This window comes from Furipterus horrens, unplaced genomic scaffold, assembly GCF_987537825.1.
Source record: "Furipterus horrens unplaced genomic scaffold, mFurHor1.1.pri manual_scaffold_16, whole genome shotgun sequence".
NCBI lineage: Eukaryota > Metazoa > Chordata > Mammalia > Chiroptera > Furipteridae > Furipterus > Furipterus horrens.
In genome coordinates, this window is record NW_028327186.1 from 8,161,247 (window position 1) to 8,661,705 (window position 500,459).

At 47.4% G+C, this 500,459-nt stretch overlaps 3 protein-coding genes, 2 long non-coding RNA genes, 1 other non-coding gene and 1 pseudogene across 10 annotated transcripts; 3 read left to right on the forward strand and 4 right to left on the reverse strand.

Annotated features, from left to right (window-relative positions):
* Window positions 1-16,624: 16,624 nt before the first annotated feature.
* Window positions 16,625-55,067, reverse strand: SV2B (synaptic vesicle glycoprotein 2B). Its single transcript, XM_090263678.1, has 12 exons — window positions 54,218-55,067; window positions 43,986-44,166; window positions 43,514-43,665; window positions 40,417-40,550; window positions 39,011-39,100; window positions 37,054-37,164; window positions 36,157-36,245; window positions 33,481-33,645; window positions 28,145-28,278; window positions 25,250-25,450; window positions 21,500-21,659; window positions 16,625-19,222 (listed from the first exon to the last, which is right to left on the reverse strand). The coding sequence occupies exons 1-12, from the start codon at window positions 54,666-54,668 to the stop codon at window positions 19,039-19,041; spliced, it is 2,052 nt and encodes a 683-aa protein (XP_090119804.1). The 5' UTR covers window positions 54,669-55,067; the 3' UTR covers window positions 16,625-19,038.
* A 19,220-nt stretch (window positions 55,068-74,287) lies between these two features.
* On the forward strand, window positions 74,288-74,396 carry LOC149992050 (U6 spliceosomal RNA). Its single transcript, XR_016508522.1, has one exon. It is a non-coding gene; the product is annotated as a U6 spliceosomal RNA (small nuclear RNA).
* A 2,984-nt stretch (window positions 74,397-77,380) lies between these two features.
* LOC149992051 (uncharacterized) lies at window positions 77,381-94,071 on the reverse strand. Its single transcript, XR_016508513.1, has 3 exons — window positions 93,719-94,071; window positions 82,752-82,920; window positions 77,381-77,458 (listed from the first exon to the last, which is right to left on the reverse strand). It is a non-coding gene; the product is annotated as an uncharacterized LOC149992051 (long non-coding RNA).
* Window positions 94,072-137,488: 43,417 nt separating this feature from the next.
* LOC149992052 (uncharacterized) lies at window positions 137,489-139,879 on the reverse strand. Of its 3 annotated transcripts, XR_016508484.1 has the most exons (4): window positions 139,583-139,879; window positions 139,221-139,474; window positions 137,963-138,096; window positions 137,489-137,878 (listed from the first exon to the last, which is right to left on the reverse strand). It is a non-coding gene; the product is annotated as an uncharacterized LOC149992052 (long non-coding RNA). The 3 variants fall into 3 exon arrangements; XR_016508483.1 differs by having other exon boundaries at window positions 137,489-138,096; window positions 139,221-139,341; XR_016508482.1 differs by having other exon boundaries at window positions 137,489-138,096.
* A 20,660-nt stretch (window positions 139,880-160,539) lies between these two features.
* Window positions 160,540-368,612, forward strand: AKAP13 (A-kinase anchoring protein 13). 2 transcript variants are annotated; one of them, XM_090263653.1, is made up of 38 exons: window positions 160,540-160,766; window positions 214,764-214,807; window positions 233,815-233,962; window positions 243,359-243,655; window positions 251,174-251,357; window positions 263,594-263,792; window positions 266,318-269,384; window positions 272,932-273,068; window positions 299,826-299,901; window positions 303,489-303,625; window positions 310,372-310,742; window positions 312,776-312,829; window positions 316,514-316,579; window positions 318,344-318,536; window positions 320,900-321,008; window positions 328,857-328,899; window positions 329,503-329,635; window positions 335,511-335,685; window positions 344,106-344,173; window positions 346,017-346,083; window positions 348,007-348,142; window positions 349,473-349,585; window positions 350,162-350,314; window positions 350,899-351,149; window positions 353,394-353,519; window positions 353,633-353,750; window positions 354,417-354,665; window positions 357,100-357,176; window positions 357,740-357,921; window positions 358,040-358,122; window positions 360,072-360,266; window positions 360,722-360,883; window positions 361,315-361,385; window positions 361,849-361,893; window positions 364,466-364,516; window positions 365,207-365,656; window positions 367,062-367,392; window positions 368,120-368,612. In XM_090263653.1, exons 2-38 carry the CDS (start codon window positions 214,775-214,777, stop codon window positions 368,167-368,169), a joined length of 8,400 nt encoding a protein of 2,799 aa, XP_090119779.1. In that variant the 5' UTR covers window positions 160,540-160,766; window positions 214,764-214,774; the 3' UTR covers window positions 368,170-368,612. The 2 variants fall into 2 exon arrangements, with proteins under 2 accessions (XP_090119779.1, XP_090119778.1); XM_090263652.1 differs by lacking the exons at window positions 160,540-160,766; window positions 214,764-214,807; window positions 233,815-233,962; ... (5 more) ...; window positions 312,776-312,829; window positions 316,514-316,579 and adding an exon at window positions 293,140-293,307 and having other exon boundaries at window positions 346,020-346,083.
* Window positions 304,300-310,066, forward strand: LOC149992054 (vacuolar protein sorting-associated protein 45 pseudogene; annotated as a pseudogene).
* A 3,473-nt stretch (window positions 368,613-372,085) lies between the features above and the next one.
* KLHL25 (kelch like family member 25) lies at window positions 372,086-391,511 on the reverse strand. Of its 2 annotated transcripts, none has more exons than XM_090263654.1 (3): window positions 391,366-391,423; window positions 378,588-380,387; window positions 372,086-372,335 (listed from the first exon to the last, which is right to left on the reverse strand). In XM_090263654.1, exon 2 carries the CDS (start codon window positions 380,374-380,376, stop codon window positions 378,607-378,609), a length of 1,770 nt encoding a protein of 589 aa, XP_090119780.1. In that variant the 5' UTR covers window positions 380,377-380,387; window positions 391,366-391,423; the 3' UTR covers window positions 372,086-372,335; window positions 378,588-378,606. The 2 variants fall into 2 exon arrangements, with proteins under 2 accessions (XP_090119780.1, XP_090119781.1); XM_090263655.1 differs by lacking the exon at window positions 372,086-372,335 and adding an exon at window positions 377,355-377,399 and having other exon boundaries at window positions 391,366-391,511.
* Window positions 391,512-500,459: the final 108,948 nt, after the last annotated feature.

A 500,459-nucleotide genomic window follows, 5' to 3' on the forward strand; every position in this document is an offset into this window, starting at 1 on the left:
GAGACTGTAATTGACACACTTGATCTGAGGGGGGTGGGGGAGGTAGACAACTCTAAAACAAGAAGAAAAAAAAAAAAAGATAACTATAAAAGACAAAGCTTCTTTGGGGATTGTCTCAAGAAGTCTTAAACCACATTTCCACTATCTCAACAAAGCAATCAGAAGACAAGCCTCCAGGGTTAGGTGGTAATGGACCGGGAAGATTCATGGGTCAGGCTTGAAGACGCTCCCCAGAGCTGCAGCGCATCGTCCGTTACATGCCCAAGACTGTGCTATTTCCTGCACTGTCTACAATGACATCAGATGCTGCCCTGACAGGCGCTTCCTAGAACTTACAAACCACAATCTGGGTTAAAGGGTCTCCTCTTATCTCTAAAAAAAATTTACCAAAAATAATCAGGAAGGCTTGCCATGCAAGTCATGGCTATACTTAATATTGTGGCTGGTGCTAATACAGTTTCAGACCCCGATTTTCAAAGGGAAAAAGGGCAGCCCACCTGCTCTGGCTGACAGGCTCCATGCCCTGAGTGAAACCTAAGCCAGCCTGCAAAGGGGACATTTCAAGAAAATGCAGGAGCAGTGAGACTTTTGTCTAATTGAGGCCTCCTGGGTTGGAACCTTGCTCTTGCTGTCAGTCCGTGGCCTGTAAATGAGTCTAATAGGCAATATTAGTCTAGATTATGCACAATGGAATCAAATGAGAAGCTGCACTGGGAAACACTTTGTAAATTGCAAAATGAATACTAACGTCCACTATTACAATCACTTCTTTTACTTTTTTCTTCCCTAATCATCTTACGTGATGCTAAAAATGACAAAGTAGCCCACCAGTGCTTTGAAACCTTCAAACCTGAGCGTGAACCTGGGACCCACATACTCGCCACGTGAACCACAGTTGCCCCATCTTTAAGCCGGGGATGATAATGCATACTCTACAAAAATGTTACAGACTGTAGAGATCATTTATATAAAATGCCCAGCACATTTTAAGTGGTCAGTAAATGGTAGCTACAAACATATTTGCATTAGCAATAATGTATCTGAAGTGCCAAGATCAATTCCTGGCACAGGAGAGATGTTAATAAGCCCCTTTTATTATCCATGTGGGTAAGAACAGTTTCTCGATTAGCATTATTTGAGAAAAAAAAAATCAGAATTCTACTCCCCACAGCAATTCTCCTCCGCTGCAATTTCCACTCTCATTCAGTGGCTTATGAAACATCTTTTCCAAGGTCCGCTTTCAGGCAAAACAGTTCTATGGTCTGAATATGTATTAGGAGAACACACACACGCGGAGCCAGGAAGCATTTCCCAAACTTACGTGACCACCGAGCACTTTCCTCTGCAGAACCGGACTCAGTTGTAGAAAAGGCAGGTTAGGGCTTTATCTGCAAAAGGCCCCCGTTAACATCCAGGCATCTTGTCCAAGAGGAAATACAATGAAAACGCCTATAATAATAATGATAATATCTGCAATTCAGTGTCCTTTATATGCTTAGACTATTACATGAATTAACTTACTTAATTAGAGTTCCTTAAGGTCTTAAGATAATAATAGTCACATTCATATCAAACTAGGTGCCCGGAACTCCTCCAAGCATTGTAAAAATTGCTCAATTCTTCAAACAAGCCTGTGAGGCAGGTACCATTAGCATTCCCATTCTAAAGGTGAGGAAACTAATACATGGAGGGTTTAAGGAACTTGTCCAAGGTGACACTATCAAGGGGCTGCGCCAGGAGCCGAAGCCAGGCAGTCCAGCGCCAGAGTCCACGCTCTGAACCACTGCGTCATTTATCCATCAGTTCAGGGACCTATTGCTGGACATGTAAACTGAGGCACAGAAATGGATGAGACGCTTCCGAGGGAAACTCAAGGGTGGAGACTCAGAGCACCCTCTGAAATTCCTGGGCAAACTCAAGACAATATGCAGTTGCTTCCGGAGAGCTGGTTAGGATGGGATCGATTTCGGGGTGCACAGGGACCTAGCTTCCCCTTCTGGTAGCCAGTCTCACCTCCACGGGGCCCCAGGCAACTCACAACCCCCACAAAAGCAGTCCCTTCTCCCGCCTGCACCGAGCCCCTCGCTTGTCACGGATCCTCTGGAATCTAATCATGGGACTAGTGGTCAGACCTGGCCTAAACCTGCCCTTCTGGAAGGCGCCCCCTGCTGTTCTCTATGCTTAGCCGCTTCCTGGGTAAGCCAATTCCAGGGGCATTTCACTGATTGCTTTTAAGTTTCAACACGCGAGCGGCTCCAAGATGGTGTCGGCGCCAAGACGTCGTGGCTCTCGTGCTCCCCGTGCGCGACACGAAATATACACACATGCACGCAGCAGTCGTTCCCGGGACACGACGGAGCCCTGAATATCCAGCTTCTGACGGGGAACAGGAGGCAGAGACCGTGCACAGAGACATGAGGAGCCGAGGGAGCTGCGGGAACCCTCCGCGCCTGAGCGGGCGCTCACGTGCAGGACCCCCACCCCGGGGCTGGGCCTACCTGCCAGCTCACCTCAGCGCTGTCCCAGCCACACCGCCCGGAGCCTTCGGCCTCGAGCTGAGGGAGCACGAGTCACCGCAGGGCGTCAGCACAGCCGCTGGCCTCCCTGCTAACAGGAGCCCCTCCTGTCAGGCTCCTGCGCCGAGAGCGCATGCTCTGCTCCGCGGCTTCCCACAACCACCCGCTCCTGCTGTCAGTCGCGTGCCCCGAGCACCGAGAGCGCATGCTCCGCTCCGCGGCTTCCCACAACCACCCGCTCCTGCTGTCAGTCGCGTGCCCCGAGCGCCGAGAGCGCATGCTCCGCTCCGCGGCTTCCCACAACCACCCGCTCCTGCTGTCAGTCGCGTGCCCCGAGCGCCGAGAGCGCATGCTCCGCTCCGCGGCTTCCCACAACCACCCGCTCCTGCTGTCAGTCGCGTGCCCCGAGCGCCGAGAGCGCATGCTCCGCTCCGCGGCTTCCCACAACCACCCGCTCCTGCTGTCAGTCGCGTGCCCCGAGCGCCGAGAGCGCATGCTCCGCTCCGCGGCTTCCCACAATCACGCTCCTGCCCCAGGTACCGAGACCGCACGCTCGGCTCCACGCAGCTTCCCACAACCGCCCGGAACACAGAACGGCACAGAGGTGGCTCCCACACGGAGCACTTTCGGTGCAACAACCAGAGAGCGCGGCAGCGCAGAGAACTCGGGAGCCCTCCGGGGCTAGAGGCGCTGGTGGTCTCCGTGGTTTACGTCCCCTGCGCCGCCAGCACAAAAAGCTCTAAAATAAGGCACCAGTAACAAAGCATGTATGAGGAAGTAGAAATGTAGTTCTTACAGAATATATGTGAACTTAAATGCCCATCAGCTTAAAACGAACTGCTATAGATAAGAATAATATGCATAAACCTCATGATAACCACGAACCTAAAACCTACGCAGATACACGAAGAACACAGAGAAAGGAACCATAACAAAACACTAAAGAAAAACAGCAAACTACAAAGGGAGAGAGATCCATAGACAAAGAAAGGCACAGGGGACAACTGTAAAAACAGCTTAAAAACCATGAACAAAATCACAATAAGTACATACCCGCCAGTAATCACTTTAAGTGCAAACGAATTAAACGCTCCAATAAAGATACACAGGGTGGCTGAATGGATTTGAAAACATGACCCATCTATATGCTGCTTACAAGAGGCTCACTTCAAATCAAAAGACGCCGATTGAAAGTAAAGGGATTGAAAAGGTACCACTTGCAAACACAGATGAAAGGAAAGCTGGAGTAGCAATAAGTACTTACGTCAGGCAAAAGAAACTTAAAAAAAAAATTACAAAAAGACAAAGTACGTCACAATTACAAAGTAGTCAATCCAAGAATATAACCTATAGGTAGCCAATAGACATATGATAAAAAGCTCAATCACACTAATCAGGGAAATGCAAATCAAAACCACAATGAGATATTATCACCTCCCACTTATTAGAATGGCTCTCATCAACAAATCAATAAATAACAACTGCTGGCAGAGGATGTAGAGAACCCCACATAGGAATGAACCCTTGTGCGCTATTGCTGGGATTGTAAATTAGTGGAGGCAGTATGAAAAACAGTATGGAAATGTCTCAAAAAAAAGAAATAGAGCTGCCATATTATCCACCAATCCTACTTCTGGGTATTTATTCGAAGAAAACAAAAACACTAACTTAAAAAGCTATATGCACCCCTAAGTTCATTGCAGCATTCCTAGGAATAGCCAAGAAAGGGAAGCAACCTAGATGTCCATCAATAGAGGAATGGATAAAGAGGATGTGGTATATATGTGCAATGAAATATTATTCAGCAATAAAAAATAAAGGACTTTTGCCATTTGTGACAACATGGATGGGCTTAGAAGATACTATATTAAGTGAAATAAGTCAGACAATGACAAGCACCATATGATCTCATTTATATGTAGAATAAAAAAATGAATAAACAAAACATAACAGAAGAAGATTTATAGATATTGCCAAAGGGGAAGGAGCGGGAGGATAGAAGTTAAAAAAAAAAGGTACACATTCAATTTAAAAAGTAACTAGTACTGTATGTAGCCCAATCATTCAATAAATACTTATTTTTAAAAATACAATACAAACAAATAAATACATGTCTTAAACAAATGATCCAATGTGGCTCCTTCATCACATTTACAAAGCGATACATTCAGTCCGACATCTGGCTAAAATATTTTAGACCACAAAATAAACTCGACGTGGCTGGCCCCATGTGCTGTGTGTCATTGTCACTGACAGAACCTGCAGGAGGCTCTACTTTCCCTTGCCACAGGCACAGTCACACTAATAACAGGGAGGACTTGATTACTTTTCCAGCACACCTGCTTGTCCTCTCAGGGAAGAAAGGATTTATATGCTCAGGAGCTGTATGCCCTGAGATAATCCCTGCCATCACTCAGCACGTTCCGATGCTCTAAAACCAAAAAGACACCAGTCCCGGTGACTGATGCTCAGGCTGGAGGCCTTAAACCTCTCCGTGAAATAGTTTACTTCACACAGTCCAGCCAAATGACTAACCATCACCCAGCCACAGAAGGAGTTTATTAGAAAAAGTGTTAGAAGTATAATACAATTTGTGTGTGTGTGTGTGTGTAGAAGAAAATTTAAAAGAGCAAAATTCAGAATGGCCCAAACACTTTAGATGCAAGTGTGAAAAAATATTTATGCAAAGAGCAACATGAAAGCCATTATTGTACTAGTGTGTTGGAAAATGATTTTAATTCTTGCATATACTTTTTTGATTGTTTTCATTTTGACCAATACTGTATAAGATTTTGAACAAAAAAGGATTGTCTATTTCATGATAGCTTTTGTAGAGCAAGGAAGACAACAGCCACTGAGTATGTACTACACACTGAAGGATGCACTGCATACAATAGTGCCATTTACTGCCACAACATAATCGCAGAGGTGGGTGCTATTATGTCCTTCTTTGAGGCAACACAATGTAACTTGCTACAAATGACTATAAAAGACCAGGTTGTGGGTCCAAATCCTCACTCTGTCCCCAATACGTAGTAGGGTCCTACACCATACGCTTTGCCCTGTAAACTTCCATGCCCCTTTGACTCTGGGTTCAGCTATGGGACTTGTTTTGGCTTGTGGGATGTTAGCAGGTGGGGTGCAAGCAGAGGCTTCTGAAGACGGTGTTGTCCTTCCACTTTTGCCATCACCGGCCTAGTCTTCTGGTTCCAAGAACACACATGAAGCACGGCAACCTCAGCTGAGCTAGGCCAGGATCAGTCAACCCCTGACAAACACAACCCCCACACTGTTCCATGGGACACGAGTTAAATTAACCCTCGGTGCTGTACAGTTCTGAGATTTTGGGATTACTTGTTCCTAAGTATTGTGGCCATGGTTGAACTGAAACGGTGACTAAGTCAGAATTCAAACTCAGACTTCGCACTCCAAATCCATACTGTGTGCCGTCGTCACATATAGTCTAAGCCTTTTACTAAAAGTCACACTTGATACATGGGAAATTGGGTTGAACCAAATGAGATATTAAACAAGGCCATCTTAGTCACCCTGTCCCTTATCCCATTACAGCCTTCCACACTTAAAATATCCAAGTTGGGATGGCACATCCCCTACAAATGACAATGAAGTCTATTAGAACTATTTTGATACAAGAATTGCCTGAACTTCTAAAATTGGACTGGACATGTTTGGAAATAAATTTTACATCCTAATATCTGCTACTAAAGAAACAAAGTCATCCTTGTTAAAGATCTAGGCGAGAAATGGTTGGAAAGGGAAATAGCTAAGTCATGGGACACCCAAACAGTGGGATATTCTCCCTCTATTTTATATAGAAAAAAGCTAAATATGTACATGCAAATTTTCTTACATTTTCGTGAGAAGAAAGTATGGAAGGATACACACCAAACTGTTAGATTGGTTACCTTAGGGCCGTTTCCAGAGGCTTTAAATGGTTGGGATTGTAAAAAGATTAATAATATTCACCAGTTCCGCTTGTGAATGGATCAGTGGAATGCCTCATGTTGTCCTGCTGGAAGTGTCCAATCAACCAACCTTAACATTGGGAATGAATGAAAATGTACAACAAAGAGCAAACGACCTGGAGGCTATTTTACTCCAAGCCTGATTATAGATGTAGAAACTGAGGCCCAAAGTCAAGTGGTCCATCCTTATCGCCCTTCCTGGTGTTATCTCTCCCCAAAGCTGTGGCGTCCTGGGAAGCCCCGGCAAACCCATTTGCAGAGTAAGTGAAGACATTGAGAGTCTTCATGCTGCCCAGCTTGTGCTCCCAGGTCCAACCAGGCAGCTCCCACAGAGGGGATATTTTATTTATGTGGCACAGAGACCCCAATCGTGCCAGCTAAATCAAACATCCCTGGATAACCAATTCCCAGGTTTCCTTAGAATTGCTACTCTCTGTCATTGCTCCTTAAATCTTGTGTTACTAAAGATAACTCTGCTTTGTTTGACAAAAATGCATCTGGAGTACAGAATCTTAGGAGAGAGTGTGCCCAGATGGTAGCGATAGTTAAGGAAATACCATTTTCCAGTTCGGGGATTTGTAACCCCCTGTGATTTCATTGCAACAATTTTTCAAAATCCCTTTTTGCCTGCACACAGTTCAAGTTGTCAGGGAAGTTGCGTGGTGTAGTCATGGTAACCATGAAGCCTCACTATGCTACTCACAGCCACGCTATCACGTGCGTGCATGCACGCACACACTTCACACACTTTGCCCACCCCCCAATAACCCACTCAAACTGCAAAAATCATTTATATCCTGAAAATGAGCTTAAAATAACAAATACCAAAGTTGTATGAACCTCCACATGTAGAGTTTTTGTCACTCTGTCTAATTACTCTTCACATTGAAGCTAAAAAAGCTACACGGGACCCAGCGCCAGATTGCTGGTGGTGGAGCGCTTCCATTTTAATAGAGGGGTAAGAGAGAACTCGTACGCTCCCCTCTTTGCTAGGATGAGGGCTGGCATTGAAGATGGCTTTAAAAATCTGCTCATTCCCACTTGTTTTCCCTTCCCTTGCAGTAATATTTATCCTTGGCTAATACCGTTGGTTTTTAAAGCAGATAATTAGTACTTCCAACACTATAATTGAATTTGCTGCAATTGAAGACCTGTGTTGTACAACCTGGGTCCCGAATATTTGACCAAGAAGCATTCCCCCTACGTTTGCTTTAGTCGGGCCATGCCCAGTGGGATGTCCATGGCTCAGGAGGCCAGTTTTAGGGGAACCCTGATGAGCAGATCTGCCTTCAAGGGCAGGAGGCCACATCAATAAGCAGATCTGTAAATCATATCTTAAAACTAAGCCCTGGAGAAACAGAGTCTTTGGCCTGAGGAAGTGTGTGGCATTTTAAATCTTAAAGTCTATATTTTATGTGAAATCGTCTCTGAAAAGCAGAGGAACTGTTCCTGAGAAAGGGGTATGCTTAACCAGGGAGACACCTGACCCAAGCATCTGCCATCCCTCCAAAGGCAAGGACGGAGGAAGCATCCTTACTATCTGTTCTGAGGTCCGCTCCCACCCTGCTCCCTACAGTAAAATGTGTGCAGGAAGCCCTCCCAGTGAGCGAGCCCCATCTCCTTCTCCCTCTTGGTGAATTCTTTCCCGAGCCTGGGTTAGCCCAGAGATAAAGGCTTATGTGAGCATAGTTTATTATTTTTTGGAGGGGGCGGGTAATTCCATGGACCAAGGGACAGGGAGAGGCAAAAGCAAAGAAGAAGAAAAGCCAATCCAAAGATGCATCTGCATTGTATAACTGGACCTCACTCTTGGGCCCCTTAATCACATAGGAAACGCGTCTCTGAGTCACCTACCTGAAAGGCACTGGTCCCTGGGCTCCTGTCCCATATGGGCCCGACGCCTCTCCCACAGGACATGAACCGCACACACACACACACCCCCATTTCTGAGTTGAGCATCTGGGAGCAGTTCTTTGCGTGGCATGCTGGGGTGTCAAAATGCCCGAGGCCGCAAGTGACAGATGTACAACACAGGCCTGAGGGGAGGGAGATGCTGTCGGCCCCACCTGCAGGAAGCCTGCCAAAGCGATTGCTACAGCAGCAGTGACTGAAACAGGAGGCGAGCCCGAGCATCACAAAGCAGCAGTCAAGGCTGAGAGTAGACGGGCACTGTTCTGGAATCCTTGGTCATTCCTTAGGCGTGTGGTAGGAAAGACCTGCCTGTCTATTTCTGACTCAGTGACACAGTGTCCCATTTCTCTCTCTAGAATCTTCTCTGCCTATTGTACTGGGCTTAGCTTCCATCTACCTGAAACTGCCTGCATCCTCAGACACGAGTTCTGTCTGCCTTTGGTCTAAGATTCTGCACCTTTTCTGTGTCCCCCTATTGGAGGAACCGGGATTCAGTACACACTCTCCTCCATTCCTAGAATGTCTCATGATGGATGACCTCTCTCTTGCTTCTGTGGGCACCACCTGCTGTCCCCTTCCCACCTGGCCTTGTGCCGTGTCCTGCCTCCCCCTCACCTTCTGTGCTCTGCTGTCTCCATCATCTATCCGATTCACTGTCTCTCTTCCTTTAGGTCAGGTTCCCTGGGGGAAATCTTCTATGCAGCGTAAATTACATCTGAGAGCTTGACACTAATGCAGCATTGATTTTTAAGCAAGATTATATGAATTACGGATAGTCTATTATTTTGCTTGCCATATAATAGACTATGAAGTTGAAATCCTTGAATTTGAGGCAGGCCAAAAAAAAAAAAAAGTAAATACATAATAATCACATCATGAAAACGTGATTCTAAGGAGTTCTATTGGTGTTCCAAACATTGCCCTCAGACTTAGTGAAACCTTAACGCCAGCCTTTTGGAAGACACGTAATTTCTGCAAAATGTCACCCAGTCACCCTGTATCTCATACGCACGTAAGAAACCCAACTTTCCCTCAGTCAGTCTTTTGACGCTGCATGGGCTACTTTTGTAGGTTTTCTGTATATTTCTAAGTTTCCTGTAAACTGGATCACATTTATAGTAAGCATCCATGTTTCATAGGGTTTTCTCCAGGATGTTAACTAACATAGGATTTCCAAGCCTATTAAGAGTTTCAGCTGGTTATTTCTGGAAATCCTCAAAGAATGCCACATATTTGCACATAAGTGTTCTCCTCATGTTTTCCTGCCTGCTTCAGTCCCCCACTTGGATGTTTAGCACCCCCCTCACTATTGCCATTGCTAGGGCTGCTACTCTGCTCACAGTCCCACAGCCTGCGTTCCTGCGGGGACTCCCTGCAAGTCCAGGGAGGTGGCCAGTGACTCGTCTCTGAGCACTATCATCTTCCCTCCCCTTCTTTCCCCCAGGCATGGTGCACACGCCTGGTCTTTTTGCTTCTCCAGAATTCTTCCGTGCAAACTAATGCCAAGAAGGTCCACTTCATGAAACACACAGGACTCACACAGCTACATTTCCAGACCCTTCACCCATCTGTCTTTTCTGGTCTCCTTTCTCTGCATGCGCATCTGTAGCGGCAGAACATTCTGGAATGGCATGGTTCCTTCTGGCCAGACTTCATGTACATGATTTCTCTACTGCACTTGCTGGTCCCTTTCTGCCCATCTCACTTCAAGCGGGATTATCTGTACTGCATAGATGAAACACAAAACACGTCCCACCCCCCTTAGAACTACGGATTTAGGGAAACACAAGGGGTTGGAGAAGCAACCAATATCTACAGGCATCAGATGGGAAAAGAAGGCACAGAGAGGTCCCTCACTTGCCTTAGCTTAACTATCTACTAAATGATTGAACCTTGGGAGTGTACGGCTGCAAACAGCTCTCCCTCCTCTCCTCCTCCTCCTCTTCTTTCCCCTCCTCTTCCTTCCTCTTCTCCTCCTCCTCCTCCGTCTCCTTCTCTCTCTCTCTCTCTCTCTCTCTCTCTCTCTCTCTCTCTCTCTCTCTCTCTCTCCCCCCCTCCTACCCCCACCCTGGTCTCTCTGATTATCTTCTTCCATAGTTTCCACTGCTGTGGCTAAATGAAGTTTCTTGTCACTAATTCGTGGCAATCTCAGGTCAGGTCTGAACGTAAAACTAAAATTCATGCTCACTATGGGTCCTTCCTTTTTTCCTTTAAGTTACCCTTCAGCCCAGATTTCTCGATTACGCCTATAGATCGCCCGCCACTTTTTCCTGCAGCACACACCACTAGTCAAGAATGAGCAAAGTACACCCTCTCAAGCATCTCATAAGGAAGCATATATAACACTGCACGCATGTTCTTTCTTTCATTCTACTGAAACTCACACACAGAAAGTTCTATTTCTGGGTTTTGCCTTGCAATCATTCCCTACTGGACATTGTTCTCACTGTGGAAAGTCAAAACATGGAGTGACCGGCCCTGGCTGCTGTGGCTCAGTGGATTGAGCGTCGGCCTGCGAACCAAGTGTTGCTGGTTCGATTCCCAGTCGGGGCACATGACTAGGTTGCACGTCAGGTCCCCAGTTGGGGGCGCGAGGGAGAGGCAACCACACAGTGATGTTTCTCTCCCTCTCTTTCTCCTTTCCCCTCTCTCTAAAAATAAATAAACAAACAAGCAAATAATTTTAAAACAAAAACATGGAACGACCTTACAGCCATGTGCCCGCCTCTTCCGTTTTAAAGAGGAGGAGGACTGGGTTAAGCACCCAGCCCAAGGCCTCACAGACTTTTTTCCTAAAGCACACAAGTTAGGAGTGGAGCCGGGAACCTCTGGGTCCCCAAATGAAGCTTCTCCCACTGTACCTGACTGCCTTTGCCTGGATCAGCTTGCTGGGAAGATGTGTTCCCTCGGGCTCAGCTAGAACAGTGTATTTAAATATCGTTAATGTCAGGAGCCATTTCCCATATGTGGAAGAGTCCAATTTTTGCATACATACATTGTGAATAAGCAAAGCACCATTCACATCTGTCCCCGCGTTTGTAACAATCTTCACCAATTCCCAGGCATGCCCAGAGGTTTTTGCATACCAGCAAGAGTAAATGGTGAGGGATTGGTTAAATGCCAGCTGCCTGCTGAGATGGTGCCAGGTGTTTCCACCTGAGCATTTAATAAATGTTTGCTGCAACTGAATCTAGGCAAACGGTCCCAAAGATTAGGAGTGTCTCTGTACTTCGGGCCCACGCATATAACAATGGTTGAAGGATATCTTAGGCCCTCCAGCAAATATCTTCTGGAATCACCTCCACATTCAGATGCCTCCGAAAGAACAAAGGGAACTACTCAGCATTTTACAAAAATGGTCTCATTTCACTGGATGGAAACTGGGACAGAAGTGAACCCCCGCTGGAATACGGACCTGTTTTACATTTCTAAGGTAGGTGCTGCCCTCTAGTGTTAGAGACATAAAGCAAAAAGTATACCTGGCAGAATCTAAATCCAACCTCACCATTTTTTTTCAATAAATGATGTCTCAGCGGCCTTAGTAGGTCCTTGGAAACCACTACTAGATGCGGACGCTGCATTGGGGTTGATAAGTTGTTCTCCCACAGTTTCTATTCAGCGAATTCACACCGGCACGTCCATACCTGTTAAAACACCGAAACGCTTCCATACCAATTGGCAAAAGCCGCCACCCTAAGCCCCCTGAGTACCTCCACCGCCACTTAAGAACCAGAGCTCTCCATGACCCAATAACCAAAGCCATAATGCCCAGCCAAGCCCAGGCCTCCGTGACCCTGTCCCAGAGCTGTGGCTGCAGCGTGAGGTCAGCGTTTGGATCAATCCAGGGATAAAATCTTTTGAATGTGACATTTTAATCGCTCCTTGCCATTCAACTGCGGTGTATAGTCATCTTTCTAGTCATCATTTATCAAGACCGACTCTGTCCCAGATGCTGGATTAGTCATACTGTGCAGGAAAGAGGAAAGGTTGATAAAGTCACAGTCCCGAGGAACCCGCCACTCTGAAGATGGGGTCCAATTTAGTTAATATTGTCCCAGCGGCTGGGAGACATCAGCAGCAGGAAGGTCGCTGGGGTTATTGCACTACATTGCGTGCCAGGCGATAAGGAGCCAGCTCTCAACAGCTTTTATGGTGCCTGGCAAGTTACTTTACCTTCCTACGTTTTAGGTTGCCCATCACTAAAGAAAAGAAAGCAACATACCATTAAGCTACTACAAGAATTAAAGACGACAGTCTTTAAAAGTCTGTATCACAGCCCCTGTCCCACAGTAAGTTTTCAACAAATGTCTGCCAGTATTTGGATCACAAAGTATTAAAGGTTAAAGTTTCATTTACCAGTCGCCAAGTCCAATGTTTCCGCTACTTGCTTAGACTAAAGAACACAAAGGCCCTCAGGGCAATGCAACTTCCCAGGGCCAGTCAAACGGAAAAACACTTAAAGAGACAGGGAAACCAGAGCATGAAAAATATGACCAGAACACGAAGATTACTCTGGTCGTTTCACACTCCCAGCGTCAGTTTAGTCATTGAGCAGACACATGCACTGTGCATGGTGTTATTTACAGACTCATCCAAACAGCTCTAGATGGGCATACGGTCAAAATTAATCCAACCAATGATCAAGTCACTGCAAACCAGGTAATGGGTCCCTTTGCTAATCACCTCCAGACTCCCTTCCCATGGCTCGCAGCATGTGGCCCTGTGTCCTCCTTGTGGCTATGGAATTGGGGACTAATCAGTGCGGCACGGGACCGTGAAATATAACTGACGTTTCATCATCTTGGCTAGAGTCTACAGAATGATGGCAGGCTTCCCAAGAAACGCCTCCTCCCTCCCCTGGCTGTGTGTCTGCTCACTGTATCAATAGCCGTGGCCTTAAAAATGCCTTCTAGCCCTGCAAAGTAGCCTTCACAAACTCAAAGCGCTTCCTAGGCCCACAATGGAGACCTGGTGAGATGGTCTTCATTGCCTGGGTTTTGAGAAAACGCTACGTCAGCAGCAAACTGCTGTCATTACCACTCAGCCATGCACACCCGAAAAGCTACGAGTGGACCGTGTAGCCAAAGGACTGAGCCAACCATTTTCTAGCAGTGATTGGAAGAAAAAATTTAAAAGCCCTAGTCAAACATTCAAGAAAGACCATGAGTCGTCACCCACATCTGGATATTTTCACCTCTCCCCCAAATGGGAATATCTCTAGGCTCCTCTCCCACCAGAAGGAATAAAACTTCTAACCCCCCAGCACTGTTCATTGGAACCCAAAACTTAGTCTGCACTTTCCAAGTTTAACCTGCTACTTTGGGATAGGAATTTTTAAAAGATTTGTAAGTATAAATCAGAACAGAAAAATGGACCAGCAAACTTGAAGAAGAGCTTTCCCTAATACCTCAACCTGCTTTATCTATGTCACCCATCACATGAAGAACAGAGAAGAAAAGTAACAAATGATACAGACACTTTCTCGGTCTGTTCAGTCTGGGACACCCCAGGATTCAGATGCACCCAAAATCTGGGACCTAATTAATCTCAACCAGAGAAAGAACCTTCAACGCTCCTCTATTTTTGAAACCTGAAATGCACAGGTCAGTTATTTTAATATTCAATCCATTGGAAATGAGCAGAATTGACAAATCTGTGTTTAAATGCCTGATAAATATGTCACAGTTTTAAATTTTATCCCTCATGTGAAAAGAGTTCAAATAAAAAATGACTAGTCCATGACATACATTTTAAACAATAAAAGTTTTCATATCAATCTGTATGCTGTGGGATGTATATACATGTGTGTGTGTGTGTGTGTGTGTGTGTGTATCACAAATACCTCCATCTTACTTCCCCCCAGAAGAAATTCTCAGTAGTTGAATACTTTTCAAAATCATCTATTAAACCTACTGGAGACACATCTCTGTCCAGGACTACCTACCAAAATACCGTTTCCTGCCTCCCAGTCATCACCTGGGTTCCATCACACGCCTCAGCAATGTGCTATCTGTATTCTGACCGCAAATCTGCAGCTTACGGTTTTATAGTTCCACTGTAAACTATCCAGAGTGTAGGTTTTGGAAAAGTACCCTTATTAAAATCATTAATATAAATACCTGCCAATTAGCTATAAGCAACCCACTTCAAACATTTGTTATAGTTGGGATTTCTTCACTCACCCAGACCAACTCCAAATGGGAAATAAAACTCAATCACAAAATGCATTTTAAAAAGGTAGAGTTGTATCCCTTTCAGGTATATTTGAGATCGGAAGAATTTGCTTTGTAATTATTTGGGAGAAACACTTTAATAAATCAGAGCCACTTATAGTTTGTTTATCAGTTGCTTATCAGTTGTTTTCCTGAGCCTGCTTAGGCAATCCTTTGCGATATAGTCCAAAGTCTAATTATCCCGGAACGCCGTTTTCACAGCCCTTTGTTCCAACCCTATGGAAACCACACATGCCGATTTAGAAAAACCTGAACCCCTGCGATTATACACATATGTGGGAAGGGGGGACACGGTGGTTTGGGGTGGCTTGCTCTTCTGAGCAATGGTCACTGTGAACAAGGCAAGCACATGAACTTTGGTAGAAGACCTTCCTAAAAGACCTTTGCTTTCTAAAGGAATACATATTTCTGGTCTCTCAAACTTTGGGATCCTTGAAGCCACCAGGACGAGAGGTAAGTGAACAGCTATGCTTGTTTCCAGGTGAGGCGACAAGGACTCCTCATACCCCAGTTCATGTCCTGAACCTTCTGGGGGTGGGGGATGTGTTACGGGCCTGCCAAGTAGGTCCCCTTTTCATTCTATAATTCGCAATGGCTATAACCACTGGTGTTTCTCTGTTTAACCTTGGTGGCTAGCTCTGGCCTCGGGGTCACTCCGTGCTTTATCTTTTTGGAAACCTCACTGCTGTCACAAAAGCCATGCGTCTAAATTTCCCCGCCACACCTCTGCAAATTAAATAACCTGAGCATGTCTCAGAGGCAAAGGCTCTGTGAGACGCGTCCCCAAACTGATCTCAGGGCTGTGACTGAACACGACACAGCTACCCACCAAAGCACAAAGCTTCGGTCCGCTTAGAAAGAAAACCACTTACAGGCAGGGGCCTAATGTAACACGAGACATGCAGGAGCCATTCTGAAGACACAGGATGAACGAGGTCTAAGTGGACTTGGTGAATGAATGACTACTTTTCTGATCCTTCCATTTGATTTAGGTCAACCAATCAAGTGAGTTTTCAATGGTTGGCCTCAGGAAATGGAAGGTAAGGGTTAGTCCCATCGTTCCATTCCACAAAGACTGTGGGAGGCCCTGTAGTAGGATATCAGTGACAGCGGAATCAGTGCAGAATTATAGAGAGAGTATAGGTCTCGTAACCTACTCCTAGTAGTATTCCTAGTACTACACGTCACCTTGGATATGTCATTTAACCTTTCACGGTCCCCCTGTGCAAAATATAGTTAAAGGAAATAAATGATCCTTAATGCTCCTCCTAGCTGGTAATACCAACATAGGAAACCAGAAGAGAACTTAGAATCAGAAAATAATCTCTAGCCTCAGTTCTTAAAGGTTTGTTTCCAATTATTTTTATTATTTTTTTAAATGAACTAATACAAAGTACCAGGAGACCCTAGCAAGGGGGTGAATTGTCACATGACCTCGGGCTCATGTGTTAAAAACTTCACAAACTGACACACCCCTCTCACCAATTATTTTCAATAAAACAAAAGATCGAAAATCAGCATCAGGAAAGGACACCATAGAGTTGAGACTGTGAAAAGTAACTACTCCCACACTGGATTTCATAAAATACATCCTGACCTGTGAACGGATTTGCTCAGTGAAGGAGAATCTCACTCCTTTAACTCTCCACAGACACCTTGGGGATTTACTGGTTAGAACACAAAATGAAAAAGAAACTGATGGCAAGGAATGCTGTACATTACCCGCCACCCCCCGCCCAACATTCTGCCACAGAGACTGCATTTAAAGAAGCATTTGTCCTGGCTGCTGTAGCTCAGTGGATTGAGCGTCAGCCTGCGAGCCAAGTGTTGCCGGTTTGATTCCCAGTCAGGGCACATGACTAGGTTGCACTTCAGGTCCCGGGGGCGCAAGTGAGAGGCAACCACACAGTGATATTTCTCTCCCTCTCTCTCTCCTTTCCCCTCTCTCTAAAAATAAAATAAACAAACAAACAAATAAATAAATATTTTTTTTTAAAGCATTTGCCTTAACTGGAGTGGCAGCATTTGAGAAATGGGCCCTCCATGCCAGACACGCCTTCGTGGGGAAAGTCTACAGACAGGAAGATAATACAGATGATGCGCTTGGAAATCAGACAGAGTTTACCCCCAAATTATTGTCACCACCCCAACACTAAAAAATGAATTGCATTTTAGATTTACAAGATGTGCCTTCACTAGATATGCAGACTCTAACTGCCTCGTAAATTTTTTTATGTGGTAGCTGCTCACAAAACCAGCGCTATAAGGAATGTAGTGGTCCCAGGTTTACACAGCTCTCTTGTATAAACGAGGCACCGTATTTCACTTCGTAAGCCTGTGGCAGGTATATTACAGCGATATTACATTGGGTCTCTCATTATTGACATAGTGTTTCCGTTAGGTCACTTCCATAAAGCACTGAGAGAAACATTAATACACACTGGCATATTTATATATTTAAGGATATCGGGCTGTCAGATCGGAGTAAATGTGTCTTTACTGTACAGGGGAAAAGGGAAGTAAATAAAGACAGGAGAGACAAGAGAAGCAGAGAAAACATTTTAACCATTAAAACTGATCTCATCTTGAGGGTAGAAAGAAGCCACAGAATTTACTCGTTCTCCATCTCCCTATCAACTCCAGAGAACAAAAGAAAGATGGCCTGACGCTTATAATGGAGCCTAAGTGTTTCTCTAAAACTGAGAAAACACCCAACACAGCCATCATTATTCTGATTTCCATTTTTGGAGATTTCTGGTATGGGAAGCGCGGCACCTGGCAGCATTGGGAGCGCTGCGTATCAGCTCAAAGCCTGCCTGCTTGCAGGTCGATGTTCACCTGGCCCAGGTAAGTTCACCGCCAGCGTCACCCGTTCATAGCTCACTGTCCCTTGCACGCAGAACAGTTCTGATGGGTAAAACGTTGGTCCTCTTCTATATAGTCAAGACTTCAGCCTATCGCTGACCCTTGCCAAAGCAGTTTGCCCTCGGTCCTCAACCCCACCCCACCCCCACCCCAATTCATGTTCCAAACTGGATCTCACAAGAGTCTTCTGAGAGCACTCAAGGAGAACATATTTGACAGCCATGACATTCCCTACTCCCTTGTCAATGATCTCTGTTTCAAAAGTCCCGAACCGAGACACACAGCATAGATTTCTCATGGGACCGGACCCTTGTAACAAATCTGGATCACGTTTCGCTGCTAACAGGAACAGGAAGCATTCACACTTTGGAGAGCTGTGGCTACACTGCCCCACCCCTCCCTCCGCCCCACGCGCTGTCCACCGTGTTGGGTTCTCACCTACCAAGGCACTGCCAGAGGCTACTGAACACTTCCCGGGCGGTTTCTGGGCGAGCAGCAGAGCCAGGTGCCTGTACTGCAGACAGGGAGCTCGGGTCTCCCAGGGGATCTGTGTGAGGGGGAAAGCACTGCACCTACATGGAGAGAAGTGCCCGGATTCAATGAGCCGCGCGGTGGGAGTGTGCCGAGTGCCTCCTTCCCACAGCGAGTTAAATGGCTGTTAAGAAATTGTGCTTGCATTTTATGCAATCAGACCCAACTTCCTGGGACCTCAGACACCACGTCCTCCCCAAATATGGCTATAGTGCTGGCAAATAGTTGCAGACACTATTTCTGCAAATTGAGCCCAGATACAGTTATGTACAAAGTTAGTTTACAGAATGCCTATCCCATTAAGTTTCTTCGAATAGATCAAAATAGGAATAAATATCATTCTTAATTGTTATCACCTAATCATCCTGAAAAGCTCAGGACACCTGGTGGGGGGCGGGGGGCGGAAGCAGGTTTCTACAGATAATGCTCAAATATTTGGTTTTCTATATCAAGGTATCTGCACCGCTATTGCGCCAATTTTCAAATGGAAAATGATAGGTGATTCTTTTAAATGCAAAAATATATGGGTCTTCTACTTGTAACCCAACATTTATACGATGACTAACGTCTTGTCAAGTCAATTTGTTAGGTCACTGGGCTCCGAGGAACTTCATGAAAGAGCTTGAATGTTCTCATGCTCAAATTCATTTTGAAATGCAAGGAAGTCCTTGCACCTCACTTGGGGAAATGCACACCCCTTGCTTAGCATGTGCACCCACTGGAGGGTGTTATTCCTCCTCCCCTGCCATGGGCTGGGGAGACCTGAAATCAAGCCCAAAGCTCTATGATTATCAGGGTGGCTCATGACCCCCCCAAATCAGTCACCTGAGTTACAAACATCTTGAAGGTGAAATGGGTCCTAAACTAGGGGTCACAAAGTCAACATCGCCTCCGGTGCTATCCAAAGTCCTCTGGACGGTGACAGAGAGGAAGTGAGGATGCAGGGAAGGGTCCTGGGAAAAGATTCTTCCAATGTTTCCTTTCCTCGCAGGCGGTTCACATCAGAACCTGCTCTCGCGTCTCTGGCAGGCGGAGGGCAATCAGGCCGCCCCCAACGAGAGACGTGGCAGCCAGAAGGATGGGGACCACTTTGGTTATCCCGACAAAAGACGCAAAGATGGTGTTTCCCAGAATGGCTCCAAATTTGCACAATCCATTGAGGATGCCAAAGGCTGTTGCCCTGTAAAAGAAGAAAGTAAATTCTGAAAGATAAGTAGAACCAGGTTCTTTCTTTTCATGTTGTGGGGGAAGTTATCACGAAGGTGTGGGAGGGAATTTTTTTCCCCTTAAATATAAAAGTAATACATTCTCATTTTAATCAAATTAGGAAACACAGACAAATAGGAAGATGCAAGGATACAGAATTTCACCACAGAAAAGCAATCACCGCTATTAACATTCTGGAGTATTTCCTTCAAACTTGTTTCTTTTTCTTTTCAAATGTATCCTTTTAAAAATATTTTCACAGGTAATACATGAGTATTATGAACTACTGAAAGAATGAAGAAGGATGACACAGAAAGTATAAATGGTCCCCCTTAATAACACCCCTGACCCTCTTATAACAGACTTATTGTCCCTAAATTGCACTTCTCCAAATGTAAGATTACATCTCCCAGACTCCTTTGCAGCTGAGTAGCGTCATGCGATTAAGCTTTCGTCAATGGGATGTCAGTGAGGACTCCCGAGAAACTTCCTTAAGAGATGTCATGAGCGGGCCTTTTGCTCTCTTCTCTGTCATCCTTTTTCCTTCCATCCTGCTTCCTGGAAGGTACACGGTGTCCTCTTGGACCACAGCTGAGGTCATGAAAGGGAGAGCAAGACAGAAAGAGCCCGCAGCACCTGTTCTGGATGTTTACAGGAGAGGAAAATAAAATACCCACCACCCTAAGCTTGCATTTTTTTTGGGGGGGGGGGTTGTTCTGTCACCCATGGCAGAACCTAACCCTAGTTATTGTCCCTCAGTGCCACTTTCCAGCGGTCACTATTTTTGACTACCAATCCTTACCTGACTCCATCTCTAGACAGAGAAAATATTCCTAGCACTCTCCCTCCCTAATTGAAATAAAATGCTTCTTTTCAGGCCACAAGTTTATTAATAATGTGGCTACCTAGTTATACTTTAAATTCTTTTTTTTTACATTTTCTTTTATGTAACTACACTCCACTAGCCCCCTTTCCAGCCTTCTGTTTTCAGAATATTCTTGGATATTTTTACAATTTTATCTTTTCCAAATAAGCTCTAGATTAATTTTTTCAAGTTCTTTGGATTGGAGGGGTGGGGGCAATTCATAAAATTTTTAAGTTAGAGAAAAACTAAAGAAGATTTGACTTTTTTGTAAGATGAATTCTTCCTAGAATTCAATAAGGTATATCCTGACATACATTTAAGTATTTTTTTATATCCCTCAGTAAATCTTTATGGTTTTCTTCACATAAATGTTTCATCTTCCTCATTAAATTGATTCATAGATATTTTATGATTTCTGCTGTTATTAAATGGATTTCAATTTTATTTTTAATTTTTAAAAATACTTTACAGCCTATACCTTAAGTTAGTTCTATTACTGACCACCGTATCAAGTTCTTTTATTGTTTCTACTATTCTCTTTAGTTAATTCTCTTTGGGTTCTTAGATGGAAAATTCTACCCCATGCTAATAATGATCATTTTTCCTTCTCTTCTTTTTTGTAAAACTTAGGAGCTCTTTGGTTCAGGAGGTGGTATGCTATGCTTTTCCATAGCAACCCACATCCCAGTAACTCTGTCACCAACTTAGGCTTTGTTTCTTTGTTTGTTTGGGGGTTTGTTTTTGTTTTGTTTTGTTTTGTTTTGTTTTGGCAGGATTTCATTTACCTGCCTTCCACGCCCCTTCACGGTCCTTTTTGACCCCAGGTCCCCTTTATGTGCGATTCTTAAAATCTCCAGTTCCTCCTCTGTGAGGAGAAATAGCTGCTAAATAACAGCCTTGCCCCAATGCCTTTCAATGGGGTCTCTTCCCATGGGGCCTATGCAAAATAAAGTTAACCCCTGGGCAACCGGCCACGCTCACTGCCAATGCCCCAGACCTCCATGCCTCAGCCAGCCTTCTCCCTCCCCTCTCCCAATCCTGCGTTTACCTAGCTCTTCCCCAGTTCACTTAACCTCCCTCTGAAAGGCTCGTTCTCACCTCTTTCTGAGTGCATGATACATACGGTACTGCCCTCTTCTTTTCCCGCCTGGGCAAGGTTTGCACTCCCCTTTGCATCTTGCCGTCCACCCCACCTATTAAGCCTTTGCCTCTGCATTTCCAGGTCTGTGCCAGCCCCCATATAGGAGAAACTCAAAATCCTAAGAAAACACCGAGTCCAGGGAGCTCCAGGAAGACCCAGGTAGCCACGGCGCAGGATCTAGGAGCAGGAAGATTTCTAGCTCAAGTCCAAACAAGTCCCCGCGAGGAGCCCGGGGCAGAACTGACCTCTGGTTGGTGGGGTACAGCTCCACCGTGATCACGTCCAGAGCGTTCCAGGCGGCGATGCTGGTCCCGCAGAACAGGCACTGCCAGCCGATCATCGCGGACTCGCTGTTGCCAAAAAACAGGAAGAAGCAGCAGGCCGCCGAGACCAGCATGGAGCCACCTGCGGGGGGAGGTCAAGGGCTGAAAGGGACACGAAGCCCGCGCCTCAGACGAGACTGTCACCCACAGGGCTTGCCCCAGCTTCCGTGCTCACAGTGACAGGTTACCTCATGCAAAAGGTCCGTCCCTACACGGACAGCACCTGGGCCATGGACTTAGAGGCCTCTGCGTGGGTCATGTCACCAGAGTTAGCCTATGGGAAGAATTTCGAAATCGTCACTCTGTGTCCCCAGCCCAGAATAACTAGGGACAAGGCAGGGGTGGGCGTTAGCTTACCGCCTATTATATGCCAGACATTCTTCTAGCTGCTTGAGATATGGAATTACCTATTTTTAAAAAGGAGTAACTTACATTTTAGTGACAATATAACTATACATGGGCCACAGAAGATAAACCTGCTTGTTCCCCATTGACGCCCATCCCATCCCAAATACCTGCCATTCTCAGCCCCCTCTGTGCCCCGAGGAGGTAGAAAAGCATGTCCCAAACAACCAGCTGGGATTTTGAACAAGAGTCCCCAACAGGCATCAGGAGCCTGGGGGAGGGAGGAGCTCTGGTTGACAAGAAGCCAGAAGGCAGCCTGGCCTCACCAACAAGTGCCTCTCTGGGGGACCTCTGCCTGGAAACTCACCCTCACACTTAGAGCACCCCAAACTAGCACTAAGCCATGCTGGCCAGCTGGGAAATGGTAACTGTCCATCTTGACTGTGCTGTTTCTAAGAAGGGGCCAGGCTGTGCCCAGGTAGCCTGGGAACCTTTCCAAACAGCTCAGAGAAAACTAGAAGAGGAGAGGGCCTTGGCTAAACCATGTGCCATCTTCATTCACGTATCTCTCAAAATGGCCCACTCCAGGGACCTGGCTTACAGGAAATGGTGACAAATGTTCATTGAGGACAGATATTGTCATCAAAGAAATCAAGTGACAGTCAGGGAACTGACCCTTCAACTACGTCAAGTCTGCCTGTTACAGGTGTCTCTGGCCCTCTGCACTTCTGCTCTCATAATTCTTATTCCTCTTGTGACTGAGGGGTCTGAGTTCAAATCCCAGCCTTACCTGTGTGACCTCGGGCAAGTCACTTAAGCTCTCTGTGCTGGGTCACTTTCCCCATTTGTAAAATGTTGGTAAAAAAAATAGTACCAACCTCCCAGGGCTATTGTGAGCATTAAATGTCTTAATAGTTACAAAATGCTTGGAACACAGGCTAACCTGTATCCTAAGCCTTCATAAGCATTAGTTAAAGGCAATTTCTAGTTTATGTCTGTCTCTCCCAACAGATCATTTGCTCCCTAAGTGCGGGGATGCTGTGTGTCTCATTCCCATCGTCTACCGCACGGCCTGCTGGGAGAGGGCAGGTGCTACCTAAATAAACGTTTACGGAATGAGGAAATGAGGAGTCACGCCCTCACCTGGAGAACTTCTATTCTGCTGTTAACAAAACAGTACCACTCCCCAGGAAGGAGGGTGGCGAGGTAAACAAGACAAAGGATACTCTGGCGGATTCAACAGTGGGACCTATCTGAGGACCGTGGATGAGGCTATTTCAAAAACGGTCGCCCTCACCCCACTGGGACAGTCATTGATCAGCTACTGGTTACTGTACGCTGAGGAGACCAGCTGATGTACTCTGTGCCACTGAGTAGCTCACAAAAAACAGAGGGACAGAAGGAGGGCGTGCCTGAGCTCTTGACTAGCTGGCCATTGAGTTCTTAACAATCTAGATCGGAAACAAACCACGCATGTTGGTAAAAGAGTAAGATATAAAGAATGATCGTATGTTAGTCCCAGATATCCAGTCTGGGGAGTGTGGCTTTGTTTGGCATTACAGAAATCAAGGACACCCGCACGGTGACAAGAAGGGGCTGCAGTGGCGAGGAAAGGGATGTCCATTCTCTCCCCGCCCTGCTTGCTTCCTGTGCCCAGACCCCCTTCTGCTCCCACGTGCGAGCGTGCGCCTGGTCACGGGAAGTGGGCCACTGTTGTCACCCACCCACCCCACCCCTTGCACACATTGGTCTCCGAAGAACTTCCTCAGCTGCTCCAGGGCTTGACCACAGATGTCACTGGTAGACCCTGGAACTCAGAAGGCCAGGGACAGAATGACGGACGTGTCCCATGCCCACTCTCACACACCGCACCTCAGGGGAGCGAGCAGAGGTGTTATCTGTGACAACTATGACACAAAAGCTCAGACAGGGGCAGGACACGGCGCTGACTCATCAGGGGACGTCGGCCGAGACGGCCCCCTGACTCCCAGCCGCTGGCCTTGGACACAGCGCCGTCCTGCAGTACCTTCTGCTCAGAAGCTGGGTGCTGCGGACTAACCGAGGAAAGAGGCCATCGTCATGGTGGCTCTGGTCAAACGCAGCAGCACTGTTAAGGGGCAGCTGTGTGGCAGACAAGTGCCGGGCACAGGTCTAACAGAAGTCCATAAGCCGCAGTGGCCCTTCCCCCGGTGAGCTTCAGGTCTAGACAGGGCACTGCCCCTAATGGAGGACGCAGCTCAATCTGCCATGCCTAAGAGATGACTTCCTCCCCACCAGAAGATTAAAAAGCTAAAGTCACAAGCATTTCTTGTGTTCACCTTTCTGAATATTCATGATACTCATTATAATAATAATTTTCAATAGGAGACCAACACCAGGAAAAAATTGCCTTCCCATAGAGACCTGATCTATTTGCTCTTCCCTGGCAAAATGACTACATGATTTATTCTGTTTCCCTTTGAGCTTTGTTGTTAGTAATCCTGGCATTAATTTTACTGCGCGACTACGTCCCTAGGTCAGATCTTATGGCGCTTTCATTAGTGTGCTGTCTGCTTCCCCGCCCCTGGCCCTGACTCATATTCTAATATTCATTTTCTCTGGCCCTGGGTGTATATACTTTGTTTCCTGTGCACATGGGCGGCATGAGTTTCTATAATAAATTGCTACAAATCCTGGCAGAATAAAGAAAGACATACGTGAATACAGCTACCATTTTTGAGAACCTGCAATGCACCAAGTACTACCAGATACTCTGAGTACATCACATTCAATCCTCACAAATGCTAGTTAGAGGTATCCCCATCTTATAGATAAGAAAACCGAGGCCATGAAAAGTAAAGGATCATGGTCAAAGTCAAACAGCCTTTAGGTGATAGAATTCCAATCTGAGTCCATCTGACTCCTAAACCCAAAGTGTTATCATTATTAAATAATAATATAAATAATAAATAATATAAATCAAGCCAAACCAATGCTCATTTAAGAAAGACCATTTACTTTTTTTTCCTGGCAATTACCTTACAAAGCATGTAGAGTGGATATATTTAATACTCCTACTGAAGTGCTAATAAAATAAGTGACTGTCACAGAATTGTTCAGGTGGGAAATAGAGACCAGCCCTTGGCCTGAGCCAGAGGCCTGAGACCACCTTCCTGGAGCCCTGGGATTTGGTCAGCCTTCCTCCTTGACTCCACACCAGAGAGATCTCATCTGACCTGTGTTGCTTCCTGTGCAAGATTTCTTTAAGAAAATGAAAAAGTCCACTGTGCACTTTAAGTCACTGCCTTGGCCCCCTAGAGAGCATAGGTGGTTTCCCTAACAACTCACCGATCATCTTGAGCCTCCCCATTCTATCCATGAGCAACGCAGAAATGATGTTCCCAGGCAGAACAGACAGGCTGCCCAGGAAGCTGACGAGGTAAATCAGGAAGTCGTTGTCTTGCTCCAAGTCCATGTGGCAGCCCTCCTTCTGCTCCAGGAAGGTCGAGTTGATAAACCGACAGTTGATGAACTTATGCTCGTAGAGGTCTGGGTAGAGAAGAAAACCTTGGGTTCATGTAAAGTGGAGGGGGAGAGAGGGGGGAGGCAGGGGGAGTCAGGATGCAGCTATGCCCCTCCCATAGGCCGCTGCCCCGGCCCCTGGCAATCAGAGAGTCTCAAAGTCAAGGTGACATTTGCCAAGGTATGGATGAAGCGAGAAACCTCTATAAATGTGATGACCTGTTCCACTTCTGTCAGCAAGGGAAAACGAAATGAACATTCACTGAGAGGCTCATTTAAACACATCATCTCTCAAGCCACATACCTGTCCTCTGAGGCTACCCAGCTTATAGAAGCTGAAGACAGAAGAATTAGGTCCAGACTCAGCCAAACACTCCAGAGCCCACAGAGAAAACTGGACATTCTTCAACATAAAAATAATTTGATCGGTGGCTCTCAGGGCATGGGTGTAGGGTACCAGAGCAGGGGAGATGAACAGGGGAGCATAGAGGACTTATAGAACAGTGCAAATGCTGTTTAATATACTGTAACGATGGATACATATCATTATACATTTGCCCAAGCAAACGAATATCACCAAGTATACAATGTGTAACACCGAGGACACAATGTGTAACACCGAGTATACAATGTATAACACCGAGGACACAATGTGTAATACCAAGGACACAATGTGTAACACCGAGGACACAATGTGTAACACCAAGTATACAATGTATAACACCGAGCATACAATGTATAACACCGAGTATACAATGTATAACACGGAGGACACAATGTGTAACACCAAGGACACAATGTATAACACCGAGGACACAATGTGTAACACCAAGTATACAATGTATAACATGGAGGACACAATGTATAACACCAAGGACACAATGTATAACACCGAGGACACAATGTATAACACCAAGGACACAATGTATAACACCGAGGACACAATGTATAACACCGAGGACACAATGTGTAACACCGAGGACACAATGTATAACACCGAGGACACAATGTATAACACCGAGGACACAATGTGTAACACAGAGGACACAATGTATAACACCGAGGACACAATGTATAACACCAAGAATGAACCCTAATGTCAACTATGGACTTTGGGTGATAGTGACATATCAGTGTAGGTTCACCAACTGTAACAAATGTGCCACTCTGGTGGGGGATATTGACATGGGGGAGGCAATGTGTAAACCTAAAAGTTCTCTTAAAAAATTAAATCTTAAAAAAAAAAGAAACCATTTGGTTTTTAATCAGTTCCCATGTCTTCTGACACCATCTAACACCAGCTGTTCTGGCAGAAGTAGCGTTCAGTAGGCTCTCGGGAAACCTGGGTCTGGGGAATGGACTCTGGCGCTGCTGACCCTCTTTAACCTCCCTGCACCTGCACCTGCACCTGGCAGCCTGATTATCGCCATGGCTTCCTGGCTTTGACATCTCAGAGCTACAGGCGTTTGCAGAAATACCTATATTAAGGGTACACAAACTAACAGGCATCATTAAAACTTGAGAGAAGAAAACATATGCCAAGTTTAAATGACAAATAGAAATAAATAGAACTCTTTTTCTTTTCTTTTCTTTTTTTTAAGTTCAGGCTAAAAAAAATCATTTAGGAAGGTCAAGTCCCTTGGCAGTTTTTTCAGAGACGAGGATATTTGGAGACCAGATACTGAACCTTTGAAGGCTGACATCACAGAGGAACAAGATGTTGTTACATAACCACCCCTGGGTGCCGACACCAGGGAGAGAGCACTAAGCTGGACATAATGCAAGTAGCTCAGGAGAAGATCACAGACGTTAGAGGCAAACAATTGAGAAATGAATCCAAGCTCCATCGGTTTGCTAGCTGTGGCCTTGGGCAAGGAACTTAGCTATCAGATGGGGCCGTTGAGACATTTCTCACCTGAGACAATGGAGGGAGGGCCCCTGGTGATGCCCAGTTTCTATATATCCCAGCGCCACTTGACATACGAGGAGAGTGTTAAAAATAACAAGGAGGGAGGGACTGACAGGGTTTTGTGGGTTTTTTTCATCATGGATATCATAAATGGTGTGATTTCAAAATATTCTGGTCATTTCACTTCATGCAGAAAGCTTGGAAAAATGCAATTTTTCTCTTTTCATTTACCGTTGCGATACTATGAGTCTTGAATTTTGCAAGTTTCAAATGAGGCGAGGTCTTTAAGAATGCACTTTGTGGATAAAATGCAGTCCTTCCGGAATGATATTTTTATCTGTGTCACACTTCGTTCCTACCAAGGTCTCTTAGTATATAGTATCAGTCTCACTGACATCAGAAAACTTTTGTTTCCTCCCTGTGTGATAAAACTGGGGCATACTCGAGGAACAAGTATAAATGACCCATGGACATGGACAATGGGGTGGGGATTGACTCTGGGAGAAGGGGTGGACGGGGTGGGGGAGGGGGAAGCAATGGGGGAATAAGTGGGACAACTGTAATAGAAAAACAATAAATAAATACATAAATAAACACAACAAAACTGGGGTGTGGATAAGTTAAACACCTTGGTAAAGACTGTGCAACCCACCTGCGCCGTTGCTGTGGATAGAGCCCACTTCTCCATCCTAAGGCTCAGCACTGCCATCTGTGAATATTTTACTGCTCCTAAAGCTATGGCTGGGCATTTTGGTTCTCAGACAAGGCTGATCTACCCCCTGACAGTCTCCCCACCCTCTCCGTGTTCTTACCTGTGTTATAAAAGATGGTAGATTCAATGGTGCAGTTTTTGAAATAGGTATCAGTGGATGTGACATCTTCAAAATAGCACTCGTCAAAGAACGTGTCTTCAAAGAGAACGTGTTTAAAGTACATCTTTGTGAACCTGTGGGAAAGACACGTCTTCTTCAGTGATTCATCCAGGGGGAAAAAAAAAAAAAAGAGATTTGAGAGCAAAATGAAGCACACAGAAAGGCAGGAAAAGGATAACTACAAGCCCAAAAGGGCTGAAATGTAATTTTAAACCTAGACTAGTTCCCCATTTCTTGGCTGCTGGCTTATAAATGAGGAGGGCTTCAGGAGCGTGGAAGCTGGCGGGTAGCACAGGTGTATGTGGGGGATTGGGCATCGACCTGGTGGTTCCCACATGCAGGTCCATGGACCTTCTGCATTGGAATCATAGAAATGTGAACACCATGAAATAAAAATCTGATAGCGTCTGACTTTATGAGGAGTTTAAAAACATGCGGGCCCCTCAGCTGGTCTTAGTCACTTTAAAAGCAATAGATCTGTGAGAACCTTCCTTTTAAAAATTGCCCCAAAAGCCCTGGCTGGTGTGGCTCAGTGGACTGAGCGCTGACCTGTGAACCAAAGGGTCTCTGGTTCGATTCCCAGTCAGGGCACATGCCTGGGTTATGGGCCAGGTCCCCGGTTGGGGGTGTGCAAAAAGCAACAACGCATTGATGTTTCTCTTTTTCTCTTTCTCCTTCCCTTTCCCTCTCTCTAAAAATAAGTAAATAAAATCATTTTTTAAAAAATCGCCCCAACAAAGATGTGGGGAAATAGGCACTTCCATTCACATTGTTAATAGAATATAATTGGTGCAGCCTGTTTGGAAAGCGATTTTGCAAAACTTTTAGTGAACTATTCCTTTGAACTAGGAATAATCACCTCTAATAATTTATCCTACCTGTACTTGCGCCTACATTCAAAGAGATACATTTGCTCATGCTCACGGCGACATTTCCTATGACAAGAAGTGACTATCAGATTGATGACAGGCAGGAATACCTTGTGGCCATCACAGTTATTAGGTAGGTCTCTATGTCATAACATGGAATCATCTTCAAGACATATTATTAACCCAAAACTATCAGATGCTATCAGATGCAATACATTGTTCATCGCAGGTGACCTTTTATGTAAGAAGAAGGGCTATGATACATATGCCTCCAAATGCAGAGGATAGATCTTAAACATAAACATGAAACATTTAATAGCGGGGAGGCACATAGGTGATTATGATTTGGAAGGCACTGCACTACTCAAACACCAGCATAAACTTAGTAGGAAAGAACAATACTGCATTTAAAAACACGCACGGGCATATGTTACCTTCACCTTCCGTTGGCTGCATTTCCTAAGCTTGGCCAAACTCATCATCTAGAAACCTTTGGGTGTGTTTTCATGTCCATCCATTCATTTAACCCATGACCGATTATTTGTCTATTCATTTACATATTCAGTGTTCAGAAAACACTGAGCAAAGTACTGGGTGCTATGAATACAGAAAGGAAAGACAGGGTCCCTGTCCTCAAGTCTAACTGTAAAGAAAAAAAAAAAAAAAAAGCAACCAGAGAACTGTAAGACAGTGGGAGTCAGAGTAACAGACGTAGCACAGGGTGCTGAGGGTCATTGTTCCCTTGCAGGGCCATCAGATGGTTCAGCCCCTGAGCATATACGACGGCCAGTTCCCTTCCCCTTCACGCCATATCGTAGTCTGCTCAGAACCCTGACCGAGAGCCACCTACCACCAGCTTCGGAAAAGAAGACCTCCCACCCAGTAAGCAGACCTGGGCAAAGAGAGGTCCCCAGACCACTTGACCCAGAATAACATGGGGGGCTATTATGAAAGATGCAGGTTCCTACCTCAACCTCTTGAACAATAATCAATCCACCAGGTCTGATATCAGTTTCTTATACTTAAAAAAATATGAGAGTCATTGATCTAGAAAGCCAAATTATTTTGGATAATTTTTCTTAGGGTCAAATTTACTACAGAGATTAAAAAAGGGGGCTTCCAAAAGCTATTACTGAACTCTGCACATTTCCACGGAAAAACTACTTGGTACGCCTTTTGTTACAGGAAGAGGCCTCTGATTTCAAAATAAGTGTAACTTGTATTCTGGATGTGTTTACTCAGGAAAGCGATTTCTAGAGATTGTCTCAGGTCTTTTGCCTTTCTTAATATATCCTCTATGATACAGCAATAGGCTGCTAATGTGGCCTTCTGTGAGATTTTAATGTTCCGGCAAAAGTGGGTGGAAAGCAGTGCCATAAATCACAACAGGCTGACACAGGCAGACCTTCAAGCTCATCTCCAAGTGAGTTATATAAAAAGCCACCATTATAAAGAAAAAGATAAAAGGAGAGAAGGCCTAGGCCTATTTTACAAGTATCTATATAAACCAAGCCGGAGTCCCTAAGGCGGTTTGACGTTGTAGTCAACACCGGCAACTCCTGCGGCGCACCTGAAGCCAAGCTGTATTGACTCCGTCTTTCCCTTGGACCCTTCAGCTGCGAAGAGAGGGGGGGTCTGCTGCATGGGCAACAGCAGACCCTCCATATCACCCTGCCCAGGCTCTGTAGCTTCAGCTTCACTGGAGAGGACACTCCAGCGTCATCACAAGATGTCGATTCAACACGGGAGGAGACAGATACCGTGTCACTCCTGAGTTGGACTGCACAGCCATTCTCGGCGGTGCAGATAGACACTTAAGAAGCTACACCATCGTCTCTCGAGACGGACGGCTGCCGACGATATAAACCAACTCTTCCGATCTTTGAATTATATACCGAACCCGTCCAAGAGTTTTCATTCGGGAGAGCTCAAAGGTTGAAAAGAAAAGTTAGCAAAAGGACCGTGTGGAAGTTTCCCAGGAAGGAAGCAGAAGCCACTGGCAATCCTGAGTCTGCGACAGAATTGTTACTATAAACATTACTTTTCCTGCTCCTCTCCGGCCCAGTGCTTGTCCACCGGGTGATCTAAACTAGGCCAAAGGTCACATCCCTTTAGCCACCTTGATGGCATCACCCTGAAGAAACTCAGTCTAATGGAAAAAATAAACAAGAAAACTGACAATTAAAATTGAGCGATAATTATCAAGATAGAGGTACCCTAGAAAGTCACTTCAGAGAGGGCACTGGTGTTCCAGCTGGGAGAAACACAAGGTGACTGACTCTGAAAGGCAAAAACAAAAGAGCATTCCCTTAACTATATAAAGGATGTCAACCAAAATATAGAGTAAATGTTAAACCTGAAGGTAAGACATCAGAAGCACCCCCCTGAAGTCAGAATACCCAATGGCACTGCTTTTATCGATCACTGAACCTGTCATGAACAAGGCAGTACAAGAAGCAAAAAGAATAAAATTATAAAGATAAGAAATGAACAGATAAAACTAAGAGAAATACAATGTTTAATGATTGGAAGATTCTATAGTATAAAGATGTCCCCAAATGAATCCAGACATTCTAAGGAATCCCAATCAAAATCCCAACCAGCTGTTATTAATGGGATTTTAGAACTTGATCCTGAAGTTCATGTGGAAAAACACAGGAAGCGGCAAAACTCTCCAAGAAAAATGTTAATAACTAGGTGAAGGAACCTAATACTCCTGGAAAGACAACTAACAAAAAGTTATGGCAATTAAGTCAGTGTGGTTTTGGTAAAAGAAAAGACAAACAGGCCCATGGAGCCAGAGCACAGAAACACAATAATACATGTAAAGAGATCAGACATATGTAAAAGCATTATGACATATCACTAAGGAAAAGACAGGCAATTTCATAAATGTTGTAGAGACAATTGGCTATTTGTATGGGCAGAGGAGAATCCAATTAGTTTCTCTCTTGTATACAGAGGCCGCAGCCGGAAAAACTAAGGACCTAAATGCATAAAGGCAAACGTTAACACTTAGATTAAAAATATAGGAAATGATCTGTTGACTTCAAAGGTGAAAGACTTCTGAAATAAGAGCCAAAAGGCACAAACCTGAAAGGGAAAGACGACACATTTGGCGTTAAAAAATAAAATATCTGCACAAAATGCACCAGGAAGTTACAGATGGTGCTTGGGGAGCAGGTCAAAACTCACCTGTTTACATCTGTTCCTTTCTGGGGTCTCACCAGAGGCTGAAATTTAGGTTTCGGTAAAATCTCCATATTGACAAAATCTCTGGGTAAAGTTTGAAGCCCTTTTTACACAAAGGCATTTTCCCCCAAGTGCAACAGTCAATGAAAGTAAACACTTTTTATCTAAATTTTAAATCAGCAAGGTATGGATAAAATCAAATAAGGAATTCTGGGAACAAAGGGAAAACGACCCGCCCAAGCTGAAGAACATCAATTGAATGAACTTTCCAAAGAGGCTTGTGGTTTTCCGAGACGGGGTGTTTTCTAGCTTATGAACAGCAGGGGGCAGCATAACTCAGAAAAAGAAACTAGGTTTGTTTACTCCTTAGATCAGTTTCAAAGGTTCTTCATCTTCCCAGGAGAAAAACACCCTTTTGGCTCAACAATTTGCTGGAGGAAAAACTATGGGCTTCAAGTAGTTCTAATTTTAGTATCCACTGGTTACAAAAACATATACATGAGCCCTGGCCGGTGTGGCTTGGTTGGTTGGGAGTCTTCCCGGAAAGTGGAAAGGTCCCAGGTTTGATTCCCTGTCGGGCATGTGCCTGGGTTGCAGGTCAGGTACCCGGTTCAGGGAATGCAACAGCCCACCAATCGATGTTTCTCTCTCACATCGATGTTTCTCTTCCTCTCTTTCTCCCCTTCTCCCCTCTCTAAAAATAAATAATCTTTTAAAAATAAGTTTGAATGTAGGCAAAACTTTTCTAAAGGCCAATACTATAGAGGAAGACAGACCAGGTTGCTCCATCCTTGAAGGTAATATTGGGCAGAAGAATAACGTAAGATAGTGTCATACGAGCCTTGGCCTGAAAAAGCATCCAGAATCAAAGGAAAGGCTCAACAGCCTGGCAGTGGTAAGCTCTGGGGGCATTAAAGGGTCACAGCTCTTTGCGTACCTCTATTAAAGGTGTGGGGTCTCAGGAAAGATGGTCTGAGTGACCAACCCCCACAATCCAATGCCTCCACCTTTGGACAAGTCAGCTACAGCCAGGAGGTCAGGGATGACTGGGACCACACAGTACAGAGCCGCCAGGGGCATCAGTGAGTCTCTGGCCGCCACGATGAGCTCTGCGGCCACATATTGACTTCTTATCTTTCCAATGGCTCTCTCCCAAGGACAGTTCCCCCAAAAGTGTCACCCTGATCCAGGGAAAGTCTGTGGCCTCTCGCTTACTTGTCATTCACCAGCTTCCCATGTTGGTGAATCTGATTTTCCATCGTGAAGTTGATCGTGGCGCCGTACACATGTTCGCCGAAAAATACCTTCGTTTTGGACTTGTATTCCTCATCTTGAAAATACCGGATCATGTCGGGGAACCAAACCGTCAGTCCGTAGTAACTGGCATGGAGAAGACAGAATATTTGAGTAGCTTAATTCTTTCATGAGCAGAGTCTGCATCCCTGCTTTGCGGTAGAGAACACTCATTTTAAATGTGTTAATATGGATTGAGCGTCGGCCTGCAAGCCAAGTGTCGCTGGTTCGATTCCCAGTCAGGGCACATGACTAGGTTGCACGTCAGGTCCCCAATTGGGGGCGCGAGTGAGAGGCAACCACACAATGATGTTTCTCTTCCTCTCTTTCTCCTTTCCCCCTCTCTAAAAATAAATAAATAAATAAATATCTAAATTATTTTTTTAAAAAATAAATGTATTAATATGGTTCATTATTAGAAAATCTAATCATATAAGCTATCATCTTAACAGATCTAAGGGAAAAAATCATGATCATCTCCACAGATGCAGAAAAGGCATTTGATGAAAAAAACAATATTCATTCCTGATAAAAATACCAAAAGATTAGAAATTGATGGGTATTCCCTTAATACGTAAGAATATACATACCTCAGCTCAAAAGGCAGAATCTTACTTAATGGGGAAACACTGAAGACATTCCCACTAACATCAGAAACAAGACCAGGACACCCATGGTCACCGCTACTATTGAACGCTACCTTGTAGGTCTCAGCCAACTCAGTTAGACAAGAACATAGAAATATAAAAAAGCAAGAGGGAAAACTACCTATCTTTGGAAATGACATGATTTTATACCTGGAAAATTCAAGACAACCAACTCAAAAAAATGGTCATGACACATATAAAAAAGATGTTCATGCCCACTCAATGCAAATTAAAACTACACTGTGTTACCAGTCTCACCTCCCAGATTGTCAAAGCCCCAAAGTTGGCCAAAACACCCTGGAGGTGAGGCAGTAGGTAAACACGTGCTTTCGTACATTGCTGGGGAAAGGACAAAAGTGTCCCATGGCACATGGAGGCCAAATGGCCCATGTCTCTAAAAAGTACTTATAGATTTCCCCCATGTGAATCCATAACCCATTTCTAGGAATCGACTCCACTGATTCTCTTGCACAGTACAAAGTAGCCCCCAGACACAGTTACTCATTGTGCCGCTGTCTGCAATAGCTAAAGTCTAAGAACTCCCCCAGAGTCTGGCAGTGAAGCCCTGGTGGAATAAAGGGAGATAATTTTCTGTGGAGTGCCATGCACCTGTGCCATGCTGCTATAAAGAGTGAGAAAAATCTCAGTTTATGTGTATGAGCGGTCGCCAGAGTATATACTGTTGAGTACGAAAAGCAGATGCAACAATGTGTTCCTTTGAGTAAGAAAAGGAGAAAGAAATAAGTATACCTCTTGGCTTACATTTGCAAAGATAAAACACTGGGATGATAAATAGGAGAACCAAAGAGGGTTGCGTATAAGAGGCAAAGGGGAATATGTAGAGGTCATTAGAGCCAAGTTATTTTCTTGGGTCAAGGGAGTACATTATTGGCCATGGGTGGTTGGGAACAAAGCAATACCACCAATGGAAGTTTAAAATCTCACTGAATGTTCCTAGTTGAGCACTTACTATGTGCCAGAAACTACTGCGAGTGTTATTATATACAACTAAACAGCCTCATACTGCTGTAAGCGGGCCCCACACCGTGCACAGAAAGAAGGGCCATGTTATTTGGAGGTGAATGAAATGGCTGGCGTTTGAGAGAGTCAGCTCACCACCAATCGTATTATATTTAAGTTTCCGTGTGATAGAGCCCAGGATTGCAGAGTTTCCCAATTTTACCTATTTAATATTCAGAGCGACAATGATGGCCGCCTCCTTGGCAGTCATTCTTTGCTTCTTCTTTGGGAACAGACACTTAATTTTTTATCAGCCCTCAGGAAGGCTAATGGTGTTGTCAGCGCCGAGGCAAATCCGGATTAGTCTAGAATCGCTGGGAAATCACCTCCCTTTGCCAGTGATTACTTTAGTCCAGCAATTACCCTTTTCTTTTCTTCTCATGGCACACATAAACTAATTGCTAAAATTCTGCAGCACACCAAAAAATATATATTTTTTGTCAATCTCGCCCCCCCCCAAATAGGTATAATTTTGATTCATTCACACCTGATGGCTATTGTGTTGGCTGTTGTCAATTTCTGTGTTTATCTGACAATCTAAGGAAAAAGAGGTTGGTGGCCCTGACCCAATAGTCAGGTTGTGCATGTTTTAAACATTCTTGCTTCACTGCAGATGAAAAGCGCTGGCTTAGCATGAGGCGTGTGAAACACGGCTCCTGATAAGAGTTCCCTGGAGGCTCTGGGATGGTCCCTGCCACAGAATGCCTAGCGGGGCCCAGGCATCTTGCAGTCACAACGAGAACTAGCCTGGGGCCAAAACTCCTCTGCAGCGGACCTCCCTAAGGACGCTCCTAGAAGGGCTTGTCTGTTACTTGCAGTGAGCGCATCCAGTCTGATACAGACTCCATGAGTCAGGGCCCATCGTAACCCTCAATTTATAGAGGAGGCACGGGAAGCACAGAGAAATCAGTGAACTTGAGGAAGAACTTACCTTAAAGCCATGGTGAACCAGACCACGGCCAGAATCAACGTGTTCATCCTGTACGGGCCCAGCACACAGTACAGAGCGTTATCCCAGACCTACAATCCGCACCAGAGAACGGTTGTTAAAGGAAGCTCATGTCTCGGGTTTTCTAATGAGTTGCCTAGGAAGCCATGGAGAGAATGGGCACCCATTATCTCCCAGAAGCGGCGATTCTATTCCAAGGAAAGCCTTTGCTCTTCTTACTGGCTGGCCTTGGCCTCTCACAGTCCTATAGCATCTTCCCTGAGAACACAGCACTATCCCATGCATGTGATCCGAAGCACACTGAGGAGGGATTTCAAGGCCCTGGACGAGTACTGAGCACTGCTCCCTGCCTGGGGGGAAGGGCTGACATTCCGAACACTGAGTGACCCCAGCCCCAGGCCGCCCAGTGTTGGCCCATGATGGCCATTGGCAGCCTTGGCGTTCCACAGCAGACTGGCCTAGAGGAGCCACTCCTCTGCAGAAACAGCCCGGCCCCTCATGAAGACTTCCTCAGAAACCACTAGCAAACCGTGAGGGGCCGTTTATGTCACTCACTCCTGTCTTCCTATGGATTAAAGACAAGAGGCTAGAGAGATGGATGTTTACTCAGACTAGACACTTTACCTGCATGCGAAACGTCTGCCTTGGGAAGGCAGAACAAAGAAGTAAAACTACGGGTTAGAGAGTCCGTGGCACGAGGGCTCACAGAGAGTGAGAGGTGCTCATGGGCTTGGACCCAAATGTCCCTGTGCAGGGTGCTTCTTCCCCGTCACACTGGCTTGGCTTCATGGGGGTGCTTAAGGCTTCTACTATTCATCCACCGAGGTTCCAAGTTCCCACAGAGCCCCCCACTCACTCACCACGTATCCCCAATCATACCTGCTTGAAAGTGGTCTTGAATCTGACCAGCCAGCGCTGGTACCAAGTTCCTGTCGAACTTTGGATCTCAATGAATTCATCCATTTGCTTGGGAGTTTTGATGTGGGAAACCTGTAAAGCAAAGATGAGCTAGAGAATCTTAACCCCACTTTGCACTGGGCCTGATTAACTTATTGAACCCTGGAGGAGCCTTTGGTGACCCTGGAGTTCGGTGACTCTTAACCAAAGATGTACATAGCATCTCTTTGGGATATTTATCCCACTGTAGACAGAAATGAACAAGTCTTTTCACTCAGTCATGTCTTTGGGAAGTTAGTGGGTCATAATTCACTGAAGTCCCATTTATATCTGATTTTTTCACAGTAGGATTGATTATCTCTTAACCAGTATTCTCAACCAGTATTAACATCACAGAAGTCTAGAACCCAAGTAGGAAAGTGTGCATATGTGTGTGTGTTGGGGAAATGGGGTTCGCTATGTAGGACAGTTTAAAAATACAAAAGGATAAACAAAAAGTATGTGCTCCTTCTGTACAGTGAAGGAAATAATCAACAAAATTGGAAAGGCAGCCTACTGAATGGGAAAAATATTTGCAAATCATATATCTGATAAGCAGTTAATATTCAAAATATATGAAGAACTCGTACACACAAAAGCAAAAACAATAACAACAATACAATTAAAATGGGCAGAGGATCAAAATAAACATTTTTTTCTGAAAAGGATATACAGAGAGCCAACTGGCATATAAAAAGGTGCTCAACATCACGAATCATCAGGGAAATGCAAATCAAAATCATAACGAGCTATCACCTCACATCTGTGACTATTATAAAAAAAAAAAAGAAAAAGAAATAACAAGTCCTGGCGAGGATGTGGAGAAAAAGAGGCCCTTGTGCACTGTTGGGGGGAGTGCAGACTGATGCAGCCACTTTGGAAAACAGGTATGGAGCTTTCTCAAACAATTACAATTAAAACAAGCATATGATCCAGCAACTCAATTTTGGGCATTTATCAAAATAAAACAAAACACTAATTCAAAAAGATATATGCACCCCATTTAGGTGGGAGAGTTAATACAGGAAGACTTCCTGGAGGAAATGTATTTGAGGCTGGGTCAAAGGAAGTTATGTCAACAGGTGCACAGAGATGCCTGCAGAGAGCATGTCTCAGGGTTGGCCACAGAGCTTGATGGGGAGGAACACAGATCCTGTAATTAACAGGACAGGACATCTTTATGGAAATTACCACTTACTAGTTTGTGAACTTTGTAAACTAACAAGAAACAAAATCCAGACTAGCAGCCAATGGTGGTAAGGACATAGAGAAACAGGTAACCTGTAGCTTGTGGCCTTGAAGGCTGGTACAACCATATTGAAAGGTAATTTGCAACATATCTCGAGAACTATAACAATACTCAGGCTCTCGCAACCAGTCATTTTACTCCTAGGTGTCAACTCTTAGAAAACAAACTCAGAACGTAAAGAAAGGGGACGGAACCATGTGTGAGAGAAGGTTCATAGCAGCAGCACTTACAGGAACAAGACAATAAAACAGGGGAAATCAATCTCTAACCTTAGGGACATGTTTGGAAAAACTGTGTTGATGCTCCTAATGTTAATGTTCATTAAAAGGATGGCTATGAAAACCAAGAGACAACAGATAGAATGCTTATGGGAACTCTAAAGTAACATGTATATGTAGATGCATGTGACTATGTTTTCCCCACAAGAATACAGCCAGCTTTCTCTCTCTGTTTAATAATTATCAGTTGGAGAAGGATGACCATCAAAATGCGAAGAATTAATTGTAACTCAGTGATAAGAATGTCAGGGGTTTTATTCATCATGTGACAAATTTTCTGTGATGCGCTTATACAAAAAGTTATTGTTCAGCAAACCAGACAAGGAAAGGGGAGAGGCCCCCCTCTTGTTGGCATAGGCGACCACACACTCACCGTGAACACCTTCTCCGGGGTCCCCTTAGCTCTCATGTTGGTGTCGTGGACTTGCTTGAGAATCATCCAGGCCTCGTCATGTTTGCCCATCTGGTAAAACCAAGGAAAGAAACATGAAAAACTCATTGCTGATCAGTGCTGGTACGTGCGTCTGAGGCGAAGGGATGTATAAAAGACGATGACAACTTCCTGTAATCGGCCCACGGTGGAAGGCTAGTAAGACTGTGCCTTCAAGGTGTAAAGGCTCAGTATTAACACTGCTACGCGCTATGAGTAGCTGCACATAGTTGTAAGGTTGAATGGATTGCTGGGTGGAAGCCATTTCCTCGCTGACAGTATAAAGCAAAGACACATGTTATGAGTCGAAGTGTGTCCCCCCAAACATATGCTGAAGTCCTAGCCCCCAGGAGCGCACACTGTGACCTTCTTTGGAAAGAGGGTTGCTGCAGATGCGATTAGGATGCGGTCATACTGGAGTGGGTGGCCCCTAATCCATATGACCATGTCCTTATAAGAAGACAAGCATGTGAAGACACAGAGACACATGGGGGGATGCGTGTGTGACAAAGGCGGGGACGGGTGTGATCCAGCTACAAACCAAGGAAGAGAGGCAAGGAGGGATTCCCCCATGGGCTTCAGAAGGAGCATGGCCCTGCTTACACCCTGATTTTAGATCGTCAGCTTCCAGAAGGGTGAGATAATGAATGTCCTTCACTCTGAGCCACTCAGTTTGCAGTCCTTTTGTTACAACAGCCCTGGGACACTAATCCGCAGGTTAAAAACACTGCCTGCTGCATCTGTCTCCAGGTCAACGGGGAATTCAAAAAGGAGGGCCACTCTGAAGAAAGGTCTAGAAGGAGGCCCATGAGCAGACTCAGAATTGGGGCTACATGAGCCTGCGAGTCCCATGGCCCCTCTACCAGCCCCGCCCCGCCTGACCACTGCACGCACAAGGCCCCCAAGGTGGACAGCTCTAAGGACTTGTCTCTCAGGACACTGGGGACAGCTTTCTGGTGGGGTGGGCTTCTGCATGGCTAAGAGTCCTGAACGCTTGTGGAGCAGCGACATGCTTTACCACAGATGTCACAGGGAGAAATGTCACGCAGCTTTGCAGAGTCTCATCGTGGGGACCTCTGGGAAGAGTAGGTGCCGGAAGCAGCTTCAGGAGGCCGCCGGCACCTTCATCCAGCACTCAGGGGGCTCCTGAGCCCCTCTGCCTTGGGCAGGCCATGAATCCAGGGCCAGCCACCGGCACAGCCGGCAATGGAGGTGGGTTTAATAACGGGCCAGGTCAGCCAACACGGGCAAGTTTGCAAGCAAGGAAGAGGGTCTAAGAAGGCTAAGGAAGCGGAGCCAGCTCCTGTCACTGTCCCACGGCTCTTACCTGGGGCAGGAGCCGGACTCACCTCTAGCAGAAACCGTGGGCTCTCTGGCATGAACTTCAGGGCCACCATGGACAGGGTGCAGGGCAGGGCGCAGACGATGACAAACACCCGCCAGCTGTGGTAGTGGTAGTGGGTGCCCATGCTGAAGCCCCAGCCTGCCGAGAAGAAATAAGAGCGCTTTTCACATGATCTGAGCGGGACCTGAAAGCGCTAGGTCTCCAACGGCAGGGCACAGGAGCAGCTCCTGGAGAAGGGGTGCAAACAGAGATGTCCTGCTGCACCCCCGGAGCTTCTGACTCTGGAGTCCGGGATAGGCGCTGGGGGTCTGCACCCTGACAACCCCCTGGTGGGCCAGGACTGACATTTCCGGGGCCTTCAGTGAGAGCGCAAGCAGACAACATCCCGTATTTCTATATATTCACTGAAATTCAAGTTAACAACCTGCCCAATAACATGCTCTATCTCCCTGTCCAGCACTACACAGGACCCGCCCTTGTGGGACCCCCTTAGTTTTCCTCCCCAGCCCCTCCCGCAGAGTGAGGGGCCTGATGCTCACATGTGTGGACGTACCACACATATCACCGTGGTGACAGTGGGCATCCTTGCCATGACCCCTTGATTTTAGTGGAAATTCCTGGATCCCGAGACCCCACAGCAGGGTCAGACGGTGTGGGAGTCCTGGCCTCAGAGACCCCTTGCTTCACGGGAAGGAGCATGGATGGAGGAAACCCACAGCATGACCTTATACGACACAAGGTTTTAATAGGAGTCCTCTTACTCAGGTCAAAGGGCAGTATCAGCTCTAGGCGATTCCAGGACACAGAATTCAAGAACACATGTTGAAAAACATTGTCAGTCACTACATTATTATTTAATTTTAAAGAAACTGAGTTTCTATTTTCAAATGAAGTCTATCATCATTGAAATGAAGAGGTGACCAGGTTCTATTCAGCTTTCATTGTTCAAAGTATTTCCAAAATTCACTTTCATAAATTGTTTTAAGGATCTGCAAAATATTATTCAAATATCCTCGTGGGTCACAAATTTCCCTTGTTAGGGAGCAGTCCTGTGGTGGAAAGAGCCTTGGCTTCCGCAGTCCCGTAGATCAGAGTTCAAATTCTCATTTTCTCACATTGTTACTGTGTTCGTGGGTTTTCACAGCTGTAACACGTGGGTGATGATCCCTGCACAGATGTGCCATGTGGGACCACTTCCAGCAAGCCACTCACCTGCATGGAGGGTACTCAGCTTTATTTAGAAACAGTGACCTGGCATTTAGTGCCAAAGATACTGAGCAAAATAGGTGACTATCAGCAAAGATCAGCAAAAGATTTTTTTTTTAAGCCAAGGATATAAACTAAAGGGATTCATTTTCTCATGCCACCCAAAGTATCTCTGAAGAGAATTCCAATAGAATTTTTAAAAAAATAAAACTGCATTACAAAATTATTGATTTCTGCAGTTAAGAGGGTAATCATTATTTGACTTTAAAATCTCTATTGCACTGACTTATAAAATATACCACATGGCAAGCTGCAGTGGGTAGTTGAGGTCTTGAATTCTCTATTAATTCCCATTGTGATTTGAGGGGATGCAGGGCTTAGAAAAAGTTGTTCTTCTTTCTGTGGACTCCTAACCAATATCTATTGTTTCTGCAGATGCTTCTGGCTCTGTCAGGACCGCGAAAGGACCAGCCAGAGGGAATCCCAGGTGCGGAAAGGTGGAGCCGCGGCAGCTTTGACACACAACACACATGTCATCAAACTTTGTTTCCAGGCACAATCGATCTCGTACAGGGTGGTCTCTTCTCCTTCCGATCTCCCTGGGGTCGGCTGGTTGGCTTTCATTTTCATTAAGAAGCCTTTCCTTTCTCCTGAGAGTCATACTAGGAAGGGGAAGATGAAATCATAGTAATGTTGACACATTCTCAACTCATATCCGAAAACTCCTCTGGCAGAAAGAAAAGTAAAGGGGATCGAAGACGTAGTAGCCAATTTCAGGTAGATAACACAGGAAGGGCAGAAGGGGGTATGTGTATAAAGTATTCTGCCTCAGAAAGATTTATTTATGATAATATCTTTAAATGATGCAAGATCCATTATCCCTTCATGCCTCTATGATTTTTATGGTGCTTTTAGTAATCTGCACTTACCACATTTATGAAGCACATCCTCAGGGCCTTAAGTTAATAAAATTAAATACTGAACTGCCCCCTGATACTTGGGACAGCCATTAATTTGGAGGTGGATCGCTCTGTTCACTGACCTTTTAGCTTGCCCTACTCGCCTGCGACAGGATTTCACAAACAGCTGGTGGTGCTGACTACAATGGGAAGTACTCTTTCATATTATACACAATTTTTTTTTCTGAGTTCCCAGAAAAACCTTCTGAGTTTTGTAATTTTCGTTCCCAGTGACTCAGTCACACAACTCTGAGGGCCAACACCTCTCATCACTTTGTTCCTGCAAAAGCCATTAAATGGGATGTACAAGCCGGGCGCACACATCAGTCCCCTCTCCGTGGTGAGAGCCCTGCCTCCATCCTGCGGAGGGGGGGAGCTCAGAGGAGTCACGTCTTTGGCATCTTGAGAAATATCGTCACACGTCTGGTTCGCTGTGGACAAAACATCTGGTCCTGGTCAAATGCGGCTTAAAATAAATACTCACTCCTGTGTTACTGTGATCCACATCTACCGTATTTCTAGGACGGGTTTCCCCCAAGCTAACGCCTGTTTCAAGTGAGCCGGATCATCTGAGAGGCTTGTCGTTGTTGCTTTTTTACTTATTCAACAAAGTTTATGGAGCGTCTCTTATATGCCAGTCCCTACTTCAGTTCTCTGGTCCTACCAAGGGCTGACACCGCTTCCAAGAGTCTATGGTCACATCTCTCCTTTCCTTCCCGTCTTACCGTACTCCCAATGCTGAACCACTTTCCACTGACACATACGTCCTGAAATTAGCCATGTATCTCCAGGGGTGGCAGAGTTTTTTTAGAAAGATCAAAATCATACACAGGAACTATGTGAAAATGGGGAGTAAGGCTGAGGACAGGAAATGTCATCTGGAGGCAGGTGCCATAGTCCAAGGGTCTCTGGGCTGTTTGAAGCCCTTGTGCTCACCGTAGTGCGGAATGATGCTCCAGGCCATGGCAGACGCGTAGATGCCCCCAGTCATCCAGAAGATGCCCAACCAGCTGAGGTGCTCTCCTCTCTTCTCCCGAGACAAGAATTCAGAGAAATAGGCAAAAACGATGGGCAGTGCTCCGCCAATACTGTAGGGGATACAAATGCCAGGAATAAAGAATTGAGTCACACACTAGCAGAAACCAAGTTGCTACACCCCCACCCTTAGGCTCTGGGGTGAAATAACCGAGGGAATTTGAAAGACTGGCCAAGGCAGTGCCAGGTTATCCTGACCTTCCACCATGACTTCACAACCTAGACCCTTCGCAAGGTTAACTTCAATACAGTATCTTGGAAGTCAAACAAAAACCCAGGCCAGCGCTGTTGGAGATTCCACTCAGAGCTGGAGCTCCAGGATGGAGGGGCCCTTGTTCTAGGGGGGTCCCGCTGAAGCTCTGAGGCTACATACCCTATGCCTGAGATGAGGCGGCAGAAGAGGAAGGCTCCGTAGCCCTGCACGAAGGAGGACAGGGAGGCGAAGGAGGCATTGAGCGCCAGAGACATGCTGAGAACTCTCTTCCTCCCCAGCTTATCGGCCAGACCCCCCAGGATGAAGGCCCCCGCCATCATTCCCAGGTAGACGATCAGCCCTGTCGGGAAGGAGAGGGGAGAGGGCAGAGAGAGAAGACAAAGACATTAGAGACCATGCAGGGTCCTAAAAAACCCGACGCCTGCTTTTGTGCATCCTAGGAAGTCCATGTCACCAACATGAAAGGTGGAATGCAACATGTGTTCGTGGCAAGTTATAAATTCCGTACAAATTCAACTTCTCAGGAATGCTACTCAAAAAAAATAGTCTCACGGGTTTATACATCTGTACACATAGTAACAAAAGGTCAACCACAAGTGGGTTTGATGTTCCTTTCTTAACTGTTACTCTTTTAGATGCATAATATGCAGAAAACGGAAATGCTGTCATTTTATGTTTAAGTGAAAAAAAGCGTTTATGCTACAGAAATCCTTACCCGTGGGATTATGTTTATAGAGAGAAGTCTAGCACAGCATGGGACATACAGTCAATAATATTGTAATAACTCTGGTGTTAGGTGGGTACCGGAAATATCCAGGGAACCACTGTGTAAAGTATATGATTGTCTAGCCATTACACTATACACCTGAAACTAATACGGAATCATACTCAATGTAAACTATAATTGAAGTTTTGTTTCTTTTTAAACTGTAAAAAGGAAGAGAATTTCCCGGGAGAAGTGGCAAAGCAAGTATGGACAACATTGGGAAGAAAGAAAATGGTACAAGTGAAAACCAGCAATCGCCACTAACACTAGCTACTTTATTAAACACCCCAAATGGACTTTTCTAAGCTACAACCAGTTTTTGTATTTCTTACAGGAATGTGGCAGAGAGTAGCAGGGAGCTGTCCTTTCTCAAGTACATATAACTAACTGCTCCTTGCCACAGAATAAAATCAGTTCATTTAAGCTATCACATAAATATATTGTTACAGACACGATTTTGGTATTCCAGTGGAAGCCAGCGTCCTTATAGAGGTGGCAAATCTCCAAAAGCACATGAATAATTCCTTTATGTTAAATATTGAGCGTACTAATTATCAATGACCAGGCTAAGTATATACAGTATTGACAAAACCCATGGAGGAAGCCTTGCAGAATGCCTTTCATGCAGAGAAAATGATGCATACAAGTTTCATAGGTATCCTTTGGCCCAGCCGTTTACTGTATATCAAGCAATGAATGCAAATCGTCTTTCACAGAAAGGACCTGCAGATGTTTTCTCTACGCAGATGTGGGCCAGGAAGGACCCGACCCACCAAGAGCAAAAAGCTGCAGTCATCTGGTTCATCACTTTGAAGGTAGGTCCCCAAAAGGAGACATTTAACTAGGTTCTGCTTTATCTTCCCAGTGGCAGATTGGCTTTGTTTTATTTACTTTTAATTTTTTTTTTTTTTTATTAAGAGGTAACTTACATGTAGCACATTAGTAGTTCCAGGTATACAACATAATGATTCGATATGTGTATATATTGTGAAATGGTCACCACAATGAGTCCAGTTAACATCCATCACTGCACACAGTTACAGAATTTTCTTTTCTTGTGATGAGACCTTTAAAGATTTACTCTCTTAGCAACGCATGCTGTACATTACTGCCCCAAGATGTATTTATCTTATAACTGGATGTTTGTACCTAATTACCCCCTGCAGCTACCCACCCACCACTGCCTCTGGCAAACCACCTGCTCTTTGTATCTACTGAGCTCGGGGTTTTGTTTTTGAGATCCTGTGGCATTTGTTTTATTCTGACTTGCTTCACTTAACAAATATAATGCCCTCAAGGTCCACCCAGTTGTTACCAATGGCACGATTTCATTCTTTTACGGCTAATAATAGTCCATTTACCAAGGGGTGGACCCTTGGGTTGTTTCCATATCTGGGCTATTGTAAATAATGCTGCCATAGGCATGGGGGTCCCATCTTTCCTTCTTTTATTATTTTATTCTATTAAATGAAAAGAAATGATAAGTGGTGTTAAGTCTTTTTACAAACCAGGATTTTCTTCATCCACCTGCACTGTAACTCTTCACCCTCTATATTGCTCAAAGTCATGAAATACGTTACTTTCTTTTTCCCTTGAGTATACGATACGACTTCATGAAATATGCCTAATGAGTCTACACGTATTTATGAAATGCTTGTTATTATGTAGGCAGTAGTTGAGTTACTGGGGACTCGTGAGGCACAAACACACAAGGATCCCTGCCTTCAAGGAGTTTATATTCTAGTTGGGAAAAGAAACAAACAAAGAAGTGAGTAAAATACGTAGTAAGTAGACAACTGGTAAGTGTTATAAAAAAAATTCAGGGGAGGGTAATAGGGAGAGCCAGGATGGAAGGTGGCAATTTAAAATAAGGCGGATCAGGAAGTTTTCGCTGAAATGGGACATTTGGGCAAAAACCTAAGTGCAGCCAAACGTGGGAATATGGAGGGGAAATTGCTGAACTCATGTTCCTGAGCTCTTTCCCTGCAGGGACCGTGGTGGGGGGGGGTTGTTTTTCTGTGAACTTGGGGGACCCACAGAGCAGTGACAGAGGAAGGATTCCCCATTCTCCTTTCATCAACTTCTCAGCCCCGAGCTCAGAAAATGTACCAAACAATTTCCCACTCTATCAGGTCACTGACATTTGTACTTGAGAAAATGAATCATGATTTGCAAATCCAGCTCATAAAATGTGTCATGCGGCATGGTAATAACACGTGGGTCAGTGTTCCCTGCAAGACTATGAGTTGGTCAGCCCGATCCAGCTCTGACTAACCAAAGGTTTTCAACATCCAGCTCCCTGCAGACTGAACCCTGCTCCGTTCTGCGCCATCGCGAGGTATGTCTATCAGGGCTGCCTTACTCACTGATGAGGGAGTCTTAAAACTCTTTGGTGCCGTGACCCATCTCGGCCAGGAAAGCCTGAGGCCACTGGTTTGCAATCAGCAAGCTCTCTGAGCTTCTAAGTCATAACAATTCCAGTCTCTTCTCTTTATTTCCCCATCCCTAGAGGTGGCAGCTGCTCTCTGCATTCAAGACCTCAGTAGAATTCTTAAAAAAAAAAAACATTTCACTTGTCCAGTTAGTAATTTTTATATTAAATCTATCTGTTTGAATCACTGGCATGAGTTCTGTCTCCTGAATACACCCTGATTCATCCAGACACAAAGAAATTGATGAATCTTAGCTTTAAATCCAACTCCTAAGCTTAACTAGATGAGGCAGCTGGGCTCCAGAGAAGGTCAGTCTCTCGCCCAGCACCTAGCTGCCAGTCCAGGATCGGAGCAGAGGGTCCTTCCTGTCTCCTGACTCCAAGCCTGGTGTTTTTGCTACCAAACCTCACTGGGAGGAACTAGCAAGAACACAAAACGCTGCTGTAGAGGATCTGGATATGCAGCCCCAAACTACACCACATGTAAAAGGATTACTTCAAGTTCAAGACAGTTGAGAAACAGCAGACACCAAAAAAGCTCTCTGCTTTGCCCCTAAAGGCAGGCGAACTCAATCACCAGAGACTCTTATCAGCCCAGATGCAGCACCAAGAGGAATCTACATAAGAAACCTCACTAAAGCAACCTTATCTCTCATTAGTTTGCCTCATTTATTTACCTTCCCAGTTTGCCACCCATGAAAGCCGAATTTTTTTTTCCCTCTATCTCTCCAAATTTATTATTCTTTGCGAAGATGCTATCTAAGCCCAAGTTGTAACGTCCTCAGAGTTGCCCACGTGTGTGCCTGCTGTACCTGTTAATCGACTCTGTTTCTCTCTGGTTAATCAGTCTTCTGTCAATTTCATTCCAAGGGCCCTCATCCATGAACCTAGGACAGACGGAAGAAGTATTTTTCCTCCCCTGAGCTGTCTTTGGAGGTTATGAAAAGGAAGAAGGGGAAAAGATGGGCCAATCCACAAAGAAGAGAAATGTAAAATTAATGATGCCTCTGAAGTGGCTGTGCTCTGAAACTCATTTAAAATCTCTCTTTAGCAAAAGGAATTAAGACAATAATTCTGGAAAATTAGAGTGCAACGGAGTTATCAAAGATTCCGTTAGCAGGAAGCAAATAAGGGACTAGTTAGAAAGCGGGGAAGAGTATCATTCTTCAACCCCACTCATAGAGCTCCGTGGCAGGGTAGGGCAATGTCCCCCTAATACTCTGAGCTTTTTAAAAGATTTTATTTATTTATTTTTAGATCAAGGGGAAGGGAGGGAGAAAGAGAGGGAGAGAAACATCACTGTGTGGTTGCCTCTCACACACCCCCAACTGGGGACCTGGCCCGCAACCCAGCCATGTGCCCTGACTGGGAATCGAACCTGCGACCCTTTGGTTCACAGGCCGGTGCTCAATTCACTGAGCCACACCAGCCAGGGCCTGAGATTTTTAAAGGAAATTAAAAAACACGGTGGCTACTTGCAGAGTGGGAAGAATGGGGGTGAGGAGGAGGAGGTGATGTGGTGGGAAGGACTTTTAATCAGTTGACACTACAAAGGAAATGAAATAGCCATCCTAGGAAGGGGGAGGAGCCGCACTGAAGGTGCCAGGAAAGGAGGTGGCTGGTCTAGAGAGAAGATCTGGGTCACAGTCCTGCAGCGTGACCACGGGCAACCAGCCCTCCCAGCTCCTCTGATCATGACCGCTGCTTTGTATAACGCAGATAATAGTGTTCACCGGCAGAGCTGTTGGGACTATACAGAACAGCGGGATGAAGGCAGCTAGCAAGATGCCTGGCATGAAAGTCGTCGTCGTCAGCAGCCGTCCGTCTCGAGAGACGATGGTGTAGCTTCTTAAGAGTCTATCTGCACCGCCGAGAATGGTTGTGCAGTCCGACTCGGGAGTGACACGGTATCTGTCTCCTCCCGTGTTGAATCGACATCTTGCGATGACGCTGGAGTGTCCTCTCCAGTGGAGCTGAAGCTACAGAGCCTGGGCAGGGTGACATGGAGGGTCTGCTGTTGCCCATGCAGCAGACCCCCCCTCTCTTCGCAGCTGAAGGGTCCAAGGGAAAGACGGAGTCAATACAGCTTGGCTTCAGGTGCGCCGCAGGAGTTGCCGGTGTTGACTACAACGTCAAACCGCCTTAGGGACTCCGGCTCCGGATTTTCTGTCGGGGTTTACTCCCTTAGCCTTTCCCCTGAAGAGGTATGCTGCAAGGCAGCGGAGGTTTTTTGGAGTCAGAGTTTTCCTTCTCTGATTGGCATGAAAGTAAATGCACAATTATATAAAAGTTGCTACTGTTGCGATGAACAGTGCCATTTAGAATTGGCTGTGGCCTGAGAAAGACACAGGATTAGAAAAATAAAAATAAGTTGGTGGTATTTTAAAATCAAACCAACCATATATTAAAGGAATTTGAGGAAAGAGGATAAGACCAGCAAAAGAAACTTATTTATAGCAGCATGACCTTTCAATATATGTCCCTTGCCCCTTACCTAAGGAAGCCAGATTCCCATCAAAAGCTCTTTTTTGACTAAAATAGTTTTCAAGTTTTCTCTAACAAGGCCTTTCGGGGGGAAAAAAAAAAAACTTTTCTAAATTTTTGCTCTTATTTATATCTCTTCAATTCCCAGATTAAATGTCACCTCTTTAGAGAGGCATCTGTGATGTTTCAAACTAAGGCTCAACTTTTTCTATGAAGGGCCAGAGAATAAATATTTCCCTTGCAAAATGTCTAATATAAAATGGATGGAAAGTCGGAGTTTACCAAACTGTAACTCTTGGTGGTGGTAGCGTAGCTATTATGATCGGCTTTAAAGAGAGGTAACAGAGGTTGTACCAACAGGGAAATGGCTGACTTTTGCCTCACTTCCGTGTATTCCTATGAAGAATCGATGCACGAGAAAACACACCTTCCGACCTCATTACTATAAAATAGCCCCCAGCAAACACGAGTGGCAATGAGAGGCAACACAGGGCAGAAAGCTGCCTTAGGAACGGCAGTCCCACAAGCGTTTCTTAAGGTCTTTGAGCAACAGTCCGCTTGTCCCGCAGACTGGGCTCATCACTCCGACCATCTCAGAGGGTTACAGATCCAACGACAGCATCCATGAAATCCACGGAAAATCTGCAATGCCCTGTGCAGATGTCAATGACAGTTTTGGGTACGAACCCTTTTTTTTTCATGCTGGGCAAAATATGTACAAATGCCCACCCCCACCTCCACCACCACCACCACCACGAACACAAAAAGGAAGCCATTAGGGGAGAGTGCCTACAGGGCACAATAAGCAAAAACCCTGACATCTCAGCAGCTTTCACTGACGCTGGGTTTCTATGTGAACCACCTACGTCTCCACCTGGCCGCACAGCAGAATCGCCAGGGAGCTGTTCAAAAAATGCCGATGGCCACAACTCACTTAATTGTTCTGACATAAATATTCTAGAGCAGAGCATGTGTGCATGTGTGTGTGTGTGTGTGTGTGTGTGTAACAGCTCCTCGGGTGCTCTAATGGGCAGGCAGGGTTGAGAACCCGCATCTAAAGCAATGGTCTCCACTGGAGGTGACTGTGCCCCTGAGGGCATTGGCCAATACCTGAAGACATTTTTGGTGTTACACCTGGGAGCTGGCTGCTACAGGCAGCCAGTGGGTAGAGGCTGGGGATGCTGCTAAATATCCAACAAGGAGCAGAACAGGACCCCAGAGCAAAGAATTATGCAGCTTAAAATGTCACTAGTGCATGCAGTTGAGAGAGGCCACAGAGAGGACTGGTTTAAAAGAAAGTCAGCTGCCCTGACCAGTGTGGCTCAGTTGGTTGGGCATCATCCAGCAAAGCAAAAGGTCACCCGTTCAGTTTCCGGTTGGGGCACACGCCTGGGTTGCTGGCCTGGTCCCCCGTTGGGGCGTGTGCAAGAGGCAGCTGATCGATGTTTCTCTCCCATCAATGTTCCTCTCCCTCTCTTTCTCCTTCCTTCCCCTCTCTCTAAAAATAAATAAATAAAATCTTTTTTTAAAAAGTTAAAAAAAAACAAAAAAAGGAAGTCGGCAGCTGACTGTATTGTACGAAATGGCTCAGTAATATCTCTGGTTCTACTTGCTCTCCAGAGCCTTAACACTCCCCCAGCAAGACGGGAGTCTACCTCCCTCCCCTTGAAATGTAAAAGGTCTTTCTGATGGCCTCAACAAACGGAACGTAAAGGAAACAGCACTGCTTGACGTGTTTACTGAGCACATACTTTGTGCCGCGCCTCGAACACCAGGAGGCCCTTCCTCTCAGGAACTGACACCGAATTCAAAGTTACAAGAAAAAGTGGCACATGAATCACATGTTCTGCCCTGATGCGCACCTCAAATTCGCATGTCCAACAGGTAAAGCATCATCTTTTGTGACAGCAGAGTTCATACATCTATCTGGGAGCGGCTGTGGCATTTCAACTCACAGCGGATTCTCATGAACTCCCCCAGCTGACCTCCTCAGTGTCCTCCACAGACACCAGGCTCCAGGGGTCCCCTCATAGGTTCCAATTGTCTAAAGTGTGGGACTCCCTGAGCCTTCCCACTGCAAATGGGAAGAAAAATTAACAGCCAAAAAATAATTTTAAAAAAAATACACCCCAAGTGACTAGACCCTTCCAGGAAATCAAAATTATAGATGCAGAAATAGAACCCTTGCCTGAAAGTGGGCTGTCTTTCTTTTGGTCAGCATGAAAATAGAACCAACCCCCCAGTTCCTGCTTAGGAAGTATTTTTACAATGATGGAGAAATGTTGTTGTTAATTTACTGAATACAGACAGAGGATAAAATGAGATAAAAATGCTCAAATTGTGGCTCAGTGCACTGAGCGTCCACCTGCGAACCAAGTGTCGCTGGTTCGATCCCCAGTCAGGGCACATGACTAGGTTGCACTTCAGGTCGCCAGCTGGGGGTGCCAGTGAGAGGCAACCACACCGTGACGTTTCTCTCCCTCTCTTTCTCCTTTCCCCTCTCTCTAAAAATAAATAAATAAATAAACAAATAAATAAGTAATTTTTAAAAAAAAAATGTTCAAATCACCCCTGGTGACTGGGGAGTTACATGAGAAACGCTGGCCTCAACAAGACCCTTCAAGCTCCTCTATCTCGATGCACTTAGACATTCACTTTCTTGACTGCAAATGGGACCCCAGAAGAGCACAGAAGTCCATCTCTGCTCAGATGGTCCGCCTGCCCATCTTGGGCTGAGCCATAGCATCTTCTTGGCAAGCACGGAAGTTGCACTTATGTGGGCGTTCAAGATCAAGACCATGCGCCCTTCCCTCCCAGCATTTGCCCTGGGAGCCAACAGAAGCGCCAACCGCGCAGCTGCTCTGTTAGCAAGGCTGCCTGGCACCAGGCGGGCAGAGAGACCAAGACGGCGCGAAATCGCTGCTGACATTGCCAACAGGGACCAGCAGGGACCCAGGGCTTCAACAAGAAAACCACAAACAAAATAACGTCTTGGGAATGTTTAAATCAACCAGAATAGTTTGCTTTGGATTGGGTTTGGGAGTTTGTTTTGTTTTGTGTCCTTCTAAAAAATATCTAGTCAAACTTAAAGGTGCCCAGCCAAATTTTTTAAATAATAAAAACTCTATTAAAGTTCTGCTGGTGTCTAAAAACTCTGGGTGACAGCCTTGCTTCTCAAGCCTTTTCTTCTGTTTGTGTATCCTTGGTCTCTTTTGATTTCCTGACAGTCATATTTGATACAGTTTTAAACATTTTAAATGACCCTTGTAGTTATGCAAGAATGAATAAAATCATTTTAAAAAGCCCCCAGAGATCATTCTTAATGCAGATTTTTAAAATGTTTCCATCCCAATTTTACTTATACTGTACTCTATATCAGGGGCTCACAAACTGCAGACTATAGGCTAAATCCTGCCCGTTTTCTTTCTCTGTAGAAAAGTTATTTTTAGAACTTAGGCATGGCCTTGTGTTTACGTATTGCCTGTGGCTGCCTTGATGCTACAGAGGCAGGGCTGATTAGTGATGACAGAGGCCATCTGGGCCCACAAAGCCGAAAATGTTTACTATCTGAGCCTTTAGGAAAAAATGTTTGCCAACCCCTGCTGGAAAGCAAACATTGGGGACCAGAACAGGACAAGGAATTTCATAGCGTGTATCCCTACAGTAATTAAATAAGTGTGTTTTTTAAGATCTGTTTGTCCTGCTATATATAAGTTCTTTGAGAGGTAAGGACTATATCTATCTAGTTCATTATTTTCTCCCCGGGGGCTAAACACAGAGACTAGCACATAGCATACAAGTAATAAATATTTGTTGAATGAATAAGCTAAGTTGCCAGATAGATTTTGAGTTCTTGAGGGCCATTCAGTATGTCTCAGTCCTGAGTCAGAACTTGACTCAGTAAGTTCTCAATAACTGTATGTCTGCTAAACAATCAAATGCACAGGCTCTAAGTTTAGAGAATGAATGTGTTTTGCAGGACAATGAATGGCCACAACAAATCCTCGTCTATATGACAACAACTCTCTTCTCTGCCACATCATCAGTGTCCATCCTTTGTCTAACTTCACAAAACCCTCTCTGCTTCAAGCCCTGATAGCTGACACTCGGCTCAGAGGGTGCTCATCTCATCACTGAGTTACAGAGCTGGTCCTCTGCCCTGCAGAATCCATCTGTGCTTCACGACGTGGTTCCCAAGAGCCTGCAGGGGCTCTGTGGGTGTGCTCAGCCTGGCATTCATTCCCAAGAGCACTTGGCACACTAACGCTTATATACAAGAGAAACCAGGAACAGATCAGATTCTGGAAGGACGCAGAGAAAAGTACTGAGTGGAAGAGACGCCCCAGACTGCTATTCACAAAATGTACTTGTCACTTGGATATGAAAGATGGTTTAATATGAAGAAGAGAGAAATCAGACCCTCAAGAAGGCCACAAGATTTGGAAAAGAACTACAAGCTTGATGGTCAGACAGACCTGAGCAGAAATCCAAGCTCCGATATTCATTAACTGTGTAAACTTGAGCCAATGAATTAATTTCTCTAAGGTTACAAACCTCTTAATGGCAAATGGTGTGTCAAATGATAACATCGAAAGGGTATTAAGATAGATTTAAGGTGCCTAACAGTGACAGGTGGATATAAATTTACTGTTCTTTCCCCTTCATATTTTAATGCCATGCAGAGAATGATCATTGGAAATTTCCACTTACCAAGCATTCCTTTCTTGGAACTGGACAGACACATGTCCTTCTCTGCACTAGGCAGGGCAAAACTCACCACAAACACCTCCACCCCATCAGCCATCAGGGCCAAACCCAAGACAAAGAAGAGGGTCCACTGGAAGCGCCCATGACCACACTCATCAATGATGGTCTCGTACTGGTGAGCCAACTGCTCCTCATCTTCCATCCTTTCAGCCATCAGGTCAGCCTGGCCCCGAAGGCCATCTGCCCTGGAGGGCGCCATCTTGGTCTTCTTGGCCTTGACATCATCCGGGTGAGGGATGCCCTGGTACTCGCCCTCGTAGATCTCATCCTCCTCATCGTGGCCTTCTGTAACATCACTCTGGGCGTCCTCTTCTGGGTTGGACTCATTGCCACGATAATAGCCATCACTGTGGGCATAGCCCTCGTAGTTATCCTGATATTTGTAGTCATCCATTCCTTGGTTCCGGGACTGCCTGGTTGCCTCTTGAGCTATATCTTGTGCACCGTGGTATCGGCTTGGGCTGTTTCAATAACCATCATCCATTTTGTGGGCGGAGGTTTAAGTCGAGAATGCGTTTGTGTGACTTCTTGGATAGACGTGACACCTGTATTCTCCCTGTATGTCCCTCAAATAGAGCAGACTTTGTGCAAAGGCAACCTAAGTATCCTTTTGCATTCAATGTGTATTGGAAATCTTTGGAAAATTTCAAATTCTGGTCTAGTCTCCTTCCGTGACCCAGAGACACTACGTTGGGAGATGTTGATTAGAAACGGGTCCAGCTGGGTTCCTTGACAAGGCGCCGGCGGGACCTGGCAGCGTGCTGGCTGGCCTGATTTGTTCTGTTACTGAAGGTTATGCCCTGGGAGCACAGAGAAGGGAAAGAAAAGAGGAGTGTAAACTAATGAAATTCCAACAAATGCCCTCAGAATTAAACAAACACATTTACTAAGGCCAGCACCTCGTGTGTAAGGTATAGGTCATCTTGATGAGACCTTTGGATTCGTAGTGAATGCATGAGGATTGGCTCAGTTAGACAAAGAATAAGGGGAGAAAGAACAGGGTCTGAAGGTCCTGAGACGTGTTGATTTACCCATAAAAGGCGTCAAATCTTACACAAGAATGAAACAAAAAGCAGGCAAAGGATTTTCAGTGCAAGAGAATTTTGCGTTACACATTTTCTGTTAAAATTTATCAAACTTTTGGCAACAATACAGGTTTGCCACAGCTCAGCTTCTGTTATGAAAATGCCGGCTTTTCTAACTTTCTTATAAGGGTGACAGACAAGTTTACATCTAGAAATGTGTGGCAAAGCAATATTCAGGACCATGTTTCCCGGGACCCACCTTACTTTTAAACGTCAGCCTTGTGGTGTGAGGGCCACTGTGACCTTGTACGTGGCTTAAATAGTCAGGACCCATTGCTGAAGCCCCAGAGCCAGAGAGCTTGGGTCTGAAACTTGATTCTGCTTGGATGCTGAGGGTGCTGCCTGTCAACACTATGTGGGTGACTTCTGTCCCCTCCTTCATCAGGTCATAATCTGCATATTCTTAAATCAATATACCATCTCCATCTTCTCAACACAAGCCTCATTATTTACCTGGCTCTTACCGGTCCCATGTATGTCCCTGAAATGGTAATTTTTAAAAAATTAAGCCACCCCACTACATTCCAAGTCCTATGTACACCTCCTAATTCCTGGAATTACTCAGCCTCTGGGTGTGACTGACCCAGAGTTGGGGGTCCTCCTCTGCCCCCAACTCTAGTGTACTATGTCTCTCTAATCAGTCCCCTCCTTCTCTCCATCTCACCCCTGACTGAGCTTTGGCGAAGTATAACCTTTGTCATTAAAAAGGGCTAAAATGTTACCAAGAATGCAGACTTGGTGCTAGAGCCTAACATTTTGTACAGTTCTGGGCTCCACTCCAAACCCTAGAGTAAGAGCAAAAGAAAAGGGGAAAGGAAAAAAACCCTTAGGAGCTTGATTCTGTCTTTGGGAGCTTTCATGCACAATCTTGTTTTATCCTCCCAAAGACCTGGGAGGTATGTTTAGGTGACAGGAGCTCCAAGAGGCTGAGGCAGATGCCCAAGGTCATAAACCTGGGACGAGGCAGAGCTGGATTCGAACCCAAGCCTATCCCGTGCTGCCCCGGCAGTGGTCTCCGGGCTTCCCCCCAGCACCACAGAGCACTGCAATCTCTCAGTCTAGCACCTGAGAGGCTCAGCTAACTGGCCGATAGAATTCCCCGACAGGCTTCTTTCCACGGTGTGGCCGTTTCCTGCTGAAATCACTCCTACCTATTTGGCAGGGAGAGATTTCCAAGGATGTCAGCATTTTACAGAACTCTGCTTAAGCCAGTCAATGCGGTGTTCACATGCCATAACCATTCTTCCAGCCCGCTGCCTAGAGTGTAGGCAGCTTGGGGACAAACTACACTGCTTCCCTGTCCTGCTATCCCGTGTAGCGGGCGGCAGGACTCTGCATTGATAAGCGCTGAATAGATACGTTACTATAGAATAAAAATGAAGAGGAGATTAGACTCCTGCCCAAATGACACCAAGAGCAGCTGGAAACCCTGTGGGCCATCACAGCGCCCTTCGGTTTGCCCTTGGACACGAAAGTGAAGTCTGGGACAGCTACATCCTGGAGTCCTGAGCAGAACAGAAGAAGGATGGAGGCAGGTAGCGGAGCACCAAAATGGATGACGGAAAGAAGATCATTCTTTAAAAAGCACGCCTTTTCATTGCCCTCCTCCTCCCATCTGGCTCTATTATAGACGGCTGTCATACATGAGGAGGGGAAAGGTTCACTGTGAGAAGACCCAGCAGGGATATTTCCATGGGCGCCTTGACAGCTATTAGTATCACTCTAGGGACAGATGGCACATCTCAGCAACAAGCTTCCTGAAGGACGACTCCTGCTCAGGCGTCACCAGGGTCCACCCCCAGAGCATCCAGCTGCCGGCATCGGGAGCCCCGATACCAAATTCACTCACTATGTCTTTCTGTGTCCCCGAATCTGCGACTGTCATCAGCAAAATGATTTTGGGAAAATTCCACCTCTGAAATCGACTAACCCAGTGTTGTTTTCTTTTCAAAGGGATAAACAATACTTTCCTCTTCATTAGGAACCACATAGTAATGACCACCACCTCTAAGGATCTAAGGGAAAAAGAGGCACTTTGCAAGCTGTTGTGCATATAAATAGGAATGTAGATACACAACCTTCCTCAAGAGGAGTGGTCTCTGCTGGGGGATTTGAAACCAGCCCCGCAGACACCAGTAAGTCTCTATTACACTGGAAAAGCCTGCAGCTGCTGCCGCTGGACTCAGAGACCATGGCTAGACTGGAGACTCCAGCTGACCAAGCAGGCTTGGTGGACATGCCCTTTGTCTGCATGAACTAGACAAATTGCTGCCTCGTTGGGCCCCTGACCAAAGAGGCCACTTTTAGTGGCAGGAACTAAAAGGATTCCTTACCGAGTCCATTTTTTGCTCTTGAGTCAGGATGCTTTCCACAAAGAGAGTCTTTAGCCCCGCCTTTTCAAATGTTCAGCACAAAAAAATATATATTTTAAAGAAAGTCACTTATGGCTCAGATCCACGTCTCATAATTATCATCTTGCCCACAGTCTCAACTGGCATTTTCCTTTCTCTCCCTCCTGGGCCTCTCTGGAAGACATCCTGGGACTAGATCACAGTCTTTTTCCTATTGGGATTCTGTAGCTAAATAAGGGATCCTAACATTAGAGCCATGGAACTGCAAACTTCTAAATGGATCAGAGTCCCATTTTCTCTTCTCTGGATACCCCTGACTTTAAACTTGCTCTCTTTATAATATACTCAAGCTGAGAGGAAAGATAAAAATACTACGTCTAACATTTATATCCTTATGAGCATAATAGTTGACAAACCAGAAGCCCACTCCAATATCCTCTTAAAGAAGCCTGGGACCCTCCCTTACTCTCCTGTTCACTCAAAACGAGTGTGTGACTATTAGCTTCTGAGACAGCACTGCTCACAGCGTCCCCAAATGGACAGCCCTCCTCAAGTCCCAAGCAAACTGAGAGTTTCCAATCTGGTTCCAGTCCAAAGAAATTCCTAAAAGGCTTTCTGACTTCCACTGAACGGGCATCAACCATAGCCAGGCTTTTGAAGAACAGCTCCACGTGATGCGATGCTTCTCAAAAAGAACGCGCGAATAACGCAAGCTGGACTATCTTCACTAAAAATATATGAAGCCCAAGCTGGCCCATAACATGACCGCCACATTGAGAATACTTTAAAATGGAGAACTTAATACACAAAGGCTTGAGCCATTAACTCTTACAGTTATTTGCATTTCAATAGAACATTCTTCATGCTTTTAAAAATGCTTTAGTACATAATGGAAGTCTAATATTACAGGAGTCCAGACAGCGGAGGGATTGTCCTGAAATAGCACCAGGCACTTGCCTGCTGACCTAGATGACTCAGAAAGCTCACCCTATTTCGTTCTGAATGATCTTGGTCACAGAGGATGGAGTATCACCCGCTGTGACCTAAGCAATTGGGCAGCTGAGCAAGATCCCCAGTGGAGCAATTCTATAGGAAGCAAGGCTTGTGTATAGCAAATCCAACCCTAAATCCTTACGGGCAAGCCAAAACTCTCAAAGGGCTCCTTCAGTTTAAAATATTCAACATGCTAAGGTGCCATGTTTGGGGGCAGCATGTCCTGAACCCCAGGAGATACAAGTAGGTGCCTGGAAAGAGTGATTCGCTGCATCTGAAGACTTGCTTCGTGGAGGAGGTAAAACCTGAGCTTGACTTTGAGAGGTGAACAGGAGGGAGCCAGATGGACAGAGCAGAGGGGCGGAAGAGAATCCAAGACAGAGGGGCCCACATGACCATTTCCCCCAAAATATAGCTGATGAGTAGTAAGAGCCAAACATAGAATGGTTTTGTGGTGTTCCCCCATCTCTCTGATGCTGGGGAATCCGTGGTATGTCTAAAGAGAACGAGAAAGGCTTTCAGTTTATTTATGCAGAAATAAATAAACCCGAGCCCAGTCCATCTGACCTTGTCGGGTTTCTATCTTCACTGAACATGAGGAGCCCTGTATTGACATACTGGAGTCCCCAAAAGCTGCCCAGAAGAGCCTGCCGACCACCTGAAGCTTCCTTCTTTACCCTCCAGGCAAGGGTGTTCAAACAGCAATCAACAGGAACCGGCATTTACATTTCTTCTCATTATATTTGAACAGGCTTTAAGGCCATATGGCTCAATAATTATCCCTAAACTCTCTACCTTCCTGTTCTTATCCATTCTGCTGGAGCAATAGCATTTCAAAGGTCAAAAGCCTGATTCTGGCAGGCAGATCAATGCTGCCTGGATCTCAGCGGAACGGGCCACAAAGACCAGACACAGAAGGAAGGCACCAACTCCCTCAGCAGGAACCTTACTGCTTGGTAAATTATTAAATATCAGAACTTATATAAACAGCAGCAGAGGCTCGAACATGTGTGCGATCAAGGCTCTTCCTGGATATTTATGTACCTTAGATACATGAATATGGGAAGTCAGGACCTAAGGTCCCGGATAGTTAAGAAGAAAGCCAGACTGTGAGTTGTCAGACCCACCTGTTGGTCTGGCACACCCCCCTGAAGCCCCTTGGCCCACAGGCTCAGCCCCATCTAGTTCCTAGTCAGAGTAGAGCAAACTTGGCCATCAGCCTGCCGCACCAGCCTGAAAGCCATGAGTCCTGAAGGGTAGCAGAAGAGGCCACTCTCAAATACGCCACTTGGGCATATTAATTATGTTGAGCTGGAGACCATTCAAGAGGAAGTAGATACAAGAAAAGCTCTCTGCCCGCCCCCTATTTGCATAAAAGCCGGACATAAATTTGTAAAGGTGCCCCCCTCCCCTCTCTACCCGGAAAAACAAAAGGTAATCACGAGAGACCATTCTAGACCATTTTCAATCCAGAGGTGGTGACCCCAGAAGAATCTACATAACAGATCTTCCTAACTAACCCACATCTTCCATTAGTTTTCCCCAGATACTTGAGTTCCCACAACTTGCCACTGGAAACTCGAAGTCCCTTCTTCTGTGCCTTGTCACTTCTCTGACAATACATTGTTCTCTTGTTGAGATGCTACATAACCCCAAGGTCTTACCACCCCTTGGAGTTACCCATCCCTGACTGCTGCGGTTTTTTATGCTACACATGTCAGTAAACTTTGGTTTCTCGTATTAACCTTTATTTTGTCAGTCTAGTTGACAGGGCTCCGGCCAATGAGCCTGAGATGGAGAGAGAAAAGTAAAGATTCCCTCCTCTACAGTTTAAAGCTACTTGCTTCCTCATCAGTAAGTGGACCTAAAATAAATAGCCTTCAGCCCAGAGCAACCCACCAAGCCCCCATCCCCAAGTGCATGTCCACAAACGTCCATTCAGCCTCTGCGTCAGGGCCTGGCTTACCCACTGGCCCACCTGGGCACTGCAGCCAGGTCCTTCGGTGCTTTACCTGCCTCAGCCCGTAACGCCTTCGGTCCCGACTCACCAGTGACTGGCTTGGAAACAAACAAGAAACACCACTGCCCCAAGCTGGGCGGCTCAAAGCATTTGCTCTGGCCCAGGCACCTGAGGGACTAATATCGCCCCAGAGGCACCACAGTTGATGACAGCAGGATCTAACGAACAGCACAAAGACCACTCACCGCTGCTGCAGTGAGGGGATCTCAGGGAGGAAGAACACCATGCATTATCTATCCAATCCCACCCTTTCTCCTCTGTATCACCACCAAGACTCTGGTCCGCTGAGCACACTGGCCTGAATGAAGCAGAGTTAGCAACCTTTGCACCTCTATAGCTCTCTGCTCCTCCAGCAGATGTCTCAGTCATTCATCCTCTAATCCTCATCTTCCTCCCCCTGCAGAATGTGGGGCTCCAGTCATCAAATTATTGTCTGGAAGTCTCTCAACAAGACTGGTCTTCCTAAGAGGATTCCCTGGATCTGATGTTGTTGTTTTTTTTCCTTTTTTTTTTTTTTTTTTTTTTTAAATACCCAATTTGGGAAATGTCAGGGCAGAACAAAGTTAGCCCAGCTTCCTTGGACATGAGAAGCTAATTGTACATGTCAAGTCAACAGGTATGTTTTCCACAGCCCTATGCTGAGGTACTACCACAGGCGGGGCACCAGGCAGGTTCGGCAAACACCCCTGGGACAGGTTCCCTCCCCCCAGCACCTGCGGGGCTCCTTCCATCGTGCCGCCTTCTCAGGATCACCTCTCCTGACTCCCCCACTCACTCACACACTTTCAGGAGCTGAACAGGGTATGTTAGCAAATGCAGATGCCTCACTGAGTACAAGTGACCACCACATATTAACAGACAGAACACAAATGAGAGACCGGATTTGATTCTTTTTTTTTTTCCTGCTTCAAGGCGGAAGAATGGGGGTGAAAATAATGTTTGATATGAGAACAGCCACAAGCCTGGAAGTGACAGGTTGGAACTGCTCAGGCCAACTCGCTGCATCCATCCTGCCCGGCCTTGGGAGCCTGCACAGCAGGTACTTGGAAAGAAAGCACAGCTTGGTTTCTAGCTGGGAATCGCACGCTAGCCCCTGTGGTACATCTCATAAAAAGAAGCTGCTGAAAGTCTCTAATCTATCCACAGCAAGAAACACTTCCCGTGATTTTGTGAAATAGAAGAAAATGTCACTTGCCCTCCCCTTTTCTTCCATTCCTTTCATAAAAGGAAAAAAATTGTCAAAAATTTTAGATCCATAGTAGGGGTAACTCAGTGACTATTCTTGTATACAGAAAGACATCAAGAATGGCATGTGTTCTCAAACACAACTCTATTCATTTCTTATCATATCCATTGTGAAAAACATATTGATATTATCTCATTTTACATGAGAAACTTGAAGTTCAGAGAGATCAAATGTCACTTCTAAGAATGACAGCAGATGTTATCATAGGAACATGAGACTCAAGGAGTCATATTTACAAAGACCAGCAGGCCAAGGTCAAGGTCTAGTTAAACAAAGGATTGAGAAGAGTGGGACAAAAGTTTGGTCAAGGAAGGAGTCATTGTCATCTGAAAATAAAGGAATAAAATAATATGAACCAAAAGAAATTCAGAGTACTAACCTTAATATTAAACTACATAGAATTTAAAGTAAAAATTATTATATGCATAAAGATAATATATACTGATAGAAAACATACTAGATCAGTAAACTATAATAGTCATGAACATAATGCCCTAAATAACATAGTATCAGAATGTTTGATGCACCCTTGATAGGACTGCAGAGAAGTGGGTAAGTCAACCACTGTGCTAGATTTTAAAACTTCCTTCTCAGAAAAAAAAAAAAAAAAAGTCATATTGTAGAAGAACTAAGAAAGTTTGTGTGTATAGGTGTGGTGATACATATGAAACATTTGCAAAAGTTTACAATATACCAGATCCCAACAGAAGCCTCATACACATTAGTTTCTGATCACAAAGTAATAACATTAAAAATCAACTCTATGTGTCTGAAAAATAAGAAATATTCTGTCTTCGAGGGAAAGAATAAAATAGAAAGTTGAAGATATTTGAAACTGAATTAAAAAGAAAGCACTCTAGTAAGTATTTCTAGATAAACATTGATTGCCAAAGACCTACCTACAACCAAGAACAAAATAGTAGTAGTAGTAGTAGTAGTAGTAGTCGTAGTCGTAGTAGTAGTAGTCGTAGTAGTAGTAGTAGTAGAAGCAGCAGCAGTAGTATGATATTGTAGTTTTAAATTAAATCCAAATACAGTGAATCAGAGCTAGTTTAACCTTCCATTATGTATTTCAGTTCTTCTTCAAAAGCTCTAAGCACCCAAACATAGGCCTCAAAAGAAATAGTCAGTGTTTTGTAAAGACAAAAAACCACAAATCCCAAGTGCTGCTTCCTAGTAAAGGAGTATAGAAAAATATTAAGTTAGGTATAATTTATACTCAATAAAAATTATTCAAATCCACTTATCTTTGTAGGAAAGAGAATTTTTTACTTATTGCCACAATTAAAAAAATCAAATTATTTCAAGATTATCACGGAATTTCTAGGCATTAAAACAGTATTTGAAAGATATTATCCTTCAAGCCACAAGAAGGTTACTTTAAATACTGGGAAGTATTTTTAAATGTTGAGTTATGTATCAGAAGGAGGTACCTTCCAGAAAATAAACCTAGGGTCGCTTGTTTCAAAAGCAACAGAGAATTTCAGCACAACGGACAGCGACCGTTAACCTGCTGTTTTCTGATGGTGATGTGCAACCAGGTAGGGATGCTCTCCTAGTCTGCTGTCACGTACAAAATTATAGATTAAACATAAGACTCTGAAATGCATCTTTTACTGAGGAACATTAAGAGCATTATAGACTTCATTTACCCATGCATAAATCTATTGAGAAATGAGAAAGAATCCACTTGCAAATATGGAGAAATATTTCCTCAAGCAGTCACACCAGATGAATGATTCACCTCCAACAAGATCCACAGTGTAATGCCAGTGGGTTTTTTTAAATGCCATGTTCATGCATCAGGGACCAATGGCTGGGAAATGGTAATACCTGTCAGTTTTCATTAAAATATGCCTTGTGCATGACTCAGGCCTTCTCCTGCACCAATGATAAGAACAGAGCATGTTCAGACATCTTTTTTGGTGCAAAAAATAAGTGTGCTTTTAAAAGACAAACCAACCACAAAATAAATCTCTTTTGTATAGTTGGTTGCTATATCATGCTTCCACATTACATGCCTAAGAAGGGCTTGTCCTGTCTCATTTTTTGAAGTTCAGTAAGCATCCGGGATCTTTTTACATGTCTACAACTTGTTTAATAACTGCTGGTAGGTGTGATTAGTTCCTATTAAAAATTAGAAAACCAAGTCTCAGCAAAGTCAACTGATTTGCTGAAGGACAGACAGCAAGTAGATTGTAGAGCTGGGCTTTGACACTTGCTTTGACTAACTCCATGTGTAATGCCTTTACCATTTACCATGATGATGCTCCTCTGTCATATGCTTCACAAATAATTTTTGCTCAGTGGTTTATCTCATAATGAAACATAAAGCAATAAATCCAAACTGTGTCATTAGTTCTACTTATGTAAAAAAAGAAAACATGTTTATGATGGTGAGTTTCCAAATAGGTCTTCTGAGAACTTATAGTTACAAGCTTTGGATGTAATCAAAGAAATTCATCTCAGACTTCTTCCAGTCCTTATCTCACTAACAACTATCCAGATTAGCCAAGGTATATTTTTAAGAAGATAGTAAGGAGGTACTTCCATGCCAAACCCACATTCTTATTCAGAGAAGAGAATAGAGTAATGACCCCTAATAAAGACTCTGCTGATTTATAATGATGAAGAGAGAAGGAGCCCGGGTCCAGGGACAGCCTCAGTCAGGCAGAAGACCATCTTAGGAAAGTACTGGTCACCCGCCATTAGGGTATCAGGACAAACTGATGATAAAACACTGGTCACCTTCATAGAGTGGCTCAGTGGGGATGAGGTGAGACCTGGAGCCAGTCCACAGAAACAGGACCTTGGGCAAGTTCCTTAACCTGCCTGAGCTTTCAATTCCTCACCCAGAAAAAGCAGATAACGGGTTCTCTCAGCAGGGTATGGGAGCAGAATGAACTACTGCCTTTAAGGTCAGGGTGGAACAAATGTTTGCCTTTGTCATTGCCCTAGTTACTTTCGTGATTCAGCAATTTGACAATGCTGTACCGTCCTCCCCAGGAAACCTCAAAGGACAGAGTGTGAAGGGCAGAAACATCTTTGTTTCATTCCATTTATGTACACGTGCTGTGCTGGGGGGAATGAGACTATGAGCTCTGGCCCCACAAGAGACCAGGACACTTCCCTCAGTGCTCAGGAGACAGCGGCACACCTATCATGTCAAGAGAACTACATGCAAAAAAATTTTTTTTAAAGATGTATTTTATTCTATTTTTAGAAAGAGAAGGGAGGGAAAAATAGAGGAAGAGAAACATCAAGGTGTGGTTGCCTCTCACACACCCCCAACTGGGAATCTGGCCTGCACCCCAGGCCTGTGCCCTGACTGGGAATTGAACCAGCAACGCTTTGGTTCGCAGGCCGGTGCTCAGTCCACTGACCCATACCTGCCAGGGCCCTACATGCAAAAATTTTTAAAAAACAGAAATGTGTTTCACATTTTTGTGACTTAGAAATGAAACTATATTTGATCTCAAAGAGGGTTTTTTGTTGCTTTTTTTTTTTTTTTTTAATGTCTTTGAGTTGATATTCAACTGGCTGGATAGAACATCTGTTTTAGAAGAAAGCTCCAGGGACAGGTTGGAATAAATTCCAATATCATGTGTCTTTTAAAATGAAAGCAACTTTTATAAATATTTATCTTAAGGGGACACAAAATAATTTTACTGTGCTAACATTAATAGACCAAGCACATACATCTATTCTCTTGGGTACATTTATGCAAAATAGCCTAAGAAATCTTAAGGCACCGTGATGACATTATGACTTTGAGTTTTGAAGCAAACATGGGAGGAGATGAGAGGCGATTGCTTCTGACTGCTGGAATCCTGAATAAAGCGGTGAAGGTCAGGTATTTAAGTTGGATGCCAAAGATAAAATTTAACATATGGCTTCAAAGTAACAGAGAAGTCATGAGTCAGCACTTTCCAAGCTCCCAAAGGAAGAAGCAGCTGACAAGCAATGGAAAAAAACAAGCTAAAGGAGAAAGAAATTGGGGGACAGGCAGTCCTGGGGTGATGAATCAGAAGCCAGTATAGGCTCCAAGAGCAGGACCTTTGGGAAAACTAAGGAAAAGGGACATTTCAGAGAGCATTACCATGGCCAACGCTTTTCCCCAAGAAATAACTAGCACCTATTCATCAAATGTCACAGGAGTTGACGTCTCCATCACTCACGATGCCCAGCTAAGGTGTTAACAGGTAGCATTTATTGAAGAGTCACGATGTCCCACTCATTACACTAAGCAATTTTACAAGCATTCTCTAGTCCTTGGACGTGGGAACCACTATCATCCCCATTTCTCCACGAGAAAAGAAAAGCTCAGAGAAATTAACTTGCATAAGATCATGTAGCAAATCAAAGACGGTGCCCAGCTACGAGCCCAGAAATGCGACACAGAGCCCATGCTCTTAACGACAAAATTTTACTTCAGTATCTCCCATGGAGTAAATTGCTTGAAAGCTGAACAAAAATTTTCATCCAGCTCAACCGAATGAAATGAAAAAGAAAGAATCTCATGTGCAACCCCGCTTCCTTCCACAGTAAAACTTCATTCTACGATGATCCATTCAGATTCTCACCAAGCCTTCCCTTGGTTAGAACTGACATCGCAGGCAAGTCCCATCATGTTGGGGATAAGAATTCCATAGCAGCAGGGACGTTCTTAAACTAGGTAGGGTTTTCTTCCTTTAGACACTGCCTCTTGCTAGCCTAAGGCATTTGTTATGTTTTATTTGAGCTCCTTGTCTTTAAATAATGACTCACGTAATTAACCAATTAGATAGACAATGGACAAGTGGAATAATCAGTTTGATGACAACTCTGAGATGGTCACTTCTCTGACTAAAGGGGTTGTCTCTGTCACTTCTTCCATGTGGGAGTTATGGTTGAACCTTTATTGAGCTATTTGTAAAGTAATGTAAGAAACTTCATAGCAGCTGGTCTCTTAGAACCAGACAGATGTTAGTTCAAGCTGGATTATATGCTTCTGCAACCTGTAGCTAGAGAGAGAGAGAGAGAGAGAGAGAGAGAGAGAGAGAGAGAGAGAGAGAGATGTATATTTCTATTAGAGGGATTTTAAAGACCTTACATCTAAAAGGCAAGCAGAGAAAATAAACACTAAATGTTTGCACTTTCTTCTTTCATTTTGAATACGTCCACATCTCAAATGTAAGATTGTCCGGAGACACCTTTATGACGGGCCTTCTGATTTTAAAAATGCATTTAAATTAAAAACATACTGACACTTCAAAATAAACTCAATTAGGAGAAACAGGGCTTGTATGAAACAGAAGGATGTTTCTCCTGTGACTGATTTAAAGCAAGGATCTGTACAGATGCTTTTCTTTTAGAAACTTCTCAAGATCCAAGACCATCCATCTAGTCACCATTGTGACGGAACACCTGCTCTGCTTCAGGTCCTGCCCTAAATTTAGCACCTTGCATTGTGGCAGGCACACAGCAAGTGTTCAGTCCATAACTGTTGAGTGTATGAAGTGCATGAATAACAATGGAAGGTATCTCAGAAAGCTCAAAATCCAGAGGTCCCTATTTCAAGAGACTCAGATAAGATTATGAAACCTGAATATGGTTCCATTAATGACAACAGCACTGCTGATGCTATTCAGGCCACGTTCATGAACTTGAGTCCCTCGGAGGGCACGCAGCTTTGGTTATTCTGAGCCACCCCACGGTGCCCTAGGCCCAGCTAGGCCGTCTCTCACACACGTGCCACCGACCACAAGGCATCAGGTGAGACAGGTGGGCACTAAGTCACGGCTCGATAAACAAGCCCGACTGACTGTTCAGATGGTGGAGGACAGGGGCACCTCTTTGGGCCTTCCATTTTAAGGAGTTCCTCTAAATTCTCCTGTCCCCACCACCTTTAAAAATACCATCTGTGAAGGGGCAAAGCCACAATTCTGCTAGATATTAGTTAACCACGAACCAGGCTCAAAGAATATAGAGCTGTCAAGTTTGGAAACGGTCACAGAGAATGGTCATTCATCTGTAGACTCAGGGGCCCTATATTTGTGCTATTGCTTAATGTTTACTCATTCAACAGCCTCTGTTGAGCACCTACTGTGTAATAGGTTCTGTGACAAGGCTGGAGAGAGTTGCTACAGATCCTGCCCTCATGGAGTCCATATTATAGGCAAGAGAGATACTACAAATATATAATTGCATAAAAGCAAAGGAGAAGCATCATTTGGAGTAACTTACCAAGGACTTTACCTCACCCTCAAGAAAGACTTCTCTAAAGAGGTGGCCTTTGAGATGAGAGCCGAAGGCTGAAAATTAGCTAACAAATAGCTATGATCACCGTAAAATCCTAAATACATACAAATTGTGGTTAAATTACCTAGATAAACACAGGAAAGTTGGCCTTCACTTGAACTACCCAGATACTACAATTTGCTTTTCTATTGTGAACTACTGAACAATCCGGTGGAGAATCAAAGCAATTGACCAGAAAAATATTTTTGCCTTAACTATATACACACTTCATGAAAATCAGTCAGCTAGGAACTGTATGTACAGCTGATTGGGTTCTCCACCTCAGTTGATACACTTACATCCAGTTTTAATATCCAGGTTAAGATCTGACTTGTTATCGGTCAAAACTTGGAGCCATCGTTCTGCAAAACTCTCCACACCACATGGTAGACTTCATTAAGGGCTGGCTGTTCCCTGGCTTGTAAGATGTCATCTAGCCTTCCCTGTAGACTCAGTTCTGTTGAATCACTTTTATTGCACTTCGCAATCATTTTGCTGCGTAATTGCCCAGACATGCATCAAGATGACAAAGGAAATGAAAGCCCCAGTCCCCAAGCTGTCTGAATGTCAATGAGCAAACAGATCAAAGAAGTAAAGACGACATTCGCTTGTGATTAACAGAAAAACAGAGGGGGAGGAAACTGATGATTTGCCAAGGACAGGATGGAACACAAATTAAATTTTCCTCCTGGCCTTTGAAAATTTTGACATTTTCATCTGCTCATCATTTCGATATGTCTTATTTTCACAAGTTGCTTAACACCCTGGATAACTGCCTGGGGCCAAAAAAAATAAAAATAAAATAAAAATAACTGCAATACCATCAGGACGTACTTAACTGCTGGTCTTGTTAGGACGACACCACATCTACTTTCATCTTGGAGAGCTTCTAGTCCATTATCACTGCAGTAAGATTCTATTTGCCCCTGAATTAAAATCTCCTCCGTGGACTTCCCCCTACACTATAAACTGCCTGAGACAGCTAGCAGCTTTATGCATGCTGGGTCCCATCTAATGAAGAATATTATTTAATGGGAATATGAAGGAAAGTTAGAATGGCCTTTCACAGCAGTTATTGCAATGTGGTATCATCTTGGTATTGATTTGTTCAATTGCTGATTGCCTGTACTTCTCCACTAGAACAAAATGCCCTTTCAGGGAGGCCTCTTGATCATCTCAGTGTATCTGGTGGGCAATAATGACAATAATAATGACAATACTTATATAACCTTTACTTGGACCAGGTAGCATCTTCAGTACTTCACATATATTAATCCACTTAATCCTTTGGGGTAGAAATAATCATTATCCTCATTATCTTACAGATATGAAACCAAGGTACAGAGAGGTTAAGTAAGTTGCCTGAAGTCACACAGCTAATATGGACTAGAGTTGGGACAGACTGTCTCCAGAATCTGAACTCAACTGCTCTGTCCTCTTGCTTCTGCTTGTTGGAGGGAGGGCAGAAGACTTCTTAGACAGAGGTACAAAATAGAAGCTTTGGGGATCTTATTTCCAGGCCTTCCTACCTGCTCATGTCTCCCCTCCGTCCCCCGTGTTCTGAAGCTCCCATGCACCACAGGAAGAAAAAAGAAAAGACACGCAGGGGACAGACATGCTGAGCTGTGTTTCTAAGTTCAAGGCCCTCGTGTTCAGCTCAGAATGACCAATGAGGGACTTCAGGCTTTTCCCTGCTCCTGCTTTATTTTATTGGGGTATAATGTATAGACAACACAGTGGACCCATTTTAATGATGCAATAGTAATGTACAGCTTGATGAGCTTTGACATTCAACCACTGCCACAATCATGATCACCAATTTTTCTGTCACACTCCCCATGATGGTTTCCTCATTGCAGAAGAGTTTTAAGCAAGAGAGTGAGACATCAGATCGGTATTTTGAAAAGATATTCAGAGAGGAGGTGGATTAGAGAGGCAACGGTATCTTCTGCTGTCTCAGTTTTTGATCCAGGAAGCAAGATCGATTCCTAAACAGCCAAGCACTCCCTGGAACATTGTGAACTCACAGGTTTTGTCCAAATGCCAAAAGAAAAGAAAGCACAAAAAGCAGAATTGGTCTGTGTGCGTTAAGCACAGGGTTCTTCATGAGAGAAGAGATTGCTCTCACCAAAGCCGCCACGATCCACAGGCATCACCACGAGGGACGGTGGCCATTGCGGCTGAATCTGTTCGCTTTATGATTTAGGCACAGCCTGTGAGTCTCCTTCGAAGCAAACGCTCTGAGGAAATTAGCTGCCAACTTGACACACGACCCAAACCAGCAGACCAGGAGGGTGTAAGGTGCCTGCCAGCAGCTGCAGTCGATTGCACGGGGCGGGGCTGCTGCCAGGGTTACCGCAGCGGCGGAGAGGCAGCCTGGCCCACACGTTCAAGACATAGACGCCACCAGCCTGGTGCTCCCACCGGCTGCAAAGTCCAAGCACCCAAAGACTCTGCGCTCAGAAATAATGACACAAGGCTACTCTTGCGACCTGTTTACAAAGTGCTTTATAGCACACATGTAAGTGGCGTGAAGACCCAGGTCTGAGTGATTTCAGTAGACAGGCCTCTTCCACCCTGCTCATCATCCTCCGATCTCCACAGAGAGCCTAGAAGAATCCGGGGACCACTCTTGATTGCCTACACCCTGGGAGACTTCATCAAGCAGAATTAGCTGTGTGTTGCCCTTCAGTGTGAATGTTTCCCAAAGCCAATGGCTACCTCTGCTAAAGCTCTGAGTGACGTCCATGAAAACCCATGCTATTCATCAGAGCGTAAGGAAAGTCAGAAAGCTCCTGGACGCACACATTAATTACCACGGCAGAAATAGTCTTGAGTTAATGACAGTGGCTTCCTAATTTAAAAAATGAGGAACAGGCCGGCTGCCAAAGAAGGCTCGGCGTCAGGGAATAAAGCAAGACAAGAGGAGAAAAGCAGCATCTCTCCCCACGGTGCCTATGCCTGAGAGGCACCGTCTGCTGAGAAGCAAAAGGGTTGGTGGTCCATGCCCGGAGCCAGCCATGGGCTCAGAAAGCCTCTCACGGCCTTAACCGTGTTACATCTCCCTGCGGAAAGGCCCTTGGCCACGAGGCAAGATGTGCATCGATTACTAAGAAAGACTTACATCAATGGGGAAGGAAAAATTGCATGTCATTTTCCTAGCATTCGATATTTTTTCATTATTTATCACCAGCATCCATCTACTTCGGAAAGAACAAGCCAGTACTGTTTTAAAAAATCCATGAAAGTTTCAGCTTAAGAACTTGAGAGGTATTGGGCAGTGTACACATCATGGTCAAAAAATATACATTTCCTGCCAAGACCTATGAGTTTTCTTTTTCTGCTTAAAGCATGCCCAGGACAAGTGTCTTTAAGCAAACTACATTCCCCAAACCACCTCAGTTCTGTTTGCCCTTCCATTTCCAAAAATAAATGTATCAGCTAAGAATCTCATCTTCATCCCTCTACCTAGTGCCTGCAGGTGTGTAAGCATTACCCGGCTTCATCCAAGTGAAATGTGCGTAGTCTCCTGGCACTGCGGGAGGTACTACTGGAGTAAACAACATTTTTCATGATGAAGAGAATGTGCGACCAGATATTTTAAAGTAGCTCAATACTCTATCTTCTCCAAGAATGAAATATAAACAATGTTGGACTTGTTATCACAGCCCACGTGAACAGAACAGTGCGCTTTTTGAAGACTATACGACAGGGAAGACCATGACTCTCTGTCCCATAACAGAAGAGTGAATTCACAGGATCCTGTGATAGAGGGGACTTTAATGGCAGCCTAGTCCACTAGTCACCAAACCTGGGTGCGCATCAGAATCACCTGGGGGCGTATTTGAAAGGCCTCTGAGCTGTCTCAGACATACCAAATCATCTCTCTTAAGACCCAGGCATCTGTATTTCAACATGCCTTCGTCAAGGGATTCTGATGGACAGCGCTGTTCGGGAACCTCTCATCCAGATCATAACGCCCGCGACAACATCCCAACCAAGTGGCCCTACAGTCTTTGCCTCCAATGCGTCCCTTGAGAGTAAGCCAACCCAGACTGGCCCTGGACGGCACTGCCTGTTGGGAGCTCCCAACCACTGGTCCTAGCTGGGAAGAGAAGCCTCGTCTGCAATTAGGAGGCAGAATACTTTTGAGGTTTTCATCTGAGAAACCGCATGAAGAAAGATTCACGCCAAGATCCAAATGGCAGGCTATAAGAAAATAAGGATACAGGAGTCCCTCTCTATGTCGCGGTTCATTTATTGTGGCCTCACTGTATCACGGGATTTCTTTAAATATTATACTTAATTATTTATCTCGGATTTTTCGCTATATCGTGGGATTTTGCGGTACTGTACAGCAAATACTAAAATAAATGTAAGGTTCTTACTTCACAGATTTTCACCGATAGGGGGGCGCAGGGGTCTAGAATGTAATACCCACAATAAGTGAGGGATCACTGTTTATCCTAAAGTTTCTTTTTATCGGAAATGGTTTTGTAGTGAATTAGACTGGAATAAGAGCTGAACAAAATATTGTTCTGGAAGAAACCTTACGGTCCCTATGGTGGACACACTTTGCCTTTACCTTGTCTGTGCTGGGACCTGTCGGTGCTCTTGACCCAGCACCAGGATGGACCCACCCCTCACAAGGACAGGGACTGGGCTCGGGATGTCAAACTGCAAAGATGCTCCTGACTGTTACGTCTTCCTGAAGAAGAGCGTGTCCCTAGTCTGCAAAAGACCTTAGATGGCACCAGAAAAAGACCTCACAAAACATCAAGCCTTGGCTAGAACATCTAACTCTGCATCAGCAGTTCCAAACTTAAGGTGTACATCAGAATTCCCTAAGAAAACTTCCAAAACTGCAGTATTTCAAGTCTCAGTGGGAATAGGGTGCAAAAGAAGGCTGTATTTTCTTAAAGGTACCCAAATAATGCAGCCAGTTCCAGAAGTGGGGTTTAAGAAACAGCGTGGCCCTGGCCAGTGTGGCATAGTTGGTTGGGTGTCAGAGGTTCGATTCCCAGTCAGAGCACATGCCTGGGTTGTGGGTTTGGATACCAGTTAGGGTACCCACAAAAGGCAGCCAATACACATTTCTCTCTCCCTCTCTGTCTCCCTCCCTTCCCCTTTCTCTAAAAAAAAAAATGAATAAAGAAAAAAAAATTGTTTTTAAAAGGTCACCCAGAAACTATGCATTAAAAAGGATTTTAACATAATAAAAATGCTTTTTCACATTAAAAATAAATACAGAACACCACAAATTTTGTGTGTCATCCTTGTGCATCAAACCTCCAAACCCCTCTCTCTAAAAATAAATAAGCTTGTCTTCAGGTGAGGATCAAAAAATAAAGTAAAATAAAGAAAAGAAACACTGTGATTCTTGCTACACTTAGGTACAGAAAGTACCGCCTTAACACTTACGGCACTTCTGGCCTCCATTACCATAACAGCTCTATTTTTAAGAAAAGTTGGGGGACGTGTGGAGAATCTTAGCATTAACATATGTTCATCTGAGGCCGTATGCGTTTCTGTTTGGTGCCTGTGGTCGGAAGAAAGCAGAGACACATCTCTCTCCATATGTTTATCAACATCCAGCAAGACTGTAATTAATGAGGAATCCCTTCTGTGATACTTAATACAGAGGTGACAAACAGCCGCCGAAGCGCGCCATAAACTTGATTAGGACAAGCGCATGCACACTTTGGCAGCAGAGGGTGTTTTAAGCCACAGAAAGATCTGGGCTTAAGTCTGGTTAGTTCAGGAAGCTCAGCAGGGAAAGACAAAATGAACATCAGCCACGTTCTCCAGTTTTTGTTGGAGGAGATCAAGAGCCCAGACAGGAACAGGGTCAATGAGCAGGTGCTAACTCAGAATCAGTTCCAGCCAGAAGTGTTTGAGAATTTAACTCAGAATCATTCCATGAATTGGTACTCAAGAGAGGCATACACCTGCGTATGAAGTTGACATTTTTGTCCTGCTTCTCTGGGAGAATCATCAGATCTCTGGAGTAGAAAATATTTACAGAAAAGGCTAAAAGCCATGCTCGCTTCGGCTGCATGTATGCTAAGACTGGAATGATACAGAGGAGAGGAGAGTGGCCCCTGCACAAGGATGCTCAAAGCAGGATTCAGAGAAGCCCCATACGTTAGAATTAGTTCCCCCTTGTCTTCCATGATGTATACGCTCTGTTCCATCCCCTAGGTATTCCCACAGGAAGGGTCTAGGACCAGAGCCAGACTGCATGGCCTCTTGCAGCAACATCCTCGTCAGAGGAAGCAAAGCGTTCCTGGAGGAGAGGAGGATGCATGTGGAAAAGAACGTGGCTGAGAGGGATGGGGGGACTTCCGTGTTTAGAAATGCCTCTCTTGGCAAAAAGCCCCGAGGCGCATGTGGACCTTCTGGAGCTCAGAGAAATGCAGGACTGCAGGTGTGACCACCAGGGACATTCACTGCAGCGCCCCAGCTTCTAGTGCAATGCAAACCACGGGGACCCGCGGACACCCGTGCAGAGGCGGAGGAGAGGAACCCAAGGAAGCCCTGGCCAGGGTCTGGTTGCCATGGTGCTAAGCCTTGCCCACGGACCCTGCAGCCCAGGACTGGAAATGGGAGGGCTTGTACTTGCAAGCTGCAGAGAGCAGCCAGCAGGCCCTCGCCCGCTGGGCAATAGATAAAAGCCTGGCCTCTTGCCCCCTGGCCAGACGTCCTTTGCAGACCCCCGTGGGGCTCTCCGCAAGTCTGCAGGTTCAAGCAGGAAGTCAGACTGCTGGAGACATTCTATTTGTGACTGTGTCTGAATAATTTAACACTCCCTCCAAAACAGACTATCTTAAGCATTTGTCGATTCCCATGCATTTGAGCACACCTCAAAAAAATAAATAAATAAATAAAAGTAAAAGAAAAAGAAAGAAAAAAAGGGGGGGAGGGGGGAGATAAAGTTCCCACGCGTAGTGTAAGGGAACAGGAGGGTGGCAGTTCAATGTTCCTGCTTTTACTCTACAGTCAAAGCTCCTCGCTCCCTGGAGCGTTTGACCCCATAGGAAATGCTGCCATTCCACGGCTGATCAGCCCTCAAATCCAGTCTGTGCTGCATGCACACGATGTGGGAGAAAAGGCCTCGTTCTTACATGTTCACGGGTGTCCACTTCCGCCACTGCCACCTATTTGGTGCGTCGCGGTGTGCAAGTCACTTGAGTTTCTCTACCTGAAAATCGCGAGCAGCAATAGCATAACCTCCCTCCCAGGGCTCTTATCCCCAGTCTGCATTTTAAGCGGTTACGCCCACGATGGCCCTGCGCAGAGCACTTTTCTCTTCTGCCTCTACTCCGTCTCCCACATTGCAATCTTCCTCGCCGGTCACTCACTGGGGAGCCACCTCATTTATTTCTCAGATCATTGTTCATCTCTTCCTGTGCCTAATTAATACTTTAAACTTTATTATAGGTGTGTATACAGAGAGGGGAGAAAAAACATAGTATATTTAGGGTTTGGGACCATACTCAGTTTTGGGCATCCGCTGGAGGTCCTGGAATGTATCCCGTGCAGATAAGAAGGAACCACTATATTTATTTTGCCAATAACTGATTATCTAATGGATAATACCCTCAACATACTTGTTTCTGTGTATGTCATGTATGTTACGTATTAATGAAGTGGCTTGATCCCAAGGATCTCATGTGTACTGTCACTATGATTACTGTACCTCTGGTTGAAAAGCAGCAGGACAAAAAACTTGCACATGACAACGTAAGGATCTCATATTCAGTCAGGTGATGGATGGGTGGGGGGTTCCAGACCCTGGGTCCCTACCTGGTCCGCTCCCTTGTTCTGACTCGGTGCAGGGGAGGAAAAAAAAATCACCACTTACAAAGTTAATTTTCAGGGAAGGAACAGAACAGCTTTTGCGTTCTGACACATCCTCCTGCTCTCCCATCCCACCTCTTTGGAGAACAGCCTCTGAGGATGACTCACTGGTGGAAGAGGATGGAAACAGCTCCCGGGAGGGGCCGACCATCTCTGCCAGATAACAGAGTAGGGCTGGGGCTGGGATTATTTCCCCAGAGAATGGACATGCAATGTCTGCCCCATCTCAGGTTTGACTTGAGCCCCTGGGGTGACCCTGAGCGAGACAGGCACTCACGGGTGAGTGCTCCTTTTCTCCCCTTGGGATATGCTCAAATGCCCGGGGGAGGTGTTTCTAGGAAGAGCACCCAATGTCATTATTCACTGCCTCCTCCCAAGACTCCTTACAGTCCATAAAATGCTTGTCATTTTAAGGCTTATAATGAGGGAAAGAAAAGAAGAGCTCAAAGAACTACTCCTGAGTCTGCTAAGGTTGGCAGTGTTAACAGAGACATTCTGATAAACCCCTTGGGACTATTTCTGCACCTTCATGTGCAGGAGGTAAAATCTGAACTTGGCTTATAAAAGCACCGTGCCAGAGCCCAGCAGAATGCTTAGACCCAACCCCTCACTGCTCCTTCCCCTCCCCCCACCCCGCCTCCCCACTCGCATTTCAGCTCCCTACCCACCATCCAAACACCCTTATGGTCTGTCCCTGGGTCCCTTCTGGGTTTTGTATACCTTTGGGGATATTTCTTTTCTCTCTCATCCAAGAGGCTATTTGTTCCATAGAAAGAGCTCCCCACTGTGCACTGCCCCCTCCCAGAAAAGGAGGACAGGGTGGACAATCTGCTTTCTAAACACCTCCTGAGCCTTTCTGCCAGAGGATGCAATAACAGCTGCTGGGCAGTGCTGTGGGCATGTGTGTCTGGAGGGTTCCTGGCAGCCTCAAACGGAGGGCATCACCTAATGAGCAGCAAGGGCCACACCAAGGGCACAGGGCATCTGTTTCCAGCCCGGCTTCTGCCACTTAGTGAGAACATTCTGGAAATGCTTAAATTCACCTCCCACATTCCCCATGCCGTCTCGTCCACGCTTTTCTCTTTTCTGTAAAGGTAAAGCCAGCATCCAGGGCAAGGAAGGGCAGAGAACAGCTCATGAGCATCTACCATGTGTCCAGCTCAGAGCTGGAAGCTTGACATTCATACGATGTTGACAAGGACACCCAGTTATTATCCCATTGCATAGAAGGAGGAACTGAGGCAAGCTCAGAGAGGTTAAGCAACTTACCCAGCATCACGCAGCTAGTGACTGATGGATCTGGCATTAGATTCCAAGGCTCTCCATTCCAAAGCCCGTGCTACGTGATCTCTAGGATGAAGGACCAGAATGAACTGCTCAGCTATAAACTCCTTGAGAACAAGAGCCAACCCTTAGACATCTCTATATTCCCCATAGCAGTAGCCAAAGAACGGGCCCTCTATATGTGATAAAAAGAATGAATGAATGCATATTTATCATAAATGAAAAATTTAATAAAATAAGAGATGTTTCCTTCTTGAGGTGGTTTGTAACCTGATATGCTGATTACGCTTTATGATAAAACCAAATGCATAGTGACAGCAGCGACGAAGAAATGTTACCTTTTGCAGCAGAGAGCGTAATGGAAAAGGAAGCTCAGTGTAATGAAAATGTCAGGGCTGCTGGCCAGAATATGTCCCATCCCCAGAGAACTACTCAGCCTTTGTGGCCCTGAGCATCCTTGCTTTTCACGCAAGGTAATAACACCCTCCTCCTTGCCTTACCAAGAGGAAAAGGATCAACTCCAAAAATTAGAGTGTGCAGTCCTGGGCCTGGTGTGTCTCAGTTGGATGGGCATTGTCCTGTAAACCAAAATGTCACAGGTTCGATTCCCAGTCAGGGCACATGCCTGAGTTGTGGGTTTGGTCCCGGTCCAAGCATGTACAACTCATTGATGTTTCTCTCCCTCTCTCTCTTCCTGCCTTCCCCTCTCTCTAGAGTTGGTAAGCATGTCCTCGGGTGAGGATTTTTTTAAAATTAGAGTGTATAGCCAACGTTAAGCTTGAGTGTAACTAAGGTGGCCAGCTGACCAGCATCCCAAAGTTTTCCCCAACGTGTATGCCTTACCTCAGAGAGGATTACTATGGTCGACTGAATAACGGCCTCCCAATAATGCCCATGTCTTAGTCCCTGGGCCCAGTGAATACACTACTTCACAAGGTAAAAGGAACTCGCAGGTGTGACTAAGTTAAGAACCTTGGGATGAGAAGACGATCCTGGGTTACCTGAGGGGACCCACCGTAATCACAAGGATCCTCATAACTCAAAGAAGGCGGGAGGGTCAGAGACAGAGAGAAATGGAAAATGTTAAGCTGCTGGTTTTGAGGCTGGAGAAAGGGGCCACAAGCCTAGGGAGGCGAGTGTCCTCAAGAAACGAGAGAGCGCAAGGAACAGGTTCTCTCCTAGGGCTTCCAGATGGATGGAGCGCAGCCCGGCCCACACCTGATTTGAGCCCAGTGAGACTTACTTCAGCCCTGAGCGGCACGTTGTTTTAAGCCGCTAAGTCTGTGGTAACTTAGAGCTGCCGTAGGAAACAAACAAAGCCCGTGGTCTGGCTCTCAGCCGAAATCAGGACAAGTCTCTCTCCATTACCCGAGCCTTCCAGACTGACTGAAAACCAGAAAGCCACTTTGCTTATCTGCAAGGACAAAGCTACCTGTAGGACAGAATCCGCATCTTGGCGTGGCCAGCACCGCCTCTCCCATCAGGCAGTGCAGCACGGGAAACCCTTCTACGCTTGGAAGGAGGCCGATGAGCATGCGATTGGAGCAAACGGAGGCAGATGAGCCCCCCGCTCCTGGGCTCCCAGCTCAGAGCCTGCAGCGCTCCTGCCCATGACAGGAACAGCCTTGCCAAGGGCACCTGCGTACCTGAATCTCCTGGCCAGAACGCTCTCTTTCGTGGGCAGGATTTGGAAGGCACTGGCAACACCCCGTTCTAAGAAGTTCCCTTCTCCATGCGTACTTGGCTGACCAACAGTGCTTATGAACGGTAGATGTGTTCTTTCTTTAGAACTGGGACTATCAGAAGAGCAATACATTTAAAGCACTTCGAACACAGGCCCAGCCAAAAGTGGGTACTCCACAAACGTCAGTTATTATTATCATTATTATCAATATATTCAACCCAGTGATATTCAAGTACAGCGGCCTGGGGGCCTTTTTCTCTCTCTAACGTGATGTTATTTTACTGTTCTGCACTTCATGCCCTGGTGTTCCATTTCCAGGTTCTCACGGAAGCCTCGTCCGTTGTACTGACTGCACAATGGATGGCCTGTCGGATCCGTTTCAATAAAGCGGCAAACATACATGAAGCTGTGCGGACGGCACTGTGGCACAGAATGGAAATGCACCCAGTGCTTAAATTCTCACACATTCACGCTCTATTATGGGCTGAACGGTGTCCCCTCAGAACTCAGATGTTGACATCCTAACCCCCCCAGTGCCTCCGAAGGTGGATGTATTTGGAGATAAAGCTTTTAAACAGGTGACTGGGTTGGGGGCCGTCCTATATGACGTCCTTAAAAGGAGAGATTAAGACACACAGACACCAGGGATGTGCACACCCAGAGGGATGGCCACGTGAAGAGGCGTCAACAGGGCACCATCTATAAGCCAAGGAGAGAGGCCCTTGAGGAAACCGACCCGGTCCCACTTTGATCTTGGACTCCCAGCCTCCAGAAATGTGAGAACAGACTTCGGTGCTTTAAGCCACCCAATTGGCAGCCCCAGGAAACTCATACACTCTCCTTTCAAGAACAGGTTTTTGTTTTTTTTTGTATCTCTGAACATCAGAAAGCAGTCGCATGACTTAAAAGAAGCTGCTGGTCCCTCTGTGGGCCTGAAAGATCTGCTCTGTGAGAGAAGAATGCACATGTTCCCACCAGGACTTGGCTGCTGTGCCAGGCACTCGGGAGAGGGTCTCTCGCTTCCTGAAGAAGGAGGTGCATTAGCTTCATGGTCCCCCCAAGAGTCCCCCGGGCACCGTCGCGCATCATAGCCTCACAGAGGAAACACCACTGGCGCCGCAGACATGAAAACCTGTAAAATCACAAATGACAGATTCGTGACTTCCCTGAGGGAATAAATAGCAAGAACAGATGGGCCTTGAAACTGGGAAGTTTCATTTAAATGTTAATAAATAACATTCTGATCATTTAATTAATGTGGTAAGAAAAGAATAGTAAACCAGTACCGGCAAGCCAAAACACAGTTTGCGCACCCTGGTGTTAACCCAGGATGATCTCCCCATAAGGAAGGCACAAGGTTACATGGACAAATTATCTCCCAAGGACTTACAGCATCCTCTCTGAACTGGCAAAGATGAGCACATTGCGATGGGGCAGCATACAGAACAACACAATGCACCCCATTTTTTCCTGTGCACATCTTCTGGGCACCTCACTGAGCAGCAGTCCTTACAAGGACCCCGGTGATTTCTGGGTAAAGGGGTAACTTATAGACTTGCAGGGGACACGGAGCAAGTATGCTCAGAGGTCAGGACTGTCTCCCTGGAGATGGCTTATCCAGCAAATCCAGCCTGTTCCCCATTACTGCCCTTGCTCATCTCTGGAAACCTTCAGAGAAGACACACCCAGTAGAGAGAAAAGAGTACCGGGCAAGGAGTCCGAAGGTCTGGATCACAACTGCGCACCAACCGTGAGATTTCAGAGGAATGACTTAGCTTCTCAGCAGAGTGGGGATAATACTTCCTACTATGCAGGGATTCGAGCAAACAAGGTCTCCTCCTTAGAAAAGGGTTGGCAAATAACTGGCATCTGACAACTGCAGATCACCCCCCAAACAGCACAGTGTGCACAGGGGCCCACGAGTGAATACTGCATGCATCTCGACTGTCTGGTTATTTCACGTAACCCAGCGCAGGTTCTCTGGGTTTTATGGCCCTCCCACACTGCCACGCTCTTACTTCAATAGATCTGTTGGAAAGTGCAGGCCGAAGAACAGACAAAAGGCTGGAGAAGATGAGCCCCAGATGCCAAGTGTCTTCACTGGGACAGCCAATTTCGTGACATGACTCAGAGACCAAACAAGCAACCAGAAGCAGCAGAGAGGATGGAGAGGGAGCCAGAACCGGGGGCGCCGGCCCTTCGGCGAGTGTGCTGGCAGAGAGCACACAGGGCCTGGGGCCAAAAGGCTCACAAGGCATAAGGATGGAGCAGAGTTGGCCCAGCAGCAGAAAGCTGAGCGGTTAAAAATGATTCTGAAAGGGAAATGAAACCCAGGCACCCCTGTGTTCCCAAATGAATCCCCGGGAGGGTGTCTGGGGACCCCATCCGTGAGCATCAGGACTTGAGTCTTGACCGCAGGAGAAAAGACACATCTGATAAACACCTACTCTGAATCAGGCTCTCCACTTGTCTCACCTGCACCCACACAGCATCCCTGGCCTAACAGGAAATACACCATGAAATGTGTTTCCAGGACACGACACAGTGGGAGTCTGCCGAACGGGGGCTGTAGAGCAGATACTGGGAACACGGTCTTTACCATCAGATCCCTGGAGTCAATGGACAAGTGTTACTCTTAAAACAGGATCGATATGAACAGATGCTTTCTTGAGGTGGGTGCAGAAGGAAAGGCGGTGGTCTAGAGGGACTGATCCCCAATCGGAATGAGGACCCCTGTCATTCAAGAGAGCTCATGTTCTGCTCCCATGTGCTCCCATTATTAAGCCAACCCTTCTCTCCTCCCTCCCAGTAGGTGCGTGCCTTCTTTGGCTCAGCCAGCTGCTGAGTACATCTTCAGCAAGAACAGAACAAATATAAAACAGTAAAGTTATGAAAGAATAGAATAGACATGAAAGACACGGGTAGAAAGAGACTCCACTCAAGAATTATGGGTAACTCTAGAAGACAAATAAAACAATAGGAATAGCCCTGGCAGGTGTGGCTCAGTGGACTGAGCATTGGCCTGCGAGCCAAGTGTCGCTGGTTTGATTCCCAGTCACGGCACATGACTAGGTTGCACATCAGGTCCCCAGTTGGGGGCGCGAGTGAGAGGCAACCACACAGTGATGTTTCTCTCCCCCTCTTTCTCCTTTCCCCTCTCTCTAAAAATAAAATAAACTAATTAATTAATTTAAAAAAAAGAACAATAGGAACACAATCAAGACCGAAGGTTTGCTGTCACTGGGTTTTAACTATCACTGCGCATGACGAGCACTGGCGGTTTCTTCGAGAAATTTAATTTCCCAGCCTCGTCCCTAGAGTTTCGGTTTTAAATAGCCATTAATTGCACCAATAAATTTGGGCAATTTCAAATTCCCTTGCAAATCCACGGCTTAGAACAAGTCACAATTCGTGTATTATATTAGTTTATAACAACCAGAGCCAGGGGGGTCATTTGTCACTTGCGAAATGCAGGCAGGACATCAAGTGGCCCAGATTTAAGCAGGAGAACAAATGAATTGCTCGCCATAGCTCTGTACTCGCATCGCAAATGACAGAGAACCTTAGGCACATTCTGCCTTCTTTCCTCACCCACTTGAGTCATTTAATCCCTCCCTGAACGCCAAGGGATTGTCAAATTAGAAAAAGATGTATCTTTTCGAAGATAGCTCTTACCTTTGGGAAAGGCTTGTTCCCCCAAAATGTCAGCCCTTTGCTCCTTGCAACCCTTTGCTCTGTGCCAGCCTTTTGTTTCTGGATTCTGAATCCTGCCTTAGTCTAAAACGTGGAGCATCTTGACCGAGCATCCTGCAGAGGATCCCATCTGCTGCCGGCCAGACAGAAGCTGGGGATTAGGAGTAAATGCTGCAGTCCCAAGCGGATCAGCTGGTGCGCCCACACCCCCAGGCCTGGCCTCCTACAGAGAGAGCTCATCACCCAGTGCATAAAATTTGTGAAGCCACCAAATAGAGCTGAAGGGAGGCGCGGAGGAGCAATGAGAGGAGCCAGAAGTGAAGCAAAGAAGTAGATGAATTTTGTTCATTCAACCTGGAATGTGAGTGAAGTGTAACAACAATGATTATGATGATGATGAGATGATGATGATGTTGATGATGATGATAATGGTGTCCCTCCCTGGTTTAGACTGGCACCTCTGAAGCCAGTAGCCTCTGTGTATGCAGTTTTGGGGGCCACGTTCAGTCTCACTTTGGTCCCCACCAGTGCTAACTAAGGAGCCTCTCAGAGAGGGACCCCTTCAGACCCACCAGCTGTCCATGCATCCAGCCACCTCCTCAGGAGATGTCCTGCTGTCATGATTCTGCTACTGCTTGAAGAGCCCCGGGGCTCCTGTCCCTTCCCTACGCTTTACACCTCCTCCTGCGGGGCCTTCTGCACTTTCCTAGCCCTCAATGAATGGAAGAGGAAACGTCCTTTTCTTCCCTTGGCTCTGTACTGCTGTCGTCTTTCCCTGATAGTACGGTGCCCTCGTTAAGCCTCCTGCCTGCCAACATTTCCGGACCAGAACAGGCACCAGGCTCTACGTCTTCATAGGCCCCAAACTCCAGGGTACATGTCAAGTCCTCCAAACAGCTCCCCTTCATAGTCCAGTCCACCCCATTAGTATCACAGGGGAGGGGAATGTCTGCTAGCTTGCAGATCAGCAAACACTCAGCCTCCTTTCAAGCACCCCCTACCCACACGAGGGAGCCTCTTGTAGTCCCCACATTTGAACTGTGGGAAGTGAAAAGCCTTTGACCTCAAGCACATCCTTCCTATAGGCCGAGATCCCAAAGATTCTCAGTTCCCTTTCTATTTGGAAACTTAGATGGACCTGGGAGCTTAGAGTTCAGGGTTCCAAAGTCAGCATTGTTACTTCCTGGAAATGCAGGAGGGGCCCCTGTTATTTGTGGCTCACTTTAAAAAGCAGTGCCTAAGCCTTCTTATTTTCAGATTTACACTCTGAATGTTCATTGTCAGACAATAGAAAAGTTCCACCCTGTTACGTAGTTAACTTGCCTGGATAGATCAAATTATCATACCAATTCTTCTCCCCCATGTAAGACGGTTATAATCCACATTCCTCACATGTAATACTGACATGTTTTCCACTGTGAGAAGAGTGTACGTCCCAACTCATTGATGTGGGGTTTGGCCATGGGACTGGTGTTGGGCAGTGAACGTTAGCAAACATGGCGTGCACAGAGGCTTTAAACGTGCTAGCAGTTTGGCATTCTTCACAGCCTCCTAGCATTTACCGTGGGAGGAACATGTCCCCAGTACCTGTTAGTAACAGCCTTGTAGCTGGAGAAGAGACATGTGGAGCAGAACTGAACCTGACTTACAACATGAAGAAGAATCTCTCCAGTTGACTGTAAAACTCCAGTGAGATCAGTAATGTCCATTGTGGGAGCCCCTGAGATATTTGGGGCTGTCTGTTATGCAGCATTATTACTAGGCAGCAACAACGACTACACTTGCTAGGTGCCCCACATTTTGCTAAACCCTATCTCTATTTATTTATCTTAACACCTGTATGATATAGAGCGTTATTCATATCGCCTTTGTTTTTACTGGTAAAGAACATAAGGCCCAGAGCATTTAAGCACATTTAGTAAGGGAAGGAGATAAGCTGCCATTCCAACAGCCTGCCTCCAGAGCCCACACTCTGGAACATAAAACCCCCGTGGAACATAAAACAGGCGAGAAAGATATAGCTCTGTGTTCTCCTAAGCCTGTACTCCGGGGCCGACCTTGAGCGCAAAGCCACAGTGGCGCTTCTGAGCTCCCTGTCGGCACAGGCCTGGCCCGATCCCAAGGGCCGAGGCCATTTTTCTAGCTCTGTCGGTATGTGCAAAAAGAATGAGACAGGCTTCCCTTCCAGAATGCATGACCCTTCTCTGAACTTTGAGGAGGGGAAGTTCCATGGGGAATTCTGCCCAAGGAACAAGCCTGCCTTTGTGGGGTGCAGGCATCCAATGTTCTGCACAGCCCTGCACAGCCCACGGCATTCTCTGCCTATTTTCACTCTCTCTGTAAGCAAACATCTCAGGATGCTTCTTTGGAATATTATATTATTTCACAATTGCCAGCTGCTGGGATTACACAAATAACCTGATAATAGCAAAGCAATACGCTATCTGGTGTTCAAACATCATCACAAAAAACAAGGCAGTCGAAGGTGCCAGTTCTCATTCACAGTCTGCAAATGAAGGCCACCCACGTGCTCCGGGTTTCGGGAGAACAGAGTAGCAGACGGTTGAGTCCCAAGATGTTTTACCCTTCAACTTCCAAGATGTTCTGTGCACAGGGAGAATGTAAAGTCATGTTCTTTGGCAGAATAAACTCGTCAATATACTTCAAGGACACACTTTTTTCTTTAGCTGAAGTTGGTGCTCCTGATGGGCAGCAATGTGGCTTACAGGTGTTCAAGGTATACAGAAGCTCGCCATCCTGAGGACAAGGACCATGTCTTCTTTCCTTAGCACTTACTCCAAGGCCTAGCGCCGTGGGCAGTTAATCCATATTTGCTGAATAAATAGATGTAAACAGGATTTCAGGGGAGCAGGGACTCAATCTTTGAGTTTTGCATATTTTAGTTCTTAAAATACAAGGTTAGGGCAAGCAAGGACAGGGTTATGAAAATCAGAACCCCTTAAAAAACGAAGGAAAGGTGGAGACACAGCCAGGCTTACAAAGCCTTTGACACTCACCCACATAGCTAAGACTTGGTAATCCCTGCTTCAGCAAGGAAAGCCAGCTCAGTGTGTGTGGTGAACTCTGCGGGCTTTGCCCACCCAGCAAGCATGTCCCTTTCTTTTGCTAACAAGCCCCTCAGCTTCCTTTGAGGAACTCCTCCCTCACTGCTTGTGGGACTCACAGTGGGGGTGGCCTCAGGTATGGGTGTGTGACCCCAACTGGGCCACGCAGATTTCTCCCATTTGAGAATGTGAATCTTGACCTGGGCACACAAATCCAGAAAGTGATTGGGGGGACTCAGCTCTTTTGGGGTGTTTCTAAGTAGCCCATCTATGAGCAAGGGAGCAGGCTGGACCCTTCCCAGACTGCAGACCTCCCCGGGCCACATGTGGAATTCGCATCAGTCCTGGAGCACTCCCACGGAGTCACTGCTTTGCTGTTCCGTCCAACTTCTTTTCCTGAGCACTTTTCTGGAAACTAGCATGGAGAGAGGGAAGAACTCCAGGCTGGAAACAGGGGTTCTGACCACACATCTGCCGCAGCAAATAAGTGACCTCCCCTCCGCAGAATTAAGAGGCTGGGATGAAGTAGCAACAAAGGAGCCTTGTGTGTGGAATGAATGGAAACTGACCCCTGGAAGCCCCGGCCTTGGCAACACAAAGCTTCACACTGTCAGGGCCAGTGAGGCTTGGAGTTTAAAGCACTTAATCCCCTGGCTGGACGACTCTGTGAACAAAGAGGATTAACCCTCAGACTAGAGTCATCATCCATATATAGAGCAATCCCAAGCACAATATTAGACACATGAAGCACTTCCACCTTCTTCTGCAAATCTCTGTTCTGGAGCCCTTTTGGTGAGCTGATCAGTGAACCCTCCAGCACCCCAAGTCAAGGTGCCAGATCCTCACCACATTCCTCCACCTTTCTCTGTTCTCCAATCCAGGGATACAGCGCTTCTCCTTTGAAATATGCAGGTTTCTTTAAGGTAAGCCAAGTTTGGTAAATAACGAACCACAGAGAACCTACTGTGTGCCAGGGACTGTCAGACACCAGAGCCGCAGTGATAGACAAGCAGACACGGTCCCAGCTCTCAGGGAGTTTCAGTCCAGCAGAAAAGCACCTATAGAGTTAAGCCCTGGACGACACCCTTATCTCTTCAATAAATACCCCTGGATAAACCCAGAAGGTAGATCTTATTATGACCATTTCACAGATGAGGAAACTAAGGCCACAGTGAAAACAGGAGGATACCAACCCTGTGATGTGAGGACTGGAGACCAGCCCAGCTTCTCGGCCAGAGCCTGGCCAGCACCACCCAAAGAAGCAAAAATAACAAAGTCGCCCATCATGGGGAGCGAGAGGAGAACGTGGGCCAGCACCCCACCCTTTCCACGCTGCTTCTATGCCTTTCTAATTCACTTCCCCTTCATTCCTGGTGAGTTTACCTTCTGTTACTTTAAATGTGAAGCTACCGCTGTTAACCTTGCTTTCCTATAGTTTTCCTTTCCTTAAAACTTAATTTTAATGCTTTACCTATAAAAAATAAATGTTTGCATTTAACCCACGAACCCTTCGGTGGCCACACATGGGATGCATTCATTCCTTGTTGTCATCAGGGAAGGGGTGGAACAGAGTCCCTTGCACCCTTCAGGGCCAAGGTCAGGAGTTCCTGACATTGCTGTGACCTCAGCAGCCCCATCCCTGGGCCCAGCACTCTGCCCGGAGCAGGCCATCCCACAAGGCCATTTCCTCTCCCCAGAGCTGCCTGCGTGCAGCTGGGCCCCATTCCTTGGAGCCATCTGCTGCACCCAGAATGAGGGGAGAGGCCACGGTCACATTCTCTGCATGGCAGGAGAGCAGGGACCGCAGGCTAAACAAGGGCAGCCTCACTGGGTCTAGGCCTTGGGAGGCAGCAGGGGAAATCCTACAGGATTTTTCAGAGGAAGCTGTTGAGGGGCCTGACAGGGCTCTCACACGCCTGTGGAAATCAGTTTTGGGTTTCTAAGCATAATAAGGAAGAGAACCCAGGCCCTGTTTTCCTGTTCTCTCTTGACCTCTGCCCTCAGATGAGCTGAGGTGGCTGCGGCCCTGATCTGGGCTCTGATCCTCTCTCTGTCATTAACTTGCTGCAGGACCTTTCTAAGTCATTTCTTCCTCTAGATTCAGCTCCCCCCTTTGCTAGTAAGGAATTTAGATTCCTGCTTTCCAAGGTCCCTTCAAATAAGTCCTCCCATTGCCTTGAATTGGTTCTGGGCCTGGAAAGGAACCTGCCCGTAAAATATTTATGAAAGCCATCCTGCATACTCAGGAACGATGATGGATGGATGGCGTGTTTACCCACGGACAGGCTCTGTTCCTTCTCCTTAGCAATATATTCATCTGCAGGTTCCTGTCATGGGAAGACCTTGAAAACTCACACTAGCCCTGCTTAGGTGAGTTTTAGGAACGCAGAGCTCCTGCCAACATATATATCATCTGGAGCTGACGCAAGCAGCTGCCAGCTTGAACAGCCAACTTCCAGACCCAGATATCCGTGATTCAGGAAGGCCCCAGAGGTCTGGCAATATCACCTTCTCTTGCATCCATGAAAAGCTGGAAGCAAAAGAAAGGAGGGTGGGCCACCATTTCTCCGAGGGTACTTTCATCTGTGATTTCTTTCCTCTGGGCCTCAGGTTTCCCATCTATAAAATGGAAATGAAAGAAAAAGACGTGGCCTCTCTTGATCTCGCTCCTAAAAGAAGTTCAGTTCAGCTCCAAATGAACAGCACCTCAAGCCTGAGATTGAAGTCCCCGCAGCCGTCCCCTTTTCCTATAAGGCTATACTGCCCACGTCTCCCCTTTTATAAACAAGAACGCATTATGCAAGATGCTGGAGAGTTGGGATTTTTTTTTTTTCAGGCAGGCTTTTACTTCACATTAAACTGATTTAAATGTCTCCTTTTTTTTTTTTTTTTCAAGATTCTTCCCTGCTCCTGCTCAATCTTAAATTAAGAGCAGTACAATAATAAACCAAGAACATCACACCCCTGAATTTCAGCCACCTCTTTCCAGAGGATTTTTGTCTCCTCTTTGGAAAGTATGGGCTATTTTTATTGGTTTCCTCCACTCCTTTCTCTTCATTACTTGTCACCATGCATTGCTTTCTGTAAGATATAAGTGATTGGAGCCTTCACATTTATTTTTCTTTTTTTAGGTATATTTTATTGATGATGTTGTTATAGTAATTTCCATTTTTTTTCCCCTTTGCTCCCCTCTGCCCAGTACCCCTGTCCCTCCAGCAGTCCCCCTGCCCCCCTGCCCGCCGCCCCCCCCCCACTTAATTCAAGTCCATGGGTCGAGCTCATAAGTTCTTTGGCTTCACCCTTTCCTGTATTATTCTTAACATCCCCCTGTCTGTTTTGTACCAACGGATTATGCTTCTTAGTCCCTGCACCATTTCCTCATTTCTCCCCCTCCCCTCTCCCAGCTGATCACCCTCCAAATGATCCCCATGCCTATGATTCTGCTCCTATTCTGGTTTGCTGAGTGGGATTTGGAGCCTTCACATTTTAAGTCTGTTTTTAGACCATGAGATCCACAATAAGGTTCCCAAGAGACCTTGGAACTTCAAGATCCACCAAAGCAGATTTGCAGTCGCCTCCAGTGATGAAAGGGTTCTACTTATTCAGTCAAATAAATAAATAAATAAATACATTGAGCTCATACTATGCACCAGGCGATGTTCTGGGCACTGGCGATATGGTAGTGACCTGGCTCACTCAAGCAACAAATAAATAACATTTCAATGATACTCAAATGCATATCTCCTTCTTAGACCTCCTGCTTCAAACCTGAACTCACATATACAACTAACTATCTGCTTAACATTTCCCATTGGGTGTCTATTGAAACCCCATAACTCTTTCTACTCCTTCTCGGGAAAGGGCAACTCCTTTCGGTTGCTCAGGTCAAAATGTGTACAGTCATCCTTGGCTCCTTTCTTTCCCTTAGATCCTAAATCTAACCCATCAGCCAATCCTCGCTCCTCTATCATCAAATATACCCAGAATTTGGCCACTTCGCACCATCTCAGCCATTATTGATCCAGGTCCAAACTGCCATCACCTCTCACCTGGACCACTGCAGTGGCCTCATGACTGAGCTCCCTGTATTCACCGTTTGCCCCCTAGAAGACTCCAGTGTGCCTACCGCTAAGTTCCAAAATTCAAGTGATGGCTATTAAACATAAATCAGGTCATGGGAACTTGTGCTCAAAATTCTCTAATGGCTTCCTGTCTCGCTAAGAATAAAAGCCAAAATCCACACAAGGCCCTGCCAGCCTCTGTAGTACCTAGCTCCCTGCTGATCGCCTGATCTCATCTTCTATCATGCTCCCACTCTCTCGTTTGCTTCTACACGAGTCTTCTTGCCGTTCTCAGAATATGCCAGTACCCTGTTGCCTCAGGGCCTTTGCACTTCTCTCCCCTGCCTGGAAGCACCTTTCCCCCAGATATGCATACTATAAAATGCCCACCGCCAGCTCTATCTTACTTCCCTACCCCCTCTCAACCAGGCATTCCCTGTCTTCCTTTCTCTCCCTGATGATCTTTCATCGCCTGACATTACACATTTTCTTGTTTACTTATACGTTATTTGTCTCCCCCAACTAACAAGAATGCTTCATGAGGATGGATCGTGTTATTTTTACTGCTGTATCCCTGCCTACAGCATGCCTGGCACAGGGAGAGCACTCAATAAATATTTGCTGAATGAATGACTATCTAAACATATATATGTCTAAAGTAGGTCAGCCAGAAAAGAAAAAGAAAAAATTTGCAGGCATTGCCCATTCAAGCAGAGCCCAGGAAAAAAGGAACCTTAGCCAAGGGGACTTTAAATAGTAAGGTCCCTATGGTAGAGAGATTGCAAAAATATCCCAAATTCTTCCCTTCCCTGGATCCATGTTCTTTGTAATGTGACTATGTAGCTCCTCTCATCAAGAAGTGGGGTCACCCTGGCTGGTGTGGCTCAGTGGATTGAGTGCTAGTCTCCAGGCCGAAGGGTTGTCAGTTCGATTCCCGGTCAGGACACATGCCTGGGTTGTGGGCTAGATCCCCAGTTGGGAGAGTGTGAGGAGCAACCAATTGGTGTTTCTCTTGCACATTGATGTTTCTTTCCCTCTGTTCCCCTCTCTCCGGAAATAAATTAATAAAATTTAAACAAAGCAAAGAAGTGGGGTCTACTCCCTACTCCTTTGTGCTGGGCTGGCCTTGTGACTGAATTCTGTCAATAGACAAGGAGGAAGTAATAGTGTGCCAGTTATAAGTTTAGACCTCAAGAGGCCATGAAAGTGCCCACTCTCCTCAGACTCCTGGTCCCCCATGGGAGCATGTCGGGCTCTGCTTTTGGAAGATGAGAAACCACATGGAGAAACCACAAGTCATCCCAGCTGAGGCCATCCTAGAACAGCCAGCCCCCAGCCACACCAACAACAAACCAAAATCGCATGAGCAAACCCAGACATGTGAGAAAATGAAAAACGGCTGTTGCCTTAAACAACTAAGTTTGGGGGTGGTTTGCTCTGTGGTCCCCTTAGCAAGATCACCCCTAATGTGTGTGATCGGGCATCTAAGGTCTGTGCTCCGTGTACATGTTCATCAGGGAAAGCTTCTCTTTGTGGTTCGGTTCTCATGAAGGAGGAAGACACACCAGCCATGCCACACAATGTCTCAGCCACTGCAAATCAATAGACAGGCGTGCAGGTGAGCAAGGTCACTGTTATGTGACCCAGAGAGACAGATCAGGTTTCTGAGGCAACGAGACTAAAAGCCAGACCTCGGAGGCGGGGAATTCACAGAGGTAAATGTCACCTTCTGAGGTGACTTAGGGGACACCCAGCCAGCCGACTTACTGTGACCCAGCTTCACCACATCCTATTTCACAGAAGCTTTAACAATGTTCTGAAGCCTCCAGCCCTATTTCTGTCTGTGAAACATGGCAGTAGCCCCACTGCACCAAGCATGCCGGATCTATCCTGTGGGATAGATCTCTGAAATCCCGAATCCATGCTCTTTGGAGGAACAAAGTCTCAAAGGCACAGGGCAGGGAGCTGACCTTCATATCAAGCCTACAAGATAGAAGCCTCACATAAATTCATCATATTGGTCTGTACATTTCCAGTGGATTCCAACTCCTTTCCATAACCATAGAAACTATTATTGTTCTCAGAGAAAAAGGAATCATAACCAGCAAGGACAATACCTGCAGGACTATTCAATAAAGGTGACCCTTTCTTTCATTTTAGGGGAAAGGAAACAAACGTACCATGAAGGTTCAAACTGCCCAGAATGCTCTGCCTCAGACATCTGCCTGGCTCACTCCCTCACTTCCCCAGGGGTCTGGTCAAATGTCACTTATCAGCAAAGCATCCCCTGACCAAGCTGCATTAAAAAAAAAAAACAAAAAACAATCCTTACCCTGTCCTCTGGCAGCACTCCCAATTCCTTTTACCTTGCTTTATTTCTCTCCATTATAATGCATCATTGGCTGGTACACCATCTAGTTACTTATTTATTTGTCCATTATCTTACACACACACACACACACACACACACACACAAGTTAAACTCTTTGTGGGGCTTTATTTAGTTCAATTGTGTATTCTCCTCACATAGGGCAGTACCTAACACATTGTATAGGTAGTCAATGAATGACCTGCCATTTCTTGAGCACCTGCTTGTGCCAAGCAATTTATAGATGACAATCATTTCACAATTAACAAATATTTTAATACCTTTGATGTTATTATTATAACAACTTTATTGCTATCTCCATTTTACAGATCAGGAAACCAAAGGTCAAAGAGAGGCTAAGTAACTTGCCCAAGACACTCACCTAGGTCTGTCTAATCATCCAAGCCCACACTCCATGCAGTGGGCCAGCCTGCTTTTCAAATACCTTAATGACGGTTTAGGTGACAGAATGCATGTTTGCATCTAAGGCAAACATGCGTGACACTGGCTTTTCATCTCCCAGAAAGAATCAGTACTAACAGCTTTAGTTTTCTGTTATTCCACCCATTTAGAGATTAAGTCAGAGCTTTCCTTCTAAACTGCGCTGTACAAGCAGACAGGCCAGGGACCCAAGGGGGTGGGGGGAGCAGAAGTTCATCTGCTCTGAGATTTCCTCACAATTTTCCAGAATCTCTGCTTTGCATAGGATGTATTCCTCCTTTGGTGTCAGCCTATGCCTGTGTCTACTGGGATCTGGTCACATACTATAAATGCCAGCCCTGCTGTGACCTGTAAAGCTCTGCTCATCTAGTGGCAGTGACGTTGATGGAGAGGGAGGATGATTTGGGTCACTCGCAGACAAGGGACCAAGAGAAGGACCCAGTCCCTGCTGCAGTCCACGCCATGCCTCGCCTCCTTGAAGAAGGCTTCATTTTAAAAATAATCACTGCCACAATTAATTCCTACTTCCTCTCTGCTCACCCCACTCTCTTTCACACCTGCATTACTAAACTTATCACACTACATCATTACAGGTGTCTTTCCCCCACCACGTGTGAGCTGCTGGGGAGTCTGGACTGTGTTCCTGTCACCTCTGCCTCCCCAAGGATGAATTGGGCTCTGACATATACCAGGTGTCTGGTAGGTGTTTGCTGACTCAAGAAAATACAAAATGAGACTGTACTGTGTCTGCTGCATCAGCTGGAGCAAACAGGACAAGTCACCTCTTCCAAAAAGGGCAGGAAGCAGACCAGAAGGACCGCTGAACTGGTGATCATGCCCAGTTGTCCCACATGCACACACGCCTCTCAATCCCCATCTGCCACTCCCTCAACCCCAAAGCCACCCACATTTGTCTCCCCAACAGGCTTTAAAAAAAAAAAAAAAAAAAAAGCAAGCAAGCATTCCCCGGTGCTCTACCCCACCCCACCAGAGCCCAAGGCACTGCTAAGTTACCTGTAAACAGAGCTAGCTTGCCTCTGTGATTTCTGGTTAAAGGATCGTGTTTCAGCGGCCCCAGCCGAACCCTGGACAGCAGAGAGATCTAACACCCGTCTGCGGAGGAAACAGCAATGCTTCGCTCCTCCCCGGCTACATGCAGTCGCTCGCCCATCCCTGCAGAACAAATCGTGTTCTTTTCCTCGCGCTGAAATCCATCTCCAAACAAACCCTCGGTGTCCCTACGAAACGGCTCCCACTCCCGCGGAGGGCGGCCCCCACATGCAGAAGTGCACACTCTCAAACCCCGACCCAGAGCCAGCGGGTGTTCGTTGGCACGGTCTTCATCTCCTCTTTAAGAACAAACCGACAGACAGCAACAACACATTTCATCTCCGAGGAATGGAATTGAAACTAAAAGCGGGGGATTAGGGAAGCGGAGTTATAATTATCAGTAGACTGAGTTGCAAAACTATATATGGAGCGAACAGTTCAAACAGGGTGTTTAAAATAGCCCTTGGGGACACCACCTTCCAGAGGCGCACAGCCCCGGGGCGGAGGGCAAGTCCTTGCTTTTCCAAGATTCTCCCGTCTTTTGCGCATTTACCACCAGCATTCGGAGGGACCAGCGCGTGTGTTTCAGCCCCGGCAGGAGAGACTGGGAGCCCCCAGTGCGCGCCCCCGCGCGTCTGCACACACCGGAGCGAGCAGCACCATCCCCTACCTGGGTGGGAAATCCGCGAGCAGAAATCCTCGGGCGGCGGCCACCAAGTGCGGCCAGAACAGCGTCTTCCTGGCGCTGCCGGCAGGGGCGGGAGACCGCGGGTGTCGCACACCTGCAGCACGGCGTCCCCACGGCTGCCCGCCGCCCGCCCTCCTGGCGCAGCGCGGCCGCGCGCCCCCGCCACGCCGAGCACCGAGGGCGGAAGGGATCAACTCCTAACCCGCTTTCTTCCCAGCCTCGGCATTAAAGGTATTCGCTGCGGCCGGTTCTTTCCTTCTAAATCCCCGTCTGATTCCAGGTGGAGTGTTTGGGATAGCTCGGTGGGAAAGGGACCCACTCGCGTCCCTGCCTTGGATTTGCAGACCAATGGATGTTAAACGCCTTATTCCTCGAGTTTCAAGAATTTTCGTACACAGCGGATTATGGCAGTCCCCTCGCCTGGGGCGAGGGGATCCCCATTCACCAACTCCGAAGTAGGACTTGTCAGAGGACAGTGTTCACATTCCTGGGAAGGAGAATCCTCTGATGGCCCCATCCCCAAAGTGTCTTAGATCATGAAAGTAATTAAATCGCTCTGAACTTGTCACCGCGTCAGGGGAGTGAAAATAACCGACCTGGGGAGTGGGGAGAAGGCGGAAGACACGGAAGGCTTGATGCATTAGGCAAAGCCCAACACCTGTCTCCCTCCTTCCAATCCCCTGACCCCTCCTCCACGCACAAAAGAGGCCAGCAAACTCAACTGAAAGGCTCTTTTTAGGAACCAGGCTCCTTCTAGGAGCCAGTGAGAAGCAATGGAATGACACTGCAAATTCAGAGGTGAAGTCCGACAACGTTCCTGGCCTTCTCTAGGGTGTGAAGCTACTCACCCTTTCAATAGTGCTGAAAGGAAGCCAGGTCCTGAAAGACTCTTCTGTCTCCCACGCCCAGCACAACCCACCATCCCAAGGTCTACACGTCCACTTCCTCGCCGTCTCTACAACCAGCACACTACTGGCCATCACCTCTGTCCCTTTCCTTCTTCGGCTCCGTCATCTGTCTCCTGGATCACCTCAAAGGCTTCCACTGCTCAGCCTCTAAACTCATTTTTTAAAATGTCAATGTGATCTTGCCTCTCTCCTACCTAAGACTATGCCTTTGGTTTTCAATGCCCTCAGAAAAGCCAACGCTTTTTAAACACATTTCATGGAGTCCGGAAGAGAGGGCCCCCGAGGAACCCCACAGCCTCACCTCTCCATCGCCAGCTCTCCCTTGTACCCCAAACTTTTAATTACTTGCACAGGCTTCACTCTCTCCCCTCCAGGGCTTTGCCTATACTGTTCCTAATACCTAGAATGTTCTCTTCCTCCCAATCTTCTTCTCCCTTCTTAATGCCTTATGGTCCTCAGTTGTGCCATCTCTACAGGAAGTCTCCCCTCATCCCTACAATAACTGAGTTCTCTCTGTTCCACGTGCCTAGGGCCACCAATCTTTCCTCTACCAACACACCCAACACATATCAGGTAAGTTCTTTGCCTAACGCCTCTCTTATTTGCCAGGTGTACACAAGATATACAACATCTAATGTCTGCTTGGTCAGTACACCTGCATACAGCCACCAGCCAGATTAATATATAGAACAACAGTTCTGTCATCTAGAGGATTCTTTGTGCTCCTTCCCAGGCAATAAGCTCTCACCCCCAAGATGTAACCGCTATATTCACATCATTGTTTGTTTTTGAAATATATATAAATGGAATCATACAGTATGTGTTCTTTTGTGCATGGATTCTTTTATTCAAAATAATATCTATGAGATTCATTCACATTGTTGCACAAATCAGTAGTTAATTCTTTTTATTGCTATATAGTACTCCATTGCCTGAATACAACACAATTTATTTATCTCTTTTCCTGGTGGCAGACATTCTAGTTGCTTCCAGTTTTTAGCTGTTATGAATAAAGCCACTGTAAGTATTTGATGGATATATATATATATATTTTTTGAGTATGTAAGTAGGAGAATTGCTCGGTCATAGCATAGGTGCATGTTTTGTTTTAGTAGACACTGTCAAAATTTACAGTCCCATCTGTAGTATTTGAGAACCCCAGCTGAAAAAAGAAAAATTGAAAGATCTTCTTTGATCTATATGAAAAGTGAGGTCACAGCGCAGACCACTACTCCCAAAATTGGAGAGACAGTCAGGCAAATACAGGGCATCACCACTTACCAGAGCAGAATCCTAAGAGTGGAAACCTCCACAGGAACCAGGGCCACACCAGGAAAACCTTAACTGTGAGTGACCAATTGCTGGAGGCCCAGTGTAGACAAGTCTGTGAGATAAAAATTCTAGGAGGACCTAGTCATCAGGGGACCCACATGCTTTTCCAGGCTTTACCTTCAGGGGCACAACCAAGTTCTCACAGGGAAAATGACAAGAAAAATACCCTCATGCTTTGAGAAAGTAGAGAAGAAAATGTGGCCATTTTGAAATATGCCAGAGCATTCTACTTTTCCTAACAAAGCCTTCCCTCAAGAGAATCTGTTTTGTCAGAGCAAAATAATTTATAAGGATTTTGTCAGAGCCTAACCAACACTGGGGAAAGGTGACAATTCCAGCCAGCTCCAGTCATCCTGTCCCACATCAGGGGGCGGGGACTAAGAGTCACTTGCAAAGTTCAAAGCCAAGGATGACAGGCTCAGTAAAGACTGAGACCAAAGCATAGGACAACAGACAGGTCTCTTCCCTCCACAGCTCACCGCGACACCTCTAAAAGCGTCTTTACTGCAGCTTGTCTTACTCAGTACATCATGCGCAGCTTTCAACAACAACATTAGAAGGCATATTAAAAGGCAAAAAATCAAAAAAAAAAAAAAAAAAAAAAAAAAAAAACCACACACACAGTTTGAAGAGATGGAACCACACTCATTTATGGCAGGGCGTCGAAATGATCACATTGTGAATTTAAAACAACTGTGATTAATATGCCAACAGTCTCTAGTGGAAAAAGCAGGTAATGCGAAAGAGCAGATGGATAATGTAAGGAGAGAGATGGAAGTTTTAAGAAAGAATCAAGAGGAAATACCAGAAATCAAAAGCACTCTAATAGATACGAAGAATGCCTTGGATGGGCTGATTAGTACGTAGTGCACTGGGCATGGTTGAAGGGGGGAGGTCCCCGAGCTTGAGGCTATAGCAATAGAAACCTGCAGAACTGGAAAGCGAAGAGGTAAAATGGCTGGAAAAAAACATGGAACATAATATCCTAGAACTGCGGGACGACTACAAAAGGTATAACATGCAAGTAACGGGAATACCAGGAGGAGAACAGAGAACAAAAGAAATAAAAAGTAAAGACTCACTATGTTCCCAGATGAATGTCACCAAACCACAGACCCAGGAAGTTCAGAGGACAGGCGAGAAAAACACAGGGAAAAAACTACGCTTAGGCATGTGGGCCCTGAGAAGACAATTCATTTGAGGCGAACCCCCAAGAGGAATTTATCTGCTGAGATGGACTCCCCATGGTCAACCAAGAGCCCCAAATTTAGGAGCGTAGCTGCCTTCGGTGGACAGGGGCTTCTCACGAACCCTGCGCAACCCAACCCGGGGATGCTTTGCCCAAACTCCCAGCTTCCCGCGCTTCCTTCGCTCCTTCAAGCCACCTGGATATTCTGCTTCCCACGTGGAGACCAATCAGAACTGCTCCACAGTGACCAATCACGGCGCATCATCATGACCAATCAGGACAGCACCATTTGAACCAATCAGAACGAACTTTGGTACCTAATTTACATAAACCCCACCTTGTTAGGCACCTGGGCGGGGCCTTTTTTGACAAGACAGACGTCCCGATCTCTCAGTGAAGCACGCCTTCCATCTCCTGGTGTAAGAACTGCCGCCGGAATCGAGTCTCTCCTTTGCTCTCCAGGGCCTTTAGGATTTTATGTTTAGAGGCATATCGTATTCCAAACGGAGCACATACAATCCAAGGACTGCGGAAGGAATAAGGAGTCTCTGATTACCCACGTCCAGCCCGATTATCCGCGTCCCGCAGTCAGAAATTTTGACCTAGAAAAAGAAAGGAAGATCATTAGAGAAGGAACGAATGAAGATAAATAAAAATTTTTATTTTCCTTATTTTTTATTGATCCTACTGATAACAGCTTATTAAAAACAACAGCAACAAAGGATTTGATCGTGTATGCTTATTTATTATATATAATGCATAAGTATATATTTAATACATAAGCAATAGCATATATGGTATATGTGTATGACATATGTATGTATAAGTGAGATGAATGACAGTATATAAGGCATAAGCAAGGCACAGGAGGAAAGAATTAGGAATATTTTGTTATTATAAGAAATTTGTACTACCCATGAAGCATTAAGTGTTAATGAAAATGGACTTGGGTTAGTTAAATATATATTGTAAAGTCTACCTAAACCGCTAAAAATAGCAAATATATATAATTGATAGTCTAAGGAAGGAGAGAAAATTGAAGCATATAAAATGTGCAGAAGCACAAATACCAGAAAGAGAAAGAGTGAAGGACAAAAATAGGAACAAAGAACAAGGACAATGAATAGAAGATAAACACAAATATTGTAGGTGTTAGTGTAACTATACCAATAACTACTTTAAATGTCCATGGTACAAATATAACAATTAAAAGATAGATAGTGACAGAATGTATCAAAAAACAGGTCTCAACTCTGTGGTGTCCACAAGAAACCCACTTTAACCATAAAGACACACATAGATTAAAAGGGGTAAATAGGCAAAGCACACAGGACTTTTAGGGCAGTGAAACTACCCTATGTGGGTACATGTCATTATTATGCATTTGTCCAAACCCATCGAATGTACAGCTTCAAGAGTGGGTGATAATGATGTGCCAATATAGGATCATCGATTGTAAGAAATGTACTACTCCGGTGGATGGTATTGATAATAACGGAGGCGAGGCACATATGGGGTTAGAGGATATATGGGAACTTGGCAAACGTTCTGAGCTCAATTTTGCTGTGAACCTAAAACTATTCTGAAAACAAAGTATTTAAGTGGGGGGAAATGTTTAGTTTTAATATCTCTGCATTCTCCAATTTTAGTATGTTCCTCATAGGTAAAGAATGATAAAGTATGTGGAAATCCTACCATCCCTTTTTTCTACGATCAAAGAGGGGAAGAATCAAACTTACCCGTTGGGCTTCTTCAAACACTAGGCTTACAAGCTTTGAGTTTTTTATGGTAGCACACTCCTGTTCTCTGGCACTGATTGGACCTGTTCTACATTAAAATCATTGGAAAGGGGGATTGCAACCCTCCAGTATTGGCATCCAGCTCGGGTCTATGCTCCTAGTCCTCCTACCCTACAACCCAGAGGGCAATGATAAGTGTGACTTTGCGGCTCTCTTATGCATAATGCAAAACTTAATGATTTCAGAGTGACTGATGCGCTCAAAGTCAATAACAAAACATTAATATTTCATGGCTTTTCTGTTCGTGTGTTAAGACACTCAGACTGGACTTCCTGAGTCACAGAGAGATGGCAAAGGCTACTGGGGATTGCAGCATCTCCTCTGCAACTGCTGAGTGCAAAGTGGGATCTCATTCCATATACACAGGTCATCACAGATTCCAAGACATGGGTTAGATACCAGGATGTATGTTTAGCCAGGAAACATGTTTCCATGGCAATCTTATATTCCTGTGTCTGCCTTTCTTCATCCAGTGTGTTAAGTCCGCACCGAGCCTCTGTGGGCTTTGCTCATCTGCAGTGCAGCTGGGGCCTCAGCCGCTTGGTAAGCTGTTAATAATCTTGGAAAGTTAGGCCAAAACCCAGACAATTATGTTCACAGTACTTATCTTGTGATCGCTTGACATTATTTAAGAACCTGCTTTCAATTTTGAGACATTCACTAAGACTTCACAAGGAAAGTCATTGTTACATTATTTGTAGCAGCAAAACGCTGGGAATCACTTTCACATCCAACAAGAAAGGATTTCTAGAGTAAATCATGGCGCTTGCACATGCTCTGAAACCATTAACGTTACTCTGGGAGGAGAGTGCATGACTAGATTATAATGTGGAGAAGGAGGGTCTCCCAATAGGCTGTACAATGTGGTCCTGATTTTAGAGGTCTAAGAGGTGCAGTGGGTGCTTCAGAGAGCTGGTCTCACGCAGTTGCACCAAAGAAGTGTGACTGGGTCTTTCTGTGTGACCTCAGCACTGCCACCCCGGGTGTCCAGAACCCAGGCTCCAGCTGGGCTCACAAGTGTCATTGGCCAATGAAGCAGGCCAGGCCACACAAGGTAATTCACATGGAGACAAGCAGTGTCTCAGTGAACAGATGGACAAGGTTTCTGCCAGTTGACCAATGTGCCAGAAATCCACTAGCAGATCTCTGTGAGTGTTCCCAGTGTAATGTAGGGAGGGAACACCCACTTAGTTCCTTGGCACTGGTAATACAAATGCTTACTCGTGTGGGATACAGAGGTCAGCGGGGCCTGATACAGCTCCTTCAAGGCTCTCCATTGCCAGCAACAGATGCTGCTTGCTCAGGCGAGGCTGGGTCAGCAGCCTATTGCTGGGACCCCCGAGGGCTACCTAGTCCCTCCAGCGTTACCACATCTGCTCAGCGTCCTATCATCTAAGCCATCAGTCAGTTTCTATATCATGTCTTTCTTCCTCTTATAGCTTACTTTCCTCCCCTATTTTATTAAATTAGAAGATCCCAACTCAGAGTCCAGATCACCAGGGATGGCAGTAATTGTTTGATGCCTCTTTTAGACAAATTTGAGAAATCAGACAGAAAATGAAGTAGTTTCTCCTTTGGAAGGGGATGGATAGGCCATGATGCTGGTGATGATTTCACAGATGTATATTTATCCCCAAACTCACTGAACTCTTTACATGTCAACCATATCTCTATGAAATGGTTTTTAAAATAATTGTAATTTAATTTTTAAAATATATTGTTTCTCATTGAATATTACTTGCACTTCTCTTTTAGATCCAACATTGATCAACAGTTACATCTGAAGCCAAAGAGCAAATGTTTCTGCTTTGAATATAACCTTGAATCCAGACCTTTTTCATGCTTTCATCGACTATGAATCTAAAACGTACCATTTCATGTTCTGTTGGAGGTGGATATGTATTCTTTTTCCTATACAATGCTATATATTTTTTTTCTTCATTTCTTTCTCTGACAAGTGAGAAAAATCATTAACTATTGGTAAACAAACTCCCAGCAATCAAACTCTCTGCATCACAGTTCGGCCTACTGAAGAAGTCCTGCTATTTTGTCCTGAATGTTCATGACAAAAATACTTTGCCTCTAGTAGGAGAGCTTGGCCCCCTAGTTTACAGTGTTTGAGATACTGAGATTTATTAATTAGGGCATAAGCAGCATTATAAAAATTAATTTTAATTTCATCCCTTATTTTATAGACAAACATGTACCATTCCCACCCAAAAATAGTGCATTCACTGGGGAAAAGCTGCTGCCCTAACCTCATGTTTCTCCCATCAGCATGAAAAGATGTGCATTCAGAGGCCATGACTTGTTCTTATTCACAATTTTCAGTATTTCCTTCAATGGGATTAGGAGGCTTACAGTTAAGTGCCAATTATTCTTTGTGAGAAAGCATTTTGTGTTTTGACACTGAAGGGCCACCTCTTTGATTCATGTGACAAAATTCTTTCTTGCTCTAAATTAGCTGGTGCTCCATCAATATTTTTTCCAATAACTCCACTTAAGACTTCATCATGGCCCCACAAAGTATTATTGATTAAATTTTTAAAATCTTTCCTCTTGCAACATGCAATTTCAGGCACAAAGAGAATAAAAAAGTCATCCTGTGCTTCTTCACATGCATACCTCAGGAATTCCCACCATGCCCCTGTAGTGGTCTGAAGGGTCGCCAGTCCAAAATATTGATCCCTGGTTGGGGCACGTATGGGAGGCACCTTAACCCCTGAAATTCAGGGTGTTACCTTACTTGATAAAGTTTTTGCAGATGAGATTTGAATAAAGAGATTATCCTGGTTATCAGATGGTCCCTAAAGGCCACTTTGTGTTTCATTATACGAAGCTAGTTCATCAAGCACTTTACAAATATTTTTATTTATCTAATCTTTTTAGCACTGAGAGTGGCAGATAGTATAATCCCTATGAAGACTCAGAACATTAAAATAAAAAAAGACTCAGAAGCTTTAAAATTGTTCCAAGGTCACACAATGACAGAGCTGGGGTATCCTAAATACAGGTTCTTCCCACATAAATTCTGCACCTGACACACTGGGTAGCATCCCTTAGCTCCAGGCAGAGTTCTGAAGTAGCTGTTTATCACTGATGTCAGTCTCTGCCATCTGCATTTCCCCTTAGCTTCAAGTAAAAGAGATCTCCCACCTATTTTATTAAACTGAATATATTAGCATTATTTGAACAGCCATTACCACTAAGTGTTCTGATAAAGAGATAGCCTCAGGGGTTATTGACTTGCAAAGAGTTCTTTACCTTCTTACTAAACCATGCCATACTGACATGCTTTTGTAAATTTAATTTTTTTAAACTCCTGTGTCTGTTTTTTTTGGCTTTCCTGCCTCCTACCTTACTGTTAGATTCTAAACTACCACACACATTTTGCAGATGTTCTTAGGCTTGTTTCTAGGGCAACACTATTGACAATTTGGGCCAGATAATTTTTGTTTGGATGGGGGAGCTGGCCTGTATAATTGAGGATACGTATCAGCTTCCCTGGTCTCATCTTCTAGATGCCAGTGACATCTCCCCTGTCCTCCTCAGTCATGACAATCAAAAATATCTCTAGACCTTGCCAAATGTCCCCTAGCAGAGGGGAGAGGCAAAATCACCCCCAGTAAGGAAGCTCTGTTCTAGGTGAAAATATACACACACACACACACACCTAATTTGTTCCTTCTTACAGTGCTGTTTAAAGAATGAAACAGCCCCCGAGAATATTAAACAAAAACACAAAATTAAATAAACTCTGAGTGATACTGTGAGAAAACCACTATTAGTAAAATGTGTGAGCTTTAGCCCAAAAAATCTGTGACATTTTGTTTGCTTGTTTTTGCCCAGAGGTCTAATTTAATGTTAGCAACAGTTTATATTTCCAGAAAATTCTTAAGAGCTGTGGTCTTCAAATAAGTGACCAAACAAAAACATAATTCTATATATGCCATTATAGTGGTCACCTATGCTCTTATCACGTTACTGGCATAGTTCACCTGCAAAGCAAATTATTATCTATAAATCTCCATTTACCTACAGCAGATAAATTCTACAATGTTTTCTATCTTCTTGAATCAATATATCTGTTAATACATTTTTTAAAAACTAGTTAAAATATTACTGCAGCCCTGGCCAGGTTTCTCAGTTGGTTGGAGCTTCATACTATGCACCAAAGGCTGCAGGTTCTATCCCCAGTCCAGGCACTTAACTGGAAGCAACTGATCTCTCTGTCTCTCCCCCTCCCCCAACCCCCCCTCCACTGCTCCTCACTTTCTAATCGATAAACATATCCTCATGTGAGGATTACCAAAAATAAAAAAGTTACTTTAAAATTTGATTCCTTCTTGTATATTCCCCATATACCTGTAAGAACTACTTGAAATAATAATTAATAATACTTCACTGATTTTTCTTTGGACAGCTATCTTTACCTGTTCAAATCCTACTCTCAAATAGAATTGCTGTGAAAATGTCTGCGAGGCAAACGGCATGATGGTCTCCGTCATTTAGAAACTGGCTCCAACATGCATTTTCAGCTAGTGACAGCAGCATTCAAAAATTTCTCCCTCATGTAAGAAACAAGGCCATAGTGACTCCCTCACTTTAGGGTGGCAATTTCAGGGTGGGGAAGCCAAGACTATAAAACCAGTTTCCTTTGTCTATTTGGGGCGCACATTCTCCTGGCTGTGAGGGTGCGCCCGGCTCTGCAGACCCGTGAATAAAGGCCTCGCTTTACTGCTCAAGTCCTGTGTCCCGGTTTTTATTGTGAGCGTTTCTCACAATGTGGGGGCTCATCCGGGATCCTCCGCCTGTGTGCGGGAAGGGCTCTGAGCCAAGGCGGGGAGACGCGTCCTACCTGCTTTTGGGTGGCCCGCTTGACCCAGGGCCCACCCGCCTCAGTGTCCGGAAACGACCCGAGACTTCTTGTTGGGACAGCAGTGGATGACGCAGGGGGAAACAAAAGCAAACACCGTGGCAACCAGGCAACCTCGTGCACGGGCCAAGGTAGGAAAATTGGACTTAAGTACCGCCTTGGTGGTGGGGCGTCCTCGGGAAGCTGATTGTGTGCGTGGCTGGTACGAGTGTGGAGTGCCCCTCCGCTGGGTCCGTTCTCCCGTGAGGGAAGCGGCCGGGGTGCCCCTCCGCTGGGTCCGCCGTTGCGTGAGGGGAGCGGCCGGGGTGCCCCTCCGCTGGGTCCGTTCTCCCGTGAGGGAAGCGGCCGGGGTGCCCCTCCGCTGGGTCCGTCCTCCCGTGAGGGAAGCGGCCGGGGTGCCCCTCCGCTGGGTCCGCCGTTGCGTGAGGGGAGCGGCCGGAGTGCCCCTCCGCTGGGTCCGTTCTCCCGTGAGGGAAGCGGCCCGGGTGCCCCTCCGCTGGGTCCGTTCTCCCGTGAGGGAAGCGGCCGGAGTGCCCCTCCGCTGGGTCCGTTCTCCCGTGAGGGAAGCGGCCCGGGTGCCCCTCCGCTGGGTCCGTTCTCCCGTGAGGGAAGCGGCCCGGGTGCCCCTCCGCTGGGTCCGTTCTCCCGTGAGGGAAGCGGCCGGGGTGCCCCTCCGCTGGGTCCGTTCTCCCGTGAGGGAAGCGGCCCGGGTGCCCCTCTGCTGGGTCCGTTCTCCCGTGAGGGAAGCGGCCCGGGTGCCCCTCCGCTGGGCCCGTTCTCCCGTGAGGGAAGCGGCCCGGGTGCCCCTCCGCTGGGTCCGTTCTCCCGTGAGGGAAGCGGCCGGAGTGCCCCTCCGCTGGGTCCGCCGTCGCGTGAGGGAAGCGGCCGGGGTGCCCCTCCGCTGGGTCCGTTCTCCCGTGAGGGAAGCGGCCGGGGTGCCCCTCCGCTGGGTCCGCCGTCGCGTGAGGGAAGCGGCCGGGGTGCCCCTCCGCTGGGTCCGCCGTCGCGTGAGGGGAGCGGCTGGAGTGCCCCTCCGCTGGGTCCACTGTCCCGTGAGGGAAGAAGCATCTCGGGCTTGAGCACACAGGACTGTATACAAGAAACTTCCAGCAAGGGGGGTTGAGTGTACAGGGCGTGGGTAGAAATTCTCCGGCATAGGGGGATTGAGCTCACGGGGTCTGTGTTCAATAGATCTCTGGTGAAGGAGGGTGAGAACACAGCCGCATTCAGCCACGGGAATCAGCTGAGGATGGGAAATGGACATTCTAGGCCTAGGGGTGGGGACCAAAGGTAAGGAAAACCAGGCAATGGTAAATTATTCTTGTGTCCTTTGGCCCAAGGAACACATTTAGGGGAAATCTGCCTTCTAGCCCCGATTTGGGTCTGATGAATGTTGGGTTTGTTAAGCCCTGGTCTTATATGTGTGTTCAGCTTTTTTGGATTGTTTGTTTGTTCGTTTTTGGAGAAAGAAGAGAGGGGCATCGCTGTGTGGTTGCCTCTCGCTCGTGCCCCAGTTGGGGACCTGGCGTGTGGCCTGGTCGTGTGCCCTGACTGGGAGTTGAACCGGCGACACTTGGTTCGTGGGCTGGCACTCGGCCCACTGGGCCACAACAGCCAGGGCCAGGCATCAGCCTTTAAGGAAGAGAGGGAATATACTCTCTGCTGATCACCACCTACCAGCAGATCCGCAGGTCTCTCCCCTGTAAAGAAGAAAAAGAGAAGGCCTGGGACCCTCTGTCCTGTCCCCCACTGCCTTATAGCCCTGGCCAGCCGGTGGCCAACTGGGCAGAGGCACCGTGGACGGACAGTACAGACGGAAGAGGCCAGGAACACCTAGCAGATACCCCACCAGTATCCGCCCCCATGACACCTACGGCGCTGGTGGCAACTTATCTAAATTAAGAAAGGAATTGAAACAATGTGAGCAAGACCTAAAGAATTTCCCCGTTCCCTCAGATGTTTCCCCTTAGGGAGGTCTCCATGGGTCCAGGACATATTAGATATGTCAAATGCTCCTTCAACAAGCACTGAAGTTAGAAACTTCAAGTGCAATATGAAGCGCTTGGTAGAGGACCCCCTTGGACTGGCAGAATAATTAGATCAGTTCCCTGGACCCAGCATATACATGTGGACAGAATTAATGTCTATACTAGACATCTTCAGTGAGGAAGAGAAGGGAGTGATCAGACGGGCTGCTATGAGGATATGGGAAAGGGATCATCCTCCCGGTCTAACAAAAGTTTCCCAGTATAGACCCTGAATGGGATAACAGGCCGGAGAATAAGGCTCAAATAAAAGACCTTAGGAGCCTCCTCATCAGGGGAATAAAGGAGTCTGTTCCCCAAGCACAGGATGTCTCTAAGGCATTCGAAATACAGCTCCATCAAATAGCTCCATCGAATTCCTACAGAAGCTCAGGGACCAAATGAGGAAGTATTCTGGTCTAAATCCACAGAATGCTGTATGGCAAGGACTCTTGAAAGTCACCATTGTAACAGAAACTGGCCAAATATTTGTAAGAAATTGCAAAAAGTAAATGAATGCGCCAAATAAAGCAATTAAAAAAACTCCTCAGGAAGGCTCAGAAAGTGCATGTTAGAAGAGAGGAGGAGAAGCAGGAACTTCAAAAAGCTGCAGGATATCTCTGAAAATCAGGAACTTTTAGCTGCCAGATACTGAGTTTGAGTACAGTCCTTCACCGTGTGGAAAAGAACAAGGATTGGAAGCATGTTATGGTTAAATCTAAAGCAGTAAAGCGTATTTAGAAAGTTTGTGAATGCTGCAGAAGGTCAAAGAAAAGTTGTAATAATAAAAAGGAAAGTTATGGAAGCTTTAAACCTGGGAAAAGGAAACCTCAGCTGCTTGCGTTCCGTTTATGCTCTGAAAGGAAAAATTGAGGTTTCCCAGGGAAATTTTAAAACTTCACATGAAAGAAAGGGAACCAAAAGAAGTGTAAGACATGTAAATGAAAAGGTTTGTTAGAAATTTATAAAGGTTTTGAGAAGAAATTGTATGGTTTTAGTAATAGAAGGTATAATGCATGGAAATGCAGTTTGGAAGGACAAGGATTTTCCTTCACGCCTTTATATTTTTCTCCCGACCGGAACCCTCCAGTGTTTGGCATTGTAAAGAAGTAAGAAGTGACATAAGGTTCCTTTGCATAAAACTAATAAGACCAGTTGCTAATGGTGGTTATGTCAGCCGAGGCTTTGACTGGAATGTCATGCCTGAAGGAGGCATGCCTAGGCTAATGCAAGCCCAAAGGGAAAGGCCTGGCACCTTGGCTGGTTGTGCGGTCCATGGCAATCTTTCTAGGGAAGAAACAAAGGTTGCTTCCCTGATAAATGGCTAGGAGGAAACTTTAGGTACAATGGAAAGCTTGAAGAACTTGGAAAAAGCATGGGTTTTACAGGTAAGACCAGATGGCAGGTGTGTGGCTCAGCTTGTATGCCCAGAGGGCAGACTGAAGGTCAACCTTGAGGTTATTTGTGTAAGTTCCAGCAGAACAGACTTAAAAGATCTTATGTGGTCAATCACTGCTCTTGTTGTGTTTATGCAAATGAACAGGCTAAATTAAAACTGGACTTAATGCAGTCCCTTTAATAACAAGGAGGGTAATCTTAAGGTGAAAAATCGTGATTTGAGGAAAATCACAATGATCAGTGGTAGACTATAAACTAGTGCAGCTAACTGTGTCTATAAAGTTTTATTTAATTAAAAGTTTGTTTTCATTTGAAAGTTAAACCAGGTCTGTGACATTATCAATAATGCTTAATTTACAGGCAAGAAGAATGTCAAATGCCTTGCAACTGGATGTCTTCCCAATAAGACAGTCTTGCAAATTTAGAGACTGGTTTGTGAATTGTGTTGTGTGAATTAACGTGTGTGTGTTCTTTCTGTTTTCATAGGGTATAAGCCTATAATCTCATTACCTGAGTGATTGTCTGTACATAGAAGCTGCACTTAAGAAGCCCAGTTTGGCTGAACTAAGTGGTTGGGTTGGCGAAGTATGGGTTGGTCAGTGGGCTTCACTTTAAACTGGTCTCTCTTTTGCCTAAAATAACTTTAAGCAAAGAAGCTCCTCCCCCAAACTGCCAGCCTCTCCAGTGCAACCCTCTTCCTCTGTCACTGAACCAGCCACAGACCTTAAGTCAGGAACCCCATGTGGCTGCCAGAGTTTATGGCCTAGAAGCTAATGTATCTGGCCTAAACCCAGTAGGGTGGCTAGGTCTTCACTTAGTGACAACAACTCTTTCCCTAGAAAATCTAACTCCCCCACCTGGACCTCAGAAACACCTCAGAAAAGACCCCAGAATGATCCAGCCAAGGTAAAAGTTTTTAAGGTATTAGATCTCAGACAAACCTTAGAAATAGAGACTGGGTACGGAGACGCAAATGCTTGGGTAGAATGGGTCAAATTTACCGTTAAATCCCTGAATAAAAGCAACTGTTATGCTTGTACCACAGGGAGACCCCAGGCACAGGTCGTACCATTTCCACTAGGCTGGGACTCTGACCCCTCGGGAATGGCCTGTATGCTCGCTCTCTACCGGGATGAGAATGCATGGGGAAATGGGACTTGCAGAAGCTTGTCTCTCCTCTTCCCTCTATAAGGAGTAATGGGACTCAATCCCTCCCTTCATACTCAGTGGGGCCCATGAATTACTCTTCTTGCCTCTCTAGGTGGGAAGCGAATTCGGGTACCCCTGCGGAAGAACTCCTAACATGTACTCATACCAGAAATGTGAGCCACCTTCACAGTGGGGCCGGCAACTGTATTCCCCTCTGAATCCCCAGAACAGATGTCTGGTGGTATTGTGGGCAGAGGAGCCTCTGGAAAATCCTACCTGACAGGTGGAGTGGAACCTGTGCCCTGGCTCAATTGGCTATCCCATTGACCGTAGCATTTCCAAAACCAATCCAGACTGCCCCTGTTAGGAAAAAAAGGTCAGTGGCGCCTGGTGAATCCTATAATCCTCATATCTATAGTGACGCCATTGGGGTCCCCAGAGAAGTTCCAGATGAGTTTGAAGCTAGAAATCAGATAGCAGCAGGGTTTGAGTCAGTGCTCTTCTGTTGATTGGATAAACTATATTTATTATAACCAACAGAGGTTTATCAATTATACTAGAAATGCTATAAAAGGAATAGCTCAACAATTAGATACCACCAGCCGAGTGGCTTGGGAGAACAGGATGGCACTGGATATGATGCTGGCAGAAAAGGGAGGTGTATGTGTAATGCTCGGGGGACAGTGTTGCACCTTTATCCCTAATAATACAGCCCCTGATGGATCTATCACTAAGGCTCTTCAGGGACTAACTACCTTAGCATATAAACCAGCAGAAAACTCAGGTATTGACAATCCCATAACAGAATGGTTAGAAAATTGGTTTGGCAACTGGAAAGGAATAATCTCATCAGGTCTGGAATCCCTCATAGTGGTAGCAGATGTCCACAGCATTAGGCCGTTGTATTATTCCACGCATCAAAGGTCTGGTTCAGAGACTAATTGAGACTGCACTGACTAAACAGATCCCAACAACTTTTCTTAATCTCTTCCTGGAGGCCAAAGGGAATCCTAACTATGAGGAAAAAAGTCGAGAAATCCTCCTCAGATTTGAAGGAATAAATAAAATGGTTTGAGAAGTCAATTTTCCAAAAGAGACAGGGGGGAATTGTAAGAAACAAGGTCATAGTGACTCCCAAACCAGTAAAAAGTCACTAGTAATAAAAGGCAAATGTAATTAAAGGGTCTCTGAGAAGGAAGTTGACAGCATTAGCATATCTACAAATCACAATAGGGGCATTTAAATGATCGCATTAGATTGTACTTCTGGAGTATCCAGTCATGGAGAAAACGGGGAAGAAGGAGAGGGGAGGGGGAGCTAGTTGCGTTAGGGCGGGGAAGCTAATCGCTGTCACTTTAGGGTGGCAATTTCAGGGTGGAGAAATTAATCACTTTATGGTGGCAATGTCAGGGCGGGGAAGCCAAGACTATAAAACCAGTCTCCTTTGTCTACTTGGGGTGCACATTCTCCTGGCTGTGAGGGTGCGCCTGGCTCTGCAGACTCGTGAATAAAGGCCTCACTTTACTGCTCAAGTCCTGTGTCCCAGTTTTTACTGTGAGCTTTTCTCACACTCATAAGAACACTGTCCATTTTTTTCCTGCTCTCTGGTTGTCGTCTTGTTGAAAAATGAAGCCACTGGGAGTTCCTTAATATGCCGTTGTTTGCATGAGTATTTGGTTGTCTGGGGTTGCTTACTGGGAAACAAATCCTTATCGGTGTCAATGATGGAATTGCTGTGTCATAGATGCCTGTATTTCCAACTTTATGATGCCAATTTGTTCTCCAAATGGCTGAACCAATTAAGAACTCCAACAATAGTGTTTTAGAAATGCAGCTACATCTCACACCAATTACACTATTAACATGGGGAGACGCTTAATTACATTTGATGTTCTTTGCAATCTATGAGCGTTTTTTACCATTCAGAAGAATTTGATACCTGGCTGCTGCGGCTCAGTGGATTGAGCATCGGCCTGCGAACCAAGTGTCACTGGTTCGATTCCCAGTCAGGGCACATGCCTGGGTTGCATGTCAGGATCCCAGTTGGGGGGCGCAAGTGAGAGGCAACCACAAGGTGATGTGTCTCTCCCACTCTTTCTCCTTTACCCTCTCTCTAAAAATGAACAAACAAATAAATAAATAATTTTTAAAAATTTGATAAGTAGATATGTTACCGAAACAGGGGAGTCCAAAAAACCCCAGAGTTTGCGGCTGGAGGATGGGGAAAAGGAAGCAGCTTTTAGAATGCCTCCACATGCCTGAGGCTGGTGGCTAGTGTCTTTTTTATGCAAAATGGCTTTAATGCATCCAAAGCCTCAGGCGGATGGGAGGGGACTTGGACCAGGGGACGGTATGGAAAAAGCGCACAGAGCCTGCGTGAGGTCCTGTTAATGGTCAGAACTGGTTACCGCACCCGCTGCATCAGAGGACCCAGTCAGGGATTTAAAAATAAGCGGCAGACATTTTAGCCAGGCTGACTGTGCGGATTTGACTGGGAACAGACTGACCATGTGGATTACAAAAGGACTAACTATGCAGTTTACAAGGAGGCCAAGAATCCACGAGGTTCTGGATTAAAAGCTGGTGGACCCCATAACACAGACGAGGTTTCCCCAATCAGATTTGAGTGATTGGCAGCTACTGGTAAAGCTGAACTGTGTTTGGAAAGTAGGGAAAGAGTTTCTTGACTTTTCTAAAACTAGCCTGGTTTGGTAGTGGGGAGGCAAGGATATGTGTTTATGGGTGTTTTAAAGAACATAAGACTTAACAACAGAAATCCGCAAATAACTAAATCTACATAACTGTTACATAAACAAATCTTTTTCTTTTCACTAAACTCTGGTATTGAGAGTTATAATTTTGGCGGCGGGCAATCAGGCCCCTAACTAAAGAGCCCGTGGGTTTGTTTTCAATTGGAGCAGCCCAGGGGTTCTGTAACAGATATGGGTCTGTGTACTATGTCAGCACTCTGCCAAGGAGATATCACGTCTGTCAACCAATGGTTTGTGTAAGTTCAAGCAGGAAGCTCCGGTAAGCTTGATCTGAACCTCAACCGTCCCCCTGGGTTAACTCCAGGTGACCTGTTTCTTGCAATTCACTGCTACTTGGAAAGTAACTTGGTGACATTACGTATTGAATTTTTAAAATTCAATATGTAGTTGATTTGAGTCGTGAGTGTACATGTAATATACCCATAGCTTTGTTTCCTTCCTGTGAGATAGAAGTATTCTCTCCGGGAGACTGGAGTGGGTTACAGCAACTGTTCTTGAATCACTCACTACTTCCCACGGAGGTACCTGTCTTGCTCCCCAGGATCCCTGGGCATTGGACCAGAGGGACAGACAGGCAAGACTGCCTGTTTCAACAGTGACACTGTGTGGCAGGGTCAGCAACAACAGACAAAAATCCTGGACACCACAGTTTTCCTTTTTTTTTTTCTGCTGGAGATGATCGTATGCAGGAATCATGGAGTACCACTGGTGGGAGAAGGGCCCTTGTTATCACGGAGGGTGGATAGCAGGAAAAGAAAAAATAATACATTCTCACGATAAGTGGTGTGGGATAATGGAATGGCTTAGGTTAAACATTAAAATGAATGTCTATCTCAGCCGGAGGGATAAGAAGAACGGTAACAAAGGTCGATACCTTCTGTTAAGTATCCGCTATGAATCTGGTATGTGTGCTGCTTCGCAAATATCATCTCATTTACTCTTCACATAAAACCTGGAATGCAGGCCTTTATTTTCATTATTTGAGGGAACTGAAAGGCCAGAAAAGTTAAGGAAGCTGCCCATGTGGCGCTTTTCAAGATGTGGCAAAGTGGCTATGACACCTAAAACTCACTACTCCAAAGTCTGTGCTCTCTTTCTGTTCCAGAGAATAAGCAGGAAATAAAAGAGGTCGATGCCCTCCCGAGGGAAGAATAAAATCATTTGTTGTATGCTCTGCCCCACCTGGGTGCGGAGGGGTCAGGAAAGGTCTAAGAGGTTCCACAGCTCACGAATAGCCTTCCCGCCAGTTGAGAATTCCAGTTTTTAACATCACCGTCTCCAGTCCACACCTTAAAAAATATCAGCACATTTCCCCCCTTCCATTTCTCACTGTGTCTGGTAGAGTGTACCAACAGACAGTATTTTTCTTACTATTGTGTGCCACACTGCTTGCCTGGGCACAACCTGGCTTAATTTCTCTTTATTCAATAGGATAGAACTTTGTAAAGTATAACAGCTATATTAAATTGATGCGACGAGGGAAAGAGTTGTCTCTGAGGAAATCTGTATTTTCTATCATCCTCACTAACAGCCCGTAACTCAATGTGAAGAAATATCCTGACCATCAACACTCCTCCTCCTCTTTACATTTTGGTCTGCAAAAGCTTTCATGTGACGGGGCGTACGTTAATCTGGGATCATTTGGTTGCAAGAAAGAGAAACCCACAAAACTACTTCAGGGGAAATTGTGGATTTGCTCTAACATAATCTTGTCTCAGTTTTCTTCCATGGGGCTATATGAACTGAGAAAGCAATAAGCAGCCACAATTTTTGTTACAAACAAATGGTATTGAAATCCGCCCTCTGAGTGTAAAGGCTGAGGTGTAGCTGATGGAAATCAGGAGGTGGAAAGAAGAGGAGAATATCATACAAAATCAGCGGGGTGGGGCGTGACACACCATTAGCAGTTAATGGAATGATAAAAGGTTAAAATGATAATAACAGGAACAAAATATGACGGTATAACTGTAGGAGGAGAAGAACGCAGGGAAGGTAGAGAGTGGTGAGTGCTGATTGGCTAGCTATTTGCTGCAAAACAAACTACCTTAATACTCTGTTTAATGCAATCATTTATTAGCACTCACCCATCTGCAGATGAACTGGGGTTCAGCTGATCTAGGCTGGGTCTGGCTAGATGGCTTTGCTTCTCTGTGAGAGTCTACAGGTCAACTGGGATGGCTTTGACCCACATGGTTTATCCTTCTCCTGACACCAATAGGCTAGCCAGACACTCTTCTAACCCCCGCTTCCATTATGTCTTCAAACATCCCATTAGCCGAGGGACATCACCTGGCTGAGCCCAAAGTCAAAAGTCAAAAGTGAAGCAAGGTGGGAGGATCTGCAAAGCCACAGGTCAATGCACATAGGGATAGAGACAGGTGAAGGACTGGAACTAAGGGGGGGAGGGGGTGGGAAAAGTGGGTGGTGGCAGAGGCAAACTGAATTCTACCGAAGCAGAAACCAATAGATAATACTCTACAGGGTGAATGGTGAAGTGATCCTAGTTTATAATTTGGAGAAGCAAATTGAAACACATTAACTTTTTAGAGAACTGCAGTTGAAACAGTTGTTGCCGTCCGGAGATTGGTACCAAGGTGGGGAGGGGTGGGTTATGGCTTTTAACTTTTCTTTTGTGGTTTGCATGAACTAGACGGGGCCTCGTATAAACTGAACTGCAGCACATCCCATGAATCCGGGGAGTGTGGGCCCCTCGTTTGGAGACACAGGGCTGTTTAATACAGCAAGAGATCATTCATACAGGGGGATAAAACAGGAAACTATACTCTAGGTTTTCGTAGGGACACATATGTTTGTGTAAACACATATAAAATGACCTGGAAGCATACCACTGACTCTGGTTGTCTTTGAGGAAAGTAAAAGAGAATTTTAGCTTTCCACGGACACTGGGCTTTTAAAACCAAGAATATTTATGTATTGATATAAGCATATATTTATATATGAATAACATGTTTAAATGATACAAGGAAGGTGTACTACATTCTTTGTCTTAACCATGTATGTGAACCAAAAACAACAGTCTCGATTCTGTTTGACATCTACCAAAGGTTTTTGGTTCTATCTGGGTTCCAGTTCTATCACTTTTTATAGACTCACAAAAATGTTCCCCCTCAGGGACGTCACCTGGATGTGTCCTTGGGGAAGACGTAATGTGGGAGAATTATTCCTGGTGCTACCCACACCCTCACCCCCACACCGACACGCTGAATTTTAAGTGCTGCACTTGAGAAGCCACGAGCCTTCCTTGCCTTCATGCTACTGGGGGGCAATTTATGTCAGCTCCTCCCAAACTTTTCCCTATTTCAGCATGTGGAACTGGGAGTAAAGGAAATTTCAGTCCTGACTCAGCCACTTATTCACAGTTTGAAGCTGGCATTTTCTTTAAGTCTTGGCGCTTCTGTTTCCTCCTGTGAAAACAAGTGATAATCATCATGATCGTTATTATAGGGCTGCAAGATCTCAAACGGGAACACAGATATTTGAGCTAGTTTGCATTAAAAAAATGGAAAGGGGTAAGTAGAAATGGAAGGTGGTAGAGATGTAACACTTGTTCCTTAACTTATAAAGCTTTTAGGCTTGTCTCCCCTGGTTCTCTTGCTTTGGGATGCTATGATACACTTATCCCAGCAGATGGCAGAAGAGAACCGAATCAAGAAAAAACAGCCCTGGCGTTTCAATACATTGAAGCGGTCACCCCTTACGGTGCAGTCTGATAATAGAATAGCTCCAGATAGTGTCTTCACAACGGATATTGAACTTCGCTAACAAAACTGATCTGAAAAGGCACGCAGATAACCACTGCATATTATTCACTGAGCATTGCCCACACACTTGAGGCACATGGATACAAACTATTCCGGAGAGTTCACAGTCCACCTAAAATCAAACAAGAAACAGCGGTTTACATTTTGCAGGGATGCCCTATCATGACAGGATACCAGCTTCAAGTCGCCTGCTGTAGGCCATCTTTTCTGCTGTGGCCCCGTCTCTCCAGCACGCCTGTATCCACCCGAGTCCAGTTCAACAACCTCCAAGGGAACTGCCTCTGGTCTTAACTTATCTCAAGTCCATCCTCAAGGTAATCTGTCTAAAGTCCAAATAATATTATATTACGCACCATCGGCTTAAAAAGACATAATGGCTCTTCACTGACCTCACAACACCCACTTCGTAATCTTCTTTATAAGACCTTTTGTGATCTGACCTCTACTTTCCTCTCCTGCCTCATCTCTCCCCCTCTTCCCTGCCATCTATATATCAACCCAAGAGGTTACTTTTCAACTTCCCAAATGTTTTTTATCCCTTAATGGTCTTTGGCCAAGTTGTCTTCCGCTCTACTTAGAATACCTTAAAACTGAAACCCAGTCCCTCTGCCCAGGTATTTTCCTTAATCTGGGCAACTAGTATTTATCCTTTAGGTCTCAGATTAGTTGTTAGTTAACTTGAGAAACTATCTTTAACAGTACAAGATTGGGTTGGAGAATCCTCCTGCGTATGCCACAGCACCACTTCCATCTTCCCAGCATTTGCCATAGTTCTTCATACTAGGTTTGCATATCTTTCCCTGGTTACTGTAAGCTCCTTGAGGATAAGGACTCCCTCTTGTTCAATAACCTGCCCCATTTTTCGGCACACTTCTTGGTACAGGGCAGCACAAAATCCAAATCTAATGAGTATGAATAAATAAATCTGGAAGCACACGTGATCCCGTTCAGGCGTGAGATTTTAGGAGAATAAGTTGGTCTTCCTGTGTACACTAGCCACAATCCCTTTTCATCAAGAAGTTGCCAACCATACTGCTCCAGGCCAATTTTTGGTGCAGTAGGCCAAGGACATAGATGAATCTTTTCATCTACAGCAAGGAAGTTCTATAAACTTAAAAACTTGTTACTATTATTTTACTTGTCACAGTGCCTTCTTGGGTCATCCCATGTGGTAAAACTGCAGATTAAAATAATGCGCACTTATTACCTCACAGTTTTGAGGGGTTGGAATCCAGGAAGTGCTTAGTTGGGCCCTCAGCTTCAGTGACTCTCACAAGACAGAAATTAGGTGACCCCTGGGGCTAAACTCAAGGCTCTACTAGGGCAGGATGTACTTCAAACTCACCCAATGGTTGTTAGCAGTTCCTCACTGGCATTGGACTGGAGGTCTCCGTTCTCTGCAGAATGTTACCCAGAAGTCACTCCTAGTTCCTAGTCACAGGTCCCTCTCTAAGACGGCATCTGGCTTCATCAAAGCACGCAAGCTAAGAATGCAGGAGCAAGCGAGCAAGACAGTGGCTACAAGTGGGAGTCCTCGCCAGCAAGAAATCACAGGCTTTTGCAACCTAAACATGGAAGCAACATCCCATAACTTTTGTCATATTCTGTTCATGAGAAGCAGGTCACTAGGTTTAGCCCAAACACAAGAGGAGGAGCTATCACAAAGGTGTAGGTACCAGGAGGTGGGTAGAAGTCTGGCTACCACTGGGTCTTACCATGAGTCCAAAATTTTTCTTCCCAGTTTTTCCCAGGAGGCCTCGCAGGACCTCGGGCAACCCAGACTCCAAATGACTCTGCTGTCCCTAGTTCCACCCAGAAACACTGATTCCTACTTTCCAAAGTCATTCTACTGTCCTCTGATTGTCATATAATCAAATGTAGCCTGTTCTTTCAGAAAATAAAAATGGCTGGCCAACAAAAGGAAAGCCTGTGGGATGTGAAAGAAGCATTAAGGATGCTGCCAGTTCCCAACAGAAATTCTATCCCCTGGTTAAAAAAAAAAAAAAGAAGAAGAAAAGAAAATCCTTATTCTGCCTGTCCAGTGAGCTTGACCCAGAGCCCAACAAGGGGGTATTCCTGTGCACCTCACTGAAGCTGCACTGTCTTTCTGAAAGTGATCTTGACCTGCAGCTGTAGCTCAGCTCCTACACATGGCCTTAAAAAGAAATGACAATTCTTGGTCCAAAGCAATAAAGAGACAAGTGAGTCATAACAGTCTGGACTCTCCAGGATGAATCGCCTCTATAAAACCCTGCCTTTCTATCCCAAGCCATTCCAAGTGCCAAAACCTTCCATTCAAGAGGTTTATAACTCAGCCCTGTGCTCGGAAATGTCACTGCTCATAAGAGAGCCTTTGACCTCTGGCCATACCCAAACCCAGGCTCTTCAGTAGAGCGTGGTCTGATGGCTATCTGAAGAGAAAAGGGCTTGGGTTTCCTCTCGCCTATTTCTATTCTACTTTTAATATGTGGCTTAGCTTCAAGCGTCTCCTCTCTGCCCTCCCGGCTTCCAGCTCAACCACAAGTAAAACAGGCCCAGGGTCTTGTGCGCTGAGAGCTCTTGAGATAATAGGAATGGTAGCAAATACTCAGAAAGGGCTCGCTACGTGCCAGGCACTGCCCCGGGACACTTACCTAGGCAATCCCACGGACGAGGTTTGCACAGAGGAAAAATGGAAGCACAGAGAAGCAAAGTGACTCACTGACAAAGTCACAGAGTTAGTAAGGGATTTGAAAGGAAACAGGACCTGTCCAAAGTACATCTTGTCCACTGGGCAGTGAAAGAGAAATAATAGAAGTCTCCACTGAGAAAGAGAAAAATTAAGTCAGAGATGTGTGTCCCATTAATGCAGAAGAGACTTTGGAATAAACACCTTAACTCTAAAAGTACTTTCTTTTTCCAACCACTGTGTTAGAAGTGACTTCAGTACGAAGTCTGGATGTCCATGCCTTTGAACTAAACCCAAACCATGACCGGATAAATCAGATTGAACTGAAGTTCCCACATCAGACTAAATGATGCTCTGAGATCTTTTGGAAACTGCCAATTTCTTTTTTGGGGGTTTTCCAACCCTCACCCCCATAAGGGCTCTACTGCTGTCAAATTTCTTTAGTAAAAGACTTTCTTTACTCATCTGAATTGGAAACCTCTATGATTTTAAAGTGTGTTTCCATGAAGGGAGAAAATTCATTAAAAAAATGACTGGGTTGGAAGAGAATGGTAGTTCAGAAGTTAGCCCTGAAATTTATCATTTCAAACATAAACTAAATTAAAACATTAGTTATTTAAAATAAACCCTAGAGTAGTTTCTATGTTTGAATGGCTGCTGTCGTGGAAACTACCTTTCTTCTTAGTCCATGTCATGCAAGGACTCTAAGACCCCCCCCTCAGAAAAGGGGTGGGCGTTTGTGTGCTGTCAGGGAGGCTAGCCAATGGGATTGCTTCCGGGATGGTCACAAGGCTGCAGCTGGGCCTACAAGAGCCCCCAACTTTTGCTGGAATCAGTGAGTACACAATGCTTTTCTACTGGACTTACTAAGCCGGTAAAATACAAGCTGGAGTGACTCCAGACCACCACATTAGGGAAAAGAGTCAAAATAGAAGAAAGCAGACAGACAGATGCCAATGATTTTTTTAAGAGTGTTTAGATCCAGCTGTACCTGAATATCCTCCAAGGCTACGCAGAGAAGGGAGCCTATTAATCTTTTTGTGTTTAAGTCTGTGGATGGGGTTTCTGCCCCTTGCTATGTAGAGTCCTGATGAGGGCAGAGAAGAAGGTCAGCTTCCACATCCTGTTCAGTTACTACCGACCACCGCAGGTAGCGGGGAATGACACTCAGGAGAGCGGGGCATTTTAAAGCCACACCTAGGTCCTGGGAGCATCTGTGAAATCGATCCAACAGCTCCGCACACAGCTGGAGCGGGCTTACAGGGCTCCTAGGAAGGCCCACCCTACGGCTGAAGGTCATGTGACGCACGAGAGGCAAAAATACCACATACCTTCTTCTTAGAGGAAATAACCATGATCAAAGTATATGGTGATGAGTCAGTAACTGACTAAAATTAGGGACTTTTCCCTTCAGGAACAGCTGAATGAAGGCAGAGAGCGGAGCCATCGCCCAGCAGTTGGCAAAGAAGTAACCACGTCTTTCTTGATGCTTCCAGTGACTCAATTCCTGAGGAACAGGCCCTTGCAAGTCAGGAAGAAAGCTTCCGAGGAGAATTTAATGCCCAAGTAATTGGGAATTTCCTCCTATCAGTCAGTGATTCTACCTTAGCTCTTTCACATTGGACTCGATGTAGCCCAAGCACCCGCTCCAAGAATTCACCATCTGCTGGTCTTTAGGTCCATTTTTATTTCAAAAATTTTATTACAAAATATACGTGTAATACATAGAGGAGAGTATATAAAACGTATATTTATTTACACTCTAACAATTAAATCACAATGTACCCACCAGCTGTATTAAAAAATACAGTCTTCCCTCACATATCATGGGTATTACATTCTAGATCCCCCCCGCAATAGGTGAAAATCCGTGAAGTAGGAACCTTACATTTATTTTAGCATTTATATATATTTTAAGGCTTTATAAACCCTTCCCACACACTTATAAACCGTTCCCAGTCCCTTATTAACCTTTCCCACTCCCTTATTAACCTTTTCCACACTTCTATAAACACTACTTACGTTCTTAAACATATTCTACACGCTTAAACCTACGTCACTTTAACAACATACATATGCAGTACCGTAAAATCCCGCGATATAGCAAAAAATCTGCTATAAATAATTAAATATAATATTTTTAAAAATCCCGCAATACAGTGAGGCCGTGATAAGTGAACCGCGATATAGAGAGGGACCACTGTATATTATAAGTCATTTTCAAGTCCACTGTGTGCCCCTCCCAATTGCATCGTGCTCCCCATCACAGCCCAGGGAATGAACGACTATCCTGACTTAAACGTTAAGCATTCTTTTGCATTTTTCAAAAATAGCTATAATATAAATGTACGTGTCCCTAAACAATATATTATGTCATTTCTAAAAACTCAGTCCTAAGGACAGCCCTAACCATGAAAGACATGAGCAATACAAGGTATCACCTTTTTTAGATGAAGGCTCCCAAGGCAAGAAAAGCCGAACAGAGTCTCTGAGTCACAGTCTACCTTCGACTTCCACCCCTCCTGGCGAGGACGGCAGGGCCAGACCGTGTGAGCGAGACCTTGGGAACACAGAGCTGGCCATATTTGGGGCGTCAGGCAGGACCGCACTGTGGGCCAGGCACAGGACGTCCAGCGTTCCAAATGGACCACTGAGTATTTTCTGCTTTGAAACTCCTGATTGACTGCAAGCTCTCGGGAGTTCAGAGTAAACAGGAAAATCTGTGGGGTGAAATGTCCTCAGCGCATCTAAGCAGCAGTGCCTCAGTCCATGGTCATCACCGGCCATGGGAAGAAAATAGGGTGAAACTCAGACTGCTGTTCTCAAGGTGAAAGGAAAGCAAGCGGCAAGGGGGAGCTTGCTGATGGCGCTGCTCCACCTGTTTCTCAAGTTCACTCCTCCAGTCTGCACAGTGGCACAGCGCTCGCTCTGGAATCTTCTTTTTCCATCTTCCACAGAACTGCTCGTCTTTTCTAACTGGATTTCCTGACTCCTATGTCCCATGTCCTTCCTGGTTTGTTCTCTCCTTTTGGGTGGCGTGCGTCCTGCCTGAGATGAGCTTCCAGAGAAAGGTTGCATAAGACCCAAATGTAGTTGTTCAACTCTCAAAGTTAAATGATAGTTTGGGTACAGAATTCTAAAATAGAAATAATTTTCCTTCAGAATTTTGAAGGTACTGCTCTATTATCTTTTTGTTTCCAGGTTGCTATTGAAACATTGAAAACCATTTTTGTTCCCAATCCTTTTTATTTACCTTTCTTTCTCTTTGGAAGCTTGTAGAAACTTCTGTTTTTACCAGTGTTCAGAGATTTCTCAATGTGTGCCTTGTTGTAAGTCTATTTTTATCCATTTTGCTTTATATTCAATAGAAACTTCCAATCTGGCACTTTATGTTCTTCAATTCAGGGAAATTCTCTTAAATTATTTCTTTGATGTTTCTGCCCTTTTTGTTTTCTCTGTTCTCTCATTCTGGAAACTCGAGTTTTTTAAATATTATAGCTCCTGAACTGATTCTTTAATTTCCTGGTATTTTTATTCTAGTTTCCATTTCTATATTTTTTTACTTGACTTTCTGGATGATTTCCTTTTCTTCCGTTGAGTTTGTAATTTCCAAAAGCACATTTTTGTCCTATGAATGTTTCTTTTTTATAGGCCCTTTTTCAAAGATGGCATGTTTCTCATAGTCACGGTATGTTCCTCTTTCCTTCTGGGGATTTTAATGATAGATGCTTTTGTTTGTTTGTTTGTTTTTGTTTTTGTTTTTGTTTTTTTTGCTACTTACTTAGTCTCCCTAGTTTGTCTCTTTATACTCAAAGTTGCTGTTGTTTATTTATTGCCTTTTTCTAAAATCTCAACTTCTTGTGATAGAAACTTTTCTCCCAGATGAAGTATTTATTGACCATCTCCTCATAATAACCAGTAAAGAAGAAACGCTCATTGGCAACTGAGCCTATGATGAGCTTTGCTGACTTTGAACTTCACTGTAGGACTGTGTGGGTGGTGCCTTTGGGGGCAAAACCCTGATGTCAGTAACAATAGGTCTTTCCTCTTGAGCTGCTCAATTTCTCAAAGAAGAGCTTTCTAATTTCCTGCCCCAGTGCCAGTGGTCTGGGAGCCAATGAGCGGAAGAGGGCAAAAGGTCCCTTCCTTCTCAATTCATTGTCCACATGATCATTTAATCTTTCTGTCTGGGGGACAGCTTTGGCATAGAAGAGTGCCCACGCCTACAAAGACGTCTGAAGTACCCCATTCAAAGGCCCCCTATCCTATCCCTTCAGAGACTAACCCTGCCAGAATGCCTAAAGGGCAATCACGAATGGCTTTCCTGTTTACAGTTTATAGACTTCAGATTCCTCAGCTGCAGTTTTGTTGCTCGGGTTTGTTTGTCCCCACTGACGGCTGAAAGGCTCCACACAAATGCTGAAAGGTGGTTTATGTGTTTAAATTCAGGTATCCTGCAAATGCCCTCTGTAGAAACATCCCTACAAACACGTGTGAGAAACTTATGTAAACTTAGGGGGTGAACAGGATAGAGAATCCTTGTCTGTAAGTAAGAAAAGTCCTTACGTTAAATGTCGTCTTGAAGAAGTCCATTCCCTCTGAAGTTTCTTCCTGTGCTTTCTGCCATCAAAAGTTTCCCCTGGGACTAAAAAAGGTCCACTTGCTGCCTTTCTAGGGCTTTTTCTGTCCAAATAGTCCATGCGCACATAGACGTGGTTAAAATGTTCCTATAAATCATCTAATTTGTTCCATATAACAATAGCCCTGTGAATGAAGAAGGCTGAGCATTGTTGTTAGGATCATTACCCTTCTTTTACAGAAGTGAAAACTTAGGCTCAAAAAAGTCGCACAGCTTGTCAAAGATCAGATCAGATGAACAGGTCAGGCCCGTGTGATAACCCGGATGTTCCGCCCCCGGAGCACCACTGTCCACAATATCACACTAATTAAACACATTCGCAGTCTCCTTGGGACGTCTTTACTTCGCTTTTCACAGAGCAATTTCAAGGAAGAGAAAACCTACGGACCCTGAACAAAAGTTGACATCTTCTCTCACCATCAGTGCCTTAGCTGTTAGGCCAAAAGATACGAGCGGTTCATTTCAAGGCCCTGGAACCCTCTTGCCCTTGACCTCTCACGCTGAAGCCACCGTATGATGTGGTAACTGAGCTAACAGGATGCACAGTGAGAACTTATTCTGAAGTCGATGATCGAAACTTCATGACCAAACAGGTGCCCAACTGTTTCCACTTTCTCCTGGGCTTCAGTCAAACCAGCTCTGTGGTAACATCTGACTTCTTTGTTTGAACTTGGCACAGTCAGCACGAGAAACAAGTCGCAACTGCGCTGTCCTTTGATTTGTACTTACTTACAAAGAAATTTATTAGTATTGAAGAAGGACACTCCTTTTACAGAGCTTTCAAACTCCTGAGGCTTCCTGAGCTGGACTTTCTAGATGACGTCAAAGATACAGTCTCCGCCTAGAAACATCTAATGAACAGAACATGTCCCAAAAGTCATGTATAAATTACATTTTGGGGGGAATTTGGACTACATTTCCCCATAGGGAAATTGTATTGTGCTTTTTAAAAGCATGACTAAATGAAGAAATAAATGGGTAGTTAAGTTCCCAGGTCAGCACACAAAAGCCTGTTAGACTTGTTTTTAACCCATAACAGGTCTGAAGTATAATGCTAATGTTGGTATTTCAGATACATTTGGTGCTGAGCACTAAACGGTGTTTTTATAAGAAGACACATCCTCCAAGTAGAAACGCCTCTGGTGACTAAACAAAATAAGGAAGGGCCCTTTGGTGTGAAGCATAGCACTAAGTGCCATATGTGTTTATTGAGTGTGTGCCCCAGTAGGTGTGGGAAAAGTATGGGGTGCGGCTCTTGACCTCTAACAAGTTAGAGCGAGGCCTCATAATTGGTTTCTTGGGGAAGGGAGTATGCCACACGTAAAATTCCCAAATGAGTAAAGCCAATTCCTTAAAGCACTGAAACTTTACTCATTTGACATATATAAAATATTTCTGAAATCTATATCAGAGAACATGGTTTAAGTATTTCTTGATGATTCTGGGCCAACATTATAGGTATCTCCTTTTAGAACACGCAGTAATGACCACAGGACCTATTGAAGAGTATGTGGCTGTCGGCCTTGCATTCAAGGATGTAAGTCCAGGCTAAATATTTGGGGGTTTTCAGTTGCCCCCTTATTTTTGCCTTCGTTGTTCCAACTTCACCTCTTCTAAGTTGCTGTTTGTTCTCTACTGTGAATTAGAAGATTCATACTTTGTAAGAAGCAGGACTAAGAGGAAACAACTCTGAGTCAGGGTCTGACTTTCTCTATGAATCAAGCGAGCTTTGGGGTCTGGCCTTTATTACTTAATTTCTGACAAGCTCCCAGGTAATGCTGATATTGCGGGTCTAGAAACCACACTTTGAAAACTCATTAGGGCTTCCCTGATGAGACATCTCCACAAATACAAATATTTCTTTCTTCTTTCAAATTATTCTCTCAGTGGGGGCCAATTTGAAGGCTTCCAAATAAACTTTCCCTTTGAGAAGATGATGGGGGCCCAGTCTGCCCAGCTCTGTCCTTTCTCCTTCTGGACAAGCCCCTTCAGAGCCCTGTTTTCATCTTCTGAAATTTTCCAAACATTCAGTATAGGATCATTTTCCCTGGCCCTAAATTTGTATCACTTATTTGTTTGATGAATGAATAAATAATATATGAACACACATATATTCCTCAGTATACTCTCTGTTAACCAGGAATTATTCATATACTCTCATATATCTCCTTTAATGCTCCCACCCACCTTATGAGCTAGGAATAAATAGCCTATATTCCAAGCTGAGGAGATTAAATGGCCCACTCATTCAAGGTCATTTTTAGTAAATGACATAGCTGGGATTCCACCTCAAATCTTCAGATCCCAAGGCCAACATGCTTCCCGTTATACCACCACTACTGACCCATTGAGAGCAAACGGAATATTCGAGGTGTAAGGAAAGAAGGCAAGTTATAGTTTTAAACAAGACAAACCCATGATAAGCAGAATGGCCCTTTATCCTGTACCCACACGCAAAGCAGACAATGTTCTTTCTTGCTGCATCTGGAATCCTCAGAATCCTCTTCAACCTAGGGCCTCTAGTAGTCAAGACTAATGGGTTGGAATAAGCACAGAATACAAACCCACATGCTTTAGCTTCACTTATTTGGAAATTTCATTTTGTGGTATCCCACTTAGACACATTCTACCTAGAGAGTGGAAAATAAGATGTGATTTGAAAAGGCAGATAGATAATGTTGGGGAAGACAGTCACTCAATAGAACTACAGATGATGCCTCGTTCTAGATCAATGGTTGTCAATCTGGGGCAACATTGGCCCCCACAGTGCTACCCAGGAATGCCCGGAGACATTTTTCATTGTCACAACTGGGCGGTGCTACTGGTACCTAATGGGTAGAATCCAAGAATGCTGCTAAACATCCCACAATGCACAGGGCACTCAGTGGGACCCACAGCAAGCCATCGGCCAGCCCGCCCAAAAAGTCCATTGAGCCACAGTTCGAAACCCTGCACAGCACAGGATAAGGAGGGAACAGATCAGAGCTCTTGGTTGATCCCTGCCGCTTCTCTCACTACCGAAATAAAGTTAAGGGACGTGAAACCGCTGTTTCTGGTTCACACACAGACTGTAGAGGTCACACTGGTTTCACTAACAGCTGGCTGTAAGACCCTTTTGTTTTCTTCCTGCCCAGATGACCTGAAGAAACATAAGGGACTGAAAAGGAATCCTGGCTTCTTGCTTGCAGCTTCTCTTCCCTCAAGGCTACAGTAAAGAATATTGAGAAGAAAACGGGAAGGGAATGGGGAAGGGGGAGAGCAGGCCGGAATCACCAAGGAAAACACCTCCGTAGCCAGCCTGACTCGGGGGGGGGGGGGGGGGGGGGCACACTAACACTGACGCTGCGCACGCTCTCCTAGTCCCCTGTTCCTCCTTTTTAACAGCCTTACGGCTCGTCCTATGGTGTCCAGAGCCGCGGAATTGGCACCACCTGGCATTTCCTTGGAACCGGAGCGTCTCAGACCTCCCTAGACTTCCTGACTCAAAATCTGCATTTTAAAAAAGGTCCCCAAGTGATTTGTATGCGCATTCATGTTTGAAAAGGCCCCGCTCTAGGGTTTCCAAAAGGCCAACGGAGAGCTGCAAAGTGAACAGCTGCAAAACAGATGCAAAGCTGAATCACGTGGGGGGCAACAGATGACTTCTCCGGGGGATTTACCACCCTCTGTGGACGGTAGCTTGTAATATAGAAAACAGAAATGTGAAGGACTATGTGCAAAAACCTAATGCCATGCGATATCCTTTTAATTGTCCTAAAGGGACCCACCTTGGGTTAGCGGAAGTGTCGTGCCTTTAGCTCCTAAGAACCTCATGGGCCCAGTGAGTGCTCACGTGATTGTTCTTTTTTTTTTTCTTTTTCACTAGGGAACAAAGGTGGAGCTTATACTGACCTCTAGAATCAGAGAAATTAATTTGATCAGTATGTTCAATACAGCATTCCACAACACCAAAATTTTGTAACAAGGCAAAGAAAAGCCAATATTGTATTTTTCAATAACCTAGAGAATAGGTTAAGGTGAACGAATCAGGTTCAATTTCAGGTCCACTTTCAACTTACCCAAATTGGCTTGACTTCATTCATTCATTCATTCATTCATTCATTCAATATGAGGCCCCGGAATCTGTGCGAAGAAGTACTTTACCTCGAGGAAGGCAGCAACCAGTGCTGCGGGCAGTCCTTGATTATGGAGGTGGAAAGGGGACACAGCCGGGGGAGGAGAGAGGAGGAGGAAGAGTTGGAGGAAGGAGCAGAGAGAGACTAAGAAGCTGGGCTCACCTGGGAGCCCACCCCAAGCCTCGTGGGGGCGGGGCTTGGGAGGCAGGTCCAGCCTGACATACTCTTACTTGCCTGCAGGACGGGCCACACCTCTGCCTAGCCAAGGTTTTCCGAGGCCAGTGTCACGCCGTCCTGGGCATCTTCCCCACGGCTCCGGAGCCGTGTGGCCTAGCTGAAGAGGAACAGTCCCCACGTGTGAAGACTCAGAAGAGCAGATCCAGGAGAGGCCGCTAGAGGCCGCGCGTGGTCCCTTCACCGAGGACACCGACGCTTGCAGCTGCCTTTGCTCAGCCCCCAGCGCTCCTGTTTCGTAACAGCCGCGCGTTCTGCTTGCGACGGTCCGCACGGGCTGCAGGAGATCAAATACCAGCGTGGAAGTCAGAGCGCTCCGTGACCCCTAAGTCCCACAGGGAGGATGGGGCGCCCCTCCTCTGCCTCTCAGATGCCTTCCCAGGCCTCCGCTGCAGCAGAAGGGTTGGTTCACGGACAACAGGAGCCTGTCCCCTCACCGCGCTGGGGTTCTAAAGCCCAGAGAATGGATCCGGAGAGAAACTGAGTCGCAATGCAGCCAAACGCGCAGAAGCTCGGCCAAGTAGCGTCGCTGAGGCTGGGGACTGCTCCCTGGGAGGTGAACCCTGCCAGAGGAGCTGATTTGGAAGAAATCAACCCCAAGGGGGAAGTGAAGCAGAGGTTTCTAGAGGGTGTGCAGCCGCAATGAAAAGTGTTCAGAGGCTACTGAACTCTTCAGGTCACTGGACATTTTTAACTGTGGAAGGAGGACTCAGATAAAGTCCTGACAAGGCAAGCAGGAGAGAGTGGTTCCCAGAATGTTCCTTCAGAAACTCTGACCCACTGGATCACAGTCAGGCCCAGGGCAGGGGACCGGGGAAGGGAAATCACCCAGCGTTGGTAAGCGTCTTCCCAGGTACTGCACTTAGTCCTTTCTATGTTCTGCTGTGCAGTGACTTCAGAAGCCAGGGGAACCAGGATAATTATCCTGGTTTCCCTGATGTGGAATCTGAGACTGGGAGACGTGAATTTTTCAGGGCCAGCTGGTAACAAAGTGGCAGCGCTAAGATACATTTTTCTTTGACTGATTTATAAATAGATAACATAGCCACATGTTTCAAAAATCATAAGGCATTGAACGGTATGCAATTCAAAAGTCTCTTGTCCCCAGCGGCCCTGACATATCCAGTTTTCTTCACTTCCCATCTCCTCTGCCACATGCACAGGTATCTATCACCATTTCTTTATGCATTTACCAGTGACTAAGACTATACTGATTTTTCCTTCGTTTTTACACAAAACAGGGCATACTCCACATACTGCTGTGTGCCTGGCTTTTTTCACTTAAGATATCTTGTAGATCTTTCCATCTCAGCACATTAAGAGCTTCCTCGTTCTTTTCTGTTTAGAGCTACCCAGGATTCCATTGTATATGGGCATACCGTGCTTTAATTAACCAGTCTTCTATTGTTGGATATTGGGTTGTTTACAATCTTTTGTTACTCTAAACAATGTCGCAGTGAATAGCTTTGAACTGACATCATTTTGCACACGCCAGAGCCAGGAGCCACGTCTTTCCAGCTCTAAATAGTTTGTTCTCTTCACTCCAAAGCTAACACAGGACTGGTTATATACGTCAGCTCTGAGAGATAAATGACCATATCTCTGTCCCCACCCCACCCCCATCTTTCTCCTTTCCTTTTCTAGTTATGAAGCCTACTCGTATTTGAAACAGCTACAGAGACTCTGCACAGAGAGTACTTGCCATTTTATCTCTTTCTGTGGTTGCTTCACTTCATTCTTTAAATACCAAGTGCGACTATGACTGGGCTGGACTGGAGATACCATCTGCTGATGTTGTTCTGCGTAAACATGGAATTTCTGCTACCAGTCGGATCACAGCTTTGTACGGGTGCGAGGGAAGCTCAAACCCAGCATGGCATAGCCTACGCCAGGCTTAGCTCCCGGCTCAGAACTGGAGGAAGATGAGCTGCAGCGGCCTGCAGCGGAGGGAGGCAGCTTCTACCTCCGTCTCTGGCTGTTGACCTAAAGTAACATTCAATGATTAGAGGCAATACATCAGGCCGACTCAAGGAAGTCTGCCTTCTGGGAAAGATAAAACAGATCACCCGACCTTTTATCCTTGTCATCTGTGGTCGCTTTTGTCATCGCTTTTATACTGAGGTTTTTGGATTCGCTCTCCAAGATGTCCTTTTATGTCCTAAAACAGGATTTAGCAATTAGAGAGAGTACTTGGTTGGGGGCTTGGGGAAGTGAAGGTTGTCTGTTTTTTAGGCATGTGATTCCAACTGCCATCTGCGCGGTGAGCTTCGAGATTGGCTCACTCTGTTCCGGATGCCGTTCAGTTTAGATCCTCATTCTTGAGCGCTTACTGCACACCAGTCGCCACGTTGATGAATGACAGAAGCCCAGGTGCTCCTATCCAAAAGGAGATTTTGACACACACCAGATATTTTCAATGCAGAAAAAGAGATACATTCAAAGTGAAACAAGCTATAATATAGGTAGAGAAGTGAGCCCAGGTTCTCATCGAGCTCAGAGAGGAGGCACTGAACCCAGAGTGGGGGGAGAGAGAGGAGGGGTGGTCAGTACAGTGAGGCTTTTTGGGGAAAATAATGCTGAAGGCAGCACCGAGGGGTAGCAGGAGGTGCCAGGCAGACAAGGCAAATGGAGAAAACTGCACAAACAAAGGCTCAGACTGGGAAATAGTGTGGGTTGCTATAACCAAAGTATAACTTACTTTTTAAACACTCGAAAACTTGAATAAGAAGCTAGTAGCCTACACAGAGCATGCTTTAAAGGGGAAAATTGAAGTAAATTTGAATTTGATGCCATGGTCCTTAAATATTAGCCATTCCTCTGTTCTTAAGTTAATTAGATTGGCCTTCTGTAATAAGCCCACCCCCATCCTTTTCACCAACCTTGGGGAACGTTTCAGGCAGACAGAGTTCCAGGCAAGCCTTTCTCAACTGCCTCTGCCCTCCTGTCCCTTATCTCTGACCCGAGGCTGTTTTCTATCAATCACAGGGAAGACCTGGGTTTGCCTTTTCAAAGCTGCCTCCAGTACTCAGAGCTGGTACAATTCCTGTATCTCTCCTTCCAGCTGTTGACTATGAAAGGACAAATCAGCCTTGGCGGGTGGCTCAGTTTGTTAGTGCATTGTCCTGATACATCAAGGTCGAGGGTTCGATCCCCGGTCAGGGCACATACAGGAATCAACCAGAGAGTGCATAGATAAGTGGAACAACAAATCAATCTCTCTGTCTCTCCCCCCACCCACCCCTTCTTCTATCTCTCTCCTAAAAAAAAAAAAAAAAGTCAATTAAAATAAGAAAGGACAAGTCAAGAGCTTTATGGAAACTTATATGATAGCACCAGCCCTTTCCCCACAAGAATAGAGATGCTGGAAAGCTTAAAACATAACATGCCAGTGTTATCAGAATAATGGTCATCTTGTATCATCAGGTAAGAGGTGATTTGCCAGATGTGGTTGAGAAACAAATTTATCAGAGACTCTCTTCAAAGGAGGTTTTACAGATGGTCTTCCAATAAAAAAGCTCCTTAAAGCTTACTCCTTCAAAGTTGTATCTCTGTTAATCTGCAGACTTCCTTCTGAAAGCCTGACATGTTGCCTAGTTAAGATTCAAGTGTCCTTGGGTTCAAATCCCAGCTCTGCCATCTACTATTTTTGTATTGTCTCTGAACCTTAGTTTTTTTGTTTTTTTTTTAAATAATTTATTTATTTTTTTGTTTATTTATTTTTATTTTTTTAGAGAGAGGGGAAAGGAGGAAGAGAGGGAGAGAAACATCACTGTGTGGTTGCTTCTCACTTGTGCTCCCATCGGGGGACCTGACGTGCAACCTAGTCATGTGCCCTGACTGGGAATCGAACCAGTGACACTTGGCTCTCAGGCCGACGCTCAATCCACTGAGCCACAGCAGCCAGGGCTCTTAGTTTTTTTTTTGTTTGTTTGTTTTTTTAAATTTAAATGCTTCTATTTTCAAATAATTTAAGACAGAAGACTTAATAAAGATGTTTTTAATAAAGATATAAAGTAATCCTAACACATCATTCCTCCAAATAACAGGAAAAAATCTATGAACTATATTTCCTCTTCTGGGGTCTATATTTCTTAAACAAGGCTATGAATATAAGAAAAGGATATATTAGCCCTGGCTGGTATGGCTCTGTGGATTGAACACCAGTCTGCAAACTGAAGGGTTGCTGGTTCAATTCCCAGTCAGGGCACGTGCCTGGGTTGTGGGCCAGGTCCCCAATTGGGGGCACGTGAGAGGCAACCACATATTAATGTTTCTCTCCCTCTCTTTCTCCCTCCCTTCCCCTCCCTCCAAAAAATAAATAAATAAAATCTTTTTTTAAAAAAAGAATATATGAGAGTAAACTCAAGTGTTCATTAAGGATACATTTCCTAATCTGGACTGTACCCGCTCAGAGCTTCCTGCCTCACTCCCATCCCCGTGAAATCATCAGAAAAGAAAAGAAACACTGGGGCGCTGAGATCCTGTCCCATTTTAGCTCTAGGTGTTAGGGTCACGGGGAAGTGGCAGGTTTTTGAAACGCTGACACGCCGACACTTAAGCGCGGGGCTGGATCCTGTTATAGCTCCGAGAAAGTATATAAAGCACTTGGCCCTCGGTGAGATTTCCCAAAATGAAACCGTGTTCAGGAGGAAATGAGCAGTGAGGCTTGGGCATGGAACGGCGTGGGTTTGAATCTCGCCTTCACACTCGTCAGCCGCGCGACCTTGAGAATGGATGAATAATGTATTGTGGCTTTATCCCCCACCCCTTGGCTCACCTGTGACGTGGAGCTAAGAGCTTCCTTTTCACAGCATTGCGGGGCTGCTCAGCGACTGTCCCCACCCTTCTGCCTGCGGTCAAAGGCCTCTCCACGCGAGTCTATATGGACACCTAGCTCAATCCTGAACACGCAGTAAATTGTTGGAAACCCACTTCCCTCTCTCAGGTTGTGTTTTTTTAAGCGATCTGTGTTGGGATAATTTCCAGGCTCTGCAGTGAGTGTCTGTCCAGGTAGAAGGAACAGCGCCTATTTGTGCAACGTTACCACAGCTGGCATCTAGCACACAGCCCGTGACATTGAGGCCACCCCATTGTACCCTGGGCGTCCAGCTCCCTTTTTGTTTCCAGCAGCGACAGGCTTTCATCTTTTGGGAATACTCACTTCCTGCAGTACCCGTGCCTGAGACCCTCAGTCTGTCTGTTTCCTGCTCCTCTGCCTCGGCTTTCTCTTGCGTTTCCTGAGGCGCGGCCCCCTCCTTTCAAAGACGCCCTGGATTCCTCACGCGCTTCGTGTTGTTTCTCCTTTACTGCCTCTTGGGGACCAAGACCGAATCCCCGATGCCTTCTCTTTCCATGGCTCATCCTGCTATTTCTGTTCCCTTGTCATTTATACTGCAACAGAAATTACATCTGGATGATATTGTAAAATAGTAACTATATCAGTGATGTTTTATGCCGTTTTATACTCACTGATGGTCCAGCCCAGGGAACACGTTAAAGAAGCCACACCCATGTCTGCAACACATAGCAGACACCACAGAGAATGAACTTTTTTCTTGGTCTTAGTGCTTAACCATTTTCTGTAACTCCTTTCTTATGCTTCGTTTGATCCAGGTCCAAAGGTCAGGGGCAAGACCACGTCCAAGGGAGTGGGGCTACAGAAGGAAAGGGTAGGAGAGCAGAAACAAGTGTATTAAACTCGGGATTCAGGGGCTGGAACAGAAGATGTCAAGTTTCATTTCTTTTGAATGATCGGAATCTGACCCTTTTGCTTTCATGGTCTAGTAGGTCTCTAAATTAGGAGGTCTCTCACTTTCCTCTCCTCAAGGACAAGGAGTAAAAGGTTCTAGCTGAAACTTGCCTCTAAGTGGGACCCTAACACCAGTAACAAAACATACACACACACGTGCGCACACACACATGCTTCCCTCTTTCCCTTCGCAATCCCCTGCGCTCAGACCAGGTAGTTGTTCAATTCACATTGCATCTAAATACTGCCTTATGACAATCTTCTCCTGTGAATAAGTAAAACTATTATTTATGGTCTATAGTGCTCTTTACCTTGTCACAGGAATCTGTCACGGTGCTGTCATATCGTCCACAATGCCAACATAGAGTACCTTGCTTGATACAAGTACATAATGCATATTTATGGCTAGTCTGCATGACTCCGGCTCTGCTGGGTTTTGCCTCTTCTTTCAGAGAGGGCCTGGTAGTCTCTGGAGAGGTTGCTGAAGCTTGCAAAAATAAAAATAAAAAAATAAAGTAAGAAAGAGCCAATTAACTAATGCCTTAAGATTCCTATAATCTGCTAAGGAAGAAGGCCCGGTGGCAGAACCTTCACTGTGGCACACCCCTGTTGAGCATGTATCCACTGTTTATCTGGAAGCTAAAAGAAATAAAGAAAATAAGAAAGGAGATCAACGAATGCTGTCACTACAAAACATTGCTCAGACCAGCCTCCTGTCTTATCCTAGAGACCAGAAAGGAAGTAACTCCTCCCTTCAGAAAGTAGGACTCCCAGAGCTGGGAGACACCCATGGCCTTGGCCCAAAGCTCAGGAAGGCCCAAATGTAGCCTGTGTAGGAGTCTCACGCTAGAGGTGGCCTATAAATTATGAATGAGAGAGAGAGAGAGAGAGAGAGAGAGAGAAGTGCCCTTCCCACAACATCCCCGTGGCACTAGGTCTTGGTGCTAAACTGAGACAGCAGAAAAGAAAAGTATTCTACTCTAAAAAAGTCATTAGCTCCTAAACTAGCCTGCTTTCCCTAGAGAATTATAATAATAATAACTACAAATGTTTATTAAGTTCTTTCTATGTGCAAGACATAGCTTTACATCTGTCCATGTATTACCTCATTTCATCTGCACAGTCCTTTCATGTCGATTCTTCTATTATCTTCATGTAAATGAAGAAATTTAACACAGGGAGGTGCCATGATGTTCCCAAGGTCAGACAGCTCGTAGTGGCGAGCCTGGGAATACAGCGGGAGAAATGTAGGGACTCGATGTAGAGAAACTTGGATGGGAATCTTGGCCCCATCGTCTATGAGTTGTGTGACCTTTTGCAAGTTCCTTCAACTCCCTGAATCACATTTGCCTCACTGGAAAAATCAGGTTAATTGGTCTACATCATAGGGTGGCTGTGAAAATTGGACGAGTCTTAGAACTTTGAGTTTCCTGTAACTGAAGGGCTAGTAATTTGGACCAACCCTTCTGCTTAAAAGAACTAAGCATGCGGGCTACTTTTCCTTTCATCTTCTTAAAAGCATCAAAGAACTGATAAAACTAATAATAATAATAATAATAATAATAATAATAAGCCTAAATCAAAAAGAAAGCAAGAACCCAAAGAAGTAAGCAGAGCATCAAAACCGCTTTTCTTCTGAAGGCATTTGTAAGTCTGGATGATCTGATGTATAAATTTGCCAACAGTTCTGATGGACTCTCAGGGCAAGGGAGAGCAGAAGTCACATCCAGGGGTTTCCAGGATTTCCCCTGGCACTTTTTCAGGTATGGGAGACACAGAAGTAAACTGCCCTTCCCACAGCATCCCCATGGCTCTGTGGGAAGCCAGGTCTTGGTGCTAAACTGAGTCAGGGGAAAAGAAAACAACAACAACAAAAAACCCCTTTCTTTAGAAGGTTGTAGCCATGGGCCAGCACTTTAGCAGATTCGCAGCCTAAATCTGCATCACTGGCACGGCTCCCAAACTAAAGCTATGAATTTAAAATGGCACTACAGGATGAACAGGATGAGAAAATGGGAGAAGGGGCGCCGAAAATTCGGTGGGAGGGCAGCAAAGGCAGAACAATTTGTGTGCTGCGGTTCAAATATTCATACACACCTTATCTTCATGCCAGGTGTTCCCTTACATTGGAAGCATCCCCATGGTTTCTGGAGTTGGATGGCCCAGGTTCAAATCCTGACTCTGCCACTTACCAGCTCAGTGACTTTGGCTAAGTCATTTAATCTCTGTCCATTTTCCTCCTCTGAAAAATGGGGATAATGACGAAACCTCCTTGTGGTTTATTGTGAGGATCACATGAGTTCATGTCTGCAGAATGTTTGGAGCAGCGTCTGACATACAGGAGGTAATTATATGGTAATCGGGTAGTACTGAGGATGATGATAATTTTGTGAAATGATCATTTCCCCCTTATTTACTTGGCAAGATTATATTAAGCCTTTACAATTTGGTTAAAACATTCCCTCCTCTTTCAGGCCTTCTCTGACTCAGCATAACCACAAAACTTTACATATACGCCTCTCCTGGAGCTCCTGCCACATCCTACTGCAAAGCCTTGTTTGTTTGTTTTTTAATATTTATTTATTGGTGAGAGAGAGAGAGACAGAGACAGAGACAGACAGACATAGATTTGTTGTTCCACTTATTTTATGCACTCATTGGTTGATTCTTATATGTGCCCTGACCGGGGATCGAACCTGCAGCCTTGGATTATTGGGACAGCGCTCTAACCAACCGAGCTACTCAGCCAGGGCCTAGGGTGACTTGTTGATGTTTCCATTGCCTCTCCATGGAGCTATCAGTTACTTGATGGTGGGAACTAAGTCTTATTCACCATTGTATTTGTATTCCTAGTTGCGAGTAGAGAGCTTGTCACATAATAGATGCTTAGTTAATATTTGATGAATGAAAGAATGTAATGATGACTTTAACTTGCCTCATGGAACATTTTTTGCCTAGAACTTTTTTTTTCTTTTAATTTAGTCTCCTGCCCTTTATTCTTTATTAAAAAGAAAGAAAAAGAAAACATTGTTCTCTCACTGAATTGTTCCTCTGGAGTGTAACCTTCTATGAGCAGCGCCCGTTATCTTATCTACTTTACATTGTTCTGCATGAGATATAGGTGTCAGGAAAATGACTAAACCGTGATAAAAACGATATTGGCAAACAAGTTGGGCGAATGAGTCATGAAATCAGTGACTGAGAAAAGTTCACGGAATTCTTCCTGCTTATGTGGGGTTGTGGATTTGCATCAACTTCCTGGGTCAGCTACGTCCATGGTAAAAACTCTGAACTCAGGATTAGAAGACTTGGATTTAGATGCCCCGGTTCCCTCTTTATTTGTTATGTGACTTTGAACAAAACCAAGATTCCCTAAACTTCATTTTCGTCATCTGTTAAATGGGTTTAATAATACCTATTAGATAGTGAAGTTAGGATGTCAGGAAGGCAGAGATTTTTAACCTTTTTCATCTCGTGGCGCTTATAAACTAATTAATAAAATTCTGTGGCACACCAAAAAATGTATTCTTTGCCCACCTGGCAAAAAGTAGGTTTAATTTTCATTCATTCACTCTGGACAGCTAATGCTGTGTTGGCTGCTGACATTTTTTAGTGGATAATCTAAGGGAAAAGAAGGCAGTACCCCCAACCAAAGGTCAGGTATTGCATGTTTTAAAAATTCTTGTGGCACGCCAGTTAAAATTGCTGCAGTAAGGTCATACAACGCATGTAAAAAAGTTTCTTCAACAATGGCGAAGCACTTAAAAAGAATGGAAAAATGGTCAATTATATTTGCCTGTGCTAGAAAATGCCCAGTTATCTTGGGGATGGTAGTTCTCAGCACTCAGTGGGTGACTTCTCTCAGAACGGGTCTGTCCATTTTATGAACACGACAAAGGTTGTTCAGCTGGAAAGAGACAATCCTTGTGGAATTTAGCGACTCCCTGTTTTGAGACTTTGTCGAGTAACTGAGCTTGGTTCCAGAAGAAATGGCCTTGGGGGACCTGTTTGGGAAGCACATAGAAGAGCTCATGCTTTCCCCATGATGTGACTTGCTCTGGCATATCCTTCTGCCATCCCAGGAAGTCAGGGGCAGCCCCAGCTCAGGGTCTGCACAGAGGGAAGCCTCTGACACTAGGTGGACTTGAAAACTAGCTCAGAAGACAAGAGAACAACTTTGGTCAGAGCGTAAAAGAAGATTCTTCCCAACCGGGAGGAATCCAACCATAGGGGCGGGGTGTTAGAAGCAGCAGAGGGTACCACTTCTGAGTCATTAAAGACCGGACTCCACCTTCTGGATGTAGTGACATTATCTTTCTCATCCTCATTATTAATCTGGCTGAACTCTTCCCCGCCCCTTTTAGAAAGCTGGAGACATTTCATAACGGTATGAAGCAATTTTATTTTGGCATTGCTTTTGTTATTAAGACCATATTCTTCAGCCAGGAAACAAGTTACACGTTCGGGAAATTATAAAATAATAGAACTTGGAAGGAAATTCAGAGACTGTCAGTTAGAGCCCAGAGAAGCTGAGATCCAGGAATGAAGTGACATGCCCACAGGTGCGCAGTGAGGGGGACCAGAATTCAGGTGTCTTCACTCCCAGCCCAGAGTGACAGAACTCCACGCTCTCAGCCTCCTAACCTTGAGAATCCAGATGCTTCCATGTGTCAGCTGTGGTCCAGGGAGAGGGCGGATCTAGGTCATAAATGCAATCTGCTCTCCAAACAACCTAGCTCCATTGCCAAGGCAAATCATTTTGAAACCTCCTACCAAGATAGGCTGCATGACATCATTATCTGTCTGAAGAAGATTCCGGTTGTCATTGCATTCATTAAAATTGCATCAAGTATCAAATATGTTCACTTATTCTGTTCTCTTTCTTACCAAGTGTTCCCCAAGCAGGCTTTCTCTTATGTATAATTTTTTTCCCAAACTGTCCTGGAGTGTAAAGGAGCTGGGTAAGATGCCAAGGCTTTGTTGACAATGTTTTACATCCCTGTTTAACTTTTCTTTAATATCTGAAAGAAAGGGAAAAAAATTAAAATACTGCTATGTGCCAGGGGCATTCAATTTGGTGTCCCATTTAATCGCCACAATAGCCCTCGGATTTAGATAATTTATCCACAATTTACAGTTGAGGAAGCTGAGGCAGGAGATAAATTTCTCTAGATCACACATTTAGCAAGTGAGGAAGCCACTCTTGGGGCTGTCTGTCTCCAGCGGCCACTTGGTCCATCATACTTAAGATTCACATGGTATAATCTGTGTACATGTATAAACTATATGTATATATTACTTTATGCTGAGCAGACATACACATAATATCCATTTCTAAGCACTGCCTTGATAAAGTAGCTGCACTTGGAATAGTCGAAAAATAAAAACTAGAGTTAGCATACACAGGTCTCTGTTTCACTGAGTCTCTCCATGAAACTTTCTACTGAAGAATGTTTCAATCACTGAAATCACCATAAAATTAAAAGCAGAAGATTCTTTGAGAATCACACATGTGAGCTCCGGTGCATTCTGGGCCACATAAACCTGCCCTTTGTGCCGTACAGAAAAATGCTATCCCCAAATCACCAAACTCCAAGCTAGTTTATGGTAACAGAAGTTTACTATTTAGCCATGACCGGTGTGGCTCTGCTGGTCGGGCATCATCCCGAAAAGTGAAAGGTCTCTGGTTTGATCCCCCGGTCAGGGCACATGCCTGGGTTGTGGGTTTGGTCCCTGGTCAGGGCATGTAGAAGAGGCAACCGATCAATGTTTCTCTTTCACACCCATGTTTCTCTCCCTTTCTCCCTTCCCCTCTCTCTAAAAATAATAAAATCTATTTTTTTAAAAAGTGACTATTCAGTCAGTGATTGCTGGGTGTTAGGCACTTGTGAGCCTTTTAAATTCATTGCCTCTCAGCAGTCCTAGGAGAGAATGGCCATTATTAGCATCACGTTTATATTTAGCTAGCCAAATTCCACCCAGCGAGTCAGAGACAGAGCCGTGCCCATAACGGTCATGTGAAGACTTCACCCCGCTGTAGAGAATAGCACAGAAGATTTTCTGTTCAGAAGCTAAGGTAGGCTTGGGAGATTGAAATTGCAGACAAATGCCCTAGGCAGGAGCCTCGCCTTCTGTGTCCTCTGACCTTGGCTGTGGAGGTGGCAGGTAGAGTGATCTAAGCAAGCTCCAATAAGGGGCGGCTCCATGACTTGTTCCAAGCTGACGTGGGGCATCGGAGGGAGGACCAGTTCTTGTTCCGTGCACCCCTGCCCAGAGAAAGGCAAAAAGCAGCCTCACCACTATATACAAGGAAGTTCACACATGGATAAAACTGTGATGACAGGGGTGGTTCCCGCCTTGTGTGGATGACAGTTTCAACTCTCCCACCAACCGGTCAGCCTGCAGAGATGGTTTGAATTTGTTTTTGTTACCAGTGCCAGTCGTAACAAGTCATAACACCAGCTTGCGATTGACCTCATTCAATTGCCCAAGAGTCTCCTGACTTACCTCACATCCTCCATGCAATGCCTTCCTGGTGCGCAGATGTTGGGGAGGCTATCAGCCCACACCCCGGAGATTTTTCTTTCCTCTTCTGGGCTTCTGCTGGGGCCTCTGCTCCCTTCCAATCTCTGCCCTCAAGAACCGTCCTGACTTTCCACACCCAGTTCTGGTCATACCTTTATGGACGACCTCCGCATTTGGGCAAATGGGCTAGTGTATGGTTCGTGAGTGTTTTAAATGGCCTCTTTGGCATGTTTCATTTCCCTCGGTTAAGTCAGAAGCTTCTCAAGGGCAAGGATCATATCTTCTACTTATTTGGCCTCCCACCCAGAACACACAGTATTCTCTTCATGCACAACAAGCCAGCACACCTTTGTTGACTGACTTTTACTTCCTCTGCCCAGCCTCCAACATAAGAAAAAAACATGCACAGGCAAAAGGAAGGAGAATAAGGCAGAGGTCTGGATTTGCCAGACTTGCAAGAAAAAAAAAAAAAAAAAAAAGATAATTTTCTCTGGGAATCCTCAGGTGAATTTCTTCATTGTTAATCCGATAAAACTCAGGCATTAATTATTTTGGAAAACAAAATGAAGACTCACTGAAGACCTCTGGGCCAGCTTCCTTACATATATTATTTCAATTAATTCTCACAACCATACATAGCAATGCATGTTTTTTTTCTCCTTGTGGAGATGAGAAAAACAGCTCTGGGGGGTTAAGTAATTTTCCCAAGGCCTTCTGGATTCAAAACCCAGCCTAGTTCCAAAGCCTGTGATTTCCCACTGAACTGCACAGCCTGTGGTTGCACCCCAGGGTTTACTTCCCAGTCCTGTCCCTTTCATTCCTTTTCTTTGTATATGACAGTTTCTTCTGCAATTTGCATAATGCGGACTTCAAGAGGGATCGATAGTAAACTCATGAGCAAAGGGATCAGGGAGGAGGAAAAATGAACAAAATTTTCTGAGGCTCCCACTGTAGGCCAGGCTGCAGGCTAGCTTCCTTCCACAAGGTCATTTATTTATACTTCTTAATGACATCATTATCCAAATGAAAGAAACCAAGGCTCAGAAAGACACATGACTTGCCTAGGGCTGCACAGCAAGTAAGTGAGGGGGTCAGAATTCAGCCTCAGGACCATCTAATACTGAAGCAGAAGCATGGAACATCCTAGAAAAATAGTGGCCATTCTACTCAAGCAGTAGGCTCTGTTTTTAGAATTTAGGACTGTGGCCTTAGCATGTCGTCAGGCCCAGTGGGTAATGTGTTGGTATGAATGGAACAAGAGTCTAATAGCCATGAACTTTTGACATTGCTGATGTCAGGCACTTGTGATGGGGCTCACTGGAGCCCACGGAGGAAACACAGGAGGTCGCAGGCCAAAACTACGCATCCAGTCATCCTCCAGGGGCTGATGGCCCCTGAATACGCTGCTCATACATTCTGTAGGGTGACAGGAGACCCCAGGAGCCACTGGTCTCGATGAACAAGCTTAAACTCTCTGCAGACAGGTTCTTCAGGGGAAACCCACGCTGACCCATCCTTTGGGAACGGAGCTCACTGAATCCATGTCGCACACAGTGGATTTTAAAAGATGCTTTTGGAGCAGAGAGGTAGTGGAAACTCATTCTTTCCTACTCTCTGCAATCATTTATTTCCTTCTGGCAACACCCTGAATTTCCTGTGAGCCTCACCCACCCCTGCTGTTGATGGGTTGACTCTCCTTCTGGCTCCCAGGGCAGGTAGGTGACCGGATTCAGCCAATCAGAGCCCTGTGCGTGTTTCCTGACAACAGTAATGTGTCCAGATGAGCACGCAACCCAAAGAGGTGCTATGAGACTTTCGCCTGGACTGTAGGTGGAGGGGCACCCTCCTTCCTTCTGTGGCTGAGCCTGGCATGACATTGGCCTGGAGTTGCCAGCAGGCTTTTTACCTCTGGGTGAAGCTAGAAAAGAAACTCACCACATGCTGGAAAGCAAACATGGCCATCCCATCATTTCAAGTCACATCCTCTCAAGTAACCAAAAGTGGAATAAAGTGAACTGTATATATTGAAAAAAAAAAAAGAAAGAAAGAAACTCACCACAGAGGAAAGCGGAGAGACTGCTATGGACTGAATGTTTGTGTCCCCCCAAGTTCATATGTTGAAACCCTAACCCTGATGGGATGGTGGTCGTTGGTAGGGACTTTGGGAGGTGATTAGGTCATAAGGGTGGTTCCCTCGTCAATGGAATTTAGTGCCTTTATGGAGGAGACCCCAGAGAGCTCTCTCACTATTCTTGCCATGTAAAGACACAGTGAGAAGACAGCAAGCTATGAAGCAGGAAGCCAGCCCCCTCAGACACTGAATCCACCAGCACCCTGATCTTGGACTCCCAGTCTCCAGAACACAGAGAAATAAATGGTTGCTTTTCAAGCCCCTGCATCTCTGGTATTCTTTATACAGTAGCCCAAACGGAGAAAGGCAGTTATAAAATGAAGACACTTGTATCCTAATGGCATTGTTTGACCCCTGAATCCTGCCTGGCCTGTGCTTTTCAATTCCCAGATAGAATAAGTTCTCACGTTTGCTTAAGTCCACTTGTGCCTATTGCTGTATCACTTGTAAGAGAAAACATCCTGGCACAACGGCTTTTCAAGAAAAGCAGTGCTCGCTTGAGCCTTTGGGACCTGCCTCAGAGTTAATAACAGCCTGATAAAATTTAACTTTTTCATGTCCTTGCTTTAACTGGCACCTCTGTAAGTCTTTCCTGACCAGTATATCTGACACTGTGATTTTCTCCAACCCAGTAAGCTTTGTCCCTCTCCTCTGCTATATTTTCCACTTGTCACCGTAGAATACACTAGTTATCCTGCTTATTTGTTGTGTTCATTATCTGTCTCCCATACATGAAAAGTCATAAAAGCAGGGTCTGGGGGGTCTGTTTTATTCATCACTGTATCCCCGTTGCCTACACACAGCCTGGCCCATGGTAGGAGCTCAGTGAACATTGATTCAATGAGCAAGAGAATATTTGGGCAACAGGGATTCCAGATACACTAAAATCCTCCCAGGTCATTCACAGGAAACGAGTAATTAAGAATGGCTTACGTGAAGAAGGGGAGAAGTTCAAGACAAAGATGGACCAGGTGCTGACAGGTCCCACGAAAGCGTTTATCCTGAGAGCTACAGGAGCCGTTCGAAGGCTGTAAGTAGAGAAGATTTGGGTGTCTTGGCAGCGGCTGCCAGGCATACCCTGCTAGGGCTGCTCATCTCCATTCCTGGGCCTTGCCCTGAATGCATTTGGCCCCAGAGCAGCAGCTGCGATTACTGATGGCTGGAAAACAGGGTCTCTCTGGTATGGCATTCAGGCGACTGTAATTACAGATAATGGGCCTCAATTTGCCTGTCAGGAATTTGCACAGTCGGCTCTATTGCTGGAATTTGAATATTTTACATCTTGCTCGCTAGCCAAAGTCAAGCAGCAGAAGAAGCAGAAGTGGCCACAGTTTTCCATCAGCTCCTAAGTTGACCTTGGAAATGGTCCTGGCCTTTCCTTGAGGAGCAGGCTTTTCCTGAGCAAGGCCGTTCCCCAGCCTCTCCACCCTCCCCATCCTCCCCGCCCCACTCCTTGAAAAGGTAGAGTCACTTTTCCCAGGTACCAGTCTGGGGAGCTAAGGAAGCAGGACCTACTGTCACAGTGGTACCATGCCATTCTCCTGGAGTCCACGGCTAGTTGGAAGACCTGTGTCCACCCAGATTCCCCCACCCACCCAAGGTTCAACACATGCTCACATTTCACTGACCGCTGCTAATTAAAAAAAAAAAAAAATAGGTGGATGTGTTTGTGTGTTTTTTTTGTGTGTGTGTGTGTTTGCACCTACTTCAAGGATGAAGACCATTATGCGCAATCAGACTGTCAACATTCTAGCATATGTCACATTACCAGGAAGGGACACACAGTTATTTGAAGGGACCCAGAGGCCCCCTGCCGAGGGGCTTAAATCACATCCATGTAGAATTCATTCTCCTTGGAAAGAAGAAGAAGAGGCTCCAGGTTGGCCAACAGTGCGGAAACACAAAGGAACTGGCGATCGTTGGCACCACCTGCAGTCACACACGGCATGTGACCAGGTGTGTCACGCTGGGCTTCCGTTACAAGATGAGATCTGTGTGCGCTCACGTCCCCATCGATGTCATAATTCAGGAGACTGGTTCTCTTGCTGAAATCAGAAATTTCTTGTGCAAAGAAATACATCCCCAGGGTTCAGTTAAGGTCAGTATCTCAAACCCAGAAAGATGAGTTACTTCTTGAAGGAAATGACATTGAATTTATCAAGGGCAGGTGCTTTGATTCAGCAAGCCCCAATAGTTAAAAACAAGGATATCAGAAAAATTTTTGGACTGTATCTATATTTCTGAAGAAGGAACAGTTCAGCAGGCTGATAAATAAAATCTAAGTTGTTTAGCTATAGAAATAGCAAGATGTCAGATGATTTCTCAGACTTTTTTGTGATACTTTAAAAGATGTGGTAAGGGCCACATATTGAGGGGGAAAAAATGTCTTAAACATGAATATTTCAGCTCTACTTAGGGCAATTGTTTTGGAAGTTCTTATTTCATTACTTTTTTTGTTGTTGTTCTTTTTTCAAAAAATTGATATTAGAGTGAGAGGAAGGGAAAGAGAGTGAGAGGGAGAGAAATATCAACTTGTTTCATTTATTAATGCAGTTATTGGTTGGTTCTTATATGTGCCCAGACTGGGAATCAAACCTGTAACCTTGGAGTGTTGGGTCAAAGCTCTAACCCACCCAGTACCTGATCAGAGCACTTTTTTTGTTCTTGATGCCCCATCTGGTCCAGGGTCAACCAACTTTTCTCCCTTTCTGGCTTTGTCTTCTGTTCTTTTTCATTACTGACCTCTCTCTCTATCTACTGAACAAGTACTTATATAGCATTTGGCCATATATCAAGTCGCATTCTAACTGCCTTATGTATATTAACAAACTTATCCTTTGTAACAAATGTATGTGATAAGCACAGATAAGAGAGTTATTTATGGTCGTACCCATGTTACAGATGACAAAATGAGGCAGTGGGACTCGGATTGGAAGCAGGCAGCGTTTCTCCAAAGTCTATGCCGTCCTTCACTTGGACTTTATAAATTTCACCTTGTCTCTTCCCAACATCTGAGATAACTTTTTACTAACCACTTTCTTTGCTCTAGGCGCTTTAGTTGTGTGATCTCCTCTAATCCTCAAGACGACCCAAAGAGATAAATACAGATAAGAGAACCAAGTCAGCGTGATTTAAGCACCTTGGCGGAGATTATTCCACTAGTAAGTGGGGGAGCTGCTGACTCCGTCCTGTACTGACTCCTTCAGGATTCTCAGGGCCTGAGTCAGCCCCTGGGACGCAAACCCCATAGCATTAGACACACCCAGGCCCCCGCTCAAAGGGAGCATACAACCGGCGGCCACCGTCTGTGCGGTCTACTCTGTAAAGACACATTCTCTCCGCTTCAAAGGGCCTCTTAATACAAATAGCTATAACAAGTATATTTGTCATTTATGAAATATTTTCTAATGTGCCAGCCACTTTACAGAGACTATTTCTAATCATCATGACAACCCTTCAACCTGAACGCTATTATTGCTTGTCCACAGACAAGAAATCAGAGGTTCAAAGGGGCTGAATAGCTTGCCTACCATCACATAATTATTCAGACATGCTGACTTCAAAATCTATACTTTAATACCATACCTGGCTTCCTCTCTTGTGAACCAAATCCAGGAAAAACCTTCCCAAGGGCTTGGAGAAAATATATACAGGGTGGAAGAGGGTTGGTGGGATATATATATTTTTTCTTTCTTCCTTCCTCCCTACCTCCTCTCCTCCCTTCTTTCCTTCCTTCCTTCCTCTTTTCCATTAAGAAAAATGACACAGTAAGTAACAAAGCTAGCAGAACCCGAGACTTTCCCTCCTGTCATCTTTAAAATCCAAGTTCCACCCGCGCGCAGTTATGACCGCTGACAGTAAAATCCCAACCTAGTGTGAATCAACACAAAGAAAAAGCAGAAGAGGGGAGGGCTGGGGCTTGGCGCTCAGAGTTGGCCCCAAAGCGGTGAGTCAGAGAAGTCTCTGAATAACCTTGGGCCAAGTTAATCCCAGGCCAAGGCTTGCCAAGGTGCAGCTGGTTTCACAACTCCAGAAGACTGGAATGGACTGCCCTGGAGAGAAAGGGCAATTCTCCCGGGCCCGAGAGAGAACTGGGCAGGACTCTGGAACTGAGGTAGATGACTAAACATTATTGGTACCACTATGGCGGAAGGCACTCCTTCAGTCACAAAGGAAAAAGCGTGCCGACGTCATTCTGCTCTTCACTGTTCCAGGCCCTCAGAAAAGGTGTGTGCAATTCATCCAGAATGGAAGCAGAGGTGTATTCATGTTGTTATACAATATCTGCCCTGTGAACTAGCCAAAAATAAAATGCCATTACAATTGACAGCATGCTATATGGAAAACAAGGCCATGGGTCTATAGAGACGTATGCAAAATGAAGAAAGTCTGTCCTTTGTTCAGGTCTGCCCAACATCTGGGCTTTGTGAGTAAATTTCGTGGGGGTAGGGGTGGAGGGTAGGGGGATGGGACAGAGAGTGTGAGGATTACCTTGTACTCCAGACAGACCTAAGCTCCTGTAGGTCTCAATGATACGCACTTCTTTCCTTCAAAAGACAGAAACTAGAAAATGTTCCCCTTACACAGACTCTCCTGCAGAAAGGAGAGGCTGTCGGGCATCCATGCCACGTGGAAAGAGGATTTTGGAACTCTCAAGGTCTGTAAACGAATTCCTCCCCCGCTACCCCCTGGATGCGTGAGCTTTAGGCAGTTTGTTCACCTGTAGCAATGGAGAGATCAAGACTTGTACTGGAAAGGTGTTGAGAACATTAAATGAGAAAAATGCCCGTTTAAAGTGTGCAGTACCGTGTTTGGCTCAGAGTTCATTATATCTGGGTCACTCAATCTCCTGGACTGACCTGTATTTCTTTCTCTGCTACCACGTTCTTTTGAGAGCCTTGGCATTCTCTCCCCTTCCTAACATAGGGCTCATTGATCAGAAAAGCAGTGCAGGGCGTTCTGGGATACACTGTGTTACAGAAACAGAAAGGGTAATTTCTTTCTTTTCTTTTCTTTCTTTTTTTTGATGAAGTAAAAACGATAAGCACTTTTTCTGTGTCAGGGACCGAACCAAGAGCTGGGGAATATATGAACGAGTTGTGGGTCTCCACTTAGAGAGGGAAACAGACAAATAGGACAAATAGGGGTGGGGTGGGGACCGGCCCTGCCCATGGACAGAATGGCATGTGCCCAGGCACAGAGTGTCAAGGCCCAGAGGGATTGTGGGAGGAGGCTGGAGAGACGCTTTGAGGTCAGAGGGAGCTAAGCTATGCAATCTGGGCTTTAACATGACATGTGTCCAAGTGGGAGGGTAACATGATCCAATTCGCTATTTAAAATTGCCATGAAAATTTATGTCCACAGATCGGGCTTGTATTTATGAACTCATGACACTCCCTAACCCCGACCCGAACCCCACCCCCTGGAAAAGAGAAAGTGACTTCTTCAAAAATTAAAATTGTCAAAGGCCTCACGCTCGATGGGTTTGGGTTCTGTGTGTCAGGGGTGGGGGAGATCGGCCCTGAAGAGAAATAGCCACATTACGACTCCATCGCCTGGCTCTCTTTCCCCCCGCAGACCCAAACCTGTGGGTCTCACAACGTGTCCCTGGCGTTTTCAGACTTTTACCTAACCTGGAGATGATAATTTTCACTCCGGCAAACAGGTTCTCAGAGGCCTCTCAGGCATGAGAGAGCGTGAGGGCTGGGACCCAGCCCTGAAGTTTATTAGCAGAAGCAGTTTAGGACTAGAAAGCCTTGCTGTTCAGGCACTCCGGTGCCTGCCTGCTATTTCTGGCCCTCACCAAACCTGTCAGCGTCTCACTTTCAAAAGCGTTTAGTTGATTTAATTAAAAAGATATTATGATTGGTAAAAGCCTGTAGAAGGGCTCTGTAGATCTGATGACCTCATTTTTTTGGTAGCTCCACAACATTGGCTAACATTTGTTTTTAATCACTGACACTTCTTTTGATCAGATTTACTGTCAGGGTTTTGGAGTTTCAAGGGCACTCTGTCCACCCGTCAGGATTCATTTATCCGAGGCTCTGTCTCCAACCTGAATACACCACGCCCCGCGTATAATAAAAGCCCACTAAGCCCAGCAACAGGCAAGGTCTGGAAAGCAGACTTAGAAAGTGGATTAAAAGAAAAAAGGCCCAAACTTTCTGTGTTGAAATCCCGTATGGCCCCCATTCCCCAGAAGGCCTTTCTAATGTGACATTTGTCTGGCAAGATAAAGTGTCACTGTCAGCACAGGCAAGTCAAGGCCCCAACACAAAAGTTATTTTCAAGGCTCCCCTCTGACTGGGCAGCCCCGCTGAAGTGAGGCAGGTCGGGGCTGCCATTTAAATTCAGTCTCCTTGTGAGTGAGAGTGTGTGTCCGTGTTTTAGACAGCGGCTGTCTTTCTGTCACTGAATACTTAAAGTAGAAATCCAGGAGGTAGTGGCGTACTTAAATGAAAAGAGAGAGACGAAGATCTTTGGGAGAAAAACAAAGAGAAGCAAAGCAGATTTTCAAACAGACGTGATATCCACTTCAAGAAACCGGCTAAAGTTACCCCCGCTGAAGAGTGTCCTGTGTCGAAAGCTTTGTCCTTAATGTATGCTGAGGCCAAGGCCTCTCCACGTGGAGCTGCAGGCCTAGCTCAGCTGGGAATCATACACCTACTGGGGTCTGGAGGTCAAGATTTAAGTGCATTAACAGAGGGCCTCCTCCAGCTAATGTGACAGAGACCCATCAAACCAAAGCCAGAAAGGGGAAAGAAAACAAAATCAGTTCTTTCATAAACTCCAGCGAAGGTTCACAAACGGAGACACAGATGTGACATTTTTTAAAAAACTGACTGTAGAGAGGGAGAAACACCGACTTCTTGTCCTACTATCTGTGCAATCATTGGTTCTTTCTTTATACCCCTGATTGGGGATCGAACTTAAAATGTTGGCAAATCGGGACGATGCTCTAACCAACTGAGCTACCCGGCCAGGGCCAGATGTGAAATTTTAAGAACACTCCTTAATGCCGAAGTTGTGGAGGAATAGGTTTCTACATTTTGGCAATTGCGGCATTTGCGAGGCACTTGCTTTATGTGAGGGGCTGTAAACGTGTGGGTGGAGGAAAGAGAGAAGAAAAAGTAAGAGCAGGACCAGCTTTCAGCCTGTATTGTTCCAGGCTTCCTAAGTTCCAAAGGTCTTGGTTGGGAGCGATATTTGACTGTGAGCGCAGCTCTCAAATAAAAGCGAGACCCAGAACTATCTTCCTGTAAGTTGGTGACTAACCTGACCCCTCCCACGTTGGGAGTGATGGCTGTGACATTCTTTTTTTTTTTTTTTTAAAGATTTTTTATTTACTTTTAGAGAGAGGTGAAGGGAGAGAGAAAGAGAGAGAGAGAAACATCAATGTGTGGTTGCCTCCTGCGCATCCCCAACTGGGGACCTGGCCTGAAACTCAGGCATGTGCCCTGACTGGGAATCAAACCTGTGACCCTTTGGCTCTCAGGCCAGCACTCAATCCACTGAGCCACACCAGCCAGGACATTCTTGAGCCGGCTTTTAGCCTTGGGGGAATTAGCCGGGAACAGAAGCAACGGGAGGATATTCTGGGTCCAGGGAAGCATATCAACAGGGGCAGGAAAGAAAAAGCCAGAGGTCATATTTTACCATGTGAGGCTCGCTAGAGAATCAAAAGCATCCCCCTCAGTCTGCATGTGTGGAGCCAGGGCAGAGAAGAGGAGTCAGAGGTCTTACAGGTTTGGTCCCCATGGTAACCTTTACTAAAGGATGGACATTAGCAAAAGAGCTGAATTTTGGAGGAAAGGTGATTGAGATGAACATCTGTGGCTCGGGCCTTCCCAGCATCCTCCCATCCACTTCTGTCTACAGTTTTCCTCGATTAATGCGCTTTCAAGAGAAACTGGTTTTATGATCACACAGGTCTGAGAAATACAAGATGAACACAACTAAACCATTTTTTAATGTCGTACTTGTCAGAGCATTAACATGTGATGATACTATGCACAGATAAGGCAGGAATATAGAATATAAAGTATTTTTTACTTGCATTCCCTGAAATAGATGATGCTTTTCTGAAGAACAGCTGCAGAAACGAATGTTTCAAGGAATGCACTTTAAAAGAAACTAGTTTAATAAGGGCCAGACAAACCCGTGTGCTGCGATGTGATGAAAAGGATATAACATCAGTGACTATGTAGTAGTATTGCAAAAAACAAAAAACAAAAACAAACCTATTCTACCAGTGATGGACCAATCAGAGAAATCCAGATTGTACAATACAAATTGCAAGACAATTGACCTAGATTAAGTCAATGTCCTGGATGACCGGAAAAAAAAAAAAAAAAAAAAAAAAAAAAAACACGAAAGGAAAAATGGTAAGGAAGCCTTTCTTAATAGGAGTCTAAAGAGACATTATTATTAATAGATGCGATACGTGATCCTTAATAAGATCCTCGAGGAGAAAAATAAGCACAGCTTTAAAGGTCTTATTGGGACACACGGTGACGTTTTCATATGAACTGTACATTGGATAATAAAAAGCAGAAAAAACAAGATTCTGACTCAATTATATTCTAATTGACCAGCTCTTTTCTGAGGTACTTTGGTATCTGGGAATTTAAATATTGTAAGACCAAAAGAAAAATTACATTGATTAAAAAAAAAGAAAAGAAAAAAGAAAGAAAAGCTCATTTGAGCTGTGCTGAAACTATAGTTATTGGTAACAGTTATGTGGAAGTAAGGACTTCTGTTCTTTAATATTGCAAACTCCAGACAAAGTTAGGGGAAAATATTGTTTTGGAGATGAAAACAAAATTTTAAAAAATCTGCCCAAGAAAACCGGAGTGTAGGGCTCCCATGACTTGTTGGAGTTCATTTCCATTAAATAGGGTTTAGGGTTCAAAAAACATGGTGTTTCTCGAACTGTAGCCTCAGAAACCTACCATTATAAATAATTGGGGATAATTATGAGAGCAGCTGAGTAAACTGGAAAAGGCTGGGCATAGAGAGAAAAGCAATTGTATGAGATGTGCAGCCCTTGAGCCAGCCCGTAAATCTCTCTGGAATCAGAGTAACAGCCCCTGTCTTCTCCCCTGGAAGCTACGCTTAAAGTGAACACCAAACCAAACCTAACCAAGTCAAAATAATGGTACCCCAAAAAGTGACCCTGATTTTCTTTTGCAGTTACTGGGAGGAAATCTCTGAACTCTTTGACATCCCAAAATTCAATTCCCTTGACTCCCGACTGAGAAACATGGCAATGGCTTGTTTTTGAGGCCAGGGTGGTTCCTTAATCCCGAGGCTTTTGTGATTCCCTTCTTTTCATCAACCCAGCAGCCCCTAACTCTTCTACCATTGGAAATATAATGACTTTAGAAGCTTAATTTGATCCCAGGAGCAGGCTTTAAGCAAACCTATTACTGGAAAGGGTCATCATGGAGAAAAGCAAGAGTTTCAGAAATTAAATAAATTGTTCTATCACTAAGTGGTACATCTGGCATATATTAATTCAAGGCTAGGGAATCCCCTGGGAGCAGGAGGCTAGGTGGCTGCCATATCTGTTGGGGAAGTCAATACCTGATACTACATGACAACATGTACTTTGTGTTGGACATTCTTTATTACAATTGCGGCAGGGTCCATGTTTTCTGACATTTCTATAATAGGACTTTTTCTGCATAATCAGATCTATTCCTAGACTGTATTTTTCTTATTATCTGGTAAGGGGGAAGTGGAGGAGAAAGTTCAAGTGGGCAGAGCTCTGGCATTGTGCCAGGCAATATGATTTTATGTATTTGTCATCTCATGGCTATTAGGGTGGGAGTGATCGCTTTATAAACAATGCATCTGAGCATCCGGGATCTAAGCCCAGCCCTCGCTGCGTTTAGAGCTCTGACCTTTCTGTCTAATACCAGAAGAACTTAAATCAGAGAAGTCATGTACTCTGACCCCCTCACAGCAAGGCCGTAGACAGGCATAACCTTTCTGGCTGACTGTTTGAAATGAATATATATCAAGGTCTCTAAAAACATTAATATCATCTGATCTGGGAATAATCATAATGATAAGTGTCATTTACTATGCATTTATCTGTAATCTAGCCTATAATTCTAGTTCTTTTCTTTGACATTTAGTTTGTGTATGCAGAATTTCTGAAATGTATAGGAATATATTCTAAACAAGGGATTGGTTTACCTCTTTACCTAGCATCTACTCTGTGGACAGGCTGAGCACTCACAATTTTGAGTGGAGAAGGTGAGCCCCCGTGAGCGAAGACCTAGCCAGTGCGCTATTCTAAATTGGATTTAGTGACTTTCCCTTAGTTTTCAGGCCTTGGCAGATAAGCTGCGCCAGTCAGGTAGCTATGTAATTTGGAGCAGAGTTACTTAATGAGTTACTTTTAAAAGCAGGATACGTAGCACCAGCCCAGGGTTGTAACAAATGAGTGCATGCACATGAAAGAGGCATAGTGTAGAAATTAGGGCCCCAGGTACATGCTGTGGTTTGAAACCAGCCGCCAGGTAGTGACTGTTTCAGAGTCTGTCAGCCGGACATGCTGTGCTGTATGGCAGCCACCGGCCACATGTGGCTTTTGAGCATTTGAAATATGGCTATTCTGAACTGAGATGTGCTGTCGGTGTCAAATACACACTGGGTTATTTTGAAGACTAGTGTGATCAAAAGAATGTAAAATATCTCAGTAAACTTTATATGCACTACATGTTAAAAATATAATATCCGACATATTTGGTGAAATAAAATATTCTTATAATTCATCTTACTTTTTAAATGTGGCTACTAGAAAACTTTCAATCACATATGTGATTCATCATATATTTCTATTGGACAGCATTGGACTTGAACTTGAGACAGGAAGAAAGTTTTCCACTGCCACTCAAGAAGTGAAAACTCACTTGTGGATTCTGCAAAACCTCCTACCTGGAGCCAGGTATCTCTTAGAGACTCCTCTGTCCCCCACCCTCATCCTCATCCCCCACTTAAACCGAGCCTAAGTACATGATGCTAGGGTGATCTAAGATGAACATCTGTTCTCAACACACTGCTTAAATCTTTTCAGGGCTCCTCCTGGCCTTTTGGAACAAACACTGTACTCCTTAGCGAGGCAGTGCAACCTGCCTTTGGCTTACTTCCTTCAGTTTCACCTGCTACCCGTTTCTCTCTAGTTTCTTGTGTGTGTTGCGTTTCTGGTATAGTCCTTATGTTTGCATTTGCTCTTCCCTTTTCTGGAAAGGCCTCTGCTACTTGGGCATATGTACACCCAAGTCTTCAACATTACTCCACTGTTCTCATTACCGTGTTGACTGTCTCCCAAGACCGACTTTATCTGTCATGGCTTCTCAGGTGCTGCCCTTGAACTTGCTTCCTCTGAGTAAATGTCTTCCTCTTTGTGCCCCTAACACCGTACCTTTCCCACTGTGAGGGTACTTAATTTCTGATGTCTTGCTGTTTTGACTTGGTTTCCCTCACGTGACTGTGAGTTCCTTAGAGGCAGGAACTTTGTTCTTCATCTCTAATGCCAGCACCAACCCTAAGGCCTGCAACACAGTAAACTCCCAATAGCTATTTGCTAATCGAATTGAGAAGCTGGTCAGGGAACTGGCCAGGAATCATCAGCTCATGGATTGTGTGTTACTTTGAACCTCTGTGGATTAAAGTGACAGACACTTCCATTCTGGCTTTATTGGCTTACATGCTTGAAAAGTCTATGTGTTGTTCAAACTTCCGGTGTTGCTGGATTCAGCAGTTCAATCAGTGTCACCAAAACATTGTTTTTCTTTAACTCTCAACCTTTCCACTGTGATGGCTCCATTCAAAGAGATTCTTTTCTCATGGTAACAAGATGGCTGAGGGGCTTATCCTTGCAGGTTCCAGTTAAAAAAAAATAAGTCAACTACCTTGAGAGTTCAAACAAAGAATAGAATTTGTTGTTAACCCTGACTGACCTGTTTGGGGTCAGGTGCCCAACCCCAAACTAATCGTTGCTGCCTGCAGATAAGATGAATTGATGCCTCAGGTGTGACCAGGTGCTGAAGCTATGGGATTGGAATTGATTCGATTGGGCTTCACCCTCAGCAAGGGGCTAAGAGTGGAAGTTCCCTCAAAGTAACATCAGGACACTGTTCATACCACAAACGCAATGACATGTCCACTGCTGGGAAAGAAGAGCTCTGCTTCTTCTTTTACAGAAGTTGACATTCTAGGAATCATGGGCCTCCAGAGAAATGTATGTTCTTACAACTGTATTGATGTTCTTTTTTTGTTTTGGCATTTCCAGGGACTCTGTAAAATGGGGTTTATCCCTGCAGCTCCTTTGTGTCAGGGTTGAGGATCTAGGAGTCTAGGAGTCTCCCCCATCTGTGCCACCTTTTAAACATTGACAGGACAGGTTAGAATGACTGTAGAGGAGGGTGAGCAGCACCATGAGGTGACTGGGAAAATTTCGCATGAAGCACTGGAAATGGTTGGTATTGGTTTTTCATTCTGTGAGAGTGAACTAATACAATCTATGTGGGAACCAGGTCTACTCACAGGGAAACCAATTTCAGCTCAAGGCTGGGATCATTTCTGAGGTTTAGAGCCACTTAAACGTGTAAGTGCCTGGTATATATACACAGTGAGTTTCCACAATACCCCCCTCTCAGGTATTCAGCCACTGATAGGGAGCTTGCCTAGATCAGGGTTTCACAAATGGCAGTCATTTGCATCTTTGCATTTTGGGGGCCATATCCTATACCAGTATTAAAAAAAAAACTGACATAAAAATACCTGTATAAAATGTGTAAAGTGCACTAAACTTAGGTGTACAGCTGGATGAATTTTCACACGTCTACACCTTTGTGATCCATCACTCAGGTCAAAATACACAACCCTTCCAGCACCCCACGCTATGGCTTCCCAGTCAATAACCCTCCTTTCCCCAAACACTTCGATACTATTGAAGTACATACTTCAATAACTATCAGTTTGCACTGTCCCGAACTGCATATATAAAGTGTTTCTGTTACAGAACCCCTGGGCTACTCCAGTTGAAAACAAAACCCACAGGCTCTTTAGTTAGGGGCCCGATTGCCCGCCGCCAAAATTATAACTTTCAATACCAGAGTTTAGTGAAAAGAAAAAGAATAGTTTATTTAACAGTTATATAGATTTAGTTATTTGCGGATTTCTGTTAAGTCTTATGTTCTTTAAAACACCCATAAACACATATCCTTGCCTCCCCCCTACCAAACCAGGCTAGTTTTAGAAAAGTCAGAGAAACCCTTTCCCTACTTTCCAAACACAGTTCAGCTTTACCAGTAGCTGCCAATCACTCAAATCTGATTGGGGAAACCTCGTCTGTGTTATGGGATTCACCAGCTTTTAATTCAGAACCTTATGGATTCTTAGCCTCCTTGTAAACTGTATAGTTAGTCCTATTGTAATCCGCACAGTCCGCCTTAACCTTAGTTAAATCCGCACAGTCAGACCGCCTAAAATGTCTGCCGCTTATTTTTTAAATCCCTGACTACATTATTTGATGTAGTGGGTGCGGTAACCAGTTCTGACCATTCACAGAACCTTACGCAGGCTCTGTGTGCTTTCTCCATACCATCCCCTGGTTCAAGACTTCTCCCATCTACCTGAGGCTTTGGATGCATTAAAGCCATTTTGCATAAAAAAGACACTAGCCACCAGCCTCAGGCATGTGGAGGCATTCTGAAAGCTGCTTCCTTCTCCCCATCCCCCAGCTGCAAACTCTGGGGTTTTTTTGGGAACACCCCTGTTTCTGTAACAGTTTCCCCCCTCTTAGACTTAGACCCTTTATAATTTTATAAAGGACAATGGGCGAAGGTCTTATGCTTCTCTAACTGCTTCCTGCTGGACGTGGTCGTTGTCCTGCCTACCCTTGGGTCTAGAAATCCCTAATAAGAGTGGGAATGTAGGGGAGGGTGCCCTTCCCACATGGGGAAGGATCTTGCAGAGTCCAGGTCAGTTGGCTGTTCCTGGGTAGCAGCATGCTTAGTTTCCAAGGGCTGGCACTGCTGGACAAGCTGGCATCCTTGTCGTATTCTGAGGCAACAGATTTGGCAACAGGGTTAAAAAACACAATTCAACCTACAACCACTATATACAAAAGGCAGGAGTTAATTTTTCAATGTCCCACATTAGAAAAAAGAAATGGCTTCTATGGAGGAAGGTGTGCAGGGCATGTCACACCTGTCCAAAGCCTTTTTGCCCACTATACTTAGCTTGGGCTGAGGGGTATAAATTTTGGATTTCCCCCCTCTCAGACCTCTGGGCCCTTTTTGTCCAAGCCATTAGGACAGAAAAGAAACCAGTTTTAAAGTGAAGCCCGCAGACCACCCCATACTTCACCAACTTAATTACTTAGTTCAGCCAAACCGTTGAGTCTTAGGAGGTGGCGATGCAGATGGGCTTCTTAGGTGAGGCCTATATGTACAGATAATCACTCAGGTAGAGATCATAGGCTTACGCCCTATGAAAACAGAAAGAACATGCATGTTAAATTACAACACAGTTCACAAACCAGTCTTCAAACCTGAGAGACTGTCTTATTGGGAAGACATCCAGTTGCAAGGCACTTGACATTCTTCTTGCCTGTAAATTAAGCATCCTTGATAATGTCACAGACTTGGTTTAACTTTCAAGTGAAGAACAAACTTTATAGACAGTTAGCTGCACTGAGCATTGTGATTTTCCTTGAGTCACAATTTTTCTTCTTAAGATTACCCTCCTTGTCAGTAAAGGGACTGCATTAAGTCCAGTTTTTAATTTAGCCTGTTCATTTGCATAAACACAACAAGAGCAGTGATTGATTACATATGATTCTTAAGTCTACTTTGCTGGAACTTATACAAGGAAACTTCATGTCGACTTTAGTCTGCCCATTAGGGCACAGAAGCTGAGCCGCACACCTGCCATTTAGCCTTGCCTGCAAACACCTGCTTTCCCAAGTCCTTTGGGTTTTCCATTGTGCCTTAGGTTCTTTTTAGCCATCCTTCAGGAAAGCAACCTTCGTTCCTTCCCTGGAAAGACTGCCATGAACCACACAACCAACCAAGGTATTAGGCCTTTTTCCTTCTGGGCTTTCCTTAGCTTCAAAAGTCAAGTCCAGTTCCTCAGGGCTTTCTGGTGACAACCAGAGCCCAAGCATGCCTTCTTCAGGCATGTCACTTTAGTCAAAAGTCTTGGTTAACAATACCTTTATTAACAACTGGTCTTTTTAGTTTTATGCAAAGAAACCTAATGTAATTACTTACTCCTTTAAATTGCCAAATTCTGGAGGGATTAGGTAGGGAGAAAAATATACAGTGTGAAGGAAAATTCTTGTCCTTCTAATATTTCCTAAAATTGCATTTTCATGCCTTATACTTTCTTTTGTTCACTTTTCTACATGTGAAGTTTTAACTTTCTCTGGGAAACCTCAATTTTCCTTTCAGATTATATGGCCAGTACCAATACAGAGAATTCCAGACCTTCCTTAGGTCCCCAATGGCTAATGCCAAACCAACACAGGGAATTCCAAATGACCTTTCATAGGTCCCCAATGGCTAATGCCAATCCAGGGAATTCCAGACGACCTTTCCTAGGTCACCAATGGCTAAAGCCAATCCCAACACAGGGAATTCCAAATGACCTTTTATAGGTCCCAAGGCTAAATGCCAATCCAGGGAATTCCAAATGACCTTTCATAGGTCCCAAGGCTAAATGCCAACACAGGGAATTGCAAATGACCTTTCATAGGTCCCAAGGCTAAATGCCAACACAGGGGTACAGTAACCATACAATTAGACCACAAGTAGTTGAGGTTTCCCTTTTCCCAGGTTTAAAACTTTCACAACCTTTCTACATATTTTATGACTTTCCACAGACCTTCTGCAACATTCACAAACTTTCCATATATTTACCCATTCAGATTTAACCATAACCCATTTCCAATTCTTTTCCACACTGTAAAGGACTCTACCCAAACTCAGTATTTAGCAGCTAAAATTTCCCTAGATTTGTAGATATTCTGCAGTTTTCTGAAGCTTAGACCTTGCAAATACCTCTCATGCAACAATGACTTGAATGTTTAGACATATACCATTTTGCAAACAAAGCACATCACCTTAAGAGCATACCTAACCCACCATTTTGCCCACTTCAAAGATGGTGGCAGCATTACATCCAGCATCTTTAAAGACGGTGGCACCCATAAGTACCACCCACAAGATGGTGGCAAACCCACGTGACTTATCCACCATGGTGGAGCACTCACGTGGCTTACCCAAAATGGCAGTATACCTATGAAGCTTAGTGTCCAAATCACAACCTTCATGCGGGCTTTGGAGGGAGAGACCCATTTCTCCTCCTGAAGAGGTGGAGTCATTGGCTTTGTAGTCACTTCAGAGGCCATAACCAAAAGGCGTGCTGAGAGGGAAGTCCCTTGAATCTGCAGATGGGTGGGCACTGCAGAAGCCACGCCCACCTGCAGAGAGGGCTGCGCCCCAGGAGCCCTGGATGCTGCCTCGGGAGCAGCCCCTACCTGTGGAAGGGGTGGTGCCATGGGAGGCGCCTTTACCTGGGCGCAGTTTGGCGCCAAAACAGTTCCTTTGTCTCCCGGATTTAGAGAGTTAAAGAGGGCTACTTCTTCATTTTCCTCCTTCTCCGGCGTTTGACTTTCAGGAAAAGGCTTTTTGGCCTCTTCTTCCCTTTGCACCATTATTTGGCCCTCTACCTTCACCAAGGCTTCATTATACAACTTTACAGATGTATTTAGATAATAAACATCTTCCCAATTTCCCGATTGCAGACAGTACCTCTTTAATTGATTAATCATAAGGTAATTCAGAGAACCATTCACAGGCCACCTTTTCTTACCACCCAGAACATACTTAGGCCAAACAGTGTTACAATAATAAATTAACATTTTCTTAGTCATAGGATAACGACAGTATTTATCCCAATTTTCCAAAATTCTCTTCAGTGGACTGCACTCAGGGGCTTGCCAAGAACTGCTTTTATTGACCCAGACATACATGACAATGGCTATAACCAGAAAAACCCCAAAGACCAGAAAGCATATATACCACTCAGGCATCCACAGTTCTATTACTTCCAGGAATTCTCCTAATCGGACAAACAAATTTAGTATCCACGATGCCATTATTTCAGAAATACTTCAGAAATAAGTTTTAGCAAACAATCTTACTTCTCTAATCCCTTCTCGGTTCTATTTTCTTTTCACCACACTGGCGTGCTTAGGCGGTCGGCGTCCTCAGAAGGTGTCTCTCAAGGGGGTCAACCTGCCACGGGCAATTATTAACGTCCCATCTGGGTCGCCAAATTGTTACAGAACCCCTGGGCTACTCCAGTTGAAAACAAAACCCACAGGCTCTTTAGTTAGGGGCCCGATTGCCCGCCGCCAAAATTATAACTTTCAATACCAGAGTTTAGTGAAAAGAAAAAGAATAGTTTATTTAACAGTTATATAGATTTAGTTATTTGCGGATTTCTGTTAAGTCTTATGTTCTTTAAAACACCCATAAACACATATCCTTGCCTCCCCCCTACCAAACCAGGCTAGTTTTAGAAAAGTCAGAGAAACCCTTTCCCTACTTTCCAAACACAGTTCAGCTTTACCAGTAGCTGCCAATCACTCAAATCTGATTGGGGAAACCTCGTCTGTGTTATGGGATCCACCAGCTTTTAATCCAGAACCTCATGGATTCTCAGCCTCCTTGTAAACTGTATAGTTAGTCCTATTGTAATCCGCACAGTCCGCCTTAACCTTAGTTAAATCCGCACAGTCAGACCACCTAAAATGTCTGCCGCTTAGTTTTTAAATCCCTGACTGCATCCTCTGATGTAGTGGGTGCGGTAACCAGTTCTGACCATTCACAGAACCTTACGCAGGCTCTGTGTGCTTTCTCCATACCATCCCCTGGTTCAAGACTCCTCCCATCTACCTGAGGCTTTGGATGCATTAAAGCCATTTTGCATAAAAAAGACACTAGCCACCAGCCTCAGGCATGTGGAGGCATTCTGAAAGCTGCTTCCTTCTCCCCATCCCCCAGCTGCAAACTCTGGGGTTTTTTTGGGAACACCCCTGTTTCTGTAACATTTCCACTTTTCCATAATATTTGTCTTTAAGTAGCTTCGTTTTAAAAAATAACGGTCGAATTAGCTTCTCAAACACCACCTGGTTTCTGAGGTCCTTTGCAAGTTGAAGACTGTATGATTTTTGTTGTGATTAAGTGGCCTAAAGTCCCTGGAATACATAGTCACAATCCTGATGCGGCCATAGATCCATCCATCCATGCATCCATTCATCCATGTGAAACACTGTTGAATACCCAGCAACGGCTTAGGCACTGGACACGGAGCACGCTAAACCCCTCCTTCCGATGTTAAGTGGAGGGAAATAGGGGAGTAAATCATTTCAGTATGTGCGGGGAGTGCAGGTAAGTACCAGCCCACAGAGGAAGGGCGGTTTCCGGAGTCAGGGCGGAGACGAGAGGGTGGGTGGGCACTTTCCAGAGCAGCCTTGGCCAACAGCCCCATTTCGATCACTTCGCGATCACTTTGCAGCTGCACAGCAGGGGCGTGTAACCTCAGCTTTCCTTAGCAACCTGAGCGCCCCGCCCAGGTGCCTCTCTATTGGTCTCATGGAGCTTGACGGGCAGCTCGGCGGGGCAATCCCAGCTCTAAAGCCTCGGCTCCGCGCTCCCTCACGGGAGGGCCCTTCGGCGTTGCTGCCTCCCGGGGAACCCGCCCATCCCCGAGCGGCCGGCGGCGCATGCGCGGGCGGACGGGGCTGTGTGCAGGGCCAGCGCGGAGCCCGAGCAGCAGCTGCGGACCAGCGCCTGGGCTCCGCCGAGACCGCCGTCCTTGCTCCCGGCCTCCGCCGCCGCAGCTTCGAGCCGTCGCCGCCGGCGGAGCGGCCGCCCATTGTCTTTTCTCTGCGGCGAAGGAGCGGAGCGGCTCCGAATCGGCCCGTGGGGGATCCCCGGGCACCGCACGGTGAGGGCGCAACTTTGTTGGCGGAGTTGGGGGGAAGTTTCGGGATTTGAGCAGGGGTCCGGCGGGGAACGCGGGCCCCTCCCGTGCGGCCGCGGCTCGCGGCGGGGGAGGGGAGAGGGGCCCGGGGAAGGGGAGGGGGCACGCGCGCGGGCGGGCAGGCGGGGATGAATGGGCGGTGGCGGAGCGCCTGCGCCCCACCCCCCGGCCCCGCAGCCCCCGCCTGCCTCCGCGGTCCGCCTCCCGCATTGTCTGCTCCGCGGCCGCGGCGCGCCGTGCGGGGTCGGTGCCCAGCTTCGGGGGCGTTCCCCGTCGCCTCCCAGGCCTGGACCCCCAGCCCCCTGCCCCCCCACCGCCCCCCGGCGGCTCCTCAGGGGCCGCTCTCGTTGGACCGAGTCCGCTTACGAGGACCCGGGACGCCAGGGAGCAGCTCTCCGGGGCGGGCAGCAAACACGCGGGGCGCGCCCGCCTGCGGGGGGCGCTTTGGGGGCCCGCTCCCGGGGGCGCGGCCGGGGACCCCTGCGGGTCGGAGACGAGCGGCCCAAGGGACCCTCCCTGGGAGCGTGCGACGGGCTCGACTCTGTACAGACGCCAAGGGCAGCCTCACTGCGAGACCGGCCAGAACTGATTTCTGATCAGTATCGCTTACGGACCCCGGTTTTTCCCCAGTCGCCGAGGATGGGAAGCGTTTCCAAGCGATTATGGGGAAACCCTGAAAATGTTTCTTCCTTCCAGAAAGGATAGGTTTTTTTTGTTTTTTTTTTTAGGCTTTTGATTTTTGGAACTAGTTCTTAGAGCAAAGTGGTTCCGTCACATTTATCTTGCTGTGAGTTTAGGACTCACCGTGAAAGTTGGGATTGTATTTCTGGTGTTCATGGTCAGTTTTTACACTCAGTGGAGTTATTTTGAGACTTTATTGCCCCAGGCCTGTAGAACTAAAAGGAAAAGCAGTGTGCCCTTCTACAAAAAAAGTCCCCTGCCCCTTTATTTTCAGAAGAAGCAACTTTATTGTTTTAAAACATTGGGTTGCCCAGATCAGGACAAATGCTGCTCTTTTTGAAAGATGATTTTTTTTTTTTTTTAAAGGAGTTAGGATCAGCTGAGATAAAGCACTATTACAGTTCTTGTAGGCCTTCCTAGGCTCTTGGGGATCTGCAGCCTGCATCAAGTACAAGCCTTGTTAAGTTTTGAGTGCATGATTCTCCTGAATTTGCTTTAGGTAGCTTATTATGTGCGAAGAATTCTGTTTAAATTCTCCAACTGGAACTGGCTTAAATGTCGGTCAGATTCATAGTGGAATAAAATGCCCAGTTGTTAACATCCCTTTGCCATCTGCCAAATTAAAAAGAAAAATTTGAGAAATAGAGAGTGTGTGTGTGTTGTTTTGCTTTGATTGATTTCTCATGCTAAGTTTGTAATGCAGAGAAGTTCTCTTGGCTTTTCTGGTTGGTTGGCCTCATTTTGCTTTTAACAAACCAACTCTCTTCACCTGACGGAGCCAAAGAAACACATCCTTATGGCATAAGCCTAGTACCTTTTTCTTTACTGCTTATACCAACTGTAATGAGTATATCATCAAATAATAAGCGGTGTGCTTTGAAACTACAACAGCAGGTCACTGGTAGCAGCCACAGTCCTTGCTCTTCATGAGGCTTTCCTTTTTGGTTGTGTGCTCCTGTGGAGGGGAATTATGGGGCAGGAGGTTGACAGGGTTGGAAGGCGTTGTCAGGGAGGAACAAAATGTAAACAAAAACGATTCTGATCTAATGTGACACGTAGGCCAGGTGCTTTCCTTCTCTGAACTGGGGTAGCATGTCGTCCATATTTTGTTTGAGGGTTTCTCACCCCTTTGTTCATTTGCCTAACTAATGGTAACTATCTGTGTTGGATAAGCGAACTCTTCCACTAGTCTGATTGCATGAGGCTTGGGATGGGCCTTATTTCTTATTTAACTCTGTGCCCTCTTTGCCTGGAAGGAGTCTTAACAGACTGCAGGTGTTCGGTGTGTGTTTGAATCCGGTGGAGTGCTGCGTGCTCACAAGGGGTCACGCACACGGAACCAGTAACTCGGGGGACTTGTCCAGAATGACAGTTCACAGGCAGGTCTCGGATGGAATTTACTTTAAAAAGGTTTCTGACTATTTTTTAAAAATCTATTAATTCTTGAAGAGCAGTGAGGTTTCAATAGCACCCTATGGATTTCAAAAAGTGCTTCTAATTTAGAAATTTTTTTTTGGTGAAATGATGTAAGACTGCTGGACAGATTTATTTACACTCTGCGTAGTCCTCTGTTGTGAAATGCCGAGGTAATACAGTTGAGGAGAACAAACCTTCTTTGAAGCTGGGTAAATTTGAGTTCCAGTCCCCATATTTCCGTTGACTAGAGTAGCCTTGGGCAGGTCACTTAACTTCTCGGAGCTCGGCTTTTCTACCATGGAAAGTGTAGCAGGATACTTTCCAGCGTATTTAGGAATAAATGAAATTTTGTGCCTAACGTTAAGTAGGTGTGTTGTTCCTGGTCACTGTGACGGTGATAATTTTCATACATTTTCTATGACTCAGAAATGCATTTTTAAAAGTCTGATGCTTTGAGTGTAGAAGTTTAGCTATTTCAGAAATAAGGAATCCTTCTGAGAATTGAGTCTTAATCAAATGCAGTTTTTTTTTAAGGTGCTAGTTGGACTCTGTTAATAGAAATAACTTGTTTTCTGGCCCTGGCTGCTGTGACTCAGTGGATCGAGCATTGGCCTGTGCACCAAGTGTCGCTGGTTCGATCCCCAGTCAGGGCACATGACTCGGTTGCACGTCAGGTCCCCAGTTGGGAGTGCAAGTGAGAGGCAACCACACAGTGATGCTTCTCTCCCTCTCTTTCTCCTTTCCCCTCTCTCTAAATAACTAAATAAACAAATAAATTATTTAAAAAAAATAACTTGTTTTCTCAGTCGCTTGTTAATCTTTGAGTGGCATTGCAGGGTGGCTTGTTTGGGTAGAACTCTGTTTGTGCATTTACAGTGTTTGGGAAGTGGGTTTTTTCCCTGTTTGTAATAGGATACTCAATTACTTAGACAGTTCCAGCTTTCCTTCCTTATTTTACCTTAGTCTTGAAAAGTAATAGATACGGATTATGCCTGCGTTTCTCAAACTTGCTTAGGATAGTAGTGGATTGGGGGTTAATATAGTGTTAGCACAATCCGGAGACAGGAACAAATCAGTCACTTCCCCTTCCAGATAACCTTTTTGGAAGGTGCCACCATGTACGGAAGGAAACAGTGATTTAAATCAGTTATACTAGCTCAGTTTAGAATAATCAGAATACCAAGTGGAAGTGATACATTCTAGAAATATTAAACTGCATGGACATTTTTGTATATTGAATCTCCTTTCTGTTAGTTTTGTTATAAAATAAGAATTTTAGGTATTACTTTGTATCTTAAAAATAAGGATCTTTTAAAAATATAAGGATGTCCACTATTTTTATAACACGGATTTTAACTATGAAGGATCATAATAAGCCTTTAAAAATTATATTTGATCAGACTTAAAGATTGAGGGGAAAAAACATTCTTGACAAAACGAGATGAACAGGCTTGGATTTTTGGTAATCCCCCTTTTCAAAGTTAACACTTAAGCGTACTTGAGTAGACTTGATTATGACTGATGGGGACAGGCATCCATTTGCAGGCAGCGCTCCTTAGTCTTAACATTGTAAATGGGGAGACAGGAGGGAGCTGCCCGTGGAGGGGAGTTTGGTTCATTCGTATCCTCGTCATTTATGGTCTCATAGTCCAGCTTGATTGGGACATAATAAGGAGAAGATGATGGGGAAGGCGGATATCAGTGCCTTGTGTGATGGCGCTATGGGGGGAGGTGAGGGAAAAGGTGGGAGGCATTTACGATTTATTTCACTCTGTACGCTCGTCTGTTAGACATCAGTCCTTTTCAGTTTTGACTTCTGATATATCAGAAGCTCCTGTCTGTCCCCAGTCTCTGCCACCCCAAGGGCCAGTTATTCCTGAACGATTAGGAATTAAGGAAGTGTGTCACACTGGAATGACTTTGTCTTTTAGACCACTACTGATGTCTAGTGAGGGAAGAACACCTAGAAGTTATGTAAAGAATTCCACCGGTTGGTTCTCTGGTGGCTGCCAAGAACATGATATGGAGCACAGTTCTAACTTCAGATCCCGCCTCTATTGGCTGTGTGACCTGGACAAGCGACGTCAGCTGCCTCAGACGTAATACCCCTGGTTATAAAATAAAATGAATTTAATATTAATCTTATCTGCTCCGTGCTGCCGTTGTGAAAAACACACGGGAGAAATTACTATACAGATACTCTGTCATTTTGTTATTTTATTGCTTGGCTCCTGGTTTGGATACAATTCAAATCCTGGTCTAAAAGGGACAGACATCCAGCTAACGATTGGGCTTTCTTTACAAAAGGTAATTAAAACATTATACAATTCCTTTTGTCATTCTTGCTCGGCTAAATGGATACTTTTTCCTTTTGGCTCTTCTCATGTTTCCTTTTACAACCTATTTGTCATGAAATGTTTTTTACGGTCGTGAAAGAAACGTTAGTTCCCAGTTCTTGCTGTTAGAGGTGCGGTACTCGGAAATCCCAGGAACTGACGTCGGGTTAGAGAGCCGCGTTACTTGGAAATCCCAGGAACTGACGTCGGGTTAGAGCCGCGTTACTCGGAAATCCCAGGAACTGACGTCGGGTTAGAGCCGCGTTACTTGGAAATCCCAGGAACTGACGTCGGGTTAGAGCCGCGTTACTCAGAAATCCCAGGAACTGATGTCGGGTTAGAGCCGCGTTACTTGGAAATCCCAGGAACTGACGTCGGGTTAGAGCCGCGTTACTCAGAAATCCCAGAAACTGATGTCGGGTTAGAGCCGCGTTACTCGGAAATCCCAGAAACTGACTGCGTTGGGTGCCAGTGCTTGGGTTTGGGGGAACCACAGTAAACAGCGAGCCAAGCCCGCCAGTGTGTTGCAGAAGAGTCCGAAAGAAGATGGTGTAGTTGCCTCATCCTCACTCATTTTCTTAAATTACTCTACTTTCTGATTGGTTTACTCATCAGGGGAGTGTGCCTCTTCTGTGCTGGATGTTATACAATGCTTTGTATCTTACCTATTTTTTTTTTTTAAATTAAAGATTTTATTTATTTATCTTTAGAGGGGAGAGGGAGAGAAACACCAACTGGTTGCTTCCTGCACACCCCCGACTGGGGACCCTGCCCACAACCCAGGCCTGTGCCCTGACTGGGAATCGAACCAGCGACCTTTTGGCCCGTAGGCCGGTGCTCAACCCACTGAGCCACACCAGCCAGGGCTTACCTACTTTTCTTATTTCATTTTCTAAAAAGCTATGAGACAAGTATTATTAACCTGTTTTAGGATGAGGGAACAGACTCGAGAGTGATTTGACATTGGTCACATAGCTATTAAACTATGGGGCAAAAATTTGAACTCGGATTGTTCTGATTCCAAAGGCCGTGCTTTGACCATCATTGATACTTTCAGCCTGAAAAAGTACATTTATAAAACAAAGGAGTTTATTGAGATATTATTTATACACCTATTACAGATACACAGAGTTTGATGAGTTTTGTCAAATGTATCCATGCACGTAAGAGCACAGTCAAGAGAGGTGGCATTTCTGTCCCTGCAGAAGGTTGCCTTTGCCACTCACGCTCCGGGCTGCTTCTCCCAACATCCCTCACCCCATCGCGTACGCCACACGCAGCCCCAGTTCTGCTTTCTGTCCCTGTCGTTTTGTCTGCATTAGGGATCCTCAAACCAGGGTCCGCAGGCCAAATCTGGCCTCCTGCCTGTTTTTATAAATAAAGTTTTATTGGCACACAGTGGTGCTCATCTGTGTACATGTTGTCTGTGGCTGTTTTGGTGCCACGGTGACGGAATAGAAGAATAGTCACAAGACACCTTGTGGTCCACAAACCTGAAAATATTTCCTCTCTGGCCTTGTATAGTAAAAGTTTGCTGACCCTTGTTCTCCATGACCAAATGCAACAATCACGTCTAAGATTTAATAATTCTGTAATATTTACTGCATATTCAGCTTTCCCTGTTTGTCCTCCAGCTGTCTTTTTATAGTTGATGAAAAAAACATTTTTTTTAACTGGGGTAAAATTAAGGTTCAGTGAGGACATTGTTATTTCTTTAGTCTCTAGTTCTTGTTTTCTGGTGCTGATGTGAATGATTTCTTAAAAATTTCAATTTCCTAATTGTTCATCGCTGGTATATAGAAATAAGATTGAATTTTGTATGCTGCCCTGATGTCTTAGGGCCTTGCTAGGTTCACTTTACAGTAGTTCTTACAGCCTTTTCATAGATTCCCTGGGATTTTCCACATAGATAATAACGTCTTTGACAAATTTAGGCGGTTTGATCTCCTCCTTTGCGGTCTGTATGCCTTTTCTGTCTTTCTCTTTTTTCTTGCTTTAGTGAACTGGCTGGGCCCCCCTGTGCGATGTCAAATAGGAGTTTTGAGAGAGAACATCCTTTCCTGATATTCAGGGGAAATCATTCAGTATTTCACTAATAATATGATGTTATTTATAGTTCGTTCGCTTGTGTTTGTAGACGTCCTTTATTAATTTGAGGAAGTTCTGTTCTATTTCTAGTTTGGTGAGAGTTTTTATCATGAATGGGTATTCAGTGTTGCCAAGGCATTTTCTACATTTATCGAGAGGATCATATGGTTTTTTCTTCTTTCCTCTGTTGATGTGGTGAATTACAGAGTTTTGGATGCTGGAGAAGCCTTGCTTTCTTGTGATAATCCTCAGTTGGCCATGATGTCGTCTTTCTGTCTTGTCTGTTAATTCCATTGTCTCTATTTTCATGGATGGTTTTACTCTCATGGGCCACATTTTCTTTCTTCTTTGTATGTCTGATGATTTCTTGTTGGATTCTGGAAATCATGACTTTCAAGCTGATTGTTGGATTTTATTCTTTTAAAGCAGGGTTTCTCAACCTTGGTCTCACTGACATTTTGGCCCACGTTATTCTCTGTTTTGGGGGCACTGACCTGTGTACTGTAAGGTGCTTAGCAGCACCCCTCTACCCGCTAGATGCCAGTAGTACCACCCACAGTTGTGACAACCAAAAATGACTCTAGATATACTAGATGTCCTTCCTGAGGGAGGCGGAGGGGGCGCAGAATCATCTTTGGTATGAATGAGAACCATTGCATTAAAAGAGTACTGAATTTTGTATTGACAGGTGATTTGCTTGATACTTCTGAGGCTTATTTAAAAAAATTTTTTTTAAACCACATATGGTTTATTTTATACAGGGTCTGAGGCTTAGTTTTAAACTTTTTTGGATTGATCTAGAAGTAGCCTGTAGTCTAAGCTTGTTTTACTGCATTGCTAAGGGCACGGAGGCCTCTGTAGTGTGCATCGGGAACTGGACGTTCGCTGCTCTGACTGGTCAGGGTATGAATGCCTCCCAGCCCCGTGCGAGCTCCGAGATCGGCTAGCTGACAGTTCTGGGGTCATTCTTTGCCTGCTCTCAGGTTTGTTACAGTGCTCTTTTACAGTATGCGTGTGTGACTTAACTATCCCTCTCTGACTCAAGGAGGCCTCTGTGCTGATTTCTGGAGCCCCTTCATGCAATTCCCTACTTTCTGGCGGGCACATGAGACCTTTGGGGCCGGCTGGGTACTCTCTGTTTGAGGACTAAGGGTATGTAAGGGTCAGTGGACAGAGATGACCAAAGCTTTTTCCTGGGCCCTCCTGCTAAAACGGGCTGCATGCATGCTTACAGTATAGAGTATGTGCCTGGAAAAGCCTTTCCCAGTCTAGAGAGACCTTCGAGTCAGGGTGTTTCCTAAACGGGGTTTTCTAAAAAGTGGAGTCACTCAACGGAAGAAGAAACGTTTACTGGGTGCCTGCCTGCGGATTGTATGTTCATTTACATGATCTTAATTCCTTCATGATAACTCCATAAAATCGGTATCCCCCATTTTTTGTGAGAAAACTGGGCTTCAGAGATTTTAGTTGGCTTCTCTCAGGTCAGTTACCTGTAGTTTTCATCCAGGACTTTGCCACTATCACCATACTCTAGTTTTGTTGTCTATGTCGGAAGTCACACCCCCCCCCCCCCCCGCCCCCACTTATATAATTATGTCCAAAACAGCCAGTTTAAAATCCCAGCTTGGTATTGTTGTAAATAGGAAATCACTGTGGTTTACCCTTAAATTTTCCCTAGAATTCTTAAAAACCTGCGGGGCTTTTGTGTTTGTGCCCTGAAAGTAGCAGAAACTTGGAATTGTATTTTCACTTGCAGGAGCTTTGTAGATCAACATTAATAATTAACATTTAAACACTCTTTCACATCTTCAAAGTGTTTTTTGCCAACAGTTAATTAGTTCATGTTTAACCTATTTTGGAAGTTGAAAAACCTGTTTTTTTGGGTTCATTTTAGCAGTACTGAAGTGTCAGGGGGATAAGGAGTAAGTCTCGAGTGGGGGAATATGCGGGTACACACCAGGCAGCGTTAAGTATCTCCGGTCTCCAGCTTCGTGCCAGCCTGGCTCACATCCAGAGTTTTTGGGGGGAGCTGTGTGTGTGTGCATTTGCTTAATGCGAAGGGGATGGGGTTGTGTGGACCGAAGGTTCAGGGTGACTGGGGAGAGACTTGGGTGATTCGGTGCACTGCACTTCGGCTTTCTTTTCTGTGGTCCCTTAAACGTGGATTGTCCTTTATTAATTCCTTTGGGGGTTTTGAGGGTCAGGACAGGTTTGGTGCAGAGGCTCTTGGCAAATGAACAGAGTCCTTACACATGCTAATTTCTGGAAAAAAGTTTTTCCCTCCTGGCCTAGGAGATAATAACTAACTGAATACTTCGCTGGTGTCCTCAGCAGCACGCGTCACCTGATTCCAGGTCCTCTTCCCGGCACTCCCAGGAGAATGGCTTTTCCCTGGCAACGTTGTGTGGTTGGAAGAGGATTGGGAAGGGAACACTAGTCCCAGTTCAGCTCGGCGACCTTGGGCCGGTTACTGCTTTTCTTCTGCCCTGGAATTCTTTTGTTCTGTGAAGTAAGGTGTCAGTGACTCATTTCTCATTGAGTCCTACTGGGGTGGCTGGAGAGGGGTGTAACACTTCTGATCTTGTTCATGAAATGGGACAGAGGATGTTTTCACACGAGTGAGGATTCCTCAGTCGCAGTGACTTCTTCCTTCCCTCTTTGGTTGGAATAATGGATTTATTTTCTTACGACTGTTGCCAGCCACGTAACTATACTTTAAACATCTTTCTTTTCCTAGTACAGAGCAATAAATAGAACCATTTAATAAATATTGAGTCTGGGTGACTTCCTAAGACAGGACATGCAGGCTTCTTTTTATCATTGCGTATAGCCTGGTTGTTCAGAGGAACCTGTTCATGAATCTTGGTCTGACTGACCTTGCCAGAGAAATCTGATTAAGTGATGGCAGAAAGGAGAAGAATTCTGAGAGTGTGGCATGTATATTTAATTAAATCTTTATCATGAGTGGGGATCTGTTCTTTTAATGGGTCCAGATACGAATGGCCCTGAACTCTTCCCTTCCTCAAGTCTTTCTTTTTTCCCCCCTTTCCCTTTCCTTCACTTGAAAATCTGAAGACTTAAGTGTGATGAGATGGCTTTTGAACCTTTTTGTAACAGTAAATACACCCAAGCTTAAGCTTTTAATCCTTTTCTGTCAGGATTTATGGTAACTTGAATGATTGTTTTACAGCTGACTTTGAATAACGCTATATGTGAACTATGAATAATTGATAATGACTTAGATGTTTAAAGCCACCCTTTTATAGTAAAGGTTGCCTATAGAGAACATTTATTTACTTTTGTAAACAGAGACTTTTTTTTTTTTGGCTAGGGTAAATTATGTATAAAAATTAGACAAGATAGAAGTTTTTTTTTTTTTTTTTTTTTTTTTTTTTAAACCTCGTTTATGGCAGTTACCATAAGCTACAGAAATAAATGGATTTTCAAATTGAATTTATCGTGGTTACATTGGTTAATAAGATTATATAAGTTTAAGGGATACAGTTCTGTAATACATCATCTGTATATTGCATTGTGTGTTCACCAACCCAAGTCAAGTCTCCTTCCATCACCATGTATCACCCTTTACCCTCCTGCCTCTCCTCACCCCCTTTCCCTCTGGAATCACCATGGGGACCATACTGTTGTCTCTCCATGAGAGTTTTGTTTTGTTTTTGCTTAATCCCTTTTAAGTGGACTTTTAAAAGATATTATGCCAGCAACCAGGATAAAATCTTGTCTTTCCTATGTAGGTTAGGCATCTTGGATTGTCCTGGTCTCGGTCACCTCTTTCGTTTTTCCTTATTGTCTTTCCCCACAGGTCATTTCGAACCTCCCACTTAACCCAGTGGGGTTCCTTGTCACCTTGCCCACTGACTCAGGGTGAGGGGGCGGGGCATGAGGTAAAACTGTGTGTCTGTGTTTCCTCCCAGATCAGCGATTTTCAACTGGCGTGCTGCAAGAATGGCAAAAACATGCACTACCTGACTGTTTGGTCAGGGACACTGACCTCTTGTTCCTTAGATTGTGAAATAAAAAAATGACAACAGCCAACACTATCCATCTGGGGTGAATGAATCAAAAGTATACCAGTGTCTTTTTTTTGTCAGGTCTCAAAGAGCATGTATTTTTTTGGTGTGCCACAGAATTTTAGTTATTAGTTTATATGTATCCCAAGATGAAAAAGGTTGACAGTCGCTGTCCTACATGATAACTTCCTGGAGGGCAGATTTTATCTGTGTTTGTGGCTGTATCCCCACACCTGGCATAGTTGCTACTCAGGACATACTTGGATTGATGTATGGAAGAGTGAACTTGTGACAGAACTATGTCTAATTAATAATACATGCATATTATTAGACTACTAATAAAATCAATCCTATTGCAAATAAATAGATTTTAGTTTTTTTTTTCCCCTCCTAGAATCATTGTAGTTTGATTCTGGTTATTTAAATCATCCCTTTTGAGGAAGAGAATCCCATAATAAATGGAAGATTGGCCAGTCTTGACCAAGTCTGCGTGGTATGATAGGTGTCTGTCACTTTACATGTTAACCTGTTCAGCTCCATCACTGATGTATGGATGATTGATGTGAGAATGTGGGCGTGGCTTGTCTGCCTAATACAAAATAAATGTTTTATAATTTAAAACTTATTTAAGATAGAACAGTAGAATTTACCCTGGTACAGTAGACCCCCCTGCAATAGGTGAAAATCCACGAAGTAGGAACCTTACGTTTATTTTAGCATTTATATATATTTTAAGGCTTTATAAACCCTTCCCACACACTTATAAACCGTTCCCAGTCCCTCATTAACCTTTCCCACTCCCTTATTAACCTTTTCCACACTTTTATAAACACTACTTATGTTCTTAAACATATTCTACACTCTTAAACCTACATAACTTTAACAACATACGTATATAGTGCTGTAAAATCACGCGATATAGCGAAAAATCTGCGATAAATAATTGAATACAATATTTTAAAAAATCCCCTGATACAGTTAGACTGCGATAAGTGAATCGTGATATAGAGAGGGACCACTGTATACTCCTTACCTGGATTCTAGAGGATTAGTAAGATTTTGCCATTTTCTGCATGTCAATTTTTAAAGTGACAGATTTATTAAGATATAATTCATATATGATAAAATTTACCCCTGCTTCACTTTCTTTCCCCACTTTAAGTGCCCTGACTGGGGATTGAACCCACAATCTTGGCATATTGCTCTCTGGCCCGGGCCATTCCTACTTCACTTTATTTATTCTGGTGGTCTTGAAAGTCACTACCAAACTATGATCTTCTCAATAGTGATTTTAATACGGCATTTTTACTCCAGTGTGTAATACTGTAAACCATGAAATGTCACTGTAAATGATGACATGGTATGTTTCCAGGATGCGGAACAAACTCAGAGTAGATGAGTGCTCAGTAGCGTTTTTTCCTTTCAACAGAATTATTACAGGAATAGGACCATAAACCTCATATTAAGCACTTTTATATGAAATTTGAGGTTTCTGTCAAATTAGACATGGAAAATTAAACAAAGCTGCACAAATTACTGATCTGTGCACTTTTTGAGTTCTCCTGTGAGGCTAGGCTTTTTGTTTTTTTCAGATGACTTTTTCTCTTAAATACTAGTATAAGAATGTTATGCTTTATAGAAAATTGTTTGTTTCATGTTAGCAGATTTTTCACTGCCCCCTCCCCGCCGTAGAATTTAGTGATGCCTTTTCTCCCATCGAGGATCTGTTTCTCTTCTTCAAATGCATTCCTGTTTATTTTGATTTTTGTGAAGAAAATACTTTTAGGTAATTGAATATAAATTTTGTATTTTCTTAATAACTCACTTGGCAATGCATATAAAAAGTGTTGCTTCCTAATTCAGATCGTCATCTTAAAAGCTTTCATTTGCAGCCCCAGGAACAATGAAGCCATTGTTTGCGATGGCCCCATTTGTGTATATTAGGTCCTAAGCTCGTGGATTCTCTGAAATACCCCCCCTCCCCTCCCGGGGTAAAGTACTATTTTGGCAGCTTTGCCAGAGTGCTTGTGGCAGTCTAAAGATGACCACTTTATACTAGTTTGCTCGCTAGGATGTGTGCCCGTAAATGGAGAATTTTCTTTCCCAAGTCCAAGTAAAAGTCACGGTTCCTCTGTGTGATACCTCAGGACCCAAATACCAAAGGAAAGTCAGAGGAAACAGTATAACTGTCCCCTCCCTTCAGCCCTCATCTGATGCCTGTTGACATCTACAGGGACAAGTTCACTGATACAATAGCTGTCACTTATTGGAGACCTCATTTGAACTAAGTGTCTTATATTGATCGATTCTCACCTCTGCAAGGTGTTTTTATGATTTTGCCAGGAAAGGAAATTGAGGCGCAAGGAGCTTAATTAATTCATTTTAGGGGTACTTCATCCAGCAACCATGTATTGAAGGCCTGCAGTATGTCATATACACTCTTGGGTGCCAGGGACCCAGGGATGGACATAAATAAGACATGGTTACTGCCCTTGAAGCACTTATGATTTTGTTTTTGATTAATAGGATGGTGACAATAATAATAGTCATAATTGCCATCAAATTATTGCTTCCTGTGTGCCAAGCTTAGCTCTGTGTGTTCTCTACACGCTGATTTTTTAAAATCCCCACAGTACTCTTTTAAGTGGTGGGATCTGTTATTATCCATACTTTATGGATGAGGAGACGGAGACTCAGAGAGGCTAGCCAGCTTACTCAGGGTCACACAGCAAGTGGTAGACTGGGACTTGACCATGGGTCTGACTCTAGTGCCCAAGCCCTCTTTTTCTTCTTCTTTTTTTTTTTTTTACATGCATGAAGAACATTTCTAATAGCAGTTGGAATAAGTAATTATGTGAAGGCACATCATTAGGAGTTGTTTGGCAGAACTTCATGTAACTTTGAGTGTGCCAGTAGATTTATTTTTATGGTTGACTTCTGTATAATCTCTTATTCTGGAAGTCATCAGGTAGTTTTCATGTTTCATGAAAGGCATTTTTGGTCATATTTTTATTTCTTGTAGTGTACACTCAGTTCCTCCAGAAATTCAGTAATTACACAGACAGCAAAAAATGCACATATGAGCAACTTTTTGGGGTACAATTTTGTATTTTTATTTCTAAACTTGAAAATTTGTAGAGGGTGTGTGTGTGTGTGTGTGTGTGTATGTATGTATGCCATATGTCATCATATTCTGTATACTCTTCAGTAGGAGATTATAAACCATTTTATGATGATACCTTTACATGCTATCAAGTAACCTACATAATCATTTTAATGGCTATATGTATTTCATTGTATGGATTTGGATTCACCTTCAGTTCACTAATTTTCCTCTTATTTGAATATTTGGTTTTATTTTCTTTACTTTCCTCTCTTCCTCCTTCCCTCCTTCCTTTCCTCTTTTCTTTCTGTCGTAATAAACATGGCTGTGATGGACAGCTGTGTATGCCAGCTTTGTGTCCTGGCTTGCCTCTCTCTCACAGAAATGGAATGGCTAGGGCAGAGGCTGTACATTTCAGGAACAGACACTGTCGAGTTGCTGCTGAAAGCTTATGTCCTTTACTCTCCCACGGGTGCGGTGTGAGTGCCTGTTTAGTATTTCTCCACGCCTTAAGAAAGAAAGCTTTTAAAAATCCAACATTTTAAAAGGAACTTTTAAGTGCCATACTGGAATTATGGGTAGAGTTGACGGATTACTGGCCACCAATGACAAATTAAAGTATTCTATTTCTAAAAGAATATGAAGAAGCTCATGAAGTGTAGTCACTACTGTTAAGCACTGTGGGTTCAGATTCTAAGATCCGTTTTCAGTGTTAAACGGCACGTGGAGGAAACTTTCAGATAAAGAGCGACTGATGTCGTGTTTTTTTTTTTTCTTTTTTTGATCTGCCCCTTTTGGTCCACATTAACTCCAGCAACAGGGAAGTGTTTGAGGTAAGATTTACAGAGATGATAAGGTCTCCTTCTACAGAAAGTCCTCCTTGAGAGATGATCTCTGGCCATTCTCTTAACATCCCCATGCATATGCGACACTTTTAAAAATTAATGTCACATTTGATTTAGTTATGAACAGGCATGATCCATATATGTTCCCCAAATCACAGTCACGTGTTGACATTATGCTTTAAACAACCAAGAGAATAAGCAAAGTAAACATTGGCCTGGACTCCTGACTTATAAAAATTAATACAGCCAAAGATTTTTCTGTGAGACGGAGATGAGTTAATTGGTCTCAGCTGTGATAGCAATGCTTTTCGGTCGGGTTATGTTTGTCCAGACTTTCTGTACTATAGGTAGGAAGAGTCAGTTGCATAACAAATTATAAGTCAGACAGGTGTTGATACACCATAGTATCTCTGTTCTGCTGGGCATTAAGAGTATTATCTTGCAGATCTTTAGCCTGTTCCTGGTTACATATCACTAGAAGTAGAAGAAATGAGTTATGGTGACCATAATGTTGTCCTGGACCAGGAAGATGGTTACTCAGTTGCGAGAGAACTTTGTGGTCATCTTGGAATTTCCCAGGTTTTCATGGAGTTTGCCTGACTCGTGAACTGTTCAGATTTCATTGATTGGTCTGGGCGTTAATTTTGATGAGGTAGGAACCCTCTGTTGGATTTTTGAGAACATTCTCCGGATGTCCCAAAGGAAATCAGGCGAGCCCTTTTTTTGGGGGGGCGGGGGGTGGTCAGGTGAGCGCTTTTATTTATCAATTATCTATTACAGCCACATTATCTGGACTTGAACCTCAGAATGGTGCCATCCTGCTTTCTCACTCTTTCTCCCTGGTAACTGGAGCAATGGCCGGTTTGCCAAAGAAGCCCGTTGTTTTTGTCTCGGCATTCTCTCGAGAAGCCGCCCTTTTGGAGATACAGAAAATGGGGGAATAACATTCAGCGGGTCAGGCAGGAAGTAGGATTTCAGCATCTAACGTTTCAGAGACTTTTCCTCCTGGAGCCTCATGGCTCTTTGCTTCCTGTCTTATGGGTCTGGGTAAATCGGTGTTAGGAGTCAGATGTTTCACTGCAGTTGTTATGGGGCACGTTTGGCAAAACTAGTGGGGAGCAAAGTAATAAGAGAGTGAATAACATGAGAGTAATAGGAGTAATAAAGTAAGGGTGCCAGAGTAAAAGTTGGGGAGTTGACACTCACTACGTTAAAGATGATAAGTTCCATGGCCAGAAGTGAGTTTGGAAACATCTAGACTGAAACATCTTGAAATTGCCTTTCGGTGCTAAGATCTGCTGTTAATGAATACCCGGCCATTGTCTTTGTTGCTGGTATAGTTTTCTCAGCGTTGGGGAAATGTCGACTAAGTAGCGACATAACTGGGCAGTACAACGGGCAGTTGTGGTGTCCGACCACTTCGGTGTGTCTTGACGTCAGCTGCGTATGAGCTATTTCTCAACTAAACCATTAGAAATTAAAGCTCCTTTTATTTCTCCTCATAAAAAGGGAAAGAAAATTCCGTTAATGCTTATCAAAATATTTATACCACCTGCCACTTTTTTGCGCATCTCCCTGGGAGCGCTGTCCCGTTTACCTCTGGGATGGCCCTGGGAAGTGGCTGCAGTTGGCTGTGCTGTAGGGGAGGAAGTGGAGGCTTACTGTGGCTTTTTGTTTTCGCCTACAGTCTGTTTTAGAGTTCATAAATTTATATTCATGCAGAAAACATCACCTTACTGTGTGCCAGTAATCTTTATTTTTTAAATAAAAAATGGTGAAATACACATAACAGAATTCTCCAACCGTCTTAATCATTTTTAAGTGGACAGGTCAGTGGTGTTAAGCACATCCATATGGTTCTGCAACCCTCACTGTGATCCATCTTCAGAACGGAAACGCTGTACCCATTAAACAAGAACTACCCGCCACCGCCGCCCCGGCCCATGGTAATCACCGTTCTACAGGTACTGTCTCTCTCTAAGAATTTGGCTGTTCTAGGTACGGTATGGAAGTGCAGTCATGCCGTGTTTTGTGAGTGGCTTATTTCATTTACTATAATGTCCTGAAGGTTCATCAATATGTCAGAATATCCTTCCCTGTTAAGATGAATAGTCTTTCACTATTATGTATAAGAGGTCTGTCTAGAAGGCATCCAGCCATATAATATGTAAAATAGAGACATTTCTTGAAGAAGATAGAAGATACAAGAAACATTGTACATAGGACAATGACGCCTCAGTCCCCTTCCGAGTAGGCGTTAAACCTCACACAGATCTCCCCATCACCATTAGCTGCCCCGTGGTATTTTCCTGAATCTCATCGATGGTCTGAAATCTCTTCCCTTTCAAAGGTGACTTTAGTTTTGGGAAAAGCCAGAAGTCGCAGGGCACCAAGTCTGGGCTGCATGGGGCTGAGTCACCTGGGCGATTCACTGATGTGCCAAAAACTACAGGAGACGTGATGCATGAGGCGGCGCATTGTCGTGATGAAGCTGCCAAACACCAGCTGCCCAGAGCTGTGGCCTTCTGAGTCCTCTTAATAGTTTCCACTGGGGGGTGTTCAAGCTTTAATACAAAATTTGATGCAGGTTCGTTGCTCTGTTCAGTCATTTTGAATGTGACGCCCACATAGTACACATGCTCACTCAACGGCATCTACCCCCACTGACTAGTACAGTGAGGTCATCATTGTTCACGCATGCGCATGCTGGTCCACTCTCCTTGTGTTTTACCCAACTTGTGTTAGTCACCCTTCCTGTTTTATTCGGGGATGCAGAACCCTAGGTCATCTGAAAGTATCATTTTTGATCAGAAGGAAGTTTTCCCATTGGGAGAAAAGGAAATGGGAATGGAACTGAGGTCAGGCCGAAGCGAGGAGCATAGCGCTGTCTGTCTGATCCCAGGCTCTTGGGTTCGTGTGCTGAGACCCGCAGGTGACTGAGAAGAAAGCTAGTGTGCAGGCGCAGACTGAGAAGGGGGACCTTCACCCGGCCCCGACCCCCTTGCACAGGAACATAGGCTGTCGCAGTTCCATCTCTGGATGCTGCAGATAGCAGTGTGTGTCGTCAGCCCTCCTGTGGCGGCATCTGCGGAACACGTTTCATTCTGCTCGGTGGCTTTGCCGGCAAGAGAGCCTTGCCAGTCAGTGTCCGTATTTTCAGTGCCCCACGCGCTTGAGCAACTTGACTTCCTACTGCGAAGGTAGCTGAAGGTTGCCTTTGCAAAGGTGTTTTGAAATTACATGAATAGCTTTATTTACATTACTCATTATATCTCGTTACTAAAGAGGATATATATTTTTATTATACTTCATTACAATCATTAAACTGTCATCATTTTCTCTTTTATTTTTACCACCTAATAAGAGATGGAAATAAGAGTACCTATTTTAGCCCAAAAAGCAGGGAAGGGAGGTGTAATTCCTTTATTATATTTTGGTCTTGATTAACTTAGGTTTTGTTCCCAGGTTCCTCTCTGACTTGCTTACCGGGCTTCCTTTCACTCAGCGCTGCTGTGGCCGGTGGATAATTGGAACTTGTCTTTCAGATTTGTATTATGTATATAGACTTGGACAGGGGGCATATTTAAACCGTTGTAAAGATTGCCTTTCGTTTCTAGAGCTGTATTTTGTGGTAGAATTGAGTTGCTAATTATGTGAAGGAGCTTTAAAATGATGGGAAAACAAAAACGAGAACTTAACAAATAGTTGCACAGTAAAAATGTGGAAGAGGCATATGGTCATTTTGCTTTTGCTTTCTCTGAAATAGTCGATAACTTTTGTTCCCATAATAATTAGCAGGAGACGTCCTATAGTGTACATAAATAGAAATGTAGTCAGATAGAGATGGTGATACAGACTGACGTTGGGAAATAGTCTTAATCCAGTTGTTATGGGTACAGGGTTTTCTTTTATTCAACAATTTGCAAAGCGTCAGGGAGCTCCCGAATTGGATAAGCAAGTGGGTGGACCCCGTGTTTTGTTAATAGTGACGTCAGAACACTTTCCCTGGGTGTGGGTGCGTTTCTGAGATGAATGGTTAATTCGTTCCTGGTTTTCTTCAATGTCTGTCTTGGAGCAGATAGCACACTGAGAAGATGTCCCACCTCTGAGACCGTGGGTGTCTGCTTGGGACTTTTTCTGCTGCTGGCCTTGCCATTGCACTTGGGAAGCATGTGCCTGGACGTGACTCCAGTGGCCTGGGAGGGTGGTCAATATTCTGTCTTCTGAAGTTGAGTCTGTGCTTGTGTCGCTGGAATGGCAGTGTTGGGACAGGGGAAACCCTGGAATCTCGGTGTGACGCGAGGGCTGTATGCGGTCTTTCGGTTCTTTGGGGTTGGAGTGTCTTGTTCGCTAAATTTTACTTTCAGTTTTAGGCTGGTGGTCAAGTAACTCTGGAAATCCTTAATTTTTCTTCGGGGAGTGTGCTCAGAAATTTCAGAGAGAAATGACTTTTTAAAGCGAGACATATTGCTGATTGATTCCTAGCTGCTGAGAAGGGACAGGACGTTCCGCCCCGCGGTTCCGCCTGTGTAGTAAGCAGCTCTTCTCCTGGGCTGAGAATGCACGGGGCAGGCGGATTTGTAAACAACAGTGTTGAGTCACTGTGGCCAGCCTCACTAGAGAGGTTTGAACAAAGCAGCGAGGCGGGACCAGATGATAGAGCCACAGTGTCTGCCATGAGGAGTTGGGGAGGGAAGGACATTCTAAAACCCCGAGAGCATTAATGAGAAATAGGACGGGATTACGCTTGTGTAAACTCTGAGTGCACTGGACTGCCCGTTTCTGTAAGTGGTCACTTAAGAGTGAGTCTAAACAGCCCTACTCATTGTGCGGTTTTTGTTTAGCGCTGTGCTGTGTGCTTGGGGGCGTTAGAGGAGCAACATATGGGGGTCCCATCTTTGTCATTTTGGGGGTCCTCTGTGAGCAGCTTCAGTAACTGGCTGGAGAGGCCGCTCTGGGTAGCCAGGTACTGCGGCAGGCTTGTGGCTCTTCTTCCTTGTGTTCACTCCCTGCCCCCGCTGCTAGGCCACTTGGGAGCCACCCATCTCGTTAATGTAAAGTCACACCTTGTACCTCTGCCACACAGGACCCGTGGGCCTGACTGGTAGCCACCATAATTTTGTGGACTCCAGTGGCTAATGAGCATGTCCATGGTGCTTAATTTCTCCTACAGCTCACTAGTTTTTAGTGGAGAAGAGGAAATTCAAGAGAAGTTGGGTGATTTGCTTTAACTTGCTGGACATGTCAGGTGTCCAATTACATCTGTTGTGGTGATGGGAATTTTGGTGGATGTTTGAATGTTTGCGATGGCCAGTGTCAAGGTCATTCTGCAGATATCAACCCTTCTGGAAAGCAGTATGTTCACTCTGCTCCATCCTCACCGAGGCCATAGTTTCCCTCTCCATTAAAACAGTAAATCTTAGGCTCCCTTAAATTGTACCGTAACAGGAAAGATGGCTTGTCCGTAGAGGGTTGTGTACTTGTGGAACTGCCATTTGTCATTTGTCGTGGGGTTTGATATGTTAGTCATAGAAATGTGCTGTTTCAGGATGAAATAAGGGATTTCATGTACCAGTTAGTCTGTCTTCCTCGGTTCCCTCTCAAAAGAAAACCAATTCTTAACTTGAACAAGCGATTTTTGCATTCAGTTTTTCTCCTACGTTTGCTAACTTAGGAAAAAAAGGTAATCTTTTTCTTGCTTTTTATCTTTACTAATTGTTTGATATTTAAATTCTAGATTGATATTAGAAATATAAATATAGTCATCCTAGGTAGGAGCCAAGCTTTTTTTGAATATATACCAGGTGAGCGTCCAGTGGTTTTTGGACTTTGCGTTTCCATGCTTTCCAGATAACTTTTCTCACGTAAAATAGCTAGCTCTTGACCTCCTTCAAAATGTATGTCTGGTTCCTACCTCTTACCCCCAGCAAAATTTTTCTGGCATTATGTTCTAGTGAAGTAAGGTATCCCTCCTCCGTATCCCAGTTAGGGTGTGAGTTTTCATTATCAACTTTCAACTTGTATATGTCTTTTCTATCTCAAGAAATGGTCAGCTGCTTGCTTTACAAATAGCTGGGCCATGGTCTTCCTACTGGAAACAAAGATAATTCCTCTGCACCTGTTCTTTTTTTTTTTTTTTTTTGAATAGAATTTGTTGGAGTGACCTTGGTTAATACAGTCATACCAGGTGGCAAGGGTACAGTTCTGTGGTATATAACCTGTGCACAATCCTGTGTGTTCCCCACCCCAAGTTAGGTCTCCTTCCATCACCATTCATCCCCCCTTTACCCGCTTCCGCTCCGCCTCAGTCTGCATCTGTTCTTCTAAGTGGGAAGGGTAACAGGCTGGGATTAAGGGCCCACAGTCGTTTCCCAAGTCATGGGCCAACTTTTCCAAGAAGCTGTTCTGCAGATCTTCATAAAAAATGAAAGTGACAACAGATGGCATCTTGCAGCTACCGCTTACTCTGTAAGAATATTGTTTCAAGGGTAGCCACCCTTCAGCCATCTAGAAATGACACAAGAGTATGAAAGACGTGTCCTCCTTCTCCCACCCTCTCCGCTCTCTGCAACCCCGGAGAGAAAACGAGTTTTGCAATCTCCCTCCTCATTGCCCTCCTAACCCTGAGGCCGGGTCACTTAGCGACAGAAAGTATGACGCGCGTATGTGTTTGTCCCTGACAAAGTCTTGGTTTAATTACAGCCTTAGTGCACTATAATAAGCATATTTGAGTCATGAGTGATACGTGTCAGAATTGCCAAATGGATCTTGAATTGCAGCAATGCCTGTTTGATGTCCAAAGGAAAGGACAGCGCCGGCCTATTGGACGAGGGGAGGCCTGCACCAGATCTGGAGTATTAATGGGTTTAGTCTTGGATGGTCAGCTTTCGGAGGAGCACTGGTAAGCGAGTTGGCCTCACCGTTCAGCTCGCCCCCCTGAGCACGATCTGAAGCGAGGAGCCCCAGCCGGGTCCCCCAGACGCTTCTGTGTCACCGGCTCCTGGGGAACGCGTCTGGCTTCTTACTGCTTTTCCGTAGCACAAGTCCCTCCCCTCTTCTACTGCATAAAGATCGAAATAGCACCCTTTCCTTTCCTAGAAGCCCGCTCAGGGCACGGGGCCCTCATTTAAAGCTGTGCAGGTTAGATGTTCTCAGTAAAGATGCGGCCTCTGTTTATTTCCCAGAGTGGCAGGTAGGTTTCAAGGGCCCCTCGTGGGTTTATACCTCTGCTATTAAGATCTTGCTTCTAAAAAGGACTTAAACGATCTATGGGCATTGCAGTCACTTTTTAGCTTCCCTGGGGTCTCGCGTCTCAGAGGCGGCAGCTTGAGGGTTGGCCCGAGGGCTGGCACACCCGCAGGCTCGAGAAACCCAGCGAACATCTGAGAAGACGCACTGTCAAAAATGGTGCGGGAGTGACTCCTCGGTCCTTTTTACTAGGCGACCATCGTTGTCATCATCTCACTTTACAAGCTTGTGCTCGAGGAGGAAGGGAACTCATTCTTATTTAACGCCCGGGATGTGTCAGCGGACGCGCCGATGCTTCGTGTACCTGCCTCATGGTCCCTCTCTTTATAGTGGGGTTCTCACTCCAGGGTGAGGTGAAGAGACTGTGCCACATGAAGGAAGTGTTGCCATTGGCTGGTGGAGCTGCCATTTGAGTTCAGCTGGGTCCTGGCTCGGAAGATCTTGTATGACATTCATTTTATGACCAGAGAAGAGATGGGGTCTCTCTTGTTCAGAGCGGCTTGACAACCTCCAATTCTTTTTCCACTTACTTGTTTACTTTCTTCCTTCGGGCACGTGATCTCTGTTTTCTCTTTTCCCCGAGGGGGTTTTCTTGAGTTCTTAGTTTCCTTGCCTTTTCTAATTTAGGGTCATGTGCGCTCCTTCTAGAGTTTCCCCAGATGATCTTCTGCCTTCCTCTCTTGCTCACATGACTAATGGTCCGTGTGGGAGTTGTTTTTCAGGTCAGGGAAGAGGAAAGCATGGGGGGTAGTTCCCTAAGCTGTTTCTAAATATTTTGTTTTCCTTGGACTGATTTCCTTTCCTGGTTGACCATCTCCTAGGGTGCTCTTGCTGACATGATGGGGTGCTAGGTGCCCAGGAAAATAGTAACCTCTCCTCTGGACCTCAGGAAACTCAGGATTTAGTTTGGGAGTGAAAGTATGTGCAGTTGGCATTGTGGTAAGTGCTACAACCAACAACCAACCAAAACCAAACAAACCACTGTCTGTTTAGAGGAAGAGGAGAGCAAAAATTTATCTAGTTTCGGCAGGGAGGCTGTGCCGTCCTCAGTCCTGGCTCAGGGTCAGAATGTCCTGGGGAGCTTTTAATCCCCTAGGCCTGCGGTGGGCAGCAGGACGGGGTTCTGATATGCGCTTGGTGATCTGTGCCCTCAAGGAGAGCCTTTTATATCAGTTCTCAGAAACGGGTTTGTTTTTATCTTCTGAATAAACCTTTAGTTCTCAGAAACAGGTTTGTGTTTATCTTCTGAATAAACCTTTGCGTTCCCCCCCCCGCCCCCTGCTGTGAAGCGGGAATAGTTGAACTTGGAGTGCTCTTTGTCTAGTCAGGTCTGTGAATGTAACCGGTGATTTAAGCAGAATTTCCAATGGGGAAGTAAATTGTCTTTGGAGGAGTTCATGGCAGAACTTCATTTTTACGTGTATCTTTGGGGGTAAATTTGTGTATTTATAGCAAAGCATTGTGATGGTCTGTAAATTCTCATTAATTTTGACTATTTAAATTTGTATTTTGGAGGCAGACTGTTGTACTGCTATATTGGTTCCAAGTTTCAACTTACCTACGCAAAGTAGTGACATTGTCTTCCGTTCATTAACGTTTGTCCCTGAGTTATCTTCACCAAGCAGTGTGACAGTCATGGAAGTGTTAAATTCAATTCCCTATATGGAATATTCTGAAACCTTCTCCCAATTATAGAGGGAGATGTGTCAGTGACTCAGAATCCTTCCCACCAGGGGAGCTGAGCGATCTATGTGTGTTAGTGGCTATTGGCGGCTTTTTTTCTTCAAAACGCACAGTTGTATTTCGTTGACCTAGACGGTCTGACTTCCAGCTCTGCAGTTTTGTCGTTTTGAAGTTCTTAGCCCTTCCTCCTCTTGTGCTGGGAGTGGTGCTGTGGGCCCACGTAGTGTTTCTGCATTTTCCTCTATTTAGCACGCTTATCTCGCCTTCTGGGCTCCCAGTCTAATCGCTGCAGGTAACAGGTGGCATTTGAGTACTTCCTGTATCCCAGGCATCACTCCCGATGGCTTTACACTTCCTGGCTTAATAGTTAAAGTAAGACCTGTGTGAGTGGTACTGTGGTTACCGTATCTTGCATGTAAGAAAATGGAAGTTTGAGGACTTCAATACTTGCCTTGGGTCTTAGGGCTAAGAGATTTAAGAGCCCAGATACATACAAACCCATGGCTGCCTTCCGAATCCACACTTGAACTTCGCTGTGCCAGGACCCCGCCAGACCTTCAAGCGGGTTCTCCTGGTGATACCAGTCAGTGACTAGTCAGTTAGCGTTTTATATAACCTCTGGGCAGTGTGATTCCGGGGAATGCAATAACCATGAACGTATTACTTCCCAGACCTTCACACTGACGGTGTGGAGGCTCATGCTCAGTCTAGGACAATAGCGTTGTTTATAGGTGTCTTCGTTATAAATTTAGGAACCAGTGTATCAGAAAAAACCTAAGCTCCCTCTGGCTTTGCCAGTATAGTGATTAAGAGCATTGGCTGGGAGCTGTTCACACTCACCCCTCAGCTCTGCCAGCTCTGTGCAGTAAGACAATGTAAAATACTTAGCCGAGTATTTTGTACATCCTGAGTTCCAAACGTTGCCCTGCTGTTGGGAGCCAGTAGGGAAATCATGGTCATATTAAATTTAGAGCTTATATAGATGCTCTGAAGTGCAAATGGTCAAGTGCCGGGGTGCTCATTACTTTGCAGGTCGTGTTGGGGTCCTAAGGTCTCTTTCCAGCCTTTAGGTAATAGAAATACACTTTAGAAATACAAAAATTCTGAATTCAGAAATACTTTTAAAGGTTTCGAAGTGGTATATGTTTCAAGGTCATATAAAAGTGCAGTAGCTGGTGAGAACATTGACTCCCACGTTTTCTTAGGGGGCAGATCTTAGGATGGATGTGGCTTGAAAATACGAGGGAGAGTTGTGTGCACGCGTGTGCTGTGTTTGGTCATACGGACGCAGGCAGAAGGGATGTCGGCTGGTACTCACCCATCAGGAGGAAGGTTTGCTCTGCATGTGCGGATCGGAAGCTGTTGTGTGAAAACAGTGCCTTTAGGAAATAGCATGGATTTAACCGAACTCTGTTTTGTTTATTTTTTCTATAATATTTAAACACACCCCAAGTTTTCAAAAGAAAGCCATTGAGGAAAACCTGCTGCATAGGGCGGGGGTAGGAAGTCACTTACTTTTCTAACAAGGGCCTCTGAACTGTGCAGAAATTCCTTGTAGGATCTTCTAAATAAATGGTTAGTCGTTATTTGTTTTTTGAGATTTTGAACATGGACTGTTTAAAAGTGTTGGGGGGGGCGGATATGCTTATGTTTATACTGTGGTCAGGTCAGAGAAGGAGCAGACGGTGCAGGGCAGAGGCAGAGATGGGTGGGAACTTGCAGGTGGCTTTCATGCCGTGACGTGTATTCATAATCTTCCCAGCATCACAAAGTGACACATCACAGTGTCCCCCCGTCGCCAGTCCTTCTGTACTTAGATTCGTCCTGCGTGTTCTACAACTACAGCAGGAGTGCCATTCTCTGGTGGCTGCATCTGGACCAGCTGCTAATCTGGAGCAGGTGATTTCTAAGTTTTTCCAGGTCTGAGATTTTATGATTCTTTGTTATCATCTGATAGTATTGTAATAATGGCTGAAGTGACAGCCGAGCACTTGAGAAAAAGTTTCAAAAGTTCTTCAATTGATAGAAATACAGCAGTCCCTCGCTTATCGCGGGTATTATGTTCCAGAGCCCCCCGCGATAGGTGAAAATCCGCCAAGTAGGAACCTTACATTTATTGTAGTATTTATATACATTTTAAGGCTTTATAAACCCCTCCCACACACTTATAAACCGTTCCCACTCCCTTATTAACCTTTCCCACACTTTTATAAATACTACTTATGTTCTTAAACATATTCTACACGCTTAAACCTACGTCACTTTAACAACATACGTATACAGTACCGCAAAATCCCACAATATAGCGAAAAATCCGCGATAAGTAATTAAACATAATATTTTTAAAAATCTTGCGATACAGTGAGGCCGCGATAAGTGAACCACGATATGGAGCGGGACCCCGCTGTATGGTACTTCTTTTTTACTGATGACTTCTGCGAGACAGTCTGGATGAACAGCTCTTCCCCACTCTTCCTGGGCTTCTGTGTTCGTGAAATCGGAATGTCGCATACCCGATTAGTTCTCATTCTCCCTTTTCAGTGGAACGTGTGCTTTAGCCTAAGAACAATAGAAAATAGCTCTCTCCTTTAGCTGGCTCAACCCGTTCTAACCTCATTCCTAGCTTCGCCTAACTTTGTGGTTTATTTTGGCCACAGAATACTGCCCACTTTTTATCCGATATAAAAATGTATTTTTCCTTTGGCGAGGGGAAAAAATGCAAGCTATCACATACTTTGGATTATCTTTTCCCCCATTATTTTTCTAACCTCTTGAGCTCTGTTTGTGCCTCTGCGAGTCTTAAAAAAAAGTTGGTTGAGTTGGAGGATAGCTGAAACATTTTTTAAGTAGGAGTGGTCTGGAAGATTCTCTCTGAAGGATCATTCAGTAGCAGCTGACTGGTGATAACAGAGATTACTGTTGATGTCTTTACTATTCCGGGAAAGTTCCAGGTTTCAAAGGAATCTGTTAAGAGTTTGGGCTTCAGTACAGAAACCAGGAATAACTTTACTTTGTTGTTTGAAAAAGGCCTTGGTGAGTGTAAGCCTCATTGCATGACTGGGTCTTCACTTACTTTGCTTTGTGGGACTGGACGCGATCACGCTGTTGGAAGGTGGGAAAAGATGGCCTGTGGTCCTGCCAGTGTTGTCACAGACCGGCCTCTGTCATTCAGGACCGTGTGATTCTATGAGAGCAGAACTCTTTTGGGAGGGGCTCTGGGCAGATTGCTGACCGATTTCTTATGGTTGAAAGAATTTCCCATTGTATTTTTATAAGGCGGTGGTGGTGGGGTCCCCCCCCCCCCCATGCCCAGGTCTAAAGGTGATAGATAAAATGTGGCTAATATACAAAAGGAAGTAATTACCTATAACCCCATTACCAAGACATCGGTAACATTTGGGTTTCGCTCTAGCCATGTCTCCCTTATACATGGTTTAAAAAGTATATGTAGTTGAGAAGATCAGATTTATATGCAATTTTCTGTTTTTTAAAATTGAAGACTGTGCTCTCACGTAGTCCAGTTTTGAATGTTATTGTAAGGGGGAAGCCTGATTCTGCTGTTTGGGGCCAGCAGTTTTAGCTAATTCTCCATTAACAGACATTAATTTTTTTTTCAAAACAAGTTTTATCCTCAATTCCATCATTATTTGCTTACAGTAAAGTAAAATTATGTGGTTAAAATTTGAACGTTTTCAAGTTTTTTTTATCCAGATTGTTAAATTTGTTAAGTTTTATCCAAAACACCTATGATCACTGTATGTTTTATGCACACCAACTTTGCCAGCAGGGCACACTTTGGTTTTCTTACCTTTTCTTGACGTAGAGGTGGAAAAACACCATGAGATTACCCCGGTCTTAGAAATGCTGCGACCACCTCGTCAGCGTATACGCTCCTGGGCTTTTGTTTTAGTCTGAGCCCAGTTCTGGGTCCTTCCTGATCATCCTTTATAAATATTGTCAGCTAAGCTTCCTGAACACATGAATGTCTGTGCTAAACCAGACATGGAGTGGTTTCCTGAGATCCAGGTTGTCAGTGACTAGCCAAGCAAGCATTGGGAAATGCCCTGTGAAGGAGGAAGAACACCCAGCAGAGCTATCCGTGCTATGGTGTTCTGTGCTCATCCTTGGTATATTTAGCAATAACTGTGGCCGGACCAGTTTGCGCGTCCAGAAGAACCAGTCCAGGGCTTTCTAGCCTTCCCTTCATCACAGCAAACAGCTCGCTCAACTCCTCCCCGTGGCCCTTCCTTGTGACCATCGGCAGCAGCTTCTCAGCTACTTTACAGGTTACAGGCTGTTCATAGACCTTTAGCTCCATACTTGCTGGCCACATGCCTGCTTGGTGGGTGAAGCATTTTCTTAAGTTAAATTTTTCTTTTTCTGGGATTTATTTATGCGCCCTGAAATACTGCTGGTATTGTTACTGACCCTGTTATAAACTCAGGGATGCTACCCAGGAGGGACCTGGCTTTGATACTGAAGAGCGCGCCGGTGCAGTCTTAGACAGCGGTCATACAGGGGACAGAGCTGCCTCTGATTCGTGAGGAGACATTGGTCCCTCTGCTGTTGCATAGGTAAGCCTTTCCTTTAATCAGGTCCCACGTCCCTTAGGTCAGGCAGGTACCAGGAAGGGAGGGGTGCATCTAAGCGCTTGGTCACTAACGTGTCACGCCTGGGTGGTGCATCGGAGGGCTCTCACCTTCCTTTTCCCTAGGACAGCTCCTTTCCCAGCCGTTTGCTTTTGCTGTGCGTGCAATTTGAATCAGTTCAGCCGTCTGTTTCCCTAGCCTCTGAGAACGTGATCCTGACCACTCAAAAGTCCAGAAGTACCTCTGGGGATGGATTAGCATGGTGGGAATTTAGAAAACTCTAGAGAGGTTTAAACAGTGCAAGTGGATTTCACTAAAGAGTTGATAACAGCAGTTACAAGAGCCATATTTTCGATTTTTAAAGTATAGTTAATGAAAGATTTTAATGTGAAAGGTCTTCCATTGTGTCCAGATTATCCAAAATTCAAATGAGGTGTATCAGAGTCTTGATCAGGTCCCTGGGGTCGCTGTCACAAAAGACCACGAAACTGGATGCTTTAGAACAACAGTCATGGGCTGCCTCGTGGTTCTGGAGATTAAAGTCCAGAACTAAGGTGTCGGCGGGACTGTTCTCCGTCTTGAACTTGCAGAGGGCGGGCCTTCCCCGCCTGGGCGGCCCCGCTGTCCTGCGGCCTGTGGGGTCGGCGCTCCGGCCTCTGCTCTGTGGTCACGTTGCTGCCGCCTTCTCTCTGTGCGCTGTGCGTTCTGGATACAACTCTCCTATCAGATACTTGATTTGCAAGTCTTTTCTCCTAGTCTCCGGCATGTCTTTTCTTTTTGTAACAGTGTCTGGTTTTAGCTCTTATGTTTATGTCTCTGATAACCATTTTGGAGTTCATTTTTAGGGGTGTGTGTGTGTGTGTGTGTGGGTGTGTGTGTGTTTAACACGTGGATATCCGCTTGCTCTACTACCCTCTGTTGAAGTTCTTTTCCTTCCAGCTCTATGATTACTGCCGCTTAGTCTTCGATGTGCTCAGGAGCAGAAACCTTCCTTCTCTGAATTGGGAGAGAAGGGGGGTGGTCTGTCTTGGGTCTTACTTAGCCTCATTGCAGGGACTTGCACCAGATTTTGCTTTGTTCGGTTCTGATTCCGTTCTGAAGACATCCGCAGAGTCTTTATAAACACTGAGGAGAGTTTTAGCCAGCTTGGGTTTAGTTAAGAAATTGCTCCACTATCTTCTTCCGAGGGTGATTATGAAATCTTCCTTTAACTCACAGCTTGGGGCAGATAAGCCTAGGATAGTGTAAGCTAACTTTTGAACATGTGTTAAAAATAGTTCTAACCCAAGAATGATGAAACCCTTCTTAAAACATTTTCTTTTTCCAAACAGTTATTTCTAACCATAAAAGTAAAAGATGTTTATTAGAGAAACTTTTCGAAGTTACCCAAGTACAAAGGAAAACGTTTTTTCCTCCATCGCTGCCATCCTGACTTTGGCACTGCAGCACTTTTAATTTTTTTTTCTTTCTTTTTTTGATTGGTATCTGGATTCTGGAGAGCATCGTTCCTTGGAACAATATTTGGATTTGCTGTTGGATCCGGGGCCTGTTTTCTTGTGTGGAAGAGGAAAGGTTAGGCGCTAATATTTGATGAGCATCTGTTTTAAGCCAGGCCTCGTACTTCACAAAGCTCTATGAAGTTTTAAAGTTATATTAAAATACTATTTAAAAATTTCCCCTTTCTCTGTCCTCCCTACCTCCCCCCTTCTCTTTCTTAGGCTTGGGTTAAATAATTTGCCCAATGCCACTCCGCCTAGTGAGTGATAATCTGAAAATCAGGGCAAAAACGGAAGCATCGTTCAGTTAAAAATGGTTATACCCTGTGGTCCCTCCTCTCCCCCCATTGGTTTGAAAGGCTTTAAAAGAAGGAAGGATCAAGTAGTTGTCCTTTTCTTTCTTTTCTGGCTCCTCTGGCCTCCCTTTTGTTTTCTATCAAAATTAGAAGTTTCAAGATCCCCTTACGTCTTGCTCAGATTGAGGCTTGTTTCTCTTCTCCTTTCTGTGATGTGCCTCCAACTTGGAGAGCCTTAGTTGGAACCTTGGTGTTTGTTAGCTGAATAGAAAGCTAAAGGAGAGAGCTGGGGTTTTTAACAACGGAAAGTCCTTCACTCGGATTGATTCTAGTTAGCGATTTTAATTTACTGAGCACTGACTAATAGCTAGCTGCGGATGACCAGGCAAGCCGCTCCGTTTCCTCCTGTGTGAAATGGACTAGCACTCCAGAAAGGGCCTTCCGTGGCGTGCCAGCCTTCCTCATTTCTGTGTTCGTGGGACCGTGACTAAGCTTCAGTGCTATGGTCAGAAGTACCTGCCATGGGGACCAGTATTTAAAAACCTCTGTTTTCTCCTAAGTGTCTTCAAATCAGTGAACTATTTGCATTGAGTGAGAGAGAGAGAGAGAGAGAGTGTGTGTGTGCGCACGCGCGTGTGTGACATTTGTGGTCCCAGTGCCCACTTTTCCTCTCCCTCCTGTAGGAGCTGTTTTGACAGCGAGGGCCCTTGACAGCCAGGACTCCCCATGACAGCCCTCACTTTATCAAATCGCATGACTTCCTCTAATCTGTTGCTTACGCTGTTGCCATAGCACCCTGTCTTGAAACAGAAAGGTAGCTGATATGTTTGTACAGGCACCCAGAGTTTCTTCTTCTCCCTCGTTGACATTCGTCAGCGGAAATTTCTTTTCTTAATGATTCAGGCGACGGCTTGGGGGCAGAATGAGTGCAGAGGGAGGCCGGGCGTTTGGACTCTGCACAGTGGAGGAAGAGTTCTTTATATTAACCAAACCTGCTCTGTTAATCCCTGAACTGTGCTGTTCGGTGATTCAGGGCTTGGCTCTGGAGTCGGCTGCTTGTTAAGTAAATTGTATTTATTCCCGATGAATGCTCTGTTTGGGTCGAACATTGGAACTCGGGGTCGAGTGGCGTTTCTCACTGCTACAGCAAGTGCATTAGAAACAAAACAGAAGCAGCCAAGGGTCGCCGTTCCCAGTGATCATCCCAGCATCTCCGGGCCAGTTAACCAGCACGCGGAGTGAGAAAAGGTGGGTTACGAGGCGTGGAAAGGAAACCCTGAAGGCAGTACCGAGTGGATTATTTTCACCTCCGTTACTCTAATAGTGCCAACGACCCTTTCTGTGGCTTAGCTGCAGAGGAAAGCCACATGGGAGTCGGAAGTTGTTCTATAGAGTAACATCTTTCCTTTGAATTACTATTTCTGCTTTCACTCATTCAGAAAAATCAGAAAGAAAAGCGGTTGAGTGACATCCTTTTAGAATGTCCTGGGGGGACTGCGGGGTCAGTTTGTAATCTGTTTCAGAAGACATGGCCACGTAGATCAACAAGTCAGGTAAAACCCGGCGCGGGTGGTCCCAGGGTCCCAGCGACACTTCCTGGTGAGGGGGTTTTGCTCTTTGTGTCCTGCTCCTTCCCACGTGTCTTACTTCCTAGAGGCTTTGCTCCCCGGCTGCTTTGCCCCGGAATATTCTTTTACCACGAAGATGCTCACTCTTCATACAGTACAGCCGTCATAGCTGTTTGAAAACTTTTACAGCTGAGGAAGTTAAGGTAGAATTTGCACAAGGTCATGTATGTTGTTTTTCCATTTAATGTCTTGTCTTCTCCTAAAACATATGACACTATTATTAAATCCCCCCTCACTAAAATATGCGACTTTAAATGACTTCTTTTCCCTCATCTTTCATATACTTAATCAGAGTGCTTACCCCCGATCTCTGCAGGTACTGGGACAGTATCTGATCAAACCGTCCTTCGGAATGAACCTCCTTGGGGTTATTTATATATTTTTAAAGATGGTGGATGATTTAAAGGAATTCTCAGCACAGTCTGTGGGCCTTGCTTTTGAAGCCCCTAGGACACCAAGGAAAATGGGGATCAGCTTGGCGCTTGACCATACAAGGAGCTCACAGTGAGCGTCTTAGACCCCCCCCCACCCGAGTCAGCCAGAGAACACCGACTGGTATGTTCCGATTTTGAAGACGGAAATGTAAACTGATGCATCTTAGGATTTTTAGTGACCGCTGAAGGAAGAAATTTGTTATTTTGTATATTCTCTTTCCTCAAATATCATTTTGATTCTGTTTTATTCTGCAGTTCATTTAATTACATCTTCCTCTGGGCTCCCATGGACTGTTATTTACCTTTATTCTAGTCCTTACCTATGCGCTGACTTGGGGAGAAAGATTATTAATAAGATTCAATCAATTAATGAAATTAAGCCAGGGCTGTAGGGAGCCACAGGTTATTTGCACGTGTCTCGTTGTAAGGGTGCCGCCCGTGACATTTTTCCTTCCGAGTACTCAGCCTTAGCTGTGCCCGTGCCGGGAGGGCTGCGCAGCCTGCCGTTGCTCGCGTGTGCTGGCAGCAGGAAGTAAGGATACAGACCGTGATCTGCGGCCGCGGAGTTTGGCCTCATTGTGAAAAAACAAGGGGTCCTTCAGAGGATCGATCAGAGAATTGGAACCCAAGTCACATCCCGATTGTGGAAGAGTTGAACCTCGTGATGATGTGGAGGACAGCTTCTGCTCAGAGGAAGGGAGGACCGTAGGGAAGCTGCAGTTCCGGAGAGAGGGCGAGGACTTGGGAAGTAGGGGTAGGTGAGGAGACTGCAGAGGTGAAATAAACCGGGTTTGTTGAAAATACAATGTAGGGAGTTAAGGAGAAGGAAATAGTTGCCCGAGAGCTGGATGTGAGACCTGCAGTGAGGATGAAGGACGGAGAATGAGGGTGTAGGAGGTGCCGTTGGGGCAGAGCATGGCAAGAGCACTCTGATATAAGTGGTAGTTGAAGCTGAGGGGATGGGATGAAAAAATACTCGTTGGGTGTGGGGCCCGTCCCGAGACAAGTGGCCTAGGCTGTCTGGTCTGGCAAACATACCTTTTTCTTTCTCCCCACTTTGCTCGGCTTTTCCTAAAGCTCTGGGCTCTGAAGAAGAGACTTTAATTTAAAATCCATCCCATCAGTTCATCATTAGAAGTTTTCAGAAAGAGTCAAATAAGTAAAAATAGTATTTTATGTTGGCTCAGACTGTCTCGGCAGGAGTGGGAGGTTGGGTAGTCAGGGGTCGAGTCCCATTCAAACCTGCCCCTGAGCGAGTTACTTCTTAGGGCCTCATGGCCCGTTGGTGTAAGATGAGGGGAGTGGCGCCTTGTTATCTACATTTCCTTTTAGCGTTGGTGCTGTCATTCCTAGAAACAGGTCTCAAGAGCTAAGTGTGTCCTAGCAATAAGTATGGCAAACAAAGGCTTTTAAATGTTAAAGTCAGGTAATTGGTGTTTTAACATTTCTATTAGGGAATGTTATGGTAGCTTGATTATTTAGTGCAAGAAAGAAGATGGTTTTGGGAAAGGCCCTGGTACAGGAAGCAGAAATCCAGCATGTAACACATTACAGCTCTCTGGTGTTTTGGGAGGGAATATACCTAGTATTTTAGCATGGGTTTTTTGAGGTGTGTCTTCTGAACTGGAATGGTGATAGTCACTCACTTTTAGATAAGTTTTAAAATAGTTTTCACCCTGGCTGGTGTGGCTCAGTGGGTTGAGTGCCGGCCTGCGAACCAAAGAGACGCCGGTTCGATTCCCAGTCAGGGCACATGCCTGGGTTGCGGGCCAGATCCCCAGCTGGGAGGGTGTGAGAGGCAACCACACGTTGCTGTTTCTCTCCCTCCCTTTCTCCCTCCCTTCCCCTCTCTCTACAAATAAAATCTTAAAAATATAAAGTAGTTCATGAAAATCGTTTTCTGTTGCTCAGCTAGCATTTTTCAGAAAATTGACCCCAGGGGGACATCATTTAGATAGAGCTTTCACCAGTGTGTGCTCGTAATCTGTTTCTTAGTATCGGGGATCCACTGTGTGACCGTCATAGAGCCGAGGGCCCTGCTGGGGAGAGAAGTCAGGCACACGTGAACCCACGATTCTTTCCCACTCTCAAGAAATGGCACTGCTACCAGTCTGCGTCCTGCAGGGCAGACTGTCCTTGATACCCATTTCTTCCTGCCTCCTTCACTGACTACACTTACCAACAAACCTTTCTGAGTTTAATATCCTCAATATCTCTTGCCGGCCCCCTTCTTTCCATCGTTAGCCCTCACCCTCGCCCTTGCTACCCCTCTTACTTGCATTAATGACTGCCACAGCCTCCCAGCTGGGACCCGTGTCCACGGCCTGCCTGCGTTACTTCCCTCTGTTGTGCGCTATATAAATACGTGGTTCTTTAAAAACAGAAATGTCATCATGACCCCTGCTTCTAAAATAAGGGCCAAAATAGTCGATGCTGCCTAGGGGGCCCTAAATGGTCCGGCCCCGACACTCTTTTCCAGCCCCATTGCATTCACAGCATCCCCTCCTGTTCTCTTTGTCTTCCCCATATGTATTTGTTTTCTTTTAATCCTTCATTTTCACTTACTCTCTTTGGCTAGGTTCTCTGTACCGGAAAGTCTTCTCTTTGATTGTTACCTGTTTCTTAGCTCTCAGCCCAAAGAATCACTTTCTCTGGGAAACTTTTCTGTGACTTCCCCAGACAGGTAGAATTCCTGTTACTTGTTTTCACAGTACCATGTGCCTCGTCTTTGTCATGTGGTTGCTGTGACTATTTGATTTCTGTCCCTCACTAGACCATAGCCCTCTGAGACTATAGGTAAACCTTCAGAGGACACAGCAACTATCCCCACTGTACCTGATGTGTCCCCTAGCATGTGGTAGGAACTCTGTGATGATATGTTAAACGAGTGTGTGAGCGTTAGGCAGTTAGAGGTCACAGAAGGACCACGCTAATATGTGTAACGTACAAGAGTGTGTGACCTGGATAGAAGTCACTGTAATCCTTTAAGAAAGACAGGGAAATGGAGTTGCGGGGCAGTGTGGACTGATGACCTTGAACTTGTGTGTTGGATGTTAGACAGTGTTGTTGTAGACTGTGCAAGTTGGTCATGCCCTTGGAAATGCAAGTCAGGTAAATGAGATTTCCTTTTTGTTTTGGAGCAAAGTCAATGCCAAATCAAACAGCATGTGGGGCGGCGTGAGCCATGGTTCCTGTGACTTCACTGGTTTTTGTTGTGCTGCTTGACAGGACTCCGTGTTCTCGACGCTGCGTTCTGAACCGTAAGGAAGCAGAGGGCGAGGGTGGCCAAGACAAGGACGCGTGGTCAGAAAACGGCAGACCCTCTGCCTTGCTTTTAAAACGATAGATTAAAAAAAAAAAGAAAGAAAGAAACTCTTCATTTAAATGGAAGAGGGTATGGACCTTGGCTCGATTATTAACTTTTAAACAGCTTTGTTCAGATATAATCATACACCAGATAATCCACCCATTTAAAGCGCACAGGTCAGTGCCTTTTAGTGTGTTCAGAGTTCTGTAAGCGTCACCACATTGATTTTACAACATCGTCATCACGCCTGCCACCCCTGAGCCATTGTCTCGACGCAAGCATTTAATAACTGCTTTATCTTGAATAACTCACCTAAGCTCTCTGAAGCTCAGTTCACTTTTTCCATTGGCCTCTCAACGGCCATCAAGAAACGGAGCCAGACGATCTCCATCTTTGATCCATGAACGTTAATTTATCTGGTGACAGAGGAGAGATTGTTGGCTGCCTAAAGTACAGGTCTCTTTCTACATAGGCTAATGCGACAGGTTTCTTCTGTCTTCTCTCTGTTCACCTGGGTGTTTTGATATAGAAGTGTTGAATTCATTTGTATCCTTATTTAATCTCATTCTGGTACATTTCGTCTCTCATGTACATCCTTTTAGCCAAGTCAGGGATTTTGGATCTTCAGTCTAACTTTCAATATGTTAGAATTCTTCACGGCTCTCAGATGGTCCGTATGGTTAACCGTTTTGTCATTAGGTAGTTCAAGACCCTTGGTAAAGTGTTCATCAGAATTGAACAGAGGTGGGATGGGGAAGAGAGAGTTGCATTGGCCTATGATGGAAACTTTGTTTCTTATAGGTGTTCATCAGTTATTCATTTTGCTTTGTTGCTGAAACCATTATAGAGTTGGGGATGGCGACACAGCAGTCCCTCTCTATAGCGCGGTTCACTTATCGCGGCCTCACTGTATCGCGGGGTTTTAAAAAATATTACATTTAATTATTTATCGCGGATTTTTCGCTATATCGTGGGATTTTGCGGTACTGTACAGTAAATACTAAAATAAATGTAAGGGTCCTACTTTGCGGATTTTCACCTATCACGGGGGCGGAGGGGGGGGGGCGGTGTCTAGAAGGTAATACCCGCAATAAGTGAGGGATCGCTGTAGTGGGATTTGGGGCACATTCACCTCCTGTATTGCTTCCCCAAATTCCTAGCAGAACAACATGTTTTAAGCTAGAAGCCCCTTCTGCGGCTTTAGAAGCACAGACAAAAGCTTGTGCTGGAGGAGAGAGAATTTTGGTTATACTAAAATCTAAAGTTTAGTCATATACCTAGGGCCACCATGTCCTTTCAAGTCAGATTTCTTCACTTTGTTCACAAGAATATCATGGGAGATTTGGGCAGGTGCTTGTTGAAATTTAGACCTACTTGTCAATTCGATGGATGAAGAAAGTTACTAAGAAAAAAGAAAAAGAACTCCAGTGTCTCTTATTCATGACTGTTTGCTGGGTTTTAGATTATTGCTTCCCTTTGTGAGGCTCACTCGCCACCCCTTTACCAGTTTGTGTCTGATATTCAGATAAACCCAGTTCATTATCGTTTATGGAATCTGCTTTCTTACTGCAAACTAATCTTCCAACTCTTATTCTTAAATAATCTGTTAGGACTCAGGAAGTATCTCTTTCTGGCCTGTGACACACTCCTTTAAGTCAGGCACGGACACTTTCTTCATATCTTGGGCTGTTAGTTTTTTCTTTGCTGTTATTTATTCTAGTTCATGTAGTCTGGAGTTCTTTCTCATTGGTAGAAAGGGAGGAAATCAAATAGATAAGGAACTCTTTGATGGGCTTCCTTTTGCACACCTCCAGTGTGATTATTAGGTCTTAGATTTTCCTTGTTTGTCTGGCCTCACACCTAGAAAAACAGAAAAGTCCTTTTTGTAGTACGTGACACTTTGCTAAGCTTTCAGGACATTTTTGGAGTAAGAATTCTTACCCTTCTGCTTTTCCACTCTCAACTATGGTAAGCTTTCCTTCAAAAATCGAAAGTGTTTAATGGTTGAGTCACTTGGGTATATACACTGGACATTTTAGTTAAACAGGCCTTTCTGCTTTGGGTTGGCGATGACTCTTAATAAGGTGTTAGAGATGAAAACTAATCCTGACCACTCCTTCTTAGTCAGGATCCAAATAATAAGGACCGCACTGCTCTGGAGACTGGAGGAGACATACTTCCCCCACTTCCTGTTTTCTGGTGGCTCAGGGTGGCAGCCTTGTGCTCCCGCATGCGGCCAGGCAGCGCGTGGAAAGTCATTGGCTTTTCCTGAGCTCGTGAACCTTCCCTGAAATTCCCACGAGGTTGTGGCGCTGGAGAGGTATTTCTCATTCCATTCAAGACGTACAGCAATCACCGTAATTTATTATCTGCGGTGTGCCAGGCACTGGCTGTAGCTAAGCATTCTGTTTGCATTTGCTGCTTAAGCCTCCTGAAAGTGTTGTAAGAAAATGAGATCTTTTTTTTTTTTTTTTTTGACCAGGAACCTGAAGTTTAGAGAAGTTTAAAAAATGAATTGCTTCAGGGCTCATAGAAATAATCTAATCGGCATTGTCATCAATCTTTAAAAGGAATTTATCTAAAATACTAAGAGGCACACCTAGAATTCTGATCTAGGTCTGTTTGACCTTGAAAGTGAGTGATTTTTCTCACTGCTGTCGAGGGCCTCCTGTGGGGCAGTGCTCTGCCAGGTGCTTTAGAGAACTTGAAGTTGACCTTAAAGGCTTAAACAAAAAACTGGGGAGAGCCCATTAAGAGGTGTTAGAAGAAAGGCCCTCCCATTCTTCCGGGAAGCAGTGTGTTGACTCTGTTCATCTGCGTGCAGGGTTGGAGCCACAGGAGAAGTAGGTGCAGATGATCTGTCTCAGCACCCAGTGTCTAGCTGTTGTCCTTGCTGCCTCTGTGATCGGTAGGTCCCTCTCCACTTGGGCACAGCTGTTTCCTCAGACCTTGTCAGTCACAGACGTCTGTCCGTGGTAACAGACAAAATGATTTGCTTTTATATTAGCTTCTTCCCTTTACTACGTCTGTCTTCACGGACACAGCCCTGGTTGAGGTCGCCTTTGGGTTGTGACTACATTGCTTAATTTTAATGGATGCCCCATTTGACCTTTCTAGGTCCACGACAGGTCATGAAAAGGGATTTGAATGTTTGCCAGGTAGAGGTAGGTCCCTTCAAAGGATGAGGCATCTACTTTAAGCAGTTATGAAAAAAAACAACAAAAAACAAAAACCCACTAACCTTTAAGTATCCCTTAAAAGCAAATATCCTCTTTATTCCGACTTTTAATAATAGGTGCTTATTGCAGAAATTCTAAAATACGTAGAACTTACCTCCCTGTGGAAATTTCAGAACCTGAATAAAAGAATAGAAGCATCAGTAACCGCACCTTCCAGGAATGATCACTGCCCACTGGAGCGGTCTGCACAGGAGCGGGGCAGCCGCTTTCGGGCTTAAACTAAATGGAGATTGGCTGCCAGCTAAGAGCCAGCAGTTCGCCACGTGAGTTCAGTAAACTGCCTGGTCAAACAAGCAAAAATTAAGATTCTTTGGAGGAATAGAACAATCCAGAGTCACCACAATATCCAGAGTGCAATCTAAAATTAATCAAAACATGGAGAAACAGGAAAATGGGTCCCATTCTGAGGATAAATAAAGGGAAATCGGTCCCAGGGTGATCCGAGTTTTGGGTTGAACTGATAAGGAGGTAAAAGCAGCCAGTGTTGCCTGGACTCAGGAAGAACTGTCTGTGATGAAAGGCTCCAAAATTTGGGCCCAGAAATAAAAATGGGAAACAAGAAAAATGATCTGAAATAAAATTTTCACAGGATATGCTTAACAGAACTGAGATCACAGGAGGAAAAGCGCTGAACTTTTAGGTCACTAAGAATGATCCGATCGGAAGAAGAGAGAGAAGAGCTTGAACCACAGTGAGCAGAAGCCCAGGGGCTTGTGGGACAGCTTTTAAAAGGTCTATAACGTGCATGTAGTTCAAGTTCTAGAAAGAGAAGAGAGGGCGGCGGTGACAGGAAAAATATCACTGAAGGGAACAGAGATAAACATTTCCTAACTTTAGGGAAAGAATTAAGTATAGAAATCATTGCTGTGTGACAGTGTTTATAACGAGAAGGGGGGAAAGGATGTGCCGAGGGCCTAGGAAGAATTGAGGCTTGAATGTCCTACTTTTCCCCAAATGTCTGGTCTTCACAGGCCTGACTGATTTCCAGCCCTGCAGTGTTTCTTTCTGGGTCTTACAGAGCACGCCGTCAGGAGATGGGGAGATGCGGTTGCAGCCAAGACTAAATTGCACAGAATGGTGGAACATGGCGGTTTTCTGGAGCGTGCCAGGGCCGGTTTCTTTCGGAGGCCCGCAGCAAACACTGGCTGCTTTTCTCTTGGCCTTCCTTTGCTTTCCTTCCCTGCTGCCTCTCCTTGTTTCAGAGAAAGGGCAGAAAGGAGACTCATCAAAGGCAGGGAGTCCTATTGATACCAGGATCAGCTTTGGCAGAGAGCAGCCTCTGGGGAGGCTTTTGTCGGGTCTCTGCTTTTCTCTCCCGGATGACGTTAGCGGCACTGCTGGGAGTCACTTGGCATGAGTCATGGTTAATGTGCCTTGGATGGTACAAGGGAGCCAGAGGCCTCCGGTTCTGACCTTGACCTCTCCCAGATGTATCCTTGCGTGCTCACACACACCTAGTATGCATCGGCGAGGCCATACTGATGGTTAAGTGCTGTGTATGAATTAGGCTTTATCGGACCCGTGAGCATAAATATTCAGACGTGCCCCTCTTGTTCCTGTGCCCATCCGTGTGTGTGCACCAGTGGGTGTCCTGCACAGGTGTTAGGAATCCAGAGGCAGATTTTGGGAAGTAGTACAGTCTCGGAGGAACCAAGGAAGAGCTTGGGAGTCAAGTTGACTGCAGTCAATCAGTCTTGAGCAGGATGTTTCTTTGAATCTTGACGTTCATTTTCTTGTAGAACAGGGATAATAGCTACTTCCCAGGAGTTTCTGAAGCTTAAAAAAAAATCTGTGTATAGTAATAAGCCTTCTATACAATTATTTATTCCTTTTATTGGTTTCCTCATAACCAATTATTTTAAGATCATTTATAATTTTGCGTGCCATTCTGTTTTAAGGAATGGGTTTCACAGAGGGAGATGATACCTGGTAGTTTCTTATTCATGGATCTTCACAGAGGGAAGACTGCCATTCAGAGATCCAATTGGGTTGCCCAGATTGTCCATCTAGTAAGTGGTGATGCTGTTGTCCACCCATATCTGAATGTTAACTAAGGAGTGTCTCCTTGGAGACTTCATAACTGAGTTTTTAAGAGTTCCCAACTCTGGTATTCTTTCTTCTCTCATCTACATTCTTTATTTGTTCCTTGCTCTGACCTGGGATAGTGATCAGGGTCTGCAATGGAAGGTTGTGGTATATATGTCTTTAGTCTGTCCATCTTGTTTTGTATAACTGCTTTTGATTTGTGACGTTCTCTTCAGCTTGATAGCAAACTTCAAGACTGCTAATTTCCTGTATGGAAAAGCCCATGTTCTTTTCAGTACGTACCATGCAGTGGTGGGCCGGCTTACTCCTTATTGCAGCTTGTGAAATGTAACATGGTATTGATAAAGACAGTATCATTGCTTCTGACTGCAATTCTGAATGTGGAAGACTTCCTGTTCCCTCTCTTTAACCTCGGGCGTTGGTTTTGAAGCCGGGTACTACAGATTTTTGCAGACATTAGAGGGAAAACATTCTCAGAAGTTCCGGTTGCTTGTGTAACAGCTACTAAATTTGTTGGGCAGCCGATCACAGCTGGCAGATATTAGTCTGTGTTTGTGTAGAAGGGAGTCCATTCCCAGCTGAGGCTCAAGCTTGTAAACATTCCCATTTGAATGTGGGGAGGAACAGGTTGGTCTGTGGAGTCGCTTTACTTGTTGGGTAACTAGGCAGCTGACTTCTCTGTAGGCCATTCTCTGCTACCCTGGAAAAACAGAACAGGGCACATCCGTACCTTAGTCTACAAGGGTACTTTTTTTGGGGGGGGGACGGATGAAGCAGAGGAATAGTCTGTGGAGAAGCCTTAAACAAGCTTGTGTCTCTGCCTGCCTCTTCTCTCTTCAGCCTTTTCCTCAGTGAAATACTCCTCCCAAGGATTTTCCATGTAAACAAACAAGAAGCACTTCTCTCCCTTCTCATCTGACTGTGTTGGGCCCCCAGCTTGTGAAATCACCCCGCCTCGTTTGTTTGTCCACCTAAGGCAGCCGTGTCTCCGTGTGTGGAGTTATGACATGTTAGAGATGGGAGGGACCGCCACGATTACCTGGTCATCTCCTTCCGTTCACAATGTCAGAACCGGGGCTCAGGAGCCTCGCTGCAGTTTCCTCGAGGCAGCGATTTGGTAGTTGGAGGGGAAGAGCATGGAGTTCTGAGTCAGGTCTGGGCTCCCATTTTTGCTCCCACCATTTGTGAGCTGCGTGACCTTACACAGGTAACTTTAATCAGGAACCTCTTGGTTGGTGAAATGGATTTGTGTGAGGATTAGCAAGGTGCCTGGGACGGAGTAAGTGCCAGCGAAGGTGATGTTGGTAGGTAAGTCTTGGTGGCCGATACGTCAGGAGGTGCCAGAACTGTGTGATGAGGGTGCTCACTTCTGGGATGAACCGATGAGGAGAACACCTGCTGCCTGAAACAAGACACTGAAATTGATCTCTCAGCGAGTTACATGTGTATGGCATGTTTTTGAAGGTTACGGATTCTGAAAGCCAGTGAGTGCATATGTTGACCGCCTGGTATATATCCAGTGTGTGCTTGAGAAAGAGGCAGTGGCTGGTGGGGATATATATATATTTTTAATTTGGATAACTTACTATTTTATTTTATTTCATTTTTTAAAAGTAATTTATTTTTATTTATTTATTTTTAGAGAGCGGGGAAAGGAGAAAGAGAGGGAGAGAAACATCACTGTGTGGTTGCCTCTCACTTGCGCCCCCAACTGGGGACCTGACGTGCAACCGAGTCATGTGCCCCGACTGGGAATCGAACCAGCGACACTTGGCTCGCAGGCCGACGCCGCTCAATCCACTGAGCCACAGCAGCCAGGGCTTGGGTGGCGATATTTTTAAAAACGCCCTTGAGTTTCAGGAACGGATTTTACATGCCAGGGGGCAGCTTGTAACAAGAGGATGAGATCAGTTGGTGTGACGGGAGCTTGTTGCTAATCCTTGCACTCTCTCCTCGGAACATTTACAGGGTCCCTATTTCTGTACAGACAGACGAGATAGGAAGCGACCAGGTCTCCCCACAGAAATGGCGTGTGCCAGGCTTGGGGGGCGGGGCCCAGGGTGATGGTTGGTACAGCCAGCGGTCACTCTGTGGCCTCCCTGTTTGCCTGGCTTTTTCCTGGAGCAGGGACTGGAGCGGTTCTGTTCTCCTCACAGCTTCTGGACCTGACTTCAGCCTATGATCTTTGGTTGGTTGTACCAGCATTTGGGAAGGGGAACAACGGGACAGAAAGAGGAATCAGAAATGTATTTTTAAAACCATGAAAAAAGTTGGCCTGTGAGCTTTTTTCTCATGGGGTAGGGGCTGAGACTGCGCTGGCTTGTGGTTTTTACCACCCTGCTTCCTGCTGTTGGAAAGCCAGCCACAAAGACAACTGTTTTGAGCCCAAGTCTGATAGTTGAAAACACCTTTTTCATCTTAGGGGGAGAATTGATGTTACGGAGGTTTTAACTTTAAACTTCCAAAGGGGTGGTTATCCGAGCGGAATCTTATTTCTTAAGGATTCTGCTGTGGCCATGCGAGTAAGGAGTAAGGATTTTATTTCCTAGTGTTCTATCTTGCATGACTTTTTTTTTGGGGGGGGGGTGTCCTAAGTCAGGTGTGCTTGTTTGCTGGGCTGCTATCAGTGAAAGACAGAGCTTGTAGAACTGCTGCTCTGGGTCACCTCTGTGCCACGTCCGCGCTGCGCACAGCTGGTCTACAGCGGTTCTCGGAGGCGGGCGACTGCAGAACTCTCTCAGACAGAGGGGCGAGGCCCTGAGAGTTGGGGGTCAGGCTTCAGCTGCCCTCTTCCACGCTGTCGACCTGTAGTGGCCCCAGCAGTCCCTCCTATCGTCAGTTGGCACTCGGTGGGCAAGGTGCGGTTCTTTGCTTTGTGTGCCTCAGATTTTTGGAGCAACCCTAGTTCCTGCGTCTTTCAGATCAGCCTGAATTTTGGCCATCTTCTGACGGTGAATGAGCCAACTGTTTGCTGGGCGGGGCGTGGGGTGGGGCCTGTTTAATTTATCTGTAGGCTCCGCCAAGATCTCAGAACTCTCTGGAGGGTTTCTTCAGACTATTTTTAGCTTGTTGTTCTGTCTGTAGTCCCCGTGTAGAGCACATGCTCACGCATTTGCTGGGTTGGGCGATGCCCCCTGTTGCCTTTCATACCTCTTCTGTGTGCACGCTTCACGTCTCTCCTCGTCTCCAGGCACGTCGGGGTGCTTTCTGATGACCGGGGCGCTCTGAAGACACAGGTGCCCCTCCGCACGTCTGCCCTCCCTCCCAGTGAACAGAACCTGCGAAGGGGCAGTTTTACTCGGAGGACAGGATGCTTGAAGATCTTCAGTTTTTTTTCCCTAAATTAAATTTTTTTTTTAATTGTAAAGATTCTAAGGAAAAGTAATCAGTTGAGCTGTCTTTTATGACCACATTATTAGCACTTGGGTCATTCTGTTGATAACATGCATTTCAGGAAAGCAGTGGTAGAACTTAAAGGACAGGTATCATGTGGGAGATTGGATGCCTGCTTGTTTCTCCCTGAAATACGTTAAATATCTAAGGTCTCACGTGCATAGTAACAGGGCCTGTGTCTGCCTTTACTAAAAAGGATAATCACTGTGCACTGCTGTGCTGTGCTGTTTTATCTCCTCGCGCACAGCTAGAAACGCTAAAATGTTTTAACGCAACCGGTTTGCATTTCTTAGGACAGCTTTATTTTGGAACTTAGTTCAACTGGGGAAATTAATTTTCCATCGATGCCTTGTTTGGTAAGTTGTTAACCCATGCGGTCCTCTAAGAGTTTCCTATTAAGAGAGGAATTCAGACAATTTGAAATTCAGGGAATAATCTCTAAAGTTTTTCATGTATCTGCTATTTCTAATTCCAGAACAAGTGTAATGCCACCCAGACTTAGACTGGCAGTAACTTTTTAATAATTCTACGAAAAGCTGCCTTTTTAACCATTCTTTCAAAACCATTTCCAGTGAATTGATCAAGGTAGGAGAAACTGCAGAACATGAATTTTTTAAAACCTAGTAGTTAATTTTAAACTCACTTGAGATCTACTCTTACCCATTATCTTTGTATTATCAAACACTTGTTCATGTTTGTTTTGCGGAGCGGTATGATTGAAAGTGGATCATCTTTATTAACAACAGCCAAGCAGAATAAGCCACAACTCTTGTAAATCACCATTTTCAAAATGCATAAGGACACCCTTGTCCTCTACCGTGGACGTTAGGGGTGCAGATCCGGGTTCCTGCAGCACCCGCCCACCTGCTGCCTGTGCAGAGAAGGCTGAGGGGTCCCCTTCCCGGATAGTGAGAGGTTCAGAAACAGTTTGATTGTTCCATTGGAGACAATGTTTCAAGATCGCTGTGACAAAATAACTATTTAACGATTTATAACACTGAAACGTTTCTGTTACTTGTTCCCAGCACCTCTTCTGCCTGCCACTTAGGAGAATAACCCGATAGCGCTTCTGTCCTGTGATGAGTCCAAAAGGCGGCTGTGTGTCCCTGAAACTACTGTTAACAGAGTAGCCACTCCGGGACCCCGATTTTCCCAGGCAGGGTCGACCAGCTCAGGGATGTCCATCCATATCTGGGCCTGCATTTAGTCTTTCCAAAGGATACATAATTAATTGGGTTCATCCACTGGGCTGCTTGCTTTGTGGACGTTAACAGTTGGGGAGGGCGGAGGAAGTACGGGGGCTTGGATCTGGCAGGCGCTTTACCGGATATCTATTTTAACCCCCTCTGAAGTTCATTTACATAAAGCCCAGCTGCGCACGAAGCCTCTTCTCCTTACTACCGTGGGGACAAGAGTGTCAGCGCTTGCTGAAGTGACGGCCTTGCTCCCGTGTGCCTGCACCTCCCGGCAGCCTGCGGTTCCGCTTCCTTTGGAGAACAGGATGCAGCTGGCGGCAGAACTCTCACCTGTGGGACAGCCACCACTTGGAGATTCCTTCTCCGCGTGGGTCTTTGCACAGCAGCAGAGACCATTTTTGCAGGAAACCACAAGCCTGTGTTAGGCACCAAAAGAGAATTGAAATAACACGTGCGTGTGTTCCTCTTCCCAGGGGCGCCAGCCACCACGGGGGGGCCTGAGTAGAGGCTGAGCAGCTCTGTGCCTTTGCCTCTGCTTTGCTGCGCCCCCTACGTGGGTTCCTGGTGCACGTCCTGGCCCGTGGAGGGCATCGAGCAAGCTGGGTTACCTAGCACTTGGCAGGATCGCGCTGCCTTTAGTGAGCTACTAGGTAGATTTAAACTTCTGGGAGTAGACTGACTTTAGATATTCGTATTTATTTATTTCTGTTTTCATACCTAGAGCTGTGGATCCTTCGCCATCAAATGGTACAGAAAAGCTGCTGATTATTTTTTCTTTCTGACGTTCATATCAGTCAGGTATATCTTTAGTGTTTATTGGGTGCTCAGCTCTGTGCCCGACGCTGCAGCAGGAGTGGCCGTGGTTCCACTAGAGACATCTGCCATGTGGCAGGCTCGAATAGACAAGTTAGGGAGGAAAGGCCAGCACAGAAATAAAAGAGAGAAAGTACAGTACATTATGCGACTTATTGCGGGTTGTCCGGGCTAGATTATCAGCAATAAGCCTAATGCCGGAATCGGCAAGGGCGGAAGGCATTGTCATGAACCGAGGACTGAGCACGGTACACGCAGCTGGGGCGCAGGAGTGGGGCGAGGGGAGCGGAGTGCCTGTACAGCTGCACAGATAATGCAGAGGCAGCAAAAGGGGGCATGTGGGGGCCTGGAGGGCCTCTCAGAGTTCGCCAGAGGTATAGACTCAGTAGGGCAGCGTCTCTGTTGGGGGTCTGCATTTCCCTTATCAATACCCGTTCTTTAGAATTAGGGGTCAGCACAGCAACTAGGATGGTGCAGAAGTGGCATTTGTATGTGATAGAAGGTTGTGCTCCTACCAGGCAGTAAGAACAGGAACGTAATTTACTGAGTATTTTCTTACTGCCTACCACATCTTTTATTCCTTTTTTACCCATTTTACAGATAGGAGTAAAGCGTGGCCGTTAAGTCACCTGTCTGAGCAGTGTGGTCAGTGTCAGCTCAAGTCCAAGTCTGTCCTTCTCTGAGTTATGTTGCCATTCTCATTTTTATCTTGTCCTTCTTCTGTGAAGGCTTGTTAGGGATTCTTAAAGGCTGGACGGTTGTGTGGATTACAAGCTACGTGAGGACTCTGCAGTCATCTGTTCCTTCAGTGCCCTCGTGACTCATCAAGGTGGCTTATAGAGAGTTGGTGTAAAATAAATATGCTAGTGAATTTTTTACGGGGGGGATGTCGTGAGCTTAATCTCTCTGCTGGCCCGGGCAGGCCCAAGATGCACCTGTGTGTCTGTGGATGCAGGGTCTGGGCTTAGGAGCCCCGCCCAGGGTGCAGGGCTCCCCACCTTTAAGCTTTGGGAGCTCTAGAAAAACTGGGATGGGTAAATGTGTCCCCCAGACTGTAATCGCTTTCTATTTTTAAGCCTTTCTCTCCCTGTCTTGGCTCATGGCAGACCTTAGAGCCATCTCCTGGATCTTCCTAAGGAAAAGAGGTCGGTACCCCCAAACACGCCTTCCTCAAGGATCGCTTACAGCTGGTGGCAGAGCGGGAGGCACTGAGGAAGGTTGAGTCAGAGGTGAGGACGGAGCACAGAGATTTTCTCAAGCTGATAAGGCCCCGGCACTCGGGCCTGCAAGCAGAGGCAGGCAGGCTGGCAGGAAGGCGATGTGGGTGCCTCTGAGCCCCCTTCTAATTACAGAGCTCTGCGGCGGGCAGGATTTGGCGGGTGCTGAGGACGAGGACCCCGGGGCCTGCGGACACTGACCGGGGAGCCAGCCTTCCCTTGCGGTACCTCGGGAAGCCACGGTGGGCTCCATGCAGCCTGGCCTCACGGGCTGGAAAACACAGCAGATAGCGGCTCCGTCTGGGTTTGAGCTTAGGCTGCATGACCGCAGCCTTCTCCGAGTGCCGCCTCTTGTGAATCTGAACCTGCAGTTGGGAATGAACAAAAATTTAGCTGATCTTTAAAAAAAAAAAAGTGAAAAAGAAAACACAAAGCTGAGAGATGCTGATGCCATGGCCGTAGTTTGGCGGTGGTTTCTTGAGGGTAGATCCGCGCCGCTGTGGTTTGTGTGTTTTCCTCCGTCTCCCGCCTTCGGCTGCTGAGGCCATGCAGTTTTGAGGCACGTGAATCCACAGGGGTGCCTCTCCTGGCTCCTCTCTCATCTCCCGCTGGGGCTTCTCTGTCCTCTGTATAGATCTTAACAATTGCGGGGGGCAGGCTCACGGGTGGAAGGATCGAGGGGAAGGGACCCACGGACGTGGACAGCAGTGTGTGCATTGCAGGGGGAAGAGATCTCAGAGGGTTAAGTGTCATGGAAAAATACAATTAAAAAATAAAGGAAAAAGCCCCCTCTCTGTGCTGTGTTGTCTGGATGTGGTGGTCCTCCCGCCCGGCGCTCCTCTTCCTGTGTCCACTTGGGCAAATGCGCCTCGGGGTCGGCCTCTGCCGGGGGGCTCTGTCCGGGCCCCCACCTTCCTCAGGGCGTATGGCTCCTTCCTCATCCCTGCGGAAGTTTTATTCTCACATTGATCCTGCTGTTGCAGAACTGTCTGTCCACGTGTGTGCGCCTTATTAAGTTGTAGGTGCCTTGGAGCATTTGTCCCTAAAGTTCAGCAGCTCGCTGTATACATGTAACGTTCTTGGGGCTCAGAAACATGAGGTGACCTCGTGTGTCAGGCAGATGTCACGCACACCTGTAAAGAAAAGGAGGCCCTAAGCCCTCAGAAGGCTAAGGTGTACGCCCCCATTTCAAAGAAGCTCTAAGGCGAGTGTTAGAAAGTCAGACTTCTTTTATTTTATTTTTTTTAATTTCATTTTTTGGTTATTCAATTACAGTTGTCCCATTTTTGAAAGTCAGACTTCTGATTGTTAAATTTCTTAAAGTGTATTAAGCAATCATTACGGGAAGGGCTCTGACTTTTTAGTCCACGGTAATTACTTGGATTATTCGTGTGTGTATGTTGGCCCTAAACTTAGGAGCATTCTGCCTTGTTGGGTAACCCAGTGCCGATAAAGATCAAATTAAAGAGTGAATGTGGCGGTCAGTGTGTTTGTCGCTCCGGTTTTTGTTGGAATTTACTGCGTTCTTTTGTTTTCCTGTGAGTGTTGTCCTGTGTCGGACTCTTCATTCTCCACGTCCTACCCACCTGCCGCGGGCCGCCCTCCCTGTCTCCCCCACTTGTGACCAGCGCTTTGCCTTCTTTTTGGTGATTAGTGTCACGTGACCCTGGGACAGGGCAAGACTAACTGTGCCATACGAGCCTGTTGTTTTCCTGGAGGGACTGCTGCACATCGACTGTTCTACAAGAATTCAGAGTCTGCATTGTCATGGTCATGTTAACCCTCACCCCAAATGTCTGTGGGTTTCGAAGGATTTACTGTAGTTCAGTCTTAGCAGGTCCCTGGTCGTGGAAATGTGTCGGAAGCACGCTCTGCCGAGCAGGTGTCCTGTAGGTAAACACGTTCTGTTTACACTTGGCTGGATCCCAAACAGCTGCATGCCTCGTACTGAGACTGGGGGTGCTTGTGGGGGGTGGTTTGCACATCTTTTGTGTGTGTGTGTGTGTGTGTGTGTGTGTGTGCGCACTTGGAAACTTCCTTGTAGTGAATGACAAAACCATTTCCACTGAAGCGATCATTTTGTCAGACTTGGACAGCTGGTTCTTAGGAAGTGGGCGGAAGTCAGCAAGTTAACAGGTTCAGGAGAGTTTGCAGTTTGCAGTACAATTCACCTGATACAGCCCTGGGGGCCTGGGACCCCCCACCCCCATCCTCTGACATGTCATTACTGGCGGAGTTCCTGTTAAAGGCTCCTGTAGTGGAATATGTGGGCATGGCTAAAGAACAGTGAGTGTGGGACAGCCATTTTTGTTTTAATGGCTGTTATTAGCTTTAGGGACCATTAACTGTGTATTTCTTCAGTTTGCACATGTGGGAAAAAATGTCTTCTTACTCACTTTTAGTTCAGTTGTGATGCATTGAATGGCTGAGGACTTAAAACAGATGTGGTGTGTATAATCTTTTCTTCCTGATTTACAAAAGTACTATCTGTTCATTGTTTGAATAGTTGTGATTAAGAAACCAATAATTTAGAAATGGAAAATTCCTTGTAATTCCCAGAAATATATATACTTAACCTTTTGGTATTTGTTCTTCCAGATCCTTTTCCATGATTATTTTGTGATGTATTTGAATGGTACTTTACTCACCAACGCGTTTTAAGACAGAAATACGTGTTTGGTGTGCCTGAAGCCTTTCATTTAACCATTTATGGTTTCCAATGTATTTTACTTGGTAGAGTCCACTGAGACCCGGAAACTCTGTGAGGGACAGGAAACCGTGGGTTCCCCTCTGTGCCTGGCAGTGTGCTGAAGCATTTCACTGGGCCTATCTCTTTTGATTTTTCGCCAACTTCACGGGATAGACAGGAGTTACTGTTCTCTTTTTTAAATTCTCTTTAATACACATAAGGAGAAAAAGGGTCAGGCAAGCTAAGTGACTTGTTCAAAGGTAATCGGTGAAGTACTTGGGCTGCCCACCCATTTAATTAGATTTCTTGTCCAGAGAATACTGTGTAGCACCTTATGCTTTTCCTGTATTGAGAAGTGTTTTTAATAAAAAAAAAAAAAAAATTTTTTTTTGCGATGTATACCTGTTGAATGAGGACACACTGCTTCTTTGACTTAAGAGGTAGCTCGTTAGTTTTTTTAAAGAGGATTTTCTTTGTTTTTAGAGAGAGGGTGAGGGAGGAGGAAAGAAGGGAGAGAAACATTGACCTGAGAGAGATACACCGCTCAGTTGCCTTTTGTACACCCTGACATGGGACAGACTCTGCAGCCCAGGCAATGTGCCCTGACTGGGAATTGAACTGGTGACCTTTCGCTTTGTGGGATGATGCCCAACCAACTAAGCCACACCAGTCAGGGCTAGGTAGCTGGTTAGTTTTTGACCAGAAGTTGGCATTCCATGACCCAGTGGCTGAATCTAGCCTGATGCCCTTTCTGTAAATAAAGTTTTATTGGACCATGACCACACCCATTCATTTACATATTGCAAATGACTATCTGACCTGCAAAGCCTGGAATAATTACCTTCTGGCTCTTTACAAAAAATGTTCGCTGACTACTGCTGTGGACACCATTTTTTATTTGTGTGTGTGTGTGTGTGTGTGTGTGTGTGTGTTTAATAGCATCTGAGGGTTTGCATTCATTCATTCACTGTGATGGGTGGCACTGCTTTCTGTCCTTTACTTCTCCCAAACCACTCAAACTGCCACTTCGTCGCTGAGTTTTTGTGTGATCCTGTGTGGTCAGGGCCTTTCTACACAGTCCTTTGCAGACCATGACTTGTAAAACATTCCAAAACTTTGCTACCGTTACCCTTGGTAAAGCACTGCCATGTGGCGCATTGCGCTCTATGAAGAAAGGCCACTGGTAGTTGATATTAAAGTTCAGGAAGAGATTATAGCTATTCTCTGTCTCTCTAATCAGCAGCCCCCTGAGGCTCCTTACGCCTGGGCATTGTGGGAGAATAGAGACGCGTGTAACTGAGAGAGCTACATAAAATGGGCGCGTCTTGCCCTGGCCAGGGTGGCTCAGTGGCTGGAGCATGGTCCTGTCACAGAGAGGCTGCAGGCGTGACTCCAGGCCAGGGCACAGACCTGGGCTGCGGGCTCGATCCGGTGCAGGCATGTGCCAGCCCTGGTCCAGCTGCAGAGGGAGGTGGCCAGGTGACGCTTCTCTCTCGCATCCATGTTTCTCTCTCTTCCTTCCTCTTTCCCTTGGTCTGTCTCTAAAAGCAATTAAAAAAAAAAAAAAAAGCTTTCAAATGAGAATAAAAACGAAACAAAACAACAACAAAAAAATATGTAGGCATTAAAAAAAATTGGTTGAGTCTTGTTTTGACATAAAGTGAATTTGTTATTTTTATATAAGAGTAAACTATTAAATTTGTTTTCTTTCAGCACTTTGAAAAAATGCAAAATGTGGAAAGAATAGAAGTACTTAATTACTGTGATTGTTGCTGTTTTCCACCCCTCAGATTTATGACTCCTCAGAACTCGGGCTGATTGCTACCGAATGACAGATCTATTCTCTCGACAGCCTGTGCTGCCAGCACACGCAGGACCGTCCCGTTGACCAGTGCGGGGGGACAGACACTGGGCATTCCTCTGTAATCTTGATATCAGAACAACTTGCGTGGGTTGAGGGAGTTTCTAAGTCCAAACTGTTGGGATGGCATCAGATGGCATCAGCCTTGCCTGAGAGGCCCTTGAGTGTCACCCGCCCGTGTGTACCAGCGGAGCTACGCGGGTGAGGTGGTGTTTGCGGCCCTCACATACACGGGCATTTCAGCTTTCTTGGGGAATGAAGAAACATCAGAGGACTCCCGAGTCGCTGGTCGGCCTCCATAGATTTCTCTAGTCCTTACGGATTATCAAGGTTTTAGTTCATGTTCTAGTTTCCACTAATATTTCTTCTGTTGTTATGACAAGAATACTTAAGTTAGTTCAGGCAAATTGGTTCATAAATTTATGGGGTTTTTTTCAATCCTTTGTCTCAGGCAAGTCTGAACAGGACCTGGAAAGCTGATTAAAAGGCCAGTGAGCACAGTGAGCTTAATTTTAAATTAAATGGATATTTATGCACTGAGAAAGTACTCAAGGGCTTCAATCTCCCTTTTTAATCCAGGCTTGAATCTAATGGGCTGGAAATACTTATTTTCCTACCACGGGAGTTGGTTATTGCTACACTGCTCAAGCTTGGCATTCAAGATGGATTTCTGCAGGTGATTTTAACACCTAAGGATACAAAGTTATTCAAGGCAGGCAGGCAGGAGACAGTGCCCTGCACCAGGAAGTCTGATCCAGGGTGTGGCATGGGCCAGAGAAGGAACTGGGTGGGCGTGAAGTGGGGCTGGCAGTCCGCGTCGGGGAAGCCACCTGGCTGCGGGCACCCCCTGCCTGGGACCAGCAGCACACGTTGAAGCCTGCTGGCGATCAGTGGGTTTAGGAGCCTGGTTCTAGATTTTTTTTTCTAAGTATGTTAACTACTTTTTAGGTGAGTCTTAATCTCAGACGTACACATCCTGACCCAACTGGAAGATCTGTGGTGATTTTAATATTGAGAGGATTTTGTTCTTTGAATTACATGCTGTTACTAAGGCATCGCTCTTTATTCTAAACATTTGGTCATTGGTAACCTTTTATTTATTCTGTTTGGATTTCAGTTAATCTGTAGTGCTGTTTTGAGATCTGGTAGAACACAAAGTGTGGGATTTTATCTATTTTTTGCATGTATGAATTAGCATACATTTCTGTACAGTGTTTATATTGCTGGTGAGGATGCGCTTTAATTTAACTCAGTTATCAATTACAGATGGGTAAGACACTTCTTTAGATCAAATTGTAGTGAACTTACTTGGATCTGCTTCTCTGATTCTTAAGGAGATGGGATCAGCTTATTTATTCTCAGATTTAGGGTTTTTGGCAAAGGACCTGCCCTTCTGAAGTCCATGATTCCTGGACCATGATATTTTAGCTTAGATGAATCACAAGGTTCAGCTTTTAAGAACATGCCATTCTAATATTCAGGAATGTATTATACAATCTTGGGAGTTTTCTGTGAAGTTTTTCATAACTTTTTTGTGAGAATTCAGTTAGTGGAAGTAATGATAGGGAATTAATTCAGTTATTAATTTAATTTTAAAGAGGGTTGCAACTTCTAAGTTGTTGGAATCCATCTGTAACCCCCTTTCCTGAGAGTAGGGCAGAGAGGAAGAGGGAGCTCTGGTGTTCCCACTGCCACCTTCTTCTCTTTTTTCTTTTTTAATCCATTGGTTTGAGTGAGAGATGGAGGGAGAGAGAAACATCGGTTTGTCGGTCCACTCATCTGTGCATTCATTGGTTGGTTCTTGCATGTGTCTTGACCAGGGATTGAACCCGCGACCTTGGCATGTTGGGACGATGCTCTAACCAACTGAACTATCTGGCCAGGGTTGTTTTTTTTTTTTCTTTTTTTTAAACCCTGCCATCCCTCTTTTCCCCAAGGCCCCCTGGTGGGACTGGGAGCAGCATTTGGTGAGTTTGAGGGATTATGGAAAAGCATGGCTGAACATACACTGTTTTTACTCTAGTGGTAACTGCTTTTCATATCCTGTTGGTTGTTGAAATTTCTTTTATGACAGTGAAACCTTTTTTCTTTATTTTTTCAGTCGGAAACATTGTCTCGCCAGTTAAAAGATTGAATCTGGAGTTTCGCAATCTTTGACCTTCTTGCCTTCCAAACCTCTCAGGAAAGCTGGCTGGGTACCCAGTGATCTCAGACTTCTGATGCGCCCGGAAAGCCGCCCTTAGCGTCTGGGGCTTTAGGTGGTCTTTATATTTTTGGTGGTAACTTCTAATTTTATTCTTATTTATTTCTTTTCCTTTTCCTTTTTCAGTGTCCTGGGTCATGAAACTTAATCCACAGCAAGCCCCACTATACGTGAGTAAATCGTGAAATTTCTTTTCATTTTGCGCTTTCCTATCCTGTTTACTTGTTAAAATAAACTCCAACACGCTGTCAGGTTGATATTATCAGAGGAATTTTGAACCGTCTGCACGTGCATTTATTGATTCAGTAAATGCCAAGTGACGAGCGTGCGTGGCTCTGAGCTGAGTGCAAACGGTGCCTGTCAGCCTGGGAGCGAAACTGGCCGGGGTGACAAGGTGCACATACAAAACTGTTGTGTCGCTCTGCCTAGTGATCTGGTGGCTTCTGCGGAGCTGCCGCCAGTGTGCGTCCCCCGCGGGGCCGCTAGGGGGCGCGCTGTCGCTGGCTCGGGGATCTGCGTGGCGGCCGCCGGACCGCTGAGGTCACGGGCACCGAGGCCGTCCCGACGGAGAAAAGGAACTGGGAAATGTCAGTCCGCGGGCGAGGCGTTCGGGTCTCTGCTCCTGGAGACAGAGGTAAAGCACACACGGGCAAGAAGAGCATGGTGAAGTTTTCCTTTCGGTTTCCGTTTTGAACCTGCTTGGGGCATCATCAGCAAGCAAGAGAAAGCTGTTAGGACCTCAGGAAACACCACGGGAGCCTGAGAACATAAAACACGCCCAGATCTCACGGCACGTAATGAGAGAGACTTCCGTGAAGCCCTTTTTAAAAACATGTATCCCAAGTTTAATTTTCCATTTCACATGGTTTTTAAAATTTTTAAATGTTTTACTCAAAATAAGTTGACATTTGCAGAAAAGTTGCAGCAATAACCTCTGTTCATCTCTTACTAACATTTAGTCACATTAGCTTATCATTCTCTGTGTTACATATTTTTTGAATCACTTCAAAGTTGCAGGCATCCTACCCTATAGCCCTAAATACTTCCTAGGAACTAGGACGTTTCTCTTTCATAACCACAGTGCAACTAACACAAACAGGAATTATAACATCGATGTAACCCTTTTACGTAACACAGGTCCGTACCCACACTTGTGTGATTATCCCACTAATGTCCTTTATAGCATCCTCCTCCGGCCCCTCCCCCACCCAGGATTTAATCTGGGACCACACGTCGTATTTATGTCTGTTTAGCATCTTAATCCAGAATAGTTCCTCTCCTTCTCTGTCTTTTATCGTATTGATGTTTTGGAGTATTATAGACCAGTTACTTTGTAGCAGTTTTGGTTTGTATGATGTTTTCTCCTGATTTTGGCAGGAATACTGCATAAACGATGCCCTGATTGGTGCATCGGATTAGAACACATGCTACATTTTTGTCCAGTTGTTGAAGATGTAAACTTGGATCCCTTGGTTATGGTGGTGTTGAGTTTGCACAATTTAATTGATCTGTTCCAGAGGAGCTGGGAATTTAAAGGAGGTGCTCTGATGGTTCACTTCCCCCCTTTAATACCTACACTTCAGATTTCCAGTGACGTTGTTTCTGGTTGGAAGCACCTTCTGCATATTGGATTTTCCTAACACGGGACACCCTTGTTCTCCCTAAGGTGTGCCCTTGAATACAAGCAGAAGGGCTGATGTTAGCAGACAGCACATTGTGACTGATTCAGTGCCTGAGGCTTGGACAGAGTATTGTCTCCGCCCTTGTGGGTACACACGGGGTTTTTGAACAAATGTAATCCCTAACTGAGCCGTTGCAGCCACATTTAATGTGGAACATAGTAGGCTCTCAGTAGCCATGCAGTGAACAATCGTTGAGTGAACGAATGAAGTACAATTTAGACAAGACTATAAAATTGTAGTAAACTTACCTTCTTATTAACAGAACAACTGCTTTTCTTAAAGCTGCTCATCTGTTTCCCAAGTTTATTTTTTAAAAATTTAAAAAGATTTTATTTATTTATTTTTAGAGAGAAGGGAAGGGAGGGAGAAAAAGACAGAGAGAAACATCACTGTGTGGTTGCCTCTTGCACGACCCCAACTGGGGACCTGGCCGGGAACCCTGACTGGGAATCGAACTTATGGCCCTTTGGTTTGCAGGCTGGCGCTCAGTTCACCCAAGTTTCTTTGTTAATCACTGTTTGTAGGCCCAGCATACTTAGTGATGTCATCTTTGTGATTGAAGGTGTTGCTAACAAGGAAATAAATGTGATAATCATGTCTTTATTGTGCTTATGTAGCCTTTCCTTTACAGTTGTAAGGAAATCTATACAGCTTGTCTGATAGAGTTTTAATGTAGAGATAACTAATATCTTACAAATTGAAAAGGCATACTAGAAATAGTGCCTGTTATCTATTGAGTCCCGAATTTACTATCTCTAGTCCTAATGGGACTTATGGTCTGGGCCGCTTGTTTGTGAGATTGCTAATATGTTTTTATGAACACAGTACATGTGCCCTTCGGCTCCATAGGCCTTCTCACTGTCAAGATAAAAGCATAGACTTTTCCCAGAAGGGGTAGGAGATGAGGACTGCTGCCAGATGATAAAAGAAAAGGCCAGGCACATGAAACAAATGTTGCTATTTATTTATAAAGCAAGCAAAATAGGCCCTGCCACCACCCACACACTAAACTCTACCGACCTAGCAACCTAACAACCGGGCGCTAATAACAGTAAACAAATCCGCCCCCAGACTAACAGCTGAAAAGGAAGCAAGGTTTTTCAGCTTCCGGAGGAAGAGGAGGAGAAGGAAGAGGAAGGGGTCTTGGGATGCCTCTCATCTTAGGCTCCAGGCTTATTCTAGAAGAGGCCTGTGGAGGCCAGGCCTGAAGCTCTGTAGGGTACAAAATGTGTCGAGAAGAAAGAGACCTGGGTTAATCCCATACTTCACATGCCAGAGGAAGTCACTTTCCTCTCTGTCACCGTTGCACTCTTCTGGAGAAAAAGTTGTGACGATGCTCCCAGTTCATGTCCCACAGTCAGGTCTACCCATGGGAATGAACTTGGTGGGACAGCTCAAGGCTACAGAGAAAATCGATGAGTCATAGGAATCATTGTATTTTGGTGGGTGTGGTGGGGTGGAGCTCAGTCTTCTGGAAGAGCTACAGAGCAATGGAGGGATTTGCCTGAAGTTTCGTGGGAGTTGTGATAGACCCGGTCAGGCAGCTGAATCTGCCAGTAATGAGCTTAGCCAGTGTCACAGGGTTCCGAGGGTCCCCGTGGGCACTGAGCGCTTTGTGGCTAAGGGTACTCCAGAGTGGGCTGGCGCCGACCAAAAAGGTGTATCTTGCTGATGCTTTGCTAACTAACATGGTGATAGGAGTATGTTTAAGGAGGGAAAACTTGGTGTGTGTTTCTCAAATTCTTCAGTTATAAGCTTGTTTTTTGTGTCCCTAAGGTTTGTGGTCTATTGAACACACATCTCTAGGTCTCCTTCCGGAAAGCCAAAAGTCATTTTCTGTTACAAATTAAATACTTTTTAAAACCAGAGGGATACTCAGATATAAGCTACAAAGGCTGCTCCAAGGTTATATACGGGATAATTATCATTACCTGCCATGCGCTTGGGGTAAAACCCATATCTCTTAGACTTGCAAGGAGAAGAGCCATTGCAATTACAAAACAGATGTTCAGAACCCCAACAGATCTGGTGTATTGCAGCCCTCCTTTCCCCCTTCTCCTGGGTGCTGAATGTTCTTGCATGTGACTGCTTCTGGGAGGAGTCAGAAACATCCTGGCGACAGAAGAACATTTGATCAGAAAGGATATCTTCATTTCTTTCTCTGAAATGTAAAACAAAGCAATAGCCAGTGGTTGTAATGATTTCCGTTAGACTAGGGACCCTTTCTTACGATGGTGGCGAGGTTCTTCTGTGTTTTCCCAAGGAAGGGAGAGGAGGGGAGCGGACTGGTGTTGGTCAGAAACCGCTCTTGGCAAGGTGGGCACTTAGCACACATTTCCCTGGTTTAATCTTCACAGCAGACATGCAAGATGTGGTAAATGTTTTCACGTGACAGCCAGGGAGGTGGGGATTCAAAGGAGTGACAACTTGTCTGAGGTGGCACAGCTGTGCTGGCCTGTAGCGGCCAAGTCCCATGAGTGACACCCAGCGCCCGTTTCAGCCAGGGGCGTCGGAAGAGTGTGTCCATTCGACGCCCTGGTAGATCGTGAGGAAAACTTAGCAGACTGATTTCCTGCCACCACGTTGCATTCATGTGGACGCTGGGCTTCTGTCTCCAGCCTCCGTGAAGACTCGGACCCTCTGTGGTGAGTTAATGTGCCCTGTGTATGCTAACCGGTCAGAGCAGACCTTAGAGCCAGAAGGGGAGAGTGGCAACGTGCTCAGAAAGAAGAGGTTTTAAAACTTCGAGCAATTAAAAGTATTTGTTCTTAAAAGAGTGCATCAATAATCAGATTTTTGAAGGGCCACAGAATTTGGGTTCCCCCTTCCTGACTGTTCTGAGTGGTTCATTGTAGAGAAGAGGACCTAGTTTTTGGTAGTGGTAGCATTTTCTCACCCTTCCTGGGAACTGTAATAACCTGGCTGGGCCTCTTGCCCGGCTGTTAGCTTACACGTTGCTCGGATGCAGAGAGAGCTTTATCAGCCTGCCGATCTCTTAAACGAATAACCTGCACTGCCTTAACAATACAGCTCCGATGGGTCGGCTCCAACATTCTGTAGACTGGTGGCCCTTTCCAGCCAGATCCGAGCGCTGTGTTTAAATAAGGACACTTTATCACAAGTGCCAAAATAAATAAGGAAATCAAGTGTTCCTTAATGTAGCTTTTGATGGTTTTACAGAACAAGAACTTCATTTTCCTTCTGTTGGATTTTTTAATCCGCCTCCAGAAATTTGCTTGGACATTAATACACTTTGCATTTGCAGGCAGCATTTTCTTATGTTTCCTCGGTATTTTCAGAGCAGATGAAGATACATCAATCAGGGCCTGCCTACAGGATGCTTTTACAGTAACTGGTGTTTCTGAAGCATCTGAAAAATTGTGGGACGCAAGGTTGGAGTTCTAACATTTCCATTTGGTTCTAGAGGAGTCTTCCTATCCTAGGAAGACTGAAACGCGGTCCTCTGTGCCTTTCATTCATTCAGTATTTGGGAAGCACCTGTTGAGCCACTGGAAGATCTGTTCTTCAAGGAATAGATTCTTTCACAAGGGCTCCGAGGAAGGGGGGGTGGGGGGCGGAGGTTAAGTGACAGCACCAGCAATACCTGTTCAGGAGCTGGAGTTACACAGGCAGGGACGGTTCACAGCAGAGCAAGAAATGAGACATCGGTAGAAGTGACTGGGGAGCCCGCAGGAAAGAAGGGGCCTCTGCTGGCCTGGACGGAGGGACTGTGGAGAGAGCGAAGGGCAGAGGGAAAGAAGGGAACGCAGCTCTGAAGGCAGGCGGGCGGGGGCATGCTGTCGGGGGTCGGGGGGGGGGGGTCGGGCTTGCCTGGAGGGGGCAGTTGGCACTGGAGATGCCGTTTGGTAGGTACAGTCACTCTGTTCATGGCAGTAGTCACCAGCCACCCTGACTGTTCATATCAATAAAAGGAAATCACATAAGAATTCAGGTCCTCTGTCGCAGGGAGCTTAGTTGCCGCACGCGGCTCGTGGCTACCATATTGGTGCAGATGTGGAGCATCTCCGTCACTGCGGGAAGTTCTGTGGGCCAGCACTGATACAGGGAGCATGGGCTTCTGCATAGCGAGATGGGGAGTCCTGGGCAGCTCTCTGACCAGGCAATAAATGGCGGCATGCTGAAAGCAGTACCCAAGGAACATTGATCGAGAGGTGCAGGGCGCAGAGGGGGCGCAGTGGGGGGCTGCCACGTGCGAGGTCTGCTCTTCCCTGTGCTGGCGTGCTGAGTGGGACGCCAGGGGCCTAAGCTGCCCCGAAGGAGGAACGAAGGGGTTTTGTCTGCAAGCATCAAAGAGCCACAGTGGGGTGACCACTGAGGATCCCAGCACAGAGGAGAGGGTGAACGGTGTGGTAGGGACAGTGGGGAGTGTTAGGAGAAGGAGCTGCCTGGGAGGTCTGAGGGAGAGCATTTCTGTCTTTCCAGCAGCCTTCGGGCTGGCAGCGAGGGTTAGGTGAAGGGTGGGTGATATGTCAGACACATTGCATGGGGGCGGACAGAAATTTAGAAAGTGTCTAGTTTTTAAAGAGACCCATCTCCTCTGTTTTGATGCAGCGCAAAGGCATGTGAACGTTACATCGCGTGGCTCCCACTTCTCTCCTCTCCGTGCCACACTGCTCTTCACAGCCCTTTCCCTTGTTCTCTTAGAGGCAGGAGAGGAACGACCACTTACCGAGTACCTTCCACGCAGGGTGACGTACACGCGGGACCTCCTGCCCTCGCGTGGCCCGTGCTGCGGAGGAAGGAGCAGAGCCAGCAGAGGTGAAGCAGGGATTGGGACTCAGAACTCCGGCCCTTCCTGTCCAGTCTCTGCGAGAAGCATGGCTTCCCTCTCGGCTCCTCAGGTTGATACCTCCCGCCTTCGGCCGATAGCTGGAAGCCTGGTGCTTCTATCTCGTTTACACTGAGCGCTGTCTTTAGCATTGAATTTCACTTGCTCTTCCTCTTTCAAGTGTAAAATAGAGATCCTATAACAATTGTGCGTTCACAGCAGTAATTGGTGTGGGGGGTGACCTGGACCGACTTCCAACTGGATTGTTCTAGAATGCTGGTTTTCAAAGCATGGTCCCTAACCAGGAGCCTCACTAGGAACTTATTAGAAATGGACACTGTCATGCTGCACCCAGACCTACTGAATGAGTGCTGGGGTGTGGGGCCCCACAAGCCATTTTTAATAACCCTTTCAAATGATTCTGATGCACCGTAAGGGTGAAGCCCCTAAATGAACAAGAAGGATCATGTTGAAGGCCCCTTTCATAGGCATTACATTGGGTAGGCATAGGACTTTCAGCACGGCTCTTAAACCTGTCAGCCGCGGGTGACCGTGAAGACATGTGGGGAATTACACACACTAAGTAGGATGTTATTTCAAGAGAACAGATCCGGGACTTCTTTTTTAAGGCTAGATTTCTAAGTGAATCTATACTAGATTATAATTATTATTTTTTATACTAGATTATTGACTGGAAATAATATCAAGCTGTGTACAATTTAACGTAGATATGGTTATCTCTCTATTAGGAAGTAGTAATGATTTTCAATCGTCAGTTAAGGGAGCGAATGCTTCACACTATTTTTCACAGTATTTTTTATGTCATTTAAGATGTCTCCTGAGTCCTTCCTTGTGTTATCAGGAATCATTAAAACCAGACCTCAGATCTGCTTCGTTCCTAGTTAGCAGAGCAGGTCATGATGCACATGGAACTGATAAGAGTGCTAGGGTTTTGGAATGAGCTTGCAGGTAGATAGGCTTTGGTAACTTATTTCTGTACGGCATACATAAAAACAGCATTCCGAAGCCAGCATCTGGGAGTTTAAACCTCCCTAGTGTGGGCCGCGTGGTGAGTGAGCGGGGGCCTCAGGTCAGCCTGTCTCAGCTCTTCCTTCAGTCCTGCCTAACAGGCTTCGTATCTCGGCTCTCCGGTATACCGAACCCCTCTGCAGCGTGCACACGCGTGTGCGCACACACACACACACACACATGCCCCAAGAGAACTGTGCATCTTACAGGATTCTTTTCCTGTCGCTTGTCACTTGTTTCTGGGGAGCCAGTCCTGAATCTTCAGCCTCTTGTAGAATCCATCACTCCCCGCTCCGCGCCCAAGTACTCTGCACAGACTTTATTGTATGTAATGTCTCAGACACTTCACATAAGTGTCCTTTACATGCCTTTTCCCCTTTATTCTGCAGCATGTATCTTGAGGGCAGAGACTTTAATTTGAATCGTTCCAATTGCTTGCTTTTTCATGTCAATTTCTGTCATAGCACGGGGCACATAACAGGTGCCCAGTGGTTTTGATCAAATAGAATTAAAGCTGCTGTTGAGGGAAGAGCTTTACCTCGTGCATGGATGATTATTATAAATAAATGTCTGGCCAGAGATGGGAGCTATTTTGGTAAGATTTATACCCCCAGGGGAAGACCACTGTAAATCATCAGTCGGGAGAGGCAACCACGCAGGGGCTTTGTGACCTGGAACCAAGACAAAGCGTTGCTTTGCTTTGCCCCCCGAGATGGGGACTTCAGGGAAACTTGGGGCAGATACTCGGTGAAAATAATTCCAGCCCAGGCTATTTAATACTTCTGAGTTGTGTATGGGCTGTGTAGTTAGACCTTTCTGTGTTTGTTTCTGTCCGTGTTGATCTTGTTTTATTGCTCTAAGAATGAGTAGGAATTGTTTTCTTATTTTACAGATGGGGGAACCGAAACAGCAATATTTATAAAGTTCTCTTCTGCTCATTGTAAGACTATAGAGATTTTCACTGCCGTCTTTGGAATTTGCTGTGTCATTTGAGATGAGACTGTTCAGTAGATTCATAAATTCAGCCCCTGACTCTGTAATTCAGAGATCGGTAACTAGCTGCATCCAAATAGAAAGTTAGGAACATATGCAGAAACCACATGTCTTTGAAAGATGCACTGATCTATTGATTGATGGACTACTGCTGCACGTGTTTAGTACTTTTCCTCTTTGCCCTACGTTTCTTCCCCAGAGATTCTCACTGTTTCCTCTTACGTGCGGATTGTAAGGTCCCTGTCCTCAGTGCAGAGACCATCATCTGTGCTTTCAGCGTTTGGTTTGTCCGTTTGCTCGTTCTTAAAGCAAGAAGGAGCTGATGGCCCTTGTGCATCCTCAGGGCCCTTCACAAAGCTCCGTGCCTGGAGAAGCGCTGACCCCATGTGCCGCTCGGAGCGTCTGGCAGGCAGGGAGGAATTCTCAGCTGTCTCCCTTTGTTATGTCCACAGAAGGCAATGTGAGTTTTATCTCACTGCCCAGGCGCTGCTGCATTCCTTTTTAGGTCCACGGGACCCACCCGTCTGATTGTGGGCTCATTTCCTGCCATTCCTCTCACCCTCTCGCGCGGGTTCCAGGCCCGTGGTGATCTTACCCTGCCCTCACGCATGCGGGTTCCTGCTCAGTCACCTCACGCACCTCTGAACTCTGCTCTTAAGTATTCGGTTTTGCTGACATGGTCTGGTTCGTCCCATCTTGTGTGGTTAAGGGATCCTGGCGGCATAATACTAAGAAGCTGTTTCTCCCGGCCAAGAGCTTTCCTCCACACGCACCCCCACCCCCATTTTCCAGATCTCTTTGAAATTGGTCATTTTATCCTTGACACAGAACATGATTAGATGTTCACATTTTCCTAAGTCTCAGAATTCAAAGTGGATCTTCTCCTTCACCATGAGCCAAAAATGGGCTGAAAAATGTACATTTTCTAGGAAGTCCCCTGGGGCACTTACTAGATGCTGCCAGTCCTGGGGACAGCACTGTGGGAGCCTATGGAGAGAGAAGTGCAGGAGCTTAGGACTCATGTGCAGGTGCGTGTAAGTGCCTGCACTCCGCTAAACCAGCCGTGGGAGCTGTGCATGCTTCATCTGTAAGATTCAGCAGGGTAATACCTACATTACTGGGTTTTTGGTGAGGATTAACTTGGTATTAAAATGACAACACTATCTAGCATTTATTGAATCCTTACTAAGTACAGGGACTTGGAGAAGACTCCACTTTTCAAGAGTTAAACACTGTCCCTGCACATACAGATCTACGACGTGGGGTTGCTCAGCACCCCTGCCCTCCCGGTCCTTATTTAAGAAGGCCGGGAAATGTGTGATGCACCTTAGAGAGATTTTCATAAAGCTAATCTATTTCTTTAAAGAAAAGACAACAACACTTTAAAAGGAAAACTTAAAGAACACTGGATGTTTATGTGAAATGATTTTATCAGTCATGCCGGGTAGAAGAAATTTTACTACTATTTGCAATGATAGGATAGTCCTTACTGCCCTCAGGATGGACTCCTGTTGGCCATCGAAGAATTTCCGGGCAGTCACTTGATGACATTGTACTTTAGAGTCTTCTGTTGCCTCCTGGTGTGGAGAGGGCTGGCCTAGAAGCCTGGAGAGCCAACTTCATGGATGATTTTTAGAGGGAAGTTGAGGGAACTGACCAAGGAAGCCACGTGGATAAGTGTCCGAGTGGGCGAGAACAGAAAACCATTTCAGCCAGCTGCTCTGGGAGGGGAGAGAGGGATGAGGGATGGGTTTATTTAATCACTTCCAATTTTTTCATTAAATTCTTATGAAGAATTAGTAAAAATTGCCCAGCCGGTGTGGCTCAGTTGGTTGGGCATCAGCCCCCAAACCGAAAAGTCACCAGTTGGGTTCCTGGTCAGGGCACATGCCTGGGTTGGGGGTTCGGTCCCCAGTGGAGGTGCATACCGAAGGCAGCCAGTCCGTGTTTCTCTCTCACATCAGTGTTTCTCCCCCTTTCTTCCTCCCTCCCTTCCCCTCTCTCTAAAATCAAAAAGAAAAAGAACAAAGCCTGTATGTTCTCTGCATTTTAGCCAAAGATCTGGTCCCCATAGGGAAAGGGAGACTGCCTCTTTAAGTGCTGACCTAATTACTGCAGCAGCTCCAGAAGCTGTGAAACATTTGTGGGAGGAGAGACTGGGTTTTTTCTTTTTTTTTCTTTTAAGCCACCAGCCAACACCCTTCAACCAACTGAGCTTTGCTTGGTAAGAATAGACTGAGCAGCAGGCTTGTGCATTGAAACAAAACGCTTAGGCTTAGACTCTTAGGATTTTTAAAAACACTCTTTTTAAAGGAACCTTTCCTTTAAGGAAACCATAAATTAAATGATTTCCAAACTTTTTGTAGTTTGATTCCTTTTACAGCTGAAATTTCAAGATTTTTCCCCGCGAGGGAGAAGATGGTCTCTAAAACCACACAGAACTCCGCAGGGTTACTGAGCGCCATCTGCTGGTTTTGTTTTAATGGACCAAAGAGGTGGTGCTTGGAAATCCTGAAGAATTTGCGTATATCTTAGTGTTACAGAATTATGAAGCTGGAAGACAGAACAGATTTTGATTATTTTTAGTCGTAGTACTTAAAATAATCACTTTCTGTTGGTGTTGGGAAAGGTGAGGCCTTGGGCTGGCCTCTACACGTAGGGGATGGATTGCACACGAGGACACAGGTTAGAGGGATTTCATTGCCCCGCGTCTTTGGCGAAGGATTAGCCCGATGGAAATAAAAGGGAGCGTTACGTGCCACACACTTTCTGACCTGGAGAGCAGCGGGTCTGTGGACATGGACTGAATTTAGTTTATGCCAAAGACCAGTAAGTCTCTCAGCGGACTTCTGTTACTCTTCATTGGGCTCCTTCGTGGCATCTTTTAAGGAAAGTTTCATAAAAAGGACTTTGCTGGACAGTCTGGAGAGCTGGTTTTATTGTGAGGGGAGTGAAGAGTATTGGAATATTTTTCCATGTAGGGAGAGACCTCCCAATCTCAAACCACCTAATAACACACCTCCTTCAGACACACTCGTACATTTATGTCAGTGCTTATCTTAGAGGTGCTCAGGACGCTGCTTTGCTCAACTGTGCCGTGTACATCTGCCGTCTGTTTTCCTAGAGCGCTCCATAGGTTATGCAGCGCCGATGTGACTCACGCGTCTTCTGGTAACTAAAGCTGTGATCTCCATCCGGGTGAATTCCAGTGTAAAGGAGGCCGAGGAATGGCACGTCGGGGTGCTTACGGGGATAGAAATGCAAGAAAATCGACATTTGAGGTTCGCTTCTATTACATGACGTTTTGTTAGTTCCATTGTATCCAGAATTTAAAACCACTCACGTCTGAATAATTTTGGGTTCAGTTTGCAGCCTTTCCCTTCTTCCCAAACGCCATCCCTGTCCGCTCACTGCGACTGTCATCTGTTTCAAACAGGATTTGAGGACAGGCGAGGGAGAGTTCTTTTCCTCGGGCCCCTTCCAGCGGCCTGTCTCTGAGATGTCGCTGTGTTTAGCCTCCCGCCCTGACCTCTGCTCAGCGTAGCGCCCAGTGCCGCCTCTAATTCCTACGGTACTTGACCCTGGCATTGTATAGCTGCCGTTATTGCTTTGTGGGCGTCTTTCTCCCTTAAAAGCCCGTGACCCCAGGAGGTTAAGACCTGTCTTACCGCTTAACCTTAGTATCTACCACAGTACTGCACCCAAGTGCTCAGCCAGTGTTCTGTTAAATGAAGCAAATGACATGCAAGATGAACTCAGTATTTTGCTTATATGTAGCATTTTAAGTTTTGTGTTTTAAGAAGGGTGAAATGTTTTCGGTTCAACTTACCAAACACTAATTGAGCACTTCCGTGAACCGGGCCTCATCTCTTCTCCAGCTTCACGGTACACGGGTGGGCTTTCGGAAGGCGCGTTCCTGCCCACGGGGACCTGGCTTGGGCTTTGAGCACGGTGGGCGCAGCCCTTTCTCCGCAGTCGTTCCGGTCAAACCCTTTGAGGCAGAGATGGAGCGGCCGTCTCCTGTGCCACCTGGAGGTGCTGCTGTGGGTGCTCACTGTCACCTGATCACGTGACAGTCTGTCTGTGTGCACATCGGGTCCAGGCTCCTGGAGGGCCCGTGCCTGGAAGTATTTCTAGGACCCAGCTGACGGCCCAGACAAAATACATTTAACAAAAGGTACAGCATGCTTGCTTAGCACGAGCGGATGAACGACTGAAGGCCATGGAAATGGGAGCAGAATAGAAAGGAAGGTAACAACTGCAGTAATTAACCCGCCTAATGGGCTGGAGTAAAAGTTTTATACTCCTGGTAAAAAATAATGAAATCACAGAGTAAATAATCATACAGTAAAGTCAAAATATTTTAAATGTTCTAAGGCTCGTTGACTTATCACCATTAATGTTTGTTATTCATATTTTCAAATATTTATATTTTAGAAAGAATCCTAACGGATAGCAGCCCTGTATAAATACCTATATTTGGCAGCAGTAAGTCATTTGCAAGTTTTCTTTAACTTTCATTAATCCAGAGTAGCTTTCTGCCTAATTAGTACAGATTACCAAGTGTAGTTTGTGTAGATTATGTCCTTCCCTAAGGCTTTTGTAGTTACTAAGGGTATTCACAAGATGGTTAAAATAAAGAGAAATCTGAAGTATTTTAGATGACGGGAAATTAACTGGATCATGAATCTAGGATGTGATATTTATTTTAGTTAAGCAAATGAGCTCTCTGGAAGGCTTCAGAAAAGAAAATAAATATTAATTTTCTGGTGGCAGAGGCCCGGCGGTGCGTGTCCTGGTCTGGGGATGAGGCGCAGGAATAGATAAATGGCGTGTCGCGTAAAGGCCCACAGAAAGGCTGGAGGAGAACGAAACGGGGCTTGAGTTTGCTGCTTTTCTGTCTTCAAGTCTCTCCTCCATCGCCTGCTCTTTCTTAAAAATCCTTCCTTTGGGGGCTGCAAGTCCTCGAACCCTTGCCTCGCCGGCGCCTCTGGTCCTCTGTCCTCTGATTTTTCCTCTTCTCTGGCTGGCGTTTCCTTGTTGGTCTGTTTCCCCAAATCAGTCTCTTCTCCCTGCCCTTCCATTTGGGGGTGCCAGGGTCTAGTCCTTGGCCCTCTGCTGCCGTGGAAAGAACCCTTCTGCTCCCAAGGCTCCTTGACTTCTGCAGCTTGACTGTCAAATGGGCCTCACCAGCCCAGTCCTTTTCTGACTCGCTGTCCTGCTAACTCCCTGTTGGGTACGTAACATGTAGAATTTTCCATCCCGCTGGTATAGGAAACGTGAGGTTTAAAGCGGATTGTCCTTTCTCACAGATCAGTCCCCCACCCCACCCCTCCCCCACCCCACCCCCTTAGGAGGGGCCACCTGCTCTGTTCATGCTGCTTCCTGTTCACTCTGGCTTTGTCCAGCCCCACCCCGTGCTCACCAGACTGCATCGGGTTATTTTCAGCAGAAGGCCTCTCTCACATTTATTTCCTTTGAGATCAGCTTGCCACCAGAGCAGTTTAAGTTTTGTTACGGCGCCCCGTGTTTCTGTACTGCTTTCCCCAAATGGTCTCGCGTCTCTTTTTCCTGGGTGGGAGGCTGCCGCGGGGTAACCTTTCTGGAACCCTTGCTGCTGTTAACACGTCAGGCCCCCCCCCCACCCCCAGTTTTCTCCTAATGTGTCGTATCACACAAAGCTGTGTTTTTTCTTGCCTACTCAGGTTCAAGTATGAATCATTCTTTATTTTTTAAAAAATCAGAAAACACAGGAAAGCATGAAGCATATTAAAATTGGCCTCAGCCACTATCTAGGACTCAGTGCTATTAAAATTTTGATGCCTCCTTTTCTTTCTTTCTTTTTTTTTAAATGTGTGTTTTCAGCATCTGCTGCTTATTCTAGATAAAGGGGATATTTTAGTGAATAAAACATGCTCTCTTGGGGCTTACATTTTGATAAATAATAATAGTTGTCATTTATTTACTTAGATATAACTGACAGAACATGGTTGCAGGCGCACAGCACAGTGATTCGGTGTTTTGTGTACACCGTGAAATGCTGTCACAGTACGTTCAGGTAACGCTTCCATTACCACGGACAGTTACAACCTCTGTTTTCTGTTTTGGTGGTGGGAACTTTTAAGATCCATCTTAGCAACTTCCAAGTAGACAGTGCAGCGTCCGTAACGAGTTAAAATGTAGGCGCCGTCTGTGCGCTGCCCTGTTGGGCTTTCCGTCTGCTGTAACTGACACGCACTGAGCACTTGTTGCGGGTGCTTCCCTTTTACCCGTCACTGCTCCTTAGAACAGCCCAGTAAGTGTGGTTGCCGCCTTCTCTTAGGGCACACAGGCTTTAGCACGACCCAGCTTAAACAGCTAGGAAGGGGTGCCCCACACTGTGACGCGGGCAGAGACCGCGCAGTCAGCCGCTGCGGCAGGGGGCAGGTGGGAGGCCGAGGCTGAGTTCGGAAGCACCCCGGCTTAGGCGGCGGGAACCGCAGCGTCTGTGGGCAGGACGCTTTCTGTGGCCTGCGCTGTCCTGCCTGCCCTTGCCTCGGGTTTGTGTGCGTACTCAGTAGCGAGCCCCCACTTCTGTGCCCCAGAGGCCGTGGCTCCTCGTGATCGGGCCTGCTGACCCGTTCTCGGGGATGTGATGGTCGTAGAGGCGTGGGGAAGCTCCTGTTTGCGACATTTGCCAGTGTCAGTGGTATCAGTCCTCCCGTGAAGGCTGGCTGGCACCAGGCTTCAGCACCGCGTCACTGAATGTGGCACTGGCAGCAGACACATGTGCGTGCTGGTAGAGAAGCAGCGACCCCCCCGTTGTAATAGAACGCCCTCCCCCCCATTGCCGATGCAACAGCTGGGATAGAATAATGAAGACGTGGTGACGAGTTTGGAGGATTCATTACTTTTGTTTTCCACAATCTAATTGTACGCTTACATAATTTAATTTTAAATGATGGCTACGTTTAGCAACTGGCTTTCGGAATTCCTGCAAACAGGATGATCACCTCTCGCCCCGCCGCACAAGCCAGGCCCAGCACCCCGTCGGGACGGTGTCGCCTGCAGGCGCCCGGTGGCTGTCGCCGCCCCGCTCTCTGAGACATCAGTGCCCTCCCTTCCTTTGCCGTTCCTCTCACCGAACTCCTCACTATCTCACTGCCCTCGTCTCCACCTGACACTGGGGTCCAGGCCGTTCTCTCTTTCTCCCATGCCTCGACACCGTTCTCCTCGCCATTTTATTTCTCCCTGACTGAGTGCTGGCCCCTGGAGGGCCTCAGCATAGCTGGCGTCTCAGACCGTGGAGAGTCTGCCAGCAGGAAGTTGGGCCTCATGTCAAGAAGAAATCCTCAATCTAAGAAAAGAAGATCTATCCCTAGAATTCTAGGTTAGATATATAAGTATATATAAAAGTGATTATAATACTGTTAATACAATATATAGTGCTATATAAAAGAGTTAAAGGTGATAAAAAACTGAGACCCCTAGCTACCATTTAAAACTCTTGTTTTTATTGTCAAATAAGTGATTGACTACATTGTTACATTTTGGGGATCACTTGTACCTAATGGGGCCTTGTATAGATTTTCTTTTCTATTTGTTTTGTGTTATCTGTCAGCAAAACTAATTAAGACCCTGAAAAAATTGTTAGGTTCAAGGTTACCTTTCTTATTAATGAAGAAACATGGAAAATATCTTTATAAGACCAGCACTCTGTTTCTTGGGTTTAGGCTATTGGAGAAGTAGAGACATAGATGTGTTCTCTTCTGGGGTTGGCTCAAACTAAAATTTTAATCAAGAATGTCTTGAAAATTGCCCTTGTTAATAAATTTGTCTGTTGTAATTAGAAATGCGACGGACTTTTTAATTGGTCGGTCAGATTGATTTATCTGTCTGTTCCATGGGGCTGGTCCTGCCTTTGGGCAGCAAAATCATTTACCAGGGAGATCCCTCAAGGGGGGGTGTAATTAAAGCAGCCGCCTCAGCAGAAGGGACTACTTAGATTTGTTTTTCATTTTTATTTTTTTAATCACCACTCTGCTTGCTTAATCTTTCAAGGCCAACTCAAGTAATACCAGGTGCCTGGTACTTCTGCAGTCAAACCGGAGTCATGTGGGGGAAACGCAGAGTAAGAATTTCTGTTGTTTGCTCTCAGTGACTGGGTCAGAATGCAGAGACTACTCCAGGGAGAAGAGGTACTTTAATTCTGAGTGCCTTTGGAATCTAAATCTCAAGTGACTTGCAAGTGATCAAGGCTTCTGTGCCCCCTTCTATTGCACTTCATATTTTGGGTAGTTTGACTTAATGTAAAAAGAAAAAAGAAGAAGAAGAAGAAACTATTCACCAAAGCTATGAAAGCAATTTGAAACTTATTTACTTTTGTCTTGGGAATGAAAAAAGAGGTCGATATTGAGAACTTTGTTTAAAGGATTTCAACTGCCTATTAGCCATCTCCCCTGTTCTCAGTGACAAGAGGGCCGCAGAGAGGAAATCCGTGATCTAAAAAAGAAAGATATATTCTTAGAATTCTAGGTTAGATACCTAAGTGAAAAAAAAATTTTTTTTTTCTGTAAGAATCCACATTGTACATAGTTTAGGTTTGAGGGCCATAGAGTCTCTGTCAGCCCCTCAGCCGGGCTGTTCCTCACCCAGTCTAGCCACATAAACGGTGTCTAAGCAGTGGGTGCGACCGTTTCAGTAAGACTGTTTTATTCACACTGAAATCTGAAAGTTGTGTAATATTCACGTGTTAAGGATAATTCTCTTTGGATATTTTTTTCAAACATTCAGAAATGTAAAACCCTTCCTCAGCTGTGAGCCGTACAGAAATGAGCAGAGGGCTGGCCGTGGCCCGTGGGTCATAGTTGGCGGCCCGTGGGTCATAGTTGGCGGCCCCTGGGTCATAGTTGGCGGCCCGTGGGTCATAGTGGGTCAGCCTGTCTGTGCCCTAGAGGACGAAGCTTTAGAACTGCGGCTTTCACCTTTTTTTTTTTTCCAGGTTATAATGATATTTCAGTCCCTTGAGAAACTCGCTCTTCTCATGTGCTGCAGACTTTTAGCTGGTTGTGGTTTCTCCTGCCAAAGGGAACATTCTACCAGCCGAAGCTTTTCAAAAATGTTTCCAGGAGAGGGGCTTATGCACAAATCTAAAGTATAAGTTGAAGGGCTGAATTCGGTGCTCTTCCTTGTGTGAGGGTGCTTTGGAATGTTCCAGCTCAGCATTTATAGCAGGTGACAGCCGATGTGTGGGTCGGCCTGACTTCTTACAGGCCACATTGAGCACATTTAAGCGCCTGCCACGTGCAGGGCTTTGGGACCTGTTCTGAGCTGTTTCCACAGTCAGCCTGTTGGAGCGTCTGTTAATGGACTTGATCTAGGTTTGACCTGAAGATTTTTTGTTTCCAGTGTTTGGTAAAACACCCCCTGCTGCTCCATGATGCTGCCGGGCTTAGGAAGTGCTGACCACAGGGTGGCGTGGTCCCCTTACTGGCCTGGCTTTCTCGTTGCTAGTACGAACAGGGAGAAGCATAGCTGTAAGGAATGAGGACTGCCTCCCTGACTTAACGCTAACATGGCATGGCTCTCTCTAAATTGGTTTTTCCATAGCGCATTATTAAGATTTACACAACACTGAACTTCATTACTTTAAACCACAGTGCTTTAAAAAGTTTTGTTTATGGTTACAACATGAATTATATAATGTTTATGATTGGGAGAATGGTAGTTAGGACTGTATTTCATAGAATATGTTTAATTTAGCCACTGACCTCAGTTTAACAAATTAACATAGGAAACTGCTAAAAGAATATTGCCAAGTAATTGCAGAGTCATGGGCAAAGTTACTGGCCCAAGATTTTTGTCTGACTCCAGGGGTTTAGTGACGGGGTGGATAAAGGAGAGTTGGGATTCCAGATGGTTAGGAAACACAAATTGTAAGAAGAGCGACCCTCCCATCCTAATAGATTAAGAATATTGTCATAAAGCTGCGTATGTTCCAAGAGTTTTCATATACATAGTGGGGAAAAGTAGGTGTACAGTTGTTCCCATGGAAAATAGTATGATAATCAATAAACAGTAATACAAGAATAAACTGTGTTTTGTGTACTCACGGCTGTAAATCTCCTGGTCCCCTGCCCGGTGTTAGCTGTGAGGAGAGAAGGTATTATCTTCATGTACGTGCCTGGGCTTACGCTCTTTGCACTGTACCGTTACCAGGCCAGCTCTGTCAGAGGCCCTCCACCCGCGCTGGAGAATGGGTGGGTCAGTGAGGACTTCTAGGCAGTAGAATATGGAGAATTATTGCTGCAACTGGAACACAGTCTAGGCTGTAACTCATAAGTATACTTCCTCTATTCTCTCCACCTTATTTTTGGATTTTCCTTGAGTTCTCCTTTTTTCCCCATTCACCAAGCAAATACACCATCTGTTAGCTTTTGAGTTTCCGTGTGTGTCTAACCATCTGCAATAAAATGTAAGCTTAAAGGGGACAGAAATCTTACTTTTAGGTCATTTGGTATTCTCAGTGCCTAGAATACTTCCTGGTATACGAGCGCCCGATCGGGGTTTATATTTGTGTAAACCTCTTAGAATGTGTCACCGTTGCGACGATACGTGATTTTCCCTTAAGTGTGACGTTTGGGGAAGGCGGACTCCTGAGAGGAACCTTACTAACGCGGCCGTGCTCTGTCTTTCCCTCTCCTAGGGCGATTGCGTTGTGACCGTGCAGCTCGCTGAAGAGGACAAAGTTGAGGATGACGTAGTGTTTTACCTGGTGTTTTCGGGTTCCACCCTCCTTCACTGCGCAAGCACCCGGAAGGTCAGTGCCAACACGCTGGAGACCATCGCACCTGGTGAGTATCTGAGCACCATCTGGACGAGCCCTCACTGACTCTTGAACACTTTTATTTAGGGTTCGTTCGTGTGGGGTGATGGGAAGAATGGCTCAGGGTGATAGAACGATGGTCACATCTTTATTTGTAACTACATTGTAAAATTTAACCCTTTGAGTGCCATGCATAATTTGAAATTTGGGTCGACAGGAGAAAAAATTATATCAATATATAATCTGAGGTACAAAAAAAGAGAACAAAACATAAAATACGAATTATTCCATTGTTATTTACATTATAGCCATGGAAGAAAGAGTCGCTGGGAGCGACGCTGGCACTTTTGGGGAAATTTGTCCACGTTGCTCACAGCGACGTTGGCACTCAGAGGGTTAAGTACTGTAGGTTGTTCAGACCTTGCTTGTTCCACAAAAACCTCAACCTAACTAGAAATAAATGAAATAAAGTGGCGTCATACGTTAAAAGATAAAAATCAGGCTCAGCAAACATATTACTGTTGAGATTTGGGGGTGACTAGAGCACGTGCAGATGGGAGCCCCCTCGTCCCTGTGGGGTGACTGTATTTAACGGTGGGCATCAGAGCAGCAAAAGCAAAGGCCAAGCAGACAGTGACCCGCTCCTCAGGGTCCGTGATGGAAGGACCTAAAAGTCTCCAGAGAAGCCCAACTTGCCGTAAATGAACAAATGATAGCTCACGGTGGAACGAGCACTTGTTCTCTGTTGCCTTTATAAACTTAACAGTTAAAAGGAAAATGTTTACTTGCTAAATTCTTTTTACAATGTCATTCAATTATTGCCGGATCCGCAGAAATGGCTGATAAAGGAGTGACTGTCTCTTGACCTCCGCCTGCTGCTGAAGGTGCATTGATCTGTGCGTGGAGATGAGCTTCTTTCTTTAATGGGGCTCGCTTCCGAGTTAACAGCTGACACGCTTTTTGTCACAATGCAAGAGAGGCACGTTTAGGGGGAACCCCTAAGAAGTGTTGACAGTTGAATTCTTTTTCTTTAGGAGTTTCTGAACACGCACCATTGCCCTGGTCCTCATGCACGAGGGTTTCTGTCATTTGTCTTTTTAAGCTGCTACAATAATACGTGAACGGGTAGGGAGGGTGCCTTTTGGGGGTTTAGTTAGTTCTGAATTTCTCGTTCATATTGTGGAATGAATATTTAGTCTGCACTTAAACAGCCGTAAGCCTGTTTTTATGGACGTCTTAGATGTGGTTTTTATCTTCCCTCAGGTCTCTACTCAGGTATCACTTGCTCAGCGAGGCCTCTCCTGCCCACCTTGTAAATAGATGCCTGCCCCCCACCCCCGTATTCTCTGCCCCTTTCTCTGCTTTATTTTTCCCCGTGCGCTTACCAACTTTGAACACACATGTTTTATTTCTCTTATTTTCCACCTGCCTCTACTAAAGTATCACCCTCATGAGGGCATGGATTTTTGTGCTTGGTTCATGCGTGTATGCTAGGAGGGTTTTCCTAGGAGCCCCTAGCACGCGATGGACCGTTTCCAGTGTGTCCACATTCATCCTGCATTCTCAGAAGCCACTCTTCTAGGCGGCCACGCGTGGGTGCGGGCACACACACGCACGCTCTTTTCTTCTGAAAAATGCAGGAGGAGTGTCTGCCTTCATTACTTGAACCCTCAGCTTGGGCAGGAGTCTGCGGCCTCCCTCCGGAGCTCCTGTTGATGAGTTAGCTGTCCTGATGGCCTCAGATTTCCTGTCTGCCGAGGGCAGCAGCAGATCAGCCAGGGTGCTTCTTGGAGAGGCTGCCCTTGCTTTGTCCTTCCCAGCTACTGGGCAGATGTGCGGGCCGTTCGCGGCTGCTGCAGCCCAGAGGGGTGTCTGCGTGCTGACTGCTCACGTGCGGCGCTAGCCCCGCCGTTCCGGGGCCGTTCGGCTGATCGCGGGAAGAAAACAGCTTTGTGACTTGTTCTGGTGTGCTGGCGCCGATTTTCTTCAAGTTTTCTGTGTGTCTTGCTGTCAGTGTTGGCGATATTTCAGATTTTCCTAAAACCGGATGATTGATTGACCTTCCAAAGGCAGCAGCTTCTCGATGTTAGTCTGTAATCTGTGATTTGGAGTGGCAAACGGTGCATTTCTAAGTTGTTTCTTTTAGGGAAAAAAACCTTTGACTTCAGATACTGAGCTTATGATTCTTCTGTTCTCTCACTGTTTTGCTTGCTGTATAATGAGAAGCTTATAATGAATTGTGTTTAATTATGAAGAAGTTATAAAGGCTTTTAAAAGGAATTGTTTCTTGACTTACTGCCATTGAAAGGCTGAGGACATGATACGAGTCCCCATTTTTGATAAAGTATGTTAATAATAGTAACCTATTAGGGGATAGTTAGGTGGAGACTTTTGTTTTCCTACTTGATCTGCCTTTGATTGTTGGAATGCTTTATAGTGAGCATGTTACCTTTAACATATATAGTAATTAAAAAATACTTTTTGAAAACTGTTTGAAAATAATATTCCTTTTTTGAAAATAAGGCCGTTTTTGTACTAATTAACACTAGACAAAGACAAGCTTTATTTTTTCAAAAAGAACACATTCAAAGTACCTATGAATTGGCTGGTTCACGGACATCATTTGCCCTGAAATGCAGGTGCACCTCTAAAAGCAGAAGGTGTTGCCTTTGCTCTAAACAAAAATACCTCCATTTCTTCTCTTCATATAAAACAAATCCAGCTCCACATCTCATTTCAGCAGCAGTGCTTTTCCTCTATAGATGAAGCTGAGATTTTTTTTTTTTTAAACCAATATAGGACTGGTAAGTAATGTAAAGAAATCTGAATATTCTTGGGAGCTATTTTGAATGGAAAACAGGACCGGATGTTTCGCAGATGCTGTGTAGTGTTTCTGTGAAAGGCTTTGGGCAGCCCGCCTCATACAGTGAACTCTGGTGTCCGCGTGTCTATTAATTACGTTTAGAATTTACAGCAAGGATTCTTCTGTTTGACAGGGAAACCTACAGACACTCAGTGACCCCAAATTTGACTCAGTTCTTTTGTATTTTTATTTTCTTTCTCACTCACTTATCCAAGGGAAGATACTATATAAAATAGTTTTTATTTAAAAAAGAAAAAGATATCTGTACCATGATCAGAAGTCCCTTTGGGCTTAATTTAAAATCAGTGCGTACAGCTCAGGTCTCACTCAACCAGGGGTCCCAGTTATATCATGGTGTCTCTGAGTTTTTGTGAACCACCCCCCATTTCTAGCAAAAATTTACACTTTATATGTAAAGCACAGATATACATCCACAAATATACGGTATGTCTGTGGTGTGAAAATTTTGTGGGTTGGGGCAAATAGAGAAAATTGTCTAAAAACTTTTGCGGGGGATGGCACTGAATACATGTTTGAGAAAAACACCACTTTCGTGTAATAGACTGGAATATAGTAGATCAAACTGTTAGCATTAATTAGCCAAAATACCCATGATGAAATCCGCGTGCCTGATGGCCTGCTGTGCTCAAAAGCTCCTGTACACGCAGAGACGTCTTTACGCATGCGCTGCATGTGCACATCCGTCATTAGGCCCCCAGAACCCAGCGGTAGGTGCGTGTTTCTGCTCACTGTCCTATCTCCTGGTAGTGTCTGGGTCTGGAGACTAAAAAAGATGCCGAATTCTGACGCAAGACCTTGGTGCCAAACTGCGGTAGTAAAACACGTTATTTTTGCATTTTCCACCATTGACCCCTAATGCGGCCATTCTGTTAGAAGATGATCTGAGTGGGACTGGGCTTGGCCGGCCCGGTAGGCACTTGCGGGGTTCTTTTTGGAGAGCCGGCCCAACAAAGTCCCAATTGTTTCATTCTCCAGAGAGAAGGCCGGGCCGGGATGTGTGTGCTGCTTTTAGCCTAATAGGAAATGAAGTAATTCTTGGGACATGCTCCAGTGGTTTTGTTTATTTGTAGCAGTATTTTGTTTCCATGGGAACGGGCGCTTCATGGAGTGATAAGGCTCCTGTGGAAAAGCTGTCCCGACCTCGTGAGCACACACCTCCTGACCCGCCAGCTTAGGAAAGGTTAGATGCTTTGAAGAGGCCAATCGGCAGTTAAGTTTTTGTTTCTCCCCAAGGTGCTCCTTGTTGTGTCGTTCTTTATTCTGCATTCACCCCCTTTCCCTTAAAGTCTTCCGTTCTGCAGAGCCAGAGGCGCATCCAGCTCAGAAGCACCGCTGGGCCATGCTGCAGAGCATCCAGGGTGTGTTTTCCTCCAGCGAGCTGAACAGAAGCATCCAGCAGCTCACACTAAGAACAACTACAGGTTTTCGGCGCCTGTTTCTGGCCAGGTGCTTTGGGTTCTAGCACCTGTCCTGCTTGTGACAATCTGGGACGATGCTGGGGGCAGCGTGCTTTTTGCACACACAGGCTTCATGGTGGTGCGACTTTTTCGGGGCAACCCTGACTGTCTGCAGGGGAGGGTGAGATTCAGACCTAAGGTTCTCCGACTCCACAGCTACTTGCCAGCTTAGTTTGGGACCACTTACGTTTACTTCATTCAATTAGGATCAGATCTCTCCCACCCGCAATTTACTTTATATTCCTGTTTTAAGTGAACTGGACCTGATGGTAGGATAAATTCGGAAGGCAATTTAAAAAGTGGAATTGAAGTTTAGGTCATGTTTCTTTGAACAGTTTGCCTCTTTTTTTCCCCCGCTCTAAATTCCCTGGGCCTACTTCCTTCAGAAGAGGCTCAGCCAGTTGCTCAGAACTTCCCTTTTCACAGAGACTTGTGATTTTTATTTTCCTCTGTTACCAGAAAATTGAGTGGAAGGAAAACACCATGGAATTGGCCCCAAACCTGGCTGCTTATCTCTCCATTGCAGCTTCTGTTTTCACACGGGAAGAAGTTAAAGGAGGGTGGCTAGTACATTGAGTTGGATATGGTTTCTCATCTCGGGTCCTTGCAGCGCAGACGCCGCCATCGGTAACACCTCGCGTCCTCGTGCATGCGAAGGCAGCCATCAGACCGGTGGCCCCTGCACATAGTCCTGTCCCTAAAGCTCATTTATGGCAGCAAGAGGCCTTACGTGTGCATATGCAGTGAGTTTAGCTCTATCACCGAGTCCAGATTATATAGCCTTGTTTTTAAAATGTTGGTTATTTTTTCTCTAGATGCTTTATCTGAAAGGTGGTAAGGATTAAGAAATAATCGGGACCACTTGAGCCTAATAGAAAACATTAATGTGAGAGAGAAGCCCTGCCGGCCTTGTGTGGTTGATTTCCAGACTGTAGGGTGAGCTCCTTGTTCCTGATCAGCAGTAACTCTCCCAGTTTACTCTGAGTTTAATAAAGACTAATCCAAAGGAACCCTCAGTTCTCCACCCCTCTATTAATCCTCAGTTTTCCTTTTGAAAAAGAAGCCTATAATCATGTCAAACAAATTCCAGATTTGTGGCACAGTTCGCTTCGGGTGATTCACCGTTTCTCCTTTAGATCGTGAGTTCATGTCTAAAGGGGAAATGTTGGGCCAGCCCTCGGAGGGCTTCTCCTACATGTGTTTCACGGCCTTCTCTGGCACTCTGCCTCTTCTAATACACAGTTTTATTTCCATTTTACACAGATAGAGCTGCCAGTAGCTCACCCATTCACCCATCCACTCTCCAACAAACTCTTCCACTAAAGCAGCAGGAAGCGAGATGCATGCCTGTGTGGGTGAGACTCGCGCTTGCACCCACCCACTGCGAACCTCCCCCCTCCTGCCTCTCTCCCCCTTGGTGGTCCCCACCCCATCCTGGCCAAGGAAGCAGCCATTTTAACGATTCCAGATAGACTTCTATGCAGATACCTCGCTTCTGCGTGTTTTAGTTTTGAGTAAGGTGGTGTTGCTTCACTGTGGCTTTTTGCTGTGTGTGTTGTGTGTGTGGTGTTTCTGTCTGTCTGTCTGATGAAGCTGAAGGACTGGGACATGGTACGAACCCTGTGTATATCCACGTGGTGATGTACAGTGCAGTAAACGGTACTTCCTTTTAATGGCATTGTGACTCTCTTTCTGGCTCACGGTTTCAGATTTCCCACCTCTGCACAAGCTTAGGGAAGGAGACTAGTGAGAAAGAATCAGGACTGTTTAGCTGGGTAGGAGCAGTGGATGGTATTATTTTAGGTTAGTGTAATATCTCTTCTAAGGCACACAGCAAGTGTTGTTCTGGGAAATGGTACTAAAGAATTTTAGAGGGCTCTTCTGAATTACAGATCTAAACTCAAGCCTTTCCTCTCACTAAGCATCTAGATGTAGCCAAGCTGACACCTCCCTGAAACTGTGTTGTAGGGATTATTTCATCCCCTGAGCTTACCCTCTGCTTCCATTTGTATCGTTTTGAAACTTTCCTATTCCTGGGATTTCTATTTAACTTCTTCTGCCTGGTAAAACACACAGGCTCGTGCAGCGGGACAAGCCCTAGAGCCTGTCGAGGCCACTCCCTCTGCTCTGATGCTCTGAATGAAGAAACTGAGGCCCAGAGCAGCGGCGGCGATCAGAGGCCACATAACACACAAGCCTTTGAGCCAGGATTGGACACCGTGATTTTATCCCCATCCTGATAGTTCTTCCACACTATGGGCTTCCTTTTGAACTCTTGTAAATAAATGCTGACTGTAGTGGGGACTCTAGAGCAAGGAAATGGATTCAAACTCTTAAGTCTGCCTTTTAAGAGACTCATAATATTGGGCAGATTACTTACTACTTTTGTGCCTTGGTTTCCTCATCTGGCACATGGGGAAGATAATGGTATCTACTGCATAGGGTTGTTAATCAGGAGTCAGTGAACTGTGATTTGGAAAGCACTGAGAATAGTACCTGGCACATGGTAAGTATTATATAAGTCTGTGTTAGATAAGGTAGAGGCGGTTCCTCTCCGTTCTGAGGTGTGCAGTGACGTGCCCCTGGGGGCAGGACGCCTATCATGAAGGTCCTCCTTTGTGACATCTTCCCACTCTTGCCCACCTGTGAGATGCACTGCTCCTCCTGTGAACAGCAAAGTACACACACACACACACACACACTTTAAACATTTATTTATTAGGGGGAGAAGGAAGGGACAGAGAGAGAGAGAAACATTGATGTGAGAGAGAAACATCAACACGTTGCCTCTCGTATGCTCCCTCACCTGGGACCTTAATATGTTCTCTGACCGGGGACTGAACCTGCAACCCAGGCACGTGCCCTGACTGGGAATTGAACTGGCGACCTTCCCTTTGTAGGACGACGCTCACCCAACTGAGCCACATTGGTCAGGGCTAAATTCAAAATATATATTGAGTTGGAATGAATGAATGGGTATACACACACACACATGCACGGGTGTACACACAGAGACACATGGGTGTACACACACACACACACACACACACACACATGCACGGGTGTACACACAGACACATGGGTGTACACACACACACACACACACACCCGCCTCAGTTTCTTACAGCCTTCATGGAAACACTTCAACTTGGAAGGCAGTGGGAGTGTCTGGTAGAGTTCTGGGCTTATATGGAGACTGATCTCGGTAGTTCACGAACTTGGGGTTCTGTTACTCTTCCCCAGTAGTTCCACTGGCTTCTCATTCCAGATGTTGGGCTCCTCTCGGGCAGGGACAAAGCTCTGGCCCTTCCTCTTTTGTTCACAAGCATCGGGGGTACAAAACTCTCGCATTATGATATGATAGGCCCTGTCCTTTGGCATCAGACTTGAGTTTGAATAATGGATTCTGCTTCTTAACCTACGTAACCTTGAAGTCTGTTCTCTCATGCGTCGTGTGAGGACAGGGCACACCTTCTGAATTGTTGTGTAGAGAACAGGCGTGATCCCTAGTAGGTCCTTGCTTAGTAAATACTTATTACCACTCTGAAGTCACACAGCAATGAGAGGTTTCTTTTGTTACAGGGTAAAGGGCTTAGGGAGGTCGCGGGGGGAAATGTATGTGGAAAATCAATTTATTTATTATTCCCACTGAAAACATGGGGCAAAAATACTGTTTTCTCTTGTAAAGACAGCAGAATGCTTAGTTTGCTCTGTCTGAGTCTGAGACCTCTCTTGGCCTGTGCCCATGGAACGGAAGGCCACGTCACAGGCGGTGGGGAGGGCTTCCCTGGGCTTTGCTCCACCGTGGACGAGCAGCCCCTGCGTGTGGATAGATTCCGAGGAGCCGGGGGGTCCCCAGGTGCCTGCGGGCTCATCAGGCAAAGCAGCAGAAACATCAGCTCCATTTTCTGTGTTTTGTTCCCATCAGAAACATACGGAAGAAGGATGATGGTAGCATAGTCCTAGTTGAGGTCCGTGTTTGACAGCTGAGGGAAGTAAGTATAGTCTGCGTGTATTGGAAATACTTACTTTGGTGAGGATAAAACACAGGAAAACCTGATTCCCCAAGAAGGCCTCACCCATAGAAAGGGGTGTCAGACCTTCCTGGTCGTACAGGCGGAGCTCTTTGGGGGCGACGTGCAGCCTCCTGCCGCGGTCCGCAGGCCCCTGCCCGTCCGTGCGGGGGCAGCAGCGGCGTCCTGGGCTGTACCCCCGCTGGGCTTCCGGCCATGGTGCCGCCGCCCTCTGCGAACCAGGCCATTCCACCGAGGGCCTCGTTGCTTTACGGGAAAGAACCGGTGTCTGAGAGCAGAAGTTATTTTCTCGGCCTTGAGTTTCTAATAACAGGAGTTTTGTCCTTTCCAAGGTGCTTTATTGATTGTTTGTGTTGCGATCACGGGGCCAGTGGGGAGGAGCCTGTAAAATCCCTCTTCTGTAACCTGAGTGAGCAGCCTTTTCCCTGTTGAGTTTTCTGATCTGAAACTCAGTTCTGACAGTGACCAGAGGGGAGGGGGGTGGAGGGGGGGCAGAAAGGGAAGGGTTTAGTCAAGGAACTGGTATAAGTGACCCATGGACGTGGACCACGGGGGTGGGGACTGACTGTGGGAGAGGGGGCAGGGGGCGGGGCAGGGGAGAGCAAAAGCGGGGGGATGGGACAGCTGTAATAGAGCGACAATAAAAAAAATGTTCAGTTCCGTGGGTGTTAGAGTGCCCGCCTTAAACAGGCCTTACAAGATCTTTGAGCTTTCGGTCTTCAGTGTGTCCACATGGAACAGCCGTAGTTCAGTCCCTGTTGAGATATTCAGGGACTGTTCGATGCCAGACACTGTGCCACCCGCAGGGGGACACTGGAGACAAAGTTGTCTGCTGCGCGGTAAGGGAACTGCCTTGGGTTTGCAAACAGGAGAGCTGGAAGCGGGGTTCTAAGCAGTTTGGGGGCTTGCCGTCCCCGCTCACAGAAAGGAGGGGCTTCTTCTAGGAGGGGGACCTGGTACAGCGCACAGGACGAGCAGAGGGGACCCGCGCGTGCCCCTCCGGGCGGGAGGACTCTAAGCCTGTCTCCTCACCCGTGTGTTCGCCCCAGGCCACGACCGCTGCGAGACGGTGAAGGTGCAGCTGTGCGCGTCCCGAGCCGGCCTGCCCGTGGCCGTGGTGGCCGAGGAGGACTTCGAGTTCGTCCAGGACGAGGCGTACGATGCAGCCCAGTTCCTGGCGACCAGCGCGGGCAACCAGCAGGCGCTGAACTTCACCCGCTTTCTCGACCGCTCGGGACCCCGGCCTACAGACGTGAACTCCCTGGACGAGAAGGTCGCCCTGGCGTTCCGACACCTGAACCTGCCGGCGGAGTGGAACGTGCTGGGCGCGGACCAGGCTGCGCGCGGTGAGAGCTTAAAGGGCCCCCACGCGCGTGTGGGGTTGGGGACGCTGAGGGCTTTCCACGGGGCTGCTTTTGTGGGGTCGCTGTCTTCACGTCTTCCCCGGGGGCTGCGTGAAAGTCTCACAGCTGCTGCAGCCGGGTGGCCTTGGTGGCGTTTCTCCCGGGTTCTTCAGCTGAGCGGCTGCAGCTGCTCTGCCCTGAAATGACCGAGAGCTGCCACTTGTCCCGTCTTGTGAGCCGCAGAGGTGCGCGGCCTGGCGTCTGCGCATCCCTGTCAGGCCGGGCCTCTTGGGTTTAGAGAGGTGACCTGTCCGTCAGCAGGAGAGCAGGACAGTAACTCTGTACTTCCTGGTGTTTAATGATCAAAGACAGGGTCTGTATTGTCGTCTTCGAAGTCCTGTGGGGAGTCCACGGAGCCGGAGGACGGAGCCAGGGGAGCCAGCCAGGCAGCGTGTGGGCAGGCTGGGCTGGAGAGGCCGCGCTCCCTTCGCTCTCCCTTTGTTTTTCTTTTGTGGTTTTTCTTTTGTTTCTTTCGTTGTTGTTATTATTATTATTGTTGTTGTTAATTTCTGACCCCACGCTTTTTAAACCAGAGTATTTTCACCCTTGCTTATTTGCTGGCTGTACATACGAGAGGCCGTGGAAGGTAGGGCTCCACTTTTTAAAAACACTGACGTAATAAGGATCTATTTGTGTTCCTCTTAGTCAGATTGGGGTTTTCCCACATAATTATTCTTGCGGCAGATGACGCCTACTGGGTGTCATGGTTTTTATATACATAGATACATTTATATATTTAAACGAAACAGTGTATGCCTGGAGTTCGGTAAATAACATCCGCTTTCCCTCCTGAGTTCAAATCCAGTGGAAAGATTTAGGAGTTACACAACTAGAGATGAAAATTTTTTTTCTGTGACTGATGAAAGCTGGATCAGAAGACTGGCTAGATTTGCTGTCCTTTCTGAAAAGCTGGACAATGACAGGACTTCCCTTCCGTGTCCACCCAGTGCTGATCACTGTGTTATTCAGGGAGGGCAGATCGGAAGTCACCCTCTCTGCAGGGGGCAGCTCCTGAGGAGAAGTGCCTGGAGGGGACTGAGCCAGGGGCGCGCTCGGTGTCTGCTCCCACAGACCCATCAAAGGGGCGCCATCTCCCTCCCATGGCAGCAGGAATGCTGTCCCCAGCTGTCAGGGTTACTGTGAACATCCTGCCGAGGCAGGCTCCTGCCCAGGGACGGTGCACTAGAAGCGTAGGCTCCAAACTCAGGGAGGAGAGCATTGGTCCTCTTCTGTTTTCTTCCTGCTGCAGGGCCCCAGAATCCTCTGCGTTGCTAAGAGCTAGAGAGCAGAGCGTCCCCCGTTACTTTGGACGTGAGCATTTTTCAGAAACGCAGCGTTGGGCTCCCTGCCCCCAGCCCTGCTGTTCCTCTGTAGGCACAGGAGTGGGTATTCTGGTTGCCTGTATGAAGCTGTCAAGATGGACTGCATTAGTTATTCACGGAGCTTATGCTACTTCTATGGGTTTTGTTTGTTTAAAGAAGGCACAGGAGTTGGAGAGTTTGTTTATGTTACTGTGATTAACAAGAAATGTGTCCACCCTGAACGCCGTGGGTCGGAACTGAGCAGACCCACCTTTGCACATGTCTTCCTTCATTCCGAGGCTGGGAATCCACGGGCGCAGAAGGCTGACTTGGGTTCCATGCAGGATTTTGACTGCACGTGCGGTGGTGGGTGCCCATTCTCCTTGTCGTTCAAAGGTCAGCCGTATTACAGAAAGCACAGGTCTGAGGCTTTAGGCAGATCACATCCCCTCTCGGGGCCTTAGCTTCCTTGTCTTTAATAGGGAACTGGCCAGCGTTAGTACTTTTGTGGACTTTCCAGGTGCTGCTTAGGTTTCCATTGTGTGAAATTGCTTAAGTGGTGCTAGCACAGGCTAGATCAAACTTGGACACTTAGGGAAATGCATTAAGACCACAGTAAGGTACCTGCGAGAAAAGCTAAGATTAAGAATACCAAGTGCTGGTCAGGATGCAGAACATCTTGGATAGCGATGAGGGGCTGCAGAATGATATCACTGCTCTTGAAGACAGTTTGGCAGTTTCTTATCAAGAACATTTACTATATGACCCAGGAATCCTACTTTCGGCTATTAATCCTAGATTCTTAAATTAAGTAAAAAATAAATCTTTTCATGTTTGTGCCTGTGGCAGCGTTGTTTATAATCACCAAACGCTGGAACTAACCTGGGTCGCTCTCACTGGGTGAATATATAAGCGAGCTGTGGTGCCTCCACACAATTAAATATTACTCAGTCAGCGTTAAAAACGATTGACATGTGCAGCAACTTGGATGCGTTTGAAATGCAAGTAGGAGAAGGCAGTTTCCAAAGGGTATTTGGGATATGACTGCACTTACGAGCTGTTCTGGAAAGGGTGGACTTATAGGCACACAAACTAGATCAGTAGCTGCCAAGCCTAGGAGCGGGGGACAGGGCTGACCGTGGAGGGGTACCGTGAGGGAATTCTTTGGGTGCTGGAACGGTCTTGCATTTTGGTGGTGGTGGTGGTTATAAGAATCATTGTATGGGCTCCAAATCATGGGGGCATATAGCCCACAAAAGCGCATTTTGTACGTCAATTGAAAATAATCAGAAGGACAAAAGAAAAATGAACCAGTGAGGTGGCTGCTTTGCAAGGTGAAATGCCTGGAAGGGTCTTGGTATTCTTGCTTTTGAGTCAACAGCCAGGATGAGGACTCTGATTTCAAGGGCTGGCTTCGCGTTCTGCGGTTCCAACTGTTCATTTGTGGGTTAGAGTCTCCCAACGCTGAGTGGCAGGGCAGCTTTGGGTAAGGGGCGCTTTTGCTTGCTCTTGAGGGCGGAGTGTGGGGGAACACTGTGCTCACGCTGTGTTGTGCATCAGGTACTTTGAAAAAGGTGTTGAAGGGAGGAAGGCGTCAGTAAGCTGTCGCCTGGATCATGACACGGCTAAACGGGGCACCTTGTCACGTAACAGGGCCGCTTGCTGTTGGGCGTGAGGAGGCTTACAGGTGTGCCAGCCTGGCGCTTGTACAGGGCAATCCCGGGGGTTTATGTTTAATCCTCTCACTGGTTGTTTGGGTGCAGATTCTTCTACCTTCTTTTTTTCCCCCAGGTTAGTGGCTCCTTCGAAAATAGCTCATATTTCTCCTTTGGGGGAAAAATACATATAGGCCTGCCAGAATTTACAGATAGTTTCAGGGATCCATAGCCTCCTTGAGCTGCAGGAGAGAGAATTATTGTAAAACGGGAAGACCCTGGGCAGCAGAGGCTGTGTTTGTACACTGGCAGCGGTGGTGCCCAGGCGTCTCCCCCTCAGTTACCAGGGCTCACGCAGTGTGAGAGGCACAGCGTTTGAGGGCCTTGGTGGTTAGTGACAGTGATGAATAAAGCTTTTCCCCGTCTGTGAAAGGAGCTGGCGCCATGGCAGTCAGCGCCCCTCTCAGGTAACAGGCTGGGCCCACTGAAGACTTGCTCCGAAGCAAACAAGGGGGGGAAACGTTCTGGGGGAGATCTCCTGCTTATTTAGTCACGGCGTGGTACTCCTAAGTGAAGGGAGGCCTGATCCCCTTCGGGGGTGGGATTTCTCCCAGCGAACAGAATTGGGTGGCGAAGAGCCTGGGGCATGTTTAAGGAGGTTGCTAGGATAGCCCGCGCACTCTCAGTCCTGCGGGTCTGTCGTCGGTGAGCAGAGCCTCAGCCGTGACCATTTGTTTAGTTTCCACGCCCCTTCCAAGTTGTTCAGTAGCTTCCCATGGAAGTTTTGTCCTGGCTACACTCACTCGTGTGTGTGGGTTTTTCCCGCTCTCGTAGCTGATCAGAAAGAAAGTAAGATCTAAAAAGACTGCTAAGGGACTTTTTCCTTTCCGGAGGATTCCTATCCTTACCCCAGGACAAGCAGTTTCTAGTAATAGCAGGACTTCAGCGCCCCACGGGTTGGTTGCCTGTCAGACCTTGATTCTGTCACAGGATTACAAGGGTCATTTTGCCAAAGTGCATCTGTCACACTGGCCTTTTGTTCTCCTTCCCAGTGGGGCGTGAGAATTCCTGTGTCACGTGGGACTTCAGGTGTGTTTCAGCGACAGCACAGAATAGGAGGAAGAAGCACGATTTTTGGGGTCTCATACACAGAGATTAAAAATTCCTGTGAGCCCGGCTTCTGGGTGGGTCGTTGGGGTAAGAAACATACCCATAGCCTTCGATTACTATGTTGTTCACAGAACTTAGAGTGTTTGCTAAGTCAGAAAATCACACAATTTGAAGAAGATGCAGCCATCTAGCAGCAGCTCATCTTGGCTGGATGCCCGCCGGGCACATCAGCTCTCTGCAGATCTGCACGAGCGTATGGGAGGGGCTTCCAGGCCGTAAGGAGGCAGCACGTGGGGCGTAAGACGTTTCCTTCCACCTCCTCTGTGCGTAGGAGCTGGGGCCACAGGAGTTTCTTCAGCTGAGTATGGTTTGGTAGGAACACCAGCCAGCCAGCGTACGGCCTGTGAGGTGACGTTACAGCAGAAAGGAAGTGGAGAAGTATCCTGAGTACTCAGATGGAAGGGTCTCTGACTATAATTGTCTTTAAGAAACCAAAGAAAAATCGAGAAGAGATTTTCCATTTATCCTTTAAAAAAATTAAAGAAGACAGACCTATAATGCAATTAGAGAAGGAAGCAACAAGGAGAAAAATAGCTTTAATGAGAATGTCAGTTAGGTTTTAACCAGAGAATCAGAACCAGGAAGAGGAATAAATGTGTATTAAGATCTATTACAGGGAATGGCATGTACGATTGTGGGGCAGGCTCATACCTACCAGTGTGAGTCAGAGCTGTCGCCCTTCGGCAGTGGGAGGGACAGACCCTGAGCAGGACCCACGCCCCGGGCACAGACGCAGGCCGGGCTTCTCACTCAGGGAAACCTCGGCCCTGTGTTAAAGCCTTCCAGCGGATTCAGGCCCACCCAGATTATCCAGGATAATCTTCCTTATTAAATCAGCTGATTAGGGGCTTTAATTACATCTGCAGAGGAGCCATCACAATGAGGGCAAAGATGGAAAGGGAGTTGGCTGGAACGATGCAGGGCCATCCAGCATCCCATGGCCTAATCGAATTCTCACTGGGGACAAAGGACCCAGTTGACATCATAGGAAATGCAGTTAGAGACCTGAAAAACACAGCTGAGTAATTCTTAGAAGGAAAAATACAAAGGCTCATCAGAGGGGGAAAAATGTATATATTTATATATATATATAGAGAGAGAGAGAGAGGGGGGGGGGCACAGAGGGGAGAGCAGAGATTGATCCCAATTGTAGGGGCTCTGGGGTTAAAACTGCTACAAAAGGAACAGAAACAGTAACGGAAGCTATAACAGGTAAAAATGTTTATCACTGGAGGAAACCACAACAGGATGCATTTTAAACTACCACGCATCTCAATGTTTACAAATCGGGACAGGGTGGAATCGTGGAAGGGGTTTGGCTTTTAGGCTCAAGACAGAGGTTCACCTGCACAGTGGGGAGGCCTCCCCGGGGGCCGCTGTGAGAACGGAAGAAGTCAGCGCAGTCACTTGGCCTGGGGCGTGGGCTCGGCAGGGCCTCACCCTGGGTTACTTCGCGGGCAGTCTGTTCACTGCAGAACGGGGGCGCCCCAACAGCAGACGTGCTGCCCGCTGCGGGGGACCGTAGGCTGAGATTCGGGAGGACACGGTCCCGGAAGCGGGGTGCCAGCTGGAGCAGGTGCATGGTTGTGGGAACTCTGCTCTTAAGTGCCGAGCTGACTCACAGCAAATACGGAATCCGAAAGGGTGGGCAGGTGGGGGAAACCTTTGAGGACGTGTCACCAAGCAAGGCTGGAACTAACCGGTCTTTTGGAAATCACGCAGTTCCTGGTCGATGCCTTAGTCGCTTTCCTGTTTTGGGTAAGGGTGTCAGAAGGCTTGCGCACAAGCTCAGGCGCACGCGAAGGGGCTTTCCGTCCGTGTCCCTGCCGTGCCACGCGGCTCTGAGGTGTTGGTTATTGATCTCCGTGCCTCCTCTCGCAGTGCGTTCTTCCGGGTGTTGGTACCTCTCCAGCCGTGTCCCTCTGCTGAGCCTGCGGATCCTGAATCAGTCAGTGTGCGCAGTTCTGCAGGGAAAATAAAACATGAAGGGTAGCTTTTGCTGCTAAGAAAATTGGCCTTGGCAATGAGGAGGCTAAAGCCCCGCACACATGACTTCAGGAGACCCTGCAGTTCGGCATAAATCACAGGTTTGTGGGTGCACTCAACTGTCTGGGTGCCCTTCCCACGGAGAAGCACCGAGGACTTCAGTGCGGGGCCCGAGGGTCTGAGGCTGCCCAGTGCAGAAGGTGAGCCCCGGGGGAGGCCGCGGTGGATGGGCAGTGGTAGCGAGGCCGACAGGCGCAGCTCCAGGGCACCGTTCCGTTCCAGTCCCCGGTGGTCCCCCCCGGAGCTGGGAGAGGCACCCGCCATCACACGCGCAGCCCAGGAGTGTACCTGCGGAAGGAGGCGCTGTTGCTAGTGGCCCTGGAATGTAAGCTGAGGTCCAGAAGGACAGAGAAGAGAGCAGGGAAAGGGACTGTATGTGGCATTTAATGAGCATCTGCTGCAGCCAGTGGTCGTATTAGCATCCCCCCAGCTCTGCTCACTTGTCACGGCCGCCCTGGGAGCTAGGGGACGGCGCCCCGTCTTGGGATGGGGAAGGCCAAGCTCAGGGAGCTCAGGTGGGTTCTGCCCAGTCCCGCGGGCCGTGAATGCCAAGTTTGAACCCAGATTTGTCCGCCTCCAAAGCCCTCTCACTGCTGCGCTTTCTGCGTGACTCCGTGTACCAAGAGGGAACCTTCACTTCTGGTGACATAAGCCCAGGCACGCGTTTTCTTTCTGCAGTTATCAGTGTATTATCTTAACTGAGTTAGTCTTTCCTGTTGTGCTCGGAGATGCATTTCTTTCTTCTCTCCTTTCAACAAACAAACAAAAGAGCTGGTAGTGCCAGCAATCTCGTTTGCCCTTAATTTGGGGAATGAAAAGACTTGTGGGTACTTAACAGGCAGAACCTGTTTTTAGTGTGTAACTGGCCAACTCCTGTCTGGGTGTTATTACTTCTTTAGATAATTATACTCTTCAGGATACACCCATCTAAGCCCTGAGCCGCAGCAGCTCTTCCCTTCGGATCCTCATGTTTGGAGGCTGCATCTGTTTTTCTGTTTCTTCTTTTTAAAGGGAAAGAACATATGTGTGGAGTCACCCTTATAAAACTGCCTCTATCAATTGGTCGAACAAATGCATTTGATCAGAATGAAGAAATGGCTTGACTCTCCTGTGGGACGGTCTCCTGTTGGAGATTTTGCTTCTCATGCTTTTGTTCCAGCTGTATTTTGTTTGTACTTGAGAGCTGTTTCTTCTTGGCCACAGTAAAACTGTTCATGTGTGGGTTGTGGCCTTCACTTGTGTTCTCACGCTTTCTCCTTGCTCATTTTTATTTTCTCCCTCGTCTATAGATGGTGGCCCCCGCGAGACATTGATGCATTTTGCCGTGCGGCTGGGCCTGCTGAGGTTGGCGTGGTTCCTGCTGCAGAAGCCGGGCGGCCGCGGGGCCCTCAGCGTCCACAACCAGGAGGGAGCGACACCTGTGAGCTTGGCCTTGGAGCGGGGCTATCACAAGTTGCACAAGCTTCTGACCGAGTAAGCGCTCCTTCTCCCTCCCCTCCCCAGCAGCCCCACCCCTGGTTCTTGGGAGTACCACCCACTTGGCATCTCCGTGTGCGTTTGCCACGGGTTGGAACCGCAACTCCCTGCCTCGCCTTCTGCTGGGCGCTTGTGAGCCCGCTCCAGCTCAGCCCTTCTCTGCCTGCGAGTGACATACGTAAGTCACATCACCACTTTCTCTCTCCTCCGCCTCCCTCTCTTCACTGCTTCTTGCCTCCCCTCCTATTACTGAAAACTCAGAATAAGTCTTCTCTGCGGGGTGACATGCCTTTACCATGAGTCCAGTTTATCCTAGTTTAATGCAGGAGGAAGCAGTTTTCCTGTGCCATATGTGTTTTCTGCTGTGTCTTCAAGACCTGAAAGAGTTAATTAGGAATGAATACTTGGATATAATAATTGCATGCAGAAAATACACTGACCCACTGAGGTTTGCTTTGAATGTAGTTTCTGTGAATAAAATCAAGAGCAATGGTTTCTTCATATGAGTAGCAGGAGAAAGCAACTGACTGTCCTAGAGATGTGCAGTAGGGTGCCCCGTCTGTGTGTCTGTGGGTCCCCTTGCTCCAGTCTGACTTTTTATAGAGAGTCTCCTGAAGGAAGGCTGCTCGTGAAAGCATTTGCAGAATTCTTTTTCTTGTGCATAAATAAAGTAATAAATGTGTTACAGCAGTGAACACTTTTCATTGGCATATTTATAAATAGGCAGAAATTACAAGTATAGTTTTTCTTAGTTAATATATTTTTTATTGTTTTATGATCATTGTCATCTTTCTGCTGCATAATCTGAAGAATGAACTTTACCTGCATTCTTTAGCATTTGAGGGATCCTTGTAAATTAAGTCATTATTCTCACGCTCTCGTGTGTTCTGCTCATGTTAGACTTAATTTAGTTGTGGTTTATACTTTATCATTTTTAGCTGTGAGTGTGGGTAGTCTGCAAAGGCCAAGAAGAGATCTCGGAATGCAGTGCTACTTACTGTTATATAAATAAACAGGTGGTTTTTTTTATTTTTGTTTGTTTGTTTTTGCTTCACCTGCCAAGCTTATAATTTCCCCAGTCAAGCCAGGCAGCAGGTTCTTTGCAGAACGCTTTGTAATGGGCGCTGCAGACACAGTGACGGGGGAGGGCCGCTCGTCATCTCAAATGAACTTTTGATACGTGAGCTCTCCGAGGCCGGTGTTCCAGAGTGACAGGCTCCGGGCCTCTGCACTTCCCATCTGGCCGGCGATTGGATTCCCTCTGCCGTTCGCTCCGCGGCCGTGGGACGCCAGGCGCCGTGCCAGCAGTTGCAACGGTTAGCTCGGTATAAGGGTCGTGAGGCTCGGGTGCAGTTCCTCTAAGCGGGGTCGTAGAGCTCCGAGTTTTTGCTGGGAAGCAGCGCTGGTTAAGGCTCGCCATCCAAATGGGGAAATGCAGTGATTACAACAGCTCCATTATATCCTCGGTGGGGATGTCACAAGACCGATTGCAGCACAGCTTTAAGGAAACTGGAGTATTTGTTCTTGGAGAAGAGTTTTTGGCTTGCTTCATAGAGCCACCTCTGTTACATGGGGGGAAACACTCATGTCCTTTTGAAGGGCAATAAGTGAGGGGAAGCCAACTTCAGAAACGTCCCGTCAGAGGACTGCGGGAGGAGCCCGTGCGCACGGTGCTGCAGACCCGGCCCTGAGCTTAGACTCCTCGGTTCTTTTTCTAGTTTACGTTCTATTCTGTAACCTAGGGAAAGGGCTCCGAGTCATGATTAGCGATTTGAAAAATGTAAGGGGGTGATTTTACTAAGCCCCCCAGTCTTACTGTGACATTAGGAGACTGCTAGAATTTCAAGTATAAAGAGTGGGTGGCTTTGATACATAAATGTAAGAATGCACGGCGAGTGCGCAGCGCAGTGACTGGCAGAAATGTTCCCGCTTGTTGCCCGTTCCTTACTTTTTCTTTCCTTCTAGGCCTGCGTCTGTTTTTCATCCGCTACGGAAATTTTTCCAAAATCTTGCAATATTTTCAGGCAGCGTTGAGATGCCCCTTCCTAACAAGAGTTAGAAATTATCCCCAAGTGTAATATATGCACTTCTAAAACATTAGTTTGGCTGCCTGACCTGACACTTCCTGTGATGTCGCTGCGTCTGGTTGCTGGAACAGGGAACCGTGGGTCATTGGGAACCGTTACATTGCTGCTGCCCTGCAGAAAGAGTACCTCCTATAAGGATTTTCACGGTGCAGCATTGGCGTAAAGGTGGGGGACTATTTCATTTGCCCAAAGAGCGAGTGCAAAAATACTTGTCCTCATAACTTCGTCTCATTTTCAATACCAGTTCAACGAATCTTTACCAGACACTTGCAGTGCATTGTTGGTATGTGATGGATAATAGTCATTTCAGCCTTTGGACAGTCTTTCTGAAGTACACATTAACCCGTGCGTCACTGAGGAAATACGGAGGCTCCGAGAACCAAAGTAACTACGTCCGCGCTTGCTAGAAGCGTGGCAGAGCCGCCATCGCTGCGCTCCTGCAGCGATCGTAGGCCTGTGTGCTTCCCTCTGCGAGGACCTGGCGGACAGAGAAAGTCAGGAGGAGGCCCCTGGGATACAGGACGACTGGCCCTTGATTAACAAAGGGCGCTAAGCTTTCCGTGGGGTCCTCGCCTCAGGTTGTCGCTTCCGTAACCTGATGTTTGAATTACCCATCATATGGGTCCTACACTGAGGCTGTGTTTTTATGTTTCATCTCACGACAGCCTAATGCGGGAGTAGGGTCGGTGTCGTTATCCCTGTTTTGTGGGTGAGGAAACAGACCAGAGCGGTGAAGTGAGTTGCCCAGCGTCACAAGGCCACAAAGTGATGGAACCAGGCTCAGAGCGCAGTGACCTGCCCAGGTTGCGGCGATACAAGGGCACGTGCAGAGCACGGACCCGGTCTGGCCACCACGCGGCTGTCGGCCACGGTCTGTGGTAGTGGGTGCCGTTGGCCCCATCCAAAGAGATCGTGGCTGTAGGTTCCCAAGTCCTTCCTTTGACACATGTGCACTCGAAACCTGGGTTCAGGGTCAGAGGGCAGAGTCACTACTCAAGTGCACAGATTTCACAATGGAGCTAGCGCAATTGAGCAAGACGTTCAGTTAACACAAGGATTGCCTTTTAGAGTCTCTTCAGGGACCTGACAAGTGGGCCCTCAGGAGCCCAGCTGGTGCGAAACAGCTCTGGAGCCTTTCCTTTTGCTTAGGAGGGGAAAGAATGAGGTAAATACACAAACGTACCTTCAAAAGAATAGCCAGGATTTTTTTTTTTTTTTTTTTTTTTTTTTTTACTTCATCTGGCCTAAGCCCTGTCCATTTGTCCATCTGTCCATCCACCCATTCATTCGTCTGTTTTCCGGTCCTCCTTTCACACTGTGTGATCAGGTCTTTGTGTTTTGCTAAAGGTCTGGTGGTAGAACCGAGTGGAAACCAGAACGAGGAGGGACAGTAACGTTAATTGGTGCTTCCCTTGTGTTCGCATTTAAAATTCCTCAGCAAGCTGAGGTGTGGTTAGGGTAGGACAGTCAGTGCTGGGTTTTTCTACAGATGAGAAAATAGACCCAGAGAGGCTAAATACCTCGCCCAAGGCTGCGTAGTCAACAGTTGCCATTATTCAGAAGCCTGTTTTTAAAGTTTATTGATAGCATTTTATGAGGAGTCATGTTTGGTGACATTGTCAGTCTTTTAACCAACTAATTTGATTACGATGATTCATAATAGATCTGGTTTTTTGTGACTTTTTTTTGTTTTTTTTTTTGGTAAAATTTCCACTGAAGCATTTGAAGAATTTTGATGTTTCATAGTTTTGTTTTTTTTTTTACCCCCTTCACCATTCAAATAGTAATTTCAGGATTTCCTTATCTGGCAACATGCTGCAAAATTGCAAAGTGCACTTTCTGAGGATAATATTTGTATTTATATAACTGTAACACTAGATGCCATTTATCATATATGTGCTTGGCATTTTGCATAAATTCTTGTATGTTTTATCCTCTCCCTGACACTTTTGGGGGTGGGCATTTTATTCTCACTTTACCAGGCGACCCCCATAGCTGCTAAGTAAAGGAGCAGTAATTGGAACCAGGTTGTAACTCCCATGAACTTTTACACTGCCTGGGACCTTTCTTTTTCTGTTTTTTTTTTTTTTTTCTTTTGGTATTTTAAATTTAAGTTTGTTTTATTTCAGTTTAATGTTAATTCTGTGCCATGTTTCAGTAAGAACGACACCGTTTCCGTGTCTGTGGCTCCAATCAGATGTCTGCCCAGTAGTACACATGGACTTCAAGTTACACATATGCTTTGTTGTTGTTTGTGTGTTTTGCCTGGGCACGGGTCGCTGTTGGAAGTTGGCTGTAATAACAAAGCCATTCCGTATGTATTGCGTCTCCTTCTGTCCACTTCTTTTCCCTTCCTGCTCTATGTAGGTACATGGCCCCAGCCTATGAACATTTAGGCCTTAGAGTTTTTTTTTCAAAGAATTGTGAAGTTACACATCTTAGCCTGTGATAACAAGGGCTCTGTGGCAGCGGCATGTGGTTTTGAAAATATTTCTGACTGGCCCTGGCCGGGTGCTCTGTTGGTTAGAGCATTGTACCAACCGCAAGGTCGTGGGTTTGATCCCAGGCCAGGGCATGTACGAGAACCAACCAGTGATGCATCAGTAAGTGGAACAACAAATTGATGTTTCTCTTTACCTTCCTCCCTTCCTCTCTCTCTCTAAAATCAATAAACAAGTTAATTAAAAAAATAAAGACAATATTTCTGACTTCACTATAGATCTTGGTGGAAGAAATCATGAACCTGGAGTATAGGACTTGGTTCTTGCATGTGAGCAGATGAAGGGTCAGCTGGCACCTCCCACCCTCTAAAGAACACAAACCTTTAGTAACCATGACACATTAGTTTTATTGGGTCAGTTTTCAAGTTTCCTTAAAGGCATACAAATGGAAAGAATGACGACACATTTTATCTGCATTTATTATTAATAGAAATAAAAAGGATTCCCAAGCAAGGAAAAAAATAGGCATGTTGGATAAACATTTTGGCCAAAATCAATATTTGACCAAATCTGAGTATTATCAGCACAGAATGAAGTTGTGTGTGTTGAGAATAAATGTAAAATAGTAACAATTTAATCCTAAAACGAAGTAGCTCTGTTTTAGAAGTTTGACCTTGTAGTGGGGGAACAGGAGCGTCTCGGCATCTCCGGCGTCTGCGTGGCCCCTGATGGATTCTGCAGCGCGCTCACTGTCTGCTGGCACCGGAGGGACGGTGCTGACTCACTGCGCGGCGGAAAACTCATGCAGCGAAGATTCTCGGGAGCGTGTTTTGTAGAAGGAATTTTGTACTTACAATTCTTGGTTTAGTGAATCTCGGGAATGCTTTAGTTGTCTGAAATTGTGTAGCATTATAAAAACAATCGTTTTGACAGGGTCTTGTCTGTATATACCTATACGGAGTGAAGCCTCTTGTTTCGACATTTGATTCGTGATAACAAAATGTCTTTGTGGTACCTCATTTTTTTCCTGACACATTTATTCATACATTTAATTCTGGATTGAGAATTGTTTATCATAGTTGTTATACATGAATGTGGCTGTTTTTCCTTCTCATAAAATTTGCAGGTGGCAGCATTGACATCATGTTTTTACTGTTTTTCTTATAAGATATGAATAATTTACAAATACTTTTTCTTAAAATGCACATGGAGTAAATGGGATGATATATAATTTTAAAAAATTATTCTATGTTTATTTGACGTAATGAATAATCGTGAACAAAACGTTCATCAGAATTAGTTTGTACAATATATAATATCTGAATTCTTTTATCATTTATTTTAATAAACATTTATTGGCTCAAAAAGGTAAAATGTTCTGAAAATTATATAGCTAGTGCACTCTCAGCATTTATATGTATTCACTCTCAACCTATTTCTTTTCTAACCACTTGAAAACCCTTGTTGTATAATGGGAGCAGTTTTCACCATCACTAACTGTTGCAGCATTTTGCTCTTACGGCGAATCTACATTTTTGCTTTAACTGCCCAGCAAAATGTCTGCATAAAAGGCCTATCGGGAGGTTTGCACTTTGACTTTTGTAGAGAATGTTTACAGAACACTCCTTGTTTTCACAGTACCTTTCATGTTGCTGATGCTGCTTCCCTGGTACAGTGGGGGCCTCTGCAATCACTTGGTCATTGGTCATATGCATGCTCAGTAGGCATGAAGCCTGTGGGCTTAAAAAGGGCCCAGGTGACCCCGAGTGCATCCCTGCTGCTGACCTAGGAGCCCCAGTTTCCTCATCTTCAAAACGAGAAGTGACACTGTGTACCTCCCATCTGTTAGGGTGAAAGGAGGACATGCTTGTGAGGTTCTTAGAAACTTAGCCCGTGCCTTTGTTTGGAGGGGTAGGAAAGAAGATCCGTTGGAAACAGGGTGACACCTTGGCCTTGTGTGAATATGACATGTCTGGCCCGCTGTCCAGTCTCTGACCTGCGTTTCCTGGTCAGCCCTGCCCCACAGCCTTATCGCTATCCCTTGAAACCCTAGGGAGTTAAAGCCCCATTTTCCTCTCCGATTTTTGGAGAGTCAAGAGTGGTCGGGTGATGGACGGGTGGTTGCCTGACAGTTACCCCATCAGCCAGGTTCCTGTCCTTCTTCTTCTTTTTTTTTTATTTTTTATTTTTGGTCTCCTGCTCGGAAACTTCCTTCTTCTGTTTTCATTAGCACTACCCCAGTCCAACGGTACACTGCACGTAGTCACAATTTATTGAGTGTTTTGGGAGGGCCAAACGCTCTGTGGCCACTTTCCATTTGTGCTCCCTTGCTCTCACAGCAAAGCTGGCTTTCCCGCTTTACAGATGAGGAAACTGAGCTTCAGAGCAATGGATGTAAGTACCTGCCCCCGCTCGAGAAAAGGAAGAGAGAGACTGAGAATAGCAGGGCTAAAATGTCTAGTGAATTTGCATGTTCATGGAGGCATAACTCATGTCGCAGCGAGCGCCCTACAAACACCTGAGGGACAGAGTAGCCTCCTGTTCATTTCGAGGCGGCTCAGTGACCCCCCTGTCTGTGCCTTTAGCCTCTCCTGCTGCATTTTAGTGGAGCGGTGGTAGTTCGCAGGGTCCTTGGCGTTTGGCACTGTTTCGCTGATGTGGTTTCCCGGAGGGTACTGCAGGGGCCCTCAAATAGGGAACTGGGTGCCGCACTTCCTGTCCCGGGGAGACTCAGCAGAAACACGCCTTTCGGCAGGACCCACCTGGCCGCTGGTCGCCCCTCCTAAAGCTGCAGAATGAGGCCCGGACCCACGTAGGATGGGCCTGCGGTGCTCGTGGTGCCTGGACCGTAAGTGAGTACGGACCGACGCCTTGCTGATCTTCATTGTTTGTTCCCTGCCGTTTGATCTCACTTTTTGTTGTGCCTCAACAAGATGTACTTCTATCCCCCCCGCCCCCCTCCCCCTGCTCCCTGAATGACTTGTGTTGTTACTGCTGGAAAAACGTTTTTCTCTGCAGTCGATTTGACGGGGTTTTACAGTGTGTTAGCATCAAAGCTGAGCTTTTTCGTGAGTTGCAACGTGCCGGACAGTGTAAGAAGCAGGCGTGGGTTGGTTACCGGCCGTTGCACAGCAGGTGGGTCGCTGGGAAGCTGGTTGACACTCTGGGCTCCCTGGGTCTTGTGCCCACCTCCAGAAATCTTTAGTTTGGGGGCAGCTCTGATACCGCGTTTGGGTGCTGTAACCCGTCTCTGAGGAATGGCCTCTTAAAAACTTGCAGTTGATTCTGTTAAATTTATGATAAAACCTAATTAACATGCCTGACTAGCTTCTCATAAATACTCATATCAGACTTACAGTTTGTATTATTTGAATGTGGTCCGAGTTTGAAACTGTTACAGGGTGGCTGTCGCTGTGGAAGTGGAGAGTCTGGGTACAGGTTCGGGCCTTTTCATGTACCAGCTGTGTCCTTGGGCAGATTGTCCCTTAAGCCTCCGTTTTCTCATGTGAAAAATGGAAGTGCACTGATAACCGCATCAAAGTGGTGAGGAGTACTAACAGTTAATGTTTGAGTGCCGTTATGTTGTGTTACAGCCTCCTCATGCGTGTTACACTGGCCAGCCGGCTGCTGCCCCAGGACCTTTGCACCTGCTGTCCCCTTTTCCTGACCCATTCTGTCCCAGCACCTCCCATACTGGCGTTCTCATATGACTCAGAGCCATTGTCAAATCTCCTCAGGGACTTTCCTGACCACCTTATCTGAAGAAGCCACTCCACTCTAAGGAATTTTCTGCCATAAGCACCTGATTTATTTTCTTGAAAGCACTGGCCTCTACTTATAATCGTACCCCTCGATAATATCAGCTCCACTATAGTGAGCACCTTGGCTGTCTTATTTATATTCATTGGTATATTTTTAGCATCTAGGAGCATAGAGATAACTACATGAGTCTTTGTTGAATGTTTGTTTATTGAACGAGTAAGTTTTTAAACTAGACCATTCATTTTGAAAGTGGAATATTTTGAGGTATCGTGAACAACAGTAATAAATTTTTGTATACTGAGAAGTAGTATTTTTGTAATTGCCTCACGTAGACACAGTTCCCTTCTATCGCATAGGGTGTAGAATTGCATTTTAAGCTTATACATGTAAGTTAAGAGCCTCTGTGTACTTAAGCTATAAATATCTTCTGGAATCTTTTGTATATGCACACCCTTTTAGAGAATACGTGCTAACATGAAAATGATTTTAGTGGTTAATATCTAAGTGCTCAGTAGACTACCTCTTAGCGCCTCTGTAAAAATGTAACCTAAAGAAACACTTTGCTTTTAGCTTTTCTTTATGCTCATTAATCCAAATAGGTTACTGTACTAAATTGCTTGGGAATAGATTGCTTAGGGTGAATGAAGAACTTTCTGTTTTAGCCTTCATTTACCCTTCGTTGTATGAGAGCTTTGCTGGGTCACCTATAACTCTGTTCTCCGTCTGTACAGAGACTGTCGGCCTTGTTACTTAGAAGGCTAAAAAAGATGTTTATGACAAAAGGACATTGAAAAGTAGATGCTGCTTTACAGTGTATTGTTTTACCTCCCTACTGCGATTGGTTCCCAGTATTTTACATTTGATTCAGGGAAATCATGTCAGTAAACTGCTGCTGCCCGTTAGTACAGGTGGCGGGGGAAGAGCTAGTCCAGACCCAGGTGGGAGACTCCGGGCCCCGGGCATGATTACGGAACCAGGTACCTGAGGTGGGCGGGAGCAGACAGAGCAGGCCCCCTGTTTAGCAGAGGCACCCTGAGTTTAGGAGGGATGGCGGAGGCGTCATTTAGTGGATGAAGATTGTTTTAGTTCCCGTCAGATGGCCTGAGGCTTCTAAGAAGGGGGAAAAGGTCACTGGAGAATGGAGGAGACGGGGTGGATGTTGGGCCTTTGAGGAAATTGTAGAAAGTTTAATGAACTCCTATGGGAGGAAGTCAACACAGCGATTTTCAGCCTGTGCACTGCGAGAGATTTTAAAACACGCAGGACCTGACTATGTAGTCGGGGAGCTGACCTCTTTTCCCTCAGATGTTGGATAAAAAGTGACAGCAGCCAGCACAGCAATAGCCACCTGATGTGAATGAATCAAAGTGACACCTTTATTTTTTGTCAGGGTGGCAAAAAATGTATTTTTTTGGTGTGCCACAGAATTTTAGCAATCGGTGCGTGCCGTGCAATGAAGAAAGGTTGAAAAATCGCTAAATTAACACACAAGCGAGGAAAAACTTGAGCAGCAGCGAGGCCTAGCTGAATAGGAATTTTAAAAAAATTATTTAAAACATTAACTAAAACCGTGAGGAAGAAGAAAACCTGTAACTCAGCTACCCTGACACTGTATTTTTTTGGGTGCATTTTACTCTCTAGACTTGCCTACATTTTTTACCCTTTTAATTTGGCTTCCTTCACTGACTGTTGTAGATTTTGATGTTACTGAACTATTCCAGTCATTTTTAATGGCGACATCATAGTGTATCGATCTGTCCTTTAACACTGCCCTCGGATGACCGACGTGGGTAGGTAGTTTCTGATATGTAATGGTCTTGTACCTAAGGCCGCAGTCCGCATTCTTGTCCGCAGAGCTCTGCCAGATTTTATTAGGGGACCCGGTAGAGGTTTCGGACAGTGCTTAACACAGAGCAGAAGACGTGCCGGCCTCAATGTCACCTCAGTGAGGCCTTCAGGGACCCACCACATTTACAGTCACAGCCCTCATAGCTGCTTTAGTTTCTGTGGAGCTCTTGCTGCCTTCTAAAGTATGAGGCATTTTACTCGAACGCTCCCATCTCTCCTGCTAAGGATAGAGGCTCCAACAGGACAAGGATTTTGGTTCCTGTCACCAGCACCTACAATAGTGCCTGGCGTATAAATATGTGCAGAACGGCGGGGTTTCCCAGACAAGGTGGGTTTGCGGAGGGTCAGTGTTCAGGGAAGTCAGAGGGGGAGCTATTGCAATGAATAGGCTTTAGTCTCAGACGGCGAGGGACCACCAAACCCACAGGGACAGGGGCTGGGGGCCTGAAGGGTTGGCACTTGGAGGTACTGGTGGCAACAGAAGCACCTTCCTCTGGAGGGGAGAGCGTGAGGGAGACCGATGGTCAGTGGGGAGGGTTTCGTGTTAGAATGAACAGTGGCAAGGTTGGTAGGAACCTGATTTTGCTGGGAGCGGACGGTACCGCTTTCTAATTGTTTCTGCCTTGACACACAGCGCCATCCGAGCTTGTGCTGGGTTCCCACGGAGTGGTCGTATGTAAATCAGGTTTTGCCCTCAAAGGCCTTTTCTTACTGGAGTACGGCTGTGCGTGCGAATCTAAGCAAGCAGGTACGCCCGTCATGTCCGTCAGAGAGTGTGAGTTAAGCAGAGTTAGGGACCACATCGAACCAAGCTTCCAAGGTGCATTTCCAGGGAAGCTGCCACCCCACGTACGGTCTAGCTGACTGACTGCTTAAGTGAGCCATTCCGTGGAAATCTGCAGTGACTGTTTTGCAGGTCACTTGCCCCAGAGTCCAGCAGCTTGGTAGGTACGGAGAGCAGGTAGCGTGCCGTATGCTCGCTTCGTGGCCGGCCGCTGTGGGGGTCCCTCTGGAGCAGCCCGAGTGGTGGTCCTCAGCCCCGTTGGGCATCTTCAGCGTGTTACAGGCTCTCCACGGTAGCGTATTTTCAGTTTCACATCCCCCTGACCCTCCGGTGAGTTGTTAGCGACTGATAGGTGGTCTAGCAGACACAGCGATGCGGAGAGAGTGGCAGTAACGTTTTGCTTTGTGTTTGTCAGCAGGTAGCACGTTTATTATTTCTTCAGTTTTCAGGTTCTTCCATTTTAAACAGGATAATGATCTCAAACAGAACCTTCCTCCTTCTTCAGAACCTGTGGGATAGTTTATCAATCTACTGGGTTCCTAGAACCACAAAGGGAGGCCTTGTTTTGAGGCCTAGCTCAGGTTTTTTTTTTTTCACATACCTGTGCCTTTGTGGGCTTTATCTGCACAGGCCCTGTGTGTGTAACGCTGTGAGTTGAGCAAAGGTCTGTCTTTTAATGAAATAAAAAATTTAACCTGAAGTTCTGGAACCGAAGTGCTTCATTCAAAATAGGGTTTGAAGATTATATTGACAAGTATAACATGATATGGCATCATAGTAATTTTCCTCCATGTGGACGACCTGAGCATTTTGAAGATACTCCCTCCACCCACTGTGGACAGAAGTTGGAGGGCCCCCGCCTCGCACGGGAGGAGGGATCGGCCCTTCCCATCCCAGGGGAATGGACTGTAGTTAGTGTCTGGGGTAACTCATTTTAAGAAGATCACTTAATAATAATTATAAGCCTTGCTTCTATTGAAACCAGGCTGAAGCTGTTCTCCTTACATTTCCTCATTATTTGGTTGTTAGCATATTAACTGTTTGAAGATCCCAGGTTTCTTTCTGTCGTGGTCAGAATGACATCCCTCGGGAGGATGGTTAAATAGTTTTTATTTAACCCATTTGTGGCCTCTTGTGAGGAGGCTGGGAAAACCCGCGATGTGCCGGCATCACTGGGGGGCTGTGCAGACCAGACTCCTGCGGAGCCTCGGAGGGCAGGCTGGCTGGCAGTGTTACCGGGGACGGAGAGGGTTAAAGCGGTGCCCGCGAGGCCGGACGTGTCTGTATTAACCAGACGCTGCTTGCTTACAGGGAGGACGCGGGAGAGCCGGATTCGTGGAGCAGCTTATCCTATGAAATACCGTGTGGAGACTATTCTGTGAGGCATCACCGGGAGCTGGACGTCTACACACTGACCTCAGAGTCCCAGCCCCACCATGAGCCCCCGTTTCCTGCAGACAGTCGCGCTGGGCACGTTTGTCAGCTCATGAACATCCAGCAGCAGCTGATGGTGAGGAAGAACACGTCCACTTTTACACGCTCGTGCTCTGCCCACTCCCCCAGTGACCCTTGCTATGGTTAAAATGAAAACGCTTCCCTCCGAGGCTGTGAAACCTGTAACGAAGCCGTTTGAGCCGCCTTCCGTGTTACCATCCCCAGATGCAGAGACAGCACTGCGGCTGTGCTGACGGGGCTGAGGGAATTTTTCATAGGACCTTTGCCAGATTTCTGAAATCACGAAGGCTATCCAGATGCCTTGTAGATACAGAAATATATAACAACCAGAGCGAAATTTTCCTGGCGTTGAAGGAAATGTGCCTAATTTTCTAAATTTGTTGGTGTAACTTTATAAAACTAAATGAGCCAAGTAGCTTCTGATATTGTCGCTAAAGAACAGGAACCAGATCTGCTCAGAAAACAAGCCTTTTCACAACTGTTTCAGTGAGTGATGGCAGTGCTACATACCTAAATCGATCGTACTATGGCAGAAAGATCACTGAAAATATAAAGATTTTTATAATCCACTCAAAGCCTTCAAGATGAAGTTGTTGCCAGACATAAAAACATTACGGATTCCCTGATAGTATTTATTATGGGTAATACAAACGTCACATGGGCACATCTCTCCTGGCTGTAACATCTGAAAGGCTAAGTTTAGATCATTTTTCCACCCAGCCTATTCCAGAGATGATTTGATTTGTGAACAGCTGGACAGTAATTTCATTGGAGGCCATCTAGGGTCAGCTCAGTGCCAGAGGCCTCTTTGGGAGCAGGCGTTTCTCCTGAGAGCGGCAGGCCAGCACGCTTCCCAGTCGGGTTGTGCGGGGAGCCTGTCTCTGCCTGTCCGGGTCATGCTGGTGCCAGAGCAGGTGTCATTTTATGTTCCTCTGAGTGACTTCCAGGGAGTCAGATTTTCCTTTCGAGCTTTTCTTACCAGGGAGATCATACTCCAGTTGAAAATATCAGTTTGCAGGTGTCAAAGCTACTGACAAGGCAAGGGGGACAAGGACGCGGGGGAAGCTGAAACGGTCAGAAGATGCACATGTTGGGAGCGTCTGCCATTTTTCAAGAAACACCGCTTTTTTTCTCCGAATGTCTGTTCTGGATTGTTCACCCTTTATTAAATGTAATGAACTGCATTCGTAATTTTTAGGAAACCGTTCTACTCTCAACAGAAATGGAAGAAGATAATTTTGAATATGCTAAGGAGCATAGCACAGAAGCTTTTAGGAGAAACCCACTTTTCTTGTACTGTCTGCCTGGAGGGACTTCAGGGAGCACAACACATTTTGCCCTTGGACAGGTGACCTCTTACTGTAGACCCCGTGAGTAGGCAGGGATGCGCTCTGACGGTGGAGCCCTGTACGGACTTGGTGGATTTCCTGAGTGAGGGAGTGAGTGAGAGGACCGTGGACCAGAAGCTGTGGGTGAAGGGATGCACGAGATCAGACAGTGAGTTAAGAGCAAACCGGCTGTTTTAAAAATGATTTTTCTGTACTGAACAAACAGGATTATTATAAGAATTCCTGAAATTGCGATGTAAAGGCAGACTCGCCCTAAAGGTCGTCTGCATTTGCTTATTCTCCATTTTTCCCTAAGCCTTGTCTGCATGTGCATGTGATTTCCGGATAATTATAACCTTAGATTGAGGATTTAATTTTTTTCTACATTGTGTTACAATTATTTTTTTCCGATTTTACTTTGGTCTTCGTACTTAACATTTATATATGGCATAGCATGTTCCATCAACCATGATTATTTTAACCATTACCATGGAGTGGTTATATCTGTTTACATTAAAAAAAAATTCTTTAAAGTTGCAAAAACCATTTTTGATATGACTTAGAATATTCTGAAGCCCCAGAACCATCTGAGAATAATCAAGGTTTAGGTATTATTAGTTTGATGTTATTTATTTAATAGTAAATTGACAATAGAGGAACTGATGTTGTCAGAAAAATAAAAGAGGGTCTACCATGCCACCATTTTTGAAATGATGACGCGTAATTAAAATTGTTGGGCTAGATTGAACAGAGCGTGTTCTGGGGCTTAAAAGGACACCATGCGACTCCTCAGTAGGACCTGAGGGCCCAGGGGCTTCTGCCTGTGCCCTGTGATTACGGAGCACTTACCCAGCTGTTAGGGTTTGCGTTACTTCCATATGTGCGTCAGGATGGAAGCCGCGCCTGCCCCCCTCTAAGACCTTATTAAAAATATCTTTTCTCAGCTGCTCATTTGAAGATGCTCCCTGTGCTTTTTAAGAGGTTTTTGAGGCTCGTTTTTAAGCTACTTCCTGAAATAAGTTAAGAGTATAGAAATTAGTCATCTTGGGTACTCTGGACCATTTTTTTCCATTCCAGGGGATATGTTAGCTGTCAGGGAGGAAGGCGATAGAAAGAACAAGAGGACGTTTATTTGTATTTATTTAGTTCAGCTTATTGTGGGACCGAAGAAGGGCTGGCGTGGTAGGGAGTTCTGTCTCTGGCATCTTTTCCCATAAACAGCTTTTTAAAAACATCTTTCATTTCCTTTCAGAAAACACACCTGAAGCAGATGGACAGCCTTACGCCCTTAATGGGGACGGCCCAGGACCCTCCCAGTGTGCCCGCTGCCCAGGACGCGGGCGGCTCACCGCTTCCCTGCGCAGCCACGTGCCTGGACGGCCAGCCGCTTGCCTCTCGTCCTGCAGATGCGGAGAGGCCTCCGTGCTGCCCAGGGAGCACTGCTGGGCGGGGCGAACGCCCCTCCGACTTACGCCGCGCGGCCGAGGAGGAGAATCCAGACTGTTCCTGTAGGAAGGAGAAGAGAGTCCCAGAGAGAAAAGAGGAAGAGGCAGGGCCAGCACCTACTGTGGAGTCTGAAACTGTGTCTGATCCCCGCGGCTGCCCTCAGAGCATGTCTGATTGTGGAGGAAAGGGGACAGAAGGCCCCCCATCCTGGGAAATCAGGAGGGAAGAAACTAGAACAAAAGCTGCCGCAGGGGCCACAGCCCAGGCTTCTCCGGGCAGCGGAGACAGTGTCCTGCCCGGAGTCACGGCCGTGGAATCAGGCGCGGCCCCGCTTTTCTGTGGAGGTGAACTGGCGGCAGTCAGCTCAGCAGCAGATGCCAGTGTCCCAGAGACCGCAGGGCGGACAGAACGTGGTCTCGTGAACCCGGATGCCACCACCCAGAAGAAGGAGCTTGAAGGTGGGCAAAGTGCAGAGGAAAGATTTGAGAACGCCGGTGCAGCTGGAGCCTCTGATGGAAATGGCCCAGGGAAGCCCGTGGGAAACTGTGTTTCTGCCACCAGGTCCCTGGATGGTGACCAGCCTGCTGAGTCTTTTCTCGCTTTGAGCATCGGAGAAACCTCCGTTGGAAAGACTGCAGAAACAGAAACTATCAGACGTCGTGAAGGGAGCGCGGGTGCTGCAGCAGATCAGGGCCCTCTCGTCACCCCAGCTGCGGCAAGTGACGAGACCGCGGACGGCCCCGAACCAGACGCCCGTACGTGTGGGGCAGCATCGCTCTCAGTCTCCGCGCTCCCCAGGCCACAGAGAGATGTGACTCCAAACCAGGCGTCAGAAGTGAATTCCTGTCGTGTTCAGAGCCAGAACGGCAACCCCCCCGTCTGCTCTGTAACTGGTGGCGATGAACTCTGTGCTGCCTCTGCCTCTCGGCAGGACACGGGGACTTCTCGTGGCGCCCTGGCTGCAAAGCCTTGTGATGACGTCGTTGCCCGGCCTGGAGACGCCCCCGCAGGGCCACGCACTGCTGTTGGCTCGCAGGGCCCATGGGCTCCCACAGTCATCCCCGACCCTGTAAGAGACACCCAGGAAGAGGTGGGCGTTTGTCCTCTCCAAGTGTCAGATAAAGAGCAGCAAGGCAGAGGTTTGAACTTGGAAACATCTTCAACGCATGCGCCTGCGGTGGTCCCGCACCCACATGCCATTTCCCCCTGCGCAGACAAAGAGCCGGTGCCGGGCCAGCCAGTGTCATCAGGCAGGACTTTCTCTCCGGCAGGCAGGCCGGGCAGTGAATCAGTAACCAAAGATGACGCATTTTCCCCTGTCCCCTCCCAGGAAGAAAAGGGAACAGCAGCTGAACCTCGTACTGCCACAGACTGCAGAGATGGTGGAGATTCGAGGGATCCAGATAAGCAGCCGCTAGACGACGGTGCAGCTGCCCTGCGCCCGTCCCCGGCTCTGGACCTTCAGCCCGGCATGGGGAATACCAGCACTATAGGGCTTGGTAGGGAGCAGGAGGGTGCCTGCCTCTCAGCAGCCCCTGAAGTTCTGAGTACCGAGGGGGGCACTGACTCTCCCCTGCAACCGATGGGTAAGACCTCTTTGTCCTCTGATTCCAGTTTGACTGAAGAAGGAAGAAATCTGGTGGTTCCAGAACACGCTGCAGCTCGGGGCCGAGGGGACAGGTTTAGAGCAGGGATCCGTCCCTCCGTTAAGGAAGACACTGTTCCTTCAGGAGCGTTGCCGGAAGGGCAGAGAGCAGACCCTCCTGGACAGGAGTTACCAGGAGTCCGTGGAGAACCTGGCTCAGCTGCCTGTGCCGAGGACCCAGCTCTTGAACGCGGTAGTTCCTGGGACACGCCCTCGGCCTGCCTGAACGCAGAAACCAAACACAACAAGGAAGTGGCCCCACCAGCCTCCCCGCGGACTGGAGGTGGGGCTGCGCAGAGGCTGACCGCAGACTCCAGCCAGGAGGCCTTGGGTGCAGGGCAGAGCAGCCCACCTCTGCCGCCGGCTCTGCCACCGGCGCGGCCTGGGGCTCCTCACTGCAGCGGGTCTTTGGCTCTGGATGGTGGGGCGAAGAGCACTCCGGCGCAGGGACGGACGGCTGCCTGTGAGGCGAGCGGCATCATGGCCTTGGATGTGGCCGTGGTGAAAGCTCTACCAGGGGCTGTTGAAGGCAGAAGGAAGGATCCATCGCGCACTGCCCAAGACCTCCCGATCCCCGGAGTCTCGTTGAGCCGGGAGAAGGGTGACATCCAGGGTTTGCCGGGCGCATCCCCAGACAAAGGTGAGACCGAGCTCCCGGTTGCTGCCCCCCCAGACGTGGCGCCTCTTGGTTCGGAGGAAGGGAAGCTGGAGGGAGCCAGCCCCAGCTGTAGCATGGGCGACCCCGAGGACGCCCGGACGAACGATGGAGCACGTCGTGTCCTCCTGCAGCCCGTTGCCAGAGAGCTCCCCGCAGGGACAGGGCCCTCCGCCGGCAACGACAAGGCCCCGTGCAGGGGCCGGGCGGCCACCCCTGTGCCCCACACGGTGCCTGCCGCCGCCGGGCCCCTGCCACAGGGTGCAGGCTCGATCGAGGAGGCCGCGAGTCGGATCGTGGACGCTGTCATCGAGCGTGTCAAGGCCTCGGGAGCCCTGCTCGCCGAGGGGGAAGTCAGTCACATGTCACCGTCTGGCCCTTCAGAGTCAGGGCCGGGGACTGAACAGCTAGAGGGCGCTTCTGTGGGGAAAGCGACCACCCTGCGGCCCGAGGAGACCCCACGCACTGGCAGTTTTCGTGAAGAAGCCCCTGGGAGCCCTGCGGGGCGGATTGCGGGACCGGAGGGGCCAGAGGAGGAAACTCGGCCCGGTCAAGGCCCCGAGCTGGCAGCAGGTGAGCGAAGCCTACAGAGGGCACGACCCGAGAGGCAGAGCCCCTTCAGAGGCTCTGTGCAGTGCTGGTGGAAGAGCAGGGGTCTTTGTTGCTCGCTGCTCTTGCCTCACTGGGTAGGTCGCCAGAGCGAACAGTCCCCACCATCGGGAGAGGCCTGTCCCCTCAGGGTCGAGCAGATTCTGCTCCCTGTGTTCCACACTCCTGGCTTGATCGCTTGCTTCTGTAAGTGCTCGTCTGTCCCACGGGAGCAGCCGCGGCCTCCCTAACCTGCGGCTGCGTGTCTGCCAGCGCCCGGGTGCCCTAAATGATGAGGGACTGAGCAGGTGATAGCATTCGCATGGCTTGTCCTCTTCTCTGGGGCCACCAAAATCAGCGCTGAGAAAGTGCTCTATTTCCAAGCCTGAAACTCCCTGCTTCCTGTGTCCTCCTGGTCTGTGTTCTGAGCAGATTTAGAGTTGGAGTGGTTTCATGAATAAGGATCGTTCTGAGCTAACGGCCCAACATCCCGAATGGTAGCATGAGGTCATCGATGAGGGTTGGGGGGAGGGGACGCCCTGCCTTTCCGGGTCTGGGAGCAGCCCTCCCACCCTGTGGCCTGCTGCTTTGGGGCAGCAGCCTGGGAGCGCAGGGCCCCGCACTGCGCAGGGGTAGCATGCAGGATTTCCGCCCCAGCCCAGCCAGCTGAGCTGCTGTCACAGGGCAGACGGGGCGTCTGCTTATCTCGGTGAAGCAGCTGCACTGGGCTGATTGCTCACACAGCAGCCCGTTCCGTCTGTGGGTGACCATGTCCAGAGAGAGCCGGGAGGAGCCGCCGCCGCTCAGAGGCAGCCGACCCTCCGAGTAAAACTTCTTACTGGGGGTTGAGGCCGACGCCGAAACTGGGGTCAGAGTCGGTATTGCTCCTGACGTCTTTCGAGGTCAGCTGGATTCGCTTTGCTTCCGCCACCCGCTCCCAGGTGCAGGCAGAGGGCTGTGCCCATGCCTGTCCCCAGGCTGGTGGCGGTAAGAACGAGCCTGTTTCGTTTTTATTGCTTGAGTGTGTGTTTGCTCTTTTTTTCTCCTTTTTGAAAACCCCTTTAAGTATAGTGTGTGTTCAGCGCATGGGGGTGGGTTGTGTGGAGAAATGAGCAAACAGAACAAGAGAAGACGCTGCTTAGGAAATAGAGCAGTGCCGACCCGGCTGCCATTTGCCCCAGTGGGTCATTTTAACTACTTACAACCCCCACCCCCACCCCAGTTGAGGGGTTTAAGAAACCTATGGTAGTGTTTTTTGGTGATTTTAGTTTATTAATGTGGTGTATATCCCCGAATTGGAATGAGAGGGTCTCTAATTTTTAAAGTAAGACCCAACAACAAGTCTATTTTGGGGGCCCTGGCAGGCTGACATTTCAGAAGAATGGGAATGGCTGTAAGCTGATGCCTGGCTCCCTCCTTTCGCTTGGGCGCTGCTGTGTCTTTGGCCACAGGGCCTGGGACTGGGGATGAGAATTTAACCCCAGCCAGCCTGTGCGGCGCTGTGGGAGCTCTCTGCCTGCCGTGCCCTAGGAAAGAGGTAGAAACTGGGCAGAACTGCAGGCTTTGGCGTGTGTTAGCACATGTATGTAGTAAAGATACTAAGAAATGTTTTTTTTTTTTTTTTTTTAATTTTAAGGTGTTAGGAAGGAAAACGAGGGGCATGCCACTTCAGCAGGGTGTCTGGGCTGGGTGTCTGTTGATGTGTGTGGGCGAGTTGCTTGTCCTGCTCCCAGGAGGAGTCGTATGTGCTCGGTGCTCACGGCCTCAGATTACAGGGGGAAGTGGCCAGTGATGAAAATCGGTGCTTTCTTCAGAAAATAGGCTGGATCGGGGAAAGTCCCTGGTCACATTGCCCTGGAAAAAAAAAAGCACCTGAGTGTGATCTCAGAGCAAACGGGTGTTTTTCTAGGAAGTTTATCTGCCATTCATGAAAACAACCGTCCTCCTTTGTGAGTGGGGAGACTCGGGTTGAATCGCCGAGTTGGAAGGCGCCCCGTGGTACTGGCTTCTCTGCTGCTCTGTGCTGCTGTGGGGCAGGCCAGACAGAGACCGAGAAGGGCAAACAGGGCTTCCGGTTAGAAAGAGGGGACGTGGCCCCTCACCCGTCCAGAGCATTGATCGCGTGGCTTGGGAAACCAGCTGTGAGTGACTGAGCCAGGCTGGCGCTGCGGGAGGTGCCGCTGCCTGTCAGGCCTCGGTAACCACTGTGGGCCACTGTGACTGGCTGCTGCCTGCCGGAGATGCATATTATCAGTCCAGGGGTGTAAGAGAGCAAGGTCATCCCCAAAATCACATCCCCAAATACATAACGTAAAACTCAAAACAAGAAGAAAAAATACTGCCTCACTTTGAAATGTATGGGTCAAGGAATACTTCTGAGGGTATTGCTTGGTTAGATTTTTAACACTTAATCACATTTTTTTGAAATATAGGACAGATTTTGGTTCCTTGGGTTTTTTCGCTTATTTTTAAATTGCTAGTAAGGTTATATAAGGGCAAAGAAAGAAGAGATTTATAAATGTTTGATTATAGAAATGCAACTTTCCTAACTCTAAAGTGGACCTTTGTGCATGTCACGGTGCGTTACTAGAACAGAATCTTAATATCATTTATTCTCTGGCGATAGAAACCTCTTAGCTCTGTGTTGTGGGTGACCGTTTTCTCTGCCAGAGCAGTGGCACAACCAGATTAATAACAACCAGAGACAGTTTTCCACATGAAATTGCGATGGTAGCCCCATTGGTATGTGTGTTGTCCAGGTGGATTTTGACTGTTAAGCCACCAGAAATGCCCAGGCCTGGATGGGCTTCAGATGTCATTTTATCACTTCCTTCCTGTATGGGCCTGGCCATACGGCGGTCAGGCAGCAGAAACCACTCCTGTTTGGTCTGGGTGGAGCATCCTCCCAGAGAAGACACTTAAAACCTTTTTCTTAGGTACAGGAGTTGCTGGTTTGTGGTTGTGTCTTGGTTTGGGGAGAAACAGAAGTTAAAGCACAAGAAGAACCTTGCTGCAGTAGTTCAGCTTTGTCATCTGCAGTGCTGTGTCAGTGAGCGCAGGTGGTATTTTTGAGGCAAAGACCCACCCCAAAGGCTTTACCTCATTCCCAAGAGCCCTTTCCTTTTCGTCCTGTACAAATGCAACAGCTCTTGCCTCCTTGATGATGGTTGGAGTGGACCGCCGGGCTTCCGCTCTTAAGCGGAGCTTGTCTGTGGCTTGACTCTTCCACATTAAGTCAGCAGCATGCTCACCTCTGTCAAGAAAAGTCGGCAGTGAACATGGAAGTTCAGTAGACATTGAATTGGCCCTCTCCTTAGCTACCCACCCATGCGAAGGCGAGGGGACCCATGCAGCCACGTGGTGGTAAAGGTCAGAAATGACACCAATCCCTGAAAGCAAGAGAATATTTTTCCCACTGAGCCCCAGAGCAAAAACAAGCAGAAACGCATGAAGCCTGGAGCGTGTTGTATAAATAGGAAGGCCCGGGACTCGGTTTCTCAGACGCCCTTTGTCATCCCTGTGTTCTCCTCAGAAATGCCAGACACAAAAGCCGACGACGTGGACTTCCTGAGCAGTACCGGGGGCAGCTCGCTTTCCGAAGAGGCGGCCGTCGGCAGCAGAGCTCCCACGCCGCAGGGGGCCAGACAGGGCCCGAAGCCCCAGGCTACGGTGAGTGGCCTCCCGCCTGCGCCGGCACAGACTGTCGCGTGTGGTCTGGTGTGACTGGTTCACGGCCTTGTCTTTTTGTTTGGGGATTTTTTTTTCCTCCGTCGTATGTTTCCCCTCCTCTCGTCTTGTCTCATTACATAGACACGTGGGTATGCGGTGACATCACAGCTCTCATACGTGGTGTGCCCCATGGGGTCAGGTTCTGCAGTGGGCCTTTCTGAGGGGCCCTGGGAGATGGAATGAAACAGGTTTTCCCTGTGAACACAAGACCCTTCAGTTTGTCATCAAGTTAGACGTGTCACCAAATGAAAATTCCCACCAAAGGAATCTCTTAACCATTTTTAAACCTGAGACTTTTTTTTTTTTCTTTATATAGAAACTGGTACCAGTAAAAATGAGATTTTTAACTTATAGTTCAGTATTGTGTGTGTACAATAGGAAGGGTGTCATTTTTCGTGATGGAAAAATGCTTAGTAGGTTTTTTCTCATTACAGCTTTATTGAGATGTGATTCACGCACCATAAAGTGAAGTGCACAGTTTAGCAGTTTTTTAATAGATTTACAGAGTTGGGTGACTGTCATCACTGTGTAATTTTAGAACGTGATCATTTCCTCACAGTAGAAACCCCACATGCATTCCCCGTTCACCTCTCCTACCCCCCCGAGAGATCAGTGGTCACTCACCTCTCTGTCTCTATGGATTTGCCCATCCTGGCCCTGCATGCGAATGGGGTTTTATAGTACGTGGTCTGTTGTGACTGGTGTCTTTCACTTAGCAGTGTGTCAAGGTTCACGCATGTTGTAACATGGATCAGTATTTCATTTCTTTTTATTACTCAGTAATACTCCATTATATAGATCACACTGTGCTGTACATTTGGATTGTTTCTTTGGCTAATGTGAATAATACTGCTATGAATACAGTGATCCCTCACTTATCGTGGGTATTACGTTCTAGATGCCACCCTCACCCCACCCCCTGCGATACGTGAAAATCCGCAAAGTAGGACCCTCACATTTATTTTAGTATTTACTGTACAGTACCACAAAATCCCGCGATATAGCAAAAAATCCGTGATAAATAATTAAATACAATATTTTAAAAAATCCCGCGATACAGTGAGGCCGCGATAAGTGAACCGCAATATAGAGAGGGACTACTGTACTTGTATACAAGTTTATGTGAAAATACATTTTCATATACCTAATAGTGGATTTGCTAGATCATATGGTATTCTGTATTTAATATTCAGTACGTTTTAAAAAATTGTTTTCCTTAAGTTTCTTAAAATTACTTTTCTCCTTTTTTTAAAGCAAGGAAACTTTAAGTTGTAGAGAGAAACATGACTTTGAATTTTAGATTCCACGCTGGTGAAAAATAAAAAACCTTTCAGAAGCTGGAAATCAGGTCACTAGACTAAATGATATTGCCCCTCGGAAAATCAGGCTTCCTCGTCTAGACCAGATGGGGCACTGTGTTTGTTCTCCAGAGTTGCTAAGGGGTGTATTTTCTTCAGGTTACACCGGCAGGTAACCAGCATGGTACCCTCCCGAACTGTTTCCAGTATAGAGCCGTGATAAACGCACCTCGTTTTATTGGAGTGCAGTGGCAGGGAGGTGCTAATGGCCGGAGCCCACTCCTTACTACAGATACTTCTCCTGACTAATGCCTGGTGGCTGCTGGGAAGGCAGGCGTTCTTCAGACAAGTGTTGCTTTTGCTTCTGGGGAAAGAAAAGGGAACACACCCTGCATGGGTGCATGTGCCTTTGTTTCCAGAAGCCCCTAAAAACATAGAACGAACAAACTTACATCCTTGAATTCAAACGCCTGCTTCTCAGTCCTCCACCTACACAGGGCAGTGGGCAGCGTCACTGAATACAGCAGGTGCCCCAGCGCAGACCCTTTGCTTTCCAGCCGGGGCTGTCTCTGTCGTAAGTGCGTCTTGTCTATTATAGAGAAGAACACAAAACATCACTTTAAAAAAGTCCCTCGTCTCTATTCTCTTTTTCCCTCTAGTTTTAGGCGTTGAGAAAGATAATATCCCTCTGGTCGGTCAGCATGCCTCCTTGTAGAGATGGAAGAATTAGACATTCCGAGTCACGTGACTGGCCCAGGGCGAGGCCCGGCCGGAATGGGCGCGTGGAGCTTGGTTTCTGACCCGGGATTTACACAGGAGGCCACAGCTCCTCCCGACTCGGACCCCGGGCTCTGAGGTGCGTGGTTCTGCCCTGAGGAGCATCAGTGGGTCGGAACCGTGGGACTTGTTGGCGGGCGATGCCCACGCCTCGTGCTCTGTGTCTGCTCCCCTTTGTGCGGTTGGAGAAAGCGTATACTGAGGCATTTTTAGTTCTTGGAGATGGTCAGGTCTCAGTAGGGGAGGTTTTTGTGTTTGCGGCCTTGTGAGGGTGTGCAGTCTGACCCCTCACCTCTGCTTCCTGTCGCCCTGCCAGGCTTGCCCCGTTTGCTCTGACTGGGAGGGTGGGCATGGCCGCACGCTTTAGTGTTTTCCCGGGTTCGTTTTCCTCTTGTCTCCCCACGTAACTCTTCATATGCCGTCTTCGCTGTGTGGGCTCTCACTGGGTCAGGAGAGAGACGTCTGCAGACTTTTAGTGAAGGGCAGAAAGCAGACATCAGGCTTTGGGGACATACAGTCTCTGTAAGAACTAGTCGGCTTTGCCGTTACAGTGCAGAAACAGCCATAGGCTGGATGTAAACGAGAGTGTGACTGCTGCCAATAAAGCTTTATTTATAGACACTGACATGTTAATTTCCTGTAATGTTCATGCGTTGTGAAATACTCTTTTTTTGGAATTTTTTTTTTTTTTTTTTTTAGTCATTTGAAATTGTGAAATCGACTTCTAGGTTTTGTCACAGGCTGTACAGCGCAGGCAGCGGGCCCCTGGCCCAGAGAATACTGTGCATCCGCGGGCGAAAGGAAAGCAGAGGCGAGCAGACTCCTTTTCTGAATCGTTGTCGTGGTTTTACATGGGGACAGGGGTTCCTCCCTGCGCGCCGGCAGGCAGAGCCCCGGTCGCCGGTCTCTCTGCCCTGGAGGGTGGACCTCGCTTCTCCCCGGTGCAGTGAGTCTGTCTTCCTTTGTCTTCTGGCTTCACTGCTGGGACCTGTGTCTGCAGTGGGAACAGGGTCCCCTGAGCCTGTGGTTGTTGTTGAGGGTGGAGTGGCGTTTGTTTAGTATCATTTAATCCGCTCTTTCTGACGCATGCCCAGTCCCTGTGTCGGCCTTGGGACTAGGCCAGTCATTGCTTCATCGAGTCATTGTCTCTCTGGATCATCCTCTTCTGAAGGTAAAATGGAAAGAACGCGTATGCCTTAATGCTTTGCCACGCTCTTGAAAACCTAAGCCAGTGATGCATTTATAGCAGTTTTCTAGTAGATGTAAATAAAGAACCTTACGTTCTTTCAGGAGTCTTCCTGCTTGGTAACCAACCACCTCTATAAACATTTATTGTCAGTGCGTAGCGACCTCTGTTGGGTGTGGCGCTACTAAGTATTTAGAGAAAAATCCATTTGGGTTCCTGTTTTCTTCAGTCCAGTAGTCTGGTACCTGTCACACAGACTGAGGAGTGATTTCTCATTCCTTAAACTACTTGCCATGTTGTGCTGTAAATCAGCCTTTATTTATTTATTTTAAAAATTTATTTATTTCTAGAGGGAAGGGAGAGGCAGGGAGAAAGAGAGGAAGAGAAACATCAAAATGCGGTTGCCTCCTGCGTGCCCCCAACTGGGAACCTGGCCCACAACCCAGCCGTGTGCCCTGACTGGGAATCAAACCAGCGACCCTTTGGTTCGCAGGGCGGCACTCAATCCACTGAGCCACGCCAGCCAGGGCAGTCTTTACTTTAGAGATTAATAATGCTTAAAATCATGATGGATGAAGGAGTTAGGCAATATCAAGATTAATGCTTGCTTATATTCTCAGAGAAAACACAGTTATGTGTTAACTGCTACAGGTTTTCCATAGGTGACAGACGGCCCTGACAGATACTTCTTCACCAGGTTGAAAATTGTGCACGATTTAGGAGTCCAGGTTCTGTAGTTCACACACAGTGTGGTCCGTTCCCCTTAGTCATTTTATCTGTATTTTATGGCTGTGGTTTGTTATGAATCATTGTCAAAGCTTTAATATTAAGCTATAGTTTAATATTCAACATTATCCCCTCTTACATTCGTCACTGGTTTCCAGATTCTCAGATCGCCTGTGTTCTCTTCTTTTCCCCTCAATGAGTTACTGTACCTCAAGCACTTAGATCAGAGCCTGGCACGCAGTAGATATAGCTTCGCGTTATTATTACTAATTAGTCTCACAAGTACAGATTCTAGTATTCCTTCCACTCACGGAAGGGACCCGTGGCACACAGTGGTTCCTAAAACCATCGAGACTCAGTTTCTGTTTCTTGAACATCATTATAAAAGCTCCAGGAATCGTATCAGACCTTAATTTTAGATGGGAGACCTGGAGCTTGTTTTACCTCTGAGACATTTAGAATTTTAATGACCTTGGAGATGATCTGAAGTTCAGCACCTTCACTTTAAAAGAAAAGAAGTGAATTCTGCACAGTTAAGCGGCTTAAGTCTGTAAAAGCCAGACCAGAACCTCACTTCTGTGTTAGTAATTTTCCACTGTACATACTGTGGTTTCAAGAACAGTCATCCTGAGGGTACACTTCTGGGGAATCCCATTCACTTGGGGTTTCAGCATTTTAAACAAGTGCCCCTGATTGATGCTTCTACACACCAAGATGCTAAAGCCATTTCTTTGATAGTTGGAGAAAGTCCATGGACATTTTAGGACCGAAGCTGATTCACTTCAAAATGTCTCGTGTTCTCACTATAATTTCTTTACCTTCAGCAAGATACCACCAAGATGGTGTTTACAGAAGTTTGTTTTTGCTGCCGAAATTATTGCTTTTCCAGATCTGCCTTTTATTTCCTGAAGAACAGTATGACTAGGTACAGAGATGGCATTGGATCCTTTAGTCCTGCGTAGCAGCCTTTGCGGATCATCCACCCTGAGAATATGCTCCCTGGTGGCCAGGAACGAATTCTGCCTCCTGCCTCCTTCCCCGCCCCCACGCTGCAGACTAGCACGCTCCACGTCCTGGGTGAATCTTCTCTTCAGTATGTGGCCAAGTTCATTGCAGGGAGCTTGCCTCTCTGGGTTATCAGTTCATTGGGGTATCTCTGCAATAACTCCTTTTCCAGACGCTCATGGCGTAAGCTTATGAGCCGTATGGAACAGTCACTGCAGCCAGCCCGCTTGTCTTGTCAGTATGCCCATGACCCTGGCAGCCAGCTGCGCAGGAGCAAATGTGTCCAGGCACAACCCCAACGTCCCACATGTTCCGTGAGTATTAGGTTACTGGGAAAGTCTACTCTTCGTCTAAGAAAGCATGCTCTTCGGTCAGGGAAGCATTTTACATTGGAACCCTGCTCCCCTTTTTAGTAGCTGCCCAGCCAAGCCCCAGAGGCACTGAATGTCTCTCCTTAGTTATTTGTACAACAGTATCAATATTTGTCTCTTCTGGGTGTGGTAAGTGCAGGGTTGGGCAGTTTCCAGTTACCACCTTTTCCTTAATTCTCTCCACTTTTTATTATTTTCAGTGGGACACGTTGCCTTTCTCTCATCTCAAGGGGGCGAGCCTGCACTTCCATCCCTCGTGGGAGAGTCTGGGGAAAAGCTGGGGCTTGTGCGCTCTTCCCAGCCCTGCCCGCCCCACGGCCGGGGAAACGGCAGTGCGCAGGCCGCCGGGGAGCTGGCTTGCCAAGCCACAGCGTTGCCGGCCCAGACAGCTTGCACACCCCACCCTCTTATTTAACAGTTTTCAATTAAAAAAAGAAAAGTCCTTTTAAAAGCGCCCCTGCTCTCATGTTCACATGCTTAGTCTTGGGGCGTCTGTGCCACCTGGGAAAAGGCAGAGCGGCCTCCCCGTGAGTTGCCAGGAAGACTCCCCCTGATTACCGTTGTGGGTCCAGAGCCGGAGCTCGCTGCAGCCGCAGGGAAACTTAAACTTAGTCCTCAGCTTTTCCAGACCAGGCTTTTGGAGACACTTTTTTCATGTCTCCTCTGAAATGGAGTTTCCAGGAGACGTCTGCACATGTTCTTCTGGAGCAGATAGCGGCAGACCAGGGGTGTCTCAAAGAAGAACCCCAGACCGTGAAGCCAAGTGGAAAAACTATAACCTTAGTGTAAAAATATCCATAGGTAATATATATATATATATATATATATATATATATATATATATGTAAGGGTGTAACTTAATCTTCTGGCTATATATTTTTAAGTGGCCTGAGCTATTTAATTTCTCTAGTTGGCCTCTATTTTCACCTTTGATAGTGGTTAGGTAATGTCTGAAGTTCCTTACAGATCTTAAGTTTTGATCTGTGTATGATTCTGAAATGATTGGAATAAATTCATAAATGCTAGGGTGTATATTTTATGTATTCGACCAAAAGGACAATCATGAGGGACTTTTAAAAATCCCACTTTCTTTAACAGCCAAATTCTTAACTAATCACTTTTTAAAAAATCACTTTTTAATTAACAATCACTTTTTCATTAACATTTTCCAAGGTGTTTTTTTATTTTTCTGGAGTCTTAAAATAAATTATATTAATACTCTACTTTTTTCCTTTCAAAAAACTGCTTAATTGTAGGTCATAGGTTCATTTTGGAGGGGTATATGTTCCTTTTTCTCTCCTTTTGGGACAAAAGAACCAAATCTGATTCTTACTGTTCTTTCTACCCATTTTTTAACACTACTCATTTTACTTCTGTTTATGTAAAAAAAAAAAAAAATCAATTTATTTAAAACAAAACAAAAATAGCTCACCCGTCCCCTCCGCCCCGCCTGAGGCTACCACCAAGCAGTTCTCTGTATCTGTGAACTTGATATGTTTATATATGTGGGCGCACGCACACACATACACACACACACTGTATTTGTCTTTGTCTTTGACTTATTGCACTTAGCATAATGCCCTTGAGATCCATCTATGTTGATGTAAATGGCAAGATTTCATTCTTTTTTGAAGCTGAGCAGTTTCCCCGAGTGTGTGTCTATCTATATAGGGTGGGCAAAAACTAGGTTTACAGTTGTGAATATGCAAAACAGTTTATTTTATTATTAACATTATTTATTAATCGCTGTATTATTTTCCCTGTGAACAACTGTAACCCTGCTTTTGCATATCTATGTACATCACAGTTTCTTCATCCGTTCACCCATTGATGGGCACTTAGGTTGTCTTAACTGTTGTAAATAAGGCTGCAGTGAACACAGGGGTGCATATACCTTTTTGAATTAGTGTTTTTGTTTTCTTTGGATAAATACCCAGAAGTGGAATTGCCGGGTGATATGGTCATTCTATTTTTAATTTTTTGAGGAAACTCCATACTATTTCCCCTTTGGCTGCAGCAATTTACATTCCCACCAACAGTGCACAAGGGTTTCCTTTTCTGCACATCCTCGCCTGCACTGGTTATTCCTGGTCTTTTTGACCGGAGCCATTCTAACGGGTGTGAGCTCGTACCTCATGGTGGTTTTGATTTGCGTCTCCCTGATGATTACTGAGACAGAGCATCTTTTCATGTGCCTGTTGGCCATCTGTGTGTCTTTGGGAAAAGTCTTTTATTTACATCTTCTGCTTATTTTTTAATCACACTGGGGCTGTTTTGTTGTTGTTAATGAGTTTTATGAGTTCTTCATATATGTTAGCCCTCTTATCAGGTGTATGATTTGCAGTTATTTTCTCCCATTCATATTCTTGCTGGTTTTCCTTGCCCTGCAGAACAAGCTTTTAAGTTTGATGTAGCCCCACTTGGTTATTTTTGCTTTTGTTGCTTTGCGTTTGGTGTCAGATTAAAAAAAATCATCAAGACCGATGTCCTCTGTTTTCTTCTAGGAGTTTTATGGTTTCAGGTCTTATGTGCAAGTCTCGAACCCACTTTCAGTTCATTTTTGTATATGGTGTGAAATAGTGGTGCCGTTTAGTTCTTCGGCATGTGGCTGTTGACGTTTACCAGCGCCGTTTATTGAAGAGACCGTCCTTTCCCCGTTGGGTGCGCTTAGGTCCTTTGTCATCAGTTAGTCTGTCGTGTGTGCGTGGGCTGCCTTTGGTTTCTCTGTTCGGCTCCACTCATGCCTGTGGTTATTTTCAGGCCGGCACCACACTGTTTTACTTACTATAGCTCTGTAATCTAGTTTGAAACCAGGGAGCCTGGTGCCTCCAGCTTTGTTCTTCTTTCTCAAGATAGTTTTGGGTGTTTGGGGTCTTTTATGCTTCCTTACAAATTTTAGGGGTTTTTTTTGGTTGTTGTTTTGTTTCTGTGAAGTGCCATTGGAATTTTGATGGAGGTTGCATTGAATCTGTCTGTTGCTTTGGGCAGTATGGACTTTTTAAACAACATTAAATTTTTTTTTCCAATTCATGAACACAGAATAGCTTTCAATTTCTTAATGTATTTTTCAGTATGGAAGGCTTTCACCTCCTTGATTAAAATTATTCCTAGATATTTTATTCTTTTTGATGCAGTTGTAAATGGGGTTGTTTTTTAAATTTTTCTAATGGTTTATTATTAGTGTACATAAATGTAACAGATATTTGAGTATTTATATCATGCAGCTGTTTTGAATTTGTCCATTCTAACAGTTTTCTGATGGAGTCTCCCGTGTTTTGTATGTATAATAACATCATGTCATCTGGAAACAGTGACAGCTTTACTTCTTCCTTTCTGATTTGGGGGTGTGTGTGTGTTTCTTTTGCTTCTGTTTTACCTGATTGCTTTGGCCAGGACTTTCAGTGCCATGTTGAGTAAAAGTAACAAGAGTGGGCATCCTTGCCTTGTTCCTGATATTAGAGGGAAAACGTCCAGCTTTTCATCATTGAGTGTGATGTTAGCTGTGGGCTCATCATACATGATCTTTACTGTGTGGAGGTATGTTTCCTCTTTACCTGCTTTGTGAACTCTTATCATGAATGCTTGACCTTTTGATCCTTCTTATGTCATTCTATTGGCAGAGATAGTAATCCAGCATAATAAAAACATGGAGTTGGATAAAGCAAGGTTTTAATCTCAGTTCTGCCAATCGATCTGCCACTTGGAACCCTTTGCTTAGAGGTTCAGTTTTCTCATCTGTACATTCAGGATAATGATCTCCACTTCAAAGGTTGCTTGCGCTAGCATTGGCATACTGTCTGGCACGTAATAGGCATTTTGTGAGCAGCAGGTGTAATTCTGGTCTCATTTTAAATTAACTCAGAATTATGAGACCCGCTCGTAAGGGTCTACGGATGAATGGTTTTAGATAGGTGGTGGTTAAAGAGCCTTGGGAGAAACTGACCAATTATAGCAGGTCACACTGGTACTCAGGTACGTAACCGTGTCACTTCATGTTTATTCTGAGGGCACCTCCGCTGCAGGCCTCTTGAGGTTGGACCAGGGGCTGGACCCGTCTGGAGGAGGGTGCGTGACAAGAAGCACCAGCCTCCGAATAATGTGTAACCTCCTCTTTGTGGGCATCAGGGCATTCGCTGTAAGAGGCTCCGAAGTATTTTTCTCTTAATCCACCCTGTGAGGCCAGGGGTCGTGGGGAGGTACAGACTGCCTTGTCCGCGAGCACACGTATGTCCGTGCATGCATTCCTTGCTTTAAAAACCTACAGTGAAGATTCCAGAATAAATCATGCTGTTAGAATGGATTCCCTTCCTATAGAAGTTACTGTTGTGCATTTCCAAAAGTAAATTGAGCCTTTACTTTTCAGACATAAACTGATTTTGTGTCGAACATTGTAATAGACACTGGGAATGCCATGAAGGGCAAAATGAATAAGCTGTATCCTTAAAGAAGATCTGTCGAGAGAGACGCGTAATGAACCAGAGTTGACACCTGGGTCCTGGGACCTCCAGGGCAATTATCTGTTGTTTTGGCCTATCTGCCCTGGTGTTCTTTTTACTGTTTACTTTCGGTGGCATTGCGCCATCGGGCCTTGGTGGCTTACTAATGTTTCACTCAGGGGATTTTTCCCTGTTGATAGCATTGCTGGCCTTAAAATAGGAAGTTGATCTTTTTATTCCAGTTCCAGAGAGTGATGCATGTGTCATGACTGTGTTGCCATGGAGCAGCTCCTGTCCCTGTCGCCATCATACCCACACAATACAATAGGCTGTGTTCCTTCCTAGGAGCCATTGGGGTTCCCTAAGGGGAGGATCTGAAGGAGGAAAAGGGAGCCCTGGCCCCCCTCCCTCAGAGCGCTGAAACCTGGTGCTGTGTCTGCTTCACATCACGCCCCGTGGATTGTTTTTCTCCCCGTCTGAGACTGTTCTTTCCGCCTTGACTCAGGAAAAGGACTTAAGTCCTGGCTTTCTTGGCGTGGAACTTCAATGCAATTGCTGTTGCAGCTAAACCTATTAGAAGGAGCCCCCAAAGCTGTGAGAAGAAACACTGTTTCAGGATTGGCGTATCGTACAATGTAGACTGTGCTCTCGGGTCTGTTTTTCAAGTCAAAAGACTGTGTCCTACAGACTTTGAGAAACAGTTTGCCATTGGCACCCCCCCCCCCCCCAACACCAACCCTCAAGGCTTCTGCGAGGCTGGTGGAGGCTCTTGGGAGATGCTGGCCCGTGGGGACTTCAGATGATTGACGTCTCATGCCTAGGCCATAGGCACAACGTATGTGTACCTGCTCACTGTCCCTGGAAGAGAGGTGGGGCGTGGCCAGCTCATCAGTGCTTAATCATGCCGAGTTTTCTTACCTCTGTTTTGTTCCCGGTACGGACGGTGTCGGTACTGTCTTCTGTCTGTCCCTCGACATGGCTCTCTGGGAAGGAGTGGGGTGAAGTAGAACACAAAGTGGTTTTTAAAGCTGAGACTTATCTCTGGACTATCTAATACCAGCCATTTATTAGTGGGTAAACATGATGTTTCCGCGAACCTGAGTGATGTGAAAAGTTGCCTCGATTCACCCTCCTTAAAGCTCTAGGTAGCGGGAGCTTGGAGCAGGGAGGACGGAGGTACCGAAAAGGGGAGGGAAGGCGGAGAGCCATTAACGCGGTGGGGCTGGGGAGACAGGGCGACTAAAAATAAGTCTGTGCAGCGCCTGCAAGCGACCGAGCTCCGAGGGCATGAGATGCAGCCGCTGTGACGGACCCACGGGGTCTCGTTCTTCCCGCAGGTCATCGCCCAGCACAGAGTGAGGGAGGCGGGAGATTCCTCAGACGAGATCTTAGTAAATAGCGTGCCATGCAGATAGCATCTGCCCAGCTGCCGAAATAGTCGTGACCCCACGGGTGCCCTGGGAAGGGCTCTGGGACCCGGCCTTCTGCACGCCGTACCTTGAGAGCCACTGCTTCATCTCCTGTTACAGAGACTTGCTAAAAACGAATGAAATAGCTCTTTTTTCTTAAACTTCGTGGTGTGGCAGACATGGCTTTGCAGTCTGGCTGCTGAGGCCGCGTGTGTGGCCCCGGCAGCCGCGCCGTCCCGTCCGCAGTCCCGCTGCCAGCCTGGCGTGCGTCCCCGGGGCCCTGGTCCTTCTCCCGGACCCCGTTTTACAGGCGTGCCGCAGGGGACTGGGCTTCACGCGCGGCGTGGCCCCGTGACCCGAACCGCACGGGGACCAGCCATGTTGTCACCCGCGGGACGGGCACGCCCAGTGCTGGACGCGCAGTGAGTCTCTTGAAAGAAGAAGGAGCCCAGGGAGAGCTCCAACAAGACTGACTTCTCGTCAGTGGGCGGTTTTCTGTGATAACGCCCGTGGGCTTTGCCTAGGAACGTGTTCACTTAATCCATTTGGTAGTTTATCTCCTTCAGAGAATGGAGAACCGTAAGTACTTCCCTTTCTTTTTAAACTCCTCTTTCTTGTTTTCATAGCAAATACATTTGAGGCTTTTAAATTTTGTTAACTCAGATGAAAGAAAAGCTGATTTGGTCCGTATGGCAGGAGTTGCAGCTAAAAGTGGAATAACAAATGGATGTTTCCCTCTTTCAAAGAAAAAAAAAAGGTGGAAAAAAATGATTCCACGAAACTTGGTCTTTAGTAGCTTAGCATTTTGTGTGGAATATATATACTTCTAAAGTTTCACTGGGGTTTTCTTTTTTCAAGGCTTGTATTTAAAACATTCACATTAATTCCAGAAAGCGACATTTGCATGTTTAGAAAGGCACTAGGATATCAGCCTTTTTAAAATAATTATGAACAAATAAAATATAACTCTAAAACTCATTGTGTATTTAGCCAGAGAGATCTTCAGAGTGGATGATCTTACAGAACCAACCCAAACCGTAATTTATAATTCAAAGAAAGCATTCAGAGTAGGCAGAGAAGTTCTTCCACTTGCTGATTAATTTTTGATATTTCTATTTATTGGTAAGGCCCGCCTACTCATGCCATTTTTTTTTTGTAGTGAGCAGAGTAAGCACATGCTCTTTTCCTCTAGTCCTTATCTCTGTACCAGAAAATCCATGGGTTATTTAAATTTGTGAATAAAGGAGCTTCTGAATGTAGATTGCCTGCACCGGTTAGATCTAGTCCTGGGGTGTGTATTGCCTTACCTGAAAGATTCTTTTCAGGCAGAGGTGGCTGTTGATTCATTCACACGGGAACTGTCTGTTGAGTGCTAAAGCCAAGAATCTGTAGGAAATCCAGAGAAATAGGAGATGTCTTGCCCCAAGAGTCTTGTACAGCGGTGCCCAGCCACCTGGGATGGTCAGTAGGTGCTCTGAGTGTCACAGGAGCGTCACAAAGGACCAGGGGCCTGGAGGCAGCCCGGTGCAGACGCCAGCCTGCACGCAGTCGTTTGACCTGTGTAGGCTGCAGCAGGGTCCTCTCGCAAGGAGAGGGGAGAGAAGAGACCGTAAGGAGGCTGTCGCGGGACCGGCTCCTCTCCCAGCGTCCTGCGAGAGCCGGATTACTGCTTTGTACACTCTGGGATTTCAGCCTCCTGGGTGCGGATTGTTCAGGACAGGGGCAGTTCGGTCCAGATCAGGCCCTTGGGGATTGGCCAGGAAAAGTCTATAAATATCGGTCTTCTGTTACTTCTTTCCCTTTGCCTCTGAGGAAGAGGCTTTTTCCTTCTTTTTCCCAAGGCGGACTCTTCCATCTGTGTTCCCAGTCCTGTGCTGACCTTTTTAAAGTACTGCTCCATAAGCCAGTTTGGCACTGGGGTGCTCAGCAGCGCCTTTGGTCTTAGCTTCTGGGGACGCTCCCTGCCGTCTCCACTTATAGAGGAAAGAAAGCTTAGCTTTTCCCTCTTTCTGCCTGGTCTGCGCCCCCACCCCCCAAAGTATTGCCAGAGGGAACGTGGTGGTTGGGTTTCAAAGCAAAGGTGTTTTGTTCTTTCAGTGCTAACAAAGCAGAATTTCAGTGATCTTGTTTTACCTCATGTACCTTTCTAAGCCGATTTAAATGTCTCTTTTTAAAGTAATTAAAATGTAATGATGATAAAAAAATATAACAATTACCGTTATAGGACCTAATGCCATAGGCACTGTACAAAATACTTTACGTGTGGTAACTCATTTATTCCTCACAGCAGCATTGTTTCTTCTTTCACTGCTTGGCCTCTGTTAATTTTGCCCCCGGGTCACAGGTGAGAAACTGAGGAACAGAATGGGTATGTGACTTGCCCATGGCAGTGAGCTGCAAAGTCTGTCCTCTTAACCACCAAGCTCGGTGAACAGAGTCCTGATCCAGCCAGGCATCCCTTCCCCTGATGTACCCTGTCCAGGACATCGCTATTGTGCGTATTTAACCCTTTGAGTGCCATGAACAATTCAAAACTTGGATCAACATGAGAAAAAATTATATCAATATATAACCTGAGGTACAAAAAAAGAACAAAACATAAAATACGGATTATTCCATTGTTATTTACATTTTTAGCCATCGAGAAAAGAGTCGCTGGGAGTGACGCTGGCACTTTTGGGAAAATTTGTCAGCGTCACTCACAGCAACATTGGCACTCCAAGGGTTAAGTAAAGGGGCATTTCTCCCTCTCCCCTCCCTCATCTTCAGCATATTTTTGTGGCAACAACTCTTCCAAAACAGATTCTCACAATTTAACCTGAAAACACAGTCGTGTTGTGCTTCCTTGAAAAGGAAGACTGAATAAAATGATTGAATTTGAATTTGAGTAAAATGGTCAAATACAAGCTCCAGATAGTCTTTCCATGAACAAAACCAAATTTACTTTTTGGGGGTTGTGTGAGTTGCCAACGTGGACTGCCTGGTGGCAGTGTTAAAAAAACCCCAAAACCCATTTTTCTTATTTTTCTTGAAGGATCTTTCTCTGTTTCCCTTGCCTTGTCTTTTGGACAGCTGGTAAGGAGCGTCAGCTACACCTCTCTGTTCCTTGGAAGGCATGACTGGACAGTGGTGTGCGTTCGCCTGGAGGGATGAGGGAGGCAGTCCATTGGAAACTGAGTCATTTTTTTGGCCTGTCCAACTGACTGTGCTAGAGCTATTCTCTCTGCCCTGGAGTCAAAAATAACAAGAACTAGTCAAGTAATTTCCTGAAGTAGTATATTTTCATTTTATATGGGATTTCCCTTAGGATATGGTTATTTTGAACATGAGTTTTCATGTCTAGGCAGGACCTTTAGCCTTTAAATTTAGAAATTCTTTGAGGCTGCTTGCCACTTTTGTATGTTAACACTGACAGAAATTTTCTCCCATCGTTTGGTAACTGTATCTAGTCAGGATGACGACTGTAGTTATAAATGAGAATATAATCAGCTAGTCATCTGAAAACACCATTGGGTGTGTGGGGCACTCTGGGAGAGAAACTTATGAGGTGCTGTTGCCGTCTTCTGAGAGGCGGACCGGTCACCAGGGGACGATACAATGTTACGCTGAGGCTGTCACAAACCGGAAATGTCAGGGATACAGTGTGGACGAAGAAGATGAGTGTGTTTAATTTAACGACACACTTTCTATCTCTACTTTCTCAACTTAAGAACCACTTGTCATTTTCGTTGAAAAAAATAACATCTCTTTCTATCCTTTGACAATTTGTTTAAAATCAAATGCAAGAATATGGATGATATGAGTAATGGATTCTAAGTGTTCTTCCCGTAAATTTTAACTTACACTTTCTCCACGATAGTTTTATTTTTGGTTTTATTTTTCTATTTGGGGGAATTCTCAAGGGGCAAAATAAGACCGGTAGTGGGAAGAAAGATTTACAAAACCGAGTATAATGCAGACTTGCTCTATGCGCCGCGTGACCTTGTCCAGCTGACTTAATATCTGGGTGTGCCTTTCCCTCATCTGGGGACAGTAATATTGACCGTACAGCCTTCTAGGAAGAGAAAGAGCCATCGCACGTGTGGGGGCACCTGCCAGACAGGGAGAAGAACTCAGTAAGTGTTGTTATCAGCTAGTCCTGCTCCAGGAGACCTTCCCGGGACAGTCACCTATCCTGTCACTGCTTTTTCTACGAAATTCTGATTCTGCCATCTTCCCGACTTCTCTCGTCCCTTCTTCTATTTCACCAAGCTGTCAGTAGTTTTAGTAAAGTTTTAACATTTGTGGGCTTATTCCGTGAGATCTAGTTCCTGTAAGGAGCACAAGTTCAGGAAGAGACCTTCTTAAAGCTTTGTGGGTTTTTTCCCCCTTATATTCTTCCATCTTAATATCTTTCTGCCCTTGTTAGCGCCCAGCTAAATGTTAAGTTTCTTCTTGCAAAGGCAATAAAAGGTTAAAAAGCAGTGGAGTTGCTCGCTGCTGTCTACTACTGATTTGAAAACAGTTGCTGGTTGCCTACCCTTTAGGTCTTGTCTTCTCCTTGAACTCTGAACCTTCTTGGAACCTCTGAACTTTCCTGGAAACTCCAAATCTGCACGTCGGCAAAATGCCAGGAGCCGTGGTGCTGGAACCCCTGTGCCGAAATTAAAAAGGAAACCCTAGATGGCAACAGTGCCTTTGCCATCATTGTAAATCTTCCTTCTTCTCTCAAGGACTCACACGTTGTATTTGAAATGCCCTGTTACTAATTTTTTTCACTGTATCACGCATTCTGTTATTTTAAACAGGCTGGCATTGCTCAAGTGGAAGCTAATGTTTCATCTGTATTCTAGCAGATTTGGCCACCAGCATACGTGTAACTCGGCATGACTCACGATTTTTAAATTAATGAAATCATAGATTAGCGAAGATTGTCAACTGTGGTAGACCTCTCCTTCCTTCTCATTTCGTGTGAAAAGTGGAGGTGGCAGATGTAATTACACAAGAATCATACTGCATGTTTCCACACCAGGTTTGGAGCAAATTCCTCAGTTCCTTTTTCTGAATCTCCATGTACCACAGGAGGTATACAGCAGGTGATAAAGATTCCTTAGTTTCAGACTGACGGTATCAGATCAAGAAGGAATTTCAGGTATGGCCCGGTGTTCATACCCTCTCATTGTTCCGTTTTGGAAACCGAGGTCTGGAGAGTCAAAGTAATTATCCCAGGTTTCTAAGGGAGATAACAGCACACCCAGGAATGGAAAGAATTCTAGATTTTGACCCTACTCTGCTGGGTGCTCCCTGCAGAGACTAGATTAATCATTGGTGAGTCAGGTAACCAGCGCCCAATCACACGCTGCTGTTTTGTTTGCTGGCCTTGGGGGGTCTGCTGGGATCTTCGGCCTGCCCACCAGGTGGCGCCCTGATTCAGGCCTGGGCTGTGGGTGCCGCCCCACCTGGAACCCAGAAAGCAAGCCAGACAGAGTGGACCTGTAAGAACGTTTAGTGGTTCGGGTAAGGTGTTAGACCCTGTGGTCAGAAAAATCTAATACGTGAACAGGATGCTGTAGTTAAATTATAATGCGTAAATGTTTGCATACTTCGTTTTCTGGAATTTTAAGAACCTATGTGGTATGAACGGACTAAAAGCACCAGCTGCTTCTGTTGAAGAGTTTGGGACCCCTTGTTGTGGGTGGAGGACACAGAGGGGAGGGAGGTAAAATTAATCTTGTAAATAACCACTGTTTGTAAGGGGTTATAACACACAAACACACACTCACACACACTCCCAAACAAAGGGAAAGAGGAAACAGTTTCAAAACGAAAACTTGTGACTCTCAGCTCTACTTTGGATTTAAAGTGATTGGTTGTGGTGTTTCAAAATTCTAACAGAATAACTAACTGTTCAGTGGTTCCAGATGTTTTTGATCAAAACTTGGAATTGTCACATCAGCGGCAAAAGCACAGGGCTACAGACTCTGTCTTCTGCTGGGGAGTGGTTTGCAGATCCAGAGGGGAAAGAAAAACAGACTCTTTTTTTCCCCACCCAGAGCATTTTGTTCTCCAAGAAGGAACAGAATACGTAGGGTCAATTCCAAATCTTTTTATATGTCTCTGTGTCCAGCAGAAGTTAAGAAATTACACTTGCAGCCTGTAGCACAAAGCCAGCAGTCAGAAATTAAATAGGTTCATCTGTATGTCCCAAAACAGTGATCATTTCAGAGAATTACATTATTTTGGAACCGACTCCTCTCTAATTATATAAACTTCTTGAGGACAGAAACCTTGTTATTTTCTGTGCCCTCCCTGTAAGGCACAAAATAGCTGTTAAATCAATATAGATTATGTACATTGAAGTCAGTAGTTAGTATGTACATTGAAGTCAGTAGTTAGGGGGGGGTCGGGCCCAGAAAGGCTTTATTGTGATTAAAGCATCTGATCCCGGGAGAGCTGCCTGGGAACCTTGGGAGCAGGAAACATTTGAATCTAATTAGAGCCGAAGGGAGCGGAATGAACCATATGGAGGGCAGAGGGGAGGCGGTGCTGTGCTCCTCTGGGCAGGGGGAACAGTTCTGAGTTACAGCTTGGTGAGAGTTCCTACAGGACAGACAGTAAAGTTTTTCTTTTCCTGCGCACGAAAGCCTCCAGGATCTTTTGATTCGTGCCTTAGACCACATAATGTCGAAGTATTTGTAACTTGCTGGCCAGGCCCTCACCCTTTTGGTAAGCCCGAGCAAGGATTTTATTCACAACTCTGTAATCTTTTCTCTAGTCCTCTTGTTTCTGCCGGTTTCCCATCATCACTGTAAGGAAAGGCACTGCCCGTCTCCTCATACCTGTTGGTAACGGCACAGAGTGAGGCTCATGGGTGGCCTGCAGGACGGGGCGGGGGCGCTGCCCAGGTCCCTGAACCAGCAAGGGACGGGACCGTGGCTGTCGCTGTGTGTTAGCAGGTCCACGAGGAAGATGCCTGCATCATGGCCGCGTGTCTCTCCTTTGAGCTAGCGAGGAGCTTGGATGCCCGGCCTGAGGAAGCAGTGACTCATCAGACCCTCTCTTCCCCTGGTATATGGAGTTCCCGAGAAACCCGCTCCCCGACTCTGCGTGCAGCTTCGGCATGCGTTCAGGCATCAGGCATTAGATCTCTTCTCGTCCTTCCGGTTGCAGCATCTGAACCCCCTCACGCACACTCCCTGGGTCCGGCTAGGACTCCTGGCTTCATGCTCCGAGGAGAAAAACTCTTTATTTTTCTTTCTCCGCCCTCGCCCCACTTGGCTCCCCTCAGTTCCTCCTTTCTCTCCCCAATAAGTTTCAGCCCGAGTGAGAGAATGTCTGAAGTGAGACGGTGAATTCCGGGATGGGCCTGGGTCCTGAGGATGTTCCAGAGGGTAGGGACTCAAATAGTAAAAACAAACAAGCAAGCAAGCAGGTAAATGGAGAAGCAGCCGCCTACAGAGCTCAGTTCAGGGGAATGGAGGCTTTGAAGGGGGAGAGGTCCCAGCCAGGTGATGTCCTTGGTCACACAGAGCGCTGACACGCATGCGTTCATTTCCCCCCTTTCCTCTTGAATTTTCTCTAAAATCCCCCTCCCGTGCTTCACTGACACCCGCTCCCCCCAAAGGCTGAACTCTTGGTGCTTTTTAAACCTGGACAGACACCTTTGTAGCCACTTCTGGATCCTGGAGGTACAGCCCCGAAACGTTGGGCTAACATTTTTCTCACGTGAAGTCATTGGTTTGCCTTTGGCAGGGAGACACGGTGCGAGCCTGGAGTCGTTTCGGTTTTCTGTAGTTGGGGTAGATAAGCGTGTTGTACGCGGTCGTGGTGTTGGGGATGACACCCCCTCCTTTCTGCCATGCTGCCCGACATCAGAGCACCCCTTGCCTCAGGGGACGCCTGACAGAGCCTTCTTCATAGGGGGCGGTTGGAAGAGAAGGAGGAGGAGGAGGAGGAGGAGGAGGAGACGGAGGAGGAGGAAGCGGGTTGGAAAAGGAAGCCTTGTTTTTCTGTTCTTCCTTCGTGGGTGAATCATGTTCCCATCGCTGCAGTGAGGTTTTCAGAGCTCCAAGCTGCTGGTGCCGAGCTGAAAGGGCAAGTCCTGACGTTCTGGAGTGAGGGGGAGGGGGAGGGGGCCGGGGTTGGGCAGGGCCGGCGCCCTAGGAGGGAGGGAGGAGAGCAGGAGGAGGGGCCTTTTCTTCCTCCTCCTCCTCTGCTGTCATTACATATTTCCAACTTAAATCAGAACCAAGCCTGGCTTCCTGGTGAGCAAGACGGACTCAAAAGGCTCTTAACTTTAGACAGAATCTCCAAGCTTCTTTCTTTTTTCTTTTTCCTGTGAAGAAAAAATTGATTTTTCTTGTCTTTTTTTTTTAAAGCAAGAGCAGAATTTAAAGGGATTTTTTTTTTTTTTAATGTCATCCCTTTGAAATAGAGTCGTCTTTCTTTTTTTTCCTCTCTTCCTGGCAAAGTCCATACTGAATTTTTATTGCTTGTTTGCCTTCTCCCCCCCACGTGCATCGGCCGCTATGCTCAGCCAGTTCGTTCTTGACTTTCCTACCGGAGTTACCACCAGTGATGGAAATGGCATGTGCTTCTCCGTCAGGGAAGACGTGCACGAAGTATAGCACCGGGAGGCACTTTCTGTTTCTGTGATGAGTTCCCAGTTCATCATCCCAGTGCTCCGAAGTTGTGGGAAAGTTCTCTCTCAGTTCACGGACTAGAATTCCGCTTGGTTTCTTTCTACTTCATTTTTGGACCCTGGGAGGGCTTCCTACAGAGAGGAGTCTAGCAGTCGCAGCTCTCCGCCAGCTCATTCGGGAGTCCGGACCCGTGGGCGTGCGCTGGCCCCCCCGGCTAACCGTGGGCACCTCTCCTGTGTTTTGTTGCCTCTCCCCCGCGTGTGGTCAAGATGTATGAACGGCACAAGAGGCGCTACAGCCTATGTGACATCTCCAAGGTGGACCGGGCTGTGGACGTGGTGCTGCTGAAGGTAGGGGCCGCGCTGGGCACATCCGCCGGCTCTCTGCCTCCTCGTCCTCGGGAGTCCGGTGGCTGGGTCTCTGGCCACCTGCCCTGGGAGAGGGGCTGAGAGGTGTCTGTGAGCATTGTGGGACCCGGGGCTGGGGTGGTGAGCTCTCAAAGGGACATCTGAACAAAAGCAGTGGGACTTGAGAATCGGCCTCTAGCCACTTACTGCTGAAATGTCATTTTTCGGTCTTCAGAATGCATTGTTAGGCTCAGGAGGACCGCCTGAAAACCTCGGGGGAGAAATGCATCTGAGAGTTGCTCTTCCCTGCCCGGTCGCTGTGGGTCCCCCTGTCCCTGTCACCCCTGCCCCCGCCCCCCAGCCCCCAGCTGTCTGGGTGGTGTTCTCTGACAGACACTCTCCCGCAGCCTCTGTCTCTTTAGTCCCTGTGTCTTTTGTCTGAGCCTTTTCTGTTGTTTCTTCACTGACAACTCTTCTGGGGAATGGTAGACATTTACTTCCTTGGGAAGTTTCACCGATCAGTCTGTATTGTAAAGGGGCAAAGTGGTCCCTTGGGCTGGGTGTGAGGGGTGCTCGGGTCCGGCCTCACGCTCTGCTGACAGCGGTGTTTGTTTGTTTCCCCCACGCTAGGTGTCTAGGCAGGATGAGGGCGGGGACTTGGGGTAAGTCGTTGCTCCCAGCAGGCATCCTGGAGCCTAAAATTAGTAAGACCTCCTCCAGTCCTAAGATGGGAGTCTGGGAATATTGGATAACTTAAGAAGTGTTTTTGGAAGTTCAACAGTTTTCTGGCAAAAGCGAGGGAAATTGGACGCCTCCCAAGCGCTTCAGAGATGCCAAAAAGAACCTCAGCACCTGAGCTCGTGAGCCTGTGGAGCTGGGGGCGGGTGGGCCCCGTGGAGATGCACCGCCCGGGCAAGGACAGAGTGGGGCTGTTTTATTGATTTATCAATTCAGCTTATTACTTAAGAGGCCCTGATTTTTTTCATTGGTCCGTTGAGGCCAAGAAATGGGCGCAGAAGGCTGACACAGGAGCCAGTGAAGACCACGCTGGGCGAGGGGACAGGCCCAGGAGTTGCGATTGGTGGCGACCCGGTGTCCTTGTCCCCCTGTCACCGGTATCAGGCGGTGGTTTGACTTGCCAGGCTCGGACTGAGAGCAGCTGGTCTACTGGGCGTTTTGAACTTGTCCCAAGATACTGTTCATTTTAGTTTCTCTGAAATCACACAGTTTGGAAACTTTCGTGCTCATATATTTAGGAGAGCCAAGTTTTTAGAACCTTTATATGCTTGACTATGATTTTACACGTCTAGGGGGAAAGGGAAAGAGGGAAGGGAGCTAGAAAATCTGGGTCTAGGTGTCATGAGGAGTATCGTGGGTTTTTCAGGTGCTACAGGGAACAGACCTCTGTTCCCGCGGGGCATGGACGCCTTTGTGAGGGGCTGGCTCCGTGCAGGCTGGGGGCTTCGCGGATGTTCCCCTCCAGGCGTAACAAAGCACTTCTCACACACAGTCTCCCCTGAGACTGTCGGGCAGCCACTGTTCCCCCTTTTTCATGTGAGGAGGTTTGGGGTTCTGTTGAGCCACGGCGAGCCGTGGACAGGACTGGAGTGACAAAGATGTGGTTTTCCTCCCAAGGCCACAGCTAGTGGAGGATGTAATTAGGTTTTCAGATGAACCTTTGTTTATGATACCACGCTGCCCACTACATCATAAAAGATTTTCAAGAGACAAAACCTCACTTCTCAGACAATAGCCTCTTTTTTTTTTTTAAACAAATAAGTGTACACAAGGAGTCCAGAAAACAACCTATTTCCAGTATTGAATCAGTATTAATGACCTGTTTGGTGTCAGGCAAAGTCCAAGGGACACACAGGTCTTTAAAATCCTCATATTGCTTAAGGACAGGCAGTAAACAGAGAAATAAAGGACAATTTTATTGTAAGTGGTCGGACAGAAATAAGCAGCGAGCTGTACAGGAAAGAAGGGAAGACCTGTTTTAGATAAAGATCTTTCTCACGTACTGACATTTAAAAATACTGAGCTCCGCAGGATGAGCATGTGCGTGCTATCCCAAGGGAAAGAAAGAACAGCAAATACCAGGCCCCGAGGTCGGAAGGGACTGGCAGCCATTGTGACGGGAGCATCTGGAATAAGTGGGGGCAGAAGAGAAGGCCGGAGGCAGGAGCAGGACCGAGAGGAACAGGGTCCTCACAGCCCGGGCGAGGAGCTGGCTTTGCTGGGACGCATTGCTTCTCCGGGTCTGTTTACTCAGGCTCCCTCGGGCAGAGCGGGAGTCCTTGCGGCTGCCATTATGGGAGTCCAGGCATGACCCAGTGCTTTTGTGGTCTGAAATGGGCAGAAGGAGATGGATATGAGATACGGGTGTTTAGTTTTCACATTCCCAGACTCATTTTACATACGGAGAAGCAGATCCAGAGAGTCAGCAAGTTCCCATAGCTCATACGTAATAGCGGATAGGATGCAACCCCAGATCTGATTGTTTTCCAAGTCTGTGTTTTTTTCTTGCTGCCCTAGACCCTTCCTTTGGGTCGGCCAGTTCCTTTTGTTGCGTGGACATGTATATCAATTTATATTTATATGTACACATGTATTTTTTTCCATCTTAGACTTTTCATGTTGGAGAAAGTCTTAGAAGTTAATCACTTATTTCTCAGTGGAGGAATTTCTTCTCTAAAACTTTGGACAGGTGCGTGATCTTGTACCATTTCAGTTTGTCCCACAATTTGTTTCCCTACAGTTCTTTCTTACAAATTATTCAGCAGTATTCTCCAATTATCTTTCATTTTGAATTTCAGTATCTGTAATGGGTGTTTTTAAAAATAACGATATTAGGTATATGTGCCACTTCCATTCTCAAGTGGTCATGTACAGTCTCACTCCACTTCTGCCTGTGGACATTGGCTTTTTCTACAAGGGGTCTGTAGTTTTTTCATTTATTCACTATATCTAAGCACTCAAGGCAAGGCCCCTAATTACTATTAAATACTCAGTAAGTATCTGTTAACCAAGTGAGTTCATCTTTTAAGGTCTGTAAGTATGGATTCACAAACAGCGTGTTACGTAACTGTATTTTATGTACTGACAGGGTTGGTACAGGGTCACATAGATGGGGTGTGACAGCGATCATAGAGATTGGATTCTGACCCTGTCCCTTTGGTATTCCACGTTTACAACTCACGTCTCTCCCGTTGGCATCCTAATAATCCACTGCAGACTAGCTTCAGATTCCCAGGCTTTGTCATGCACGCACACGTCTGCTGCCTTATCCTGCATTCGGATGGGTTCCCTTTGTCGGAGCTGTACAGCTAGTTTCATGGCTGTTCTTCTGCATTAAGGCCTTACGATTGCCCTAAGGCCTCGTACATTGGTCTTTACCTTCGTATCAGCTCTTGCTTCCCATCATTAACCCTCAACATCCCCCAAATCTTACCTCCTTTCTGAATTTTTTCTGAACAATAACACATACGTTGTTGGTAATATTCCTTGTCGCCGTTCCCCAAGCCCACACATGGCCATCCCCCTTCCTTGCTGTAGGCATTTCCTCGGTTACCCTCCCCTAATGCATATCTTGACTGCTGGCTCCTCGGGCGAGTGGTTGGTAATGATGGAGTGCATGCTCAGAATGGGATACGGAAGAATTCTGTTGGCCTGCTTTTCTCGGCACCCTTCAGTAAGCTAGAGTTCACCTCCTAAGCTGGTGAAGGTGAGAGGAGCTTTCACCGAAAACTCAAGAGGATAGCAAGGATCAGAAATTTGGTAAAACTAGCATACTAAAAAGAAGAAGGTCAGATTGTAGGATTAATTGCTGATTAAAACTGATTTTAGAGCAGGGGCCATTTCTTTATAATTCCGCGTACCTGGTTCCTCATGTTATTGATGCTGTATTGAGAGCATACTTTGTAGCTAGTAACTCAGAGTATCAGATAAGTGCTTAAAAAGTTTGCAACTATGTTTTATGTGCACAAAAAGCAAATATTTACAGAGGAGGACCCCCCCCCCCCCCATTCCCTAAGGCGCAGAAGGAGTAGCTTGTCTTTAATTGTTACTTTCTAGAGAAATATACATCCTTGAAAAGTGTGCTTGCTCTAAGAGATTGCTACATGGTATCAAAAGATAAGGAGGCTGAGGACTAAAGACGGCTATACTCTGCTTAGTTACAGTCTGATTCCCTGAAATGACTTGGACTCAGATGTTGGCTTTTATGTCCGGATGGCTGGTTTTCGCTTCCTTTCCTTCCGCCTTGGAACTCAGGCCCGTCTCCTGAGACCGGTGCAGGGGAAGGGCTGGGAAGGCTGGGTGTGACCGTGAGCTGTGTTATTAGGGTGTTCGGATGCAAACAGGAGCAGAAACGCTGCCAAAAACAAAGCGCGGCTCCCTCTGCCCTGAAAATATGTCCAGCTCTATTTTCAGACGGATAGGAACACCATGTGGGTGTGGGTGATGTAATCCCAAGGGGTCCCAGGGAATGAAAACTAATACTGGCGCGGGGGTGCGGGTCTGGCAGCTTCTTCTGAAGAAGCTTCTCTTATCCTGTGTGGCACATGCGCTAGAACTCACCAGACTTGGGGGTGTTGAATGCCTGACGTGTCCATGAACTGCTTGTCACGGGGAAGCCATGAAGGAAAGACTAACTTGGTTTCCTGCTCAAGACTCGTAAATGTGCGCAGGGCCCTAAAGCCTGCTTTGGTAACTTAACCCTCCAAAGGATGCGGCTGTTTAATGGCAGAGTTTCCATTTTCCTCGTTTTGAGCTACTTGCTACGCACCGTTTGTGAATCCCCTTCAACGATTCTCTCCCGTCCCCAGTCAGTCATTTGCCTATCCCGTGTCTGACTGAGAGCTCAAAGACTCCATCAGGGCAAAATCTGGATAGAGGGGCTCATAATTATCATCTCCATTGTCCTCTTAAAACTCGTTATTAGCAGTCTCAACACTATTGTTTCTTCCTGTTTTGTCTCTTAATCCTAATTTGGCAATTAGAATCTTTTGCTACGTCTAGTCTCAGAGCTGGCCAGGAAGAGTGTCCGTAGTACAAAGAACTAGCTTCTCTATTAACGTAAAAACCTCAGTCTTAAGGGTCATCTTTTGGAACAGAGACTTAACATGAGAGCAGATGTGTTACCACACCTGTAGTCAGGGCCATCCTCCTTCTTTCCTCGTTTTATATGCCTGTGGGCTTTTAATGCCCCTCAGAAACATCTAAGGAAAAGGTCTCTAATCCGGGTTATAATGATATGCAGCAAAGTTGTTCTAATGTTCCTATGGGAGCCATAATAATGTCCCCCTTTAATTTCTGATACTGATAATTTATAAATTTTCTGTTGTTCTTGGTCAGTCTAGCTGGAGTTTTGCTGGTATCATAAACCTTTTCAAGGAAACCACCTTTTGATTTTATTGATTTTATTGTTTCTGTATTTTCCATTGCATTGATTTCTGCTCTTTGTTTTATTTTAAAATTTTTTAAAATCCTATTTGCTGCTGGTTAATTTGTTCCCCTTTCTTTCTTTTTTTTTAAAGGTTTTATTTATTTATTTTTGAGAGAGGGGAAGGAAGGGAGAGAAACATTAATCAGTGGCCTCTCATATGTGCCCCGGCCGGGGACCAAACCCGCAACCCAGGCATGTGCCCTGACTGGGGATTGAACTGGTGACGTTTTGCTTTGTGGGACGCTACCCAACCAACTAAGCCACACTGGTTGGGGGCTCTGGTTTTCTAACGTGATAATTGATATTATTGACTTGAGATCTTTTTTCCTAATACAGGCATTTAATATTAGAAGTTTTGCTTTAAGCATGGTTTTAGCTTATATGTCATATTTTATAATGTTTTATTTTTATTCAGTTCAAAATGCTTTCTGATATTTAATATCTAATATTTCCTTAAGACTTTTTCTTTAACCATGGAATTTTAGTTTTTTTTAAAACTTTTTAAATACTTGGCTTTTTTTTCTCAGATAGCTTTTTGGTTTTGATTTCTAAATTTAGTACTGTTTAAGCTAAAAAAGGTGCTTTGTATGCTTTGAATCCTCCAATTTGAGACTCATTTTATGCCACAGAATATGGTCTATCTCACGTGCATGCAGAAAGGAAGTATATTCCACTATTGTTGGGTCAGGTGTTCTGTATGTGTTTGTTAGATCAAATTGGTTGATAACATTTTCCAAGTTTTCTGAATCCTTACTGATTTTGTGTCTGTTTGCTCTGTCAATTGCTAAGAGCAGTCTGTTAAAAATCTCTAATGATAATTTTTTAAATGGTATGAAATGTAATAAAAAATTAATTTTATATGCCTTTTGTCAAAAGTCTTCTAGAGGCAGAGAGCGTCAGTTGCCTTAATTGTATTGTGAAAAGGTGTTTTTTCTGAAAGTAATTTTACCCACTTTTCAGCAAAGTTTTAAAGAAAAAGATAGGCATGATTGTATAGTGGACGTACTCACAGCTGCTGGAGAATCCCCCCCATTACGTCACTCTCTGAACTCGGTCTGTCTTTCTCTCCCTTCAGATAAACCGAGAAAACTGGTGTACAATAGAGCCGTGTGCTGATGCGGCAGCCCTCCTGGCCCCCACGCAGAGCCCAGGTAAGCAGGGTTCCCCGCTTCCGATTGGCTGCGGTTCTCAAGCCACAGGCCCACTCTGATAACAGGCGGTTGGGTTCGGGGACCCGGCCTTTCCCGGCGTGCTCTCAGCACACCAGAGGAGGGGCGTGTGTGGTCTGGGTGCGGGGCTCTTTGTCTCCCCATCGGCAGCACATGTAATTACCTGAGTTAGTGGGGAGCCCTCACATGGGACTTTATGATTGGTTAATTCCCCAGTGAAGGCATTGCTGTGACACGTGTGATAAAATTTTCTTAACCTGGTGAAACTGTAAGTATAGATTGTTAACGGCTAAACCTGTGGCTGTCGATTTTGGCTGCACGTTGGAAGTATGGGCAGGGTTGGGTGATGCGGGTGGGGTGGGCACAGAAGGGGAAGGGGGTTAAGAGGGACAGACTTAGCCTTGTAACGTCAGCCAGTCATGGGGCGTAATGCCCCGTGTAGGGACTGCAGTCAGTGTCGCAGCAACTTTGTGGGCTACACTTCTCATGGTGGCCACTTTGTAAGGTATATAAATATCAAATCACTATCTTGTACACCTGAAACTAGTATCATATTTTATATTGAAAAGAGCTTTACATTCCAGAATGAAAATTAAAAAAAAGAAAAGGTATCTTGGGCATTAAGATACACGGATGCCTGGGTCCTGCCCCCTAGAGTCTGATTTAATCAGGCTGGGGGTGTGGCCTGGGCATCAGACTCCTTAAAGGCTCCTTTGGTTCCCCTCCTGTGCAGCCAGCCACTCAGAACTATACACTTCAGAAGGATTGTCAGGAGTTGAGCCTTTCCTTAAGTGCCCGTCAGGTGAGGGTAAAGGGCTCCTGAGGCCTTGCTTGGTAATGACACAGCACGCGGCTTGTGGTTGGTTAGGTGTCCCAGCCGCTTACCTAGGTTTAGCCACCACTGCCCCATGACAAGGGCATGTTCCCTCGTGTCTCCAGGCTCTCTTGTCTCTGATCTCCATCGCTTTTCTTACTGGGGCGCATCGCCCTCTGAGGGCGTGTCCCGCGGCCTCTGCCTGCAGTGGCCAGGTGAACGCTGGCTGTTTGCATTCTGGGCTTTAAGTCCACTTTACCCCCCCCCCCCCAAAAAAAAAACCCCAACAACTTCTGTTTACCTTCCCAAATTTTAACTGCTCTAAAATTAGCGTGTCTTCCTTCACTGCAGAGAGCTGAGCTGTGAATGAGCAGCTGTGGTATTACATTGACAGATGAATTTCAGGTCCTCTCTCCGGAGGCTTTTTTAAAACTGATTCTCAGCTCCCTGGGTGTACTCCCTAGGGAGCCTTGGAAACGAACGTGGGAAGCGTTTTTCTCTACGCTGTCGCAGATGGAGGACTAGGTGAAGGATGTCAATGTGCTGCGGTTCTGTGTTCAGGGTCCCCGCGTGTCCGGATCGACCCTGTTCGCAGATGAAGCTGAAACGTCCCCCGTCCAGCCCCCTGGAATCTTTTACTTAAAGCTACCTGCTTATTTTATTCCTTAAGCTGTCTGGGGCTTCTTCCAGAAGGGTAGTTACTCCCAGCCCACCAAGCCGTGACGCTGTCTGCCGTGTGCGGGGTAGGTGAGGTTGGCTCGCGGTTTGAACACGCGCAGGGGGTTTCTCCGGGTGTTGCCGTTCCTTTTATTCATCAAGGACATGAGTTTTGAGCCCCTGAGCCTTTCTCAAGGGCATGGTCTTGAATTTTGTTGACCCCCCTCCATACTCCAACCCCAAACAGAACCCCTTTGGTGTCTTTGGTGTGATTTCTTTTTAAACCTACATTTAACGAAATCCAATGTCTGGATTATGCTTCTGAATTTCAGGCATGAGGTGTTTTGATTTCAGGCATTGTTTTTTGTGAATTCTAGGCAGGCTTCCTTCTTAGTTCTTGAACACAGCTCAGGACAGCCATAGTGTCAGGCCAAATGAAAGAAGGTCTTTTAAAATTACTTCGTATGTTTTTAAATTCTGTATAAATAAATACAGGGTTGCGTTATGATTAGCGTGCTTCTGGTATGTTCCTACTTTTCCCCAGCTATAATTTGTTTGCATACATATAATTTTATACGTAAATGACTAGATAGCATCTTTAAAAGTGCACATTTTGCTAGCTCTTAAAAACCTAATGGCTCAGGACACAAAAGTTGCTGGCATTTATATATGGGTCATAAAACGGGTCTGGCACACCTCAAGGTAATGTCCTTACCAGATGCTCGTGAATCACATGTTGGAGGTTAACGAAGCCTTAACTTCATTAGGCATGTTGATTGTGCGCCTGCTGTGCGCTGAGGGCAGGGTCTGGTTGCTGTATGCGTGAACTATTTCTAACTGTCACCACAGCTGTTTTAGGGAGGTACTCCTCATCGCGGTCCCTGGCATGGCAGTGGAGACTTGGGGGGTTCTATTACTTCTTGCCTGGGGTCTTTCCAATACGTGGTCAGACCGGGGTTTACGTCCCATCTGTCTAAGCCTGAAGCCAGTACCCGTCCTTCTCTATGCCTGCATATGCTCCTCTCTTTTATTCACTGGGAAGAAAGGAAAGATTTTATTAATCTTGAAAACCTGCCGGCACATGTGAGCTGGCGTGTAGGTTAGCTTTGCCTTTAGCCGCCCCCCTCGCCCCCATTTGTGGGGGTTTCATAGTGGTTTGAGGGCCTTCGCTTTCCGCTCCCCCTGGTTTCCATGTTCTTCTTCGTTGGCACGCAGCATTGCACCGCCCAGCAGCCCCGCAGCCCACACTCGCTCGGTGGGCCCTGAGGGCCTTGGCTTTCTCTTCTGGGTGAGGCGCTGCTCTGAGGGCTGCGTCTGGATCTTCCCTGTGAATTTTCCGTTCGAATGTCTTGAGCTGGTGTGCTTTCCCGTCGGAATCTGGACGTGGTCTGTGAGCCTGCCAGCTGGACGGCGGGGGCTCGGCACCGCTGCCGTGACGGCCCTTTCTTTCCTTGGCCGGCCCCCCGGTTTCCCCACGGTCACGGAGCGGAGTGTTTGGGTTTTCCAAGTGTGGAAGACGGAGAAGGACCGCGCGCGCCAACCCCACCTGAAGCAGCACACACGCTCTGAAGTGGGCGTGGGGAGGGCCCCCCGGGATACCCGTGATGTCCAGCTGGAGAGAGGCAGGGCTGTTCCCCTGGGAGGCGCACACTCGGAAACAGTTTGGGCCCCCAGATTAACATGAACCGAGGTCATTTTTTTCTGTATCTGAAACGTTCTCAAATTAATCCGTGGATCCAGCCTCAGTTCCTACGGCACCCTCTGTATACTTCTGTGTTGCAATAGTCTCTTACTTTGTTCATTTCCACTATAAGATTGTAATCCCCCAACACATACTAACTCCACCCCCTTTCTTTGGATATTCCCCAGTCCGTAGTCAAATGCCCAATTAATAGAAAAGCTAATTTTGTTGACAGGCAATTCATGAGCCATCGCAATGCAGTGCCTCTTTGATCCTTCCTCTAAGATTCCTGGCTAATCCAGAGCACATAATTTATTAGTGATCCATTATTACATAATTTAGGTGGGAACAACTTCCCCTTCTCCTTGGGAAACTGAATTTTTTATAAGTATTGGTTTAATCCACTTTCTTTTTCAGAATGCGAGAGCTTCCTGGCTGTCGGGCTGGGCCGCGAGAGTGCCTCCCAACCGAGTGCGCTTCACAGGGAACCCGGGAGCGAGTCTGACCTCTTTCAGCCCCCCAGTGAAGACGCGGACAGCATCGTCTTCTCCAAGGTATTCCCGCCGGGAGGGTCCTGCTAGCCTGACGGGGCGTCCCTCTGCCTCTTACGTGGTCCTAGAGTGTGTCCACGTTCCCGCCCAGAGAAGGGAGCACCAGGTTTCCAGGGGCCTGGAAACAGGCATGCGCCTTGATTTTCCGCAGCATCCTGGCTGGTTACGTGCAGGCTAAGCCGCTCACATTGCAGACTAAAGAAACAGAAGTGAATTAAGTCTAATGACAATGGGTACTTCTCAGTGGGCAGGAAGGACCGCGGCGCAGACTGTATGATGTCATGTGTGTAAACTAACCACCGAGTCATTTCTGATTAATGTCTTTAGGCCTGAAGCTCACTGTTTAGCCTGGTGATGTCACGCTGCTTAATGGGAACTTTCTAGATCTCTGCTAGGGAGCCCAAGCTATCTTACCAGTGAAAAGCCAAGCACATCCACATGAATCACCTCGTGTTCTTCGTATAATTTGAGGCCCTCCGAGGGACTAGGAGTTGGGGGCGGTTTGCTTTCTTATGCTCATATTTGCGCCTAGTTGCAGCGAGTTCTGCTTTGTTTCCTAAGAAAACTAGAAGGCTTTCCCACGGCAGGGCCAGCAGTGGTGCTCAGGTCTTCCTTCGCCACGGGGGGGGGGGGGGGCAGGGGCAGGCGCGCTGTGGCAGCGGCTGTGTCCGTGGATGATGGCCTTCTCCAAGGACCGTGTGCTGATGCTGCAGTGCACGTCACGATCGGAGCGCGGAGGCTTGGCGTGCTGGGTTCTGGTCCAGATCGTGCGTAAGCCCCTGTGAATGTGCCTTCAGACACTTTCACTTTCATCCAGGTGGCTCGCAGGTGTCCCTGCGGCCTTCCCCACCTTTCTCCACCTCGTTCCTTTTCCTCGTCCTCATTGTCTTCTGGAGGCCCGGGGAACGATCGGGGAGCTCCGGCATTCCTATCACCCTTACTCACCGTGGACTGTGGGCACGTTGACTCAAGGGAAGGTGTGTCCTTCTCTGAAGGTATTTAGGAAGAGCAATAGGATTTTTTTTTTCAAAGTAACAGAACTTGGGTAATTACCACCGTGATTCTGAGGCTTTCATTGTGAAGACTTCTAACCCCCCGCCCGCCAGGAATGCTGTTCTGGAGATGCCGGGCCCTGGAACTCAGTCAGTCTTGTCTGAGATAAACAGATTAGATAACATCTGTAAGTGCCAGTTTTAAGTTTGAATCATTGGTGTCATGGATACGTACAGAATGTTTTGTCAAACATGTCTGTGTGTTTGAACGTGCGTGTAGTAGAAAGCTTTTTAAACCCTGAAAAGTCTTCATTAAGGCATGCTTGCTTGCTGCGTCCTAGTGCGAGCAGGGCGCTTTCCCCGTGGGTGTTCCCATCGCTGCAGAGGGACGGTGGCTCCTCCCTGAACCGAGTGGTTTTTCCTAGCTGTGCAGAAGCAGAATTTGCTGTACTTTCCCTGCTTTTGCGAACTACCAAAGGCATATACAGGGTTGTCCATGTCAGTGGCCAGTGCTGGGTTTAGCGCTTGTGTTTGTTTTTTTCCCAGGAGGACTAGATAGAAACAATTTTGTACTCCCTGAATTGAGTCCTGATCCACCTTCCACGCTGGAGTGCACACACCCCTCGTCCTGCACTCGCCGGAATGTCTGCTGGCCTCTTAGAGGGCGCCCTGGCGGGTCCTTCTCATTAGCTCCACTCCCCCAAAGTTTGTGACCGGGAGAGGTTTTGCAGTAAGTGTTTTCTCTAGCATTATTAAAACCAAGGGTTTACAAAAGAAAAGAAAAGGAGAGAGATGGACTGATATTTGCGAAGTACTTACTATACACTAGGCGCGGAAATTTTTATGTGTGTGATCTCATTTATGGTCCCAGCAACCCTGTAAGTTGGGTGTCTTCATCCTCATGCTACTGCTGAGGAAAGAGAGCAGATCTGCTCGTTTTCTGTTGTTTTGCCTTCAGTCTCCTGATACCTGCCTTAACAGCCGGCTGTGTATACGGAAGCGTAGCCGTGGCGGACGTGCTGTCGGCTGCTTCTTAGAGGTCTCTCGGTCATCCGTGTGGCCGCGAAGCCTCAGCCTGTCCCCGGTGTCTTCCCCGGCTCCAGCCCTCTTCCCCTTTTCTGACAGCCCTTGCAGCCCCCTTTCGTGTGAGCCATGGTGGTGTCTTACTTAGGTCACCTCCTGCAGCCTTCGGTGTGACTGGCTTCGCCGTGGTCCCTTTGAACAGCCTGCGACGTTTGTCATGAACGTTCTGCCTTAACCTTGAATTTTCATTCAGTCTGCCTCCTGGTAAATACTGGGACTTTTTGGTGAGCGTTATGAGCTTCATGCTTATTTTTATGGATGTTTGCTGGTTTCTAAGATCTCAGCGCACAGAATTTAGATGTTGTTTGTAAAGCGAGAAGAGCTCCTGAGATTCTCTTGGACGTCAGAAAGTATGATCATAGAATGCGTGATCGGGGCCACCCAGCTATCCAAACAGCTGATTGAAGCCCATAGAAAATACTAACCGGCGCTGCCTCTTTTCCCAAACAGATAAAATAAAGCCCTTGCACCTTGCTTTTTCCCTCCAAGTTACCAGACAGATCCACAGTTGATCAGGAAAAGCGAAGTCACTCCCCCAAGGTGCTGAAGTTGAAAGGAGTATCTTTTGTCTCACGCTGTACTTTGCCCTCCACTACAGGTCACCAAGCCCGAAATTTACCTTTTCCTTTTTAACCTTTTAGGGATAAAGGTACATTTTCAGAATCCAAACTGAAATAACTATTATCACTTCGGCACTAGTGTTAAAATTCTATAATGTCAGAACTGTAAAACAGAGAGAATGCTCGCTCTCAGCTACCCAAGGTTCTTAGATGAATATTCCAATAAGCAACTGGCCTGTGTTAGGGGTTTGAAATGTGAGCTGTTACTTTGCAGGGCATGCGGCAGAGAGCCTCCTGCGAACTGCCACAGATAACAGTTTGTAAACGTTGGGTGAATAAATGAATGAAACTGTAAAAACAAGTATTTTGCCAATATTAAGCATGATCTCCTCAGGTGTGAGAGCTGTTTTTGTACTTCTGTGTATATCACACTTACACCTCTTTGTACATAATATGTCTGTATAGGGTGCCCCTGGGTAAGGGTTACATACACACGTATATACCTGTACATTGTAACGCTGGTGAAGAAAGCCAGTCTGGCCTTTTTTCCTTCCCAGCATTTTGTTCAGAAAATTCTGACACACCCAGAAAAGGTAGAATGTGCAGTGAACACCCACCACTTAGATCCTACAGTCAACCTCCTGTTGCATTTGCTTTATCACATAAGTATGCATCTCTCCATCCTTTTTTCCACCCACCAGTCTATCGAATTTCTTTGATGCATTTCAAAATAAGTTCGGGTATGAATATACCTCACCCCTTAATGCTTAGAATTCAGTATGTTTGCAGGGTTTTGGTTTTTTGTAAAATTTACAGAGAAACGCACCGTTTCAAGTTTGCCATTTGATGACTCCCCCCTCCCCCCAGCTTTACTGAGTTATAAGTGACAAATAAAAATGGTGTATTTAAAGTATGCAACATGACGTGTTGATACGCGTGTCCGACGTGACATGACGGCCACCATCAGGCCCACTAACACATCCATCACTTCATGTCGCTGCGCTTTTTGTGTGTGCTGGTAACCCGTGGGACGCACTCTCAGGAAATTTCCATGTCAGCATCGTTATTCACTGCAGCCACCACGCTGTCCATTATGTTTCCAGAACTTACTCATCGCCTTTCAGAAAGTTGGTTCCCTCGGACTTGACTTCCCTGTTTCCCCAGCCCTGCAGCCACCATGCTGCTGCTCTCAGTTATTATGAGTTTGGCATTTTTAGATCCCATGTGTAGGTAAGATCAGGTAGTGTTTGTCTTTCCCTTAGCATGACGCCCTTCAGGTCCATCCATGCAGGATTTCCTTCTTTCTTTGCAGTCGGACTAATATTTTCTTTATCTAGTCACCTGTAGGTGGATACTCAAGGTGTTCCCATGTCTTGGCTACCGTGAATAGTGCTGTGAACATGGGACCGCAGGTGTCTCTTCTAGATAGTTACTTTATTTCCCGTGGCTGTGTACCCAGAATTCCAGAATTAGAGGTGCGTACGGACACACGACTAGCGTTAAAGCAGATGGCCAAGATGTAATTCCCTTCGTTTCAGTTGCTGGTATTGGCTGAAAGAGCTGACCTGAATTGAATGTTTGCCCCCGTGTAAGAAAAGAGAAATTAGAGGAAACGGCTGAGACCTGGCCAAGAAGCCAGGGGTTTACTTAGTGAGAAAAGGGGACGCGGAAAGGGCTGTGGGGCTAATGGGTCAATTCGCCACCACGAACGTGGCTTTTGCTGTGAAGCAGGACGTTTCCGAAATGATGGAGGACAGTGGACCTGGCATTTACATGCTTCTCGTGGATAAAGAGACGCCTGGTGTAGTGAGTGTGGTTCGCACCCAGCCGGAGAGTCTGCAGAAGGGAGCGTGCCTCCACATCGGGAGATCATGAGAGAGATTTGTTTTCTTCGCCCTGCGGAGAGAAATGTGGATTATCTCATTCAGGAGCTCCAAAGCCCCAGATACAGTGCTTATTTTATTTATTTCAGTAATGTGGTCAGCAGGGGTGACGTGAAGTCCTTAGCCGAAGCTGAAGAACGGGAAGCTGTGGCTGAGGGTCAGGAAGTTTATGGCGATCACATGGCTGTGAATCCACATTTGGTTCCCCTCAATATTCTGGGGTGGTGCCGGGGTTGAAATGGGACCCAGCCCAGCTATCCAGAACAACTCAAGGACTGACAGCCGTCCTTTTACCCGTGAAGAAATGCCCCATGATTCGTTATCAGCTTTCATCAGAGGCAGCAAAGAGACTTGCGGAATGTGTTAAGCAAGTGATAACTAAAGAATATGACCTGTTTGAGTTCCGGCGGACTGAGGGGCCTCCGTCGCTCCTTATTTTAGATCGCTGTGATGATGTCATCGCCCCATCGCTAAGCCAGTGGACACATCAGGCCATGGTCCATGAGCTACTGGGCATGAGCAATAATTGACTTGATCTTTCCGGAGTGCCAGGGATCAGTAAAGACTTAAGAGAGGGGGTCCCATCTGCTGAAAGTGATGAGTTCTATGCTAATAACACGTCCCTGAATTTTACTGAGATTGGTAACGATACAAAGAATCTCATGGAAGACTTTCGGAGGAGCAAACCAAAAGAACAGCAAAAACCAGAATCAGTAGCAGACATGAAGGCTTTTGCTGAGAATTACCCACAGTTCAAGAAGCTGCCTGGGGCTGTATCAGAGCACGTGACAGCGGTTGGAGAGCTGTCTCGGGTGGTCGGTGAGCAGAATCTGCTGGAAGTTTCGGAGGTTGAAGAAGAACTGGCCTGTCAAAATGACCGTTCTGGTACTCTCCAGAACGTAAAGAGGCTCATGTGGAACCCCAAAGTGACAGAGTTTGGCGCTGCCCTCCTGGTGATGCTCTGTGCACTGCACTGTGAGCAACGCAGCACTGGTAGGTAGCCTGCCCGGACTGACGATGGACCTCAGGGATAAGGTGTTTCTGAGAGATACCGTAAGCTGGTGTCTGCAGTCCTTGGATATGGTGGCAAACGAGTCAGGGGAAGTGAACCCTCCAGCCCCAAAGATGCTGTGGCTGTAGCCAAGCAGCTCCTCAGAGGATTGAGGGGACTAGAAAATGTATATACTCAGCATCAGCCTTTCCTACATGAGACCTTGGACCATCTGGTCAAAGGAAAGCTTCAGGAAAACCTGCACCCTTATCTGGGCCCCAGCCCCGTCGGAGACAGACCCCAGGATATCATTCTGTTTGTAATTGGAGGAGCCGCCTGGGAAGAAGCTCTAACAGTTTATAACCGGAACCGTAGCGCCCCTGGAGTGAGGGTCGTCCTGGGAGGAACCACAGTGCGCAACACGCAAAGGTCACACCGGAAACTTGGACCTTCTTCTGTGACCACGAGTTGGTATGATCTCTGAATTATTTACAGAAAAATTAGGGTCCTGTGACAGATTTTGCATTTCAAAGGAAGAGGAATCCAGAGGAGCCTTCTTCACTTATGGGTATTTCAGGATCAGCCTCAAAACTGTTGGAACCGTCTGCATCTTTCTAGAGATTTTGGGGTGTTTCCTTTCCTCCTGCGGTGGAGTGTACCGCCCGTCACTGGCAGGCATCTACTGGGTGCTGATTATGTGTAAGGTTCTGTGCAGGTGCTGGAAAGGTGGAGACATGTTCTCTGTCTTTAAGGGTCTTGGTGTCTAATGGGAAAACAGGTATATAAATGAGTAACACTAATATAAGATGCTTTTAAAAAATTTTGAATTTAACACACGATTCAGATATACATGCGTCCCCTGATTCTAATTTACTTGTATACTGGAACATATACTTTTTAATTAAAAATAGCTTTTCATTATAAAATCAATGCATAATCTTTGTAGAAAAAAGCATAAAAATACCCATACCCATGCTGTCGTGTTCCCACCATAGGAAATGCCAACATCTGATGTACAGCCTCTTAGACCTTTTTCTATGGATGTGTACACATATATTTTTAAATAAAAGGGAATATACTGCCCATGTACTTCCAATAAAATACTTACACGTCATTTTTAATTAAAAAAAAAAAAGAAAAGAAAAGTTAATGTACTTGTAGGCATCGGCTCGCTCAGGAGTGGCGGAGGCTCTCTGCGTGGTCCTGCCTCTCATCCCGCTGTGCTTTCTCCCCGTCACAGCCCGAGGAGGAGCCGTCTGTCTGCGATGTCACCGGATCCAGTTCCTCCACCGATGACACAGCCTCCCTGGACCGACATTCGTCTCATGGCAGTGACGTGTCGCTCCCGCAGATACCGAATCTGACCCGGTCCAGGGACCAGCCGTCTCTCGATGGCCGCTGCAGCCCCGGGCCGGGCGCGGAGGGCCGGGAGCGCGGGGGCGACCCCGCCGGCGCAGGCGAGGCGGAGGAGGAGGAGATGGACTGCATCACGGAGGTGCCCGCCAGCTGCTCCGTGCTGCGCGGCTCCATGCGCTCCCTGTCCCCTTTCCGGAGGCACAGCTGGGGTCCCGGCAAGAACGCGGCCAGCGATGGCGAGATGAACCACCGGAGGTGAGGGGCCGGGCCACGTGTTGGCGTGCTCTGTCTGCTTGTGTCTGAGAAGCTTCCGCTGGGGGTTATCGTTGGTAACAGGCTTGCGCGGGCGCTGCTGGGGACGAACAGAGTAGCCTTTGGACCCGGAAAGCCGCTGCTCCAGCTCCAGCTGTAGACCTTTCTGTGTACAGGTCCTTGGGCGAATTACTTCACCCCTCTGAGCTTTAATTTTCTCATCTGTAACACACCCGCCCTTCCGAGTGTTCGTAAAAAATATTACAGGAGAAATATGCCTGTCCCATAGAATGTATTTAATATATGGTAGCATTTATGCAGGCGAGATTTGTTAATGGAATTCACAGATTACAAAATATTGGCGGGAATAATATGTCCTTTTTAAGTTAAAAAATAAACATGAGCTCTTACCGTGTGAACACATCTGAGTTTTAAAAGTGCTTCACAGAAATTGCCTTCTCTTTCTAAGGCAGAAAGCTTTGAGAAAGTGCAGATTATTGCTCCATCCTTAAGAGGTGATCAGAATTGTTGCGTATCATTCAGTTATTGGTGTTTGCCCGTGGGTGGCCCAGTCTTTGGGGACCTGCGTGAGTGTGAGCCAGTCACACGTTCAGACCTGCAGTTCGGAAGTTAAGCACATGGTGTTAGCGCCACACAAGGGGGGCCATGACACCTGCTGTAAGCACGAAGGTGTGCTCACCAAAGCCCCTCCTTAACGGCAAGGCAGCTAAGGGAGGAGGCTGGCCGTTGTTTTAAAACACTTCATGTAAACAATATCACTGGAGCCATTATTGCTTTAAAAAAACATTCTTGGCCTCCTTATAACATTTCGGCTCTGATTTCGTAGCTTTAAGTTCATGTAATCTGATGACGTTACTCGCTCATTCTTTTATTCAGCCAGCATAGATTGTGCGTTCACCGCAACGCGAGGCGTTCCTATGTCCGGGATACGCAGAGCTGAGTGAGACCACGCTCCTGCCTTCATGGGGTGCACAGGGACACCTTTCACTTTCCTGCTTGGCCACTCTTTTCAGGCTCCTTTAATAACCTGTGATCTTGTGAGAGTCACGAGCCAGGCCGTATTAGCCCCCTTTTTGCAGGCGGGACTGGGGCACATAGTTTGTGTCTGTCACCTGCCCGAGGTCAGTGGGATCCTGGTTTCTGGTCTCCTAGCCAAGTGCTCCTTCTGTGATTCCATATTGGTTCCTTACTCTTGGCTGGAGTTCGGAATGCTTACCTTAGAAAGAAGGATGGGATTTATCTGCTGGGTAGTTTTTACATACATTTGATGGCCTAGATGATATAAAAAGCAATTTTTTAAAGTTTTTTTTTTTTAGCTTTATTCATGCTATACATTTTTTGGTCTTTAGAGCATTCACAGGATAGAAAAAATAAGGATGTAGGGAATGATCCTTATAGCAGGACAGGATAACAGTGTCAAGAAAGCAGGGTTTGTTTTATACATAAAACATTTTTCTTCTTAATGCACAATGGATCCTTTGCCATGACCTTGATTGCAGAGCTGGATAGGATATTATGGATCATTTTGCTCAGATGAGGAAATTGAAGCTCAGATTAAATGATTTGCCCGTGATTACATAATGCTCCTTTGACTGAATGAAGACGAGAACCCTATCTATCATCTGAGTTATTTATATTTTTAACATGAATGCCATGGAGTCTCCTATTGGAACCAGCATTAAGAACTGCCCGGCAGCCCTGTCTTAGCTCTGGAGATAGTGGAATGAGAGACGCTTATCACTTCCATTAGTTTGACTAATTCTCATGGTATTACCTGCATATGGTATAGCTGAGATTTCACGTGTTAAGAAAACTCTTTGAAAGTCTGGATGGCTTTCCTTTCTCCTTATCCTTTTACTTTTATAACTTAGTAAACCTGGTTCCTTGTCACCTGATTAACTGTCCTGCTTGTCTTGGGGATCGTGTCTGTGCCCAGTGTGATGTCTGCATGTCTCATGCGTTTGTGTCCATTTCGTTTCGCCTCGACACTGACCTCTTCCACCATTCATTTTCAGTTCAATGCGCGTTCTGGGGGATGTTGTCAGGAGGCCTCCCATTCATAGGAGAAGGTACAGAGCTCACTAACTTGTTGGACTAACCACATTGCCTCTGAGCGGATACTAACAAGCGTCTCATTATTCTGCTTATCCCATGATTCAGCAGCTGTTCTTAAATAATGTCACATCTGCTTCAAGCAAAGAAACGATAGGTACTTCATTGCTGATTGTCCAGTTCCCTGTGGAATGGCTTCTTGAATCTGAGGTTTTAATAATAGGGTCTCCCCAGCTTTCTCCAGAAGAACTTAAAGAAATGTTTATGCTCTGCCTCTCTAATGGACCCTAGGGAGGATTTTTTATTTCTTTCCAAAAAATGGGGTAGGGGGTGGGGAAGAAGCAGAAATATGTGTGTGCCTTGCACACAGGCCCTAAAACCTTTTCAGCCCATTCCTTAATAGTTTGCTGAGCGTCTTTATTCCCGGCCACCTGGCGTTCCCTTCCCGTGGTTGACGGGAGTCGTTCCTCAAAACGAGAGGCTTAGGCTGGCCTCACAGGGGCCCTCTCAGTGCTCACTTCCTTCATTATTTTGTGTTAGGTGAAATTTCGAAGCTAAAAATCCTTCATAAGCTGAAAAGTGATTTCTACTCAAAAAGTACTGATTTGCTTTAAATTTTTCAAAGGCTGATTTTTGTTTTATTGTGCAGAAGTCCTCAACAACCTTTTCTTCCATTGCCTGGAAAAACATTTAAAAATCCAAAAACGATTGTTAGATTACTGTTAGCCTCTCCTATTAGACCTTTATAAAGAGGTATTTTTAACATTAGCTGAAGGTGTTTGTTGAGAAGCAGGCAAATAGTGATCTTTCCCACTGTGTCTTTCAAGTGGCAGCTTTAATTCCAGAGTGAAGTGCCTGGCTCTCCACCGAAGGTCTTTGAGGTGAACTTACTGAAACCACGCACTTAGAGACCCTGGAAGATGACAAGTGGCTGGACGCAGTCCAAGTTAGCGTATCGGTGGAGCCGGGCTAGCCCCTCCAGCGACAGTTTCACCCGTAGTCTTGTTCTTTAGGGAGAAGAGGAGGCGTAGTTTTAAATTTTATATTGTCTTAACTAGTAAAATTGAAACATTCTAACAAAAGGTGAAGGAGGATAGCTTTTTTTCTTTTTAAATCTAGAACTTCCTAAATTTGAAAACAATGCCAAAGAGCCTCTAAATTTGGACATCCCCCCGCCCCCCAGCTAACTGAGGAATTGACATTAGGATGCTCTCAGAAACACTTAACTGTGGAAGAAGTTTTCTACTACAAGGATGTTTCTGCTTCTGTTGGACCACCTGCAGCTTCCTGGGTCCTCGGAAAGGCAGCCCGCCCACCCCTCTTTGTGTCTTCCTGTTGCTCTTCATTCTCTTCATTTTCGGTTCCATCCCAGTCTCCCACGTATTTTTGAAAGGAAAGCGAAGGTTAAATCAGTAGAAGATTTTTTAATATAATAAAATTATACATATGTATATATATAACTTAAAATTTACCATGTATTCAGTTGCTGATTAACCACATTGTTTTTAATAAGAAGTTGGGTATTCAGGTATAATACCCATTTTTATTAACAATTTGGAGACTTACAATTAAGTTAATAATTTTATTTTTTAAATATTTTATTTATTTAGGAAAAGGGGAAGGTAGGGAGAAAAAGAGAGAGAAAGAGAAACATCAATCTTACATGCACCCCAACCAGGGACCAGGCCTGCAAACCAGGCATGTGCCCTGACCGGGAATTGAACCAGCAACCTTTTGTTAGTGGAACGACACCCAACTAACTGAGCCATGCCAGCCAGGACTAAGTTAATGATTTTAAAGAATGGACTTGGGAGTCTTATGTGTGCCTGCTTGTAAATTACACCAAGGCGTACTCCGACTCACGTCAGTCTTGTCTCCCTTTCCAGACTAGAGACGTGCCCCAGCGGTGCAGCTTTGCTTTCTGCTTCTGCATTGGGAGCTTTGTACTGTTCATTTAATATGACTTAAAATGTTTCACGATTTAAAGTATTTTAAAATGATATTAAAATTTTACTTTTAGAAGAGCCACAGTGGTACTCTTACATCTGTGCTCCCACCTTTCCCGTGTCTCCTTTCCTCTCTCACAAACCCCTATTTGTCAACCAAAGAACCGTATTGGGTGTATAGTAGGTGCTCCCATATCCACGGGAGAGCTGCTCCAAGACCCCCAGTGGATGCCTAAAATCATGGATAGTACCAAACCCTACACATACAAACCTGGGATAAAGTTAAATCTATAAATCAGGCACATTAAGAGACTAGCAACAGCGAATAATAAAACAGAACAGTGATAACAATATACTGTAATAGAAGTGACGTGAATGGCTTTGGAGCCATCATTAAGTAAGATCAGGGTGAATGGATCGCCGGCATTGTGATGCGTAGACCATCCATCTAATAATAACTGAGCTGGCTGCTCAGTGGTTGCCTAACGGGCGTGGAGAAGCCGGACAAAGGGCTGATTCACCTCCGGGCGCTGGGATAGAGTGGGACAGTGGGCGATGATGTCACGGCACGTACTTAAAATAAACTTATTTCTGGAATTTTCCACTTAATATTTTTAGACCGTGGGTAACCGAGAGGTTAGAAAACAAAACTGCAGATAAGGCGGAACACTCGTGCATTTCAGATGGGCAGAGCCCGGGCCGTCCGCTGGCCTTCCCGGCGCCAAGGTTCAGGGGGGCGCGGGGGGTTTCACTGCTCCCCCCGTTCTGGAAACACGGGCCTGTCACTTAGAACTCCAGGGCCCGAACAGTAGCAGCGGTAGCAGCGGGTTTTTAAGTGGGAGCTTTTCTTAATCAAAGCCGCTGACTGTTGGTGTAGTTCCTTTTACAGAGTAACTGATGTCTGGATTTGGTTCTTCTTCGGCTGTTTGTATTTACTTAGCCTTTCCAGCCCCAGGTTTGTTCTGCACCTGCTGCTTGAGAATAGATGTCAGTGCTGAGATGGGTAGTCAAGGGGGTAGATGAACAAATGGATTTTTACATTTTTGTGTGAACATTATAAAAGGACAAATTTCTGAATATGATAGAACTTCTAAAAAAAAGAAAGAAAGAAAGAAAATGAGTCCCTTTGTTATCATTAAAATGCCAGGAAATGGGACCGTTGTTACATGCTTAACCTTTACCATAAAGGCCTAGGGAGCAGGGCTTGAAGATGGGTGGGAGCCTTGACTGCATGTTGTTCCCATGGGACACTTACAAACTGTCGGGCTTAGATGGACCCTTACTGGAAGCATGTGAAAGGCACTGAAGGCTCCGTGAGCATTGTTCCGTTCAGTCCCGGCTTAGAGATGCCGTGGCGAGGGAGCTGTGGGGGCGGGGGGGCCCACGGAGAGACGGTCCCCAGGAACGGAGGCTGACGCCTCCGTGGGGGTGCCTGCGGGGACAGCCACGAGTAGTGTAGGCTCTCACTGCAGCGTTCTCTGGAAGGACCTGGGCTTCAGGTCGGATTTGTTACCCTGCTAAGAGCACACGTGGCCATTTCTAACACATTGTGCAGAGAACCATCAGTAGAACAATTTTAAGATTCCACGGCACTACTTATTCTAGCCTTTTTGTAAGTTAATGTTGCATTTCTCAGTTTCTGATGTTCATGTCCATCCATCTGTCTCTAACTCTGCCCTTTCTTTTCAAACCCCATCCCCCACCCGTTTCCTCTCTCCTCCCTCCATTTGTTTCTGTCGTCGATGCCGCCCCCAGTATGAGCTGGTGTCCCTCTGGTGTGCAATACTCTGCTGCCCTGAGTGCTGACTTTAATTACAGAAGGTATGGTATCGTTCCGTGTGCAGCCGCCGAAGGGGGAGTCCCGAACCAGGGCATGCGGGCTTCTGGCTTGGGGCTGGCTTCCCTGGGGCTGGATTGCACATGGCAGCCTGCTTTGTGTGCGCACGCACTGTCCCGTCCCGTCGCCTCTGCGGTCGGTGTCGCTAACCCAGCTGAAGTTGGGTGTCTCAGACGGCTGGCTAGCGGTGTTTCCTGCACGGTTGTCGCCACGGTGTGCTGGGCCACTTCTCTCTCTGTTTTGGCCTTCCCTGATTCCCAGATCCTAGGAGTCCCCACGTCCCGAGGGAAACGCAGACAGAAGGAAGGCAGCTCCTACGATGCCCTTCCTTCTGCTGTGCTGCCAAGTCCACCGGTCGCTTTAGAGTCCTGATTCACAGACTCTTCCTTCCATGTTCTTCTGCTGCTGAGCAGCCAGGTTTCATTACTGAACCGTTTTTAGGGTTAAGTTTTATGGGAAGCATAGATCTGGTTTTCTTAGGCTTCATAAATCCCTCACAATAGAAAACTAAATGTCCCCTTCATTAGCCTGTCTTCTTACCCCTGGTATTAAAGTGACTTGCAGAGACATCGCTTGTAGCGAGTCACGATTTCTATTGTCATACTGAAATTAAAAACAACAACAACAACAATGAAGTCTATCATTTAATATGGTTTCAATTTATAGTAATTTGTGAAATTAAAAAAACAAGTACAGGCCTTTCTGGACTGGCATTTGTGATTTATCTGTAGCAGTTAACTGTGCCGTTTGGGCAGAAATAACTGAATAGCTTCAGTATCCCTTCGCATAAACTTGGCTGTTGGAAGCTGAGAACATGGTCAGCTGCAGCTGCATTTTGAGGTCTTGCTAAGTTTGCAGAAACTGCCCTGCGGTGTAGCGGATGTCACTTACTCTGCCTCGCAACCCCAAAAGGATAGAAGCTAGCATCTCTCCGTAGCCGCCTGCTTCCAGAAAATGCTTTTTACTCTGCAAACCACAAAATCCTTCATCCCAGGGATCCCATTTCGGGTACCAAATCCTAAGTTTGCCCCCCACTTTTTTTTTTTCCTTTGTCAACCTCAGGACAAAAAATTAAACCTCTTAGACGTAGTAGCTCTCCAGCTTTTGCTCTTTAAGGTGCCCTGTGTGCCTGTCTGCAGCTAACAATCGTCAGGCCACCTGTCACGCAGGTGCTGCCTGGGCAGGTGTGCAGAGAGGGTGATGCTCATAGGAACGCTTGGGTTTTCTGGGGCGGGGGGTGCCTGCCTGTGAAGTTACAAAGCTCAGCTAAACCGTAGGTGAACCGTAAAGGCCCACTGAATGGACTCGGGGGCAAGTCCTGGTCTCCCCGTTTGCCTTCTTAAAGTCACCTGCACTCATATTTTCTCCGTGCCATAGGATTATTTGGCATTAGCAGAGTTAGATTTTGGCAAAGATCAAGGAAAAACACATAAGTAAAAGATCAATATGTTTCTGTGGTCTGTCCTATGATACGTTGAAAAACTGTGAAAAGATGGCCTTAGATGGGTCCAACCTTTGAACGAGATGAGTGAGGTAAGAAACTCTGAGTGCAGTGTTCTTCCTCAGCGTACCAGGGGCTGCGAGGGGCGAGGTGGGGTGCTCGTTCGTGCTGTGCCCTGCAGACAGCCTTGCTAGGTGGGAGAGAAACTACAGCTGTGTGACAGAGACACCACGAAGGGGGCTTTGCGTCCTCCTCTCGTTCTGAGACTCGGAAATCGGACGAATTAACTGGCGTGCCGTGTGTTCAGTTTCAGCCTCGAAGGCCTGGCCGGCGGAGATGGCGTCAGAAGCCAGCCGTCCTCCTCTCTGGAAGGGAACTCTGCAGACCCCAAAGAGCTCGGGCACCCTTTCAGTGCTGAGCAGCGGGAGGACTCTCTGGTGTCTCTCTCAGAAGAGGATCTGGAATCAGGCCAGAGAGAGCATAGGATGTTCGGTCAGCAGGTAAGGCTGAAACGTCTGTATGGAGCTCATTTGGGAAACCCGAATTTTATTTTCCTCAATATGTGCTCATATTAGGAGCAAAGAACACAGTAGTTATGTTAATATGAGGCTAGCAGCTGTGATTACTTACCCACTGCATTACATACTCTGTCTAGCACTTAACACTAATTAAAGAATATCATTAATTTGCATAGATTTAAATACTCCATCAAAGGAACAACTTTTTAAATTACGAAGGTGCCTAGGATATTAAGTTGAGGTTTTTTTCTTCTCTTCCGAGGACTTCTTTTAGTACCCCAATAGTAAAATGAGTCTTGAGGTGTGTTACCATTATTAAATCATGAATAATAAACTGAATAATACCATTATTAAATTTCCCAATTTTCAAAAACATTGCCACAAGTTTCTCCTTCCTGGAAAAAAATGTCTTATGCTTAATCTCATCTAGGAAAGGCCTATTTACTCTCTCCTTCCCGTCGCTGCCAAAATTCTTGGGTGGGCCTCTGCCCTCCCTGCCTCCTGCTTCCCCCCTGATGATCTCTTAACTCCCCCACTGCCACTCTCTTGGAAGCCCTCTCTTGAAGGTCATGGATGTCCTTGTCTGCCAAATCAAGTGACCTTTTCTGAGTTCTCATTCTCTCAACCCCTCATTAACGCGTCCCACTCAGGACAGTGCCTCCGGGAGATTTTGGGCTGTGAACCCTCCATTCCTCTTTCCCCCTCTTTCATGGGCAAAGGAGACTTTGGGATAAATTTCTGCGAGGATTCCAGGATACGTATCCCAATGAAACGTTTCTAAGTAAACAAACAAAAAAGTTAAACACCTGCCTTTGAATAGGTGACTGGAGTTTAGAGAGAAATACAGTGGAACATTTCTTTCTCTTTTTTTTCTTTTTTATTGAATTTATTAGAGCAACATTGGTTACTTACAGATGTATCAGATGTATAATTCTGTGATACTTCATGTGTGTATTATATTGGGAGTTCCCCACCCCAAGTCACGCCTCTTTCCATCTCCATTTATACCCCCCATTCCTTCTTCTGCTTGCCCTTCCCCCGAAACAGTTCTGATTAAACAAGCAAACAAACATGTTGAACAGCCTGTAGTTTGAACAGGTGACTGAGGTTTTGCGTAGAAATTTAATTTTAATGACGTCTTACTGCACAGCCATGACGTCAGCAAGTATAAACCTGGCACCAGAGGAGCCCTTAGTAATGAGTGGCTCACGTCTGGCCCTGTGGAGGCCCGGAGAAGATCACCCCGAGGGCCTTAAGGAACTGTCCTGTGCCTCACCTTCCAGGAACTCCCCAACCTGTAGTGTTTTATCTTGCGTGTAACCTCAGAGCAGGGGTTTAAGCTGCTTGTATCTCTGATCTGGACAAGGCGCCTGCAGCCAACTTCCTGTTGAAAGTCTGCCTTTCCCTGAGGTCATTTTTCAGACCTCGCAGTTGTATTGGAAACATAGCAACTAGGCCTCCGGCTCCATGGTTACACAGGAAACAGCTCTAAATAATCAGAGGTCTGCAGTGCGCGCCCGTCGGGTTGATGCTAGTAACGGCTTTCTTTGCTTCCCTGTCAGCATGGCGAGTCAGGAAGGGGCAGGTGGTAGCCCACGACGAAGGGAAGGCGTTTCTCAGAATTACAGTCAGTTCACCGTTGGCACGGGCCCCCCAGCAGCAGGAGGGTGCCCGCAGACGCCCATGGCTGTTTCAGGGGCCCTGTGGCAGGACCTGCTGCAGTTCTTGGATTACCAGGCCGTGAAGCCACTGTGAATTTCCCGGGGTGCGAGGTTACCAAACTAGTCATCCTCGTGTAGAGAAGCAAGCAGCCTCATCTTCGAAGAGGAAATGGAAGAGATTTAGGTTTCTTCCCAGATACAGGGCTGCTTTGCTTGTGGTCTTGAAACACTTTTGACTTGGATCTTCCGTTTCCAGCTCTTTAAGATCAGAGAAGTATTACTGTACTTCCACCAGAGACATTCAGGTTTTTAAAGAACCAGAACTGCGTGTAGTTTGATATTTCTGGTGGAATTATTTTTGTCTGGTTATGCAGTCAGCAGATGTTAACTAAGCACTTACCAAGTTTGAAAGATCATTAGGTATTGTTAGGGGTGTGAAGCCGCTGGAAAGGGTGGGTACTCTCGTTGCCCCCAGTTTACGGGGAGGAAAGGCTCTGAAAAGCTGAGCAGGTGCTCTGCAGGAGAGCGGCTGGGGAGGGGCAGGGGCCTCAGCCGAGTCTGACTGCGGAGGAACCTGGGTGCTGCCTTGCCCTCGACCTTCGGTCAGAGTGTAAAGTTTTGTGCTTGTCTCGAAATACAAGAGCGTGTACTCAGAACCTGTTCTTCACTATTTTTATTTCACAGACATGTCACAGATCTAAACAGCAGGGATTTAATTACTGTACATCAGCCATTTCTTCTACATTGACAAAATCCGTGTCGTTAATGACCATCAGCCATCCTGGGTTGGACAGTGAGTATACTACTTTTGTAAAAAATTAAATATATTTTAAATGCTTTTTCTGTCATTTTTCTCACCTTAAGACTCAATAACATTACCTTAAAAAATCTCCTTGCCTTTTCCTCTGAACGAATGGCTCATCATTTAAACAAAAAAGGTGAGCTAGAATTCGGTGCTGTGGTCGTCCTCCTCTTGCTACCTAAAAACTCCTTAATACATTAAATTTATTATATTTTGTGGGCCTAAACCTGACATATTTGTAAAAAACATTACTTTGAAATAATTTGAGACTTTAAAATTAGTTACAAAAACAATGCAAAGAATTGCAGTATAGTCTTCATCTGGAGTCCCCAAATGTTAACAGACATGATGCTCTTATGTCTCAAGGATCCTCCCATATTTTACCACAGAGCAGTTATCCGGATTTTATCCAGTGTTATTTTTCTGAGCTCTTCAAAAATGCCAAGTTCACAAAGGACAAAGAAAGACTGAGACAGAGTTTTAGTTACGTGAGTGCCAAGGGGATTGCATCGGAAACTGATTAATGCCGCTGCGTGTAAACTCGGGGTCCATCGGCTCTGACGTCATACAGAGCTGTCTGGTAGCCATGAACACAGCATTTGCACGTGAAAGATGCTCAGTAACATGTTTGCACTGGATGCAGATGTTCACCACAGGAAGGCAGCTTATTCTTTGGGAAACCCCCCTTCTTTGTGATATTTTGTAAACACTGATTTTTTTTTTTAATGAGTTGTCAGTGTGAGATCTTGATGGAAAGATTTAAGTTCTCAGTAGGGCGGGGTGATACATGGTGGAAAGATGGAGATTCTTCACAAAGGGCGAGCGGGGCATTGCATCCTTTGCTAAAGGACCGAGCCTTCGGGAGGCTGAAGCAAAGGGAGGAAATTCTCCTGCTGTTCCTGGTGTGCCTTCAGTGCTCCCTAAGGGAACCCCTGTTAAAGGGTTAGGGACGGAAGGGGCTGCCCTGGGCTGTTCCGTCTCCATCCGGGACTTACTGGAGGCCTCCTCTCTTTTCATTTCCACAGTGACGTTAAGATGTGTGGGTTGATTCTGTTAGCTTTGTTCTCCTTTTCCTATGAGTCCTACTTCAGAGACAAATGTCCTGTTTGACAACAGGTGCCTAATGTGACTTATTCTCAAAGATGCAGGTAGAGCCTTGCAGAACCATAACAGAAAAAACCTTCCCTGCTTTGCTGGGGTGTGGCTTTCGTTTTGATGTGGTTTTGGATTAGAGGTTTTGCTGGGATAGAATGAAAATTATTGTAACAAAATAGTTGGTAGTGGCATTGGATGGGCCTGGAGTGCCTCAGACAGGAAGGAGCCCTTCAGTGAGACGCGTCAGTTCTCTGTCCCCTCCTCCCAGGCCTGGCACGTCGTCCGGTGCCCCGGGGGAGGTTCTAGTCCAGTGGCCACAGACACCCAGCACCAGCAGACTGTGGCCCAAAGAGAGATCTTTCTCCTGTATTTTGTCACACAGCCTCTTGCCTTGGGCATGAAATGCTTCATTATTTTGCCCACAAAAAGCAAAGTGGTTTTTTTACTGTGTTTTCAGTTGCTAGCCACACAGGATAAATACTGCGGCCGAGGCCCAAGAAGCACCGTCCTTGAGCGCCCGCGGGGCCAGCACACGAGCTCTGCTTTCTGTTGGTGGGACCGACTGTGCTCGGCTCACTGCGGGCGCGCGGCCGCTGTCGGCGCTGGGCTCTGAGGAAGAGTTCAGTCCTTGTGTGAGAGTGGGGTGCCTGCCTTCTCGTTTCAGATGTGCACTCCATGCAGGTTTGGAGGGGAAGGTCGCGCAGGCCTTGACTGGCACTCCCTTCCCTGAATCTGCGTGTGCGCTATGGAGGACAGTCACCTCTAATGACGCGTTCTCTCCTGAGTCCCTCCTCTTCCACAAGGAAGTTAATTTTCCCGACGGTATTTTTTCTTTTGCACTAGAAACATGGTAAGTTCTTCGGGAGGTGTAAGACTCCTGGCCGTTGCACAGAAAACTAAAACTTCTGTTTCATGGGCTGTGCTTTCAGGCATCAGGGTAGCTGGGTAGTTAGTTCTAGATTGGCCGCAGACTCAGACCTCCAGTTCCCAGTCGCCTGGGTGCTGCCCGGGTTCTCTTTGCTCATGGGCTCCCTCCCTAGCTGAAACTGTCACGATTAATACATACACAGCGATTTTACAGCCCAAAATCGTTGGTACACCTCACATAGTCTGACTCTTTATCGTAAGCACACGTCCTGCCTGTGGGCCCTTGGGTTAGACACTGAAACATGTGGCTGCAATTATTTGAACTATTAAACAGCGATAATAATGTGATAAGGCCTAAATGCGCATTTATTTACAGTCCTTAGCGTATCTCCTGGCTTAGGACGAGTGCTTGTTATTGCTACGGAGCGGAGCGAGCTCACAGCGCCCCAAACAGAGCCCAGGTCTCAGCAGTGGGGAAGGAACTGGGACAGAGTCCCTCACTTTCTGTAAGTGACTGTGTCTGATGAACACACCTGTCTAGGATCAAAGCACTTTCTAAGATCAGCCTTCTCTCACCACTTTCCAGCCTTTACCTGTGCCCTGTCTTCTTTCCTGAAAGAAATCCGCCGCCTCTGCCAGCAGCCTTCCTCACTTAAACATTTTTTCTGAGAATGGACTGCGCTGCCGTCTGGCGCGTCTTGGCTCATTTGCTCGATGAGAAAACCAGACAAAGTCCTAGCGTCAGTGCTGAGCTGGGATCTGTTGCAAAAATCCATTGATGTAGAGGAAAATACTGAGGAAGGTGGTGACTCAGATGTGTCTCTGCCGTTTGTCGGGGTGTCGAGGAGACGGGCGACAGCTTATTTAGGAGCTACGGCGGGTGGGCAGGCGTCCTGACTCCTGTCTTCGATTTGCTGATGGAAGGAGCGTGCTGGATGCATCGTGCGGGCTCCTGGTACCGTCACAGAAGCTCGGAGGCTGCCCGCGGCTTGTGGGCAAACGCCAGGAGGCCTCGCCCTCGCCCTCTGCGCCCAGAGCCGTGTTCCCAGCAGGCCTCCTTGCATCGGAGAGCGTTGGTGGAGCCTCCCGGCCTGCCAGGAGACTTTCATAGTTTCCGTTTACATTTGAAGAATAAAGTCCCTTTTCGCTCTACAGAATAATTGCATTTTTAAACTTCTCATTGCTTATACCCAGAAGATGCCCACAAACTGTAGAGAAACTGCTTGCTCGGTCCCCTCCCCGGAAGAACGCTAGCACGTTAGCAGGGATAATGTGAAAGGGGAGCTGCACCCACGAGGTGTTTTAACTCCACGAGCTTCTTAAATGAATTTCACATCCGCCTTCGTTCTGCTTGGTTATCACAAAGAATGGTGTTCGCCGTGGCGCTTGTCCTTGGGATTGTCTGTAGGCCCTCACTCCTTGTGTGGGAATTGGCCGGGTTCCTGATGGGAACACGGCCTGTGACTGGAGAGTGTTCACTAGACCGTGAAAGCGAAGTCTGTCCTGAGAGCTGGCCTGTGCCATTTACATGTATCATTAGCACCAGGTCTGAAAAGGTAATCCTTGTGGCCAAAGATCAGGGTGCACCTCTGAGGATGTTTTATCTCTACTTTCTCTGCTAATTTTCTTTTTCTAAACTATGGACAGTGGGATGAAATTTTATTGGAATACATATATTTTCTCACAGTGCTTCTAGTTGGAAAAGATAACATGGACAGGTCTGTCAGGACATAAATTTAGGCAAGTAGAGTTTTTCCATGGGTCTTCTGGTTAAATTGCAAGGCTAGCATATATACACAGTTCTTAAGGCTGTGATATATATATTACATGCATATGCATTTTAATTTGAGGATGAGTCATATCGACATTGAGACCAAAACCTAGGAATTTGTTAAGTGACTTTAGTGCGTGGAAAGCGGGACCAAGCGGTTTGGGCTTCTTACCTGAGGGCAGTGGAGCAATTTAAGCTGATTAAATTGGTGCATTAATTGAGTGAAACACTTCATACAGACCACACTGTAGAGCGTGTTGGGTAGGAGAGGGGCAGAGCAGTAGGGATCTGGTGCAGGATTCCGCTGAGAGCATTTGGTGGCCTGAACCAGGGTCCAGAGCAGTGGCCGCAGGGAGGAGTGCATGCTGAGAAAATTCTAGAGGACTGAACCCCAAGGACCGAGTGAGGTGTGGTGTAGGCATTCACATTTCTGCTTGATGAGCTAGAGTTAGGTACCGCTCGACCGGGTGGAGGGGTGCAGGCAGAGGAGCGGGTCTGGGGGAAAGGACAGGCTTACTTAGGTCCTCGTGCCCTCTGAGCTGCCCATGGGGTCCCCATGCTCAGATGCGCAGGGAGGGGACCTGTCGTAAGCTCACAGGAGGGTCTGGCCCGAACACAGGCGTGGTGAGTCAGCAGTGCATGGTGGGTGCGGCCTGGTTCAGAGGCGGGAGTGGATGGAGAACAGGGCGAGGAGGGAGAGAGCCAGATGCAGGGTTACTCCCAAGGAAGGAAAAAACAAAACAGCTCCAGCTGTAAATTATAACCCTTAAAAATCATTTACTTCTTGTTTCATAATCTAACACATACATACTGGTGTGGATTTTTAAAGCTGCGTTAGAATTCTACATACACAGGAATAAAGATGGGTGTGGGAATAAGTTGCACCGTTTACCTAGACGGCTCTCCTGGGAACCGGACGGGCCAGTGACGCGACTCCATTCCACGTCGGTGGGAGGTGCCTTTTGCTCCGTCCCAGTGTACCTGGTGCCTGCCCCAACGACTCCCGTTAACCCACCCCCCAGCCCCGCAGCCGCCGCAGCCCGAGAGGCAGATCCCCATCTCTGCCAGCAAGCACCTCCCTGCGCCCCCTTAAGTCTAAAGCCCTCTTTCCACTGGGCTCTTCTCACGCCGGTGACGGGGAGGGGACGCACAGCGCGAGGAAGCGGCCCAGGCTGACGCGCTGGGGACGCTCTAGGCTTGGCACGCATGGATCCCTTGGGGGCCCGTGTCCCCTGCATGCCGTCATTTCTGAGCCATTCGTTGTCATGCTTTGCTTGGAAAACTAATTGGAGCAAACAGCTGTTGCCTTCTGTGCACTGTCTATGCTGATAACCCAGTGCCGGATCCCGGGGCACGAGACCCCGTCCCAGGACGAACTGTCGGGGGGGTTCCCATCCCACCCGGACTTTCCGCAGCACTGAGGACCGTTTCACAGAACTTCCCGTTCGATCCTGCAGTTTTCATTGTTCCTTGTTTTCACTGACTTTGTCTCGCGGGACAGATACCTGGGTGTCCACCTGTGATGCTTAAAAGTTAACGTTAAACTTCTTTCTTCTCCCCTTTTCCTCCTACTTTCTTTCCTTGGAACTTTTTTTTCCAGTCCTTTTTCTGCACAGCGGGTTTCAGATGAATATGTCCTTACTGGGCGATACTTATTTTAAAAACTTGACAAGGTATCAGTTTTAGTAATCTTGGAAAGGAAATGACCCCCCCCCCATTTTATGTAAATTACCTGTTTTCAATTGTGCAGTATTCCAGGATTGCCGTTTTTAATGGAAAAACTATATCTAATATAAAGTTAAATAATGAATTGTCTTCATTTCGTATAACTAATGAGTCTCACTATTAAAATACACGATTGAGTGCCCTAATGCTCTACTGCTTGCTGACTGTGAGTTTCAGCAATATTTATTTTATCTTTTAATATTTAAATATTAAAATTTAATATTTAAGCACTCTTAAGCTCAGGGTGACATTTTTGCATTGTTCTTAAAGCAAAGTACCTTCTACACAGTAACACAAAATTTAGTTAATTTCCTTTAAGTGGAGGCCTTACGTGTTCAGTACTTCTTCACAACTAAAAGATATTTGGTAAATAGGCACACAGTAAGATGCCACCTTTTACTAGTTATAATAAGAGGGAAGATGTGAAAGTCCACGTACAACTTGGCATGTTCAGAAATTCTCAAGGCTGTTTCATCTCAACGTGTTCATAATACTGTGGGAAATAGGCCAGCGTGGCCTATCAGACAAAGGTCCCGGCAGTATTTCTCCTACCGCTAATAGACAGTTACGTTGGGCTCATCAAAGGATAGGAGCTTGAAGAAGCCTTTGAACCACATCCAGTGTTCCTCAAAATGTGTTCCTTAAGCTCAGAAGCGCCAGTGAGAACTGGTGGGGGAGGGGGGGGGTCAGAGGGAGAAACAGAAGTGGTGGCGTTAGGGCCCCGTAAATTGAGGAAATTCTGGTGTAAGCAGTTTTCAAGTGGTGAGGTGTGCCTTGTGAGTGGGCAGGGCAGTGTTCACAGCGCCGCATTCACGGGCTTGTTAGCAGATTAACCGCAGGGACAGGCTTCTCTGCTTTTGTCAGGATGTACGTCAGGGAAGTAGCATTGGCTGTTCCATGCTCTTGGATGCTCTGAAAACACAGTGACACTGAACTTCAGAGCCACTCTGCGCTGATGGCTTTTCAGAACCGCCTCTGAAAGCTGCTAGTAAAGGAAATAACATCTTTTCAGCGGTGACCAAGTGGGAAACCCGAATAGGAGCCAGAGATTCTCCCACTGTTCCGTTACACACTATTTTTACAGTGTTTATTTTACTCGACAGAAGTCTCCTGTTAGCCTGTTTTTGGCCAGGATTTTATTTTCAGTTTGTTCATATTACGACTGGGGTAACTAACGTCCCAGGTAAACTGCTCGCGTGTGCCACAGACCCTGGCGGCCCGGGGGAGTGTAATGCTACCTGTAACATTCAAGGCTCCGTTGGGGGGGAAAGTTTTAAAGCCACTGATCGGAACCATCCTTTAGGGGGTGCTTTTGTTTATTTTGTTTCAGTAAGCGAAGGCCTCCTGGGATTAAAATGCTGATGGTTTCACACCGAGACTATGCAGAACGGGGGGACAGGTCCCAGGTCTCATTCTTACTGGGATCCCCTTCCCTCTCACCTGGCTGTCCTTACCATGCATTATAAGTGAAATAGAAGACCCCTGAATGGGTAAAAGGCAGATGATATAGAAAGCAGTCTTTTGAAGTTTCTTATGCATTATCCCCACGTGCTGGCTCTTCACTTGGTCATAACTGCAGTTCTGCATTTCTGTTCAGAATCTAGAACAATTTGGGAGCTTAAGGGTTAAACAGAGCGGTGTTCCTTCTGTTTGTTCTGCTTAGTAGTGCCCTGCTGTCTGACTTGGCCTTGGATTTAATGCCCACTTCAGTGTAGGGTGTGATAGATGTGGAAGGAGGAAGGGTGGACCTGCGCAGCTCAGTTTGCCACTTACCGGCCTGGAGGGGACCTGCAAGTCCCTGTCAGCCCCTCCTCGCCCAGAAGGAACTGAAATTGCAGATCTCACCCCAGATTAGCGCCACGCCCAAGACCGTGTACAACAGCTTGGATGCTCTTTCCTTTTCACTGACCCTTTGCCAGGAACGCTCAGGGAAATACCAGATACCCTTTAGCTAGATTTTCAGTGTAGAATGAACTCTCCGAAAGCAAAATTAACAGAATATGGTATTTAATTTCTTATTTTGTGTTCTTCCTGTGGCATCTGAGAATGATGGCCTGTGGGAAGTGAACATTTGATAAGAACTCAAATTAAGCATGTCTTCTGTTAGTTTGCACACTAGGCAAAAAAAATCTTGGCTTTGTTCAGTTACTTGAATCCTGGATTAAACTTTTTCTTGGGAAATTCACTCCCTATCACAGGTCTAACCTGATGGTTTCAGGTTTTTCTTCTGCCAAACCCTTAGGAGGAGAGGACACCACGCACTGGCTTTCAAATGCTGTCTCTGCTTTTATCTGTGTCGTTGCAAACATTTTAGACATTTCCTAGGCCCTTCTAAGACAGTCCTGTGGGTCTGACTTTTCTCTGCCATTTTTGTCTCCTAGGTTCCCGGCCGTTCCACAGCACGGGCGCTAACCTGACAGAGAGGTACCTGCGTCCGTTTGTTCTCTTCCCCGCAGTGAGATGGGGGGAGTCCAGCGTGTGTTACGGCATTTAACTAAGTAAACTGAGCTTACTGAGTGCATCGGGGTCTTTCCCTCTTGAGTGATAAATTTGGCACAGTGGTTAGAAGTGGTTGGTAACCAAGACTGTATCCTTTCTAAAGGTCCTAAGTACTTTTCCACTGTTCTAATGATAAAGATTATTTTTTGCATTAACATAAGAAACACTTCTATTTGGCCATGAGCTTTTGTACTCTTTGCTTACTGAGAGTTTTAATTTTTAAGTCTAACGACACTTTGTTTCTGTGTGTGCCTCTGTGTGTGTGTGTGTGTCTGTGTGTACGTGTGTGCAGTAGCCCATCATTGACTGCTGGGCTGCGTTCTAAAACCCTCAGTGAATGCCTGAAACTGTGACAGCACCTAACTCTATACATACTATGTATTTTTTATACACGTATATAAGGTGCCGACTTCTAGCCCCAATAGTGACGCAGACGGTTGCAAAGAATTATATAGGAGGCGTTTTAGTTCTTAAAAAGTTACGTCCGTGGTCTTTTATTTTGTCACCAGTCTTTCCGTTTGTATTTAGTATAACAGAGGAGAACTACAGCTTCCTGCCGCAGAGCCCCTCCAAGAAGGACTTTGAAGGCAAGAGCGGGACGAAAGTCAGCCGCACGTTCAGCTACATCAAGAATAAAATGTCGAGCAGTAAAAAGAGCAAAGTAAGTGTCGCAGTGCGCATCCCTGTGTGGCCCCCTCCGGCCAGTCATCGGACGCTCCCGTCGCCGCCACCCCCGGGAACTAGTGCAGCACTGAGGATGCAGGGGAATAAACTCAGAGAATCTCCAAAATAGCGCATTAATTGAGGGAAATAACAGCAAGAAAATAAAAGAGACGGTACCGGTAACAGCGTTCTCGCCACGTGCTAAGGAGCTGTCAGACATTATCTTACGTACCGCCCCTTTCTGGGAGTGATGAACTTCATCGGGGTGCATGTGTGCCCCCCGCTGTGGAGCCAGAGGTCCAGATGCCAGAGTCCACACCACGGGGCTGAAATCAGTCATCAGGTTTAAACTGCAGCTGCATGGGTTTATGCCAAGATCAGGGGATTGAAAATATTTATATTTAGGTTTGGAGGTTAGAAAGAATGTCCCACAGAAAAGAACAAGAACTTTTAAGACAAATATGAGTTCTTAGATCTCTTCTTAACGAGCAGTGTTTCCTCTGTAGTGCCTGAGGTTCTAATAACATCTGTGCACATTTTTGTGTAGTGATTAATTTTTCATGCTCACTATAAGGATAATTAAAATATAAAAATAAGAAAATAAAAATCACCTGTAATAACCCCACACAGAGAGAACTGCTCTTCTTAAAAGCAAGGAAGAAAAGGAGGTAACTTATATCGATTCCCAGTGCTGGGGAAAAACTTTCTGCCCCCCATTTCTGCGGCCCTGCGTGTACCCCACCACCCAACCTCCAACAAAATAAGAAGAAAGTAAAAAATACTGGAAATCAGTTAAGGAGCTCTTGCCAAGCAAACACTTATATATATGTTTTTTGGGGGGCATGTATGCACACGCAGTCACTCACAGACATACTCAGAAGTAAGGCAGTAAACACACTGAACTCAAGAATCCTGCTGGAAATGTACACCTCCCCACATTCTGCCCCCTGCGCCCTAAGAAACCATAGACTTTTTAGGATTCAGTTAAGTGGGATGGTAGAAATATAACCAATATATTTTCCTGAGTTTTGTGAACAGGATCTCCTTTCTTTTAGAAAATACTAGGTTTGCTCAACAACCTGCTCCCAGAATGGTTTCTCCTCTTCATTCCTGTGCAGAATGGACAGGAGTGGGACAATCAGGAAATGAGAAGACAGTGCAGAGAATCGAGCAAATCATTTCTAGAATAATTACGTGTTAAGTATTAACTTCATACCTAGCCTTGTTTTATAAGTCAAAAATAAGGTAAAAGAGGGCGGAATGCTGCGTGGTGTTCTGCACATTGGCAGCAAGGCTTAAAGCAGGGCCATCTGTGTTCTACTTATCACTGCAGGCTGGGGTGCTGGTTGCCGTCAGCAAACCTAGTGTCCGACTTCCCTTGGTCTCCTTGGAAAGATTCGTGTAAATTCGCCGGGTGTTAGGAGTGACTTCCGTAGCCTCGGGGTTCTGCCAGTTGCTAACATGCTTGCGGGCTCTCCCTTGAAAAGTTCTGTGATCTGTTTGTATGATTTCAAAATGTTTGTTGCTTTTTTTATGTTTTTACATTCTTCAAACAAACTTCATTGGAAGATCAGTAAATGCGCGGAGAGCCCCTCCTTTCTCAGTTCTCCGGTGACACTGAGTTTCAGGCCCACGGCATTGCCGAGCTCATACAAACTGACGTGAACAAAATGATGTAAGACTGAACTTAGAACCTGGAGCCTGACCTTTAAGAGTCATCCCAGCCTCCTGATTTTACCTGCTGAAGCCCAGAGCAGCGTGCTCTGGGTCACAGGACTGGGCTTTGTGAAGGCAGAACCTCGCATGGTCTGACTTCCAGCGAGTGGTACCCTTCCGTGCTCATCTTAAACAAAATCTGCTGCAAAACAGTATCTTTCTGGGTAACTTTTGTAATCATCTCAAAGGACTGTAGTTTTGCTCATGGGAGGATGAGAGGGCAGGAGAAAGAAGGCAGTTTGTGTGGGAGGGAAGCTGGTCGTCTCTGGCAGGGACTGCATCGGTTGACCTCTGGTCAAAATGACAGCGTTCTTTTGCAATGAGATGGTTCCTCTTTCCCTCTTGGCTTCATGGTTTGACCTTTGGGGGCTTGTGTTATCTGTAGCAGTGGAAACTCAGAAAATTGCAAGCCTGTAGCCCTAGATTGCAATCTGTTTCTTGTTGTCAGGTGTTCAGAGTACCCCAGTGGCCAAATAGATTAAGACATTTAAGAGTCACCTTTTGGAACTGTTACTGGCTAACTGTAAATAACACTTCTTTTAGACCCTCCGGTAGAATAGCTTGACTTTTGCCAACGTACCAAACGATAGTAAGAAATAGGGGGAATACTGATGTGGTACGTTTTTAAGTTACAGTGAATACCCTGTCTTTATATACCATCGCAGTCCCTTAAGAGTTTTACCATGCAGAAGGGCTTCATTCTCTGAATGAGCACATAAAAATCAGTGACTGTTTTCTTAGTGTGAGGATACTAACTCTACTGATTTGTATAGCTATTGAATAATGTTACTTTTCTACAATGTTACTTCTCCAGAAGGTTAAAAATGGGGAATGCTTTTTTTAAGGAAAATGATACATTTTTTTACTCCTTCTAAATTACTTTTGAAGGAGGTACTGTTAAGAGCTTATCCAATCCGCTTTTATTATCTTATTGTACAATGTAACCATTCCTACTTCTTTAAAAGGAAAAGTTTCAGCATTTACTGAAGATTATATTAAATCACTACCTCTAATTCTTAGTAAAGTCTTACAGAATGCCTTGGAAATTTCTACTTTACTTACAGTTAAGCATGATATATAGTCATATACAATAAAGTAATTTGTAGTTATTAGCTGAGGTATGACAGTCAATATGTTAATTATTATGTTAATTTATAATATGTGGTCGTAAACAACTACTGAATAATATACAGAGGAGCCCAAAGCCTGCCACCCGGTGGCAAATGGCTCCCTTTCCTGGATAATAAAGTTTGCAGCATCGGGCAGTGTCTGTGTAGGATTTGAGAGATTGAGACTCACCCTCCACATCTCCTTTTAAGAATGATCAATAACTGGCCTGAGTTATTAGATAAGTACCTTGCACATGTTTTCGAAGGGGAGAGTCTAAACAGGAAGTGTAACAGGAAGACGGGCAGTTTCTGCTTTTGGCTCGTTTTGTGCCTTTGAGAGACGGTGCCGTTTCCTGCCACGGCCGCGCCTGCTCCAGTGTCACACAGCGGGTGTGTGGTGGCCCGCTCTCCTTTTCCTAAGTTCTCTTCGCAGACAGCTCGGAGATGGTTAGAAGCATTTTAGACAAATTCTTAACCTCTCTTGTTCCTTCCTTGCTTGGAAATCCACAAACGTGACAGCATGTTGCACGTTTTAATTGCTTGTCTAAAACGGTAGATTTCAGAAATGTGAAGTTATTTTTCTTCATAGTACCCTGGGGTCATTGTTATCTGCGCCTTCCCCCTTTAAACACTTCTGGCCTCCATTCCCGGCACACAGTGAAGCATTTGGCAGTTGTTAAACCAGGAAAAGGCAAATTTCAGGGAGCAGCCCATCACTACTTACCAAAGGCAACTCCACTAAAAAGCTTCTTAGGAATCATACTGCTTTTTCTAAAACCAGGTGTTTGTTTTTCAGAAGGTGAGACGTGGCCCCTAGCTTCCAGCGTTCCAAACGCGGCCTCCGTCCTTGCCAGGGTGCCCGTCTTGCCCCCTCAGCACCATCCACACAGCGCATTTTGGGGAATCCGTTTTGTTTCGTTTCCGGTGCCCTTTGTAGCCGGGGCGGTTGACTTTCCTGGCAGCAGTCAAATAGTTAAGGTCGTGTTGCGGAAACCAGTGGCCTCAGCCCTCCCTCCTTTCCTTTCTCAACCGGTCTCTGGCTTCCTCTGACCGCTTCCTAATGGCAAGGCAGCGCTGCAGGGCTCTGCCCGGCCCGCCCGCGTGAGCCCCTCCTTCAGTGAGAGCACATTTCCTGGCATGGGGGTCAGTCATGTCGATGAAATGGGGTCGGTTCCATGAAGTACCCCTCATCACAGTGAGATTCATAGGACCCAAACATGGGGAGGTAAGAGCCTGGCTTCTTTAAAGCACTGAATTCTAATAAACCCAGAGAGAGACCGTGCAGTTGATTGTTTTATTTTGTTTTGTTTTATTTTTATTCTTGGAAGGCCAGCTTTGGGTGTTGCAGAGGACGAGGATGCTATTTATCCTTTGTTCAGACTTGAAGAGCATTGCAAGGCTTGAGAGTTGCCATGGATTTGGTTTGCTTGTGGCACGTGCGTTAAGCTTCTTGAGCAAGAAGTCAGATGCTTTTCAGGTGACCATTTTACGTACGGAGAAGCCAAACTTAGTTAAAAGAAAGAAATTGCTTGAAAAACTTAATTTTTGTTATTGATTTTTATTAGCGGTTACTAATTTCCACTGAGAACAGCTTCCTGTTTTGTAAGGTGAAGTACATTAGTTTTTCTCCCTTCCTCTCTCATTAATTTTTTTATAGTTCTAAAGTGGAGCAATTCAGCACGTAGGTTTTTATGTGTGTTCTACCAGAAAGAGCTAGACGGGAATCATGGGCTTGGCAAACGCTCGTTGTTTTGGTTGGGCAGGAAGTCAGAGGACCTGGGATCTGCTCTTCGTGTGCTGGGTGACCTTCGTGGGTCAGCCGGCCTCTCCAGGTCTTGGCACTGGTGTGACGTGAAGGCCGCTGAGCTTCGGTCGGCCAGGGCTGGACCTGCATTCCGGCGTGGGCAGCACGAGTGGGTGGCCTCCAATGAAACATCTAAGCCTCAGACTCCCCCCATTAAAACAGAGACAATAGCTGGTCCTTAGTACTTCACTGGGCTGTTACGAGAAAAAGCATGTAAATTGCTTATGATGGTGCTTGGCACGTGGTGGTGGTAACTATTCAGAAAGGTGAGCTGGTATCTTTATCTTCTCAGTTGTAAAGTGGGAAGCATGATGCCCACCCTACCTACTTCAGAGTTGTCGAATCAGATGAAATTATGTAGATAGAAAGCATTAATTCAGAATGTAAGGCAATTAGTAGTTGTCATTAGCACTGACTTTGGGGTGCTCATTTTCCAGGATTTGTTTTAGGTTGCAACAATAGTGTTATATTCCCTGGAAAATGGGTATCCCACAGTTAGTGATTATGACAGCTACTAAATTGCATTTTTCCTACTTCTGTGAATTCTAGTTCATGGTCCATTGGTTAGAAAGGGAATCATTCAGTTGATCCTGATTAGCCAGCCCCATGCTCTGCCTCACAATGCTTCTGAAGAACCATTTATGGAGAGCACAGTCCCACCCCACAGTCCTAGCCTCCTAAGGGCAGTGTGCCCCTGAAATGTCTCTGACGGCTTTTGATAGTTTTATTAGGATCTAGCACGCATCACTATTTATTAAGTCTTCAGAGTGTAAAATTCCTTCTCCCCCCAGTTTGAAAATTGGGCCAAAGTTAACATCTGAGAACCTTGACATTCTCAGTAAAAACTGAACGTGTGTACATGGGGGGCATCTAATACTTCCGGCTAGAGCAAGGGAGAACACCTCGGAGGTGCATCCTCACTTGAAATTTGGGGTTGGTGTGATTTTCCTCTTGCTCAGGCTGATCCCAGAGTTGTGACCGGCCCTTCGTCTACTCCCCCTGCAGCTGGCCCTGAACTTGTTGCCTGTTTGCTGTATGACCTGGGCTTTGGCTTACTGAAGACACCTCCAGACACCTCCTTCTCTGACACGAGAAGCCTCTTTCCGGTGTCCAGGACAGCGTTCCTGACTTTTGTACAAAGCATTTGCTGGCCACTGTTGACGGAACACATGCCGCCTGGGTGGCCCAGGGAAAGGGAAAGGCCTTCTAGCATCCAATTAATGGTGGATTGTCTTCTTTGGCAGGAAAAGGAAAAAGAGAAAGAGAAAATTAAGGAGAAGGAGAAAGACGCTAAGGAGAAGGAGAAGGACAAGAAGACTCTCAATGGCCACTCCTTCAGCTCCATGCCTGTGGTGGGCCCGATCAGCTGCAGCCAGTGCGCCAAGCCTTTCGCCAACAAAGACGCCTACACTTGCGCAAGTAAGAGTCGCGCGCCTTCCTCTGTTGGCTCAGGGAAGCTCATTGCTCGCTTCCTGCCCATCCCACCCCGTAGCTCTTCCTCGTTTTTGTGGAGTGGTAGTCCTCTGTATAGTTTCCTTTAGATGTCATTGAAGAAGAACCTTCTGCTCTAGAACATAGAGCCTGTATGACTCTTTCAGAGCCTCCGTTTCAGATCTACTGCCCTGGTGTCCCTAAGCCGCTGCCTGTCCCAGAAGTCTCATAGGCACAAACCCGAAAGCCACCGGTAGTCCCATGTCAGGTCCCATGTGCGCATGTTTCTCTCTGGTACTTCGGTGTGGGCTTCAGCCATCTACCGACGTGAGGTCGTGCCCCCCGCCAAGGGCAGTGCCAGTGTGTGCGTGTTGTTCCGTGTTGGTCTGTCGCTGACCTGCTGAAACTGCCTGTAGCCACGTCTGCTAACTGAACACAGTTCCTGGTTTTGATAAGGAGCCTCTCTAAGACAGAGAGGTTGGCTAACTTGTTTCCGTCAGTGACCAGATAGCAAATATCGCAGACTTCACGGCCACCAGTACTGAGCTCTGCCCTGTTTGCGCAGAAGCAGCCGTGGGCCTTCCAGGAACCGATGAGCCTGACTGTTCCAGTGAAACTTCATTTATGGACAGTGAAATTTGAGGTTCATGTCATTTTCATGCGTCATGGCCTAGTAATCATTTAAAATATTTTCAGTCATTTGGAAATATTGGTAGCTCCTGGGCCATATGAAAATCGGCCACAGGCCAGCTTGGACCCTCAGGCACTGGGTTGCAGACCCCTGTTCCAAGACATTAATTACATCTAAAAAAGTTTGGTCATCACCCAGGTAGAAAGGGATCGTATTTGTAGCACACGCCAAGGCAAATCGACGAGGTTCCCGTGGTCAGAAGTGACCGGGCTGCAGATCAGCTACCCCAGGCCCGGTGCAGTCACCCAGAGGGCTGAGGCAGTTAGCATCATGTATACCTGTACCCCATTCAGACTAAATAGTGACTAATTCAGACTCTAAGAAGCACTTCTCAGACCATGGTGTCATGACATTATCTTGCGTTCAGTCATTTGTGTGGCGTATCCCAGTGATTTGTTAACGGAAAACAGTTACCTTTTGGAAATTGGAAACTTTTAAGTTTATTTGAGCAGATTCAAAGTTACTACAATAATAATTTCCAGTCTCTGCTAAGAAATTCTCACTAGAGGTTTAATGGAATCCCAGTCTAGCAATGAAGAAACCCTGAGGGATCCCGGCTGAAGCAAATACAGAACTACACCATAGGGTCACTTTGGACAGAACAGGGTATCCGGGGCTCCCATGGGCTGAAAACGGTCCTAGGAAGCTGACACCGTGCTTACAATAAAAACTGCACAGATAGCATGTACGGAAGTGGAGCACCGTGGGGAGGAGCTAGCAGGTGCCCACACAAGAGAAGATGTTGAGAATGAATAGGATCCCTAATGAAAGAACAGGATATACAGCTAAGGTGTAGATTTAAAAAGTAACTGAATAAAGCTTCAAGAATAAACACAAGTCCTCGAAGGATCTCCATGGACGTGTCTCGCCTACTTCAGTGTCCACATTGGCAGCAGGTTGTTCTGGCTGAGGTGCGTTTAGAGAGGCGGAATGGCTTTCCCTGGGCTGCCGGGATCGCCAAGGGGGGAGTTGGGTGCATCGTCTTGGGAATCCTGGTGACTTCGGAGGGTATTTCTGTTTTCACACTCAATTATCCATCATTAGGCTCTTGAGGTTTTTTAATCTGAAGTGAAGTAACTCAGTCGAGATCAGTTTCCCGAACCCATCAAGGTACTGTGTCTGGTATTTTGATTCATTCAAAAGGGGTTCATTAGCAAATATTTATTGAGCAGCAATATATGCCAGGCACCTTTTTTTTTTTCTTTTTTGAGTGTGGGTAATATATAACATCGTGTAAATTTAAGGTGTACAACATGTTAATTCGATACATTTATACGTGGTAATATGATTGACATGGCAACGATATTTAGCACCTCTATCCCATCCCATAATTATCCTTTATTTTTAGTGGTTGGAATAATTAGAGGCACCTTTCTCCAGCTGCTTACACAGCGACTTATAAAAAGAGGTCCCAAAGTGTAATCCTTGGTACTTACTCATCGCAGCATTATTCGTAATGTGGGAAACTATAACCTATTCATTGGATAGAATACTGGGCTGATTCTAATGAGAACAGGATAGATCAGGGGTCAGCAAGTGTTTTTGTAAAGGCACTGATAGCAGGTATGTTGGGCGTGTAGCAGGAAAGCAACCACAGACAAGACAAGAGGTGAATGTGGCTGTGTTCCAATAAAATGTTTATGACTAGAGACGGGCTGAATGTGGCCCACGGGCCATCGTTTGCCAACCACTCGGATTAGATCTATAGATACCAGCGGATCCCCTAGGCATGCTAGAACTGTATGTATTCCACTTTATAGAGAACAAGTAAACAGTAATCGTTTATACAAATATATAAGTCTAGCTAAAAGGAGATACACCAAACTAGTAGCAGTTGGAAGAAGGCGATTAGGAGAGGGGAGATTGAAGGGGGGGACTAAGTTTTTATTTTATACTTAACGCTGCCCTTATGTGCTGCTTGTATGAGTAAAAATGAAACGTCAACCTTGGATCACTGATAGTTTCAGAAGTCTTCCTGGTGGTCAGCTGTCTCTGATCTGGAACTTCGTGGACCAGGAGCAGACTTACCCCTGGAAAGTGGTCAGCTTGGCAGAGACGGGAGGCAGGTTGCTGGCTGTGTCGCTGTGGCTGTCACCGCCCCAGTGGGACGCAGTGGAGCGCATTCTGCTAACTCTCAGTCCTGCGCTGTGACGTATTAGTAGGGACAGAAGAAATGGAAAACCTGCTGTGAAGACCTAGAGAATATTTTTCTTTCTCTTTGTGCTGTAGAGAATGGGTTTAGGAACCGTTGGTCTGTGGTTATAGGGAACGGATGGCTCTTGCCATGACTAGCTCCAGGCAGCTTTTCAGTTTAAATGCAGGTTGGAGTTGTCGCGTGTATTGTTAGTGTGTTTCGTCTTAGACCAGCCATCGGTTTTTGTATATATGTTGTTTCTCAGTTAAAACAGTTGAATTTTGCCCTCCTTGGCTATATTAGATGTTAGTGCAATTAATGACTCAGAATTACACCTGCAGCTGGCATGGGGTTGATTTGTCAGAGAGCAAAAATGCATAAAAACATAGGAGAGTGGCGTTAAGGTTTGCGTATGACAGTGTGTGCCCAGACTGCCACTTACAAGAAGAAGAGGGACAGTATCAAGCCTTGAGAGGGAGAGGAAGGACGTGGCGTCATCTTCTCAAAGAAGCAGAAGTGACAAAGTACCCGGCTGATGCTCCCCAGCTGGCTGAGGAACAGGGCCTGCAGTGAGATCGTGTGTATGAGGCACCATCTGCTCTCTGGGCAGGAAGTGGGAAACAGGAGTGACTTGAGGACTCAGAATCTTTTTTCCCTTCCCTCCACGCCCTGTCCCGTGTAGCGCCAGGTCTGCTCAGGCTCCTGGTGTAGATCATCAGCCGAGAGCGTGCATCAGGATGCTGGGTTGTGATGGCCGGTATTGATCTGCCCCTTCTTCCAAATGTCTTAGTCACTTTGATATCCCCCACTGCGTGCAATACTAAGAGATTCAATGGGACAGAATATTTTGAAGCAACTCAGCACTGACTCCGCTGGAATCAAAGGCTGAGTCCCTGGGGTGGACCAGATAGAAATGGCCAGGGTCACAGGCCCGAGGAATAGCAAGGAGCAGCGCCTCTGACATGGGTCCTCCACAGCCTGTTTCTAGGGGTGTGGGGGACGACCGGGGACGCCGAGACTGAAGCCCCGTGGCAGGGCCACCTCGGGTAATTTAATTTAGGAGAAACGCGGCAGGTTCCTCTGGATCAGGGCATTTTAATGGGGGAGGGAGAGGGCTGTCTTTCCAGATCTTCCTTCAGTTCCAGAAGCTTCCCTCGAGCAGGCAGCTGGTCCTTCCAGCTGCCGCGGAGTGTGGTCTGCAATGCTTGGCCGAGGCCTTCGGCGGAATCTGTGCTGTTTGGGTTTCTGGATCTGGCCTGTGGTTGTGTTGTTTCCTTTAAGCAGAGGTAAAATGATATAGAGATTATTGTTGATCCATTTTCTGTTGTGCTAGCAGCTCCTGAGTGCTTTTGTGGTCGGGTGTTTCTCTTGATGAAAAAAAATAAACAAGTAGACCAGCTGCAGTCTAAGTAGGAAACTGTAAGAGTTTAAAATGTGTGTGGCGTTTTGGTTTTGCTTTGGGTTTTATCTGGCAAGACAGCTTTGTAGATGGATGTTTTCTACCGCGTAGAGTACATTTCTTATATGAAATAGTACGGTACATATAATGGATTAAAGAAAAGATGTTTGTTGTTCGGGGAAAAGGAAGATGAAGGAAGAACCTAACCAATAAAGTCAATTATTTAAACAGAGAGAGCACGTTCAGTTTGTTCCGTTCTAATTAGCTGGATTTTATTAATTTTCTTTCAGATACACCAAATAAAAGAATATAGGCTGGAGTCTTAGTATCTGAACTTGATCAAGGTCCATAGCTGCGATAAGACAGGGGGAAAAAGATGTTTCTGCTTGTTTCATCTCACACCAGCATTTTAATTTGTGTCTACCAGGGTTTTTGTGAAAGCTGCCCTTACAGGAGCACTTCAGCCAGGACGCTTAGGCTGTTGATTGCGGCTTCGCTCTTGCTCTGCGCTTTGGCGCTGTGGTTATTACACCCGTTACCGGTAACACCTTACGTGGCCTGCTCTCTGCTCCGTCCAGACCAGGCCGTGTCTCACAGCCCCAAAGATGCTTAACACGGAGTTGCAAAAACAATTTTGGGGCATGTGTATCTAAATGGCTCCTCCCTCCGTGGTTTTTGTTGTCTGTACTGTTTTGGTTTGCTTGGTTAGGTTTGAAATGATAGAAAGAAGTTGCACCTTTCTGTCCTGAAATAAATAAAGTAATTCTTTAATCTGTGTCCTTCAGAAGGATCAGAGAATTTTCACCAGATCGGTTTGGTTGCTCAGATCTGTGTCTAGTAAGCAGAATAATCAGACCCTTTGAGCATGGAGCCCAATGATCAGTGGACTGGGGCATCAGAAAACCCCGTCCTTCAGAGTTCAAGGTGGATCCCTCCCTCAGTGTGGGCCGCTCTTGAATATTCATGCCATTGTGTAATTTCAGTTCAGTTTGGCCTGGCCATGCCTCTTAACCATTATAAAGCTGATTTTCTTAAGCTAGTCTCACTAACGTTTTATTTTTCTGCTGAAAGAGAAAGAATGTACAGTATATAACAGTTCACCAAGATTTGACTTGACTGGTGGCAGAGGTTAAAGAGAAAAAAAGCAGCCACAGATAGATGGTAGTCCCAGTCCTGTGGGGTTTCCTTTCTTTTCTTTCGTGTGCTGTCCCCTCGTAGTGACAAGTAAGGTGAAGCCTGGGCTGTTCGCTCTTAAAGTTGGGAGGAATCTAATCTAATTAGGGGCCAGTCCTGTTCCCATAAACTTTTGTGCCAAGACCTCTTTGAATGAAGGCGTGTAGTTGACTGCTCTTAGGAAATCTTCTTCCAAAAAATAAATAAGAGGCTAACTCATTCTGTGTCCTCCTAACAGCATGGTATGGTTTGTGGCAGAGAGCTTGCAAACGTATTAGGTTCCTCTCCGATTCTGGTGTCCTTGGGAATGGTTTGTTTTCCAAACCAGAAAACGAGGTTTCAGCCTCATGACCTTGGCTGATGTCAGTGGGGCTGCAGTTTCTAAATCACCCTCACACACCCGCAAAATCGTCGCCGTGAACTGAGTCAAGGACGACTTGGAAACAAGTTGAGTGGTTTTCAAGTAGGCACTTGAGTACGTTAAGCAGATGTCCGTGTGAAGTATTTATCCCCGATTTGTGACTGGACGGCAGAGCACAGTAAAAGTTCAGCCAGGCGATGGGTTTGGGGACAAGTCTCAGAAAAGTGGATCTGTGGGAAAACTTGTTGGCTAGAAGCACCCTTTAAACATTATTTCTGCTTTTATGATTCATCAGCGGGAGTTGTCTGTGAAGTCTCAGACATTGCCCCGAGAACTGGAATATTGCTGACGTCTCTTTAAGAGTCATAGCACCGATCCCCCAGAGACTTCCATCTGCTGATTGATGCTCTGTAGGATGGTGGGGCTCATGGGGGGGGGAAGAAGCAGGCACAGGTTCTGCTCACAGTGGGCTGGTTGGTCGCCTGTGCAGATCAGAATTAGCGGCAGGTTCGCAGGCAAACCCACTGCTTCCTGTGTTGCCCACAGACACCCAAGATGCTGCTCTTCATTAAAACGGAAGAGAAAAGGCACTTTTGTAACTGGACTCTTAAGACAGTAAGACCTAATTGAAAGTTGTTTTAATTTTTCATAAATGTGACTGATGTTTTTAAAAAAAGAATAAGGAAATGTTTATACAGAAATCCACATAGCTCCCTGGCCGTCTGCTCCTGGAGAAGGAAACAGTGGAAGCAAGAATAGAGTCTGGGCTGAGGTCACACCTCCCAGGCCTTTCTGAGGGGTCTCTCCTCACGCCGCTGCTCGTAAATGAACTGGTTGGCGAACAGTAGGGAGATGACCAGATTGTGAATGTCACGTGGGCTGGAACTAGAGGGTTCTGGCTGGAGAGGAGGTATTGATATGTCTGGGAGTAAAAGGCCAGAACAAAGCCTCGCCCCGCCCCGCCCCGCAGTCCAGACTAGTTCTGGGCCGCCGGCTGATGGAGGGAGACTTGCTCCTACCGGCTGCAGCCAAGATGCCTCGAGCCTGAGCCACTCGGATTACCAGGCCCTCACGGGTGGGTTTTTCCTGGTGACGATTCAGATGACTTAGAAGTTGAAAACTGTTCTGTATCATGAACCTTACGGGGCAGTCTAGTGGGATTTACTTTGAAAAAGTATCCCTTTCTTCAAGAGATGTAGCATATAGGGTCTTACAGAATCACGGACAGGAAGAACTTGGGGCGATGTGGTCTTTCATTTGATAGATGAGGCACTGGAGGCCTTTAGGAAAGGACTTGCATAGGCTCACGTGAACGCATTAGCAGAGCTCGAACCTAAATCAAATTCAGGTTCATAGCTGTTCTTTTTGCATTCCTTTAAAAAGTTGTTGTTGTTTCACATCCCACAATCAAGGTTGTGCCGGGGCCGTTGGCTTCTGGGTAGGATAGACCCCCGTCTGAAATAGACACCTGAGTGGGTGCCAGGAGCCGGAACTGAGCCAGACTTCATGGAAGATTCGGCTGGAGATGAAGGGTCCCCGCCCTGCAGGAACACCCAGTGCTAATCACAGCAGGGTGTGCGCGGCCCTGTTAGGGGAGGGGTGTGTGGCCCCAGGAGGCATTGAGGAGCAGCTGTTGAGGAAGGGGTGGGAGAGGGCCTCCGGGTCGGGAATTCCGGCAGTTTCTGTCCTACTGTGGTCCCTTCCCCATCATCACTCCGTCCCCCCACCCCCACCCCATGTGGCGGCGCGAGCTGGGACAACGTCGTTCGGGGCTGACATAGGCAGGAGCTGAGGTGCGTCCTGATCTGTGGGAAGCGCTGCTTAGCCAGTTGTGTCCCGTTGGTCTTCTCACGGCTGTTCCCGTGAGAGGCGACTGTCATCGCCTGTCCCCGCAGACGGATGTTTTATTGGTTTCGGCCTCAGCTCCGGCCTTCTGGCACCGCTCTGCTTGCTGACCTCATGGCGGCAGTGAGCACAGAGCTGACCCTTCTGAGCGCGGAGGGCTGGGCTCCTGCATCAGTGACCCTGCCTGGCCAAGACCGTGACAAATACGGGTTCAGATAAAATTGTCCTTGGCAAAGGGTGGTCCCTGCTTAGTCTCTCAGGAAGGAAGTCTCCTGCTTCTTCTTGAGTCAGACCTCCCAGAGGTGCTTCGGGGTAGTTCTCATGACCTTTCTTCTGTGGCTCTGGCCTCGGGGTGGGTTGCAGAAAGCTCAGGGTAGATAGCATCCCAGGGACAAGGACAGAAACAGATTTTCAGATTCCCACTCTGCCTTTGAGCCCGTCCTACACATCTCACAGCCCCCATCCAGGGGGGCTCTTATTCATGTGTTTACTTGTGACTTAGACTTCCCTTGTGATGACAGACGCTTTCGGTTTTAGTTTTGGTAGCCGTTCAGCTTTCTGCCTGAGAAGTTCCAGACTTCTAGTATTTGTTAATCAGAAGGCACATCTGCTCTCGCTTCTCCTCCTCCGAGTGACATCACACGCCCCCTTCCGAGAAGAGGCTGCAATCCGCGCTTTCATTCAGTCGCGTTCTGGCCTGGGAGCGAGTCCGCTGGGAAACCCACGGGCTGCCGGGTCAGGGAGTCGGAACCTGGGATCTCTTTGTTACCTTCACGTCACCTTGGGTTTCTGGCTTTCTTTTCAGATTGCGGAGCTTTTGTCCACAAAGGCTGTAGAGAAAGTCTGGCCTGCTGTGCGAAGGTCAAAATGAAGGTAAGACATTTCTGGCTAAACCAATGAAGTCTTCAGAGCTGGGAGAGTTGAGGCCGTGGGTTTTGGGTTTTTTTTTTTCATCATTTGGTACCATCTTGGAGATCAAAATAACCAAAAAAATACATATTATTTTCCTCCTAAGTAATTGATTCTCTTTCTAATTAACCCACTTGGGAATTTATGGCTTTTGGAAAAGAAAATGCTTTTTAGAACTTCTCCGTGTTAAACATGCATTCCTCTGGGGTTCTCTGTGTCATTGTTAACCGTGTGGCCGGCGGGACTCTGTTAGCAGTTAAGGTGCCACCTCCTCCTCCTCGGAGCCCTGAGGGCAGCAGCGGGGTCAGGGGCTGGCCCGGGGGTGAGGTTAGGTGCTTGTCCTGCAGCACTTCTCTCTCAGGGTGCGTGGCGCTGATCAGGTGACCAGGAATGGGACGTGTCAGCCCGTGGCGGCACCTGCTGTGCGCTGCTCCTCAGGTGGCCCTTAAGAAAAGGGGACAGGCCTGGGGGCAGAGCCTTCAGATCACCTGTGTTTCAGTCACCCCTGTGTCCTTTGGTTCCTGTGCTTCCCGGCGCTCAGTGTGCTGTATGATCATCCGTAACCAGGCACATTTACACACTTGCGTGCACATCAGAGCCACCGCGAGGCCTGACTGGGCCGGGACCCGGGCACCCGCATTTCTCATACGTTCCTAGGCGATGCTGGTGCTGCTAGTCCGGAGCCCACGCTGCCAGAAGCAGGGAACCATGGGAAGAGCAAACTTCCGCACCCCGGCTCTTACTCAGCCCGAAATTTTGTTTGGCTCATGAAGTAATTTTTTAATTTCAGTTAATGCAGTTACTGAAAATCTTACTGCCCCTTACCCAGCATTCCCGGTTCTCACTTGGCTCTTCCTTCCTCTTTTCTGTAGCACTCATCACCTTCTCAGGGTCTGTATTTAACAGTCCGTGTTTATTGACTGCATTTATTTTTTTACGGGCTGTTCCTTCCCCCACAAGAACGTAAGTGCAAACTTGCCAGGCAGTCCTAAGTCAGGAGTGTGTGTTTGATCCTCTGATAGACCCTAAGCATCTGAGCACCCAGCATGGTACCTGGCGGCGGGTCTTTTAAGTATTGGAGAAATGGGGGGCAAGTGGGGACCCCCTGGGTCCCAGTGGCTGCTGCCTCCTGTAGACGGGAAGCACATTTCCAGACGGCCATCCCCCCCACCCCAGCTTGCCTGTCCTTTATTACTTGCCCGACCCCACAGTGTTTGAGCGTGTGATCTCTGACCAGACTTATACCACTATTGTGAATGTATTGTATACTAGTTCTATAGGAAAGTAATGCGATATAGCATCTCCCATATAAGAGAGTATAGCCCAGAAGGGGCAGTTCCATTTTAAATTGGAAGTGACCTGTTTTCCACTAATCAGTTATCTCAGACTGGCTGCTTCGATCTGTAGTTTCTCACACAAAGTGAGTTTGTTACGTGCTACAGCAAAAGCCTGAATGAAAGATAGCACTTTGCCTAAGAATTATTTAGCCACTAGAGGCATGGGAGGAAAAGGGCGCAGATGCGGGTGGGCTGGGGCCACACACTGGTGGAGGAGGCGGACAGGCAGATGGTGACCATGGTGAGGAAGGCACTAAGTGCAGGTGTGCGCAGGGTCCTCACGGGCGCCAGGCACGGTCTTGGGTGAGAAGAAAGGAGCTAACGGGTGGCTCTGCCACAGAGGCAGTGCTCACGTAAATGGTCGTGAGATAGAGGACTGTCGGGCCTGTGAGGGCGAGGTGATTCTTTGAAATGTGACAGAAGGTAAATCGTAGATGCAGGCTTCATGCATTTGTTTTCTTTTCTCCCAGCAGCCCAAAGGGGGCCTCCAGGCGCAGGACACGTCCTCACTGCCCACAGTCATCATGCGGAGCAAGCGTAAGTGGCCCAGCCCACCCCTCACAGTTCTGTCTCACTCTCTGGTTCAAGACTTCCATCCTATTCATTTGTTACTCATCAAGGTTTGAGTACCTATTTTGTAGACTTTTTGCCCTGAAGCTTACCGTTCTACCATGAAACTCCCTTGGAAGGTGTCTAGTTAGTGTGTGCGTTACCTGAAAGGCAGCGCCATGGTCCTGGGTTGCAGCAGGGGCCCCTGTGCACCCTGCAAGTCCCCTTCAGTGAGCCGACAGCTATCCTTGCTCTCCGTGCCTCCCCGCGGGACGGATGCAATGAGATCTTGCTTATTAAACCTCATTCTGCGTCCCCAGCCTTCCACGGTCCCTTCCGCACATCCTCTTCGCTTCCTCTGGCCTCACCCCTTCTTGCCTTCATGCTCCGATGTTACAGGACTGTTTCTCCTCCGTCCATGCACTTCTGCTCCGCACAGTGTCCTCTTTCCTTCTGTCCTGCCCACGTCCTTACCGCGCCTCACGTGTTTCTTCTCCCATCCGTTTGATCGGCTCACTGACGCCCTGACACACGGAGGGTGGGCTCCGGCTCTTGCACTCTGGAGCGTCTTCTCGGTTCTCTTAGTTGCCCTTCATCTCTGTTGGGTCAGCCCCCCCCGCCCCTGCCCCCCGGCCCCCAACCTCATCCTCCTTGTGTGCTTCCTGCAGGAAGGGTCTGGTCGTGTTGTGGTGCAGCGTGTTTCTGGTGTTTTATTGTATCACCTTCTAATTAGAATTTGAATTGGAAATTAATGGTTTTATGGAGTTTTATTAAGTCAGAAACATCCTGAAATACTGTGAGGTCATAACAGCCACCCCAGTCTTATTTCCTTCAGCTCCTGACGATAGACCGATAATGCAGTTCATGTCTGGGGCAGGAGCTTACTTACCAAGGAAAAATAATTTTCTGCCCAAATGCCAGTGTGACCACTTAGCATAAAATCAGAGCTCCGGATTCCTCTTCTGTCATGTTCAGGAGGAATACGCAGTCTGAGAACAAATGAGCTACGTGACGTTAAACAAGCCTTGCATTTTCCTCCTCAGAAAATTAAAGGAGTTGGTCAAAATCTGTGCTCTCAGACAGCGTCCACAAGAATCGCATGGGGAGCTTGTACAATGGCCCCGCCCCTGAAGGAGGGAGGGCGGGGCTCTGCATAGCTAATGAGCACCCCCGCTGCTGTGGGGGGGGCACCCCCAGAGAACAGGGCCGCAGCTGTCTCTGCGGTTCCTTTCATCCTGCTGGTCTTCCCATCTTATTTTATTTTGAATTAGTTTAACACTTTATATATATTTATAACATTTTCATACAACTCTTAATTCTTGTTGACTGATTTCCCTGCCACCCTACAGGTAATCACTTTTTTTAGTTTTATATTTCTCTTCAGGTTTCTTTATTAAATTTTTTTGATATTGAAGTAATAATATCGGATTATTAATTTTCCTTCTGAAAATGATAGTCTGTTGTGCATTTTATTCTCCGCCTTGATCTGTTTTCAAGACCTGTTCCAATTCATGGAGGGTGTCCTTATTTTTTAGAACTACATACTATTCCATGGCCTGGTAGACCGTAATTTATTAATTGATCTTTTTATACTCGTTTGCATCACTTCCGATCTTTGGCTTTTACCAACGATGTTGCATTGAATAACTTTGGATGCATGTCATTTCAAACACAAGCCAGTATATCGATGGGACGAACATATTCTGAAATGGAATTACTGGATCGAAGTGTACAGGGATGTACGGTTTTGACAGATGCTGCCAAAGGGGCCTCCGTCGCTTTTTGGGGCCCGTTTGCACTCCCAGGGCAGGTCTGTTCTAAAGCAGCCAGCTTCTGTCTGGCGTTCGTCAGATGAGTGGGGACTGGGGGGCGCAGGCGTGGGTGTCAGCCGGTGCCTTCTCTCCCTCACAGCCGCGCAGCCCAAGGAGCGCCCCCGGTCTGCAGTCCTGCTGGCGGACGAAACCTCTGCTGCCCCCATGTTTTCCTGCAGGCGGTCACAGCAGAGCGTGTCCCTGTCCAAGAGCGTCTCCATACAGAACATCGCTGGGTAAGTGGGCGCGGAAGGAGCGCGGCTGGCACCTAGGCGACCGGAGAATCATCATCGCGTCCTTTCACAGAAGGATGCTTTTTTTATTTAAAAAAATGTGTAATGTAATAGTGTGGTGCACAACTGAGTGATTCCGATGAGAGTGAGGACTGATTTTTAACACCCTGTCAGGCCACCATTCTGTAACAAGGATCCTCCTTTCAACCCCACGGTCAGGCCAGGTCATCCTAAACTTTTGTATTTGATCGCTTGCTTCCAAAGACACTCAGTTCTAAAGGGATGATTTCCAAATCAAAACAAGAAGTAGGAATAGGGGAAAAGATGATTTAATTCTGAATTGTTAGTTGCAGCCACTTCGGTTTAAGGTGTCGCCCTTTTTTATTGCTCGGATGAACCTGACCTGTTCCTATTTTAATTTGTTTTGCATCCTTGCCTCTTTCATGGGAGTGAATAGTGGTCAGTTCCCACCCACCCGGTGGCACTGGGTTCCTTTTGTGATCCCTGCAGAAGTTTCTGTGACCCCCCCAACTGGGGAGGCCTCCGCTGTCAGCGGTAGCACAGGGCTGATTCTGTGTCACTGGCTGTTCGGGGTAAGATGTTCGACTTCCCAGGAAATGTAGGCCTCGAAATCTCTCCAGCGTCTCTCTTACCTTTGGCTGGAGGACAGTTCTAACCTAAAGGATGTCAACCGCCTTTTGTCTGTAGTTTCTAAAGCCTCTGGGCTGGCTGGTGTTTCCTCCTCCTTAAAAAAAAAGCTTCAGGTACTTTTATTTTTTGTCCGCGTATTATCATGAACCAAAGCAAAGGCCTTCTTTTCAATGCTGTTACCAATATTTGTTTACATCATGATTTTTTAAAGTTGGTCTTTAAATAGAATTTGAAGCTTTAAGTGACTCTAGCTTACTTGTGTATCAACACAAACATTTACTCTGCTAGCTGGCGAGTTGGGGTCAAGAGAGTGAAAGAATAACCAATAAACTTAATAATTATTTAAATTAAAAGAAAGAATACGCAGTCTGTAGTTATTTAGGGAACAGGAGGAGCAATGTAGTAGTTAGACAGTGAGCTTCAGACAGAGACATTTCCTGTGTGATGTGCATGCAGTTTGGGGCGAGCGTGATCCCCTCCTTTCTACCTAGCGTTTAAAAGAAACCAAGGTTCCAAAAGTCCAAGTTTGCATGACGCTAGATGCCTCGAACCTTCATTATTAGCTCTCGTTGCTGGGTTCCTGCTGTAAGGTGTTGGTCTGCACTTGTGACAGTGTGTCTAGCCAGCTGTCACCCACCGCGGCTCCTCAGCATGTATCTGACGTGCTTCTGTTTGTCCCCAGCGTTGGCAACGATGAGAACATATCAAACACCTGGAAGTTCCTGTCTCATTCGACAGACTCGCTAAATAAGATCGTCAAGGTGAACGAGTCCACGGAGTCCCTCACTGATGAGGGTAAGAGGAAGCTATGGCCTCTGTTCTCTGTAGGGGTTGTGCCATTCGCCGCCTAGGACGCAGGCCTTGGTGGAGTGGTAGTGCCTCCCTCTTTCTTACTCCTTCGAGGGTTCTCTGAATTGTCTGAAGCCTTGAGTGCTTTATAATAAAATGGTAATGACACCTACTCAGGTGTTAGATAGTTGTCCATTGGAAGATGTCATTGCTTTTCATACGGTCCGACGCGACTACAAGTGCGTTTCCCCTAGACTCTCAGTGCCGGCTCTCTTGGCACTGTTGTAAGCCCGCTCTCCTGAGCAAGTACAGTTCCCAGGTCCCTTCCACTTCCTGCTCCATGTAGGAATCACGTCTTGGGCACGTTTCGTGTGTGTGATGTTTATCACTCTCAGCTAAAGCCCTACCTGTGGCGCGTGTCCCTCCCAGATGACCCACACTGGAATATGGCTCTATGAGCATGCCCTGGCTCAGCAAGAGTCTTTCTGTCTTAGGGAATTATCACATTAAGGAAAAGTCCAGCAGAGGCTTTTTAGAGGTCATAGACCGACGTCCTGATATTGATTTTTTTCATTTTTTGAGGAGTAGGTACAGATATGAATGAAGGACAGCTCATGGGAGACTTTGAGATTGAATCCAAGCAGCTGGAAGCGGAGTCCTGGAGTCGGATAGTAGACAGCAAGTTTCTGAAACAGCAGAAGAAAGACGTGGTCAAGCGGCAAGAGGTGATCTATGGTGAGAGTCTTCCTTTGCTCTGCTGCCATTTGATTGCATCATCCAGACTTTGTATCCGGTGATTTTCTGGGCTGTGGCAAGTCCATCTTCATGTGTGTAGTATCTCGAAGATTGTTAAAATTCGGAGGTCTAGAGACATGATCTTATTTCTGTCCTTTTCTTCTCTCTTCAGAGTTACTTTTCTTAGTTTATTGAACATTTTATATAATATGAGTGCTTATTTATGCAACAGACCTAAAAAGAAATCTCCGTGAGAGTTTAATTCCCCCTCTAGACTAAGGACGAGGCGCTAACAGTCAGTCACTTCTAGGAAATAGGAAACGGTCCATTGCGTAAGGTTTCAGTTCCAACGAGGATGAACTTGGAACCCACTGAAGAGTGAGGCGATCTGATATCGCTGTGGTTGGTCAGGTGGAAGACGAAAAACACTTTAGGGAAAAGGCAGCTCTCGACCCAGTTTTAAAGTAAATTGGGCTTTAAGAAGCCACAAGACTAAATGGGGTTCTTCGTAGCAGGACGTGATCTTGGGAGGAGGGTCCTTGTGGCAGCGTCCCCCTGACCCGTGAGCTTTGTCCCCCCGTCAGAGCTGATGCAGACCGAGCTGCACCACATCCGCACGCTCAAGATCATGAGCGACGTCTACAGCCGGGGGATGATGACGGATCTGCTCTTCGAGCAGCAGATGGTGGAGAAGCTGTTCCCGTGTCTGGATGAGCTGATCAGCATCCACAGCCAGTTCTTCCAGAGGATCCTGGAGCGGAAGAAGGAGTCGCTCGTGGATAAAAGCGAAAAGAACTTTCTCATCAGGAGGATGGGGGATGTGCTTGTCCATCAGGTGAGCCATGGGGAAGAGGGGCGCTTTGGGGTTCAGCAGCCACACCGTCACCTCTGGGCTCTAACATGTGTTGCCTTTGGGCACTTAGGCAAGGGGTTTCTCTCTCCAGGCCTCAGTTTCCCTTTTTGTGAATGAGGACAGTAGCTTTTCTCTCCTAATACTGTGTGTGTGTGTGTTTAGTGTATATAAAGCATATATAGTAGATCCTCAATGAAAGTCAGTTTTCCTTCCTCAGAGTCTCTACCATAAGAAAGAGTATAGCTTAACAAATCCAATACTTGTTGGAAGTATCCACTCCCCCCTCTGCCTCAAAACAAAGGGAACTGATTTATCTGAAAGCCACCGATGTGTAGAAAATTGAATGAGGAATGATCTGTGAAATTGTTCATAAAATCTATCTTACGGATACTTTCATCACGGTGTGGGACGGTTTCAGTCTTACTCCAAAAACAGTTGGGCTAAAAATTAATTTGATACTTTTATATGTGTTTATCGTAGACAGCTTTTCATGTTTCTTTCTAAAACTTTTTTTTTTTTTTTTAATGTTCCTAATATAATCTTAACAGGCTGAGGGGCATAACATCCCACCTGACTGGCTCTTTTTCCCAGACAACCTCTACCTCAGCGTAGAAGCAAAGGCTTCGTTGCTAGAACATTTGCCTGAGAACTGGAAATCTTGTCCTTTCCTCGTGTTCATGAGTCTGACCCCCTCACCTCATTAAATCATTCATTCATTTTTTTCAAGTATTTACTGGGCACCTACTAAATACTAGGTGGAACCACAAAGCTCAATATGCCTTAGACCTCTGCCTCAAATGCTCTGTAAGTAAAAATAAGCGTATTATGAAATAATTTGGGTAGTTAGCATAGGTCTCTGCAACAGGTAGGGCCCCCGAGTGGGGAGGTCAGCCCTGGGAGTGAGGACCTTTTCTCCCCAGACAGCCCCTGGCCCCAGGCCTGCACAGGCGCCGCATCTAACCCTGACTGGGGTTGTTTGCAGCTCGTGGTGTTTGTGCACATCTCTCTCGTAAGTTCTTTGACAGCAGGATTCCTACCTTAGCCCCACGAGGTGCTGGGGCCAGAATCACCTGTAGGGCACGTGATTGATGATGGGAGCAGATCCCTCAGAATCTCACTGCCTCAACTTTGCTGGTGGTAAAGGGGAGGAGGAAAAGCTGCCTGCAGGGTTTTTGGTGTGGGTCACGCCTCGTGCCTCCAGAGAGTTTTGGTCCAGCGGGAATCGGTGCTGAGCATGGAGCCCCTCATCGGATTCTCCAGAGTGAGCAGATGTGCGGAGGAGCCATTGCGATCGCTCATGGCTGGGAGCGATTTAAGGGCTGAGGTCCTGAGCGCAGTGAGATAGATCCCTGGGTGACAATGGCTGTTCTGGGTCTTTCTAACTTACAAAGGGGACGTTCTAAGGCCGACGGTCTCCTGAAAACCTTCTAGTGAGTTTCCTTGTTTCATTACTACAGTTAGGGCACAGAACACAGCTTGCATTTCTTATATGCACGGTATGTAGATATATGTTCGTTGTTTTAAAATATATATATAGCAGCTTTATTGAAACATAATTCATATGCCATATAACCCGCCCTTTGAAGACGTACAGTTCAGTGGTTTTTACCGTATTCACCGGATCGTGCAACCATTTACCACAAGCAGTCTTGGAACATGTTTATGACCCGCCACCAACTGCCGCGGCCCCAGGCAACCACTGATCTGCTTTCTGTCTGTGAATATGCCTGTTCTGGACATTTCATAGAAATGAAGTAAAATAATACGTGGTGGTTTGTGACTGGCTTTTGTATTTAGGATAATGCTTTCAGGGCTCATCAGTACCGTAGCTGTAGCATGCATGAAGTCAGTATTTCATTTTCTTTTACATACATACATATATATATACATGCACATACACACACCCCACATTTTATCTGTCCATGTGTCCTTTGATGGACTTTGGGGTTATTCCACTTTGGGGCTGTTATGAAGAATGAATGAGGAGCATTTGTGTACCCATTTTTGTTTGGACATAGCGTTTAATGTCTAGGAGTGAAATCGCTTGGTTAGTTAACTTTCTGAGGAGCTGCTACATTGTTTAAAGCGCTACACCACTTAAATTTTCTGGAGCAATTTATGAGGAAGCTCTCCTGGGTTTACAAATAGACCTGCCACTTTGTACAAAATGGTAATACAGCGTAGCTCCTGAGTTACGGCCTGACGTTTGTTCCCTTCTCTCTGCAGTTTTCAGGCGAGAACGCAGAGCGCTTAAAGAAGACGTACGGCAAGTTCTGCGGGCAGCACAACCAGTCTGTGAACTACTTCAAAGACCTTTACACCAAGGACAAGCGCTTCCAGGCGTTTGTGAAGGTACCGATGTGTGACGCGGCCGTCCCCGTCTTTGTCCGGAGCGTCCCGTACTGTCGTTTCTAGCAGAGCCCCCATCCGCGGGCAGGCCTGACTGTCCCTTTCCTCCCTTGCAGAAGAAGATGAGCAGTTCAGTCGTGAGGAGGCTGGGGATCCCCGAGTGCATCCTGCTGGTAACCCAGCGGATCACCAAGTACCCCGTTTTATTCCAAAGGATACTGCAGTGCACCAAAGGTGAGCCCCCCTCGCCTTCAGCCCCGTGTGCCGGCCCCCATCCTGGGCATCCCGCGGCACCAGGGACCTCACGGAGGAGCCCCGTCCTGCTCTGGCGGGTCTAAAACAGACCCTGGGTTTTATCTAAAAATTGTTTTTGAATGAAAACTTGAAATATTATGTCAGCAGACTGGGGGTGGATGCTAGCAAGAAGGCAAGGAACCCCTTCTTGATCCCGTCAAGAGTTCAGGGACCTGAATAACTTCCCCCTTGTCCCTAAACCGAGCTTTTCCCTTCAGTGCCAGACTTGCTGCTGTTTCTTACTGACTCAGTACTTAGCAGCTTCTCTCTCGGCCGACCCTGCTCATAGTACATTTAAAGGTTAGGTAAAACAAAGACAAACAAGGCACTTGTTGCTCCTCTTCCTCCCCCAAAACGTGTGGTTCCTTCTACTTGAGAACGTAGCATGTAATTGCATATTGTCTACATCACTGAAAATGTCTGACTGTATTTAGAATGTACCTTGTGCCTGAGAGAGGGACGGGGACATGCCCTGAGATATATTGGCCTTGCTCTGATGGCATTCCACAGAGGGAGGGTGAGGATATGCAGGAGGAGGGTGGGATCCCCTTCCTTCTGCTCATGCCCGAGAGGCTCCGTTAAAGGCACGTCTCCTTCCCTTCCCAGACAGTGACGTGGAGCAGGAGGACCTGACTCAGTCCCTGAGCTTGGTGAAGGATGTCATTGGCGCTGTGGACAGTAAGGTGGCCAGTTACGAAAAGAAGGTGCGTCTGAATGAGATCTACACAAGGACAGACAGCAAGTCGATCATGCGGATGAAGAGTGGTCAGATGTTTGCGAAGGAGGATTTGAAGCGGAAGAAGTTGGTACGGGATGGGAGTGTGTTTCTGAAGAACGCGGCGGGAAGGCTGAAAGGTAAAGCCCATGTTTGCACTGGGTCCGAGCGGGTGCCAGAGACAGCAGGCAAAACCCACGTGTTTTTGTTGGAAACCCACCGCCAGATTTTCCCTGGGGATCCCTATCCAAACATCACGCGGGAGCAACCATCATTTAATTGTTCTTCATCTTGTATCAGAAATGACTGTTTTAAAGACAGCTCATAAAATCATAAAATACAGCCAATTTGCAAGGAAATGGAGTTGAGTAAAATGGGAAAGAAGATTTTAAGAGACAAAGAAAGGGTAAAATTAACCCAAAAGCGCAGAGGTTAAGGAAGGTGTATTTTCCTACAAGAGAAGGGCAGCCAGTTGGGGACGGGGTCTCTGCCAAAACATTTGACCATCAGACAATCTACAGAGTCTGTGAGATTAGAATTCTGTGCGTCACTTGTTCTAAAGAGACGTTAGAGGGGCTTCCAGCTCCTGGAGCCTTAGAGAAATGTAATTATGAACTCAGCTGTATTTGTTAAACTTTATGCTGTTCATACCTTTTATCTTTAAGGAAAAGAGATCATAAAATGCATTTGTTTTCAATTTGGTTTCCACTCTCAGTTTTCAAATGCTCAGCTACGTCAAGTTAAGGGAGTTAGGAGGTTTGTTAATTCATCTGTACGTTAGATTAAAAAAAAAAAACAATAACTGCCGTCATCAAACCTGTGCTCTCTGGGCCTGAATGGCAGCTCTGACTTCACCAGGGGCCTTGGGCGCCCCCACCGTCCCCCCTGGCCTCAGTCGCTGAGCTCAGGAAGCTGCCGGCCCAGCGGCGTGAGCCTGAGGTGGGTGGAGCGTGGGAGGTGGGAGGGATGCGCCAGGTCCCTCGCTTGGGTCTCACTGTGCGCAGACCACCCAGCGGAGCCCAGGCAGTCCGACGGTTTCAAAGGTGAATGAACTGGGTCCCCCCGGCCCCCCCATCACATGCAGAGGCCAGGAACAGAGTGAAGAGCCTGCTGTCCTGTAGGATTCTTCTCTGTGCTGTTCCCAGAACCGGGTTCCGGGCGCTTTCCCGCTGTGACTGTCGGAGTCCGGCTGGCGGCTCAGACACACCTGCCCTGTCCTGCGAGCAGCTGAATGTTCTAGAACTGCTGCCGCCGCCCAGAGCTAGCTTTGTTCTCTTTCCTTTAAAAGCAGTTTACTTATCCATTCCCGAAAGAAAAACTAATAGATCCCAGCTGTTAGAATACAGTTGTGGTCAAACCGACGGTGGAACGGTAGGTTTTCAGACTGGAAAGGCCACCAGTGGCAATAGGAGCCGGTGTTGAGTCATTCCCAACCCAAGGGACCTCGGGCCAAGCACAGCCCATGCTGGGTGGGGCGCCCTTTGAAGGGGTGGCTTTTGTCTGATCCCCTGACACGGCACGTAACCTTCAAGCTCCAGTGAAGGCGAAACTTATGTTTTAGAACTTTTTTTTTGGGGGGGGCAGGCACCTGAATTACTTAAAAGTAAGCTTTAAAAAACAAAACAAAACCAATAGTGCTAATGGTAGTGCATGGAAAATTACTGTCATCCAGGCTGAAAAGCTCGACCTGCCTAGAAATCAGGCCTCGTTGCTTCTGTTTTCTTCAGGGCTTTGCAGTGAGTTAGGCTGGGTAGGGGCTCCAGCTGTGGCAGGAGTGGCAGGAAAGGTGGGAGGGGTCTGTTCCATTCTTTCCCCGGGGAACCAGAGGCTCCCCTTCCCGGAGCGGCCGGCCTCTCCGAGCACAGCAGCGGGCTCCCCTCCAGCGGTGCTGGACTTCGTCCTGAAGGGAGGAATGAAAGATGCCCCTTGGCGCTCTTCGGGAATTAGAGCAAGGCTCTGTGGCCCTCTTCTGATTCCTAGGTCCAGCTAGAGGGGTTTGTTTGGGTTTTCTTTCATATCGAGTGAGAGGCAGAGAACGCTGCTTCATGGGCGCAGAGAGGCTGGGTGGTTGGTACGAGGCCCCTGCGCACCCCGCTTGGTCTCCTGGGCGTGTGGGGCCTGCCGCTCGTCAGGCCGAGACCTTTACTACCTCACCTTCGGGCGGCTCTCCTGTCCGCTGTCCCACGCCTTTCCCGTCGCTGCCGTCAGGAGACGAGATGCGCTGTGCCCTGAGCGCTCCATGGGCTGTGTTGCTATTTAACATCTGGTTCAAGTCCGGCCCTTCGGTCGTATTCTTGCAGTGGTTCATGCCTGAAATCTCGCCTCACAGGGTACATCTGTGCAGAACTAAATACGTATACTTTCCCAAGGCAAGGCATTGGGGACGAAACCCCATTTTAAAGTGCCTCTAAGCCTCTGTGACACCCAGCTCTGGATCGCGCCCAGTGTGGCCCGGCTGCCGCAGAGGAGTGTGATCGCGGACCCCGATGTGCTCTGAATTCCTACTGAGGGTGCTCGGACCGTGCCGCACTGTTAACCAATCACTGTCCTCTCTCCCCTCCCCTGACTTTGCAGAGGTGCAGGCCGTGCTGCTGACGGACATCTTAGTTTTCCTTCAAGAAAAAGACCAGAAATTCGTCTTTGCGTCATTGGTAAGCTGCACAGTTGGTCTGTCCTGTTTGTGATGAATAGTAGTGTTCAGAGCAGCTAGCGATAAATATTGGGTGTAAGTTTAACTCTGTATTGTTGGTCTCCCACCCTCTGAAAGTTAATCGGCTGAGGACAAATTGCTCTGAATAATTTCTTAAATACTCTTAAAATTTTGTCCTACTTCCCCGCCCCCCCCCACCCCACCCCCACATTATTTTCTCTTTCCTTACATTCCTTTTGAAAGCCTTGGACATTTGATCACTGGGGTATTTCTCACCCATTATGCCCCATAAATCATGCTAATTTATAATACCACCAGCCAGATTCTGTGAGGAACATGGAAGGAGTCATCATGTAGGAAACATGACTGGGACCTTTAGAGCCATAAATTATCATTCCCTTGATGGAACTCTTTCTGTTTGATGAACTCGTCATCCTACTTCTGCCACTGTATGTTAAACCCTATGCTTTTAAAAGGCATCTGGTCTTACCTGTGACTGAGGCTGTCCTTAAGACTTAGGACACTGTGTACATTTCTCACACCTGCCCTCTCCCCCTTTTCCAGGACCAGAAATCGACAGTGATCTCACTGAAGAGGCTGATTGTAAGGGAGGTAGCACACGAGGAGAAAGGTTTGTTCCTGATCAGCATGGGGATGAAAGACCCGGAGATGGTGGAAGTCCACGCCAGCTCCAAAGAGGAGCGCAACAGCTGGATTCAGATCATTCAGGACACCATCAACGCCCTGTAAGCTCCCCACGGCTCATCCGGCCGCCTCGCGCCTCCGTGGGTTCAGAACAGACTGGGCAGACCCCCAGAGTAATGGGTGTCTTAGGGGTGTTTTGTTTTATTTTGGTTGCATTAGGAACAGAGATGAAGATGAAGGAATTCCTAGTGAGAATGAAGAGGAAAAGAGGATGCTGGACACCAAAGCCCGGGAATTGAAAGGTAAGGCTGCCGGGAGGGGTCTGAGGCCCTTGTCGGAGGAGGGTCTGCAGTCTCGGAACCTGTGCTTCCTCTCAGGGCCTGAGAACAGGGAGGGGAACAGCTTTTCACAGAGGAGGAACCAAATCTCAGCTGGCACGGGCCTCACACACGGCAGCCATAACACTGTGTCAGACCCTCGATCAAGGGAGTATTGGTTCCCCGTCTCAGCATGAGTGTTCTGGGACCCCTGTCGCAGGAGAACTTGCAGAATCCATGGTCACATCGAAGATGAAAAGAGGAAGGAAAGGGACTTGAGGAAAAGAATTTTCCCGTTAATCTGCGTTTGTAAACAGTTGCCCGGGCTAACGATGCCGTGCGCTCACAGGTCCGTCGGGAGGAGGTCTGTGGAGAGCGCCCCACTGGTTGTACTTGCCCAGTATCCACGAAGCCCTCAGTGCCCTGTGCAGTGCGGTCAGCGTCCTGCAGGACTTGGGTGCTCAGGCCCGTTGTACAGATGGGAAAGCTGAGGCCCACGGGGCCCAGCAAGCCGGGGCCCATCTCTTCTCTTTGCCTGCGCTTATTTAATGTCCTGGAGTGAACGCTGTGCTTGGGATAGTCAAATAAATGGAAGTGCTGAAGGAGTTCGGTGAGCCCTGCAAGCTGGACAAAGTGACAGCATTCTGTTTTGGGGGCGTGGGGAGAGATGGACAGATTAAGACTGGAGCCGGAGTTAGATGAGATTCATTGGCCTGTGATAGGACGATAGGGATGAACTTTTTCTTTCAACGCGTAAGCAGCACCTGGCCCGGCGTCCTGCTAGGTGCTAGGGGGGCAGGGATTCCTGTGTGGGAAGCTGCCCCTGCAGCGAGGGAGGCGCACACAAAGGACCGGCCCCCAAGTGCCCCACTAGGCCAGGGGGTGTGCAGACGGCGCTGCCGTGTCCGCCAGGGAACGACGGGCCTGGAGGGCCAGGGCCAAGCGATGGGAGATGAAGGCACCAGGTCGAGGTGGCAAGAAGGGACCGATGCGATGTTTTCAGCGAAATTTAAACTTAAGTTTTTAAGTTAGTATTGAAGCCAGTTGGGAGACTTGCTTGAAGGAGTTGGGGAACCTCTGGGGGCGGAAGGACCTGTAGGGATGGAGACCCGTAGGTGGCACGGGGTGGGCCCGGGTGAGAAGTGAGGGACGGGTGCGCATGAGGGGGAGTGAGCAGGCGCAGTGTCCCCCAGCTCTGCAGCTCGGCGAGCCAGAGGTGAAGGTGGTGACCGCGGAGGGAGGGGGCACAGGCAGAGGGAGGAGGACGGGTGGCAAGAATGAGACGCAGTTTCCCGCATGCTGGCGACGAGGCTTCTGGGTGGGGGTCGTGGGATCTGGGGTGCTTTTTGTGGGTCATCAGCACCTATGAAGTAGTCAGAGCCAAGGGAGTGAAGGAGGTCCCCGGGGGAAGTGTGCCAGGGACAGGCAGCGGCCCAGGCGGAGCCAAGGGGACCCCAGTTGTTCCGTTGCGGGTGGCAGTTCTTTGCCTGAGAGGGTTTTAGAAAGGGGACCATGGTGTCCTCAAAGGAGAGGGGGGGCCAGTTTAAAGAGGGAGGAGGAGACAACCGTGCTGGAAGGGATGACAGGCAAGACCGCAGGCTGAGTGAGGAAGGGCGGCCTTGGAAGGAGGGGACGCGGCGACGGCAGAAGCCAGAGCAGCGGGGGTCGGGAAACCAGCAGGAAGAGGGGGAGCAGAAACAACTGCAGTTTGTGGGGTCAGCCATCCCGACGTTCCCCTAGGAAGGCCCAGGGCAGCTTACGAGGTAGAAATCACAGAACGAAAGCTGGGTACATACAGCCTTCATGATGGAAACTTTAAGGCGGGGAGAGCTCCTCTGTGCGGTCCCGTAAATGACCACAAGGTGGCGCCGGCGCCCCAGTCGTCTGACCGAGGGCGGCGGATCCCCAGAGCTTTTCTCCGTCCCCCCCCGCAGAACAACTGCAGCAGAAGGACCAGCAGATCCTGCTCCTCCTGGAAGAAAAGGAGATGATTTTCCGGGACATGACGGAGTGCAGCACCCCCTTGCCAGAGGAATGCTCCCCGACTCAAAGCTCTAGAACCCTCTTCCGCTCCAACACGGAAGAGGCTCTCAAAGGAGGACCGTTAATGAAAAGTGCAATAAATGAGGGTAATTGACGTTCAGTGCTGCCCCGTCTTCGTCACTTCCCGACATGTTTTATACACTAATGATACTTTCTATTGTAAAAACAAAGCACAAACGCAGAAAACAAACATTTCACTTTAGTGAGTCATCAGGGGAGCATCTTGTTGCCACTACCCAGGTCAGGCAGTAAAAATGTGGCCAGCCACCCTAAAGTCCCTCCCACGTGTCCTGTCTCCATCAAAGCCCCCTCCCTCCCTGCAGAAAAGAACAGCTGGTGTGACTTTCACAGTAAGCACTTAAGTTTCTTTATGGTTTCATGGCCAAGCACGTCCTCATAGACACTATCGTATAGTCTTGCTTGTATTTTTTTGGTAGCTGAAATTTAATTCACAGCTCCACCCCATCCCCTTTTCCACACAATTTAACTTAGAAAAGCCTGAGCTTTTCAATGTGCACAGTTTCCTGTTTCCTTCCTGCAGTGGAGACCTTGCAGAGCCTGGTGAGTGGGGGCCTGGGAGGCCCCCTTGGGCAGGCTGTGGGCAGCCCCGTGGGGCCGGAAGGCACAGTCGGCCCCGTGTCCTTGCCCCGGAGAGCAGAGACCTTCGGAGGATTCGACAGCCATCAGATGAACGCTTCAAAAGGTGCGCGATGTTCAACTCCTGTGCTTTTATAGGCAGTCCTCGGCGTTCACACGCAACTAAAAATGGTCTCCACTCGGGTAGGTCCATCCCGTCTGTCCCCGTCAGTACATGTTTTAGTGAGATGCTCGGAAGCGTCCAGCTGCTAGAACACTCAAGAACCTCTATCAACGTCACGTTCGTTTTGAACAATAACGATGTTCCTGGGATCTCAGCTAAGCTGTAGCCAAGGAGTAATAATACTTGTTTTTCTCTTTGTTTCTGGTTCTTCTGCATCAATAAAAGTTAATTATCACTTAGCTGCCACCAGGTGGCTTCCTATTCTTTGGCTTTCGTAGGATTCAGAAATATATCCCTAAGCTGTGTATATTGTGTTCTGTTCTTGGCTAATTTGTTTCACAACCTTAAAAAAAAAATTGTATTTCTTTGTTTAGGAGGAGAGAAGGAAGAGGGAGATGATGGCCAGGATCTTAGGAGAACAGAATCTGATAGTGGTCTGAAAAAGGTATTTTTTTTCCCCCTAAAATACACTGAGACCTTCTTAGCACTTCCCTCTGAATTCACAGTCTTTGACATACATCCATTTCGTTCTTGTTTTGGGCGCCTGACTTGCTGTTTTTATTTCCTACTTTATTTTAAGAGGAAAGCACATTCTTAAACCCACAGTACAATTAAGAGTTCCCATGTTGCTGGCTACTTGCGCTCTCTGGCTTAGAGCTTCATGTTTATACCCATAGCTCCACCACGGCCCTGGCACGACCAGTTTTGTCAGGAGGTTAGGTCAAATGCCCCAGATCAACCTGAACTCTTTACAAGGCTTGAGTGACAGCTGAGCCTGCCCCTGCACTGAGAGGGGGTAGCAGACCAGGACGAAAGTGGGACACCGCAGCGTCACCGAGACACGCGTTAGATACACTTCTGGCCTCAGGGTCTTCGTATTTTTTAAGTGCATGTGTTTTGTTTTATAGGGTGGAAATGCTAACCTGGCATTTATACTTAAACGAAACAATGAGGTAAGGACGGTATGAGCTATTTAAGAGTGTGGTTTCACTGTAATTGCTGGGTTAGGAATACTCGTTTCTGTTGGGCTGCTACAAGCGGGCCGGCTCCTGGCTGTGCTCTGCATGCGTTGCTGTGCGCTCGTCATGTCCGCCACCCTGCCTTTCCCCTGGCCCGGGCGTCACCTTGGTGTCACGCCGCACGCACCATTGCCTGCTGCGGCAGCCTCTGCTCCTCTGCTCCTGAGAAGCCTCCTGCTTTCTGCGGGCACCGCTGCGAGCCTCCTCGGGGGTGTCCCCAGCCCAGGCACACTGAGTGCAGTTGGTAGCCTCCTTTCCTGTGACACAGGCCTGGGCCGAAAGCCACTCATCTGGAACGTGGCAAGTGAACTCGTGGGCAGCTCTTCTCGTAGTCCACCCTTCCCCTCCAGGGACTCGGGCTCAGTTTTCTTCCTTGAGCCCCACTTTTCACTCAGCGTGTGTGTCACTCCGCAAGTGGCCTTGGTGTCCTGCTCGGTACAGCTCACGCTCTGGTTCCAGTCCTTCCTACCTTGTTCAGCTGAGTCCCGCGGATCCTGCAGGGTGCTTGTCCTTTCCCTGGCTCCCCCTCCCCGGTCCCGTCTCAGAAAGACTCCTCGAGGATCCCGTCCTCTGCAAACTGTATTTCCTCTGAGCGAGTGGTTCCGTGTGTGAGCAGACAGGAGTGACGTACACGGCCTGGCCCTCTAGGGGTGTGCCTCTCAGCATCTCCTTTGTGTTCCTTCTTGCCTTCTACCCAGACCTTAAATTCGTGAGAAGCATTGTTCTCACATGTTAAATTATGAAACCTTTCCTTTTTCCTTCTAGTGCACAGAGGGATGTTCTGTTGGTTGGCATGGCAGCCCAAACACTGTGGGGTCCTGGAGGAAGGCTATTCCGTGTTTTTCCTTATGCGGGACAGATCTGCTCTCCCACACACTGTTGCTCTTGGTGTCTGCTGCTTGAAATGTAGCTCTTTGTTGATTTTTCCATTTGGTGACCTCTGCCCCTGTCTTTAGTGAGAAGAGTCAGGTAAGAGACACCATAAGACGAGAGTGTTTTCCAGGCCTTGCAGCCTGGATTTACACACTGAGATGCTCGGCCAGAGTCGGCTGCTCTCCTGTGACCTCCCTCTGTCTCTCTCTCTGTTTATCAAGGATAAGCTTAAATGAGGAGTAAAAAGTATTTTCAGATATGCTTAAGCCTGAGAATTACTTTTTAAAAAGTATTATAAAAGGAGTACGTATTCGTGGTAGAAATTTTGGAAACTATCCAAAAATGTAAAAAGAGAATAAACCAGAGAAATGTAATCTCACCACGGAGGAATAACTACGGTTAAATGTTCAGTGCTTTGCTTTCCAGCCTTCGCTTCTGCATAGCGTATATTTATGTGTCCATGTTTGTGTGAGTGTGAAGAGCATAAAAATCGTGTTACATGGCTTGTCACACCTCTCCCCCAGAGCTTCATACCCTGAAGCTCTCTTCCTGGCCCCCACGGGCAGCATCTCCCGGAGCACGTTACTGGGGCGGGCTGGGTGGTGGCAGCGGCCCATGCTGGTCGGTGTGTTCTGTGACGTGTTAGCGCTTTCTCTGCTGCGTGGCTTCCGTGCGATGCGGCCAGGAACTGCTTGCCGGCGCGTCACCTCCTCAGCCTGCCTCGGCTCCCTCTCGTCTTTCGTTCACCGACATCCGGGATTCTCATATCTTCATTGACATTTTCTTGGTTTGATGTGTTCGAGTGGTTATTTCTTTATTTGGTGTTTATTTGATTTCAGATAAAGCTGAATCACTTTCAGCACGTTATACACTTGGCTGTTTGTGGTTCTTCTTTTGTAAATTTGCTGGTTTGCCTTCCTGGCCTCTTTCCCCAGGAGAGGATTCATTTCTCATTGCTCTCGGAGAGCTTCTTTAAATCCAGTATTTTTTGTTTGACTTTCTGTTCAGTGTCCTTTTTGCCTTTTAGTTGTACAATTCGCATAGTGAAAGTTGGAGATCTGTGTGCGTGTGTGGTTTCTTCCAGTGCTTCTGCTTTGAAAAGCATTCCCTGTTGCAAGATCAGGGAAACATCCTATTTTATTGTAGCTCTTTTATGTTTTTATTTTTTATTTTTTTTTAATACTTGGCATTTTAATCTATTTGAATGTTTTTCTTGTGTGAGCCGGGATTCAAACTTAAATTTTTTACAATGATTTAGCCCATTTTCTCAGAACAGTTCGTTGAGTAATCTTCCCTGTTGGTGTGGAAATGTGCGTTCTGTCACATACTAACCCCTTTGGGTTTGCTTTGTTCGGGACGTGCGCCCTTTCTGCGCCAGCCACTTTACATACTTGGAGCTTTCTTCATAATGCTGTGTGCCGCCGTCCCTCCTGCAGGCACACTTATTTGTTCGGTCCCGTTTTGTTTTTCTTGGCTAACTGCACCTGCTTATTCTCTTTGGGGCTTTCAGTTGGAAAGTATTTTGTTCCGGTGCAAGCTCCTTGCTGTCGGGGAGGTTACCTGTCAGATGACGGGCGGGTGGCGGGTGTGAGGCCCTGTCCTGACGAGGCGTGTCCCTGTGTTCCTTTCACAGCAGGTCGTTCAGAGCATCGTCCACCTCCACGAACTCCTTAGCACTTTGCAGGTATGTGCCTTTCTCTCTTACCCCCTCACTTCTTCCCAGAGGGTGCAGTGGCCTGCATTTGTGAGCTGTAGGTTGCTTATGGGTAGCTGGGGCCCTCGGTCTAGAGGAGACGGGCTCTCGGGATGAGAAAGGTCACGGAGCGCCCCCTCGGGCTGGAGCTGACGGACAGGTGGTGGACGGCTCTGTGGTGGCCGTGCCCCAGGGGCGCCAGCATGCGCTCAGACCATCCCGTCTCTCCCGGGTGGCTCCAGTAGGAAGATGAGTCTCCCTGTCCCATTTCTCTGTGTGGTGTTTGGACAGCAGGACCCTCTCAAGACAACCGTCCTCCACACTTCCCAGCAACATCCTCCAATTCTGCTCATGTTCATTCTTCAAGATCGAACCAGCCCCATCCTGTCGGCTCCCACCTCCAGAACACACACACACTCCCCACCCCAGGCGACGCTTGTGCCTGCAGACGGCACGTGACCAAGCTGGGCAAAAAACCGAGTTCCTGCCCCACTAAGGTCCCTGTTTGATAACTGCCCACGCTGGAGTGTTTTCTTGCCCCAGACCAGCTTTAAAACGAGAGCAGAGAGGACGCTGTGTAGTGACTAGTGCCCCCAGGGAGGGGTCAGGCGGACAGGAAGCAGGAAGCCGGCTGTCCTCCCGGCCAGGGGTGCATCCGTCTCTCCCTGGTGTCTCCCGCAGGGGGTGGTGCTGCAGCAGGACAGCTACATCGAGGACCAGAAGCTGCTGCTGGCGGAGAGGGCCCTGACCCGGAGCTCGTCCCGCCCCAGCTCGCTCATCGAGCAGGAGAAGCAGCGCAGCCTGGAGAAGCAGCGCCAGGACCTGGCCAACCTGCAGAAGCAGCAGGCGCAGCACCTGGAGGAGAAGCGCAGGCGGGAGCGCGAGTGGGAGGCCCGGGAGCGGGCGCTGCAGGAGCGCGAGGCGCGGCTGGCGCAGCGCGAGGAGGAGGTGCAGCGGGGGCAGCGGGACCTGGAGCGGGACCGGGAGGAGCTGCAGCAGAGGAAGGGCGCCTACCAGTACGACCTGGAGAGGCTGCGCGCCGCCCAGAGGCAGCTCGAGAGGGAGCAGGAGCAGCTGAGACGGGACACAGAGCGGCTCAGCCAGACGCAGGTGGACCGTGACGTCTGTCAGGTGAGAGCCGAGAGCAGAAGGGGTTTGCTGTGCCCGTCACGGGTGCAGGGAGGAGCCGCTGTGCTGAGCACCCCGAGAACGGGAGCTGAGCTGTAAGGGCTGTTCTGTAGAGCATCGTTTGCACTAAAAGGGAAGGTGAGCAAGAGGGTCTCTTCCTCGCTCTTCCCTCCCCGAGGTGGAGGAGGAGAGTGGAGGGGTCAGGCAGTTCTCAGACACTTGGAGCTGACGGCACGTCCGCCATGTGTCTGAGCCAGTGGTCAGCCGGCTGGCATTGCAGGGGCGGCCCCTCTGCTCTGCGCCACGTAGGAAAGCAGGCTTTTCACCCCCCTGAAGGAACCTGCAGGCAAGGGGGGAGCGCAGCACAGAGAAGGGCCACACAGGGCCTGAGAGCACCAGGCGGCAGAAAACGGCCCTGGTGCGTGAGTTACTGAGAGGACAGGCGGTGGGGTCGGGCGCGTCAGTTATAGGGAAGAGCCCACCCTTGGGAGGGCAGCGGCTGCTCCTCTGTGGCGGGGACACTCCTGCTCAGGGACACGGGTGAGGACTTTCTTTTGCTGTAGCTGCTGCTCACGTGGGCGGGAGGCTTTTCCTCCTGCAGCTCGCTGCCCCTGCGTTTCTTTCCCAAGGCTCTGGCGGTTCTGGGACGCGGGCGCTCGTGGCAGATGAGCAGCCTGAGCGCACAGTCCGCCTGTCTCGATACTCACGTCATGTTGCCATGTGATGGATTGATGATTGATTGACCTTAGACCATGAAAGAAAATTGAACTGATGTCTTGTAGAAGGGGCGTTTTTGCTTTCTGCGGAGGCCGCCTGGCACTTGGGTGGTGGGAGCAGCAAATGGCACTGCACTGCCCTTCCTCACCCAGGCCGGGCTCCTCCTCCTCGCTGTCAGGTCAGCGGGGCTTCCACAGGCCGGAGCGCGCGGAGTAGGCTGATTGTCTTCATCTCGCTTTTTCTTTGGTTTAGCCTTTGACTGGATGGAATCTTGGTGTAAATTTCACTCTCCACCTACATTCTAACCTGACAGGCTTCTAAAATCTTGTAGCCCCAAACAGACACCTACATCCCTGGGTAAATCAGTTCTCGGATCAGCAGTGCCCCTGTTTCTTCAGGGTTGGGGGTTCTTTTTTAAGCTGCCTCGTGCAAGGTCCTATTAATTCTTTATGATGCGGACATTAGGCGCATGTAGTAAAACTAGAAATGGTGTCAGGTGGTATTTTTAACACTTTCATAGGTCCTCCTTGGGGGAGGGCGGTAAAGGAATTTTGGATCGTTTCATACTGAGGACTGTGGAGTCCAGGGAGGTGGGCCGCGCCGAGCGGCCCCACCAGCTGAGGGGGCCGGCACCCCTCCCACGGCCCGTGGCATGCGGCCCTCACTGAGCCTGTGTCTTGCCCGTGTGCAGGTTTCACATCAGCACACCAAGCTGCTGAGGATCCCGTCCTTCTTCCCCAGCCCCGAGGAGTCCCCCTCGCCTTCCGTGCCTTTGATAGCCAAATCAGGGTCGTTGGACTCAGAACTCTCAGCGTCCCAAAAGAGGAACAGCATTTCTCGGACACACAAAGATAAGGGGCCTTTTCACATACTGAGCTCCACCGGCCAGGCCAGCAAAATCCCAGAGGGCCCAAGCCAGGGCCCAACGCCCCCCTCCTCCTCACGCCTGTTTGGGTTAGCAAAACCGAAGGACAAGAAGGAGAAGAAGAAGAAGAACAAAGGAGACCGAGCTCAGCCCCGCGGTGAGTCACACCCGTCTCCCTGTGGCCCGGCCCTGGATCCTCAGGAGGGGACACGCTCTGGGCATAGGCCAGGCCAACGAAAGGGGCTGCGCAGGTGCAGAAAAGCCGGATGGCCCCACTGCTCACCAAACGCGCTTGCTCTGCCCGCAGAGGACCCAGGCGCTAGTGCAGGGGGCGTCTGTCTCAGCACGCCCTGTGCGGCCCCTGCGTGGGGGGGCGTCGGCCTTTGCCTGCAGGCGTTTCTTATCTAAGGAATGCAAACCCTTCTAAAGGGAGTGGCTTCAGTCTCCCCTGCCTGCCTTTGTTCGCCAGGTCTGGTCATTGATAATAGTAACTGGGGAGTGTCCCCGGGATCACATGGGCTCCTTGAAGTGACCATGGTGGGGAGGTAGCGGGCAGACTCAGGACAGAGAGTGGCTGGTGTGTCTGCCGTCACTGAGCCGAACACACACCCTGCGGGCAGAGTAGTCCCGTGCTCCCTGCACAGGAGGTCAAAGAGAGGTTTCTTTGCTGGCCTATTTCTGAATAGGAAGTCCAGCGCTTCTGCCGAGTTGAAGGGAGCAGTGGGGAGTGAAAGGCATTACGGAATCAGTGAGGAGACCCATGCGCAGACAGTTGGTGGCCCACCAGCCCCCATCATCTCTCTGCACCTCAGAAGACCTGTGTTTAGGGAGGAAAAGAGGGAGTCTGTTTTTTTCTGACTTTCTTGTCTCTTCTCGGTTTGCAGATGGTCCTGCATCAGAGGTGGCCACAGAGGGTGAAGAGATCTTCTGCTGACCCCACCCCTCTGCTGGCAGAGTCACCAGCCCCACTCTCCTGTGCCCCTGCGTGCCGCCCTCATGTGGACACCGTGCTCTGCAAGTGCCCACTGCCCTGCACCGCCCCAGGGCATGGCCCTGAGGAACCCTTGGTCCCGAGTGTCGGGGTGGGTAAGGAGGCCCCGAACTCACCCACCCAGGCAACTGCCAGCGAGTCTCGGGGTGGGGCCGGCCTTCTTGAGGGTGTTACCCTGAGGGTGGTGTCCTCAGAAGTCTGGGCGATGGCTTTGGACATGTCAGGAACACCGAAAAGCTGAAAGGATGTTTCCAGGTGGGGTATGAACACTGGGTGCCTTTTATTTTGGGGAACACACCTGATGATCGGACGGCAGGTAGTGTGGAGTCCCTGTGTGTGCATATACGGTAGCCATCTGCACAGCCACGTAGGATACGGCGGAACCGTGCGCCATGTGGCCCAGATGCGCCACACAGATGGCTACGCAGGTGCCCAGCCGCTCACCTGCCCTGCGTCCGAGGTGGTTTCCTCGCCCTCCCCTCACCTCTGTGGGCATGTGTTTCTCATTTCATTGCAGAAGGGATGACAAACATTTGTGAAAACCAGTGAGAATAGACCTGATGTGTCTCAAAAGCTTGTGATCTGCACCACCTTGATTTTGGTATTTCTGTCACAGTCTCCAGTAATTTCATTTGTCAGTTCCGGAAGAAATTCTGCACTGGCTTTCCAAGATGTTTGCCCACATGTTCTGGGCACTGATGAAGTAGAGAGGCCTCTCACTCTTACCCCGGCAGTGTGACACTTTTTGGTTGTCACTGACCATTCAGAAGTGGCCACAGCCCGCTGGCAGTATTCCTGAGACCTCATGGTGGCTCCCCGAGACCATCTGCTCCTGCTTGGCCCTCCCTGTGGGGCACAGCGGCCCCCTCCACACCCCACCACTAGGGGGCACCTGCTCCCCAACAGGGAGCTTGTCCCACCCCTGTGCTAGGACAGCTGGCCTAGAAGTAGGGTCAGCAAAGGTGTTAGTGCCTGTGTGGTGGCTTCCAGCAGTCCAGACGAGAGAACAGCCGGTCCAGGGGTGGCTTGCAGAGGTCCTCGTTCTGTGGCAGTGGGCCTTGGCAAAGTCTAATTTCTTTAAAAAATTGTTTAAAAATCTAAAAGTATGTTGGTTATTATACTGCAACCCTTGAAGATGCCTCACATGCTGCCTGTGTTTTGCGTCTTTTGCCTTCTCCCTTTCCCTCTGTGTTTCGGTCTGTGCTTGTTTTTAGCTTGTCACCAGCTAGAAGGCGCAGGACGGTTCATGGGTGACAGTCCCCTCGGAGGCCCCACACACCTGCCGCGCTGGTAGCTCCCCAAGGCGGGGGACTGGGAGATTCTGTGCTTTAAATGTGGCCTTTGATTCCTGCTTTCTGCCCCTTAGGAGCTGGGTCTTTGACCATACTTAAAAAAAAAAAAAATCTGTAACTTGGTGCTTGTTGATGAATTGCAAGCTGGCCTTGCAGATGGAGATATTTATCTTTCAGTTTATTTGAAAGAGGTCTGGTTTAAAATTGTTAGCTTAGATTTATTTATTGTGTGTGTCCGTGTGTGTCTGTGTGTGTGATAAGGGTGAACACACTGTCCCAACGGTTTCAGCTATCTGATTGCTGTGGAGGACGCGCAGCGGCCCGGCTGCTGCCTCCCCGGTGTCTGTCCAAGTGCCTTGAAGGCCCAAAAGAAATGAAGATGGGGGAAGGGACGCCTTTCCTTCCCTCCTCCCACCCCACCTCATTCTTTGATCAAGGGATGTCTTCTTGCTTCAGAATTAAGTAACTTGCCACCTCTGAGGGACATTTGCTTGTTTTTGTCATTGACTTTTGTCATTGGAATTTCTTACCTTTCAGTAATAGACTTTGGGGAAAAACCAACTGATTTTCTCCTGAAACCTGACAATCTGCCCCGCCCCCCTCACCCCCTGCCACTCCACCCAAAGACCCTAAACAGCAAAAGCTGTATTGCTCCCTTCTGCCAGTGCCCAGAGATTCGTGTTACAGCCACGCCTGTCCTGGCCTTCCTTGGGGCTCTGTGGTCTGTCCTTGTCATTTGCTGGAGGTGGCCCTGTGGCTTCGTGTCACACGGAGAGAGGCGCTTTGCTGGAAAGGCAAACACAAACTCGTGTTCCTCTTCCTCTGGGTGGGTGTGGGCCAGGCCGTCTGTGCTCTGGGCTTGGAACAGGAAGGGCTTCATGCCAAAGAGACTGGCTGTCACCCATGCTCCTCACAGAAGCCCTGTGGACGCTGAGCTCCGCTCGGGCTGCGTAAGCCCCCAGGCCCGCGCTGCCCCCTCCTCCGTCATCTCCCCTTTGAAATGGCGCTCAGGCCGTTTGCTCCTGTGCTGCGCTTCTGACCTTGAGAACTGCCCTGGTCAGCACTGCTCAGCCCTGCCTGGGTTTCTTCTCTGTGGCAAGGGGTTGCCTGCTGCGGTGACTCAGATTCAGTTCCCTGTGGTGTCCCCACGTGAGAAAGCTGTGCTTCTCCGTCAGGCTCAAGAAATCAGATGCCCGAAATTGAGGTGGTTGTGGGGGGGTGGGGGGGACACCTTCCAGAGTCCCCAGATTTTCAGAACCTAGTCAATTCTGGAAGGAGGGTGTATCGTTGGTCAATCGTATCATCTCAGTAATTGTCACCCTGGTTGGGTGACACGTGCACTTTACATGCTCTCCGCGGCTGGCTCCGTTTTTGTGGCAACCATGTCGGCTGGTTTCTTTGACCACAGAGCGGGTCAGAAACATGCTAATGGCCACGCTACAGCCTTTGCCAACATTCCAGCCTCCGCCCTCACAAGAGCTACCTAGGGGCAAGAAATCCGTATCAAGATTTTGTTTTTATGAAAAGGTACGAATCTTACCTTTTTTCCTCTTAAGTCTCAGGGTAGTGCCACTGACAGCTGTCCCTCTGTTACGTCCCGAGCCCCTGGCGTGAGCAGCAGTGAGCACAGATGTGTAAGGACCCTGGGGTTTGGGGGGGGGGGGATAGTGTGTAGGGGTTCCATAAAACAGGCTCTGCCTGAAATAAAAGGTGGAACCATAATCTTAGAGGCCAGAACTTGACCCAGAGTTTCTGTTCACAGAAGTGGTTTCTATTTCATCCTTTTGTTTCTGGGGTTCTTTTCCTGTCGGGGTCTCTCCTCCCAAGGATTTCGGTGTTGATGATGGCGTGGCAGTGTACTTGGTGTTGGTGTGTGGCCTGTTGTGCCCAGAGGACAGCCCAGCCCTGGGAGGGGTTTAGGGAGACGGTCCTGGTGAGTGGGCTCCCGTGGCCCCACAGAGGGTGGTTTGGAGGGGGCGCTGCAGAGGGGCATCAGCCTGCCCCCCGCCCTTGCTTGGGGGCCGTGGAATGTGGAGCCCAGAAACGAGCTGCTGAGTTTGCGGTGGTTGGCAGAGGTGGAGACAGGGGTGCCTGCTGTCCTGTAGCAGGACCGGGTGACACGCCGGTCACAGCCTAGCGCTGTTGCTCTCAGTGACCCGCAGAGACAGGGACGGGGCAGAGAGTTTGTTTCGGTTTGCTTCTTCCTTTTTCTTTCAAGGTAGCCTAACATTCCCAGTGGACCAGAGTTTGGCATCCCCTGCCTGCTGGCCAGGTGTTAACATGGGAAGTATTTTAATCCCACCATAAAAGGAAAAACAAAACAAAGCAAAGCCAAGCCTTCCTTCCACGTCCTCCTCACCTACTTTAATTTGTCAAAAGATGACCGGCCTTGAATTATACCTCCATCTCGCTAAGGTTTAAAGATGGGCAAACCCAAGTGGTTCAAGTCTCTCCTGCCACAGACGGCGCGGCCCTGCTGCCGACACCGGTGTGAGCCGGCCTGCGCTGGGGCCTCCCCGCTGGGGGCCGGGGGTCTGCATCTTCGGCCTCTGCGCACCCCGGGTCTTCACCCTGCTTGAGCTCCTCTGCCTCCGCAGCTGCCATCACAGAGGGCACGCACAGCGAGGGCGCCAACCAGGGCCCGCCCTGTGGTCACGGTTCAGCCTGTGGTTTCCTGGGCGTCACGTGGCACGTGCCCCGTCGCCCTGGCGGTGGCACAGGAGACGCCAGGACGTGCAGGAGGGTGATTGCGTACACCTCATACCTCTGCTTTCGTTCGTTGTTTCGGATGCTGTCTGAGCATTTCTGTGCTAAATCCTATTAAATAAGAAGTGGTTAAAATCAAGATGCTGTATATTAATTTGTAATTATGTATAAAGTAAAGCAGTTTTAAACTGTAAAGATTTTTTTTGTGTGTTTTCTGGAATTTTACCACAACATACTGGCTTTGTATTTTATTTATCTTCCTGCCTAGTTAATGGCTTCAGATTCTTGTAAAGTCCCCCTTCAACCCTCCCCAAACAATAAATGTTCTGTAAGTTGTCACTGTGGCTGACGTGTTCCTGTTCGTCTGGGCTTCCTGGGGGGAGTCTCAAGACACTCTGGGTTCCTGGTAAAGGGGGTAGCCCCTCCCCCAACTGTAACGAGAGCCTTTTCCCCAGTGAACCCTATTTCTGTATTTGGGCACAGAAAGCAGGAGGAGATCCTGAAGCGCTAAGTGTCTCCTTGGGGACTCCCACGCTTTCTGACAGCTGGGACCCAAAACCCCAGGCTGCCAGGAGTTGGAACTCTTTCTAGTTAAATCAATGTAGTAAAAAGTGCCCTTTGCCATGGATTCTGCAGTGTGCAAGGCCGAATGTTAAACTGCCTTTCTGTGCCGACTTCCATCACCCGGTCCCAGCCCCCCTCACAGGGCAACTGCCCAAACCTAACTCAGGAAGGAAGATCTTCTCTGCCTGGAGCCCTGCAGGGATGGCCTGGGTTCCATGGCAGGAAGCTGGGGGCCGCGCTGAGGAGCTGCTGGAGCACACGGAGGGGCTGGGCCTGCTCCTTGAACAGGCTCCTAAGTCCCCTGGACCCTGGGGATTGTGCCATATGGTGTCATGCAAAGCGGCCTGGGATCTTGGCATTGCCACTTGCAAGCTCGTCGCCCAACAATGGAAAAGAAAGTCCTGCCCGAGTGCCAAGTGTCTTCCCCTTCTCAGGGAACTTGGAAGTGCACCGATTTTTTTCAGCGTTTCTTCTCCAGCCTTGGCAATGGCTGCCTCCCCACAGGCCAGTGACCCGCTGGTCTGTTCTCAGCCACTTGCTGTCCTTGGCTGTCACCGCAGCTGCAGCAGTCCCCTACCCTCCTGAACGCCCGTCCCACGGAGACGCCTCAGCAGAGCCAGGAGAGCTGTTCCCAGGACCTCGCACGGTGCTTGGGACTGAGCCAGGGTCAAGCTCTGCCTGGGAGGGACGACGAGTGAGGAGGTCCCATCCTTCCTTCCAGAAAAGAGACGCACAGTCCTCGGGGCTCCGGGATGGACAGGGCTGCGGGCCCCTCCTGCTCCTGAGGGCACCTGCTGTGCCCAGAGCCTCCGCCCCCGTCCCCGAGGGCCTTACCGAAAAGCCGCCTTTTTCTGCTTGCAGGTCCCCAGGCCCAAGGGAGAGCCGGGGTCTACAAACGGCCTGAGATCGGGCTTTGCGGCAATGGCTCCGTCCGGACAGGAGGTGTGGTAACTGATGCCACAGGAGAATGCCAGCGAGGCCAGAAAAGAGCTTGCCTGGCGAGGGGAAGTGGCAGCGCACAGGGTTTGTTGCTTCCTCGGGAGCAGAAACAAGCAGAACGGAGGGCAGCTCAGCCGCAGAGCCTCAGAGATGTGGCTGGGAGCTCCTGTCGCTGGGGGACAGTCCCCTCCTGCCCGCGCAGTCTCGGGTCCTGGACGCCTCCCCCGGGAGAAGGATGCTTGGGCGATGCTTTTTCCTTAAAGCAGCCCCCATTTGTTCAGGGGCCTCCGGCTGGCTCCCTAGAGGATGGTGAAGCACCCGGCCAGCCCGTGGGTGTCCTAAGAAGCGCGGTGGGAAAGGGAGTTGGGGCTCGGGAGCAGTTGTGCGCCCCAGATTCAGGGAATGTGGGTTGCAGGGCCCCACTGGCCTCCCCACCCCCACCCGCGTCTCCAGCCGCGTTCGGTATCCCCGTTACAGCCTGGCCTGGCCGGTCCCCAGGCCCTCTGGCCTCCTTTCATATGCTAATTGGTGCCCTGCTTGCAGCTAGAAATAGTCCCCACTGAAGCTGGGCCCGCTCCGCCCTCCTGGCGCCTCTGGGAAACTTTCCTGCCTGGGAAACTGTCTGGAGGGGGAAGGGGAGAGGGTCGCAGGAAGGCCTCCGTGGGAGAGGACACTAACGGGCTCCTGGGAACAGCCCAGCTGACAGCCGGGCCTGCTTTGTTCTCCCTCCTTTCCCCTTCCCTCGGAGGGTCTCGGGACTTCCCACCGCACCCCCAGCCTCCGAGTTGGAGCCGGGCAGTTGCCTGGGCAGCCTCGGCTTGTCTCTGCCTCCCCGGGGTGGGGGGCCCCGGCCACCGGAGACGTGCTCCCTGGCCCTTCAGGAGCTTGCGAGTGTGCCAAGGGGGTCGCCCTCCGAGAGGGGCTGTGGACAAAGGCTGGGAGGCCACTGGGTGCAGTCAGCCTGCCTCTCTCAAAATCAGGAAGTCAAAGCCGGTTTCTCCTGTCAGACTGCACTTTCCCAGTGGGAGCTGAGGTCCCCCGACTGCAGTGACCCTACCCACAGGTGGCTTGTGCCACCAAGGCTAGGCAGCAGGAGGAGGAAGCACGTGTGCCGAGGGAAATCGCAGCTTCTGCTGAAACTCGGTCTGCTCCGAGTTCCCCAGCAGCCAGGGCTATAAGGGGGAGACGCATTTCTAACAGGCTTCCCTTTGACTCCCCCCAAAACCTGGAATGCTTTCTCTTCCTAGTTAACTTTTCTAACACACGATTTACTGAGCTGGAAACTTGCATGGTGATGGGACAGAGGAAATGGACACTGGAGAAGGAAGTCTAGTAACTTCTGTATGTCCCCGAGGAGAAGTCACCCATGTACAAGGAAAGCCTGGCACCGGGGCCCGGCTGGCCTGACTCCCAGTGTGTCCCCAGCACCCCGCACCGTGCCCCTGGGGCTCAGCTGCTGGGACCGAGGCCTGGCCTGCACCCTGGGGCACGGCTCAGGCTCCTTCCGGGAGGGCAGGAGGGGCAGGGACGGCGCTGGCCCACACGGGCACCTGAGCCTCGCTCCCTGTGCGCAGGCGCCGGACCCCGCGCCAGGGGAGCAGGCCAACGGTCCCCGTGGGGGCTCTGCTGCGGCGACGGCTGCCAGCTGCCGGGGGACTGACAGCCACCCGAACACTCGTCATTTTACACAAGTGAGTGTCAGACAGGCACGTGGACATGAATGGAGTTAATTTTCAGCTGAGCTCATGGGCTTTCCAGGAAGGGCGACTCAGAAGCATGGGGAACAGTGTCAGGACCCCACAGGAGAGCCCACTGGGAGGCTTCTGCTGCTGCAGTCCCTGAATGGAGGGAACGGACCTCCCCAAGTTCACAGCAGGGGCAGAGCCCGAGTCCTAGAGGGCTGGGTAAAGACTGAACTCAGCCCAGGACTCTTGTCCCCCAAGACAGGCCCCAGAGCCCATGAAAAGCAAGCGTGTTCTCAATTCATTTATTAAGTTAGAATCTAAAAAAGGTATCAGTGTTGGAGGAAAGCACCGTGAGGGCCTTTGTGCTGCGAGAAGTGTGCTCAGCTCAGCTCAGCAACCCGGCAGGGCCAGGGGGCCGCTTCCCACCATGGCCACCCCCCCACCCAGCCGGGGCTTCCCAGTCTCCCAGCGGAGCCCGGCTGCTCCTAGGACTGGAGCGCGTGGGGCAGGGAGGCCGAGAGGGAGCGCCGCGGGGCAGGCCTCCGACCTCAGAGGGCCTGTGCGGTCTGAGGACCAGAGAGGCGCCTTCTGCTTCTAGAACGTTCCCAAGTGGCAGCTGGTGTTGAGCGGGTGAACCTGACTTACAGGTCTCGGTCTGCAGGAGAAGCCCAAAGGGCTAGCGCCTGCCCGCAGGTCCCGGGAGGGGCAGGGCTGAGTTAGGGCAGGCGGCGGCCCGTGGTGTGGCCCCGGACCAGCCGGGCAACGCTGCAGAAGGCAGGCGGGAGCCCCACGCACCCGGGGCCCTCCCCTGCGGCAGGGGGCACCGGGGTGAGCAAGGGATGGGCCGGAAACTGACACCAGGTGTCAGGGTGGCTGCTGGGAGGAGCTGCTCTCTCCAGAGCCCCAGATGCTGGGGACAGACTGATGAGGGACCCCACAACTTGGAAGGTGAGAACAAGGAACAAGTGTCTGGCAGTTCTCTTGGGACTGAGCTTGCTTTGTGAGCTCGGGGCAATTGGGCCAAATCCAGTTACCAGCTGGAGGGCCAGGGTGGCAGAGGCCAGCGGGTGCTGGCTGGGGTCACGGGTGGTGACCTGGTTGCTGGCCTCCACCCTGAGATATGTCCAGCACCGGCGGGATCTCCAGTGGGCACCCTGGAGTCTCTCTGGGTCCCCAGCTCCTACCTGCTGTGTGTCTTGAAGGGGAGGCCACAATCTGAAGACCACTGTGGTCCCAGCGGGACACGGGGTCATTGCTGCTGCGTGTGCAGGGAGGCGGTGGGCGGCCCCCAAGAGCAGCCCCTTGTGTGGCAGCACGTGTGTCACTCAGGGCCCTGGTCCTGCTGTGTGACCGGCAGGAACATCTGCCTGCACCTGGGGCACGGCCGGCCTGACGGGAGGCGGCAGTCACTGAGGGCGGGCCCACCTCTGCGGAGGGCCCACGGGAGATTTCCTCTTTAACCTAACGGTCTGGGTGTCATCTGCTAGTGAAGCTGTGTGGATGCCACTGAGCTCACCCTACAGGTTTCTGCTCCTTATAAAAAGTGGCCTCGGTTTCCTCCTCGGGAGCTTCTGCTCTCGGTCCTGTTTCCCCGAGGCCTGGGACGTCCTCGAGGGGGACATCACGCCGACAGGGAAGCCCTGTGCTGTCGGTGCTGCTGCCCACCCTGGGCCCCCGGTCCCTGACTAGGGCTCGCTGAACCCAGTGACCTCAAAGCTCTGCACGTGTCCTCGCCCCGGCGTCTGAGGGAGTCCTGGCATCAGCACACCCCTGTGGAAGAGCCTCTCCCCCAAAGTCACTGCCAAGTGGAAGAAGCCTCAGGCAGACACACTGCACGGAGCCGACTTCTCTTCTCTGCCTCAGCTCAGGACGTCCCCCAAGGCCGATGCTGCTTCCGCCGCTTGCAGTGCTGGCCCCGCCGAGCTTCTGGCTGTGGCAGACAGGGCCAGCGAGGGCTGCAGCCGCGGGGCGGGGAGGAACGCAGAGCCTGCGGGGCACCAGAGAAGGAGCAAGAGTGGGAACCATGCCCACGTCGACATAGATGCCCGAGGAGGGTCTCGTGGTGACTCCGGAAGGGAAAAGGAGAGGGGCCCCCGCATGGCAGGCCGCGTTCCCCAGCAAAACTGCATCTCCCCGCACCCAGCAGGTAAGAGGCAACGCGGTCCCAGGCGCCTGCTCCCAGAGCCCTGGTACTGCCTGCTGCCTCCGGTGATGCCCGGCCCCCCAGCCCGGCACCTCCCCTCTCCTTCCTCACAGGCCCCCGGGATGGGGGCTCCGGCTGGCTGCACACCGGACTCAGCAGGAGCCGCAGCGGCTCCCCTGCCTCGGCTGGCCCGGGTGTGCCATTTGGGCGGTAGGGAATGCGGTCTTATCCAAACAGAGGTCTGACCTTTGCCCTGGCTTCTGGGAGGTGCTCTGCAATTGCACCTGATAGGAGTGGGTTGTCTCAGGGTGGGGACAGGGACAGCAGCTGACTTAGGGCGGGGGCTCTAGGTCAGCTGTCCCAGCGGACCTGGAGGCTGAGAGGAACCACGTGGCCCATCAGGTGCTCCGTCCTGAGTGCTGGGGCCCTGAGGAAAACCGGGTACGGAGGCTCGCGTGCGTCCCTGGTTGGCAGCATCCTGTGCGTGTCGTCACTCACTGATGCCCCGAGAGGAACGCTGTCCTGACTCCACAGGGAGGGGATGCGGTGCTTAGGTGGACGCTTTTCGTTCCAACCACCCCTGACCCCCCGTGCATCTCTGGCCGTGGCTGACCTAATCTGTACCCTTTGCCTGTAATAAATCATAGCTGTGAACAGGCCAGCCCAGTGCATGCTGGGATGCCCTGCAGTGATACGTGAATCTGGGGTGGTTCCAGGGAGCCCCTGCCCTGCAGTTGGTGTCGGAAGTGAGGACGCCGTCACACACAGACAGATTTCACAGGCTGGCCTAGACGTCACAGAACTGTCAAATGACCCCTGGAGATTCTGATAGGCAGCCATGCCTGGCTGTAGGCCCATCTTGCAGAGGTTCCTGCTTTGCCCAAGGTCAACTGCAAGGACGGGGCAGAGGAAGGCTTTGCCTCTGAAAGAGGGTCCCGGAGCCCCCAGGCACCCGCTGCCCGACCCGGCCTTCCCTGGTAGACAGTGACCGTCACCTAGAGCGGGAACAGCCCTGGGGCGTTGGGGGCTCACCTGGCCCTGCAGGCGCTCCTCACGCTGGCAGGTGCTTCCAGGTGCTGACGAAGGCCGTGGGGATGAGCGAGTAGGGCACCGTGGTGACGCAGCTCCATGTGTCCGCAGTGGGGTCGTAGCAGTCCAGGGTCTTACACCTCTGGGTCCCAAAGTAGCCCCCCACCACATAGAGCTTGTTGCCTGAGGCCAGGGCGTGGCAGGACATGCGCTTGGCGGTCATGTCCCCGATCCGCGTCCACTGGTTGGTCTCGCAGTCGAAGCGGTAGGCGGAGGCGGCCGTGAACTCCGTGTCGCCTCCCATGATGAAGATCTGGCTGCCCAGCACGGCAGCGCCTGTGTACCGCCACGGCTGGGGGCACTCGGCCTTGATTGTCCACCGGTTCTCCATGGGGTCATAGCACTGGACTTTGGACACCATGTCCCGGTGGATGCTGGTCCCTCCGAAAACGAAGAGCTTGAGCTTGGCGCTCACCACGGCCGCATTGCTGACGCCGTCCCTCAGCGGGGCCACCATCGTCCACTTGTTGGCCCCGGGGTCGTACTTCTCCACCTGCTTCAGGGAGACGGAAGGGGAGGCCGGGAAGACGCCGGCCAGGGACGTGTGTCCCCCCACCACATAGAGGCAGTTCTCCAGCTCGGCGGAGCCGTGGCCGAAGCGGGCGATCAGCATGGGCGCCGCCTTGGACCACTCCTCGTGAACAGTGTTGTACACCCACACGTCCTTGGAGACCCCGTTCTCGGAGCCCCTGCCCCCGGTCACGTAGACCTTGCAGCCGATGGCAGAGGCGCTGAACTCCTTCCGGGGGCTGGGCAGGTCTGCCTTGGGGATGATCTCTTTGGCCTTGTGGTCAACCTGGTAGATCTTGTCGCACATGAAGGTCTGGCCGCCCAGAATGAGGAGCGTGTGGCCCGCCTTGCGCGGCCGGGCGCAGGGGCTGGTGACCACCCCGTCGTTCTGCAGGATCCTGGTCTTGCAGCGGAGCGCCTCTTCGATGATGAGCCTGGTGCGCTCATCTGCCGGGAGCAGGGCCTCGCCGGACATGGCCTCCTTCAGGCAGTCGGACGGCAGCAGGGCCAGCCGCACGCTGCGGAGGAGCTCGGGCAGGTGGGCCTTCCGCCCCTCCGGGTCGTGCTTCACCCACTGGAGGATGGCCTCGAAGACCACCCGCTCGTCCTCCGTCTCCAGCTCGTCGCTGGAGATGAGGTCCAGCAGCACGTCCTTGGACAGGCTGTTGAAGTCCTCGCTCTGCCGCACCGTCTCGAAGTGCCCCAGGCACATGCGCCAGGAGAACTCGTACAGCCGGCGGCACTGGTGGGCGTCCGACAGCAGCATCATGCCCAGGCAGTTGGAGGGGAAGAGGTTCTTCTCCAGGAACTCGGCGGCCGCGTCCCGCACGTCGTGGAACTGCAGCATGTCGCCGGCCTCCAGCAGCGACTCGGCGTTCTCCTCGTTGATGGCGATGCGGGATGAGTAGGCGAAGTCCAGCAGCAGCTCCAGCACCTCGGGGTGCAGGTTGTCCTGAAAGTTGACCGTGTCGTCCCGGCTCTCGCGCAGGCCGTGGCTGAACATGGCCTCGAAGTAGCGGCTGGAGGCGGCCAGCACCGCGCGGTGGCAGGGGAAGGCGCGGTCGCCGGCCCAGAGCGTGACGTCGGTGAACATGCGGTGCTTGCGCAGCGTGTTGAGGTGGGCCAGCACGCAGTCGGGGTGCGAGGCCTTGTGGAAGAGCGTGATGTTCATGGACCCTGTGCTGCTCCGCGACTTGCGGGTCTCGTGGACGGTGACTGACATGCTGAGCCAACCTGCAGGGGGCAAGGCCACAGGTGAGAGGGGCCACTCCTGACGCAGTGACTTGGGGACGCACAGGCCTGGCTCCCCAGCTTCCCGGCCCTCTCCCACACCTCTGCGCAGCCGGCCACACGGCCGAGGACTACACAGGCAGCAGAGGTGGGCCTCCCCCCTCCCTTCAAACACTGGTTTTGTTCCCGAGTTTGCATCAGCTCTCAAACCAAATGCCTTTGGCCTGGATTTGAGACACCCCAGGGCAAGCTGTGCTGCCTCCCATGGTTACAAGAATGTGCAAGGTGTCCCTGGCCCGGTTAAGCCAACGTCAGGGCAGCGCTAAGCAGTGTGCGTGCTGGGTGGCACCTCAGCCTCTGGGGACGCTGCTTGTGGACCATTCCAAGCAGGGAAAACAAGGCTCAGAGAGGCAGGGGGCTGCCCAAAGGGCTGGGGCAGGATTCCCGCCGGGCGTCCAGTTCCGGGCCCGGTCTCTACCCTCCATTGGCCCCAGGAGACTGACGCCTGCAGGGGCACGTGAAACGATGTTCTCAAGGACAGGCTCCCAGCGGGCCCTGTCATGAGCGGGACTCCAAGCACCACTGGCCAGGCCCCCCCTTGGAAAGGTCCTCGAGAGATGCTGTCACAGCCCAAGTGCTCGGTGTAGAAATGTTCTCAACATCTAGGGGTCTCCGGAGACCTCTGGACCCAACTGGGATGAGCAAGGGTGTGGGGGTAAGGCCAGCTGACCACCGACTCACTCACAAGACACCGGCTCCGTTCAGACATGCCAAGAGGAAGCCAAAACCAAGGCCCAGAGGACACAGCAGGACACGCTGAGCAGTGAAGCAATCGTGATTTTCCTCAGCCAGAGAGGCAGAAAAAACTGGACTCTGGAGCCACCGAACTTGACAGTGGACCCCAGGCTCCTGGGCTACTGCGAGCACTTAGCCTGTGACCCCTGCGACTCCTCTGCCCAGCTGGGGACAGGGCTCAGAGTGCTGGTCCCTGTGAACAGACACAGCCTCGTCACCCATTTGAATTTGGGAGATTCCCAAGCACTTTAATTAAAAGTCCAGCCAATGGGATGACCCAGGACCCCACTGCAGTGCTGTGGGAGTGTGAGGCTCAGCCAGGTAGGCAGAAATGACGCGTTCTGAGAAAAAAGTGTCCAAAAAGCAAACTGAATTCAGTGTCCTGACCCCCAAAGTCTGTGATGTCTTCTTCCTGCAAGCAGTGAGGCAAACAACGCACCCCTTTCTCATTTTTATTTGTTTTATTGAATTTACTGGGGTGACACTGGTTACTTGTATGTTCAGCACCCCAAGTCAAGTCTCCTTCCATCACCATTCATCCCTCTTTACCCTCTTCCACCTCCCCCACCGCTCTTTCCATCTGGTAATCCCCACACTGTTGTCTGTGTCTGTGAGTTTTGTGGGGTTTCTTTGCTAATCCTTCCCTGTTCTTACCCATCCACAGCACCCCTCCCCTCTGACAGCTGGGAGTCTGCTCTCTGTACCTATGAGTCTGCCTCTATTTTGTTTATTTTATTCATCAGATTCCACATACAGGTGAAATCATATGGTACCTGTCTTCCTCTGACTGGCTTATTTCACTCAGCATAATACTCTGTAGGTCCATCCATGCTGTGACAAAAGCTAAGATTTCCTTCTTTTTTATGGCTGAGTAGTATTCCATTGTGTAAATGTACCTACTCTTTCGAATTAGTGTTTTGGGTTTCTTCGGTATGTTCCCAGAAGTGGAAGAGGTGGGTCATAAGGCAGTTCCAAGTTTTAATATTTTGGGGTATCTCCACACTGCTTTCCACAGTGGCTGCACCAGTCTGCACTCCCACCAACAGTGCACGAGGGTTCCCTTTCCTCTACGTCCTCGCCAGCACTTGTTGTTTGTGGATTTCACGATGATGGCCGTTCTGACACATGTGAGGTGATAGCTCATTGTCATTTTAATTTGCATCTCTCTGATGATGAGTGACATTGAACATCTTTTCATATGTCTCTTGGCCATCTGTGTGTCTCCTCTGTAGAAGAATCTATTCATGTCCTTTGCCTATTTTTAAATTGAATTCTTTGTTTCTTTGGTGTTGAGTATTATAAGTTCTTCATAAATTTTGGATATTAACCCCTTATCAGATGTATCATTGATGGATATGTTGTCCCCTTCAGTGGGCTGCCTTTTCATTTTCTTGATGGTTTCTCCTTTGCTGTGCAAAAACTGTTTAGTTTGACATAGTCCCATTTGTTAGTTTTTTCTTTTGTTTCTCTTGCCTGAGGAAATATATCAGAAAAAATATTGCTACAAGAAATGCCTGAGATTTCACTGCCTATATCTCCGACTTTGTTCTTCTTTCTCAAGATTGCTGTGAGTATTCACGGTCTTTTGTATTTCCATTTAAAGTTTTGGAATATTTGTTCTAGTTCTGTGAAATATGCCATTGGTATCTTGATAGGAATTGTGTTGAATCTACAGATTGCTTTGAGTGTTGTGCAGATTTTAATGATGTTATTTTTTTCCTGTCCACCAACATGGTATAAGCTTCCACTTATTTGTATCTTCTTCATTTTCTTTCGTCAGTGTATTATAATTTTCTGAGTACAGGTCATTAACATCCTTGGTTAAATTTATTCCTAAGTATTTATTTATTTATTTATTTTTGATGCAATTGTAAATGGGACTGTTTTCTTAGTTTCCCATTCTGATAGTTCATTTTTGGTGCATAAAGATGCAGCTAACTTCTGGATGTTTATTTTGTATCCTACTACTTTACTGGATTCATTTATCAGTTCTAGTAGCTTTTTGAGGAAATCTTTAGGGTTCTCTATATACAGAATTATGTCATCTGCAAGTAATGACAGTTTTACTTTTTCCAATTTGAATGCCTTTTTTATACTTCTTGTCTGATTGCTGTGGGAGCAGGCCATCTCTTTTTGTATCCCTGCCCTTCCTACCGGTCTCAGTGTGGCCTCCGTGAATCCTTGTTATAAGACTTCCCTTCAGCTAGTCCTCAGTTGGTTATTCAGGTTGCTTGCTCTATGTTTTAGTTGTAGCTCCAGTTTGGTCCTAGGAGGAGGCGAGTGTAACATCCACCTACTCTGCCGCCATCTTGGATCCTCTTTTTCATTTTTTATTTTTGTAAGTCTGTAACTCCCCCTCCCCACTCCAACTCAATTTTCTGCTTAAGCAATGACCTGGTAAGGGAAGGAAGCAATTTCATGCTCCAGTGAAACTGGAAATGAGTGTCCAAGTGCACTGCTGTGCTTCTCTCACTCATTCCTCCGCCGGCACAGGTCCAGACATGCCACAAGCTGACAAGGTCAGAGGGGCTGGGCAGGGAAGGCACAAGGGCCGGGCCTGGCCTTGCTGTTTTGGCCCCTAAGCTCCAGGCACCATGGGCCACGGGGCTCTGGGATTAAAAGGCTGGCCCTCAGTTTGGGGTGGTGTGGGCACCATGGTCCCCACTCCAGCACTGGCCCTGGGGCACCCCTCCCCTCCTCGGCGCCTCAGTCGTCCCTTCTGTAAAGTGGAGCCCCTGTCCTGTCCGGGCCCTGGAGTGCTGCTCACTGTTCGGCAGTTATTTGCAGGGCACAACCTTTGAGCCTTGCCCTGGGCCCAGAGCTGCGGCGATAAGAGGCTGCACCAGCCTGGCCCACGGGGTGCTCCCCCACAGCACTGAATTGCCCAATGTGAGTTCCGGACGCTGCAGCACGTTTCCCCAAATCTCGCCGTGATTGCTAAATCCCTGTGCTGGCTTCTGTCTGTCACTCAGTCATCAGACTTTCCAAAATGTGGCCATTCACCGGGTGACTCATCCACCCTGTCCCCATCATGCCTAGGCTGTTCATGAGGGGGCCTCTGGTCTATGCACCATCCTGGGGAACGGCTCGGAGGCCTCCCAGTCAGGGCCCTGGCCCTGAGGCTCAGCCTCAGTTCACTCCTGAGCACCTGCATTACCAAGGACCCCCCGGCTCCGAGTCCCTGAGCACCGCAGTGTGCCCGCCCCACACCTGCCTGTGACCAGCCCGGGAGCCAGGTCATTTTTGAGCTTGAGCTGAATGTGGCCCTGAATGCGTGGGCTCGGCCACCGTATGTGGGGCCACAGTCCTCTTGGGTTCCGTTTTACAGACCGCCCTGGGACGGAATGCCAGCTCTCTGCCACCCAGACACTGAGGGAGCAGGTCTTGTGTGCTGATTGTCAGTGTTCAGGTACCAGCTCCACACCCAGCCCAGGAGACGAGGAACGGAGGACAGAGGTTCTGGCGGCAGGAGGGGTGAGCATTCAGGAAAGAGTGCATACAATCAGGTCTCTCCAGCCTCTAGGAAGCTTCCATCTCCACAGCCCCTGCCTTGGGGGTGGGGGCAGAGTAAGTCAGACTTAATTCTAACACTGTACGCATCACTGAGCACTTTCGATTACCTAAGCATCATCCTTGCTTTGATGGATTTAAGGTACAGGATATAACTGTGAGACACTGCTGTGCTCCTGAGTGGCAATTCATCATCCTGCTAAGAGGCAGTGAGGGACCTCAGACAACTCAGACAATGCCTCCCTCCCCACTGTCATCCTTACCTGCAGGGAAGTTGCTGATGCACCAGATAACCATGTGCCCAGCCCACTTCTCACCATCCTTTTAGGAACTAAATGCCCAGGGAAACAGAGTAGCTATTAAGACCTTCAGAAAACTCTGCTTGGTCTCCTAAGATTCCAGCAACTGAAAGTCAAAGCAGCCCCGAGGCAAGGTCAGAGCTCCTCAGGGCTGGGGGTCAGGTGCAGGGCCCCTGAAGACAGCCCAGCCATTGCTGTGTGACCTTGGGAAAGTTAATTCACCTCGCTGGGTCTACTTTTTTTTTCAACCAAAAAGTGATGATGAAAACAATCACTTTTCTTTTTATAGGGCTGTTGTGAGACTTAAATGAGACAGGAAGTGACAAGCATCAGGGCCCCCCGGGCCTACCATGCTTGCTTCTTCAGCTGCAGCATTCTTGGGGCCATAACCGTGGTGGCTGCGTAAAGAACGCAGCAGACATCCCAGACCCCTGCTCCATCCCTAACCTCCACGTGGAATAAGGCGGATTTTCACTGTCTATTCATTTTTCGGTTGTTGGATTTGCTCCTGAGTATGTAATGTTTTTATAATCAGGAAAACACTATAAAGGTTTTTGTCAAGCTGGCTGGTCTGGGTTACTCCTGGAGCTGCCGTGGCGAAGGATGCAGGCACGACTGTCGCAGGTCACAGGGGTGCGGGGCTGCCGAGGCAACAGCCCTCCCAGGCCTGGGACCCTGAGCAGACACACCAAGATGCTGCCACTCAAACGCCAGTCCTGCCCCCGTGTCTGGGAGCAGCTCAGGGTGCAGGCGTATCTATCCTTCCCATTTTCAAGTGGAAAACAAACTAAGCACCCTATTAAGCAGACAGATCTAATTGTTAATTGAAAGGAAAATTAGTATGACCACTGTAACTGAATCAGGGCCACAGATCATTCCAGATACGAGTGAATTATCGGACAATGGGTCCTTTCTCTGGATGTTTCTGCCTTTCAATGGCCCTTTCTTTTCCAAAAAAAAAAAAAATAAAAAATAAAAAAGATATATATATTTTTCAAAGACTGTATGTACCCTGTATTAAATTTAAAATGCAATGAGTTACAATGGTTTATATTTTTTGCTGTGTATTTACTTTGATTTTGTTTTCCAGCTTTTTATTGCGAAAGGTTTCACACCGGCGGTACTGTCACAAGAATTATATAACGCACACCTTCTGCTTTCCTGTGGTTAGTCTGCTGGGTGCTGCTCGCCCCACCCCAGCCCTGGGCCTCACCCCTCATCTCTCCTGTAGGGGATGACGGCTGGCCCAGGGCAGGGTGAGGAAGTTGCGCCATTCACTGCTTGGTAATAAATGGCATGCCTCTTCAGGTAGCACCTGCATCAGACAGCCCCCCAAGAAGGGTAGGTAGGGTGGACAGCCGGCCCCTGAGCTCCACCCCCAGGCAGAGTCCCAGCACCCCCACACCCTCGGACAGAGCACAGTGTGGGACAGCCTGGTTCCCACCTGCTGTGCTCGGCCATGACCCACGAGCAGCGCCACCGTCCTCTCTCAAACCTCACACACACACACACACACCGTCCCTGCCGGGCGGCGAGTCCTGAGGTCACCCTACATGCCGCCTGCCCATCTGCCTGCCCGCCAAGGCCTGGTCCACACGGCCCAGCCTTTTTACTTACTGCACCCAAATATTAAGCGCACTTCAGGAGGGGCGGCCACTTCAGCTGCCCTGATTGATAGGCCGTCCCAGGCCGACCGCAGCCTCTGGTGGCTGGGGAGCCAGAGCAAGCGCTGCAGGCCCGGAGCGACCGCCTCTGCTTTCCCAGAAAAGGCGCAAACAGGAGGTAAGGGGTCAAGGCCTGTGAAACCCTACTGAGTGGTGACGCAACGCTTGTCGCTTCTGGTAGGGAAGGACGCCAGATCAAGCCCATGGCCACCGGGGACCGATCTTGTGCCGGGCACCTCGCAGACAAGATTTGATCTTTAAATCCTCCCAATCAAGCCTGACAAGGTTTCGACTGTTTTAATCTGGGTGGACTGGATCATACTGCAGCAACAAACACCCCCAAACCTCAGCGGCTTCAGAGGACAGAGGTTTATTTCCTGCTCATACTATACGCCTCGTGGTTCCAGTGGTGGTGGTGGGTGCTCATCTCATCGCTGTCACTCCCAGGGACCCCAGTGACAGAGTGGCCACCATGCCAAAGGGAAAAGAGAAAACACTCTGCAAAGTGTGGCACAGGCAGTTCAGTGCTTGGCCTGGAAGGACACACATCGCTTCTGCTCCCATCTAATTGGCCCAAAGCAGTCACATGACCTCACCCACCCACGAGAGGACCAGAAGTGCAACCCGAGGGCACGTCCCACTATTTCTGTAATTTGCAAGTAAGAAACCAAGAGCTCAGTGATGAATGGTCAAGATAATACTGCTAAAAATAAGTTACAGCTCCCGAGAACTCACCACATACGAAGGCACTGTTCTGAGCGCTTCCTGTGCGGAGCCCCACCGCAGCCTCGGGCCCACTGACCGTCTGCACTTTACAGACGGGCGCCGGACCAGGAGGGGCGGGCAGTTAGCTCCCGCCACTGCAGTGTGCAAGCCCCACGCGGCCCGGCAGCGGAAGGGGTGGCCCACGTTCGCATCCAGGGCCGCACAAGCCCAGCGGGGACACGGCAGCACTTGAACTCTGGATGCTGGATGCAAGCACCAGGGCTTTCTAGAAAAAGAGCTCCTCTGGCTATGGGGCCTCGCTCCTGCCCAGACAAATCTGGCCTGGCCAAGTGCAAGCCTGGCAGGCAGCTCATCCTGGAGTTCAAAGGAGCGATGCTTTTCTTCATTAGAAAATGAACTCCATTAAGCCTAGATTGATCTGTGGTGAGCTTCTCCTTGGCGACCCAACGGGAGCAGGTAGAAAATGAGCGAGGCTTTTGGTTTCCCTCCTGTCCCTGTACCCTACTCTGACAGATCAGCTGACAGTAGGTGTTTCCAGGCTGACAAGTGGGTGGGGAATGACACCATGGCACCTTGGCGAATGTGCCCCTCCCTTGAGGGTAGCATTCTCAGAAGGACCTGCTCACACCTGCCTGCCTCCTTGTGGGAGGAGCCATCCAACTGGTCTGGCAGGCACCTCCTTGGCAAAGCTGGGTGTGCAGCAGGCAGGAGCCCCGAAATCTCCTCCTGAGCTCCCTTCAGTCCCTCTTGCTCCTGGGAGCTCTTTGACTATCTCTCTTCTCAGAGGTGGCCCTAGGCATATGCCCGGGAGAAACCACACAGGTGAGGTCCCACTCCATCTATTCTGGGGTGCGGGAGAGGGGTTACCCTAAGTGCTCCCCCACATCTTCTGCTCAGCTCCCTACCCAGGACCAGTCCAAGCAACCTTGGGAAATAAGCCACCTTCCTTTGGGCCCAGCTTGTTTCTCCCTTAACCCAGTCCCCTGGCCTCCCCACCGACAGGTTCCAGGTATGAGGCCTCCAACTGCAGGATGGGGAAGAGGTGGAGTTGGCCTCGGGCCTCAGTCACACTGACGCAAGGTATGGCCCCGAAAGCCTCGTCTGGACTACACAACCCACGGGTGCAGGAGACCACAGTGAAATTTCTCATCTAAACGGGATTTCTAAGACCACACAGCTGGCGATTTGACAAACGGATCAATGAGCCACAAATGCCCACCCTGTTGCATCAGAAAGGCACCGCCAGGGTTCGGAAGTAAAGATTTGGCAGTAAGAAAGAACAGGCTGTTAACACGGGAACAGCAGTGGCCGGGGGCGGCTGAGGCCCCAGGAGAGGGCTGGTCACAGACACATGGTGCATGTGAGCCCGCGTCCTGTTCCCCTGCTCTCGTGCTGAAGGGACTGGACAGAGCCCTTCCATCCCTGAGGCAGCTTTCTGCCCCTATCCCCACGCACCTCCTTCCAGCTCCTAACAGGAGGCGGGCAGGGTGAGTGCCTGGAAGTGACAGGTATCAGCTTTAGCTGCCTCTGGACTGGGATGGGGGCAGTGGGGGTCCGGGAAAGGGGTGGGAGCCTGCTGTGGACACTGGGCTGACTTCCCTCACCTGCAGACAGACCCAGATCACTATGGGGAAGTCCTGCTAGGGCGCTGGGAGGAAAACTGGGGATGGTAAGTTCTCCCCACCCCTGGAGAAAGTGCTGGGAAAGTGCTTCACAGTCCTGGCTACCTAAAGCAATTCAGTTATGAAATTTACCACGTTAATCAATGATCTCAATCAGCCCATTGATTTGCTTGTGTCGGGCCACTCTGTTTCTTCCCTCCAGCTCAGCTTGGCCCCCTCTGTGGCCAGGCGACACCCACACCGCGGGCTGATCCAAAGGTACCAGGGGCTCAGGCAACGGGCTGGTCTTTGGGGCCCTTGGGGTGGATCCTCCCAGGACCCCTGAGCAGAAAGCCTGCATCCAGAAGCCATCCGTCATCCTGGGGACTCCAGGGAATGCACGCCACCACGGGCCAGACCGCCACAGTCCTCGGGACCTTGCCATCACCTCCTGCCTGCATTCTCCCCAACCTCAACCTGCACCTGCCTTAAGGTCAGCAATGAATTTGTCTCTGGGAGGAGTCGGAGTGGGTGGTGGAAGAAAGCGGCCACCCAGAGCCTGGAACGGGGGCTTGGCACGCCTTTCTGGTCTTTACCGAGTCAAGGCGTCCTCTCTCCAAAAGGTTCACCACCTGCGCCCCCTCTGTGTCCCCTTGATCCCCTTGTCCCCGAGGAACTATGCATGCACAGCCCCGTGTGTTAGAGCCCCTAGTCCACAAGCCAGCACACCTAGGAGCTCCTGGAGGGCAGGGTTCCAATCAAGACCCTTCGAACGATTAATCGATTAATAAGGGAATGAACAAACCAGCCATCACAGTGACAGGGGAGGAGCGTTCCTCTGCAGACCGTGCACTCCCGGGCCGGGGCGTCTGCCCCCCTTCTCCCTGCCTCCGCTCACTCCCCGCACTGCGTTCCCGCAGGTTTAAGACGCTGTTAAGGGGCCCGTGGAGCGCGCGGACAGACCCGCCGCGGCCCCAGGGTGAAGGTGTCTCCGTTTCCCTGTACCTCCCTTTTAACCAGCTCCCTGAAGTCACTTCCTGACGAGAGGAATTACCGGAGACCCAGACACTGAGCTGTAGCTGCCGCGCCGGAGAGGAGGCTGACGCCCCCGACCCCCGGGGACACCGCTTGGGACCCAGGGGCGCCCGCCCGGTCTCAGGGGGGCCCTCGCGTCCGGCCTCTCCCCGTCCCCACAGCTAGCCCGCGCCAGCAGCCTCGCCGCACACGGGCCCATTGGGCACCACAGCCCCGCCTGTGAGCGGGGAGAGCGGGCCCGCGGGCCCAGAGGACCTGACCCACATCGCAGCCACCCGAGTCCTGTCCGTGATAAGAAAACGGGTCCTGCCTCTCCTCCCAGGGCCGCCGACAGCGCCCCACGCCCAGCCCGTCCCACCGCCGGGGTGCACCCCAAGGGCCCAGAAGCCGGCTTCTCTGCCCTGGCGCACCACGGGGGGCCCCGACCCCCGGGCCTTCGCCCAGCCCGCAGCCCCCCAGCAGGCGCCCGGAGCCCGGGTCCGCCCCCAGCCCCAGCCCCTCTGATCGGTCCTGGGTAAAGCGTTTCTTGGCGCAAAGATGAAGGCACTGGAACCCGGGGCGTCCGAAGCGGCAGCGCAAGTGCCCGGTGGTGAGGTCACAGTCCGGGGTCGCCGGCTCCCGGAGGAAAAGCTGCTCAAGCAACCACGAGGCCGGGAGAGGACCAGCGGGGGCCGGGCCGCGATGTACGGGGTCCTGGGGCCCAGGCAAGAGGCGGACGTGGGGCGTGGGGCTCTCCCCGCAGCCCGCAGCCCTCTCAGCCGGGCCACGGGGCGCTGTCCGGTGGGACACAAATGGCCGGGCTCCTCGGGGCGCCCCCCCGCCCCCCCGCTGAAGCTCGTGCCGAGCCGGGCAGCCATCCGACTCGGTGCCAAGTGCGTGGGGACCTCGCCCGGCCGCTCACAGCCCCGAAGACATGCCGCCGCCTCTCCCCGGGACCGACGGGAATTTCGTACAAAGGGAGCCCGCGGACTGAACGAACCCGCCACTCTCAAGAGGGACAGTTGCTGCCACCGCGCGCGCGCCGCATCCATTTGCAAAACAATTCATTCCCTCGCCTGGCGCGCCCAGCACCTGCCCGCGCAGGGTCCCCAGGCTCGCGCGGGGCGGGGGCAGGCGGCGCTGGGGACACGGTGGCGAAGCACAGTCCCGTCCCCGCCCCCACCATTGTCCCCGGCTCCAGCCCTCCCGGTCCCAGATCCCGCGGTGCCCGGGGCGCCCCCGGGGGACCGAGCGGGACCTGGGGTGGGGGTGAGGGGCGGGGTGGTGGCGGGTGGTGACAAGTGCCAGCGCCGGCGGCTGGCTCACAGCTCCCGGGCCCCGGTTGCGCCCTCAGCCCAGCCCAGGTACTCACCGCTTGGGGCGCCACCGCCCGCCGCGCTCTCAGCCCCGGGCTCCTCGCCGCGATGAGAGACTCTGGCTGCCCAGGCCTCCGAGGTCCCGCTGCCGCCGCTTTCTTCCTCTGCTCGGCACAGACCCGGAGCCGCCGCCACCGCCGCCGCCGCCGCCTCACAGCCCGGGCTCCACCAACAAACTAGTTTCTCCGGCCTTCCCGCCCCGCCTCCCAGCCCGGAGCAAAGCAGCCAATCAGAGGACGCGCCTCTGTGACGGATGGACGTTCGAACCCGTAGTTCAGTCCGCAAGAGGATAAAGGGATGGGCGCCCCCAACGCACCGGTACCGTGAGGGGGCGGGGCTGGGAGGGGTGGATTTAGACCAGATTCTTAAAGAGACAGGCGTCTGTCCCCCGCCCCCTTACATTCCCTGGGGAAGTTTGGGAACAAAACCCAACGGTGTTTTGGATCTTTCCGAAGGTGGGAGCTTTGTAGATTGCAGATGCCCCTTCTGCCCCTGGTCTGCTACACTTTTACTTGCGAAAGTGTTAAGGAGACATTTTCTTTTTACTCTGGGTTTGTTTCAATGTTTGGGATTTTCTGTAGCACCTAACCCTGCCTATATTTGGAATATGTATTTTCCAGGGTACTGACGCGCTCCTACCTGTGTCATTTCTAAGTTTCTTTTGTAAGTAGACCTTTAAATATTCATTCAATCAGCCATTCATTCCACAAATGCCTGCGGGATGTGCTCGTCTGTTGGCAGGGATGATTTATAAATCTCTCTTCAAGGTTTGCATCTCATTCCACCACCTCAAATTACTGGGTATCGAGTTTTTCATCTGTACCACGTGTTGACCCTGAGAAAGAACATACCCACCAAGAAGAAGAGCTCCTGGTGGCTGAGTTCAAATTTTAAAACAGCCTAGCAGCCCTTTCTAAACGGGTCTCTCAGATAAGCCAGGCTTTGGAAAGAAGCCTGCACTTAAACTCCCTGCGCCGTTTCTGACGGCTGAAACATCCCTTATAAAGGAATTCCTGGAAGCCCATTTCAACCAATACGGCTGAGAATTTCCCCAGCCAATTGGAGATGCACACAGTTTTATTCTCCTCCCCTTTGGCATCCTCAGGACCAATCAGGTCAGCTTCATTCTGACTGGTCAGGACAGGGCCTTTTTAGACCAAACACTGAGCCTTAGGAGTCCTCATTTGCATAAGCGTGGACCAATTAGGGACCAGGGGGGAGGGCCTTCTCTTTATATAAGTTAGCTCACTGGGGCTAGGAGTGTGCTTTCCCTTTCCGCCGGAAGCTATGGTTCCGTACCCGAGGGAGGGGTCGCTAGCCCCCAGCTGCCCTGCCAGGGCCCCCTGAGGGTCTGCGAGGAGACAGCCGCCTTGCCTGAGGGCCGAATCCCAGGGCAGCCTTTCGGGCAGGGGCCTCCCAGCGGTACCGTGAGATGCTGTGAGGAGAGAGCCTCCCCACAGGAGGGCTCCTCTCAAACTTCTCGTGAGGAGAAGACCGCCTCCCCGCTGGGCCGCCCCTCCTGAGCACGTGCCGCACCTGCGGGCGACTCCCAGCGCTGGCATTTCACAGCTGCGCTGTTTGCCGCGAATGTTCTTCGCCGCACCCCGAATGGGGGACCCCTGTTGGCATCGAACTGGCACCCACAACCGTCACGTCACATGTGGCAGGGGCGCAGCCCCCCTAGAATTACTTTCAGGACTAACAGAGACAAAGTCCTGCGACAAGTAAGTGCACAATCTTGGTTCGAATCTTCAAATGCTGTGTAGGACTGGAGACAGCTCAGTTTTTTGGATTTTTTTAATGTTTTTTAAAAAAAATTATTGATTGATTTGAGAGAGAAAGATCGATTTGGTCTTCCGCTTTATTCGTGCATTCATTGGTTGATTCTCGTTTGTGCCCGGACCGGGGATCGAACCTGCCACGTCGCGGTATCGGGACGGGGCCCAAGCCGAGTGAGCTCTCCAGCCGGGGCAGAGTGCTCAGGCTTCGGATGTCAGACTCTCGTTCCGGCGAGAGGGAGACTCCCAGAACCCATCTTCCAGGCTCCTTGTGCAGGTTAAATAAGAGAACATATGTGACGGGCGTGTCACCGAGAAAGTGCTTCGTAGAGATTCGTCTCCGTTTGGCCCAGAGCTGGAGACTTGGAAGCCGAGAGTCCTGCTTTCGTCCGGGCCGACAACGCTGTTCAGCTGCCTTCAATGGGAAGACGCCGCCGTGAAGTAATCGGCTCATTAAAGGGATCATTCAGATCACATTTGTAGTTTTGGCACGTGGCCAATTTTCTAGAGCTAGAATATTCTTGTAATTGTTGGTGGGACGAAGCTTCACGTACAAAATTGGTTCTTAGCAAGTTCATAACCGTTGCTTATTATTCCACACAGGTTCTCTGTGAAGTTAGGGGTGCCAGCCATCTCAACTCTGGTCCACATTATTATTCGCCCCCCCCCCAACTCCAGTGCTTAAATTAGGCACAGAACTATATTAAAATAAAATACAGGCAATGGGATAAAATCAGAGCAAGAACGTGGGTTGGGTGATTGACTTTAGATACAGGTTGGAAGGAAAAGAGGAAGGGAAGCTTGCTTGGCCACCGGCCTCGGTCTTTGCTGTGTAGACCCCGCAGCATAAACGCGCTCTCAGCCCTCACCAGCCAGTGTTCCGATGACCCACGTACTGGGGAGGCCGCCTCGCTGCACAGGGGGTTCCAAGAGGACAGGGGCCATGACTTCTCTACCTCCCTGGCTCCTCCTACACGTTTTATACCCAGTTTGGAAATAGTTTGAAGACATCTCATATCAATTAGTATTAACTTCTGCTTATGACAGAGAAGCTCAAATAACCGCCCTTTAAAAAGATAGCAGTTTGCTTCCTGCTCGTGCAAACGACGTCTAAAATGAAATAATCCATGGCTGTTTGGCAGCTCTGATGTTCTCAGGAACATTAAAGCTGGGTTTCCATTCGCAGGTTTGCCTCGTGGTCCAAGATGGCTGCCGGAGCGCCAAGTCTGACATCCCTTTGTCAGGAGGAAGGACTAAGAGCAGAAGGGCAGGTACGCACCTTCCAGCTGCGTTAGCTGCATTCAGAAGTCCCACACGATACTTTCATGTACGTCCCTGGTCTCTGAAAGCACCTAATCTGGAGCCAAGCCCCACTTCCGTGGGCCCTCTCCCAAACCACTCAACCAAAGCCACATCCTATTTTAGGTTCTTTCTAACACCCTGGTACCGAGATGCCCCTCGGTGCCCCCACGGTGTGTGGTCTCCCTCACTGCAACAAGTAAGAAACCCAAATTGTTCGTGTACTAACGTTGACAATACAAATACATAATACATTTAACCTGAGGTTGGGGGACGTCATTGGCTGTCTCCTCTACTAGAATGTAACTTTCAGGAGCGCAGGGGCTTTGATTTGCTCACTGCTGCATTTCCAGACCTAGTGGTCCATAGTAGCCTCTCTAAATATGTATTCAGTGAATTGAGAATAAATTGAATACAGCTTCAGGGGCAGTGTTAGCGGCTATGAAGTAAGTAGGTTCTGATCTTATTGGATAAATTCAGCCAAGTCTTCCATTTTTGATTAAGCTCCCAAAAGATAGAACCCCTGGTCAGGTGGGGCTTTGCCAGCTTCAGTTCCCAAGAAACGCACCGGGTGGTAGTTGCCATTCTGGGGGTGTAGCTGTGATCAAGGTCACTGGTGAGTCACCGCTTCGGCGTTGGGTGCACAAGGGAGCAGGGCAGGGCTGGGCCTGGCAGGGACAGAGTCTACAGGAGGCGAGAGGGTGTCCTGCCTTCACCTGGTGGCAGTGTGGGGACCGTGTGAGGAAGAGAGCCTGCTGTTCCTGTCCCAAGAAGTGGTCGCCACTCGGTGGTCTCCATTCCAGCCGTGCCCATGAAGGCCCTGAGCAAAAAGCCAGTAGGCCTGTACTTGATCTAGAAAGCCCGTTCGTGCTTCTGTACCACACAGTGCGTGCTGGCAGCATGGGAAGGGCTAGGCGGGTGGCTGCCGAGCTCTGTGCGGCTCTGGGCATGCGCAGACAGAGGGACCGATGCCAGCTCTGGAGGAGTTGGGCTGAGGGGGTGGAATGGACTTCAGGAAGGCAGATAAGAGAACATCACAGAACAAATGCCTCCTTTTAGAAACGCCGCCCGGGACCTGTCCCACTCCCTTCTTTCCCAGAAACCAGAAAGAAAGACACAGTGAGGGATAATGGTTAGTAAATGACCGTTGAAGATGCAGCATGGTGGGCAGAGTGTGCTACCTTTGGGGTCAAAAGGGGGGAGACTCAGAAGGTGTACTTGTAAACGCATGTATGTCAGTGAGGACACTCTGTGAGGACAGTCAGAAAATGAATGCCCTGACCCCCCCGCCCCAACAAAAGACGGGAAAAAAATGAGAAAACCAACCCAGTGGTCCCCTGTGAGTGAGGCGGGGCTGATGCAGGAACGGAGGTGGGGACAGCACCGGACAGTGAGACAGTTGGATTTCTGAGCCCTAAGACTCTAATTTATTCACAAAATAACTTTAAAATCAAACCAGAAACTTTAAAAGATGAAATAAAACTATATATTTCTATGCACAGATTAGGATGAGGAAGAGGAAGGATAAGGGAGATTTATAGCCTATAGGATCTGGATTTTTAAAAAAATGCATTCAGGTTTTCTTTGAATAATTAAAAATAAGGAAGGATGGAAGAAAAAAAAAAAAGAGGAGCGGTACTTTCAGAAGCCAGAAGAATCTGGGTTTGTTTTCTGGCTCTGCCACTTCCTGTGTGACCCTAAGCAGGTTACTTTGCCTCTCTGAGCCTCAGTTTCTCCATTGGTAAAATGAGGATAGTAATACTAAATACTATTGCTACTACTAATAGTTCCTATGTGACAGGGTCCTTGAAAAGGTTAAATTAAGAAAACAATAATCTGTGTAGAGCACTTAGCCCAGAACCTTAGCTCTAATAAAGCGTAAAAGTACTAGCATCTGCGGGAGAGTCCCTGGATTACTTACACGAAGTGCTAAATTAATTGTAATGATCACTTGTGATTTCATTATAATTTTGGAGGTGGTCTCTTGTCACTCCCCAGCTGGAGGGGCAGGAGCTCTGTAGTTCTCACTTGCCACCCCTGAGATCTGTCCCATGAGGGGTCTGGTCTCTCCTGGTCTGTGGGGAGGGGCGGGGGAGGTGTAGCCAGGATGGACTGCAGGATTCCTGGGCCTGGCTCCAGGAAAGCTCCTCGAGGAAAATCGTGTGCTCTGTGGAGTTTTGTTACATGCTCAGATGAGTCCATGCATTGCTGGGTGGGAATGTTATCTAGGAATTGTGTAGAAGCTTTGCCCACTGATGTCTTAATTTCTAAATGTCCATCGAATAGTCAGCTTGTTCTAGGAACAATACTGGGAGTTGAGTAGATCCAGAGGGAGACGGGACACAGAGGTGAAGAAATCGTAGCCCTTATCCTTAAAAATAGCATGAATCATGCCCAACGGTGCAGAAAGTACACAAACCGCCCAATAAAACTCAGAATGCTAGAGAGATTCACATAAAATGCTGTGGCAGACCGGGAAGGAAAGTGTGACTCTGGGGGCAGCATTCGTGCTGAGCTTTGCTGGGTGAGCAAAATCCCGCGGCGTAGAGAAAGCTTCCCAGGGGACGAAGACTTGGCACAGAAAAAATTGCAGGAGGAGATTCCAGAGAAGGAGAGGAGCCCCTGGGAGGGGTGTGGAGTTTAAGTAAGTTGGGGGGCGGGGCGGGTGGAGAGGAGCAGGTGGGAAGGCTAGAAGGAAGGGGAAGAGAGTGGCTAATTCCTGTTACTGTTTATTCGCACAAAAGCTTACAACAGTTAACGGCAATGTGCTAGCTTTATGTATCAATATGGATACATCTGGAAAACATGATGCTGAATTAGAAAAGCAATCTGCAAATACATGGAGTAGATCGCATTTATATACATTGTAAAATCTTGTAAAGCACTACTATGATACATACGCTGTTTTCAGATAGTTTATATCTTGTAAATATAAAAATACCATATGTACATATACACAAAATATGCTGCAGGGTAACAATATTTTGAGCACCTCAATGATATTGGAGATTTTCTGGGAAGTATAGGTTATCAATGGACAGCAGTGTGGTGATTGCTGGGGGAGGGGGATTTAAGGGAGCTAAAAGGTAATGTAAAAAAAAATACAATAAAGATTAAAATGTTAAAAAACAAACTCTTAAAGACACTTTACCCAACAATAGAATATACAGGGGTGGGCAAAAGTAGGTTTACAGTCATTTGTATGGAAATAGACATGCAGGGTATGATTATTCCAGTAGCTTCATTAACTGTTTTGCTTACAACTGTAAACCTACTTTTGCCAACCCCTGTGCATTCTTGTTAGGTGCCCTTAAACCATTCACCAAGATGGATTATATTTGGGGGAACAAAGAAAACAAAAATCAAAAAACCCTCCAACAACAACAACAAAAAAAAAAAAAGGAAGAAGAAGAAAGGAAGGCAGAAAAGAGAAAGATGACATAGTGTGTATTTCCTGACCATGATGGAATCAGACTAGAGATCAGTAACAGAAAAGACAATCAGTAATCTTCACACGTCTAGGAATTCACACACTTCTCGACAGTCCATGGATCCGTGTAAACAATGTGTCATGGAGATAAATTCGTAGCGGTTTATAGGCGGCTTCCTCATTTCTTTTCATAGTTGGAGAGCTCTCCTCTGTTTTGACATATCAGTGTTTATTCAGCTCATTCCTGTTGATGGCGCTTAGGTCCTGTCTCTTGTCACGAATGCAGCGGTGGTGAAGAGCCTCGTGCATCTGTCTGGTTCACATTATTGCTGGTATATCATTTGCACGGATCCATGGCAGTGGACTTGTGATTTTGATCCCTGTCGCTAAGGTTCCCTTCTCGGCATTGCCCCTCTTTTCGTACGCTTCCCGTGCGGGGCTTGTCGGATGGAAGGCTCTGCCTCAGTGTGATCTGGGGGGCTGCTGCCCATTACCCTGGGCCCCTAAGCACCAGAATTCAGAGTTCTTTTCCCCGGGACATTCAGTTGCTTTAAGGAGAAGTTCTCTGGTGTTTGCCCGGAGGGAATATGGATGACTTCCAGGTGTCTGTTTCCACACGTGTGTGTGAGGCGGGGCGGTCAGGGGTATTGGCTGTGAGTCTGCTCGTTCCGTGTGCACACCTCTCGTTTTCCGTTTCAGCCTCACATTTCACTTTCCCACAACGGTTCTGAATCCCAAGCCTCTGTGTGTGTCTGCCAGACGGGCTGGGATCCTTTCAGAGTGCAGTGTGGGCTACGTTACTCTTGGTTGGGACTTCCGCTCGCTCAGTAGTTATTCTTGTATGTCCACGCGATCACTGTCTTGCAGCACTTTGCTGAAATCGCTGGTCTCTTACTCTCCTTTGTTTTGAGGCTTCTACCTTGTATCATCATGTCGTATTACTTTTGGGGTTTGTGGTTGGAGAGGAGATAAATCTTTCATGTCATTCCATCATTTTGATCCAGAAACGTGCCAAGAATGTGTAGAAAATACTGAAGCAACTGCAGAGTGTGAAAGAAATGGTCAGGAAAAATCAGGCACTTCTAATAAAGGCTTCTCTGGACCATGTATTCAGTTCCACTGCATGGTTTTTGAGAAACACTAATGAAGGAGTTGTCTTATTTTAAACTTGCTTTTGGCCCTGACCGGGTAGTTCAGTTAGAGCATCGTCCCAATACATCAAGGTTGCAGGTTCAATCCCTGGTCAGGGTACATACAAGAAGCAACCAATGAATGCATAAGTGGAACAAATTAATGTTTCTTCTCTCTTCTCTCTTCTTTCACCCTCTCAAAAAAAAATTGCTTTTGGTTGTCAGGTGGGTATGTCTTTGGCTGAGCTGCTCAGGTTCTCTCTATGTAAAGGATTAATGAACAACTGAGTTAATTGTGAAAATAGAGCAGATTTAATGCCTAAAATTTGGGATGTGCTAAAATATTTCATTCAGCTACCTGCTTCCTGACATTTATATGAGGCTTTAATTTTATTATAAAGCAATAAAACAAAAACAAAAAACCCACAAGGCATCTGCAGAATTTTGTTATGCTTCTGATAATTTCCTGGGACTCTTGTATGTGCCATCAATTTTCTCGGATGCCTTCCTTCTGAGACTAAGATATGAAGTGAATGTGACTCGCACATTCAGGGATCTACCTAGTACCTACCCAGGGTCAGATGTAGGTTAGGAGCTGTGCTAGGAACTGGGAACGAGACAGTCCTTGTTGTCTAGGAATTTACAGTCTGTGGATGAGGAAGGCAGGGATGGGCCAGCAAAGAGTCGGTGTTGTAAAATGAGGCGATGCCTGCTCTCATAGCGGAATACAGCATACAGATGAGTCCAGGCTTTAATTGCCATGGCTAACAATGTACAATTTTATACATGCTCCCTTTGGCCGTGCATATATTAAAACTGAAGCAATACAGAGAAAATTGGCTGTGTTCCTGAGCAGAGACAACTTACAAACTCACAAGGCACTTATATTTTTGTGAGGCAGCCACACAAAAGTTGGAAATATGTCTGGGCTTGGTCCTAAAAGGCCTGAGCTTCCTCCCCATTTCTGCCTTTTATTTTTATTAAGTAAGTCCCTGAACCCTCGCTGGGTCTCAGTTTCTCCCTGTTTAAAAGCAAGGAGGAAGGTGAAATGAGGGCGGAGGCCCCTCCATGCCAAACACTCTGTGGGGTAAATTCCTGCTAGTCCCTGACGTGAAACAAACAGCCTGGTGAGGACAGTTGTAGAGCCGGGCTGGATGGATCCAAAGAACCAACCAGGGTCTTTGTTAGCTGTCGGTGTTAGCTGCGGGAAGTACCTTTTTAGAGAACAAACCTCGTGAGTTTAATGACAGTGGGTTAACTTCGCTCTTCATTTCTGAAAGCAGAAGCCCTGCCTCCTTGTGCAGTGCTGTCTGGGACATAACGCAGAGCAGAGAAAGTGCACACTCCCAAGTATTTACGGCCATTTCAGGGTACTGACTCCAGTATAGACTGGGGAATCCATTTGGGTGTGTTAAAGCATCCTGACCCTTGAGCATTTGTTCATGGAGGCCCAACGAAGTCCTTAGGAGACCTGGCACTCAATAATATTTAGTCACTGGAAAGATGAAATGTTTATTTCAGTTTAAGAAACATTTTTGAAGGTGGAGCATCTCTCTGTCTTCTTCAAGTTCCTGCTCGGGTCTATGGGAATGGCAGAGGTGAACCCCAGAGGGTGTCATTTGGAAGTACGATATATCATCTTAACCACTCCTTAGTAACCTACATGGGGTAGACATTGAATAGTGCTCTTAGTGGGGATTGGTTATTTTTAATTGTAAAATACACACAATATAAAAACCATATCAGTGATGCAAGAACGTATCTAGGGAATAACTTGGCTTTTCAACATGACTTAAGGTAGTTCTCATCCTATCTCAAACCCCTCCTACAGTAATCAATGCACTATAGCGGTTATTTATAAGCAATGTGGTTTGCCAGACACTAAAGTCTGTGATAACAGTTCTGCAGTTGAAATCAAGAAATTTTTATATAGGAATTTTATCAGTGATCCAGGTGAATGGCCAAGAGGTCACTGCAAGTTATAGAACACACGTCGGCCTGTTTTAGGTGTTTCTCTATCTGTGTCTACTCAGTTCTTGCCATGTGATTTTGTCTTTACCAGGAATTTGGACAAAGGGGATTCGCTCCTGAAACTCCTGATAAGCTGCCTCAGTTTCCCCACTGCACCTCAGAAGAAGAGCATGTTAGCAGAGACAAAGATTGAAGCCAGCGGTTTTATTTGACCACTTCTTGATATTCCCTTTGCATGGGGCTGAATGCCACCCACTCATGATTCCAGGAAGACAGCATAAGGTAAGTAAGGACAATCAAATGATTTCCTTACAACTGTGCCGTTAGTAGTCCTAGTAACATGGGTATCCGTCCTCTCTCTGGCTTTGCAAATTACCAAAGTCTTTCATTGGTCAGCCTAGATTTCTGGCTTTTTAAGATTCAGTTTTCTTTCTCTCTCTCTTTTTTTTTTACCTCATTGTTTACTGATAAATATGCATGAAAACATAAAAGGATGGATTAACATGGTCCAGGGAAGCCAGTGTTTATGGAATAATGGCTTAAGGATACCTGAAAGGAACACCGTTACCCTACAAATCCCTTTTTCATCACCCCTTTGTCAGCCCCATGCTACTTTGGGAACTGCCGTCCTGGTGTCATGTCCCTTCCCCTGTGGCCACAATTGATTGGTCCGCGTCTATCTCCCAGGTTAAACTGGGCCAATGAGAGCTCTTTGCCAGAGAATCGACCTGGGAGGCAGCAAGGACGGCCTCTCCTTTTGGAAGCTTGATTGCCCGCTGTCAGATCTGTGAGCGACTGGCAGCTGTGTGGATGAAGGCATGCAGGGGTAGGTTTGTAGCCGGAGGGGAGAGAGAAGCTGACGTAACCTAGATGAGTAGAAGGTGTATTTGTTTCCAAGGGCTTCCATGACAAATGTCCACAAACTGGTTGGCTTAACACACCGGAAATGTATCCTCTCACTGTACTGGGGTTCAATGTCTGAAATCAAGCTGTCCGCAGGGACACACGTCCTCGAAGGCTCTGGGGAGGACCCTTCCTCACCTCTCTTCGAGCTCCTGGTGGCTGTCGGCAGTCCCTGGCATTTCTTGGCTTGTAGACAAGCTTCAGTATTTCTACCTGTCATCACATGGTATTCTTTCCCGTGTGTCTTCACGCTGTCTTGGCTCCATGTCTGTCTTTCTGCATATCTTACAAGGCTACCAATGGGATTAAGGCCAGTGTGACCTTATTTTAATTTAACGTCTGCGAAAACCCTGTTTTTAAATGAAGTCACATTCTGAGGTTCCAGACAGACATGAACTTTTGGGGACTCTACTCCACACAGCACAGAGTGGGTGGTCTGTTTTGATCTGCAACCTGGGTTCCAGGGTGTTCTCCAGACCAAACCACACTCCAGTCTTTTGAGTGCTGTGAGACACCCCATATCCTTACAATAAGTCCTCTCTGTGTTTCAGCCTAGTTCAAGTTGAGTGCCTGCTGTGTAATTAATTTTTAACGTGTCTAAAATAATGCAGAACACTGATGCTACATTTCCGTTAGCTGCCCCTATAAGTAAAGCATTATGATCTTTTTCTGTGCACCCTATATGGGTGGGTGCCATATCAATCAGCCACAAAAGTGTTCTTTTCACGGTGGCTTGAGGAAAGCAAACCATTTTTATACATTGTTGAAAATGAGGCCCAGAGAGACTTGACCAAGCACGTAAACACACAGGTACGTGCATGGCCAACCTCATCAACGAGCTTAGAAGAAGGCCGTGGGCCAGGCGAGTACAGGGACACCGGCCTCCTGCTCTACTTCTCTGGGCGTCTCTCGGCTCGTGTCCGTGTGTCTGAACCCGTTCTAGGCTGGAGTTCCTGCATGGGCCCAAGGTGGGTAGAGTAGGTCCAGACATCATACTTGGTTACAGCAAGTTCCTGGGTCAGGAAAGGCCATCTCTTCTTAAGGTCTTTTTTGAAGGATGAGGAAAGCTTTCCCAGGAGTCACCCCGTGGATATCTCCTCATGTCTTACTGGCCATAAATATGCCACATGGCCATGAGTGACTTGGACCTGTCAGTGCACACCCCTCCCTTGGACTGGGGCTAGATGTACCCTCTTGAAGCACAAGACCGAGTGAAGGGGTTGGATGCCTGTTGCGAATCAGGAGAGGATGGGGGGGGTGGGTGAGAAATACATGTCAAGTGGGCAGCCAGCTGTGTTGGCACTTGGCAACCCTGTGTTTCCAAAATCCCAAGTGACCGGAAGGCTCTTTCCACCGCACTTTTTAGATCGCTCGTCTTTCTCTCCTTTGTCTTCTCTCCCTCCTTTCCACAGCTGGGTTTCTTCAGCAGGGCCCTTCAGACGCCTCCACGGGGGCCCCACTGCAAAGAGTCCCATTCACCCGCTCTTCCTCCGGGTGAAGGGCCTGAGAGGGTGGGTCCAAACTGGAGGGTGGGTCCATGCCACAAAGCGCAGGCAGCTGTGCAACGCAAAGATTCACCAAAGCTGCCTGATCTCTGTGGTCCACCTCCATCCAGCAGCTTCTGGCTCAAAATGAGGCCAAGAGATGGTCCCCCGGGACTTGCTGCCTCAGCTGGGAGCCATTGCACCCAAGCAGCAGGAAGTGATTCTCCCCAAACCCAGTTTCTACAAGGGGGGGGCCTCAGCTCATGTTTTCTGTGACCTGCAGTGGCCTCTGGACTGGGGTGGGGCAGTTATTTGGGGTCGGAGATAGGGGTGAGAAACTTGTCCCCAGGCCTCACCTCATCCTGGAGCTTCCTGCTACTCAGCAAAGGAAAAGAAAACTTTTCTATTTGTTACCTCATGGAATCATCATTGCAGCCAATGTTGTGGGTGTTCACATGCCCAATTTACATGTAAGGAGCCTGGAGTTCACAGAGCAAGAGTCACATACACGGATCACAAAGCCCACATGAGGTCCCGAGGGGCTGGGACACAGGGGACAATTATGTAATGGAAGGCAAATGCCGAGGGAGACCTAGCACATTGCACATTACCAGGGCGGGCAGACGGAGCGGGTCCCTGATGGAGCCTGTGGGCATGAGAGGTAGCAGAAGGCATTGCCCTGGGGAAGAGAGAGAGCAAAGACACAGGAAATGAATGGGGTGCATCCACGGGGGAGCCCGGCCGGCTGGGGTGGCCCTGGCGGAATGGTTCGTGGGAAACAGGATGGCACCAAGGACTTCCGGGAACGGGGAGAAGTGTCACCTGTGGCCACCAGCGGAGTGGGAGTTGTGGCCGAGAGGGAGCCGGGCATGGCCAGGGATGTAAAGCGTGCCTCGGATTACAGGACCAGCCAGAGCATTGGGGACCCCGGGGAGCAGGCGTTGAGCTGACGAGAGAGGCGAAGGCTGGCGACTCGAGGCCGGGGGTGCTTAACGCCCCTTCAGCCCCTGAGCAGCGGGGCCTGAGCATCAAAGCCAAGGGTAGGGCCCGAAGAGGCCTTCGGATCTGGGGGTCCAATTCTCCATTTGATAGCCGACTCTGGGGTCGGGGTGGGGCTCCCCTAGGTGGAGACTCCATGTGCAGAAATGAGCCTGGCTGTGGGGTTTGGTGCTTAGACCCCATCCCTTCCCCGCAGTGGGAACTTCAGGGAGGGCTCCCAAGTGGACAGTCTCTGCCAGGGTGACATGTGTATCCTTTGGACTTCGGCTCCTGTCCTGTTTTCGGACCGATTCCTAAGTAAAACTGAAGCGAGTGATGTGAAAGCATTTAGCAAAGCCTGGTGCTCGCTCAGTGCACATTACTCCTCCCTCCGTCCTTCCTCCTTGTCTTCATCCGAGTCTCTGCTGGGCCAGACGGTCCTGGCTGAAGAGCTGTGTTCCGCAGGTAACTGCAGAGGGGGTGTGTCCCAGGGCCCCGTCCCTGATGCGCAGGGAGCGCACCCCGGCTTTCGGAGCTCAGGGCGGCTCAGGCGCGCCCTCTGGCGGCCGCAGTCCGGCATGGTCTCAGGCCGCAGGGGCCTAACTGCGCGCGTCCTGCCTGGGCCCTTGCACTGCAAGGTCACCGCTCAGCTGACCCGTGTGTCAGCCTAGGCTGCTTAAGTACCCCCCTTTGGACGGAATCTCGTCTTGATGGCGAAGCCAGAATTGCGTTCAGTGTTTCATCGGCGTGCCTCACACACGGCTGAGCGTGAGGTAGGTCTGCAGGTGGTTTTGCTGAACTGAGGGGGACTTCACGTAGCTTGAGCCTTCTTTCTCAGAAGCGTTGCTGTTAGTTTCAGGTGGCAGCCATGGGTCACAGCCCTGCCCCTCTGAATCTGCCATCACAGACTCCTTCCCCGTTGGGGTGGCGGGGAGGGAGCGTCACAGACTGACCTACCTCCTCTGTATTACCCTGCGTTCCTTTCCTGGGTCTAACCACGCTCATTAAAATCCACTGCATGTTTCCAGTGCATTAAAAATATATCTGGTTTTATGCTGCGAGTGTCTTCAAAAGCTGAGAATAAACCCCATGCTGAACAACTCCGAACCAGCGATCCAGTTTTACATTCCCACCATTTGGAGGAAATATAGTTCAGAGGAGTTCACGCTGGTGTCTGCAGCCCCAGAGAATAGAAATATTTCAGAAACGCCACACTTTGCGCCTTTTCCTCCCGGCTCTCAGAATCAGCTCAGCATCTTCTACAACAGTGGGGCGGCTTTGCCTGCCGATTTCTGGGTGGGCCAGGAGGGCGGAGGTTGGTCCTCCAGCCTGGGCATAGGGTGGGCCTGTCCCTTAGTCCAGCCAAGGTGCTTTGGGGCCTTACATTCTGGGTTTGGGGTCCAGCCTTCCTTGGCAGGTGCTGAAGAAATGCTGAAGTGGAAGCCACATTGAGCGACTGAGGGCTGATTCATGTTCATGGACATGTTTGCCTGAAATGCCAAATTAATGTGTTTTTAAAGATTTATATACCAGCTAAATATTTTGACAGAGAGGCGGAAGTAACTGTGAAGACCACTCCATCTGCCTCCTCTTGTTTACTGCCTGGATATTTACACGGCTGCTATTGGAAATTTCACTGACTTGAGAATTCCTATACAGGAAAAGATTCTGTCCCCTGGCAAGAGCCAGAGTCCGGTTTCTGTTCCCGAGTTGAGGGCGAGGAAAGAAAACAGCCTGCCAACCACTGAGGGATTCAGTTCCTTTCCACGCCCAAGGCTAAGGCCACCCTTTCAAACCTCATGCCCCCAATTCTTTAAGAATGGGTTGCTTTTATTATTGCTAATTGCAGTGTGGTTGTCGTTGTAGGGGAGTGAATAGCTGTGATAGAAAACCTTGAATAGGTGTTAGCACATTGTGCCAGAAAGAGAGAAGATAAGGTCTGTACTTACGGAATTTCAGATCCCCAGTGACCCTTGAGAAAACCAGGGAACTTTTTGGAACGTGAGTGCAATGGACATAGGGGAAGGTGGGCCACCAGGGGGATGCTTCCTGCAAAAGGGGAGTTTTGGGTAGATGTGGGAATGTTGAGGAGACTGAAGAATCTGGGTTAGTGTTCCCAGCCCCCCGAATTGGTTGAGGCTCCCCTTGCCTGCGACAGGGCCCTCAACCCTGGTCCCTGGGCTTCATCTCCCTCCGTCGGCAAGGCTGCCTCCTGGTGGCCACTTGGCCAGCTCTCACCTCAAACCAAAATTATGAAAAGCAAAAAAAAAAAAAAGAAAAATTCCTCTTTGGTGCTAACCCTCACTTGAGCTGGCATGACATTATTGATCGTCGTTTTTTACTTAACTTTACTACTCCTGAGCTGCAGAAATCTGGGTATGACTGGTGACCCGGGAGATAGTCTGAAATTTGTAATATATAGATCAGTGGCCTTCCTAAAATCGGACCGATTCAGAATCCCCAAACCCATCAGGCCCAAGCCCTTAGATCCAGGGATTGTGGAGCTGGGTCTCTCTCGCAGCAACCGCCTGGAGTGTTCCTGAGCAGCGTGGGTGAGTCTGTCTGCCCTGGAGCCCATGAGCTTAAGACAAGGGGTCTGTTTTCACTTTTATGCACCACGACCCTCAAACAGGTCATGCCCAGAGCTGTGGCCAGTATCGGGCGACGGCTTAGTGTGTGGAGGTATTCACTGTGGGCAGTCCCGCACCAGGGAAGGATGACAGGGCAGAACAGTACGGGTGGCTTTGGCCATGGGGCCCCCCACGGCTGAGGCAGCACGCTCTGCCCAGGGTCATGGCCTGGGATGAGCAGGCAGATGGGAGAGTGGACCCTGAGGACCCACCCTGCCCCCAGACTCAATGCCATGTGAGTCCTCTGACATGTGGATAAAGTGAGGGCAGGAGGCCCCAAATGTACTGATGTCAGCTTCTCGCTTCCCCATGGAATGGGTGATTCATTTATAGAAAACAAAGAAAGCCTCCTTCCCGCACACATATTTTTGTGGGGTGGAAGCCATTGTCCAAACAACAACAAAATGATACAAGGAGGACTTTATTGTTTGCAATCCCCCACGCGTCTTAAGCTCCTACAGGCTAGGCATTGGCTTATTTTTGTCATTTTATGTGACCTCCACAGCAGTTCCTGACTTTTATTGAGCTAGGGGTGGGGGTAGTGGGGCAGAGAATCCAGAATATGAGATGGAACCCTATTTCTGCATGTGGGCAGAGACTCAAAGAAAACTTGGCTGAAGTAGATATGGGTGGTCAGAACCCTAGAAATATTGAATAGCACCAGGTAGCTAAAAAAGGAAAACTAGAAAGAAATAAAGGAAGGAAGAAAAGAAAGAGAGAAAAGAAAGAAAGGAAGAAAGAAAGAAAAAGAAGGAAAAGGGGAGGAAAAAAATTGCGCGTCCCCTCTCCTGCAAGACAGTGTATTGTGCCGTCTGGGAGTGCAGTACAACCAATTCCCCACCAGGTGGCACTGTTGACCTACGTTTGTAGGACCCAGAGCCTATCGCTATGGTAACAAGTTTATAAATTTATGGGGAGCCTTGGCCATGCCCTGTGTGTGTTGTGTATGCGTATGTGTATGTGTATGTGTAATAGCAGTCAGCGAGAGCCCTGGGTAGGGTGGGGCATGGTCTGACGTGCAAGGGCGCGAGTTTGATCCCTGCCCATACCACCCGAAGAGTGCTTGGGTGGACGGAGCAGCAGGTCGGTGTGTGTGTGTGTGTGTCTATGTGTCTCTCTAAAATCAATACATAAAAAATTAAAAAAGAGAGAGGGTCAAGGAAACGTTCTCAAACTGGGCAGGGCAATAAGGAGTGGGAAAGCGGAGAAATCGCTCCTAAAACACAGTTACCCTTTGCCTGGCGCTCAGACCCTAATGCTCTCTAACGCTGGCTGCTGGGAGCCTGGGGTGGGCTGCAAGCCGCATTGGCTTTTGTGCCAGGTACCATCACAGGAGCCCAGCCTGGCGGAGCTGGGGCGGCTTGAATTGTGGGTGATCCAGGGACACGATGATGGAAAATGTCACAGAAGCCCACACACACAGTCACTATCCGTCTACGCACTTACGATCACTGTCTCTTCAATGTGGGGAGCCTACGCTTTGTGTATAAATGTTTCCAGAAGGGGGTTCTGCCAGCCTTTGATATATCTCTGGCTTGATCCAAAGCCCAGCTCCCTGCAAGGTGCTGGGTGCTCCATATTCACTGTGGAGGTGGCTCTTACACCTGCAGGGATGCAGGTGCCTTACTGCACTGCCAGCCAGTGACCTGCCTCTCTGGAGAAACCACTCACGCCGAATCCCGCTCCTGAGCTGAGAGGGAGCCTTCTGGAAATGCCCCTGTGTTAGGTGCCACACAGGTGACCTGGCCATACATGTGGGGCTAGTCACATTGTTTGCTTTTCAGGAATTGCAGTCTATTCAGTGGGGAAAATCAAGCTTAACTCTGGTTTGCATGAAGGGAAGGGCCAGAAAGAAAAGAATGAAAAGGACCCAGGCAGTGTTTTTGCAGAGTTCTGCAAGAATATGTTTATCATAGGCATTTTCCCTAAATAGCTGTTCAGGGCATTTTGTAATATACTTTTTAAAATGGAAAATGTTTTGAAATAATTTCAGAGTTAGAGAAAAGTTGGAAACATGGTATAAAGAATTGCCATATATTTTTCAGGTATAGTCCCCCAGTTTAACCCCCTTATTCATGATATAGATATGTAATGTTTTTTTCTAATGCTTTTCAGAAAAGTTGCAGACATAGCATCTCTAAATACTTCATTCAGTATTTCCTAAAACCAAGGGCATTCTCTCTCCTAACCGCAGTACAGTTACATAAAAGCAGGCAACTAACATCAATGCAATGCTATTATTTAACCAACAGATGTTACTGAAATTTCATCAATTGTTCCACAAGTGTCTTTTATATCATCAGGAAAAGTCTTGTACAGTTTGGGAGCCAATCCAGTATCACATATTAACTTTAGTTGTCATGTATCTTTAAAAATTACTAAAGTTGTTATTTACTTGATAGCAGTCTTTGATTGACTAACTTTTTCCTGTCCTCGCTATTGTGGATCAGTGGCTTGCAGTTGAAATATTTTCTAGGGAATTGTGATGGTTTCTTAAATGGCTGGCAGATCTGTGATGGAAAATAGGTAAATCCAGACAAACTTGAATTCAAACCCCAAGCCTGCCAGTTTCTAGCAATGAGCCCCAGGGGACATTGCTTCAGCTCTTTGAACAGTACTTTTCTCCATGACGTTGGGATAATAATCTTGAGTCTCGGAAAGTCAGTCTGAGGATAACTGAGATAATGTTTAATAAACCACAGGGCTTGGCCGATAAATTGGTCCATGCAATTTCCCACTGAGGGAATCCTTTTGTATCAAGAATATTAAAAATATTTGAGGATATGTTTTTATTTTCTAAGATTTGACCCACAAAGTGATTTGAGCATAAACTTCTAAAGACTGTTCATTACCTCAACTTGTTCAACCATTGTAGACACCTATCTACAAGTTCTCTATAACTTTTAAAATTCTCATTTTGAGATGGTTATAGATTCACACACAGTTATAACAGAGAGAGATAGCATGTACTCATTACCCATATTCCCCGTTGGGGACATCTCACAAAACTCTAGTGCAATATCACAGCCAGGAGATACGGATGCAGCAACAGACAGACATTTCCATCACCACAAGTATCCCTCCTGTTGTCCTTTTTAGAGCCACAACCTGCTCCTTCTCCCCCCATCTGCTCCTGAGCCTCCGTCAACCATGAATCTGTTCTGTGATTTGATCATTTCAAGAATGTTATATATGATGGAATCACACATTATGGAACCTTCTGGGTTGACTTTTTTTTTACTTAGCATAATTCTCTGGAGATACATGTGGTGTGCATCAGTACTTGTTCCTTGTTTGTTGCTGAGTAGTATTCCACAGTGTTTTCACTAGAGCTTGGTGTCTTGAGTTTAGTTGGCAGCACGTTAGAACATAAAAACTTCTCCAGTCTAGAAAGTAGGCAGACAGGTCTCTGTTTCCACAAACAATGTAATACTTGAGAAAAAAAAACAAAAAACAAAAAAACAAAGTTCTTCACAGTAGCTTGAGAAGAGAAATTCTGTTTTATGATTTTCAAATAATGAGATAATTTTAAAAAAGCAATTCATAAGAAACAAGGCAGTTGAAATATTATATTGTCCCAACAATTGTTGAGATATTCTGCAGTGACATCCCTAACAATATGTAATGTTGGTGCATAATTTTCTTCAAAATTCCTGATTCTATAAGATTTTAAAAAAGTGAAATGCAGAAAAAATTGACGGGCTAATTCCATGAATCTGTCCCACGTTTTGTATGTTTTGCACGTATACCTTTGCCCTTCTTTCGACGAGAAAGTGGGAACCTAAGAAACGACACCATCGGCCCCAAGTGGAAGCGGCTACAAAGGAAGCTGTGATTGGCAGGTGGATTTGGGGTCATGAAGGAGCTTTGCTCCAGTTTCAGACTTGTATTAAAAATACATGATGCAAAAATTCAACTTATGTCACTGCAGAACATGCAGAACATTTAGCACTTAAGTGAATAAATGAAATATTTATAAGTGGACATTTGACTCTTCCTTCCATGCCTAGAACGTTTGCATATTCGAGTTGACCTCCAGGCTTTTTCTTGTGTGTGTCATATTGTCACTTTCTGTCTGGCAGTCCAGGAAGCCTGCTCCCCTTCCGTGCTTTGGGACAAGACTTTAGCTCCTTCCAAGGCCATTTAACTTTCAGCACATCAGAGCCAGCGTGTAGCAGGAATAAATTCAGATCAGGGCAGCAGGCCGGGGTCTGCTTTGCATGAGGACTTCCCTGAACCCCTCGCATGTGCAGTTTTTAGGGTGCCCTCAGTTCATCGGCGTGAAGGTGGTTTGACTCTGGTTTGCTGCACATTCAAACCTCAGGCATGTTCCAGTTGTCCTTTATTTTCTGATTAGGATTCTAATAGTGTAGCTTATTGCCTCTGTTAGTATTCACCCCTAAACGCTAGTTCTGACACACCTTGCTCCATCCTGGTAACTAACAGAGCCACAGGCACGGATGTGGGCTTTGTCTCTAAATCAGCGGCCCAGGGAAACGGAGTCTTTCTGAGCATCGGGTTTTCTCATTTGTAGGGTTGAAGGTAACAGTCCTGCCCTCACTTCAGGACAAGTGAGTTGCCACACAGGTGATGAGTGTGTCTTGGGCTTCAGCACACACAGTCCCTGGTGTGTTGCGGGGACTTTGGACTCTGCCTGCAGACCTCTGGGCTCCACCTGCCCAGCCTTCCTTCTGGCAAGGGGAGAAAGAGCTGGTGTTTTCCTCGGAACCCAGTGCTCTTCTCCTGAGACCGTCAGGCACTGAGGGTGCAGAGGGGGACAGCGTTGGCCTGGCCCTTCTGCATACCTGGGCTGCCCACTCCAGCTTCCTGGCTCTCATCTTGTGCACGTGGGGTGATTTTTCCCTTGAACCCTGAGGTCAGGCCTCACCTTGGGGGATCCCCAGCTTAGCAAAAGATCTGCACATACCTGAACCCCAAATGTGAGACAAGCTGAAATCTTTTCCCACCGGGGGCCTACCCTCAATGCTGTGGCAGCAGCATCGTGGCTTGGTCGCCGTCATTCAGTGTCAGCCCTCAGTTGGCCTCCAGGGGGCAGTATCGCCCCATTCCGCCTGCCTGTCCCGCGGGGCGCAGAGCCTTCAGCAAACTAGCTGTCACAGGACAGCAGCCGTGACCCCAGCTCCTACAACTGCCACGGTTACTATTTTCCCTTTACTCCACGATGGCAACCCCGGGTCAGAAACGCCTTCCTACATCTGCACCCCAGACATCTTAGCGCTCAGCCTCTGGAAATCCTGCTTGGCATCGGGCATCAAAGCCTTGTCTTTTGTTGCAGTTTTTGCTTTTAGTATAACGTGTCTACATTTCGTCTTAAGTTTCTAGAGAGAAGAAATGCATTTTAATTTTTCACGGGTTCATCACTGTTTCTGCTGACCAACAGCCCCCGAACGCCCTCAAGGGCTTTTGTGTGTGTGTGTGTGCGCGCGCGCTGCTGATGGGGTGATGGTGGGGACGCCCAGGATGCTCCATGCCCAGGTGCTCCTGCATCCACGCAGAATAATATTCCGAAGGGCCCTTCTCTTCCCAGTTTATTCCTGGTCCTTCTGTTCCCTTATCTAGCAAGTGGAGATAGTGATAATTAATTGCCTCATTGCCCACAATTTAAAAAGGACACGCTTCCCCCATAACCCCCTTAGAGGCTGAAGGGTTGAAAGGATTTGAAAGCCCAAGAGGCACCTGGCAGCCCTTTTGAAACCCCCTTGCTTCAGAGATGACTGTGTGATGGGGGTCACAGGCCGTGGGCCCAGTAGGGCCCTAGGAGGAGTGTGTGGGGCTTCTGAGTCACTAACACAGCCTGACCCCACAAGGGACCTGCCTGGCTGCTGATGAGAAGGACCCCATGAGGATGTGAGGGGGCCGCACGTCGCCCTAAACCTCTGAGCCTTTAAAGGGCATGGTTCTTAGACCTCCGTTTGTGTCCTATTCTGAGATTTTACAAACACTCTCAGGTCTCTTTCCATGAGGCAGTGCACATCTGGTTGTGGCAGCCAGGACGTATGGGAGGGGGACGTGCCCCGGATCCCAGAGCTGATTGACGGAGGGATCATGGCACGAGCAGGACCTCCCTGCCACCTTCTCTGCTCAGAAATGGGTGCTAAGCAGGAGGGCACATTGAGCGGGGTGCCTTGGGTTCTCTAGCAGTGTCTTGCCTCATCCCCATGTCCCTGTCACCCCTAGGAGTGGTGGGTCACTTCATTGTTTCATAGCTTCCCAGCTGGCTTGGGTTACTCAGAGTGTGATTTGTGGACCAGCAACCGCGGCATCCCCCTGGGGTGTGTGAGAGGTGCCCGTCACATCGACCCCAGCGCCCCCATGTTGTCCGTTTTTATTTCCACCAAACCCCAACGTCCACCCCCTTCTTCTTGCTGGCTCCTGAGCAAGGGGACCCCCCACAGATCTGCTTTCTAAGTTTCGTCTGGGAGCAAATTAGAGGTTTGAAAAGGGCTTTTCAGAAGTGCCCGGAGTTATTTTTAGTAGCCTCTGTGAATAAAAGAAGAATGCCAACAAGTCAATATTATGCGCAAATGGCAGTAAAATTCCACTCAATGGCTCCCTGGCTCCAATTTTGTAGAGTAAAAATCAATGAAGGTCCCGTTAGGCCTGGTGATTTTAAATGCAAAGGACGGTGTGCTGCCAGGGAGCTGCTGGAGCCATGGCGGCTGCGCTTCTCTGTTGCTCACTCGGGAAGGAAATTAACAGAAGTGCTTAGGCCTTTGGCCACCAGGCGGAGGAGGACAGCTCATTAGCATACGGTGACCCTGAATGTCAGCTTTTCCCCGGCTGGCACTCAGGCATCCGCTAGATGGCAGCAGCCACTAAGGCATCACACCCATCGTCCCCGCTGCTCCGTGAATCTCTTAATTAAAAAAAAAAAAAAAAAAAAAATCTGCAATCTGGAGACCTGCAAAGATCATCCGTCCTAGAGCTGCTCCTTGTCCTTCCAGAAATGTCCACGCCAGAGACAATGTGAGCCAACCGCTCACGACGCCCTTAGGGGAAGGAGCTCCCCAAATCATCTGTGCTTAATCTGTTGATTCATTATTTTATTTGCTCCTGTTTCGTTCTCCCAATTTTTTTATCTTGAAAAATTCTAGCCTATAGACAAGCTGAAAGATGAGCACCCACTTGCTCTTCACTCAGCCCCGTCTGTTGACAACATTAAGCGGCCTGTGTTTCCTCTCTCGCTTTTTCCTGTTTTGGGAATAAAATGGTTTGAAGTAAGTGGCAAGGCAGCCTGACCTACCCCCTGTCGGCAATTCAACACGTGTCTTCTGAACATGGAGACCTTTTTAATACATCAGCACGATGTCACAACTGCACTCACTCAGAAACCTTTGGCACCGACACATTCATATTACGTAATATCAATCCGTATTTAAATTGCCCCACTAGTCCCAGTATCGTTCGTCATTGGGGTTTTCAGTCCCCCTTCCAGAACCCATTCAAGAATCATAAACTGCCTTCACTGGTCACGTCTCTTTAGTCACCTGTTTTCTCTAGAGCTGCCCTCTTGTTTTTATCGGGAGGGGCTGGTGGCTGATGACCCTCTGAGAGGGGCGGTGGCTGTAGAGCTCAGCGCATTGGTATGCTTGTGACACGGATTTCGGCGCCTTGCAGCGGCGGGAGGCAGAAGACCCAGATTCCTGGTCTGAGTGGTGTGACCTCAGACCAGACGCTTGACCCCCTCTCCCCCCGCTACCCCCCCCCCCGATCCCGAGTGTTGTTTCTCTCATTTGTAGCAGAAAAGGTTTGAACTCAAGAGCGTTTAGGCCCCATGGACTCCAGTATGATCCGAGCCTAAGTTCTGCTCTTTGTGAGCACGTGACTCTGGACAAACCTCTGTCCTCTGTGCCTCTCTCACCTCATCTTTCAGATGGAGTCGTGACATCTGTGTCATTCAGTTCCTGTGGGGACAACGTATAGCAAGAAGGACTGACCCCGGCTAACTGCTTAACCTGCTTCGTGTCCAGTTGGATGTGGGTAGTGGACTAGAGACGGGTTGACAGGAAGGGAGCGAGTTCAGATCTAGGTCTGCGAACGTGTCCCCCTGCCCGGTGCTCCTCTTACACGCTGCTCAGCACGCCAGTGGGCCTCCACGCTCATTCCTGCTGTGTGCGCACCTTGAGACTTCTACTTCGTCCCTGGTGGGGCTTCTGGGTCGCTTTTGTTTCTCACACCTGAGGTGTTTCAAGGACCACTCTCCTGCAAGGCCCACAGAGGTGGGGCCAGGCTGGAGCCTTCAGCAGGCGGGGCTCACGCCTGTCTCCCCATGGTCAGAGCTCAGCGAGAATGTGCTGGAAGTGTCATGGGCAGGGCTACATCCCTGGTCTCAGCTTCTGTCCAAACGTGGCCACCTATGTCTGGTCACAGGGGAGGGACCAGAGGATGGGGTGGGCCAGCTCAGTCCATCACTACCGTCGGAAACAGTCCCCAGCTTCTCTGTCCTCAAGCCAGTGGAAGCGTCTTCAGGAAGGAAGGGCAGCTTCTGATGTGGCTCTTCTGTAAGCCCAAAAATAAGAAAACTAAATCACTTGCTAAGGTCCTCCAGTGACGGGCGGAGACAGGCCCTCTCACCATTAAAAGTGAATAAGACTCTCGATTGAGTCCGTTGTTAGGCTTGAGTTCCTTTCTCTGAGTGCAAAAGGGCTTTCTTTCTGGGTCAGGAAAAACAAATGCCCCTTTCTCGTCAATCACGTCAGCACGAGGGGCCCAGCGGGGAGTGCTTGCTACTCTCACGATGAAGGATCTTCTGAGTTTTCTGCAGCCGAATCTCTCCAAGGTTGTTTCTGCACAGCTGTCTGGGAAAGACACACATGTGCTGGGGTTCCGCTGGATTTTGGTCGCCTCCCCAGGGGAGTGGGCTGGTGGGGGAAGGGAGCGGGCCCGGGTAGGGGTCTGGTCAGGGGACACAGTGGTGCTGATGACCACCAGGTATGTGCCGGACACTTCCAATGCCTATTCTCTTGGGTTTTCCCGGCAGCCCCATGCGGCATCTTGTAAACAAGGAAAATGAGGCTCAGAACAGCAACTATCTTGGCCAAAAATACTGAACTGGGATGCAAGCAGGGTTCTGTCCAGCTCTAAATCCCGGTGTGGGAATTGTCCATGGCTCCCCTGGTCTGCCTCCCGGCCGAGGGCATCGGGTGGCTGGAAGGGGCGTTTTCTAGAAGCAGTGCTATGGGGAGGAATGTAGCTGGGCCTGGTTTGGGAAGGGGGCGGAGATCCGTCAGGTAGGGCACCGGCACCAGGGCTCTGCCAGGAGCAGTCACTGCTTTGAGTGGAGGAAACAGAGGAGGGGACAGGAGTGGGAATGCCGGGGTGTCTGAGCACCAGCTGAGAGGGTTCTGGGCTGGGCTTCCTTCTCGGGACTGCGGATGCCAATCAGGAAACAAGAACAGAGGCTTGCTAGATAGACTTGTTAGCAGGACAGGGATTGTCATTAAAGCTGGGATTGTGGCTCCGTGAGGTGCCAGGGCTCCACCTTGGCTCCCAGACACTGGTCTTTGACTCTGTGGTTTGTTCCAGACAATATCCAGTTATCCTCCTGCCCTGATGGCGTGAGGCGGGGGCCAAGGGACTGAAGACAGGGTTGGTTTTATTCCCAATGTATCAAGAGCCAGAATTCCTGACCCTTGGCGAGCTCTGCAGGACCCGCCTCAGATCGTCTGCCATAATAAAGTTATCCAGTGTGGTCTGATCATGAACTTGGACTCATAAAAATGATTGGAGAATGAGCTGACTCGGATGCACATTAACTCTGTGACCTTGGATAAGTCGCTCTCTCATCAGGCTTATTCATGGAAATTGACAAACTGATTCCGAAATGTCTGTGGAAAAGCAAAGGGGCTGGAATAGCCAAAAACAATTTTGTAAACGGAGACAACCCCAAACACAAAGCCACGGTAATGAAGACCATATGGTATTGGAAAAAGGACAGACACATATATCAGCGGAATAGAATAGAATCCAGAAATAGGCCACACATATATGGTCAATTGGTTTCGACGAAGATGTCAAAGCAGTTCAATGGAGAACGGACGATCTTTTCCACAGATGATACTGCACAACTGGATATGCTAACAAACAAATGCAAACAAACCTTGAACCAGACCTTAACCCTATGCAGAAATTCACTCAGAACCCACTGTAGACCTAAATTTAAAACCCAGTACTATGAAACTTCCTGAAGAGAACACAGGAGAAAAGCTTTGTGAGCTTGGGTTAGGCAAACATTTCTTATATGAACTATAAAAAAAAAAAAAAAAAAAAAAAAAAAAAAGATAAATTGAACTTTATCAAAATTTAAAAACTTCAAAAGCTCTTCAAAAGACTCTGTTTAAGGAAAGGGAAAAACAAGACGGTTATGGAAAGACAAATTTGCAAAACACATACCTGATAAAGGACTAGGATCCAGATATTAACTGTGAATAAAGAACTCACGATTCGATGATAAGGAAGCAAATAACCCAGTTAGGAAAAAAAAAAAAAAAAATGGGCAAAGACTAGAGCAGGCACTTTACTGAGGAAGATACGTGGATTGAAAGTGAACTTGTGAAAAGCTACTCAGCATCGGAAGTTATCAGACGAATGTAAATAAATTAAAACCACAATCAGATACCACTCTATACCTGTTAGCAAGGTGACCCATGCCACCCCCCTCCCACCCACCCAGTGTGACAATGCCAGTGGTGGTGGATCCTCTCAAAGTGGGATACAAAGTGGCACAGTCACCGTGGAAACTAGTTGGCATTTTCTTTTAAAGGTAAATGCATTTATTTTATAGCCCAGAGGTCCCACTCCTAGGTGTTTACTCAAGAGAATGAAAATACACACCCATGCAAAAACCTGTATGCCGCTGTTCAGAGTGGCTTTATTAGTAACTACCCCAAACTGGAAACCACCCAGTTGTCTGTCTGCTGGTGAACGGATAATAGATAATGTGCAGAATCCATACCATGACATCATGCTCAAGGACAAAAAGGAAGGAACTATGGAAACATACAACAACATGGCTGGGTTTCAAGTGCAGGGTGCTAAGTGAAAGAAGCCAGACTCCAAAGGCCACAGATTGTATGATTCTGTAAGAAGGAAGATGCTGGAGCCACCCAGAGGGAGGGAAATTCTGTTTATCAGAGTGAAAGGGCAGGTGCTGCCCAGAGCTCCGATTTCCGCTGAACCGGGTCTGGTCATGCAAACGCATTTTCCAGTCTTTTCTCCTAAAACCGGGTCCCCTCGCTCGCCAGAGCTGAAGCCTGAGTGTGTTCTGAACAATACCATCCCTCTGGGCTCCAAGCTTCATGTCGCCGTGCCCTTTTGCCCGCCAGCTGCCTCGGCTGCCAAGTGGCATCACAAAGACCTTTCCTCTGAGCTGACAACTGAAAAACCAATACTTCCCTGTCAGGCCAAGATGCCGCTCACAGTACACCATCGAATAGTCGTTTCAAAGGGTAAAGGCTAGAAAGCATCCTTAAAGCTCCCCTGACAGGAGAGACTTAAGAACACGGAGGAGTTTATTGGGTGGTACCCACCGCCACTGGACGAGCATTCCATGACAGGCGTTACATGGCTGGTGATAATATTCTCTCTATCTCTGTGCTGGGCCTCCTGGCAGGTCTGATGCTTCTGTTGCAGACAAAGTCCCTTTCAAGAACTGCTCCCTATCACAGGGTAGGTTGCTGCAGAGAGTGCACTTTTGTCTTCTGAAAAATAGGGCCACTTTTGAACTACTTTCTCCAACACTGATAAAGGAAAAAGCCCTTTCATCTCCGTTGAAGGCCTTTTCTGCTTCGAGCTCAGGTTAGCTGGATTTACAACATTCTCTGGCTCCACCCAAAGCAGGCTGGTCCTGGAAGAGTCTTGAGCAGAGATTTAGTGTAAAACAAGGAACAGACATCCCTCTAAAAGTTCTCTCCATCATTGAGTCTTTCTTGACACACAAAAATATCTGAGGGACAGGGTCTCAAGAAATAGAAAAGCAATCTCTGTTCTGGGACAATATCTATTTTATCACATTTTAGGGGGGATTGTTCATTGCTTTTCTTTTCCATACCTTTCATGAATTTTCTGTGATGGACCTGGGACTTGAACTGATACAGTTCGTATTCCACCAATGTGAACATTTCTTGAAGATCTGGGGTTTATTTGCTACAGTGTTTCCAGCATGTGGCACTGTACTTGGATTGTAGGAGGCAGAGGGAATGACATTACTATTTACTGGGCATCTACTATATACTTGGTCCCTCGGTAGATGGTTTATGCATGTGGGCATGTATGTAAATATAAGTGTGTTGGTTAGCTAGTGCAACAATAATGCTATGTAACAAACTATCCCCAAACTCAGTAGCTTAAAAACATCTCAGTCACTTATTATTGTTCCTGTTGTCTGGGGTTTGGCTGATCTAAGTTGAGCAGGGCTTAGAAATGTTGGATAGTTCTTTTTAGGGTCAGTCTGAGGCTTAGCACCGGCTTAGTCATTGAGGCGGCTCTGCTCCACGTGTCTCTTGTCCTCCTGGAACCGGAAGTCCAGCCAAGGCATGATCTTCTCTTAGTTAGGTCAGGGGCCCGGGAAACTGAGTGGGAACAGGAAGTCCTCTTGCGGCCTGTGCTTGGAGCTGGTTCAGTGTCATGTCCGCCTCATTCGGTCAGTCCAAGCAAGTGACATGCCCAAACCTAAAGGGAAGGAGCGGGGAAGGGAGCGGGGGTGGTGAATGGGAGCCTCAGAATCGCCTGGCAAAAATGAGGAAGAAATAAAGATTGAGAGCAGCCATATGTTGCATCCTGACACCAATTCTATGTCCTAGATGGGGTGTTATTCCCATTCTGCTGATGAGGCACCGAGGTGGAGGGAGGCCCACCCAGGTTCCAAAGCTTATTCTCTTTCTTTCCTGGTGTTTCCCAGCAGTCCTTAAATGTATGTTGTATTCGGGCTAATAACTGAAAAACCAGCCTAGACGCTGGCCGGTGGATCTGTTGGTTAGATCTTTGGTGTTGTCCTGGACACCGAAAGGTTGCAGGCTCGCTCCCCCAATCGGGGCGCATATGGGAGGCGATGGATTGATGTTTCTCTCTCACATCAATGTTCTCTCTCTCCCTCCTTTCTTCTCTTTCTAAAAATCAATAAAAACATAACCTTGGGTGAGGATAAAAACAAACAAACAAAAACCCAACAAGTCCAGCTGAAAGTGTAAGCAATCCAACCAAGGTGTCCTCTTCCTGAACCGCGTTCCAGTTTGTCCGCCATTTCCTCGTGCAGTCGTCCCGATTCTTTGTGATTCTCACACGCTGGTGTCAGTGAGTGTTTGACTGACTGGGCTGTGTTAGATCCTGGCTCACGCTCTGCTCTGCCTGGAGCGACCAGCCAAGGAGGCACGCAGACCAGAGGCCCCTCCACCCACTCTTTTTGCCCAAATGACCCAGTTTGCTAGAAGACCCCAGTATGGCGATTTCCAGTCAGCTCTGGATGGACTTCTTAGTGAAAATTGATTATGTCCAACATAATGAAATGTGTGCTTCTAGGGTAGCTGCGAAATTCCCTAACCATTTCCCTGACCTGGGAGGGCCATGGAAAGGGTCGGTACTACTCTGCGTCTGTCCCGGCTCACCTGTGTGCAGACGGTGAGGTACGAATAGAGAGGCTGACGCATCTCTTGGTGGCCCGTGGTGGCAGTCTCACGGAAGAGCTGGTCAGGGTCTGAGATTTCGGAGAGAGGCAAAGCCAGCCGACCAGAGCAGCGTGGTCGATTCAGGTGACATTCTGCTCTCCGAGTCACTGAGAGGCTCTGTGCGGTGGGTGCCCTGTGGGGGTTTGTGTTTCCCCAGATGCTGACACTGTGCTTTTCCTGGTGGTGACGCCGTTCCTCTGTCACAGAAAAGTGGCCTGCGCCAAAAGCTCCCTGCGACACCTCTTTCAGGCTCAAGTGTCAGCTGAGACCTGAGCGGTAGAAGCATCTGGAAGTTGGGGGGTGGACGTCTCTCATGGGGGCCCTGTTTGTCTGGGGAGTTCTGCCATAAACCACTGCAGCCACCTCTGACTTCCTGACAGGTCCCAGGCAAGCGCCACACACTCTTTTGCAAACTGCCATGAACCTGCCTTCCTGTTCTTTACTCCATTCTCGTGTCAGCAGGAGGCTTGAGCTGGGGTGCGGCTGGGGCTGCCCCCGGGCACTGGGAGCCCCTGAGATGTGTCAATGGGGAGCTGGGACCTGGTGGTGGTGGGGTGGGGTGGGTCGCTGGGGACCAAATCGAGGACAGTATTCATGACACTATTGTCGTAGTCAAGGGAAGGGCAGCCAGAGTGCAAACCCAAGGTCACAGTGTTGGGAACAGAAAGGAGAGTCAAGTTGCTGTTAAAAATTTCCTCTCCCTTTGGGATGCCTCAGCCCCCAGATGTTAGAAGGGGAGACCTCCAGCCTTCACACGAAGGATATCCAGATTCTAACTTTTGTATAAAGCTGCCAGCTCCCTTGCAAAGGATCCACAGATAAGAGGTGTATAATTCCAGGCTGTGATGTGAGTAATGGTTAGCTTTGTACAAAATAGAAGTCCCAGGAAGGAGGTTTTGGTCTCAAAGGAAGGAGAGAAAATAACCTGAATTATTATAAATGAAAGATGAGATCTCAGAGTTAGATTAAGAAAATGGGACAGAGAGGGATGATCAGACTCTTCAAAGGAGTGGATGGAAAGGAGAAGGGACTGTGCTTTGGTGGAGCAAAAGTCCATCCTGTTTGTCTGCCTGCCTGCCTGTCTATTTCAGTTGACCCTGGAATTACTCTTAGGAAAGAAAATATTTTACTTAGCAAAATATCCTGCTTGGTGTGACATGTTGATGGCGTACTTTAGTGAGCGTCAAGAAACAGATTTATCCGCATTATAAATACGTAGCAATTTGGTGACAGCAATTATAAATAAGAGAGGAGAGAGAGAGGGTCAGAGGGAGGTAAGAAAAGGGGTGGAGGGAGCACTGGAGCATTATCACACTTCTAAGTAAGGGAAAGATGTTACTCAACTGGAAATGACTTACGTTTCTGTGACATCGTCCCTTTTCCCAGCACCTCTGGGAAATGTGCTACCTCCCGAATTTCAATGAGAGGCTTTTGCGTGTGTGTGTTTTAAACACACACACACACACACACAGATACCACCAATATGCTGAGTCCCTTGTCCATGCTGGTGCTTTGGGGAGGGAGACTACCTGTAACCGTGAGTGAGGTTCTTCATCTAGCGACCTTATTCAGCCATAGGAACTTGAACCTGGAATGGACCCTGAGATTAAAAACTTTTCAGGAACACCCAGGACTCTTGGAGGAGAATCCTGGATTTCCACAGGTCAAGAAGTGTATTTGTAGTGGATCATATTCTTAAATTTAAAAAAAAAAATTGATTTGAGAAAACGAGAGAGAGAGAGAGAGAGAGCGAGCAAGATATTTGTTGTTTCACTGATTGATGCATTCTTTGGTTGATTCCTAGATGTGCCCTGACTGGAGATCGAACCCATAACCTTGGTGTTTGGGACAGTGCTCTAACCAACTGAGCTGCCCGGTCAGGGCGCATTGGGTCGTGTCTTGTCTGTAAGGGCACCGAGACCCAGCTGGTGAGTGGCTTCTATGTCTCGGCTCTTTCTGTTTCCTTCTGGGGTCCAGCTCACCTGGGTAAGGTGTGCTAATGCACCAACGTTGACCAGTTCTGGAATGTGGGAGTCTTGGGGCCCGTGGGGAAGCCTGAGTTCTGGGTCTAGTTGCTGAGGGTAAGTGTGTCTGGAGGCTGGAGCTATGTCCTGGGACACCTTCCTTGAGACTCCTCCAAACTGCCTTGCTCCAACACGCATAAACTGTACCCCCGATTAATGCTGCTCAGGCCTTGCTGCGCCTCCAAACTACCTGGGTGGCCTGATGCTTGGTTTGCTGAGCCCCTCCCTGAGGTCTGTGGAGAAGGCCTGACCATTCGCGTTTCTAACGAATTCTCAGAGGCCACTGCTGCTGGTCTGGAAACCGTACTTGGAGACCTTCTGTCCTAGGTCAATATTCCTTGAACCGTAACGTGCATGGGCATCATCTGGAAATCTTGTTAAAATACATGTTCTGATTCAGGTGTGGGTGGGGCCTGAGAATGTGCTGATGCTGATGCCGTTGACATAAGGACCACCTTGGAGCGGCATTGGTTTCAGCTTCTGACCGGCTGAAGCTCCAGTCTTTCTGCCCCCTGGGAGTCGGCACCTCCATCCCAGGCAGCCACTCTCCGCTGTTTGCAAGGGCCTGGCTGAGTCTCAGTCCTTGCGTTTCTGCCATTCCCTGCCCTGTCTGCCCCACCCCACGCCCCTGCTAGGAGCGGAGCCGCCCCATCAGCTGTGGGAACACCTGTCATCCCAATCACGGTGCTCCTGGGACAGTTAAGCCTTGTCAGGCTCCGGCTCTGGCTGGCTGCTGCTGCAGGGCCACGGCCAGCTGTCCCTGCCCTCTCGTTCCCCAGGGCCTGCTTTGCCCTCGCATGCTGGCAGGGGCCGCACGAAGTGCCAGCTGTTCCTTTGCCCTTGAACGAGCCCTGCTTGCTTCTCTCCCGGCTTCCCTGCCGCCCCTGGCCACTCCTGAATGACTCCATACTCCAAAACGGGCCCGTTACGACGGGGCCCGGCAGCTGCTATGACAAAGGGCAGGGGCGTCTGGGAGCTGGTTCACAATAAGGGGGAACTGGGAAGGTAGAAATGATAGAAATGATGGGGAGAAGGAAGGAGGAACGAGAATTCATGTACGCCTCGTCTGAGATTTGTCTCCTGTAGGATGGAATGAAAAGGACATGAACCTAATATGCAGCATGAAGGACTTCGGTGGGGTGTGTGTCTTGTGCTGTGAATTACTGGGAAGGGAAGTGGTTTGGGATTCAGGAGACTAGTTCTAGAGCTTATTCTGACGTTAGCCAAGACCCCCCTGGATGTCAGTGTTCTCATTTATAAAAAGCGACAGTTGGATTTGACCACCTTTGAGAGGCTCCAAGGCCTCCCCAGGTGATGGGCAGTTATGTTACGCCAGCTTATGTCGCTGAAGGTAATATATATGCCGAATGCCACACGTAAACAAACATTTGACTATAAAGACTGCTTCTCTCCTTTCCAAAACTAGTTTCTGTCTGTGCCGCTGACAGAGGCCCGCAGTATGAAGGAGCAGTTGGAAGCACATTAGGCCTGGGATGTCTAACCCCTTCACGAGAGCCCATTTCCCAGAGCAACATGGTGGTGTTGGGGGGCTTTGCCCAGAGCTCCCCATCATGGCCGAGCCCGAGGGGCCGGTGCTGGCCCTGCCATGGACCCAGGCCAGGTGCCCTTTTCCACTGCGGCCCCCTGTCAGTTGCTTCTGTGCAGTGAAACCAAGTGCTTATAAAATGAAACAGGGATTATCAAGGGAAGAGGGACAGCCTGTAGGCTGTGGGCTTGGAAGACCGGAATGAAAATCCCTGCTTTGCTTGTTTGGGGCTCCTGTACTCTGCTCACTGTCTGGGTCAGCCCGTCTGTCCGTCTGCTGCTCTGTTACATAACACGTCCTGTGCTGGGTTCCGACCCCAAGACTGAGTCCAGGAGTGAGTCTCGATGGCCCTTGTCCTTGGAGAGTCCCAAATTGAGGAAGCGGGACCGATGTGTGAGTGGGTTAATTCCATGTGGCTGTGACCTCACAGATGCCAGACTTTGGGGGCGCAGCCTGTGTCAGACCACCAGGGGCTGCTGGCTCCAGGGTTAGTACGTTAGGTTCTGCAGGATTCCTGGGGCTTCCCCCCCCCCCCCCCCCCCCCCCCCGTGTTTCATGTCCTGCCTTTGCACAAAACAGTGCCACCTGGCTGGGTCCAGCTCAGTGCCGTGAGGATGCAGTGGGCAGTGGAGACAGGCTGCTCAGCCCCCTCGGGCACCTGTCTGCCGGCCAGTTCCTTCTCGAGATGGGGCCAGGTCTGCCCAGAGCAAGGCAATAGATTCCTCGGTCCCCTTCCCTCTTTGCACCTGATGTCCCCTGCACAGGAGGACTGCAGCAGAGTCTGGCTCCCCCCTACCCCCCAGCTTCTCCAGAAAGCTCCTTCTTCCCTCTCGGGGTGCCCTTTTTCTCTGGCCATTAAGCACTCCTTGGTGTCCATCCGATGCTCTGAGACCCACCTCGGCAGCTCTGTGGGGCAGCTTGGTCACCGTTCAGTATAAAAGGGCAAGCATCATCCATGCCGATCTCTTTCCATCTGCCCTTCCTGCACAGAGGCCAACCAGAGGAATAGGAAAGGGTTTTTATTGAATTGCACTTTTATTCATTTTCAAGTCTCCAAAGCAGTGGGATGGACTCTCCTACTTTTGGATTAGGCTCAGGAAGATAAGACTCAATGACTGAAAACATTGGGGAAATGTCTTCTAAAGTTTTGCTTTGATCCTCTTGTTTTCCTCAAAGATCTTCACACCCTCCCTCTGCCCCAGGGGGCAATCCAAACCCTTCTGCAGGCATTCAGGGCTCTGTAGGAGAAGTGGGCCCCCTGTCTGGTTATACCTCCCCCAGTTTATCCCTCCCTATCCTCTGTGTTAGCCACACTGGCTGCCTCTGCTCCCCAAATGTTCCTCTGGCTTTGCTCATTTTAGGCCCTTTACCCAGAATGCCTTGCTCTCCAGACCTTTTTTTACCTCTTCAAATCCTACTTGTTTTTCAGGACTTCCTTCTGTCCCTTTTGTCAGGAAGCCTTCCCAGTTCTCCCAGTTGGAGCGACTCTCTCCTTCCTGCTCCTTTCAAGCATTTGCGTGCGGCTCTCTCCTACCTTTCCCGTCCTAACTTGCATTCTGGATACCTTGTGCGTTTATTTCCCTCTATCCTATTTCTTATTTTGGTTACCAGCCACTCAAGACACAAAAAATGAGGGGGAATTCAGAACCCCTGGTGCCTGACCTCACACATCCTGCCCATGAACAATGCTACTGGTTTTACTTGATAAATGTTTTTTGAATCTGTCCCTTCTTCTCTCGTGGAGTGATGGGCTCAGTGGCTGAGGCTTCACCTTGTTTCAGAAGTCACCGCAATGGGCATCCGGGTTCCTTGCTGTGGTCTCGGGGCTGAAAGTCATGGTCCTCACAGGGCTGGCGGTTTTGTGTTTCTCTCCGCCATTAGTCCAGCAGCTTCCTTGGGAGCAGCCACGTCTTGGTTACTGGGGCCTGGTGCAGGACAGGTGCTAATAAACGCCGCACGGTGGAGGATGAATAAGGGGTGTTATAGAGAGTGGGGCAGGGGCAGACCGGCTCGGTTCGGGGGGTGCCGCCTCTTCACGAGTCCCTGATTCACACCAGCACCCCGCTTCCCTCTCTGACCCCATTTACTTGTCTGCCTTAGGTCACCAATTGTCTTATTTTTAAGGTCTAAACATGGACCTAGTTTTCCCTCCGAATTCACTGACATTTGTCTCATCATTAAGCAAACACTTTTGTTGTGATGTGTTAGGGGGTGTTGTTTTGCAAGAGATAACCCTTCCCGCATTAAAAAGTGGGCACAGTGTGTTGCCAAGTGGGCAGAATGCAACCCGGGAGCTTTCCAACCTGGTGTGTGACTCTCCTTCCCTGCCGTCGCCTGGTAGGGTCTCAGACACCACGATTCAGACTCCGAGTGTGTCTAGAAAATCTGCTTAGACATAAAAATCAATAAATGAAGAGGAAGCAAGACTGATTCCGAGCTACAAATTATATGGCTCAGGGGGTGAGTGCACATGGCTTCCTCCTTTAAAGGCTGTGAATGGTGGAAACCTGAAGTGTTAATACGGTGGCTGAGGGAAAATGACAATAATGATTAGGCCTTGACATTTCTCCCTGTTTAATAATTAGGGACGTGCACTCGGATAACAGATCCTCCAGACCCTTCCTGAATTCAGATACTCTGTCCTCCTGCCCCCTGAAGTATATACAGCGGTCACTGTAATTGGGATGATATGGTCATTGCATCAACGGGTATTGTACATTTTTAATACGTTTATCCCAAGTTGCCCTTGCTCACCAGAATGAAATAATATGAACGACCGCCGTGACTTCTTAAATTCCTCCTAATTGCATATTTCCAATTTCCTTATGGAAAGAAGTTACTATTTGAAGGCTATCAAATTCCAAGCTCCAAAGCCACAATTTTCTTGGAAAACAGAATCTTCTTATTGGGACCCACCCCCCTTTTTTCCCCTGTGATGCCTCTCAGTGAGGCTGAACCCGCTGGGTGGTGAGCAGTGCGGTGGGAACATTGGCCTGCTGGCGCGCGGGCCAAGCCTTGTGGGAGCGGACAAAGGGAACCGAGCTATTATGTGTCATTCACGGAGCTATTTCTGTCCGGGGAGCAAAGTGAGAACATGACTGTGTGAAATAGAATAACGTGGGGCCAGGTGATAAATTGTCTCAGGGAAGAGCGTGAACGCACTACGTGGGGCTGACCCTTGCGAAGGTGAAACGAGGTGGGAACCTACCGTCTGTGTTTGTTCTTTCGCCAGCACTAGTGTTTGCCTTCTTTCTCCTTCGGTCTCCCTCGTCATTCTGTTGCTCTAGCTTCTCTGTTCCGGTGCCTTTCACCAGCAGTATCTGTCCCTAAAGATTTTCCGCCATACCGTCTCTGTATAAGGTGCATGTGTGGGTCCGTTGAGGACCAGTTAGGTCGAGTGGGTTAACCGAGGAATGCCATTGATTTCGATCAGGAAGGTGGATCCAAGGAGCCAGAATGGTGAGGGTAGGCGGGGAAGACACAGCGTCGGGGATCTGCCTTTCAGTAGGTGGGATGTGCCCCTGTTAGGAAGGTCCCTAAGCATCTCTCTTTTAGTGGTCGGGACAGAGCATGGCTAGGGAGTTTGGGATCCCCAAGTGGACAGGTGGGGTTGTATATCCAAAGACAAGGGGTCTTGCCCTGACCAGTGTGGCTCAGTGGGATGGATGTCATCCTGCAAACTGAAGGGTCACCAATTCAATTCCTGGTCTGGGCACATGCCAGGGTTGCAGGTTCAGTCCTTGGTTAAGGTGCGTATGGGAGGCAACCGATCAATGTTTCTCTCTCACATCAATGTTTCTCTCCTTGTCTCTCTCTCCCCCTTCCCCCATCTCTAAAAAATAAATATTAAAAAAAAGACACAGTGTCTTGACACTATAGAGTGGGTCTCAAGTAATTCCTTATAACAATAGTGAAAGAATCAATGCTTATGAATTTTGCAATAAATTGAGGTAGATTTCAAGATGATTTCTCCATGAAAACATATTGACTGGCATTCTGATGTGAAACCAGTCAGGGGTGCAGACAGGACCCTGGGAACCACAGGGGCCTATCTTATATATGCCACTTCCCACAATGAAATGCCTTCAGCTAATAGCTGCAACAATGAAATACTGTGGCAGCGTTTTACTTCCACAGAAGTTTTTTAACGGGAAGAGCCTGCATGGGGAGCAGCCCCTGAGCTCTCTCTGTAATGAACTCAACCAGCCGCTGATTCTCATCCTGAAGCGAGGGGAGTGGCAAGGTGAGTGCTCAGACGTCTGAGCTGGGTCAGGAGGGGAGGCTCTGGACCCGATTCCGATTCTGCAGCACCAGCTTGTGCTCCTCGTTCACTTTGCATTGGATAAGCCTCTGACCGACTGTCGGCCTGAGGGCCAAAACCTTGCTGTGGCTCTCCTGCCTGTGACATGCGTTTGGGTGTCTGGGCAGAAGTCGACCCAGGCTAGCCAAAGCAGAAGGCTGCCTGCACCTCGGATCTGACTGCACAGTTCTCTCTGTTCCGCTGCGGCTGGGAGGCCGCCTGGGCCACCTGAGAGCCTGCGTCTCTTTCCAGCTCATCAGATGGGCTCTATTTTCAGGCCCGTCCACAGCCCCCTCTTGCGTGGCGGAACCTGGAGTTCTCCAAATGCTTGGTCGCAGCTGTCACTGAGGTATTTTCAAATGTGCTCCGTGCGTACCCAAAATCCAGGGAGCAGAGCTGAGCAGAAACATTTGGAGAGGCCCTGGGATACAAATGGAGTTATTAACATCTGAGGTGGGGGCGGCGGGCTGTCTGCTCGGGATCTGAGCAGAACAGAACCGCAGGTCACAAACGGATCGTCCGGTCTCCTAGAGACCCCTCAAGCTTTGCGGGGTTCTCAGTCTAAGTCACAAGAAGATAGAAAGGGGCAGGCCCGGTGGGTAGAGGCGTGCTCCTGTCTGTTAGAAATAATGAAATTCAGACTCATGTCAGGGGAAGGAAGACCTTAGATCTCAGAGGTCTTGCTCCATCCGTGCTCAGAAAGGGGGAACGGAGAGACTGGACAGCTGCGTAAGGGCTGAGGGCGCGGGGGCAGGAGGGTGGCCTGCGGATGCACAAGCCAGAGCCCCCTCAGACTGGTGTTGCTAACAGCTGTGGGCTCTGAGGGACTGACACTGACTCTAGACCCGTCACCGGCAGGTCTGAGGCCACCTCGGTCCTATTAGTGCTTAGTCTGGAAGGCTGAGCTTCTGCATTTTCAGGGATGATAAGCCCTGGCCACTGTGTTAGCTCAAGGCTGCGGGGACGGCCACTGTTCATCCTTGTACAATGTTCTATTCATTTGAACTATCCTCCAGTCCTCTTAGGTGCCCCTTCCAAAGCTTTAATGATTCTGTTAGGTAAGAGATGCATTCCCCCCCCCCCCCATCTGGACCATTGTCTGGTTTCCTTGTCCATAGAGAATGGTCACGGGTGAATGCTTGTATCTGTTGCCTGCAGGTAGTGCTGCCATATACTTGGTGAGGGATTTTGTTGCCTTAATATTTGGCAGCAGGTATATTAGGGTTACCCAATAAAGGGAGTCCTAGAGAAGTGCGAGCGTATTAAAAAAAAAAAAAAAAAAAAAGACACCTCAGAAGATTCTGATCAGTCCTGCTATGCGAGGTGCTTCTCTCATTGAGTTCCCGGGCTACAATGAGCCACGTTCACTGGGGGGTGTGTTGAAGAAGACAGCTGAGAAATTTTGTTTAGCTACCTCTGGGGTTAACCGGGGGTGAGGCCCCCACACACATCACTCCAGGTGCCTGCAGGACATTCCGACGCCATGTTCACATCTCACTGTGTTTCTAGAGGCACAAGAGCACATGCACTCCAGCATCCCAATGAACGCGAACGTGGCCCAGCAAGGACCGTTGTCAGGACGTGTTTTTGCTCCCAGAAGAGGGGAAAGGCTGGGACTGAGGACAAGGGGTCTTGAACGTTCTAAGTTCGCGCTGCTCATGTTACTGAACGTGTTTCCCACTTGTCTCGTGTATTTTTCACATAACCCCTGTAACGTGAGGGTAGGAGTAATTTTGTGTCATCCCAATAAAATGTGTGATAGTTACAATTAGCCTGTTCCCTGCCATGGTGAGCCCAAGACTCAGCAGTAAAGTGACTGTCTCAGGTCACACATTTCATCTTGGCAGAGTCTGGGGCCTCAGATCGTATCTTCTGATCCTCAGGCACACCACACCCATTTTTCTTTCCCTTTGGCTAGACTCAAATTATTAAAGAACAGCGACTCTTCATTTGAAGGTATGGGGGGGATTCCAAAAATAACCTTAGCAGTACTTAACAAATTTGAAAGATCAGAGGAGCTAAGGCCAAAGAAGACTGAGATAGGAGGGCTGTTTCATTGTATAAATTTCCATTAACTTGGGCGATAATAATTGATGCCACCTTAATATGTTTCTATCTATGAATTAAAAAGACTTGGGATTTGGTAAAAGGTCAAGATGACACATTGAATTGTCTCTCCAGTCGTGCTACCTCCAGATGAGACTCTCATTATCACCCTGGTTTTGCAAAATTGATTAAATGAACACACATGTACTCAAGTGTCAAAGGCTGCATCAGGACGTCCTGCTAATAATAAGTTCAACCTCTCAGGGCTGCCTGGCTGGGCGCACAGTAGCTGCTCAATGAGTGCTGAAGGCTGGCTGGATTGGTCGAGGTTTCAGTTTGCCTTTCGTCCCAGGGAGCGTGGTACTTTCAATGTGCTCACTAAAATGACATTCTAAAAATGTTTTGGCCTATAAATTTAAAGACTCCTTTGGAAAACTTTCAAACTTAGAAAAGGTATAGAGAACAGTATATAGTAAACCGCTAGGTGTCCTCCCCCAGCTTCACTACTTATCAATTTTCTGTTATTTGTATTTATTCCCTTTACACACACACACACGTTTTTTTGGGTAGAATGTTAGAAAGGAGGTTCCAAACATCATGTAATTCACCGGTGAATGCATCTGTTTGTGTCTCCAATAAAGCTTTAAGAAATGTATAACCACAATATCAGCACCACAATAAGAATAACAATTATCCCTTAGTATCAAAGAGATCGTCTTTCATGTTTAATGTCCCGTGAATGTCTCAAATGGCGTTCTTTTGGTTAGATTCTTCAAACTAGATTTTAAACAATGTCTTCACACTGCATTTGGTTGATCCAGCTCTTGCATCCTTTTCAATCTATGCTAGTTTCTCCTCCTTTCTATAAAAAAGAGTGAGGGCTAGAAGTTTGACTAGAATCAGTTTCTTTACAAAAACAACAACAGCTTTATAGATAAAATTGTATGCTTTCTTCAGCCTACAATATTTTGGGAAAATTCTGTTTCATAAGTATGCATTTTTTCTCTGAGTCCTCGTTCCTGGGCAAAACCAACAATGTGAGGAATGTTTTGAGAAAACGACATGGAGACGTGGTCCTTGCGGACACTGAGGTCATAGCTGTCCAGCACACTGCTGCTAGCTGATAATGGGTCTACAAATGTTTCCCGGACACATTGTTTGCTCAAAGCTTCTCGGGAGTTCAGGGCAGAGCCGAGGCCCTCGTTCAGGTCCTATTTTCACTTGCCTTACACACAATTCTATGGAGCTCCCTTTTATTTTGGCAACCCACAGAATATCTGAAACAAAATGCAGAAACAGGCAGTTTGGAACCATGAAAAGGGATTGGATGACCGTGACATGACCAAGCAGAAAACAAGGGGAAAAAAAAAAAAAAAACGAGAAGCAAAAACAAGGACAAGAGGAGGCACAGAATCCTGGATCTGTCAACACAGAGGCCAAGAAAAACCCTCTTCCTTGTACGGAATGCACCCTCCTTGTCTGTGTCCTTACACTGTCTCCTTTCTTTACCACGTCACCTGGATGAGGTGGGGACTGTTAACGTTCTGTGTTTTATAGATAAACCCTAGGTCCTGGCCGGGTAGCTCCGTGGTTAGATCGTTTTCCCGGTACACCAACATTGCAGGTTCGATCCCTGAATGAAGGCATCAATAAATAAAACAACACATCGATGTTTCTCTCTTTCTGCCTCTCAAAGAAATTAAGAAAAGAAATGTTAAGAAATGTTCCTACAGTGACCCAGCTGGGAAGGAGACCCCAGGGAATGCTGTCTGCCGGCTGGAAGTGTACAGGCAAGAGTGTGACACAGAATAGCCGAGCTCCCGCCTCCCCCGGTTACACAAGCAAGCAACCACATGGTGCATTTTGGAATATACTGACTTCCACATGAAATGGAAAAAATACAGACTTTGTAATCACTTTAAACAGCTTTCAGTTTCTGGAAGATTTATATCGATGGAAGTACAGGTATAAATGTTTATAACTTGGTACGCCCCAAAGTTTTACAAACCAGAAACGTAGAGATGTCACAGCAGCAGTGAAATTCATGGACAGATTTATCTTGGAGAATTATCTGGTAACATTTCAGTGAGATTGATGCTGCCTATTCTCTCCATCAGCTTGGATCTTCTCTGTGGTTTTCTAGAATCTTCAGTGAGGCATTTGACTGCTGGAGCTAGCCAGCTCTCCTCAGGCATCTAATTTTCTGTCCTCCTTCTCTAAACTCAAGATTGGATTTTCCTACGCCATGCTAGATGTGATGGTGACTTAAAGAAATGACCTCTTGCCCTGGCTGCTGTGGCTCAGTGGATTGAGCACCGGCCTGTGAACCGAAGGTTCGCCTGTTCGATTCCCAGCCAGGGCACAGGCCTGGGTTGTGGGCCAGGTCCCCAGCTGGGGGCGTGCGAAAGGCAACCACACAGTGATGTTTCTCTCCCTCTCTTCCTCCTTCCCTTCCCTTCTCTCTAAAAATAAATAAATAAAATCTTTAAAAAGCAGAACACTATTATTATTTTTTTTAAAGAAATAACCTCTGCATTGGTCTCTTCCTGCAGAAAAAGAACATGGCTTGAGCCCTTAGGTTGGATCAATTCTACATGGCGAATGTCTTAATCAGTTCTTACTAAGGGTTAGAGATTCGGGGAAGGTGAATGCGTCTTCATTAGAGATGGCGCCTTCGAAGTCACCCCAGCATCCTGTTATCTGTCTTCTAGAGCCCACCCGAGAGTCAGAAAACAGAGAACTCAGGTTAGAGGTCGTCCTCAGGCACATGCAGCACCATTCGGGGTCATTTAATGAAGGGACAGCTAACCCTGCACAATCTGTCAAGCCCTTAGGCCTTCAGTGAATAATTTTTGGTGTTCATAGTGGTAGCTCTGACTGAGCAAGCAAAGAATGTTTAATAGGAAAATGGTTAAGAGAAAGAAAAAAATTTTGCTACTTAAAAAGAACTTACCTTCGGCTCACTTGGCCCTGGCCTGGTTTAGCTCAGTGGATTGAGCGTCGGCCTGCGAGCTAAGTGTCGCTGGTTCGATCTTCCAGTCAGGGCACATCAGAGAAGGAAAACTCTGACTCCAAAAAACCTCCGCTGCCTTGCGGCATACCTCTTCAGGGGAAAGGCTAAGGGAGTAAACCCCGACAGAAAATCCGGAGCCGGAGTCCCTAAGGCGGTTTGACGTTGTAGTCAACACCGGCAACTCCTGCGGCGCACCTGAAGCCAAGCTGTATTGACTCCGTCTTTCCCTTGGACCCTTCAGCTGCGAAGAGAGGGGGGGTCTGCTGCATGGGCAACAGCAGACCCTCCATATTACCCTGCCCAGGCTCTGTAGCTTCAGCGTCATCACAAGATGTCGATTCAACACGGGAGGAGACAGATACCATGTCACTCCCGAGTCGAACTGCACAGCCATTCTCAGCGGTGCAGATAGACTCTTAAGAAGCTACACCATCGTCTCTCGAGATGGACGGCTGCCGACGACGACCTTCGGCTCGCTGGAAAACGATTCATTTCCTGACCATCCCAGCCAACCAGTCTTTTTATTGTTGTGTGCTTTGGGGGGAGAAAAGCAACTTTTGTTTCACTGGCAAAGAAAATTCTTGCCCACATGAACTAGTCTTACCTGGCATGACATCTCTTCTGTGTTTTCCACAATTTCACAGCATAGTGATTCTTCATTTCGTTCTCAGACACACCCATTCATTAATCTGGGATTTGATTTGCATGTATCGAACACCATCTTCTTTGAGCACAAAGAAAACCCCCTTATGTGAAATAAATGGCATTCTGTCCAAAAGAATGGTGTTAGAGTGTCTTTTACTTTGGAAGAAAAGGAGGTAATTAGTTTGACGTATATTTGTTCCTCTGCGAATGTTAATGTCATTTTCACCGCTGAAGGAAAGGCGAATGGCTGTGCCCAGTCACTGCTCCTGGTTTCTGTGGCTCTGACGTTCTATGAAAGAAGTTTGCGGAATAAAAGGGCCTCAGCTGAATATGTGGATAAGTAGTGTTCTCAAAACTCCAACAAAATCTCCAAGAGTTTGCAATTCATGTAGTTTTTCTGAAAGGCTGCCAAGCGGGATATTTTCAATAGATCGGTGGAATGAGGAATTAAATGTAGATTATTCTGGAAAAGATTGGAATTTAATGTAACATTTGTACAGGTTAATTTCATATCAATAAAATACCCTGTGGAGAGTGAGACCATTTGATTTCCAGTGCATAGAAGACACAAACACTTCTAGAAAGGAAGGATGCAGTGTAGGCCGCTGTCTCAGGCTCCTGGGTGCATTTTCAAAAGCAGCCTGGGAAATTTCTGCCGTCCTTTGGAATTGGAGGCCGTGGCAAAGCTGTGATCAAATGTGATGGATTACGTAGCCAATTTGCTGGAGGTTTGTGGCTCGTTAATCCAGCTCTTTGAATTTCAAAGAACTGATGTCATTTGGAATGCACATCACAGAAAATTAATGGGATTCCTTGATCAGGAGTGAGAACTAAGACAATGTGACATGGGAAATAAAAAAAGGATTGGTGTTACCAATGGCTAAGGAGTAGGAAGCTGGATTCCAAGGGGAAAGCCTGCCTAGCCATCAGACTCCCCCCCACCCCCAAGGGAGCCCTCTTTGCGGGCCAGCCTTGCCAGGCACCTGAAAACACAAAGTGTTGCTTATTCTCGTGGTTCCCAAGAATTCAGTAGCATCAGAAGCAGTTAAAAGGTTTACTCGACCTCATTCAATACAGCAGACGTGACAGTGTACCACCCCGTCTGGGTCGCCCTGGCAGGGCCGGGCTGTGGTGGTGGGAGCCCTGCCCATCAGGGAGCTGTGCTGACATTGGGTGCTTCCCACAATGGACCAGACCTGAGGCAGAGTGGCAGAAGGGAGACTGAATTACTGCCAAAGAGGCAGGCTGGGAAAGCCGGCGAAGACGCGGTCTCGGGAAAGATCCAATGAAATAAGTGAACGGGAAGAGAACGGACATTTAAGGCGCTGGCGCTTTGCCTGGCTGGGTGATGGGTGCTGTCAGAGTTCATTGGGCACTAATAGCAACTGTGTGGGAGAGTGACAGAAATACAGCCCCGGTGCAAACTGGGTTGTTCGACAGACGTTTTTGAATAAAAGCAAAACAAAACCAACCACAGAAACCAAAATGCAGAAACTGTTCAGCTGGATGAAAATATTGTCCTTCCTTTTCAAACGAGGAAACTGAGATTCAGAGACTTGCTTGGGCAGTAAGGGAGTTCCGTCCTTTGTGCTTTGCAAACTACAAACGTATTCTTCAGATGTTAAGTTGCATTACTATTATCACCGAATGAGTCCATTTTCGTAAAGCCTTTGCTTCCGGAAGTGCATGTAGATCAGAGTGGGCGGAAGGTAAATGCCCGGCAATGGTGAGCAGTCTGCTGTTAGTATCGGATCTGGTTTTTTCTCGTCCACGTCTGTCCTGCTCTAGCGTGTCAGTCTGCTCTGGTTCCTCCCACACTGCCCCTTTCTTTCTTCCAGCGATAGTTAACCTGGCTGTGCCTGGCCACTCCCAGAAACAGGGTAACCAGATGCCCAGACCCAGGTTAGGCAGCGAGTCTGCCCTCTGGGCCACATCTTAAGTGACTCTGTGGACTAACTCATGTACCTCCTCTGTACCCTTGAACTCTCAACTGTGAAATGAAACGATACTGTTCATTCAGTGCTCTATGTGGCCCTGTTCGTCCCTACATTTTGTGTCCCCATGAGTGCAGATGATGGCAATTACTAGGGAGTATTTTTCCGCTGTAGGACAATATTTTAATTTTGTGTCATTACTGGCACCGACATGGTGTTGAGACCCCTGGGAGGAAGAGCAGTATAAGAAAGGGAACAGTGTCCGAGCCTCTACTTGGTGCCATGTGCTCTGCTGTATACTTTGTGTACAGTATTATATCACATGCACAGCAGAGTCTCTAAAGACAGAGCTGTAACTCCCATGTTACCCGGCAGGAAACTGAGGTCTACTGAAATCACATAACTCACTGGTGATCTCAGTGCTGGTGAACGGGAAAGCCAGAATTTGAAGGCAGGTTGTCTGACATTCAGTCCCTCTGGGAAGGCAGCTGGACCCCCGAAGAAGTGAGAACACCTCCCTGTTCATCACCCACAGGGGTGGGAGCTGCCTTGGGTTGGAGCCGTGGTCTGTCGAAGTAAGTCCTTTTGAAAGCAACAGGCCATCACTAAAGAACCACAGACCCTCTGGTCTGCCAAGTTCCTCTGCATGAGGACGCAAGCTTTTCAAAAGATAATGAACTTGGCCTCTAAGGGAAGTTAGCAGGCAGCTGGCAGAAGCACTTCCATTTAGATTTAGCATCAGCTCCAATGCCCCTTGCCGCCCGTGTCTGCTGGCGAGGCAGTGGCCTCACAGTAAGGAAGAAATATCCGTCTTCCCTCAGCCGTGAACTCTGGGAGTAATCACGGCCATTCGGTTAGGTTCCCAGGCTATTTCCCTTTAAGTATTTATACTAAGCAGGTGCTTTCTGCTTAGTGTACAGCAACTCTCTTTCTCTCAAAAGGATATTAAAATGGGACTCGGCTCTGTTTCAGTTGAAGTTCTAAGATAATCAAGGCCAACTGTTTCCATATCGCAAAGAGAGACGACGGAGGGCTTACAAAGGAGGTGGTTGAAGACTGGTCTGGGTAACCACTTGGGGGGTAGTAAAGGGGGGACGGGTAGAAAGAACAGGACATAAAATGTTGGAAATGTGGAGAGGGGTCATTGGCAGTTGGAGAATTTCTTTGGCAAGAGTTGTGCAGTGATTCTCAGCCTTGTTGGTGGAGAACCAGGGGTTATTTTCTTTCTGCTCCAAAATCTATTGAGAGGAATGTTAATGGCATTCCAAAGATCTTGGCGTGTATCCCCCAGCTCTCAAAAGCCGCGGTGCGCTGATTCCTCTCTCTTATTTGGGGAGTCTGCTGAGCAAAAGGTGGTGGCTGCAGGGGACTCTGGGAACAGAAGGCTGCCTTTGGGAGCCAACAGAAGCCAGCTTGGCCTCTGGACTCCAGCTCTTGTCCTTTGAAGCCCTTAAAATGCCTAGTTTTATCCAGCTTTTTGGTTCCCGGCCGTTGTGCTGGAGTTGGGAGAAGGGATCTCAAATGACAGCTCACCCCTGAGCCTCTGTTTACTCCGGGCTGCTCTCTGATGCCTTCAAACAGACATTTTAAATACCTCTTGTTCCAGCAGGAGGGTCAGCCTTCCACATGCTAATCCACCCTCGCAGGAAGACGTTCCCTGTATTGAGATATAAAGGCACCAAATGTGGAATTTCAATGCTAATGGAGCTAATTGAGAAACGGGCCCCCTCCCACGCCCCCTCCTCTACTAGGCTGTACCTCTGAAGCCTCTGCCAAGTTTAGCTGGGTTACTGCCGCAGTTCTGTGATGGCTTTGGGGGCAGCCAGCATCCTGTTTGCATGAAGGCTGTGGGCACAGTTTCTCTGGTGTTGGGCCCTCTGAGCTTTACGATGCAGCCTCCAGGCAGAGCTGGTTGTCTAAGGGGGGGAATCCCGTCGCCTTCTGTCATGAAGCTTTAGATCCCTGGCTCATAACAAGGTGCCCAATGGCCACAGCAAGGCTCACGTGAAGCCTGCTCAGTTCCACTCAGGCACAGGTCAGTCAGGCAGGCTGGACCGGCGTGAGTGTGAGCAGGTCCGAGGACGAGAGGTGTCTGCCCTCGCCTTCCCACTGTCATCTGACAAATCTGCCGAGAAACAGACAGTGCAGGAGAGGCAACGGCGAGCTGTGGGCGGTGCTCCTGTTTCTCAAACAGTTTGCTCTAAATGGTCAGAATAGGTAATGATGTATAAAAAGAATGAAATGGTGACAAAACCGAGCCCATTTGCAGAGTGCTTGTGCAGTATTTATGGCCCAGATACACCATTTAGTGCCGTTTTTGGAGAATGATTGATGCTCCAGCGATACCCAGGGCTTTGATTTGCAGGAGCCGGTGACAGGTGGAGAGGGCACACCCGTGCGTTGGAAGGGGCAGAGTAGCTCTCGGCCAGGAGCGGCCAAGGCAAAAGCCTGCTGTGCTCTAGCCCTCCTGTGACCTTGCATCTTTGTAATTCTGCAGCATCCTCCCTTTTTCTTTCCAGCTCATGAGGCATTTTTAGTGCAACCACTGCAGCAAAAAATCAGAGGGAGGCAAACCATGAGATGTTATCTGGGCAAAGTGAAGTTTGACAGGGTGCAGGTCCCAGCGATGTCCATGGGCCGCAGACAAACGGGAGGAAGGCCATGGTCATTGTAAAGTCAGACCTCCCTGGGTGGAAGCCCAGCTCTGTGACTTTCCTGTCCTTGGCCTGTCACTTAACCTCTGAGTCTCTACTTCATCATCTGTGAAAGGAGGGGCAGTCCTGCCAGCACAGCAGCTTTGCTTCGAGAAGGAAATAAGACAGCACTCGTGAAGGGTATCACATCCTCACCCGGGGTTCTGAGCTTCTCCACCTTCTCATCATCACCAGCCTTCTATTACACAGACTCGCACGCACCCTTCTTTGCTGATGTCCTGCATCTTGTCACCCCCAGGAAAAGCACCTTCTTGGAAATCTTCGTTCTAGGTATCCCGATCTCTGACCCTTTCAGCTTGCTCAGAACCCTGCTGTCTCGGTTCTTCCACTGGATCCAGATGTCCTGCCCACACGTCTCTGTCCTGGAAGACAGAAACAGAGTGGACTTCCTGCTCCTTCCCATACCTGTCCCCCTACCCTCTTCTAGACCAAAATTGAAATCTGATCACATTCTTCCTCTGCTTAAAGCCTTTCAAAGGTTTTCCAAAGGTTACCCAATCAACCAAACAACCACCCCATAAATTCGTATAAGCGCCTCCTATGTGCCTGCTGCCATGTTGCATTACGTCTGTGAACTAGAGCTCCTCCCTCTCTGTACATCATCCCTTTTCCAGTTGACATCTCTGCCCATCAACTCATGTGTCTTCATACTCCAGCGAAAACCATTTGTTGAGAACCCCCCTATGTTGGGAGCTCTCTTGTTTGATCTTTCCCATGAAGTAGTTTTTCTTCATTTCTCAGATGATGAAACTGAGCTTCAGAGAAGTTGAAAAATGTGCCCAAGATCACACAGCTGGTGTGTGGCTGTACCAGGAGTTGAGCCAGGGAGCCTGGCTCCTCAGCCCGCACATTTCTGCCGTGTGGTCCTGCCTGGCTAGCTCTAGTCCCCTGTCTCAGCCCCGCCTTCTACCCATGACGCCACCATTACTCACAATAAACGCTGTGGTGCGACACAGTGCGTTAAGACCTTGGAGTCACCCCACTCCCAGCTCAGCTCCTTTGTAGAAAATCTTAGGCTAGTTCCTGGGCACAAACCTATCTCCTGTCTCTCTCGTTGTCTTGTCTCCTGCCAGTATCTTCACTTTGCGATTCCAGGTTTAGGTCCTTTTCCTTCTTGCTCCACCACTGATTTGCGGTGATCTTACCATCATCTCCATTCGGGATGAAGAAGACAAGTCGGCTAAGAGAGTTTAATTTGGCAGGCAGTGAGAAATAGAATAATGACTTGATTCCAGAACTTCTGCTCCGAATATTCTGTTTCATTGTTCCTTGTAGATGTGGCACTGTCCCTTCTGCCTGTGGAATTCTGCAGCAGGAAGGTCCAATAGGCTTCATCTTAGATAATGTTTGTGGAATATTAGTTGATACATGTGGTTGTTTCTAGGGGGAAGGGTAGTGAAAAATACTAATTCGTGTAAAATGCCCACCTCTGCTCCTGCATTAAAAGAGGGTTTGGGGCTGGTTCTGGAAATAGAAACACTGGAGGGGAAGAGGGGCAAGCCCTGGAGGTGGGGTGGTGTATAATGTAAAGAATTGGGACTTTGGGGCTGGCGTCCTGGGTTTGGAATCCCAGAAAGTAAGTCCAAAGTTATAAACTTCAATTTTGGCATCTGTAATAGTGGAGGCAGCAACAGTACTTATCAAACGAGGTTGTTGAGTGGATTAAATGAGATAATGCATATAAAAGTGACATACAGAAAGTGCTCTATAGATATATTGAATAGAGGAAGTGTCCCATAGATATTAACTATCAGTAGCATGACACAAAATTCATAGCGCTCTTCCTAGCACAGAAACATTTTCCTTTCCTTTTGCTGCAAGAAACCAGGCAGGATGCTCACCCTTGTCTGCAAAGGGGGACCCTCTAGCCTCATGTTCAGGTCTTGGAGGTGACAGGGAGATGTCTGTAAAGCTTGCAGTTGCCTAGACAACAAGGGCAAAAAATAAAAAAAATAAAAAAAGGTTTGGTCTAGTTTCAGATTAAGATCTGCTTCTTCCAGTGAAGAGGTACTTACAGATGGCCCTGTCAGTAGGGGCAATGAGAGGCTGCGTGCCTGCCCCTGGGGTTATTTGGATCCATGGCGGAAGAACCGCCAGCGTCTGCTATTGGACTACGCTGCTGTTGCTAAGCAGCTCTTTGTCCTGCCCAGCGTTCTAACCCTTTGTTGGTCAACTCGGGAATGTGCTTTGGGCAGAAGAAGGGCTGGGCGAGGTGGATGGGGCGTCAAGAATGGTGGCCCACTTGCTAGATGTAGTCTTTAAAGAAGTGTCTGAGGATTTAAAAAATTTAAAATAAGACTGATGGACTAAAGAAATACTGAAAGACCGTTAGTACTGTCTTGCTAGCCATCCCCACCTGTAGGTTCTCATAATTATTTTATTTTTCTGTGATTGTCTCCCCACTGTGTGCACAGAGGCCAACTCTTACTATTGTAGCAAGTGACCAAGATGATTTTGGGTGATCTTCTGGAACCTGTAGAAGCCAAAGATTAGGGGTTGTCTACATTCTCTCTAATGGTAACCAGTAGAAAATCCTTCCCCGGATTCTGAGCTTCAAATTCAAATGGGCCAGGCTGCGCATATTTGTTAAAAACTCTCCTCTTTAATCATCATTAATCACATAAAACTGATGGAAAGGTTTAGGGACAAGAGACAGGAAAAGCCAGAAAGACACCAAATAATACTATTGCTTAGAAAAATGGAAGGACAATCTTTAGAAGTCTCTAAGAGAGAGACTTAGGCATTGGGGGTTAAAGACTTTGAGTGCTAAAAGCAAATGATTTTAATTGAACCCTTTACTTCAGATATTTTTCTATCTGCTAGAGCTTATCATGCTAAAGCAAGATGTTAAGCACATCCTTTAAAGCTTATATAAGAGCTAAGCTTCTTTTTGGATTTTTTTTTGTGTGTGTGTCATTCAGAATGAATGGGGTCAACAAGAGAATAAGTTGAAAAGGGTTGGGGAGAGAGGTATGCTTGCTGGAACAAAAAGGGATCAAATATCAGACACAAAACTTTTCCCAGGTAACCCCAACCTAAGGTTAAAATAGGGCCACAACTCTTTTAAAGCAGTATTCTCCTGAATCTGTCTTCTTCTGCTAAATGGAACATTCAGCTCCTCTCTGATTCCTTCCAAGGGATCAACAGAAATTCTTGGGGTGTCCATGTGTACCCTGGGAAGACCTTTGCTTGATTCCCTAAGGCGTGCAGCATTTTCCTCCTTTCCTGCTGATGTACGTTGAAGGGACGGACTTGCCACCTCTCACACCAAAAGCGGACTCTGCTGCTGATTTTCACAGATATATAAAAGAGGCCATTCTCTCTGCTTCCCACACTCTTTGACTGCAGCCCTTGTGTTCTGTGGCCCGGGCCTCGATCTGGGGACTGAACCACGGCACCTTTTTAGTGGCCAAGTCTGGAGAATATTTCAAGTCTGAAGAATATGTCTTACTTTGATTCTTTCCGAGCCCATGTGCCAGCTCACTCTCTGCTCTGAGGCTGAGGTCTTTTAGGAGGCTCCTTAGCCCTTGGTGTGGATCCAGAGATGCTTCCTCTACTGCTCCTCAGACTCTCCAAGTTCTGTTAGAAGCCCGAGGAAGCATAGCTTCAGTTCAAGCCGAGCCCCCTCTCCCTGTAACACCTGGTTTTTCTTTCCATCCTTGCTAAGCATGCTCCAAAGCTTTATGGAGCGAAGAGCAGTCGTGCAGGTATCGAGTGGGCCGACCAGCTGTCATTACCTTAGCTAGAGCTTATGTGCTCACAGGCTGACCTCAGAGCTGATCTGAAGGGCAAATACCGCCAGGGTTCGTTCCAGTGTGTTCACCCTGAGAAGGAATATACTTGTGAGAAAGGACTCCTGCGGTTAACTGGGCCCAAAGTCATCATCGGAGTCCAGCAGCTATTGTTTACAGAGACCCAGAATTGTATTTTCACCAATGGGCTGAGACCTGTCCCATCCAGTGGGAGCTGCCCAGCTATATTCTTAGCTGCATATTTACTAACCAATCAATGGTTCATAAGGACCAATCAGAATGTGTGATTCTGACCAATCAGAACAATGCTATTTGGACCAATCAAACTGTGCCTTTTGGGATTCCTCATTTCCATAAAAACGGACCAATCAGGGACCAGGGGTGGGACTTTTCTCTTTATAAGCAGGACTCCCGTTCGTCTCTGGGGAATGCACTTTCGGCTGTCACTGGAGGCTGCATTTCCCAGATTTGCAGACTGTTTACCTGAATAAAGTTTCTCCTTGTACCGCACCCCAGACGGGGTCTCCTGTTGGCAGCAAGCTTTTGATGACAAGTTTCTGCTTCCTCCTGAGTGATGCTCAAGTGCTGGGTTGGACAGACCTTAAAAAGGAGCAAGGAACTTGGGGAAAGAAAGGAAGAGGTTTTACATAAAATGTAAGAGACTCACAAGCACTTCAAGACCACTTCTCCCTCTTTGGTCGCTCACTGCTGAGTAGCACCAAGCCTCAAACTCCGTTGGTCCTCTGGGCCAGGCGCACGTGAACTTGGGAAAGTGGTAAGAGGTCCTTCCTGGTCTCAGGTATGTCACTGAGCTAGGTCACTGCTCCACAGGAAAAAAGCAAGATATTTCCTCCTGCATGCGAACGACTCTACAAGCTCTCCAGATATTGTCATCTTCTACTGCCTGTACAATTTCGTAACTGTTTCCGGCCTGGCCCCCAGTTCTACAGTAGTTGGCCCACCTCGCCTCTCCGGGATTCTCCTCGGCACAGTCTCTCACTGCACACGCAACATCTGCAAAAGCATCCTGCCCTTCAGCCTCTGCTCCCTCTGGGTTCCTTCTTCCTGGATGAATGCCTTCCTCCCAGCCCCGTCTGTCAAAATCCGACTCACCCGGCAGGTAGTCCAGCTTCAGAGCTGCTGCCATCAACACATGCTTCTGCCCAGCCAGAGGCTGCCTCTCCTTTGTCTGGGTCCTCCCATAGCACCCCGTGCTCTTGTCCTGGAAACCGTTTTCTGTATATTGTCATTATTAAACATGTCTTATCCTCTAGTTGTAAAGTCCTTGAAAGCAGTTATTGATCTTATTCATATTTTCATAAGCTACCTTGCACACTGTTCTGCTCATGGTAGGTTCTTAAAACATGTCTATTTTTAAAAATGTCTATTTCATTGAATCATTTTATCCCTGGCTGTGAAAACACACCACAGAGTGATTTCCAAGACCGGACCATGTAGTGCCTGTGAATTCACACCTGTCCTGAGGGGAGGCCCAATTAGGGTGGGGACTCAGGTTCTAGAGGCAATTCACACAGTTCCACAAAATGAGTCTGATTTATCATAGTCACTTAGAATTCGTCTTTGATTCAATCTGTTAAAAAAAAAATTGGATAGGAGAGAGAAAGAGAGAGAGAGAGAGAACTTTTAAGATGTGTTTCAATTAATGATAAGAATGTTTGGGTTATGTATAGTGAAGTCCCAGATTAAATCAAATGCTCATCATTTAATCCAATAAGCATGCACTAGGGAAGTATTTGGTGATGCATGTGATGCCCTGTGCCCTGTGCGTGTGGTGTGCAGGGGTGACTGATGAGGGCATGGCCCCTGACCTCACAGGCACCTGTTCCTTCCGGGTACATGAGGACGATCAAAGCATGTTCCAGCCTCCTGGGGCCCTTGCTCCCTGGGGGTGCAGGGGAAGATGGATCAGTTAACCTGTGATTTCTCTGCCGTGTGACAGGAACTGGGACAGAAGTAAGCGTGGTTCATTTAAGGGTGCCAGGGAGAGGAACTGAGTGCAGAAGAAAAGGGGGTCTTGAGAGAATAGCACCTGGGGGAGGAGGAGGGAGAGAGCAAACCCCGATCAAGCCCTCCAGATGCGTGTGCACAGGGAACCCGGCAGCCTGGGAAGTGAACACGTGTGGAGGAGCAGGCTTTGGGGAGGTGGAGCCCCCGTTCGTATCCTAAGGCTGTTTGGCATCCTTCCTGTGCCCTAATTCTTCCTTTTTTCTCAGAGTCGTTCGCTTTGACACACTTCCTGTCTCTTCCTCTCATCTGTCAGCTGTGAGTATTTGGTTTGACTCAAGAGAAACAGACAGCTGGTGTGCCTTCGCTCCGCAGTAACACTGGGGTGTTTATGCTAACACTTCCCATCCGACCGGTGGAGTGGGTGTTCAGGAAAGCAGCTCGGTGTTCTGAGCCTTTGCGGGTGGGGGTGGACCATGGTGCAAATGGCCTTCTCCAAGTTCAAGGTCAAGGTCACATCATTGAGCTCCAAGGTGAAGCAAGGGTGTGTGTATGTGTAGGGGAGGGAAGATAATGGGGGAGGTGGACAACAGAAATCATTTGATATCTGGGATTAGGCCAGATGGCTACCTTGGAAGGGGTCGGGCCACCATGATTTTGTAGGTTACGTCGGTGGGTAATGATCTTTATTTGAAAATTCCAACAAGAATGGCATCATCAGAAAATTCACCCATCTCAGCAGCAAATAGAGGCCAGGCTTCCCTATGCTAACCATTCTCAGGACCTCTTAGGACCCAGAGCAGTGTTTTCAGCCTTGGCCACACATAGACCCATCCGGTAGTGTAAAAAACTACTGAAGCCTGGGGCACACCCCAGGAGATTTGGACTTATTTGGTGCAGGATGAGGTCTGGGCAGCGGGGTGTTTGAAAGCTCCTCAGGTGACTGTGGTGTGCAGCAAAAACTGAGAACTCTTGTCCTAGAGTCTCAAAGTGTGGCCAGTGAGCCAGCCCCCAGGACACGCTGGGAGCCAGTTACAAATGCAGAATCTCAAGTCCTACCCCAGACTGAGTCAGAATCTGCATTTCCATAAGATCCCCAGGTGACTTGTGTACGCAGTAAAGATGGAGAAGCTATGTCAGATCCTGTGTCCCTAGGTAGGTGGGGACTGGCCAGCAGCTTTGCTGAGCTTGCTACACTAGTTGAAAGCCACAGAGTGGGGAAAAGCGTGGACATGAGGTCAGCTAACCCTGGATTCGAACTCTTGCTCTTGTGCTGTTGGTTGTGAGGCATTGGGCAAGTCAGTAACCGCTTGGTACCTCAGTTTTCTTATCTGTAAAATGGGGACAGTATGTATACCTGCCTCACAGGATGGCTGTGAAGAGAAACCATCTATGAAGTGCCTTCCACAGTGCCTGGCTCGCAGCAAGGGCTGTGTGTAGCTGTCGTTGATACTCTGAAGCTGTGCTGATTTCGTTGTTAGGACTGAAGGGTTTGTGTCAAACTTAAGTTCCTTGATGAGTTATTCAGTGAGTGAATGGGAGAGAGGGTGAACTTTAGCTAAGTTGTAACAATGTTTTGTTTTGATTTTTCTGATAAAATCAACCCTCAACAAATTTCCAGCAAGCATTACCTGAGACAGGCAGTTCCTGAAAAATGCAATTTTTTTCCCCCTGATAGTTTCAGAGATGTATTCTGGGAACTGGGTGTTGGGACGTCAGACACAAATCACCTCCTGTGAGCTCTGCAGGTTACAGCCCCTTGGGGAAGCCATTCCCCCACCCCCAGGGTGAGCCAGCCTGCTTCTGGGAAGCTGCTTCTACTAAATGCGAGCAGGCCTGGAGCCAGCCTTGAGGTTCTTGGCCCAATTAAAAAAAAAAAAAAAAATGCAGCCCTGAGCAGACCCTGGCCTCAGTGACTCATGACTCTGAAGAATATAATTCATGTGTCTAGATGAGATTCTTATATACTTGCTGGGCACTGTTGCAATGAGGGGAGCGTTACTTACAGCCAATCAAGATCATTAGTCAAAAGTATGATGTCATTTCCAGCCAATCAGGCTGTTCCCAGAAGCACTGGACCTTCCACAGGTTTCCTGCTATTTGTAACTCACTTGGAGGACATGGGTCAGGGACTCAGGTAGAACAACCTGCTGGGACTCTAGTTTCTTCTGCTCTGTAAACCTAGGGACATAACTGTTGGAGAAGAGTTTTGCAAAGTGGAGCCAGGCAATACTACCCAGAAAGCAGGGTTTTGTGGTTGCCTAAGTTGAAGACTTATGCCTGTTCCGTCCTCATGGCCACCTACCATGCACTCAGCATATTATAGACTTGGAATGTCATGCTATGCAGAAAATGCTGCAACCTTGTTTCGCACAGGTTTTTATAAGAATACGTACTATGGATTCATGTTTTTCAATAATGCCTATTGAACATCCAGGCAAGCTAAGGCTTCACACACCCAAATTTGGGAGCTGCTTAGAGAATGCTGACTTCTGCAGCTGCTACACCTCTTCTATTTATATTGCTTTCCATCCTTCCATCAATCACTTCATCCAACTCTTGAGTCTGGGGCTATTTTAGAGGGCTCTGTGAAGGAGGGCCTCTCTGAGGAGGTGACATTGAAGCTGATGCTTGACGCATGAGCAGGAGCCAGCCTTCTGAAGAGCGGGAAAGGAACACTGCAGCTGGAGCGGGGTTGTGAGCCAGCCCATGGCAGATAAGGAGACAGAAACTAGAATATGCGGGGCCTTCTGGGCTGAGGCTGTAGGACCATGTCTGGATTTATCCCCCAGGGTGGTGAGAAGCTATTGAAAGTTTCCCAGCCAGGATGTGCCATATGCTGAACAGTAGATGGTCTGTAGAGAAATAAACCTAAAAGGTCAGATGTTTTCCAAATATGGCCACAAAGAATCCCCTGTGCTTTCTGAGGAACCTTCAAGTCTTCCCTCAGGAGATGAGGTGTACTTGCTCCACCCTGGGACCCAGGCAGGCTCTGGCTGCTTGTGCTCAGCAGAACAGTGGGAGGCCTGACTCTCCTTCCCCGGAGGCTGGCGTGATGGGAGGACGTCAAAACACAGGGAGAGGGTCCGTGTCGTTGCCCCCAATGGCAGACCCAGCCTTTGCGTTCTTCCAAGCCCGCGTGCCAGACATGGGAGTGAACTTAGACCATTCTAGCTCCCAGACATCAAGGCATCATCAGTCCAAGTTCCTGATCAGCAGAACCATGGGCACATCAAGGTGGTTGCTGCAGGCTGCTGAGTGTTAGGATAAGTTGTTGACGCAGCAACAGTAAGGAGGTCAGGCTGTTGCCATGGTTCGGGCAGGAGAAGGCGACGTCTTCAATACAGGATTGTTCGTTCCCATCAGCAGGAGCACCACTGTGTTAAAGAAAGTTAGATCCATTGCATGTTGCAGAGAGGGAGCCCACACACCACGGGGGACCCTCCAAAGAGAGCATCTGGGAAAGGGCGCTTAGAGGGTGGGGAGCGCTGGAGTTCATCGTGCGTGGTCTTGGCTGGGGCTGACCAGAGTTTTATCTTGGCAGCTGCTGCCGCAGTGAGGGGTCTTATCCTCAGAACTCATGCATGTGTATGCAGAAGGCGTTCGTTCCTCTCTCGGATCCGCCTGTCTGCTCTTACCTGGAGCACATGGGTCTGAATGAACCGGCGTTCAGAGCGCCTGTGCTTGCTGTAGTCCGGGCTGCACACCACGGCTGGGTGTCGCCCAGACAGTCTGGTTGTAAGTCAGAGTACATTTTGCAAGTTGTGGCTTCTGTTTCAATTCTAAATTCTCCTCAACAGCTTTGCTGCCAGCTGTTCATTTTAGGGATGTGATTGCAAGTATCTTTAGAAAGAAAAAAAGCCTCCTATCTTTTAGAGATACAAACTGAACAATTGACAGGACAGTTCAGCAGTTGCAAATGCTTTGGTCTCAGGCTGTCTGTCTATTTAAAAATTATTGAAGACCCCAAAGGGCATTTTTGAATGGGAGTTATGGCTGTTGATATGTACTCTACTGGAAATGAAAACGTCAAAAAAAAAATTAATAGCATTTATTCCTATTAATTTAGTTATACATGACATTTTAATGAAAAAATAACTATTTTTTAAAAAATTAGCAAGAAGAGTATCAGTATCTTACATTTTTGCAAATCTCTTCAATATTTTGGCTTAATAAAAAAGGCTAGATTCTTATATTTGCTTCTAAATGTAATCTTTTGCAATATACTTTTCTGGTTGGAGCTTATGAAAAAAAATCTTGACCTCATACAAACATGTGGTTGGGAAAGGAGGGAGTGTTCATTAGCTTTTTTCAGGTGACCGAGGATATTCATCTTTGATACTACCTCAGAAGAGGGAATCATCTCCATGAACTCTATGTGCTCTGTTACATTACAATGCATTGCTCTGTCTTGTACTTTAAATGGGTCTTTTACCAAGGGAGATTCTTGTATTATCTTTACTGCTCATTTGCAAATACTGGTTTACTAAATATGCAAGTTTTCCAAATGGTAGTCCATTACATTGCACAATATTTAAAAAAAAAAATCACGTTTGTTAAAATCACCACTGATCTGAAAACTCTCACTCAAACTCATTGGTGGCAGATACATTTTTGCCCTAAAATTCAAATTGTTGCTTTAAGTTTGAATTTTATCTTTGGCAACAAATACTGTCAGTTGTTTTTCCATGAAACGACGGACTCCCTTTATTTATTTCTGAGAAAATGTGCAGCACATACCCGAGTCTGAATAACAGGAGGTTGTTAGTCAAATTTTTAAGGAAAAATTGTGTTCTGTGAAAAAAGCTGCAGCTGGTTTAGCTGGTTACCCCGACATTTGCACAAATGCTTTTTCTTGAGCCAATGGGTTTACTGGGCCATGCAGCATTAAGCACGTTGTGTGTACTTCCCTTTGACCGTACACAATGTTAAAAAGACGGGCACTGAGCCTTAGTAAAATTAATACATTGTGAGTGCCACTGGTATTTATTTTAATGAACGGGTAGCAGTAAAGAATACAATGTTGCCACACTGCCTTGATTCATGCGAAGGTGCACACACACCTCCACCCCCGCTCTTGCAACATGAGTGCAAGTGTTAATATAGTGAAAATGGCAAATAATGGCTTAGCATTATAATAAAAATAGATTTGTCCTCCCAGATTCCCCCAAAGGGTCTTAGGGACCCCCAGGAGTCTGTGGCCCACATTTTGAGGTCTGGGATATGCTTCAAAATAATACAGGAAGGACGAAGGGGTGGGGTATAGATGAAATCCGAGCGGCCGTAAGTTGATAGCTGTTGAAGTTGGGTCATGGGAATGTAGGGGTTCATCCTACCATTCTGTTTACTTGGGCACGTATTCGAACTTCTCCATAATAAGAAGTTGAGATAGAAAAGGTTGACTCTCAGGATTCTAGTTTTTGTGTCTTGAGTGGACGGTAGTGCTCCTTGGTGGGGAAGGCTGGAGGAGAAGGGACAGGTTCAATGGGGGAATTTAAGAATTCTGTTCAGGACACATGACAGTGGAGATGCCTTTGGAGCATCTGCTTTAGGTGTGTGGGTTCGGAGTATGGAACCCCCAGCAGGGAGCTGGTATTTTAAGGTACGGAACTGGCTCTTACAGGAGAGTATAGGGAGAGGCTGCCCCCCTAAGCAGCCCCCTTCAATGCTCTGGCCTTGCTGGATGGGCTTGGCTGGAGGCCCCCCACTCTGAGAGCCCGTGTAGGCCTTCCTCGGCTCTGGGTGCTTGGCACGGCCGCCTTGGAACCCAGCATCACCCTCTAGTGCTCCGATTATTGTCTGGGATTAGGGGCGTTCGGAAGGCAGAGGAGAAGAAGGAGCTTTAGGATTTCCTCGGGAAAAAAAAGTAAGATCCATCCCCTCTCCATCTGTTATGGTGGGGATTCGTAGGCGGGAAGGGGATTACATGAAAGTGTAAATCCACAGAGACTCCGTAAGCCTAATTTTGATTAATGTTTGCAGATTCCACCCCCCAAGATATTTGCTGGGACTGTTCAAGAGTTTAGATAGACATTGTCACGTTTGAGGCTAGTCTAGCGGTGAAGAACTTCACCTCCGGAATTCAGTCAACCGGATTCAAAGCCCTGCGCCTCCCCGCACTGGCTGTGTGACCTGAGACGCATGGCTCAGTCCCTCCAGGTCCTCATTTCTTCAAGTGTAAAAGGGAGAGTAAGAAAAGCGTCTTCTCCGCTGTTTTGGAGGGAGGCCTAATGAGGCGATGCAGCGGGAGCCTTTAGCACACAGCTAGGGGTGGCTTGGTGTTTCCCTTTCGCCCTATGGTTGTGCTCCCTCTGGTCGACTTGATGTCAGCCAGTAAGACGGAATGAAGCGGGGAAGCAGTGGCTCCTGCGGGTGACCGGATGGCTTTAGGAGTGGCAGTTTTTATTGGCCGTGGATCTTTCCTACCGTTTTTTCAGCCAGGAGTTCCCAGACCCAGCTCTAAGCGACTTATCGAAAAAGCAAAACCAAAACAGATCCATCGGGAGCCAGAAAAGGTCCGTCTGTCTGGAACATCTGGGAGCCCCTAGTGCCTTCCAGAGACGGGATGAGCTCAGTGTGTGTGCAGAGCGTGCAGAGCTGACATGCCCACGGCGGCGCCCAAAGCCCCAGCTCCTGCGCATCGTTGGAACTGAGCCTGGAGGGCCTGCCCTGTGCCCAGCACGTGCTCCTCTGCTCTGCATCATCTTTCGGTCATTACCCTTAAGAATTTGCCCTAGAGGGTAACTAGATTAATGTCCGGTTGGCACTGGACAGACCTGAGCCGATTAAACTATTAGTGCCACAGTGATCCCTTGACCTGGCCTCTTGGGATCGCCTGGTGTGTGTGTGTGCATTGTGGGGTTTGTCTGATTCAGTCTGTTAACCCCGCATCTGCTGGTCTGTGCTCAGCAACCAGTGTATCCTCGCAGCCTGCTTTCCAGAAGCGAGTCCTAAGTCAGCCCTAAGGCGGCCCTGATCCTGGTGTGACATCAGGGGTGGACCAACCATTGAGAATGGCATCAAAGAAGTAGCCGCTTTTATAGCTGTATTTGGTCAGACATAGGAGGGTCTCAAGGTAACTGCCAGTGAAACCCAGCTGGGTCACTTTCCCTTAGTTGAACCAAGATCCACCCCCCCCCCCAGCCTCCTTTTAATTCTTCCAATTTCACAGGTTCTTAGTGTATACCCTTCTATCGTTATATTTCTATTTGTTGAGGATATGCTTTATGACAGGTGATGGCATGAACACCGAGAATACGAAATGCATATCGTGTTCTTCCCCTTCCGTGTTCTCCCTGCAGTGGGCTGGGCAGGAAAAGGGGGGGGTCAGAGTAGCTGTTCCAATTCCAGTGTCCGCAGGGGCCTTTGGCAACACGCAGGAGTGATGCGGGGCCAGCGTGACCCCACGAAAGGAAAACAAGAGCGCACGTGTGGTGATGAATGCCAACGGCCACCCGTCCTGTGAGGCGACCCCGTCCTCCGCTGCATCAGCAGGACCTGGGACAGGCGGCCTGTGTAGGCACTCAGTAACTCTGAGTGTCCGGTGGTGCTGAGGCAGACAGCACGGGCCTGTGTAAGGGGGCCGGCTGCAGCTTATCTGGTCTGTTTTGCCAGCTAGAAATGTAGTCTCAGTGTTATCAGATCGTCTGATCCCCCCCCCCCCCAAGGAAATCCAGAAATCTTTTTCTTTCTTTCTTTCATTTTTTAATTTTTTGATGAAATCTCCAGGTTAAAAAAAGTATTGACAAAATTAAAACGTGCAAGTCACCAGCGGGTGAGACACATACATCTCTCTGCAGGCCAAATGCAGCTTGCAGGCTGTGGCTTTCCAAGCTCTGGAGAGAAACCCCTGTGAGTCAAAGAAGTGAGATTAAGTCCCAGACTGACCCAGGCAGTGTCTGCCCTGGCCTTGAGCTGGGCTGGGGAGTGCTAATCAGGGTTGGGAGAAGCCAAGATGGATCTGGGGGCCTGTGTCCACAGACAGAGACCAGCCACAAGCAAATGGATCATTTTGTTTTATTTGCCTTTTTTTTTTACCTTGAAGTCCCATTTTCCATGGCAAAAGGCACCATTCAAAACGCATATGCTCCTATGACTTCAGCTTCAGGCTTATGTGCCTCAGGCCTAGTGGGGGCTGAGCCCCCTCGGTTCTCCTGACACCCACCCCGAACATGCACTGCAGAGCCCGGGCCAGTTCATAGAGATGCTGTCTGCAGTGCCAAGATGGCGGACGGAAAACCACCGAAAGGCAACTTGGTCCTGCCTCCCAGAGCCCGTGAGTGCTGAGTTGTGAAACCCAGGGCCATGGGGAGACTCGCTGGTAATGGGATGTTGGAATGTCTGCCGGCAGGGCTCCAGCTGGCTGCCCCGAGGGAGCTGGCTTAGGACCGGCATGCCCAAGGCAAACCCTGCAGCCCAGGGCACGAGCTGAGTGAAGGGCTCGTGGGGGTGTCTGCAGCTGCTGGTCCTCAGCTGGGTTCATCATTCCCACTCCATGCCTAGACACCTCCATGGCTCCCCACCAACAAAGCCCACGTGCCCCGGGCTGGCTCTCAGGCTTCTCCCTAATTGTTCTTTAAGCTCTTCCTTGGGTCTTTCCTCCCATCATGTGACTTATCTCCATCTTGTGACCATTGCTCCTTCCCATCTGCCCTGGAAGGCCCCCGCCATGCGTCTTCCTTGGTCAAAAAAATTCTCTCCAGTTAGGCTCTTTTCCTGTTCCACTCTCTTCAGGAAGTCTTCCAGACCTGGGTGATCTCACCTTGAAGGGGCCCTAATGCCCTTAGCACCGGAATCTTTTGATGGAAATCCCTGGTCCTCAAGGATTTCATCCTTCACACTGGTTGTTATCCTTGCCCCTGGCCTGATTTATAAGATGGCTGGTTGCAGAGCTGCTAGGATAGAAATTCTATAAAGGCTGGGGTTTTGCTCCGTCTTGTTCACTCCTGAACCTCAGAGCCGAGAACCCCGGCACATAGTAGATGCTTGATGAATTTTTAAAAAGATCGGCAGCCGTCCGTCTCGAGAGACGATGGTGTAGCTTCTTAAGAGTCTATCTGCACCGCCGAGAATGGTTGTGCAGTTCGACTCGGGAGTGACACGGTATCTGTCTCCTCCCGTGTTGAATCGACATCTTGCGATGACGCTGGAGTGTCCTCTCCAGTGAAGCTGAAGCTACAGAGCCTGGGCAGGGTGATATGGAGGGTCTGCTGTTGCCCATGCAGCAGATCCCCCCTCTCTTCGCAGCTGAAGGGTCCAAGGGAAAGACGGAGTCAATACAGCTTGGCTTCAGGTGCACTGCAGGAGTTGCCGGTGTTGACTACAACGTCAAACCGCCTTAGGGACTCCGGCTCCGGATTTTCTGTCGGGGTTTACTCCCTTAGCCTTTCCCCTGAAGAGGTATGCCGCAAGGCAGCGGAGGTTTTTTGGAGTCAGAGTTTTCCTTCTCTGATGTGCCCTGACTGGAAGATCGAACCAGCGACACTTAGCTCGCAGGCCGACGCTCAATCCACTGAGCCAAACCAGCCAGAGGTATATATACACACAGGGGCCTGAACATGCTGATCGGAGGGCTGTCCAGACACCCTGTGAGGGACATGGAGAACTGTACCACAGTGTCTACAGGACACCGGCTTCCTTTCTTTTTCTTCCTTATTACTAAAAATTGGGAAAGTACGTATTACTTATTAAAAAGAAATCTTGCATAAATGCCTATACTTGGTTGCATATCTCACAACACGGAATATTTTGCTCCACAGATGGGTGCTCAAAAAATGTGTATTGAACAAATTAATAAGTGGGTGGGTAGGTGGATGGGTTGGTCAGTTCACCAGTTATCATGGATGGTCTAGTGTCTCTTGCAGGAAAGTAGGACGACTAAGTGATCGGTAACCACAGCTGTTCCGTAGCATTAGGCTATTGACCATAAAGTTCCTGTAGGAGAGTCAGTAGAATTTTTGGCTGGCATGACAGCCCTTATTGCAGCATTTATGAGCCTCTCATATTCCCTCTCTGGCAGCGTTTCTTTAGAAGTCATTTGTGCATGATCAATTTCCTCTCCTTGAATGACGTGTCACCTGGCCTTAGCAGAGGCCGGCCTGAGGAGGCATCCATCTGACAGGGCCACGGGAGGCAAAAGGATGAGCAGGCAAGCCTTGCGAGCCTATCATTTCCCCCCAGGGCAAGGTCAAGGTAAAAGACCTTTAATACTAGAATCTGACAGGGAACTCTGACAAGCTGTCAGAAAGGTGTCTCTCTGGAAAACGGCAGACCAGTTAAGTGCAGGTCGATGAAAGCGACAGGAATTTGTATTTTTGAACACCTACTGTAGTGAGTGCTGGGATACACCCTTCGCATGCATTCTCATGAGAATATTATAAGCCCACAATGAGTTGTGGGCCATGCGACCCTCAATCTCGGTGCTTTTGTCTACACTTGCTATCCCCATGTCCTCATCTCCTGGTATTTCCTCTGGTCGTTCCAATCAGGCTTTGTCCCCATCACTCCCTTTAAACACCAATGACGAAACTTGCCAAGCTAATTCCTCTTCTTCTAATTCCTCTTCTTCATGTAACTCCATTTCTCAGCAGCATCGGGCCCAGCTGCCAACTTCCTCCTCCACATCCTTTCATCCCAGGCTCGTCCCCAGCTACTGGACATTCCTTCTCAGTCTCTGTTGACTCCTCCCTGTCCACCTGGGTTCTACATGTTGGGACACCCCTTCATTCTCTTCTCTAGTGAGACTCTCGCCAAGGGATCTTAATCAGCCTGTCCGTTTACTGATGATTCTGGAGTTTACTCCTTGTACCCAGGCATGTCCCTTGAGTTCTAGACTTATGCCTTCAGTTGCCTCTGATATTTCTCCTTGGATGTTGAATTCATGCAGAAACTCAATATGGCCAAAACAGAAGTATTGATTCCTGCTTTGTATCTGATCCCCCTCCAACAGAGAACAACAGAGAATAAGTATTTGATCAGCCTTTTTTTTTTTTTTTTTTAACTAGTTCAGTATCAAGCACCGTAGACTTTAGAATCATGGAGTTGGAAGTGGTTTGGAGATTTGCTGCTCAAATGCCTTCATTTTACAGATAAGGAAGCTGGGACTCAGAGATGGGGGTGAGGGTCTCACTGTGAATTAACAGCAGAACCGAGACCAGAAGCAAGGCTTCCTGACTCCTAGTTTTTATTTTGCTGATATTTTTCACTTTCTCCTGGGAGCACCTGCATTGAAGGAAAAGAATGTCTTTGCCTGCTTATTTTATTAGTTAGTCTTCTGGCCTCATTCATTAGCTTCTCCCCAGCCCTGATAGTTTTCGAGCCTGACCTTATTTCATAGAATTCCACAGTCTAGATCAGAAATGGAAAAAGCCTGGCTCACATCCAGCCACTCCTTTTGCAGTGTCCTGGGCAGACATCACTAATCAATCACGGTGCTTTTTCCCGCTGAGTCCTAATGCAACTTCAGAAGTCTTCACATTATAGCTCTCCAGGCGGCTCTTACCAATTGACCAGAGTTGACTTTAAGATGAGACCTACTTTTTATTCATTGCCTGAATCTTTTCTTCTTTAGAACCTCAAGCTCTATCCATCCCCGTCTGGTCTCATTTTTCCTCTTTGGAGGCTAGATAGCTTCATCTCGGGTGTTAGAGAGTGCTCGTGAGAGGTTACATTTTTGTAGTAACATCTAGAAACAGCGCCGACCCAAAAACATAACATTAAAAATGTGAGAACCTGAGGCAAGCAGTCTTATCTCTCTCCAGTTGCATCAGACAGACAAATGGTTTCTGAGTCCAAGTTCAACCCTACTAAATCATCATCTATTAAATCTGAATAGCACTCTACATAAACTGTTATGGTTGTTCTACATATATAAGGCTTAGACCCCCAGTGATTCCACCCTGGGAAGCCATTAGCTTTCCTCAGTCCTCCTTAGCATCCCAGGGTGGTTTGAAGCTGGATGTGGCCCAGAGGTCATGGTGTTGTAGGGAGAGCACAGCTTTTGGAGTCAGAAAGCCCTGTCTTTGGTCCTCCATCTGCCGTTGACTAGTTGTAAAATGACCTTGGGCAAATGACTCAGCTTTTCTTTGGACCTCACAGTGTCCTTAACAGGTTTCAATCACGGTGGCTGGCATGTAGCAGATGCATACCAGTGAATGCATGAATAAATACATCCAACTGGTATTTATTGAGCATTTACTATGTGCCAGCGATGGTATGATGATTAGGCGATAAGCAAGGCAGAAAGAGAGAGATGCTGTCCTCATGGAACTTAAGAGGCCGCTTATGCCTCTATGGATGATTCAGTGACTGTCACAGGCTGAAATAGAGCTGGGACCTCGCGTAGGGCTTCAGGCTCTCCCAGCATGCTGTGCGCCTGGGCAGGTGTCATGTCCAGAGAGAAAGAATATAATGTCTGCCACTCTGCTGCAGCACACCTTTGGAGAAAGGGGGAGGCATGTGCCCAGGTGTCCTCACGCTGCCCGGAGTTGGGCCGCAGAGGTGCTCCCCCACCTGGCGAGAGGCCCTTACCCGGCTATTGTGCTGCATCTGTGCCCAGGTTGGGCCATTTCCTGGCTTCCGCAGAGGCACGTGGTGCTGGGAGTTTCTGCCGACTCAAAAGCCATCCAAGCAAAGAGAAGAACTTCCCAGGAAGGGCTGCAATTTCTTGGTGGGGAGTTTAATTCTGTGGTGACAGTGTAAGGTTCTGTGGAACGAATATCATGTCAGTGCTATTTAATAATATGGTACCCACTGACCATTTAATTACACGGCGATTGTCACTTAGTGGCTGGGTAATTACGTAGTAAGTACCATCTAATTTCAGGGTAAAGGGTAAATACATGATTATTTCAGGCTCCTTAGGCACAGTATAGGTCACTCAGGAATTAGGTTTGGATTGACTAACTATAAATTACCTGGAAATCTGTTCTTGGGTGATTACTCCTGTCATCCGTCTCCAACAAAACCCTTAATGGTTGCCATACAATTAAAGAGAGATTTCAAGATTTGGGGCCTCAGGAACTTAAAGGGACACTGCTTCATTTTAATCAATCAGTGCTTGTTGTTGAAGGGATGGGCCTTGGGGAGGAAGAGGATGGAGAGAGCAGCCTACGATTCCGCCCTTTTCCAACCAGGAGCTGAGTTTTTCTCACTTGATGTGGGCGATTCACCAGTGGATGCTGAAACTCAAGACCAAGGGCATCGCGAGGTGTGATCCAGGCTTGGCCTGCGTTGCCTCTTGTTATGCGCCTTGGGCTAGAAAGAATGTTCTTAATTATGGGTAACTTCCCCCAAAGAGATATCCATGTTTTAATATCTGGGACCTGTGAATGTGACCTTATTTGGAAAAACTCTTTGTAGACATCTTTAAGTTAAGGTTCTTCAGATGAGATCACCCTGGATTATCCTGGCAGACCCTAAATCCATTGGCAAGTGTCCTTACCAGAGAAAGAAGAGACTCAGGCCAGAGAAGAGAAGCCTTATGAAGAAGGAGGCAGGGATTAAGTGATGTAGCCACAAGCCAAGCAACCAGAAGCTGGAAGACCCACAAAACCGGCTCCCCTGGAGCCTCTGGAGGGAGCCCAGCCCTGCAGACCCCTTGATTTCAGACTCCCAGCCTTCGCTTGTTTTACAGCACCCAGTTTGCGGTCATTTGTTATAGCAGCTGCAGGAAACTAATACAGTGTCTAAGGGGCAGTGGGGCAGCAGGAGCTCCTGGCCCCACTAGCCTCAGGCCTTTCCCCCTGGTGTGGTTCTTTTGGAGCCGGAGACCAGACAGAGAGGAAAGAAAACAACCCAAGTGTCATCTTGCATGTTGAACCAGCAGCCTCTGCTGACCACAGAGTAGGGACGTCACGGCTCTCAGCCAGAGACCCCAGGCAGGAGTCAGGGCCCACCCCTAGGCTCGTCTGAGGCCTCCTGTGTTTGCTGGATGCCACCTGGAAAGGGAATTCACAAAAACATGTTCAGTGTTCTTTATTATGAGGGAACTTTATGATCGTTCTGGACAAATACAAAACATTAAAAACAGGCCCAAATTCCCAGAACTCAGACGTAATCACAGAATCTTTTCTGTTTGCTGTAGCTGCTTGTACTGCACAGTGGAAAGAATGAAAGGAAAGGCTTTGGGGTCGGATAGCCAGGGGTTCACAGCCTGGTTCCACCACTCAGCTACTGGGCAGTGACTTACTGTCTTTGAGTCTCAGTTTCTCTATCTTCCAGGCTGGGCAAGAAAACTTACGCTGTAGGCTGTCGGCTTAGCGAGATAATATATATAAAACAAGGAGCGAGGGGTTTGTGATCAGTCAAAAATAGGTATTATTTCTGTACTGAATGCACCGGGCAGTGTGAAGTAAGCATTTCCTGTGTTATGATGAACTCTCCAGAGACGTTTGTAAATGGCTTCATCATAGACCATCAAATAGATGTGGCAGAAACAAACTGATGTTAGCAGCTGCATTGCCTCCCCAGAGTTGTTAACGAGCTTGCTTAATTGCACGATCCTCCATTCCCCCTACACCTCTGAGCTTCATCAGCTGCCCCCCCCCTTCCCCTCTGTTGCCTTCTTTCCCCACCCCCACCATGAGCTCACAGTGTGGAAGGCAGAGAAATCGGCTGCCCTGGATAAACACCAGGGGAACATCGGGCACTCAGGCTCAGACAAACAAGAGCCTGGAGGCGCAGAACAAGGCCCCTAAATAGCCCGTCTGAGATTGTGCTTAGCTTTATGATCCTGCAGGAAGGAGCTCTCCAGCCAATAGGAGGATTAACAAGTAAAGGATTGGAAAGACCCTCGCTAAATAAAAATAACACAAACCATTCTCCAGGAGGCCTCTTGAGTCCTTATTGCAAGCAAAGTCGGCTTTATTTTTACAGGTTTTGAGTCATTTGCTACCACAGCCCCCCTCATTCTTGCAACAACACTCTCTGCTCAGTTGCACATGATATGCTGCACACTTGTCCCTCCATCCGCCAGCTGGGTTATGTGGAAGCCACCATTGCCAGTGGCTGATGGAGTAAGCACGGGAGGAGCTTCCAGGTGGCGATAGTACTCAAGACTTCTTTTCCCCACGGAAACCAGCCACCACCCCTTCCCACCCCCCACTGCTAGAAAGGGGATCTGTAGGACTCCTTCATAGGCATTTTCTGGAGGGTGTTAGCAGAACCTCCACCCCTTGTTTCTTTAGCATTTGCATGGGACAAGACAGCAAAACCCTACTGTTACCCACATGTCTGAAGCTGTGTAGAAATAGCTATAGAGACAGAACTCGCAGTGTATGTTGGTCTGGCTCAGGTGTGAGCAAGGGGCGGGTCCTACACAGGTTGCCATGGATCAGCAATGATGTCAGACTTGCATAGGACACAGAATTGGAGCAGGAGTGATGAAACCAACCGGCTACAAAGTGGGGAGAAAATCCAGACCAGAGCCAGCACAAAGCTGCTCCCCGAGCTCCACCTGCCGGGATTGAATCAATACCTGAGCGATGGGGAGCAAACCCACACTTATGTAGAAATGCCTCTTTATTATGTGTATGTTTTTGTGTCCATCAATGTTGAAGGGAGTAGTTTAGTAAATAGTCTACTATCCGTCCTATAGAGATGAGCATTATAGTATTAGAAGCATCCTTTGAATATTGCTAAAGGGAGGTACTTGAATGGAGGGATCGTCCCTTTGTAGCGACAACCTTGGTGGCTGGTATGTGCACAGCAGGGAAGGACTCACCTTGCAGAGTGACAGCTCATCATTCCTCTGAAAACCCATCATTCCACCAAAATAGTTGTCACTGAAGTCACCCGAGTGCCACCTGATGTTGAAACCACCCCTTCTACCTCCCCTGTAGCCCTCCTCCTCTTTTAGATCTTCTTTTCTCTAACCACCCCCCTCCCTCCACCTCTATGACAGGCTCAAGCGCCTTTACAGAGTTGCTAAATGTTGGGATGGTTCAAAAAATAGGCATTTTTTAATGCAGCTGGTTTTTATGTGTCGATTCCTGTGTGGCAAGTTTCTGGGTACACTGTGTTTAAAGACCTAAGGATGGGGCAACCTTCAAGGGCACTTCTGAATTCTCGGATGAGGTGCTCAGTGACTGCTGATACTGCTCTGATCCCAGGATGCTGGGATTCACTCAGGAGACTCCAGCTCTTGTCAGCTCCTTTCTTGCCTATTTCTAGAGGAAGAAGGATTCTAAGGTTGATGTTGAAACAGAATGCAACAGCAAAAGGAGATAGGGCAGCAGTAGCAGAGGTTGGAAAGAAATCGAGTGGGCCAAGGCCTTGGAAATCAACCAGAAAGGAAGAGGTGGCAAAATCACCAATCATTCTTGCTGCTCTCCCAGTTATTATCTGTCATAGAGAGCTCAGGGTGCTGTGACAACAGACATTTATTTTCTCACAGTCTTGGAGACTGGGAAGTCCAAGATCAAGGTGCTGGCAGATTCAATTCTCAGTGAGGGCTCTCTTCCTGGTTTGTAGATGGCCGCCTTCTTGCTGTGTGCTTACATGGCCTTTCCTGTGTGTGTGTGTGTGCAGATATCTCTCTCTTCCTCTTGTTGTATGAACACCAATCCCATCATGAGAGGCCCACCCTGATCATCTAATCCTGATTGCCTCCCAAAAGCTCCACCTCCAGTAAATGCCATCACAGTGGAGGTTAGGGCTTCAACATAGAAATTTGGAGGGGAGGACACAAACATTTCATAACATTCTTCTAATGTTGCTTGCTTGTTGACTTGATTAGATTATCACCAATATTACTCGTACCATTTTTACAATGAATGAATACATAGTTAGCTTTAAAAAAAAAAAAAAAAAAAGGCTGAAGAGCCAGGCAAGAAATTGAGTTGCCGGAAATTTTAAGGTCCCCACCCTACATGTTTTATGATGCTAAGTACAAGTTGTCTTCAGTGCTTGCTGCAGAATACAAGCAAGTGTCAACCATCTTAGCAAAGAGACATCATTTGATTTAATTGCGAATGAAGAAACATAAACCACCTTAAGCATGGAGCTAATGCCACATCAAATCTATACAATAATTGCAGCAGGGCAATTGAGAGGCACGTGGAGTTTCTGTACCTTGCATACTAAAAGAAGCCAGGCACTAGGAGCATTGATAAGCCCTACTGAATGGTAAATTGCACCGACTGACTTTTTCTTTGAGAGTGGACTAGACAGGGCTGACTTCTTCGTTGTCTGTGGCAACGCGAAGGAAAGGGTCTTTGTCCTGGAGAAATAGTTAATAGTTCTTTTTGTGTGTTGGGGTGGAGAAGTCTCACAGTTCCACAGTGAGGGGAAGAAAGGGACACTCATGAGCCCTTGCAATGCCTTGTGTTGAGCATTGATTCTCTTGGGACTCAGCACTTATTTCTTTACTGACCTGACACAGAGTGGCAGCTCAATTATGCCACTGGAATATGTCTGATTTATAGACCCCAAGTCAATTGTGCTCTTTTGGGCCATTCAGGTGACATTGGCCTTTTGTTCAGCCCTGGAGCACTGGCAGGCTCCACTCCAAATTGCTTTTGTTCCCTTAAAGTGTCTCCAGTCTTATTCCAGGGCTAACCTGGGATGAAAGGGGGGCAACCCCCTTTGTCATGAGATATGAAGGGGACAGAGAACGCCTCCAGTCCCAGATAGCTCTCCTCTGTCATCCTGTCACACCTTGAAATAACTTCCCGTAGACATGCATTCCTTTGCTTGTCTGAAGTGCCAGTCCCAATGCCGCCGCCCTTGGGGAGGATGAACAAATTAAACAATTAGCAGCTATTAATATTGCAATGTCAAGTTGATTCAAGAGGAGACATCCTATGCGCCCCCATGAGGGGTTCCGGAAATAACGCCTGGTGCTGTGTCTTCATTAGTTTATCACATTAGCCCGCCACCTAGCCAGGAAGCTGAGGGACAGGGGCGTTCCATGTGCGTAGGCTGGCCCGTGCCTCGGTGGGTCCTCCCGAGAGGACCTGGAGTTCCTCAGCCCCAGCTTGCCTGCACCCTAAGCCGTTGCTTCCCTGTGGTTCCTCTCCTTGAACTGCTTCCCCTCAGAACAGCATGAGGGGGTCTCCCTGTAGGTCTCAGCGTAAAGCCCCGTTGTCAGAGGGCCTTCCTGGACCGCTGAGCCCCCCAGTTACACTAGGCCGTGCGTTATTTCTTTTCTTCCCGGCACGTAGTATCTCTGCGTATTTTCTTCCACTACTTCCCTGTAGCGCGACTGCCCACGAAAGCAACACCGAGGCTGGCCCGTGCACCACGCTTAGGACAGGCCTGGCTCACAGCCGGCTCTCGGTCGATAAATGTCAATCGAGTGAAAGACTATTACGTATACCAGGTCCTAGACTTGGACGCTGAAGGCTTTTAGAACAGAAAGCACTGGGTGTGGAGGGAGAGGAAAAGAGGGAGAGAGACAGTCTACAGAGAAGGTCAAATGGGACCGGAGGACGAGGCCGCGTCAGCAGCACAGCTCGAAGGCACATTTGCCGTAGGGGATCAGCTCTTCTCCTCTCTAAGCCTCAGTCCCAAAGGTCAGGCCGAAGAGTTGGAACTTGATTTGCTGAGCTGCAATTTTGGCAAAGGAATTAAGCCTGCGAGTAAAGGTTATATAATTTTGGCACGGGGTGATTGCTACCAGTGTGTGGAAACTCTCTTATGATAGTTTAATTAATTGGAATTAAAGTTAAGACCTGTCATGAGGAAGAGACCGGGATTGCCCCAGGTGGTTCTGGGACATTTAGGACATTGTATTAGACTCTGGAGCACCTGCAAAGGAAGGCACCTTGATTCGCTGGGAGCAGAGAGGGCTCTCTTAGGACTGAAGCTGGCGTTCTCTCTAGAAAGAGCCTTTCCTCCCGCTCTGATTTGCACACCATTCCCCCGTGACTGCCCTGGCCTGGAGCCTTTCCCGTAAGCCAGCGTCTCTCAGACATGTCCATCAAAGGCGCCACCCACTGGGAAGAACCCAGCCCAGATCATGTCAAGCACAACACTTCTCAGAATATTTTATGTTTATTTGAAAACGGTTTCTGTGAATGTTGCATTTTATATTCATATCTGCTTTATTACCAAAGAATGCTTAAAATTATCATCGGGTAAAAAATACTGTAATGTCCTTGTTTTCCCCGTCGCCAAATCATTGACTAAAATGGATTTTTTTTTTTTTTTGAGAAAACGTGTTCTGTGCGCACTGACCCCATGTGCAGGAAGAATGACACTAAGCAGCTCTTGGCTCTGGTGGTCCACAGAACCGGAGGGCAGGGGGGTTTATATTGCCAGGACTTGGCCATCGTGGCTGCTGACTGACCAGAACTGTTCCCGGTGGGGAGGCTGGGCTCATTTCCTGGAAGCTGAGAACCGTGAAATGGCATCGGCAGAAACATTGGACGGGGTTGACTCTCGTCAGGGTCTTTGCTTATGAGGGTCGATGGGGCTGGCAGATGCCTCACATTAGCATTATTTAGACATTAAGAGATTCTAATTGGAGACTAACATGTGTCCTCATCACAGTTGACCTTATTTATGGAGTGGCTGACATCTGAATGTCAAATTTGCATGAGTGAATTTTCTCCTCTGATAACCACTTTAATATGTAAATAACTGATTTGCAGCAGGAGAAAATAGACACGATATTCTGATGATTTCTGGGAAGAGGTGGCTTCCTTCCACACACACAGACTGGAGGGCTGGTTCCTACCTCTCACTGTGGGACATTGGCTACAAGATTAAGTCAGAAACCAAGACACACTTTACCGCAAATCAGCAGATATGCGGAGTGTTCCTGCTTTGTTGATGTGCTTGGCCAAGTGCTGCGGGAGATCAAGGTCAGGGAGCTGGGTCTGTCTGCAGAACATTGGAAGCTCTTCCTTAGAAGGTGGAATAAGAAAGGAGCACAAATCAGTACATTTCACAGAGTCGTATAATAAAGTCGTAAGGGAGAAGTGAAGCAACATGCCTCTGTGGTTAGCTCATTGGAGGGAAGCTGGAAAGGTGTTGTAGCGAATAGGGATGTGATTCACTCCAAACCTAGCCAGCCCCGTGACTGTGTCTGCCTTCTCAGAAGCTCAGAAGGATCTGTGCAAAGAAAGCAATAATGCTGACCCAGAGGGCGGCGTGCTAAATTGTGGCAGTATTTTAAAATAAGAGCTGGTGTCTCGGAGTCTAAGAGACCTGGGTTTAATCCCAGTAATGATGTGACCTTGAGCAAATAACCTAATTGCTCCGAGCCTTCGTGTTCATGTCTATAAGATAGGTATATTAATAGTGTATTATACATTGTAATAATTTCACCTATAAATATGTCAGGTTTCCTAACATTCTTGAGCATCACGGAGATGTATCCCAGAGGTCAAGCCTAAGCGAAGTTTGTTGAAGGATATTCAGGAGCACCTGGCTTTCTCGGGAGGGCCAGGGAGCCGGGTGAGGAGGGCATGCTGGCTTCATGGAGGCCTGCCTTACCCCCCAACTCTGCTGCAGTGGGGACAACCCTCCACCACCACTGCAGCTTGCTGGGCTGGTACTGGGTATGCATCCCTGTCACAGCATGGGGATGTCCCCAGTGCCATCGTTGTTACAGTGGCTTTCACACTGTGGGCCACGAGCTACCCAGAGGAAATCTTTTGGGTGCCCCTGATTGGCAGAGTTGGGTCCCATGCCATTGCCCTGGTGGCACTAGAGGCTGGAAGGTGAGTCTCAGTGCTCTAGTGGGGGGGGTGGGGAGAGGAGAGTTCTTAGAAGTGGGGAAGTCCCTGGACAAAGACAAGGTGTTGAAGATGTAGCGTGCCAAAACCGTGACTGGTGTCCCTCCAATGTCGCTTGTCAGGTTCTTGTGAGGACTAAATGATACAATGTATGTCAACTACTTAGCACGGTGCCTAGCGCTGTAAGCAATCAGTAAATGCTGGCTATTCGTATTATTGATTATTGATAACAAAAGTAGAAACCCCTAGGCAAAGAAGCATGCAGTAAGCGTGGCTATAAGAGCAGAGGCTGATAGTCAACCAGGAAGCTGCCTAGGGCCATGGATGCGGCACAGCCAGGACCTCAACTTTCCATCCTAGGCTGTGAGAGGGGACTCAGTGGTTTATGGAGCCTAAATCTGTCTCAGGAGCAATCCCCTCCCTCCATTCAGTAATTTACTGTATTGACTCACAGTGAGAAATGTAACCATCCCGCCCCTCCCTTTCCTGATGGACCTGCCCATCCCACAGACTCGTTCCTATAGGACAAGATCCATGAGAACCCCTTTGAGTCAGAAGTTTGCTTGGTGAGCTTGAGCGCAGAACCTGGAGTTCAAGCCTGGCGGTTAGGTGACCGAGTTTTTGGCCCGTTCAGTCCCTTGGTAGGGATGGATTGAGGACCCCCTGTGTGAGAAACGCTCACAATAAAAACTGGGACACAGGACTTGAGCAGTAAAGCGAGGCCTTTATTCACGAGTCTGCAGAGCCAGGCGCACCCTCACAGCCAGGAGAATGTGCGCCCCAAATAGACAAAGGAACCTGGTTTTATAGTCTTAGCTTCCCCACCCTGAAATTGCCACCCTAAAGTGAGAGCGATTAGCTTCCCCGCCCTAACGCAACTAGCTCCCCCTCCCCTCTCCTTCTTCCCCGTTTTCTCCAGGACTGGATACTCCGGAGGTACAATCTAATGCGATCATTTAAATGCCCCTACTGTGATTTGTAGATATGCTAATGCTGTCAACTTCCTTCTCAGAGACCCTTTAATTACATTTGCCCTCAAGACCCTTTAATTACATTTGCCCTTTGTTACCAATGACTTCGCTACTGGTTTGGGAGTCACTATGACCTTGTTTCTAACACCTGGGACTGCACAGGTCCTGTTCTTAGACCAACAAACACCTGAGCCAGTGGTGTACTGAGAAATGATTGTGAGAAAAGGCTCCGATCTGTAGTATTTGCCAATTTCTGTAGTGTAAATACCGCCCCGATTTCAAGATACCAACTTGATGTAATGTCCCTGTATGAAGAGTTGGGGAAAGTGCTCGGTAGACTCTTTGAGCCACTACCAGCTGGTTCTCGCTTGTCACTCCCCTGGCCTGAGTGGGAACAGACCCAGTGGGGGCGGTCTCTTGAAATTTCACTTTTTTTTTGCTTTTTAAATTTAACTTTTCCCTCTGATGACCAAGGGCCAGTTGTCGAACATTAGACTGAAGGGAGAGAGAGAGGTAAAAACACACCAACAAACAAGCACCAACAGCGTAAGTCACACCCTCACATTTTAATGTTTTTCATTATAGTATTTTTTCTCCTTGGACTTGCATCGCATGAAATTGATGACATTCAACCACTGTGACCTATAGAAAAGGAAATTTTACATAGGATTCCACATAATACATTTCACATTATATGCATAAAGTTTTGTGGCTTACTCTGCACATATAGTTATATGATAAACATTTCCCTGTGTATTAAATTGTATTGGAAGGCATGGTTTTTAATGGCTGTCTTCTAGCAAATTGGATGTGTGGCCATAGTTTATTATATTGTAGAATATTAGAAAATTTCTCTCCCTCTCCTCCCTCCCTGCCTGCCTCCCCCTTTTATTTTGCTTATATAATTTTAATGTAAACATTCTGGCAACATTAAGTTTTGTGCTTATCTCTGAGTATTTCCTTATGTTGCAAACGTAGAAGAGGAATTACTTAGAAGAGAAACAATTTGAACAATTAAAGTTTTGCCCTGGCTGGTGTGGCTTCATGGTTTGAGCTCAGGCCTGAGAACCAAGGGGTCGCCGGTTTGATTCCCAGTTGGGGCACATGCCCGGGTTGTGGGCCAGGTACCTGGTTGGGGGCACGTGAGAGGCAACCACACATTAGTGTTTCTCTCCCTCTCCTTCTCCCTCCCTTCCCCTCTCTCTAAAAATAAATAACACCTTTTAGAAAAAGTCTTGACATATTAATGCCTAAACGCTCTCCCCAAATTGTACTAATTTATCCTCTAACTAGCAATATATGAAAGTGTGGGTTTCACTGCAAAGCCGTCATCAGTGCATATTGACTTTTCTTTTATTTCCTCTTTCCCAAGTGCATTGGAGGAAACGGTAGAAGTGAATAAAGCTGGTTTCACAATTTAGAGATTTACAGTAATGAATAGAGAGAAGAATGAGGGAGATTTTGCAGGAGCCTGTATTCTGACCATCTGCCACTTAGGGCCATCCCCCCCATCCATGACCTCCTCTTAACCCACCCACCTTCTGCGACCTTTTCTGTCTACCGTGTGTCAAGGGGTGACCCTAATAGGTGGGGAAGCCTGGGCTAGATGGCTGCTCAATTTTGATTTTTGTCCTTATGGAGCTAAATTACTATCATCTGGTGGAGGTGACTCAGCTATGCAATCATAGCACATTGTCAGGAGCAGAAAGAACCGGTAGAGGGTGGCTTGTCAGGCCTTGGTCGCAGGGCCCTGTCATGTGGCTGCTGCTTGCTTGTTTCAGTTTATTTCCAGCTTCATTATATGTGTTCCGGCACTGCCAGCCTGGCTTTTAATGCCCACCTGTGTGCTGGGGGAGGGGTTGGCGAGGGTGGGAGGACAGGCAGGCAGAACGGGACAGAGATGTCATTACGGGCGGGGGGCAGGAATGGACTGGGAATGTGGCTGGGGTAGATGGAGGAATGAGCAATGAGCTAATAAATCTTCTAATTTGGTTCCTACCATCCAAGCTGAAAACTCACACGTGGGGGAGCATGGTCTTGTCTCTGTTCTCCCTCCAGGGAAGAGTCAACAGCTGACTGTGCATTGGAGCCGGAAGCGGGGAGACTGGGGGCTGTTAGGGAAGAAAGAGGTCATCTGACCAGATTTCCCAGGCCCTGAGTGGCCCACGGACCCACGGGAGGAGCTTCGTCCCGGGCTCTGCCCCTGCAGCTGTACCTCCTCTCTTCGCTGGTCTCCGATAGAGTGGTGGGTCCTTGCCGTCCCATGGCACCACCCGGGCGGAGTACACTGGCTAGACCAGGCGAGTCCTTCACACTGGGGGACTCTGGAAGATTAGTACCAGGAAGGCTTTACCCTCACTTCCGTCCTCCCTGTCACCTTCTTCTGTTAAACTCAGAACACCCAGCCCAGGGCTGTGCGTCTCCCTCCCAACACTGTCTCCTCTCTCCTAGATGCCCAGACGCCCTCTATTTCTAGCTTTCTTTATGCTCCTCTTTCCCATTTATAGCTCTTCTTCCCAGCTGCCATCTTATTTTAAACAAGGGGTGAGCTGCTATTGAACAAGGTCGATTTCACAGCCAATCAGTACCACACATGTGACAAACATCTGTGCCAACAAGCATCTTAGAGAGGTTAAATCAGGCTCTGAAAGGGACTTCCTAATGTTAGGCTGGGAGGCATTGGATCCGGAAGGAGACAGAGATCATGGAATCAAACTCGGACAAGAAAAAGGTCCTGAATGAGTGAGCCTTTCAGTGGGCTTCCTTACACGTAAGGCTCAGTGTTGGAGGTAGAGGGAGACATTAAAGCAGTGGTTCTCAACCCCCCTAATGCCGTGACCCTTTAATACAGCTCCTCATGCTGTGGTGACCCCCAACCATAAAATTATTTTTGTTGCTACTTCGTAACTGTAATTTTGCTACTGTTATGAATCGTCGTGTAAATATCTGAGATGCAGGATGTATTTTCATGGTTACAAATTGAACATAATTAAAGCATAGTGATTAATCACAAAAACAATAGGTAATTATATATGTGTTTTCCGATGGTCTCAGGCGACCCCTGTGAAAGGGTCATTTGACCCCCAAAGGGGTCAAGACCCACATGTTGAGAACCACTACATTAGAGTGTCTGAGAGATGATCCTTCCCAGAGGCTATCAGAATGTATGTTAAAGAGATAAGAAATTAGAAAGAAAAGAGCAAACAGCTGACATCTTATTTTATTTTATTTTTTGTTAATTTTTCAAAAATTGAATTTATTGGGGTGGCATTATAAGCAGTTTATGTAAGTTCCTTTCCCATGCTTGACTCCAAGCGAAAGAGCCATAATCTTCCCCGGCTCTGCTGCTGAGCCTGTTCAGGACATGGAGTGGACCTGTTGGTTGTGGGCTGTGTTGACAACGCGCAGTGACAGATGGTTACCCAACCACGTCCATGTGCCCGACGCTTCCAAAGGCCAAACCTCACAGAAGGTCAGGGTTTGGGGTCAGGAAAGGTTTGTTGATCAGGAAGCCTCCGGCTGAGAAGACGAGATCCCGCGGTGGGCCTCACCCGGACCTGGGGAAGCAGGAATGCAGAAGTGCTGGGTTTTATTGAAGGACTGGGAACCTGCCCGTTTACGGCCAAGAAGCACCAACACCAGATGTCCCTGGACAGGCCGCTGGGCTTCTGAAAGGGCTCTAGTGTTCCAGTTCCCGTTCTGTCCTGGTCCTCTGGTTCCGTGCGTGGGGATCGGGGTGGAGGGGGGGAAGACTCTGGTTGGGTGTAGCTGGAGGCCACAGTTTTCTCTTCTGAACACGATTTTGGCTGCACGCCTCGAGGTTCTGGTCTATTGTCTCTGAGAAACAGCTCAACACCTCATCAGACAGGACGGGACCATTCCGAGCTGGTTTTGTGGTTATTCTAAGGCCCCTCTGCAACACACGGTGGGTGGGTGGGTGGGGGCTGCAGTTATCTGTGTTAGCGCCTCCAGCAGTCCCTTCAGGGAGATGGAACTAGTTTAATAAAGTTTCCCACCGGGGCAACGCTTCTCCACATTTTTCTAGACCTAATTTATCCACTCCCCCTCCCGGTTAGGCTCTGAGAATTTACAGAGTGCAATATTCTTCCCTGGCCCCTATCATCTCACTGCTTTATGTGTTTTTCACTGAAGCTCATGTTTCATTTAAAATGTCAAAATACTGCCCACACATGGCCAGAACCCAGCCGAGAGAACGGAGTCACTTTGTGAGACCTGCCAAATGGGGTTCGGTGCTTATCTGATCATGAATCATGAAAGCTTTTGGGACAGATGGTGTAATCATATCCAAGAATAATGCCCTTTCAAGAGCGATGCTAATTGGATCACATGGTGTGAGCATTTCACATCTGTCACATGAGCGATCACACATGGCGGGCGGAGAGTCTTTCCTTAGTCTTTGGCTTGCTTCTGTGTCCAGGAGTGGTTAGAGCTTACTTGAGGGTGCTCATTAAACACTTGCAGGGCATTACCCGCCTTGATTCATTCATTCATTCATTGAGTCTTTTATTGATTGATTTATTCATTGACCCAGTAAATATGTTCTCAGTTCCTTCTATATGTCAGAGACTGTTCTACCTGTTCTCACCCCATGAAGCTTTCCTTATACTTGGCGGATGGTGAATAATAAATAAGTAGACCAATAAATCAATAATACAAATGCAGATAATGATCAACACCATGAAGACCACCAGTAAGGTAATCTCAGGTGTGTTTGGGTGCCTGTGTGTTAGTGATGGGTGCAGGGAAGCCAATGCGGAGTAGGTGGTGACGTTTCTGCTTATGTCTGAATGATGAGAGGGAGCCAGGTAGGTGGAGGTCTAGGGAGCAGGGGTCCGGAGAAGACAAGAGCAAAGACAAAAGCCCTGAGCGTGAAATGAACTTGGTTTGTTTAAAGATCAAGGTCAGTGTGTTAGTACCTAGTGAGTGAGGGACAAAGGGGGGCCTGACTGATGTCAGAGATGTAGTCAGGGGCCACAGTAAAGAGATTGGATTTTATTTTAATACAACCTAATATCAGTGAACGCTGACTCTATGCTGCTCGACATATAGTAACTCATTTAATCCTCACAAAAATTGTATGGGATAGGTGCAGCTGTTAACTTTGTTTTAAGGAGCAGAAAACTGAGGTACAAGGGAGTCTAAGATCTGAACTCAGATCAGAACCAAGGACCTGGCCCCACAGCTGCGCTGTCAGCCATACCAATAAAACAGGAGCTGCAAGGTGGTTCGAGGAAGGGATCACATGCCTGCTTCCCATTTTTCAAAGGCCTCCCTGGCTGGGATAAACTGTAGAGGAGCAAGAACAGACGCAAGGAGAACACTCAGGGAACCGCGGTGCAGCCTGGACGAGAGCTGGTTATGTCAAGGGCAGTGGTTGTGGGGAGGAAAGAAGAAGAGAGATTGGGGGTGTGTTTTCAGTGTCGTGACTTCTGATGGGCTGGGTGTGTCTGGGGAGAGCCAGGGGGGTCAAGCATGACTCAGACTTTGGGGAGAGCAGCTGAGTCTCTGCTCTCACAAAGCTGATAGTTGAATGGTCCGAACACAGGCCTATTTATTTGTGGTGTTGTGGACATACTCATCCATACGGAATCTTGAGCTGTAACCCAGCAGAAAAGTGATGCTTTTCCAGGTATCCGGATCCCTACCCATATGTCTATAATCTCTGCTCTAATGTTGATCACCTTAAATTACCAGCTAACCACATTTCTCTGTTTGGCGGCAAACTCTGCCAAGTTGGGCGTCACATCTTTGTGTCCTTTTTACCCAGCACGATCCCTGACATATAAAGCTCGATACATTTTGGCTGAATTTAAATGAAGAAGCCAGCTCCTCTCATACAGATTCCACACTCAGCAAGCAACCTTTTGGCAATTTGACTTCCCTGGTCGCTGCCACCAATGGAGCAAATGCCGGTTCTGTCAGATGGATGTGACTGTCTGGGCCGCCTGACAGCGCATTCATTGCTAGCAGTAAATTAATAAATTGGAGTCCTGGTTTACACTTTCAAAGTTGGTTGAAAAATGTCTTGCTTATGGTCATAACTCAATTATCCAGATACAGATGATCCTCCTAGCCTATTATCTCCAGACCGATTTTTATTTATCTTGAATTTGTTCTTCTTCTGCTCTGCCCAGTCTCTCTTCTCCTCCCTTGTGTGGATAATTGAAAACAGGCACTGAGTCCAATCCAATTGGAAAGGTGGATGGGACTTCTTTACATGGTGGGCTCAGGGCAGCATTTCAGAAGGGCAAAGGTGGGAGCCTTGGACATCGCATGATATCCCTGTCTCCTTACTCTATTGGCCAAACAAGTCACAGGGCAAGTCCGCATTCAGCAGAAGGGGGGGGAGGCTCTCACTTTGGATGGGAAGAGCAGCGACATGACATCGCAGAGGGGCATGCATCCAGGGATGAGGAGAACCGCACTCAGAGAGTCAACATCCCTTCTTCCCCAGCATTTGAAAACACTGTCTTTTAGTCAGTGGTACCATAATCTTTACCCATTGTCCATATTTGATATTTAGATTGCCTCCTTTTATGCCATGGTGGCCTTTGTTGCAAAAACAGGAACTTTTGTGCACTTACCCAAGTTTGCATACTTTTGTTTTCATTGAAGAGTTAGAGATCATGGCTTTGCTTCAGAGCCCGGCTCTATTACGTACCAGCTGTGTGTCGGGGGTGGGGGGATCACTTCCCATCTTTGCGCCTCAGTGTTCTCATCAGCAAAATGGAGACAGAAGTGTGACTCATCTCATCTCTTACTTGGAAGATTAAATAGATATTGAGTCTAAAATGATCAGTAACTGTTGATCATTTAAATTTTTTTTATTTATTTCTATTTAGAGAAGAAGGGAGGGAGAAAGAGAGGGGGAGAAACATCAGTGTGAGAGAGAAACATCTATTGATTGCTTTTCATATGTGCCCTGACCAGGGACCAAACCTGCAACCCAGGCCTGTGTCCTGACTAGGAATCGAACCGATGACCTTTCGTTTTGTGTGACGACGCCCAGCCCACTGAACCACACCGGGTAAGGCCATTATTGATCATTTTTAAGAGAAATCCCCAGAAGTGATATTATTAGGAGGTCAAGAGGAATAGAGATATTTGAGATGCTTGTTATCTGTTAATACAGTGAAGGGACCATGTTTTAAATGAAGAAAACCAAGTTCAACTTTCAGAGCTCAGACTTCGGACCAGGAGTCAGCAGACTGCTGCTTAGGGGTGGTCTTTGTGAACCAGGTCTTACTAGAGCACGGCTACGCCCTCTGGTTGGCATGTCATCCACTGTCCCTTTCACGCTGGAGCAGCAGCGTTGAGTTGTGGGAGAGACCAACTGGCCCACCAAATGGGAAATATTTGCTATCTAACCATTTATAAAAAGCGTTCCAGCCTCTGGCTTAGAGTAGGAAAGGCCTGGGCACGAATCTGTGCTCTGCCCTGCTCCCTCTGTGCCGGTGGCACCGTGATCACTGAAGGATGACTCTAATTTTGATCTCCTGCTGCTGCGGTGGGTGCGGGGCAAGGAGGGCTCCATAGAGCTGCTGCTGCTTAAATACAAGGCTTATGTGCGATGTGTGTATGAATATGTGTGTGCCTGTATGTGCATGTCTAGCCGCACGCACGTGTATCTGTCTACGTATGCACACGTGTGTATGTGTACACATGTGTACTCATATGTGTTTGTGTGCACACGTGAATGTGTGTGTGTGTGTGTGTATGCAGAGGACCAGAGGAGCAGTCATTCTCCCTAAGCAGTTTAGAAAGTTTTCTGTACTTGAAATATAATGGTACTATTGACATGACTGTTGCCGAGCCATGTTGCCGGAGGAAGCCGTGTGACAGCCTGACTGTGGGAAACAGATAAAGCACGTCATCATAAGCGGGGCCTTCCCAATGTGCCGACTCACCTGGCATCCAGTGGCAAGCCCCACTGTGTGCTGAGCCCCGCCCACTTCTGAAGCTGGACCCCAGCTTCCTTCTGCACACCCTGCCTACGGGAGTCCAAAGGGCTCTTCTCCTTCTTTCCGTTGGCCAGAGCCCCATCCTGTGCTCTCCAGCCCACAGACCACAGCAGGGGGACTTGTTAGGTTCTGAGCACTGTCCTCCAAGCTGGACATCGGTAAACCTACAGCCTCAATGTGTGCTGTCTCCTCTGATCCTTACACCAATGCTGTGAAGTAGACTTACTGTCTTTACTGTGCAGATGATTTTATACATATATCCTTACTGGCGCTGGGGTTTGATCTATGCGACTCCAAAAGCTTATTCTTTCTATGGCACTAGCGAATCAATAGTCTAGCAGAAAAAAATGCCGCGGCACAAACATTATAATTAAAGTCTAGATGAAATATATTCCACATAAGAGGTAGATAAATGCCAGAAGAATCCAGAAGATAAGAGGAAAACCTTATATAGAGGGAAGCATTTGAACTTGATCTTAACTCTGTAGGACTAAGAGAAGAAACTACGTTTTTTTCTGCAAGTCTGAGGTCTCAGGTAAAACTGGGGGTGGAGGGGAGACCACAAACCAGAATGCGTCGGGTGGTGTTTGGGAGGTGAGTGATAATCTTTAATTACCAGAAGAAAAGAAGTTGACTTTGGGTTATGTAAGCAGCAGGCCAAGTATAGATTTGCTTCAGGCTACCTCTCCGGAGGGACCCGGATGTTACTGTCTTCAGTGGTGACTTTAGGGACAGGCCCATCATGGGCCCCAGAAAACGTTTCAGGCAGGTGCATCATCCCTTCAGTTGGGTTCGTCCTCTCGGCTCTCACAGTCACCCGGTGACTATTGCATTTGCTGATGGCAGAGCCGGTGGAAGGGCCAGGCTTAGGTTGTGGGTGCCCATCTGCCCAGTACAACCCTGTAAGGGAAGAAGTGTTATTCTGCACTACTCTTCAGGGAGATCTTGAGGATCAGGGAATAGTAAGGCAATAGCACTGATAGGCATTCACAATTTGTTAAAAAAATTTTTTTTTCTAATTATGATTTACTCTCAATGTTATTTTGTATTAGTTTCAGGTGTACAGCATAGTGGTTAGATAATCATATACATTACGAAGTGTTCCCTTGATATTTCTAGTACTCACCTGGCATCGTGCAGAGTTATTGCAAAATTATCGTAATAATTGTGCTATAGATTCCTGTGACAATTCTGTAACTACTGATGTGTACTTCTCAATCCCTGCCCCCTTTCCACCCTGCCCCCCAACCCCACTGCCCTCTGGCAACCATAAGGCTGTTCTCTGTATCTGTGAGTCCATTTCTATCCTGTTTGTTCATTTATTTTGCTCTTTGGGTTCCACATGGAAGTGAAGTCACATGGTATTTGTCTGGCATCAACAATTCGTACTCATACAGATTCCAAACCTCCATGCCTGTTAACCGAGGCCGCCAGGGAACACTTCTCTGGTCGAAAAGTGCTGGTGAGACATTTGTCACTGGGGCATCATCATGGGGCGGTGAGACCCACGTCCATCAGCCTCGCCCAGGATGTAGGGCGTGGAGGAACTTAGGAAGAGTCTGTTGAATGAAGGAGAGAAAGAATATGGGGACACAAGCTGAATGTCTTTCATCAGTTGCTGAGCTCACCACTGAGCATATTTGAACCATTTCATGTTCAAAATAAGATTTTCTGTCTGGAGATGAGATTAAAAGACCACTCAGTCAGCCTCAGATAGTCTTGGTCTTGGGAGGAACCTGGCGATGGTGTTTTCAAAACGCTCCCCCGGTGATTCCAAAATGCTTTGGGGACTGAGAGTCACTCGGGTGTAATCCAGTCTAAGTTCTCTCGACGTACGCATGGGGAAACTGAGGCCCAGAGAAAGGCTACAGCTCAGAAGCCTTATGCCATGAAACGAAATGCAGAAAATGTGCTGGGTCACTTCTGGGTTCTGGCTCGTTTGGTGTCCTTTGCTCGTCCTCCCTGCATGTTGTGGGGAGAGAGATGGAACTGAACATGGGCCTGTGGTCGGAACCAAGCTCTTGCCCCTGACCGACTCCTTCCTGCCCTGAGCCCTCTGCGACCCCGAGGTTGCCTCCTGTCCCCTTCCTGTCTCTCAAGTGACTTGGGTTCCATTTTTATTCTAATTGGTATAATGTCCCTTCTGGAATGTCATTTCTGTTTCTCCCGTTCTTTCTCCTGGAAGCAAATGGGAAAGATTTATGACTCCTTGTAAAACCCCAGCCTTGTTTAGAAACTGCTTGTGATTGATTAAGTAATAAAAATGCTTTTAGGACAGGGAGGTAAATCTCCCTGCTAATTGCTCTGTGCTCTGCATTAGAACCTGGTTGCGCTGCCTGACACTCTCCAGGGCTGGACAGCTTCGTAATTTCCATTGCCCTGAAAAGTCACATTGGAGCCATTGTCTGCAGCTTTCTTTCCAGGACTGAGACTGTTAGAAGACACAGACAGATAATTAACAGGCCAATAAACATAACCAGCAACGTGTTGGAAGCAAGAGAGCAAATCCCTTCTTCCCTCTGAGTGTGAGTTCGGTCGCTCATCTGGGCGTGTGGACCCCAGCCAGGCCCTGGTGGAAGGGCGGTCCAGATGGGGGATAGAGGAGCCTCTCAGCCCACACCCGCTCCTTCCCTCCTTCTAGCACATAGTCTGGTGCCTAAAAGATGGGTAGAATGTGAGCCGGCCTCCTGGCTTTGTGCCAGAGGTGGTGGAACTCGCGTCCCAGTAGGGAAGACGCATTCCTGGACATGGGGAGAGGGCACAGGGGGCGTTTGGTATTCGGTCTAGGGCCTGGATTAGATGGTTGACCAACCGGGCCCTGAAGGAATGCAGTGATGCAGCCGCCACCAAATTTATTCTCAGTCTCCATCAACAGTCGTCATATTTTTATATAGCTTTTGCAGCTTTCAAAATGCACAACTCACAGGTCAGTGGGCACAAGATAGTTCAACAGCTCTCCTTAACCCTCTTCTGAAAAGGGCATTTTAAAAAAATCCTCACCCAAGGATATATTTATTGATTTTAGAGAGAGGAAGGGAGAGGAGGGAGGGACGGAGAGAGAGAGAGAGAGAGAGAGAGAGAGAAATATCACTCCAGCTGGGAATTGAACCCACAACTTAGGTATGTGCCCTGACCAGGAATTGAACCCACAACCACTTGATGTATGGAATTATGATCCAACCAACTGAGCCACCCACCCAGGGCCTCTCTTTTTTATTGTGATGCCCTTGAGGATAAGGAATGGGGAGTCTCTTTGCTTTTGCATCCCTAGCACCTTAGCAAGTAAGTGCTACTTAGTAAACCTTCAGTGAATGAATGAATGAATCAATCGACCTGTAAAGGACTGTGAAGGAAAGTGTCTGCCACTACAGGCAGGGAGGGGGCTGGAGTCGGAGGTTGTAAAGTGGAAGCTGGAAGGGATTAGCCTCAGGGGAGGAAGCCAGAGAAACTAAACTCGAGGTCAGGGACTCGAGGTCAGGGGGCGTGGAGGATAGAAATCACTATGGAATGGGAGAAAACCCTGCGGCCACAGGACATGTTGTACAGGCAAGATGGGCACTTATGTCTTGGGCCCTACATACATTTACATTGTCCATTACGGTAGCCGTTATCCATATGTGGCTCTTCAGTGTGGGAAATGTGGCTGATGTGACTGAGGACCTGAATTTTTAATTAAAAATGTTGTAAACAAATTTAAATGGGCACATGTGGCTATTAGCTACCATATTGGATCGTGTACTCTATTATCTCCAAATTATAAGGAACAGTGTTCTGGGTCCAGGAGGAAGATGGCGGGGTGGGGGGTGGGGGGGGGGTTGGAAGGAAGAATATTTGCTGTGCCAGGTGGCAGGTTTGAAGACACCTGCAGCAGCTGGAAATTCTACAGTGACGTTCCAGGTTTGGGCCGCTCCTGTAGGTGCAAACTGGGTAGACAGGAAATAAAATTACAGCGTCTGAGAGGCTCTTTTGTATCCTGACCTATGAGCTGACTTGTGGCTGGCGTCATTTTTTCATTAGGTTTTTTTCTGGTCAAAAATGAAATAAAGTTCTAGAAATGCTGTCTGTTGGCATCCAGCCTGGTGCAGGTGAGGATGGGATCCGTTTCCCCTTCCGGTCCTCCCTGCAGAGGTGTGTGGACAAGGTGTCCCTGGGGAGGGGCGTAACCCAAGCTCGCCAGGTCAGGTGGGCTTTGCATGCGCATTTACAGCAAATTAACCCCGATTTGCTTTGGGCGCGGGGGGGGGGGCTTTTATTTTGCTGTCATGACGTACTTGTAATAAAAGAGCCCTTTTGAATAAAAATCAAGGCCATCTCTAAATACACAGTCAACGCTGCAACGTTAATAAACCGTCCTATGCATTAAATCCAACTTTACTTGCAGTGAGCACTACTGACAGCTTGTATTTCAGGCCTGTTCATGCTTCCAAAGGCGAGTGAAATGGTCTCAAGCAGCTGTCAGATGCTGTGAACTGAACAGAAACACAGACACAGAGGAAATAAGACTCCAGTGAATCCTAAATGTTTTCTTCTAGCAGTGGGACCAGCCCTGGGTGTATGGCCTGTAGGGGTTTGCACTTGTCACCTACCTTTTCTCCCTCCACCTCTCCCTCTTTTCCTCCCTTCCTCTCTCTGTTCTTACCGTGTGCATACAAGTTAAGGAATACGGAAGAAATCAAAGGCACCTTTTACTTTCTAGAAGCTTAAAGTATTGCTATGGATATTAAAAACTAACTATATGTATGATATAGTTGTTCACTGGCTTCCTGATGTTTCAAGGATACAGATTTATAATTTATTGTATGTGCTATGTCCTCAGAATTGCCCTGCCTCTCTCTTTTTCTGCCTAGAAAACTCCTACTCATCCTTCAGGACCCAAGTCAAATGCTACCTGCTCTGGGCAGACTTCCTGGGGCCCCCAGGCAGAGGCCATGATTACATCTTTTGTGCTCCATCCTGCTTTTCCATTTCCAAGGATGGCGATGATCGTGGAGCCTCTGCAGCGAAATTCCTTGTCTTCATTTCTGTGACTGCCCCTGTGAGAACTTTGAGGGCAGGAACTTTGATATGCAGATCTTTACATGTTCAGTGTCTCTCGCCTTGCCTGGCACATGGAAAGTGCACAAGAAATAATTTTTGGTAAGTGACTTCTGTGACAAATGTAAGGCAGTGTCAGGGTGGCTGCATGAGGTGCTGCAGAGTTAGGAGGAAGTGTGTGGGTTATTCTGTCTGAATTGCTATTCATTTAGGAGCCTTTAAGGGACTTTATTACTCAGAGTGGTGGGTCTCCCTCAGCCACACTCCCTTCTGCCTCGTGGCTTCATCACCTTTAACACACGGCTCCCATGCTCACTGAGTTTGACTTCATCCTGCTGGCAGATGGGAAAGAACCGGGAGGGTTGCTGCGTGGTGGTGGGAAGGAGAGAAAAGTGCATATGCTTGAGCTCGGAAGCCATCATCTATGACTCGGTCACACGGCCATACCAAACTGCAAGGGACGCAGGAGACGTAGTTCAGCTGTGTGCAGACGAGAAGTGAGTTTGGTGCTCACATGGCCAGCGTGCAGAGACAGGCAGGCTCTCAAGTTCATGTACAAAGCGCTCCTTGATTCATCATGGCCAGACACACCAGCCTTCTTGATTTTCTCTGTGCCAAGCAAGTTCCCTGTTTACATTTGCTGTCCCCTTGGCCCCACGTCTTCTTTTCCAGGTATCCTCTGATATCCTTCAACTAGCTCATATAACTCCATCGCCTGCATGAGCTCTTTGTAACACTTAGTACTCGCTGTAGTCATGCTGTATTTACCTCTACTAGGCTGTAAGCCCCCTGAGGGCACTGCCCCTCCTTGCAGTAGACCAGTGGCTATTCCTGACTGCAGCCGGTGGTTCAGCCCCAGGGGCCGGAAGCCCAGGTTCCTGTGCTGGGCAGCCTGACAATCCCATTCTCCTTGGTGTTGATGAGTCCCAGAGAGAGTTCTCCCACCTTCTTCGGTTTTTAAAAACAGTGGACACGGGGTGTGGATAAGGCGGTTGAGATGTCTAAGGATCAAGCCCACCCCACACGCAAACTGAAGACACTACACATTCTATAAAAACAGCCATTAGGAAGCTCTGTCCCTGAGAAGTCAAACTGAAAATTGAGGGGACTTTGGAATCCAGTCACTTTCTAGTTGATGTGACCTTGGAAGATACCTGAACTCCCACGGGTTCCATTTTCTGGAAAATGGGAGTAACAATACAGAAGAGATCACATGTATAAAGCAGGGCGCTGCCTGACGTACAGTCAGACCTGAGTATGTACCCCTCTTTCACGTTCTCTTCCTCCTCCTCTATTTTCTTCTACTTTATCCTACTTTTTTCTTTTTCTTCTTCTGACACTTTTTTTTAATAGCGAGGGTCTTATATGAATAGCTGCTAAGTGGCCTTCTCTTGCTTCTGTGTCCTTCTGCGTCAGAGCTCACTGACCCCCGTCCACCTGCAGGACTCGTACCTTGGCCTTGCAGAGCCCCCACTCCCAGACAGACTCACTTTCCTGGGAGACCACGGGACTGCGAATTTCTAGTGCGTGTAGTTAATAGGTTAATAGGTTCCAGAGGACCCAGCTTGGCTCATATTTAGAATGTAATAATGACTTGTGCTTTAATTGGTTTTCCCTCATTTGGGGGCCATGGGAACACCATTTCCTCGAATTCTCAGCAGGACCTGTGGTAAGAGTAGCCATGGAAGTCTGCTTCCGCTGGGCTGGGCGTGGAGACACAGATCTGCGTTCTTTCCCACAAGCAGGGGCCGCGCAGGGAGCCCCCACATGCCTGCGGAAGTACCAGACCCAGTCCCGCAAAGGCTATTTCAGCTGAGTCATCAGCAACGGGGTGTGCTGCGTTCCTAAGGATTCCACGAGGATGTGGCTTCTTGGCGATTCAGATACTGTATGGACAGAAGGACTAAGCATCTTAATCTAATTATCTTGGCTTCCATGCGTAGTAGGAAGGTGATTGAATACAGCATTCTGGGGCTGGCATGAAGGCTTTGCCACTTTCTGAGTTCCATCCAATGACAGGAAAGGACATAAAGTAGTGCTTTGTGTCTGAGCACCTCAAGGGTGACGACTTTTTTGCCTTTGCGTCCCAGGGCCCATCAGTATTTGTTGAAATAAAATGAAAAATTCCCAGGCCTTTAACTAGTATTAGAAAGGGCTTCTTGATAGAAGAATACAGTTGAGGACATATTAGATATATTGTTTCTATTCCATGTCTTGATTTGTGTTGAAATCTCTCCTTTTCTGTGCTCATGGTACCTAGGTTTTATTATGTGAGTGACATAAAGACAGAGAAAGGGAAAGAGGGGGAAGAGGACTCATGTTTGCTTTTCGTTTTGTTGTGATTTTGAGTGCTGACCACATTCCCAGGCACTTTTGCAAACATTGCTCTTATCATGATGATTGCAGCGGTGGAAAACGAGGCCCAGAGAGGGTAAGAAACACGTCCAGTTCACAGAGCTGAGGCAGCACTGAAGCCATGCTTACCTCTCTAAAATCGATGCTTTCTTTTCCTAAATCCGTAAGAGGTGGCTGGAGACCAGGATCGCAGGAAATGAGGGGCAAATGGGACAACGATGAGTGGCCTGAGGGGTTTCGGAAACCCTTTCGGGGCTGCCATAAATGGGCGGTTACAGCGGTCCCTCTCTATATCGCGGTTCACTTATCGCGGCCTCACTGTATTGTGGGGTTTTTAAAAATATTCTATTTAATGATTTATTGTGGATTTTTTGCTATATTGCGGGATTTTGTGGTACTGTACACGTATGTTGTTAAAGTTACGTAGGTTTAAGAGAGTAGAATAAATGTAAGGTTCCTACTTCGCGGCTGGGGGTTGGGGGGTGTCTAGAACGTAATGCCCGCGGTAAGTGACGGAATACGGTATTTCTCCACTCTGTCTTCTCCTGGCAGACTCAGTGGTTTGCAGTTCAGGCTGGGATGGAAGGTGCAGATGGACGTTAGTTCCGTCTCCTCCCAAGGAGAGCTGAGATCTCATGGCTCGTGAATGGGCCTGGGGGTCAGTTCCCTCACACACAGAGATGGGGTCTCAGGAGGTCAGAGCTTTTCTTAACTCCAGGGAGAACGTACTTCTGTTGTGATGAAGGAGGTGAGAGGTTCTGTCTCCTCTCCTCCGTGGGCAGTTGCTCAAAGGCAGCAATGATGACGGAGAGACATTCTAGTTGCTTGTAGCCTCCGGCTTTAGCATCCTGAGAGAGAGCGCGCCCCGCCCTGTTCTCGTGGAGTTTCTCTGAACTTCTGGACCAGAGGTTCTGACAGTCCTCAGCCACAGGAATTCATGGCACCTGCCATGATCTTGCTTAGCCCCTTAAACCTCTCCGGGCCAGTGGGATAACATCAGGCCTGTACCATGCACAGCTTTCTAGATGTGAAATTTCAAAGTGATGAGTTTCTTTTGAAGAGGTAGCACATGCATTTGGGAGTCAAATGAATCTCATCTAGGTCATGTTTTACAGTGACCTGACATCTCTGCGCATCAGCTTCCCTATCTGGGAAACTGAGGGCATGAGTCCTGCCCGGCAGAAGAGTGACATCAGCTAGCCTATGTATAAAACTCAGAATCACCATGTAGGCTCTTGGTCAGTACGATAATTTCTAGAAGACTAAAAGCCCGGGCTCTGAGGACTGATGGACCTGTTTCAAATTCTCAGTCTGTTGTGACCCAGCTGTGTAAACTTGAATAAGAGTCTTGACCTCTTTGACTTTCAAATTTCTTACCTATAATTTAGTAATAACTAATAATCTCTCCAATAATAACTATCTTCTAGGGGCTATGTGAAGTTTCAATGAAATAATGAGAGAGGTTAGCATTGAACTTGATTTATAGAAGGCAGTAAATATTAACTCATTATACCATATTATTGAGTATCATTATTGTCACTGTCTCAACTGTTGTTAAGTACAAGTAATAATGCAGGGCTATGCTGCCCGGACTCCTCATTCAGGAATGACAGTCTCATTTCCTAGTGCCCGGTCCTATTGGCTGACAAAGATTCGCTCCTTGACCCAAGCCTAGTCAGGCTCTTTTGAATGCTCTTCCCAATCTGGCCACAACTTTCAGGCTTTTGGACCTTATTTAAGGGTAGGGGCTGGTTGCTAGGACAACTAACCATGTGATTAGCTGATTGGAACCTTTAGACCCACTCCTGACCTCCAGTAAGGGGAGGAGGCTGGAGGTCAAATTAAAATCACCAATGGCCAGTGATTTAATCCATCATGCCTATGTCATGAAGCCTCCACTCAAACTCAGAAGGACCGGGTTTAGAGAGTGTCTGGGCTGGTGATCACGTGAAGGTGCTGGGAGAACGCATGCTCAGAGACCATAGGAGCTCCGTGACCCTTCCCCGCACCTCACCCTCTGCATCTCTTTCATCTGACTGTTCCTGGGTTATATCCTTTTACAATACAGCAGTCATCTAGCGAGTAAAATGCTCCTCTGAGCTCTGCGAGCCATCCTAGCAAATAAAGCAAACCCGAAGAAGGGGTCATTCGCTTTATAGCCAGTCAGTCAGAGGCGCAGATAACCCTGGACTTGTCATTGGCATCTGAAGCGGGGGTTAGTCTTGTGGGACTGAGCTCTTGATCTTTGGGACCTGATACTATCAGAATCATGTGTTACAGCTATGCGATTGCATATGACATTGGGTTCACTGACCCGGTGGACTCCATTTTGTAACAATGCTCTTTAAAATGGCCCTTGAACTTGTTCAGATAGCCTGGATGTGATCGGACCAGGGCCGAGTGGTTTAACTGACGCTCAGTCACATAACCTCACAGATCTCTAAGTCTTCCACTTGACCAGGAGAAAGGAGGCTCCTGTGAGAGCATGTTTCTTCTTTATTACCTCTCTTAAAGTTTATGTGTTCGAGTAAGTGCTGGTTATGTTAACCATACAAGAGCAATCAATACCAGACTGCGAAAGGGAGAGCACACGTGTCTGTAAAAGTGAAATTAACATCACAAAACGATCATGGATTCACACTGTCGTGTTTTGTCTCGGAAAGGGGTATGGTGATCTCCATGCTCCTATATGAAAATGTTGAGACGTGGTTTCCACACCCACGTTACTTTCTGGAGGCCTGCGCGCACAATTCCACCGCCCTTAGGGCCCAGCGCCGCTGCGGTCGAGTTGGCTCCATTTGCCAGAAGGTAGTCACAGGAGCTGACAACTGTCTAGGCCCAAACTGGGGGCCTACAACTGCGTAAAAGCATGTGGCAGATATTTCCTCATCTGATCCTCACAACAGCTCTGAGGAGGAAGGCACAATGACAGAGTACCTTGCTCAAGGTCACACTGCCCTTAGAAGGACAGCCAGGATGTGAGTGTCGGCCGTGACCTTTCTCCATAAGGGTGTGGGTGTTCGCACTTTCTCTGCCTTTTGGCCGAGCCTGTCACCCAGTGGGTTCTGAACTTGAGCAGGAAGCAAGGATATTCTATTTATTTATTTATTTAAAATTTCATTGAATTGTAGTTAATATACGCTATTGTATTAATTTCAGGTAGACCGTGTAGTCATTCAGTGTTTATATACTTTAACAAAGTGATCACCAGGATAAGTCTAGTAACCATCTGACAGCGGACGAAGTTGTTACAATATTGCTGACTGTTCCATATACTGTGCGTTACCTCCCCATTGACTTGTTTATTTTATGACTGGAACATTCCCTGCAGACTCCTACTCTCAGCAGAGGGGCCTGGAGACGCGCACTGGCTCAGGGAACAAATTCTGTGCCCTGCTCACCTCACACTTGTCCGCTTCCTGTCTGAGGTACTCTCTACCTTCCAAACAATTAAGAACCGTGCCTCCACCCCAAAGTCTCAGAATAAACGTGATTAGATATTTAAAAGTATCCATGAAAGAAGAAGAGAGGGGCACACTGAGGAAAATGCAATCCAACTTTACAAGAATTGTTTTGTCACGTCATTAAAACTTTTTCTTTCGAGGCACTAGTTCAAGAAATGCAGGCAGTGAGCAGCTCAGTCTTTTATAAGGAAAATGGCAGGGCCGTCTATTTTAATATCTGATATATGACCTAACTAAGGTAATGACCATTTTGTAAGCTGCCCGAGAGGATGCGGCTGGGCAGATGGTGAAGCATGAAGTGATTCTTTGTGAAGTTCACTTCCAAGCAGCTTTTATAACGCCGGTCGCGGCTTCAGTGCGCTGGTCCCTTGTCAATGCTTCCAGGGCCTTCCCTGTGGCAGGTGCCTTTTACTGTCTTCTGGCTCCGACGGAGCACCATTTCAGAGGTGTCTGCCCCACGAAGGACACCTTGGCTATAAGAGGAAAGGCCAGAAGTCATTTAAAGTTGTCAACATAGTTCTTTTTATAGAGGAAGTAACGCTCGCTCTTGAAATGTCATTGCACATGGTTTCCTGTGTACAAAAATGCTACAATCAGCGCGGTCGATAGGATGTGGGGTGACAGTTTCCACAGTACCTCCATCTGGCCTTGGCCTGCTTGCTGTGTCCCCAGTGTTAATTTCAGAATATTCAGAGAGCTGTCCTCCACCTCACTGGTCACTTTTTTGATAAAGAATGAGTAGGTGGGTGAGACTTGGCCTTGCATCGAGCAGGAAAGCATGTTTGCCTTTGGGTTCTTGGTGCCTTTCTTCCTTGTGATGATTGGAGACTCCTTATAAGGAGGCAGAACACATCCTCGTTTCCAAAGGAGCTTTGGGATAGGATGTGAGGGCAGAGGGCCCAGAGTTAAGTTTAGGGGATGGAGAGAGGTGGACACTTGTTCCTGAAATACCGATTGGGTCTCACGGGACTGTGCAAGGAAACACGACACCCTGTTTTCCTACCAAGAGCCCAGTTTATGATGAAAACGACTGGGAACATACAGCCTTCTGGTCTACCTACCAGCAGTGAGGGTGGACTGTAAATATGTGCTTTCCTGCCCTTGACTTAGTGCGTGGGTACATGCATGGACTCCGGATCCTGGGTGGTTTGCGTTCAAATCCCATCTTTTACTTCCTCGGGGTGGCACTTTAGACACGTTAACCTCTCTGTGCTTTGATTTTTCTCATTTGCAGAATGATAATAGTAGAGCTTTAGTGTAAGAAAGTTCTAAGCAAGCAATACGGTGAAGTCAAACAGAACAGCGTTTGAATTTTATGTTTGCTAGTCACTGTTTTTGACCCGCAAACAGAATATTTGATCTATAAACGGGTGAGGATTGACAAAGATAATATATGCTCTGTACTTAGGATAGTGCCTGGCGTATAAGTACTCAATGAATACTAGTTTTATTTAATGTTTAATAAGACTGTTATCATGTGAAAAAAATCCGGTGGCATGCAAGGTTGACACCAGGAGGTTGTTATGGGACCCTGGGAGCCCAGTGGAAGAGGCACCACCGCCTGAGTCAGACATAGCAGTGGGTGCAGCCCACTGGGAAAGCAGAGATAGGCAGGGGGCAGGGAAGGGCTGGGGCAGGTGCTACTAGCGGTGAGCGATTTCTGCTGGGCAGTGCCTCCCGCCATCTGCAAATAGGCTACCTGTGTGTGTCACCTCTAGCCCAGTGACCTCTTGACACCAGCAGCTTAAACCTTCTAAAAGCTCCTCTCCATTGTCCCACGTTGAAACCTGGGGCTTCTGAGACCAGAGTGTATCCGCAAGTGCACACATTCAGACATCCATGGCCTTGCCTCGTGTTTAGAATGTGGCACAGTCTTTCCAGGAGGAACGGATTAATAACTGACATAGGCATTTAATTAAAAATGTGTCATCACCTCATTACCGCCTTCTCCAACGATGCGATGCATCATTATTCTCCTTTGTTAATAGAAATGACGTGGGCGCACGCCCTCCATGCCCGCGGGCCTGCCTGTGGCTGCAGTGGAGGAAGACGGGCTGTGGAGGGGGGGCTCTATAAGCCCTAGTTCAGTGTGACAAGGAGTCCCCCTGTCCATTCGCTCCTCCAGTTCCATTTTCCCAGCTCAGCCCCATAGGGGTCTCCCCCTTCCTGATGGTGGAGACCCAGGGGCTAGAGGCCCCCAAATGCTGCTAGTCCTCTAGGGCAACTCGTGGAGTCCCAGGAGGCAGCCTAGTCCCCACCCTATGTTCCCTTTCAAGTGTGAGTGCAAGGAAGCAGCAAGATACACAGACATCCCCGCCCCCCAAGAAGGGCCATGAATTATTCATCGCACAGTCTGGGCTTGGGGCTCACAACACCTCCTCTTTCTGTCCTGAAAGGCAGCCAGTGAGGAAGGCACCTTATTTGCTGGTTGCTAGTTGAATCACCACATGAATGGCTGGAGGATTTATTTCAAAGCCACACTTAGAAATGGCCTATTTAAAAAAAAAAAAAAAAAAGGCAGCCCAATTTGTTTCAGAAGCTACACCAGGAATGAATGAAGGCTCGTCCATCTCTGCTGACTATTAAAAAAGCTTCACTTCTCACAGAGCAACTATTTTAATTAAATCAATAATTATGTTTTATTGAATCCAATGCTCTTAGTGAAAATCTGCACAGAGCCTCTGCCTTTTGAAAACTTAATTTAGGCCAACAGCGGGTTGGGGGAGGGAGGAGACAGCAGGGAGAGGAGTGGCTGTTGATTCGCATGGTTAGAATATGTCCCTTGCCACCAGCACTGAGAGGGGCACCACGGGAGCCCAGCTTCAGTTCCCTGAGAAGCAGGTAGAGTTTTCTTTTGGGAGGTGGAGTGGGATCCCTCTTTAAACCCGGGTTTTCCAACGGCACTTCTTATTCTGGCTCCAGGATGCCTTCATTCCCTCAAGGCAACTGGCAGAGGCAGCCACCTCTTGGCTCTAGCTGACTGCTCCCCAAGTTTGTAATAGTGAGTAGAGCCTTTAGTTTGTTTTGTTTTGTTTTTGTAAGTCCTCGCCTGAGGACATGCTTATCGATTTTAGAGGGAGGAAGGGAGGGAGAAAGCGAGGGAGAGAAACAGTGATGGGGGGAAGAAACATCATGGGTTGCCTTTCATATGCACTCCAGCACCCCAATCCAGGACCAAACCTGCAACCTAGACATGTGCCCTGACCAGGAAATGAACTGATGACCTTTTGGTTTGCAGGACGATGCCAAAAAAACTGAGCCAAGGCTGGTCTCTGTTTTTTAAAAGTATATCCTTATGCTAGATCAGGGATTATCGCAATAACCTCCTAACTGGTGTTCCTGGCCCTATTCTGGGGGGTCCCTTAACTTCAGACCCTCAAGTTAAATGGTCTGAAAAGGAGGTCTTCTCCAGTCACCCCTCTTCTCTCAGTGCTCTAACCAGAGTTGCCTAGATTCCTGAATATAAAGGTAGTACCAAATCCTCCAGAGAAATCTGACACGTTCTTAGGCATTTCACGAAGAGGACTTTATGTTAACTTCAGGCCCACTTTAGGAGGGTGGACAGTTCAGTTAATTTTGTTGGGGCTCAGAAGTATATGGAGACTTGGAAACCCAGACATCATATGACATGGCTCTATGACCCAGCAAAAGTCCACCCAAAGGATTGTGATGAATAGAACTTATAAGTAGGTGAAATACCCTAGCTTCTTAAGTAATGCATCACTTTTCAGGAGAAAAATAAGGGTAGTTAGAGACTGGTGAGGCAGAGTGGAAAATAACTTAAAGAAGCAGATACCCCATAGGAACAGTTAAAGCCACTTCTCAAATTAGGGGCTCTTTTTGGCTTCCGTCCGGAACTCCTGAGTATCTGTTATGCAGGTGGATGTGCCTGATAAAGGCTACCTCTGCCAGTACCATCAGTGAACAGAGCTGGTGCTGGAGAGAGATGGGAAGATGTGTGTAGGAACCATGGGTCCTCTAGGGAGAATAGGGAGCCAGATGGATGACTCCTGACTTTGGAGGTTCTGCAATCCTAGCACACCTCTGCTGGCTGGAGGGAGTGTCTACAGAGGTCGTTGGAAGGAAAAGAACACAGCCTATCATGAGGGACGGGTATTCTGGTCTGGTGGTTTCTCAATACTAGAGCCTAGACAATTGTTCCAGGAGGGTGCGTTTGAAGCCTGAAGCTCTTCTGGACTTCTGCTCGGAGCCCGATGGCAGAACATGTAACGTCCCAGGCTGTGAATTGGAAAAGCTATGATCTTAGATATACAAGCCTGGGACTATTATAGATTCTCCGAAAGCACCAAGAACCTTACATCGCAACTGTGATAACACTTGAAGAATAGTAGTAGTTCCTTCTGGACATTGACATTGTTCAGAAACCATAAAAAGTGGCCCCCCAAAATCGACACCTTCTAGTGGGAAAACTTTCATTCGTTCACTTACTTCTGGTGACCACTGACTACTTATTCCCCTCAACCTGGCGTTTGGAATAAGAACTGACTCCTCTGGACTGAATAAGCTCCTAATTTCTTAGATGGTTTATGGGCAGTGTGGCACTGATGTATGTTAAGAGATTGATTTTCTCATTAATAATATTTGCAGACATGATTCCAGATACTGGATATGTAATCCTTAAAACAGTTCTTTAGGGGAGGTACCATCTTCATTCCTATTTTTTAAAATCCTTACCCAAGGACATTTTTTTCATTGCTTTTAGAGAAAGAGGGAGCAGGAGGGCAGAGAGAGAGAGAGAGAGAGAGAGAGAAAGAGAGAGAGAGGGAGAGAGAGAGAGAGAGAGAGAGAGAGAGGGGGAGAGAGAGAGAGAGAGAGAGGGGAGAGAGAGAGAGAGAGGGAGAGAGAGAGAGAGAGAGAGAGAAGAGAGAGAGAGAGAGAGAGAGAGAGAGAGAGAGAGAGAGAGAGAGAGAGAGAGAGGGAGAGAGAGAGAGAGAGAGAGGGAGAGAGGTGAAAGAAAAACATCAGTTGCCTTGTCATACCTGCTCCAACCAGGGATCAAACCTCCACCTTGGTGATGTGCCCTGACTAGGAATCAAACCCACAGCCTTTTGGTCTACAGGATGACACGCCACCCAACTGAGCCACACCAGCCAATGCATCATTCCTGTTTAACAGATGAGCAGTTGGAGGTACAGAGAGGTTAAGTAACTTGCCCAAGGTCACACAGCTGTTAATTTTTGCACCAGCCTTCAAATCTAGGCAGAGGGTAGTCAGTTATTAAAGCATTAACTGGGATAACAGAAGTAGCCTCGTCTGTCCCTGAAGCTGATGAAAGGGTCATGTGGGTTATGTTGGATGTGAAATGCAATTCAGTAATTTATCTCAAGTCCGTCTAATTCAATGAACAAACTTGTACGGAGCAGCCGCTTATTTTCAGTTATTACACTAACTCCAGGGATCGAAAGAACAAATCACACCCTTTCCTCAAAGAGCTTTGGGCCAAAGGTGGTTCTGTACTTTGTCTCTGTTCAGACAACAACCTAAAACTGATGGAGGAGACTGCCTTCTTAAGGAAACCTGAACTGGAAATAAAAATCAGCCCTCATGCTGCCTACCACCCAGGAAAACAAATAACCCTGCTGCTTACGGGCACCCGCATGAAAGACAGCCTCTGATAGGGCCAGCCAGGCGCCCTGCAAGGAAGCACTCCACAGGGGGGACTTTCAAAGCTCCTTTTATTACAGTGTTTTCAAACTGTGACCACTGGTGAGAGCTCTCCTGCAGCTCAGAAGCCTCCCTTAGTGCTAAGTGGGTGCTCAGGAAAATCAAATTGATTTGCTGTCTTTACAGAGTACTATGTATGTGTCTCTCTTAGTCCATTCATGCTGCTAGAACAGAATACTATAAACGGGGTGGCTTGTAAACAACAGAAATGTATTGCTCACAGTTTTGGGGGCTGCATGTCTGAGATGAAGGTGCTGGTAGGTGCAGTGTCTGAGGAGACCCCACTGTGTGGTCCATAGACAGCCATATGTTCACTGTGTCCTCCCAGGGCTGAGCGGAGCTCTGTGGAGGGGTCTTCTTTATAAGGGCACTAATCCCACTCATGAGGGCCCCACCCTCATGACCTAGTCACCTCCCAAAGCCTTCACCACCCAATACCATCATGTAGAGGTTAGGCTTCAACATAGATTGGCTTATTACTCTGATAAACATTTGGTTTTGTTTCTGATTTCTGGCAGAATCACCAAAACCCTTAGAATTTCTTGAGAGATGGGAGTGTCTTTTGTTATTCTTAATAAGCCCCTTTCTGACCATGCCTGAGTTATACTAAGGAGGTAGCTCGTGGTGGTATCTTGACAGCTTCAGAGGAACTAAGTCTGATGGGTTAGAGTTGGAACTTTCAGCCCCGTCCCCCAACATCTGGGGAGTGAAGTCGACCAGATGGGAACGTGATGCACAGAGAGGATAGGGATAAGCAGGAACCTCCTTTTCCTTCTTTCCTGTAAGCTGGTGGTGGGTACCATCGAGGCTAGACCTTTGTGAATGAAACCAATTAATTAATCTAATTGGTCTTCTGACTACCAAATATTTCTTCATTGTTGTATGAAGTGCTGCAGAGAAGAAACCAGAAACATTAATTAGCCTTTGTCTTGCCTTCAAGAAGTCACATGTTTATTAGGAAGGTGAGACTATGTATGGGAAGCAATTATTTTGAAAAGTGACTGTGTAATGAATTATCAGATTGCACAGAAATGCTATAAAAGTGCTGGAGGTCAGTAAGTGGACAAATCAGAGTAGCCTGGGGTAAATCATAACATGTCCTAGTTGAGAGAGACCTTGAATGCCGTCCTCATTTTTCCAAAATGGGAAAGAGGCACGCCCAGAACTCCAGCCACTCACTGGAGGTCAAACAGCACAGGCTGACAAAGCAGGTCTGGTGCGCCTATTCACCTCTGCCTGGGCCACACGCTCTTCTCTCTCAGAAATCAAATGGGTCTTCTGGTTAAGAGTTGGGAAAGGCAGGAGAAGGCGCGGGAGGGAGTGCACAGTATAAGAAGGGGTAACAAGAAGAAAGGTGAGGGAGAGACAGAAGGAACATTCATCCGGGAGAGACTTGAATCCAGCAGCCCCTTCCTGGTCAGGCCCAGTGGCTTGGAGGCCGCCCTGGCTGATCTGCTTGGCCCTTTAAGTGCTGCCAAAGTACCTTATCTTCTCCGAGCGTCCATATACTCATCCTGAAAATGCTGACGGTGGAACAGCCCACCTCGCAGGGTGACGGAGAGATGCTTATGGGCAGTAAATCTACTGAGGTGTGAAGACACGCTCACCGGAGGCTTTGCATGGATAATTTCACAAGGATGGCAATGAAAGTCTCGTTACCGGCATCAGTTAATCCTCCGCTCTGGAGGGCGGGTTTTGACAGGCCTAATAGGGACTCTCCCGAGGGTGCCTGCCCCTCCAGGCACAGAGCTCCTTCCTCCGTGGGCTGCGAGGAGCATCTGGGAGTCTGCAGAGCTGGCCGCCTCCTCCCTGTGGCTCCTGAGTGTATTTCTGCACCTGCAGCCGCTTTGGGAAGACAAAACATGCTGGCTAACCTTGTTTCCCAAATATTTTGCTCTGTTTCTTAATGACTTGATTTTATAGGATAACATTGCACACAGTTATGGCTCTTCTGAGCAGCTGGGGTGATGTCAAAGGCACTTGAAGGGGAGTTAGAAAAAACGAGTTTTGGGCTCTACCACAGACCGGCTGAGTGACCTGCGGCACATGACTTACCCTCTCTTGGCCTGATGTCTCTTTTTATCTCTGAAGTCCTTTCTTGTCCTAATGTTTTATGAGCCTAAGAAGACAATGTTGTAAGAGAAAACAAGTGTTCGCTCCTCAGTCAGATGGGCTGGATTCAGAACTGCATTTCTGAGCCTCATTAGCTGTGTGCCCTTGGGAGAGTTACTTAACTGCTCTGAGCCTCAGCTTTTTCATATATAAACTATAACGAGGGAAATAAAATAAAGTGTTTAGAACAGCGGTTCTCAACCTGTGGGTCGTGACCCCCCTTTGGGGGTCGAACGATCCTTTCACAGGGGTCGCCTAAGACCCTCAGAAAACACATATATAATTACATATTGTTTTTGTGATTCATCACTATGCTTTAATTATGTTCCAATTGTAACAATGAAAATACATTCTGCATATCAGATATTTACATTATGATTCATAACAGTAGCAAAATGACAGTGATGAAGTAGCAACGAAAATAATTTTATGGTTGGGGGTCACCACCACATGAGGAGCTGTATTAAAGGGTCGTAGCATTGGGAAGGTTGAGAACCACTGGCTTAGAATAATTCCAAATACATACATGCGTTTAGTAAATGTGCGCTCCTTTCTTTACCTCCTCCTTTATCTCTAGAACCTAAGGACAGTGAGTCTCCCTGCTCCTGCCCACCTCCCCTCTTCTCTTTCTTCTGCACACGTTTCCTGGGCACCTCTGTTGTTCTAGGTCCTGAGTTAGGCATTGGGGGTGCACAGATGAATGCGATCTGGTCTGGGCTCAGTCTGCTACGGGAGAGTGTGGTCAGTTACAAAATGGAGCCAGGCGCGCTCTGAGCCGTGTCAGGAGACAGAGATTTAGCCCCAGAGGAGGCCTCTGGGAAAGCTTTGAGCAGGAGTTGCATTTTGGGCTGGTTCCTGATGGAGCTTTGTAGAAATAGAGGAGACGGGAGTGGGTCTACGTGGGCACGTGGTTGTGAGCGGGGGCGTTTGGGATGGGACTTTGGGCCAGGGACTGGGGGAATGAGCGCAGAAATGCTTTCCTGAGGCCAGAGGTTGGCAGCCTGGCCAGGGCAGGCTGGAGTTAAGACATGATCTTCCTGAGGCCTGTGCATGCTTCCATGGGAGGGCAATGGGGCTGCATGGCACGGATTGCGTCCTCAGCCCGGCTAGCCTGGTGGCGCTCCATGGGTCCCTGGACCCCTGAGCCAGGCCATGGTGTCAGGGGAAGCCATGTTGGTTTGGAGAACGCCTGTCATTCCAGCAGAACAAGTTAGGGGCCTGCAGAACGAGTCCACCGACTCTACAACTGTGGCTCTGTCTGGCAGCGGCCAGCTCCCAGAGCCCTGAGCTCGTGTCCCGACCAAAGGTCAGTGGGCATTGTAATGAACTTGGAACCCTACCCAGGCCGGAGTAACAGAACCTGAGCTGCGGGCTGAACCAGCCCTTTCCCTTTCGGATGACATCTGAGCCACCAGCTCAGTAGTAGTAACCTTGGGCACCGGGAGGACCCACCTGGTCCCAGCTCTGAGTGTTTGCTCTGCTCTGGCACATCCAGGCCCTCCTTCCCCGAGCAGGTGCCGGGCCTCAGGGTTCGACGCCCAGGGCTGTTCTTTTTCTCCAGTTTAATTAACTCTTTCCTCAGTGATTTACACTGGAGCTGTCTCTGCTTTCTGGAATAGCACCAAGTGGGAGGGTTACTGGATTTGGGTTTCCTCCTACGACACAGAGTTGATGAAAGGGAGCTGGAGTCCTTGAAGCCAACCCCTGTTCTGCTGATTTACCTCAAAGCACTTGCCATTTGTAACCAGGGAAATAATTTTATTTGATATATAGGAAGCATTTCTCCTCCTCCTCCTCCTTGGTTGTGATAAGAGCTTTTCGTCCAGGATGGAATGTATTTGCTTCATCTGTGCTTAGAGGTGGTGGCTTTTATGTCCCCTGTCCCTGAGCAGAAGGTCTTCCGGAGGGGTGGGGAGGACCCAGGGATATATCACCCGGAGCTGGAAGCCACACAGCGCCGAGGGCCTCAGCTCTGTGGGCGATCGGGATTGACACTCGAAATCGGACAGCCAGCTCTCAGGCAGCCGTTCTTACTTTCCTCCAAAAATTCAAGCTGCAGAAATAGTTTCTCACAGCTTTCCTGACAGGTACAGTTGTCGCCAGAAATGGAATAAAGACACAATGCAAAATAGCTGCTCTAAGCTGCCTTTAATTGGCTCTTAAAGTCATTTTCCTGCGATGGATTAATCACATCAAGACACAGTGTGCTCGCACAGCTCATAAAACCTGCTTTTCCCGGCCGTTTTCCGGGGTGAGGAGTTCTCCTGAGCCAGTCTCGGTCCAGATAGGAAGTCCCGTTAGATTGAATGGGGGCCCAGGTTTTGCCGCTCAGAGCCTGGTGGACAAGTGTGGCCTAATCCCAGGTTTTCTTTCCCTCTGAAATTCTCTTTGCTGGTGGGAAGTGACGGACCCCCAAACCACCATTTGGCAGATCCTGGCAGGGGTTACAGGGTTACAGGGGTGACTCACACTTCTGCCCTGGGCTCTGTGGAGCTTACCATTAAAATCCTATTTTTTATTCAAAGAAGCATCTGTGTGAGGATCGATCTTTGCAGCAGCGGCCGTGACTGTGGAGGGAGCATGCCGAGGGTACCTGCCTCCCTTCCCCAAAGTTAGTGAATCTGAAGAAATCCATTGGACGTGGCAGGTCTTTTAATTTTTGTTTTAAAGCTTTGTTACTTGGGGGAGAGAACCACGGAGGCTCAACTCCTATGAAGAATTTAAGGCTAGAATCAAATGAAAATGCACACAAGTTCATCTTAAACACGAAATGCTATGCAAATCTGAGCTTCCCTTCATGTAAATCACTGTAATGAAAATTGGTTTCAAGCAGGCAGACCAGATTCTGCGGTTTCTCTCTCCCTGCTTCCTTAATTTCCGGTGGGAGTGATGTGCAGGCATGTGAACGATTTCCCTGGGAGTCCTGAGAGGGAGAAGGATGAGGCTGGAGGGCCAGGCCTGGGACCGGAAGGGAGGCAAGGACAGCCGGGAGACCCGCTGGGCTTGATGGCTCCATGGTAACCCTCCTCCGGCCAGTTCGGAGCGCGGGGACTGGAGTCAGGCTGCGGCCGTGGGACGGGGGCTCTGGCTCCTTGCTGGCTGTCCTCTGGAGGCCGCCCACAGTTCCCAGCCACGTGGCTTTTCCAGCTTGGCCACTTCCTTCATCAGCCATTCAGGGGAGTCATTACAGTTAGTCTGCTAGCAGAGTGCAGTCACCTAACGTAATGGAATCAAGCGAGCGATGGCCATTTTCTATTGCTTAGAAGCAAGCGACACTCAAGGGCATGAGCACCAGAGGTGGGAATCATGGGTCCAGGAAGTCACCTTAGAGTCTGTCATACGGTAACTTATGAACCCCACTCCCAAGCACCCTAAAAGGGTTGAGTAATGTCAACTTTCAAGTCACCTGGGAAGGACATCTACTGAGAGTTGGTCATTCTTACCCTTCAGATATCCTCAGCTACTTCAGGTGTTCAATAATTCTCTAAAATGTGCTGATGTCTTCGTTGCTCACAGATGACAGAAGGTAGGTGCCTCAGTGTCACATGCTTTTCTGGGGTTCCTCCTCCCAGTTGGTCACCAAGGTTATCACGGCTAACTGCCGATCTTTATTTATTGGTATGGGAAAGGAGGTAGGTTAGAGAAAAGGAAAGGTCCCTCTCTAGGAGGGATGGGGTAAAAACTAAGAAGGGGACAACAGACTTTGTCATTTCCATGGCTCTTGCTTCCTACGCACAGGCAGCTGGGCCGTCGTGACGTTTCAGCTCTGTTCCGATGGCTCAGCAAAAGCATCATCATATCTCAGGTAGGAAATCCAGAGTCTCTTACACGTTCACAAAGTCCAGGGTATCCTTGTGAATTGACCTTTTGTGGCATGTGGAGTGGGAGAAAGCTCACGTTTCCATGGAGGGAGAAGAAATTGAAACACGACCATGAACTTGACCTGTGTCCCTTCCCTGCTTACAAACTTCCATTGGGATCCCATTCCACATTATGGGAAATAGAACTGTTTTATTTGACCTGAGCTACTACTACGTCTTCCTTGTGAATGCTTCATCACTAGCACACCATCCCTTATCGCATCAAATATGCCAAGCTCTCTGACTCAGACATGCCTTTCATTGTTTCTACCTAGGCTTGCCCCTCTGTGCGCTTCTGCCCGGAATTCTTCTGAGATCAAGTGCTAGGACCATATTCTTAGGGAAACTTCCTCCAGTGTCTCCAGGCAGGAGAAGTTCTTTCTTCTCAGGGCTCTCCTATTGCAGCAGCCATGGTCAAGTCACTCCGGAAAGGGTTATGTGTAGGCCTGTCTCTTCCACTACTTCCTATGCGTTCTGTAAGGGTGGGAACTGTATTTTTTCCACCCTAATCTCTTTGATGCCATCCGAGGGCTTGATAATAATAACTGTTAATGTCTAGCGAGCATTTATTATATGTTGGACACTGAGCTACACACTTTATATGCGTGACTCGTTTATGTGAAAGCAACCCTCTGTGTTAGTTATGATCTACATTTTAATGCTGGAAACTGAGGTGCCAAGAATTTATGTAACTTGTGCAAAGTCATACCACTAGAATTGGTAGACCCCCGATGTGCATCTAACTTGTCTGATTTCAGAGCTTTGGCTCATAATTCCTATGCCTGCTCCTTACTACAGAGCTGTGATGAACACATTTCTGAAGTGAACGACTTAATGAATGTGTCATGAGCTGCAGCGTGGCCTCGTCCTCGGAGCCCCTCCCCACTGAAGCCCTGATCCTGTTCAGTTTGGCACCTGGCCCCTGTAGTCCTGGCTGGGATTTTCCCTGCCTTCACTGAAGCAGAAGGAAGCATCCGGATTGGTGGCCTTGATGGCTGGCCTTTCCATTTCTCCCCCACCCCACTCCGGGAAGCCTGGCCTTAGGAGCCCTTTGTTCCAGTTTGTTTGTGACCTGATACTTCAGCTTTGGGGCCCAGAAGCCACAAGCCTCTGGCCTGGCCCAGCTGCAAGGGCCTGATGGACATTCCACACCTGTCAGCACCCCAGGTCTGGCCCCTGATGGGACCAGGCTGAGCGGGAGGGTGGGGATTATCTTGGCCCTCTCTTAAGAACTGTGTCAGGTGTCCATGGCAACAAAGCCCCAAGTCGATGCTGAACAGAGAGTTGGCCCTCTGCCTCATAGGGCCAAGGATATAGTGACCTTTGAGCTGCCGCTTGCTGACAAGGCAGGGAATACTGGCATGTAGCTAGCCCAGAGGTGAGCTCTCCCCTTTCGCCGGAGGCCACTGGAACCCAGGATTTTCTGCCAAATACTAAGTGCCAGGCACCGTGCTGGGTGCCATGCAAATAGTGGGGTCCCCAGCTCTTGAAAAACTTAGAGAATGGTAAGGTGTTCACAGAAACTGATTACTGCAACATACTATCATCAGTACTATGTTGTATATGCGTGTGATTTGCAGGCACCGAAAGGGGAGTGTTTCATGCTGCCCGCAGACAGCTGCAGCCTGAACAGGCTTAGGACCGGCTTGCACCCGCCCCAGCTGGAGCTCCTCATCCTCGCCTTCAGAAACCATCCCTCCGCCGCATCCTCTCCCACCTCGGGGACAGCTGCGCTGTGCCCCTGGAGGCTGAGCTCTGTTGAGCAGGACAGGTTCTCTGTTGCGGTTGTCCTGATGTCAGTAAGAGCAACTCACGGCCCTCCCTGCGGGCACTTCCTCTGTCTGGCACCCTGCTGAGTCCCTGCGCTCGTGGGACTCAGCGCCGCCGCCATCCTGGTCACGGAGACCGCATTTGTATTTGTGCAAACATTGCCCTTTTAAAGGTGATGACATTGCGTTGAGCGACATTCGACACCCCAGCCGTTTTCATGTTGCACTAAGGCTCCCCACCTTATTTGTGTTGTTTGGGTTGAGGATCCGGGGGAAGGAGCTTCCCCTTGGCTCTGTTATATTTCATCTTGTAGGATCTGGTCCATCACTCAAGGCTGCTGAAATCTTTTTGGATCCCACCTGTGTCATCTGACATATTTCTGTCTTTCTCAACTGGACATCATCAGAAAATTTGATAAGCCTGCAGCCTTTATTTTCAGCCAAGTCATTGATAAAAATGTTGAACAGGAAAGAGCCAGGGGACTGAATTCTTGGGATGCTGTTAGAATACTCCCTCCACATGGGCGTCGATTCATGAATCGCCGCTCTTTGCGTGCGGATGTCCTACCAGCAACTGCGCCCTCCTAATTGTGCGTGTCTGCACTTGCTTCTCCGTCACTGCCAAGATTCAAATACTGATGGGGAAGGGCATGCTGCGCTCTTAATACTCGTTTATACTCCTGCCTGAAGTGCGCATCCGGTCCCAGAACTAGAGTCTCACTAGGATGGAATCCAGGAGAGGGGCGTTTGGATGGGCGCAGTGCTGGGGGTTTCACTCTGAGAGGGCAGAAGCTTCTGCAAGAAGGGGGAGCAGGGCTGCCGGGCTCCCTGCAGGACAGTGCTGGGGTGGAAGTACTGAGGGAACAGAAGAGGAACTTATGGCAGGTGCGATGGGGAGCTGAAATGAACAAGGGGTGAGCCCTCATTTTGTGAGGAAGTCAGAGGACAAGGCCAGCGCTTGGCCCCTGGTCTTTCATCCATGTGTATCCGCGCGGGCTAGTGGGCCATGCATCTCAGGGGTGGAGCTTGGTCTGGGGTGGTGGGAAGAACATCCGAGCTGGGCAGGTGAGACAGGTGTGCCACCCAAGAAAGAGGGAGCCCATTCCTTCTCTTATGTCACAGGGGGCCTCCTGAAACCAAGGTTTGTGGTGCAGCAGGGGAAAGGCATCATCGCGTAGACAAGAGCGGCCCCTCAGGGTGTGAGGGTTTTATCCCGCCTCTGCCCTATATCACCCCAGGGAGCAAAGCACCTGTAGATTTGTCCCCAGAGTTTGTGTGTATGAATTCTCACGACAAAGGGGGATTTTTTCTTTTTTCCTTCAGGTGTCTGTTGGGAGGGACATCTCTTTTTCCTTCTTTCTTTTCTTCATTCTGTAGCCAAGGAGCATGGCGTGACCTGCCCTTAAGGGAATCACGTGGGACCGTTCAGTCTTTCCTGTATCCTTGGACTTTAGGGGAACAGAGAACCTGTGTCCCAAAAGCCCCACTCTTCATGGAAGGTGGAAATGCTCAGGTGCCCTTTGTGTCTGTCTTCCCTCCTGTCCTTAGATGTGGTGGCCCCTGCGGGCGGATGGAGCAGCTCTGTAGCTGGGGGACATTGCGGAGGTCCCCAGCGTGGGAGGTATTTGCATTTAAAGCCATTGAGAGAAGAAGAGTGTCAGGAGGGCACTGACTGTGACTTTGTCCTAGAATTGGAGGGCTGGGGCAGGCCTGGCTTTGAGAGGGAGTAACTGAGCTGGTCCCCAAACCCTGCGTGGGGGTATTGGCTGTGAGCCAGGGCTCTCCGGTCTAGCCATGCTCTTGGCAGGTCACGAAGCTCAGGGAGCTCACACTCCGTTTTCACGTGCTGCTAACACTGTGCTTTGAGCTTGCTGGGTACCAGTTATCCGGCCAGAAATAGTCATCGAACGCACGGGCTGTTTGTGGCAATGTCAGCAGGAGGGTGCACATCAG

What these genes read in the sequence shown, in the direction of transcription:
- SV2B (XM_090263678.1), bottom strand. Translation starts at nt 54,668, where the DNA reads ATGGATGACTACAAATATCAGGATAACTACGAGGGCTATGCCCACAGT. An exon ending in GAGCATCATTCCGCACTACG is followed by an intron (nt 40,551 to 43,513) that starts GTGAGCACAAGG and finishes TCTTCTCGGCAG; the next exon opens with GCTGGGGCTTCAGCATGGGC. An exon ending in CCCCGGAGAAGGTGTTCACG is followed by an intron (nt 37,165 to 39,010) that starts GTGAGTGTGTGG and finishes TTTGCTTTACAG; the next exon opens with GTTTCCCACATCAAAACTCC.
- AKAP13 (XM_090263653.1), top strand. Translation starts at nt 214,775, where the DNA reads ATGAAACTTAATCCACAGCAAGCCCCACTATAC. An exon ending in GGCGCTAACCTGACAGAGAG is followed by an intron (nt 328,900 to 329,502) that starts GTACCTGCGTCC and finishes GTTTGTATTTAG; the next exon opens with TATAACAGAGGAGAACTACA. An exon ending in GCGGCAAGAGGTGATCTATG is followed by an intron (nt 350,315 to 350,898) that starts GTGAGAGTCTTC and finishes TCCCCCCGTCAG; the next exon opens with AGCTGATGCAGACCGAGCTG.
- KLHL25 (XM_090263654.1), bottom strand. Translation starts at nt 380,376, where the DNA reads ATGTCAGTCACCGTCCACGAGACCCGCAAGTCGCGGAGCAGCACAGGG.